Source organism: Ischnura elegans, chromosome 5 (genome assembly GCF_921293095.1).
Source record: "Ischnura elegans chromosome 5, ioIscEleg1.1, whole genome shotgun sequence".
Lineage (NCBI taxonomy): Eukaryota > Metazoa > Arthropoda > Insecta > Odonata > Coenagrionidae > Ischnura > Ischnura elegans.
In genome coordinates this window covers 70,819,258-71,353,791 of record NC_060250.1, presented here as the reverse complement: position 1 = coordinate 71,353,791, position 534,534 = coordinate 70,819,258, and the positions used below count along the sequence as shown (strand labels likewise).

The window sequence follows — 534,534 nt, the reverse complement described above, 5'->3', positions numbered from 1 at the left end:
AGGAGATCTGGTAAAGAGTTCTCGGGATCGCCACCGGGTCAGGAACTCCATATCTGCCAACGTTTCGATGTCCGACTCGGTCATCGTCCTCAGGGCTGCATTCACAGCCCTGAGGACGATGACCGAGTCGGACATCGAAACGTTGGCAGATATGGAGTTCCTGACCCGGTGGCGATCCCGAGAACTCTTTACCAAGTCTATTCGCCGGGAAAGCACGAAATCTTTCTTCAAATAGGAGATCTGTTTGTCTGTCTGCCATGCATTTTCATAAGGCCGCACGGATTTCGACCAAAATTAGTAAGTTGATGCATAGCATGCTTCCAAACCCCATAGTGCTTATTTCGGTTGCCCGACGTGTCCTTCGCCTCGATTTCTCATTACCATTTGTTACGTCATGTCATACAACTTCTGTGGCTGGACATCCTGCCGGGTAGGCACGCCTCTTCACTCGCGAAAAGGGAAAAAATAGCTCAGTAAATACTACAATTACCAATTAATCCTCTCCGGGCAAACCTTTTTGCTATGGTATGAGTTAACAAGACGTTTCTGATCAGCACACGTACGGACGCACGTAGTAATCAATGCTGTGGAGCGGGGTAGGTATAAGCTGATCCCGTGGGCGTTATATGGAAATAGTTTTTTCAATTGTTTGCAGTTCAGCATTCCTAAAAATCCTAATATGTGACCATGAACACCAAGTTTCCCACTTCTCTGGTTACTACTTATGTTTCCCGAGCAACGCTAGGTGGCCTGCTATTTGCATTATCAATTATACAGTGTGCCCCAAAAAGAATGACCCGATTTTAAATAAGATTATTTATTAGGAAAAAGGGCTTGACATCAACATTTTGTATACTAAATTACTCACATAAGACAAAAGTTTATAAAAAACCATCATAAATGTTCAATATGTCCTCCATTGGCTGCGCGGACGACATCTAGCCGATAGCTGAATTCATCCCAAACTGAGTGTAAGGTGTCTCCTGTCACTGAAGCTACAGCAGCTGATATTAATGTTTTTTGTTCATCAATGTAGCTAGGTAAGGGAAGAACGTAAACACGCTGTTAAATTTTTCTCAAAAGGAAAAAATCGTATGGTGTTATGTCAGGGGACCTAGGAGGCCAAGAGTTTAAGGCCTGTTCTCGCGGTCCTGTACGTCATCTTCAGCAAGACTGGCTGCACCTTATTGTTAGACCTAATTGTTAGACCAATGGTCTAAGGGTTGCTCGCTCCACATCAGTGCTCATAGTGAAATTCAGCGGATTTTTCTAAAACTAAACAATGCCGATCACATCTGGCGCTGTTTCGCTTGCCTAGTGACATTTGTTTCAATATTATTAAAAGCTAAATTCGGGTCATTCTTTTTGAGACACACTGCAATTTCATTGCTTTTAAGTAACGTAATTACACTTAGGCATGTAGGGACATTATCTACACCAGGGATGAAATTCGCCAAGACATAAGCACTGCACTAAACAAGTGACTTTGTACGCAGTCACGCGCAAGGGTGCTAAGTTATTTACACCAAGGATGAAGTTCGCTATGAAAAAAATATTTTAAGTAACCGAAATTCGAACCCGGATGCTCCGATAATCAGTCAGGAGTGTCAGCCTATAACACCACGAAGCCATCTCCTCACAGCGAACATCATGTAATTGGCTAACACGCCTAACCAGCAATCGAGAGACCCGGGATTGAATCCCGGTTAACCAAATAATTTTCTATGGCGAACTACATCCTTCGTGTATATAACTTTGCACCCGTGCGCGTGACTGCGTACAAAGTCATTTTTTTAGTGCAATGCTTATGTCTGGGGAAATGCTTGACTATGCGAGGTAATAAAATTGATTATAATTAGAACATACAAATTATTGAGATGAAAAAAACTGACATGGGGCATAAATATTACGACAGACATAAAATACAGGCTATAAACCTACTATTTTCCGAATAAATGGAACATTAATGAATTTAATGAAGCCAAAATTCGCTTTTTCGTGGCTGCAATGCCATTCTACCATTGACTACAATGCCAAAAAATTTTCGTTAAAAATGTAAGTGCCGCTTCGTCCACATTAAGTGGGACCGAAGCCAGCACTAAAGGAAATAATTTTGGAGAGACAACTTAGTCAATAACATAATCGAAATGCCGAAATCAAATATTAGTTTTGAATTGTGTAGTAAGGTAACAGGAACAAATACCTCTCAATTAATACAATCATTTTGCGAGCGTAAGGTCATTTTCCAGTACGTAAGCTAAATGAAGAGTTGATATGTGGTCACTAAGATGCGTTTGTGGTAAATCAGCTTAAAAATAAATATGACAAGTAAATCATTTCTCCAATTTGATAATTCTAATTTAAGCATTCCGGGACTAGCCATGGTGATAACTTTACGGAGTCACCCGCAATGCACAAATTATGCGAAATCGCCTTGACCGTCGGTATAGTCTACAAATTTCTAATGACACCTCGATAGCTCGACCGGAAATCGGAGGGTCCGGGTTCGAATCCCGGTCAAGACGAATGATTTTTCCTCTGGGTGTTTTTCGCATAGTTTAATAATTCTAATTTCAAGAGATAGGAGCGGGGCAAATTTAAATTAATGGTATTTAATAACTATTGCGACATTCATGAATTAAATGTAAGGTGATACACAACAAATTTAAAATACATAATAATTTTAGGATCTTAACAAAATAATAATGTTATGCCAACACGAGAGCAGATTTAGGTCATTAAAGAAAACAAAATGAAATTGCAAAATATGTCTAACCTGCCCCGTTAACGGCGGTAAAATTCATATTTATTTCCACGAAAAAAATATTCTCCAGGACAGCCAGGAATCGAACCAATTACTTTCGGCTTTCAGTACAGCAGCACTGACCGCTACGCTATCTAATTTACTTAATTCCCATTAACATTAACACGGTTACGATTCACGCCCCAGGGTAACATTTTCGCATTGAAAGCCATGTGAAAATGAAAAACGCCAGTTATGAAACAGTTATACAAAATTTCAACTGAGTCTGAGGTGCTGAGCTGAGAGACTGCGTCTCAGAATCGTGATCTCTCGAGAGAAATCTAAGATTTATCGGAGGAGAAAAAATGCTTGGTTGAAATCATTTTTATTAAAAGCAAACGAAAATGTATATCTATAACGCCTCTAATCACACTAGCATACGTATCACATTGTCAATGAAATGGTGGATGTTTTTCAGAAAAATCTGTGAAATATATTTTTTTACATTACACTTTTCACTTGATTAATTCTGACAGGCTCGAATGGTGATGGAGTATGCTTAGGTTTTCTGTTCATTTTATTGCAGAAAAATTTTCAAGGCAGTAATTCTCCTCTTTACTTTATTACGCGAGTGACTGTGAAAGGATGATGAGAGGAAGCGAAGTGACTTCACTCACCATCGCATGCGCCAAAGATTGAAAAGGCATCAACGAAAACTTATATGGGTGCCAAATAATGTCTTTACGACCGCGAGTGGAACGGGCATTCGATGTCTGAATTCAAAGTTTGGCAAGGGAAAGACGAAACACTTTGCATCAGAAGCAGCAAATTTGAAGTTCGTCCCTCTCAATGTCGACCACGAACATTAATTCTCCTCAAGGAAGAGAGTAGGATTTTTAGATAGAATTAAAGAGAGTAGGTCTTATTATGAATGGAAGAGGAAGTTCCCAGAATAATTCTACAAAAAACCATGCAAACCTACCTTAATCGGTAGAATACTTTCATAATGATAACGAAGTGTAGAATTCATAAAAAATTAATGAAACCAAGAGGAACGGGAAATCGATTAGTCATATTGGGCATGGTACCGCGATCAGTAACAATCGAGATGAAATTTTGTCTGAGTGCTTTCTGCAGCATAATTCTCCCCGGGAATAGCTTTTTTCGTTCAAATATAGACTGAAAATATTTTGCTATTTTTTTATTATCAACTTCATAAATTAGAGAAATGAAGCTAAAAGAGGCTCAAAAGGCCATCAATGAAAAAATATTATTGACCTGGTGGATGAATATTTTATGGATATTTTCTCAAAACTACATGAATTCCTTGAAAAAATAAAACGATAAATTCAAATAGCTTCTGGCTAGATCCCATAAAAAATAATGATAAAGGAAGCCGACAACAGTAGGCAAGCTTTATAATATAGCCACGTGAAATAAAACTCCACCTCCATTAAATGAAAACCAGAGAACTCACCGAATCCATCATAATCATTAAATTTTCACCAAATTCTGTTTTTTAAACGATATTCTCGTTTCCACACGCTATGTAACATTTAAGGACCACAAAATTACAAAAACGTCGCATTCAATTCAGACTTAAACCTACTTTCGGCATAATTACAGATGATTTTTTCGGAGTACAACAAGTAAATAAAATTATTCATCAAAATATGACAAGTAAAATTAACGGTTGATAACATAATCCATTCAGAGGAATAATTATAAGTTAATTAAAACTGGTGCAAAATTGCGATATGTTTTTCGAATACCAATGCAAAAGTGAGTAGTATTTCAAAGGGCTTCAGAAGACATGGAATGATTGTGATAAACTAATATTATTTAGCCAGGCTAGCAGCCAGCCTAAATAGCATAATAAGACGGAATATAAGGTTAAATAACCTATCAAAAATCGGAAATGGACGGCATGAAAAAGATAACTTAATTGAGTTAAAGTGGAAGTTTATGAAATAAAAAGTAATACAATAGGAATTTATGGGATATTAACGCACAAACCTCTAGCCAATGAAGTAAAATTGTCACCGTTATAATTTTCTATTGAAAAAGCACGTCATTCTGGGCTATCTCCAAAGCTAAATGTTTCTGGTAACACTAATAAGTGGAACCAGATAAGTGGAGTAAATCGATATTTTACCCTTGAAAATGTCCCCAGAAGGATCAAACAGCCTCTCACTATGGTCCAGTATGAAAGAGAACAAAGCCGTGAGCATGACGTTGCTTTCTAAACGATTACACGAACAACCTCATGAAAAAGTGCGGACCAAAATCAGTTTCTCAATTTTGCGCGTTAAAAAAAATACTTTTTCTTATTTACATACAATAGACCCACGATGAAAAAAAGAGTACAAAATCACCCCATCGATTGGAAGTTCAGCTGAAAAGGCTTGAGTATTCAATTGTGGCCTTGCTATATAATTGGACTTCGTGTGTGTCTCCCTTCGTAGTCGGTGGCTTTCAGGGACAATAGAATACAAATGATTTATACATACCGATGATACAGGTTAGAAATAAACATCCAAAATGGTTGAGCAGACAAGTTTACGAGTATGTATGAAAAGAGAAAGGGTCTTAAACGAGGCCGTAAATAAGTAGCCGCAGCGCCAAGAGACTTGTTGAAAAGAGTTTTCGGACCGCAAAGGATGGTCCAAGTTTAAACCTTAGTCAAACACACAACTATTTGAATTCATCGATTTGAAATATGAATAGTGGTTTCTTTGAGAAAATAACTGAATAAACCATTATTACTCCGAAGAAGCAATAGAGTGGTTTCCTTTTATTTTTTCATTGCCTAAATCGAAAGATTATTACTCCTGGAGTTCGTATTTCACGCTTTTAGATTTTTAAATGACGATATCTATTTTTAGCGATTAAATAAAAAGTGAAAAATTTCAAGCGCGCGTAAACGCGACGGCTAAGTATGAATGCTGGGAAAAGTCCGTGTGACGTCGTTCTGGGTCCCACTGCTACCAGGTGAGGTGACCTTGGGGCGAGGATTTTGAACGCTGATACGACGCAGGCTGCTAGCAGGTAGCAGAGTACCCTGCCAGCAGGTAGCGCTTGGCTTAAATAAGGATTATTAATACCTTATCAAACTAAGGAAACTTTCCGACCATAGGTAGTTTTAATAGGTAATTATTAAGAGACGTTTCCCTGAGCTCTGTGCCTCATGCGTGCATTGGTAATCTCAGTCTATGTAAAACTCCTGACTACTCGTATAGCATCTGGTCCCCTGTGACGTCACGTGGAGTGGCATCGCATGGGCGCCATTCTGGCCTTTTTCAAATGAGGATAAAATTGACCATTGCCATTCGTCTAAACCGGTATTTCTAGGACCAAATAATTTGTATATTATGAATACACTAATGGTGGGTAACGAATCGCAATCAATGCCTTTCGTTTTCTTTGATGAAGGAAACTACCCTATTATTCCTGAGAATGTCCAAGAATTTCAATTTGACGACAATCTTCTTACAGTCTGACTCACCAATTTTTTTGTTGAAAAATCACGGCTATATTAAAAAATAAACTCTCGCATCAATTAAATACTGCAATACATTATGAAAAGAGTGAAGGTTAAAGCCAAAAATACAACGATTCGATTCGCATCTAAGATGTTCCTCATGGAATTCTCGAATTCAGCAAACAAATGCATCTACGGTATATTATATAAAATGCATAAACTAACTAAAAGCATATGCATGGGCACTATTGCTTTAAAAATCTGTAAGTGCATCATTATTGGCGATATTAATGCACAATCGATTTCACGAAATATTTAAAAAAGGCTTAAATCAACCAAAAATCATGTATTTGACAACAATTGCCCCAGAAATACCGAAAATTGCAGGAAGTTTCTTTGTATAAATCAATAATTCAAATTTAAATCGACCAGCACACTGCCACAATTTCCCGGAAGAGATTTTATTTAGGTTGGTCGATAGTTCGTGCCGAAAGGACAACGCGAAGCTTTCGTGTCTGTCTCCTGACCTGCATATGCACACCTCGATAGTGGCATTAATTCGACACGGAAACACTCGGAAAGACCATGATAATAATGCAATCAAAATCGGATAAATATGAGCTCACGTTGCGACACGGCAAAAAAAGTTTTCTATGCACGTTATTTGACATTCGGAAACGTATTTGATGTTAACTTTGCAACTTTGGGTTTCAAGTTGTGAAATATCATATTAAACATGCGGAATTTAATGCTTTACGTGCTAAAGGAGAAAAAAATAATAAGCTTTCATGAAAGGAAAATGCTCAGGGGAAGTCCTATGGTCCTCACGATGCGACAAGGCTGTTTTCCTCCATTTCAACGCTACAACTAAGTCACCGATAGGGGAACCCGGGGCGAAACGGGATGGTGGGGCGGAACAGGGTAGGTAAGCGCTTTTTAAGCGCTAAAAAAGCGGCAATAACTATAACTAGTCGAGATCGGTGTTGCTTAACTTAGGAGCACACTGCCACAATTTCCCGAAAGAGATTTTATTTAGGTATAGCTTAACTTATAAGGAACACCAATCTGGACTAGATATTGTTATTGCCGCTTGCGCAGCACCTTTTTTCACTCTTAAAAAAATTGCTTTCCCCATTCCGCCTCGTGTTCCCCTATTGGAAGGATTTTATGAATCACACATCAACCACCTTCATAAAAAATGCTATCCCAAATGCATACACGGTTTCTTTTGACGCAAAAACACATACTTCCAGAAGTAGAATCTCAATATGAAAAATAAACGACTATAAGCCCACAAAATTCCGGACAGTGTTAGAAAAATAAATCATCGTTATGCACCAACAAGCACTTGTCTATGGACAGGAGACTGAATTTTTTTAAAGTGCCTTCCGTTATGATAAAAACACCGAGGTGCTATTGGGAATAGGAGAAGTGAAGTTGCAGACGTTTCAACGGCAAGTTAACCCGAGAGAGGGCGCGCGGAGAAATGTAAAATTAAAAGGCGCGAGGAGTGTCACCGACACCCTTAAGAAAATATTTCCTTTTCCCTTTACTTGCAGTGATACAGTTATTTTGTGTTCTTTATGAAACAGGTTTACCGAATTAGATTGATACTAAATATTTACTTTTACACTATTACCGTAAAATTGATAATGATGGGAGAAATGTATTCAACTGAAGTTTTCTATGTAAGTACGTCATTTGGTTTTCGGCAACATATTTGATGTTAACTGTGCAACTTTGGGTTTCAAGGTGTGAAATAACTTATTAAATATGCGGAATTTAATGTTCTACGTACTATAAGAGAAAAAATAATTAGCTCACATGAAAGGAAAAAGCTCAGGGGAAGTCCTATGGCTCGGAAGAGAAATGTGGAAGGGCGCGTGGGGTGTACGTGACACCCCAGGACACTTCAACTCTTTCCGATCTCGAAGCGGAAAGAAAATTTTACGGGATAATGGCTGTATTTTGTCAAAATGTATGAGACTTGAATGTAAAAGAACTAACAGCACTGTATATACCACGATGTACGTAAAGTGGGTCAAAGAAGAACCATGGGGTGTCATTAACATCCCGCGCGCCCTTTCCCGGGTTAAGGCAACAAATTCAAACGAATTGGAAACAAGGGGAATGATTGAAATAACGTTTATCCAGTTCAGCCAATTATTATTAAAGAATTAAAATCACAATAATGGTATAATGCAGCTCCCCTTTACTCCCTTTCCCAAACTAGTTTCATCACTTCCCTGATTCGCCTCTTTCGTATTTACCTTTTTATCTGTCCTAAGAACTTATCTTTACGGCCCTCTCGTGGAAATTACTATTCAACAGCAGGGTTTGCATAAAGGAATCTCGGGTTCTCCACTGAGTAAGTAGCTGCAAATCTTCCGACGTTTCGAAAAACTACTCGTTCTTGAAGAAACACCAAGGTCGGCACCATTGGGAATAGGAAGATGTTACATTGCAGAAGGTTTACTGGCAAGCTAAGGCAACAATTTAAAAATAATTGGAAAAAAGGTAAATGAAGAACAAGCCGTTCTTCGAAACGCCGGGAGTCATGCAGCCAATTACCCGGTGGAGAACCGGTTAAATTTATAGAGTTTCGTTCATGTATAATACATGCATGTACATAAATAAATACGCCCCTTTATATGCTTTAACGTCGAGGTAATTGGTGTACTTCTACGAGTGTCTGCAAATACACGGGTGTGGATGACACCACATTTAATGACCGACTGGAGAATCATAATGTAGTCATTCACTCAGACCCGAAATCGCAATTCAGAAGATGGTAAAGAATATGTCACAGCGAAATCATCTTCATCATTCAGTCATTCTCTCGTAATTTAATAAAAAAACGCGAGAGTTGCAGCCCACTAAGTATGCCTCACTCCCCTTCAATATGAGTTAGTAACGTCATTTGAGTTACGTTTCATTAACTGGTTGAGAGAGAGCAAATCATTGAAGCAATATTTCGCATAAACAGTGTAAATAAAAGAACCATACGCGGCCTAAGAGCGAGGTAGAGGAATTGCGGAAAAGCGGTGAACCTCTCGGAAAGAGTTTGTGACGTCATCGACTAATCTGTGAAAGAGTTCCGTCGTTTTTTCACCGCGATTAGCTCGAGAAGTAAGTGATGGATTGAAAACGGAAAAGCATTGATCTCTTTATATTTTAAAATTCATTAGAATCGACAGTTACACAAAACGGGACAGCGAGCCCGTTGTAACATTCGTGGCTAAAAAGATACAGGGTAGGAATCAGGGCCAGATTTAGACTTCGAATCCCCCTATACATGATAGTTTGTTTCCGTTTTTCAGATTTTATGAGATTGACATCCATATTGGCGGAAGGTTCATGCTAGATGGGTGGCCCAAGGTTGGTGGTTGGCCCAGGGTCCGGGAGCCTTAGGCCTCCCCTTTGATCCGGCCATGGTAGGAATACAAAATACCTTAAGGCGGGAACGAAGTGGTCTCAGGAAGTCGACTGACAGTGGACAGAAAATCCCCTCGGTCCATCGGTGAGCTCCGGAGACGAAGATTGAGCGAAGGAACAATGTATCATTCCGGTAAGTGGCAATTCGAACACTCCACCGCGCACGGCAAGGAGAAAAGGTGTGGAGCACTTGCAGACGATCAGGCCGCGGGACGTTTACCTCGCTCTACGGCGGTGGTCTACCCCTCCGTCGCTAACACCTGGTGACGCGGAGAGCACTCACCGTCTTGACGGCTACGAAGGGCGCAGACGCCGGCTAGCTGCGCCCGAATCCCTGCGCACCGATAGAAACCACGCGACACCACAATTAGCCCCCTCTAAGTTAGAACTGACGCTTGATAGAATTCCGATGCAAGGGTTCAGCAGCTCGGCAATGGCTCATATTTGCTTGGAACCGGCATCACGGTCAACTTAAAATAAAATTTAAAACCGATTTTAAATAAAAAAAAAGAAATCGGAAAATGCAAATTTTTGGGATGAGAAATATCCAGAACAATCCCTGATAATACTCGGGCATTGTTTTGCTAAAGACTTTTATATGTTCCAATAATGTTAAATATTTTGGAGTAGTTTAAGGGAATAAGATAAGTCAATGTGAATTTTCAAATTCATTACTGCTGAATCAGGTGGCTAGTGTTTGTGTCGAGGTCTTGGCGTATGTTGGAGTGGAATCTTTCCATATTGAAATAAATAATTGCAATTTTCCGCGATTTAAATATTATCGAGTAAAATTGCAAGCTTTTATTTTAAAGTAAAAAAATGAAAATTTTTTTCACGACCAAATTTTACGTAGCAATAGAGCAATAAAACACAAGTATGATTGATTTTTCACTTACTTACTTAAAATTGATAGCATACGGTATGAGATACGCTAGGAATCCCAAATATTTGCGTATTTTGGTAATCTTACCGAAGCAAGGTCGTAGCAAAACTTTTTTCGGGCGTGGGTTCATTATTGGGGGAAGGGAGCGGGGTGAGGGATTAATGTGGAAAGGGTGCCCTCAACACCGTATTTCCCAAAAATTTCAGAGCTTTATCGCTGGTGACCTTAGCTCCCTTCGGCATTGAATTACACTGGGCGGAAAAAAATATTTTTTTTTTCAAGCCCTAATACCATTCCTGCTGATTCTTAAGTTAAATGACCTCCTGATAAGTGACATCCCTTTTCCTCCATCACCGACCACTTTCGGGGTGTCGCCCACCCCTTATTTTTACCAGTTGGAAATAATTTTGAGGGATAAAAAGGATTATTTTAGCATTTACATTTCTAATTAAGTTGGAAATAAAAGAATATGTATACAAGTTAACCTTACTAAGTTTAATTCTTTAATTTCCAATTATTCCCGGAGAGGTTTCACAGAGTCAAGCCTGAATTTATCAGTTATATTCTAATTATGTGTTTGAGAGGTTAAACGTTCTGAAACATGAACATTTATGGTAAAGAGGTAGCTTTGAGGGGAATAGTTTCCGTAAATGGTTAAAAAAAATTCCTTTTATCCTTTTATCGCAATTTCTTCGCTTATTTTCTTCATATTTCAGCTCCCATTCAATCTTCCCCTCCCCCATATATATTAGACAGATGGAAATATATATCAACAGCTTATATGCGCAATAATAAAAATATTTAAGAACACTACATAGAAAAAATAGTGAAAATATGTGCGAAAAGTTCAGAAGGTACGCTACCACGCTGGCGCCAACAATACCGCATCAACAAAGAGTAAAATAACTAATGTAAATAGCGGTGGATAACATCTGTACCTTAATTTGGTATTTGATTTCCTTTTACACATTGAGGTAGAAGTTTCTCGAGCAAAAAACAGCAGTAGCCTTAATCTCGTAATGTAATTACAGCTCTATTTGCTACATGCATGATTTCTGTGAACTTACATAGACTATTTATGCTGATCACTCCGGTCTATCACCCTTCCAATATTGGATTTCTCCCTTCATGCAGGCAAAAAGCCTATTTCCACTTTCAATTCAGCCATGAATCTGGTTCTGTTCCCACCTCTCCTGATCCTAGCCAACATTCTTCATCCTATTATTAAAATATTCTAACGATTAAAGTAGGTTTCCATGGAGTGCTTAAGAAAAATTCCGTGATCCTCCCTTTCCATCGTGCACTTCCCTCTTCAATTCACAAATGACATCAGGGTCGTGACTGAGATGTCCTTCACAAATGGAATGTGTTACCCGAGCTTCCGCGCTTCTTTTAGCGGAAAGGGTTGACTAACAATGAGATATGACACAGGAAATTCACAAAGTAAATGGTTGAGAACCGAGTTATTTCAACTATTACTAACATTGATCATTAAAATATTGAAATTATATAATTAAACTTTATCATATCATGTTATTTTATATAATTATATTTGGAATGTACTGAAATCTATTAAACAATGCAAAATTGAATTATCAATTAGACGCTTAAAAAATCAGTAGGTATCAACTGTTTCTCGAGTCAACTATAGGTATATTCTGTGTCAATGTTTAGAATGATTCCTTGAAGAAAAAAAAATATATTTCAAATTCACACCCTCTTAGAACTTCACAACAGCAACCGCTCGTGGAGAAAACCTGCTAAGCCAAGGATGTGTGTGACGTTTGAAAGACAGAAACGATGAGTCCAAAAACCTCGCCAAGTAGTTCTAAAGAAAAAACTTCGACGGCCCAACCTGAGCGTGAACGTGGGTTTCATCAGCGCATTCCATCCGCTAGGGCTGTTGCCATTGGAGTTAGACTCCCATTTCGCTAGCCCGGCCGCATCCACGACCGATCTCATCGGCTCTCAGCGACGTGAAGGCAAAGGATGCAGTTTGAATTAAGTGCCAACCCTCCAAGTTTTCACCGAACCGGCCTATCAATAAAATGGGACTCGTGGGTGTCCACATATTATTGAAAACGACAGTACACTACGTACTGACAACTGACAACTACCTACTACAAAGGGTATGAAATACAACAAACATATTTTATGTATAACGTATACGAACAAGTAGTACACTATTTCATAAATACAAAAATACTATTTAATTAGTAACGGGCATTTACACGGTAAATCACGCACACGAAATAACCATTTTTAAAGGAGGACCAGAATGAAGATCTTCCCTTCATGGTACACCGAAATGTACCGCACAGCTCTACAAATTCTTAAAGACTACAGTGAATGTGTTTCTCCAACAACCAGCATATGAAACGAACTAAGTTAATGAAGAAAGTAAAATAATACCTTCATCCATTGTCGAGGAGAATAGAGCAGAGCAGATGGACTGAAATAAAATATCACACAATCTGAAGGCCGTTTCACACGGGGAACGTAATTACGCAATATGACGAATGCACGAAGTCGCAATCAAAATCGAGATGTGTACAGAGGTCACATGCGAGCTACAACTCATGCGAGCCGGCAAAATTGCCCCTGCTCTAATTCCGAGCTCGCATTCTCGCAATATAAACAAGTTTTCAGTACTAATCTACGCAATGACGAGACTCGTGTACAACGGCTTTTAGAAATTACCACGAAACTATCTTCTAATGTTAATGTTGCCTCCGCACACACTTCAACGTCAACCTCCCTAACTACTATCTCTCCTATTCATAGAACCACTAAGAGCGCTACACTGCGGTCATAGGCACTGCTCACAGGAGGCTCAATTCCAAGGTTGATTCCTGTTGCCACTTCAGTCTCATTTTAGTTGGTTTTTAAAAATGTCCGCGGCGCGGTGATGAGTACAATGCGATCCCGCTTTTTCCAATATTTTGCAGTGTAGTTCTTTTTTGTAAGGAATACTTGGAATAAGTAATGAATTTGATAGATCACATCATCATGTGTAAAAATTTAAATGAATACAACAAAATTATGCCTTATTCCCTCGTGAAACTCGGATCAATACGTCTGTCAGCGACACGAGTGGCGACATATGTAAAGCCATTTAAATGCGCGGTGAGTGGCAACACTTTTTTAAGAGATTTCATAATCTTCGTGTTACGAAACCTCGACAAAAACAAATTTAAATCGTTAACCTCTATTCGATTTTCTTGAATGAAAAGTTTGGAAAGTATTAAATCGCGAATTTGGAGTGTTTACTAATCTAAAGCTCGGTCATAGGAATTTTCAAAGAGCTTTTAGTGACTTTTTGACAAGGTGAGATGCAGTTCAAAACTAAAAATGTTTCAGTTTTTATATGCCAGTTGGGCATTCTGAGTTAAGAATTATATCATATGCTCATGTTGGCCGGCCTATTCGATGTTTTGAAATATATTTTGGTAAGGGAATTTGGAGATTATCTCAAATGATTTCACAAATGGTAAATTTTGTGTTCCAGTAACTATGATGAATTTCTCACGAATGTAGGCGTTATCAATTTATAAGAAGCTCTGAAAAAAGTTCTCGTGGTGTATTTGTGGTTTCTCCACTGGATTTGGAAGTACTCAAAGGTGAGAGTGGATTGATTTATTTCACATCTCACGTCTTAAGTTAATTGTGACATAGTCGTGGGACAAAATAGTCGTGGGATTCGTCTTTTTACTTAGATTTATTTTCAAATTCAACCGAGCCCATTCGGAATGACTGGGTGTTTGCAAAAGTCTAATTTGGTTTCTCGGTTATAAATAATCGTGAATGATGTACTAATGTATTATACTGCGACATTAAGAAATCGTTTTATTTTCTTGGAGAAGAATTCAGGGATAATTCATTCCCATTAGTCGACCTCTCCCTTACCCCATCAAAGTGGCAGTGGTGGTTCTATTGTAAAGGGGGGTGTGGCAAATCAGTTCACAGGATAGGACCTGCAATTTGGTCAAATGCAAGCTTTCTGGCAATCATTTTACTGAGTGTAAGATGATATCTAATTGAGAGGGGGGACCTTATAGCCCTCTCTGTACCTCGAATCAGGTACCTCCGTTGCCACAGCCTTATCATCAAGGGCGGATACAGCAAATTTGGGTGAGAACCATGTCTTGGGTCCGGGGATTATGGACTGGACTACCTCCCCTCCCCCCTCCCGGGAGAGAGGGGCATTTCCCCTTTTGTTAATTTTTTTAGGGAGTGCTACACTTTATGATAAATACCACTCAAACTTCTCTCTCGTTTGGGACTTGTACCCATGCATTTGTGTTTACACCCCCTTTAATCCTATTGTCAGGACACAAAAATTATTAAACTAATAAAAATTTAAAATTTTTTATTAAATTTTGGGGTGTCATGACCCTTGTCACCCCCTAAATTCACTCCGTACCACAGCTAGTGTATTAATTAATGATGTAATGTATGCTGCATACATTTGACAATGCAGGACCAATATTGGCATCTATTATTAAATTTTTGGGAAATGACTGTATCAATATGTAGTACAAAACAAGGGAAAAACCAAAGTTCTAGTCTTTTTTTGCACATATTTTACTCTTCCCCTGCTCATCATACTAGATGTTCCTTTCCATGGACATTCACAGAATGGGTGAAGGCCTCTTTCATATATTATTTTTCTCAGAGTAAGTCTCATTATTCAGAATTGATAGATTTGACATTCATATACATGTAATTCCTATGAAGAAGGACTGGGCATTTATCTTATCTCACAGTTTGAAGAAGAGCAAGGGAAATTAGACTTGAGGGGGAGACCCAGTTAGCACAGTTGTGGTAATACATTTGTAATACAATTGTATTACGAAGTTTTTTTCAAAGTGGAGTACGTTGTATTACAGTTGCAATATATTGTCAAATGTCCTCTAAAACAATTGTATTAAGATTGTAAAACAAAGCTGAATCACAAATTTATTTCTAGATAGGTTTAAATTGTATTTCTTTTGTAATATAACTACGAGTTACAAATACAAGACTAATAAGGTGTTACCTCCAGAACTATAGTTAACAGTCACCCATTACTGGGCAACTGTTAACAATGGACCTGGAATTAACATCGTTCCTATTAATTTTATCATTGAGCTCTCGCGAGCTAAATTGCAGGGAAATTGCCTCTTGATTCATATCTTGGCCTGGTATAAAACACGTGCACATGTAGGTATCAATGAAACTTTCATGAGGTTACACTTCCCAATTTCCTTTTGGTGCAGAGAGTTCAGAAAGCTGCCAGTCGCACTTCCTATTCATCTCTAGTTTGATCTCAAAAGAACTAAAAATCTTTGAACTAAAGCAAGCAAGCCCAACAACTTGCTGATCTAACAGATCTAACTCATGGCAACAAACAATAATTCTATTTGTAACTGTACAAGAGATTTACAATTTATATATAAGCAATTGTGCTGTCTGGTGAGGTTTTGCACTTAGCACTCTCAGTGGTCATGGCTGAATCTGCTCCTGATTGTGTTGGGGAATTTCCTGGGAATAAGTTGCCTGAGTATGAGAGAGAAAAAACACCGGTCCAAGAGAATTTTGTTGCTGAGAAATCATGTGTTGTGTGGCATATGTCTTTGTTCAATTAATGTAGCTTTTGCATCTCTTCAAAAGATACCACATTTGCACAGCTGAGCTGGCATACATCAAAATGCCCCTATAATCAGAACTCCTTATGTATTACTCCAACTTAACTATGGAAGTGGTACCCCTATATGTTATGACTCAGATAACATTTTCTTTGTTAGGATCAGTGCTTAATTTTGGCCGGAAAGGCATTCCGGCACTTCTCAGGAAAAATAGGGTCGTGTCAAAAAATTTCATCGATTTTTTTAAATAGCATGATTCCTCATTCTAAGTTTTATTAGAAGTTTTAAAAATCGAAATTTTTAGGAGGACTTACCCCAACAGCACACATTTGGATATACATAATGTATTTATATTGTATTTTCATGGGTCACATACATATTTATTTTTGTTATGTATAACATGTGTAATACATATGTATTATTGGATGTATTTCCTTTGTATTCATACATATGTAAAAGTGGTACGTGTTACACGATAAATACATTTGTATTTTTGAAATTTGAATACTTATGTAAATGTGGTCAAAAATACAAATGTAAATATCGTGTAACACTTGCTACTTTTACATATGTATGAATACAGAGGAAATACATATGTAAATGTGGTCAAAAATACACAAAATATACATTATGTATATTTCCTGTAATTTTTGAGAGGTGGATTTTCGTGGCGTCTAGTGAAATGTTCAGAAACATTTCTGCAGAAATAATATGTTCACTGCAAACGCCAGATTTCCTCATTTCAATGATCATTCTCCCATTCGAATTTATACCCAGGAGGCTTAAAAATAAATCATATACTGATCGATGTGAGCAAGGGTAGTATGGCGACCATATTTATGTTAATTTGTAAATGCACGCGAAATACAGACGTATTACATATGTAAAATTCAGTTTCCATCCGCGAAATATACACATGGAAAATGGTTCACAATGCATGAAAAATACAAAAAATAGTTCTTGCACAGCGCAAAAGTAAAAGCGAAGTTTAATTTTTTAAACAATATTTTAAATTAACTGTTTAAACAAAAAAATTAAATTCTCAATTCTGTCGCAACAAGCTAGGGAAGTGAGTGGGAGTGATAATCTCGTTAACAGTTAGCTCGGCATTTCGTTCGAGACTACGAGAACGTCAAGAACGTGCTGTAGGAGGAACTCCGGCTACTGATGTATAGTTAATTTTATATTTGTTTGTATTATTATACGTATTGGAAGAATTGACATAGTGTTTTAATCCTCGATAACCGGTGCGTGTGGATGGTGCGCTCAAACCGAAGCTATGTTTTGCTGGAAATGTGCTTCAATCCCGCACGTTATTGCGATTCGTGCAAGCCAGCTCCAACAGTTTCCTGTCACTGGATAATTAAGGTAAGGTATGATTTATCTTTTATTATATTGTACGCATAAATAGACTACATTAATTATGTTATTTGAGTATATTTGGATACAACTACCACATTGCGCCAATAGAGGTAATTATTTTGTTTATGTTTGGCTATTGTTTTCCTTTTTTGTTGAGTTTAGTGATGGGTAAAAACTTTCCGTAATCGATTAATCGTATCATATGATAAAATTCAAGCATAATCGATTCAGGAAAAAAATCGGGCCGAAATAATCGATTACGCAGAGAATCGGTGAATAATCGGTGAATAATCGGTGAATATTTTATGCCCCGTTTACACCACGATCGTCGCGACGTTGATCCGTACGATCGTAACCTCAAAACGTCGTGTAGACGCGCAGAGTTACCATCGTAGGCCTTAGTACCTAACACTGCCGAACTTACGATGGTTAGCGCTAGTGTGCCAAGAAAAAAAGACATCGAAATGAAGATCGATGCATATACGATTCTTTCGCGCCGTTGCAATCTTGATACAGTAATTGATATTTCATAAATAACTCTAATTTATCAAAGATATATGGCAACGAATGAAGACATTATTGAGCAGGTAATGGAAGGACGTGATGGGAAAGTTTTTTTTGATGTTCTATTTACCAAATGATATCGGATATTCTATACTATACCAGTTTTATGCATTTCTTTATTTACAAGTTAACCCATACCCATGTATCCTTACATTATACTTCACAGATGATGGAAAATAACAAACATGCACAAAATGTTAACCAATTAAATCATTGTATAAAGGATTTCACAACAAAATTCGCCAGAAATAACCATAACATTTAGATGAGGACGTGGAGATATCAATACTTGTGCCGAATCAAGCCGAAATCTAAGCCTTTTCTAGTTAAATTATAACAGCAATATGTACTGTCTTTAATGCGTGAATATTCTTGAATGTTTTGACATATTCTCTCGAAGAATCTAGTTTCTTAAAGACTTCACGGACTGTTATGACTAGTTTTAGTTTTATCTCATCATAGCTGGGAGTTGAAGACATAATTTGCTCTATGGTAATTAAAAACAAGCAGGTGAGTATTTATATAGCTATGACGGGATCCATTAAAAGTTACTAATAAAGGAGATAGGAACAATCTAAATATTAATTGATAATTTTGTAGAGGAATATGCCTTTGTTGGAGGATCCTTGGTCGTGCAAGAGTTTTCAAATTAACTAGGGAAAGAATATATGAAGTGTTGTAATCAGACAAAGAGATTAATAAAGCGTAATTATTTAATTTGAAAAAAATATTTTGGACACGTTAAATCCGGATTGAGTCGATATGATAATAAAGTGACCAGTTAGCAAAATATTACATTTTGGAACGTATCAAGGAGACATATCTACTGTCTTAACCGCATGAATATTGCTAAACTTTGGACAGATTCCCTTAAAGTAACCTACATTCTTTAACGTTTTACCGACAGTTCGGTCTAGCTTCAGTTTTAGCACATGAAAACATTAATATTCTTTTGCTTCTTAATTTCCAGGATTTCAATTTTCTCACGCAGTGTCGTCGTCAGTTGTTATCTGACACCATTCGCCAACGAGGGCAGCACTGAGTTACGATGGTAACTTTTAGACGTGTAAACGTGCAGTAGTCGCGATCAACGTCGGTACGATCGTGGTGTAAACGGGGCATTATCAAACTAGACAGCGCACGATTCTTGAGACGATTATGTACCGATTATCATCATACGATTATGGGGCGATTATTTGGGCAAAATAATCGTGTGCTGAAGGTCAGGCGCTCCCGATTATTTTGTCCATAATCGTCAACAATAACAATGCGATTCTGTGGGTGAATCTAAGGATATTATGATTCTGTCTGAATCGCTACCGTGTGCTACCGATTATTTGAGTGAAGCGATTGTTTTTGTGGCGTGGCAAAATAATCGTGTGCTGAAGGTCAGGCGCTCCCGATTATTTTGTCCATAATCGTCAACAATAACAATGCGATTCTGTGGGTGAAGCTAAGGATATTATGATTCTGTCCTGAATCGCTACCGTGTGCTACCGATTATTTGAGTGAAGCGATTCTTTTTGTGGCGTGGTAGAATAATTGCTGCTTGGTCTTGCGCGGTAGAATAATTGCTGCTTGGTAATAGAAGTGATGCTTGTCAAATAATTTAGTTCGTTTTTGAACTTGTAATATTAAGTTGTTTTATCCCTGATAACCTTAGGTCTGAATGATGAGTGGTAGTAATAAAGTAGCTAAGTTTTTGTCTTGTTCATGACAGTGATGTCGTCAATAGGTTTTTCATGCTATTAGTACATGACAAGGAGATAAATCGTTTTTCTTTACTCTTTCATCGTTTATTTTATTCAAATGTTTTCTGAATTTTCTCAGCCCATCTAAATGAATTTAAGTAACAGAAGCAGGGGAAATATAGCGGAATTACATATGAGGATAGAGAGATGGTGAAATGAATTCATTTGAGCTTATCGTACTTAGAAATCTGTGAGAATAGTTGGAAGTACAATTGATTTCATTTTATTCACGATTAATGTTTACCCATATCAAAGTTTACATCATATTGAACATAATTAGTGTAAACAAAACTCAAAAGGTGAAACACATCAGAAATACAAAGAAGTAGTTAAATCAATTGTCAATAGGTCTTGAAGTAATCAAATTAAAACATTCAATTGTGTACAGGATTAAAAATTTTTAAGGAAATAGCGATGGAATAAAATAAAAGTGATCTCATACAAGATTATTAGTGCATAATAACTCTAATTACATTCAAAATATTTCAAAAATAAATATCACGCTTAAATTAGGAACAATACGAAGTATCCCAATGAATAAATTGTCTCTGTAAAGTGAAATTGCATGCTAAAGAATGTTATTAAATATTATTCAGGTTCTTTTTGGTGATATGCTTATTAAATAATGATAACTGAATTTAAATAATGTGAATATGGAAGCACAGAAACAAAATTATACAATAATTCAAGTAGTTAAATGTAACTAAACACAGTTGTATCTCACAGCCCCCAGTGTGACTCATCTAGTGAATTCAGGAAAATTAATTTTGATAAACGTTTTCCAGTAATCCTATTCCTTTTTTGGGTCATAATGTTACCTGCCTTAGAGAATAGGCATTCCGATGGTACTGATGTAGCCACAACCGGGAGGTATTTCATCGCTATTTTGAATAGCACCGGATAATTGGATTTATATTTGTGCCACTCCACAATAGGATCACTCTCTAAGGGAATAATATTTGAGGCAAGATAATGTGAGAGCTCAATAGGAATACCTCCTTCAGTTTGTGATGTTCCCATTTTTTTGGCTACCAGCTGTTTATGGTGGTGCCACAAATCAAATTTGTCTCCCTGTTGCTGAGACTCCATAGCTTCCAATGAAGTACCTATGGCAGTCTCATCTTCACTTTGATATTCCCGCATTGTTGAGGCCACACTTTTAATGGCTTGGGAGCAGCACAGGGGGTCTCGAAAGTGAATTTTTTTAAATCTGGGATCAAGCAGAGTTGCTTGGGCCAACAAAGATACACCCTCAGTTTTTCCAAACCTCTTTTGGACCTCATCCTGTAAATTTTTTTTTAGGTTGCACGACATTTGTAGTGTTGGATTTGTAGCCTCTATATGAGCTTCTAGGCAGTTGACCAGTGGAATTATTTTGCTGCATGTCACATACGAAGACCCAGATAACTCCTTGCTAATAGATTCAATGGGCTTTAGGAGCTCAATCACTTCCTTCACTTCCTCGAGCTGAAATGCTGTGAGCATTGGTGGTGCTTGAGGAAACTTAATGAGCACCACTGTCAAACAATCTTTTAATTTTAAAAACTGGTCTAGCATGTAAAAACAAGAATTCCAACGTGTTGGGATATCTTGTTTCAGTTTCAAAACATTCCCTTCACTCCTCCCACTTTCCATTTGAACCTTCCTTAGCATGTCTGCCCCCTGAACACTATGTTTGAACCAGGTTACAATAGATTTAATTTGACTTATCATTTCCGGTAAGCCTTTGGTCAATTCAATGGCTTTGATTGGCACCAAGTTTAGAGTATGTGCAAAACAAGGCAAGTGCTTTTTCCTTGAAAATGCATAATGGATACCCTTCACCATATTGGCAGCATTATCTGTCACCACTGCAGTCACTTTGTGTGCTTCAATATTCCACTCATTGCAAGTGCTTAAAAGTACCTTTGAAATATTCTCTGACGAGTGGCTTTCCTTTAATTCTATTACCCCAATGGTGGCAGAAACCAGATGTGTTTCTTGTAGATAGTGCATGGTCACACCCATGAAGCTCTTGGTATTGAGAGACTCGGTCCATATATCTGCAGTCAAAGTGACATTGTCAGTATTAAATAGTTTGATTTTGTACACATTAACCAGTAACTCATATTTTTCGTCAATCATTAATGTTATTTTTCTCCTGCTGGGAACTGTGTACAGAGGCGCAGTCACTTTCATTAGGAACCTAAACCCTTGATCCTCAACATGAGATAGCGGTAACAGGTCCCTGCAAATCATGTACATGATGGCATTGGTGATTTTTGCACTTCTACTGCCACCCTCTGAAAATATTCAAGCAATTGTGGTTACAATATCATAGCATAAAAAATATTTAGAAATCCAAGGTATGGATTTATTTACTGATGAAGTTAATTCTCATTTAACTTTTAATGTGCATACCAGAATATGAGGAAATCTTGCGGAATGCATCTTTAATTTGTAATTGCTGTGCGGTTCTAGCAGTAGACACAGTAGATGTGCTGCTGCTACTCTGAATGGAGTTCCCTGGTTCATCCTGAATAATCACATCAACTGAATCACATAAACTGACTACTATGGGGGTTTCTATCTGCAAATAAGTGAGTTGGGTATTATAATAAACCATAAAAATGAAATGTTTTTTATGTTAGCACTACTGAATTGACAAAGTAATTGCCTTAACTGCTGATTACAAGTTATGATGACCATTACCTGATGACTTGCTGAACTAGTTGATGGAGAAGGCTCATTTATGTCATCTAGTGTGGGGTCGGTGACCATTCTTCCAACTGCTGGCGTGGTAGGCTTGCCTTTATCCACTCGAAGCTTCTCAAAGCCCTTTAAAATAAGTATGGAGCTTGATGGAGTTACAAGTAGATGAGGAAGATGAACACCTTACGTTTTGGAAATACCGGAGAATAGGGTGATTCACATGACTTCAGGATAAAGGAATATTAAAGAGAAAGCTCTTGGAAAACTGGAGAAAAAAACTTTTTTTGAAAGTAGTAAGAAAATGGTGCTATAGCTACATGAAGTAAGTGTTTCAGGGAGATAATATATCTAGGCAATCGAAATGGAAATTTATCTGAGGATAAGGGATTGAAGAGATCCAAGGGTGAATCTGAGATTTTTTCTGGGAAGGGCACAAAGGTCTGGCAGGCAAACGGTCCTCTCATGTTAGAGATTTAAAACAACATACAGCAATTATTTAGTGAAATATTGTCATTATTCAAGTATGAAATTAAATTATTGAGGCTCTGTAATATAAAAAACAAAATGAACGCGAGGATGACCATGTTAAAAATTTTGTCTATTTTTTAAGAATCTGGGGGGCATACCCCCTAAATCTGACTATGAAGGGATCTAAATAAGATGGTTAGCACTCAATCATAGTCGTCATCAATACCTAATAATAAAGTATGTATATAGTCCTACATATCTACAATAGCTAATGAAGTTGTACCAGGGATGCACCAACTGTGGAGGAGGGGAGGCCTTGCCACATTGTACACAACTACCCCAAAAATTAAAGGATGTGGATCACTTAAGTGAAGTAAATTTTTATGAAAACTGTCTGATTTGCAAAAGTATTTGCTTTCATCACTTGCAACTCATCTCTGATTTTAAGTGCTACACAAAACCAAAGGGGAAAAACATGACACCCCTTCCCTTGGTCCCTTACCAGTAAACCCACCTCTTCCCCCAGGGGCGCAGCTAGGAATTAAGGCTAGGGGGGGTTTCAGGTGCAACTAATACTGGGGTATTGCATACCCATCAGGGTTAGCGGGAGGTGCTGAGGCCTTCCGCAAAAAAAATTAAGATAAATGGTTCAAAATGGTGATTTTTACGGCCTTCTGAGGGATATTTTATTAATCCTCACACTATTCTATTAGTAATATTAATCCAATTAAGTAAAATAGATTTAACTTAAAAATTTCTGTGAGCTCTGGGGGAGGGAGGGAGTTTATCCCCCAAAACTCCCCCCTCGCTGCGCCACTGCTTCTCCCTGGTAACACTTAGCTTATTAATAAACACACTTTAAGAAATTCTCAACGAGTAGTTACATCCCTCGGTCAATTTTATTTCACTTGTATTATTTTAAAGCTCATATTTTCAGTACATACCTCAGCTGTCAGGAACTCCGAGTGAACGTGAGAGATGTGGTTTTTTAAATTTGTGGTGTTTCCACATGTTTTTATAGTTTTAAAACAAATGCGGCAGGATGCTGTTTTGTCGCTCAAATTTTTATGGAAATACTTCCACAAGTGACTCTTTACTGGTGCCATATCACCTCCGTTTCTGAGCTTGCACCGAACAAAGGATTATAGTGACTTATGGGTGAATCGGCTTCAGATGAGGTGTCTGGGCTCTTCCACTTACAAGGTCTTATACATTTATTTACGACTGATTATTAGGTATGAATTGCCCAATTAGCTTCATTACCTATTAGCGGTGAAAAAAAAATTGTTCGTCGGTGACCAATTAGGCCCTATATTTCATATTGTTATGTAGTTTCTCAACGCGGCCATTGTTTTCGCTAATTTTTCATGATTTCTTCTTTCAACAATAGATATTTTCTCCCATCAAAAATTTAGAATTCGTTTTATTGCTAATGATTGTTTTCAAATTTTCCAATTACCAATTACGATATAAGTATAGATTCTCATGAAAAGTATGCTCGCTCTCGTTTCTCGCAAGTGAGCACGCTCACGGCCGTCTTTAAATGACGGCCGTAGCACGCTTCATATTCCCGCCGATTATATTCAAATAATCGATTATGCAAAATAATCGGATGTCCATAATCGATTCAATAATCGCAATAATCGAAAGCAAATAATCGATTATTACGTATAATCGATTATTTTTGCCCATCTCTAGTTGAGTTATGTATCGAGGAGACTGGTGTCCATTGAAGTTATATGGGGTGCGTTCCGAATCACGCATCATGTGCATCGATGCGCATCAGGCCGTTCCGAATCAAGCATTGATGCGCATTGATGCGGCCCTGCAACGAGCATATTTCGAGGTTTCGGAAGCATCAACTCGCATCGGCTCGCATCAGAAATTCTTGATGCAGTTGATGCGAAGGCGAAAATGGGCGCAACCTTTAAAATTTTGACTGGTGTTTTGTGTTTGCATAGGGTGTTTACACGACTATATTGTGCTTCTATTATCGTAGGATAGAGTGTAAGGAGTTATAGATATTAGTTTTTGAAATAATTAGTCCATATAAAGTTGAAAATGGGAATCCCCAAAATGTACTTAATTTTATTGTGATTTAGGCTTTTTTATGCACTCGGAACAGTAAAATATGTACCTATGTTGAAAAATGACACATTGACCTACACTCCAAGAACTATTTTAACATATTGTAGCGATTTATTTCTTAACTTTGCAACTAGGTTACAAGCACAAAAACCTCCCTTCAACTAGTTGCTTCCATCAGCTAAAAAATTCTATTCATTAATGCAGTTCATTACCATTGTTAAGCCCATTTGGAAGCACATTTGCTACCATATTTTGTAAACATGTAATCAGCAATTATTTTTTCCTATGGCAACAGAGTTTTTAACAAAATGATGTCTAACCTCTGTTCTTTGACCTTCCATGAACCACATCAGTGCCAAGTTTTTTTTGCTCCAGCTGCCTAACTTACAACTCGCCTTCTATTGTATACATAGCCACTGCACAGCACTGCTTTTTGTTTTCCCAAGCTACTGCTCCATTAACTAACTTGTCATGTATGCAGTACAGGACACTCAATCTATTTTGTCAATGGCAAAGTCAGCATTTTTGTATCCCTCCAGAAACTTTCCTGACTAAGAATAAGATAATTTATAGTTCCCATTAAAATATCTTAATATACTCTTTGCATATGCCCAGTATTGCATTGTAAAATCATCAATAAACCTTAAGTTTGACACTGCAAAGACGCGATCTGGCCTTGTACAAATCATTGCATACATAAGAAAACCAATCAAAATTAGAAATGGAGCATCAGGAAAAGTTTTTGGGTCACTGCAGGAGCTACATTCAAACCTGCTTCTATGAGACAAATCATTGCAGGTCAAGTTAGTAGATGACAAGGAGATTATGTGATCTGGTAATTTTCGAGCCACTCCATTTTTTAAAGAAAACGTCTCTTCTGCTTCCTCGCTTCCAAACACTTGACTCATTTTCTTGATTACTCTCAAAACTACTGTCTACATTAGTTGGAACTTTGTCATTACCCTCACAACTTGATTCAGGGATGGAGTCTTCTTTACTTGATATTCTGATATTCCCCTCACTACTTGGGTACCTTTGTGAGTTCAGCTCTGCCATTCTCTCCACTGTCAGGTTGAGGCTAGTAACTAATTATCCCTTATCCCCCTAAGAGCCTAGGTAGAATGAAAGAGTTACCAAGAGATATTTGGACTGGTTTGAGCTCCCTAAACATATTTACAAAGAATACTACATCACATGCTTTGATGAATCTTCCCGCAATATCAGGGTCAGTCAAAAAATACCATTTTTGACTCCTCACAATTGCCAATACTTTTTGCATTTGGCATCCAGCATTTTTCATTGCTCTGTAGCCACATAAACATAGAAAATACATCCAAATACTTTTAGATGTCTTCGATTAAATTTTCGTTCAGACCATCTCTCCTCAGGTAATGCATTCCCTCCTGCTTTGGATGGCACTGTTTCGAGATATACAGCTTCTCAACAAGCTTCAACCCAATAATATTTTAGTAAATTGATGCCAGAGAGTTTGTACCTAGCTTTCTATTTGCTCAGCGAATCATTTCTGCTTGAAGATTATAAGATTTTGTAGATTAATCTTTTATCACACGCCCTTAACCTCCCCTCTTATGCCTGTCCCATATATTCACCCCCATAATCTGTATGCAGGCATTTCATATTGTCCCCTGTCTCATTCTCCATGCTTGCCTTAAAAATTGTATAGCATAGTAGGACTAAATGAGACTCCTTACTTTTAATAAAGAAAACAAAAACCTTTCTTGTGCAGTCATCAGTTAAGGTGAGCATACATTGTCCTCGTCCTTTTTCTATTCCATGTTCCTATCCCTTTCTTTCCTTACCCCTGAATTTATATGTATATTTTGCATAAATAATATGAATATATTTTCACCTATAATACCATCAGACCACACAATTCTGAGAGGATCAGACTTAATTTATTACATACAGCTTCCATTCTAGCACTTATCTCGAATCATTTCTTTGCTAACATGCCATCAACATATGCTATACAAGGCTGAAATTTATTACATATTAGGGGGACAATCCACACCACTGACAACCACATGATAACCTGCATGTTACTCTGTCACAAGTCTGTTACTCTTGTGCCACAGACTTAGTAAACAGTCCTCTACTGCTTTGACAGTCAATCCTACGTAACAAGTTGCATTACTTTTACTTTATGAATTATATTGTTTCAAATCTTGACAACATATGCCATTTTCTTCAAAACTAGTGGCTAGATCACTCCTTTTACTTCCAAAGATCTGGCATCAAATAAGCTGTACCCAGATTCATTAAACAAGACAGCCTAGCTGTGTCTTTTTAACTAGCTTGCTTACAGACTGTACATTGGTTGATAAATTTGTAACATTTTGATCTGGAGTATAGCACTTTACAGTGTGGGAACATGGGCACTTAGGGAGGAGAATGGGAGAGGCTGAAGGTGTTCGAGATGTGGGTAAGGAGAAAGTGAAGTGGACTGAGAGAAGAAAGAAGGTCAAAGTGCGAGACATGTTGAGTGAGGAGAGACAGCTTCTGGATAGCATTCAAAGGAGAGAGGAAGTATGGATTAGGCAAGTACTGAGCTGGGAGTGGATGTTGAAAACACTATTAGGGGATAGAATGTTGGGGAAACAAAGGAGAGAATAGGATTTTTAGATAGCATGAAAAGGGTGAAGTTGTGAATTCAGGAGGGAAGTCAATGAGGGCAAGGGGGACTTTTGGAATGCTCCATGCAAACCTACCTTAATACCAAGCGGTAGAATACTTAAATAAAAATGTCTTGGAGTTAATTTTTAAGCATTATATATGCAGTATGACAAAGTGTTTGTGAAAATTTTATCGAGGTATTAAGTATTCCTTCCCGATTTTTATGAAAAAAAATTTGTTTTCAAGTCGTATATCTTGTCGGAAAGCCATAAATTGATGTCTAGCAGCTAAATCTACGTACTATTGATCGTAAAAATCGTCTCTTCAAAACAATTTGACCCGTAAAACTCACTGATGGCTGAGATATACTACACACTACGCTTCCTTATTGACCGTTTTTCGAGTTAGCAGCAAAAATTCCCGTCAATTCGCTCAGTCTATCACTATTTTAAGTAAATATGAGTTGCAAGTTACGGCTTGGAACTTTCGAACGACCGTAATGAATATAATTAAGTTTTAACATACGCATCAATAAATGTTTTTCGTCATCATAAGTACTATGCACATTAAATTTCGGCATATCAATCATTGTGTTATCGCTTAACCCGAACTATCTTCCAGCACGGGTGCCTGCGGGTATTTTGAACGGGGGAATACTTCCCGCTCATATCGCATCAAGCCGTTCCGAATCACGCATCAGCATAAGCGCATCAATGCCTTGATGCAATTTCGGAACGGCTGCATCAAGGTCATGCGTTGATGCGCATGATGCGTGATTCGGAACGCACCCATGGTAAAACATAGTAATGTCAATCTTGTACGTATAAATTAATAGATTATGCGTCGTATAGTAATTCCGTGCTTCGCGGCTGAAGTTACATTTTTTCTTCTCTTAATTAAGAGCAGAAAAAATTGTTTAAAGGAATGTTTTCTTTCACGTGTAAGTTGTTTTATCGCTGTTTATTACCACAACCTACTGTATTGTAGTTCTTGCATTCCTAGTTATCCTATGCTTTAGTCATAACATCTTTGACCTTAGACTTATCAGCGTAGCCTTGTCACTAATAGATTCCTCGAGGTTCCGAGCGGTTTTGCCCTCTACTTCTAATTATTTAACGAGCAAGAAGTATTGGTCGTGTAATATCGGTTCCCTTAAAGCAAAATGTAATATTTCTTTCATCTTGAAATGCAGTCAATCAAGGTGCATTTCGTCATTATTATTAACACAAGATAAATACGTAATTTTCATGCTAAAGTTTGTCATTATATGTAAGAAAGAGGTGCGTATGGGCCAAATTAATTAATTATAATTTTATTTTCATGCTCTTTCGCGCATACCCAGGAGGCGACGATGTAAATAGCTTGGCCTGGACAAGAGGATAATGGATTACGGAAAAGACGACGAAGCAAAGCCAGAAGACCAGGTGGAATTGTTAATACCGAGGTAAGGTTTGAGGGAAAATTTTTTTTTTATCCATGATGGAGAGGTTTCTTAAAGTTAAGCCTGAAATTATCGGTTATGTATGAAATTTATTTGTTTGAAAATTTGATATCACAAGTTTATATTTTTTCAGTGTGAATCATCCGATACTAAATCATGGTACTAATAAATTAGTATAATGTACTAAATAAGCATACCAATGGATTCACGTTTTCCCTAGTTAATTTATATTTAAAAGTAGTCATATGATCTTTTCTCATATTTCTCATTCTTCTTAAGAGAAAGGCTATTAATTTTGTAAAATGAAAGCATATCCCCAAAATATATGATTTCTCAAAGGACAATGTCAAATCTGTGCTAGCTGGGACCTCGACATAATTGGTAAATGAAAAGATTTAAAACTTATGTCTGGAACCTAGCAGAGAAGCCAAACTTTCATTTGCATTCAGAATACAGAATTAGTACTAAAATTACAGACTTCACAGAATTCAAATTGAAAGGCCTTGAGCTCCTATTCAGATCTTACAAAAAGATATATTTTTGCATGACTTTTAAACTTGACTTCTTCTTTTCTCCTTTCAGAAAGTGGTTAATTGTGCAGAGTTGGTTTCCTGAATTCAGGTTTCTTCTTGTGCAATGGGTTACAACGCTTGTTCCATGCTAACATTTTTTTCTATTTTCCAACTCAAACCATTGTTTGTACTTGATTTATCTTTGTGCCATTTTTTTAAACTAAGTTTCACCTACTGTTTGCTGGCCCTTAATGCTTGTTAGCAATATTCATGGCCACACTTGTTATTTGTGTGTATTATTTTATTTTTCTCTTTGAATAAATGTTTTATTATCTGTATGTTCTGGTTTCCTTATATTTATTCATCCGTTTGATCCATATTGATATTAAGTGGATGTGGGTCAGAAAATCAATATGTATAATTCGTGTACGAGGGCCTGCAGATACATATGTATATTACATGTAAGGATATTCAGATTTCCAATTTGTAATACGCATGTATACATACATCCTGAGGGACTTTTGAGCCACTTTTACGTGAAATATACAGACGTAATACGATTGTATTCCTTTGTATACATATGTATAATTCATGTATGGGTATTCAGATTTCCAATTTGTAATACGCACGAATACATACATCTATAGGGACTTTTGAACCATTTCTACGTGAAATATACCGATGTAATACGATCGTATTCCATCTTATACATATGTATTTGGGCACGTATTTTTTGTGTATTATTGATGTAATACAAATGCCGTGTTATCTGGGTATGTCTGAAAATGGTTTGGATTAAACTTGTTGGTATGTATTTGGGTACCTAAAATTTTAGAAATTAAGCACTGGTTAGGATATTCATCAACATTCTTATTATATATCCTTGGTAGAACTGAAAACTCATAATTTTAAAATCCACATGCATGGCATGAATTGCGTTATCAGAAAATAAAATTTTACATTGAAAAGAAATGCATATGGATTTTCTTTGTAATTATTACCAGGGATAGGCGCCTATTTACTTATGTAACTTCATGTAGGTAACCATTGAAACTCGGTCCTAATTTTTTCGCTAGACACATAATAAAAATGATTACATATGCTTGTATGTCTGAAATGAGTGTTAATTTTTATTCGTATAGCTTTCAACAATTTTAACATAGATTACACAACATTAGTTTTTACATAAATAAACATGCATACAATCTATTGCTCACATAATACTGTTTGTTAAAATAACAACTTATTATGCATTCATTATCACTTCTGTGTTCACATGAGAGCTATTTGGTACTACCTTTAAAAAAATACCTCCCTAGGTGGAAACAGTCAACATTGAGTAGGTACAGCACAAAATCATATGAACGGAAAAGGGGCATTTACCATGGGACCTGAAGATGTATGTGTATGTACAGTACAGATATATTGTAATGGTCCTCAATAGTAACTTAATCATAAGTAACCTCAGTAATAATGTACCTTATTACCTAAATATTTTTCAGACATGCATTTCATTTTGATCCTGCAAATTGATGCATAAAAATTGTTGGTAGGAAATTGTTCACAGATTGGCACATCTGATTCAGTTTTGTACCAGAGTAACATCAGTTCAGTCTGGATGGAAAGCTGATGCATAATTGGTGTTTAAGATAAAATTTTCCAGATTTTCCTTTCACTGGACTCGAGAAATTATCTATCCAATTCTGCAGTTAAGTGTTTAATACCTGAAAAAAATTCTTTTGACAGAATATTTTAATTCAAACAGACATTCAATGGTCCCAGAGAATTTAGTTGCTGCAAAATGATTTGTTGTTTACCATGTGTGTTTGTTCAATTAATTAAGCTTCTGCATCTCTGCAAAAGATGACACATTTGAATGACTGAGCTAGTATCCATCAAAATACCAGAATAATTAGAACTCATAATTAATATAGATAGGTACATCATTTCATAGGTATTACACATATTTGAATAGCAAAGCCATATCTCAATGAGGTCACATTGTCATACTCTACTGCTACAAATGTTGACACTTACTTTTTTCTTATATTTTTTTCAAAATGTTGATGAATTTTTACAGCCAGTTTTTCAAAAATATAGAAATACAATTTCTCCGTTATACTTTATTCAAAATTAATGTATAACTTTGCATGATGCAATGATTGAGCATTTATATTTCTCCTTGGACATATAATACAGAAAAAAGGGAATAAGTTCGAAACCCTGAATGTCCATCGCGATAACGTCATTAATGTTTTGAAAATTTGGAAAGGTCACCAAGTTATAACAGTACCTATGTATATATGCCAGTTTTCCTTTGCTAGGCCAAAATACGTACGATTAGCTTAAAATTGTGTGTACATAAATGAACCCCAGGGGAGGCAAATGAAGATCAAAATGAATTGGAAGGAACCCTCATGAGTTTGCATACTTTGTCAGATACTTCTTCAAGGTTGGACCCACCTTTGAGGCGGAAATAATGGTTGAAGAAGACTGATGATGATCAAGATTTTTATGCATGAGTCAGGCAACCGTGAATGGTCTGCATAAAGTAGAGCCTTGATCACCTAACATTTGATCATTTATGTTTATGTTGGATTAACCACTAATCACTTCTCTAGCCAGTAATCTTGAATGCTCCCCTAACTCCCTTAACAACATTTATTTCAATGGAATGAGAATCCCAGATGCAGTGGCGGCTCGTGAGTCAAATGCTAGGGGGGGCGCACTCCACCGGGGGGTCATAATTTTTTAATATTTCGTGTATTTTATTAAGTTTTTACGGCAATATAGGAATTAAATTCTGTGATGCCATACGTTCCGTTTTTTTTCAACAAAAATACCTAGTTTTCCTAATAAAGCTTGATTAATAAATACTAAATGCAGTAGACTCTCGGTCATACGGATCGGCTTAGTCCGGACTCTCGATGATACTGATCAATGATCTTGAAGAATAAAAATATATTTGCTGCGATATTTTGCAAATACAAACGAAAATACGTAACTTTAGGTTTTAGCATCTACATTCTTCGTGCGGATATGCCCGCAATACACTTCTGTTGTTCGTTTTGCAATAATAATGCGTTATTTGTCAAATCTATACAACATTTGCAATGATTTAGGTAGCAATGACACTTGTAACACCTGAGGAGGGAGGAGAGTGTCACTGACTTCCACTAGGCAACAAACACTGCTAGAATGCCCGCGCTTTGCTTTGCAGATGTAAACTTTGATGGCGGTGTTCGCGATACTTCTTGAATACAGTATGATTTAAAATCAACAATTAAACATTTCTCACACATTTTTAACAAAATAGGAAATACTCACAGGCCTTTAGTTGTATTGCAAAAGTCCATCCTTCTTTCATTTTGTCCAGCAAAGTGATCAATTACACGTTCGTTGAAATCAGCGCTGGACAACAATTTCTTTCTGATTGAACACATGGCAAGGGCCCTAGTCTATAAATAAACAAGGGACGACACAAAATAGGCCGACGAAAAATACGACCAAAAAGAACAAGGTGCCTGGACACAGAATTGGGACAATTTTTCCCTATATTTCCCTTAAAAAAACGAGCACTGTTGATTAATTCAAAATTGTCTTCTTGAATGTACACACAGCACTAAGAAACTTCTTAATCGCCAATTACGCACAATTAACTCCTCGAAAATGATGTCTGAACTCATTTCACTCCGTTCTTTCCGAGAGTCTTGCCGTTACTATAAGGACGACTCAAGGGAGATAAAAGTCGTGGTCCACTAATGCTGATTCAGCTGAGGGACGAATTTAAGGTCAGCTAAGGCATTCACGCAAACAAAGGACGTCACGGACCATCTCCTTGAGTCTAAGATTCATATGTGGTAAACACACGAGACGCCAACGGGTCGCATTTGGAATAACCGTGTCTTCGAAATCATTGCCATGATATAACAGAAAATAAGTTCTAGATCGTAAAAGAAGACGACTCGACTGAGCCACTGATGGGAGCTGTAAGGATTTCCTCACTGATATGAACTCTTCGAGGCCACTTAAATCAGACCCAAGTGGGCATTTTCCGTCAGATAGCTACCGCTCTGCCACTGAGGAATTAGGTGAACATGAACTAATACAACAAGGACGGCTAGAAAAATGATGAACCTACACACAAAAGGTGCATTGTACGCGGCACTTCATGACATTAATTGAATGACTCTATTTAAAGTCACGCTTAACGATTTAAATCATATTTAATCCTTCACCCTTTCACGCACGCAACTATTTCTTAAATTATAAATCAGTGGGGAATGTTAACTGATTTTTCCTAATACTGCAGGTCTTTTGATAAATTTATCTGAAAAATAGGTACCGTATTTCTAATCATCGGGAAGATATGAATACATTGTTAAGGCCTAAATATTATAATATTAGTTTCCCCAAGGTTCTTGAAATTCGTAATCATAACAGAACTGTGTCAAATACTCGAGAATAGTTTTCCTTCGTCAATACGGCCTTTAACTGGTTGGATTTTATGTGTTCCGGAATTCAAACACCAAAAAACGCAAGCATAATGGGATAATTTATTTACTGTAGCAATACCTACCAGTAATTAAAAATTAAAATCGTATAACTACACCCAGTACAGTGACCATTCTGATTCCGTACGTCCCTTTTCTGTGGCAGCACCAAGTAGACGCCAGATTGTACGCCCGCCGGCCTGCGCAGCGATGTCAACTCACACCCCACACAGCACATCGTTGCCAGAGGACGTCCGCTGCGCGTCCGTCGCGTCCTCTCAGTGTCCGCGGATTTTCAGGACAGCCAGAGGACATCCGCTGGCTGTCCTGGCCATCCGTCCGCACACTGTCCTATCTCGGATGTCCAGCGGACGTCCAGCTAGTGTCCCATTACGCAGGGTTTGGGAGTTTTGGTTTCCTCTTAAAACACTCACCTCCTCAAGGAGGAACTCCGAGAGAAAGTCTCGTGATCCTCCTCCGAGTAGGGAGTATAGGAGAAGGGAGAAAGAAAAAAAACTCTCTCTCGTTTCTGAAGCCAGAATACTTCCTCCCGATCGAGGAAGAGGAAATTTTTCGTGGAGGAAGAGATATTTTGAGGATTATTTTAGGTAACCAAATGTAATCCTCTTGTTGGAGTGTGGACTCGGAGGAAATTATAAACTATTTAACGAAAAAAAAATTGACATTTTTACCGCTTCTATAGTTTAAGAACAACAAATGTACGCTATTTTCAAGTTTTATATTGTTTATAACAATTAATCAAGTTTAAACAAAGTTAGCAACAATTTAAGTAACATTTACGAGCGTTAAAAATTTCTACATGCCTCACGGGTTAAACAACAACAATTGAACGAACTTATGACTCTCTACATTATTTATAACAATTTTTAAAGTTTAAATAAATTTAGCAACAATTTTAGAAACTTTCAAAAAATTAAAAATTTCCGCATGTTGTACGGTTGAGAAGCGTTGGATGAACAATAAACCCGTACTTTTCATGATTATAAAAATTACTTAAATTTAAACAAATTTAGCAACTTTTACAAAAATTAACAACAGGAATAATGGAATTTATCGATTTTTACTGAAATTTTATATTATGTACCAATGTCCTGCGGACGTTCGCGTCTCGGGGACATTCCATTCCTACAGGTTAAATGAACTCTTTCAACTTATTGATTAATTAATATTTACTCTCTAGGGATTAAAAAATCTCAGAGGCGATTGATTGGAAAGTATTTTAATGAAACATAACGCTTTAAATTCATTTTAATTTTAATGGTAAGAATTCTCCTAAAATTATCACGGCATCGATGGCCTCATTCCCAGATTAGAAATTGTAATTGTCCAATTTAAGGATAGGCAAGTAGAAGAAGTAGTAGAAGATAGAAGGTAAGTACTGCCGTACCTTTACTTTATATCGAAATTCTAGTTTTTTTGGTGGCGAACGAATTTTGAATCTACCGCTACTCCGCGATTCAGGTGTTCTACCATGGTTCTCCACACACAGATATATACAATAGATTGGCAATGGAAGTGGGGGGGGTGAAGCCATGCCTTTCTGCTGGCGGCCATGTTGCTTTCACCGACCTATGCGTTTGCGTAATTAGGGAACTGGAGGAAAATTACATTGTGAAAGATAATGGCGCATTGATTAAGGCTATGAACTATAGAAAACGTTGTCATTTTCGTTTAAGATGTATCCAATTAAAAAGAAAGGGACCGATCTTGACACTTACGTGGTAAATTAACCCATCTTTGAGCGTAACATAACCGTGACGAAGTTATGAAATTGGTAATATAAGCTGAGCTAAGATTAATACTAATTCGGTTCCTGCTCAATATTATGGAATTGGAATCCATATGCATGAGTTATCTCGAAAAAAAAATATTGTGTCCCAAATGTAGAAGGGGCGTAGCAGATGGGGAAAATGGTTAACTACGTCGTCTGCTAGTGTAGGAAGGTAGCCTACAATCGAGAATACATGGTATTGTTCACCCTTAGATTTACCAGCGACATTGTCACACTATTCAAACAAAATAATTCGAAAATTCCAAAGGTTTGATGCTTCCACTTACTGTATTTTTGTTGTCAAAGAGTTGTTGCTCAGTTAGAGTTGTCAATTAGACGAAAAACGTAGAAGCAATGCTACCTAACCTTTCACTGCCATAAGTAATCGGGCCAAAAATATTACGTAATTAAATTTGATTCAACCTATTTAAACCCATTATGATCTAACTTTCTGAGCAAGGCATGCTGCTTGGTGCTGTAAAATGCTTTTCTGAGGTCGTAAAGAGTCAATGCGATTGAATTCCTATCCTTAAGCATCAGAAATATAATTTACATTATTTTATATAGGCAGTGTTTTGGATTTCCCCTCACGATCACCCAATTGCGAACTTGAAAAGAAGTTATTGGCTTAAAAAACTCAGCGATTTGATCCATGATCATCAATAATCAGTTTCATGTTGTTATAATATTCGAAGGGGAAGCAGACTATAATATAAATCTTACATCATGAGGGGGTACGTTTTTAATTAGAATTTCTATCTTACCGGGATAAGTGATTATAACAGACACCATGTTCTATATAGAAGCCACAAAATGATCAAATACCTGATAAGTGCTACATGGAAAGGTTGAATTATAATGAATGTGACCGCGTCATTTCACCGCGAGCACATGCAAACCATTATTTAAGCGATCAGTTTCTCGGAATTTCACTCAATAGATATTAACAAAGTCAAAACTTATGCTTTTGAAAGAAATTCGTTAAGTTTCCAGATAGAGTTAAAGGTGCATAATACACGCTCTACATATCTAAATAAATAATAATACTACAACGGAAATAAAATTCCGATACAATGTAATAATGCAACAGCGGAAAGTATATGACATAATGGAAACTGGAGAAAGTCTTTTCTTGGTAAACACAGAAAACACAACTTAAAACATCATGATGATTCCGTCATCAAAACACAGACACCGAGACAGAGAATGCACATGTTATTAACCCCTCAACGCCGTCATGCGTACCCAGTACGCTTCCTGACCTACTGTATATAATTTTGTTTTCTCCGCCAGATATTGTATTTTAGATTAAAACAAATTGCTCTATCTTTTGAAGAAATGCTTTCCCTCTCCAATAAAATATTCATAACGACTTTAGGCCTTCAGAAATTTTTAAAATGATTCGATGAAATTCCGTTTTAAACCAGCACATTGACGACTTCGGTCGAAAAACTCAACGCCTATATTTATTCAAATCGCTTGAAAAATTATTATATAGTAGCGCACTACATTATGTAAGTTTACAAAAATTTTTAATGATAATGATCGTATATTATGAACGATATAAATTATTGAATGATAGTATGCCAATAAGGTGAAGTCTTCTTAATCTCATCCGGCCGCTGGGATGGTATTTAAATAAATGCCCGCCGCGCTTGAGGGGTTAATTACCGATCCTAGAGATATGAAGCTACTGCATTTGAAATGATATCGCTTTCAGAAACTCCGGTAAATATCCGCTTCCGTCACACACCTTTAGAATTTGTTTTCGAGAGCAATTTGCATTTCAGCAAAAATACCGTGTCACAGTTTCATGATGCTATTTCTACAACTATGTGAATTTTGTCAACAATAAATTTAAAAAGGTAGAGCATAACCTGCACTTCACGTGATATAAATTTCGTGGCGATACGTACAAAAAAAAGGCTTTGGAAAATATTTTCATGCTCTGTGAGATGGAAGCGGAGACATTACTGAACGCAAACCATGCTTTCCTTATATCTATTATTTACGCGTGTAGAGACACATTTTCGCCCCCAGGAAAATTTCCCCTCGTAGTATACTTAAATGTGCACCCCCACATAACGCAGTGGTTCACCATTCTTCTTTTAAAAAGCTCCAAAAGCAGGAAAAGTAGCCTCTCAAATACACGTATGTTAATGGCACATGACCAACGGTCGGTGAAAGCAAGATGGCTAGTTGCGCAAAATTCTTCTGCCGGCCGGCTTCAGCGCCACCGTGAGGAAAACATAGGCACTGCCAATCTATTGTATATATCTGTGTCTCCACATTCCTCCGTTCCTCCTTTCCAACAGAGGAACCGGAACGGAACACCGGAGACAGCATGGTGGTTTGGCGGTTACAAAGATGCTGCTGCAAGTAAGTTTGATGTGACTTCTAAATAATTTTTTCTTGGCGTTCACTGGCGGCAGTATAGTGTTTCCGCATGCTCCTTATATTTCTTATAACTCAGCCTGTAACATCTCGAGGAAAAATATGGCTCTGCTTGGAACAACATTACCGTCTTGGTAAAACCGTTACTTGGCAACTAAAGGTAGCGTCTTTTTCCGTTGTTCATGGTGAAATTTTCGCTTTTGTTCCTTGTTTACATGATATAATTTAAAGTGGAAGTTCTTGTACTATAGTCTCTGTACGCGAGAACGTATAGGAAATAATGTAAGTGCTAGCGCATAAAATAGAACCTGTTGTTTTGATAGCGTAGGTTACGGCTGAATTTGTTGGAAGTCCCAACGGTCCGTTTGGTTCCGTTCCTAAATCAAATCAAGTAGGGTTCTTGGCAATAAATATAACTAGGAATTGTACTTACGTGTAACCGGGGGATTTTGCAACACGCATGTATGATTAATAGGTTTCACGTAAATTATTAATTCTTTGAAATCGGACTACACCGTGTGATTTCTTTCGATATGTATAGTTACGCACGCATCGAAAAAGAACAATAATGTTATGATAGGATAACCACCAATGTTTAGCCTTTTTACAAAAAGTTTTTATACTCTTTATCTGTTTGATGGAACTAGGTTAATAATTAAAAATTTTAGGTCCTAAATAAATAAATGATCTATTATGTCAGTAAAGATAAGGCTTAGGGATTGAAAAATTACAATGCCGACGTAACTTTTATAGCGTTTATTATATTTTTTCTGCCAAACTTTGCTAACCTAATAAAATATAAACTAATTTAACTACAAACTAAGTAACTGTGCTATTAGTCATCCATGCATTTAATTTAGTGGAAACTATAGGACGACTGTAAGAAACTCGGGATGAATCTAAACAAGGTCTAATTGTAAGTGATATATTGTGTAAACAAACCTTAAGGCTATGTTTCATGGTTCATTTATTTGCTCAAACTGCTGCATGAAATCTTATACCCAGAAAATAGAACTTGTGCATCTTTTCGTACAGCCATCGGTACACATTTTGGTGTAGAGTATCGTGAACCTGATATATTTACCTGGAGGCATTTACTGACTATAGCTTTCATGTAGTGGAGTTGAATAAAAATAGTTCATCTGTATTTTTATTTATTTCCTATCTCTATTTATAAGTTTGTATGTCTCTCTTCTTATAATTGTCTGTATACTTATTTGTCTTCATTCTTTACAGATGTTGCATTTAACCAGGACGATACAGCCACCAATTCTAGTGTGGAAGTTACAGTGAAGAGTTGGCTGGAACATGCTAAAGCGAGGCATGTGAGAGAGGTGTAAGTATTCGTTTGATTATTATATAGGTTTGAGCAAGGAGGAATAATTTTGGTCTGGATACTTTTTTGACAAGTTGCTCCTCTAAAGGGAGCTCATATAAAGTAAATTTAAATAATTATTAAACATCTTGTAATACAAGGTTCACCCTTCCATGCTAAAGGTAGAGAAAATAGTATTGTTATGTATTATTTTCAGATGCAGATTCCACTACCAAGTAATTCAAACATTTGAAAACAATTTTTGTTCTGCATATGGGAGGTATAATTACCAAAAACGTGGTTGAAAAGGATCTCATGCTCTTTAAAAGTTCGATGTATAGCACCTGTAGAACTTAAGAATGGGATAACTTATTCAACAGGGATGGTAGTTGCACAGTACTACAGAAGCTACTATTTTCTAGTAGCTCTAGCTAACTAAGATGTTTTGAAGTAGGTGTTTTTGTAGGAGCTATAGAAATTTCAGTAGCTCACAGCAGGCCTTAGCTGCTATTCCCCTGTTATGTCTCTGTCGAAATGTGAATATTGCCAGTGAGCTAGGTTGTCACTTTTGCCTTGATACCAGACTACATTAGAAGATCTATTTTAATTATTAAGATTGGAAGAATTCGGAGATCTAAATCATGGAATGGCCTTAACTACAGCAAGTTTTTGCTAGTTTTTCAAAGTTTCTATTTTTTTAAGTTGCATCTCGGCCAATGCAGCTAAGTGGTTTGTGTGCCAAATCAGTGTGGCTGTTTTCACACTAATCCCAAGAGATCTAGTTCACTTAAACTTCCTCCTTTAAATTTTCTAGTTTCCTTTACTCCTATATCATATTCAGCTCTTCTGCATTAGTCTTCCTTAGCTCCAGCTTATGTAACACTTTTCTTCACCTCCACAATTCACTCTAGTGTAGTCATAATCTTCAAGGGGAGACCAATTGTTCAGAAATATTATCCTCCATTTGAATGCTTTTTCCAATATCTTTTTCGAGACCTCTACTAAGCTGTCTGGCAAGGATGGATCAAAGAATTTTTTTCTAGATGGTGCACCAGGGTCTAACAGGCAACAGTCTTCTCATATTTGGGATTAAAATCTAGTTCAACAATTGTTCTATGAAAAATGTTCTTAATCATAATATATACATTACTAACACATTAATAATTTTACTCAAATTCTTTTCTTATTTAAGAACAAGAAAAAGTCAAAGAAAAGTTTGTAAAATGTATTCAGCCTGTAATGGACAGGTTTCCTAATTTTGAAACCTTAAGAATGTTAAACATGTGACTAATAAGACTGTAGCGTCCTGTCTTATGTAATCTGCTTGTTACGTACAAGATACAATTTCTTGCTACAATGAAATGTTTATATACTTCATTATTACAGGAGCAGTGCAGGAGAGCAAGACAGCCCCTGAAAAGGATGTGGAGGTTGCCATCCAAAGCTGGCTAAGGCACGCCAAGGAGAGGTTACAGGGGAAGAAGAAAGTTAAATAAATCGTATGTAGTTTCTGGCATTGTACTGTTTTAAGAAGCCAAATAAATATTGTGCATGAAATTGATGCCTTATTTATTTAAATTCTTGTCTGGACCTATTATTTATTAGTATCGAACAAAATGCAATCCTAACCTAAACGTGTCCTGAAGGTGTCCAGAGCGGACAATTTCAGGTCGTCCATAGGCCACCTTTTTTACTGACATGCGGACTTGCAGCGGACATCATTTTGTATGAATTCGGCTGTCCGTAGGATGTCCATAGGCCACTTGGCGGACAATCACCGGATGTCCGAAAGGTGTCCGTGTGCTGTGTGGGACGTCGCTCTGCGCATTTTCGGACGACGTCCCAAGAGTTCCATAAGACACAACGTTAGACGCGTCATAGCACCAGCGGCCCCCACCACTACCACTCTCCATATAACTGCATGGGGATGGATTGGGACGTTCTGGCCAGCGCCCCACGGCTACAAATACGAACTTCTCGCGCTATTTCTTTTCGTGTTTTTCCAACACTTTCGATGTATGGGACTGAAAAAACGCTTTGATTAATCAGATGTATAATTATAAATTAATGGATATTTATTTTTTTTACTTTTTCAAATATTTGGGAGGGGCGGCGTCCGAGAGTCCTTATGGGCAAACCGCCACTGCCCAGATGTGCAAAAAGAGTAACACAGAGACTGAAGGAAGTACATATTTCTTCGACAATTATCATAGAAGGATTATCTATCTAATTTTATTGTTTGCTTGGGACTTTCCCCTTCATTAACATGTTGCGTACGGATGGGGAGAATGCTCGTCATTTTTTTCCCGGACGTTCCGGACGGATGACGAAGATTCTCGTCATTTAGGTGCGTCAACCTAAACAATTTTAAAGCATACAATGCGTATTCCTTAGTACGTTGTCAGTTGTTGTTCGTTATTCAGAATGAATTGATGCATCATAACGTTTGATTGGGTAAAGTTATATTCTAAACATTAGCTTTTTAACCATGTTTTAACCAAAGGCATTACGCCCTAATAGGCACATATTTCCAAATCGGCGTTCCTAGGAATTTAAATACCCCGGTACGCAACGTGTTAAGAGGTGATAGAAGCTCTACTTTACTTCTTTTTCCTGTATGAGACTGTGGGAGAGTTGTTCCAAACAGGGACGCGGCTAGGAATTAAGGCTGGGGGGGGGTTCTGGTGCAACTAACACCGGGATGTGTGGGGTATGGGATGGGATGTATACCCACCAGGATAAGCGGTAGGTGCGAGATTAATAAATTGCGGAATTTTAAAGGTAAATGGTTCAAAGAGGTGAGTTTTACGGCTTTCTGAGGGATATTTTATTCATCCTTATTCTATTCTATTAGTAAAATCAATCCAATTAAGTAAAATGGGTTAAACTTAGAAATTTGTCTGAGCTCTGGGGGGGGATCATATGAATGGCATAATTTTAAAATCCACATCCAAATTTATAGTGTGGTCTAGTCAATGAATTCAGAAAAGTTAATCTGATACTCAAATATCTACCGATTCGATCGATAGATTTTCCTTCCTCATAGGAAAATCTACTAGAATTGGTAGCATATTAATTGCATATTGCTTGGTTTCGCTAATAGTAGGACCTGCCCGCCTTGTGACGGTGCAGGATTCCTCGTCCCCTCCCTTTCTTCCCCGTCCTTCCCCTGGAGGCGCCGTCGGGCTCTCATCGCGGCGGCGCCTCCTTTCCTTGTTCCTTTCCGTCCTTCCCCTTCTGGTGGCAGAGGAGAAAAGCTGATCGCTTATAGTCCTTGCCCCAGGAGTGTATCCCGCGAGCCCGTCCTAAGGGTTTCGTTCCCACTGATACTCAAATGAAGTAAGTATTAAGATACAAATATGAGATGCAAAATCCTGGCCTATTGAGGTTGATACATTTCCTTTACATATTGATTCTTTTCACTATCCTCTTCATTTTAATATGTACATATTTGCCTCCCCTATGGTGCCTAATCATATTGCATATATGTATGTACCTTGAGTGATTTTTTTTCACTTTCACGTATTACAGTAACTGTATTTCTGGCAGTAAGGGAATCCAGGCATATCTAGGCGACCATGTCATTGCTAATTATTTTGAAATAAAGAGATAACTTTACTGCTGGTTGCCAGAAACTTTTAATTCATTCCATCCTAATAAATTGCAAATTTAGATCAATATGAAAACAGCATAGTTTGGAGAGCTACGTTGTCCCTTTTTGCTAACATTTATGGATGAGATTCACATAATAACAACACTGTGTTTCCAAGAAAAGTAAAGTCCTCTGGCTTTATATGTGAATTTCTATCTTAAGTAAATTTTAAAATACTACCTAATCAGATCAATCCTTTAAAAAATGTTACGAATTCCAAAGTCAATAAATTTAAATTCTGGCACCTGGCACTGTTCAGCCTGACTTTAATTTAAAAATTATTCTTGGTCAAATTTGTTACTTAATTGTATATTTTATTAGCCAGGTTAAGCTGTCAGGACCCAATAGAGGAAAGCAAGTTTTATCTGATAAGCCAGAAGCTACACTATTAATCTCTGCAATGGGAGAACACTGGAAAATAATTGATACATTTAAAAAAATAGTAATCCATTGAACACTATATGTAGTTGGTTCATTTTTGCTGTGATCTGGAGTTTGTTTTGCAAGTTGTAATACATAAGCTCTGTATTTAATGTTGGCCAACTTGCGAGTCACAAATTCCACAGAATGAGAAAATGGTAGTTCAATGCTCACATGATGCATGCATTTGAAGACAATTATTACAAGTCATTTACTTACCACACATGGAGTTATTTAAAATACTTACATAAAGGTAATTATTTACACTTCTTATATTTCACATGATTTGGACTTAGGACTGCCTGCCAAGTATCTGACATGGATTTCGCGAAAAAGGTATTTTGCTGTTATGAATCAGGACTTCCAAAAACATCTAAAAATTGAAATATTAAAAATTACATCAAGGAAATTTTTCATGGAGGAAATCTTGACTAGGTCATGATCACTCTCATTTCACAGAAACCCGAGATGAGGAAAAAGTACAGAATCCTGGGTACCTAAAGTATATTAACCAAATAGAGAAATTATTAAGGATCAGATCTGCTCACCTTCTTTTGTTTTAAATGGATTTCTGACTCTTATTTTGGATTCTGTTCCATGGTATATGAGAGTTGGAAGAAGACAATGACTTCAAGACTTTTTCTCCTGTAACTCTGAAGGGGTTATGAAAGGAAGGGAAAAAAGCTGCTTCAACCCTTATACTGCCTCGGGGCCGATATATCTGCCCTCGCTGGTTGCTCGAAAACTCCTTGAAAACTGAAAAATATTATTTAACTTTTTTTCGTAATTGTGGCCTTTTCGACGGCTGTAATTTATGTAAATTCCCATAATTTATCTATGGTTATAAGATGTATATATATCTTAAGAATTGGGATAAAAATCTACACGTATTAAATAAAATGAAGTAGCTGAAACATTTTTCAATCTGAAATGTAGCTTATTCCGGAAAATAGCCTTGGCAGTCTTCGTGCATCCCACCTAAAATGGGCTGGCAGTAAAAGGGTTAATTTAAGATCCTAATGACAACTGAGGGTTAGAGATAGGAAAAAAGATCGAAAAATTCTGTATAGTCAACAGCGTGACAGGGGCTATCACAGCAGGAGCAGATTCAGCCTCAAATTTAGGGGGGGGGGGGATGGTCATTAGCAAGGAGTATAGAATATCTCTCCGGGAGAGAGGGGCAATCTCCTGTGTGAAACTTTTTTTAGGGATGCTATACTCTAGTGGGCTTCCATTATTTATGTGTGGCATTTTGGGGGGGAGGGGTCAAGCCAATTCTTACCCAATCTCAGGGGGACAGGAGGGGTCCTGGCAGGTATCGCATATTTTTTTCTGCAAGAAACAGTGTAAAATTGCGAGAGAACTGGGATGAATTGAGCAAAACGTGTGTTTAATTTTTTTCACTGTGATTCTAGACTATGATTTTAGTAATCTTAAATAACCTTGAATGCAAAACAATCAAACCAATTGTTCTTATTTAATAATTAAAGTGCCATTAAGCATAAATAATGGTTGGAAGGAAATTACTTTGCTTTTCTACAAAACACACACTTTATTGGCGACTAGTTTCAGTACAGTGTAACCGAAACTAGTGGGCAATAAAGTGTGTTTTGTAGAAAAGCAAAGTAATTTCCTTCCAACCATATAATGGAATTCTACAAAGTAAAGGCCTCAACAATTCAGTGCATCAAGCATAAATAACGTATTTTCACTGAAAATATGCATTTTGTACAATCTCACATGAGATTAGTGGGAAGGGGGTAGGAGTCAAGCCAAATGTGTTAATATCTCACTAACAGGGGTCCGAAAAATCGCCAAAATCACCTTATTTAATTAATGCATGCCCCCCTAAAACAAATAAAACTCAAAATACAGCTCAAAACTCTCATGTCTGGGACTTGTGGCCATGAATTTACGTATACTCTCCCTTTACTCTTTCACAATTATACAAAAAATGTTAAACTAATAAAAAACTAATTGACTAATAATAATTTGGTCATGACCCCCCAAAATCCTCCCCTTTAATAGAGCTAATTTATTCATTAATAATGTAATATATACTGCTTACATTTGACAAAATGAGACCAACATTGGTATAGTAGGTTTACATAATATTAATATTTAGGGACATAACTGCATGAATATGTGATGGAAAAGAAGGGGAAAACCAAATTTTATAGTATTTTCTTCCTCAAATGTTACTCTAAAATGAATATTTTCTCCTGTGGCTGTTATAATTCATCCTGGCTTTATAATGCTTTGAAAATTCAATTGTACCATGGCCAAGGTTTAGGAACAAATGGGGAAATCATGATGGTGTGCATTAACATTTTTTGCCAAGGTCCTGGGTCTCCTTAAAGGGGACGTTCATGTATCACATAAGCACCCCTTAGCGAAGGTGTGGGGGGTTAAGAGTTCCTTACTTTTGGTGATTAGTGGGAGGGGAGTGTTATAGCATTGCGCATGGAAGACAGGAAGGTGCTATTACCTGCGGAAATGAGTGGTTGAATAAAGCATTTGATTGATTTTACACTCAAAGAAAATTTCTCCTACACTGTTCAGGTTGCCCAGGTAATTGGTACATTTACATCATTATGAATTCTAATGGTAATATAGTAATAAAGGCTTTAATAAATTTAATTTTCTAATGAGTACATACTACTAGTTTACTTTAATAGTATGCCTTTTTATGGTTATCGTGCAACATTGCCATAGAAAACTTAAAAAATAGTAAATATTTTGGTTGCCTTTATGCAAAACATATAGAAAAAATGAATATAGTGTATGCAAGTGAAGTTGTGGTTTGGAAAATCCTTACACACACATATTTGTTTACCTGAGAGGTGAAGGATCAAAAATGTGTTTGCTTAATACTTAAATTCTCCCAAAAAGTAACACCTGAAATAGCTGTAAGTTGGGAAAATAGATTGCTGACCTGTAAGCTGAATATGCCTTCAACAAGGGCTGCCAAAATCCAACCCAGGGCAAAGGACTGGTATTTGGGAAATCTATACACCCCGCACTCCCTTAGAATCCATGAATACCAGGCCCCAGGACCCATACCATGGAAATTTTGGCCTCCCCTATAGCTCCTGACTTCTGGCTCACACCGCAAGAATAAAGAAATAGGAAAGGTGACATTGAAAGAATTAAAAAAATTAGGAGTTGAAGATTGGTGACCGAATGATCAAGATGGTTTTTGTTGGCTAAATAATCATTAGTTATTCAATGGCAGTCATTGAAAAGAAGGATACATAATGTAAAAACTGCCCACTGTGACTCCAATGTGAACTTGCTTTAATAGACAAATTTTTGTAATAATAATCAAGTAACAGAGATATTGAATTTTCAGAAGCAGTAGGGAGAAGGATACCATTGAAAAGTTCAAATTTTTAGAGATGACAGTAATTTGGGCTGTATAAAGAAATGGTTTAATATGATGTCACATTTATGAATCCCATTTTTCTCATCAAATACAATACACGTATACTTGGCACAGGTACTTTATAGCCTTTGATGTATCAACATAGTTTTCTAATGAAGTAGACAAAATTTTATAAATGTATCAAATAATTATGATTCTTTGAACAAAAACTTAGGGCTAAACATTTCAAATCATGCTCCATCATATTCAGTGCACACTCGGTCTTTTGGCATAGGGGGCATAAGGGCCATGTCAATTAATGGAGAACTCTCTTCTAGAATTCTCATAGCTGTGTCCCAACCAGGGCTTCGAATTTTAATCTGTTCCCTTTTTCTGTTGCATGCTGTGTTGACCCAAATTTTGGCCTATTTTGGACAGGCAAAAAAGTTGAAGCCATATTTGGGAGAAGTTTAAGAATCACATGCCGCACCGAATGTATAAACCAATCCTATGGTGTCAAAGTCTGGTTTTCATCAACCTATGAGAAAAGAATGCCGCCTAATCACTTGGAGTGGCTACATTTTTCCCATTCCAGAGGAAAACACTAATGGAGGCTCAGACTTGAGTACATCATCATCAAAAGTGAACAATGCTTAACTATAGTAAAATATTGAGATGAAACATGGTTAGTCCTTATCCATCTTTGGTTACATAAATTGGGAGTGTAAACACAGAATCAGTAGTATCACAGTAAAGGTAAACAAAACAAGGATTGGAGAGGGAGCAGTTAAAAGGAAAATTGTCCTGATTCATAGATATTAAATTAATATTTATAGTTAATTATTATAATGAGGGATTATTTCTTTTTTCAGAACATTCACGTTCCTTCAATTTGCCTGAACATTATTGTTACAGGACAAAATTCAGCATATATCCTACACAATAATGACATGCCATATACATATGTCTTTGTCACTCGAGTGAAAACGTCTACCACAGATACAAAAATATATCGAGATAAGTTTTTAATTATCAAAGGAATAAACCCTTCATTATTCGTCTGATTGTTCACCCTTTCTAACTAACTGCAGCCAACAAATTATTTCCTATAAGAGGGATTGTAGCAGCCATTATTTTTTCAATATGGGGTTTTTGATTTCAATTAAATTGATATGGGCGGCCAATCATTCGTGAACATCATCATCAGTCATTGGTCTATATTCTAAGAAAGACCCACAATCTAATTTATTTGGATGAACTCTTGAGGAAAATTATGATGAATTAATGAGTCAAATGATGATGCTCCATAGGTATTATATATATACAGTAAAACTTCGATTTTACGCACTTTGATTTTACATCAAGTCTCGTTTTTACGCAGCGACACTCAAGTCCGGCCGGAAAGCATAGGGAATTGCAATGGTGAAACTTCGATTTTACATCTTTTCTTGATTTTACGCAGTTTTTCGATTTTGCACAGCATAACCCCAGCCCCAAAGAGGCCGCTAATCTTGATTTTACGCAGTTGTATTTCGACTTGTTTTGAAAATCCCGACTGAAGCAATATGAAGTTAGGTTATTTATTCGTCTCAATGGGTTGCAAAAATGAATACAGGAACGGTTGAAATGACGTCGCGCTGTTGAGCGAGAAACTAAAAACATCGCGAATCTAATTATTGCTCCCCCCTGCGCCCTCTCAGTAATATTTCAGTCTCCTTTACGAACGCGAATATCGCTCTTAGTTAAAATTTGCCGTTGAAGGATATCGAAACCTAAAACATACCGCAATCGCCGTGTATGCGTAACTATTATTGATTGACAGATGATCGCCGGAGATATTAACATTATCACCTTTCGTTTATTATTCGACTTATTGGTCGACGCTGTTTATAACATATTTATTGTAATTACAGTAGATGGTCGTTAATCAGGAATTATGAACTACGGAATATCTATCCCCAACGGAAGGTTTTCTAGAATTTTGCCAACGCTATGCTTTCCGTCGCCCCAGCGAAATGAGTCGTTAAAAATCCTCCCGTGCCAAATTTTGGCTTCCAAGATGATCCAATAAAGATAGTCGTACTCTTAGTATGGACGTAAGTCGATGGTGATTCAACACGATGGTAAAAGCAGCATGCGTTGTCTTATTCCGCGGGCTAACCCCACATCTGCGGGACGAATGGAGGCGAGGGAAAGTTGATTGCGCGGCGCGCTTATCAGAACTGACTCAACTTGTATCTCATTGTCAGTGGGTTTAAATGAAACATGGTTGGATCTTGAATAGCTATAAGCTAAACTCCGCTAGGAGACAAGCGTTTATTTTTAACGGATCGGGAGTTAATGCCCTCGGAGAATAACTCGCGTCGTCAATCGTCACGTAATCATTGAAGTCAAATTCAAGACGTGAGTGATAAGGCAGTCCCTTTAAATTTAGGAATGGCTTAGCACCATTAAATCGAAATACAAAAAGTGTCCGGTGTTGTTATCAGATATGGGGAGCAAAATATTACGCGAAGATGAGTCACACATCGGCTTGTGAGTCGAAGGTTCCGGCGCTGAATTCGCGGAAGAATGCCGACAGAGAAGCTATACCCGGTAGATTCAATCTACTAATGCTAAAATTTAATGGGAAATTGATTTTAAAATGCGTAAAAATTATAAAGAGGGAAAATTTTTCCGGACTACTAATCATTTGTTATTCATCACTGGCGGCATGACGGTAGTTTCGCCGTTATTCAAAAAAGTGATCTAAACACCGGAAAAATCTGAATTTCCGAATATCCCGGGTCCTGCGTGCTCCGTATTACCTATGGTATGCTATTTGGAAGGAGGTAACGGACAGCTGGGGTCATTAGCGCCATGAAGTAAGGGCTGGGGGGATAGGAACCCTATGTTGGCATTAGCCAGGTTGTAATGATAGACTCAAAAGGGACCAGGACTTAATGTCCCATCTAATGGACAGAGTGGTGCACTGGAAGTGCCCTCCACATTACACTCAAGTAGGGATAGGGCCATCTCTGGTAAGTGTCTGCCTCTGCCAGGACTTGAACCCAGGCCCACAGGGTGTAAAGCCTTTGTGATGTATTAGCGAAATTTTGCTCCCTGTCAATGGGGTTAATTTGGGTGACTATCCTCATATATCTCATTTCTTCAATCTCCAATCTTTTTTTGTCTGCTGGTGGTTTTCCTGAAAACTGCTTTTTATGAGAATATTTTCGAAAATTAGCTTCTCTGCGAGCATTTAGTATCACCATTCCGACATTTCTCCTGGGTAACAGAAGTAATTTTAGTGCCAGAAATGCTAGCAATTCTACCATGTTATTCAACCAAGGGAAACATTGTTCAGGAATGCAACGTTGTTTCTCTTAAGGTAACACGTCATCTGTGGTGTTGCTTGTGAGTAAATGATATTATTAGGCTTCAATTTCTAACCTCCATATGAGTAATTGAATCTGGGAAACATATATCTGATGCGATCGAAAAGGATTTCATGGTCTTTTACCGTAAAACCTCACATAGGAGACTTTTTCTTGTTCCGGTTCTGGCTTAAATCAGAACTATACAAAAGTGTAAGACTATAAAGCATTCTAAAAATAATGAGCAAGTGTTATCCTGAAAACTATACTCCACCTCAATACCAACTCTTGATTTTACACACTTTGATTTTACACAGTGCCCATATTTCGGTCCCTCCAAATGCGTAAAATCAAAGTTTTACTGTATATATGTACAAGAATATTAAATAATGAAAGAACCACCTGGGTTGATGTCATGTCAGGACGAGACTAGCAGCAATACAAAAAAAACTTCACACGGCAGAAGTAATAGTGCTTGATGCATTGTTTGTGTCAGCAATAGTTTTATGCATGGACGTCGGGCGATATCTTGAGGAGAGGGAATTATCTCCTCCAATCGTGCTCCCACGTCCTCGGAATGTAGATCCAGATGAGGCAGTTGACACCGTTAGGGTGTCTGTTGTGAAACTATGCACCCCTCCAGTGTTGCGCCTTTGTCTGGTAGATACCGTGAGTGCAGATGAGCCATCCCACCTTTTGTTGCACCACCAGCACCCTCCATCCCCCTCCTCTGTACCTCTCCCAAACCATGCGAACAATGGACATCTCCTGAAAAATAAACTTACACTGAGTATATAAGGAACGAAAAGTTCAGTCACTGCATGACACAGCACTAAGCATGGATGTAGGAAAATTCTTTCCACTGATATAGACATCAATTTTTTTGTAAATGCATGAATTTAATAATGGGCATTATTAGAGATAAGTATCATTATTTATTCTTCAATTTGGAAGGTAGCTGGTGACATGATGAGGGAACTAAAGTAGAAAGTATTTGCAAAAAAATTTAAGGAACTCACTAGGTTAAGTCACGGGATAATTGAATGATCACTGCCTGCAGTTATATGTGTGACTGGGTTGATAATGGCTGTTTGATTGGGCTGATACCTTAAGGCGATTTAATGACCATATGTGTTCCAATTTTTTTTAAATTTGCATCTCTTTTCTTCTTTCTTTGAGAGATTTCAGTCTAAAACACGCAACATAATTATGAATGTGAAGGACCATAGGGACTATTTGTGACTCAGTTGTATGAGAATTTTCCTTGTCTATATATGATTGAGGTGAGTTTAAAGTTTCTACAAGCAATTCTTAACCAATTCAAAGGGCATAGGTGAATAAGAGGGTGAAAAGTCCCCCCTTTGGGATTTTTTGTGGATCCCATATGCCATATATTTTTATGGCAATTATATAAATATGGTATGAAACGGGTGTTATGGGGGCACAGATCAGGGAAAAAACAGCAAAAAATGGCCAAAATTGCATATTTTACTTTTTATTTCGTGGTGTTCCACCTCATAAATATTGTTTTTTCATTATATCAGCCAAAAGGTACGTATGTAAATACTCCTTCAAAACACATTTTTTCTTTGTGGCCCTCTCAAAAATATTTTATGAAAACTAGCGTTTGAAATTTTCAAATCGACGCCATTTCTCCTTATGCCACTGAAAAGTTGTGAAGAAAATTGGGCATCTGCTCCATTAAGAAAACCCTCAAATGCCACAAACTGCAAACTTTTTACCCTGAGATATTTAAAAAACAGTGGAAATCGAATTTTCGAGCTAGGTGGTGGTGGTGGTGGTGGCCCTGGTGGGCCTCTAGTGGGCTGGATGTGTGGCGAGGTTAGTCCTATTTGATCCCAAATTGCATGCCCCAAGTCCGGTAAAAATCCCGGAGGGGGACTTTTCACCATCTTATTCGGCTATGCCCTTTATGACTCTATGGCAGGTAGTCAAGATTTATATAAAGGAATGGGGAAGATCAAGTCAAGAGTAATCACAGAAATCTGCAGCCAGTGAGGGGTAAGGTTTAGGGATGCAAAAATCTCTTCAAAGTTTTTGGAGATAAAGAGGGAAACGAACCCTCTCCAAATGAAAGTCTTAAAAATGTTTTCTGATTATGGCCTTGTACGCATCCTGTACAAGATGCTTATTTTCTCTGGGGGTAACAAGATTAATCATGCGGTGGCTGTTGAGCAAGATTCTGATAAATAATAATGACCATTAAAGTAGGATAACTCTTCATTACCACCATGTTTAGTTGTATATGATATTGTTATTACCTCAGAATGTGAACAATGCAATCTTCAATCCTAATTTTATCGGAATTAACATTGACCAGAATTTATAGGACAAAAAGGTATTATGCTATTATTTTATGATTTTAATTGAATTTTAAATTAATTTCCCATCTTACATTCAATGGTAGAAATCCACATCCACACTATTATTTAATGGCTAAAAACTACACCATCGCAAAAGAGGACCTCTAGATCAAGCTTTACAAATGTTTAGTAAAAGCCCACCATGATTCATGCCTGGTAAATATGGAATACAAATCATCCATGTGTCATTTTTATGCTTTGCCATGAATCGATTTATTTATATAATTTGAAGAAAGATAAAGGCAAAGTGACTTCAAGTCTTTCTACGTACACATTTATATCAAAATGTGGTATTCCAAGTTGACGTAATAACAGTTTCATGAGCTTTCACTGCAGCATACTAAATTAGAGCTCTGCCAAATATATATTTATGACAATGTAAATTATTTGTGCAAATATATAGATTAGTATAAAAATGGAGGTAGATGGTACAAAATGTGTGAAAGGGAGATTCAATATATTCTGAAATCACTGTTGAATATGCGACTATTTGTTTCAACTATGATAACCTAGTCAACTTGCATTGGAATTAATTGCATATCTCTGAATATGAATAGCGTAGTGTAGTATACTGCGAAATAATTCTCAAAAGATGAATTCATTCTTAACTTTTCTTTTACCAGCACTTTAAAAGCAATTTTAAGTTTTCTACTTCTTGTTTGTTTTCTCTATGTGTATAAAAATTCACAAGCATCCAATTGTCATAGCCACTAAACAATGCTCAAATATGAGTAAAAATTACAGTCTAAATAACTAAATATTTCACCTATTTTTGGAGAGGAATTCTAAAAAAATTATGAATTTCAGGTTTTTAAATTTTAATTTCTATTTGCACAAATAATTACTGATGAACAACATATATGTTAAACAGTGCTGACTTATGAGTTGGAAAGTATTTCCATTGCACAAATAATTTCTCCATTGCAAAGAAAATCCTCTATTGCAATGAACACTTATACAATCACTAACGACTAGAAATGCACAAGCTTACAACCATACTTATAATTATCCATGCCATTTTTCTTATTCATGCAAGTACACATTACCATTATTTTACTTTGCAGGTACACACTTACCTTAATTATGTACATGTGAAAAATAGTTATGGCAAGCTTAGTTTTTTACATACAATATTACCTATATTCTTTGCTGATTTTTTTACATATTTTTCAATTACTATAATATCAAGAGTGGAAAAAAAACATTTTCACCGGTTAAAACCTCCTTTTTTTTTAACCTATTTAAAACTGATTTAAGCTTACATAAACCATTTGTAATACATCATCTAAGGTCAAACTTGCACTCAGTTTGTGGGATAGAATACATAAATTTTGAAAAATTTGTCGGGGATGCAATGAAACAAAAGCACTGATGAAAATTAAATGAAGTAAACCAGTGGATGAGGATGCTTTTTTATCAATTGAAGTCATAGTACTAGCATAAGAAAAAGAACTCCCTCATGGGTGGTCATTCTGGAGAATGAGACACAACTGAGACCATTCATTCCTTCTATCAACCCTCCAGATGCAGTGATTCCAGTAGTATTAAGGTTTTGCTTTTATTTTACTTTCCATTTCCAGTGACTTCTGAGAATTGGCTATTTTTCTTAAAAACTTCTCCAATAGTTACAGAAAGCATCATTTTCAACTGCATTTATTATTATAAATCTGACAATTCTGTCTTTGGTCCACTTTGCCATTGGAATCATTGAAAGCATAGCCTGTGTTTAGGTTTTCCAGGGACTGGACTAGCAGAAGGTTACACACACCCTTGTTATGACGGGAGTGGTGAACAGTGCTAAATTTCTAAACTTTTAAGTACCGGAATGCTGATGCATGCATTTAATCCACTCATGATTTTCAGATATAAGCTGATGCCCCCCCTAAAACTTTGAATTTTCTAAACATGTAGTAAACGTTACAATGAGGAATCATGTTTTACCAAGTATAAATAAACAATGGATTTTTTGAATTAGGTAACCCAGTTTTCCCTGAGAGGTGCTGGGATGCATTTATGGTGCCTTCTGGCCAAAAGTAACCTCTGGAGGGGAAAACACACTTAGGTGAGACGCAAACAAGGGGTCGTGGGATTGGCAGGCAAGGACTTCACTGCAACACCTCTGTGGCTGACAGTGGATGGAATCTATATTTACTTTTCCAAGGGACACTACAATAGGGTGGTTTCCTTTTATTGGCTGAATCGAAAGATTATTGCTCCTGGAGTACGTATTTAGATTTTTAAATGATGATATCTATTTTTTGCGATTAAATGCAAAGGGAAAATTTTCAAGAGCGCGAAAACGCGACGGCTAAGTATGAATGCCGGGAAAACTCCGTGTGAAGTCGTTCTGGTACCCGCTGCTGCAAGTGAGGTGACCTTGGGGCGAGGCTTTGAGCGCTGATACGACGCAGGATGCTAGCAGGTAGCCGAGTACCCTGATAGCTGGTAGTGCTTGGCTTAAATAAGGATTATTAATGCATTATCAAACGAAGAAAACTTTCCGACCTTAGCCAGTTTTAATAAGTGATTATTAAGACATGTTTCCCTGAGCTCTGTGCCTCATGCATGCATTGGTAATCTCAGACGATGTAAAACTCCTATCTACTCATATAGAAACTAGGTCCCTGTTATGTCACGCGGAGTGGCATCGCATGGGTGCCAATCTGACCTTTTTCAAATGAGGATAAAAATTGACCTTTACCATTCGTCTAAACTGGCATTTCTAAAACCAAATAATTTGTATATTATGAATACACCAATGGTGGGTAACGAATCGCAATCAATGCCTTTCGTTTTCTTTGATGAAGGAGACTACCCTATTGTGCATGTGTTCTTCTCATTCACACACTAGCAAGGTTATCACCATGGTTATGTGCATAAGGCTGAACACAAGGCTGTAGGATACAACCTCAGGAGTAATTCTTCCAGGAGAGCTCCCTAGGTATGTAAAATTTCCCCATCCTCACGAACCTTTCCTCCACAAAATTTTTCTGGTTAGTGCCCTGTGTTCAAGTCATCATAATTAATCTTATTTGATCTGCTAATTTGAAAAAATTATGCAGCTGAAGGGTTGAAAAGGAGGGGGTGATATGGTAAAAGGAGAAAATTAGTTAGGGGATTGGATAAAAAGCTTAAGAGGGATTTTTATCATTTTTAGGGGTGAAGCTGGGGACCACAATGCGACATGTTCATGATTCATATATATATTGCCTCAGTCAGAACAATAGGATGACAAAGGAAGACTCATAAGATACTAGCAGGTCACTCGGTATTGCTCGGGAAAGATAGTACCTAGGGAAGTGTGATATGGAATTCATGATCACATGGCAGGATTTTTAGGCACGCTGCACAGCAAACAATCTAACAATCTGATCGTTGGATTATTCTTCCTCATAGAATAATCCTCCAAGGTCGTTAGAATATTGATGGCTTTGCCTGATTTTGCTGATGGTAGGACCTGCCCACCTCTGTGACAGTGCGGGATTCCTCGTCCCTTCCCTTCCTTCCCTATCTACTCCCAGGAGGCGTCGTCGGGCTCCTATCGCAGTGGCGCCTCCTTCCTTTCTCCTTCCCGTCCTCCCCCTTCTTGGTGCAGAGGTGAAAAGCTCGCGCTTATAGACCCTGCCCCATGAGTGTAACCTTGCAAGCCCGCCCTGGAGTCTCGTTTCCACTGCGCAGCAAACAATGGAAAACTGTATCCATATAACGTGCGCGAGATCAGCTTATACCCCGCTCCACTATATTGATCAATGTGTCTGTCTATATATGTGTACACAAAGAAAGTCTTGTGAACTCCTACCCCTGCAGAAAGGTTTGCGCCAATAATTAATAGTAATAATGACTTATAGTGTTAATTAATGGGTAAGTGTAGTATCCTTAGAGTTATGTTTTCCCTTTGACCAAGTGAAGAGGTGTACCTATAGGGCAGGATGTCCAATCACAGAATTTGGATGACGTTACATAACAAATGGTAATGAGAAATGATGTAAAGGATGTGTATTAAACAACCAGAAGTAGCTGTATGGGCTTTGGGAGCATGAGATGCACCTACGTAGTAACTTTGGTTGCAATGCATGCAGCCGTGAGGAAATGCATAGCTGACAGACAAACACATCCAATTTATGTATAAATATGGATGTACATACACATTGAAAAGAGAAGAAATAACGTAAAGGAAAAGATAAGCTGAATGGAAAATTTAGTAGAGACCTTTATCTATTCACTCTCAAGAGCCTTGAGGTGAGAGAGGAGAGGTCGACAAAAAAGTCACTTCGAGGTATCTGAAGGGGAGATTGGTTGTCTAGAAAGTTTTCAGGGAGGCGAGGTCTTCATCATGAGGTATGGAATGATGTCATGATGGGAGGCCATTATGACATCTTTGTCAATGAGGAGAAAGGTAGAAAGAAGGCGATTGAGAAAATAATAATAATCATTAATGTACAATGGAAGAGAGTGTACAAAAGGCCGAAGGTAATGATTGATGAATGATAAGATTTGTTTTGTGGTGCAATTGAAAGAAGAGACAATTGAGTGGCCAGGATTGTTCGTCTTGTGTATCTTGGTTAGAATATAAATATGCGGAGTTCATGGATGGTGTGGAGATTATAAAGAAATGTCGCAACTGGAAAGACCCTCTTTTGGTGCTTTCTTATTTAAAAAACATTGGATGTTTTTGTGAACATCAGAATTGAGATCATGTGAGGTAAGTGCATAGGAAGCAGTTTCAGCAAGTTGTCTTTGGACTTTATTAAGATATTCAGTTGAGTCACAAACAATAATCGTGGATCCTTTGTCAGAGGATGTAATGCCAATGTTGGAATTTTGTCTCAGATTGCTAAGTTCTCTCTTTTCTGCGATGGAGAGGTTTGTTGAAGGATAGATACCAGGACTGATACTTCTGAAAGAAGAAGATTGGTGAATATTTCAACAGTATGATTGGTGGGAAGTGGTTGTGTCCTTCCAAAGTTATATATGTACACATAAAGCTATGATCGCAGCTTTTATACCAGCTCCACGCATATTCACTGTGATACATATATCAGTTATTTCTCGTATTACAAGTGGGAAGTAGCTTCCACAGTGTGAACTAATTGCAAGTGCACACAAATTTATCTAAAACATTTAAAACATCTGATGGCATTTACAATGAAAATATAATGACTATGAAATGCACAAAGAAAAACCTATAAGCTCAATAAAACACAAAGCAAACACCTATATATATATGTCACAGTTACTAGATCAAAGGAAGCCAAAATAAAAGAACTACACATTAACTAAAAATTCTATCTTGATATACTTTCTCTGACACTTAGAACAGTTCTATTTTGCAACACAATCCCACTTATGCAACTAACTTAACTCATATAAATGCAAAGCCAAGAGATGATTACTTAATGAGCTCCTGAGTAATAAATGAGTTTTATTAACTTAGAGTCAACTAATGGACGAAAGAAGAATGTAGCTCCATTTTTAAGCTTCAGCCATTGACCAGGTTTGAAGAATATGAAGGATTGCTCTGTGGACAAGTACAGACATTTACAAGGAATTAAAAACTGTAAATGAGTTAACAGTATGGTGGGAGTTCATAATTGATCAGCACAAAATGTTAATACTTCATCCCAAACTAGTACATGAAAAGCATTTGATGTAGGCATAAATATTCATGATAATTCTATACAGTGGTAATTTGAGCTATTAGTTTTTGATATTCAGCTGATTTGCTAGATTGAAAGCAAATCAAATAAAAGAAAATCACTGTTTCGAATACCCATGGGTGGAGTTTTACTTTGTCGGGACCAGCAATCCTTGCGGAAGATCAGGAGGTATGGAATGCCCCCATATTTTTATTGTATCATTTCAATAACCCAAAATCTACACCTAGTGCTCCTAAATAATTATCCCAGAAGCAACGCAAAGATGTTTTAAAGTTATTTAATCTTTTGATATTTATGTTTTCATAGTAATTGAATGTACAGGTTTCATACTTTTTTCAGACACGTTCCCATTTATGTCGGGGGGCCAGGCTCCTCCTGGACATCCCAAAACTCCGTCCATAGGAATAACATAACAACAATAATAGAAAATAGAATGCCTCTATCATTCTTTGCTCTGGGATGATAGAAGCATTGAAAATTTCACATTTAAAAATGTTAAAACTGATTTCTGGTGCTGACAATGGCATCACCGCAATCAATGGCATCACATTTAAAAATGTTAAAACTGATTTCTGGTGCTGACAATGGCATCACCGCGGTGATGAAATCGGCAAGTCCAATGCCATTAAGCCGCGGCTGTACTTGCTAGTGCCGGCACCTGTGCTTTGCCGAACATTATGTGAATGCATTATGAGGGGCATATCTACAGTAAGGAGTGTTATGCTCTACGATAGATACAAATCATATTTCTCCCACATTTGGGATTTGTAGCCAAGAATTTGCATATACACTTTATTTACTCCTTTACAAAGGTATAAAACTATGAAACTAATATGTATAAATTAAAAATGTTTGATAACATTTTGGGGGATTGGTCCATTTCATGACCTCTGTGATCCCCCTTAATCCACCCTTGGTTCCAGAAGGATATGTGCAGAAAAGTAGTGAATACTTTTGGAAAGCAGTGAGGTAGATTACAAATTATAGTTACATAAAAAATAATGTGATTAAAATTAAAATGTAATTGTTACCAGTAGGTAACTCAGTTAGTTTTACTCATTGCTCCCCAACTCTGATTAATCACATGGCTATTAAGATAATGCAAGGAATTAATTTTAAATACACTACATACTCTGTAAATTATTTAATACTCCAATAGCACAGGCTTCATTGTAACATCGAATTCCATTATTTTTGAAGGGAATAGTCCATTTCATAAATTGTCCATAATAGGAATGATGAAATGAGATGAATTGCCAATCTTCAGACCAAAGATTCACTGTCATTGGTCATTACCTGCATGTTTGATTCATAAATTTTGACAATTAAGGTACCTACTATAGGACTAAGATGACTCCCAAAGGCATTGGAAGAGAGTTGGAGCCTGGGATAGTTGAGATCGGAATAACCTAAGGAAAAACATTAGATGAGAGGACCACAAGATATTTTTTCTATGAATCTTGGCCTCTTATTATACCTTTCTCTAAAATCAGGAAAAAATATTATGTACAAGGATTATGATATTAAAAATAAGTAATGGAATAGATAAATTATTATATGTACCCTGCTGTATGAAGAAAATCATACTGAACAAATGATCAATAGTTTGGTTACTTTCTAATCCTTGGGAAGTGCAAATTGAACTTGTCTCAGAGTTCACTAATCCCTGATACATAATACATATGTCTTATATGAGGCCAGAATATTAGCTCTCTTTTAGATGTAGCAATAAATAAAAATAAATGGAAAGCCAACCTTTCAGGGTACAACCCATTTAATTTGGACAACTTTATCCCTCGATGCCATAGTTTTATTTTGCCGTTAATACATAATAGGCCAGAATAGTACCTAGTCTGTATCACGGCATCCTGCCTATGCACATCTATCTTTCAAATTTGTGGAGTGTTGATTTTTTTAAGTAGAGAGTTTCAGAAAGGTTACTATGTGTGTCTATTGGAATAGTAGTCAGGGCTGAAGCCATATTGATACAAGTTTGGCTACTACAATTTGTGACCTGCGTTAATACCTACCAGTGTTCTTTAACAGGCCCTTATAGATATTCTGAGGACTTAAAAATATTGAAACAGTAAAGAGAATATTTAATAAAAAATTAAATTCCCATTGGAAGGTGACAGAATTAGCAGTATGTACTTCCTCTTGTAATATGATCAATGAGGAACACAATTGACAGTTATAGAGGTAACTGTCATACTCTCCTGGCAACAATTCAAGTGCACGTAATAACCATTAAAGGTGGACATGTTTGAGATGTGGTACTTTTGAAGAATGGAGAGGATCAAATGGATTGACAGAGTGGGTAATTTGGAAATCCTATGGGGAATAGGGGAAAAGAAAAAAAAACTTAAGAAAATCCTTAGAAGAAGATAGGCTAGCCTAATCAGCCACTTCAAGAGACATGATGGTCTAATAAAGAAAACTATTGAAGATTAAGTGGGTGGTAAGAACGGTAAAGGAAGGCTTCATATACTTCAATTAATTGAATGGCTTAGGAAGTAAAGGAAAACAATTATGTTAGCCCTAAAAGATCAGCTGATTGGCACTGAGTGGAAAACTCTGGCAAACCAGCATTATGATCATTAGCAGGTAATCGGTAGTGGTATGTATCGCTATGTAGCAATTGACAGATTTTTCACAAATTGGACCAAAAAATTTCCATGTTTTCCTCCAAACGTCTTACAACTTTTAATCTCCATCATCCTTTAAATGAAGACGTTTAAATTCAGTAAATACATACATAAGAAAAACCTTTTTCCAAAATTGAAATCGCTTTAGAGACTGCTAGTATCTTTTGACATAATGTAATGATCTACTGAGGTAGCTTTTGGAGAGCAATAGATACTAATTTAATAATTTTCATTAACATGCATTAGATTCAGGCTGATGTTTTGAAAATCGGCAGTTTCTGAGTGAGCAGCAAAGGTGTGTATGTACTTCAGCCCTCTGTCTGCAAAGTCTGCAAATCGTTGAAATGAAATTAGACATAAAGTATCCTCATGCACATCAACATCCCATCCACTGCAAATTATGTGGTAATAATCGGCCCATACATTCAAACAGAAATCTGTTTTTTGCCCTGGCATGATGACCTCATATGATCAAATGTTTACATTTTAAATAATTATTAATGACCAAATTTGAAAAATATGTTAATGCATGCACATGGATATTAATTTTAAAAAACTATGAAGAAATGAAATAATTTACCTGAGACCGCGACACAGCCTTGTGGAGAAGAGGCAATATATAATAGGGTTGGCTGCTGAATTTAGAGGTGCAAGGCTTTGTATGAATGTTGCTACAGCCAGATTGGTTTGAGTCCGTGGTACATGACCATACACTTGCAGCAAGTCAAATATTATATATGGACTCCAACACAATACGAAGACTACACATCACATTTAACCAGAAGTTCCATGGAGTTTTAGATGTAATAAAAGAAAAGAAAAATTTCATTTACTACTAACCAATAGGAAATGTATAATTTAAAAATTAAAAAGGCTGCGCATCAGAATCTGATTCAATGAATTATAAAAATATACAAATATAAGTTTAAAATAGGAAAACATGACTGTTGTTGCTCACTTTATATTATTGATGGCATCATTAGAGTTTCGCTTCTTTTACTTATTCAGGGAGAACATTGAGGGAATGTCATGAGAGTGTAAACTATAACAAAGACCTTAAAAAGATAAATAAATAGTTGAAAATGATATATGTATAAGTTATAAATATTTCTTATGGGACTATACAGTAGGCTAGCGAGTAGCTGAGATGTGGTGACCAGCTTGGCATGAGCTCAACTTATTTACGAATAGTGGCAGAGTAAGGGAGGGCCACCCACCCCATAATTTCTGAAAAAATTGAATGGAAGGTAATCTTTAAGTTGGCTCTCCAAAAATTTTTTATTCCACCAGCTTGACAAACAATGACTTTTAAAGAAAATGATGACTACTTAATAGCCACTTGTTTGTGCTTATCATACCTAAGATGCATTATTGGTGGGAGGTATGGTATACTAGCAAGTTACAGTTAAAAATGATGAACCTCCAAATAAAAAACAACGACCTTAATTTTCCCCTGTCTACCAAAAGGTTAAAGCCATCAATTTTTCATTATGGATAGCTTGAAAAGAAGGCAACAGGTTGTTAAGAGAAAAAAAATACATCTATTACTCTTTATTTTTAAAACTTTATCAAAGTTGATAGTAAAATGAAATTGGGGAAAGAACCAATTTTCCTGTAGTAGGTTCACCTTTGACTACTACTGCTATGCCATATTATCTGTAGGGAGTGGGATGAATGAAATATTACTCCACATGGGAAGGCTGATATTTTTTGTCTTGACTTTCCCCCATCTATATTGCACCATGCATTAGGTTGTCATTAATCTGTAAAATAACTATGCTTGTATTATTGTGAACGTAGGTACTTCTTTGCCAGAATTAACACTTGCTCCGCAGGAAGTTTTCACCCACTCACTGTGCCCCAGAGGACAGATGAAGATTATTAGTTTTTGTAAATGATGGAGTAAAAAAGCCAATATCCATATATTATTCATTATAGTATATGTATTACAAATACCCTGAGGGCTAATGAAAAACTTGAAAACTGGCTAATATTTTAACGAAAATTACCATATTATGGAAATAATATAAAAAAATTACAAACTCTCTGTAAGGTTCTTTTCTGATAACGAATAGGTACATGCCAGGTTCCAGAGTATAGGTACAGTCACTTTCAAAAGTCGGTCCACATACCTGGCGCAGCCGTCTTTGTTATTCTCCGAAGTCGACCTTCGCGTATTGCTTACGCGTTCCTTGTCCGCTGGGGACCGATTTGATTTGATCGGGTTGTGCAAATGGTGCAAGTTGACTACTTTAACCCTCGCCAAGAGCCCCAAGCACGATTTCAAAGGTAGGAAGGTCCCGGTGGACCCTCCCCCCCACAGCCTAACAATTCCACCATCGAAGAAAGTGGAGAATAATTTAAGGATTTTTCTGGTGAGTAGCACATCATGAGAGGAAGTGAGAGGGACATCCGTATCGTTTGGTGAATTTATACAGCACATAGAGTACAAATAAAATTTTCAGAACATTCGAGTATAATAGTCCAATATATTTTTCTCAACATGGTCTTGATAAAATACGAAAATATGTTACGCCAATTTAATATTGTCGTTTGCGTCACGGCTACTATCATGCTCGCGTTCACCCGTGTCGAAGGCGAAGGATTGTCAGACATTTTTCAATGTTTACAAGTGAAATATCAGTTATTCCCCAAGTTTAAGTTTATTCGGAGTACAAGTGGTGCCTACATTTTAAATACCGTAACTTATACTCAAACTGGCCCATTCAAGACACTGAAGGCATAAGCAATACCCGAAGTTCGAGCGCGGCGGAGAACGTAGTTGCTCGTGCTGGCCGTGGGGACCGACTTTTGAAAGTGATTGTACAGCCTTCAGGTGACTGATCATGCATTCATCTGTATTTAAACCAAAAGTGGGTTCAGATAGATGGGAGTGGGGAGATTTGGAAAATCTCCTTCTTCCTTCCTATAATGTATAGCCACCTCAATAGCAGTGTTCCTGTTGCAATTCAGTAAAATTGGTAAATGACATTGTACACTCACTATGTAGGCTCATATAATATAAATATTGCTGAACCTAATGAAAATGTAAAGGATAAAGCACCACCAGTATCTCCTATAGCAAGTAGGTGTTTGAGTAGAATTGTAAAACCTGCCTGGTAGAAGGACTATGTAATTTAATAAATACAGTGACCATTTTGAGGGAGAGATTTTGCAATTTGTATTTCATACAGTGGTCATTTTACCACCATGAAATACAAATTACAACAGTTCCTCACTAAACCACCCACGTAATCATCTGCACAGCTTGTATAGCCTCTTCTATTGATGAATGGATTCAGTCACAACTTTGTAAAACTGAATTCTTGGGTAAGATGGAATAAAAATACTTGGTACTTTCCAAACAATACACTTTCATGTGCCCATACTAAATTGCATTTTGTGGGACATACCAACTGTTTATATGGCTGTGCGATCATCTATGAGGCTATTACCATGGGCAGGGTTTTGGGGGGGACAGAAGGGAGCCAGCCCCCCATTTTAAATGGTAATTTTTGGAAAAAACATGAAACTTGTGGAAATGCCAAAAAATTAACTTGAAATGCTGTTTTCAGAGGGTAATTTTAACAGATTTTTCAGGGTAGAGTTCTGGGGGCCCCTAAGGGTATTAGCGGCTATGGAATATCCCCTGTTTCAGTGGGGGATATTCCATAGCCCCTAAAACCAGGATTGCTGGCCCCCCAACATAAAACACCTAAACCCTGCACCACTTTTTATATCAATTAAAATATCAAAATCATGTTGACAAACGATTTAAGTTTTAAAAGATAATATCATAGGATTCTCACCGAATACAATGACAAACGTCATTTTGATGGTTTTAATCTTGGCGCGAGGTATGAGACCTCTTGAGCTTGCTCTTCTGCAGTCCGCTTCCTCTTCCGTCCTCACCACGCCACTTTTGACACCCCTGATTCCTCGGCGAGGAGGCTGTGATGGGTCCCCTACAGGTAGTACAGCCATTATTTGATCGTTGTCAACTGCACCTTAAATAAGCCCATTATACATTTAAACACCAAACATGCGTATGCCATGAGCAGCAGCTACCACCTGGATCAGAAGTGGATGAGAGTCAAAGTTAACAATTAGGTGCAGCTACTGTATTCCAAGAACAAAGGGCAGTGTGCTACATACTCGTGCAATAACACAAAACATGAATTATTATAATGAAAAGTGTAGGTTTGTACAGAATAAAGGAAGAACTATTGAGTGATAAATTTGAGATAAAAGTAAAAGTTTTAAGGCTCTCTGAATTACAGTTTACAAAAAGGAATCCATGCTGGACACTTTAATAACTGTTATGGAACTAAAATGGATTACATAATATGTGCTATAAATGAACAAATCAACATTGAGTACTACATAAGAGTTAAATAATAGCTTAGTTTCAGTCTTAAAATTTGTGATTAGAAAATCTTGCAAGGACTTACTATTTCTTTTATGACTATGATTATTCATTGCTATAGGCATGAATTTTCTTCTGAGAGCTGCATTGGCCGACTCCTTCACAGAATTAGCAGGCTTACTCCTGGACCCTGAATTTGGTATGGCAGAGGCGACATGAAGACGCTGACCTTTGCTCCATATTGTCAGCAATATTAGAGCATAACATGCAGCTATGAGAAGAGCAGGGGCTACAAAGAGTGCAGCTGCTACCAATGTCATGTACAGCTGCCATTCCCATTGCTCTTGGAATTCTATCCAACACTGTAATTGTCCTGGGCAGAAGACATTCATTCATAAGACTAGTTGTTCACACAGTCAAATAATACATTCATTGAATATTTAAAATTAAAAATACATATTCTGATAAGAGTAGCAATGTCAACTCCCATTTTTGGGACACAATCCCTACACTGTCAAGTCTTGAGTAGATGCATGACTGTTTTGATACTTGGTTATTGCCATTTGATAATTCCTTTTTATCTGGCCAATTTTGCTTCATATTATGTTGTTTACAACACCAATATACATCATATGGGTACCATGATCATCTGAAAAAATCACTCTGGAAATTTCCAATGCATACATATTATATTGGCATCAAAAAGATCTATTGTTCTCTAAAATTGAAAACGGGAATATTCTTGCACTAAATGCACCATAAAAAATTTAAATGTTTGCAGATGATTCCCCTATTAATAAGACAAATTTATATCCCATCTAGGGTATGTACTGAGTCATTAACCTTAGAGGATGCATCCAACCCTCACAACTGGTCGTATTTTGATTTTTCAGTGTCATATATATACCGTATAAGCGCGTGTAAGAGGCGCACCTTTTTTCCCAGAAATTGCAGCCGAAAATGAGGGTGCGCCTCTTACACAAACTTCTTATCTTCCCCCCTCCCCTTCACCGGTCGCAAGTCTAAGGGGAACTGAGTGGCCTTGGTTTTCAGTGTGAGTCAGTCATCTGTAATCCTAGGTCAAAAAAAAGTGGCAGGCAGGGGAGTTTCTCCCTTAGTGACGTATTTTTAAAATGCTCCTGTTTGCTTTTCTTGTAAGCATCGCGCCGTCACGTCGGTACCCCAGAGGTGAAAATGGAAAAGATCGCGCGGGGGTTTTTCGCTCCGGAGGGCGCGCTAAATTTACTGCCGCGAGTGGGCATCCCGCGGCATTTATACTGCATATAGTAATCGGTTATCAAACGTAGAGAAACGCGTATTTTTGAATGACATACCTGGTCAATAGTCAATATCTGTCTTGCCGAGTAATTTCCATTTCGCTAAGGACCTGATTTTCCAAAAATCATCTTCAGACGCTAATATGAGGATTATTGCAACTGAAAATTATATTGGTGTCAAAACCTGCGCTTTAAAAAATTCGAACGAGTGTGTTCACTGTTGGACTAAATTGTGGATGGAAGAAATCAGATATGCTTATGAGTGAAGAGCGCGGAAGGAGAGGTCCAGGGGAAGGAGCGCGATCCCTCCGTCTTTGAAGCAAGCAACGAAATACGGAGGGGAAGGAGCGCGCTCCCTCCCCTACGTATTTCAAGCTACGAGGCTATGAGCGAAGGAGCACGGGAAGAACACGTCCGATCTTGAATGTGACGTCGCGTCGCTGCCTTCAAAGCGAAGGGGCGAAGGCGCAGCAATGTGATATACGCAGTTTGCGTTGTCTAAAGTTTCCAGTCCGTCTCGTCTTGTTTGAATGCGCTTATGCTACGCTTGTTTCTTCCGAAATTTTCCCGTTTGGACTATTTTGATTATTAGTAGCCTTGTTGTAACTATATATCTTTGTGTCAAACAATTAGAGCTTAAAAAACTTAAATTCTGTCAGATATGCGTCGCGTTAGATCTCTTTCTTTTTTTGAACCTCGTGCGTGTCATGCAATTATTGAAAGCTATCGAGATATCTTCGGGCTCAGTAGATGACTCACCTAGCATTTGGTCTCCATAAACTGGGAGATTGATCAAGGTCAGTTGGTGAGACGGGGTAGGGATGAAACACGTTTCCATTGTTCCCCTGTAACTTGATGTTTTCCTATTTTCCTGTGGGGTCTCGGAAAGGAAAAAAAAACGGCAGAGGCATTGGCTGATGGAGGACCGAGTGTGGTTCCGTTAACCCGGCAGTGGTCGCGTGGGGTGTCCCAGACACCCCAGCCTCATATAAGCGCTATTTTTTCTTGCAATTGTGACTGCAATGACCTGTAACCTCCTCTAGCTGATTTTTTAAGCTTTCTGAAGATACTTGTAAAAGATTATTATAAAATCAATGCAAGTTTTTAAGAAAAATTACTTTTGTCAAAGCTCTGCAGAGTGGGGTGCGCCAGACACCCCACGCGACCGTTCTCGTAACGGTTTTCCGCCAAGTACCTTCAATGTTTTTCATCCATTTTCATCACATTTGATAGCTACTTTTCTGAAACTGACCATGAAAGTTGTCTTTTTACGTTTACATCAATAAATATTTATTTATTGGTATATTTTTTTACTAAATTTATGTAAACAAATAGAAAGTTAGTAATTTCTTATAGTGATTTTTCTCGAAGTGAGCCACGAAAAATCGATCATGTAATACTAACAGCACGTTCATTCAGTACACTATGGATTCCTGCAGTCTTTATAAAAAAAGTAAAAAGCTAATATACTTTGACTTTTGATTGAACATTTGGATGAGGAATTATTTGTTTCTGACGCCAACTTTTGTAGGAAATGCGATTTTTTAGAAGTGATTTTTTGAAGACTTCGTTCAATTACGTCAGTGCAGTAGTTATTCAAAAAAGTCATCATTTTCATGTTTCTGTGAATTTACCAGTGAAGGTTGGCCTTATAATACTTACATTCATCGTTTTCAATCCATACTAGATGTCAGCTATCTCTAGAGTATAAGAAAGAGTCTTTGTCTTTTGAATGAATCACTGAGGGAAGAAGATTGATTCTGATGAAAAAGAAGATGGGTGTCGTATAGCTGCGTATGACACTTACACTGAACAACAGTGCAGAGATGAGGAACTTTTGTAAAAGGGAAGGGAAGTTATGTACGTTGGGAAGTTTGGAGTTGCAACGTGTAATACGCAGGTATCAAGACCAAACATAAGAGCATAACCTTGCAGCAGTGTTACTGAGAGAAGTGGACTTATTAGCAAAATAAATTGGATTCAAAACACGAATGGTTTGTTTTCGTATTATGTTGATTGAAAGAATGGTAGAGAAAATTGAAAATTGTACTGATATTCAGGTAGAGAAAGTCACTGAAATTATTCTCGTAAAATAAATAGTGAAACAGACAGGAAAGACTTCGAATTCCTGAATAGTATTTTTCTTTTAGCAAGGGCAAATAAAACTGAGTGGACACAATGGATTAGGAGTGGAAATATGATATTCCTCCATGAGCCATGACATATTTTTTTCCCCCCTTTATCTCTTCGTTTCGACAACGTGACTGCTAGAGTAGAGGAAATGAAAAGTGGCAAATTAGCACAAAGGAGAGATGTATTTGAGATGTTTGCTCGCAATACACGGCAACATAATAGAATTGGGCAATGAGAAAAAGCTGATGAACAATTGATTCCTTTTCAAAGATGTTCATATAGGCAATATTTACCTTCCAACCCCGCAAAATATAGAATCAAAATTTTTGCATTGGCAAATTCGATTGTATTTGAAGATGTACCTACTCAGGGTGGCAACCAGAGGGTCCATCTTTTGTAGATAACTGTCCAAAAGAGGAGTTAAAGCGAATGTTTTCTTTTGTAAACAGAAACGGGAGGAACATAATTTGAACTACTGGTTCAATAATATTCCGCAAGCAGATGAAATTCTAAGCAGTAATTTGACCGTTGTGGGAACAGTGCGCAAAAAATAAAAGAGATTTAGCACTGAATGTCGTATATGTAAAAGAAAGAAGAAAATAGCTGCTTATTTTGGTTTAGGAAGAAAAAAGCTCTGATTTCCTGCGTCGTAAAATGGTTAAAGAATGTAATTGTTTGGCCAACAATTCACATAGCTATTTCTGTCTATGAATCCAAGACGAATAGATAATAAGAGAAAACTGGAATTATTAACCTTTTATAACTGCACAGAAGGAGGTCTAGCCACATTAGACAAAATAGGCTCTCCCTATCATACAAACAGAAACATCAGGAGATGGTCCATGGCCATTTTCTTTCATTTGCCAAACACTGCTGACATCAGTGCATTTGTTATACCTAGGTATTCCAATTCACTATCACATTGCAAAGAAGTTTTTTCTCGTGAGATAACTCGATCGTTAACTTTTCTATACAGTAAAATTAGATCGATATTGAACACGATCTCTAGAGACTTGAAAAATAGAGGAATATGCGTAAAATGAGCCTGCGAAAAGGATGAGGAGAAAAAAAGAAAAAAGTTGGAAGATTTGTTTTTTCCAACAGATATAATAACAAATATATACTGTGAACTGTGTTAGAAACTAATACGTTTGCTGAAATTTTTGAGAAGTGATTAGAAGCAAATAAATAGTTTACATGATTTATTTTCTACATTCTTTAGATTCAATAAAGTTTTTCAGTAGCGCGAAATTGAACTTCTGTTGAGGACTACATATTGGTTAGTTTACCTTTCCAATGCTGTATATAATTTTTAACAGGAGTATTTCAATAGCTATAAGTGACCGTAATATCATCGTAAATTTTTCCTCAAGAATACATTTTGGGAAATCGATAAGTAAATTATTTAGTACATTTATTAGTATTTACGTAAGGCAAATAGAGGTCGACGCTGAAAATATGATGATATACAGTGATTGATGTTTGTAAAAGTATATGCCATGTATTTATATCTCAACATTTCAACTGTGTTCTTTGGCTGAAACAAAAAAAATTAGCAATTTTTCCGGAGGAACTGGGACTGCCTACTGGTAAATAGGGTATTCAAAAATATTTTCTTAAAAAAATATAAGTTGAATTTATGGTTTGAAATATATAGTATAGCCATTCCTAAATAAACAAAGGATACGTCGGTATGTGAAATTTTTAAATAATATATACTATTTGAAAGAAATTGAAGAAAATCTCATGGGGTGTCAGAGACACCCCACGCGACCGTTCATGTTCGGAAAATGGGCGCGACTACCGCCGGGTTAAATCTACGACGTGGTTATTATCCTACGGCGCTGAGATTGCCCCGATTGTTGTCCAAGCTCTTGGGAAGGTTCATGCTATGTGCCTGTCGTGTTTTACCTTAAAATTTTTCACGGCTGCAATTCTATTTCAATACTCCTGCGAGAGCATTTAAACAAAATTCTTCGTGAATAGGACAAGCATCGTAGAGCAACGGCGTATGCGAAGAGAGGATCGGAACTCTTTCTACTCCCTCTTATGCCGCTATTACCGCCGCAGTTATCAAAATTTCCTCTTTCAATTAATATTGAAAGAGGAAAGTTCGATAACTGTCGAAATTCCAGGCGTACGTCTGCAACACCGCGCGATAGTATAAAAGAAATGCCGCCAAATTTTTTTCTTCATAGAAATGCTCAAAATAGGGGTGCGCCTCTTACACGTGTACGCCTCTTACACACGCTTATACGGTATATATCGCTCACCTATAACACACATAGGTTGTCATATTGCAGTTTTTATGGCTTATGGAGAAGGTCTTTGCCAACATTTGCCAACAAAGCTCAAATTTAGAAATAGTTACCCTATGGGGTTATAGGGCTATGGAAAAGTCAGAATGATCAAGAGCTGTGAGAATTTGTGTCGATTGCACCACACTACACAAATCACTCAGTCATGAAGGTATCACACTATTTACCTATATTGGGAATCTTAAAGACTGAACAGTAACACACACTCTTCTAAGCAAGTAACAATTAAATCTGCTATCCAGTACTTTTTTGGACTCTAAACACAATATTATGATAAGTGATCAGCCAGCAGAAAGTGATTACTGAGAAATCTCTCTTTGAATGCCCTCTCTTTAAAAATTAGCTCTCATATGAATGCCCTTATTTCCCAAGAAATATTGGCCATCAAAGATTTAAACAAGAAAAGCTTTGGGCCATGTGCTTAAAACATGAGAAAAACTGAAAACCATGAGTTCATTCATAGGAATAAGTGCTGAATATTTTATACTCTAAGGATAATAATGGAAAAATAAATTGTGAGTACTAGTAGGTCACATGATACGAGCAAGCTTTGTGTTCAGAATGTTTTAGCATAATATGGAGGACGTTGTGAGTTGAGGCTTGTTTAAATGACCATACATAGGAGAGAAAAAAATATTTCAGGTCTTTGGTATATATTCAAAAATTTATAGTTATGATTGCAACAACTGTGATTAACCAATGAAGTCCATAATAAGGTTCTGAATAATTAAAATGACATTTGCATGCAATGACATTAATTTCTCCTCTTAAAGCTGTTATTCAGTGAATGCAAGCATATCAGGCCATAATTTTGAGTTGTTGAAATTAGCTTTCCATATTTGATGGGTTACGGCATGAACTGGGTCAAGAATGAGCAAATTTGGAATGAGAACGAGTGGGACCAATCTGTGCCCAGGAAAGTTGGCCGAGGCTTGGCTCTCTTATAAAAATTCAGCTTTTATACCCATTGGATATAAAAATGATCCAAAACAGAGAAAAACTACCTCCTACCTTGGACTGACTTCTCACGGTAAAAGATGAGGATAGGTAATGAAAAAATAGCACTTAATAGCCATGCTGCTGCTACTAATATCCTTGCACGTCTCCCTGAAAAAGAGTTTGGATCAGTTTAACACTTAAGTCATATATGCATGTATGTAATTGTTCTATTCAACTTTAAAAGTATCCACGATGTTACTTCATATCATGGATAGTAAACATGCATGTTGAGATTGATAAATTTTCCAAGAGTTGATAGCAAAAAATTTGTACAAAATTACTAGTTCTCTCCAATTTTTGTTGCAATTAAATACAAATTTTATTATGTATTCACATTTCGGACACAGAAAATGGCAAAAGAATGTATAGGGAACTGAGTAATCGATTACAACGTGAAACTAAGAGGGCAAGGGAGGCTTGGTGGAAAAGACAGTGTGAGGAAATGGAAAAGTTCCAGAAGGATGGAGAAGTAGGCGCGTTGTACGCCAAAGTTAAGTCGCTATCGGGCGGCAAAAGAGGACAAGCCATGTCTAAAATTAAGGCTAAAGATGGGAGGATGCTAACCGAGAGAGAAGAGGTACAGGGTAGGTGGAAGGAATACGTGGAGGACCTGTATGACCGAATGAACAGACCAGAGAGATTGACTCTAGAGGGGGAAAGTGCAGTGGAGGAGGATAATCTTGGGCCTGGGATATTAGATTCGGAAATAGAGAGAGCACTTCGTGATGTGAAGGCTAGGAAAGCAGTAGGCGTGGACAATATCCCGTGTGAGCTTCTGAAGACTCTATGGAAGGAAGGTAAGACAAGATTTTTCGAACTAGTGCGCAGGATCTATGAGGAGGGATGCTGGCCGGAGGATTTCGTGAAGACGGTTTTAATTCCGCTTCCGAAAAAGAAGAAAGCTATGGAATGCGGAGATTATAGGATTATCGGCCTGATATCGCATGCGGCGAAAGTGGTGCTGAGGATATTCAACAGACGAATGGAGGCAAGGGCAAACGAGTATTTGGGCAAAGATCAGTTTGGTTTCAGAAGAGGGAAGTCAACTCGTGATGCAATAGCAATAATGAGGTCCCTCGTGGAGAGGAGGCTAGAATATGACCAGGACGTATATGCGTGCTTCGTGGATTTTGAAAAAGCGTTTGATAGGGTGAACTGGGTAAAGTTAATGGATATTCTCAAGAGAATAGGTGTAGATTGGAGGGATAGACGACTGATTCGTAATCTGTATATGGCCCAGACTGCGCAAGTGAGGGTAGCGGACGGAGAATCTGGGTGGGCAAGCATTGGCCGAGGTGTGAGGCAAGGCTGTCCTCTATCGCCGCTGCTCTTTAACGTGTACGCTGAAGAGATGGTAAGGGAAGCGTGGGATGAGTTAGAAGCTGGAATAAAAGTGGGAGGAATGATGTTCAAATCAGTGAGATTCGCGGATGATCAAGCGTTGATTAGCCAGTCAGCGAGGGGGCTTCAGGCTCTAGTGGATGCGTTATACGAGCGTTACGAGGAGTATGGGATGAGGATTAATCACAAGAAAACTAAGGTTATGTGGTTTTGTAAAGCATCACGAGCGAGGAATGTGAGACTCAAGATAAAGGTGGGTGGTGGTGAAAAACTTGAGCAGGTTGAGCAATTCAAATATTTAGGCAGTACGTTAGAGGAAAACGGATACATTAATAAGGACATCAGGAAGAGAATAGCATTAGCGAAGGAGGCGTTCATGAACAGGAAGGAGCTTCTGAGAGGATCGTTATGTAAGAGTTTAAAGAAAAGGTTAGTGAAGAGTTTGATCTGGAGTGTAGCTCTCTACGGTGCGGAAACGTGGACACTGAGGAAAGAAGACGAGAGAAGATTGGAGGCTTTCGAGATGTGGGTATGGAGAAGAATGGAAAGGGTGAAATGGACGGAGAGGAAAAGGAACGACGAAGTGCTGGACATGGTTGGCGAGGAGAGGCAGCTTTTAGATGAGATACGCAGGAGACAGAAGGTATGGATGGAGTTAGTGCTTAGCGGTGAGGGGATGTTGAAAATGGTGTTAGAGGGTAGAATGTTAGGGAAACGAGGGAGGGGAAGGAAAAGAATAGGATTTCTAGATAGATTGAAAGAGAGTAGGCCTTACAGTGAATTAAAGAAGGCAGTGCCGGAAGGAAATGGAGGCTCCCAGATCATTTCTTGAATACTCCATGCAAACCTACCTTAATCGGTAGAATACTATAATAATAATTCACATTTCAAATAGGTGTTTCATACATGTATGAAAAGTAACTTGTAGATTTTTTTCCACTTCAAGTCAATTATTTCATTCAATCCACTCTTAGTAAAGAGTACTGCACTTTTTAAGCAATTAATGGCTGATGCACTAAATTAATACTTACAGCTGCCAGAGAAATTCATTGGATGTGCAATAGCATCATATCTGTCAATACTGAGAGCTACTAGCACATATGTTGAAGAATATGTGACCATAGCCTGAAATAAATGAAAAATATGTGGATTTTACCACCTGAACATCTGCATACTCCCCAGTCATACTCCCCAGTAGGAGATGCATCAAACTGAGTAATTTTAAGTATGTACTGTTCTTCAGGAACAAAATAATTTAAGTCCTTATTTTAAAACAATGATATCATATCTCAAACAGTGGTTAAAATGAAATAGGTCTTAAGAATATTGCCAGAAAACACTAAGACATGAAGTTCTGCTGTCATTAAAATATTTATTATTCACTATACCTGAGGATTTAAAAGGTTACCTGTAAGAATCTAATTAGCTTGCATGCCACATTTCCTGCATTCCAAGATACTGTCATCCTCCACACAATGTCCGTTAGAACGCTTATGAGTCCAACGGAAAGATCTGGAAGATGAAAATGAATTCTCTCTTTACAAGCTTTCATCTTAAATAAATATACATTTTATTGAAATTTTCATTCATAAACCAATCTTCCTTGCTTTAATTTGGATATTGTGGATTCAAGTCCGTAACGAATTTCAGATTTGAACACAGTGTAACCCATTGAAACAGTATTGGAATGATGTGCTAGATATTAATGTTTTATGTGATTGATGTGTATAAACCCACCAAATATGAGGCATGCATGTGTTGCATACTCACCTGCTATTGCTAGATGCATTATAAAAAAGTTCATTCTGGACTTGCGACTGGCTTTTGCAAGGAGCAGAGCGGTGAGCACAGCACAGTTGCCTGCCACTATGAAGGCAAACAGGATCCAAAGGAGGGCAAATTGCTCCGCCTGGAACAACAAAAAATTCAATTAGCAAAGTTAGAACCTCTTTTAGATAATCTCAAGCCCATATCTTAAGCTAAGTATTCAACACAAATAATTATGGGTAGGGCATAAATGATATGTTTCCTTCAATAAAAGAGGTGCCAGAAATTGATGACAATATGAATAAATATCAAGCACTGTCCTGAGTAAGATTGATGAAAGTTTTGATACTGCAGAATTTGATAATAAAGAATAAAAAAAAACATTTGCAATAAACTGAAAATTTGACATTTGCCCAATGTTTGCAATAGTATTATAAAATCAATGGAAAACAGTTTCCCCCTTAACATTTAGAATATATCAACAGTGGGATAACTAAGGATTTGGAGCTGAATTCAATCCCGAAATATATTTTTTTTAATTAGTCAATTCCTCAGTAGATCTAAGTTTGCATCGAGCTGTAAAACATGTACGTAGGTTATTTGATAAATTACATATTCTCTGAAAATTAAAGGCAGGTAGCAATATCAAAATAAAATTTAGACAATTTGTTAAAATAAATCATGTAAACTTCACCATAGAGTAAGCATGCTTACTCTATAGTGAAGTTTACGTACACGAATGAAGGATTCCCGTAATTTTCTGTTTATCGGTCAGTAGGCTTCAAAGGAGTATTTCATTGCAAAAAAAAATATCGACGGCTTCGACCCTTATGTAGATAAGTTGATGACGTCAAGCATCGATTTTACATGGTTTACTGCTACTTACACTCCTGTCAGCGATTACCTACTTCCTTCAGTGAAAAGTTCACCCTTAACTATAATATGAAGCAGAACTCTAATGACGCCCCCAGCTCATGAAAAGTGGACAGTAACTTTCGCTTTTTCATATTTTAAACAGTGACGTCATGACAAAATTAGCAGTGCTAGAACGCACTTTTCTTTAGTTTTTTTAGAAGTGAAATATTACTCTGTGTGTTTTTTTAATTACAAGTAATTGCTTGAATTTTATTACTAAATTTTTTTGTTACGAATATATATATTAGACATTTTGATGAAACAAAATTGATAATAGTTTTATTTGACTTTTATGTCTTTAGCGTTCTGGCACTAGTTAACAAAAGACATCACTGATTTTAAATTTATAAAAGATAGGCTGGATGAGGACGATTTTTTTCTTCGTTGAAACCAAGCTATCTTTTGTAAATTCCGAATTATTCGCGAACTTAAGAGTAGATGGTGATCTTATGTGGAACAATTTAACGGATAACAAAATGACTGAAACACGTTTGTATGATAAACATACTTTTATAAACTGACTAATTTGCCACTCTGTACCTGAGTGAAAGACTCCACCGCGGACGAAAACCGTGAGATTAGAAATCACTCATTGTAGGTAGCCGAACAGATCAAGGGAAAATTCACTTATGCAACCCCAAGCACATTAATGCTAGCGGTGAAGGGTATATTAACGGCGCGACATTATTACGGGGTCTGACGCATTTGGACCATCATGCAACGCGTAAGCAAGCCTTCAGTCATAAGAGGAGATTAGAAGCATTTTATCATGATCTTCTTTATACTAATCATCATTAATTGATTTAATACAGTTATGTGACAGTTTAATATATTGCTTATAAACTGCTTAAATAAGTTTATTTCTTTGAAAGAGCAATTTACAGATCCATCAAAGATTGTAATTATTGTTTCAATGATTTTGCTAAATTAATCCGGGTGAGATTATATGCGTAGTAACTTCCGCTCAATTTCAAGATTCCTTTTGTGGTTAGAATTAGAATAATAGCTAGTATTCTATTTGACACCATGCGCAGACGGGATCGTTTTCATTCACAATAAAGGCTAAATTTTCATATTAGGGCCATAAGTTGGTTTAAAACAGGGAAAATCGTAATTTAAAGATGCCATAATTGGCGGCAAATGCGGATGATACCGCAATATGAATCTAATAAATTTCACAAAAGCCATAGTAGCGTGGTAGTAAAAGCGCATTTTAAATATTATCGGAAACCACAACAAATTAACCGGTGTATATTTTCTAATTTGTATGTAGTAATGTTTCCACACACCACCCGACTCAAAAATTTTTATTTATATTTTCCTAGAGTTATGTATTTCACTGTATGCACTAGCTGGGTGGTTACACGGTATATGTTCGTGTTCACTCACGCGTTCATACATTTAGACACTAACTCGTACGTGTGAATGCACTGTATAAGCAAGCATTCAAAAGTTTAAATAAATGTATAATAAGAAAAATAGATTATTACTGGGCATGAATTTAATGTTATCGCAAGATTGTTGGAGAATTCATCACTGAAACAGATTAGCAAAAAAAGTCCCTGAAGAGCTCTCTGTATTTAAAAATTTTGAAGACCTTACTATTTATCATGATGAAGCACGCATTGGTATTCCATTATGTTTTCGGCAAAAAATGACGGAACAAAATATTTTTACTCATTTGAAAATTTTATAATTGCACTACATTCTCAAAAATATCTCTACACTTTCTTCCGAACCAACTAATTTACCACACCTTGCAAAGCAATTGAGAGTGCTACCAAATAATCAAATGTTTCGTGATATAACACAGATGCAAGTTCCTGAGCATAAGGTTTCAGAGGCAGCGACTAATGCAGGAGTCTGAAAAGTTAGAAGACCCTTTTTGTCTGTTATTAAAGATTCATTGAAAACAGTCAAATATTTGATAATATGTTATGAATGGGTTGTTTACCACATGTAATCAATTAACTTCTTTTAATAATAATTTTTTCATTCTAGAATTCAAATAGTCATTACGAATTGCAATAAATGGTTATGAGGCACCTAAATACTGAGAAGTCGTTACGAACGTAAGAAATAAAATGATCTGCAACTAGCTAAATATTAATTATACAAATTTGAAATACCAATAAAGATCTCACGAAAAATTGCGACGCGTTATATGATTCATTTTCAGCACTATGAATAGTTCCTCATTGTAAAAAATATATTTTCAATACATAAGTTATGCAATAAAGTCTCTAGACATAAATATAAAGAATAAAAAAATACGCAAATATGTATGATTCAAGTTAAACTCTGAGTAAAGCTAAACTTTATGTGCCTAAAAATTGTTTAATGTTTCAAAGGTACACGGAATATTGAGATTGACTACCCTTTCCATTTATTTATCAAAACCAACGAGTAGTTTTTTCCAATCATTTTACAATAAAATGTTTTAAATTAACAGCGGCCACGTCGCTGCTTCCCCTGCCCTGGCCTACCACGCCGATATGCTGCTTATTTCCATTCATAGCGTAATAAAATTTGAGAAATGCATAAATATGCTGACTAAACAATCAAAATTGCCAGACGTAATATATTGTTCATTTATCTGACAGTGAGGCTTTCAAAATATATTCTCTGAGCCTTGATTAATAAGGAATAACTTACACGGCTACTTTTTAAACATTTTTTTTGGGTTAATGAAATAATTATAAAAAAATGTAATTTCGGTATCGGAGAACTAATGTTGCATCAAATCTGATTGTAAAGAGGCTAACCGTAAACACGTTAATGTAGGTTAATAAACGGAAGAATGGAGGGACGAAGAAAAAATGAAATCTGGGTTTATTTCAGCAGGCCAAAGCGGGGCGGGTCAAGCGGAGATGGTCTGAGCATCAACGGGTTCATATTTACCCTAAGTGTCATTTCGCTTTCTCATGGGAAGCACTAGAGCGGGAGGGGGTACACTTTAATATTTAAGTCATATCGGCGATGCGGCGGGCCGGCGACCTTCCTTTCATTTCCACCGCCACCGTACACCGTATCCCTCTTACCCCCCCCGAAAAAAAATGGGGATGGACCAATTCATAACATCCCTCCGCGGACATTTCGGGGCGAGTCTTCATCTTTCTTCCTCCTCCGTCCCGCCATCCTTTCCGGCGCTTTAACAACCACTTCCATCCCAACCCCTTGGCCCCTCGGAGACCATAACCATAACTTTTTAAAGCCTCTCGAACTGAAAAGTCTTTTTCTCATCCCGGAGCCATTCTCTCCTTTTCTCTCCGCGCTCATCCCATCATGCACCGCTTCAACTTCCCCTCGGCCCTCCTCACACTCCCCGACCCAAAAATGCTACTTTCTAGCCGCAAGCTATTCCGGCGTCTTTTTTTCAGTCTCAAACACTAATCTCTCCGCCTCTTTTTAGTGCATTTTCTCATACATGGGGAAAAGGCGCTATTTTATTCGGTTTATCTGCATGTGTATATGTGGTATAGAATGCCTTTTCCAAAAACAGATGATGATGTCCAGGTCTCGAATCCTCGACCTTAGTCTGTGGTGTTTGATCAGACACGATGATTTTTTTGCCATTTTCACGAATTTTGCGATATAAGCTCAATAATTTTGATTGTGGTGTCACGTATAAGCTAATATTAGTATAAAATAACCGCAGTTTTATATACTTATCGCAGTTTAATGTAGGTACTAATTGCAGTAAAAACTGATCTATACCAGAGAAAATGCGCTGTTTGTCAGTCACTGCAGTGAGTACTGATCTATTTTTTTCACTCTCAAACACTAATCTATCCGCAGCTATCTTTTTTCCTTGAGTAATTTTCCCCCGATAGAGCAGCTATCCAACGCTTCGGATTGGCTGAGACCTCTATCCCGTCATCAGCGTGGAGATTTCGAGAGGCCGATGATAATATATAGATTAACGAAATGTAATTTCGCGTAGAGCAAACATTGAATGCGTAATATTAAATCTTGCCTATCTCGAACAAACAAGGTTGACGATATTACTAACAGGTACTTAGCCGAATGTTTTGAATGGAATAGGATTTATCTTGAGCATACTCTGTTCACGTTACTTAATTACCCTGAAAAGTATCCCAGCCACATGCTAGGAAATGTGATGGCGAGAAATCACTTACGACAGATTAAACGTAGAATAAACATATTTATCATTGCGAAAACTTTATCCTGATTGTGGTAGCAGTCAAAATTACGTGGAGTGGTGGAATTAATTTTATCAAGGGCGCCAACCAATCTATGGTGACAAGAATAATCGCTGACGTCAGATGCATATAAATGCACAAATTGTGTTTTCAGGCTTAAAATGGAGGAAGTCTAGCATATTGATCCTGGAGATGAGAAATTTTCTACAATATTCTACAGTTAACATCATTGTCAGGTGATACCAATTCAATAATTTAATTTTATGGACATTTCCAGTTCCTTGCTAAAATAAAACTACATATTTGCATTGCAAAATTAGCTGTCTTCTCATTAAAATGTATACTAAGCATTCACGCCTAATTTATCTCATTCATATATTGTTTAAATCCGTTTACTAGGAAACCTTAATTAAGGGAATATGAGAAATGGATCATGTGTGTAGTTAAAATAATGACTTGAGATTAGAGGGAATTGGAAATATTTACTTCTTAGCAATCCTAATAAACAGAATAAAATCGATAACGGACATGTTTCCCAGCGTATTACCTACAGATGGGGGCTATTATTATCTCTTTACAGTCAAAACGACATAAATTTATTCATGCCACTAGTTTAAATTGAGATATTTACCACCTCTTTCTATAATTCATCCTCCCATCAACCAACAATGATTTGCAAAGGTAGAAGTGCGGTACTGTAGCTCAATATGGATCAATATTTCCATCATATATGGAACTTTAACTCAGATCGTTTCGTAAACGATAAATATGGGGATGACAAATCAACCAATTTGGCGAGAGAAAGTTTTCGAATGTATAAACCTCATAAATAATACAAATGGGAAATATTACATACCTCAGAAAATAAGTATGTCTATTTTAGCCAAAATATATTAGCATAATATATTATATGTAATATTTTAGCATAATATATTAAATTATGAGCAAATATCCTGATTGACGTTGAGAAGTTGAGATGATAAAGAAGAACAATCACGTTGATCTTGCATAGTGGATTGAGAAAACAAGCACAAACCGTGACACGGATAGAATATGTAGATGAAACTGAAAGAAATAATGAAACGAAAGTTAATGAGCAAATTCAATACGAAAAGAAGGTGGATCAAGTGATGAGTTCTAATCTCGTAACTGTATTAATATAGAGAAAATTACGAGTACTTTGAAATTGGATGGAGAGATTAAAGTAAAAAGAAATACTTGGCTTATAAAAAGGAAGACAAAGGATTATCTCAGCGATTTTTGTCAAAAGCAGGATAGTTATTTAATTCTCTCCCATAGTAGTTATCAACTAACTACATTTCTTCATGCACGCAGTTACATCAAATCAGACATGTAAAGGCAATTATGGTCTAAGTACTTTTTTTTAATCAGAAAATATATCTCTAGACTTAAAGCACCGTAAGAGGCTTCCAAATATCTCAATCAAGTATGATTTATCTTGGATATGGTACATGCTAGATATGACTCTTCTGCTGCATCCTGAAATACGACTCTGGAGAAATTAGCCACCTATAGAGACCCCATGGACTAATTTGGCTAACTTTTCGTCAGGCTGGCTTCATTTTACAATATACTTCATGTTGCTTGCTACCCCTACAATGCTGCAGCCTATCTTGAAACCTGTCATAATGCTATACGTTCTCCTATCATTCTTTATCTTCCCTTTTATCATTTATTCCATTATTAATTCGAGAAAGGATTTTCCTCACCGTGTATATCCCATTCAGTTCGTATTCCCCTGTCTTTTTTTCTCATTAATCCTATTACATCAATCGATCTTACCAATATTCAATCAGTTCTCCATTGCTCCATCTTATCCTTTCCTTTGTTTTTCACTGTCATATCTTAAATCGCTTGAGTTAAATCTACTCTTTTCTCAACTATGGCCATCTTCCCGCTTCCTTGATCGTCACATTTCTAATGATCATTTTGTAAACCTATTTAGAATGTGTTATAGTTTTCCATTGCGAAGCCAATCTAAAAAGAGATCCTGATAATGAGAAACGAATTCGTTAAATACCAGAGTAATTCCAGTGACAACGTTTTAAAATAATAAAATAAACATTAAAAATAAAATAGAATTTTTCATTTAAAATGTGAGCTTAGAAGTTTTGTCGTCCTGTAAAATGAGGTAGGGTGGAAAAATGCGAAGGATCATAAGTTCTGGTCCCAGTCTTTGAAAGAAAGTCGATTAAATTGTCACTTTTGTTTCGTTATGTTTACGAAAGTGTATGATAGAAAATATTATTGAAAAGAATCCGTATAAAAATCCACTCCCACCATTTATTGCTCTTTCACCTGTGACATATATTTTAATCGTTGCAAAAATTATGCTAATAATTTTAAAAATGAGCAGAATTTTAGAAAGGCAAAATGGAAGATTTGTTTCCCCAAGCTCTTTAATTAAATTATATGATCAATAGCCATTCAAATCGCTGATGATCCCAGGTATTTAAATAATTGATTTTTTTCTGACCTTTCTCCGAAAAATGTCAAATTTAATCTGTTCTTTTTTTCCATTATTCGATTACCAAACTTTCCGTTACGTTACTTAATTATCTAAATTGTGTTGCCCAAAGCTGGTATTAAGAAGTTCAATTGTGGTTTGAATTTAGGGCAACATTTCCAAATGTATCTCGGCAAACCAACTCTCTCGGTATTTGCTACCAGATTTGGCGATTTTTTACATTGAGTACGAAAACACATTTTTAGAAGCAGGCCACAATTTTCTTAACAATATGAGTTTTTCTAATCCATATGTTGCTCATCAGAAGATTTTCTGCCTTTACTGTCTAAATGTCTTCAGCAGGAAGAGTGGAAATTGTAATTTCCATATGGCAAATTTTTACTGAAATCTCACCTATTTTCTTTTCTCAATCTTTCAACCTCACCTTTTTACTGATCTCATTTATTTACTGCACCTATCATCACAAAAATACTACCTTGTCTAGTGGATTGCTTCCATACATATATATTTAGCAATGAGTGCGTAAAAGCTGGAAAATGCAGAAATGGCAACAAAAAAATCTTCACCGCTGATTCAGCCATCTGCAGGCCTCGTCACGTTGCCCTCGCATAGGAATGAAAATGAATGGCTTCAATTCAGGAAACGGGTCATGGAGGGATCAACAGGAGCCTAAGCGCCGATTAGCCCTACGTAAAGGGTTAAGCGTTCTTTAAAGCAAGTTTCGTTGCCCGGTTACTTCCAGTTGCTCCCCTAAAGCTTCCTTATTTCAAGGTTTCTTATCGTCTCGTATCCGAGAGGGTTCAAGGCCGGACAAAGGCTCTGTCGTCAAACCCTTGTCTCCGGCATTCAATCCCATACTTTGGTCCGAGACGTTGGGAGGCAGACACTAAAGCCTACATGAGGGAGCCCACGAATTTCATCCCGAGAGAGGAATGCTACGCAAAGAAGGAGGTCTGCCACTCTCTTTAGTCGAAGGAGGAGGTACATCGGTTGACGTAAGAAAATCACGTGATGAATTTCAGGCAACTTGGTCACCCACTTAGTATTCCACGCGTTAGTTAGTGCTATGTGAATGATAAAAAAAAATTGATGCGAAATCAAATCCTCTGAAAAGTGGTTCAATGCAATTTGACTCGGATTATTACTGAGCAATCGTAGGAAAAAAAAACAATTTCGCGTGTACCGCACATTTAAAAGGACAAATAAAGTGTGAAAATAGAAAGTGAATAGTGAAGAGCAGCTACTCAACGCAATTGGAGACATCTGCGTGTTTCTGGATAAATCCTCCGATGTGAAAGAGGCATGTTGGAAAAAAACACCATGAATTCATTAAAATAATATCCTACGACGAAACTTTTGCCATGAAAACAACGTTTAATTGGCTCCTCCGTGGAATCTGGCATCAGGAAAATAGAATTTAGAAAAATGATACTTTAGATGTCTCTTGGTGGACTCCCTCCATCATGTAGTTCTAGAAGATTAAGTAAATAATTAAGTATAAACCATGGTCAAGGTTTCTCTGCGTGGCGGTATATTCAGTTCCTGACTTGGTTCCATCTTCCCTCCATCAGTGGCAGGTTCTCTCTGAAGGAGCTAATGAGCCGAAACTAATGACGTCTCCAAACCATCATAAGTTGATAACAACTTTTGCGTTTTCTTACTATTGACTATTAGAGAGTGGCCAGCTGAGGAAGGTCTTCTATCGTCTTATCTTTCCCTAAAATTTACCAAATCCTTTTAATGGATTGAGAATTCGGGTCTGAGCAAACGACTTCATTGCTTCGTATCAACCGACATGCTCTTTTACCGCGCAAAAGTGCCAATGTTTAGAAATCACCCGCGTCTCCTGTGTTACTATACGGAAAGCACACCAGTCGTGCCAATGGGAGGAACAAAAAACTTAAAACCTCAGACTATTCGGACGAGCCATTTCCTCCAGAATAGTAAGGCGTTCCTATATTACGGGTAATAAATCTGGAGGGTAGTTGTGGACGATAGAAAATTTTGGTCAGTGAACTCTTGGTCTACAGGGCAAAATGGTATCACGAAATGGTGATAGAGTTTCGGTACAAGCACCTGCAATGCAGTAAACCTGCACCCAAATTTCAAATACCTCGAACGGCCTGCAGTGCGACAATCAAGCCTTGGAAGGGTTAATAAATGAATGGAAAAGAGTCATTTAAGGTTTTCACCATTCAATGATTTTATTATGTTATGAAATCGAAATACATCTTGGGAGGAATATTATAATGATGACACTGATATCACCAAACGTTAAACAAAATTATCTCTGTTGTTAGAGACAATGAAAATTTCTTAATGTTAGCCGTGAATTCCCAAAAGCACAAGCCCATTCAGAAAATCTTGAAAACATCATAGACAGATCTCTGTGACGATTCATTATAAACGCTGACATAGAAATCAAATCGACTTTTCTCTATTACAAGATATGCCACCTTAAAAAACATCCATTCATTAAAAAAATGGTAGCAGCAGCTTTAATAGCCCCAAATATACACGTGAAAATTTCTCATCCCAAATTCTTATGAAGTGGACCTGCACGATTTCCGAAGTCATGATGCTTCAATTAACTATAACGGAAATTATCTTATTGCAAAATTTATTGGCATAGGTAAATAAATTTAATATTAAAAATTTTCTATTCCACGAAGTTAACTTCTGGGGTTAATGTATTCAACCTCGCAAAATACGAGTGTCTCAGTGGAGATAATCATTTTTACGACGAGAAGAATGAATACAAGGTATTTCAGGAGGAATCTGCATAACACTTCAGGAGGTGGTAGGGGAGATAATTTTAAGCATTTTTTGTCCATAAACATGGGCTCGCAACTCCTTAGTTACTGAGCCATGGCAACGGAAACATTATTTTGGACGCACTTTGCAGTTTTTCGTGGGTATCCAGCCTTTTCGACATTTTAATTAATACTCTGGATTTTTGAGGAAATTAAATGATCAAGGTTGGACGAAATTATAATTGTGTGAAAAAATTAATCTTAAAATAGGTGATATTTCGCAATCGTATTGCTACTAATCGTTCAAAGCTCTTGTTTGATTAATATCTAAGATTAATTGTTTCAGACAATTTTGATAACCATATTACTTAAATAAACCTTTTTCCGCGACAGATGTTGTAACGCCTCAGCATGAAGTAATTAGGGTAATGATGATGATAGCATTAGATGCTGAAACCCGGGTCGTGCAATTTAAAATAAAGTGTGGAATAAAACAAAGTAATTTAATTTAATTTTATTCTATGATGAAGCAATTCCACAAAGTGACGCCTGAGACCGTGTTTTATATTAATTAGAGTAATCATCATCATTGGTCAACAATCCTGAGATTGGTTTGACGCAGCTCTCTACTCAATTATTCTATCAGCTAATTTTTTCACGCCTACGAATTTCTCCTCTTTCACATCCTTCTTAACGTGTTCCATCCACTTTTTTCGAGGTCTTCCTTATCTAATATTGCCTTCTACTCATCCCTTAAGGATTGTCTTTATCAGACCATCATGTTTGAAGACATATTAAAATAAAAGGAGGTTGCATTTTTCCTTAATTTCCTAATGCGTACGACGAATTTCGGGTCACAGAACATCATCTGTTAAAAGACCTTCTTGTACCAGACGATGGCTCTGTGAACCGAAACGCGTCGTTTGTATTTAAATAATTGTGGAAAAGTGCTACTACCTTTTATTTCAACTTTACTAATACCTATAGTGCGCGCCTAAGGGGTACACTCTACCAATTGGCGGATTAAGAGGGAAACGGAGGGGGATACCGCCCTCCCACTCAATATCCGGAAAAAAATCTTTTCACACCTACTTATTTCTTCCCTTTCACCTATTCCATATATTTTGTTCGAGGTCTTCCTTTTCCGTTTTTGCCATCCACTAGTACCTCGATGATTGTCTTCATAAGGGACCATAATCATGTCTCAAGATGTGGCCTTTGTTTTGTCTTCTTATTAAGGTTTTCATAAGGCTTATCTTCTCTCCTAATCTTCTTAGGACTTCCTCACACTTCCTTCCTCACTATCGATTTGATCCTCATCATTCTTCTGTAGCACCACATTTCGAAGGCCTATATCCTTGATTTCTTCGTTGATTGTCCATGCCTCACCTCCATGTAGAAGCATACTCCAGATGTAGGTTCTTATAAATTGTTTCTTTACTTCCATGTTTAAGTTTCACGCTGTTGGCAGGCCTCTCTTTTGGTGGAATGCTCTCTTTGCTTGGGCTATTCCGCTGATAATATCTTTTTTGCTTCTCCCGCCGCTAGTTATCCTGCTTCCCAAATAACTATATTATAACTTTAATAGATTTAGGATCAGTGGCATTTTTTTACTCATGGTCCAGGAATTATCTTCATACTTATTTCCTTTATATAAAAATAACGATTTACTAAAGCCACAATACGAATAATTTTCGCGAATAGCGCTTTTTGCAGTACATCAAATAATTTAAGAGATAAGAAATTATTTTCTGCTCGTTGGAGTTTCTTGGACACAGCGGTAAGCTTAAAAAATAAACCTTCCCTCGAGGGAAATCATTTTTTCTGTCGGACTCCTTATTCATATTTTAGTCTCAATTTTCCACTGTTTGAGTTTTCCATGTTTACCAATCCCGGCTGGGTGTTTTTATCGTAAACACTGGGCTAAATATTATGAATGTGGAGTTGAAATTTTACCTCCTATGGCTCGCTGTATTTATTTATACAAATATTTTGAAAGGGAGATCTATTTAACGAGGACTATGATGTGCTATGAGAAGGACCCGGAGGCTAGCTCATGTCAATAGCCACAATAATTAAGTAAATGAAAAGCATATTGGAGGAAAAACTCGAATGATAAGTCCATAGGGGAAGACCAAGGAGCAGATAAAGAAGGAAACAAGGAAGAAGAATATTAGGGAACTGAAGGAATTAGTTTGGGAACGGGAGAAAGGTTCATAGGATTTAAGTACTACAATTGGATGATACATTTTTAAAATATTAATTTAGCTTTCGAACAGATGAGCGATTCTTATTACGTGACATTTATATTACACATGGAAGCACAGGATTAAGGAGTAGCAGAAGAGATACATATTTGGGCTCTACAAAGCGTTTTTACAGAACTAATAAAGATTTATTTCACGTTTATAGGTCTCTCCTTATGGCTTGGGATACTCAGATATCGGAATTAAAGAAGAAATGCAAATTATAAAGCCTGTACAATGCGGTACGAATAGGAGTTGACTAATAATTGTCACCTTCAAAAGGTTTATACATTTAAAGGATACCGTAGACCGTACCGGCAGACGTACTATTGAATAAGGCAACTTGAGGAATCTGGATTAAAGTAAAACGTGATCAAATCAAGCCAATGGGTATTACAGGGCTTTCAGTTCAAATAAAGTCATACTTCCTACAAAGATAGAAAGCACCCCTTGAAATGCTTACCTTACGATTACCTTAAAGCACCCCTTACGAATTAATTGCATGTTAGGGTAGGATAATTACATGAAGGAAAACAAGCACAGAAGTAAAGACTCCAGAGAAGGAGTAGAATTATCAAGAGATGAGTATACCAGCTTCTCTGAACGAAATGTAGGACGCAAAGCTCTAAAGTGTGCAGCAAAAGGATAAATTTTTGAATAAAGGAAAGTTGTAGTCTGAAAGCCTGCGGTAAAATCTAAGTTTATATGCATTTCTCAATGCCGTAAACTGCACAGCATAAGGAATTTCAATAATTATCTGGGTAGATACAACTTAAAAGAACGCTCCACACCCGATAGACCGATAATTTATGTCATTTACCTCGACGCATTTCATGTTTAAAACTTATGCTTCATTTCGGAAGTATCAAGTTTCTTCGATTAGACTCCTGTAAAAATTTTCCTTACGCAAAAATAAGGCTTAACTTTACGTCTGAGAAAATACAGAGGTAAAGTATGAGATATAGGAAAATTTTAACAATGGAATATTATATATGCTGTATGTTTATGAGATGATAGAGTAAGTTACAAGCAAATAACGGGTCACGAAAAAAATCCAAGTTCATTAAGGGATGGTATTCACTCACAAGATACAAAGAAGTTGGGGGAAATTCTTCGGTCCCACGGTGTTTGACGCCAAGTTACACTTAACTAGACATGCTTTGGTAACAATCACTATTGAGAGACGGAAATTTCGAAACCCATTTGCCGACCAGATCTACGGGCAATGGGCTTGAATTATGACGTATACAGCTTGCCAACAGGGAAGAAAAATAAATCAGTTAGGTCTGTGCCACTCTTCAACCAATATCGAGGTAATGCAAGTTAAAAATCCGCATTAACTTAAGGAGTTATGTATGTTAAGGTTGTTGGCCATCATACTAATTCCACAGATTAAGGAAAATTTTAAATTTAGCTTTAATAGATTTCTCCCCCAACAGTTTAAATAAGTTAAAGGAAAATCCAGTTGTAATGCTCTCTATTCAGTTGATATCTTGCTTAGGATGTTAGCCCAAAATTTTGACTGCAATGGTGTTTGCCTCATTTAAAGTACACCATACGCAGTATTATAGTCAAAATTAAGCTGCAACAAGTCATGAAAACAAAATTCATGAATCAAAAACCGAAAGAAGACCGATGATAGTAATAAAAACCTCAACATCTTAAAAGGTATAGCGTCTTTCTAACTCTCCAAACTCTAGCATGAAAAATTTCAGGATATTTTTCTAATTCGATGAATTCATGTTGCGGCCAATGACAAGAAATATACAATTTGAGAGAAAACTATTCTTCTTTATGGAGAGGGAAAAGATTATTTCTGGAGAAAGACGAATCAAATTGGTCTCTTTGAAAGTTACACGTTTTGAGGGAAAAGAGTATATTTACAGCTAACGATGACTCATTACTGCTCATCTCAATTAGGCGCCACAAACACGAAAAAAGGCGTCGTTACAGTTTTCTGGGCGATAGGATACACCCCCGCTAGCGCGATAAATCGTAGCGAGCTCGGCTAAACCGGAAACCAACCGTAAATAATGCTATCGCTCTCAGCCGATTGAGCAAGAAGAAAACTGGGTCTCTTCGCCCAAGGGAAAACCGCCCATTTCGGACCGACGGGTAATACGAGGAAGAGATAGAAAAATAAAATGTACCTACTATCTCAGAATTTTACACTTTGGCAAAGAGGAAAGATCACTCATATTTTTAGAACGGAATCACTTATGCGAAAATGCTAAAATGGCACGGAAAGCACGTGAGAGACAGTAAATAAAAAATAGAGTTTCTCCTTTAACGTTGAAAAGTATTTTTTTCGCGATCCAAACCGAGGCGTGAAATTAAAAAAAAATCCTGAAGCTATGCAAAAGCTCGGCAGTAATAGGAACGCGGCAAATTTTGTGGAAGAAACGTAAGTTTACTTTTTATTGAATACATGAGCAGGTCCAATTTTAAATAAAATATGAGAAAAATCATACACAAAATTAAAGGCATGTATAATTTCAAAAACTCTCTCTACCATGAAAAATTCTCGTTAATCCAAAAGCAGCAGCCATAAACAATTTCCAGTTGTAGCGTACGCCAAAATGCAGATATTGGTCGCACAAAATATTCACAAAGGCTTAAATGATCACCATTGGAGGGCTACATAAACCTGTTAAAATTAATGAAACCCTCGAATGCATCACATCGAATACAATAGAATTTGACGTTCATTTTTACGAATTTTATAACTATTAGTAGGGTTTAAATAAGTCACTGCCAAAAGTAAACGATTTTAAAATAAGAAAGTTCGACAGCAATTTTTTATTAAAAAAATAATTCATTTTCGAAAAAAAAACGCCACTAAGTTGGCTTTGGCAGCTTGGCATGGTAGCTTAGTAGGGGCACGGTTTTTCTCTTATCCCACAATTTCCTAAAAAATTCCTCTTGAGTCAACTGATCTGGCAAATGGTTGCGTCTGCCAGCTTGGATATGCATACTCAGTCGATCAATATACGTACAGTCTCTCGTGGCTGCTTCTCTTTAGCGGATAAATTTGACATTTCAACCAGAAGAGAATTATTAAAAGTAATGAGGATATATTTTATATCTGCAACGAGCAGCAAAATTGATTTCATGCAGTTTTTTTGGTATAACCATAAAAAAATACATCAACTGAAAGAAAAACGTAAGTCGGATGCCGTTGAAGAAAAATAAATCTGAATTCGATGCATTTTATGCTCACTTTCCCCACATCAATGGCCTTTTATAATTAAAATCACTAATAGCGATTAGCATATCAGCAATTTTGTAGCCTATCCAGAAACATTTTAAATATTGGCCATCAAATTTAAATTGGCTTATTATATTGAGTAGGGAATTGAAAGTATAAATCCATATAATATCCATTAAAAAAACTGCTTAAACAGTAGCTAGATATTAATGCATGATCATTAGTAACGTTAGAGTAGCATAGAAAGTGTAACGACAACACAACTTCGAGACAAATATTCATGTGATGCAATGATTGATTGACTTTGTCATTTTACAATCATGGAAGACACAATTCAAAATCCTCAAAGGATGACTGGCAATGGGATTAGAATAAAGAACTATAGCAGTTTAAGAGGAAGTCCTTGAGCTATTTATAAATCGACGGGAAAAGGCAAGTAAGGTTATTATAGGATATATCATCGATAAGTAGCATCAAAATTCAATGAAGCGTGATAAGGATACAATTTATCGGATTCCATTATGAATTTCACAATGTGAATCCGTTTCGAATACGGTTGTGGCAAATAAAATTACGGAAACCGTCTAAGTGTTCCAGGAAATGTAATTCCGAAGCTCATATTCTAGAAATCTTTAGGACTAGGATAATATCAGGTTTCACCAAGAAAAGAATGAATTTCATTGGCTATTGATAAATATTGGTAAAATTAAAGCCTTTTTATTTGCGATATCCAGATATACGTGTACGCGAGAATTTCACTGAAGGTAAAGTATATCAGAACATAAAATGAGGTACCTATCCCAAAGTATGATGCACAGTAACGAACTTGTCTAGCCCCTTTACTAACTGATAAATCATACAAATTTGAGAACTAAAATACATTCACTTTCCTCGCACGATCTTCGAATTAAGGTAAGGTAACATACGTGCGTCTTTAAAAAAAAGGTGTAATCTTGTAATCGAGTCTTTTACATTATTAAGTGAAGGCATAATTTTCATTACCATTTTTTCTCGAATATTGTCCAAAAATGATGCATGCATAAAAGTAATTACGTTTAAATTAATATAGGCCGTTCAAAACGAAGAGTCGCCTGTGCCCAAGTTATTGTTTTCGCCAAGAATTTTCGTAAATATCGACCGAAGAAAGCTTTTATTCATTACTAGAATTGGAGAGAAGGGTAAATGAATTAATTTATTGATTTTCGGGAATAATTTTTTTTGTCGCATAATTATTACGTGTTTTCTGAAATAAAGAGTATAAGATTGTATAAAATTTTGAAACAGGTTTATACAATTTTTTCATAGGGGATGGAAAACCCATGGTAAAGCTTGAAAAGAAAAGGGAGAAAAATGTTCTGCTTTATTTTAATTTTTATCGGCTGGAGGCAAAGGTAATCAGTGGTGGAAATGTATTGTGTGAATCAGAGTTTTCAACTATGAAATTTTTTATGACCATTTATGTTTATAAATCTTGATTATTCTATATATATAAAAGAAAGTCGAAAATCGTGTTAGTTAGAACACTTATAACTCGAGAACGGCTGCACCGATTTCAATGAGATTTGGTTCTTTGGATTCGTCTCAGGCGGGGTTAACATATAGGCTATTAAAAAAGGATAATTTCACAAAAAAAAATTCATCTCTTTCCTATGGACATGCTTTTAGGAGTTATAGTAACACAACAATTGATAAGTCGGTCAAAACTACAAATTAAATAATTTGTTTTGCTTTTACCACTTTAATAACTGAATTTAGTAACAATATAACATTTTAATTACTAAATATATTCAAAATATTAATTAAATTGAAATTACATTAAAAAAATTTAATTCGAGCTAATTGTAAGCCCAGCCGTGGCCAAGCTCGAGTTGACACTTCACTACCGTGTTTGTAAACAAATCTCCAAGCAATTGTTGACAAACGGTAATGTCCGTGTTCCTGTCGAGGAATCGAGTAGTTTTAACTCATTTCCTTGGAATGATTGCAAATTAGTTTCCGTGAGCTCATCAACAAAGAGTTCCAAAATATGATTGATCACCAAAAGAATCAAAGATGGTTGATTTAGCGAGCAAGAACGAAGATGCGGATGACTAAAACGAGGTAAATTCAAATAGTTCGTACTCTGCATGAATTCGAATCTTTTACATGTGTAACAAACGAAGACGAAATCACCAACTACCTATCTGAATATTTTAAGTCCTTGGACATACCTAGCTTACCAAGGCACGATTTACAGAAAAATGTAGTTCCTGTGTTCATGATCTTTCGAAGCCTAAACCAACCATAACTATCCAACGGAACGTGTTTGGTGATTAAAATAATTGGTAATTAATGTGATTCACGCAACTTCACTCAAAGGAATATTCAAAGGTGAGGAAGTCCTTATTCCGTAGATTCCATTATCTCAACTCATATGCCCTTTTGAGATTAAACGTATTCAATTTCCAATTCGTGTTGCATTCGTGATAACGATTAAAAAATCGCATGGTCAGTCTTTCAGTTTTTGTGTTGTTTGTGCTCTTGTGCTAATGAAAACCCATGATTTTCTCATGGTCAATTTAACGTGCTATGCTCACGAGTCCATAAACCATCCTCTGTATTTCTTCCTTCGCTTCAAGTGCGTAGCTAGGATAGGGGGTTTTGGGCGCAGCTAATACCACGGGTCTGTAGGGTATAGAAAACTCGCTAAGGTAAGCGGGAAGTGTGGGGGCACTTCCCCCAGATATTTTTTAAGATAAATGGTTCAAAATAAAGGGTTTTGCGTCTGTGTGAATAGTTAAATATGTTTTGTTTGTTAGTCATCCGTCCCCCAAATATTAATAACAAAATCTTTCATAAAAAAATTCTCTAAGCTCTTTAAGGTTTATCCCCCAAAACCTCCCCTCGCTGCGTCACTGCTTTGCTTCGCTATATTTATTTAGCTTCATCCGCTTCATCTTGCGCCTGATAACAAAACAAAAACTGTTGTTTATCAGAAGGTGCTTGACGCAAGAAATTAAACCCGAGTGTGTAGAGCTCACCGTGGTGCGTTTACGAATGCAGTACGTTTACGCAGTGCATTTTTTCCAAACAGAGATACTAAAACTGGCGCGCCTTAAGTCATTTAATGCGAATGCTGCTTCATAGGGGCTCTTCTTGCACGATTTTGAGCATCAGTCAAGCGTCGGTCTGGGGTTGTGTCAACCTCCCCCCTGAATGGGCCAAGTGTATGCAACAGACTTGGACCTAAAAACATTTTTTTACAGCTAATAACGCAAATAGCCAACAACTGAATGTGTATAATTTTTATTTCATGAACTGCTTTATTAAACCACAATGCCCAAAATTTCTTAAGCTAAAACGTAAGAAAATTTGCTGAAAAATATCCGCGTAGACGTGCTCCGATCCACCCTATATAGATTCAATAAAGAAAATTTCCTTCTGACAAGCAATTTTGGTACTGATTTACGTAGTTTTATTGAATTTGTATCCTTATTTCATTATAATAAATTAAACATTATTAAAAACGATACAGCCGCTCTTGATTTATAAATGGTGTAAGTAAACTTTAAGTTCATTGATTGTTAGGCGATACGAAGTTCGCCGGGTCAGCTAGTAACTATATATTACTTAAAACATACTAATTCCTTTGAAATATATTTGTTCATTGTTTTTAATGTTCATCCAACATATACATAATTATAATGTTTACAATCCAAAAGTATAAGAACAAAAATTAAAAATAAATTGGCCACAGCTACCATGGGCGGATCTAGGGGGCACGGGGGCACGTGCCCCCCCAGACCCTTAAAAATATACGACATTTTTAAAACGGTCCCATTATCATTGCGCTCGTTTTATATCCCTGTGCCCCCCAGAACAAAGTCCTGGATACGGTCTCGCTTGTGCCCCCCCCCTCAAGGAAAGAAATCCTGGATCCACCCCTGACAGCCACAAAGTAATAACAATCAAGAATAAAAATACTGGAAATACTAAATAAGTAGGTCACAGTCCCGAAAAACACAAAACTCAATCTAAATCACTTCACAAACGGATTCTAAGTTTCTTTTAAAAAGAAGTATTGCCTTATGTATAAAGTCAGTTAGTTGAAACACTTGTTATATGTTACACAAACCCTTTTTATTGGCGAATTCTTTGAATTCACCAATTATTATAGAGCAAATTCGCCAATCTTCTTCGCCAATTCAAATCCTCTAATTGGAGGCTGATGCAAGCTAAAGCTTAATATTTCCACAAAAAACTGGTTTAATCAGGCTTTTATTTGTAAAGATAACTTTTTTCCTCGCAAGTCAAATCCGGAAATAATAATAAAACAGCAATTTCCAGGAAAATGTAGGCGGGAGGATGAAGCAGTAAAAAAATCAACTGAAAATACGAATTGTTCTATTAATTCCATGAGCAATTTCAATTTCCCTCCTTCGTCACAAGTCTTCCAGGCGGAAAATGCGCATAAAGGCTTTTAAGGTTTTAAGGGCACGTTTAAGGCGATCTTCATTGACCATTTCCTCGAGAGAAAATGGGCGCCACCAAGAAATTCATGGCCCTAAACAGATCTATGAGGCAGATTCTTGATGTCATGAAGCACCTCCATAAACAACCACGTTTTGAAACCCCATCGGGTGCGAAGGGAAGAAGTGACGTTAAGACGGGACTTAAGCGAGGATGACTTTCGCAACGGACCCGCAGCAGTGGGAATATAGATTCATCGCCTCCTTCTACTGACGCTCCTTAGAGATCCATGTCGACCTCCTCGGAGTCTAGCTTTACCCCCGCATTCATCGAGCAATGACGTGCCCGAAAGATTCGCTTCGCACGTAGGATGTTCCTTCATACGTCAATCGAGAGCGGTAACCAGGGCCGGTTTAAGGCAGAGGCAAAGTACGCGGCCGCGTAGGGTACCAAGGCAAAAGGGGGCGCCTAAACGCTCAGTCCAATATTCAGTAATAATTACACAAGGGCATAAAAGGTTGATGGTTGATTTACTCCACAAAATTATGGTAGAAGTAAGGAAATATCGTAAAGTGGATACCCATACCCACACTAATTCTGAATCCTTCTGACGCTCCCTGATTAAGTGGCAAGTGATGAAATTAGTTTCTCTCAGTAGAAACTCATAAAGAATCATCTTAGATCAACCATTTTTTAAGAACATTTGAGTATAATAGCAGCAATGGTCATTGAGATTGATTTACCAAATGGAAACTGATTACCTTTTAAACGAATTTGCCAAAATGAAAGCTACCAAAAAAATCTTTTTAATGCTTTAACTACAGATTTATTAAGTTTATTTTCATCTGTCGAGTAAATAAATGGTCGAATTTCTTGAAAGATGAATTTTATTGTATCTTTTGATTTATTTACATTTTTTACTCTGAATTTTTATAATTAGTTGGTTTTCAAGCTCACAATATATCACATTCATTATATGAGATATTTTTTTGGTATATTGCAATACATGTTATTTTGTGTTAGATATAAGTTGCATCCTGTATTTGCCTTGTTGCAAATTTAATGTTAAAAATAAAATCCGAAGATTCAAGCGTGATGGAGTACAATTTCTCCATATTGAAATAAATAATTTCAATTTTCCACGATTATAAAATTTAATACGACCTAGGTTTCAATGTTACTATATCATCTTCAAGATGATGCAGTGATGTTAAACTATTTTACTACAATTTAAACCATTTTAATGCGTCACCTTGAAGATGATGCAGTTGCATGGAAACTTAGGTCGTCATTAATTTCATATCCGTGGAAAGTTGCAAGTGTTTATTTGAATTAATGCTAAAAGTCGGTACATTCCATCTGCGAATTATAATTGCGATCCATATATTAAAGGAATGCTAATTTATACAGTTCGGTAAAGCTTACAAAAAAACCGGCGCCCTTAGGATTTCTCGCGCTCGGAACCGTAGAATCTTCCCCAGATATTACGAAAGAATTTATGCTTGGTTCTTTCCATGTCTTTTCCTTGGGAGCGGAGGACAAGGGTATGCTGAGACCTTGAAGATGGAAACGGATGAAATCCTATGACTCAACAGCTTCACTTCCTTCCTCAAGTTCTACTCTGTAAGCCACGAGCCGTTGCTGTCTCAATAAGTCGTCCTCTGCGAGCTCCTCCTCTTTGTGGTTCGACCGCCGAAGCTCCTGAGGTAACATTCCAACCCAATAATCCCATCTTCTCGGAGGACTCGCGCCAGCCAATTCATCGGCAATGTTCTGTCGCAGTGTACCTGGTCCTAGAGGATTTTAAATTATTATTCCCTTGGGTGAATTTAGATTCACATTCCGGACACTTTTCCATATGCTACGAGGAGCCGTTGCTCCTTTTCCAGCTGCTCTTTTTCGTTGCGAATTAATCATTTTAAACTTACTCTGCCATCTTGAAATTTAGCAGTCAGTAGTTGTCTGCATTTAAAATTTGAAAATTTTGCCTCTACATTTTCTTGAGATAAATTTTTTCATGTTTATAATATAGGAGAAACCATTTTAGATAGCAAAAACCACGGTTCATTATGGGGAAAAATTTCTATCGAAAATATAAGTGCAACAAAGAAATCATTGTTGTAGAAAACACCGCCGAGCGTGCTGATCCAGTGAGTAGAACGTTGGGTGACTGATCTAGGAACCCGGGCTCAAATCCCGGGATCCTAGATGAGTAAATCAGTAAGCAACATCCCCTAGCAATACTTATCCTGGAATAGAGCTTCGAAATGGCGTTGGGAGAGGAATCGGACCACCTACCCTGTGTGTACGGGTGAAAAAGTCAATTTCTGTGGCTTGGTCTGGGGAGAGCTCTAACTTTACCAATCCGAGCTATTTTTCGGTTTGAATCTCTGTGTGACTGCAGAAAACACATCTTATTTAGAAAAAACAAATACAACGTATTTAACCAATGGAAAATCGTTTCCTTGTCCTTCAACAGTATTTTTATTACTGCCGATTGTGATATTTTGAAGAATAAAGAGACCTGTAATTTTCTGCTCTTCCATCAGTCACCTATTTCTCAAGCTATTTGCGGCAAAAAATTAACGGGCTGACCCCTTTCGCGGATAAGTTTATGACGTCACTGACACTGTTCCAGCGGCTCACCGCTTCTTAACCAATCCTAAGGCTTCGCATATCCGTCTCATGTGGCTAATTTATATCGAAACTCTAAAACCGATCCTTTTCGTTCAGGACTCTCTGAGCGAGTTAAGTAAATAAAACACCAATGACGTCAGTAACTCATGAAAAGTGAGCGGCTTCCGACCACTTCTCGGCTACTACAAGGCCTCAGTATCCATCTCAAGCGTTTCTTTTCTATCAACACTATTCTGACCGACTCTTCCAGTTCAAGATCGGGTCTCTCTGATCGTGTTATTGAGACAAAACTCCAATGACGCCTCTAACTTATGAAAAGTAGGTGGCGCTTTTTTCACACTCGAGATGGAGAGAATGGATGAATGAATTTTACATTTCGCCGTCACTTAAATTTCTCAACTGAATCGTTTTTTCTAAATTTCGATTTCCGGTCTTAGTGAAAACGCCAATTGAGAACTTAGCACCGGTTCACGATTACAATTTAATGAACCGTTCAGCCATGGTATCGACTTAATCGCCTTCCGTCTCCTAGGCGTCCTATTTCTCGCTTACCGAGGCAAGCGAGGCAAGATCGTATGTGTCAGCTCAGGAAGTCCGCGAATGACGTATCCATTATGAAGGAGCGCCGAGCTAATCGGATTTGAGAAAACCAACTGGGAACGGTCGTGTTCAATAAGCTGAATAATTGCTTGGAGAAGCGAGTCCAAGAATCAATTTGAAATTGCAGTTCCGGACAGCTTTTCCGACGTGTGTCGCCTGAAATACGCCTTCAAAGAAAAATTTATCTGTTTACTCTCTTGGAAGCTATTTAAAACAACTGAAGCGAAAGGATGGATTATCGAATGCATTTCAAATTTCCTATTATCTTCAGTAAAAAACTTGTGCCACTAGCAAGATATTTACTTGAATTGTCGAATGTATGATCGAAAATATTTAATTTATTTACAATAAAATTTGTAAATAAACCATAAAAACCTACAACTGATGTAAAAAAGCAATAAATATTCCATTTCCATGAAATTTGTTATATTTATAAAATATTCCACAAAAATGGATATTTCAATATGAGTTTACGAATACAGTTGCAAAACACGCTCTTGAGTTTATAATTATATTTTTACCGAAACCATCAGCAGCTGTTATTCACGAACATAATGTTAATTACATGTTGTTCAAGTATTTCATTTATTATGATGAATGTAAATTATACCATAATATTATTACTCTCCTCCTTCCCACATTTCCCTATTCCTTTATCTACCCATGAGATTCTACTTGTTTTCGACAGGCAGTAGTATTTTACAAAATATAAGTTCGCAAACTTAAATTCATAAGTTAGTCACTATCAGCGGATATTTTTCATAGAAGTTGCGAGGAATATGCGTTCCTTTTGAGAAAAATAATTCATACTGGATTAAAACTTAATTTTTTCTGAGTTTTCCAGATCTTAATGTAATTTACTACTTCATTGAAAAAAACAGTGTTTTAGGTACCGACGAGGGAAGGTATTAAAAACATTCAATTCTGAAAGGCCGCGTGGAATAAAAACAAAAAAAGCGTTGAAATTTGTTGTTTATTTAGCCAAGCTTCCCCTGGTTTTGATATTACTCCTCGGAGATTGGAGAACAGCATTTCAAATTGCTTTGCTACTTCTAAAGGGAAGACGAAAGCTAAGAAAGTAAAATATCGTTAAAGTCCACGAAAAAACTAAATTTTGATCTTAGGGATATTTTAAAGGAGTTTCTAAACTGCAAAAATGTCAAGTCGATTAAAAATACTAACTTTAATTGGTAGTTAGCTAGTAATTGTAAACTAAATAATAACTAAAATTAATTGTTTTTTTTTACAGATTTGATGACCTAACTTCTCAGCAATATTTAAAAAATTTTAGATTTAGGATTCAGCTCAAATAAATTCGATCCAAGCCTAGCTCGAGGTTACACGTCACTACCGTATTTGTAAATAAATCGCAGACAACAAACAAACATATAGGTTAAGATTCACGGTCATAAGAGGGAGGTAAGTAATTTTCTCGGTCTCTGACCGGATTCTATGCTATATGAATCCGTTCTCTCGAAATAAGTCTGATCGAGGGAGAGGAAGGTTACAGACTGAGGAGAAATGGTAAATGGACATGGTGATGGAAAAATCGATTTCGATTAAAATCGGAGATCTGGGTTTAAAAGTAAAAGATCGAGGAAATCGAGATTGAGCATTCGTCTTTGAGTTTATCTCCACCGGGTAATCTCCTCCATGGCTGCCGACGTTTCGGGGTATGAGTCGTACTATATCATCATGGCTGAATGATGAAGAAGTCGAAACTGTCGCCAGTCAAAACGTAGGCATTCACGGAGAAGTTGCCCGGTGGAGCACTCGGCCAGCCTTCACTACCTTCGTTTATTTTCAGTGTTTTAACTGCGACTAATAGACAAATTTTAGTGCCAACTTTTTTTAAAAGAACCGTCGATTCTTTCGATTAATCGAACTTTTGACTCAAATTTCGATTTTTGATGAAAATTCGAGTTTTCATTTCGATTAAAAATCGAATGCTCAAAAAATCGATTTCGACCGACATTTTTCCGTCACTAATTGGGGAGCTTACTGCGTGAAAAGTTTGAGGAGGAAGGGAGTAGCGGGAGCCCAAGCATGTTTTATCCCGGACGAAGGGTGGGAAGCCGCTGTCACGGGAAGATTACACGTGCCTCTCCTCCAACACCTCTCGATCCTTCCACGTCAAACGCTCGCCGATGCGTATCGCTGCGAAAATACCGCTCTTGAATCAATTAAATCCTCGCCGTCCGCGAAGAGCGAGCCGCGTGGGTTAGTTGCAGCCGCGGCGGAGTTTAAGACCCAACTCACCCCGCTGCCGCCAAGCCACTGATTTGACAGCGAGGCGCCTCCGAAGAAAGTCATTACCAAGGAGACGACGTAGATGAGCCCGTCCCGTTGAAGTTTGATTTATGTTTCCACTTCGCTCGCTTTTTGATCGGTTTTCAAAAATGTTCACAACAGTGTTCTTGGTGATGGACGCAAAGCGATCCATATATTCAAAAATAATGCCAATAGAAAATTTGCCCTCGAGAGGAAAAGACTGGAAAAGTTATGAATTCGATAGATTACAAATAATCCTTGCATTTAATTTTCAACTGCTAAATTTCGTTATATTATTATCAGTTACTTCAGCGGGGACATTCATTTATGCTATCTGAAAATAGAATTTCGGAGCCAATCGGGTTGAATCCTTAGGTTACAAGGTCAGAAAGCAATCCAATAAAATACCTAATTAATCAGGTATATTTAATTTAAGTTAACAGCAATAAATATATGTATTTCCTCGAGAAACTTGGATTGATACGGTTAGTAATGCAAATGGTGTGTGGCAAGATAGCATTTTATGTACACCAAAGAGAAATTCGCCATTGAAAACTCATTTTATTAGCCGTGAATACTATAAAGTCTGGATTTCCCAATTGCCGGTCAGTTATGCTGCTAGTTACATCACCAGGCAATCTTTATCCTAGGTGAATCTCAGACTGGGTTAACCAAACGATGTCTTGACGTCTCAAGTCCACTGTGTGGTACAGGGCACGGAGGTCGTGCTATCTAAAGCCTGAATCACACGATCATTTATTTTCGCCGCGAAATAGATCACTATTGCGATCACTAGAGTGATCAGTCGCAAAATGATCGTCGCCGGCAATTGTTTTTCACGATCGCGATGAGGATTCCCATCGCTATTTTTCATCACTCGTCCGGTCGCTTTTTCCGTCGCTAAAATCGTCCCTAAAACCCTAAGTATATTAGCCAATCAGAACGCATGACCGTATGGTGTAATTGCAGCGCAGCGTTTGACAATTGTTGGAACGACATAGATAAACAAACACGCTATATATTTTCGTGATGCGGGTCTTATGACAACGAGCTGTGATATCGGAAATGATGCGATAAGCGACGGCGGGAGTGACCGTGTGATTCAGAAAAATGATCAATTGAGCGATCACTTTTCCCGTCGCGAAAAGCGATCGCGATAGTGATCACTTTCGCGACGAAAAAAAATGATCGTGTGATTCAGGCTTAAACCACTGTGGGAGAAAAAATTCATTTCGCGAATTTCATCCTTGATTTATACAACTTTCCCGGAGCACGTCACTGCGTACGAAGTTACTAGTTCTATGCGGTGCTTTGGAACAGCATATGTAATGACAGACGGGAGAGTACTCCATTGTAATATTCGTAGTAATAACCACGGCTGCTCTCGAAATGAGAACGACAATCGGTGCAGTCCTTTTTCCTTCAATCGATGGATCGAGAAGACGCAGTGCATTTATCCCGAAGCGCGAGTTTGACAGCTGGGGATCGTAAGACGGTGCCGTGTTCAAAGAGGCGGATAATCTCTCCGTAAGGTCCACGCTTGGTTGAGGGTAAAAATCTGCTTGACGTAAGATTGATGATGCGAGAGCATTCAAAACAACTTCTTGTCCATTCGAAACGAGTAATGAAGCTATCCACGAGGAGAAGGGCGCGAGTTGATGATTTTTCCGTGTTTTTACTCCCCATTTACCGAGTAAGTACACCAGCTTTGCTCATTATAATGAACTCTTTAACTGTCAGCAGGGCTTTGCTAGCAACGCACGGAATGTACGCCTACTTCCATAGCTATATTTTCTTAAGTTTGCTGGTAGATTGATTCGCTCGTGCTTATATCCTCCTCCATTGCTTTATTTTGTAGTGTGACAGGGTGGAACAAGTACGGGACAAGGAAAAAAAATATACCGATTCTTCCTCATAGGGAAATCCACTAGGATTGGTAGAAAATTAATTGCATATGCTTGGTTTCGCTATTTAGTGGGCCCTTTTCGCTTCTATAGCGTTAAAGTGTTTTTCACCGTCCCCTCCCTTCCGCTCCTATCCTTCCCCAGAGGCGTCGACGGGCTCCCATCGCGGCGGCGCCTCTATCCTTTTTCCTTCCTCTCCAGCCCCTCCCCGGGTGATCGGGTGAATCAAGCCACGGGCTTGGGTCCCGGCCCCGGTGTGTTGTATCCTTAAGAGGGTTCACGTAGAACCCTCATATTTCTTATCAGCAGGGCTGTCAGGGATCGATGGATTTTTCTTCCTCATAGGAAAATCCACTAGGATTGGTAGAATATTAATTGCGTTTCGCTTGGTTTCGCTGTTAGTAGGGCCCCCTTCGCTTCTATAGCGTTGGGGTGCGTTTCCCTCGTCCCGTCCCTTCCGTTCCTATCCTTTCCCAGAGGCGTCGGCGGGCTCCCATCGCGGCGGCGCCTCTATCCTTTTTCCTTCCTCTCCTCCCACTCCCCGGGTGATCGGGCGTATAAGCCACTGGCTTGGTTCCCTGCCCCGGTGTGTTGTAACCTTCGAAGGGTTCGCCTTGAACCCTCAAAGTCTTTGTCAGCAGGGCATGGCCAGTCCGAGTTGTGACCGTAAGAGGAGTGCAATTTATGAAGATACTAAAACACTAAATGAATGTCAAATTAACTGAAAATCCAGAAAACTGAGTAAATTAAACAGAATAAAGTGATAAATCACTTATTCGCGCATGTTTCAAACATGTGTGGACTCAACCTGTTTTTAAAAAAAGAGGCACAACTTTAGAAAAAGCATTAATATCAATGAATATGTTATTCTTAATCGGCCCCTTGTTTCCAGGCCGCTTTCAGCCGTTCATTCTAAGGGAGAGTACACTGGTCACATTTTGCATTTAAGGCCGTTTAGTAACTCCTGAGGCGTCGAATTATTTTTGCTTTCATTTTAATCAGAACCCCGTTTTAAATTTAGGAGTGAAAACTTATCAACAATTTTGCAAATAAAAACTTCTGAAGGAAGCGCTGTTTCGAAAGTAATGCCGCTCTTATATTTACACACTGTTGTATAATGAAGAGACATTTGGTATTCTTTCAGTCCATTAAATCCGAATTTGAAGTTATTTTTGCTCTATTTTCGATATTATTGTTTTTATATGACCAATTATTTAAACAATTCAATGTAAAAAATAGATTTTATACTTTTGTTTTTATTCCGTTCATACGTGATTGATTCCCAAGAAATAAGGTCGAGGTAATATTACTCAACCTGCGATTCTTTTTTTTAACTTGATTAATTATTATTTAAACAATTTAATTTTACCGTTACTAAAGCAACGGTAATATGTGTTCGTGTGTATTTTGAGCTTAAAATCAAAGTTTTTATGCGTAAACAATTTTAAAAAAGCTTTCCATTTTTCAATTAATTTGCTTAATAATTCAAAAATATAACACAATATGATCAATGCCTTCAAACCATAGATGAAATTTGGATCAGCGATCTTCACCTTGTTTAATGTGTTAAATAATGATTGAAAGCATTCATTTTTTCAGTCAGCCGCGACAGCAGCCACGCCGATAAGAAGACTCGGCGCCGCTAATTTGGCTGCGCTGGTGGGGCACACGTGAAGAGAGGCGACTGTGGGGGAAGGAAAAGAGATTGATAAGGGAATGAGATGGGCTGGCCTCGGACTCTCCATTGGATGGGTTGGTTATTATTTTTAGGGATCGCGCGCTGCACTTGGATGGGATGCGAATCGGGATGAAGTTGGAAGTCTTCTCTCCACCGCGGGCGCTTCGCTCGCTCGGTTCCGTCCTTTTTATTTCCGGCTTTCAAATTGAATCACGAGAGTACCAAGATTATAATTCTCCCCTCCGGCTCTTCCCACCTGGCATTTCAGATCACTTGTAACCCTGCCGAAATTATAATACACGGGGCTTATTAAATCTAAATGACTAACGCTACAATAATTAATAATTTTTGAAGGCAAAACATGCATAAGTAATAATTAATATTATAACAAGATCATCAGGAGTTTGTATCTTGTGTTGTTTTAGCCATATTAAAAATTGATTGATTGGCAGTTAATTGATTATTTAAACTTATTCATAGGATTTTTTATTATATTTAACCCAGGAGGGGGCGCGCGGCGAAATGTAATATTAGAAGGCGCGTGGGGTGTCATCGACACCCCAACGAATTTTTTTTTTCTCTTTCCTTGGAATGTTATAGTTATGCTGTGTTGTTTTTTTAAATAGGTCCACGGAATTAAATTGATACCAATAATTATTCTTATTAAAAAAAGAAGAATCATGGGGTAATATACACCCCGCACGACCTTTCCCGGGTTAATTTTTACTGTATTATTTATGTATTTCTATATTTTACCGAAAATTGAAAGTAAGTGAAATAATTATAGCCTTTGGTTTTTTGGAATCCGCTCCACGAATTAACAACCTTCACTTATATATTTAATCTAAATCAACATACTAATTCGCAAACCGCCTCAATAGGCGTGTGGCGGGGGTTGTTAAGACACCAGCCATTTACTCATAAAAAAGAAATGCTATAACGAAATTACGCGTAGCAAAGTCCTTTATAGTGCAGGGGAAAAACGAATTCCCTCTCCTATCATTTCGGAAAAAATATCACTCTTAATTAATCACCTTTTTCGGGCCTAGAAATATAGTGCGGTTATAATATGCTATTCTGCGTCACGCTCTAAAAAATATCTGTTCTCAGTTGGTCAAAGAATGTAAACCTAGCGCGTAGCCTCTAACGGCGTACTACCTAATACGTTTAACATCTGTGTCACTCTTTCTATACGCCAGTAACATTTTTTGACAATTCGAAAGCCTTCCTTTGTATCATTTTAAGATCCGTCTGCACCGGATCTAATGTGCTCGCAACACATTCAAGGTGTGGCCGGTCGAGTGCGAAATATCACCTCTATTTTATTTCTCGTCGGACAATTCTCCCACATTACGCTTGACGAATCTTAACTTCTTCAGGGATCTGCCACAAATATTTTTTTATGTGTGTCTCCCACGATATGTCCGAACAATTGCGTGGGATCACCTGGCCACCTCAAACATTTCATGTAAAGATTTATTTATTTAAGCAGCTTATCTACTTGTTTAGGATTAATTACCTCTTAGTCTGAGAATTACGTAATTTATCTACTAGTTGAGGTGGGTATGGATGGAGAATTTTTGAATTTACCCGGCCTCTTTCCCCCTCCAAAATCGGACTTTCTTCATCAATGTCCAGCAAGATCTACTCCACATTATTTTATCTATAAATTCTTTCCTCTTTCTTTTCCTTCCCTGCTTACCTTAAGTTTCCCCTCTACAGCATTTTTAGCATAATCTCTCCGCTCAGTTGTTATTCCATCCAAACCTTCTGCCGTCTCCATATCTCCTTAGGATATTCCTCTCTTCCTAATAATGCAATTGCACATATTGTTACACTACTTCCTTTCCGTCCACCTCTACCACTTCATTCCCTTACGCGAACATATCTCGAACGCCTATTGTCAGACCAGGCGTAGCTTGGGGGACGGTCCAGAGAGTCTGGTCCTCGTCAAAACATAAAAACACAATTATTTTGCCTCAAAAAAGAAAAAAAATCATTAAAAAATCATGAATTTGCAAAAGAATTCTTTGAAAAATGATTTTTTCGATTATGACAAGTACTAAAATTAGTTTAAAACCATCTACTTAATACCCTATTTTCAAACATTTTCCCCGAGGTTTTGGATCTCCTCCGAACAATATTCCTGGCTACCAGCAATATACCTGGCTGCCTCCAGTCTCTTCTCCCCCACTTTCCTCGACGTCCTTTGTTTCCGCACTGTAAAGCGCTACACTCCAGATCAGAATCTTCACCGGTATCTACTTTAATCACGGACATATTGATCTTTTCATTAGTTCTTCCCTTTTCAAGAATGCCTTCTAAGCTAACGTATTTGTCTTCCTGATGTTCTCATCTCTCCGAGTCCATTCTTTTCTTATGTACTGCCCAAATAGTTGATTTGCTCCTCTTCAATCAAGAATACAGAAAGCAATACGTACGATATAATATCCTAAAGAAGTGATTTTATCGAGTGGTTCATCAAATGAGCCAGTTTTATCCCATTGAATACACATTTGAATCCTTTCCATTGTGGTGGAACCAGTGACATTCATTGTTTAGCTCAGTCGGCGGTTATCGGAGAAGACAACGTCAATGACGTTATGGTTGTAAAGTAAGTGGGGGCGCGCCCGAGCGTTCAAAACCTAGAATGCACCATATTGAATGCAATGAAAAATGAAAAGCGGAGATCTAAGATTTTTTCCAAAATGGCGTATCCTTTATGTAAATATACGTTGTTACTGTCGTAAGAATCATTTGAGTAGCATCATCTGCATCTATATACTACCCCACACGTCTTTACATGCAGGCAGTGCTAGGACACCAACCGCTACCCTGTAAAAGAAAATTTGGTGGCAGTGAAACCAAATAATTAAGTTTCGAAATATTATTGAATTGACTGCCTGAGCTTGATCTATTTCCAACATAAGTCCTTTATTTTTCGCTCGATAGAATTCCTATACCTATCCAATCGCCATAATATCACATATTTTATCAATTCTCTCGGGCCAGAAAATATATTTGGGGGTCTAAGATGATGCTCTCCTTGATGCTCTTATATATCTTTTATTAACTGCTAATTATTAACTAGCAATCGAGACTTCGAGCGCCATGTCTGTGTTTTAGGCTAGAGTCTCCAGCGGCTCCTAGCCTCATTCGCATAAAAGCCTTGTAACGTTCTCTGCTCTAAGCAGTTTTTTGAGAATTGACACGCTTTCCAAATTACTCGTACATTTGAATTGTCGTTCAAAAGATAGAAATGTCGTTGATTTCGACCTTTTTAATACAATCTGCAAAAATATAATGTGGAAAGTCAACGTCCTTGCAACGAAAATTAGTAGAGAACAACAAAAAGTGGGAATTTAAGTACCACAAAAACGATATTCACTTCGTACATCGGTGGAATTTTCTCAGGGCTTGTCCCTTTACCGAATTTTTCATCTCCTGGGATGCGGAGATGTTCGAGGAGATATCCCGTGAGGGAAGGGAATCAACCCTTCCCATTGTCAACTGCTCGTGAGGGGAGTGGAGGCGATTGTTGGATCTGGGCCAGCGAGCGCGTGGAAGTCGTAAAAAGGGCCAAGCGTATTGGAATGAGATAGGCTCTCCATTCAGTGGACCGCGATTGATTCTCATTCAGACCTCTCGACGCGTCACAAGTCACATGACCCCTCCCCTCCTTCCTTATCACCTTCGCCCCCCCTAACTCCCTCTGTGGTCGTGTCTACAGCGTAAATTGAACAAGAGGCGGCACTGGGTATATCTCCACTGCACAGTGACTGTCGCCATTGCAATTTCCACGGACGAATAGAAAGATTTTCCTTCTCCATAGAAAAAGCCGCCCCTTCCTTAGACACATCGAATCACGGTTTTGCTCGTAGTGGACCACGTCGCCCTAATGACGGCGTTGGGATTTCCCTATCCTACTCCTTCCATCCCTATTATCACTCTGGAGGCGTCGGCGGGCTCCCTATCGCGACAGCGCTTCCTTCCTTTTGTTCCTTCCTATCCACACCCATCCCGAAGATGACATGTAAGTTTTGGTACTTGGTTCCTGACCCTCTTGCGTTTATGTAAGATTCAAGTCTATGTATTAAAGTTCCCACTAATTTCGTGTACACTAACGAATACTGAAGAATGATCGCAGGCTTTCCCGGCGTATAGAATTGTGGAAGGTTACTCGGGATTTCCACCCAGTCAGGTTCTCCAACTCTATCTCACCCGACGTTTCGATGAACGAGTTATCAGAGCATCATGCCCAACTCAACAACTCGTTCATCGAAACGTCGGGCGAGACGGAGTTGGAGAACCTGACTCGGTGGAAATCCCGAGTAACCTTCCACTGATGAATACTATATGCAAAATGAATTTCATCAAGCATGATCTTCCGAAAGAAATTCTGACCTGATTTTAGAGGCAGAACCACGTTCAAGTAAAATTTATCCATGGTGGACTTCGGGGGCGGTCATCAAACAAACTTTTTCGAAATTCAAAGTTCGATATGCGTCAAAATGTTGCCCGAGGCACAGTCAGAGAATTGAATACCGCTTGAACCTATCGCTAGAAATCGAGAGAATGTAAATTCGGCGTTCAACCCTCATTGAACGGATGGGAGCAGCGAGACGGTTATGTCAGTAACTACATTTTCATGACGTTCATAAACATATAAATTTGATTCACCACCTTCCTTGGATTAAAAAGTATATTAACGGTAAGAAGCAAAACATTACGCATATTTTTATATAGAAATCTCAATCAAAATAAGATAATAGAATTGGAAAATCATTCCTTTGATGTAGCCGCTTTATAAAGAAGTAGAGGAATATGTTGCATGTGAAATGAGGTGAATGTGTGGAGGAAATGAAGCTATTTTTATATTTCATGTTTACACTTGTAGATGTAGTTTGAGAGTGAAGTAAATTCCATGAATCTTCCTATCGTGCACCGTGAAGCCGTGCATGAAAGATTGTGATCCTTGCAAGTGTAGTTACATATCGTTCCATAATTGAATCTCGCCTTTTTTACAACTGCCTAAGGCGAATGGTTTTTTTCCTCAGTAGAATTTTTGCATATCTCATGGTACCCTTTGTACATTGAATATGATGTGGTGATGTTAAACATTTGGCCGTTACAAAATTTATACGTGGAAAATTGCAAGTATTAATTTGGATATGGATGTATTCAACTCCATCACGCTCGAATGTTCTAATTTTATCGTAGGTATCCTTTTCTCGAATCGAACTCATTTTTTTTTTGTGATTAATGACTTCGTGAATTTGCTGTGCCAAAAAACCTTGTGGCCGAAGTAAGTTCTATCTCTCCTACAGAACCCTACAAGATACGGGTCTGCCGTAATGGATTTTTTCTAGCGCACCGACTTGTTTTATCTAGTAGATAATCCTTCGCTGTCACTGGCGAAACATCTTGGAAAATGACAGCAAACCTATTGTGTGCGATCAGACCCTGAGGCTTTTTGGCAAGAGCTGCTTTTGAAGGGAAAAATCCCCTTTGGGAGAGAAAAAATCATTGTGAATTACAAAAAAGCCCCAGGCCAAGCTTTTCCCAGCGTTTTGAACGAAATTTTGCTCGCTTTAAGGAAAAAACGGTTGGCATAATCATTGAGTGATTATGATAACATAAACAAAATCCGTGATGCACATACCTTATAAAAATGATAAAAATATCGTCATATCAATTCAGCGTACTTCGGACGCAGGCACAACAGCGCAAAAATGTGCTACGTAAAAATGATCGATGTCCACCATGGTTAAATATTACTTGAACGGGATTCTGCTTCTGAACTCAGGTCAGAATTTCTTTTGGAAGAGCATGCTTAATGAAATTAATTTTTTATATAGTATTCACTATTGCACACGAAATTAGTAGGAACTTAAATACATAGAGTTGAATATTACATATTGTTACAGGAAAATTGTTTAGGAAAAAGAGAGACTTCCGTTGAACCGCTGTACACTTAAATGAATTCTCGGAAAAAGTGCTTTAGTATTTCGAGGAATTTTATGGTATTCACACAAAAAATTGAAAATGAAGTTGTTGGTAGGTACGTTAACAATTAACCGTGCAAAATTTCCTCAGGAAAGGAAGTACAAAAATTCCTCACGAGTCAACTGTCATAAGAAAAGTGTCTCCGGGATTGCAATATTCAAAAAGTTCTTATTTCCTTTAAAACTGTTCAAGAAAAGTTTTACTTTCATAAATTACAACTTACGATCTTAAATAGAGCTCACTTAATATTGAAAGTTATTATTCATGCATCAATAGATTAGCACTTTTTCAACCTTTTTTTAAACTTGCTAATACTTTGACTTCAGCAATCATATTTACTCGTCAATAACTCGAAAATATTTTTGTGACGTGTCCTTAAGAAAATTCAATAATGCCTCTTAAACTTTAGCGCACCTTTCATCAGTTTCAAAAATAATTCAGGGTTGGACGAAATTTGTGCGAAAATAATTGCATGAAATAATAAATCTCAAACTGGGTGAGATACCGCAATAGTATTGTTGATATTCACTCATAGCTCTCGTTATATTAAGCTCATAGATTAATTTATTTAGACAATTTAATGCCAATAAAATCCATATATCATTATAAATTATACATCGAAAAGGCTGGATATCCAAGAAACACAGTTTTCGTAGGAACTACAAAGCGCATCCAAAAAATGTATGGATTGCCATAACTTAGGAGTTACGACATAATGTTTATGGACAAAAATGCTTAAAATTTTCTCCCATACCACCTTATAACTTATTGTAGATTTATCCTGAAACACCGCGTATAACCGATGTGGAGAGAAGGGGGTGTGGGTGGAGAGCAATCAAAGGGGAATCGGATAAACCCTCTCCAACGTAGTATCCCTACCTCCACACATACTATACAATCACGGTGCTTGTACTTTATTGTCACTTGAGAATGGATGAAAAAGTTTCAGGCTTGGTGTAGTGTAAATGCTGTATATCCATGACAGAATATAATCTACAAATGCAAGTACGTTCCAAGGATCAAACTAGAGGGGAGGGGGCAAGCCGTGGTCGCTTAAGTTGTAACACAGAAAAGTTCAGAGGAAACCATACTATAATGAAAATTATAACAGCGCTTTATTAGTTTTAAAATTATTTGCTCTAAAAAGTATTTTTATTTTAATTACATGTTTTATATTAATATCAATTTTCTTAGTTATAAAAAATACTTTGGTTTTGTAATAAATTTACTTTTGCTCCTGGGGGGGAAGGAGCCCCTCGCTGGATTTTTTATATTTGAGGTAACGGTAAATAAATGTTGGCAAGGTCGGATAAATCCCTTTCCAACGTAGTATCCCTTCCTCCACACAGACTATACTGACACGGTGCTGGTGCTTTATTGCCACTCGAGACTGGACGTATGGAACCGTTTCAGGCTTGACGTAATTACGTTCAACATCTCATTAGCTTGAACCAATTAAGAGAGCGATCGACCCTTAAGGGCATGAGAGATATACTGATATTTAGAGAAAAGGAAAGGGTATGTGACACTTCATCATAGCAAGATACTTCGTCATAGCACGGACTATTTACAGTTTCAATCAGTTCTAAGAAGTCCACCTCACGCTCTTTATCACTTCCTAAGAACATTCACGCTTCAGCATGAACATAACGCATTGCCGCATAGGGGAAATTAAGTCGTTTGCTATCATCAGAAAAGCATCCGAGAATGTGGTTTATTGCATACCCTCGCGTGAACGGCTGTGAAATTCACACGAATTTCCATGAGAAAAAATATCCTGGAACGGGAATCGAACCACGGATCTTTGGCTTTCCGGGCCACTGTGAAGACATAAAATTGCCTTTTGAATTATAAAAGCTAGATAACATAATGGTCTGTACAGTGGCTCAGAAATCCAAAGGTTCGTGGTTCAATTCCCGGTACAGGGTAATTATTTGTCACGGCAATTCATGTGCATACGAGAAAGTTAAGATTTTCACGATTGTGACTCCGCGCCGGTTCTTATACTCCGTTTCTCGATAGAGCCTTATCAATCTATGCTCCGTACAGCGCTAGGGTCCATGCTCGTGCGCGTAAGGCCTGTGGACGGATTATTCATCCGATGAAAGCTTTTACTAACGGTTATTGTCAGCTGGGACGGCGGAAGAAAAGATAATCTCCGCTCGCTTTCGGTGGCACGCCGAAAAAAAAATCTGAAGAATTTCGCTCACCGCTGTCCCCACACGTAACCAGTTCACTTTGACGGTTTTTGATCCTTTCTGGAGTGGGAGGGAGTTGAAGGGGAGAGAAGGGAGGGGAGGGGGATGATGATACGACCGGGGTGGATTGGGGTGGAAAAAACCGCCGTCGCTCGGCGACGCAGAGGGAGAGAGAGTTTACGGAGAATTATGGCGGAGAGTGGCGGACGATAAAGGAGACCATTCCGTTCCAATCCCGTCACCCGGGCATTTTTTTTCCTCCTAAGTCACAGAGCCCGACCAACAGAGGAAGAATCTCTGCCGTATGTGTATCGCAGGGATTCAATCTTAAAGACTGCAAGGCCGTTGCGAGCGGGGGATGGGTATAGAGGTTCTAACAACCCCCTAAAACGCTTGAGAGATGCATTTTTAAACCTCTTACCAAAGAGAGAATTTTTTTATATCCATAATTTCGTTATTGCGGTGGGAAGTTTGAATACCTCAACATGAAAACGACATATACATTTGGCACGCAGATCATAAAAACAGATTAAAGAGGGTTAAAAACATGGAATTTCAATGTTACGAACCGATATATCGGCCTTTGCTTCACGGGAGAAAATATGCGATATATAGGCTTGAGCGTAAATCTGATTTAAAATCAAAATAAGTTCATTTTTACCATGTGATCAGGCTTCACTAGTTGGAATCACGTATCTATAGTGCGAAATAACTCACTTTTTAATGCTTTATGAGACTTTTTGATTACTCTGATTCTGGGTTTCAATCACTATGTAGTCATTACCAAAGTGAAAAAATGGTTCACCGTGAGCCCCCTATGTACACAGTGAGGGTGTTAGATGGCAGAGGAAGGAGTTAACAGACAAGGAGTGCGTGACTGGTCCGAAATGAGAGGGATGAGGAGGAGCATTGTTAAGGGCATCACGAAGGGGCAGGGGAGAAAGATAAGGTCAGGAGGGAAGATTGGGGAGGGAGCATTTAACACACGCGCATTGTTGTTTTTGGAATGCGAAGTTATTTCTAGATTCTCAAGAAAGTCCAGCTTGCGTCCTTTGCATTGGGATTGAAGGACTTTTGGCATAAAATCACTCTCGTGGTCTTCTTCCATTAGGTGTTTTGCAAATTGAGAGTATACATCAACTTCCATAAATCAAAGTTTCGTGAACATTACAAAGTTAGTCATTTTTCACTGTAAGTTAATGTTTGTTTTATCCTTTAACCAATGTATGAGAATATTATAACTAATAAATAATTTCTTTCTATTAAAATAAAAAAAATATGTTTAAATTTAAAATAGTAACTTCGTAATGTGATTTTCATAAAGTGCTACAAAATTCTTAAATTTACGACGGCACTTTTCGCTAGCACCACCATATCAGTGGCACTAACTGTAAGAGGGTTTAGCATACCTACTCCACCGGCAATGTACCACCTCCACCGGTGAACCCACTGGAATATTTTTTCATCTACGGCCTTGTCAATGGGGTAATTTATTCAGCATGAAATCGCAGGTTACTTCTCGCTTTGTGACTGTATCTTTAGATATTGGATTTAATAATGCTTAATATTATATTTCACTCAGGCTTCATCACGAAATAACGACTTTTTAAAGCAATTAAATAAGTATGAGGGGGGAATTTGAGACAGGTTAATGAAACCGAATTCGATTAATTCCGGCTGAGGACTACAGGGGCAGTGGTGTAGCCAGGATTTTGAAAAGGGGGGTTTTACCGGAGATTCCGGGGTCCTTCCGGGGTGTATGGAAAATATCCCAGGGCAAACGGGACCTGAAGGTCCCTCCCGAAAAATGTGGGGATTTTTGCTGTTGAAAACGTGATTTTTAGGACTAAAAAACAGAATTTATATCATCATTTTATATATTGAGGCTATCTTCCTCTATTTTGGTGTCTCTTTTAAAGGCTTAAGGGAGAAGGGTTATAACCTTTCCTTTGGTCTAGAGAAATAAAGGTAGAGGTCAAACCAGACTAAGCCACAGCGCGTGAATTTCACAAATTAAAGGCAGAAGGGCCAGTTCATTTCTCTGAACAACCCAGATTTATCATGTTCGTTGTCCGAAGGCCTCAATCAGGATTTAAATCTGTAACCCTTCGTTGAGTAGCCAAACTCCGAATATTAGAAAACTATAAAAAACTATTTCCGAGAAACGCCTGAATTGGAAGATAACGCAGCAACTGTGTGATTCCGAGAAACCGTCGACGTAACTAAATTCGGAAATATGGGAGATGAAATTTTTATAACAATTCAAGCGAAAATTATCGTAAAGTTTTGCAATATAAGAGCACCCAAACTTAACTTAAAATCTCTGAAAATAAGTGGAAATAAAGAATAAATCTCATAATAGCAAATGAAAATTGTTTTCTCAAAAAATATTCCAACCGCGTCAGCAGCTGCATAATCGTTAGTATTTCCAATTGAAACTAAAAACATAGTTTCTCAAGAAAATCTCGTTTGAACGGCGAATAAACTTGACAATTGCCATCCCATCATTTGAGTGTGAAACAAATTTGGTTTAAAACAGTCATTAATTAATTTGACAATACTTTTTTCAATGTCAACCCATAGCGCCACGGTAACATTACCTTAGGTGCTAGTGGCAGTCGCGGGCGCACAACTACCGTAGAAAAAGAATTAAGGGTGAAATTTAATTTCTGTTCGAGCCGAAAGATATAAGTTACTTCATTAGTCATTACATTACTTTTGGAATGGGGGCGACTGTAAATTTAATCAATGCGTGCGTATATTGCCGAAATCCAGGGAGCCCTACGGGCGGCTATGACTATGTAACCGAGACTGGTTTTTAATTATATATTTTGATTTTGAAATCATAAAAACTTTTAAGATGTATTTTAGTCACAAAGTACAAAATAACTTTTAGAAATCAATTCCAGACTCAAAATACAAATTGCAAAAGTGTCGAAAATATGTAATTCAAATAGCTGCATTTTCATTACTGCCCACCTCTACCTATAAATATCCCTTATTTATTTATTATATTTATTGGAAAAATATTTATACAAATTTAACAGTGACAATGATATGGGAAAATTGCCCCCACTATGAGGTAACAACCTATCCGGTTGTTAAATATTTTATCAATCTGTGTACGCAGAGTTATTAATACTTCGCTTGCATTTGATGGAGATTTGGTAAATAATCATATCGCGAGATACGGGATTCACCTTGCTTCCATTTCTCAATTCGATGAGGAGAAAAATGAAAATAATATCGAAAAATAATTCTTATCAAAAAAATAAATATGAGTTCCCAAACACGCTTCGATGCTGGGTCCAATCGATGCATTTGAATGATATCGGATGTCGGTATCGGTGCATTTATATATACACATATCGGAAACCCCTGGTGGGCGTTAGTAAGTACTGGGGGATCGGAAACGAAGCTCGCGCAATCTTCAACTGTTTTCGGTTTCGGTTGGATGGGAATCCAAGCGGACCATGAGAGACACTTTTCCTCTGCCCAAAGATACCCCAACGTACTCCCAAAGGAGGATTAGGTCTTTTACCCGACGCAATCAACGTCTCGACGGAGGACGGTTATGGACACAGGTTCATTTCGAGTGGTTTCACTCAGATTAAACGTGAAGCTTCTGGTGGTACTAATACTATTTCCGCGAACGTATCTCTGTAAAAAGGAGAAACAGGATATTTTGGGAAGTCGTTGGAGCTGAAGGACCGTGGAGGAACGGTTTTTCACTTTCGTTCAAGGATGAAGCCATATCGTTTTCACCCTCGAGATCAACTCGGAGCATCTTCAGGGAGCCTTAATAACGTTTTCCAATCCCGTGCTGAGCAATGATACTGGAATATTAAGCGAATGAGGTCGTTCAAACAGACCCGGAATCGCATTTCATTAAAGTATTCGGTAGATGGAAAGGAAAGATATGGCGTGACGAAAAAAATCTTCCCCATTCTCAATTTGCAAACCTTTGTCCGATGTCAACCCATACCGCGACGGTAAAATTACCGTTGACGCCAATGCCTGTCAAATGATGCGCAACTACCGTAAGCAGAGAATTAAGGGCGAGATTAAATTTCTGCCCGGGGTATCGGCTCTAAGTTACTTCATTATTTATTACATTAATGTTAGAATGGGGTGACTAAATTTAATTAGACTGAAAAATACAACATGTGTGGATATTGCGAAACCAATTTTCTTAGGGGAACTTATGCCTCAAGTCCATTAGGCTCCCTCAACTAAGCAGGGGAGCCTTAGGGGCTGCCATGTATGTGAAGCCGAATTTGATTTATAACAATGTATTTTGGATTTTAATGTATTTCGAAACTACATAACACTTTTAAAATGTATTTTGTTATATTATATTATTTGCGAAACATTTACTTGTAATCACATAGTTTTAATGACGAAAAATGTCAAAAGTGGCAAGTTCTTCTACAGTTACTGAACGCTTCATAAACGTTTTTATGGGTGGCTTCATTATAAATCACTCAAAAAGAAGTAATTGCAGTCTTTAATTGACTGCTCCCTCTATTGTAGAGTTGCATTTGTCTCCGTGATTGTGACCGCTGTCACGATCACTTTTCTGCAAAGTCTTGTGATATTGTACAAATAAAAATTATGGTGATGATTAGGGTTTATTGCATTGAGGAAGAAATAAAATTTTTAGCAATTGATAGAAATGCAGAAAAGTTTCTCGGGTTTTTCACCGGCTAATGTTCGTCATGTCTCTCGACGTTTCGAGCACCGAAGTTCGACCCAAGGATGAACAGCAATTCGCTGCTCGAAAAGTCAGGAGACATGAAGAATATTAACCGGTGAAAAACCTGAGGAACCTTTCTGTACTTCAAATGCCACAAAAACCAAAGATAAAATTGATAACCGTATTGGCGATATCAGTGGAAATCTCTTACGTCATGCAAATTTAAGTTTATTAATGTTCAATTTCAGTTGGTGACTATGAATTAAAAGCCAAATAATTGAGAAGAAAATTAACTATCACGTTTCCATGATAGATTAATACCCAAGATGCATTTGATTAAGATCTGAAAAATAATCATTTCAATTGGAGCTATCGGGTAACAACGAGGCGCGAGTTTAATTTTTTTCCCATTCCACAATGTGATGAGGAAAATCAAATGAAATAATATCGGAAAAAATTCTCATAAAAAATAAAATTAATCATCAAATTTTTACCGAACGGGATATATGTAGTAAGATTCAATGAACAGGAAGATGTGGGTGTTATTTTTGATTTATTTAATATTACAATAATCATCAGTAAAGATAAATATTACAGATGATTTCGGCAGTGGCGCTGCGAGGAAATTTTGGGGGATAAACCCCCACTCAGAACTCAGAGATATTTTAAAATTTGATCAATTTTTCTTAATTGGATAAACATTACTTAAAGAATAGTGTAAGGATTGATAAAATATTCATCAGAAAGCCGTAAAACTCACCATTTTGAACTATTTATCTTAAAAATATATCTGAGGGAGGGAACCCGCACCTCGCGTATTCCATACCCCCCAGTATTAGTTGCTCCCAAAACCCCCCCTAGCCTTAGTTCATATCTGCGCACCTGGATTCCGGCACACTTGCAATACTACCTGCGGGCTGAGCTTCTCTGGTCGGCCGTCGGTCTGCGGTGGGTAGCGGTGACACGGGCGAGCCGATCCTGAGTGAGGGGACACAGACGAGAGCCCAGGTCGGCAGTCGGACGGTGAGTAGGCTGGCGCCGACGCGGCACTATGTCCTCGTGACATTTTCATGATAGAATAACATTCAAGACGATAGACAATATGCTTAGCGCAATACAAAAAACGAACGCGAATCGATAAAAATTCCACATCCATGAATGGTTTTCGTTCCGAAACCTCCTTCTTTGAATCGTATTATGCGCGCTTGGAGCAGGCAGGAGGAATTTAATATCCTCCCAAAATTGCCGACCGGTCCCAGCTAAAATAAAAGCTTATCACTCAGAGGGTACGGTGGCAGAAGTTGAACAACCAACACAAGAGTTACGCTAGGATGACTGGAGACACGGTCATTAATTAACCGCGATGAAAACTACCGTTAGCAGGAGTAATTGGAAAACTTGTATCATTTTGAAAATTTCATGACCTATTTTTTGAAACTTTTTTTAAGTGACGTAGGTTCAGGGACAGTCAAAGTCAAAGGTAAGACCGATGAATGGAGAACTAACGAGCAGACACATATCCGTTCTCATCACAGCTTTCCTGAAGGAGGAAAATACGTTGTTATGAGAAGGTATTCAAATTAAAACAGGGAAACAACAATGGCTTCTATCGACCGTTCACTTCGTTTTCCGCGGGAGCAACGCGGAATATCGCTTCACTGCACGACCCTTGTCGTCCCTTACCTTAATGAGGATTTTGCTGAAAAAAGGGAGCAAAATTTGATAAGAAATTAAAACGCTCGGAAATGTTTCATAACAATACGTTAGTGTAGTTAAATTTCTCTATTTTATCAAAAATTATGACCGGTTGATATTTCCTACATAGTTTGATTAAACTTTACAGATGTTTTATTTTCAATTATCTCCATGCACCCGAAAACAGCCTCTGTGGCCCATATACATCGTGGAAAATGATGATACAATTGAAAAATTACGAACACCATAAATAATTAATATAGCAAAGGCGGGAATCGAACTCGCTGCCATCAGTCTGGCAGGTAAGGACTATACCCTTCCACCATCGAGGCTTACAACTTAGCAAAAAATTAAGTCGATCATGGTCAAAGTATTATAGGACTGATTGTTAATATAAAGACAACTAATCCTAACTTTAATTTTACCCAATCGCAACAGAAAGCTGTACTATGATAAGTTTTCGCAAATGTATATATCCTCAAAAAACTAAATATTACGGGGTATAAATATCCTCACTACTAAATATAAATATCCTCAAAAAATAAATATTAAGGGGTGACACAAGAGATTATTTTTTTACACGAGACTCAAATTTAAACAATAACTTTCAGTCCACTTAGCTATCTATCAAATGTTACTCATAACTTCACGAGTTCGAAATTAAAAATTCTCAAATAAATTGGTAACTGCAATGATATCACTATAAATGCATTAAAATGTTAAATAAGACCTGTCACTTGAAACAATTCATTTTTAAGGAGAATAATTAAAAAAGAGGCTAAAAATATTATAGTTAAGAAAAATATTCGATTTACTGTAGGCATAGCTCAAATTAATAATTGAAAAGTTATAACTCGAGACATTCTTAGGACATTTTAAGTGACCTATAAGGAATTAATTTGAAAAATCTTTGAATTGTTCCAACACTTACAACGTATAAGAGGCCTTAATATAAGACGATTCAGAAACTATGAAAATTCATAAAGAAGTATTTACCCACTAATATCGTGAGAAAAAGAAAATATATAAGGGAAAAATATTTGTTTTTTGGCCTCACCATAGTTTTAATTACAAAATTATTAGGTATATTTCTAAAAAGAACCGAAACTTGAAAACAACATTTTCCTAAGAAATGTGTTAAACTACGTTATGAAGCGAAGGTAAATCATATTCTATATTTTAAGATTTCACTATACTAATTCATGACCTTACCAAGGATAATTATCACGCTCAATATTAATAAATGAGTTAAATTCCCGTCATTCATTGTATTTAGTATTATAATTTCGCTTAAAATTGTTGGTGAAAAATATCCAAGTTAATTATCTCACAGTCATTTTACGTGAATTTCTCTTTCCTCGCGAACAGGAATTTAACGCACGGTGGTAATTAAAAAAAAGATAATTACCTAAAAATTGGATCATATGATGCGTTTCGCTAGACTTCCCAAATGGCGTGCCCTCCCCTAGGATCATCTAATTGTAATCAACTCGCCGAGAGCAACGACTCTTTGGGGGTGAGAATATCGATTGCATGGACCGCTTCCAAAATGAGATTACATGGCTGCGGGTCGGATCGAGGACACGGAGAAAATATGACGTGATTTCCTTAATCCCACGCAGTGCTCAATGGATTCAAAGGCCATTTGAGAGAACGAAACCGTCGAAGAGATGAATAAAGGTCTATGGAATTTCTAGTTTAGGAAAAAGCTCGTATAACACTAATCATTCTCGATGGAAAATCAGCTACCGTGGTTCACCCGATTGATGACGGGGATTATCACGCGTAACCATGACAAAGAATCTTGATACAAAAGTAAAGTTTTAATGAGTGCCAATTTCAATATTCCATTTTCCAAATTCTCATGAGAAGATACATTCATTTCAGCCAACTAACCAGGTATTTTATCTACTCAACTGTCCTAAACTAAAAAAATTATACTAGGATTAAATACATAAAATATTATGTTAATAGATTCATTGAATTAAATAAAATTCAAGTTCCTGCGGCTAATTGAAGAATATTTCGTTAAAGAATGCCGTAATTCGCCAATATCGTGAAGAATGAAAAGAAATCTTCGTAAAAAAATCGGGGAACTTTTACCAATTCCTCTTTAAATTCGACATAGCTCTTTTTCATGTGAATATCGTTTCCCAATTGAAAGGTGAAGACCATTCTTCACACAGTTATCCAGAATTTTAGAGGCATGCTCAAAAATATCTAATTTCAATTTCATCAATCTTGAGACCACAAACGATCTGGAAAGGAGATATTTGGAAAAGAACACAACTTTTCTGCCTTAAGGATTCATACAGTGGACGAATAAAAAGCCAAAAAAAAGGAGGCAAAAGAATTGAGAGTAATCATTCAGCATTGAATCCAACCCCATGGTGTTTCGATGAAGCCATTTTCTCAGGGCCTTTTAAAATGCCAAAACCTGCTTTTGAAGCAGAAAGCCATTTATCACTGCCAATGATCGTGCCTTACAAAGGGGATTCAAGTGCCTTCCCTTATGGACCGAAAAATAAACTCCTGTGAAGTTAACCGACTGCATTAGATGCCTAATGGAATGAAATAGAGATGAAAAACATGCTGTAGTTCCAAAGAAAGTAGAACGCAAAATAACGCCACAGAATATGGCAAGAATAATAGTTTCACACAATATCTCCATTCTATTCTTCTCTCTACAAGCTGTACAAGAATGGTCTCAACCACGCAAGATCATTTAAAAGTATATTAAGAGCGTAATGGCTTCATGCACTATTCAGGCGAGAATCTTCAGAGAGCTTACAGATACTGCTTATGAACGCCTTGCTGAATAATATACGAACCGTAGAATACATATATGCTCGTTAGCCTGCTTTTGGATGCCGATAAAATCGGAAAAATATCTTCTAAGAGCCAAACTGCTCGTTTAATACCGGTTGTATTTCAGTCTCAAATGAATGAGCAAGTCAAGCAGGAGTTCACGAATTCAGGAAGGAATTGGATTCCAGTTTTTACGCATGATTTACGATGTGAGTGTCTTCCAACAATTGAGTGATGGTACGTAGATTTTGAAATGAAACAGCTAAGAATGCTATTTGAACGCTAAGGAAAAAATAAGACATTTTCCGCGAGAGTATACTATGGGAATAATGGATGCAGAGGACATGGAAGAGGGTAGGATACTAGGTAAATATGGAGTGGGGTGGATGATGTCATGACTCATTGATAGAGAGAAGGCTTGGCTTTATGCCGGGAAGAGGCAAGATGATCAATTTGAGAATAGGCTCATTAAAACATTTTATTTTTCTATCGATAAAATTATAAAAATAGAGATACCCGCATTTTTCTATTTTTCAATCTGTCTTCATTAGACATTCTCTACGTAAAATCGACCATCTTGACCCTTTAGCTGATGAAGTCATGAACTCACGCCAAGCGTCTTCTCCGCTACTTCTCGGCCTTTTTCATGGGCCTCTCATTGTTGTTCACTCTCTTTTAACCGATTTCTTCCTTTAGTGAATGGTTTTCTCAGAATGAGCGGCTGAACCAGAACTTTAATTGATGACGTTTTAAATAAATGGATTCCCAAAGGCCGTACCCTTTACTGGGTGAAAAAAGGGGGACAGGAAGGGGAACGTAATAATAAGGAGTTTGGGAAATTAGTAACCGTGTCAATTGGGTGAAATACAAAATATAAAAAAAAAAAAAAAATACAAGAAATAACACAAACGAGCAAGCTCACTCACTGACCTGCCAGATTTGTCAACGGATCTGATGGGAGAGTGAAAGAGCGTGCACTTTTGTGGTTATTGTTGTGTTTTAAGATTAAATTGTTGTATTTTACCCAATAGACACGCTATTTTAACTTCCTGAACCCCTTATGTTTTCCCTTCCTATACCCCTTTTTCGTTCGGTATAGAGTACAGACTTAGGGAATCAATTTCTTTCAACTTTTTAACGGTTGTTGAACGTTCATTTAGTTATATATAAGGCCGTCACTAACGCATGAAAAGTGGGTATATAGCTGAAGTTGTTGCGAGTTTCCCACCGGATGAGGTTCTCCATCTCTGCCGACGTTCCGATGGTCGTGTCGTCCATCGTCATCAGCCCTGATGACGATGTATGACACGGCCATCGAAACGTCGGCAGAGATGAAGGACCTCATCCGGTGGGAAACCCGCATCAACTTCAGCATCATCATATACCGGGAAAACCTCAGATCTTTCTTCAAGTGGGCATAAGCTTTCCCTTTTTTATTTTTTACCTAGGGAGAATGCATGACTGGCAAAGATATTTTGATCATTTTAAAGTATCTTTTCCATCCATCTACCTGATTACTTCATTTTATTGCGATTGCGGCTCATGGTGAACGTCCCCATTTGGACAGGCGGCGGTGATTTTTAACCGTAATTGAAAATTTGTGCCCACAGTAAGCCCACCCAAACCGGTACATTACTATTACCTATAGCAGGTAAAATTAGGGAAAGATTTGAGAAAATGTCATTTTCATGGGAATTAAAAACGTCAAGCCTTAAGTGGTTTCTTCTACATGGTGTTTCAGGAGAAATCTGCGATACTTCAGGAGGTGGTAGGGGAGAGAATTTTAAGAATATTTTGTTCAAACATGGGGTCGCAACTCCTTCGTCTATCCTCTATTGCAGCGTAAAGATTTTTGGGCGCACTTGGAAAACGGTTTTTCTTGCGATTCTTTCTTTCTTTTTTGCCTTTCCGGCATTTTTTAACATCCAGGATTTTTAAGGGCACTAAGCAATTAAGGTTGGACGAAAATTTACGACTGAAATTGTCTGAAACGATCTGAAAATGTATGAGATTGCGCAGTCGTATTGTCAATACTCGCTTAAAACTCTCGTTCAGTTAAGCTCAAAGATTAATTGTTTCCGACAGTTATAATAGGCTTGACTTCAAGAAGTTGTATTAAATTTCCATCTTTTACACCGCTAACTGTTCATGAAATATAATTATTTTGGCAGTTACTCCCACTAGAAAAATATCTCTCTTGAAGTACTTAAGGACGTTTCGCCGATCAATGTTGCTTTAACCTAGAGCAAATATGTTTGCCAATAGTCGGTAAGTATTGAATTTCGAGATTCCGTCTCGTCTAAACTATGCATGTTAAAGGTCAACGTTTTTATTTCTCACGAAAATGACATCCCCTGTAAACATCCGGACAAATTAAAATTGAAAGCATAACTTTTTAACAAGTAATTCCTTAAGAAAAATACCTCTCTATTACTTAAAGGTAATGGCAATGATACGCCAGACTCTTGAGTGTCAATTACTATTGACAAGGTTCCCTCATCCTTCATGTTCTTCACCACTTCCACTTCAAGCCATTTTTAATGGGCATTACCCACCAATCCACCAACAGAAAACAGTTCCCCTAGCCTCTTTTCATGAAATCCACATGCACCCGACCGCCCTGCTCCCATTTCAAGTGCTTGATATGTGGGAGGCGGAGGGGGCACCTCATTGTCCCGTGGAAGAGTGAGGAAAAGGATGGTCCACACTCGTTTTCCCCATTCCTAAAGGATGGAGACAGAAGGAAGGAAGGAAGGGAAGTCGAGTCTTATGGAAGGGGTAGAGGATGGGACAAGAGATTTATGACGATCTTGGAAGGGAAGCGAATGTAATGGGCTGTGGAATGGGTTGGGAAGTTCGTTTTGGATGTTTCATTGGATATTATGAGCAGGGAAGGGTGCCGTTAAGGGGTGAGCGAGTGGGGAAAAATAGGTTGGATATAAATCCAATAATTTTTTCCCAAGTCTTGTAGGAGTCCATGATGGATTGAAGGAGTGAATAAGTTTAGTTGCGAAAGCTTTTGAAGAACTCGTCTTGTCTAGAACGCTTAAGTGCCCCAAGTGAGTACCAATATGGAATCATTCTCAAAATATATCTCAAGTTTAAAAATTTTAACGCTGAGAAAATATGATAGGTATATTTTGACAAGGGTAATCGCAAATACGCAGAAAATATTAATATAAGGTGTAAATTTTTAATAAGCAAAAGGTCACGTTACGAGATCCTTTGATGAGTTCTCTTAATGAACGAAACTCAATCGACAGTCAGTTCCTTGACTGCCAATAACCGGCGTTATTTTTTTCTCAGGAAAACTCAAGTTTGTGCTAGGTGATGATGATTAAATTGGTTGTGCCATTAGAAATTCCTATTATGTAAAATGTAATAATTCCCTTTATCTTTATTGACTAGCTCAAAGGTACGAAATTATTGGGGTGATTTATCTCTAATATAAAAACGATGAAAATGACAAAGTTTTACTCGAATATGTCAGTGATTTGTATGAATACCTATTAAAACTATCTGCAGATCGAAAAATTTTCTATTCTATCGAAAAGTTTTCACTCATGGCAACTGGGAGAGAAAACAATGCCAATGGCCGTAACGTGGTTACGCCCATTAGAGTAGACCTCACTCATTTTTATGTATTTTGCTCGAGTAACTACATAAATTTTAAGGTGCAATATAGAAAGCCAAAAGCTAATTCAAAATGATGCAAAGATATAATAGGTCAATATAATATAATAATAGGTCAAATAATTTGATCAATAACTTTGTCAAGATGTGGTACGATTTTGGCCATATTGGCTGAAAGGATCAATATTTATTATTTTTTGTTACCTTGAAAAATAAATTTGTGATGATACGATTTTGAGATTATGTTAAACCTTTTCAATATTTGTAAATATATTTTCCATGCTAATTTGATCAAATGTAAAACCAGTAAAACTATTATTATGAATGGCTAGCGTGGAGGTCACGAGCCCCACCCAATAAAACTTGACTTTGTGTGGCGCGATCAGTTTGAAAAATAGGGAAATACCTTTCCCTGCGCCACCACGCACTTCGAGGTTTTTTTTTGTGGGTACCCAGGACATTTCGATTAAAATCCAACATAGGCTACCACGTCCCATTCCATTCCTTCTTAAAATAAAGTCGAAAAAGAAGCTGAAGATTTCCCAAAAATATTTTTAAAAATCTGCTTTCTCCTATTCGTACTACAAGTTGGTGTTTTGAAAATTATGGTTTTTAAATACTTTTGATTCAGTAAAAATTTTAAAAAGGTAAGTCCAAAAAATTATAAAACGTTTGTATGTGTGAGTTACATACTGGAAGAACAACCTGAAAAAGCCTATTAAACAATTAAGAGCTACGAATCGATTAAGCGCTGCGTAATTAACCCAGCAAGCCCTTACTTAATTTAGCACGAAAAATCTGAGATTTTTTTTCTCACTAGTTCGTGTTCGATTCGACACGTTTAGGAATACTTAGAAGGTGTGGGATGAGCAGGAGAGGAAACTAGGGAGAGGGCGTTACTCTGAAGAGATGGTCGTTGGGACTTAACACGGATATCTTCCTTTCAATCCTTTTACGAGAGCGGTACCGCCTCCGATCAATAACTATTGGAGAAATCGGATCGAATCTGTGCATTGGGCTTCTCTCGTCTTCCCTCGCCTACTCGGACTCGGATCGCATTCATAGACTCTTGCATTAAATATGGATCGAGTCAATGGAGAAGAAACGATAGATATCCTCGGATATTCGTTAGGTATCAAAAATGATTTGAAAACTTCGCGGAGCGATTGATATTTTGCCCGATTTATTTTCACGTGAAATACGGGTGGTAAAACAGCCGACGAGACATGTCCTGTAATTAAATATTTTCACAATTGGTTTACTCTCTTGATTTACAGTTATTAGTAGAACGCATTAATAGCGTAAGACTGGTGGCATTTTTTCCTTTTTCGTGACGATACTGATAAACAAGTAATGCTAATGTCTTGAAATTGTTAGGGTATGTCATAATGTATGCAGTGTACGGAAAATATGCCACAATGTTCCCATGTCTCAACAGATGTAAACGGTTAAAATCTGATTGAATAAAGAGGAATGTTTTACAAATATCAAGACACTACTATGGTCGATCCGTTTTTCTCCTATACAAAATTATCCCTTCATGACCAAAGGATCTAACTTCTAACGCAAGAGCAGCATGAATTCAAAGTTTAGATAGTACGTTGAAATTTACCTGAATGAGTAAATTGACATAAGAATGCTCTCTGCTCACTGAACTCGAGTAGGAAAACTAATGAACTAGGCGGAGTGAAGATGATTATAATTTAGATACAAAAACCAAAATAACGAGCTCACTCCTAGCAACGAGCAGCCTCGGGCCCGATCCAGAGGCACGGGACCCTTCCGAGCAATAAGGAAAAGGGAAATATAGAACGTGGAAAATTAATTTTATCTCGAAAAAAATAGAAAGGGCTAACTCCTTCGACGCAGGAAACTTTCTCATTAAAAAAATTCCCACAAAAGTACGCCAATTTGTTCTCACAGTCTCCGTCTGATAAATATATATGTGTATATATATATGCGATTCCTTTGACGGGATCCATCGTTTTCTTGGTCTGGTCCTCTCTTCTTTGTTGAAAATAAAATGGGGTAGATGAAGAAAAAATAACTTGTATACTCCCACGGCTTTAATTAGATCCCGTGTACTCAGGTAGGAGAGTCTCAGGAGAAAATTTCCCCGCGCTAGGGGGAGGATAAAAAATAGGTCTTCATCCCGGATTCGAGATGATGGGTGAGAGGAGGGAGCGAGATATGGACCGAAGTACCCTTTGTGCCACTTCGAGGTATATCACTTCAGCCAGTGACTCCTTTGGGGGCGGGGTACGTTGCTCGCTTTCTAACGCACGTAGGCAGGTGTACTGCGATCCTCCTCCGAAGGCTCTTCATCAAAAGACCTTCAGCCTTTGACTGCACTGCCGGGTATACATTCATCAAGATCTCCTTCATTTCAAACAATGCCCACGAAGGTATTGCCATACGTTGAGTGTTGAATCACGATGCAATTAAGTCGGAACATGTTAATGTTCCTTTCTTAATCGGGAAAATAATGTACAACCTCTTTAACTACTCGATTATCAACGTCTAATAATCGGAATATACCCTTTTCTAAATCTCCTTCTGGTACTATACATGAACAAAATTCAATATGGTGGAAATCTGAATATTCATATCTTCTTAATGAAATTAAGGAAATAAAACTTTGTAAGGTTCACTGATTGTTTAATTAAGGGCAAGACCCGGGTTTCGTAACGTAGTTACATCGTCAGGTGACTAAACCTGCATGCATCATACATTTATACCCAAAGTACACAAGTGACTTGACTTGTGTACTTTGGGTATAAATGTATGATGCATGCCGGTTTAGTCACCTGACGATGTAACTAAGTTACGAAACCCGGGTCGTGCCCTTAATTAAACAATCAGTGAACCTTACAAAGTTTTATTTCCTTAATTCCAATATGGAGAGGTTTCACAAAGTAAAGCCTGAAGTTATTAGTTATCTTCTTAATGAGGTTGCTCTCTCCGTAAAAACATTAAATTTAACATTTTTTCCTGGATTTCTTAGCAGGATATTTTTTCAATAAATTCAAAACGATTGTTATATATGATTACGTATTTTCTTGGCGAATCATATTAATGAATAACTCTCGGGTTTCTAGCCAAGTAGGGAAACGATAGAAGAGTGTTCCATTGCAATGTCAGCTGAAAGTTTTCTTACTCGGCTAGAGACCTGAAAATTATGTAATAATTTATTTTTATGTTTTCTGCATAAAAATATAAATTAAAATACCAGCTCAATATAAAATATACAAATAGGTACATGGGAGAAAAATACACAGTTAACTTGAGTATCTATTGGAATAGATTGGTTTGATGTGATGAGGAGTGGAGTTCTACAGGAAGCCTAAATTTCCCTTTCTAGGGTAGTCTTCCTATCTCCGCGTTCGAAATAACACTGCTTAAATACCTACAAGCCTTCATGACTATAAAAATTCTTCTCCTGCAGCAATTAAAATTGAATGGTAGCTTGGCGCCAATTTATCAAAATGAGGACAATAAACCATACCTTCGTACCGCGCCGCGAACCCTGGTCGCAGTGATGGGAGTTGTGGACGCTAACGTAGGAAATCAATTTTGAATATATAACACATGTTAAAAGAACAGCATTAAAAATAATTATTTACAGCCAAACTAAGGCCCATTCACTATCAGTTCCGAGATGCGATTGGCGGTCCAAATCCCATAAAAAAAGTCATTGAAAAAGGCGTAGCAAGGTACGTGGTCTCACCTTGTGATTGAGATCCCCGGTATAACAACTGTACTTGAAAATCTGATAAGTTATATCTTTTGGAACTCCTACAAATTTTGGTTCCAATTCCTTGAAAAGGAATCTTCTTGAGAACACTTTGGTGGCGGGGCATCCATCTGGCCTAATCCAAAGCCTCACAGACACCCAGTCCAAAAAAACCCTGAATCCCCATAACCCCCTCCCTCTGCCATACATCTCCCGAAACGAACTCGTCTTCGCGCGCGGCACCTTGCCCACTCGCTCACCGGCGACGCGGCAACCGTCACGCCCCAAACCGCCGCCGCCGCGGCCGAGTGGAACCGTGGGGAAAGGGGAGAACGCGACGTGGGCGGGAGGACCCGGGGTGCTGGCCGAGGACCGTAAATTAAGTTTGCCCCCTTCGACGGAGGAGAGGACGAACCGTAGCGACGACTTCCTTGGAGATATATGCGCATCCCTGGAACACGGTGAGGAAGTACGATCGCAGCACAGGGCCGGATCATCATGCATAGGTTGAGCACCAAGGACTCCACAAAGGAAGGTCCTGTTCGTCTCGTAGACGCTTGATTCATGCCACCACTTACTAGGTCACATTTCAATCGGTTTCCAAAAATTTATTCTGGAACTGGCCTACCTACATTAAATGTGCGAATAAACACGCCCCCAGGAAACTCCGGGGAAATGTTTGAAAAATGACTTGCCTGGAGATAAATTTTACATAATTTTCATCTATGATCTTTAACTTTAAGCGGATGCTGTTATTACACATCAAAACTAAAAGCGTTTTAAATAGTTTTTTCATTTCTCTGAGGCTTTGGGCAGGGATCTATCCCCTCTTCCCCGCATAATTACGCCACTGTGTATAAATATTGAATGATTCTATTAAGACGATACATAAGATTCACTATAAATTATTGACTACAATATTATTTATTTCCTGGAAAAAATATTAGTCAAATTGTTTTTGAAACTGGCCTACCTACATTGAATGTGCGAATTCACGCGCCCGTTGCTTGGTACGGGTTGAGCTCTACTCTCCGTTTTCCAAAACAACCATTGTGTTTAATCACTGAGTGAGTTAGTGATGTTTGAAGACAGGGAAGTTATGTATGTTGGATTAGCAAAGTTCGTTTGGGTATTTTTTTAAGTTTAGGAAGCGAGGAAGAAATGAATTTGTTCAGATACGATTTGCAAGGAGCATAAGGGTTATGTGATAATTTTTTAAAGGCTTTTGATGGATAAAAAGTCCTATAATAGTGTCTTGCAGGCGTCTTGTGGGCCAAGTACCCACAATCAACTGAATTAATGAGCATTTTCACCTGCCTTTGCCTTTCAGCGAGTACCTTAACACCGGTTCCTCGAGCAAGAGAGCGAATAATTGAATATCATAATGAAATGAGGGTGTGCATAAAAAAAATGGGAAGAGGACATGTGAAGGATTTTGCTTAATTTTCTAGATCGAAGAGCACTTTTTGAGGAAAGTACGTTCTGATGAATGGAATCAGTCAGCGGAATGCGCAAATAATGAACGGAGTTATTGAAACAATAAAAAAGATTCACTAAACATTTTTAATTACAATATTGTTTATTTATTCTGGAAAAGATTAATAAAATTGATGACAATAGATGTGATAAGTCCTGCTAAAAGGGAACGTTTATTATTGTAGGCTGCTCTTAGCCCCTGAGATAATGAAGTACAATTCTTCAAATTAATACAATTTTGAAGATCAAAAATTGGATTAGTGATAAGCTCGATGTGCAAGAGTTATATAAGAGTTAAAAGAAAAGGTTACTGAAGAGTTTGTTCTGGAGTGTAGCTCTCTACGGTGCGGAAACGTGGACATTTAGGAAGGAGGACGAACAAATAGTGGAGACATACGAGATGTGGGTGTGCAGAAGAATAGAGAAGGTGAAATGGAAAGAGAGGAGGAGAAACGAAGAAGTGCTGGACATGGTGGGTGAGGAGGAGCAACTTTTAGATGAGAAACGAAGGAGGCAGAAGGTATGGATGGAGCGAGTACTTAGCGGGGAGGGGATGTTGAAAACGGTGTTAGAGAGTAGAATATTAGGTAAACAAGGGAGGGGAAGAAAGGAAGGCGTTAGAGGAGTGGGTGTGGAGAAGAATGGAGAGGTGAAGTGGACGGAAAAGAGGATGAAAGACGAAGTGCTAGACATGGTGGGTGAGGTGAGATGAGATATGGAATCGGAAATCGTACATAGTTAATCGGAAAAAACTAATACATACGGAAATTTAATTTGGAGCGAGTGGATGGGATGTTGAAAACAGTGATGGAGGGTAGTATGTTGGGTAAACGAGGGAGAGGAAGAAAAATAATAGGGTATTTAAATAGAGTGAAAGGGAGTAGCCCTTAATGTGAATTTAAGAGAGAAATCCATGAAGGGAGAGGATAATTCCAGAATATTTCTTAAAAACTCAATACAAACGCACCCTATTCCGTAAAATAATTTAATAATAATAATGGCCGTAGAAAAAAACCGTCGAGAGCAATAACTTTTACGGCCATTAGAGTTTATGCGCATTATGAGAATCACGTAAGTGTCAATACCATGCAATAAATTTTCAGTGTGAAATGTAGATGCAAAGTGAAGTGAAAATTTAATTTGGAAACGTTACACAGTCTCCTTCTAGAAGTCCCCATGACGTATGTGATTGAGGTGTATCACTTATTAGTCACGATAAGGCAAGTCACGCCTTAGTGCTGTGAACGCAGCTCGTAGCACGCGGGCTCGCAGCCACGGCAGGCGAGAGGAGTTGAGTGAGTGAGTAGGTATATAAATAGCGGAGCTTCTAGTCTGGAAACAGGTGGTCTCCTCAAGAGGAGAGGAAGTATGTAGTGTTAGAACGAAGAGGGCTGGCTGCTGCTGCTATGGGGTTGAGGCGAGGGAAAATGTGTGGAGGAGAAGAGGTGTCGCGCAGTGGCGTGGGAGGAAATAGATTTGGATGGACGGCGTCGCGGGAGGTGAGAAGGACGATTGGAGCAGAGGAATGCGGTGGGATGGGAGAGCGCTTCCGTCACCCCCCCTCCCCTCCCATTCCCCGGCACCCAGGAATGTCGCGCGTGTGACGAGGGAAATTTATTTTCTTTTTGCCGCCGCGACAGCAGGGACTAGATTGGAAAAAAATCTTTTTTTTTTGACTCACAAAACATTCTGGAAATTACTTTGAGATAAAAAGCCATTTAACTGAATGCTTAACATACATTTTATCACGAAAGGTATCTGATTAATTTGGAGCTACATGCATCACATATTTGTCGACCCTTCCTGGGAGGAATATTGGATTCGATAGGTTTTGAACTAAATGAATGACTTTGCTTTCCCTAAACTTTCATTTTGTCGGTTTATTTAATTTCATTTATTTATTTTTATGCATGCAATAATACGCTAACAGTAAAAATTGTCAATGTAACTGCTGCTGTATGACGTAATTATCTATCAAGGTATTTTTATAGGAATATATACTCTTCCCAAGTAGGTGCAATTGTTCCTGAAATGATTCATTAACATCTTATTTTCTTTCTGCTGAGATAGCAGGGACTACATTGGAAATTAATTTTTTTGAATCACAAAACATTCTGGAAATTACTTTGAGATAAAAAGCCATTTATCTGAATGCTTTATCTCGAAAGGAATTCGATTAATTTGCCGCTACTTACTCACACCACGAATGGGTCGGGATATTGGATTCGAGAGGGTTTGAATGAAATGAATGACTTTGATTTTACGCGAAGACAATACTTTAATTTTCTTGGTTATTTAATTTTTATACGAGTAATTAATTGTTGGCATTTACTGCTACTGACTTTAAAGCTTCCACATTATTACTGCTGCTGGATCAACTAATTACCTGCAAAGAAACCAAGGAATTTTTATGTTGGAGTATATACTCTATCCAAGTAGGTGCAATTGTTACTCAAATGATTGATTAACATCTTACTTTCTGTATGTCTCTTTGACCAGATTGGAAAAAATCTGTTTTTTTTTACTCACAAGCATTATGGAAATTCAATGGAGATAAAAAAGCCATTTAACCGAATGCTTTACGTACGTTTTATCTGATTATGAAAGGTATATGGTTAGTTTGCTACTTCAAACTCACCCCACAGATGGGTCGACCCTTTTGTGTAAAGGTTATTGGATTCGGGAGGGTATGAACGAAATGAATGGCTTTGATTTCAAACGAATAAAATACTTTGATTTTGTTGGTTTATTTAATTTTAATAGCAGGCTTTTATTCGCGTAAATAATTTCAATAGTAAAAAAAACTTTATCGCTTTAGCTGCTGTTGGATTATATAATTATCGACGAATCGAGGAATTTTTGTGTAGAAATACGAGTGATTGCTAAATAAATGCTCCGTTAAATTATGAGAACTGGAGTTTATTCTAAGCATAATTATCATCGTAATATCGTATATACTCTTCCCGAATACGTGCAATTGTTTTACTTGATTAATTGACGGAATCTGATTCTATATTTACTACCCTTCTCAGTAAAATTATATGTAATCTATGTCTAGAATAGTAAACTAAATACTTGTTCTACCAGTCATGGTTCTCTTACTGGGAATGCATTTTATTCGATTTCAGTCTGTAACTTGGTCGATTGTTCATAACGTAAAATGGACATAGAATATTTAGAAAGAATTGTTGTTTGACATTATTGTCGCAGCTCATTATTGTTACCTTCTTCGGGACGTGTTGATCGAGTTGATTATTTTATGACTTAACAGCTCTCCTAAATATTAGAAGTTTTCACAATATTATATATTATTTTGTTCCTTGTATATGCGACAGGTCTCAATAAATCTTTGGACTGGTACAAATACGATTGTTTTCTGGTAATGAGAAGGTATTACATACCCACATACTATGGAAAGCAATTTAGTAGTTTCGCGAAATTATTAAACGTTTCGATATATGTAATTGCCTTATGAGATCAAGCTCTATGCAATAATACAAGTCCGCTACGTCCTACCAGGGATGTTGAATTCATCACGGCCAAAAGGACTTAGTTTACGAGAAATATTTACCCAGGAAAATGGCAAGAGTCATTAAGGGGATGAAAGAACGTGAACACAAAACCTAAAAATAGTCTTATATTAAAAACAAAAACATTTTTCACAATCAGATGAAAAATAAACGCCCCTTTAAATTATGAGAACTGGAGTTCATTCTAAGCGTAATTATGATTTATTTCAGTAGTAACATGTGCACATCAGTCGAAATGATTTATCATGGAAGATTAGCTTTTCAAAAGAACGGGAAATCTAAGCAAGACCAGCTGAAAGCATAAAATGTTTTATAATTCTAAGAAAAGCACTTAAAATAAAACACTTAGTTAAAAAAATGGGAGTTGGCTCTCAAGCTAACTACATAAAAAATTGATCTAATTTTTCAGTGTGACATATATTCAACTGCGATTAATTACTCGCTGTTTTATATAAATAATCCAGAAATATAGTTAAAAGAAGTTCATATTACAAGAGAAAGCAACGATAGCCAAGGAGAAATTTCAGAACAAGATTCCAGTTATTAATCAAAATTTTCAAAAGAATCCTTTTTTTTTTAAGTATTTTTTATAGCCTATGCTTAATGTTACTAAGCCGTTGTCCAGCAGTCTCATACATCACTGCCATTCAAGGCAGTCTTTCCAAAACGTTAATATTATAATTTCAAGGGATGAGCAGAATTTACAAATAATTACAAGATATCTTCTATTTAAATTTAAAATCCTATTACGCCTTAAACAGTTATTCAAATGAAGGCAAGTTTACATACGTTGAGGCGCAACTCTCACCCGAAATTAGTCATGGGAGTGCTGTACACAGCCGTATCATTAGGGCCAATTCGTTCTTTGAGGATTTAATAAGACCTCCGGAACCTTCAACTAAGATTTAAAACCGATATCCTACTTTTCTATGCTAACTTTTCTTACGATACTAACTTTTCAACAGAAATCGAATTTGAACAAAAAGATCGATTAAGTTATCGAAAAGAATCGACTGTTATTTTTTTTTATACATACAGTTCGTCCAAAAACATGTTCATTATTCATCCATAAAACACTCAAAATACACTTGTTTCAGCCGTCGGAAAAAAGTCAGAAAATATGCTCCGATTGAATTATTAACGCTTAAAATTTATAAATGCACGAATATTAAAATTTTGGGTTCACCGCTTGGAACCATTCGGCACCACTATTTTTTTTAAACCCTACCGTGACTGTACGGTGTAACTGAGTTAGCCCAAATTATGTTAATGAGAAATAATATTTTAATTTTTTATTTTGACCCTTTCATATTTTGTGTATTTGAGCTCAATGAATATGTCGTTATTTACGTGAAGAATGATTTTTTTTAAGACTTAAACTGCATTTGAAAACTTCAACTTTTATTGGTGGGATAACTGAGTTACTACGCACAGCTGTTAGCGGAAGAAAAAGTAACTTCTTGTTATATGAATGCAGGGATAAAAGTTGAATGCAATAAATTTCATTATTTTATAACTTCAATAACGCCAATATTCTACGTGGTGGCTCCCGTTGTCCTTGTTTTTTTTCATCGCATGTTAGTCAATGCACACTGCACAGTTAAAATAGCAAATTACGAAATATTCCTGCCATTTCGCACAAAATAAATCTAAAAACCTAAATTTAGTCTTCACAGTATTTATAAATTATGCAAAACAAGATATTATATCATTAAAAAAGGGCCTTGGTGTTGTATTAAAGGAAAGACTAAAATACAACACATGCGTTATTAATGGGGTACCTGAGATACCCCACACTGTCGTTCGCTTAAGTTTTCTAGCCATAGTCACGGAAGGGTTAAGAAAGGTCAACTGCATGAGGTGCTTTTTTGATGATAGAGGGCGTGCCTTTCCAATTTTACCGACCTTAGATGAAAGTCTTTCACACGAGACTGATGACGTCATCATATGCCCTTACGCTTCTGAGTTCAACGAAATGGTCAAGATCGGAGTTGACAAATCGAGTTTGGAGCGAACCTCGAAGATCATGGTGTCAGAACAAAATTTGCCTAGCAGGTATTTAGGAAAAAAAATATCAGTAAGAAAAGTTATGGGCTCATGAAATTTTCCTGTTTGATTAAGCAGACTAGGGTGAACTCAACTTGCATCTCTAATTTGAATTTTTTTCCGCGGTATTTTTCAAATACAATTTTTTAAACTTGAGATATAGGAAAATATGTACAGATTTCTACCTTACACACTCTGGAATTCCAATTATTTTTTATGAGTATTACCTATCTTTCACCAAGTTGAGGAAATTTTCAAACGAATAGTTCGCAAGGAAAAATACATAACAATACCGGTAGGAAGTGATGCGTTTTCTTAAACATAAATGATCCCTTGAGATGGGACGTAAGGATTTAACTTCTCGTAATTTGAAAGGGAATTTTTAGGAGCACGCTTAGGGCGGCGCGAGGTGTCGAAGACCTAAATATTTACATTCGCGGTCTCGATTCTGGAGACTGAAGTAATAACTAAAGTGCAGATGGCCATTCATTCCCTGAGGAATGCGAAGAATTTAGTTGGGGATTATTTCGGAGATGAAATACTCATATATACACACAGACCCTCTAGGTTTGATGCCACGGAGTTATAGTCACCTAGGCAATTCCTCTGCAATGTATTATTTTTCCAACCAATTTTCCCAGTAAACTTTGGTCAGCCTTTGTCTGTATCTCAATGTTGAAATTTTTTCCTCGGTATTTCTCAAATTAAAAATTTTTACTTTTTAGACAACCGTAGGGACTTAAGGAAAATGCTTACAGAATTATACGCTACACACTGTAATTCCTAGATGCTAATTACATTTTAATTGTTTTTTAACTTTTTTTTCCAGTAAGTTAATATAACTTTTAAACAAGCAATTCGTTGAGAAAAAAGTCAAAATACTACCCCGGTCAATGGGGAGTGATGGGTTCTCAGAAACATGAATGACCCTTAAGATGGGAATTAAATATTTAACTTACCGTAAATTTTAAATGGAAATTTTTAAGAACAAGCCAAGGTTTACGTTCAGGGCTTACGTTACGTCCACGGAAACCTAAAGTTTACTTTCGATGTCTCTATTCTGGAGACTAAAATAATAATAACTTAAGGGCCGATTAACTCATTCATTCACTTAGGAATGCGATGAATTTAATCGTGGGGATTATACCGTGGAGGAAATACTCATATATATACATACACACAAACTCACTTGGTTTGATGCCACGCAGTTTTAGTCACCTCGGCCATTCCTCCGCGATTTATTATTTTTCCAACCAACTTTTTTCTCCAACCTTCATCTCTTCTTCTCCTAACTCCTTCTTCTCTTTCAAGTCTCAATGCGTTTAACGCCTCTCCTCTCGGACCACGCTCAACCTGTCACTCTGACTCGCAGTTAATGGCCCTTGGCATGGCCATCCCCACCAACACCACCTCACTCTCTCCCTCACCTCGAAAACGTTTTTGCCAGACCTGGCCCGACACCAGATCTCCCTATTCAATCCGACGCACGCTTTCTCTTCTACCTTTTTCAATGAGCTTTTCTTGCACCTCCTCGGATGTCACGGAGATTTGGGGGCATTCCATCGCTACGCTGGACGTTTCTTAAGCGGGTGGGAGTATGGAGACATCTTAAGTAAGATTTTTGCCAATCGTGTGATTAACAATGGCAGCTCCTAAGGAAAGGAATTTATCAATAAAATATACATCTACCCTACCTTAATAGGTGAGTTATATACCTGCGTATACACGAATTTATTAGGGCCTGCGTTGAGTGATTTAATTAAGGTCAAACATATATTAGAGTTTTTATCGCAAGTGGAAAAAATGAATTTCTAAGTCTATCATTCTGGCAAGATGGGGCATAAATGCGGTTTGTAATTGCCACGTTCGTGCATTTAGCCAAGTTTCGAAAGATGATTTTACTTAATTACTCTTTTTAGAGTGATATGTGACAATATAATCAGTAAAGGTTTATTTTAATCTTAATGTTGAAGAAATAGATAAAAAATGCTAACCACTAGAGCCAAATGAGTATAAAATCAACCACAAAAAACATAAGAATTCGTTTTTTCTAGGCGAATTAAATCGATAAACAATTCTCTGGTTTCTAGGCGAGTAAGAAAAAATATCTTACTCGGCAAGGAACTCAAGAATTGTTAATTAACATAACACAACAGTCCCTTGTAATATTCACCTCTAAAGAAATATATAATACTGCTAAATAAATAATTTTTGTGCTGCAACTATTTTGCTTTATTGTTTCATTTGAGTGACAAATGCCTTAAAAATTCTTAAACATCAAATAAATAGACAAAAATAATGCTAATAATCAGTGTAAAAATATAACGCAGATTTGTTTCTAAATAATTAGGACATATTTGACTTCATTTGTACCCTCCCTAAGAACTACGAAGGATGGTTTCTGATATTTAAAGCGGAAACAAATAGAGAATATCTACGTCAAGTATCAGCTTGCGATCCCAAACTAATAACTTTACCCCTTCCAATTCGATTAATTTTCCGAATATCGTGCTCCAATTCCCTATTTATTTTTTTCTGTGGCTCCATGTGGGCTTTTACATGAAATGATATTTTGTAATTTGTAATAAACGTAGAACTATGACATAAAATGGGATTATTAAACATGGAGAACACAGCTATCGCTATTCGAATAAAATCATTTTAATCCTTCCAAAGCATCATGTTTAATGAAATATGAATTTTTCATGTATAATATGCATGTTTAAACATTTTTAAGCATTCAGTGCTAAAATTATGAAAATCCAACGACGAGATGCACTCGTCATTGCGCGGTTTGGCGTCGAAAGTTCATGGCGAGATAGACTCGTCATTACAGCGCAAGGGGTTAATCTACTTTAACCGGGATTTTTCGATATCAGCCTGATATTCTTATATACTGATGTAATAGTAAGGTTACAACCCAGAAATCGAGTGAGCTAATGACGGAAAGATGGTGCCGTATGCAAGCGACTGACTCCTACCCTTCCACCTCTTTCAGATATCTCCTTGATTTTCTCACTGCCGACCCTTACACATATGCTTATACTCTTCCCTTTTCTCTTCACCCCATTCATCCTTCTCCTTTCTCATCTCTTCTCCTTCCGCGCCAATTCTTCTCCTTTCATCCTTACCACGCTGACTGAAGAGTCTGCCCCCCGCTCCGTCCACGCGGATCACGACGGAAATAGCCGAGCGTGCGGTCTGCTTCTGGTCCTCGCAAGATGATGCCTTTTATTTTTCTTCAATTTACCTGCCCGCCCACGTCCTAGTCACTGCTCCGTCCCTAAATTAACCGTGTCTCCATCGTCGTCCTCTCCTCCTCTTTTTTGCCCAACGGCCCACTTTCGTACTTCGTTCCAGGCATCCACAACAGCCTCTTCGAGACGACCTAGGGGAAGAAAACAATCCTACCCTTTTGAAATCGTCGTGGAGATGGAAGAAAAACAATGCCTCCGTATGCGATCCCTAAGATGTAATGTGTTCGTCGTCTCGCAAGAGAATACCTCTCCGTGGTGGTTCTATAAAATCTCTGGAGAGTTCTATTCATAGAAAAACTCCTTCTTCAAAGACCTAGCAGTTAAAAATTGTGCTCCAAATGCATCTTCATTTTTTTAATATCCAAAGACTGGTTCGTTTAATAGCCAAGGCCTAATTGGCGAGGAAATAAGCAGTATTTAAACCGGTGGTCAATAAACCTGCTTTAATAGGTTAACTCTTTCTCCGTGGACCAAACGGTTAAACATTTCTAATTGCATATTCATTTTTTTATTAAATGAAGACTGGTTCGTATATTTGTCAGAAGCTACTTGACGATGAAACTAACCGTATAGAAAACGGTGCTCAATAAACCTGTATTCATACGGAACTCTTTCTTCACGACCCAAGCGGTTGAATAATTTACTCCAAGTACATCTTCATTTTTTTTAAATTAAGTAAAAAAAGTAAAGTAAAGAAAAGTAAAGTAAAAAAGGCTAGTTCGTATTATTGTCAGGGCCTAATTGACGAAGATACAAGGAGTATTTAAACCGATGGTAAATAAACCTGCAGTCATAGGTAACGCTTTCTCCATGGCCCTAATGGTTTAATATTGTACTCCAAACGTATCATTATTTTTTAATAAAAAAAATAGTTCGTATCATCGGCAGGGCCTAATTGACGATGAAACAAGCTGTAACAAAAACGGTGGTCAATATACCTTGTGTTTTCTGGAGAGCTATCAGTGTGCATATGTGATATGTGAGACACCCTCTAGATTAAGAATGAAAACACACTCAACGACTACTAACGTCTCGTTCCCTTTTTCAACTTTCAACGTACCGCGAGGTTTTTGCTTCTAAAATTGTTCAGAAATTTTTATAAAAGGTGGCACTTCTGCTTTTCTATATAGACATCAATATCAAAATCATCTTCTGCCTTTTTTCCCGAGGCATTATATTTTATCACTAGGCAACAGCCTACCTTACTGAAGTAGGTTCCCATCTTTACAATATAAAATAAATTGTCAAATGATTTAAATCAACCGGTGTAGCTTTAGCTATGAGTTCGCTCGAAAATAGAAAAAGCTGATAATAAATACTAGATTGATATAGCAGCGCACGGAATTCTCAAATCAGGGTTAATTTTTCTTCTCAGGAACGAAAAACTTAGTTCCCACGCATTGAAAAGGATAATTAGAGTACATCAATTGCCGTGAGAAAAAACTTCCCTGAACCGGAAATCGAACCATGGACTTTTAGCTTTCCGAGTCACTCCAAAGAACACTATGCCATCCAGGTTATTATTAACCTCTCCCTCCTATTATTATTTCCCTTGGCAATTGTACCGAGGCTAATGGTGCTAGATGTTAGCCTAAACACGCCTTAGCCTAACACGTTCGCATAATCAATGCTTTTCCTGTACTGCAATACTACCCCCGCTATGCTTGCAACGAAAAAATGAATTTAATGATGAGGTGCACCGAGAATACATGAAGATGCATATCCCGCTGTCCCACGTAGAACCGGTTAGGTGCGACAGTCAAGCACGGTCAAAATTCCAATGAAGCAGGAAGGAGCACCTCACTCTCGACCTCGCGAATACATTCACGACCTTATGATTTACTGCCCGAGAGTTTTCGCGGTCCATTTCGCGGTGCTTTAACGTCGCCGATATTTCTCCCGAGCTGCTCCAGTACTTCTCCTTAAGGTTCCGCGCTGAGGTCTATCTTTGGACATGCATTATTACGCTTCCTCCATCTTCGTCTCCCGCCGTTCTCCACCCGATACCTCCCCAACTCGTTGAAACGCCCCGTTTTACGACTCTGCTTCGTCAAATGCATATACCTCTTTCGTTCCTGCCCACTCCGGGCGCGGGGAGACGCCACATCATATAAACTCGCGCATTTGTGAAGCTTTCATGGGCACTTGGTGTCGGCGGTGTCTCATCATTTAGAGCCTTGTGTGATGCTGCGCCTACCCTACCAACGATCACCATGCGTGCCCTAACTTCCATCCTCATTACTCTTCGACCGCAGGTTTAACTGCGCGCCAAAGGAACCCTCGCCATTACTCAAAGGAGCGCTTGGGACGCTCGCCAGCCTTGACGGGAATTGGCGCGAAAGATGAACAGATCTGCCTTCTTGAATTGAATATGTGAGGGAGCATCTGAAGATTTCCTAGAGAACTGATTGCAAGTACGCTTCACACTCGCTGTTCACCACTTCAGGTTTGAGTGCAGAGAACGTTTTGATTTTTAACTTATGCACCCCTTCAAGTGGTGGGGAATATAGCTCAACCTTCTCTTGATAGCGGAGGCAGAATTATGAAATCTATAGCTTAGCCTTCTGCTTTTAAATGAGCCTTTACTTGAATGGTCGTCTAGCATAAGACCGACGCATAAATACCGGACCGATACGCACACAGACACTTAAATCCGTAGACAATTTTGTTGCTTTCTAATTTAAAAAGTTTCCGTGGCTAATTTCACCACCAACTGATAACAATGTGTCAGTGAAGTTCGTGCGTAGGTTTCCGCGGCGTTGTACATAATGACTGCCAAGTTCCGGGTTCTCCAGCCGCGCCTTTCGTTTATAGTTGACTACAGTTCCGGAGGCCATCCTGCTTTTGTCTTAAGGTCGAAGGTGAGTAGTGTTGATTTTTCGCCGACTTATATAGCACTGGCCGTCCTCCCCCTGTGCGCTGATTGGTCAGTACTCTCTGAAGCAGGGTGGCCTTCGAAACTGTAGTCAACTATAAACGACAGAGACGGCTGGAGAACCGGTAACTTGGCAGCCATAATGTGTCAATGAATGGAGTGGACTCATATTTAAACATTCTCCGATGTATTAGCCTTTTCTAAATTAATTAGTATAATCTTAATCTAGTATCCTATATTAAGACAGATTTACACACGAGTAGCCCACAGGATACTCAGACACTTGAATCTAAAGGCGAATGCGAAATTAACCTTCGATATGTTATTGCTGTTAAATCTAACCTCGACAGTAACCTGCAAAGACGTAGTACAAATTAACATCCCCGTCTTTAAATTCCGAGTTACTAGCCCTGATGCAGAGAATTGAGCTGTTGCTTTTCTTATATAAATGGTATAACTTTCCCGTACCAGTAAGGATCGGGTGCCAGCAATTATTCAGTAAGGTCCACATAAAAAAAAACTTTTCTGCAGGATAGTATCAAGTACCACTCTTTGCTGTCCAATGTATTTACTGTACCGTACCTATCTATAATTTGGAGAGATCGCAAAACCGTATTTACGGAATGACAGCTTAAATACCTAATGGCTATCGGATAGTAATGTTTCAGGAATAACTATAATGCTAAACATAACTATCCTATTCCATTATTTGGGACCGTTGAGTTTTCTATCACTGAAAACGTTCTTGAAAACTCTGCCGCCAATCAGTGAACAGAAGATGACACCGGCAGAATTTGTTTTATTTTTCAGCTGCGATATAGTGAAAACATTCAATCATGGATGAAGATCTTTTGCTGATTCATGTTACAAAATTTCATTATACAAACGAATTGCCTCTTAAATTATTCTTAGCTGTGACACATTCAAATTGAAAGCTGTATGAAAACTTCGATACGCCTTCAGTATTCAATAAGGTTTTTGAGTATATATCGCCGGTAAATATTGAATTTCTGATACATTATGTAGCCGATTACTTATTGAAGTTGGAAGCTCTTGGAATTCAATGAACACTGAACATCATTGCGATAAAGTGACTTCATTATTTTATTTGCCATTGAAAAGCATAGCTGCAATGATTCCCGGACTCCATGGAGTTTACAAATAGCCTATTTCTCCGCTGAAAACTGACGCTTGATCATTTGCAAGAGGTATGCTTTCGAATGTACGTTGATCGAACTCATGTTTAGCACCTAGCGCTATTACTGGGACTTGAATGTGCATTATTGGAATCCTGGCGCGATGCTGAGGCGTTCTTCCCAAGCAATTCCCTTGGGATCGACCCCTGAGATGCATCCTCGCTCAAATTTTCATTCGCTCTGCCTGTCGGAGGACGGTTCCCTCAACCTTCGTCTCCAAAGGAAGATTTCAAGTAGGTTGGGGAGTCCCACGGGAGATCTTCCGCGAAGGCAGAAGGGCGACAGGTGACTTTCCGGAATCCCCCCACACTCTGACGCCGGCATCGTATCATTCATTCCCTCCCTTGCCCCTCTCTCCCCGTCTCCACGGCTCCTTGGCTGCTTCGCGGAAAAATCTTCGCGTCCCGAGACGAATCCGATGCGACCACCAAAGACGCTCAACACGATCCGTGAAGTATAGAAATTTCACTCCCACGCCTTAAAATAAAAAAAAAAACTCGACTGGAACTGGGACAATACGGAGACGAGATGAATAATTGGATAAATCACTCAAATCCGAATTCGTAGTTTGCGCTTCACGAAGTCAGGATATGGATGGGGAAATAGATTTTTAAGTTTTATTTTTAATTACCACGAATTCAACCGATTCAGGAGTGATATATTGGAAGTCCAACATCATCATCATTACTGGTTAACAATCCTAAGATTGGTGTGACGCAGCTGTACACTCAATTACCCTATCAGTTAATCTTTTCACACCTATTTATTCTCTTTTCCATCCTTTTTTACCTGTTACATATATTTTGTTCGAGGTCCGCCTTTTTCGTTCTTGCCATCATCTTGTCCCTCAACGATTGTTTTCATCAGGCCCTCATGTATCAAGAAATAGAAAGTGGTTCCAGTTTTTCACAACTAGCGTGAGGCGCATTTCGGCTCACAGAGCCATCACCTGGTACAAGAAGGTCTTGTAACAGATGACGATCTGTGAGCCGAAACGCGTCGTTTGCATTAAAATAATTGTGGAAAAGTGCAACTACCTTTTATTTCAATATTACTACTGTATTGTGCGCCTAAGGGGTACCCCTGCCAAACATTGGCGGATAAAGATGGATCGGAGGGGGATAACATATTCCCCCTTAAATCTAGAAAAATAGGGAAGACAGTGATCATTAAGTTGGTCTGCAATGGAAGCTTTTATTTTTTATTTTTACAGCAGTTACATTAACGCTGAGGGAATTGAATACCAACAATGCGCCACGTCGATAAGAGCAGTGAAAAGCCCCCTCAAAACGACGATATTAACCCGCCCTTGCAATCAAATACCCTTGAGGTGGCTCACATGGTATTAGGTAGATATAAATTAACAAAAATGGGCCGTTCACACTAACCGGGGAACGCTAATTAACGTCACAAAGTTGAAAGATTGATGGGAAAATAGAATTCGGCGAAATGCACACTGTGCGCCAGTAATTATACAAGAAATTTAACCCTCTGAGAAGGAAAATCACTGATACTAAAACGGTAGTATTTTACATTGTCTATTCAGGTTATGCTCATTAAAAAATTTTAGACTTCATCTTGGCATTTTCAGGGTTAAAGCATTAGAATTTTTTTTCAACATTTGCCTGTATCTTAAATATAACAATGTTAGATCTAATAAAATATTGATATAAAATTTTCAAATTTGACGTTGAGTAAAATTTTGATAAGGATCGACTCAAAATTAACTCGAAGTTTTAGGGTGATAACATAAAAGTAATAATACAGAGAACAAATATCGTTACGACGGGAGTGACGAGTCTTATTTCAAGTGAAGACGAGCTTACCTATCGGTCAGGAGTTCTACGCTCACATCCATTCTCAATTTTCCTAGATCATAATAGAAAATACACAAGAAAAATTATTGAAGCTGAAAGTACAAAACGCATAAATACAAAAACTTTATCCTCCAAATTATTCTTAGGCTTAGAGTCAATTTTTAAGTAAACGGTAAGAAAATACTATTAAAAATTCTTATCTTAAGTACTTTTAATAGTGCATCGTAATGCTTTAATTAGAAGAGGGTTAAATAAATGGGAAATTGGTTAAGCTAAATCTAACTATGGATAAAAACAAAATACTTATTCCTTCATTAGTCAGTCTGAACCAACAATATTTTTTATAAATTCCTTTTATCAAATATTATTACAAATCTGATTATACCTCCCCATTGATAAAAAATTGAAATAATAATTAGGTACTCAAAATTATTCAAAAATGCCTTCGATACTCTATAACTTGGCGGCAAATTTCGACTATCTTTCATTATGTATACATGTAAATGTGTTGTTACAAAGTTACGTGATTTCAAAGTTAAACTTTCCTTTCGATTACTTTTTAGTATGATGAGACTTCTCATTAACGCCGTGGGTATGAAATACCTTGATCATTTCAGCTAGCGGAAAGTAATTCGCAAAAACTAACTGCCTCTCATGCTGACAATCCTGAGATATCATCCACCAATATGGCCAGGGGATAAAATGAGATCCCTTCCAATTACGGCCGCCCACTTGGACCATTAACTCATGGACTAGATCGGTCTACGCGCGACTAGGCACCTCCTACGGACCATCTTCAACCGGGGAATAGAATGGACTGATGGAACACAAATAGTAGGACTAAATTGGTAAGTAAAATCACACCAAGGTGTTACTCTACTACCTATCAATGAAGGAAAGGCATTGGATTACACTGCGGTCGGGTGGCTTTGGGTTGACGGAAGCTTTAGGTAGAAGGAGCAATTTATAAAGTAGTGATGAAAATCTTTAACCCTTAACTGCATGAATTTAATGGTAATTTGATAGTAGCAGAGAAATAAATTCTAATGGAAAACGAAGAAGGAAATAAAAAAATGGGAGACAGAAGTTAGGGAAAATGAAAAGGAAAGCGTGATATCAAAGAAGCTAAAAGTAATAGAAATGATAATAACATAAGAATGGGTTCGTTCTGGCTAGAAAAATCTTTATACCGCCATAATAAGTGTTACTCAGTTCCTTTATTCAACGAAAGCCATTCATGCAGTTTCCAACCTAAAATACTGGCCTTCGAAGGAAAAGGACGTCGGCTCGACGCACTCGAGCAGTGGGAGATCACCAGGAGGAGAAAACGCAAGGAAAATCTTTTGAATGACATTGAGTTCCTGAGTCATTCCCCGCTGTTAGCCCTCCCCCAACCCCTCTCCCACTTCCGCCGACTCATAACTATACCCCTCCCATTCGCATGATTGTATATATATATATGACTTCTTGACGAAAATATGGCATTTTGTACCTGATGATAGCGAAGTAAGGTCGCTGAAACGCGTCGTACCAAATAAGTTCTGTGGACATGCACTAAGTTTGCTCTTCATTTATCAGTTCCTTTAATTTCATTTGCCTCAGAAAGATCTCTTAATTGGTGTCAAATTATACTGGCAGCAATTAACTCACCCATCATGCGACTGCCATTTACATAATTATAGACCAGAGAATAAATAGTGGGTAAATATATTAATCTAGTTTCTTAAAGGGAAGAAGGATTTATTGCCATTAATATTTATTTACACTCTGAAGCACGTGTTCCTGGACGCATCTTCCTCAGGATCTAACGCCACAGAATATTAAAACATCACTTCGCCGAAGCATTATTAAAGCTATAAATAAGCTAATGCCGTAAAAGCAGGACTTGGCATCGTATTATATTCTTCAGCAACCGTGAGAAGTTGATGGTGAAGTTCACTAATGTGCCCATCCTAATCAGTTGCGCTCTGATTCATTACTTTATTAGCCGTGTAACTTTGTTTCGACCGGCTGCTTAACTTAAGAAAATCATGCGAATTTTGAAGATAGAGACTGCTCTGCGATAAAAAGACAGCTAACTTGCAGAAAGAATACAATGGTATACATAAATCCTATAAGAATTTTATTTCAGAGCATTCACTAAAAATTAATACGATTTCGTAAGCAGCTAACTTCCATCATAAAATCACCATTTTCTCAGAGAGGAGAAACATTGATTCTTCATTAAAGCTAGTAAAATATTATTTGTTAAATATAATGAACAATGGAAATTCTGCCATTAAAACATTTGAAACTTTTTAAAAAGCAGCATTCAAAATATCTCCAAAATACTGACGGGGTTGTTCCGAAAGAATTCATTTTAATTCACTACTCAGGCGCTGAAATATGTAATAATAATTTTTCTAAATACTGGTACATACTACCCAATGATTTTCGCAGATAGGGGCCAGCAAGAAATATTTTCAGTGACTAATTGGGGAGCCATTTCGAAGGATATCATAAACTTTGAGTCTTTCCTCACTTCTTGACGGTACCGACAGGGTAAAAATACTCTGGAAAATGACTTACGAACTCATGAATGACTAAATGAAAAAAGACTGCTGAACGGGATTGGTGGGTTGAGATGGTCAGACCGAAATTTTTCATGACTCTAAACTTACATTCATCATTAAACCTGACCGTAATGACGCATTTCCCATTCAAAGTTCATCATTTGAAACTTTCCGTATCCAAGAGCCTGCATTTATGCTTGAAATCAAGGGCAGGAAAGAGGAGGACTCATTGAACGAGTTATTAGCATTTGAACTGCAAATGTGCTTCGTGCCGAACCGAATTTTCCTTGTTTGGAGGGGAGAGGTTAACATTCTTCCCCCTTCCCCTTGATATGAAAATGCTGAAATTTCCAAACATCCTCTGCCACAACATATACATTGTAATTGCACCTGTAATTGAATTTTGGTTATCAATCCAATTATATTAATGTCATTGCTTCATATTTTCTAATTTTATGGCCGAGAGAGAATAATATAATAATACTTGAAGTCAGCTTTACAACCTCAAATACCGTGTTAAAAACAAAAAAATAAATAAAAGATAAGTAGGATATTTGAAATATATCTCATAAAAACATTTCTTAAAAATGAGTTGTAGATGAGTAAATTATTACCAAACCTTACCAAGTGGCATAAAATTCGAATAATACCTTGAAAAATTATATTATGAATTCTAAGCTTAGTTTATTATAATTCCTGTCATCTTCGACCATTTTCAAGGGAAGAATTCTTAAAAAAAATCAAAGAAGATTCACTGAGAATTAAACTTAATGCTTTCGGTGAGAGTAGGGTCAGCTTCGTGTCTTGGAGTTCTGACAGAATATTATACATTATTGAGGCTTCACAAAGGAACAATGACCCACAGACCCATCGCATTATACAACGTGTTTCAGGAGGAATCTGCAATACTTCTGGAAGTGGTAGGGGAGACGATTTTTAGCATTTTTTGGTCCATAAAAATGAGGTTGCAGCTCCATAGTTACTGAGCTATGACAACGCCAAAATGTTTTGAATGTTTTTGCAGTTACCATGAAAACGGTTTTTCTTTGGTATCCAGTACAGATATAATATTATAAAGGATAAAAGGTGAATATAGAGCATGGACTTTCGTTTACTTCTACCAATTACATACGAGCTTTTTACTATCGTTCATCTCAGAGCTTTACTTCGCGAAAAAAGTCTTCCATATGTTTAGGAGGCATCTTTGATTCTATCCTGAATTATCTTCACTAAGGACCACCACGCCTCTTCGGCAAAAGTAAATGATAGGAAGGTTTTTGTGAAGCAGGGTTTTTGGAATACGCCGCCTCATTTAAGTCCGTGTATATAAATTGCGACCAAGAACTCACTCATAAAAAAACTTTCCCTTATGTTTGCGCTATTAGTGTGATCCCGACAGGTACCTTCAATACCTCCAAGTACCTACATGTATCTCCAATATCCATCTATGCAACCACGCTTCTTTGGAATTAATTAAAAAGAATAAAGATTCAAATTTAACAGGGAAATTATCGTGCTCCTCCTAATCACTCTTTCTTTAATTACCTTCATCTCGAAGATTTTCTGATTCCTGAAGTCTTTCCTCATGCATAGGCGACAGCTAAACCCTGGATTCGATACTCTTACGGAATATATCTGCGACCATTGCGACTACGCTTCGTTCGAAAAAAATTAAATGCTAGTAAGTTGCATGTGCAGCCGGAAACTTGGATAAATCCTTATAATTATACATGCCCTAATTACTTTTTATGAGAAATTCGCTCGTTCCGAAAGAACCTTCCCGCACGTTTTGGCGAAAAAACCGCTACCTTGAAGTTATCTCGAATTATCTCACTTTGAATCGCAGAGGACGAGCGAAGAAACTCGGCGAGATCCGTCGTTGGACTCCCTATGCATCAAAACCCCTTTGATTCGAATCAGTGGGAACCCACATTTTATCATCCGCCGCTGCCGTGGGTAACCGAACGCGTGGCGAATCCCCGCGAGTCGACGTCTCACAAAAGCCGCCCAACGAAGCGAGGAGACGCTCCCGGGAAAAGCAGCCTGCAATCGCCGGTCGGCTTCGCGCGTGGGCGAAAGGTGAGATTCCTCCCTGAGTTTATCCCTTGATCCGTTTGCACCGGAGGGAGGCGGATTATAAAAAAAAGAGCATCGGGAGGGGGTTTACTGATGCAAGCCACCAGTTATCCTTCCGAGTTCTATTTCCATCCACGGATCACCTGGAATCCCAGTCACCCCAATCCACTCCCAAGTTCAAATTTCGCACTCGCTTTACCACCTGAAGTCGGTGCTCGAAAAACCTAGTATGTAGGTCAGCCGTGCGTCGTAAATGAATATAATTGCAGTACGTGCAATACTGAACGTGTTTTCTTTATTTTTTGTACACCTCCCACGATCGCTTTTTACGTACGATATTACTTGAAGATATTTTTGAGCGTGTTATTACTCTTTAATGCTGTATCAATCTGGATTTAGATAAGCAATAATAATTGTGAAAGCTACCTTAGCAGGAAATTCTTCAATGATTCAGATACTGATATACACATGCAGGATTCTGCTAATCATCTTGTGGATAGGTATGCATAGATGCATTTGTTTCAAAGGCCCTGACGTCAACTGGGAGTCGCAAATTGGCAGGCGAAGAATACTTCGGATTTTGGTACACATTTTTTGCCCTTTACTAGCAATTGTTTGCTTCGTCAAGCGTATTGCACAAGAATCGAAATGTTTTGCATTTTAGGTCACAATTCTCTTGCGAAAGATATTTCATACAAAACATTAACAGTGAAGAATCAGCTTGAAGATATTAACATGACATAAAATAGCAATCCAATTTCAGTTCAACCTCAATTTTCAACCTCAGATCTTTCTTCAGTTTCAGTCATTCTGAGATTGCGATCGTACATTTATTTATTCATTTACGGGAAAGTCTCCACAATACGGTTACCAAGTATAAAGCTATTGGCTGGCCAAAAAACGTGCAAAGACACAAACACATAAATTTTTCAGGTGTTTACCTACCCTTCCCAAGAATTCATTGACCTGTTAATTGGTGCCGGCAGGGTGGGAGCAATAGCTATTTTAAGCACTTCATTGAACAAGTGACCTTGTGTTAAGTCCCACGCTTTGGTGTGAGTCATGAGCATCATTAATTTATTTAAGTAATTTTTCACATACAGCCGTGTCGCCAATTTTTTTGTGAATTTTTTTAACAATGAGATGAATTAGACACAATACAATAACAATATAAAAACTAACAAAAAATTGGATCACAAATCGTCTAAAAAAACCTAATTGATATCTATGAAGTTATAATATGTTGTTTAGTTTTTTTTTTCCCGGCGTAGAGGGGTAGTGAAGATTTCTCGGGTTTCACATCTGTTATTTTAAACATTTGTTTTGCAAGAAAATCGTCCTTTCGCGACCCCTTTCGTTTTAAATAGGAGCTGCATATGTAGGCATCACATGAGGTATTTTCGTATTTAACATTTGTATTTTAGAAGTAATGAAGGTAAATTCGGATACGGAAAATACAAATGCAGGATTCTACTAATAAATCAGCTTGTGGATAGATACGAGGCTCATTTATTTCTGAGGCCCTTAGGTCAATTGGCACTTGAAAAACCTGCCGTAGCAGTTAAATAAAAACAATAGCCCTGTTAATTTCCCTCTGCAAGTAATAATTAATTCAACAAAATCACGCTTGACATTTTCATCTTATATCTTCTGCAGTAGCTCATATGAAGTAATTTCACTCACTGATATAATTTTATACGCCTGTTTGCTTTTGCCGCGAGGATTTCACTACTTTAACTATGTAAATTGACTTGTAGTCAAAATCAAAATATCATTATGACCATGTTGTTTCTCGGTACTAGGGAGAGCTATTCTCTGGAGTTCTTGGGGTAAAGTCACAAGGTATAAAAAATAAAACTTACTTTTAAAACTGAATGCTTGACATCGATATTTCTTTTAAAACCATCGGAACATTAAAGGTGGTAAGTCATGTACGTGAGATGAAGGAGAGGATTAGTCCACTCTTTCCCTTAGCGTTTGATATTTTGTTGAGAATATCTGTCAGTCGAAGATTTGCGAAAGGAAACATTTGGTGGGGAATTAGCGGTTTCAAAGAACTCCGTCAGAAAGTGATCGCTTTACTTTCCTAAAATTCCTCGTGGTATACCCACGGAGCGATAACATACGAGGGATATGATACATAAATAATTGATCTTTGGGCTTGAGAAGACGAGACCAATGAAAGAAGTGAGGCAAGCTGTGAAATCTCATATCTCACTCACGCGTAAACTTTTCCCCGGAACTCGTTAAAATAAAAATCCCGAAATCCTTTCGAGACCACCCGACAGTGACAGGATGGTCGTAATGAGGAACAAAAGAGCCTTCTGGAGACGTTCTTCGTTTCTCAAACGCCTTTCGAGCAAAAAATATCCAAAATAAATACACGTTAAAATACTACGACAAATTTCACGGAATGGGAGACCACTATTGGCTAGCCATGCGAGCGATATAATCTGGTAACCCACTAAAACTTGATGTTTTTGTTGAATATATTTCAATTTTTATTTTGATGTGTTTTTATGTCTATACAAATGTTGTTTTATATTTTGTCATTGAATATTTTTATTTATTATTACCGGCCTCGTTGGGGCGGAGTAAAGTCCTTGCCTGCCAGACCGAAGGCCGCGGTTTCGAGTCCCGCCTGGATGCGTTGCCCCTACCCTGGGCATGGGTACTCGTGCACGTATAATTGTTACATTGTTATGTAGAAAAAACGATGTAAAGGCCAAATAGTGCTGTTTTCGGTGGTGCGGCACTAAATAAATAAAAATATATAAAATAAATTTTAAAAATCGCCTACTCGTTGATGTTTTTATGTGGAAGCATAATATTTTTAATTGCTTTAGGAAGTGAAGGGGCCTCGGCAATCGTCTTGGCGGTTTTTTTTTAATTTTGACAGCATTGCCGCAGGCTGCCTTGCAAAAGTTTATTTACTGCGCTTGACGCGGGTGGCAAAACGGTTATATTTTTGGAGCCTCCTGCTTTTGAGGGGTAATGTTCCCGGTGGGCGGCAGGAGTATGGTGATGCGGAGGACGAGGAGGAGAGTTTTAAAGAGTTTTGCTTGCCTGAGGTCACCGCATCCCGAGTCGCGAATGTTTTTTCGGGGTTTCGCCTCTCTTCTGTCACTCAAGCGATTTCATTGAGAGCCAGACGGAGCGGAAGCCGCGGTTTATTCCGCCATTCAAGACGTTTGAGTGCGGGAGTAATGTGGGGAATGTCAAGTTACGAAAGCTGAAAAGGAAACATCTTATTTATTTTTTTGTGAACTTCTTTTTCCTCGCTCGCAATCTCACTCGTTTAAATGCATTAGCTTTCATATTTACATCTCTTCTTCGTATCGTTCACGTATGATGTACCTGCTTTTTGCAAGCTGCTATTGCTCTTATATCACTTTTTCCTCTTAATTTATGAATCAGCATGCTCATTCTTGGTAATTATCGTCTTATTTTTCGTATATTCCCTTGCCCATCAGGATACTTGGGCATCTTTTAATTTGAAAGGCCTCCAAGTAATTGTTACAGTATCGTATACTCACTTTCAATTCACAACAGAATTTGTAATTTACACTTAGAATTTTTTTTCTCTTAGTAGTACTGCTTCAATAGTTTAGGTCTCCTCAAGCATAAAGATTCATCGAATAATTCTCTCATTTAAATTCCCATATTCTTATCCCAGACTTTTCTCTGCGATTTTCCCTAAAATTTGCAACCAAAAGTCTGCCAATATGGTTACGCTTCTTGGTATTTCAACATATAATTTGGTGTGTCTTTATGACTACACAAACCCGAATCAAGCTATAATTATTCCAAAGTGAACAATTTTTACCCGTAACCTCTCCCGTATGATGAAGTTGTCAGAATCGACATCGCAAAAATGAAATACAGTCAGAATTAAGAGGGTAAAGCATCGGCATTTCGCAATAATAAATTGGTTTTCTGTTGGAACCTCTGCAATGAAGTAAGAAAAACTCTGCGGAAGGAAATCCTCATTATTGCTATACTTTTAACTCCGACTACACACCTTTTCCGATTGAACTTATTCTTAACATGACACATCCATACGAACACTGCGAGCACGGATTTGCCCATATTCTCTCATCAAACAGCGTGACAAAGAGTCCTCGAACAGATGAAGAGTACTATTACTCAGCACGGGTTTTTGAGGTCTCTCACATACCGTTGCCCGTGAACTCCAAATCATAGCTGCTTTCTGCACACGTAAAGCCACTAATCTTATCAGGAAGGTAAAAAATCGAGGCGAAGAGTGAGGTACAGAACCACAGGAGGATCTTTTGAATGAGGTAAAGAAAAGATCGTGAGGAGAGTGCAAGGCAAAGAGGATGGTGCAAGGGCAGGAAAGGAGCAAGGTCACAAGGTCAAGTTGAGTAACGGCTACGTCCTTTAGGGGATGGTACGCGCTAGGATGCGTTTTCTCGAGAATATTGAATGGCTCAGCAAGGTGGGAATTGGATCTTTCGCTCTGCGCAGAGCAATTGTACTGTGGTGGCAACGTCGAGGTTGGATCTTCCGACGTGCATAAAGTGAAGCAGCTCCAACATAAAAGAAGAGAAAAGAGCTACTACCTACCTCTAGATTCATGAAGCTGCAAGTTTAGGAATTAGATGGTATACATGATAAATTGAAAATGAACGAAAAACCACTACGCACAAACATAGTAATCAAAGTCTTGGTTTCTTAATTTAGTTTAATATTTTTATGGTTTATTGTATACCGAAGCCGTATAAACATTAATTTTGACTGAAATTTTGTGAAAACATAACTCAAAAAACTCAGGCGAGTTAAAACTTGAATATATAAGGCTTTATTTCAAAACTCGTTCCATTGTATTAGGCTCAACTATGTGGAAGTTAATACTCGAAAATGAAAAGGAGACTTCGTTATTTCGACGAAATAAACCAGTGGAGCTCAACAAAGTCTCATTTTCCTTTATTTAAAAACTTGAATATTAAAATAAAAAGGCTAAGTAGTAGCTAACTTTAACTTAAGTGAATTTTTTACGTTTATTTGACTGATTTTTTGTAAGCCCATGCAATAAATACAATGTTACCGTTAAAAGCTAGAAAAATATTTGATTTCTTTATAAAAGAATAGCTAAATAATTAGGTGTAATTGGAATAGCTAAATAATAATTAATCCTACTTTGGCTTTCTTGCTGGCCGTCGAGGTCAATAAAATGTGAGCAAATTCTGATCCGCAACACATAATGCCACCAATTATTATCATTAACTTGAGAATAACAGGTATATTTTCTAATTGCGTCGCCATTATTCATACCAAACCTGCCCTTCAATTTCATCTCAGAAAGTTCTTTAGATGTCATAATGAATATCCGAATGAAAAAAGGCAGTCGATTCGGAACCTAATTTTGAAGCGTGGTTTAATTATTCGGCTGCAGAAACACGGAAAATTCAAATACGCAATACGAATAAAACAGATGAAAATGCAATCAGAGCGGAAGAAAATTCGGAATATCATTCCATGATTTCAATCATACGCTTCCGAGCCATTTAATAACCTCTTATATCACCCTCGGTGACATTTACGAACTCTCTTCAGATGCAGTGAACCAGAAAAACGTACAACTGCGCTGCTCTTGGAGACAATATTCGTAGTGTCACCAACCCTTCGGAGAAAGGTGACATTTTTAGGTTTGTACTATTTGAAGAAGCAGGCAGGGAAGGAGAAAGAAAAGATTATGAAATGGGAAGGGGAAAAACCTGGCAAGTGCTTCAAGAGAGACTCATTTGCAGCATGACAAGACGTCACGCTACTTACCTTATTTCGAAACGGCAAGAAGTTGCTGAACTCGAGTGTATGGAGGTGATTTCAGAACCATGAGTCTCCGTAATCAATACAGAGCATTGTGAAAAACAAATACCTAATGACTACGGAGGAAATTTTTTATTTCGCATACGAGTCTTAAATGAAAATTAACTCAAAGTTTGAGACAAAGCCCATGGGATATTGCCTACGATGAATTTTATTGCATCCAAATGAAATATTTTTAAACCTTGGAATGTTAATCGTTAAAAAAACACCATTATTACGCAATAAACCATTGAATGTGCAACATTAATTGCATTTAACTGCTTTATAGCGATATCTCATCAATTATGCAACGACCAAAATATTACAAATAATATTTTAAGGAGAAGTTAAACTCAGTGTGACTAATTCTTCAGAAACTAGTAACTGACCTCAGCCATGTGAAGTTGGAAACTAAAAAAGAAAAAAAATGAAACGATTTACTAATATAGTATCTCGATTGTAAATGCCCGAGAGTCATGTGAGCGATGAGTTGACGTTCATATAAAACTGATATTTTTGACTTGGAAAACTTAGAAACATCAAGAGCTGCGTAAAGATGCTTCAACCAATGCGATATTTTTCACAAATAAATTACGGAAGCATACTTCAATTATTCAAGCATAATTAAGTATAGCCACAAAGAATATACATTTCCCATACATATTGCGACAAATTCCTACGTTTGTTTAATTGAAACCACGGTAGTTTCTAAATTATACTGACACTGATGAGAACTCTTCTAAGTAATCATTTCGCATGTGGTTCCTTTGTCAAAAACAATAAAGATACAGTTTAAAAATATCTCATCAAAATAAAATGCAATTTCATTTATGGTCATTCCTCCTATTAAAATACTTAAGAGTCTGGGTTTAAATAATAGAAAACAGATAGGGAAACCGAGGTGTGATAGGTCATAATTAGCAGCTAGCGATAACAAGGAGTATGTGCTACAATGAAATATTGTATGAAACTTGGGATGGTAGCCATTTAAAACAAATCATAATGCTGCAATATGCCATTGTGCGTACTAAATTAATTGTGATTAATAATTTAATAGCAACATGACATCAATTAATTAACGAGGGCTATGCAGTGAAAACGCTTCATTCAATCACCATATGAGAACGGGAGCCTTCTGTGGACGAAATCAATTAATGGATTCTCTGAGCCAATAATCAAACATCGGATTTCCAATACTCCGATCCACTGCCAAACCAATCTCGTTAATCTGCCGAAAATTTCCTTCACATGACAACTTGATCGGTTCCACACCCAACCAACGATTATTCAATTTCCATCACATCAATGGGGGGAGAATTTTTTTTTTAACGCGCCGAACAACCCTGAACCGACTAAGCAACGATTAATGTACTTGGCGGGGTCAGCGAACTAGATACTTGTCGCACGCTCAAAGAGGAAAAGTAATTCAAACTCTCAGTTAAAGCAAAGCCTCGCCCCTTGTTGATGATTATATCATGTACTCTATATTTTTTCCGTCTATAATATATTTTTCCCCGACATTGAAGCAATAAAAAATTCGGAATATAAGTTAAGAGAAATATGTACTTCTTTTCTGGCAATAACTGAAAGATACAAATAGGTTTTAATGATACCAGAAAAATATGGCGAAGTTTCATTTCAATTCAATTGGGAATAACGCTAAGCAATGAAATACGAAATTCAATCAGGAGTTTTGTAGGTATGATTGGGCACAGTCGATACCATGTAATGAAATTTTATGGCGTTTATTGGACCACGGTGGAAAAAGGCGTAAGTCGTCCCACGACGATTTTGACAATTCTTGGCGACAATTTTGACATTTGACTTCTGCTATATTTTCCTTTGGCAAAAAATATCTAATTCCTCTGTTGATCGTAGATGTACTGAAACCATTGAGGCTGTTGTTCAGTTATTGGCATTTCATTCATCTAATTAGGTTGCCTCTACTTTAGCTATTACGGCGCCCGCATCCTAAAATATGACGCACATAATTTGTGTGCTCATATGCTATTAAATCCATTTATGGAGTTATTCTTCTTCCTTAAGTTAAACAAACAGCGCATCTTCTAAGCATTGTAGTCGCATTGCATTGTCATAAGTTGTAATTATGCCGTGGAAAACGTAGGTTTCGATAGAGAAGGTTTATTTTTCTGCCTAATTATAATCCTCCCTAATTATAGCGTAATATTGATTGTGAAATAGGCTAATCACTCATAGATTAAATTTTTGTATGAGAATGAAATATTTTTTGACTGAATCTTTGTTCTAATTATGGCAGGTCATGAACGTGGCAAAGTTTCAAATCAATAATTAAAAAATGGCCTTCTAGAAATCCAAATTTTTGTAAAGGGAGAGGTCAAGGGAGTCATCGCCAATGATTTCGGTGGGGGCTAGACAAAATAGTAAAAGTAAGGAAGCGTGCCTAGGAAAAGACATGTTCCGGTCTACTCTCCACAATGATAGACGGAAATTACGACTCTATGAGACTCCAGCGCAGTGAATATCAAGCAGTTTCCAACTATGGAGGGCTAGTCGTTGAAACTGTGCGTTGTCCCCTTTTCAACGAACTAGAAGCATCGGAACGCTGTAAAAGATTTAATTCAAAGACGACAAACGGTAATGTTAAATGCCCGGATGAAAGAAACTTGCAGGCCATCCTCCTTAGCCCCAACCCTTATGAAATTGCCATCGAACCGCCAGGGATGCAGAATCGGCCGCATTTCTTCCGAGAGAAACACAGAATAGACAAACACAGAATAGACTGGCTTCTAGCTCTAAAGTTGTCCATTCTTCTAGGAGCACTGCTATCTGGTTCTTTAATCAATGTCATTACCAAAATATCACCCCAATTATCTCAAAGGCTTAGATAATGGGAGTTCATAAACTAAGCTATCAAAAGCGAAGGCTACCTTAATCGGATAACACTTTAAGGATAGGCAAATAAGAGTAAAATCGAAGTGTCTACATATTAAAAAATTTAAATTGTCTAGCATTCAGTAATATCTCATTCACGACATCCACAGTTGGCGCCATTTAGCTTATTATAATCCAGGGTAATAAGTAAGGTTCAGAAAAAGTTGAAATTAGCTCTGCTAAAAATACCACGAAGTCGAACTATGGTTGTGAGACAGCAGACATTTTTATAAAGTTAACAATTTTAAGTCAGCCAAAGTGACGTCGACTTAAACTTTCTTAAAATTGGCTCACGAAGCGCATCAATTGCGCTCTACCGGGTCATTCTGTTGTTTCATAAGTGGCGTATTTCTCGTTTTAAGCGTACGCTAGCTTACTTTATACTGCGCTTATTTTTAATATAGGCACACAGAGTGCATTCTTATTTACATTTACATGTATCTGAAATATATAAAATTTTCCTCCGAGAAAATTTACAAGTTAAAACACGTACGTGAAAAACGTCTTAATATCCGACGGACGGATCTATTTATACTATCTGTAAGTTCCCTCCACAAAGCACACTATTAGGGATCGCGGAGTCTCTGAAAAATCTCCGCCACACACAGCTGGCATCTGAACCAAGGCTCATGGGGTGGGAAGTCAACATTTTAGCCAATGGCGGATTTAGGGGGGGGGCACGGGGGCACGCCCCCCTCCCTCAGACGCTCAAAAGGGAGACGAGATTTTTAAACAGATATCAATAAATCTTATATTTTAATATAAAAGTTATTAAGATATACATATAAATAAATTTTATATTAAAAATTAAAAGCATATTTCGTAGAGTATTTATTGCATGTTGTGTTCTATTCCAAATACGGAAAAACCGTTTGCCTGTCAGGCCCTGGTGCCCCCACCAGAAAAAAATCCTGGATCCACCCTTGATTCTAGCCACCACACCAACCCGAATCCCGATTGAGATTCTCGAGATGGGAATCTCTGCTAACTCCTCCCCCGGTGCGTCACATGCCAAACGCCCTCACGATCGAAATAATTACACGAAGAGAGAAGAATGCGAGTCTCTCCACCCGCTCACTCCGCGACGGAGAATTCCTTCCGCCACCGTCTCCGGCCTTGTTCCTTCGGTTCTTCTCCTCCTTTTAATAACATCCCTAAAGGAATTCTCTCCGGCCCGCCCACGCACAACCGACAAGACGGGTACAGCCGCGACACCCACGACGCGAACGGAAATAACAAGGGAACAGCGACAGAGCGTCGTCTGCTCTCGCCGCGTGTGAGTGCATCCGATTGACTCCGGATATCGTCCCGTTTCTCGGGGACGCGCATGCGCATACCGTCGTGCCACAGACTGCCCTGAAGATGATGAGGAACGCGCTCTTCGAAATGTTGGCTCTCCACATGTTAGGATCCAAGATCCCGCTGAATATTTATTCAATGACAATCAATTTCTAGTCCAAATGTTAGAGTTATTTAATATTAATTCGGCATATGCCAGTTGACTATCTCAATTTTGAAGACAGCACATACCGAAATATTTCAAACAATAAATGCGTAAAATTTGGAGGAATTTCGATAAAAGTCATAAGAGTTGTCTATAAAGAATTTATGGCTCTCGACATGGAAGAACAATAATATCTTTCCAACCGAAGAGCTAAAGTATAATCTAATCATGCTGTAATGTCAACGTTAGTTTTTTTAATTTTCTTAAAATTTTTATCAGCGCTCATCCATATTTTTCAATACACAAGTTCCAATCTTTCAATCTAGTCGATAGTTGTCATGAGAATGGAGGAGATGTGTACGTTGATGAATGAAATACAGTGAGGTTGCTTATCATTCAAGCGGTGGAATTAAATCACTCACAAAGGCTTTAGTTTTTGACCGTACGACAGTTATGGCCGCTCTTTGCTCCACTTATCCCACTTTTATCCGACAGATTACCCCAAATAACAATGCAAATTATAATTACACATTCCTGTGTCTCCCTTAACATTATTTATGTGTTACTCATACATCATTTACATTTACCACCTGTATTTCGTCACATTGTCACATGCATTGAATTCTGGGATCGGGCTAATAATGGAGTATTTTGTGGACCACGCGCCGATGATAGTCGCACCAAAGACGCGAATTCTCATCCTTTCCGGTGAGCCCAGTAACTAATCCCACCCTACAAGTTTAACTTTAAAATTAATTTTTGTGCTCATATGTTTGCATCGTCAAGTGTAGGTCTTGTGTGAAAAAGGAAACATGTCTAACATTTGGACCGTTGAAATACATATTACTATTTAAAATGGCCAGTAATTTCGCTGAAAAACGGCTTTCTTTCATTGATTAAAATCAATTATATGATTTTTTTCTCCCGCTTCCAATAATCGAGTCATTCTTTCATTCCCTTAGTTAAACAACAAATTTCTCTCTTTTATCATTGAAAAATGTATATTTCATACTCAGTTTGGCATTTTTTCTCTTTCTTGCCATTATTAAGTACAAAATCAAACATCCTGAGACTAGAAGGAGATAATTAGTCCTGAAAGGCAAGGGGCCATCTCATTGAAGAATGACTTGTTGTGGCAGTGTATATGTTTTCGGAATACTTGTATCGTAATTCTAGATATCTGTAATCGGTGTATTAGTTGAGCCCTTGAGCCTGGACTTTGAATTAAAGACTAGGTTTTTTTGTGAACCGTTAATAAGTGCAATAAGAGAAATTATAGCTGGGAGTGAATTCACAAAGTAAGCTGCCAAATTATTTAAAAAATCTACCAACCTATCCAATACAAGGTCCTATTTGTACACGTGCTGATAGTTTAATTAGATCTACTATGATTCCCCATTTAGATAAAACGCATCGCAAGACCTAAAAAGCGATTGAGCCCTGAGAACCTTGAGAACAGTCTTATGGCGATTTTCAAACAAAACAAATTCCGATGCGTAGCAACCAATCAGAATCAACCTTAGGGGATGATAACCCAGTGGCGGGGGATAAAACCCCTCCCAGAGCTCAGAGAAATTTTTAAGTTTAATCCATTTTACTCAATGGATTAGTATTACTTATAGAATAGTGTTTGGATTAGTCAAATATCCCTCAGAAAGCCGTAAAAATCGCCATTTTTAACCATTATTCTTAAATTTTTTTTCTGGAGGAGAACCCCCGCAACTCCTGCTTGCCCTGGTGGGTATGCAATACCCCCACACCCGTAAGTATTAGTTGCGCCTAACCCGCCCTAGCCTTAATTCCTAGCTGCGCCCCTGAGATAACCGATCAGAATGATTCCGATCAGCATAAAGCACCCACTCCTCCCGGCGTAGTCTTTCTCCCGTCAGCGGAAGGTAAATGTAACCACCCCGTAGATGTTGATTCAGGCCTTTCTATCGCCTCAAAAGGACTCATATTCGTATTTTTCGTGGGGAAACGTAGTGGCGGCTAGCATCTCGTTAGCCATCCATTCAAGGACGTCGCTCACCTTTGACCACCCTTTACAAACTCTCGCACTGCCCACCCTCGTTTCCTCCTCCGCATGTGCACGGTGAATGTACGTACATCCTCTGGGTGAGTCCAGAGAAAGATGCCCACGCCCGCTGACGATTCGTGAGAGACAGCTCGACCCCAGCGGCAAAGGTCAATCGCGATGCTGCGGTGACGGACGTACACGTGGAAGTCTCCTGCAGAAGAGCAAGTTTCGTGCGCAGCAATATTCCCTCCGTATGCTAAAGCACGCGCCCGCTCGCTGCACGCAGTCCCATATCGAGATGCTTCAGGAGTAAGGTAGGGTCAAAGGGTCGGTCATCATGGTCCAGAGGATGATGATGATAATAATAATAATAATTTAAAAAAATAATAATGATCAGTTACATGTTAAATCAACAATGTTTGCATAAAATCATCATCACCACTGGTCAACAATCCTAGGATTGGTTTGACGCAGCTCTCCACTCAGTTCTCCTATCAGCTAATCTTTTCACACCTACGCATTTCTTCTCTTTCACATCCTTTTTCACTTGTTCCATACATTTTGTTCGAGGTCTTCCTTTTCCGTTCTTGCCTTCCACTTGTCAAAAATATTAATTTTCAAGAACAACGAAAACAAATGGGACTTTAACACTGTAACTAAAGAATAATTCCATTTTCAACGAATCCATAACTGAAAATGACATTAACGACAGCAATAGTGATTGTTGCAATAGCAATTGCAACAATGATATAATAATAATAATAATAATGTCTTCTTTATTATTCAAGCGAATTTAGGACAACACTGTCCTCTCTTACAATTAACTTGATTGACATTCACAAATATCCATGCCCTGGATGGTGGTCAAGCCACCCAGGCGGGATTCGAACCCGCGACCTCTAGGTTAGCTGTCGGGGACTTTAACCCGGCGCCACCGAGGCCGGCATGATGTCAAATTCATTGGTATGAAATAGCAACCAATAAATTGTTACTCAATCACTGGATCGGATATCGGGACTCGTACTGACTCTGCGTATTCTCAGAATTTCAATGAAAATGAAAATTTTCAAAGAAGACAAGGCCATTAATGATGAAATGAATTGAAGGATTGAGAAGCCGAAGGATAAGGGTGATTTTATTTGTTAACAGAGTTATTTGCAGAAATTGATGGATGAAATATACAAAAACTTGGTGGCCTTGGGATACGAGTGAGTCTCTGTTCTGTTCTGACATCGAGTGGAAAATCAAATGCACTGCCAAATATCTAGTAGAACTCTTTTTTTTTGTTTACCTAATTTATATACCTAACTCTGTTTAGAATAAAATAACGTGTACCCCTTGGCTTCTTTCCCCCTCAATTAATTTTGTCAGAAAACCGAAAAAAACATAACAAATTTTTATAATCTCCTTTTCAAGGCAATTTAATGCGCTGAGTTCTGTGATCTTATCAATACATGACCTAGACTGTTTTGTTTTTCAGATTTATTGAAACGCGAAGACTTGAAAGCTTGGTTCACAACAGCATAACTTGACCTTAGTCGTCGTAACAACGGAGTTGAAAACTTGCGAAGAGCGTCCCCTGATACAAAACAGCATAAAGGGGCGGAACTGGAGTTGGAGTACTGATTAGCAGAGAAAAGTTAAGACTTCTCACGCTGTACGATATAAGTTAGAAAGGTTGACTCTGTTAATGTCCGTTTATTGTCTGTGAACTATCCTATAACTACTTGCAATGAATCCAATAACACATATATTGAGCTGTGATTGGTGAAATGTGTCATTAAATTGCGGGATTATAAAAGTTCAAGTTACTCCCGGTTAGGTTGCAGTGAAAGGTTGATGGAATTTTTACCAAGCACAAATACCAACGAAATAACATACGATCTATGTGATCTCCGATTATCTGAAAGAGAGACGCATCGATTCAACATCGGATGATTGACAGCTTTTACGACAAGAATTTCCTTTTCCGAAGATTTTCCGGGAAACCGCTGCCTTCTAGTGGATAGCAGTCGTACAGAACAAAAATTGATCCACTGAAGCTAATGGAGAGCAAATTATTGGATTTATGACACTGAATATATGAGATAACTATTGGTTATTTACTGAATTTTGTCTGAAACATCAATGTAAGTACATATACGATTTTCCTAGTAATCTACATGATTAAAGTGTAATGCAGCGATATTTTTCGAGGAACAATACCTTCACTTTGGAAAATTTCGTCAATTTCCCATGGCTTTGGCTGGGGATTTGCTTCTTTCCGGAATTTATTCATTTTTTTCAGCTACGTAGGCACGAATCTTCGAATCAATGCCAGAGTAAGCGGGGATATTACGCATTCCTCAGGAGAGGATCTTTTTTCTCAACCCCTGCCGAGGCATCCCTGACTTAAAAGTCAACTAGACGAGCAACTTCCCCCGATTACATATATGGTCTCCGCCCAAAATTCATGTCTCCCCATCCGACTAAAGCTTGTGTCCCCTATTTTTACCCTGACTTAACGTAGAATTTATTTGCTTCGGACATTTTTCCTTTGAATTTACTTCCCCGTGTCTTTCTTTCCTTAATAAGTTTCACGAGAACTAGTTTAATGGCATAGCAGTTACGCGAAGAATATGCTCGCATTTAAGGCCAAATTTTATAATTTTATTAAATTTAAAATGAAACCAGGGAATTCTTTCCCACTCTGTTTAAAATAAATAAATAATTAATACAAAAAACATAGCATAAATTCTAATCCAATAATTGCTTCAGAGCGTCAAATTGTATTATAAATTGCATTTAATACGCTAACAGTAAGAGGTAAAAAAAAAAGACGTTGAGAAGTGCCTTCGTAAATGGAATCTGAAGTTGCATTAAGATATTTAAATAAAATATCATCGCTTGCATGGGAAAATTTCCTTCCAAACTTCCTGTACGATCTAATGCCTGGTACAAAGGGATCGGTTGAAGTGTCTTACGCGTAAAGAATATTGTGATAAACATAAAAGTAGGTTACAATACGGAAAAATTAACCTAAAATGGCTTGAAGGCGGTAGCCGCATTTGATCTAAAACGGCACGAACGAAATTCAAGCACATCATTGAATAGACAGCCAAAAACCTAGTCTTTTATAAAAATATTAATATGAGACTTGGTATTTTCAAAAGATTTTCTAAGCATCGCGTCTGATTTTAAATACACGAGGATACTCGATTTTTACGATCATAAGCGGTTTTAACAAAAAAGACATCTATCATGTAAAAAAACTTATCCTTGATAGATTTTAAAATGACAACTGTTTCAATAGCCTAATGAATATTTGTCTCAGTGAGAACAATTTCAGCAGTAGATTATTACAGCAGCCGAATAAAGAGGTTTTTTTGACAACTTATAGCTAATTCTTTTTTCATAACAAGTTGCTCCACTTCACACAGTATAGTGTTTTTACAATACTAAAAATCATGTTCTGTCAATATGTACTGAGTGCTTCATTCTTCGTATACTGATTTTTTTTCACCATTTTTATAGTATTATCTCACCGCAGCTAAACATTAACAGATAATTTCCTGTGGTATATTTTTTGAATTTATTGCACTCTGATCTTTTGAGGGCAATAATTGTTCCGGTAATCACTAAAATAATTATTAATACTTAAATTACTAGTAACTTAACCATTCCTCTCTAACGTCAAAAGTAAACTCCTCTGTAATTTAAAGACAACTAAAAAACAATAAAACTTTTCTGCTCAAGCTTAATATCAAATACAAATAATTCACAATTTTCGTGGTCATACCTCACGGATCGTTTGGGGCAAAACTGTTGTGATCTTTTTCGCGGAAAATTATTACGCGCGATAAATTATATGAAAGTATTGAACTCAGATCATAATAGTGTAATTATTGTACCGGTATGTTACTACATTAAAATCAGTACCATTAGGTTAATTGCTAATGACTAAAACTATCCTACCCTAAGGTCATAAATAGGGTTCACTCTTCCACAGTTTAAAGAAAACCGCAAAGCAATAAAACCTTACTGCTCAAGTTTAATATTACTTACACAAAAATAATTCACCATTGTCGTGGTCATATCTCCGTAGACGCGAATCGTTAGGGGCAAAACTGTTGAGAACTTTTCCGCGGAACATCGTCTTTCTCACAGTCTCTTCCGCTGACATCTCCCGTCAAGTTAACTCAGCCGCTTCCCCTCAAGTTGCTGCTGCTCACTTCTAAGGCTCCATTCTCGGGCGGCCTTAAGAGAACAAATGAGTCTGGGAATGGGTCCAATTAGTACCTCTCAGCAAGGGGTCTTTCCTCTCCATCTCGGTCTTCATTCCTTTTCCATCGCTCTTTACGAGAGTACCACTTTTCCAGAAATTCCAATTATACCACCACTTTTCTGGTTTCCCCATTTCTCACGTCCGTGGCAGGAGTGCAACTCATTTGTTGCATTAATGACGGATTTTCTTGAAAATCTGCTGAAAGCAAAATTTAAAACCATTGTCAAAGTCATCGTATTTATTATCTGCCACGAAGATTTCCTCCTAAGTTTTCCCTTCTCGGCACGTATGTATTCTGAAAACTTTAATCGCAACTCATAAACTATCGACCTCACGAAAAACCGCAGCCTGTGGCAGCCAATTTTATGATTGCTCTCGCTACTAACTCGTTCATGACTATGATTTAGGAAAAGTTTCCATTTTTTTCCACAAAATTGTAAGCAAAATTTTGTTTCATGCGAATGGAAATCATCATCATTCGCTTCAAGCGTAACAAAGGAAACGATACAGTTCATATTAGGATGATAAATTTTATTATAATGTCATTATCAATTATTGCTGCCGGCTTCGGTTGCGGTGGGTTAAGTTTTCGTCTCCCACACCGAAGGTGGTGGGTTCAGGTCCCGCCTGGGTCGGTGGTCACGGCCTGGGCTTGTATGCTTGTACGGAACATTGTTAATGTTGGAATCCCCGTTGTAAAAGTAATTGTGTGTTGATTAAGGGGAATTGGAAATAAATAAGTATAACTGAATATGAGTGCTTTCTAACAACAAAGTCACTTCTCTTTAATAATAGTGGGGAAAATATTCAATTGGTTAATTGTTTCCGTCAGGGACCTACATTACCAAAATAATGAAGAAACTTCCCCCTCGAATTTCTATCTACTTTTAAAATATTCAAATGCTTTGTAAGCTCAAATGTGTCGCATACATTGATTACGGGTATCTTTGATCCTATTTTTCTTCCCATTTGAGAAAGACAATCGTCAAAGGACAATTGGACGGGAAAAAAGGCAAAAGAAGGCACCGAATGAGTTATTTGGGATGCAAAAGAGAAGAAATGCGTCAGTATGAAAAGGTTAGCCGATGGGAGAACAAGTGAAGGGCTGCTTGAAACGAATTTTCCGATAACTGATTTTTGATTATGATGATACGATAAACTCTCGTTTTGAACCAGTCAAAATTCCTACCGGAAATTTAAAGTTTGTTAAAATAAGAAAGGTTAACCGCCAGACAGACATCGCACATAATTGAGTACGAATCAGAATATACACTACTTGCTTGTCTAAAAAAATATATCAACTGATTTGGAGTAAAAGCTTCCTTTTTAAAGAACATAAACGAATCGCTACCTTAGTGAAATGAAGAATAAAACAACTAGAAGTAATATCAATTAACTAATTTTATTTCCCAGAAATCTTATTTATTCTGCTTTTATTTCCTTAAAAATTTTCTTTATTTAAAATCTTAACCTTGCGGCTAACTATACATGGAATATGTTTCTAAAATAATGCAAAAGGTCATGAATTCGTCGATAGTCAGTATATTTAAATGTCTGACTGTTGACCCTAGGTGGTGCAATGCTAAGTCCATATAACTATAAAGAAACAAAGAGAAATTTAAGCACAAATGAACAAGGCACCTGCGGGTCTACCTAATGAGGATAAATAAAATACACTCCTAAATTATAAAAATCAAAGAAGAGACAAATAAAACCCAAAAACGTTTTGGATTTCTATGTAGGTTGTATTTGTGTTGCACTTTCGGGTTGTATGGAGTGGTGCACGTTAGGTGGGAATACACACCTCTGCACACACTGTTTTCGCTATTTTGTGGTTCTACTACTTATGGTGAACATTAAGAAATACTACTGTATGCGGTGTCCTGGTGATTAGGCAATCCCGACCAAACGCCCTAGAGGTGGATCTCAGGGTATACGGTGGAAGTATATTATGTGGATGCGGGTCATCGGTCATGTCGTGAATTAATTTTGATCCGTTTTTTTCCTTGCATTAAAATTGGTCAATATATATTTTTCTGACCAGATATGCATCATATTTAACTTTTAATTTTTTAATTATTATTATAATAAATTTATGCTCCCAATGTAATTTGAATAAAGTCTTAAATCAATGGAAAAATCCGTTAATTTGTTGACGAAGTTGTAATATTCCCCAAAATTGAGGATGTACCAATGTTAGACAATAATAAGCCCAACTGCACTAACTATTAGATGAACAAACAACCTCTCTATCCTCCCGTCAGTTAGCGCTGGATGTATGCAATAGTAATGGATGTTATCTGTGTTTAATAGTAATGAAGTGAAATGATTGGAGAATGTTTAGCGCTTATGAGAGTTAACCTTTTCCGGGTATGTGCAGCTGTTATTTTGATAGCACCCATAAAAGGCTTAATTAATGCAGAAGACGGATACTCTCTCCCGAAATTCACGTTATAGATAGCTCGCAGAGCCTCAAGCAGACGTCAGGTGCATGCATGACATGAATCAAAGTAGTAATGAAGAGGTCCCTACAAAGAGGAAGAGTCGCTGACGTTTTAGCCACAAGGCCACGTGTTAACACAAAAGTTTTATCAATTAACGATAGCATACAAGAATAAATAATTTATTTCTGGGTCTATATCCGACCCCTGAATGACATAATACAATGTTTTGAGCACATAAATCCGTATTCATACCGTCGATCTCTGCCACAGGCTTATTGTAAACTAACATCACTATAGATATTAAAAAAATTATCTGGGAGCTTTGGAGAAAGGAATTCTATGGTTTTAAAAGTGTTGTCATAAAAATAAAATTACTATTCCCAAAACCTATTGAATAAATTTGATATCCTTTACTTAATTAGCAGAACAATAATAACGAGTACTGGAGCCAATGAGACACTAGATTTTCAATCGGAAATTTTAATTCATGATTAACATATTTCATGGCATTTCATAAAAAGGGAGTTTGAATATCTTCACCCGCAAAAAAGTGGTTGTTAAGCCTAATTACCACTTATTATACTTACTACTAGAACAAATACTTGGAAGGTTATGTTTCCCCTTTGGAACTTACAGAATAAGGGATACGAGAGCATGATAACATGTGAATCCCCACGAAAAGCTTTCACCGTAGACCACTTTCCTCACCTACAAATTATATTCAGCGGATAATTACCCGAAGTGATCCCCTTAATAGAATTTTCAACCTCCACAGGACGTCTGAGGTAGTTCGGATACCCAATTTGTATTAACCCATTTCCGCCCACCGTAGCCATGTGAGTAGTCTTACCATTCTGAGCATATGATGATCTTGGAGAAAACCTGCACTCCTTTTTACTGCCAAACAGTCATAAGTATGCTGTTGAAGCTTGTAATAATTGAATCCACTTGCTAGTTTTTGAATCCAGTCGATATATGCCTACAGGCGGAAAGATACTGACGCCAAATGGAAATTCCATATGATCGCCTACCGTGTGTAAGTTACATGTATCTTACAATTAAACAGGAAATGGCATACTTTATTTTAACTTTCCTTCATTTAAAAATAATCATCTCCAGAAGATTCGTCCTTTCTATCAAGGCCACCCTTAGAAATTGAATAGCATTAGATTGTGGCCTCGTTGCTACCCAGTGCAGCAATGCGGCTAAGGGTCATTCTGAAGAAATAAGTTGATGTATCACCGATATATTTTAGTATATTACTAATGACGACCAAATGAGCGATCTAAATATCTTCACAATCGAAAGCAGGAAGTTTTTTGGGTGGAAACGAGTTAGTACTCCTTGAACCCAATGCCCGAGGAACTCAACGGGCCCAAAGTCTATAGCATTAGACCACTTCCATATTTACTCAGATCCTCCATGTTCATTTCACGCCTTGCTCCCTTACATTTCGTCCACCCGACGAAGCCTTTGTGTTTGTGATCCTGGCAAACTGAATGGGACCACGCTTTTACTCTTAGCCCGAGTGCGAGAAGGACGAGAGAGTACACGTGTGGTGGAATCGCGGTACTTCGCTCGTCCTTCGGAGCGAGACTGGAATTTCATTCCAGTGATTTCGCGCACGAATAAACCGATTGAAAGGGAAAGAGACAGAAACCAACCGAGAGACGTGGGGCAAAGAGGTCAAAGCAGCCCAAAGGTTCATCGCTCACTTCAAATAGTGCGGTTCGGGAGTTCTGAGACATGGGCGTACCCAGCGGGGAGAAGGGGGGAGCAGCTGTCCCCCCTAGAAGCAAAAGTAAATTGAGTTCAAAAATAAAGTTTTGAATAAATTTTCTTTAAATACAATAAAAGCCTCATTAGTATAAAACACGTAATTAAAATAATTTTTTTTAAGCTAATATATTTCAAAACTTGAAATTTAAAGACTTGAAAACTTAATTTTCTTGAAACTTTAGTTTTCTTAACTTTTTATGTGTTACAACTTGAACAACCACGGATTGCCTCCCACTAGTTTTGATCCTGGGAACGTCCTTGTTCTGAGATTGAATAGTCTGTGTCTGAAAACCGCAACGGTGCATGAGAAATGGAATATTATTGTTGAAATAATAAATTACAGCTTTTATGCACTTCATTTGCTTTCAAAACATTCACTTTCCCATATTCGTTGAGCACGGCATTCCCAGTGATTATCAGCAAGCTCCGTATTGTGCCGCACGTTCGAAAAGTCGATCTTAACTTCGGCGTCGCAGGCGGTCGCACTCATCTCACCGGATCACACTCGACAGGCCTTGTTGTGTATGTGGTGTAAATATCTCTGGGTGACTCGGTGATCCTTTTTTTTAATGCTACATAAACACAACACTTCGATTAAGAACAGGATTCGCCATTTTGTAGCGTATCGGCCAAAAACGCAACAAATACGTGAATTTTAAAGGTGACAATGCTAATAAATCATTTCCTCGCGCACAGAACTATTTTTTTAATGGTAAATAAAGACAACTTAGCTGCCAACACGGCTAAGTTATGCTCCACAAACTCCGGTTACCACTAAAACTTGTCAATTATATGGAAACAGTTATTTAGCAAGAATTACAGCCAAATAATAACACGCATATAGCGGAGGCTGATGATTTGAACGCGAGCCAAAACCTTTGGCGAGAGGAATATCCTCTCTCTGACGTTCTGACTTTATTGGAGAGCTAAATTTTTTCATCAAAAGACAAGCCGCGCCAAATGGCAGAGTGAGAACTGCGCAGGGAAATTAATCCTCAGCGATTAACCGAGCACCCGCTGAGAGGGTAGGTTAATTCTTCCTTGATCGTGATGAATGGCCGCAGTAAATGCCTTTTTTACTTGCACGCCTTATTACAACGCAGGAGGTCAATGGAACAAGTGAGTGTGAATTATCAAATGCTGCAAAGTTCATGAAAGGTTCAGTCAGCTGCTACTTGGAAACTTATGCCTAAATTTGAGAAAACGCACCTTAAAAAACACGGAATTCACGGAAGAGAAATTAATGTCAGGAAATTAATGATCTATAAATGATTAGGACTTCATTATTGATAAAGGGAATTCTTCGAATACCGATCGAGCAGGTGTATTGTAATTAACATACTTGTAATATTTGCATCTTTATTTAGGCATAAAAAAGTTCACTTTTCCAGTTGTTGAGATATTCGTAGACATACGAAAACTCGCAATGGGGTAGATTGAATTATACACATAATAAAAATACAAAAATTGTTAAAGGTATTAGTGAATCTTTTCCTCAACTTCTTTTGCATCCATCATTCCTACATGGAACTTCCTCCACCATATGTTAAATCCAAGCCTTCAAAACGAGACAGTTTAATGTGAATATGTCAGCTCTTTGTCGGCGAGGAAAAAATTCACAACAGACCCATCTCACGCAAACATCATTCATCCTCGCCTTGCATCTCATATGCCGCCACGTAAAGATGAACCTATGGACCCAACTCAACTCTCGTCGAAAAAAATGGAGGCGCCAGTAAACGCCATCTTTTATAAAAAATCTCAACGACAAGCATCAGGATAATGAGGATTTTCACGCCACTGATTCGCGCACAGTAAAAAGATCTTGATGAACTAATTTGGACGCAATTAACAGCGGTATTTTTTGTACAAAGCAATAAACGTTTCAATAAAGAGAAACATTAAATTAAGTAAATTAGATATGATCAAACGGTAACAAGCAATGTTTCACATTGCGCACTCTCCCTCCGCTGATGCCATAATTTCGGATAAAACGATTCAGTTTGATTGCACCTTCATTTTTACCGCATATTGTTCATGAATAGGTGATTTTTTCTACGCACTTTACAGTGCATATATTTAACTTTATTCCTCTGATGGAAGCGTTCATCGATACTCTGTAAATACTACAAATAGAGTATTTGCAGCAATTACCTTATAAGTTTACCGGACTGCGAGGCATACATTCCATCTATAGATACAAATTCAGGAAAGAAACTAAAGAGACCTTGCCCAAACGATATTAAGGCATTTGACGATATTATCCACCCCGTGAAACTAAAATTAAAAATACCTATGATATCGCTTAATCCCGGAACGCGTGATTGAGCATTTCTTCATTTCTTAACCGGTTTGTCAATGCTGAAGAGATTTGGTTTTAAGCCACCAATTTTTCTTGGCATATGATACAGATCAAAAAACAGAAAATAAATACATCTGCTTTCATTCTTCAAATTCAATCAGAGTTGGCAGTGAAAATTCAATATGAACGAGTGATTTCCTTCTCTTTTTCACCATTAGCTTCCATCCGTACAATGGTTAATAGTAGATAAACATAAAAATAATTCCGTAATGAGACACAGTATTCACCCGCCCTACAAAACAGCAGGGCGAAGGGTCATTCTGGGTTGGAGGACCGGTTCCTTCTCCATAGGCACATCGAAGATTTGGTTTTGCTTTGCAAGTGACCAAAGGCCTCATCCTTCGAGCTGGGACTCTTCCATCTGAAGCCGGATGGTCTTCTAGTCAGGCAACTGCGTACCACTCCGGCCTAACTAAAATAACTAAAACTCAATAATTTAATAAGCGCAAAAGGTTGAAAAGGTAATACAGGTACGATATAAATGTACGATAAAAACATGTGAAAGGGGTGTAGTTTCGTGTTGCCAAGGAAGGTACATGAAGAAAGGGAGGCCGACTGAATCCTTAAGTACTCCATTGAAAGCTACCTTAATCGTTAGAGTACTTAATTAAGTTAATTAGGAGCCAAATTCTTTAGCCACTGGTACTGGAGTAGACACCCGCTTCCCTCTCCATGTCATTTTCCTCGGGTTAAAAAATTTCGGGAATTTGCTCCTACAAATGGGATGACATTTCTCATCCGTCATGAGCTGTCGGGACGGGCACGTTCTCGCGAAACAGTCAACAGGATAGTGTACCTACATTTGCGACGCAGTAAGTTCGTCGTTTTCCACGACGCCGACGGACCGCGAGTATAAATAAATAAATAATGAAGCCATCTCCTGCATTTCGTTTTTCTAGCACCAAAGAAGAAGTGGGCGGACTTCTCAGAATTTTCGGACACAGAAGGAGACGTAAGCGCGTCACTCGAGGCGGAAAGTAAGAGGATTCACGTCATTCACGTCGGGCCTCTGAAAAGCGGGATAAATATTTTGCGTCCGGAAAAAAAATAAATGTATATACACGAGAGGTGGGGGTTTCCGTGAATGGAGAGCGGGGCTCATATCACACACACGAGTCTGTCGTAGGAAATCCGGTCGCTTCGCTGAAATGAAACGGCACTGAATCCCTCGTCATGCGGCTTCTATATTTTTCACGAAAAGCGATTGAGACGCCTCTTCCAAATTCCATTTACATTTTTTTAAGTTACGGATAGCTTCTTCCATCATGTAGATGGAAGGACAACAATTGTAAACCTTTCCATTTAATTTTCGCAATTACTTTTAAAAAAAGGTAACTTAAGCGCAGTTTTATCCATTTTTAGTAAAAAAATTCTCACCATAAAAAAGAAAAACATGTGTCCAGATTCCCCCTCCACCGAATGTTTTAGAGATCAAATCCAAAAATCTTCAATTTGTCTGAGAACATTAAAAGGTTGATTAATATCTCGAGAGATTTAATGTATTAACTTAATAAAAAATTTGAATTGCAGTTATGAGTGCAATGTTGCAACATGGTGTGCAATAAAAATGTCGAGAATGACGCCCCCTTAAAGTTTTAAGTGCTGTTGAACTCTATGCTTCAATATAAGTAAAAAAGGAAGTAGGCAGAAAAATAAATAGGAGATCAGTTTCCATCACCTTTTTTCCGGACACGGCCTTTCAAGGAACTCCTCCGGCGTCTGCAAAGCAACACTGATAAAAAGCAGATCATGAAAGCCACTTACGAGACAATACAACACATCCACTAGGTAAACAAATTGATAAGACTACCGGATATCATTGAAGGAGATAATGATACTTTTAATCAATTGGAATGGACAGGAAATGGGACCACGGACCTTCAGCTTTCCCGGCTAATGCGCAGACCACTATGCTATAAGGTTTCTTAATTCCTAGAGCAATTTAGCTGCCATGTCAATTTAAACTGTTTTACACGAGGCGCGTAATTATACAATCTGAAGTATTTACGAAGGGTTCAAGAATCAACATAAAGTGGTGAATGCATGGACGGCAAAATAGCTCCTATTTTAATTTCGTTAGTGAATTTCCGTAATTGGATGCCACAATGAGAACTCAATGCGGTTAAAACTTGCGTGATTACGTCCCCCGTGTAAAACGGCCTTAAAATTTTCCATTGGAATTAAGGTACCTTGAAAGGTGTACGCAGAGGCCTGTAGAGGCAAATGTCCGCGGATAGATTCCCGGTAAGGAGGAATTTTTTTGATTGCTATTAATCTGGATTTCACTTCTCTTCACGCAGTTGTCTTAAAACACATATATTTATCCTGTAATGGAAGATTTCCATTTTTAAAATATGCATAAATTCGTTCTTTCGTGACGTCTCAGAATAGGTAGTTAAGCCAAATTACGCCTAGGGAACTGTAATTTCGACAACGGGTGGCATTTTCCTCTCCCTCGTTGTCGAGAACATCCCAGTTTCACTTTTCTTATATAACTGCACAGTGGAGACGCTATATCTTCAGTCATCGTCGGCCTAGTGTTTGGTCACTCATCTCTCGTAAGTGGCCAGTCACAATATAGCCGTCAGTGGGAGTCGAAGCGCGGGCCGTACGCGGTCTGTGCTACCGAAGCGTCTCGCAACTAATCCGTGCCATCGCCAAGGGCTCCTCTCATTTAGGAGACATTGGTGAAATCTTAAATTTGGCTATATCAGACGCACACATTCATTGCTTGGTATTTGTTAATTGAATTGATTTGCAATCGTAATTTTAAATGGAAATGAAATTTGGATGAAGAATTTGAATACTTGCGTGTGATTATTCGCTTCGCGTCAAGGGAAAGAACCCATTTCAATATACAGGGTGTCCTATTTATCTTGACCAACCGAAATAGCTTTTTGTCCAGATGGAAATTCAAAAATGTGTCAAGCAAATGTTCATTAGCCGTCAGGGTGACATTAATCAGCATGATTTCCTTCCTTGTAGCTTTGTTATTTACAAAGATATGAACAGCGGTATGTGTTTTTTAAATGGCACTCTATATCTTTTATTCGGCAATTCATTTCAGCTCCTAAAGACTTATTCAACAATTTAGAACAGTAGACCATTAACATAAACTCAGTGTTATGAAAAATGACTGAATCTCTAACGCTTAGTGCAGGTACGCGGGTATTGGAACTACTCCACTTGCTGACGTTGACAGTGAACAAATGAAAACATAGTAAAATGCACACCAGTTATAAGAAACTCGTCCACTCACTGTGGACGAGTTTCTTATGTTTTCAAAACGTTGTGTTAATGTTCATGGTCCACTGAGCTACATTTTTGAATGTCTTAAGGAGAGGAAATGAATTACAGAATAAAAAATATAGGGTACCCTTTAAAAAAGACAAACCGCTATTCATATCTTTGTAAATAACAAAGTTACAAGGGAGGCAATCATGCTGATTAATGCCCTCCTGACGGCTAATGAACATTTGCATGACATATTTTTGAATTTCCATCTGGACAAAAAGTTATTTCGGGTGCTCAAGGTAAATGGGACACCCTGTATACAATACACCTTAAAGTGGGGGAGAAGGTTACGAGAGGGTACATGAATGTAATCGTTGCAGATGATGCGTATCACGCCACGGGCCGCCATGAAACTAACCGCTAGACCTCTTGAGCGTGGATTAAAAAGGGGAGTTGGAGGCCTAGCTCTCTAAGTTCCATTAAAATCTACGGTAATATTTGTGAATTTTTCTTATTCACAGAATAAGCTTCGATTTATTTACGTCCATCAATCAATTCTGGTTAGAATAATCTTCAATTTCAATCACGTCCATCTTGGCCTCCATGGCCTTGGAGTAAGCGTGTACCCTCCCCATTCAGCTTCCTTCCCTTTCCCCTACCCCTCATGAGAGCCCAGCGGATAAAATCCCACGAGAATAGGTGCCGCTGCTCAAAGGCTTCTTACTAGGGATGAGTCAATTTTCGATTCCATTGATTCCAGGATGATAAATATTTTGAAAACAGGCTATAAAGTTGGGATATAAAGGCCGCCACACACCTGAGCCATTGTGCAATGCATATTATTAAGTTAACAATTCATATTTGAAAAAGTTTAAGTGTATATTATCCGATTAAAGTTGAGGATATATCAGTATGATACTAATTCGGTATTTCTACTATATATTTATAGCTACCCTCGGAGTAGCGCATTTTAATTCATGGGATCGATACTGCCGACCGGTATCCTCTACAGGATATCCGGATCACCAGCCACGTAAATGGAATTCATAATTCCCGGTCCCGGATGGCAGGACAAATAAATAAGCCGCAACATCATAGTGCCTGAAAAGGCGGAATGATGAGAAGATAAATGCAATCACCTGAGAATATATATTTAGTTATCGGGCCGCTTAATTGTCTCCATAGTTCAATCCATAAATTTTAACGACAGCAATGCTGCTGACAAATCAATATCCACCTTTTAGGATGAATCGATTTGAAAAGATCGGATTTAGAATCGGGATCGAAAAACAGTGGATTCGACTCATCCCTAGATCCTACCGATGAACAAGAACATGTGGCACGTAGTATAACGAAAAGGGATATGTGACTTGTAGTTAGTTCGGAGTAGGGTAGGCAAGTGAAACGAAACGAAAATGTTTCGTTTCAACTCGGAGGGAAACGAAAATACGACGCCTGGATTTAGTTTCGCTCCCGCACGAAATTAAAATCACCAAAGAGTTTAGTTTCGACCCGGGACGAAACTTTACTCCCGGGAACGAAACTAAATTAATCGAAACTCCACTGCTCATAGTTAAGTTTCGATCCCAGAAGTTGAGTGGAGGGGGATAAGAGGGAATGGTTTCGACTCGTTACGTTTGACATACGTGTAGAGAGGTTAAAACATTGAGATTAAAAATAGAATGGCCAGTTTGCGTTCACTGTTCCCCCGTCAGTGTTAAAAATATGAGTGCCCCATACATTTAATGGCGATAGGCCGAACCTCTACTTCATTCAACCATACTTCGTACTCGGTGTGTGGGTCGAAACTAAACTGTTAGAAGGTGAAGCGCATGGTCCCTGCGGTACGTTCCGTTTCGTCCCAGAGTTTTAGTTTAGTTTCGAACCGAAGTAGTTTTGACTCCGATTTCGTTTCGACCCTGAGTTTAGCTCCCAGGGTTTAAATCCATTTCGTTTCGTTCCTACATTCCGCTCCCTGGAACGAAACCATATAGTAATGTAAACTCTATGAACGAAACTATGGAAATTTTACTGGTTATGATTTTCGTTGCGTTTCACTTGCCAACCCTGGTTCGGAGACCACAACGGAGATGAACAAAACGTTAATATGAGCTGTAGTACTCGCGTGGGTTCGGAGTGTACGTCATGATATCGGCCGAAAGGCTTCCTCCTCCTCCGTCGCTAATGACGCCTGCTTTTATTTTCCTCGTGGAGTTGGTGGGTGGACGTCCGGGGGAAAAAATGGCCCGCCACCGCACCGCCGACGCGTTCACCCTTGCGTCGCCGCCGACCCGAGAGATCCCCGCACATTCATTTTGCCCCGAAGATGACGTCAAAGGGCACATCGCCACCATGGCGGCGGGCGCAATACCCACTCCCCACCCCACCAATGAAATCATCCCGGCGCCGAAATTATAGAGTACGTTGGCACCCCACCTCGATAATCTAGCCAATGTAATATCGATACTAATTGGTTCAATGTCGGTAAACGTCTACGTATACGTGCTACCTTCTCTACGTCTGGCAGGGGGTGTTAGTACATCTGCCATTTACATATAAAAACTAAACGTTCAAACAATATTACGACTAGCATTTATTAAAATCCATCGTTTATCGGGAGAAAAACGAATTCCCATATCTATCCATTCGGAAAAATATCTCTCTGAATTTGCCGCTTCTGCCGGACCTGGAAATATAGTGGGGCTCTAATATTATGTTCTCCGTGTATCTCTAAAAGATATCAATTCTCAATTGTTCAAGGAGTGTAAGCCTAGCGCGCAGCTCCCAGCCGAATTTCCTCAACATCTGGATGACGATGCCTGTACGAACGTGGCAGTTTTTGACGAATCGCATAGTTTTCATTTGCATTTCTTTCAGTTCACGGATTGTCTTTCTACACAGGATCTCATATGCTCGCTGCATATGCAAGGTGTGGATGGACGAGTGCAAAATAGCACCTGTCTTTTACTTTCTCATCCGAAAATCTTCCAACAATTCGATTGACTTCTTTGACTCGACTGGACTAAATCTACTTGTACACACTAAAGGCGAATCCATTATTTTTCAGGACCCGCCATTATCCACCATGTCGTGACCATTGGCGGATCTATTGGGGGGGGGGGGGGGAGGGCAGTGGTGAAGGCCGCCCCCCCTTCGATATCCAATTTACACTAGATAGAATTGTAATTTTGTTAGGAACCCCACTACTGCTGGAAGTAAACCCCTACAAAGCCCCCCACCCCCTTGTCCCTATCCCAGATCCGCCATTGGTCGTGACTTATTCTTATCACGAATCAGGTTTAACAATTCGAGTAAAAAAGTCAAAAATAAATCTTACATGTATCACACCATTGGAAAATCTACCTGGTTGGCTTGAAAATTTAGTATTTCTGTTGGTAAAGCATTTGATGGAAAACAAAGTTAGGATTCGAGAAAAATGGCTACATTTTACAATTGAAATTTTACCTAATAATACCTGATATAACTCTCTCTGTTATTTCGCTTTATTGTCATGTTCCATTCGAGACAACTGATACCTCTTTCTAATAATTCTATGAAATAATCATGACGACTGTTATCGAAACCGAGAAACGCACTTATCCTGGTATTTTTCGGCGAACTACCCAATTCTCTGAATCTAAGATATAAATTATCCAACAAATGAAGGGGTGAATTATAACTATTGGAACCTATTTCATGGAGAGCGTTAGTTATGTCGTGATTCCTCCGCCTACCTACGGCTCTTCGGATTCATACCCTTTTATTGACTCCCAACGCCAAATAAAATCATCATGACGGGACATCGATTGTCAGAAGTTCGTTGTGAATCCCGGCTGGCTAGCAGAATTACAATCACTCTGACTCAAAATTCGAGTTTTCAGGGGCACAAAGCCTGAAATTGTTCGGTGTACTGCTTCACCTACGAAAGGAATCACTGAGCCAAACCTATGAGTGAGTCCGTGGTAATCTTATTTTCCATAGTTAGCCCAATGAATCATTATTCTTGACAAAATATTTCGCCGTAAAAGCAAACTACCTCCTTACCACCGAAATATTTTTTGTCGCCATGCCTGAATGAACGATAAATGTTGAATTTGACTTATATTTCTCATTAGTAAAATTAATCCTGCCCGGCACAAATAGATGGAATAAGTTAAAATTGAAAATGAAAGATTAAAACTATATGACTTAAATAAAAAAATACGTCATTTGGTAACGTACTACCCCATAACTTGAAGCTTCATTTCTCTGCTTAAAATTACCAGAATCACAAAGTGTATAATTTCAAATGCCCATTTATTTATAATTTCAAAATATTTTACACTAAATCAGTCATATAGCCAGGCACACAATCTAAATAAGAGACCTTTTCGTCCGGCTGAAGAATTAACAAATTTCCATCATCCCACTGAGATAAAGTTTTACTCTAGCATAGGTTTCTAAGATACCTAATAGCCGTTAAGAAAAAAATTTTGCGACTAATTTGTATTAGCACAATATAATATTGCATATGTGATTCATGATCACGCTGGTTCCATTTTTACGATTAAAGAGTTTTCCGGTGACAAGGTAAATCCTGGCCAGTCTGAGAGAAAGAAGTATTCGTGCTTTCTTTCACAGGGTTTTCGGCCTCCTCATTCCTCTACGCCGTTCTATTTATGTCTCAGGGTTTGGCGTATTCTTTGTGAAACCTTTGTTCCTTTGATGCTAATATGCTACCTTCTTCCATTCTACTTCTCATAACTATGGATTCACTCTTCCGTTGTTATCTGTTCCTTTACATCCTCTTACCTCGTGTCGTTTGATGTCTTCCTTTGCGGGTATTCCATTCCTTTCAGGATTCAAATCCTATCTGCCGTCTCTGATTTGCCACTGTGACCAGAAAAAATGAATATTCAACCGATTCAGGTGTGAAATAGTGGATGTACGACGTATAGAAATGAAAGGTAGTTGCACTTTTCCTCGGAAATTTAATGTGTATAACGCGTTTCGGCTAACAGGACCTTCTTCTTGTACCAAACGATGTTTTGTTAGCCGATACGCGTCGTGCAAATTAAATTATTTTTGAAAATTGCAACTACCTTTCGTTTCAAAATCAAATTTCAGGGGTAAAAGTGCCTATCGCTGTTGTTATTTTGGTAAAAGAAGGGTGATTATTTACGTTAAATAGAATTAAAAGTTGAAAATTAATTTTGAGGATAGTTAGAAATACTATTATTATGCTTTTCCACATACTTTCCACCAGTTATAAAGATATTAAATAGTTATCGAAAAGCAAGCTTTGTCATGATTAACAGAACAACCACTACACCAACTAATATTTCACGTGCCTTCATCAAAGAAAGGCTTCCTTAAATGAATACAATTCGGGTTCTGCACTAAGCCAATATAATACGCATGATTCAAAAGAGAAACACACCATTAACGCTTACACATGAAAACAATGATGTCACTTCACACAAACAAACCTACAAGAAACACAGTCCTCTGACAATGTTTTTAGGTTCTTATCGGCGACGCAACACACGTACGCATAATACATATAGAATACAAACATTAGTAATCGCTCAAAAACTGAAGGCACACGATAAATTATTAAAAGAACACGCTCAAGAACAAACATCACATCAAGTCTTTCACTATCACTGAATGGATGCACGAATGACTCAATTCATGGTTGCGGGAATTTACATAGGTTAAATAATACTCAAATATGCTTATATAAATCTCGCAGAAGACAAGGTGAGTCAAATTGAGTGTAAACGGAATTTCTATCTTGAAGGAATTTTTACGGTGCTTCAAATGGACGAAAATACCCTCAAAATGAAGGAGGATTTTATTTTATTTTCGTACCCGTTTCATGCAGCAGCCCTGAGGATAACCCCCGAGTAGGAGCTCAAAACGTCGACAGATATGGAGTTTCTAAGACATTTGGAATCCCGAAAGAAATTTACCTTCACTCTCAAAATGGTTGTAAAATTCCATGGAAAAACTTGCAAAATCATCGTGATTGATAGTAGGCTTTAAATATGCAATGGAATATGAACAGGTTGGTAGAATTCCTGAAATACTTACATCGGGAAATTTTCAAGTTCTTCATTTTGAAGTGCCTCGCGAGAATCTCCGTTCTCACATCGGAAAATTTTTATATCCTTGAAGCCATGCCTGCAACTAGAATTTACACATTCTCGCCGATCAATTTCCCACTCCAATCCTCCCCCATGCGCACTAGAATTTAAGTTAATTCTACCCGACGAAAAAGCCTAAACTCTTGTGACGCATAATTTTAAGACGTCCCCTTACTAGCGGAAACTCCGAGAATTGAGCCTCAAAGACGTCTTACGAGCCGAACTAGTTCCGGGAAATGCACTGGGCAGAAATGAGGGTAATAACAATGGAAGGCTTCGACGGGAAACTTTCGGGAAAATAGATTCAGAGTAGTCTAGAAAAGGTGTCTTTGAGGGAAATGGGAGCAAATCGGAGGAAGAGTAAATTTGAGTTCCGGTGACTGCGTAGCCGGGGAGGAAGTCTGTGTCGTTGGGGAGAAACATTACTGTGAGGATTTAAAAGGCTTTGGAGGCAGATTTTCGCGGTTTGTCTGTCAGTTTTAGCGATTTCGGCTTAAGTAAGTGTTTGTGACTGATCTAGAGCACGGCTCGTAGTGAAATTATGCAATGAAATGTGCACGTTACATTTTTGGGGGTACAATATTAGTAATATACAGATACGGGAAAAAAAGGTTGGGAACCGCTAATCTGGATGCACACTTAAATGCTATTAACTATTTTGAAAACATGATTTGTATTATGAAACATGATAAAATCAGTGATAAGTAGATTTTTAACTTTTTAGTACTACTTTGAGTTAAAAATGAGGTAGCAGAATGATTTTTTTCTTCATATTCCGAAGAATATAAAATTCTTGTATCACAGTCGGCTTATGCGCCAGGTTTCAGATCACAAAATGTATTTATATTTTTAAGGCTTTTAATGAATTTGTTTCTTCAAATATCCGCTTTCATAAGTCATTAAAATACAAGATGCGATAAACGAAAAAAAAGGAACGCTAAGCGTATCATATAGAATAACTTTAAAGTTAATCTTAGTTTCGTTGGATTGATCTTAATTTGCTATTGTCTAACATATTGACGAAAATGAATATTTATAATAATATGCTATATTCAAATGGAATCAGTTTGGCTGTTATGATATCAGTAAAATAATAAATTTAAGGTTTTCACTCGGCCTAACCTTTTCAGTAAGGAAACAATAGCCCTATATTCAGACAACGCAAGATTTTGGCGATTTCTCCATAATCCCACACAAAATTCGGAAAGAGATCAGATTTAGGCTTAACCATTCGTTTGACACTCTGTTTCCTCTTTTGTCTCTTTGAACCATTTAATGCCATTTGAAACATGAAGAACAATTATCTTAATGGAGTAGTTCAGAAGTAGGAGCCACCTCAAGTTATATGTATACTTAGGTCACGTAGAGGTAGAGGTTAAGTAGTTTAGTTTACAAATTTACGTAGAATGAATAAATGTAGTAATAGGAAATATTCAACTCAAATCAGTATGACTTTTATTATGCCAAAAAATAAATAAATTAAATTTTTTAATACTGCTCTACGATACAATAGTTAATACATTTACCTGCAATACAATATAAGTGATTAGGACACACATTTAAAATGGAAAAAATAGCTTGAAGTTGTGGACGAGTTTTGATACTTAGCACGAAGCCAAGTTACTTGTGACGGACTCAGCAAGAAAGAAATAGTCTGTAGAATAGGTCAGGTGAATAAAATATTCCATAACAAGAAGAATCTAATTACAGCTGAGAATATGAGCAATGAAGCAAGGGAACAATTCACCAGATGATACACTTGGAGCATGTGTTTTAGAGAAAGCAATTCAGCATAGAAGTTATGAGGGAAGTATTTTCTACGTGGTGTTACCGAAAAATGATTATGATAAAAGTTATCGACCTAGTTAGAAGTGATGACGACGAAGTGCTATGGAAAGTGGGAAAAAAGTATTTAAAAACCGTAGGAAGAAGGCGGGACAAGTTAATCACCAACCACACTTGAATTGCATCGGGGTCTGCGCTGTAGCCAGGGAAGGTGTAGGGTAAGATTCCTGTTCCAGTGAATATTCCCGTGAAAATTATGTGAATTTCCAAGCCAAACACGGTTCAAAGTGTGATATAATTCAACAAATCCATGATAAAATATAGTAATGATAAAATTTAAGAAACAAATGGTAATGTCCACACTTTAATAGTTAAGGCCTTGAAAATGACATTGTGTTGAAACTATGGTCGGTAGTGGAGCTATATATACATATTTAAGTGAGGAAATCACAGTTGGCTGTTTATATTTTATCATGGATACATCGCACTTCCACCACGTCAAAGCTGAAACGATTTCATATGTCAACAGGTTTGAATTATATAACACTTCCATCACTATAACCAGCAGTGAATTACATATTTTCACCCGTTCCAAAAACTATTTGCGTTACGTTTCGCCCCTTGAATCTCTCCGCGACTACTCCACGGTAAACCCCACACATGGCCATCAGTTACGTCCAGGTAGTTAATATATATAAAACAGAGTTGAAATGGCATTGACTATGGGAAAGCAATTAGCGAAATGCAATCAATTACTCAAAGCTAAATCGAAAATCTCTGGGCCATTGGAAAACAATTAGTTAATCGGAATCAATAAGGTAATGCTCACGCTAACATCTCTGAACCAGGAGCTATCTAACTTATTGACGATTCGAATATTAGAAAAAGGGCTCATTTGCATCACAAAGAATTCTAGCTAATCTTATGATATAGTATCGGAAAACGCGTGTAGTGACCAGAAGCAGCCATATATGGCAACATTTTTTAACTAATAGATATTTTTCGGCAATCAGAGAAAAGTAGATGATATAAAGCTAGTGAAGAGGTCGACTGAAAATAATTAGCTAGTGGGATGAAATAAAATTATAAATGAGAATCCTAATGCAAGGAAAGTTTGGAAGCAATATATATTTTTTGCAAAATTAATATACATTCAGACAGTCTTATCTAAATTTGCTTGAACCCAGCTCATTTAAATCCATGGGATCAAAAACTTAAGCTTAATCAAAATCTCTAACTTGTAAGTAATGAAGAAAATTACTAGTGTATTGGAATCAACCACTTCCCGCTCGCGCAATAAATCTCTAAATGAATAGTCCAACTCTGGGGTTCATAGCTAAATAAATTTAAAAATTTGAAAAATATGCACGATTTTTAATGGTACACACCGGCTGCTTTCAACAATCGAGACAATATCAACGGAATTACGATTTTTTCTTGGGGCTAGAGCACAAATATATATTTAATACTTATTTATGACTAAGGAACTCGGTAGAGGTAACATGAATAGGGGTGATGAGGATAAGAATGAAGAAGGGTGAGCCATCTGACTGCGGGCGAACGTGGGATAACTATAACTTCTGAAGGGGGATAGGGGAACTTGGTAGATTGTATAATGTTGTTATTACACCAAGTAATTTCCACAGTACTTATAAAAAACTTGCTATGCGTCATTATTTCATAGTTTCGATAAAATCCAGCTTAGCATCTTCGTCAACCGCATGTAGAATTACCGCTGAAAAATCAAACACGTGATTAAAACTTCTGCTTCAGGCTTTTGCAGCGCTGGATTTTAGTTCTTTCCATGGGTTTCGGGTTAGCTGCGACGAAGTTGCTTGTCATCCAAGCCGAAAACAACTTCGACGCAGCTAATCCAAAAACCATGGAAAAAACATTAAAATTGTGTAAATTATCAGCAAAAAATGTTGCTAATCTCATGAGAAGATCGTTATGCAAGAGTTTAAAGAAAAGGCTAATGAAGACTTTGATCTGGAGTGTAGCACTTTATGGTGCGGAAATATGGACACTTACGGAGGACGAGAGGAGTGGAGGCTTTCGAGATGTGGGTGTGGAGATGAATGGAGAAGGTGAAGTGAACAGAGAGGAAGAAGAGCGAAGAATAGCTGGAATTGGTGGGTTAGGAGAGGCAGATTTTAGATGCGATAGGGAGGAGAGAGAAGGTATGGATGGAGAGAGTACTTAGCGGGGAGGGGATGTTGAAAACAGTGTTAGAGGGTGCAATGTTGGGTAAACGAGGGTGAGGAAGGAAGAGAATGGGATTTATGGATAGAATGAAAGAGAGTGGGCCTTATTTTGAATTGAAGAGGGAAGTTCATTAAGTGAGGGGAGACTGCCAGAATACTTCTTAATAACTCAAAGGAAACATACGTTAATTGGTAGAATACTTTAATAATAATAATCTCATGTTTGTTACTATTTTAAAAATATTTTAAATTTTCTCGTCCTATCATTCGTCCGTATTAAAGACTTGGGTTCACTAGGTACTGGTGATCATCGGGAGTGCTTGGTTGAAGATAGTAATTATCTGGATACCAACGCTCGCTTTCCCGCACACCGCACACAGCGGTGCGTCTTCCCAAGCGATTGGTGACGACAACGACGGACCACGGGCACGCTTATCAGTGGGAGGCGGCCAGCCTTGGAACTACGCTTCGTCGTCGTGAGCCAGGATACCTCTCTATGAATACTTTTTAGCCTGGTTTACCAGATTGCTACGCTTGCTATCAGATAGAGGGACATCGGGTTTACCATGATTACTGACGCAAAATCCAACCTTCAAATCCTAATCCCAGAGAGAACCAATATCCACTGCCTGAAATGTGAAACGGCCTCAACTCGTTCGCTAACTAACCAGCAAGTTATCTGCCTGAGCTAAGGGATACAGTCACAATGAAGTGGTGGATTTATTACATTGAAGGCCGCTGAGCAGTAAGGGAGAGGCTCAGTAGATGGAATTGATATATTTATCGTCTATCCCATATGATTAATACATAAATGTCCATGTAAATGTTTATATTTTTAATTTTTGATATTTTTAAGTAAAATACTTTGACTAGCAAATTAATTACTCTTAATTTTTTTACTCAGGAAGACCGATCCAAATGGTTCAAGAAAGAAAGAAATTTGTCACCTTATTTTTTCAGATGTAACTCAATCGATTTTTTAGCACGAGCTTATCGGATTATTATAAGATTTGAAAAAGAGAGAGAAAAAAGCTGCAGGTGAGACCGAAAGTCATTCCATGAGGTAATATTTATGAAAGCAATCATGCACTTGATTATATAATGGTGTAAAAGCATGTAATGCGAAACTACCGCAATACAAAAAGGAATCTGCTTGAAAATTGAAGCACGGAAAGACTATTTCTTTGCGACCGTCAGTCGGTAGAGTACACTCCACTCACTCAGTAATACAACTCGAAGGTTGGTTTCGGTAGGTGAGGAAAGAGCTTATTCCAGACTGAGTTAGAGGCGTTTGAATTTCACACATTCGTGGTAGGGGAGACAGTTTTTCCCAGATTAGAGAGTGTCTGAAACTTTCACTGAGTATTTGAACCCAGTATCCTACGATCAGCAGCCCAGTGCTCTTAACTGCTTGGCAGCCACGCTCTGAAGTACGATTAGAAGGTACCCTTTCGAAATTTTCTTGGAAATGACAAATATTCCTTTTCTCTCCCAAGCCTCCTTGAGCCACTACCGCCATTTCTCCACGGTCCCCTTCACGCTGGGATATGGAAAAAGGCCTTACCCTCTTCAAATTGTTGATGTGACGACGCGCATTACCATACTGGACGTTTTCATAGCAACCATAATTACGACATTATTCTTTTCACTGCCGTCTACCGGAATGGCGGCGCATTATTCGTGCCGGGGTGATGATGTAATGCGGAGATGGGTTGCCTTGGTCCCCACCATAACAATAATGCCCGCAGGTCGACGTTTGCCTCCCTGAAAGTGGATTCGCCTCCCGCGAATTTAAGATGACACCCATTTGGGCTAACGATTCGGGGGTTTGCATAAAGCCGGGGGAGGTCTCGCTAGATATTGAGTCTGAGGGAATGGCTCGGGTCAGCAACTGACGAAGGACGGTATATAGAAGTGCCCGCGTCCACAATTACTTAGCTCATATATTTGGAAGAGGCGACCGACAGCTTAAGCCTTAGAAAATTTCTTATACGGGGCAGTAATTTCCACATTGCATACAATAAAGATCTCGAAAACTATACGCCCCCATAAATTTATAATGTTATGTGTTGCCGAAAATAGGTAGAAAAATAAATTGGAGGTAAGTTTCCATCATAATTTATCCGGACACAGCCTTGCAAAGAACTCCCACGACGTCAGCAAAACAAGAACTGGTAGTAGATAGATCAAGACAGTGACTTACGAGATAATATCACACGTCCGCAAGGTTATCGAACTGATATAACAATCGGGATTCACTGAAGGAGATTGTGATACTTTAAATAAAGTAGAGGAGACAGGGAACCCAAACTATGGACCATAAGCTTTCCCGGCTATTCCGCAGACCAATATACTATCAGGTTCCTTGATCCCTAGAATAATTTAGCTGCCATGTCAATTGAAGCTGTTTTACGCGGGGTACGTAGTTGCACAATCAGACCTGTGTACGAAGTTGCAGTCAAAATTGCGTCGTGTAAAGTGGAATTACTAAAAGCGAGAATGCATGGGCGTGAGATGGCAAAAAAAGACCCTGTTCTAATTTCGTTCGTGTATTCTCGTAATTGCACGCCATAATAATCTTCTACAAAGGGTGGAGAAAAACTGCGAAACAAAATTTTAACCCTGGTTAGTTTGTAAATTTCATGGACTTCATGATCTCAAAGATTTTCCTACCAATTCAATATTTGAGCTTTTTATTTTATTTAGTCAAGTCACTCAGAAGCAAAACAATAACAAGCATGTTAGTATGTAAATTTTTTATTTAAAATTACAAAAATTATTATATTTATGTAAACAGTCTAAGCATTAAATTGCAATCTCAACATAGTTGATGCAAGTAGGAACCAAAATTACCAATTATGTTCATGTCGAAAACGTACTATTTTTAAACTACAGAAACTTGGCACCAAGCTCTCCGATTGGCCGCGAGGTTGTCCTGTTGCCGATTGCTTTGGGTACATCGCGATCTCGGGCAGGCAAAGCATTCGAAGTAATGAGTTATCAGGAGTATCCATCAACAGGGCAAACCCGCGGTTTATCGAAGCGCTTGGCTCAATTTCTGCTGTTTAAAAATTGTGCGTTTTCACCCTAAACATCAATAGTAACTTCGGTTTCTCCTGGTATGAGCTATCAAGGGCTAAAATTTCGTGACGAGATTTTTCTCCTTCCTGTATAATGCATGCTCCTTTCTCCATGGATGCTCCATGTAATGTAATGTATGCTCCATTCATGTATAACCCATCCTCCACTTTCCCTTTGCTAAGTCAGTTCTCTTCCTGTTTCGCCCTCAGATTCCTTCCATCCCAAATACTGCACACTCATGGTCACGCCAATCTCTTCCTCCCCATTCCTCCCTCCATTATTCTTCCTCGTCCCCTCTAAATTCTCCCTCGCCCACCTAAGCCTCTCCCTGACGTCCCATCTCATTCCCCCCCCATGAAGAACGGAATTCCACCCTTTCTCATCAACTCCGGAGGAACACCAAAATAGGGGTACCAACACAAAAGAGGTCGGGGGAATGACGCGAGTAAATAGGCCCTGACAGGACACACACTGGGTCAAGACACTAAAATGCGGAGTAAAATATGTGTGGGGCAAATGTAAATAACGTTCAAATAAAAACGAGACAGCCGCTCTATGTTGTACACGAGTCGATTAACGTTTAACCTATTACCTCTCAGTGATCTCATAGCATGAGATAACTCAAAAATTAACAGATTTTAGGTGAAAGCTTGCATATCAATTAATTTTAAGGAAAATAATTTTTAGACCCCATGTGGATATCAGAGAAAATACCTTATGTATTAACATGGATGTTATATGTGTAAAAATACAGGCAGATAATTACGAAATCTTTTAATTTTTAAGTGATGTCACATGAGATCACCGTGAGGTAATGGATTAAATTCATTAAGCGAGTTAGAATAAGTGCAGAGAGTGCTGTGGCCACGTGACGTTTCGTACTGTTTAAAAAGCGGGTCAAAATTTTGGAGGTATATTCTAAATTTAATTAGCGCACCTACTGAGTACACTTACCCGCTTTTGAAAATAATGGTGTTGAATAGAGCCATTAAGGTAACATAGAAAATATAGTTTTATTTCACCATTTCATAGGATAATTTGTGGAATGGCGATCATGAGAAAAGAAATGACTGGTAAAATAAGTAACATAACTCGTCCTTGTTATATTACAAGTAGGGAGATCGCAGCTCGTTTTTTGTAATTCTAATGAACAATAGAATACTGCCTGCAGAGAAAATTATACGTTTTTTCCATTTAAACACGTTGAAACACGGTCACTTATTATAAAATTTTCTATTTTTCCCCAACTCATCAACTCGAAATTCGCAAAATAAACTTCATCTCGTATTAAAATCATCTAAATGCCAGAGAGGCATTGCCAAGTACATCACCTTTTGTGTCAACTATTTAGTGTGTTTTCTCGTTTTTTAGATATTAATTATACACCATCAAAAAAAGAAGAGAATAGAGAGAGAGAAAACCGAGCGTGTATAAGCAAAATGCTGCACAAAATTTTAAAATGAGAAAGCCACTCATCCCTAGCTAGGTAGTGCAGAAGTAATGACAAGTTCTGCACGGCGCGAAAAATTTCTCATCTCTCAAGCACTCAAATTATGGATTGAGAATGAATTCCTAAAACGTGTTCTGTAGAACTGTATCCTTTCGGTTCCCGGAAGTTCTAGAGGTAAGCGGTGACGCCGGTTTTTCTCCACAATTAATTCCCAACCATCCTATTATGACGCCATTGCTTATTCTCAGTCATAGCTTACTTTCTCAATCAGTGCTTTAACCTTAGGGCAGACTTTGGCTGGTGAGGGTAGAACGTACTTCAGGCTAGGCCACGGGCGTGTGAATATCATACATTCTGGGTGGGATGGTGCCTTTGGGTAGGGTTCCTGGGAAGGCATGTTTGAGGTACCCCGGGACCCAATGGTGAAGGGACCCCTCTAACGTCTGGGCTACCATGCTACCTTAGTTATAACTATTCTGCGCCATTTTCTAGGACTTCTTTTCGATCTCGTTTCACAATTACAATTCATATATATAGAGGGACTCAAATGTTATATGCCTATGGAAGACTTGTTACAGTGAAGTCGGCTAGGTTTTGAACATAAATATCGAAGAAAAAAATTTGTTTTTTTATCTTCAAAGACATGCTTTATCAAAGGCTTCGATGCACAAAGAGCTTCATAATGGAGATCTGGGGCAACAAAGCGATGAAATTCATCATGGAATGGAGGTAAAGATATAAATAACTCTCCATTTTGCCCAGAAACGGTGAAAGGAAAAAAATAGATGCCCGCCGGTCAAAAGGATGGGGAGAGATTTTTTTGGGCAAACGCTACCTCATTAGCTGCCGATGAAATGGCAATGCACAAAAAAATCATCGTGGGCGTTCATATGGACCTACATTTCAGCGGTATCCCGTTTCAAACTGCACGCAGGTCCTGGACCACGGCTCGAAAATTTTAACGGGCATAAAATTCATTCCTCGCACGTGAGCACGATGCATTAAAGTGGAAAATTCTAATGAACTAAAAATGCAGGATTTTGTTTGTTTGTGTGTCAAGAGTAGGCGTAATTGATTTCCCTCGGAAAAGGTATGTACAATTATTTTTCTTAATCGAGGCTATGCGAGTAAAAGCACCGATGTGTTGACGTGATCGAGCGGTAGGTCTCCACTTATTAGCATCGTATTTCCACTTCCAGTGAATGTTGGAATAACTTACATGCACGTGCATAAATTTGATATGCAAAAACTGCGACAATTACGCCGGTGAAATTTGGGTCATAACAATTCGATATTCAAAATAAAGGGTATGCAAATTTCGAAAAATAGAGTATAACATCAGATATCAACGCGATCACATTTAAAAAATCCTGATTGACGTGAGTCCACGAAATGAGCTTGATGTACGGGATTGATATTTTAAAATCCAGAGCCTAGGGAAAAGGGGAAAATTGGATTGACGTCACCATACAGAGGCTTTGAGGGTTCTAGGTGAACCCTTCGAAGGATACAACGCACCGGGGCCGGGAACCAAGCCAGTGGCTTATACGCCCGATCACCCGGGGAGGGGCTGGAGAGGAAGGAAAAAGGATAGAGGCGCCGCCGCGATGGGAGCCCGCCGACGCCTCTGGGAAAGGATAGGAACGGAAGGGACGGGACGAGGGAAAAACACCCCTACGCTATAGAAGCGAAGGGGGCCCTACTAATACTAATTGGCGAAACCAAGCGTGAGCTATTAATGTCCTACCGATCCTAGTGGATTTTCCTATGAGGAAGAAAAATCCATCGATCGAATCGGTAGATTGACATCACCATACAATAGGTCTGCCTAATTAGCATCATATTCCTACGTCAGCTTACTAAAGTTCTTCTTACTACTCTACTACTACTTCTTAAGTGTGAAGCCATCTACTGGTTTTCCATTTTTATGGTATTTGACGTGACCCAAAGCGCCAAAAAGAATTTGGGAATCTAGCCTTTCATTTCCAGGTTATACTTTGCACTACATAACTTATTTCGTTGATAATTTATATACACGTAGGTACATTTACTTGTAGTTTATGTTCCATAAAGCCAATCACTGTTGACGTAGCCGATTCTTTTATGCCTTGAGACATACCCAGTTTGGGACCCGAAGAAAAACAAACAGTAAAAAATGAAGAAATTCCGTAGCAAAATATTAGTCACAAATACGCCTTCTTCCCCAATTTCCGCAATATCGTATGCTCTAGAAAACTTTCAATTAAATTAGGGCATTTGCAAAATTGCAAGCGTTTAGTGAAAAAATGGAATAATGATTTCACAAATTATTATTTTTCGAATTGGTTGCTATTAACGGACCATGATGTTTTTACTCTCAATCACTTATAAAAGAAATAAATAGTCATAGTTTTTAAGTAGTAATTCATTTTGACTGAATACATAAGAATGACAGGATAATAACACGGAAATTCTACAATGTTAGGCTCAGGAAACTTGAATGGATTGCACGGACTGAATCTGAGCTGCAGATGACAAAAAAAAGTTATCATTACTGTGGAAATTTCAAAAATTAACGTCAAGAAGGACCCGTCACACTTGATAATGTTCTTGGCATTTCCAAGGAAGAATTTACGACTTTAAGTCGGTCTTAAAGAAGGTGAAGGTTTCGAGGGCCACATACATTGGAGTTTTGGACTAAGGATGTTGTTTAAACCGTGTAGGCAGTATTATTTGCCTTTCAACTGTGAAAAACGTAATTATCTCCAGTAATTAATTCATGAAAGCGGAGCCCTCGTTTTATCCTCAATATTTGCACTACCCTGGAAGATCACTGAAACAATATACATTTGGTAGACTAGTGGCGCAATGAGGGGAGTTTTGGGGGATAAACCCCCCCAGAGAAATTTTTAAGTTTAATCCATTCAATGTAATGGGATTAATATTAATTATAGGATATAATGAGGATTAATAAAATATCCCTCGGAAAGCCGTAAAACTACATTTATCTAAAAACTTTTCTGGGGGAGGGCCCCCGCACCTCCTACTTACTCGGGTGGGTACTCCATATACCCCCAACCACCCAATTTTAGTTGCGCCTAAAACCTCCCCTAGCCTTAACTCCTAGCTGCGGCCCTGTGGTAGACCACATCATCAAGAATATAAAATTCGGTTTACCGCCCTCATGAAAGCTTATTTACCTGTGAAATAAGGTAGTTTCCTTCATCAAAGAAAACGCTAGGCATTAATTGCGATTCGTTACCCACCATTAGTGCGTTCATAATATACAAATTATTTGGTTTTAGAAATCCCAGTTCCGACGAATGTCAATTTTAACCTCATTTGAAAAAGGTCAAATTGGCGCCCTTGCGATGCCACTCCACGTGGCGTCACAGGGACCTACATGCTATAAGAGTAGTCAGGAGTTTTATATCGTATGAGATGACCAATGCATGCATGTGGCACAGAGCTCATAGAAACATATCTTAATAATTACTTATTAAAATTGCCTATGGTTAATATGGGTAGGGTAATAGGTAAATATCAACTGAAAATAAGCACGAAGAAAACCAAAGTATTAGTATGCAGCAGAAGAGAAGAAGTCAAGACTAACATTAAAATAGGGAGCAAAAACTGATAGAGGTGGATGAATTCGGTTATTTGGGAAGCAAGATAAGTAGTGACGGGAGAAGCAAGAAAGAAATTATCAGCAGAATAGCCCACGCGAAGAGAGCATTCCACCAAAAGAAATATGGAAGTAAAGAAATAATTTATAAGAACCTACATTTGAAGTGTGCTCCTATACGGAAGTGACGCATGGACAATGACCGCAGCGGAGAAAGCTAGGATAGAGGCCTTCGAAATGTGGCGCTACAGAAGAATGATGGAGATCAAATAAATCGACCGAGTTAGTAACGATGAAATCCTAAGAAGGGTAGGAGAGAAGAGAAGCCTCATGAAAACCTTAACAGGAAGACGGAACAACCTTATAGGCCTCATATTGAGACATGATGCCCTGATTAAGACAATCGTCGAGGGACAAGTGGATGGCAAGAACGAAAAAAAGACCTCGAAAAAAATATATGGAACAGCTAAAGAAAGATGTGAAAGAGAAGAAATACGTAGGTGTGAGGGTATTAGGGGAGCTGATAGGAGAACTGAGTGGAGAGCTGCGTCAAACCAATCCTAGGATTGTTGACCAGTGATGATGATGATGATGGTTGGCAAGTTTCCTTCGTTTTATAGGGTATTACTAATCCTTGCTAGCAGCCTGCATCGTATCGGCGCACAAAGCCTCGCATCAAGGTGGCCTCACACAGTGGCAGCCGGAAGTAGAATGACGTCATACGGGCTTTTCCCAGCATTCATACTTAGCCGTCGCGTTTTCGCGCGCTTGAAAATTTCCACTTTTCATTTAATCGAGAAAAATAGATATCGCAATTTAAAAATCTAAAAGCGTTAAATACGTACCTACTCCAGGAGTAATAATCTTTCGGTTTAGGGAATAAAAAAATTCAGGGAACCACACTATTATTATCGCTCCCCTCGTCAGCGACACGAGCGGTGACTTTTGAAAACCCATTCAAATGCGAGGTAGAAGAAAAAATACCTAGAGGCCAACTGAAGGATTGTAATATTTGTGATTCAAACCACAACCCCTGGTTTTTGAAAGAATAGCCTCGAAATCGTCCACTGCGCAATGGAGCGATGTTTAGGCAAAACCAATGTTGTCAACGCCGTTCCGGCTCTGGTTAAGAAAAGGCATGTATGATAATCAAATTACACTGTTATCAATTTTGGTGCTTAAAATTTCTAGTGTAAACATTCACAACCAAAATACATTTTTTTGCAACAAAATGTCAATATTAACTAGTAATAAAAACTAACAAAGAAATATTTCGTTTGTATAAAAGATAATTAAAGTGCGTCCGGGCACTGCTAATTTTGCCATGTTAACACTGGATAAAACCGTACCCCTTCTTTTCTCACTCTCACCATAAATTTCGTCTTTAATATTCTCCTTCCTTCCTCTTCAGAAATTTAATCGTGCGAAGAAAATAGAAAAACAAACTTTTCCGTCAACCTTTCGATGAGTAAATTTAATGGATTTAAGTCCACCACCAACTCATCCTCCGACCCTTTTCCTTTCCAATCTTTCACGATCCGTTCCGTCAATTTTCACACTCCTCTTCCTTCCGAAAAATTGCGCTGGCGTCTGCTCACCGCTCATCCCTTTCCCTACTTCCTATTCGCGTCACCCCGTCGCTCCCGCGTCTCCAAGGGAAGGTCCCAACTCCCTTCTTGTCCTTCAGTTCCGAAAACTTTTCCGACCTCTCAAAATTAAGCTGCCCTCTCTCTCTCCAGCTCGTGCGTCTCTGCTAAGAGTTAGCAGCTGCGATTCGTCGAGTAGTTTTCCGAATCGTTGAGATGAGCGCGTGACCAAGGGCGTTCTTGAAATCGCAAATAATAATTAAATTTACTTGATGTTCTTAGAGTCTACGTGATCACGAAGGGCAGCGATCTCATATGAGATGGATAGGAAGCCTAGGTGTACAAATGATCAATTTATATACAGAATTAGGTATAGAGATTGACAGAAGAGATTTAAAAAAGTTGGTGGCCAACAGATACGAGAGAGTCTCTGTTTTGTGCTGACATCTGGTGGAAAATCCAATGCATTATTAAATATATGGTTGATCTAATTTGCTTTCTTTAGCAAATTTCTGTACCCTAACACCCATTTAATCAAACAATAAATGCAGAAGCCCTGTCCTATGGCTCGTCATACACACGGGCGGATTTTGGGTGGGTTACAGGGGTCATGATCCAAATTTAATCAAACATTTTAATCGTTATAAGTTTAATAGATTTCGTATCCTTGTAATGGAGTAAAGGGAGTGTGTACATGCAAATCCATGGCTACAAGTCCAAAACGTGGGAGGAGTTTGAGTTGTAATTATCCCGAAGAGTAGCACTACCTAGTGTAAAAAAGCCCCTCTCTCCCGGGTTGTATTCCATACTCCCCAGGCTCAGGTCATGCGGAGGCGTTCCATATAATTTTTCCCCACCATATAACACTATGAGTTTCAAGCGTACGCGAAATCAACACCCAAATTTGACGCTATATCCGCCCAATATAATACGATTCCTAAATCACCCCGAAGTCCGCACCGAGAGGGGGCAGATGAATAAGCAAAAAAAATGGGCTAAATGTGAGAAAAGGACATTTTTGGAATATCCGCTTTCGTCGGTTTCAAGTATATCCCTAAACGATACTCATTCCCCCCCCCCGAAATTTTGTCAATCATTTTCTCCATATAGACCAGCGGTTCCCAACCGGTGGGACGCGTACCCCTTGGAGATACACGAAGAACCAGTCGGAGGGGCGCCGAAAATAATAGGTAATGGCGGACGGTACGTTCCGTAATTTTAAACTGGCAGCAGTGGCCCACTGTAAGTCTTAACAGGGGAAATATGTATACATATTATATGGGGTATTTAAAACAAAGTTTCTATAAATAAAATTATTTATGACTAAAAGTGTCACCTACCCGTAGTGATAGTAAAGTGTGCACGTTAGATTTTTGAAGGTTGAATATTAGTTAGATACATATGGAGGGGGCAAGGGAGGAAAAGAATTTTGGGAGCCGCTGATGTAGACCCTTCCCTGTCCCCCGAATTTTTGGTACTACCTTGCACAGGCCCGTAACTAGGGCGGGGCTTGGGGGGTAAGTGCCCCGGGTGGCAGATTTCAGGGGGCGAAAAAAATTGAAAATTTTATTAAAAAACTTATATATTTTTTCTAATTACATTCTTTGACAATAGTTTTTTATTTATACATTAATTAACTGTGAGTAAATGTGAGTAAAACTTCTCAAACACGCGCTATGTAATTCCCACTAGGTACCGCATCTTAAAAAATAGCTTACGGGTGTGTTATATGTATAGATGGGGTCGGGGAGGGATGGAGCGAGGGGGATTCGGGAAGGGTGGGCGGCAAACTGATTTTTGCCCCCTTCTGAAAAAATCATAGTTTCGGCCCTGGCTTTGCATCGCCCTACTTAGATGCGGCGGCGCTCCCTATAAATTTTCCTCGCCTCACACCACTAATAGTTTCTAGCGACCGGGAAATCATCACCGAAAGCTCATCCCTCTCCTCACTTGACTTCACTCTGACGACTGAATTTCAATGCTTTTTCATCCGGCAACAATCCCAGGAAACCCCTTGAAGCCCACAATGACCCAGTTTGATCACACGAAAAGGCGGCCACCGTCTTCCAAGACGTTTAATCTTCCCGCAGGAAAAAGCGCACTCGAAAAGGATCACGATTGATCGACTCTTTCGAATCAAAAGGGAGCGGAGATAATAGAAGAGAGGATAGGAGATGCTAAAGGAGCTCCCTCGAGGCGAGGTAAGCCTTGTATTGAAGGTACTTACATGACTCTTGTAGTTGCTTGGATAGTCATTCGGTTCCTTCTGCGGTGCGTAGTCAGAAGCTGTGGTGCTTTCTTGTTAAAATAACTACTGCATTCAATCTAAGTTTTGAATTAGCAGCTCGTTAAGTAGGTGTTTGAATCAAGGAAAGGATCCAAGAGGTTTCTAAAGATTATAGTGGATAAAAATTATTTATAATATGACAAGGTCAATCTTCTCAATAACAAAAGGTTTCATTCCTCAATTGACCAATTGGTATTCAACTTTTAATCCATTTTTAACATTATACATTTTGTATTATCAATGCCAAATCACAGAAAAAAGTGATTTCTCCAAACGGACAAGCCGCCATCTTAAAAATGTCTTGCATTATTGTATTGAATTTGGAAGAGGCGACCGACAGCTGAGGCCATGTACGCCCTGAGGGAGTGTAGGTGAAGAAGGGAGGAGAGAGACCCGGCGCGGCGTCGACATTAGCCTGCTCTTTACGAAATTTGAACGGGATTCGAACCCGAGCCCACTGGGTGGGGAGCCAGCACTCTAGCCACCACACCAACCTGATATCTTTAACTAAAGGACCCAAGAACAAAAGGCCCAAATTATGGATAATAATTATTTATAATATGACAAGGTCCATCTCCTCCATAGAAAAAGGTTTCACTCCTCACTTCACTAATTCGCATTCCACTTTTAATCCATTTATTTTTATTATGCATATTGTATTATCAATATCAAATCATAGAAAAAAGTAACTTCACCAGATGGAAAATTCACCATCTTGAAAAATTTCCTGCATTATTAAGTAATCTATTGTGACAGAGAAAATTTTTGATTCACACAAATTGTTGTACCATAGCTGTAAAATTCGAGTGGTAACGTGTAGCCACGAAGTTACGTCTCCCACGGGGCAACCCCTGGAACATTAAATTTTATGATTAAGAATCCATGCAAAGGTCGTAATATGCCGAATATGAAAAATTTGATGAATCATATGTAGTCACAAAGTTATGTTTCACACGGGACAACCCCTGAAACAATAAATATTATGATTAAGATTCCGTAAAAGGCCGGTTCTTGACACAAAACACAGCCAACCAATGTGATGAAACCTCCTATAGCCACCCGTGGTCGGTCGCTACAGCAAATAATCAACCAGCCGTTTTATATTTACATATTTGGAGACGCAAAATGAAACGGTAGGAATGTCTGACAGCGCTCCCACTTGGAGATTATTACTTACGCGCCACCCAAAAACCCCGTAGCTAGTGTTTAGGATGCCATCTGGTGTTGTTCATTATATGTACAGGGAAAGGAAGAAGAGGGTATCTTATGGCACCAGCAGACTTTCATTAGACGGGAGTGGCTGTGCTTTTACTCGGAAAGCTTTGTGTTCATAATTTGACTCGGGACGAGTCCTTTGGTGTTTCAATTTTCAACTGGTCGCCCCGGTTTCCGGGAGTCTAAGAAAGTATAGGAAAAGATTCGCTAACATTTCCTCAAAAAAAGTTCCCCACCCTAATAGTTGCGGTGTAGGAAAAAAATTGGGATGGTGCGAAAAGATAAAATTTTTGTTTACATGCTGCTGAAGTTTTACTATCACAATTTTCACTATGTTGCACCAGGGTGGTCCTTATTTTTAAAGTTTTAGTATTTCTTTTGGGACGCTCCCCAGAGTTGCTCCATTTGGTTAGTAAATAAATCGTGCATATTATTTGTTTGCTGCCGGATACCGGGAAAACGTACCGCAAGGCACTTAAAGTTTTGAAAATTTTGGTATTTTTTGGGCGTTTTTCGGACATAACTAAAGATGATACCACTCTCGGATTATTTTATCACTTTTCTGTTCATAGAACGACTTGTTCGACATTTTTATTGCATTGCCTCAAATATCTTTCATTTCTGCCCTTATGTTCCCGAAATATCGCACCAAGAGTGAGCGCGCGCCAATCCAGGAAGACATTCAGGTGGCACGTGGTTTGGATACGCTCTAATTTTGTTGATCATACTCACTCATCGTAAAATCATATCAAACTTTAAACTTCGTCGATATAACCTTGAATGCTATATTTATCGCTGTATATGGCCAAAACGGGCTTACAATTAGTAGCAGTGAGTAATTCTCCACGGGTGCTTTTATCTAAAGTCAGCCTGAATGTCTGAAAAATCTTTAACTTTGGGGTCGGTGAATAATAATAACCGATTTTGAGAAATTTTGGATCTGAGCCCCTGATATAAGCCGGCATCTTTCCCGCATAGGAATATTAGATTCACGATCTTGTCAGTGTTCTCTATGGCATTTAATATGACATTTTGACTTAAATGGTTGAACAATACCTGCGAGAATCTGTAATACAGCATTTGCTTTGAATCCTGCTATTCTAACAGTATCCATCTCACCCTAAAAAGACCACCGAAATACCAGCTAACCCAATTAGTTTAAAAATCTCAGTAACATCCATCATTTCAACGCAAGGCCTTTAAGGTTCCAAATAATTAAAACGAGCCCGAAACTATTACAATTCCAAGCACCTAATGTGTTTTGTCAGATACAATTACCGCTGTAAAATTATATTGATTAAGTTTAATGTAGCAACCAAATAGTTAGGTCAAAGCTATTGTACTTGTTTTCTATTCAATTTAAGTTGAAATTATGACTAAAATGGTTGAACAATGCATGCGTGAAATCGTGATAAAGAATTAGTTTTGAATCGCATATTCCTGCGATTCTAATAGTATCCATATCACGTTAAACTATAAATAACAAATGTTAACTTCCACGCTTTAATATATTATTATATAACATATTAATATACCTTTACTATCGAATATAGTTTCGACTCTATGCCCTTTTCTAGGGGGAAAAATCATCTTGAAAATGATATAGTATGTCGAAACCATGTTTGGAAGTGGATTTACATAATAAAGCGTGAAAATTACCATTAGGAGATATATTGAATTTCCACCACGTCAAGCCTGAAATGATTCCATACGCGTCAATCTAACCCTAAAATCAGGGCAAAAACTAGAAAGTTTTTGAGAGGGCAAAAATCAGTTTGCCGCCCCATTCCATGACCCTTACTCTCTCCCTACATCTCCCTCCCCCCACCAGCATATAAAACATTTATCAGCAGAATTAGAATGGCAAAACAGTGTGTAACATGTGGTAAGATCGTAAATATTTATATGAACATTATTCTTTCTTGTCTTTGAATGTAAAACTTGAAAAAAAATGATCATAAAATTAAAATTTTTTTCAGAATAAACATATCGTGAAGAATGATCGCAGGATTTCCCGGCGTATAGAATTGTGGAAGGTTACTCGGGATTTCCACCGGGTCAGGTTCTCCAACTCCATCTCGGCCGACGTTTCGATGAACGAGTTGTCCATCGTCATCAGGGCATGAATGGCGCGCTGTCCTACATGCAAATCACCCGGTATAAAATCCGATAAGATTTCACCATTAACTTCCGCCGGGAAAGAAAGAAATCATAAATAAAATAACTTTTTTAAATGAAGTTTTCGAATTTTGCCGCCCTCTGAAATCTGCTGACGGGGGCACGTGCCCCCCCTCCCCCGCCCTAATTCTGGGCCTGCCTAAAATGATCGCCGAAATTTTCGAAAGCCGATCCGGTGGAGAGGGAAGAGGGTCGTGTATGTTTGGCGTGGGGCCAGACGGCAGCGGAGAGGACATGAACGGAACACGCCGGAACCCAAAAAGACAAGAGAAGGGTGGGATGGGAATACGTAGAATTATGACGATAGGTGTGTGCGCTTAAACCTGCTTCTTTTTTTTCTTTCGCCGATTCTTCTCCTTAGAGATGAAAGGTTAGACTACGGAGAGGGGAGAATGTGAGACACGCTACATTTGCGCGAAGCGTTCAAAATAATTTCAGCAATATGCACCCTCAATTTGTCATTTGGACAGTTAGTGGTATGGGTTTTCACAAAGGCTACGCACGTTCTTACGAGAAACGTATTGGTTGCTTCAGCAGATTTAAATAATATAATTTTATATCCGTAATTATGAGGAGCAAAAATAAAGGTGTGTGACATATGATGAAATAGTGAATTTTTATGTGATAGTAGCGGTTTTAAACTCTATTCTTTCTTATCTATGGATATAAAAGTGAGAAAAAATTATTTCAAAATAGTATTATAAACAAATGCTCAACTATTGGGTAGGATTTTCATTCTATTCATCAAATGGCATATCAGATGAAAATACATTAAAGTGCTTAAAATTGTATTGTTAATTTCGGACTCATTTTAATAATTTAGATTGGGGAAAGAGGTATATCATAAAGGACTAGGCTTGAAGTGATAGCTGTCTGTTTCTGTCTGTAAACTGTCAGTTTCAGCTAATTAGGTTAGCTGATGTCGTCCACTGGTGTATTAAATATTGGAAATTCTAAGACAACCCTCAATGCTGAGAACCATCCAGTTAACTCTAATAAAAAAGTATTTGACTCCTGGAATGAGTCTGACGGAGTTTTGTTTTTAGACATTACTAGGGAGGCCCAGTGCATACCCGTTAATCAATAAATCACAAGTGAGTGTCATGATGTTTTTGAGAAAATATCTGCTTAAAATAGTTCTAAATTACGATAATGAAAAAAATGACTAGCGTCAAATATTTTCACTCGGTTCATATTTTAAACATTCAAATGTAATTTATGCATTTTTTTAGAGTGTAAAAACAAAATTACGGATTTTGAGTTTTTTTTTACGAATACAAGGAGTCTGGGGACATTTTTGGCAATTAAGTTATGAATGTGGCTCTTTTACTTATGAAATTACTTCCAATGAGACAGATGAAACCAATGCCGTACATTCAATTGAGGACGTATTGCGAATACAGCCAAAGTAAAGAGAAATATTAAATACCTATCTGCCTCATTACAAAAATATGCCCTTTATACAAAGCAATATCTAATTTAATTGAAAAAATACCACCATAAAATTGGATCTCAGCGCAAAAAACATTAGCTATCTTTCATGAAAATTATCCACCTAGTTATGCAGGAGGCAAAGTCCAAATGCTCTTTTTTTTGCCTGTTCCTCTGGATTTGCGAAGGTGCATGCTCTTTCCCTTCTTTTATCAATGGGAGAGAAAAAATCTCTCCAGCTTTGAAATATAAGCCTCTGTCATAGAGAAATATTGGCCCTCATAATAATGTTTTGATCTCCTTTTTAATTTATTGCGTTGACAAAATTCTGATGCTTCCATAACTTCCATATTAAAAAGTGAGTTAATCCTTAAAAATCAAAGAAAACTAAAAATAACCGTCAGTACACGGCTCTAACCTTCCACTACTCGGGTAGTTTTATATATCACATCCCTCTTTAAGCTAATAATTTTACCTGAATGAAATTACATTTAAATCATACTCAATCAAATAATCAATTGGCTGATTGATAAATTAATTTAAAATGAAAGACATGCCTCAATTATTCTCGCGGCTGAGCTTAAAGCCGCCGAGTGCGTCCATCGGGTTGCGGATGGTGGGTCGACCTTTAGATATAGAGGTTAGCTGCGAGATAAGCGAGTTCTCTCGTCGAATAAGCAGTCGTGGACAAAAAGCGGCGGTGTTCTGGGGGGTATTGAGCTACCTTTGGGGAAGATAGACCATTTAAATGATACCGAAACCTGTGAAGATTCCGTGACTTGGCGACTGGGGGCCGCCAACAATTATGCCTCTCATCACCCGGGGGAGAGGGCAGCAGCTCTTCTTCATAAGTACGAAGGTGGAGACCATACTGGTCGGTACAGCGACACACATTTCACTACGGGCGTGGTGACCTTTACTGTAACGGCTGTAGTACTGCGATGCGGAAGACAAGGGGAAACCACCACATTATCATCCCGAGGAGTCGCAGCTACTCCACTTAATTTATATTATGACATGATGGAATTCTCTCGAGTAAACTATTCCGGAGGTAAACTAGTCCCCCATTCGGATCTCCGGGCAGGGACTACTCGAGAGGGTACATCGGTCAAAGGTGATAGAATGTTAGGAACATGGAACGTTAGATCACTTCGTACCTGCTGTACGCTAGACAACTTGAAGGTTAGGCAACTAAGGCATCAGCGAAATGAAGTGGCCCTAAGAAGGGGACTTCTGGAGTGGAAGCTACAGAATGACACACACAGGATCACAAAATGGTAATGCTGGAGTAGGAATAATGATTAGAAAGAGCGCCGGGATGCGTGTTAAAAGCTACCTACAGTTTAATGAAAGGATAGTAATTTGAAGATAGATACTAAACCCGTAGCTACTGTTGTGGTTCAGGTGTACATGCCTACGTCAGATTATGAAGATGAAGTAGTAGAAGGTGTCTTCCAAGATATAGCAGAAGTTATCAAGCAGGTAAGAGGGGAAGAAAATCTTATTATTTTAAGTGACTGGAACGCCGTCGTCGGTGAAGGTCAAGACGGAATAAAAACTGGGGAATATGGGTTAGGTAACCGAAATGAAAGAGGAGAAAGGCTGCTTGAATTCCGCACTAAGCACAGGCTACTGGTTGATAATACTTTATTCAAAAATCCCCTGCGAAGAAGATACACGGGAAGATGCCAGGAGACCTTAGAAGTTCCAAATCGACTACATTCTAGTGAAAGAAAGATTCAGGAACGAGGTGAAGGACTGCAAAAGTTATCCAGGTGCAGATATTGATAGTGACCATAACTTAGTTATGATGAAATGCCACCTTAAATTTCAAAAATTGAAGAAAGCCGTGGAAAACATATGGCAGGTTGAAAAATTGAAGCAGGTTCAGCATCAACTGGCTTTTACAGAAGCTGTAGAAAAGAGAATATGAAAGGACACGACCATTAAACCAGTGGAAGAGAGACGGAAAACTATTAGAAGTGGTCTGTAGGCAGCAGCTGAGGAAGTTCCTGGTAAAAGAAGAGTCGTTATGAAAAAACCATGGATCATGCAGGAAGAATTCGATCTCATTGAAGAATGAAGAAAATACAAGGCTGCGAAAACAGAGGAAGGACATAATTATTACAAGAGATAGAGGTGGATGGATTCGGTTATTTGGGAAGCAAGATAACTAGTGACGGGAGAAGTAAGAAAGAAATTAACAGCAGAATAGCCCACGCGAAGAGAGCATTCCACCAAAAGAGAGACCTGCTTACAGCGGGAAACTTAAATATGGAAGAACCTCTCAGGAACAGCTCCAGTAATACCTGAACAGAGACTGTAAAAATTATAGCTTTATCCGTTATTAACTAGGACATAGGTACATCTCTGCTATTCCTTTTACCATAATTTTCTCTGTTTCCTTAATGAATGCAACCCTCTTTCCAAACTTCTTATGTCGTTAAATTTCCTCTTATCGGTCTCTCGGCTCTAATTGACTGAATAATGCCTACAGGATCAGAAAAAGGGACGTTATAGACCATAAAATAAGCGATGAGGATACCAAACACTGGTGCATTCCCTAAAACGTACACCACAAAAGGTTATTTACAAACGGTTAGTATAGCTATCATTGGAGTTATCCTTTGAAAGGCAGAAAAAAAAGCTATGAAACTCGAGTTTAGGATTACAAATAAAAATCGACAATCACAAAATAAATATAATGAATTCAAAAGCAGACGCTACTGGGATTTATTTAATCCTCTAAACCCAGAAAATGGTATCTTTACTCTAAACGTATCACTTAAACCAGCCACTAACTGATTGGGTGCAGTCCCCTAAAAGTGATGCATCTGAAGCTTAGAGTTTTTCTCTCTGAAAAGATTCGTTTGATAGGTACGTCCTCAATCTATCGCGTAACAGCTTTCTGAGAACTCTTTTTATTTCTCATTGGTGCCCCGACCATTGCTCACGTCAAATAGACCGAGAAAAAAAGCTACAGACAAATTTAACAACCCAGAAACTTCGCGTGTGAAAAGAAAACATCGGAAGAAGAGCAAAATAAAAAAACGAGAAAAATCAATCAGGCGATATCCTCGGTAGACCAAACAAGCTTAATGCTCCACGGGGAATTATGGGCGGTAAAAACGAGTGTATGTTAAGGAGGGAGGTTCTACTTTTGAGAAGATTTCCAAAAGAGATAGAGATTAGTGATATAGTTTGTTCAAGAAGTGCGAACGATTAGCTCGAATATCAAATTTAAATACAAATTTGCGCCGACAAACTGATCATCGCTCGCGATGATGATCTTTTATATTTTATTTATTTTATGTGTGCTTATATAGGTGTAATTTACCCATTATATATGCTCTATAATGTTTTACTAATGATGATCCTGAGATAAAAATTTTGAGAATGAAGATTCAAAACATTCAGATTTGTCAACGATTTTTGTATGACAACATCTCAACCAAGCCTAATTAAAATATATAGCGGCTAAAGCAGCATAGAAACGTGGTGATGTTCATAACACTGACACAAACGTTTTTGAAGTTTTAAATGAATTACCCAACAGATTTTATGAATTGTATTTGCTGTATTATGTTGACATAAATACTTGCAACTTTCGAGGATTTTAAAATTTCTTAAAACCTAGGTTTCAATGTTACTCCAAGGTGAAGATGATGCTGTAACATTGAAACCTACTTAGGTCGTAATTTATTTTTTAACTGTGGAAAATTGCAACCATTGATCTCAGCATGGAGAAATTGTACTTCATCACGTTTGAATCTTCGGGTTTTACGCTTTATAATGAATTCGCATGAGGTATGCATTACTCCTCATAAAAACCATGAGGATTATTTTTGTCAATGAAAAAGGAGAAAAGGGACGTCGTAGAACTACTGCATTTTGTTGAGGGCACAAAATGCAGCAAATCGCCAATGCTTAAGAGTAAATATCTAAATATTAACAGAGACATTCCAACATATAATGAATCCATAGAGCATTTTGTACATCGTACCCATATTTACATAAATATAAATGCTTGCGTAATAGCTTAAATGTTGTAAACCATACCGTTTCAAAAACGAAATTTATATGAAAGCTTTTGCGGTGGATTCATTTATTTATTGGAGCATGGAAAAGAACATTCTAACATTCCAATTTTAGAGGTATCAAGTTTTGAATCAATTATTCCGTAAATAAAAATAAAAAGGAGCAAGTAAAACAGTCTTTGAAAACAGATATCGGAGAAAAAGTTTATATTTTAACAGCTGCAGAAATGCTCATTTCTCCATGTATAGCCCACTCCATACTGAATATCCGTCATTAATAATTAAATTAAAATGTAACACGCCTGGAAATGAAGACATTTCTGTACAAAATTGGCTAGTTGGAGACCATATGTTACTATAATTGTCAAAAGAATAATGTAAAAAATTCACATTTTATGACAGCAGGACCCCATTAATGGAGCTGTAAACTACTTATGTTTTATCATTTAACGGTCGTGTCTTCTCTTCCAAAACATCCGCTTCCTATATTGCATGTAAAACAACAGGGCAAATTCGCATTCAATTCAGCGTTTGGCGTAATGTTTATGTAGTTTAAAAATGGCGCGTTTTCGACCTACAACTAATAAGTAATTTTGGTTCCTACTGTCATTAGCTATCCAGGGTTAAAATTTCGTGGTACTATATCTCTCTACCCTGTACATCAAATTCTCTGGCTTAACTTTGAGCTACCACATTTCGACACCTTGGGAATGAAATAACTGTCAGGCATTAAAAAATCCATCTTAATTATGAACAGAATTTAAAGATATTGTTAACAATAAACTTCATCTGTAAAATAAGCCACCACTATGGTAAAAAATATTATTTACTAGCAGGCCAACCGGCGCGTTGCTCGGGGAAGATAGTATCCAGAGAAGTGGGTAACTTGGAACTTAGATCAGATTATACTCTGCTCCACAACATTGATCGCTGTGTCCTTGCATGTGTACCTAGACCCAAACTTGTGAACTCATAACCTAGCAAAAAAGTTTGCACCGAGAAGATTATTGTTAAGTGTAATATTTACTGATTTATGTTCTCCCTTTCAGGGAGTGAAGAGGTGTGTCTACCCGGAAGGATGTCCAACCACAGGAGTTGTATGACGTGACGTAGCAAATAGTAATGGAAAAACGACGCGAAGGACGCGTTTGTCGTAACCTAAAGTAGCTTTATGGGGCTTGGGAGAATGAAATGTACTTACCGGCTAAATTTGGTTGAAATCCGTGCAGCCATATGGAAACTCATAGCGGACAAACAAACAGATATCCTCTTTTATAAATGGAATGGAAGAAGCAGATACTTTGTGGAGGTCCACTATAAGGTATGAAGTGATACTATCTTGCACTTTTCCACATAAAACTTCATTTCACCTAAGTCAACATGTTTCTCTGCACTGCAGCATTTTCAATACTATTTCTATTAGAGTCTATGGATAATGCAGTGAAACATGTTGACTCGGGTGAAATAAAGTTTTATGTGGAAAAGTGCAAGATAGTTTCACTTCATATCATATTTTTAGATACAGAAATGGTGAACTTAAATTGCTCGAAAAATATTCATCCTGGACAACTGCTGCAGTAAATAATCGGAGAAAAAGAAAGTAATCAGAAGCTGCGAGGATATATGGGGAGAGTGCGGCCGAGGGGGGAGGGGAGAACTGAATTACAAGGTGACAGTGGCGGCAGTAGATAAGGAAGGACTGCTTGCACACGGAGCCAGAATAAACAGATGCGAGAGCTATGAGGAGGGGTAGAAGAAGGGAAGTAGTGTTTGGAGGGATGAATTTAACGTGAAAGGAGAGTGGGGGGAGCGATATTAAGAAGTGTGTACATGTGTATTAAGATCCACTATTAGCCGGCGCGTAAGTAAGAGCAGGGGGAAAAAGGAGAAGATTTTAATGGAGGTTAAAGCATGACAAATGGCCAGGATGACTCGAAAGGAACGGGATAATCAAGTGGCGGGATTCTGTAAGCGAGCGGGGAAGGGTGGTTTTAAAAGATGACAAAAGAGACAAGAGGCAGCCAAAGCCCATTGTTTACTCAAGAGGAACGCTCCGAGGTGGAAAATATGTTTCGCAGTTGGGAGCGACGAAGTGTGATGAAAATAAATGGGATCGTCGGAAGCAGGTGTTCCTTTTCCTGTTTTTTTAATCTCGAGATGAGAGAAATATGCACGCGCATGCAATCATTCAGGAATATATTTTGGCTTATAAAACTATAGAATCAAATAAACGCCACTGAATATGCGCTTTGGCCTCCTAAAATTTTCTCGTTTTTTTTTTGCCGTGCTCTTTCCAAATAATGGATCTTTAAACACATATTGATCGCCCCCACCCTATTTTTCCCATCAAATGACATTCGATTGAAATGAAAAAAATATTCACGATATTATCATCGATGAATTAACATAATGTATTTTCAATAACTGCGTAGAATATAGGATTCCAGTAAGTATTTCATCGTAATGCAGGGCAGCCTTTTGTTCATCATATTGCGATAACTAGGCATGCACAAAGAGCGGATAGGACATACCTACCCACGCAAAGAAATACTGTGGGGTACAAACTACGCGATCACAGTAAAAAAGAATGGGTAAATTCGTGAATCTCTCCATCTCCATGAAAAGAAAAGAGTTCCTTTTTCTGTTCTTGATAGATGAGAGAAATATGCACGCGCATGCAATCATTACGGAATATGCTTTGGTTTATGAAACTAAAGCATTGAATATGCGCCATTGAAATATGCGCTTTGGTCTCTTAAATTTTCTCGTCTTTTTCCCGTGCGCCAACCTAGTACTAATAGCGGATCCTAAAACACATTTAAACACATCTTATAATAGCCTCACCTCTTCTTTCCCGTTTAATGACATCCAATTGAAACGAGAGAAAATGTTTACGATATTATGTATGGATGAATTAATATGTATTTACATATGTGGAGAAATACTATGCAGTACACACAAGGCAATAACAGTAAACAAGAATGTGTACATCCGTGGATACCTCCGTCATCCGGGTTTCGCTGCGTTGGTTGTCAGAGGACGACAGTTTCAAGAACGAAGGCTATGAGAATAGACGGTGCCAAAATTGCATTATCGGCACTTCGAACAGAAGACGCCTGGTGGAATTCCGGCGAAAATGTCTTCAACCTCTGAAAGCCAACGCGGCAAAAACCCGGAAGATGGATAGATCCTCGAATCCAGAACGCCACGAAAAACTACGAACCGAGAATGCGTACAATATATCATATAAAAAGGCGTCAATCACGAAGATATAATAAGAAAAACAAAAAATAGTTTCGAAATAGTAATTACTAAAACATTTCATGAGGGACAAAAACATTTTGTTTTTAAGACGTGATGTTAAAATAATAAAATGATGCATGGGATCCATAAATGAGAACACGCTTTATATTTGTGGATTAAATTACAAAAAAAACACTAGCAATAAAAAAAATTGGGCGTATGCTTTGTGGCTTATATCCAGCTATGTCTGGATAATTAAGATAATGATTCACCAAATTTCTCCGTACGATATTACTAAAAATGGTTTACAAAATTATTGGATAAGGTAAAAGGGATTACATAAGGGATTAAAAATAAAATAAAAAAGCAACCATTTTCCTCTGAGTCACGCTTCGCTGCAGTTAATTTGGAACTTACCTATAAGCGTCTCTGATGTCGATCGATGGAAAAACTTAGTTTGCATTGAATTTAAGAGAGTGAAAAAATATCCTTCAGTCTCACTAAAGATGTATATTTTATTTTATTTTCACTGTAAATAAGTGGAATGGGTTGAATCTATAGGAAAAGTACTATCTGATATTGGCAATAATAAAAAAATCGAACTCATTGTTAATCCCATTAATGGGATATATTTCTTTTTCTTCAATGATCACTTAATCATAATATCGTTTCGAAAGAAGGTTTTAGCAAATTATTGGCTGACATTGTTATTAGATACTCTTGGTTGGAATTCATTCACATGAATTTCCCGGATGGGCAAAGATAAGGAGCCAATACACCCAATAAAGCTGATCCAACGGAGATACTCAATTATTATTCGGAGCTTGACCCTTTCACTGGTATCCAGTGATTACACAAGACTTAATATGCTAAAAATATTGAGAATGTATAATATACCGTCTGAGAATTTTCATTAACGATCAAATTACTATCCCGATGATTCTGAAGTGGCTTTCAAAGTGCACAGGTCAATAAACTACTCAAGCTGAAATGCCCTACACGGAATTCAAAATACTTTTCATGGGATATTAATAATACAAAATGATAGATGCCTCTCCGTGGCTTACAAGTGTAGAATAATCAATGCCAACGGCGAAGCAGAAGCTTGCCAAGATATGGTGTCGAGAAAATTTAGAGCGAGACCTAGAAATAAAGAAAATGGAGAATCGAGGGGTATAATAATGGAGGCAGGGTAATTTGACGGGACGGTATATTAATGAAGAGGTTAATAGCCGGTATTATGACTACCTATCCTCCTCTCATCATAGAAAAGAAGATATACACATAAGACCTTCTGCATGTGTTTGAAATTCCCCGGGTGTGAAATATACATCAACATACCACCTCGCAGGCCACCTTCAAAGACTTGTGGCAGGGGGTGTTAGGGCACCAGCAGTTTACTCATAAAAGCAAATAGCGACTTTTTTTCGACTCAAATTCAACGACTGGTATTTATCGAAGTCCTTTATAGTTTGGGGGAAAAACTCATTATCATATCTATCCACTAAGCAAACTATCTCTCTCAATTTTATTAATACTTATCCCTTCTGCCGGACCTGGAGATATAGTGGGGCTCTAATATGATGTTTTTTTCAGTTGCCTAAGCAATCTAAGTCTAGCGCGCGGCCTCCGAGTCTCCAGCGGCTCCAAGCCTAAATCGCTATCTGCGTAAAATTCTGCGCAATGCTTTCTGTACACCCGTCGCAGATTTTGCGAATCGCGCAGCTTTCCTTTGTACTCTATTCTGTTCACGGATTATGTCTTTCTGCACCGGATTCCACATGCTCGCTGCATATTCAAGGTGTGGTCGGACGAGTAAAATAGCACCGTTATTTCACTTTCTCATCCGAAAATACTCCCAAAATACGTCTGACGAATGGGGCATGGAAGCCTTGGAGGAGGATTCCAACCACCTCCAGCATTCTTCCTCTCCTAATCTTCACAATCAAAGTATCATACCACTCAACGGAGAAAATCATTCAAATAATATTGTGTGCATTAATAAGTAATTCACGATAAAATTTGGACGGACGGTGGAGTCCTGAATAGGTACTTAAACGGTTAGGTCAGGCACCTCTCCAACCCTTGCCTTCATCGTTTATTCCTCCCTATAGTTATAGTGACACATTGCGTCCGAAAGTACAGCTAAGGACTTCACGGTTATCCAAAAGACTTTGACGATAGTTGGAAGTAGTTAAAGAAATATCTTCCTAAAGCCTTCATCTGCAGGCAATGGTTGCACGACTGTAGAGATTCCTAACCTTCATACAATGCCATTACTCTCTGCATTCTTAATCCTCTACACATGACAATTGGTCGTTTCGCCGGATGAAAAGGGTGTAAACTTGAGTAGTGATGAAGGAAATATTTAAATATTCTCATACTTACTCATGCTAAACATTATAAAACATGAGCTGAAAAATTGAGTTAAAATTTTCATCACTTTCATTCATTTTTCACTAGATGGTATTCACAACTCAAATTGTGATGAGAAAAAAATAGAACAAAATGCTTCTAAACGACACACCTACTTGTAATCAGCCTTTTTGATGACAATAATCAGTTAATAATGGCGCAAAATTAGGAAAATGTGGTGACACCTGAAGAGCAACAGAGAATATGTTCACATTAATTAATATTTTACAACAACGCATGCATATCTTACAGAATTATCCGTTATAAAACAGTCGTATGAATGAATAATTATTATTATCTTAGGTAAGGGTATATTACTGCTGGGTAGCGATGAACTATGACGAGGATAAAGGACCAATGTATGCAACCATTGACTATAGAAGAAGGGTTGACCTTCGAAATAGTTCCGTTAGAACCAATTATCCTCGTATTGCAACTCTTTCATTTCTTCACTTAATTCACGCGAGTTACAATCTTTGGAAACGTAGTGTATGTGGTCAAAAGCACTAGGGGTGAGTTCGAAAAACTTTATGAATTGACGGCAACAATTTTTCCCTTCAAATAATTAATCGCACATCATTCTACGCAATGTTTTACAGCCTTTTACCGCCATGAGAAAAAACTGGAGAAAATATAAAATGTGTGGTTAATGCAACAAGACTAAAAAATGTCTATGAAGGACAAAAAACGAATGAAATCACGTATGATTTATTTTGCGGGCAGGCACATGGCTAGACGTTTTCAACGCCAAGTACCTGAAATCTTTTCCCTTGTAGTGACATCCATCAGCTGATGAGACCATCGGTCTACGGGTACTCATAAACTCCATTTTTAGATTTGGTAACATTTCCTATTGTCTGCCGATAACCAACGGTAAATTTAACAGTCAGCCTTGTTCCATTAAAATATTTAGCTGATATGATGAAATTTATGGTTTTCCGATACGTGTGAATTGACAAAAAAATATTTTTTAGAAAATCTGCATACAAATAAGATCTCCCCTGGTTACGTGTCTGCTTGTGATGATAAGAGAAGGGGAAATAAAGAGCTCGGTCCAAGATCATATAAAAATGAACGCCATAGTCACGGCGTCACAGTACGAAGATTGATATGGAGCGATGGATGGGCCTTTAGGGCGCTCCCACACACTAGGACTGGGCTCGAGTGACGAAAGAGAATGGATCATTCATCGGAAGTAGCACTAACTTTCCTCGCTGCCCAACTCCCGGAGGCGAATCCTCTGGGGTCCTCGGTCGTAAAAACTCAACCCTAAAACCAATGAATTTCAATTCATCCTCTCTTCCACTTCCCCTTACATCGGTGGTCTCTCTTTTCAGCTGTGCGGAGGATCTTCGATTCCCGACACTCGGGAGAATGAGAGATCCCTTGATTCGATCCAAAACCCATCGGGACGGAAGTGGAAGGATTGCGGAAACGCTAAGTCCCGTTGCTGAGGTAGACCCCTGTGGGCCAGGCCCGCAGGGAGAAATCTACAAAGACTCGGGCTCCCGAAATATTTCTGCATTATTTAAAAAAAATGTGAGCAGTCAACTTAACACAAAGGCGATTAGTATCTGATCATTCAATTCAAAATTACTTTACTAATGTTAAACTCATATTTTTGAAATGGTGAAGAAATACAACTACAAATTCACGTGTTCGAATGGAGATTTAAATACTTTGGCGTTAAAAAGAAAGGCTAGATTGTTAATATTCACAAACAAGTGAGCCATCCTTTGAATTATTAATAGTTTTAGTAGAATTGGGAACAAAATTTGAAAACACCAACTTCATTGAAATCAATCATATATAAACAAGTACCTAATAATTTTCATCAACGTACAATTTGAAAAAATTCGATGCGTTACAAAAGGAACCGTGATTTAGGTGTGTAAATATACCGAAACGTTAGCAAAAATTTGAATTCAAATTGGCCTATATCCCAAAACACTGAATCGACATTAAAATTAGAGGTCAAGAGAAAGAAAAAAAACTCAATTATAATTTTATAAATTCTAGCTTAAGAACTTAGGAGTTAGATTCACATAAAATACTGCAGGTCTACTTTCCTAAAACTTCCCTTATATTGGCCATTCGTTGGCGAAGTAGGCAAATAGAAAACGGTAACATTAAATCAAGAGACTGCGTAGATGTGACAATGTGACAAAACGAGATCATGCAAGGTGCACTGCGATGCGATATAGCAGAGTGGTGAAAAATACGATATTTTGTGCCCTTTCTATGCCAATCCTGCTCGCAATCCCATTATAGAAGATGGAAACAGGAGATTCACATCAAGCGACAGAGTAGTGCAAAGAGTTTTGTAACGTATTGAGAGGGGTGGAGAAAGAGAGATTGTAGGTAAATTTAGTGGTGCCAAAGTCAGACGTGCCTTTTGGAAGGGACGAAGAGCCACTCGTATTGGGTTGAATCGGTCTATTTGATTGTCACACGGGAAAATGGCGGAAAATAAGAGAGTGTGATGGAAAGAGCCGGCAAAAAGGTGTCTCGAGCTCTTTGAAACACATTTCTTCACCTCTTTGCAGGATAAATAGGAGTAAGGAATAAAACTCGATGATCTTCCAGCACTCACCATTTGCATCAGTTTTTCCAAACAACAACAACAGTTTTCAATTAACTTCGAAAACAACGGCGGGGGATGGCGTCTGAGGGCATGATGGTCTCCCCTCACTCGCGGGTTTATTTCGCTTTCGGCTTGATTGAAACGGGGGAAAAAATTGACTGTGTTCTCCCAGTGCTGCGAAGAGAGATAAGCGACGAAAAATGGTTCCCGTTGAATAATGCAATCACACTGTTTCAGAGTGGACTAGGACAGAAGATGACTCGCAAAAAGTGAGTTTTTGACGACTTGTCCATGACGACGATAGGAATATCGTGTCTGATCCGAACATTTTCCTTTTTCTATTTTCCGGTGCGAAATTCGATTGACTTCACAAAATGGGTGCCATAAACCTGAGGAACTAAAAAAAGAGGCCAATATCGGATTTTCAAACGAAGAATATACTAGAAAAAAACGCTTGTAATCTATCACGGATTTTGCTCGTAATGCTGGCGTACTCACGGTTGTTCCAGAGGCCAATATCGGATTTGCAAACGAGAAATAAACTAGGAAAAACGCATGCAGCCTTTTAAGGATTCTGCTCGTGATTCTGGTGCACCGACGGTTGTTTCAGAGGTTATAACGTGAGATCTGTATGAAGGGAAATCACTGGTAGATGGAATTCACTGGCAGACAACAAGGAAAGCCATTTATTATTCTGCCTGTACATGCACTTCACTCGTAGCTGAAGTTTTACTATAGGAAAGAGGACTGTCCTTTTATGTGCTTTAGTCTGTGTGTCCGATAAAGCACGATTTATCGAAATAAAAAATGCTACAACAACTACATATTTCCAAAGTTTTAGAGATATCTAATAAATATCTGTTGTACATGCATTGCATATACCTCTACCTTGAAATCGATTGACACAATATGAGCAAAATGAGCAAGGACTTTTATGTCCTACAAAATGAGCAAGGACTTAACAGTACCTTAAAAGTCAATTATAACAATATCTTATTTGATTGGATGATTCCTGCGAGTTAATGTCGTAAATTTATCAAAATATATATCAAATGATAAAAATATTTCAAGAAAGGTCACACACGGATTACAAATTTGCAGAGCCATTTCTCAAGAATGAAAAGAAATAGAAACCTAGCTTTATAGAGATTAATAATGAATTTGTATCTGCTTGAAGCCGATATCTCCCAAAGTATATTAATATAACTGCTAATGACTACATGTATTAGCACTAATGAAACGAGCGCATACGATTTATATAAATAAAAAATGCTACAACAACTACATATTTCCAAAGTTTTAGAGATATCTAATAAATATCTGATGTACATGCATTGCATATACACCTACCTTGAAATCGATTGACACAAAATGAGCAAAAGTAAGGAATTATCTTCCCGTAATATGTGTCATTCGTGCATAACTTCATGTACATGCACGACCAAAATGAGTGCACTTATCATATAGCGTGAAATACCACAAACGCCACACATTTCTACAGTCTCGGAAAAGAAAACTGAAAATACAAATGCCTTCCTTGAAATCGGAAGAGCCACACTGAGTAGAAGAACATGAGAAGAATTAAAAATACCCTGGGGATTAAAGCCAGCCAAACTAAGCTTGAGTGGCTTCTTTCCACAGAGAGAAGAAGGAAGTCCTTGCGAGGATAGGGATACTAAGGAGTTTCGGAAGGTCAGGAAGGCATCGACGAGGATGATTTTATGAGGTCTCTTGAGACGAATGGATCCACCATCCTGGGAAATAAGGAAGAGGAGAGAAAGCCCCATCGAGATATCCCATTTTTATTTACACGCATTTCCCGCAGGATGTCGCCCGACTCTTTTCCTCCTCTTCTCCCTTAATAAACTTGGGTTTTATCTGGTGGAGAAATTGGTGGGGATGGTGTTTAATGAAGATGAGGGACAGAGGGAGCGGAAGATGAACATCGTAGAGGGCAGCACAGGATAAAAAGGATAAAAGGTTGTTCGGCTGGAGCTTTGTTTTTTCTTTCGTCGAAGACCCTTTTAAGGAGTGGAGGGAAAAGAGATGGAAAGGGAATAGGGAGCTATTAGTCTCGGGAACAAAATGATCGGAATTGGGAAAGATGTGACCCTGAGCGGATCAATGGGAAGACTGGAAAGAGAGTTACGTTCCCCTGCGGCTGGGAAGAAGGTACGGTGGGATAGGGTTGGAGCGAAGATGCGATTGCCAGGGTCATGTCAGGGAGGTTAGAGTGGCCATGCAATGAGGGATAAAACGGGTTAGCACTAAGTGATGTGACAAGAAATAACTGAACAGGCCCTCAAGGAGATCTATTATTTCCACTCTACAATAATATCATTTTTACTTTTTTCATGAGGTATTTCTATTTTAAAACTGAAAATGAAATCTCAAATCTTATATAGTACAGTAAACTTCACTGTAAATATGAATCTTTATCTTAAATTTATAAATAAATTATTATAATTGATTCAGGTACTAAGTGGTGTGAAAAATAGTAACTGAACAGGCACTCAAGGGTACCTATCACTACTACTCAAACAATCTTTTTTTTCATGATGTATGCCAACCTTTCTGAGTATATAGTGCAGTATATATCAGAGTAAATTTCAATTATTATCTTCAAATTTCTAACATCAATAAGTGATGTGACGAAAAGTAGCTGAATAGGTACTCTAGGAGACCTATCACTCTCACTCAACCGGTCTTACTTGTTTTATTTTTTTCATGAAGAATTACTATTTTAAAACTCAACATATCATCGCAAAAGTATATGCGTATGTTGCAAAGTACCCACACAGCACAAAATATCCATTGGATATCTAATTTGTACCTATAATGTCCACCACATATCACCTATCTATGTGAGATTTCCGATGTGAATACATATAAATTATCCATGGCTGGATATCCAGTGAACAAATATTGTGGAAATCCACCACATATTCACTGGACATCCAAAAACTACCTGATGTCCATAGGAGTATTGATGTATTTTCCTTGGCTTTCCATTGGATGTCTCAGTTATATCCATGGTGTGTCTAAAAAGAGGACATAAGCATATCCTCTGGATGAACCTAAGATATTTATGGATATCCAATGGATGCGACGGATATTTACTATGGATATTCACTGTATGTCCAATATATAATCTTTGTGCAGTGTGGGGTAGACTTCTGTGAACAATTGAATTACTACATTAAAAGCATGAAAAAGTATATATGAGGCAATGACGAGGTAAGGTTTACGAATGTGAATCCTAATAATAAGTTGATACAATTTCACGCCATATACCCTAAAAATTTCAAACTTATCTTACGAATGATGCATAAAGAAAGAAAACCATTCGAGAAGGAGTAATGGTATATCATTTGGAGGTTTCACTGGAATATCAAGGAAATAACAATTTGTCGAAAATTTTAAATTAATGCATTTTCACTGCATAGAGTAACTGCCACTCAAAAACATTTTATGAGAGACAGCTTGTTCATTTGAAAGTGCAATATTAGATGACGCCAGTGGTTGTCAAACTGAAGGTTTCATAAAAAAAATTGAAGATGAGAATATAAAAGACAGGAAAGAAAGTGTTGGGCAACGCAGATAAATGAGAGTACATGTTAGAGGGAAAAAAAGATGCTCAAAGGAATAATTTATGGGAGAGGCGTGGGGGATCTCGCCCAAGGCCGTGAGGAAAGACAGAATATAGACTAAAACGCTCGTTATTTCAGCTGCGATAACGAAGGGGCATCACAAAGAAAGGGAAAGACATAATTCTGAGTGAGGGCGGGCTACATAGTAAATACCAAAATACAAAAGTCAAAAATTGATAGGGACGAATGTGCTCAGAAATGATCAGGATCATGGCGAGAATCGGGTTGGCGTGGCTGTTAGAGTGTTGGCTTCTAACTCGTGGGCTCGGGTTCAAATCCCGGTGGTGGCAGAAAATTTTCTAAAATTGCCAAATCCCTACTTGAATACTATGTGGAGGACTTTTCAAGCTCAACACTTCGTCCGTCGGATGGGACGTTAAGCCGTGGTCCCCTTGGTGCCTTTCGTTAAGAGCAGGATAATGCTGACGCCAGCTTTCTCTCCATCCTTCCTTCGATACCCTTCCCTCATGGCGCAAATGACCTCAGCTGCCGGCCGCCTCCTCCGAATAACATACTGAGATCATGGCGAAATTGTTAAGCGAGCAAATCGTCGCGAAAAAGGAGAAAACCGGCGTGTCGAAGGGAGTTATGAGTTATCTCAGAGCGCACGTCATCTCGGAAAAATATTGAAATTCCCCGTAGGTCTTTAAATACACACATGTTTTTCTCATTTAATCCAGGCATAGTTGTAGGTTTGGATAAAAGATACCACAGTTAACGAAAATGACTGCGCAATAAATGTTCTTAGGCTGGGTAAGTAATAAATAATATGTTGTAGTAATAAATGATGTAAAAGCTGAAACAAACACTGGTAATAATTCTCAATAATTACAAAAAGCGACGCGGCTGTAAACAACTCAGTTTGTGGTTTTCTAGGTTTTCGATGTCAATGGAGTAAAAGGCCATTTTCTAAGACCAAGACAATGTAACTGAATAGCCGACACTAAGGTTGGTTTTTATTGAATGAATGTGGAGAATTGTCAGTGTTTTCTTCAATATACCTGTAGACACGGTGAATTTTTCCCAATGATAGTATATTCATCTATTTATTTTTTCCTGTTCCACCGAAAACAGCACCAATGGCGTTTTATATATGGGTTTTTATCGAAACCATTAAATGTACACGAATATCCATGGCGCGGTTGCCCAGGCGGGACTCGCACTCGCGACCTCTTGTGTAGTAAACAAGGACTTTTCCTCGCCTTAAACAATTAATTACACGAAAAAAGGCCGTTCTATGGGGGAGTGATGCGTCCTCTTAAGGCATCGCTCTGTCCCACACGTATGGGGTTCGCCGGATTTGGGAAATGAGGTAGGAGGATAAGAGGGTTTCGCTGTTGAAGGTTTAAGCAAGGCAATGGGGGTGAGGAAAATGATTTATGATGATGTCAATGTGAATACTCGTTTCCCAGATCCAGTAACCCCCCTTTACCTGAAAACTCTATCCCATACCTCTCCCATTGTAATGTATACATAGATATAGGCTGCCACCCAAATGCATATGTGCCTTAAAAATGGCAATATGTGCGGAAAACTGGGTCGGTAGGAATAAAAAATTGTGGAAATTGCAAGTACTTTCATTACGTTAAGAAGCACTCAATATGAACAGTTTGGTGATAGAGCATTACAATTGGCAATCTTGATTACGCTTATCCGCTCTGATATTAACGAATCCACAATAGCGGAACAATAAATTCAATTTCAACATCTCTCGACATTCGGAATTATCCGCGAGAGCAAACACGAGAGAAATCAAAGGGAAACTTGAGAAGAAATGGCACGAAAACTCCTTGATTTCATAATCACTTGAGTGCAATGGACCTGAAACTTACTTTCACACTAATTCGACCGATAGGATAAACGGTGGACTGCCTGTTACACACACATTTATCCACATTAATTGATAAAGAAACACGACCGACCCTGCTATCATTGCCTTTATTCGCCGAGATTCGGATTACAAACCCTGATCACCGGCGGCGTTGCTGCCATTAAAAAAAAAAGAGAAAAGAGAGAAATCCTCACCCGATACCAATTACATCTCCGAGCTCACAAAGCGAGAGCGATGGCTTCAAAGTTCCCGACGAGCCAAAGGGTGAACCAAGGGGTGAAAGTAACGGGGGGGAGGAAAGGGATCATTCGGGAAACATCAAAAGAAAGCCATTGGAGCGGAACTATATGGGCGGCTCGCAAAAAAGGAGCCGAGGCCAACGAAAGGAAGAAACTGATATGGGCCCTTGGGCGGGTTGGGAGAGTCTTTCAGAAAAGGAACGGGTTTTTTCCCCACAAGCGTCGGACAGAGCGATGCCTTAAGGGGACGCATCACTCCCCAAAGAACGGTCTTTTAATTTTTTTAAACTAATGCTATCATTGCGACAAATGAAGAGTAGAGAGTGGGGCTTTGTCAACATCAACCCTCTAAATCATGCTTCAAATTTTGACCTATGCATCTCTCGGATATAAAGTTATTACTGGAAATAAAGAAATAAAACTTTGTAAGGTTCGTTATTATTTTAATTGGGAACGACATGGGTTTCGTAACGTGGTTAAATCTTCAGGTTTCATCTTCAGGCTTCAGGTTTCAAAGCACGTTTTATGAAAAAGAAGAAAATAACGGGCAAAGGCCCTTTAAATTTCTTGAAAATTTCGAATATGATAGATGAGATAAAATAAGTGTTAGAAGAGCATTTCAGATATCAAAAATAAAAAAACGAGGTGTGCCACTTGATGGTCAATGCATATCAGAGTTGTCTCTAAGCGAAAGCGAATAAAATCTTTCATATTCACCACGTATACTATACGTATACGCTCGTATACTTGTATGAAACAATTGATTTGAGCTTAATTAAACGAGAACTCTGGATTGCGTAGGAGTAAGCATTTTGGAACAATCTGATCCATATAATCTCTGGTACTTCCAACGTATCATCATTTAATCCCGAAAAGGTAATGTTTCAATTCGCCATCTTCCAATTTCAATTATATTGTCATTTCGAACTCCATCGATATAATATCTCTGATTCCCGATTTCATGTATGTAATATCACGATAATCTAGCGTGCAAAGCAATTATTCCTCTGTCCTCCAATACAAATCTATCCCAGTATGTTCACTCATTGGACGAGTTCTTTTCATTAGCGTGTGATAGTTAATCCAATTACTCGTATATAATGACTAATGTAACGTCAATTAACTCAAGATGTAAAATAAAAATATGATCATAAGGAAATATTCACTTCATGTCTATAACGAGATAAAAATGTAATTACTCACTTCATGGAAGGTTTCATGGGTTACTGTAGAGCCGAACTCACCTGAAAAAAGAAAAATATGTATGAGAATAAAGCGTAGGGATTGAATGTAAGTTTTTAAATACATGCTTATTTGCAAAATTTATAAGTAACTCCTAGAAATTAAACATGTATCAATTAGTTTCCATTACCTTGCGCAGAATAGCGCATATTTAAAAGAGTCATTGGAAATATTTTCGTAATTCAACGATAGTAAAGTTTTTTATTTGCACTAATTATGGAAAAATTGCATTATCTCCAATAATTACACCCCATCGTAATAACTTCAATAATTATTCTGTTGCGTGTGCCTTAAAAATTGAACAGGATGAAGAAATGTACAAAAAGAAAGAAATATTTATTTAATCCATGCTTTGATGGATAATAATATATAATATTTTTGTGAAAGACTACAAAGCTCTCGATCCAGAATCACGTTTAACTTACAAAGAAAAACTAAACATACAAAGGCAAATGTAGGCAAAGCATTCGAAGACATGATTTGTCCAGAGTATCCGGCAACAGGGCAAACTCGTGGCCAATCGAAGCGCTCGGCTCAAAGTTGCTGAAATTTAAAAATGGTGCGTTGTCGACATAAAAATCACCAGTAATTTTGGTTCCTCCTGGCATAAGCTATCCAAGGTTTAAATTTTGTGACGTAATTTTGCTCCACCATGCAGAGAGAAAAACGTTGCATGCCTAAAGCTAAGGGAAGAGAGTAAACGATTTATCGTCTTCCAGAATGTCACCTTTAAGAAAATAAAAGCACGTAGGCGTGTTATCTCGCATACGGACCCGCGCCCTTTGAACCATTATCCAAAACCGTCATCGCCTCAATTTATTTCGCAGGCATCTGGCGCCGATTGCACACAGGTGGAGCCAGGGTTCGGCGATGTTCGGCGGGAGCTTTCGGAGGGCGCGGGTGAAATAGGGGAGAGTCTGGGAGGGAAGCCGGTGTAGTGATGGAAATCCATTTCCATCCACTCAAATAAAATCGACATCTTTTTCGATTAAAATCGAAATTCGAGTTTAAATGCTCAATATCGTTGAAAACGATATCGAACATTGATCTCTCGTTCGATCGATCGCTCGTTCCAACAATAGTTGGCAGAACTTGTAGTGTGAATGCATGTCCGGAGAATAGTTTACGTAGTTCCTAACATTGCCACTTTACGATGTTTAGGCGCTGCGAAACCGGAAGAGGATGCGACGAGAGGACGAAAAGTTTGTAAAGCTCACATCGCTCTATTTTTATTCATGGATTTGTACAAGCAAGGAAGTATATGGGCGGAAGAAAATTATATGTTAAATACACCTTAAACACATCAATTACCCTCCATACCTCAACAGCTTTGCTAACCGTCAATTTCTTGTACACTTCACATTTCAGCACTGGAGGGCAGCACAGGTTTTAACCATCATTGTGTGCATGCACGATAGTTCCCACGATCGCTGGAACAATCGTAATCTGAACTAGGCATGGGTTTCGATTCAAACTTGATTTTTCAACTTCGATCGTGACAATTTCGTTTGATCTCAGCAGCGTTCCTTACGGCTTATGTCATCCGTCTCACGTGAAAGAAAAGAAAAAAGCGGCAAATTCGGAAACCACCCCCTCGATCATCTAGAAAGCATCGAAATCAGTTTATCTTTCATAAAAATTCTAATGACGTCAAATAGTTCAAAGCAATGACCCCAAAACTTTTATTTGCGTGCATTTGTAAATTTTTTTACAAATAATTCACACATGCATTTTAAGTAGATTTTTTGGGATTTTTTTCCTAACATTCAAATGCGCAAGAGTTTCTTTCGAATATAAAATAAACATTTTTGTACAAACGTATTCATTTTATAAACAAACCGTCGATTTTTTTTTCGTTTTATCTATCTTACTTTATCAAATTTCGATTTTTTAAGTAAAGTTTTACATTTCGATGATAGATCGATTGCTCGAAGCATTGATTTTGACCGACATTTTTCAGTCAGTTAGCTAGTGCACCTGGGGCTGTGTACGTGAGACGAGGCGAGATCAGAAGCCTTGTAACGGCATACGAGGAACAATGGACGGGGATGGAACAGGGGATGCAGGGATTTCTACGTCCTCACCCCCTGGGTGACCTAAATTTGTCGATCCCAACAAGAGCATCCTAAAGGGTTCTGATAATAGGGCTGGACGAAAGGAAACGTTTTCGTGGTCGTGACTAAAATGGCCAAACAAAAGAAAGTAGCAGACAGAGGAGGCCTCGTAATAATGGAAGCCACATATAATTCACGGTACATATTTGTATTCTTCGAAATATGAAATGACTACAATTTGTAATTGGAGTACACAGAAAATAGTTTTACGGATTTTTTCAGGGGCAGTTTGCAATACTTTAAGAGATGGCGTGGGAAGACAATTTTGAATATTTTTGTCCATGAACACAGGGTCGCAACTCCTCAATTACTTAATTACTGAGCTGTGGAAACGCAAACATTTTTTGAATACACTTTTCAGTTAGCATTAAAACGGTTTTTCTTGGGTATCAAGTCTTTTCGACAATTTATTTCATACTTTAGATTTTTAAGGACATTAAAAAATATAAGTTTGGACGAAAATATGCGGTTATAATTCTCCTTAACAATTATAATTGATTAAAATGGCACAAGAAGGGACAGTGGGAAGCATGCCCCGCCAAGCAATAGGAGACAACAGACAGATGAGGCCAAGTAATAATGGAAGCCACGTAAAATTCAATCCTTGCGATTCATTAAACGGGAGCTTTGAGCGAGTTTCAACAATATTACTGCGAAACATCGCCCATTTTAAGATTATTTCACATATTTTCATCCTACTTTAGTATTAAACGTTTATAAAAATCCAGAGTATTGAGTGAAATGTCTAAAAGGCCAAGAAAAACGTTTTCATGGTAACTGCGAAGAGCATCCGAAAAAATGTTTGCGTAGCCACAGCTCAGTAACTAATCAATTGCCATCTCATACTATTGGACAAAAAATGCTTGAAATTTTCACCCATACTGACTTGCAAACTCCTCCTGAAACACCTCGCTTATACCATTTAGATTTGAAAATTCAACAGAGGAAAAGTCATTGGCCGTGTCCGGAATTTGAGCCAAGATCTCTCAATTTTGTGAGATAAGGAGATCCGGGTATAGAATCCCAGTGCAGGCAAACGATTTTTCTTCTCTGGAATTTTTTTTTATGTCAGGTACACTTACAAATGACTCCGCAGATGTACTTCGCCGGCTAGTGCGCGGCTATTTCTGGAGTAATATTTTTGATACTTTTTGCTTATAAATTTCGCCGAAATTTCGGAATTTTTTAATGCTGCTGAGAATAATAATTATTTAGTTATGATTTAATAGTGATTAAAAGGTTCTTATTATTGCCAGCCGCAAAGAATTTGATTAAATTTGCACTTGAAATATCACAACAGTTAATAATGGCCTGGTTTACCGATTTTTAGCTGCCAAATGTGATGTGATTAAAAATAATTATTCACTCATTTCTTTCGATATTCTATCCCTCGCGCCGTATACTTATAAAGATACAAGTGCTTATTAGGGGAGCAAAATCGACGGCCTTAACCCTTCTGCATGACTCCCTTTACGTAAACAACTCATAAAAATTTTGGGCTTTCTTGCGCCCTTTTTTCCATTATATTAATGAGAATATGGAGAAATGAAGTAGACAGCTTTTTGTCATAACATGTATTTCCCTTTCATTTGCCGATTTCTTACATAAATTAGATTTTGTGTCTGAATGAATGACACTAATGTACTTCAACGTATTAGATTGGCAAAAATACTGTATGCCCTTACCCTTAAATAACGTATACCTCGTCAAAAACTGCTACGGGCGTACAGACAGCGTTACCCAGATGTTAAGCGAATTAGGCTGGGAGCCATTGGAGACTCGGAGGCTGCGCGCTCGGCTTAGATTGCTTGAACAATTGAGAATGGATATCTTTAAGAGCGACACAGAGAACATAATATTAGAGCCACACTATATTTCCAGGTCCGATAGAAGTGATAAATTGAGAGAGATGTTTTGCCGAACGGATAGATATGCGAATTCGTTTTTCCCCCGAACCATAAAGGACTTTAATAAACGCTAGTCCCAACTTCGTTTGAGCACTAATTTTTTTTTTTTATTAGCTGTAAACGGCTGGTGTCCTAACACCCCCTGCCACACGCCTTTTAGGCGGCTTGCGGGGTATTATATAGATGTAGATGAAAAATACTGTATACCCTTCAGTTGTAGTTAGGATCCTAACTTAATAAGGTTTCATTTACAAGTTTGCACTATATGTGTGAAAAAAACGGAGTAGGAAAAGATACATAAAAGCTTAAAAATAAAATTAACACCCTAAGATTACCACTGAAGTCTTAAAAGATGTGAGATTCACTTTACTAGGAACAAATAATTACTCGATTTGAAGATACGAATGCATATGTATTGTATTTAATTGTGAAACCCGTCAAGCTCAACATATTAGGCTGTCTCCGTTCCCTGTCGAGCATGCAGTCGCTGCAGTGAACGTCTTACATCTGCCATTAACTCAGACGGGAATTCTATTCATCCCATGAGTGAATGAGGAGAATTCATGTGGAAACCTAACTTGAAGTCAAACTTACAGAATATTAACTTTGGGGCTTATTATCAGAGTTAATTTCTTACCCACGAGTTTCCGCGAAGTTATATGGGACAAATGCCTCACAAATATCCATACCCTGTCTACTATTGCTCCCAGCGCCAACTTCAGAACTTTCAGCTGCAGAAACTTTCAGCCAAGCTTGAATCTCAACTCATGACTACGAATGCTTTGCCTACCGGAGATCGCGATGTAACCAAGGCACCCAGCAACAGGGCACTCTGGCGGCCAATAGGAGCGCTTGGCTTGAAGTTTCTGTAGTTTAAAAATAATTCACTTTCGACAGGAACATCTTCTGTAATTTTGGTTCATACTGACATCAGCTATCCAGGATTTGTTTCCACCCTGAATATTCATTTGTGATGCGTTATGCAGCGGGTTCTAGTCTCTTCCTTGACGGGTGTGAAGGAGGGGCCACGGCGCAGTGCCTTCTACGTGCTCCATGCAAATGTCCTGCCTTGAAATGAATTTGATATGCTGGCCGTAAAATAGATGCAATTTACAAAGATCAGATTTGCAAAGTTAAAACTGGTCTGGGGCGTCCACAAAAAATATTTTTATACGTAATTTGATACCTATAGATATAAAATGTTTTCATATTCCTATGGAGCCGATTCAATCATTTATTACAGGCTAAATTTTAATTAGTTTATCTCTTATGAGAATGCTATAACAGTAATTTCTTTTTAAGTGTCCTTAAGAATACTTTATTAAATTGTATCAATAGGTGAAAAGTGGTCGATAAAATGTAATATGTTCACTTTTGGAAATGAGATATGACACGAACCGCATCCAATGAAAAGAAGACCATGGCTGCAAAAACCGAGGCAGTTGAAAATCGAGGCTGATATGAGATGGATAAATATTTTTAGGAAAAAGAAAATTATAAAATGTCGTATATTTCTCTTTCCCACGGCATAAACCTAGTCGGAAAGTTAAAAATTTCTATTTCGACAAGATAAATTATACGCCTGCCGGAGGGTACTCGGCTCATCCAAAACTTCCAAATTATCACCCCGACCGCAATAGCTTTTCTCGCGGCTAGTGAATTTCCAACGCACTGGATGGACACATAATGCATGAAAACGAGTAGATGCATGGTGAAAGTGTTAAGAGGGCAAATTGATTGGCAAGGTAAACGAGCCAGAAATGAGATTGAGATTATGTTAATCCAAGCTTATACCCACACACTCCACCCTTTGAAGGAGACACTCAAGTAATATAGCAAACATTTGAAGCTTCATTCAAAAGCGAATGTGTCCCCACGGATTTTTCGAATTTATTATTCTCTTCATGTGCACATCATTAAGATTAAAAAAGTATTCAGTTTATATTAAGGCATTTATTCGTTAGAAACAGAAATAATTCTATTTCTAGAATATTTAAATATTTACTTTCACGACGACATAGAAATAGTATTCTCCGCTAATGTTTTCCATTTAATTGCAAACTAGTTCAATATTTTCCATTCACCCCATCCAATTTATCGTATCCCTTCAATTAATCCTGTGTTTTTTGAATGAGGGGAATCAGCATGATGAGAACGAGAATTCTTTTGAATTCAAATGTTTTGTGCACCACACGTCTTCAGGTTTCTCTGGCTATAAAGCATTCTTAGAGGCTTTAATTTAGATAAAGCGTTTTCACATGCATATCTCATTGAAAAGAAAATCAAGGTTTTTAACCAGAGTTTTATTTGATAATAATTTGGGCTTAATAGTGGACTTTAACCGACGCAATGTGATAGAAAACACATTAAATTAGAAATATGGGAAGTTTTTCATGAAGAAAGAAATGAAACACATGGGCTTTATCAAAATTGTCTTTGTTTTAAAAGACTATCGCATGCTTGTTGAGTATAAGCGATCGTTTTCGAAGCGAATAATATTATATATGAATGTATTAAATTGTAGCTTTTGGTTGAGTAATATTTGGTTGGTTGCTGAAACAGCAAATAAGATAAGCTCTCTTGAAGTGTAAATAGAGATATTTATGATGACAAGGGGCAAATTTTGAGGATGCAAGCCGAGAGGTTTTGAAGTGGAAGAACCGCTTTTTCCCTTAAGCTATAAGGAACCTGAAAGGGTAACTCCATAAAAAACGGTAGAATAGCATTCGACGAAAATCAGATTTCTACTTCTCTTTTAGAGGAAAGTCATGAGGATAAACCATTTATTTCCATTGAGAGATACCTCCGTGTGACTCGGAGACTAATTTTCTCTTAATAATTGTGGTGTCAAATCATATTTTTCATGCTTCAAAATTATACTTAAATGAATGAATCATATTGTTGAGCTAACAATTAATGTTTTAAAAAATTATTTCACCATTGAGCTTAAGATTTGTAACACATTTTTGTAATAGGTGAACTAGCTTATAAATGCTTAGAGTTATTTTTGAAAAATAGTGAAATAATGTGACATAAAGTACATTAAAAATGTGTTTTCTCGGTTGTTTTCCGAAAAACATTTTGAACACCTTCAATAACATCTATCTATACATAAATTCTAACATTAATAATTCGGTAAAAACATATAGATGCTGAAAAAATCATTTGGCTTGTTTAGCGAGCAGTGATATTCCGAACGGAAATTGCCTTGAACTAGCATACAGCTCTGTTGACTTGTTAGCCACGTAGCGTTGGTATGTTACCCGGAAAATTGGGAGTGCTGGATGAAATAAGCATAAATGAAGGTAAACTAGTTGAAACGTACTAAAATTACCAATTATTAAAGATAATTACAAGTTTAGGCCTAATACCGTTACCATAACCAATTCTCATCATAAGGGCAAAAAAGCTGTGACCGGTGGTGTGCAGGTTTTTCTTATTTTCACATTGCCTTTGACTGGATCTCCTTTTCTTGAAAAAATAGACAGCACAAATGTTGCCAGTTCCAAAATGTAATTAATATTCGTAAATTCTATCAAACCTCAAAAACCATTTGTGAAACACAAACAGACATATAATATGATTATAAAATCCGCCACATTTCTGTTTTCTATTTTTAGTTATATGGAAACTATTTTCATTCGCTAGTCGATACTTTGCACTACACGGCTCTGTTGTCTAGATTACTGCAATGTGTGTTTTCCAGCGCAGTTTCCAAGGGCCACGGGGGTGATACACGTTGGTTGTCATGATGGCCCGACGTTTAACTCTATGACCTTTGATCCCCATTATGACTCTCGGAGGTCAAAAAATCCACAATACGGATCTATGAACTGCCTCACCGACTTTGGCACCCTTTTAGACATATGGTTCGACACGTTGGTTGTCACAATGGCCGGACGTTTATCTCTATGACTTTTGACCTATGTATAAACCTTGGAGGTCAATTAGTGAATAATACGGGTATTTAAAGAATACCAATGACTTGGGCACCCTATAAAACCCATGGATAGATACCTTTTTTGGTATTTTATTCTTTTTGCCACCCTTATGACCTTTACGGTGACCTTAATGGGTCAAAAGTTAAATTTTTCGTAAATAAAAGTGTTATTTTCGGGTTTCTCGTGTCCAAAAACCTAATAATTGATATCTTGGTCAATGAAATTCTGAATTTTTTCTATCTCGATTTTTTTAACACTGAAACCCCATAAGGCAAATTCAAATTTTCGGTTTGGACCCACATTGTAAGGTCAAAAGGTCAACATCGTAAAGTTTTTCTTAGACTCAACAAAACTTAGAACCTTTCCCCATAAGTGTTCCAATTTTCATGAATATTGCTTGATGTGAAGTTAGTAAAGTTACAGGTCAAAAATGACACACGACCTGTGGTATAGTCTGTACAGGTCTGGTGGGGTGTGGGTGTGCAAGGGGTAGAAGGGTTGGGGATGTGCTGAGCCTCGCCTTCTGTGTAATTAGTCGACGTTAAAGAGGCAATCGTGTTTGTTGTTCGGGAGCACCATGCCTTAACCCGCACCACAGGGAATCCGGGACAGGAAAGCCATCCAAGTTTAGCGCGAATGCTTTCGGAGATGATAATGGGCTTTTAGCACTAGACTGAGGGTAGCTAATTTCACTCAACTTCAGGACACGCCTAATACTTAATGGCAGACGTAAGTTAGCGTTAGATCAATGATTAAAACAGCAGCTTCAGTTCACGTGAAACATCGGTGTAACGCAAAGATATAAATTTGCAACTTCATCAACAACAACCATGCATAAAGATGAGGAATTTCACGCCCAACGCGCCGCACAATGTAGGGAGAGAGTGTGTTTACGATAATATTCTGACAGCAGAGATAGAATGTGAAACCATAAGAACAACAATTCACAGAAAGAGGTGAATTGTCAACGTTATTTTCGGAATCTTAGAATTATAAGAATTTCTACAGCGAATCCGAAATAAATTTTAGAATATTTCAACGTATGAGTTTTATTTAGCTGCTCCTAGAAGTGCTTTGTCTCAGGAGGCTGCATAGTTAACTTGAATATCCACAGTAAAACCGCATAGTAATCAAAATACCCACCATTCTAAGGTGTAATTTGGAATGGTTCATACATTAACTTGAAGAAAGTCGAAAATTGATCTTAAACAACTAGATGTATTCACCACTGTTAGCCCTCCCCCCTCTCAAACCTTCAACCGAACCCCAAATCCTTACGTATCCCAACCACCTCCCCACCCCCTTCCCCCATCCTTTACCCCCCAACCCCTCTCCCACTTCCGCCGACTCATAAATATACCCCTCCAATTTGCATGATTGTATATATCTATGACTTCTTGATGAAAATATGGCATTTTGTACCTGATGATAGCGAAGTAAGGTCGCTGAAACGCGTCGTACCAAATAAAATTACTGTGGACATGCACTAAGTTTGCTCTTCATTTATCATTGTACTTAAACAACTACTCCACTTTATTTACATTGATTTTAATACAGATATTTTAAAAGTATATGCAATCTCCAAGTGTGATTAGATCGAGTGAAAATGTAACTAAAAAAGAAGTTAATTGTTATGTTAAAAAGAAGTAAAATGTTATCATCCAGTATTATATCTCAAAAAAGCCTCAATTGTTTTAAAGGTTAACGACGCCATGCTATCGCACGCACACTATCAATATAATTGATAAGACGAATGATGTGGCTCACTTATGAGATGTATTAATCAATTATTCTAAAGGCCACATAATGGTTACTGAACTTATTAGTCCGCAGTTAACCCAAGAAAATGTCAATAAAAGTAAGTCGGTCATATCATGGCTATATCATAAATTCTCAGGTAATAATTTTTATCCTGAAAAATACAGTTATGAATAACGTTTTAAAATTTCGTGAGACTACTAGCCATAATGAATGTACTTAACCTATTAATTCTTTCACCCTTTTCACGGATTCATAGTATAATTTACCTCATTAATGTTTCCTTCAATGAAAACCAGTGATTTCTCTCATTTATTTCCAATCCCAAAATTATATCCGATGCTTATTTAAGCAAAAGAAACATTTTTGATCTACACATTTTTGGTCCATACATAAGGGCGTTTTTTAAGCTATCGATATAGAAACATTGCTCCCCTTTTAGAGCAAGCGACAATTTATCTCATAGTTCAATCACACAATTGGAATGTAATACAATGTTTTTTTAGTTCGAAATACTTTCTCTCACCTTCAATTCACAGAGAAAAGACGAAGAGACTTTTAAGGAAGTAATATCAGAGTATTAATTCACTGAAAAATGCAGCAAAAATGGTGAATTTCTGAAAGATTAGCCAGGCAAAGGAATTTTGGACTTGAGTGACAGATTTCACCACATTGCCAACAAAGCAATCAGGTATTAATTATTTCGACATAAATTCAAAATGATTTTTAAATTTTGCAGATGGATGGGATATGCATCATCGCTTTTTTTAAATGCAAGTAAAAGCTCGCCCTCACCTAAAACTTCCGCTGAAAAGGGTTCCCAAGGAATGGATGTAGTATTAAAAGCCTAAGTGACATATTTCCGTTAAAGAGTCATTTCCTTCACTGAAAGTAATGGCTCGACCTTTCCTTGGATAGAAAAATCTAGTGCATATGTTTATCCTCCTCTTTCATTGGTTTCTGTATTTGGTTAGCTATTTTATATTCGCAGAAAATACAAAATATCAAACTCTTGGCTATTTTTATATTATTTGGTTATCGAACTTCATTTACGCCCATCCTCATTCACTGAAAATAGTTATATTTTTGACGCAAAATATGCAAATCCGCAACATAACAGACGATTAAAATTAACAAAATAGAGATGCAATTAGTAAATAGCAACTAATGCTCTTTTTAAATGTATACTTAATGGCAATTTAATTATTAGATTAAATCCATTAAAACAGATTCACGTTATATTTAAATAATAAATTGGCACGTATTTTCCTTGAAAGTATTAATTAAAATCCCGCGTCGTCGACTGCATTCACTACCTTTTCGTGCTTTTGATGCGGAATTTAATTACTAACCAAAGGAAAAATCATAAAAGCTGTTTTACGTTTCGTCTGACAAAACCTAATCAAAAAAATCACCCAAATAGTGGGGAAACGGTGGGTATCGCAAAATCACAAAATGAGGGCACTGCTTTCATATTGCTGCACATTTTCCTCAAAGGTCGTTGATCCAATCAAAAAAATGCAATTCTTGACTGTTGAATACAACGTTGTGTAATCCTAAAAAAGAACTGAAAAAACTTTTCAAGAGAATCAACTGTGAAAGAAGCAATACGTTAGAACTTCGTAGCATTAATGACATCTTATTGCCAACTTATTTTCGTTATTTTTTATTCTCTGTTCCCAAAAATTTTCAGGTCACCATTGAGGCCCTAAAGCCTGTTTCTTTACCAAAATTTGTACTCCTCCCGCATTCTTCAACCACGTACCACCGCATCCATTTTTGTTGTCTTATTCCATATGAATTCATGCTCAATTATGGCAAACTTTTGGTTTGTTTTTGAATCCATTTATTCTACCGACCATTCTGATAGTAATGGTACCAAGACCTTTGCCATTATAACTCGATTCCTCTTTCCTATATAATGAGACGTTTAAGATATCTCGTGGAGCACTATTTGCCAACTTTTGACCACCTGATTATTGTTACCCAGTGGGCCAAATTTTAGTTCGAAGCTAATCCCACATGCTCAGAGACAATGGAAAGCTTTTCATCGAAATGACAGCCAGCATGAAGACCAGCCACAAAAATTTACGAGAATTTTTTATCAACGCTACTCAATGCTATTAACGCATAGTTTCACTCGTTTCAGAACTCGGACGTAGCAACCTGGCGCGACTTGGTCCATCAATGCATGAATCATTCCACCAATCACAACTGAGACGGGGAATAAATTTCGATAACGAGTTCAGAGGAATTTTTGCAGTTTTCACAACTACTTATCGGAATCGAAATCTTCTTCTCTACTGACTAAATGAAGGACAATATGGAAACTCGCTTAACAAACAGCAAGGCCGCACCGAAGCGGGGTTCATGCAAATAAACTTCATTAAATCAAAACTGGAAAAGTTGCGCAATAGCAATGAAGAGACTTTGAGAGTTTCACAGTTTATTCAATACAGAAATACCGGTTTCGGCTCCCAAACCATTTTCAAGTATGCACATTCTTCCCAAAAAAACATTCTTCTTCAAGTACATCCTTCATTTTTTCTTCATTCATGTACTTGAAAATGGCTTGGCAGCCGAAACAGGTCGTTCTGTATTAAATAAACCTAGGGAGTCACAAAGTCTATTCATTGCTATCAAATGAACTCCTCTCAAATATTTTTCTGGCAATAGCCTTGATCAATGGCTATCGCAAGTCGAGTGATGCCGCTCCAAGCTGTTGAACTCAAATTCCACGTTACGCCAAGTTGGGCTGTTGTAAACGATGCAAAAGAATCATCTCACTCATATGACAATCACTTGAAGCCCCAAGCATTTTTGTTGACGGTCGACGGACGAAGGAAAGAGGTCTGACGCGACCAAAACTCACCCTTAAGATTTCACTCACGCGAGATCCTTATTTTGCAAATCGAGGGCCGGGACAAGTCACTTCGTCATCCCATCGGCAATTAATACACGTCGTGTCGGACAGACAACGACGACAACGCCACCGAGACGGCTCCGTATATATAGCTCGTTAACAAGGGAGACAACAAGACATCTCAATCCGATGGAGTAATTTTTGAAATGGAGACGCCGCCCGCCACTGACGCCCGTTCCTGGAACCTTTTCCCTCCCTCAAACTTTTTCCTTTTTTAACAATTTACCTTCTAAATTTTTTTTCCACATCTCATCTTTAAAGCTACCGAACTCTTTGCCGAATTGCTTAATATTTTTTAGGAACGTATCAAAATCCAATAGGATAATACCGGATTTTTGTCTCCTTCCAACTTAAGGTCGGATGACAATATTTGGTGGAACTGTGTAGCAGGGAATAAAATCGCAAATACACTAATACTAATATTGTATGTCCCAGAATTTTTTTACGGTCTGACCCAAGTTTCGATACTGTTTATAATGTCTTTCTCAAACCTTTCTCAAATTTGTCTGCTTGATCTCCTTGATCTATCTATCCATTATATGAGATAATCAAGTACTAAGATTATATTATTACTTATTTACTTAGTCATTTATAGTTTACCGGCCTGATATTTTATTCAATTTTGCAATTAAAAAGTTTAAAATTTTGAATGTTGGGTTTTATGTCTTAAGTCAGGCAGTGTAAGGCAGTGGTTCCCAACCCTTTATGTCTAGCAACCCACATTTTAATTTTTTCCATTTTTGCGACCCACCCCTACCCCACCCATGATTACACAAACACATACAAATACGTATGTATGCGTTGCCAGTTCGTGCACAAGCACTGTTACGCTATTGTTTTCGTTTCAATGTAATAGGCAAGCATTACACCAAGATTTTTTCTGTTAAGAAAATAATAAAAATGACACATACATAGAATTAAAATTATGTGGTGAATCAGTTAAATTTGGTACATTTTCAAGAGCCACGCCGCGACCCACTGGTTGGGAAACGCCGTCTTAAGGTATTGTTTAGATTTAAATCGAGTTTGCTCTTTTTTTTTGCTGAATTTCATAAATGTGTCTTATATTTTTCCCAAACGAAATATAACTCTTATTGATACACGCTATCTTAACTTAGAGTAAATATTTTTCAATCGCTTGCCTACATGAGTTCAAATCAAGATGAGCAAAAAACTTCCATTAGCTATATGTCGCAATTTAGTAATGAAAATACGATCAGCGAGCTATTTAAATGTCTGTTTGTAATCAATAGATTGTGTCTTTACCTCAATTAAATAAATACTTCTTGATAAGTTTTCTTTCTCTTTTCAACTGAAATTTTTTTATATGAGCTGCGTGATTCTAATAAATCCTCAAATTGACCCACATGGACATTTCCTTATGGCTCACCAAAATTTTCGCGTTGTAATTGGTACTCAATGTTGAGTAAAATAATATGATGAAATAAAGTGATTCGCGTATCGTTTATAAAATGAAAATCTTTGATGTATTCCACCTACTATTGTTTTAATCTGAGGACGAAGCCGTTGCGTCAAATCTAGTCGTACCAAAAAAATATTTATTTGCTAAATGAGATATTGCAATATTTCCACTGGATTTATTTTAAAACGATGCGTTTCGTTGTTACAAACAGCATTATCAAGTGTGGTGTTAAAATAAATCCAGTGGAAATATGGCAATGCCTCCTTTAATTAACATTGAGAATTTCCACTAGATTGTGCCTCATGTCATACTAGATAATAATAAATTGGTGGAATCAAACAAAGTTTGCCATTTCATTAACGATAAAATGAAATTCTACAAACTTGAGCCTGAGACTGAATAGAGTGAATTATATAGTTCTAACATGAGACCAGACAGCTATGATTCACGCTTGATTACGTTATTTCGGGAAAACTGGCACCTCGGACAGCATTGGAGGGTGGGTTATAGGAGCCGTTGAGGATTGAGACGAGTAGGGAGACATCGGGCGTAGATCAAGGGAGTTGGAAAACCGGAAGATACAGGCCGGAGACAGCTCGGTGGCAGGGGAGATTTTTTCGCCGTCACGAGATGCCTCTGTGTCCGTCTCCCGCGATTGGATAAGCTACGATCCGATGAAGAAGGATTGGTTGGGTGGGACGAAAAATGCCACCGGACGGAGCGAGGCCCTCTGTCTATTTCGAATCGGCATTCCCCCGCATTGGAAAACCCGTTCCTATTGATGGTCGGAGTGCCCGCTGCCTTTTACGGATTCCGTCCTGCCTCCGACGGCGGAACTCCTCAACCGACGCCCTCCCGGGGTGAGCAGAGCATAGTCCGATGCTGGTGATTTCACAGCGAGATTTTCAGGCGGTATCTACAAACAATGGGACGCGAAACCGAATCCCGGATAATACCGAAGGATTACGCAGGCCAAAAAAAATTTTTTTTGAAACCTTTTTTATTTTTATAGCTGATCTTTATAGATTTTGATGTGCCGAATCCAAACCTGGTCTTAGTTTTTTGTATCACCTATAGTTTCCAAGCAATATGTATTTAATATTTAGTCTAATACCCCGATACGGTATACAAGGAAATCAATGAAACACTGTGTTACATCATAAAAATGTTTGTATTTACTGTTCACCACATCGTGATAAAATTGTTTGTGTTTACTACAGCGTGATAATACAGGGTTCACTTGTCAACTGGAATTGGTCTACTTTTTTTCCTTGAAGCTTCTAGTGTATCTTTTTCTGCGATGAATCGCTTGCTGAACTTCTCGGTGAAGTACCAACAGTAATCACCATTATCTTCGTTCATTAGACCTACTTTTTCAGTTTTATTATAACTATAAAAAAGCCGTTAAATTCTAAAAATAGTGCTTGATTTCATAAATTTAACTGTAAAATGTCAATAAATGGTGGGTGATACAACTTTAAAACCATCATATTTGTATTCAGCAACTTTAAAAACATAAGAATAAGGTATTTTCAGTAAAAACGTTTTTTCATTGTTGGCCTGTGTTATTGGAACGCCAAAGTCCAGAAGATACGAGTATAGCAAAACATTTTTGTTCTGTAAGAGCTACTGACCACACTATCAGTGGTTCAACCTAAAGGTTTATTTTTTTATTTCCAATTTCCCCGTAAACAGCGTATAGAGGCCTTTACAACGGAGGAATTAACAATGCACGACACAAAAACCCATGCCCTGGATAGGGACCACCTACCCAAGCGGGATTCGAACCCTAGACCTGCGGTAAAGCAGGTGAGGACTTGACCCCTACCGCCACCGAGGCCGGCATAGGTTGTTTGGGTAGGCGATGCTACAGCTCACCCTGGACTAGGCTACAGACGTGTGAGCGTCACACATTAAGAGTAGGCAAGTTTGTTTCCCTCAGCAACATCGCATTGCGAGGTATGTTTGTTTGAGGGCGTTCGAAGGCATCCCCCGGAATTTGAACCTGAGACCATTTGATCAACGGCCAAGTGCTCTACCTACCAGGCTACCACTCTCCCAGCCACTAACAAAGTTTCAAAAATGTTAGGGAGCACTGAAAAGTATTTAAAGTGATGGGATATTTATTATCACAATTTTATTTATGTATTTTGGTTAAAATTATAAAGACGAACTTTGTGCTTTCACATGAATATTTATTCACAAATTTACGACCATGTTTTCAACGTTAGACGTCATCATCAGGTGAACTCTACAGAGGTCCATCACATCCTTTTATACCAGGCTAGGAGGGGGAGGGAGGAAGGCAACTAGGTTGAGCGGATTGGTCAACAGAGAAGAGGGAGGGGGAAAAGCAAGGGTATGGCCAGAGGGGGGTATGACCAAGTTCTTTCCCTCTCCCTCATCGCTGTTGACCAATCCGTTCAACCTAGTTACCTTCCTCCCTCCCCCTCCTAGCCTGGTATAAAAGGATGTGATGGACCTCTGTAGAGTTCACCTGATGATGATGCCTACGTTGAAACCATGGTCGTAAATTTGTGAATCAATATTCATGTGAAAGCACAAAGTTCTTCTTTTTAATTTTAATAATGAATCGCTTTCACAAAGTTACGCCTCAAACGATCTACTTTTAGTTACTTTCGAAACTATCATTATTCACTTGCCGGTATAACCTACGTAGCCCTGGCGATTGGCGATTGTATTACGTAAACACGATATAGAAATGCATAAGGAACTCCTGCCGATCGATTCCTAGTGATTATTTTTTCATGATACTGCATGGTATATTAATCGAAATTCATTAAACTAACTAGAAACCTTTCCCAAAAATGTAATAACATCGTGACTAAATTCTCCAGATCAAAGGATTACGTTAATATATAGCAAACAAGCCATAATTTAAATGCACTACAATCAAATCTAGTAAGCGCTTATGAATTATAGTGCAATCATCAAAATGTTCCACACATCAACTTAATTTTGACGTAATTATGCGTAGAAAGTTATTTATCTTGTAGACGTCATTTGCGGCATTCAAGTATAAAAAATCATAGCTTTGGTTGATCTTAAAAACGCGTTTTCCGGGGAATTTCAAATGGGTAAATGCGTCAAACAAAAGTTTTGAATAAATACAAATAAATCAATTTCAATACCAGTGATCTCTGCAAGAGATTCACTCACCTAAGATTCATCAGAATCGTTTCTAATTTCACAGAGTATGGGCGCAGCTTCAGACGGGAGGAATGCGAGCTGCAAGGAAGTTGTGAATGAGCAGCATTGCTGTCAACTTGGAAGCGAGAAATGTCACTCGCCTAGCTGCATTCGCGTTGTTCACGAAGTAATTTCCCTCAGGTAGGGGTGGGAATGGAACAGGAGATTGGAAAGCCGTACTTGAAGCGATGGGAGCGGGCGAGAATTCAGCTTTTAAACGAAAACTAAAAAAGTAAAAATTTTCGCGAGCAGAGTCATCAACTCAAGGACCAATTTAATGAGCAGGGAAAGAAATCGATCGATTCGGTTTTCACTTGGTAAAATCAGTGCACGTAAAAGTATCGAGAAAAAGTAACTGGGCTTGATTGCAGTTACTTCGCAGAAAAAGTAATCAATAGCGAGTAAAAAATTCTGATTTTAATAGTAATCAGTAAAATTACAAGTTACTCCTTTTAAGATTGTCCACTTTAAAGACCACCAGGAAACTGACGAATACTGCAGGAAAAATGTGGAATAATTGAGCCAAAGAGATTGCTTATTGCAATTTCACTTGCTTCACATGCAAAAATAACTGGTTTAACAACACAAGGGGTTTCATATTTTTTATCCAACACAAGTAGGCTACAACATGAGAGTAGTTGAACCTAAACAAGGAAATTATGGTTCGAAGTTATCTGCAGGTCTGGGCAAATCAGTGATATCAATTAAGTAATCGCTGATTACGAGCAAGTAACAATTACTATTGCTAACAATTAAAGTAATGATCAATCTTTCAACTTAAGGAGTAAATTACTAGTAAAAAGAACATTTCGTAAAAAGTAATCGTTTCAAGTAATCCAATTACAAGAACTCGATTACATGCCAACACTGGTGAAAATTCATACTGAAAGAAGGCATAGGAAGACACGAAGACATTTTTATATGGTACGACGTGTTTCGATGCTTAGGTGTCGAGCTCGAACATATCGCCATAGCATCAAGGCATGTCATACCAAATGAAAAAAAATCAAAAAAATGAACAAAGGTTGAATATCTTCATCAAATAGGGAAACCTTTACGGGGGAAGGTTGTCCATATATCTGTGCTTATCAAATCTATATTATTAAATAAAGGAAATAATTATGAATAAAACCTTTATGAAATAGTCAGCCACGACTATCAATTATTAAATTACTGGAATCACAAGGACAAGCCTAAACATTTAGTATAATTTTAGTTCTATCAAACTAAGGAAAACCAAGGGCAGAAATGCAATGCTTAAATGTTAGCAGCTGAAACGCGAGGAAAATTTAGGTAATATTTACTAGGGAAAATTGCCTGGATATGAGTTTGTCTTTTGTGATCGTAATATAGCATAATAAAATTATCAGAATATGTCATCCACAACTAGGGTTCTGAAAAGTATCAAAATCAGAATATAAAGTTTCTAGGACAAGGACACTCAATTATTGAAGAATTCCTTCCTACGCAGGTGCGCGGCGATAAGAACACGGAAATCATGGACGTAAATTTACTATTGGATACAGAGGAGGAAGATACGCAAACACAAACATTACTTTCGGTAGAGCGGCGAAGAAGGTGCATTTCCTCATTTCGAGCAGGAATGGGAATGCTACCGGTGCCATTTCCGGGGCTTGAATGCATCAATAGGTACCAGATAAACTACGCAGGCGTCTTCGTAAGAATTGCAATATATTTTACGCATTGTGTTGCGAACTTATAGCTCGATTGGACAGATTTTAAATGCAGAATTAAAGGTAAATAATATTAGTACAACGGAATGACATGAAACCAAGAATAGAATAGGTCAATCTCCCCAATGTTAGCCCACTTTCCCTAACTAGTCATTATCTTCTTTAAATATGTATTTAGTCAAGGCTAATCCTATAACAGTGTCAAAATATGTAATGGAAATTACGCTATTCGTGGAAATTCAAATCTTTGGTGAGGGCAATTACACTCATAAATATATTTACGTTCAAAATGCTCATTCTAGTTTCAAATCAATAGCTAAATACCTCAAGGCATAACCCATGGTAGATTGTACGGCTTTAGGGGTGTGTGGGCTTCGTCATGTGCCCTAGCAGCTTAATGTCAGAGCAGCGTTTTTCTTTCGGATTAAGTGTTTGAAATAACGATTGTTTAAAAAAAGAGGAATAGGCTTGGGAAGAGCAATAATTTCAGGAGGTATGGAAGCGAGAGCTCTTACGTTACCACGTAAAAAGTAAAACCTCAAAGCGAGGAGTTATGTTTCAAACTCCATGCGTTATTCCCGCAAATACTAAAAAATAATGTGACAGAAATACACCTATTCGCAAAAAAATTGGGGAAAGAAGGTGAAAACTCCTTACGCAACATTTTTGGTCTAATGACTTTTCATTAAAAAAGAAAATAATTATTTATATAACCTGAATTAAATACTTACCCACGACTATCCATCATTAAATTACTGAAATTACATGGGCAAGCCTGAACACTTAACATAATTTTATTTCTAAATAAGGAAAAACGACGGCAGTGACACAAGACTAAATGCCAACAGCTCAAATAGGAGGAAAATTTAGGTGATTATTACCATGGAAAATTACCTGGTATTACGATTTAGTCATCTGTGATTATGAACTTCCTCGAAACATCGCCTAAAATAGAAGCTAATCATTAATTAATCAATTTAATGACTCATTAATGCAATTCATTAATGATACTAAATTCATCTGCATAACAAAATTACTTTCAATTAATAAAGTTAGAATAATTGAATTTCAATCTCCCGACTGTCTGCCTACTTTATATAACTAGTGATTATCTTCTTGGGAGGTGGGTGTGCTTCTTTAAGTGCCCTAGCAGCTCCACCTTTCTTGGTTCATTGTGCCAACCCCTTGTTAATCCTACCTGTCACTCACAGGCAGCAGACAATAGCACTACATGTAAGACATCGATGGCCACCCACCCTTCTACCTGAGTCCAGGACCTACATGACTTAACTTCGGTGATCTTGGGTAACTGGTGCATCAAGGTGCGTCAAACCCTATAAAGATATCACCATGCACCTTTAATTGAACCACCGCGGGAAGATAATATGCAGATATATTAACCAAGGATTTAGTTCGACATGAAAAAATATTTGGTTTATTCTGGCGTAGGTTTCCGCGGCGTTGCTCATGGTCAGTGCTGATTTTCGGGTTCCTCAGCCGCGTTGGTTGTTTTTGGATGACAGCAGTTTCGGGAGCCATCCTGCTCCCGTCTTCAGGTCGAAGGTGAGAAGTTCTCGTTTTTGGCCGCCTTATATGGCTCTGTCCCGCTGCCTGCCGGACCAGGATAAAAGAACATGCAAGAGCCACAAAACAGAAGCAGCTCCACCTGTCGGCCATTGCAGAACACGCGTGGAGTGAGGCAGGTCACAGTATAGACTTCGAAGGAACGAAGATGGTGGCCAAGGAGAATCGCTACTATCCAAGGCTGATCAGGGAAGCCTTGGAAATACACAAAAACAATAATTTCAACCGAGACCAAGGCTACCCAATCAGCAACGTTTGGAAGAGGGTATTGACCAATCAGCGTCCGGCAGGCAGCGGGACAGAGCCATATAAGGCGGCAAAAACGAGTCGACCTGAAGACGGGAGCAGGATGGCTCCCGAAACTGTTGTCATCCAAAAACAACCAACGCGGCTGAGGAGCCCGAAAATCAGCACTGTCCAATATTTGGCTTAGCCAGGATTCGAACCTGAATCTCCAGATTGCTGGTCAAACCAATAACACCACCAAGCCATATTCTCATACCGAACTTAAGATGTTGACGTCAGAAGTCCATATTATGGCACATGAGATAGAGATCGTGCTTACTCAGTCTCTGCCGGAGAAAGAAACCCTACTTTTTTGCTATTTGGCGACGACGAATTTCAAAGCACTGCGTGAAAAAATGTGAATTTGCATCAAGAATGAAGTTCGGCATGGAAATGTATTTGGTTTAGCCGGCATTCGAACCCGAATCTCCCGATTGCCGATGAGACATACTAGCCAATGTATGTGACTTTGCACCCGTGCGCTTGATTACTTACAAAGTCACATTTTAGGCTGTGCATTCATCTATTTTGATATTTGGAGGATATCCGATTATACGAAGGCGGCATACACGGGGATGCGGATAGATTTTTCCGCATAATGAGTTGAAATCGGAGACGCAGGGAATTTAAAATTGGAAAACCACTTTGATCAACCCTCTAGAAAGTATTATATTCGAGTTAAGATGCATTTTGTTATTCATTTCTTTAGTACCCTTTTCAAATCAGCCATCGTGAAGCGACAGTAAGCACATGTTCGGAGGAAACTATAGGAATACGAAGACGGCGGAATGCGTGGGTGCGAACCGATTTTTCAGAAAATTGGGTCGGAGCGGCTTCAGGACGCAATGGCATTTTGAAATAGGCAAACCAAGTTGATCGAACCTCGATAGCGAATCTATTAGTATCGAGTGTAGAGGCCATTTTCATTTCCTGCGGAGAGGTTAAAGAAGCTATGGGTAAGAGGGGTGTATTGACAGAGTATCACTACCAGTAATAGAGCTCAAGCATTACGCAAGCATGTCTATGGATGCGAGTTGGTGACTTTAGTTGACAATTGGGAGAGGTGGAGTTCGTAGCATTGATTACGCAAGCATCAAATTTGGGGGTGGGGGGGGGGGGGGTTATGACCTGGGTCCGGGGATTACGGACTACCCCACGGGAGAGAGGGGCTTTCTCCCGTGTAATGCTTTTGTGGGGAGGGGTACGATCTTCAATAATTACAATTCTAACTTCTCTTACAGTGGGAACTGGTAGCTATGCATGCATATGTATTTCCTTTACTTCTTTACAAGTATACAAATACTATTAAACTTGTATTAAAAATTCAAAGTTTGAATAAAATTTTTGGAGGATCGTGAGTCGTGACCCCCCTGAATCCGCCCCTGCGTAAGAAGAAGTAAGAACGTTGTGGACTAAATCTTTAGCGAAAAATTGAGGAGTAATCTAGTATATATAATACACAGGTGACTCGTGATAACTTATTTATAAATACAACTAAAATAGTACGATTTTTATAGTAAATATGAGAAATATTAAATAAACAGTCTAAAAACAATATTTCATTTCGATATATTGGTCAAATACCTATGAGGAGTCAAAAAGTCTTCGGTAATAAGTAATAATTTGGGGGAGGGGGCGGAAAGGTTCTTCAAAAAGTGTTTGATTTTGCTTACAAGGCAGGAAGGAAGGGGTAAAGAAAGGCCTTAAAGTGTGCATTACGTTGCACTTGAACGCACCCAGAGATTCTCAAGGATCGCCTCAGCCGTGACGGAAACATTGAACTGCTGAGACGGGTGTGGGAGTATGGGAGTGCGATAGGCTACTGTGGAAATATAGGCGGAAGTAACCTCACTCCTCCACAACTCTCTCGAAAAAGGTCGCGGGAGATACGCGAAATGGGACGCGATGGGACGCTTCCCTTTCCACAACCCCCGGGAGACCTACTTCCGAGAGAGACAGACTCGCAAGATGGGCGGAGTTTTGGGTCCGAGATCTCTCTCTTCCTGCAAATGCATTCATTCGCGGGAGCGACAAACCGGGATGACTCAAAGGAACACCTAACGCTTCACAAATATCCTCGCTCGCAAGGGATGCACGGTGGGATGTCTCGGAGCGTTACGCGCGTATGTGTGTCATCATTTGGATTGGTTTCCGTGAACTAGGTGAGGTGAAGGCGGAATGGCGAATGGACAGCTTTCATCTGCATCTAAATGGTGTACCTGCACTGTAGGCCACCTTTTTAAGGTGCTTGGCATGAATTTTGTCCTCCTCGAGATACAACAAGGTGCAGATGTATAAACATTTTGGTAGATTAAAAAGTTAACTTTTTGTATTCCAAAGAGTGCTAATTTAAAAAAAAAGTAAATCAATTTTGACCTTTTTAGTTCACTATCATTAGGTTCACCTTTCAATAATGACCTGGAAATGTCGAAACCGGTTGAGTTTTTTTAAATAAATACTGCGTGGAATACAACAAAGTTTACTTTTTAATCTATCATGTCACCGTTTCACAGAGTGAACTTGCAAACCATTGATTTCATACTAAAATTTTGTTTTTAACGTTAAAGGTAAATCTATAGTACTGATTTTAACATGGGACCTGAAACGGAATTTTTACTCTCATTCACAAAAGTTTAACTTTGCGTATCTTGGTTGATTATGAGTTAGATCCACTAATGGTATTTCTTTTCAATTACAGCAAAAACCACGCATAAATGGTAGAATCTATTTTGGAGGACCAACGAAGGTTTTTATTATTCTCGATAAACTTAAATATCTTTCATCCTATTTGTTATTTAAGATAAGTTTGAGCATTCCTCAGAAAATGACTGTCCTAAGCCTCGTTACGTCATTTTATAATATTGCGAGCTAACAGATTTGACAACTTTTAACTCAGTGGACGTAATAAGTTAACAAGGATTCAAATAATCATGAGATGTCAACGGATAGAACATTCAAAAGCACGAAAAACCTCTCCAAGAAATTGAAACTCCTTGTGAAACCCCTTTTGAAAGCTTTTAGTATTAGAAATTGCATCACACAAGCCTACAAATGATGAGACTTCAATATGTATTTCACGCTACCCGAAAAAAAATCACCAGGCTAACGCGTCTTAGCTCTTCCGTCGTTTGCAGGACGTTAAAATTTTCATATTTATTTGCTTCGGAATTTTACAATTATATGACCAAATTTTAATCCGATGTCCTCACCCTTATTTGAACCCACAGCCCCACAAACAGATTAAAAACGCCCTGCCCTTCAAATCACCATGCTTCAAAATCTAAAACAATAAATTTTCATTTCAATAATATCGGGCGTAAATAATTTTTTAGCAAGACCAAAAATCGATGTCACAACAAGTTAACTTGGAGCTACTTGGTTGATTATGAATAAGATCAATTTACGTTATTTCTTTTCTGAATTGAATGGATGAGGCAGATACTTTGTGGAGATCCATTATGAGATATGAAGTGAAACACTTTGCACTTTCCACATAAAAAAATTTATTACACTCGAGTCGACATGTTTCGCTGCACTGCAGCATTATCAAGACTAAACCAAGAAATTAACCATACCAATATATATACACAAATTGCACACTCGCAACATTTGAGAAATGGGGGTGGAAGGTGGGGTGGAAAGGAGGGTCGGGAATTTTAAACTGACCGTTGGTCTGGGGTGAGGTAGAAAAATTCCCGACCCTCCTTTCCACCCCACCTTCCACCCCCATTTCTCAAATGTTGCGAGTGTGCAATTTGTGTATATATATTGGTAAGGTTAATTTTCTTGGTTTAGTCTTGATAATGCTGCAGTGCAGCGAAACATGTCGACTCGAGTGTAATAATAAATTTTTTTATGTGGAAAGTGCAAAGTGTTTCACTTCATATCTCATTTCTTTTCAATTACAGCATAAATCGTGAAATCTATTTTAGACGACCTTCGATGGTTTTTATTATTAGAACGTGATTTTAAGAGCTTTTAAAATCGAAAAAAATATGAATACTACCTCAAAAATAATTACTACAGGATTTCACAGTTATTTTTGCAAGTTTTGTGGGTACGGTATGTCTCCGGGAAGGAAATATTAGGGAAATAAAATAAAACGACGAGGAATAAATGGATAAAGTATATATGTGAGACGAGTAAGGAAGTTCACGCGCGCAAGGGATACGAAGTGGTGCGATGTACCGAGGACAGCCTTATGATAAAATATTCATCTCACGGAGCGGAGATAATTACGTATCATTGTCGGGCTTGCAGGAAACAGCCAGATGTTGACCCAGTGGGGCGACGAATTCCCGAAACGACGAGTAAGAGTCGACATGTTGTTTCAAGCAATGGTAGAATGAATCTCTTCCAGCCAGAGCCGAGCAATTTTGAATAGCGCCGTCCCTAACCCGAATAAGGAAAAGAGTACCAGCACGTGTTATGTGTGCGGAAAATGAATTAACAAGACCTTGAAAAATAAATAACGGCCGCTCGTGGCGTTTGTACCCGTTTCCAACCTTGATAAGATGCCTTAAATTAAGACTATTTACTGGATAATATGTTAAAATAGCACCATGGGCGGAATTTATCACTAAAATATTACATTAGGCTTTGAAATGGTGCTCAAATATTTGACAAAGCTGAATAAAAAGTAAATGTGGACAATAGTAAACTGATAATTCCCTGAAAATCTCAAGATGATGGAATAAGTTTAAAACTATTAAAATTCCACCGAAAAGGCAGGTTGGAATGAAGTGTTGCGTACTCTTAAGAGGAAGTATCCTCCCCGTTTGAGCGGCAGTATTTTCTCTTGCTTTCCCGAAGTTGTACTCTAAAAAACTGCTGCCGTGTTCAAAACACTACCGCCTTTTTCCACAGTAGCATTGCTTTTCTACGAAAACAATCATTGCATGTAGTTTTTCTTATTAACATATTTCTGTGTTATTAATCCAATTTTATCACTTGTTTCATAACTGTAGGTGTTAATTAGGGAAAAATAGTCGATGATTTCTACTGTTGAATCCTATGTTAACTGAAATAATTTTCACGACGGTCAAATAAAATCAAGCCTCTGCGCCAAGGCGTGAAAGACGAATTATTAATGACGCGACCGCTCGTTTCATTTATACGGCAGGCCCACCAGTTTCCAACCTGGATAAAAAGATGCCCTAAGCAAAGGATATTTGCAATTAGGTATAGTAATTAGATGGGAAACAAATACCAAAAGCTTCAAACTAATGGAGCTGCAAATGATCTGATAAATATGATCACAGAAACATTTCATGGCATTAACGAGTTTTTTAGACTTTATTTAAAAATATTAGGTTCATTAAAATAGAAATAGGTCCATTAAAAATATTTAAATTGGTTATAGTTTCTCATTAATTAGCTTCAACCATCAATAAGAACTGTATATCGCGTCAATAAATGAAACAAATATAAGGAGACTCTAAAAACAAGATGAAGCTATTATCACTCATCTTACCAAACCAAATATAAGATTAAAACATATCAATGGAGTTGAAAAGTCCGGAAAGTGGGAAGAATGAATGGTTTAATGGAAGTTAATTTATGCTCAACGTGTCCCGCTAACAGCAAAAACAAAATACAACAATTTCTGCTCAGACAACAAAAATAATAAATACACCTGGCACAATTCTATTTGAAACAAAATAAGCCGAAGCAAAAATGACCGCAAGTAAACAAAGAGAACATGTAGAAATGAGCGGGAAAAATCAAACCAAAAAACTTCAGAAAACTTGGCTTATTAAGCTTATAGTTTTTTTTTATTAATTAACTTGCACCATCTATAAGAAATGTATATCACGGTAATGAAAAAAATACGGTGATTCTAAACCAACATGAGACTATTATCGCTCACTTTACCAAACCAAATATCAAATAACACAGATCAACAGAGTCGAAAAAATCAGCGATAACGAATGGACAATTAAGACGGCAAAAGTCATTCGACACGAATCGAATGAAGTGAAAGGGAGACGCCACGCACACCAGCTCCGCACCCCTTTCATTACCAATAACACTCGTGGGAGTGGCGTGAAAGTGACATTATTTTTTTTGGCAAATTCCTTTTTTTCTCCATCACCGTACGGCTTCGATTGAAGGGCCCGAGTGAACGAAAGGGACAAGATTGAATTAGGATGAAAATGGAAGTTACCAGAAGGCCATCCCGGTCGCTCTACCTCTCCGAAAACAGTCCGCAGACTAATGAGAAAGACGGAGAAGAAGAGGGAAAGTCACGGGAATGGATGGAGAGAGATTGGGAAGGCGGGAAAAAGAATTGGATCGCTACTGGAAAGTGTGAAGGGAACCCTCCGTGAAAGACGCGAGGAAATGTATGTATATCTGACCACGCCGCGCCGGACGAACTGGCAAAGTGGAAATGGAAAGAGATGGAAGATGGTCGAAATGGAAAGAGATGGAAGAGAAGACTTTCGAGGAGCAGAACCACTGAATGCCGATTAAAAGCCTTCGGGAAAATCAAATTTCATTCTTTAAACTGTGGATTACCTGCTTAACTCGGTTCGTGCGAATGAGACTGTGAACATTGTATTAGATCATAAGTAAGCGTGGGAAAAAAGGCTTAAATTCTCAGGGCAAATGCAAGTATCACAGTTCTATGCCAATGTTTTAATATTTTTCGAATGTACGAAGCACTAATATTAGAAAATAACAATATGGAAGTTTCAAATGTGAGATGGAGGGAAGTGTCCAAAGATACTTACTATATTTGGCATTATGTGCCGAAACCTCGGTCGGTTGAAAAAAATATGGAAATAGTCAATGACTTACATTATGTAAAAAAGGTGATGCCGAAATCAAGGAAATATAATTACTTTGTTAATCCCTAATATTACAATAGAATAAATAGTGGTAATGATAGTAAAGAGGAAGTATCGCAACCTCTCTTCTACCGTTAATATTAAATTATTTTTTGCGTTTAATTTCTCATTTATAACTTACGTTTCACTAACTTGAAAATTCCAAGATAAATAGAATAGAACTTTGTCAATATTTACCCGTTTATCTGATGTAAGAAGTGCTAATACGAGAATATAATAAAATGAAATTTTTAAATTAGAGATAGAGGCAAATATTTCAAAAGATCTACCATATATATTCAGAAAATGTCAAGATCTTACTATAATTGCAAGCTGAATAATTTTCCGCAAAAAGAGACAGGTTGAGTGGGATCGATGCGCCCTCTTACGCAATCGCCGGCGCAGTGGCGGTTCAGTAGTGCAAGTAGAAAGAGGAAAGTAGTACAACCAGCAGTATCCTGAAGAGATAAAACCTATATCGATGCCCATGAGGGATCTCCTTATGGGTGTTAGGTGTCACCTTTGCTGTTTCACACATTTGCAGAGATGAAAGTGAGCAAGGTCTCGGAGAAATTAGATGTAGAGATTACTATGGCTGGATATGGGGTGGTGTAATAGGTTTCAAAATGACGCTATCATCTTGAATTTTTCATAACGAGTATGGAATACAGCCTTGTCTACTACCATATGTACCTCAAATATGAAAACGATACTCCAAGAAAATATTTAGGTTAAAATGTTTTGATTAAATGTCGCAAATATATTGAAGGCATTTGTGTTGATGGCTACTCAAGATGGTTAACTACGCATCTACGTCGTGGTTTGAAGATAAGCTCCCCTGGCTTCGGTGAACACCGTTATCCAGTTGTGTGAGCACTGCGCATGATTCACAGAGAAAGAAAAGCAATCCCGGGAGGGTATTAGAAGGGACAGAGAAACGCAAATATCGGTGAAGTGGTCTAGAAGGCTCGTGTCCCATCCCCATAATAGGATTAGGGAGATGGAATCCCGCCCTATTTGATCCTATTCACTCCTCTAGAGATTAAAAAAAAAGTAAACCTAGAGATGATTTTTGAGGTAGACGAGAGTTAACACAGCTTGAAAAGACGGGGAAAAGGAGGAAGGCTGACGTAATTGGGCTGCACAGTAGTACCAGAGAAATATGGAGGGAGTTCGAACGACAGAAGAGGGCTGGACTGCGAATTGCTGTCGGAGAGTGGTTCGGTATCGGGAGAAGGGCGCACAACTGTGGGATGGGAACGCGGCAGCTGTGGCGAGGAAAAAAAGATGAAAGTCCCTTCCCCTCCCATCCCTCACAATTTCTCATTTCCTAACTACGCCACCTCCCCGCCGCACCTCCGACGAAAAGGAACGCAAATTGGAGTGACGGGCAGATCGAGAAACTTACGCGTTAAATGAAGATAATGAATGCGCGTCGTCGTCCACGTTGGGAGTAGAACGAGAATGCGAAAAAAGATTACCGGTCAGAGGAGCGGCTGATGGTGTGTCATATCTGGTGCTGATGGAGGGAAGATTTTCGGACGAGAAAGTAAAGGAGAGGTTCTATTTCGCACTCGGCCGGCCACCCCTTGAATATGCAGCGAGCATATCCATTTATTCCCATACCAGCGAATACACAGCATATTGGCCAATTTCCCTTGCGATGTTCAACAAATTAAACAATAACACGCATACGATTAACCATGCCCTGGATGGGGACTACTTACCCAGGCGGAACTCGAACCCGCGACCTCTTGTTTAGCAGGCGACGTCTTTACCCCTCAGCCATGGAGGCTGGCATGGTTAAATGAAAATAAGTATAGCATCTGTTGTAGAAAGACTTCCGTGAACTGGAAAGCTGCGCGATTCGTCAAAAACTGCTACGGGCGCACAGAAAACGTAGCACATATGTTTAAAAAATTCGGTTTGGAACCACTAGAGACTCAGAGCTACGCGCTAGGGTGACATTACCAGGGCGAATGAGAATAGATATATTTAAGAGCGACACGGAGGGCATCATATTAAGGCCTGGTTACACGGTACATTAACACGTACAAGTTAATGTACGTTTGCGTGAATGATTTTGGTGGACTGGAACGGAACATTTTCGAATGGATGAACTAAATTAGTGCAGGTTCTATTTTCTGTGCATGCATTCGCACAAGTTCGGTGGTTACACGGTGCATTTTGGCGTTCATTCTCGCGTTCATGCATTTAGACATTAACGCGTTCGTGTTAATGTTCCGTGTAAACAGGCCTTTAGAAGTCCACTACATTTCCAAGTCTGGCAGAAACGATAAATTAAGATAGATATTTTGCCGAATGGATAGGTGTGGGAATTCGTTTTCCTTCCGCACGATAAATGACTTAAATGAATGCTAGGCGTTATTTCGTTAGGGCATTTCCTTTTTGAGTGTAAACGGCTGATGTCCTAACACCCCCCGCCACACTACAAGCCAGGCGGCTTGCGAGGGAGGATGTAGATGTAGATCATTGAACGCAAGAGGTCATATCCCACTCGACCGGTTATATCTTTCATTTTATCGAAGCGTATTGCCTGTATTTTTTCACATTTGATTGATATACCTTCTTGGGTTAACTCTGCCCTGCCCGGATATCCGAATGGGGGAGTAGCTTCCTTCTGGAATATTTTACACCATCACATCTCATATTACAAGGGGTGGAGTAGCTGCGACTCGGTGGGATACTAATGCGGTATTTCCTTCCACATTGCAGTACTACAGCTGTTTAAGTAAATGTTACCACGCCGGAAGCGAAATTTAAGTTTGGGTAAAAACCGCCGTGGTCTTCGTCTTTACTCATATGAAGAAGAGCTACTAGCCTCTCCTCCGAGTGATTAGAAGCATTATTGTTAACAACCATCCGTCATCAAGTCACAGCATCCCCTCTGGCTTTAACTATCATTTAGATGGCCTATCTTACCCTGGGATGGACCTATACCGCCTCAAAATGACATCGCTTTTCGTCCGCGACGTCTTACATGACGAGTAAATTCTCGTATACTACAGCTAACCTATATATTTAGACGTATAAGCACCCGTAGGGATTTAGGAATTGAATTTCAAGGGTGATTACGGGGAATCCCCCCTATAATGTCTTTTATTCTCTGAAAGATTATGATGCAAGATTCGTTATGAATATAAAATAAGACGTACGAAGGAGAGGTGCTGCCTTCTATCCTGGTAATAAGATGAATTCTAATTAGCGGCCTCCTGTCTCCAGGTCACGGCATCTTCACAGGTTTCGGTATATTTAAATAGCCTACCTCACTCTCAGAACACCGCCGCTTTTAGTTTACGACTGCTTATTTGACGAGTAAACTCGCTTATATTGCAGCTAACCTATGTATCTAGAGATCCACTCAGCATCCGCAACCCCGTGCACGCACTCGGAGGCTCTAAGCTTAGCCGTTAAAAGGCTAGCGGGTTTGGGGAGCGGAATGGAGAGGTCCGACAAAACAAACTTCAATTTGTAGACTTATTATGATTAAAGCACTGCAGGAACAAGTGACTTTGTACGCAGTCACGTGCACGGGTGCAAAATTATTTCGCCGTCATCGCAGACGAGCGGCAAAATAAGGGTTTTTCACCCCGACAGTGGTTTAGTAAGCACGACCCTCGCCACATGTGCCATAGTGTGGACTTGTGACGTCGACGTCTTGTTCGGTAAAACCCATCCCGGAGTTCACCCTGAGAAAATGGCTTGGTGGTGTAACTAGTTAGCATGCCTGACCGGCAATCGGGAGATCCGGGTTCGAATCCCGACTTAGTCGAATAATTTTTCATGGCGAACTTCATCCTTTTGTGCATTATTATGATTACCTGTTTAAAAATTTAGCTATCAACTTTTTCAGGTTATATGGAGTAAACTCTTGTCAAATTTTGAAGTTGCAAAAATATTTTTTAAATTCTTGCAAGAAAATACTGAGGAAAAATAATCCTATTCAAGATACGAGCCAATGTCGACAAATGTCTGCTGTAAACCATGAAAATCTTAAGATGATAGAATATGTTTAAAACTAGCAATATGCCAAGGAAAGGGCAGATCGGGCTGAAATATAGCGTACTTTAAAGGGGACGAGTCCTTCCCGTTTGAACGATCTTATTAATTTCCTTTTCCTTTCCCGAAGTTAAGAACTCCAGAAGAACTGCTGCCACCTCAAAACTACGGCCTATTTCCAATGTTGCATTTCTATTCTACAAAATGTCATTTCATACGATTCTTTCTTGTTAATACATTTCTGCGTGCTTAATTTCAATTAATATGAAACTAGCTTAGTAGCTGTATGGGTTAACTTGCGACAAAATTTCAAAGATTTATAGTTTTGAATCCTATTTCATTTTTGTCGAAGCGCATGTACATAAAATAATGTTCTGTAAATAATTTTATCTTAATTTTCCTAGATAGATGGAGTCGCAAATTATTAATACGAAGATAATGGGTGTCTTAAAAGTAACCCCACCAGTTTTCGGAAAGCAACCCATCTTTACGGCATTAGTAAACTTTGTTGTAATAATTGTAAATTGAACTGGAATAACTTTCAAGACGGCAAAATAAAATAATTCGGCAACGTTATCACACAACCAAAATTTTTCATTGTACCTACTACATTTAAGCCTCTGGGCTAGGGTATGAAATACGAATTATTAACGTGAGTCAAAACAAACGGAAAGAACGATATGGTTAAGAAGTCAACGGCATGACTAATATAGAGGAGGGACAAGGGCCTGAATTCACCGAGAAAAAGAATTCGTGCATGCATGTTGCCAGAGATTGTTCACGGAGACAGAGTAAGTAATGTATCTATTGGATCACCTTCATTAAAAAGGTGCCTTGATGAGAAGGTTCTACAAGGACGGCAGTTTTACGAGAAAGAGATCTTAAGTTCTGACCACGTCACTTTTTACCTCAGAGGTATTAAAAATATGTGAAGAGCATAAGCAAAGACCGAAAGAATCTGTGATGTGCGCTTGGGGAAGGATAAACAGGTAAAGTTGGGCTGCGAGAAAAACGAGTAAAAAACTTTCCGAGTTGCTGGGAGAGTTGACAAAATTTGCAAAAATCGCCAGCCCATGTTTAAATTTGCGGTATTATATTGCATTATAAGGTTACTTACGTTAATGTCTTTACTTCTTTGCTAAACAAAGTAATAAATACTCATCCAAAAAACCTTAGACTAAATTTGCGCCATGGTGGGCCGAAAATATTGTAATAATTTGTTGTAAAGATTGCTAACTGAACTGGAATAGCTTTCACGACGGCCAAATAAAATCATTCGGCAACGTTATTGAGCTACAAAAATTTTTCATTGTGCTGCATTTGAAGTGACGGTGATAAAGAGCCCAAAGAAATTAATCTGCGCAAGAATATTATGAGACGAAAAAATTAGGCTGGGAAAACTAAAAATTGAATCGAGAGCGTTCAAACTCAGTGCGAAAAAGACTGAATATACAAGAAAGAAGACTAGGAGTCAACATCTCAATAGAGTCAACACTTCACAGGAAAAGATGAATGACTGAGTCGATTGAGAGGGAAAAGCCGTATGAAAGATATGTCCCCCTGCGATAGCGGAATGACGCGATTTTCGGCGTCCCATCGCTCGGAGATAAAATGGTAGGTTCATCACCGACAATGGGATTCCCAATTGAATGCGAGAAAAAGACGTCATCGGGATGAAAGCATTCAAAAGGAAAGTGGGTGGAGGTCACCGTAGCGCATCGCTGGATGGAAGAATTTGAAAATCGAATTTCAATGTCGAAAATACTTGGTTGTCGAAGCAACATGGTGCTGTTTTGAACATGGTTTAAATGAAAACAGATTTGCTTACAGTTTATGCGCTTTCATTTTTCGAATTTTTCGCATCAAACAGCTTCTTTCACATAATTAGTACATTTCAAGATGTGCGCCCTTAGTCAATTGATAGAAGAGAAACATGGCGTCGGCATTAGCCCATCCCTAAAGAAAGGTGCCAAGGAGACGACGGCTTAACGCCCCTCCGACGCATTGAGTGCTACACTTTGAGCGCAACACGGTAGTTGACAAGATCGGGCAACCTCTGAAAAATCTCTGCTACCATATCCCTACTTTCTTCCCATGGATTACTGAAACCACACCATTCTTTCATAATAACCCTGTATATCGAAACACTACTGCTGATGGTGGAAACTGGCTACTTCACTTCAATTTTTCCTGCAAATGGATTCCTATTGCAAACCGATAATCGATGGGAAATCAACAACTACTCTTAAATCGATAGTGACTAAATGTTCCATGGACACACGATTTCCATTGATCAATTGAACTTCTCAAAATCTAAATTTCTAAATCGATTACCCAAGAAATAAAATTACTACGTCAATCTATTGTTGACTTGTGGAAGGTTACACGGGATTTCCACCGGGTCAGGTTCTCCAACTCCATCTCGGCCGATGTTTCATTGGGCGAGTTGTCCATCGTCTTCAGCGCATATTGTTGACTCTTTATGGATTGCCGATTATCATAATCAATCATCATCGTGTGGCGGCGCGGATATTACTGAAAGACGATTGAGTCAAAACAATAATTAGACATGAATTTGGCAGATCACAGCATAAAAAAATACACGGATCACAACACTAACAACAGCTTATTTCCGCGGGCAATTCCGATTTTTCTGGCCCCAGCAACACGAGTGACAACTTTTTATGCACCCATTTAAATTCGCGGAGGGCGACATCCAATATTGTGGCCGACTGAAAAATCCTATACCTATTATAATATTGGTGGGTTTCGGGAAAAAGTTTACAGCAACGTCAAGAATCCAAGGCCATGCTACTACTACTATATTCATGAATACTAATTCGTAAGTTGAAACTACAATACTATATTCGTGAATTGAGCCGTTGCCTAAGCTTGTATGGGATAGAATGGCAATTCCAGTCAAACCGAGTAAGAGGATGGCTTGCGGACGGGAGAGCGCGATCCAAGGACACGGATTCCAGCACGCAAACGCCGTTTCTCTTGCGGCGGCGCCCCGAGTCACGGTAAATCCTTCTCCTTATTCCCCACGTCCAGCCGCGACCATTAAGTTGTTCGCGAGAACGGCGTATGCTTTCGAAAACAATTTATCCCGCGGGATAGGAAGACCAATGCAAATGCTTAGGATGGACGGGGAGGCAATCAGTTCTTGCACCACAATGGATTTGTGGGGAATTCCGCACTGGTAGAATAGAGCTAGGTACGTGGTTCCCAGACACCAAAAGACATTCGGAGCCAAGAATGTGGCGTTCAAGGATAATATTCTGCAGAAGATGCATGGAGCCCGTTTAATGCGGGTTTTCGCTGCGCATTTTGATGCTGCCTGGGTTTCCACAGCCAAAGGTGTGCATAATAAACGTTTAAAATGACGCAAGCCTCTTCATTGAGAAGAGGTCAACAACCTATTATCAAAGAGAAGAATATGCGAGATATGGATGATGGTTTTTAAAATAACGAATTGATTCATAGCGATTTGAAGTGGGTGATGAAACTTCACGATAAAATTAAATGCAAATGTAAATGCTTATGTAGCAAAAGGTAATCGTGTATTGTGGCCATAGGCGGATTTAGGGGGGTACGGGGGCAAGTCCCCCCCAGACGCTTAAAAAATGAACAAACCTTTAAATGCGGTTATCATTCCTTTTTTTAATTTTGTATATTACGGATCCTCAATCATTGAATAAAATAACTTTCATATCAAACTTAAGAGAATTTTTTCCACAGTGATTGTTGTATTTTGTTTTTAATCTCAAATGTGAGAAGAGCTGTCAGATCCTTGTACCCCCCCAGAAAAAATCCTGGAATCACCCCTGGTTGTGGATGCCAATATGCTGATATGCTGATGTGACGGTGAATTAATTTGGTTATCTTCCTATTTTGTTGACGAAATTCGGTTATTCATAGGCATTCCAAAGAGCTCCTTATTGCACAATATCACTATTTAACTAATGCGCGGAATTAGCAAATTATACTACCGGAGAAATTCTTATAAGATGGCTCACAGGGAATATGATCTCGGAAAATCAATTTTACACTATCGCCGAGAGATGTTATCTTCATAAGGGGGGATTTTTATCAAAATTATGAACTAAAAATTAGGGACGCCCAGTCCTCGCAATCAGTGGCAACTGTTCTAAAATATAATCTAATCGACTCTATTATGGTGACTCCTGATCTCTCAGACCGGCAATTCGATATATATTTGATAATGGAGGCGAAAAATAGCATCATGCACTGCTGCAGTCTATGCTCTATTGCAGCATTCTATTCGTAACTTTCTCCCCGCTGCATAAGCTTAAATTTTACTTCACGAAAGCAATCGTGTCAAAGAGCCACTCTTGGTCTCACAGACAAAGCATCATCACTCTCATCTTTAATTAACCTAATGCATCATGATATATTGAAATTACAGACGAATAATATCCGAAATTAATGAATATTCGAAATATTTTCAAATTTGGAAATAATCAGAACCTCCATTTGTTTTTTTTACGATTCCGCATAAAGAATGGCAAAATCAATGCGGTTACCGCGAGATTTTCGTATTTTGACCTTAAATAAGTAAAATATCAAATACATTTTACTTTCACGATGAAAGAGATCTACAGATATTTTTAAACTGTCAATGAAAACTATTAGAGACCATTGTGTTTTATACAATGCTTTAAGGAAAACATTTTATATTTTACAGCGAAACTGAATTCGTACTCCATATTGGTCCAGGAGATCAAAGTTGACACTTACACCTCAGTCGTTTAAGCCTCTAATGTAGGGCTATGGTGAATTGAAGGAGCAATACACAGCGCTGCGTGAAAAAAGAAGCGGTGATGAAGAGATAATAGAAGAAAACGTCGAGTCGTCGCCCGCGGGGCCTTCTTCCCGAACGCCTTTCCCCAAACGCTCGCTAACACGTGACATCTCCTTGGCTACCCTCTCCTCACGGAAGACACACCTTTGTCGGCCCTACCCTCCCTCACAGTCCCTTCCCCCACCATGAGGATTGACCCTTGGAGAATAATAATTCCCCATTTTCTCTGAGAATGCCCCCAGCCTCCCGCGACCTTTAAAGCGCTCCACTTTCCGTCCTGATTACCTTCCCTACATTCGCTTTAAGAGGACGTATTACACTCTGGTTCCACTTCGGTATTTTCTATTGCGATGTATCACTTCTTCAAATTTTATATAGATAAATTATTTACTTTTTGGGGACATTTTCCTATTAGGATAATAAATAATATAAATCTTTACAATATATCGAGGTTCTAAGGAGCATGGCAACAAAATAAAATATGTGCAGCCAATAGCGACATAAAATTATAATAAATATTAGTAATGAGCAATATTATTAGCTCTACACTTGTATCATAGCACTGCAACGCTACAATAAAATAGATTACAAAAGGGAACTGATTGGCTCATCAACATATTGTAAACACATTCATTAAATAAGTACACAGGTTACTCATGATTAGATTAGCCGGTAAAGCGTTCCAGAATTCGGGAACTATCTTGTATTACCTCTGCCTTGTCTCGGGAAAGATGACTGATGGCACTCTCTACACCGGAAATGATTTCTCCAAGGGGGATACATGTGGGAGTCAGGCAAAGTTAAATCACATTTAGAGAACAGACTCACAATTACCATAAAACGGAAATTAAGAGTGGTCAATCGGCACTCGTAGGAAACACTGGACTCGTAACCAGACAACGTTACTATCACGAATACAGCCACTCTCCCATGCACAAAAGACGCAAGTGGCATGATAGGGAGTATTCAAAAATAAGTCACCATATTGACCACTATTCAAACCGCGCTTACAAGATGAATCTTTGATGAGAAACGTTTAATACTAGAACCGCTGAACTTTCCAACCCCACCAAAACCGCGGCATGGGACTTTTTTGTCCCATTGACAAAATACGTTGATCCTGTCATGTTTAAGTATAATTGATGGTTTTTTTGTGGTTTGTGTGAACAAAACATGTGTTTAGGTAATGTTTAAAACGTTTTATTAAGTATAACTAGGAATACAGTAAACTTATTTTGACAGCAAACGTGTTGTTGACAGCAAGCTCAGACCTGCAGGGCAGAGGTGACGTTGGCCGGCGCTGCGTGAGTAGGCGGCCGGCGCAGTGCACAGATTATTCCCTTCTGCGCTTGTAACTGGCAGAATAACGGTATCTGTGTATCGATCCCCTTCGTAATAAACTGTTATTATGCTAAATACAAAATAAGTGTACAAAAAACTGAAATTGTATGTTTTCCCCATATGGGACAAAAAAGTCCCATCCCGCGGTTCTAGGTAAATCGTCGTTTTTCTCGCGAACCAAACATCGTACAATGTGTTCGATATAACCATTCGAAATAGCATAAAAAATGAGTAAATGTCATTAAATTTCAAAGGGATAAAACCACTAGTACATGAATGGCAAACATTTGCAAAGGGTGATGGGACAAAAAAGTCCCGTCCGCGGTTCGAGTGTTAAGACAGGACCTCACCCCCTAACCGCAAATAAGTTTCTACGATATTCCATGAGAAACTGGTGGGAAAAAGCACATAAAGGAAATCATCAGTGGGCTATTCGGCTCTAAAAACTTTCAATGTTAGCAGTGGCAGAGCACGCGGCAATTTGACATCAAATCGACTTCGAAAAAACTTTCCAGGGCCAAAAATTCATCAGATGCTAAATATGGAGTATGTTTATCAATGGAATCGAGGATTGGACGTTAACAGCAGCAGATAAGTCAAGCATTCGAAATGTGGTGCTACCGAAGAATGATGAATATAAAATGGATCAACCGTTTTAGTAACGAGGAAATGCAAAGAAGAGTGGGAGAAAAGTGAAGCCTCCTAAGAACCTTAAGCAGAAGACGGAAAAACTTAGTTGGCCGCATTTTGAGGCACGATGGCCTGATGAAGAGTATCGTAGAAGGGGAAGGGAAAAAGGGCAAAGGACGGCCCCGAATAAGTTGCATAGGAGAGGTCATAAAGGAGGTAAAAGAGAAAAAAGGTGAGCGGATGGGAGAGAGAAATGAGAAGTTGCATCAAACCAATCATAGGATTGTCTTTCCATGCTTCTGGGTTTCACCGCGTGGATTTCTTTGCGACGAGTTTCTCCGGTATTTCAACCGGCGTCTTCAGGTCGAACCCGGTGGAACCCATAAGCATGGAGACATCATTTAGACAACGCCGCGAAAAACTACGCATCAATCATAGGATTGTTGACAAATGATGATGAGGATTAGAAAAATCTAAACCGTGGCTTTATTCAGGGTGGAGAAAAACAATGTCACGAAATTGTAATTCAGGATAGGTGATACCAGTATGAACCAAAATTACCAATTATATTTAGGTAGTCAACGTAAGGTTTTTAACAGAAACTTTGAGCCTACCGCTCCGTTTGGCCGTGAGTTTGCCCCGTTAACGGATGCTTCGGATAATTCATGACTTCAAATGATTTGCCGGCCGGAGAATGCGGAGTATCCAAGGTATCCGGCAACAGGGCAAACTTGCGGCCAATCGTAGAGCTTGGCCCAAAGTTCCTGTGCATTTAAAGTTGTGCGTTTTCGAATTGTAAACCCATATTTAATTTGGTATCTTGTGTTTTGCGGAGAAATATAGTATAGTTTCATTACTATAGTTAAGAGTATTGAATGATATTGAACTCTTTTATTTTTCAAGATAATTATTTCTGGGTGAACACTTTTTCAAGTTTTATTCATGCCGTAAGTCTGTACCAAAAACTTTCTAATGAAAAATAGCTAAGACTTGGTTCTCCACTCCGATTTTTGTGTACCTTTAAACAACTTTATTTTACATCATATTTTTTCATAACTTAGGTTTGAGTTATTGACAGAGTATTTTATTACTTACTTGTGAGTATAATTTATTTCGATTCGAATCCAGGGATAAAACATCGTAGCACAATTTTTCTCCAACCTCTAGGGATAAAAAAGTAGAATGGCAATTTCAAAAGAGACGGCGGCCACCAAATAAACTGCACCCTCTCCTCTTTCCCCTGCCGCTCTCAACTCGCCGACCAGGAGGCAGCAGCCTACACGGGCATACAGCACCACTGCCTCCGAAGAAGCGACCAGCAGGGGATTGGAAATGTCTGGACAACTTGATCAGAAGGATATTTAAAGTATTCTACTGAATAAGGTAGGTATGGAATTATGGTTGCATGGAGTATTTAAGAAGTATTCTGGCAGTTTCCCCTCCCTTCACGAACATCCCTCTTCAAATCACAATAAGGCCTACTCCCTTTCATACTGTGTAAAATTCATATTCTATTCTTTCCTCTCCCTTGTTTACATTCTCCCCTCTATCACCGTTTTCAACATTCCCTCGTTGCAAAGTACTTTCTCTTCTTACTTCTCCATATCTCATCTAGAAGCTGTCTCGCCTCATCCACCATGTTCAGCACTTTGTCGTTCCTCCTTATTTCCGTCCACTTAACTTTCTCCGTTCTGCTTCATGCCCACATCGCGAACGTAAGCAGTAGTTTCTCGTCCTCCTTCCTAATTGTCTTTGTTTCTTCACCGTATAGCGCTGCATTCCAGATCAGACTCATGATCAGGAGGTAAAATCAGAAAAAAATGTCTTTCATTGTCATAACTATGAACCGCGAATGTACCAATGTTAAATTAACGCAGATATACTGTCACGTTCACGAGTAGAAGAAAAGGTAATTCCTTTTCCTCTCGCAATGGAATGGAATATTCAATAATTCTTCTTTCTAATTTTTTTTTACTGATCTGCAAGCTACGAAGAGATAGGCATATATGATGGAAAAAGCCAGAAATCAGAGGGTAAAAATGGGGCCTCCCAGTCAGGCCACATATTTACCCTCTGATTTTTGGCTTTTTTGCATCATCCACAGCACCGTTGCCTCGTCCTTTTTCTATTATATGTTCCTTTTCCTTTCTTTCCTTACCTCTGAATTTATTTGTATGCGTATATAATTTTATGAATAAAAAAAAGAGTTTAAAGCAGCCTTTTTTGGAGCAATTACGGAGGAATCAGAGGAAACAAGGATGAATCGAAATTAAATAGTCCATGTCATTTCATTAATTATTGGCGCATTGATGCGTGCTTTTCTCTCATTAACAACTATGCTTCCTGTATTTCTCCCAGCTTCCTACGCATTCAAAATAATGTAACCGTCACTCCAACTAATGAATACAAATTCTTCGCTATGGGAAGCTAAATAATAAGCTACTTCCGCGATAGAAAACAAGCCCATAATTAAACCCCGGAATGAGCGCATTTTAAATTTCTCTCCATGCAGCGAAAAAAACTGTGATTGATATTAAACATGTCAGTTCCGCGGTTATTAATTTATTATAATTGCATAAAATACAGCAGCTTAGTCATCACACCCAGTGGGAAAATTAGCCAAAAACGAATCAGAGCTACTACAAAATACGATGAAAGTAAATTAGATATTTTGGTTAAAAAAAATGAGGCATTAATCAATAGAAACACTGTCAAATTTCTAAAGCTTAATCGGATTTTACTTAAACTTAATTTGGCCATTTATGAGGCAGAAAAACCAATAAATAAAAATAAAAATAAATAAAAAAGTTCGTCAAAGAATTTTGTTCGGTCATAAGTAAAAAATACGGATTAAATACAGAATATTTTTGCGCCACAAACCAAATTATACTCAGTAGTGAGCAATAAAGTACTCAGTTAATAACCCAAACCCAAGTCATGAAAAAATATCAAGTAAAATAAAGTTATATTTATGTACTTACACAAAAATAAGATTGGAGAATCAAGTCTTAGCTAATTTTCATTGGAAATTTTTTGGCTAGGACTTACAGCATAAATGAGTAAAATTCGAAAAAGTTTTCACTCTGAAATAATTATCTCTAAAAATAAAAGAGTTCATTATGATTAAATATTCTTAGCTGTAATAATGAAACTACACTATATTTCTCCGCAAAACACAAGATACCAAATTAAATATGGATTCACCATTTTCTCATGGATCAGATGTTAGTGTATTATATTATTTTACAATTCCAAGAAAGCTATAGGAGAATTTTAATCAACCATAAGAACACAGTCTCAACCCATTCGTCAGTGAAACTTAAGCAATAGCCAAAAGGGAAATCTTCATCGTAGTCCTATCCGCCACTCTAATGCCAACAGCTTCAATTGTCTGGAAAAATTCAGAGTGAAAATCTAAATTGAATTGCCTAATTTGTAAAGTGATTCAAACAGTTGAATTGTAAAAGGACTGTGATGACATCAAGGCCATTTAACTACGAGAATGCTCGTTGTAGGGACGAATGGTTCGTCACCTTAAGTCATTCCGGTGAATTTCCCTCTCTCTCACTCTCTCTTTCTCTCTCCATGTAGATGTTACACTACCGCTCTCACATCTGCACAAACTTCCTACATTTAACCTTTACAGGATTCGGGATTAAGGAAACAAAATGAGTTGATCGTGAACGAGTGCTATCCCAATTCAAACCGTCGCTCTGTTTTCACTTCCACGAGAAGGAAGAGCAGAATGTCGTCATTCCGCTTTTCCGTTTAATCCCACGTGCTGCACCCTTAATTGATTTATAACTTCACGGTGCTCGTGCACCGCTGCGACGCATCACCCTCGCGTCGAAGTTACTACGTGGCAAACTGCATTTTGGCTATCCGCGACTATGCACCCGGAAAATCGGTATTTGTTTCTGAGCAAGAAAAGAATCATCCGCATGCAAACTAGTGTATTCCACTTCCTGCTAAGTCTTTCTGCCACGTGGAATCTGAAAATCAACGTCTCACCACCGACACTTCAGATGTTTCATTAACCTCCCAATATCCTAAATTAATTCATGAAAGGGTGTTCTTCAATAAAGACTGGGATCTCAGCGAAAACTTCTTGAAATTCACTCATTTCATTGAGAAAATACAAACTTTGCACCTACCTTAAAGACTTAAGACACCGAAATAAATTTCGTCTGCCATTCAGTTATCGTAGACGAGAGGTAATTTAATATTCATTTACCCTTCATAATCATTATTTCGACCTTCCAAAGTCCTAAATTAGTTCTCCAAAGGCTGTTCTTCAGTCCCGACTAAATTCTTAGGGGCTACTTGTTGAAATTCACTCATTTCATTGAGAAAAATCAACCTTAGAACCTGCTTTAATGACTTCAGACACCGAACTAAATTTTGCATGCCATTCTATGCGCATAAGTGTCAGTTAATTTAATATTTAGTAACAATTAGAAATTATTGATTTTAACCTCCAAAGAAATTGGTTTTACATACGTATTTATTCAACCCTTTATTCAGGATTTAAAGTAAAAGTTGTGACTGTGTGAAATGTTGATGACTCTTGTTGAACGCGATGTAATTCCGCTTAGTATTGGTCAAGAGGGTGTATAGGATTCATATGATAAAGAATTTTTATCTATACTATCGACTAAAGTCTATGAATCAGTCATAACCCGATAAGGTGTATAGATTGTTTTTGGAACTGCGCATATATTGTCTGAGAAAATTATGCCATTACCCATGCCTTTATTTATTCAAACTTATCCTAATCACCTAGCGATTTTTTTCGTAATTTCCTTAATTCAAATGCTGACGTTTCCTGCAGGTATAGAAACGATTTTCTAATCTCTACGTTCGAATGCAATGAATAGAATTTCCTGTAACGGGAAAATCATAAATAACCAACGCACGTGCACGAAAGACATGTGCCGAGTGAAAACAAGCAACGACCTTTTCTCAACTGATCCATAAGCCAACGTGCTGTGCGATGCAGTGTTTTACAGGGACCATTCAATTACGATTAGCTGGGTAAATCAATGCGCTGCGTCACCTCTATGCTATAAGAAGAAAAACAAGGGCTGGAATGGAAAATTTACTGGTATCAATTTTATTTCAACTACTTTCCTAACCTCTTGTTAACCGGAAAATTAGTCTATAATTCAAAATATCCGCGCTACGCATTATCAATCGCGTGAAATCACGTAATTAAAAAGAGCTAGTTAAGGAGCTAAAAACGTGTGAAAACACGTGGTTGCTGAAGGGGATGCAGTGCGTGGCGTTGGAATACAGAGTGAATTAAAATGTAGTTGTATACGCAACATAGTTATTCATTGTTATCCACTAAAATTTCACTAACAGCTTTGAAGCCAATCGGGGTCGTAGTTTCATTAAATTCTCTGTTAAATTAATTTCCACGAGAAAATTACAAGCAGTGTTCGGAAAAGCTTAAAGAGAACCGGAGTAGTCTGATTTATCAAGCGGATTTAGTGTAACATAGTATTTTGAAATCAAACACATCTATCGCCATATATCTCAATTTTGAGAGACTAAATCATTGTGGTTACGTATTAGATTGACCTCGATCAAATGAAATTTAATAATCGAGAGGTATTCTCCCTTATATCTAGACCCAATAATATGATAATGCATCAAAGGGAGCAAATACAAGAAAGTCTTGTACCAGATGATGGCTCTGTGAGTTGAAACGCGTCGTAATCATTAAATAACTGTAGAAAAGTTCAACTACCTTTTACTTCAATAACAAAAGAAACGCACGAATAAAATTTATGGCCGAATTGAGGACCTTTGTGCTGTAGAAATAAAATCAAGGCCTAATTTGATTTCCTTATGTCAATTTTATTTAAAGTACTTTCCTGCGCTAACCTAACCCTTTTCCTTCTACACCCTAAACTAAGACTTTTACTTTCCTCACCTGACCTAAAATAATCGTTTTAATATCTAAAAACTACGAAATAATACCTTTCAATCTACTCCCTACATTTCCTACGTACGCATTAAATAATCATGGGAAAGTGCAACTACCTTTTTCCCTCACCATTCTTGTATCTGTGAATGTGAACAGCGCAACGATATAATGGTGGGCGTTCCTAGATTAACATAATAATACTGATGACCAGCATCTAAAATAGACTGGGAAATAAACATTACAGGAGATTAAATTGGTTTAGTAACCAGGTTAGCTTCCGACCCTGTGAACCTGGGTGGAATCTCAGCAGTGGTTGAGATTATTCAGAGACCGCCCGAATTCCATTCGGTTCCTTTTGGGGTGAGCTTCAAGTTCAGCACTCCTTCCGTCATATGGGACGCTAAGTTGTTGTCTCCGTGGCGTTTTACGCTATGTCCACTCTTCCTTCCCTACCCTACGGTGTAGTGTACCCATGCCTTCTCACTTCTCATTCAAATATCTACCCTCCTCGAAAACATAGCTTTTATAATTTGAATTATCGTACATATTGTATTTTAAGTACAATTTTGAAGGGCGACGGCTTGATCGGTGAAACGCAAGGCTACGTATCGATTGATGAACATCCCCAAATTAAAGTGATCACGTTAAAATGCACGAGGTGGCACAGAAACCGAACTAACCCTCCTAATGTGTGGGATTAACAAGCTTTTTAAATTATGGCGTAGGTTTCCGCCGTGTTGCTCATGGTCAGCTCTGATTTTCGGGTTCCTCAGCCGCGTTGGTTGTTTTTGGATGACAACAGTTTCGGGAGCAATCCTGCTCCCGTCTTCAGGTCGAAGGTGAGAAGTTCTAGTTTTTGGCCACCTTATATGGCTCTGTCCCGCTGCCTGCTGGACGCTGATTGGTCAATACCCTCTTCCATAAGTTGCTGATTGGGTAGCCTTGGTCTCGGTTGAAATTATTGTTTTTGTGTATTTCCAAGGCTTTCCTGATCAGCCTTGGATAGTAGCGATTCTCCTTGGCCACCATCTGGCCGACATCATTGGCCATGACAAAGGAACGAGACATAAGGCGGCCAAAAACGAGAACTTCTCACCTTCGACCTGAAGACGGGAGCAGGATGGCTCCCGAAACTGTTGTCATCCAAAAACAACCAACGCGGCTGAGGAACCCGAAAATCAGCGCTGACCAAGCTTTTTAAATGTCAAAACCCACACAGGAGTTCGTGATTAGGGAAAACAGCCATTACATTATGAATACATTTAAACCCTTTTAATATTATCATACACCATAAACGCAATGATCATTAAAGCCATAAAAAATATTTACTAAGCCCTTCACAAAGTATGGAAAATGTTTTTACAGAAAGTATATTCTTTGAAATAAAAATAATTAAGTAAGGTGGTAAGTCTATCGTAAAAAAGTTTCTATTGAAAATTAGAATGTCAAAGCGATTTATCATTAATGAGAAAATAAATATCATGGTGGAGGAAGTAAGTGAGGGCCACATCCATCTATCATTTGAGAGAATATAACCGGAATGTTCTGACAGTTACAAAGAAGACGTCTGTTAAAGCATCAGAAATGGATTTAGTTGTTAAGCCTTTAAGTTGCTCGTATAAAAAGTCTTCTCGAGACGGAATGAGGTCAACTTATCCTAAAATATTCTGAGATGAATTAAGAAGTTTCTACAGACAGAAAAAGATATTGAACAACAAATTTTTATACATTCTTAAATAAGTGATCATAAATTTGCCAGCCTCGATGATGGTATGATTCCTAGAAAATAGATTTTGAAGTATATATACACTTAAATAAGCACCTTAAAATCACGAACATGCAATTTCAAAGACTGGACAGGAATAGGCTGTTGCGGATATGATGTGAAGAGCAGTATGGGGATAGTTTTTTTCCGTGCATTCTCTATAAAGAATACTCAACTTGAGATATTTTTATTACATTTTCTCACATCCTATGGTATTATATTCGGAATGAATTATAAACTCCCCTGTTTATGCCTGTCCGCGCTGCATGGAAACAAATTTGGAACTAATTCTTTCTCCACTCCTCCATCCGTATAAATGGGACGTCGGTATTGATGGGAAAATTGATTTCGATTAAAATCGAAAATCGAGTTTTAATGGTCTAAGATCGAGGAAATTGAAATTTTTCGCATGAACATGTATTTGTAAATTTTTACTTTTGTAATTCATGGATGCATCGTTCGTAGATTTTTTTCTGTTACTAAAATACGTATTGTGAGTACTTTTCCGATGAATATTAATCATGTTTTTGTGCAAAAGGTTTTTTTTAAGAGCAGTAGATTTTTTCGAGCAATCGATATTTTGGTTTACATTTCGATTTTTGTCGAAAAGTCGGGATTTTTCATTTCTATTAAAACTCGATATCCAGAAAGATCGATTTCGAACGATATTTTTCTATCAGTAGGCGTGGGTAAGATTCGTAGGCGGCCGTGAAGACTATCCATCACATATTTCATTGCATGAAGAGCGAAGAGATGTTGGTGAAGAGGTAAGATGGGTGTGGCCGGGATATGGGAGATGAGCATACAGAAAGGTTTTGCCCAGAATCGGCTACACGGGCTTCGTCCCCAGAGAATTTTTTGTCCTCCCTTTTCCCATTTCTGTCCTCTGGGCTTTTTATCCCGACATGTCACTCGGAGAAGGCCACACACGCGCCAGCGACGGGCGAGAATAATAATGTTGTCTCGGCCAAGAGACGGGAGTGGTCCCGGATTTATTTCCCGAGGGTGGGACAGAATGATTTTCAGAATAAAATATTTGGCGAAAAACTCATTCAGTATTCAGAACAAAATATGCTGAAAGATGCAGCTGAACGGGTTGTTTCATTAAATTTTATAATCTTTGGCATGTCTTCCGTGTTTTAATTGGTGCGTGACACTAAGTTTACGTAAAGGTTAATGAAATTAGCTGATGCTAGAAAACAAATCAGTACTCATCAAAAGAATCTGGTAGGTACGTGAAAAAAGTTTCATAAGATTTTACAAAAACATACGATTTAGCGGTAAAATTCTATATACAGTTGTAAAATCGTATGTAAATTATAAAACTGTAAATGAAAGGAAAGTGGCGCGATTAGTCAATAAATCGGAGCCTACGAACTAATGTTGAACTAGTGGAGTTGTTAGGAATACATATCTATTGGAAACTCGACTGACTCGGTAAATATTCTGGAATCGCGGTCTATTTTCAGGACCGACAGAAACGATAAAACAAAAGAGATGATTTGCGGAACGGCAGTTACAGGAATTCGTTTTCCCCCCTGACAATCAAGGACTCATATAAATTTTAAGCAGTTATCAAACCACCCTAAAAGCGCACGTACTAATTCTAATTCTGCATAAATATTGAAAAAAGCTTGTTTCCCAATTCCTTCCGCCACAATAGTATTGCGACGGCTGGCGGGATAGTATGTATATGTAGGTGCATACCTTCAAAGGATAAATCTGAGATTTTAAACTCGCGAACATTATAGTGGTTTTTGGGAACGAGGCTAAAGTTGTGATAATTTTTGCTCGAAATTCTATAGTTCTAATAAGCACAATCGCGAAAAATTATATAAAAGTTAATAGACTTAACCTGGTTTGAGGTTAACGCCGTGAAGTACTCTGGAGAGCTTTCAAATATTTTCTCCGAGGGAATAAATCCAACATACCCATCACGAACCCCAGTTCTCGCGGAACTCCAACATTTTTCCAATATTTATTTTGCTAAAAATCAACAGTTTGAAGACCATGAGTTTGAGTCCATTCGAATTTGCTTAGGAGTGGATTGCGGAACGGGAGGTAAACGCTCTCCTAATCTCCGTCCAAATCCCTACCCCTATCCACGCAGCTTCCCATTCCACGCGACCTCTTCCCTCATTAATGGAATCCGCCACCGTTTTCGTCGGGGTCGGGCGAGAACCTTTTCTACGTCTCTGCTCACGCCGACATCCTGCCCGGCCGCGACGGGTGACGGAAAGGAAGCGGGAGAGGGAAGGGAGGAAGAAAAAGCAGCGGAGCAAGAGGCATGCTCTGGCCGCTCTACGTACTTGGTTCCCGCCACGGAGCAGTAATAGGGCCGAAATGGTTTCGCCTCTGCGCATGAATGTCAGCATCATGAGTGCTGACGAAAATGTTTTTTTCATTCCTCAGCACCATTCTTAGATTTACACACACTTTAGTAAGTTAAGAAATAAGGAAACCTTTATCAGATGAAAATATTTGGAGTATGTTTCTCTACCGAAGTGAGGCATGGACAATGGCAGCAGTGGATAAATCAAGGGTTTGGGAATTCGAATTTTGGTGCTACAGAAGAATGATGAGAATCAGATGGATCGACCGAGCAAGCAATGATGAAGACTAGGAGAGAAGAGGAGCCTCGCGAAAATCTTGATTAGACGGAAACACTTTATGCGCCAATTCAAGAAAATTATGGCCTGATGAAGACAATCGTCGGGGGACAAGTAGGGACACTTTTATTTTATAACTTATAATGAATAATGACTATTTATAAATGCTCTAAGAAAGCCTGTAAGAGCAAAGAAAAGAAATAAAACGTCGTATTCTGCTCAGGAACAAATATCATTTGAACAAAGTAATCAATATTAGTGATACAAAAAACATATTTTTTAGGTTATAAGTAACTGTATCATATAAATAAATAAAATCAAGTAAATCAATCCGATCCGCTTAGCATTGAAATTCTTTAACCCCGTGTGTCAAGAGAACTGCATGTGATTTTGAATTGTCTTCTCGTTTTCTCTTCATAACTTATACATGGATATTATCTATTGTATGCCTGCATAATAAAAAATTGAATGAACCATTTTTATTTGAAATGTTGATGGAAAATGTTGATAAATCGATACCTCCGCTGCACAAACGCTCAACGTTCGCCCACCAAATCAAATCCGCTCATACAGTAGCCCTAGTAGTACTAGATGAGCGGATTTGATTCGGTGGGCAATTGCTGAGCGTTTTTTCAGTGGAGGTATCGAAATACTATTTGTCCTACTATTACAATTTTTGCCCTGATTGCATTATTTCGATACCTTTCGTGACAACCATATTAAATCCAAATACCGTTAAACTAAAATAATTCGATTTCATTGAGGTTTTACTCACTTTTTGATCTCGAAGAACTTATTCCCAGAACAATATATAATTTACGAACTCAAACTTCCATACCGTGTCACCCTTTCACCCGTCTGTCTCGGCATGGAACCCGCAGCCTTCAGCATGTATAATGGCGATATCTCGGATTTTTTATATATGTACCTTGGAAGTCCCACGGGGTGAAACCTTTCCCCAAGATTCAGCCTTTCCAACTCTCCGCCTTTCTCTTGCAAGTCCTTTGCGTTTCCTTCTCGCTTCAAACCACGGCTTCCCGTGCCTTTTCCTTCCTCTTTTTCGCTTTCTTTCGGAGCTCCGGCAACCCTCGGCAGGAGCGCTCAAATTGTACCACTATACCACGCAGAAACAATTACATCTTTCAGATCTCCTACCGGACGAAACAATACTATTGCCCCATGTGAACATATTTCACTCCGTATTTCTACTCACATTGATAAGAGTAACCGCTGGAATGGCGGTTAAATGGTTGCTACAAATAATTCCTCAATCCAAATCATTTGACCTTTGAAAATTATTTCAATTTGACGCTATTTACCATGCCCAGTAGTCCAGCTAAGCACATTTTTTTATCAAGCAATTTTAACAATCAAGGTTGCAAGACTAATTTAATTTATCGCCCCAATGTTGACGAAAGATTTATTTATAAGGAAATATAGAAAATTGAAAAAATAGAGTGTAGAGCGTTGATCGCGAATGTCTGTCAGTTTGTTGCGGATTATAGTCGCCTCCCACTAACTCCCACCATCGATAGCAGCATATTATTGTTTGCCGTCAATTTTCTGCATTTATGATCGATCTCTAATGACCATCAACAAAGGACAACCATTGCCAAAATAAAATATAAAAGTAGATGTGTGCCTTCGAGGTAGCAACTAATCACTGAACTAAAAAAATGGAATGCTGATCGTTATACGCTGCGCACCCGATCAGTTTTTGCTGCGCTGAAGAATCTCTCGACATGACCATCATGTACTTCAAATGGAACCATGCGGAAATTTTAATGACATGATATAGCTCTTTGAGAATGAAACTATTGCGAAGAACACAGTCCTTTAACAATATAAATACTTCTTCAATTCAAATTATATGAACTTGGAAAGTTATTTCAATTTTGTGCTATTTCCCGTGCATTTAAATTCACATAGGCGCGATTTCTTGGCTCTACCCAATAGAGAGAGAATCATCAATCTATTGTATTGAGTTCAATGTCACCGTCATGCCATCGATGGTCAAAGCAATTGAAAACCTTTTAGAGCGATGGAGACATTGATCAAGTTCTACCAACCCTTACAATTGTTCTAACATTCCATCACAGAAACTCGATATGCTGCCTCCGTATTAAAATCGCCAGATGTGCTAGACATATCTTCTCAGAGTTTGTTTACAATATTTCTGAATGCTTTATTCCATATTATAATAATCCTTTTTGAGGATAATTACTTGGTTTTCCTGCGACACCCAGAAGTCCAGCCGTCAAAAAACGCATTTCACTGGAAGGCCTCTCGCCTCTATTCATTTGAATTTCGTTTTCCTCGCTAAATACGCTGCAGCTGACCGTTTATTTTCACCATGCTGGCGGTGAGTGCTCGCTTCTAACGTTCGGTAAGGGAACAACTACGGCTCTTCACTTCTTCAACGGGCTATATCCCCTTTACTCTCTGCTCTCACCAAATCCTTTCCTTTAATTTCGGACCTATTTCGTAGGGAGAGGTTGGTAATGAAGCCAGTAATGGATAAAATCAGCTGGGTGATGAAGGTTAGTTAGGTATGTTAATAACATTTACATGATAATTTTAAGAGCGACGGTAATGGCAGTATTTCGATTTTGCATTATGTCCCATGTGTTTAAATGGCCGAAAGCGCCATATTGGCTTTGCTCGGGGAGAGGGTATCAGTATTAAGTTCACTATCTCCGTTATGTCATCAATGACCGCAGAAATCGATATTATTTTAGATAATTGGAGACATGGATCAAGTCCTACCAAAGTTTATACTTGTCCTCCATTCCATTTCACCACTACCATTCCATTACTACGCATACGTTCGATTTGATTTCATTTTTTTAATCCAGCAATGATTGATAATATTTCCCTCTTTATTAGCTGGTAACGATTTTAAGAAGATTTAAACGTTACCCAAGTGGCCAAAAACTACAATCCTGCATTTTTCAAATTAGGTTTCATAATGGTAATGTAAAGAGTACAAAGCGCACATTGTTAAGCGCATTAGGCTGGGAGCCGCTAGAGACTCAGAGGCTGCGCGTAAGGCGTAGATTGCTTGAACAATTGAGAATAGATATATTTAGGGGGACACGGAGAACATCATCTTAGAGTCCCACCATATGTCCAAGTCCGACAGAAGCGATAAATAAAGAGAGATATTTTGCCGAACGGATAGATATGGGAATTCGTTTTTCCCCCGAACCATAAAGGCCTTTAATAAATGCTAGTCGTAATCTTTTTTGAGCAATTTCTTTTTATAAGTAGACGGCTGGTGTCCTAACAACTCCTACCACATTTCCTTTTAGCCGGCTTGCGGGGTAGTATGTAGATGCAGATTCCATGCACATCGTTGGTAATTTATTCATGACAACAGCTTCCTTATGGCATAATAGCACCTAAACAAAAGTGTGTTACCTCTCACCCATTTTGGAAGCACCATTAAAAGCACAAAATAACTTAAATTTCTACGATATACTACACAAGCTGTGATAAAAGGCTAATGTGAAGTGCAGATATATCAACAGGAGAAAAATGATAAGAATTTTGACCATTGGTGTTAATCCAAACATGACTTATTTTTAGAGTATTAAATTTAGAATTTAAAAAGGAGACTCAACAGACTTGTCTCTAATATCAAAGTAGTTTTCACTATTTTAATATCTTATACCATATCGCCCCAGTCTAGAAGTCTTCCGAACCGTTTCACAGCCCTTAAATCTTGTTTTCTAGCACCCACTTTGTCAGTCGGCACGGCTCGTCGGGTCACCAAAGGAGAAGTAAAGAATTCAAAATGTTCCACGAAAACATTTATTTTTGGAATGCTACCACAAAACGCTCCATCTAGTACCCGAAGGAACAATTCGTGCATTGTTTAAAAGTAAATATTAAAGAAAAACACTTGATTCATTTTTTCATTCTCATCGTCATCTCAGTTGTAAATGTACCGCATAGAATATTGAATAGAAACGCATCGAATGAACTTAATGATTAGGAAATAAAAGTCAGCAGAGAAGTTTTATGTATCAAAAAATGATCGGTACTAATGGCAATGCTTGAACAGGAAAATTAACTTTTTATTCAGATTTTCTTGGAATTTTTTAAATCCAGTAATGATAACAACAAAGCCTCGATGCACCATAAATGAACCGCAAAAGCTTAATTTTTTCGGTTTTCTGGGTAAATGAATCGCCAAAAAATAATACCAATTATAATTATATGGCCATGGTGAAAAATACCATGGAAAGTGCGTCATGAATTAAAAAAAATTACTTGCATTAGAAAAAGAACTCTTATAGTAAAAAAAACACTCAAGGAAATGATGAAGATAGCCATAACTTAAAAGTGAATGAACCGGAGAAAATAGCATCACGTTTAATGCATAACATATGGGTCGAAACATAATAGAATTACACCTCACAAGCAAGTCACATCTAAAAATTAGTATCCGATATTGATTAATCGCCATCCAAACCTTCATTGTGGAATTTGGCCAAGTTAGTTTAAAGCCGAATCAAAAATAATAGCATCTTAGATGAAACTATACAGTAATAGATATATCACATGATAATGACAAAGAGATAAATGGCATATCAGGATAAGTATGGAAACGCTCAACTTCTTCACCCGTCTTCTCTCGAGTTACACTGTTTCCAACATCACCTCCCCGCTAAGTACTCGCTCCATCCATACCATCAGTCTCCTCCGTATCTCATCTACAAACTGCCTCTCCGCACCCTCCATATCTATCACTTCGTCGTTCCTCCTCCTTACCGTCCACTTTACCTTTCCATCCCTCTCTACACTACATTACAGATTAGACTTTTCTTTAAACTCTTCCACAACGATCCTCTCTTAAGCTCCTTCATACACATGCCCCAATTTCTAACGCAACTATCTTCCTGATGTCCTTACTGCTTTAACAGTTTTCCTCTAATGTGCTGCCTAAATAGAGGAATTTCTCTAGTTGGTCTAAGTTATGCCCACCCACTTTTATATTTAGTCTCGCATTGCTAGCTCGCGATGCTTTACAAAACCGCATAATCTTGGTCTTTTTGTTGTTAATGTATATTGTATTAATAATCATGAGACTCTCTGGTAACAGCAAGTTATTATTCTTTTCTCCACAACACCGTTCATAGAAGAATACATGTCACAGAAGCAGGCGTAACTTCGAAAATAATAAATAAATTTGTTCTTATAAAATTTTTTTGGCGTGGTGTTGACACAGCTTAAGAGCAGCGAATGCTAGCCAAAACAAATAAATGGATATATTTTGGCAAACGCGGGACCGTTCCCCGTGTTGCTCTTGCCAATGCTCACTGTGTCAACGGCAAGATCCAAAATGAATGTCCAGTGTTTTATCTTTCCTCGTCAATACAAAATGAGTGAAAAGTTCTCACAGTCCATTAGGCGATGAACAAAATCGATGAATGAAGCCCTCAACTCTATATCAACGTATGCGCTGGGAAAGTCCTCACGGGATATGATGCAAAGACTGTGCACAAGATTTGGAGATAAGGAAGTCTAAAATTATAATAATTAACAGAGCATGTTCGGATTTGTATGTGATGATTTATCTCTGGTAATGTAAGCAATTCGAGCTACGGCTATGATGTAAAAATCTGAAAAACAACTTCACTCAGTATCGTCTAAGTATAAACAGTGATCAGAGCTAAAAAAATACAGGCTCTAACTCTCATCGCTTTTGAAAATAATTGGTATTTTTTAAACTGAGTGCTGGTACTTTTTAAAATGATAAAAAGGTATTTTTAAACTGAGTTATTGAGCAAGAAATAATTTTACAGGCATTCAAAATATCATTATTTAAATTATTAGGTCTTGATGCTATTTATTTGCTTTATTTAGAAGAAATACTTTTAACTAAGCTGCATGTAATCAGAAGACTTAAAGCTTAAAATTTCACGTTACAGAAAAATACATAAACTCAGTTTATTTTCCACTAATTCGGACGCTAAAATGGGCGAAGTAGAAGATAAAAATTGCAAAACACTACAAAATAAGCAACATAACATTGAATAGTTGTGCCAGCTCAACCATAAAATTTTTAAGTTCTCTGGTAAATTCAAATGTTTTCATGTCTGAGGAGTTTTTTTTTATTTTTAAAATACAGCTGGTAATGAACATAACCGAGTGGATGATTCATTTTTGTGTGGAAACAAAAAAAAAACGTCCTCGCACCGTTAACTATATCGCTGACCTTACGGGATTAAAGCATCCTCGGCAATTATTTACGCAGTTACAGAGCTTGAGGCTGTAAATGAAAGTAAGAAAAAAGGATAAAAAACTTAAGAAAACTCCAATGTTCAAGAAAATAAATGACCACCAGGTTAATTCCGAGGGACAATAAATATGTATAAAAAGCTCCTACAAGAGGAAATGAGAGATTCATAAACACCACGGAATGTAAGAAAAAAATCCGTAGATCATTAAAATGCTGGATTTTACAGTCATCAGTATAATCTTCCTAGGATTTCGTTTTAGAAAAAATTTACAGCGATAAATTTTGCTGCTTAAAAATATAAAAGGTCTGGAAAATAGCATAACAACACAAGCTCCGCTCCGTATGCCTCCAGGTATTAAAAAAAACGCAAAATACGATGAATTCACACTACCGAGCATTATGAAAAAATACTTCCAGAAAGGCAAAATACAGCGTAATGAAGATTTGAACGTTGAATTTCAAGCCCCAATTATTCTCAGTTAAAAATGACTTGCCTTTTATTTGCATACCTGAAACCTTAGGCATTCATAATGAATTCCAATTAAAATGTATACTTTACTAACCAAGGAATCTCTTTAAATTATAAATACCTCTTACTTGATGAGAATTATAACTAATGGGTACGAAAAATTCATTTAGTCGTGAATAGTAGAGCTTCTATCAATTTAAATTATGACCAGCGGGCAAAGAGTATTTTGAATAAGTTCAACCGATTCAGGCGTTATACAGACTGCCCCACAGGTCGTGTCATTTTGGACCCCTAATTTACGTACCTTTGCCTCGAGCAATATTCATCAAAGTTGGCATACTTATGGCAAAAAGTCCCAAGTTTTCTTGAGTGTAAGCAAAGTGTTACAATGTTGATGTTTTGACCTCACAATGTGGGTCCAAACCAACATTTTGAATTTGCCTTATGGAGTTTCAATATTAAAAAATCGAGATAGAAAAATGCCAGGATTTCATTGACCAAGATGTCAATTCTAAGGTTAGCGCACGTGAGAAAATCAAAAATAACACTTTTATTTACGAAAATTCAACCGTTGACCCAGTAAGATCACAGTCAGGGTCATAGGGGTGGCAAAAAGAATAGCATACCAGCAAAGGTGTCGATCCATAGGTTTTAAAGGGTGCCTACGCCATTGGTATTGTCCAAATACCATATTATCCAGTAACTGACCTCCAAGGCTAATAAGGAGGTCAAAGGTCATATAGGTAAACGTCGGGCCATCATGACAACCAACGTGTAGAACAATAGGTTTTAAAGGCTGCACAAGTCAGTTTTGCAGTTCATGGATCAGTATTGCTGATTTTCTTACCCCCAAAGGTCATACTGGGGGTCAAAGGTCATAGAGTTAAACGTCGGGCCATTATAATAACCAACGTTGTATAAAGAGTATTTTCTTGATTTAAATATATTGAAGCCTGATTTACATACAATAAGCATATTTTATTAAACTTTTTTGGCTTATCATCAATTATCACAATTTTTCATCACATTATATTTGAGGTAATCCAAATGATACATTAATTCATCTAGCAGATCGTATCCTCACAGCATCTCAAAGGCATGATTAAAATTACAGCGCCTTACATACCTTTGATTATTTCCCCTTTCACTCTCATTCCTCCATGAATGATGGCGCGAATAAAAAAATACCTCGAAAAATACGGAGTTGGGTTTTAAAAGAGTTGAGCAGAATTATTTATAGCAGTCGCTTTAACGCCCTCAACGGAACGTTCACTGGACACAAAATACAAATGAGTTATTAAAATACAAATAAAAATATCGGGAATAGAAGGAGAGAGAGCAGGAAAAAAAAATAATAATAATAATACGTCTTTATTGGGCGAGATTGGGACTAGAAAGTCCCATCTTCCATCTAACCCCTCGTCAAACATTAAGTATATGCAGTTAAATACATTGTCAAGTTGCTCGTGAAATTACATGCAGAGAAATTACATAAAAATAAGTAGAAGTTCCATTTTCAATCAAAAATTAGCATTATAAGTTAACAAAGTTACTATTGACCAAGTGTAAAAAGATGTTAGTGAACGTGGGAAAAACCTAAGGATATTGACTGTCGTCCTTATTGGAAAAAACCCACTGCAGGAAAACCCCCACACAAGAAGGGGGGCGTGAAAAACCTGCGAAAACCTACTGAGAGAGCTAATGTAAACCTGAGTATACTAATACAATGAATTACATGGAAAATGTCACCCAGTACCTGTAAAGAAAAGGAAAATTGATGAATCTTTCGTACTGTTCCCGTGATGTTACATGTCTCGTTGTTGTTCTCGAAGAAGTTTTACGTGTAGTGCCTTTTTGAAGGAGGCGAGTGATGATGATTTACGTAGTGGTAGGTCAATGTTGTTCCATTCGCGGCATGCAGTAACAATGAATGATGAAAAATACACAAATGGAAGTGAGATCCCTATAATGCAATGTTAGTGTGGAACCAAATGAAAAGGGGAAAGGAAGCAGAGAGAAGAAGACCTCGTATTATACATGGGACGAAAGGGATCTCACGCTTAAAGTGAGAAAACGGAGATGATAATGGTGGTGTGTTGGGCGGTCCACCGCAAGAGCCGAGAAACGTTAGCTTCAGTGGCGATTCATCGCAATTCCCTCGCCTACGATAATTTCTATTCTCCTAAAGAGGATGCTTATCTCCCTCTCCTAGAGTAAAACCTTGTTCAAAATTTAGCTGCATGTCTGCTATTAAGAAAAATACATATGAAAAAGTTATTGAAAGGAAAAATTACCAACCTCGAGACTCATTTCGGCTCACAGAACCATCATCTGGTACAGTGTGATCCGAAACTCATTGTATGCGTTAATTAACTGTAGAAAATTGCAACTGCCTTTTATTTCAATATATCGAACTTCAATTACATCACGCTTGAATCGGTTGAACTTATTCAGGCAAACATTGAAATCGGTCTGATTAACAAATACCCCGAATCTTTCAGGATGATAGCATGAGCAAAAAAGAAGGAGGAGGCATGTGTACTCTTAAGACTCTCCTCCCCTCTCGCATTAAGAGGGCGTATCACTCCCATTCAACCAGTCTGTTTTCGTGACTAATCCTGACCCGTCCCCAAAAACTTACCTTGACGTAACTTGGCATGAAATAGTGGGAAGCTTTAGCTTCAGTCACCACACCCACTCGATCCCCACGTCGTACGTATCGACTTATGATGCAATAATTCTCCCACACAATGTGATAAAACAATTTTTGTGCACATACAGCGGCGTATCCAGGATTTTTTCATGGGGGGCACAAGAGTCTGACAGGCAAATTATCTTCTCATACTTGAAATTAAAAACAAGGTACAATAATTAAGGAACGGAATATTCTCTTTATTTCAACATGAAAGTCATTAATATGAAATTAAATGATTGAGGCTCCGTAATACATAAAGCAAATCGGACGTAATGATAACAGCATAAAAATTATGTCTATTTTTTTTAAGTGTGTGGGAGGCACGTGCCCCCTTCTAAATCCGCCAATGGTCACATTCGAGGTGCATTAAAGCTCTCAAGCCTCCGATTATTTTTTCCTCCTGACCGGAAACAAATAGAAACAAGTGTATTGTCTTTAAATGAGCGCGCACTCTTTGTCAATACGTGACGGAGATGGCAGAACTGTAGGATAGGTAGAACTCTTTCGTTTTCTGAATTTTCATGGTGTGAGACCTTTTGAAATACATCGAAAGTTGAAGGTGGTGAATGAGACATGTGGTGATGGAGTTATGGATGTGTCCAAAATGCGTCCATGGGTGCAATAGTTTATTGAAGGCAGAGCATCGAGTGACAACAAACTAAAACTATCAAGGCGGTAAAAAAAATAGAATCTTAAAGAATCCTTCGCCGCGGCCATGGAATCATGGCGTCGACATTGTGAAAAATGTGTACGTCTGCAAGGAGATTAAATCGAGCATTAACACCTGTTTCATAGCGTTCGGATGAGTGGCCAATTACAAAAAAAATCGGAGGTTTAGAACTTGAAAGTACCTCATATAGGAGGACAACATCTCTCCTTGACAACGTGAAAAAAAGAAGCAGGAGTCGCGCAATAGTGGGCAGTAATGCTCGGCCTAACGCGTCGCCGTTCCCAATTTTTCTTCGTGAGTACTTATCTAGTACAATTGCGTGTGCAATTTATTCGTTAGTTTTCAAAGTAAAATAAAGGTGCAATTTTCTACGACTATCAATATTTCTGGGATCTTGCATTGCATTCTCGCTCAATGCAATCGACCCATTCCTCATTTCTATCGCACAACCACGTCGCGTCGTCGCGTTCCCGGGCGCTTCAACTTTCTCCGACGGTCGCCTTTCATCCCTCTGATTATTTCCCCTTTCACTCTCATTCATCCGTCCGCTCCTACCCCAATCTTAATTCCGCGCGCCTCGAAAACCCTTTTCTTCCCAAAAAACCGCTCTTCACCTCGCTCTTGTCAACCACTTTACTTTCTCCTCCTCCAGCCGGCTGAGCACTCCGTCGCAAGATCGGCTGGAACAGCTTGCTGCGACCCGAAATTTGTTTTCAGCAAAATATTGCAAAACAAGTAAAGTTTTTAAAGTATACCGGGACTAGCTACGGTGATAACTTATACGTGAGTCACCCGCAATGCACAATCGTGCGAAAGATCCACAGAGAAAAAATCATTCGCCTTGACCGGGATTCGAACCCGGATTCCCCGATTTCCGTTCGAGTGCTTTAGCTAGTTAAGCTACCGAGGCGTCATTCTTTTCCACAAAATCAAATATTCAAAATCCAAATATCCACAGGGAAGAATGACGCCTCGGTAGCTTCACTGGCTAAAGCACTCGACCGGAAATCCGGGTTCGAATCCCGGTCAAGGCGAATGATTTTTTCTCTGTGGATCTTTCGCACGAAAAACAAGTAAATATTGAGAGAAATGTCTCTATCGTCTTAGACTCAACCTTATGGAAGTTCATTGCGTCGTAATTGATCAGAAAAGCTTTGTTATATTCCACCAAATTATTTACAGGTAAAACTGGTTTAGACGTCGTTTTTATCTGAAGATGACGCCACGGTGCGGGCGCGGCGCGGTGGAAAGAAATTGGTGGGATATAACACAGCCTTATTTTCATTTACGATTGAGAACAATATTTAGAAGCCATCTCATTTAAGTCGGCATCCAAGTAAATTAGATCAACCCAATAAAATTGAAATGACAATACTATAAACATGATGGTGAGTTTCCAGAAGTATGTAGTTTCATTTGAAGAAAAATTGTGAACAACATAATTCTACAAACCTATACTTTAATGCTAGGGTAAACATACCATTGTAGCAAATGATGCACCAGCACATGCACATCAATCCAGTTTTTAAGTTTCATTCCCAAGAGGAGGGCACACAAATTGTTTTAAAGAATTATGTATGGCAGAATGTTACCATAGAAGAATGTTAAGAGGCAAAAATCAATGGCATTGTATTTGAAAATCCGCATTTTTGTACACGTTCTTACGAACTTCTTTTTTTAAACATTCTCTTTGGGGGAAGTTAGTAGAAATCACCTGCAATGGAAATTTGTTGAATACCGATTAATCCATCACCACCGATTTTCCCGAAATATTTTGCAAGTATGTAGTTTATGACAGTAAAGAAAATACTATGGAAGATCTTCATTTAATTCAGAGAAAAAAAAACAGAATCTGATTAAAGTTCCTCAGAACTTGAAAAGAAACACCGAATTTTATCAATCAAGACTTTATATTTCACGTTAACCAGAGAGCTGCACCTCTATTTGGTGCTGAGGATTAGAATAACATTTCACGTAAACTCTATTTATATTTATATAGACTTAATCCCGCTATTACTTGATGTGAAATCCAGCGTTTTGGTCACAGAAATAATTTTAATATATCTAGTCCAACTTGCCCTAGCCGGGTAACTTGGCAATCTCTTGCAGCTATCAGTCACCCTGCCAACCTTCGCATTTTCACACCACTCTATCACCAAACCTCCATTTGGTGCTTAGGAACACATTAAAATTCCACTGGAAAAGCATTTACAATAAGAAACTAAATCCCACAACACTGTGGTTTGAAAGCCAAAATTGTAGTCTCAGGGATAATGTAAAAAAAATATATAGTCCTAGTCACCCTTGTCGGGCAACTTGGCATTCCTTCGGAGCTATCAGTCACCCTCACAGCCATCGCATTTTCGCACCACGACAGCATTAAACCTTCAACTCCTCTCAAAAAGTCCGCAAGGCCACGCAAATGACAATGCCTGCCTTAAATTTCCGATTCGTTCGCAATGCCCGTGTCGTATCAAATTTGCCCATCGCTTCACTCCATTTACTTTCGCCTTTCATTTTTTTCCTCACGTCGCCTTCCATCTATTCTCTTCGTTCTGCAAGCGGCGCAATCTGCATTCTTCATTTCGAAACGCCACATTCATCATATTCGGAATCACTGACCTGGAAGTATCACAGAAACGAAGAACGGGAACTTCTATTCGGGGACCTTCCATCGGGGGAATACTAGCACGAGGTGCGCCATCAAAACGTCTCCATTGCTGAATGAATGCATGCAGCTACTTCTGAGAAATACCCTGTGATATCGTCGGAGTCCGGCTACCCATTATACGTATTCCTTCGCCAGAGGATGCACATTTATACTCGATATTTCTCTGCAACTCACACTTACAGCTGGCATTAGATCAGAAACTTCTGGTATTAGATCGTAAAATTCATACTTCACTACACCAACTATTAGAATTTAAACTGATGGAGAAATAAAAATCAATGCAAAAGATAAAAATGACATTCGTTACGTTACGCAATAATGCAGGGAAATGGTGACTGACAACACTTTGGTATTTCCTCGAAGGTCTTGAATTAAAAGAGATATTAAATTCTTTTAACAACTTTTTTTGGGATTCAATTAACTTTCTATAAAAGTCGGCTTGAGTAAAGACGAAAAAAAAATGTTCACAGTCTTAATAGCCATTAATTACATTCCAATACTTAAATAGGAGGAATATTTATGTTTCATATTATTTGAATGGACATACTGAAATAGTTAAAAACTTATCCAGCATTACCATTTAAAACCAGGGATGGCAAGTGAAAGGACACGAAAATGTTTCATTTCGACCCGAGGCGAAACGGAAATACGAGGTATGGGTTCAGTTTAATTCCCTCACGACATTAAAATCACCAAGGCGTTTAGGTTCGACTTGGGGCAAGACTTTACTCCCAGGAACGAAACTAAATTAATCGAGACTCCGTTGCTCATGCTTAGGTTTCGATCCCAGAAGTTGAGTGGAGGGAGAAAAGAGGGAATAGTTTCGACCCATTTATAAGTTTGACATACGTGTGGAGAGGTTAAAACATTGAGCTTAAAAATCGAATGGTGAGATTGCGTTGACCGCTCTCCTGTTTGTGGTCCAAATATGAGACCCCCACGCATCTAATGGCGGTAGGCCGAACCTCTACTTCATTCAACCATACTTCGAACTCGGTGTGTGGGTCGAAACTAAACAATTTGTAGCTGAAGAACGTGGTCACTCCGATGCAAAACATTATCTGTGTTTCGTTCCGTCCCAGAGTTTCCGTTTAGTTTCGACCCGAAGTAGTTTTGACTTCGATTTCGTTTCGACCCTGAGTTTTTCGCTTCGTTTCGACATTTCCCTCCCGGGAACGAAACTATTGAAATTTTACTGGTTTTGACTTTCTTTTAGTTGCGATTGCCATCCCTGCTTCAAACTCGACTGCCAAGAGGACGTAATACTATAACATTGGATATTGCAGATGGTGGGAACAAGGGAGAAGGTACTGGGACCTGCAGGCATTACCGCGCTTCCCCGGTTGCGAAATCGAATGGAAGATAAACAGAAACTCAGCCATTCGCAAATAGTATGCGTAACGCACGACGACGTCCTCCAACAATGTTCGCTGCCCGCTGGGTACAAAAGAACAAGCCGTCGCAGGCGGCCTGCGATGTCAATAATTCCGCTGTCACTCCTGTCACAGGATATCCGGGCATCCAACTTACTTGGACGATAGGGTATCATCATACGACTTCACCCACTTGCACTGTGGCGATATTGTCCATCCATCTACATCTGCATAATTCATTCATCTACACCTGCGAGGACATGGAAAATACAAGGGCTGTGTAAATGGCGATTTACTTCTGAGCATTTATTTATCGCTATACTTCACATAAATTTCCGTATAATTACAAAGAAATCAAATCCTGATGTCGTATAAATTCTGCGGGCCATAAAAAAATTATCTGAACCGGAAAACATTTCCGGAAGTCGGAGTTTTAGAGGCAATGTGGGAGCCAAAACGTTAGCCACAATGCTTATTTTTCTTGGCGATTTGAAGTAGCATCCTATGAGCTGAAATTCACTAGCTGAATTAGAGTCACACACAGTTGTACTATGACATGCGTATCAGTGCAAATCAAAATTTTAGCTCACTCAGCGAAAGCAGAGAGTAAAATAGGAATCAAATTAAGACAGTGGCCTGCAGCATGTCATTACGCGCTAGCATTGTTAGAGCAATGCAATCGCCGGTCTGATAGACCACATGCCACCAATTTATGATAAAAGCAATCTTTGTAACCCATTTTTCAAATTATCATACCAGTTTTAGGGAAGGAAATGCTGGAAATAAATTTATTGATAATTGTATAGTTACCTACTCAATCCTGAAAACTTTATACTCGTAACTTCCATTCAGCAGTTAACTCTTTCAGTGTCAAGTTTTCTTTCAATGTTCTGTGGCCGAGTACGACATGTTTGATTGCATGTTTACACAAGTCATCACGTAGGAGTTGCTGTAAAAAAATTAAAAACTCAACACTTAAATTTATTTGGGCCACACGTGCAATAGTAAAATAGCTTAAGCGAGGCTTCATTGGTTATTTGGGAGAAGCTTTATTGGGGGAAATTAATTGTGCGGATTCTATATTTCGAGAATGGAGAATAGTATGATGAAGTGACTTGTGGAATGAAAGGAATATTTGAGAAACCCATGATCTAAATAACTGCAAATGAAATTTTCCTCAGGAATTCCGGATTTAGCGTCTCATTTGACGGTAATATACTTATGAAAAACCTATCCTTCCAGAAAACTTGCACGCAACGCCAACATAAAGGTATATTCTTAAAAAGCTGGCGCTGGAAGTAGAACCTGAGAATAGAAGCTTGGAGCCAAACTTAAATAATGCTGACAAACCAATTTCAGATAGATACTAAACGTAAAAATTAATAATAAATTTGTAAATCAGAATTGGTATGGCATGAAGATCTTAAATATGACGGCAGTAAAAATGAAAAATGGATAACAATATGTTGGAGGAAGAAGAAATTTGGTCTCTGTAGAGAAGTTTTCAGGTATGAAATGTAAATTTACTCGAAAAATGTGGAAAAATATGGAAGTTGCAAGCGCAAAGAATTTAAAATTACATTTGTGGGGATAATATGCACTTCTGAGGACGCCTGATGGCAGACGCCGAACGAGAGAGAGAAGTAAAACTAATAACGAGGCGCTACAATTTCTCCTCCTAGCATCAAAGCAATCAAAACCTCAAAAGCTTTCTTCAACTCTTATACGTGTTTCGAGTTTTACGCCATGCGTAAAAAAATAACAGATTGGAAATGGGTGTTTTTCACGCCGACTTACTACACAGCTTCCAATTTCCGGGTATACAGGGATTTCGTATCCGGAATAGAGTTCAATCGCGCTGCAAATAGCGAATGGAAATGTGAGAGCTCCACTCTACACGCCACGGATCCCAAACTCATCCGAAAACCATTGAGACGGACACCATTTCCCCTTTCTCTCGAACGAGCGAATTTCTTTTGACACCTGCGTCCACCGAGTTGTGGGATTACAACTAGTTCCAAGCCATCGTGCATGCCGGGTGGATGAGAGGCGGGGCGCAGGGTTGATACGGACCGAGTGGAAGGTATGCTTAACTTCAGTGGCACAAAAATTACTTTTGTGTACATCGGCGATTTTTGATCATGCTGTTGTTTGTTGGTTTTCTGATTTCCTGGTGGTGCAATAAATGTTTTATTATTTTTTCCTTCTTGACGATGAAACTAAACTTGCTTGTTTTTTTACACTCCGGATTTGATGAAAGGAATACTATCATATCAGCCACACTAGCATCCATTTTTGTTTATATCTCTGGCTTCTGCTTCACTAATTATTAGACCGAAGTATCACTGTCTTTTGCACGAGATCAGTTAGGTATTTTGGCCCCCCAGCTACTCAATTTCTTTCGTAAAAATTTCTGGAATTAACAGCTACACAGAGATAATTGTAATTAACGAGTGCAGTAGGATCTCTTTTACTCTTCACGTATTATACTTCATGAGATAAATATCAGTCATATAAGACTGATAAGATATCCAATCTAATTTTCCATTGGCTCCTGTACGTAGGCATAGATATATCCCAGTCAGTTACGTCATGAAAAATTTAGCAGTACCAGAACGAACTTTCCTCAACTTTTTTATAATTGAAATATTGCTCTGTGCTTTTTATTACTAATTATTATTTACAATTTATCAGAAAAGTTTTTGTTTTTGTTACTTATGCATAAATTAGAAATTTTGAGGCAACATAATTGATAGTGTTAATTGGCTATTATGTCTTTCGTTAACCAGTGCCGGAACTAAAAGTCTCCGTTTTTACTTTTTGTAACCTTAATTTTAGATAACTTGGAAATTAATTAACTCTGTAACGTTCCATTGGATTGAGCATTATTGTTTAGCGATCAAGATATCCTTATATGTATAGAATAGATACTACTCGAATACTATATGTTTGCATTGATAGTCTAGCAGTTGAAACCTGGCTCGTAAATAAAAATTATGAGAAGCACTACAAAGATTTTTATTCCCAAACTACATCAAGATTTAAAGATCGCTTCGAAATTCCTCATGATTCACGTAAAAACTATCATTTCCAATCAATTTCATTTTTAAGTACGCATATTATCAAAGGAAACTCTTTTGAAAATTATCACGCAAAAATGCATGTAGTTCTAACAGATAAATTCTTTCCATTCTCCATTGGGAAGTGGAGCGACGAAGGGCATTGATTTCATCCCTGTCTATATCCCTGCCTCGTCGTCCCCACAGGAAAGACCCGTGAAAGACCGACCGATCTCCATAACATGGAGCTCGGCGTGGGCATTGAGCACTTTAAGGGATAGCCCCGTTAAACGGTTGATCGCGCCTTAAGCTCTCCCCCAAAAGAGGTCCAACCCCGAGCGCACACTATACACTTAGGCAGCAAGCGCGCTTCTACGTTATACAGACCCTTCTTTCCTCCCTCCCCCTCTAACATCACGTCGCGAAGAGCGTGGTCGTCCTGTGTGTGTGTGTGTGCAGTCTGATGAGATCGCGCGTGGGCGGCCCCATTCAACGCACCACCGGCGCATATACATTCTACTCGCCCGACGCCGCACGCCCCTAGCGGAGATACTGGGAGAGAGAGTCTTTGGCTGCTGCTCCCGGTGCGGACGCTAATTACGGCGTAGCCAACCGGACCATTTTGAGGAAGCGCCTTGCCATCATTGTGCGCGAAAGAAAAGTACAAACATACGTACATTGCGCGCGTGAGGTAGAGAGAGAGGGCGTTGCGGGAAAATTTCAAGACAGTCAGTGGAAATGTGCCAGTGGTCCCACCAAAAGGAGATGCAAATACTCCCACGGTTTTAATATCACAACTCGAGTCGAGTGAAATTTACTCATCTGTGAACGCATACCGGGACGGCCAAACTCTTTTGCATGGCAAGAGAAGCGGAGCAGCTTGAATCCCAAAAGGTATGTCAAACACTATTTCGAACAAATGGGAACGGACGGGTTTGTCGTGGGTGTGCCAGCAGCTTTTTACGTGCATTATTTTGCCATAAGCTGCAGAGGTGTAAGTGATGATGGAAGTGAAAATATAACGCTATAAATCAAAGATTTTAATGTTCCTAAATAGTTTCCCAAATGATTATATTGCTCATGTCGTAAGCTTTATAAATGGTATAAAAGGTGAAGTTAAAAAATATAAAACAGCGAGGGAACCAAAAACCAATTTTGCATGCACAAAGCCGTGAAAGAAACCAAATGGACTCGATTCTCAAATCTATTTTGCATTGATTAAGATGTGATTGAATGATTAGCCCTGATGAGGTCTACGGCATAGGAGAGGAAACGTTGGCGAATTTAAAATATTAACTCTGGTTACCCCAAAAGCAAATAGTATTGATTTTCCAGATTTTTCTTGAGAACACACTGAAAATGATGAGCCTTAGCATTGCGACTATATACTTCTACTGCATAGTAATCACAGAGATACGGATAAATGTTATAACGAAAAGCTAATGCTATCTGTTGTTTTTGAGATGTTGGTGAGAGTGTGCTATAATCGATAACATAACCGTAATTTAAAGTTGCCGGTATTTCAAGATTGCTAAAACGACCACGAATACAATGAAAAATATTATGTAGTTGTTAAGCTGGGCTATAACACCATCAGAACTCAAATTAGGATTCTGATGGCTTCAATTCCACAAGGGATAATCGGATTCCCGGATTCATATCTAATATCATTTTGCTTGCACTACAGTTTTGGGTCAGATCCCGCAAATGTTAGTATTAATGACAGCTTCAGCGCTCTGGCCAAACTGCTGCTGAAAAAACTCCGCTAAATATTCACTCTCGCTTCTTAGTCGCTAATTTGATCCCCTCCCATTGGTGATTTCTCCGAGCCTACGTCTCACATCACTCCCACCCTCGTTTTATGGTATCTTCAAAAGCGCCCGAAACAAAGGGTCTCCCACAGAAATCGCCCCGCATCCGGGCTATCAAATTAAAAAAAAAATAAGTGCCACTCCCAATCGATACCTTGCCGGATTTAAATTGATTCGGAAGAGCAGCAAGAGGAAAATTATTCTCGCCCAGCGTTACAACGCTCACACGGTATAGTTAAGCATCGGAAACGGGGACCCAGGGTGGGCCTGTGGCGATACACCTCTACGGCCCGGGGGCCAAGTCAGAGACTTTTACGTGAAGTACACGGCACCCGGAGTGGGGGGAGAACAGATGTAGAAAAAAGGGAAAGGTGACGCCGCGGCGTTGACGGCGCGCCGCTGCGATGAGAGCCCGACAATTTTACGTCCGTTAACCCCGAGAAGTAAGCGAGGGATATTGAAACTATAAAATGCAGTGGAATATAGCACATTTTAATCACAATCATCAATTAAAATGATGAAGAGGATCATTATAAGGAAGTTTCTTCACAATTGTACAGGAGCCCGATATTGTAGGTGAATCAAGGAATGCAGGCACGTAGCCGATTGGATTTGGGAACTTCCCACTCCAAATAAACTCCTTCCCCCGAAATTCTTCCTCTTTTGTCGAGAACCATTTTAATCATGACACCGGCCCCAAAAGCCGCTCATCACGAAAAACAGTATCAAAACTGTCAGCAGTCTTCCCACCTTCCATTCTGCCCTTCCTCTAGGGTAGGATGGAAGGGTATTGGGTGGGAAAATCTCAACACCGTCATACTGGCGACGTTAGCAATCACTAGCAAAACTCAATTTGCAGAATTTAGAGAAAAGGAAGATAATTCTCTAAAGATGAATCAACCTCATATTTTTCTCCATATCGGTATTATGTTGTCAAAGAGAAGAAATACGTCACAATGGCAGGGCCAATATACAAGAGAACGGAATGAAAAGCTGCGTCAAACCAATCTTAGGATTGTTGGCTTATGATGATGATGAGGTATGATGAAAAATATCAAGTACAACAACTTCATCTTAGCGCATAGGACGGTTTAGGACTCGATTGGGATTCGGACAGTTACGGAACAATAAGCGTAATACTCATTAAATATTTCAATGCCGCAGATATGTTGTGAATAGGTATGCGGATTCTGAAAAAAACAGGGATGGGAGCAAAAGCAATGAGTTCCTCTGAATAAATAATTATCCGATTACAAATTTCAATGGAGAACGCTCAGCTTACTAAATAGAAAAAGTTTTCTTATAACTCGTGTTTCTTTATAAACACGAGTTATAAGATACAGAAAAATGCATCTCGATAAGTGTTTAATGGCTATCAAACCAACATTTATACGTATGACTTGCCTAACTTATCGCAAACTCACAAGATTCATGCACCTAAAAAGTATATTTTATACAACTTCTCAGGAGTTGGAACCATTGGAATATTCATCAGACGAGAAGCTGAAACAAAGGGTGTGAGCTATCTCTATGCCGCGGTGGGAAAGTTAATGAGAGAGGCACCATGACGGTGGCACACAGTGTGAAGAAATGAATTGTTCTCAACGAAAATGTTTTCTAAATATAAGAAAAAAGTGGAATCTTTCAGAAAATAAATTATTTAATGCGAAAAAAATTCTTGTATTATTTCACGGATAACCCTCGTGATTGTGTGGAAAATTTCAAATGCTTTTGCTGTCTCAGCATTGATACGGTGCGTTTATTCTTATTTTGCCTGATAAGCTATCATACAAATTTTTAACTGGTCGCTTACAATCAACCTCGGTTCTGCTGACAAATTTCCTCCTTTTCGCAAAACGGATACTATGAGCAAGCATCATAAGATGCCTCTATTGATCGCTGGCCAACATACCTTTCTCTCCCCCCAGTATCCCTAGATATTCACCGGGGATATTCCCCAATAACAATCTGACTGCAACTCACGTTCCCTTTCCCCGTCATAAAACGTACACGTACGCCCATTAAAAACACCCTCCCTATCGTTATTTTCGACGACCTTTAAAGTTATTACGGGTCCACCATTTTCACACGATCTTCGATGGAAAATGGTAGTCAGAACGATTGTCTCGGGACGCCTCGAAAGTCTTGGCGTTGGTTGTACAGCAAAATGCCGTCGGACCTTATCATCGCACACTTTCCGCTTGAAAGAATAACATAATTACCTAATGGAGGTGGTCTTGTGCACGACTATTTTCCAAATAAGAATGACCACGTAAACACCATCAGCTTCATAGCATTTTTGGTGGAAAATAAAGCCGGTCGTTGAAAGTGCCTTACAGTAAATAGATAAATGATAATTGATTTTCGAGGGGATAATTTTCATTGCTAAACAGAGGCGGTCTGTCCGGGTTGGATGGTCGGCAATTGCCGAGGGCCCCGAGCTTAGGGACCCCCCACATTTCTCTAGTCTATCGTGAAGCGTATGTGAATGTTGTAGTAATGAAAGACTCAGATTACTTGAACCAAAGTTTTTTTCAATTATAAAACTATACATTTTCATTAGTTGTTTTATTGTCAACATGCTCAGTGAAAAAATATTATATTTAAATAAGTGAGTTAAAGTGTCAGAACAGTGGCGTAGCCAGGGAGGTATACGGGGTACGAGGGGTCTGGATCCCCCTGAAATATAAAAACACAATTATTTTCCTTCATAAAGGAAAACAAAATATTGAAAAATTGTGAATTTACAAAAATTTTCTTTAAGAAGTGAAGTTTTTTCGATTATGAAAAGTGCCCAAATTAGTTTAAAACCCTCTATTTAGTACCCTCCTTTCAAAAATTTTCCCCCCTGGTTTTGGACCCCAACCCCCGAAACGACGAAATTACTGGCTACGCCACTGTCGGAAGATAAAACAGAACCTGATGATTTTTTGAAAGGGTCATTCGAAAAGGTTATTTTAGAGGTTTTTTTTAGATTTCAGTGCCGTTTCAAGGGCCAAATTCACTAAATAGGTGATGTAATCATAGTAAAATATTGAATTTTCTCAGCTGTGAAATTCTCATTTTTCATAGTATTTTCTGTCTTACGAAATTGCTATATTATACTACCTTTTATCAATGTGTATTAACAGCCAGAATAGCCAGCCATCCATTTCCGAGCATGCGATTTCCTAAAATTATCCGGAGGAGGAGGGCCTCATCATGAGCCTCGGACATGGGTCCCCAATCATCTCATACCGCCCTTGTTACTAAATATCGGAGGAAGGATATCAATTGCCCGGCGTTCAGCCTTACACGCAAGTGGTGCGAGCATATTTAAACAATTGAAAGAATCAGAAACGAGACAAATTGATGCATAAATTAACATGTAATACAACCCACCTTACCACACAGAACAGTTGGTGACGTCGTGGATTCTGAAGTAAAATGCCGGGTAATTTCTCTGACTGATATTACTTTAAAATATCTTGCCACAGCAGAAAGATACTTAATTTCCGAGGAAGAATTCTTTTGTTAGTATATATTCTCTTGAATCCTCGGGAAACTGTCCTTTTTAACATTTTACTTGTGTAAATTAAATTCTCTAGATCTCGTTTTTTCTAGAAGCTAAAATCTTTAACACTATTTTTTATGTATATTGCTACCAATTCCTTAGAAATTACTCTAACAAGGTATAATGGAGATACAAAATAGGGTCAAAATTCAACAGAGAACAGAGCTTGTTCAGCTTTAAAAACTAAAACAGAAAACTTTACTTGTACATTAAAAACCTTGCCTCCATTTTAAAAGCCAAATTTATATTTTTTACAAGCTAAAACGTCAATAAAATAATTTTCTTTGGATTTTAGAGGAAATTTTCGCAAAAGATAATGCAGAGAAAAAATCTAAGGTGTATTGCTTACAATAATTTTTGTTATAACAAAACATTCATGCTGATATAAAACCAGAAATTCCTCAAATATTCCTCAATTCCTAATGCATTTCCACGGGAAGTACTCCTGAATTTACTGGGCTATATTGAGTGTTTATGATTCCTCAACATCAATTTATGCTTCGTAACCGATATTTACTAATGGGTTGCACAAAAACTGGCTTTAGAAGTGAAATTAATTCTAATACACATTATCAGTGATTCAACCCAAAGGTTAGTTTGTATACTTGACGGTAGAGCTCGCTTTGAACTAGCTATGGTTTGGGAATTACATATGTGGTAAGGGTGGTTCCTTTATCTGCACCACTTAGCACAATGAGGATTTTTGCTTAGTCGCTCACCCGGGAAACAGGAAACAAGGGCTCTTTGATTATAAATCGATGCATTTTTTCCCATTAAGGCAACATCCTGCCTAATCCCAAATAAAAATAGAAAATTAATTAATTATATGGTAACGTATTTAAATTAGACAGGGAAAGTTAGTGCGATGGCTTGATGAAAAACATAAAAAAGTGCAACAATGGAAAATGGCCTCTAGGCTGAGTAAAAGTTCAATAAAATATAATTACTTATTTCAGTTCAGATAAACTTTTAAAGTATTCTCATTACCAACAAGGTAAGACTAAAAAACTAGAAACAAATTCAATTTGAAAACGTTAATAGAAAATTCAATAAGGAAAACCTATCGAGATATTACATTAAGTAAAAGCAGGATAAATACTTCATCATCTACACCACGCAGGGCAGCTATATGGCTTCCGGGTTCTATTTAGTAATCACTCAACTTATCCTCATTAACAGCTTAATTAAAGTTTGAGCGAAGTCGGAATGACTTTGTAGACGACCAGACCCAAGACGACAAACTTTGAGGCAGGAGACAGAATGCGCTATTACTGCCTCGTAGAAGTCTTCGTTTGGATAAATCATTCCGTCGCGAGGAAAACTGACAGATTGCACGCTTACGACTCCATTCATTACCTCCACAGCCCTTTTCAATGCCTAAAACGTTTCCGGTTGAGTGCAAATTCGTTACTCCCTGGAGCACTGCAGCTAAATACGGAAGTCGTGTATTTTACGCCAGCCCTGTGATGTAATGACTGGTGAGCCGTTGGCGCACACCATGGTGGGAAACTAGCACTGTAAACAAGTCCTAAATTTCGGCGTAGCAAACCCATTTTTAGAGAATCCTGAACCAAAAATTACAACAAAAGCTCCCAAGTGACACATTAAGGTAAGAAGAGGGATGCACAGATTATCTAAAGCGTGAGAGATACCTATTTATAGCGTCTTAATGGTGAATTTAATACTATAGCAGCCAAGCCATCCATTCAGCCTGAAGGAATGGAAGAATCCATTTGCTTTTGTGATCGTTTTTGCAGGGAAGTAACTTTAATGAAGAAATAACAGTACGCCAATTATTTGCACGAGATGTAAATTAGTGATCACTAGAATGATGCATGTATCAATAGAAATCAGATAGCTGTTTCAATGTTGAGAATAAAAATACATAACAGTAAATTAGTAATGCCTTCAGCAACTTATTCAAACTGCTACAGCCTTTTCGTATCATTTCTCCCTCCCTTCATCCAATCAATGAGTAATAATGCCCAAATATTTCAAAAGAACATGAAAATATTACCAATAACAGACACTTTGTTAGTTCTACAACATTTTCTTAAATTCCTAGTCTGTTACACTATTATTAAGTACAGAAATATATTTCCTGCACCTAATCGATAATGGTGCAAGAGCCGAAACCGGTCGGAATAAAAAAATGTGTATTGTGGTAATAACAAAGTGTCTGTTATTGATAATATGGAACTCTTCCACCACGTACAAGCTTCAAGTTTCGATTTAACATGGAATTAATTCTATCCATTTGAAACAAAAAACACTTATAGATTGAAGATTTTCTAATCCTCTCCACGCATAGGTATATCAAATCCTCTTCATAACATGCATCTTTTCCATCAGAAAATATATTTTATTTGGGTACGAATTAAGAAAATAAACTCATTTTTCACAATATATCAAGCAACTATTCAATAAACCTGTTTCCATGACCGCCTAGGATAAAATAACAACCTCGTAATAACAACTACTCGATAAAATAATACTTTCATCACAGAATCGGAAGGTCAAATATCAAATCCAGAACTGACAGGTGCAGAGCACTTATTCCCAAGCAACCTTTCCGTGAGAGCCATCATAAAATCAACTATCCGCTCAGGAAAATAATCTACAGTGAAGTGAAAGAGCAAAAATACTAACTGTTTTCATCCCATTTTCAGCTGCGAATAATACACCTCGGGCTCTACTCATTCCCCGTCTCCACCTAAACACGCACATCGCTGGAATTCTCTATGATCCTTTTTGCGCCCTAAAGCATGAAAAATAAAGAGCCTGCGTGCTCTAGCGGATAACAGAGACAACAGGCAACCAATCATCGGAGAGGTCAACAGGTTGAAACTCACGGATCGGCGAATAAAAAGGAGTTCTAGGCTAGAATTGTTCTTCGTGCGGGTACGATTTTATCGACGAAGTGGTTTTATGGGAACTGAAATGTCCTGCAGCTGCACGATGGCTATGGGCCATTTGAGAATTTAAATGTTACAGGGTTGTACAGCGGTGTGAAGGTGCTTGGCAGATTTTATCAATCGCCTCGAATTACTCTCAGCCGCTTTCCATTTATTGAAATATTCTTGTCTATGTATACCCCTTCTGCCCTGCCTGATATTCTCGCGTTTCAAAACCCGCATATTTTACGTGCTGATAAAGCTATGTCTTAAAACAGTTTTCTATTAGTTAAGGGTGGTTTACATGGAGAAATTGTGAAGCATCCCTTCAAGTCTCCTATCCTCTAATGGACTTCCCTTTTTCACTCACCTAATCTTTTCCATTCCAATAATAAATCCTATTATCTTCCTTCCTCTTCCCCGCTTACCTAATATTCTTCCGCCTAATCCAGCTTTTAATATCCACTCTGCACTTATACACGCGACAACGCATAGTGGGTTGAAATAAAAAAAATGTGCCAAATTTGAAGAATTAATATTAAATTTCAGCATGGTGGTTGAATTCTTAGTAAATAAACATCAAAAATATTTACTTGTCGACCTACTTTCGTACACAGGTAGGCAATTTACAGAAAAAAAGATAGTGATTTCGTGATAGTGTATTTCGGAAGTTTGCCATTTGCAGTTAAAGAGACTTTGACCTCATGGAAGTCATCACTGCATGATTATTACGTTGAATGGTTTTGGAGAGAGTCTTGGAGAGAATCAGTATTTTTTCGATTAAACCTACCGCGAAGAACATAATCCATTGAAAAATTGATTTTGAGTTTCATTTTCTGAATTAAACCTACACATTTTGTATATTTTCTGGCTAATTTTTACGATTCCTATCGCGGGATCCAAATGTTTTATGATCACCGAAATCCAGGTGCAGTCTTCAAAACAATTTTTTGACTGATGTTTAAAAAAAATATAAAAATGGATGTGAACAAAATCAAGTAAATAATTTGACGATAAAGTATTTCCACGCGAAAAAATATACTGTAACAGGAAGAGCGATGACAAATGTTTCCACTCATTGCGCAGATTTCGTGCACTGAAAACAGAGGGTGAAGAATGGAGGTGAACAAATATCTAACGCGACGTTGCAAAACGAATACGGGTATCACTACGGCGAGTAATGAGGCATTAAGTTGATCCTTATTTGAATATCAAATTTTGTAGAAAATATGTAAATGCTGTTGGGATTAAAGAATATCGATGTAAGCAAAAGAAGTAAAATTAAAGATTTCCACCTTCCCAATTGAATATTTGTTTACCCTCGTGAAATAAGCACAAGGAATTTCATCATGCTGGGCTAAGCAATTTTATGAAATTGACCATGAAACCGACAATTTATAGGTATGCTTGCATGATTATGTATTATGATGAATAAAATTAATTAAATTGTGGACTGAAATATATTTTTAGCAGTGAATTAGCAATTATTAATTTAATCAGAAAATTAAACACAGCGCAACAGAATATGTCAACCTCAAGCAAGACTAGCAGTCACTGAAATAGAAGGGTCAAAAAAAAAAAATAATGTGGCAAGGGGCTATAGAAGAATGTGGTCTATAGCCCCATGAATGGGCTATAGAAAATATTCGTGGGTGGTAAAAAAGTTTATATTTTTTATATGGAGGTTTTAATTAATTTATTTAGGAGTTTAGAGATGAAGCTTAAAAAATTATTTCAAAATGTGAAGCCACAAATATTTTTTCAATGAAATTCAACTGCCACATGCTTGTGACCGTTCGCCATTTACATACTATTCGTAATACTTATTGGGTGAACTGATTCCCTGACTTTACCATAATCCGTAAATCCTTAAATTTTCGAGCTATCTCAACATCGGCTGCAGCGTTTAATGCGAAAGAATATCCAATGAAAACTTGAGTTTGCTTTAAACAAAAAGGAGGGAGGCACTCATGAATAGAGATGGAGGAAGATTATGGAGCATGAGATCACGTCTCTTAGGAACTCCACGTAAGCTGCCCCACACTCTACTCCCCTAACTTCTGGAAGACCAGGCACTTCCCTTTTCTTTCTTAATAGTACGAAGCCACTCGTGCGTGGGCAATTGTTAAACGCGGAATAAAGACCCAATTCGAGTCTCCATTATGCAAGCTCACATCATCACGTGGCAATCTTCTTTTCCCTCTTGCCATTAAGGTTTTTTCCCCTTCAAGTAAACGATCGCTTGCAAGAAGGCGAATTCAAATGGACGTCTGCCGAAGAATTCCAAAGGGATCTTCCTATGAAGGCGCTCAAGATCATGCATTTTCAGCATTGTTCAAGTATCACGGCAATTAGCCACAGAGTCACACTGTTTACAGTGGCCAAACTTAAAGCTAAATAAATCAGGAGCACTCAAGGAGATTACGTAGTGTTCAAAAGATGAGGGCAACGCCAAATCCAAACTTAAGCATTATTAAGGAACATGGAAAAATGTAGCAAACGAATTTCTCATGAATTATGATTATTATTATTTCAATAAAATGAAGATACTTTTACTTTTTGGGCGTGGTAAAAAAATGGAAATATAGTTTATAGTCGAAAATTATCGTATACAGAATATCAGACACAACGTGACCTCTGATGTTCCCATTTTTAACTTGGCTGCATGTTGATAAACAAAAATTTGCTCTCGTTTACAGTAAATTGGAAGGGAAAAAATATCTTCACTAACATACATTTTACTGTCGTAAGTTACGAATCTTTAGAGACTAGAATAATTCCCTTATGTGCCTACCAGTTTATTACAAAATAACCGGAACGGTTACAGTTTACCTAAAGCGCTACCATCAGTAACATAATGTAGTGCGAGATAAAATAAATTGAAATTCTCTTAAATATAACTACTAATGAAAATCTGGTGACCATTTCTAGAACCTTTTCTCCCTGAAATACTGAGAAGGCCATTTTACACGATAAATGATCTAGCGAAATTGTTATCTGAATGAAGTTCAATCGCATAATAATTTGATGACCGGGAAAACTTCAGGGTAAGGGGCGAATGAATTAGTTGGATGTTAAAAGCAACACGCGACGAGCAGTGTTACGAATATCGATAGTCAATATCTCAGACCTAGATACAACCGTTTTGAACGTAGAAGACGGCGGAATTTTTTGTTTACATGTGAGCGTTAATACATTTCTGAGCAAAGTAATTGCCGCGCTTCATCAAATTTTGTGGTGAAATACAAGTAAATTTAAGAAGTTAGTCGACTTAAATTGAGAGCAATGGACTGAATTAAAAGAAAGTAGCATTTATCGTGGAATGAATTTAGCCCGCATCGATGAAACATATTTTTTCACTTACTGTCTCTCCAAGGTGGTGCATTAATAAAAGTGACTTGACGAAAAATCATCATGTCATTCTTATCGCTACCTGGTCATCGACTTATTCTGTTAATAAATTCTAAAGTACTTGAATTATTGACTTGGACTTTAAATATGCGTCAAGAACTGTACTCAAATGATTCGAGAGATTTGATGTAAGAACTCAGGAAAGAATTTGCATTATGTTTTGACGAGCTAAGGCTAAGCTAAAAAGAGTTCCTTTCACTTATTTTATAATGATATTGGGGGAGAGGTGAACCTAAATCTGGCGCAGCAGATTAGTGCAGAGAGTATAAGAGAAAAATATGAATAATTTACCATCGAAAATATGAGGGCATTGGATTAAGAAATCCTAACAAATAAATCAGGGGCTGTGAACGCAAAACAATCTGATACGGATAAAATTCGAGGAATCAAGCGAGATGGAGTAGAATTGATTCATAATGAAACAATGACTTGCAATTTTCCACAATAATAAATTTACTTCGACTCGGGTTTCGATGTTACTACATCATTTTCAAGGTACAACTGAGAGAGGAGAAATGGGATGGAAAGTCCTCACGCTTTCCACTTCTACCCATTCCAGCCACCTCCTTGAGGACTTTCCATCCCATTTCTCCTCTCTCAGTTGTACCTTGAAAATGATGTAGTAACATCGAAACTCGAGTCGAAGTAAATTTATTATTGTGGAAAATTGCAAGTCATTGTTTCATTAATCTGATACGGCAGTAAAAATGATATCCAAACACATTCGCCACGACATGGTGTACAAAAAATCCATTTCTACGTATTTCTATTTTCTCTATTTAGCATTCCAAATTCAAATATATCTGCAATGAATACCAGTCCTGGCACCACTAAAAGAAACTAGGTACTTCAATGCAGCCAAATAGCTAAAAGTCTGAGGATGTTCTCAAAAGAAATTACGTAAATTCTTGAACGAAGTAAATTGACAAAAAGTTAAAGAATTTCAGTGCATTCATGACTGACAAAGAGAAAAAGAAGAGATCTGGAATTTCTATTTAAGAGAACAATTTTGCATTTCAAGCACAATGCAGTTGAGAATTTTGATTAAAAGTGTTACCTACTTTGGTAATGAATAGTGATATAATTACCTATTTAGAAGAAGACCAAAATTAATTAAAAATAAAATTTTGCAAATGGGAAAGATGCTCTTACGTTTGATTCACAGGCAGAAAAGCAGAAAAATAAAGGACAGAGAGAAATCAGAGCTAAAACCTTACTGACCGATGAAAAATGAGAGTGAAATTCAAACGGTGTCTCGGGTTCTATCCAGGGGTGCCGACTTACAAAAAACATTGGAGGGGCCCAAACCGGGGACCTTGCCCCGGTCAATTTAATAAGTAGTGAATTTTAAGTTTTTAAGCATTTTAGAAGAGTCATATGATCAACATTAGAACCCTGATCACACGAATCTCGATATCTGGACACTCCGGGGAAAATCGACAAGCCTGACACATTTTTTCCTCACTTCTGTAACGAATTTTTGGGGGGGCTCGGGCCCCCTCAGGCCCCATGGAGTCGGCGCCACTGGTTCTATCCTTCCGGACATGAGCAGGAGAAGCAAAATACAAACATTTGCTGGATGCGTGTATCCATATTTGGCCAATGATACGCACCCTGCACACTGCTGACATTATAACGAGAGAGATTGACGCATGTAAACATTGACGCGTATTTTCCTCTGGGAACAGGATCAAATGAAATGAAAATTTGAAGGACTGAGAATAAACTTGAAAATACAAGGCCGGATCCAGAATTATTTTTGGAGTAGGGGAAGAAGGGCCCAACAGGTCTTCTTAAATTTGAGATTAAAAAACACGCGAAAATTAATGTTCGAAATATTCTATTTATTTTCACATGAAGTTCAATGATTAAGAATCCGTAATAAACATAGCATATCGAAGGTAATTATAACCGTAATAAAAATGTTGTATATTTTTTTAAGCGTCAAGGGGGAAGGGCATATGCTCTCGTGCCCCCTATATCCTAATATGTGAAAATAGAGATGGAGATCTTTATAAGGGGAAGGTAAGGCTACGTATTCTTGGATATGCATTGATTACCCCATTGAATGACCAATACATTTCGCTGTATTTCCAAAAGGATGAATTTCATTACGACAGTGGCGTTTTTATGACGCTCAACTATGAAAATAATTTTTAAAAACATTTTTGTCTTAAATATAAATTAATTTGTGCGTGTTCAGCCGTAAGTGTATAACTTTGATTAGTGGAGCACTGTGGGACTATTGCTGGCAAAACAACACCATCAATTAATAACTGGAACAGAGATTCGCGAAAGACTTTCATCGCCTGTGCTATTACGGTCGCCTTTCGCAGGCAGAATAAAAAACGTTGAGTTTGTATCCAACATGTAGAAAAAAGGACGGGCCCATAAAGTAAGGAAATGAGCTTTTGTACCAATCTTTGAAATAAAAGTAAGTTAAAATGTTGTCGGGAGCAGCATTTTAATGGGAAAGTATGGTCCGTGAAAGCTGAATCCATTAGCAGAAGATTATCCCGAGGGTGTTCTTTCTGACGAAGTTGATTGTTCAGGGCTTGATCGAAGTTGACGAGCGAGATTGTTCATCAAAGAGATCAAAGGTGATTAGCAAAATAATAGGTCACCATAAGCTTATTTCAATTACTTGGTACTAAAAATACCACCCAGCGGTTTCTTTTCAACTTTTAAACATTTGGACACAACGAGTCTCCCCTTCATCGTTTTACATTTTCAACCATTTGCCGATACTGGATGTTCAAGTATCGGTGTTAAAAAGTGTTTGGTGATCGTCTTTTAATCTGTATTAAATTGGCTCTAAAATGGCTCCCCTTTCCACGATTCCTTTTATTTTCTCAATTTCATCATACACTCATAATTTGGAAAATCCGTCTTCATAAGGGAAGAGGCTGATGGTTACGCGATAATATCATAATATCAGGATTACCTTTCCATGGATTTCATTATTTAATATTCATAGCATATGCTGATGACTTACAGCATCACCATCATTATCGAAAAAAAATATGTTCGTAATATGAAAGAGATACCTTGGTAATTTTGCTGACTACCTCGAAATTACAGGCATAAATAAAGGTCTGATTGGGAAAATTCAAACAAGCAAATTGACCCGCCCATTCTGGAACCGCTTACTCTTTGCATTATGTATTTATTTATAGTAGTTTGTAGTAGTTTTTTTTCAGGAGATTAGAACTCTATCCGTTGATTCTATGAATGAATCCTTCTCTTAGAGGGTTTATGACATTATCGCATCCGTAAATGACGGTGAGCAGAAATTGAAATGAGATTAAGTATCTCACGCAGATGCATTAACTCAATATCACAGTTTCTCGTACTTCACAATTACTTCAGGAAAGCATTTTAGAATTTTCGCTTGGTTTTTACTATGAGTACGTCGTCATAAATGAGTTCCCACAGATATTAGTCCATTAATACTAATATTTGCGCGGTAAAGGACACAACTTCTCTTTTGACACCTCTAGCTTTAAAGCGTACGAAAATCTTATCGATGCACAAACGTACCTGTAATTTTGGCTGCGGCTCATTCTGACTTCATATTTAGCATGGGTATACGCTGAATTCAGGGTCTCTGGAGAAATTTCCGTGCATTACGTTCGGCATTCTCATCAAGGCAAAGAGCAGGTGTAATATATTCGCCATAGAGACCCTAATTTTAGCGAGTGGTTAGGTCTGCGAGTATTATTTGACCAGGTTTAAAGCCTTTAATGTACATGCACCAAATAATGCCAAAATATACGACCTTTAGGGTCTTGAACCACCATAGTGTGAATCGCAGGTGCCTCGAGAGAGCAGAATAACCCTGCTTTTCTGGAAACACTAATTTCATGCATCTCTAAGCTTGGCGCTAGGCGACGCCTAAGTTTACCCGTTGCATACAGCAGCGCACTGTATTTATAGGCTCACAGAGTACATTAAAATGCTTCCTTAAATCTAATTTTAGGTCGCTCAATGTACGACACCAGTTAAAGCTATAAAATTACCGCGAAGCTGACATTTAATCCAAATATATACCGTACCCACTCGCTGAGAAGTCCACAGGTAGATCGACAAAGTTATTGCCAAATGCACCAAGGGTTCGTTCCCATTCGCTCTTTTCAATTTCTTTTTAAATTTGAAGCTGTAATGCGCAAATATTTCAACTTAATTAGAAATTATCACCAGAAAAGTAAAACAAGGAACTTTGAGCGTAGCATTTCGAAAATTCCCTAAATAGAATTCATTGAGCAAGACCTGAAGATCTAAGGCATTCATTGGAAATCCAACGTGGGCTGAATTTTTAAATACAGTAGAAAAGTCATCGTCGCACCACAAGAAATTAAGCTATTTTAATGCCATTCAATAATTCTACGGCTGCTTGCCACAATTATCTTAGCATTCCTAGAATGAGCCTAACAAGGAAGTAAATGAAAGACTATTGAAAATTAATGGTGAAGGCTGTTATTTCGTGGAAACACATTGTAGGGAATGAAGTAAAGATACTTGCACATTTTCACATCAATATTTAATGAAAAATGAGTAAATATATTTCAATTCACTATAGCATTCTCAGGACTGACACTCTGGCATGGTTAACTTTGATAAATAAATATTTAGAACACTGCTAAACATCTTCACATCATATCCAAAGAATATTGCATCTAAAATATCACTTTCGCAGTTATAATATTAGAAATGGAAAAGGTTTATCCAGATATAGACATATTGGTTCCCATTATATGAGAAGTATTGAAAATACGGCAAAATCATTGGAATGTTCTACGCTACTTCTAGGAACTGGTCTCTAATAAGTCGTGCCTCGACGCTTTTATAATTCTAACTTCTACGAACAAATTTGGAAGATTCGGATGAGAAATAAAACTTCCTGCTGTGCATTAGTATCACTAAGCTGAATATTTTTCCTGTTTCCCTTGATATTTTTGATCTAATTCATGGGATTTTAAGTCTTTAAAAGTTCTACAATGCGTTGTAATAAAAGTAATTAAAGTAAATTTCAATGCAATAGACACTCTATAAACTCCTGAGGCCACAAAAATGACAAAAATTCCTAGCTATGTAACTAATTATATGAAAAAGTGCATGTAAAGAAGTAGATGCAAAATATGGCAGTGCAAATTGCGAGGAACCATGGTTAGAATTCACTCTTTACAGTGGAATCCTGCTCATGAAACACAAAAAAACTACTTATAGTCGAGGGAAGGTCTTATTTGAGGAGTCAAATACTTCTATTGACGTGCCTGGAATCATTAAAAATGCCTATGTGAATTTAGGATAAAAATGGTCGTTGATTTACCATTTCAAAGTTATTCGATGGAATTGGAGAGAAAGGTATTTTCAGCGAGCAAATCCGAAGCGTTAACCCACAACGCCAGAATTTACCTCAGATCGAGCGAAAGGGAAAGGCCCTCTAAGTTCACATTCCTACCTTTGGCGTTCAAACAGAGATATCCGAGAATGAGGTTGCCGGTTACACAGATCACCGGTCGAGAAGAGAAGGCAGGATTATGATATTCACGGGTATCCACAGCCAACAAGAGCTATCCATTGAAGGGAATCACTGGAGCGAAAGTGTTAATCGATTACAGCTAAGATAAATGCACTATGGATGGTCTCATGAAAACAACTGATTAGGTTCAGGATCAAGAAACTAAATAAATCTATTCCAAAGGAGAAACCTATACAGAAAAAATGTTTTTTTTTCTAGAACGGAATTCGAATCAGGGTATCCTGAATATGCGTCAGGTGCTTTAATAGTTCAACTACCAAGGCAGTGCAGGATCAAGAAATTAAATCAATCTATTTCAAAGGCAAAAACTATGCAGATAAAAATAACTTTTCTTGAGCAGAATTCGAATCAGGACATCCTGAATATGCGTCAGTTACTTTAATACTTCAACTACCAAGGCAGTGCATTTTCCAAGTTCGTATCTGGGCAATTTACGTATATGAGCTTCTTCTAATGAACGTGGCTTACATAAATAAATTAAGGCTATAAAAAGGGAATTTTGTCTAAACGTATAAAGTGCGTTCATTTAAGCTTTTACTATCACAGACCTTGCTAATTTCTACTACTTGACCTTGCTACCACACACCTGAGCCATTGTGCACTGCACGTTATTGAGCTAACAATTTATACCTAAAATATTTTAAGCGTTTATTATTAACGCTGAGGATATATTACTTAATACTGATTCGCTTTTTTAATAAATATACTATACGTACGACTTAATTGTTTTTGTTATTTTATTAAATTCAATTCTAAGATTCTAATGACAGCAATGCTACTTACAAATTAATTACATTTAAGAGATGGCAAAATAACCCCTGCTCTAATGCTGACCTCATATTCTCGCAATTTCAAAAATATTTTCAGTGCTAACCTGCACAATGACACCCCCCAAGATTTGTCACTGAGCAGGTTAGCACTGGAAACATTTTTGAAATTTCGAGCTCGGAATTAGAGCAGAGGCTATTTTGCCAATCCCATCCACGCATTCTTTCATGAGTTCTAGCAATTCACCGCATTATACTACGCAATTTTCACTGCACCATCGTGAATACGTCAGATTGCGCCAGTTAGTATGAATTAGAATCGATGAAAACTGAATCGGGAATCGATTTGAAAGAATCGAAATAGAAAAAAGGTAGAATCGACTCATCCCTTAATTATTCCTAACTTTTGCTCCTATTACCTCGGGTTAACGCCATCTTAATTAGCTGAAACTTAGTCAATCTCATTTTATGAGCAAACGATAGCTTTTACGTGGATATCTCAGAGGTCGCGTTAATCTACCATCGGACATAGTTAAATAGTGTTTGAACACGGTTGCTGATTTGGATTAGGGAATGTAGATATAGAGAGATGAATGAAACTACACGCTGGCGAACGTCACCCATTTAGAAGGCTTCCATCTCCTGGGACACCTTGCACTGCAACGATAAATATTCGGCTTATTAAAAGGCTATGACCCCAACGCTCAACACACTATGAGGCACCACAATTCCCCAGCAGGTATTCAGTAACTTACTATACGGAAACTCACATTAAGAGGCGCTTTAAAAAAAAATGGGGCAAATCTTTGAACTACCTGTTGCTACAGCTGAAATGTTTCCAGCTACCGTTCATCTCATCTTCAAGCCCAGTTTCTTTTTTTCTCTTTTCATTAGAATGACATCATGTGCATCCATCACATCCTTAAGTATTGTTTCCTCTCCCCTCATAATCACGTCTACCCACTCACTTCAGCCACGTAATTACCTCCGTTAACCTCCTCTTTTTCTTCTCTCTCAGACCTTCATTCGATGAGAGGAGAAGCTTTTTTTCCTAATATCTTATGAGCCATCACTTAAGTTGGAAATTAAATGTCTCAATCGGATTCATCACGAGAAAAAAAACTCTTTGCGCTTCTTCTATTTTTTTCCTCTTTGCCGGCCTCGATGAAGGCGAGGCAAAGTCCTTGCCTGCCAAACTAGAGGTCGCGGGTTCGAGTCACGCCTGAGTAGGTTGCTCCTACCCCGAGGATGGTTGTTCGTTCAAGTGTAAATGTGTTCTTGTTGAAAATTCAGATGTAAAAACCCGATGTGAACCTATTTCGGTGGTATGGGAATAAATAAATATGAATAGGATGCAAGGAGGAAATAAGGCTTAGTATAAACATTCGTTAAAGGAAGATTTAGCAAAATCTTGTTCGCTGATAACACTACACCTACTGAGGTGCGTTATGTATAAAATATTTTGCTGGAAGAAGAGGAGTGGCGGATAAAATACTCTTCACGCTCTTCTTCTTTTTTTAACTAGGCATTATTGCACGCATTCACCTATCTAGCTTTTGACTCTCAATGCTTATTCTCCCTAATCGGTTACAATGAAGGCCCTAGCAAATGGAGGGGTGTTTGGTAGTTAACACCCTTCACCAAATGTTAGAGGGAAGTTGTCCGAGATAAACAAACTTTATATTACCTCTCCAAATAAAACTCAATCCGAAAAATATTCTGGCATCACCGTGGTTGCAGTCCAAAAACCTTTCCGAAATTTCCTGACCGATACATCTCACCCGCATATTTCGTTCATCATTCTTTATCATCATTTGCGTGACTGGAAGCGATTCTAGCTTTTGCTTTATTGCTTCATTTTTTTCGTAAAATAGATGATTGGGTTGTTTCACCGGCAAAAGTCTGAAGAAGTCACTGTCTGAGTTTTTAAAAATCTTTTTGTACACTTTAATTTTAAGTAAGCACCTCATTGAATGAGGTAAAATTAAACAAAGGTCTCATAATTACTAAATTAACCACTAATCTGTAAAACTAAGCATTTCATGTACATAAAACCAAATCCCAATGTCATTATTCTAATTTTCAAGCAACAAACCTGACACAATAAAATGTCCCAGGATCAAATTATAAGGTTGCATTTATGGTCATGAGGCATTTTGAGATGATGGATTGAATCAATTTGTAAAGCCCACGCTTTACAAGGTAATGTCCCGTAAAAAGTAACGGATCGCATGGCGCCCATCCAAGCCGCTTACTTGAGTTCATCAAAACTTTGAGATGGCTTCTTGGCAAGAAAAGAGTGCCAAGACACACACCAACTATGACGCAGGGGACTTCGTGACCCATATAGCTACAGCGTTGGACTACGCACAGTTTCCATTCAAAATTATACATCATCTCAATTTCTCTGGACATTGAAACTAACCTGATGGTAAATTTATGAAGCATACTAAAAGATACTATTTTTGAACACATGGAAAATAGAGCGCTAAACGCGCAACTGATCAGAAAGTTATAGAGTATTAATATTTATAATGTTTTTTGAGAATGAGAGAATGCTTTTATTTGCATCAATACATAATCCTTCAAATCCAAAAGGTTTGTCAGAAGATTCCATTCGTATAATATTAATTACATAAGGCATAATAAAAGCATAACATTTAATATTCTGAATAAAAATCACCCTACTTTGCTTTTTTATGCTTAAATTGATGGACGATTGTTATAGTAAAAGGAAGCATAATATTAAAAAAATATATTTTATTCTTAAAAAAAAATACTAATATCCAAAAAATTTTAATTTTTTCAAGTGACGCAAAATCCTTAGAATGCTTTGAGTTTTAGGAAAAGTAAATTATTTTACGAAAAAGTTTACCAGCTATGGAATGGAAGATAATATTTCCATTTCTTGCACTACGTCAACCATCTGACGACCCTTTGTGAAATAGTATTCCGCTCACACCTGTTCCTCTTCTTTCTTTTCAATAAGGGTTCACCACGAATTTGAGCGTATTCTACAATGATTTGTATGTAATTGCGCACCTTACTCCCTCGTTCCAATAACTATGAGTTTCACTGTGTCATGCTGATTTAATTGATCAGTACATCAACTCCCAAGTTTTGAAATGAACATGTGGAAAAAATAAACGTAAAACGCATATTTTCAGTTAATGAATCCGATGTAATCTACGTCTCTCCACACTCATCCTCGACTAATAGCATAAGATTATCTCCCGTACAAAACTCTTCAAATTTATTCTCCATTCATATATTCGCCATGTTTTGATTTATCACTTATATTCCTCCTCGTAGGTAATGTGGCGAGCTGAAGTAAACGCTATACTGACATCGTCAGGAGTAGTGATGAGATGTGAGTAATCAGCCAGCCAACCTCGTAAAAAACAAAAAATAAGCTACAAAAAGCAGGGAAATATATGGTGATGTATCTCCTACCAAATTTAAATATAACCGGCCTCGGTGGCGGTGGAGTAACGTCCTCGCCAGCCAAACAAGGGGTCGCGGGTTCAAGTCCCGCCTGGGTAGGTTTCCCCGGTCCAGAACTTGGTGTTTTGCGTTCGTCTACTTTATACCTTTGTTGAATACCCTGGTATAAAAAGGCCAGCAAGAGCTGTATCCAGTGGTTTTAGAATAAAATAAAATAAATAAAATAAAAATATATATCGAAAAAATGAACTTTTTGGAGCAATAGGACTGTCTCAAATTATCTAGCCCTCGAAGGTAAAAAATATATTTCATAACATATGACTGTCGATTTTTCTCATGTTCCTGTAGTTTTCATGACAGTCAAATCTATATCGGTGCGCGATATTAGTTCCAGAGACTTATTTGACCCGTGGCTAGTGTTCTTGCAGCTGATTTAAAGTGATACGAATAAAATACCTTTGGCAGCTTAAGGAACATGCATTATGTAAATGTAATCATCCATGCACACTTGACACTCACCAAACGTTCAAAATTAGTACAAATACCTTCGTACGGTAGGCATGCATCGTGATATATTGCGAAGAAGCGCCTCGGCACTAAAACTTGCAATCTGCCCATCGAGAAGTATACAACGTGTCACACAAGCTTTCTACTCCCTTTCACAGAACTCTCAAGCTTTAATGAGGCAATGAATAGACGAGAACCTTTTCCTATAGATAAAAGCATAGCCGCCATTCTCACGTGAAATTTTTATAGCTGAAAATTGAGGTACATGCCTTTTTAATGATTATTTCCCAAGACTGAGTCACGTTTTTTCGCAAAGCTCTTTCAATTTCTGAAAAAAGACGACACGATCCATTAGTTCTAAGAGGGATATAAAAGTTCAGTAACGCACTTACGTGTATAGTAAAAGCCATAAAGTCTCTGGTAAAATGATTTTAGCCAACTGAAAATAACTTCACGGTCAAAGGTTTAACGGTTTAAAAAATTCACGATTTTTTTTAAACTTCTTAATAAGGTTTTACGCTCTTAACATCAACCCCGGTTTACATTTTTATACAAAGAATGTGTGAGAGAAACACTTTTACTCTAATACATACTCTAAGCGGCTGCAATTAAAACGGATCTAATAACAATAAAAATACCATTTCGTATCAAAAGTCCATTTCAAGAACTATTAAATGCTTCAGTTCATCTCGAAACATAAATAATTTAAATAAATAAACACTGTTAAATAAACCTAATACGAAAAAGGGACCGGAATAACTCAGTACCTACACCTCGGAACATGATATTAAAAATACATGAATTAAGCGTAAGTAATGCTAAACATGATAACCGCTGAAATCAACTACATTGATGAAGTCATGGAGTATTACGGAAAAATAAGAAGTATTTACTTCTACAACTAATGGCATTTTTACCAAATCATGCATTTATTTAAATAAAATGGAATAAAAATGAGTCCTTATATAATTTTGATACATGGTTACAAAAATTCTTTTAACAATAATACAACAACAACATTTAGTTTTATATTAACAGCGGCTAGAATTGGAAACCGCTAAATGGTACCCTAGTCCATAAAAATCCTGGGAAATTAGGCTACAACTCAGTTAAATAGGACACATCAATCGTGCTGAACCAGTCGCATTTTCTTTGTATTGTTCGATGTGATACTTGTTTGACTCCTGCTATCATTATAAAATTTCCAGGGCATTGCGATGTTACCCAGCCAACATTTATAAAATGAAGAAATAAAATTTTGAAAATAGAGAAAATATATATAACAAAAATTTTAAACACAGAGATAAATGCTAATGCGGAGAGGGTTTTTTATGCAAACCCCAAGAATATAATTATAACAGCACACATTTCATTATTTTCATGCTTCATAAAAAAGAAAGTTCGAAGGGAAATTGTATTTATTCTTATTATAAAGCAGATTGTTACAAAACTTGTTCAGCAACTACTCGGATGTTAGATTTTTATGCATAGTTAAGAAATATTATTTATAAACCAGAGGAAATATTGAAGCAGATTTTTGACATACCTTTCCGTCTGATGGTAACTAAGGCAATACGATGCATACAATTCATGGTTCGGAAAAAGGAAAAAAAAACTTATTTTAAATCTCAATATTGCCAGAAAACTTCACCCATGATGAGGCTCTGGTCCTCCTTCACTACGCACATCTGCGCCAATGACTCTACCCTTGTGGATCGCTCTCCACTTCCATCTACGTCACTAAGATAAGACACAAGAACGCTCTTTCGGCCTATTAAAACTTTCGAGGCGACTCAAGTGCTTTTCCCCTACTTCCTTTAACCCTTTGCTCCCTTGAGTTACTGATAGTTACGCCTCGATACTCCACGCAACCCCTCCTCCTTCTCCTCCTCCAGAAAACAAAAGAGCAGGGCAGGTGGCGGAGCGAGCGGTCCGAATGATTCAGTCAAACTTCCTCCCAGACTGGCCGTGCCTTTTCCCCAGAACGGTTGCGAGGATACCTCGAGGAGTCACCACCCCGCTTCGCTTATATTTCAATACACGCTGAAATGGAGCGTGGGTGTCGGTATCAAAGGAAGGGATGACATCCAGAGAAACTACTTTCAGTTCTCCGGGATTAGGGTTTGCTCTTAAAGAATATCAAAAGTTTCTTTAAATTCAAGTGTGCCGTGAAATAACTACTTTTATGTAAATTATTCTAGAGTCTATATGATTTTCTTATGCAAACTAATTTAAATGTATAATTCAAATGTGTTAATCCAAAAAAATTGTAAATTGTATGCATTGTATTTTTCATATTGTTTTGATATTGTACATAATGTTTTTTATCATTTATATGGAGTGTACAACATGTAATATATTGATAAAGGCATGCATAATTCATATGCTTATGGTGACTGAATAAATTAAATTAAATTAAATTACTTTTTTGTAGTGAAGGCGTACAGATTTGGTGAAAAGCCGCACACGTGTTTTTAATTCTTTGATACAGGATATAAAATATGACAAATTACGAAGAAAAAATACATTGGGATTTTGAGATTATGGGATTAACCGCCGATTATGTAGAAATTCAATGAAATTCCGATGCGTAGTCGTTAAGAGCATGGCATAAATGACTGTATAATTACACTACCTCCTATTTTCACATTTCACAGAGTAAGGATTCGCTCTTAAAGTACCTTGTGCTTTTTTTGCTGTGAAAGTTCATGGATTTGGTGAAAATTCGCGCACGTGTTTAATTCTTTGAAACACCGCAGTAAAGGTGAAAAATTACGATGCATAAATACATATGTGAGATTTACCACTGATTTCATAGACGTTCAATGATTTTTTTATTCCTATACCTCCGAAAACGGCTCACACTGCACTTTTACATCGGGGTTTTCAACAAGATAACATTTATAGGCGCACGAACCCTAGGTAGGGGCAACCTATCTAGGGGAGACTCGAACCCGCGACCTCAAATTCCGATGCGTAATACAAAGCATAGCAAAATATACTGTCTACTTAAATTTCGAGCATAAAAATCATTATCTAATAAGGATAAAATACATTAAATTTGGATATAAGAACAATAAAGTATGCCTATGAAATACACAAGTTGCAAGTATGGAAGTCAATCATTTTTCGTGGAAGTCACTGACCAGCTCTGAGTCAAAAGAACGGTGTTTTGGTGCTCATGCTTAAAAGAAATCAAGATTTGAAAATGTAATTATTTTCAGAATTCTTTTGTTACCAGATCAGGGAATTCCTATTCGCAACCATCAGCTCTTACGTCTTTCATTGAAGTGATATTTTACGGGCTGAGAAGAAAAAAATATAAACTTTTACATACGAATGATGACAGTTTAATCTACTTTCGCAACAGTGAGGGGATGAAGTATTTATCAAGTATCTCATCAATTTATAATACATGTTTAATCTAAGAGTTTTCCATTGCTCTAATACGAAATTAATGTGAAAAATGGGTAGCGCATGTGCCACATCACTTGCATGTATATAAAAAACAATGCAAAAGTTTCGAGGTTTCCGAAGTATTCTCAGAAAAGATTCGGAAAATGTATTTTTACGTTAAAGTGATTGTCACTCAATCATACGTCTCCTTCCATTTTCAAAAAAAAACTCTGAAAAGAATATCAAGCAGCAGAGCTCAAACTTTGGACCAACAACTTGGGAGGGAGAGATCCTCAGTGAACTCTTGCCTTTGCATTATTCCGCTATCGGACATATTCGCATCCTCTCAGTTTCCAAGATCGCTCTCCAACTCAGTTCGCGCAGAGTATGGATGACCGGCTATTTGACGAAGAAACAGGAAGATGAAGTATTTTTCGCAATAAGGAAATTGACGGATCGGAGGGAAATTTTACAAGTTGGAAAGCAAACGAAAGATTCGTTATTCACATTAGCCTCTTACAAGTTTGAGTAAACGTATGCACCAAAGTAAAACATCGTATACATGGTTAGAAGAACAGGAATTACAGCCACGTTAAGAATCCATTTCGCAAAGAGATTAAAGTGTACGCTTCACAAAACGCAACGAACGAATACCAGAAACTTTGTGATGAATAAGACACTTTATTGCCTCAAGAATACTTGGCATAGAATGGTCCAAGTACATTCCTCTGAATTTTCTCATTGAGAACAAAAAAGTACCCATAGTTTTCACGTTAACAGCAAATTAACCGTTTAATACAATTTTGTGAGTGGCCTTTGTTAAAATGTGAATTATAGTAAAATATTTCGATTTAGATCGTTCTGACTAAGGAGATGGAAATTTGGAATATTAACATTGTACACTCATCCCACTCCTTGTAAAATCTATTTAAGAGTTTGCACGACAAATGCATGGAAAATTATATCATCTATTTCTATTAATGATAAGTTTTATGCACTTGAAACACGAACTGAGCGAGAGAAAACAGATGGTAAAAATAATAATTAACGAACATCATCATCATAATCATTGTTGTAAAAATCCTAAGATTGGTTTGACGCAGCTCTCCATTCTTCTCTCCTATCCGCTAGCCTTTTCATAGCGATGTATTTCTTTTCTTTTATATCCTTTACAACCTGTCATATGTAACTCATTTGGGGCCGTCCCTTGTTATTCTTCCCTTTCACTTCTCCTTGCTCGATTGTTTCCATCAGGCATGTCTCATAATGTCACCCAGTAAGCTATCCCGTCTTCTGCTTAAGATTTTTAGAAGGCGTCTGTTTTCTCGCACTTTACTTAGCACTTCCTCGTTACGTACATTGTCGATGCAATTTATCTTCTTCATTCTTCAGTAGCACCATATTTCTATACTATAGAAGGTTTACACGTTGCATATGGAGGTTCGCGCCGCTCATCCCTCATTTTTAAATTCAACTTCCTTTTCAAATAAATTCTGAAAATACAGTTTATGGTAATAGTCGTTCCAATAATCTGCTGAGTCCCTCATTAAAGTATTGCCGTAACGAGGGAAAATGATTTTTCCGAAACCTTGGCTAAAATGTAGTTAAGAGTATTTACATAAATTAACTTTGAAAAACTGTCGGAAAGTCTTTCAAGAGGGTGGTTTCCTATTATATTTTTATTGCCTAAATCGAAAGATTATTACTCCTGGAGTACATATTTCATGGTTTTTGATTTTTAAATGACGATATTTATTTTTCGCGATTAAATGAAAAGTGAAAACTTTCAAGAGCGCGAAAACGCGACGGCTAAGTATGAATGCCGGGAAAACTCCGTGTGACGTCGTTCTGGTTCCCGCTGCCGCATGTGAGGTGTCTTTGGGGCGAGGCTTTGAGCGCTGATACGACGCAGGATGCTAGCAGGTAGCTTAGTACCATGCTAGCTGGTAGCGCTTGGCTTAAATAAGGATTACTAATACCTTATCAAACAAAAAAAAAACATTCCGACCTTAGCCAGATTTAATAGGTGATTATTAAGAGATGTTTCCCTGAGCTCTGTGCCTCATGCATGCACTGGTAATCTCTGACGATGTAAAATTCCTATCTACTCGTATAGAAACTAGGTCCCTGTGACGTCACGTCGAGTGTCATCGCATGGGCGCCAATCTGTCCTTTTTCAAATGAGGATAAAATTGACCCTTGCCATTCGTCTAAACCGGTATTTCTAAAACCAAATAATTTATATATAGTCCAGGAAATGAAGCATTTTGGCTTGCAATTTTTTCAAACTGAATCGATTTTCTTGAAATTTTCACAATAAGTAGGGAATATACCAAGAATCAAAATCTATATCATGCCGACGGGCGCTTTTACCCTGGGGGTGGTTTCCACCCCATCTCGGGGGTGGAAAATATTAATTATATTTTGACTACAGGAATCGATAGAAAAATAAATTCTAAGAATAAAATGTTCTTTCCATTTTTTGCGTAAAGTTAATATTTTTCGAGTTATTTGCGATTGAAAGTAACAGTTTTTTGACGAAAAAATCAACGATTTTAATCGATTATAGGCAAATAACTTGAAAAGTATTAATTTTATTAGAAAATTGTGAATTACAAAATTGTAGCTTGTAAAAAATTAAATAAAAATCTTATTTTATATTACCTTTATGACCAATTCGGACCGAGCTACAACTTGTTGATGGTTATCTATTGTTTGTCATACGCTAAATTTGAAAGATTCAATACCAAATAGCGGGAAAAATATAATTTTACAGGAAAAATTATGTAATCTGTTTAAAAGTGTTTTTAAAAAACTTTCTTATAATGAGAACAAATATATTTTATCATGAAATTTGAGCGAGTTATGATTAAAAATAAGATCAGTCCCTACTTTTTTGTACGAAAAAATCAGTGAAAACAACTCCTTATTACCACACTAGGCAAAATTGATCAATGCCCTTCTGTATTTCTCTTTATTTAAGTATTGTTAATTGATCCTAGAAGTTTTTTTAATTTACAACTCTAAATTTTGAAAAAATTGGAGGAAAAAGTGAAAAGTCATTTTCTACAATTTCGTTAAAAATGCTCTTTTTTTCAAAATAACTCCAAAAAAACTGGAGATATGAAAAAAATGCAAGAGTAATAAATTGTAGCTTCTTTATTTTCAAATATTTTAGTGTGTTTTAATTTTCTATACAATAAATATTTGGTGAGATATTGATAATTAAAACCTCTATTTCCAAGGGAGCTCCACCTTATTTAAACCCTTAAATCCCTCCCCTTTCAAAATTAATAACTCGAAAAAAATTTAATTCACATGACTTTCTAGTCAATAAAAACCCTACAAAATACAATTTAAATTAACTTTCTATAATAAAAAATAAAGGAGCTATGTTTGAAATACCAATCAAATTTATTTTCGAAAAATTCGAAATCCACAATTCAGAGCATAATATTCCTCATAATCAGCATATACTTTTTGTACTTTACGTTAGAAGCTAACGATACACTCAAATTTGCTACAAAATAAACACACATACCCATAAGATGTATATATACATACACATGTGTGAGTATGTGAGCTCTCGTTTACCTGTGAGCATGCATGTGGTGGGAAGACTGGAAGCCATACAGTCTCCGTTTGATTGTGTTTCATGTAATGTCTACATAAATGTACATTTATTTGTTTATGTTACCATGACGAAGTTTGTTCTGTTTATCCTATTGTTATATCTTTTCTGTGCAGTGATTAAAATCATGAGAGAAAAAAGTGAATACATAATAAAAGGAGTAAGAAAGTGAATAAGAAGATACAATGTGATAAATATTTTTTTTTTACATTAACCCCCAATAAGGGTTGATTATTATGGGTTGAAACGCCTTAAAATTATTTTCCAAACAAAAAAAATTATTATACAAATAATTTAAACAAAATTTTACCCGTATTTAGCTTTAAAATATAATTTTTTAAGTTTTAGCTTTTAGGGGTAGTTTTCACCCCTAAAAAATAAAAGGCGCCCTTCGGCATAATATAGACTTTGAAGAAAGGGGTATGATTAGTCTAATCCCAAATATTTATGCAAAACGATTCGGTTTGAAAAAACTTTTTAAAGGAGGTATGATTAGTATAATCACAAATTTTTATGCAAATCGATTCAGTTTGAAAATTCTTTTTTACATTAACCCCCAATAAGGATTGATTATTATGGGTTGAAACGCCTTAAAATTATTTTCCAAACAAAAAAAATAATTATACAAATAATTTAAACTAAATTTTACTCGTATTTAGCTTTAAAAAATAATTTTTTAAGTTCCAGTTTTTAGGGGTAGTTATCACCCCTAAAAAATAAAAAGCGCCCTTCGGCATGATATAGATTTTGAAGTAGGGGGTATAATTAGTCTAATCCCAAATTTTGGTGCAAATCGATTCAGTTTGAAAAAATTGCAAGGTTTTTCACTTTTATGAGCTTCATTTCCTGGACTAATATTATGAATACACTAATGGTGGGTAACGAATCGCAATCAATGCCTTTCGTTTTATTTGATGGAGGAAACTACCCTACTATTAACTCCAAAAGATTTCATTAAAATATTTAAAAACGAAGTCCTGAAAATGTGTAAATCCAAAGGAAAATAAAAATAATGTTGCACATTCCACGCTATTTGCTAACATAAGTAACAAATCTGTAACCTAATTCCTTAATCACTTTAGTACCTACGGGTAAGGATTACCAAAATTAATCTGCATGCCTACCAATGATAAGATATTCCGTGAAGAAGAAATGTTCCATGAATGTTCCGTGTTCCAAGAAACTAATTAAGGGGATTGCATAGATAGGCCCAATTCCATCCCACAAAAAGCAGGTTTCTGTTGCCACTTCGGTCGCATTTTTTGTTTTCGTCACGTTTGTCTTATCTGTTTTAAAAAGTGTTCGCGGCGCCGATGAGTGCAATGCGATCCACTTTTTTCCAATATTTTGCAGTATAAAGTTTGTCATTGCAAGGAATAGCATTGTAAAGTTATGAATTTGATAGATCACATCATCATATGTACAAATATCAATTTATACCCCTAATTATACCTTATTTCCTCGTGAAACTCGTATCAATTTGTCGGTAGGTGACACGAGTGACGACTTTTGTAAGCCCATTTAAATGCGCGTCGGATGACAACACATTTAGAGGCCGACTTAAGGATCCTCTCTTATAGAATCTGTGAAACTAATATATCCAGCCCCTATGTTAACGGGGTGTTTCATGAGGAATCTGCCATATTTCAGAAGGTTGTAGAGGAAAAAATTAAAAGCATTTTAGTCCATAAATATGGAGTCGCAGCTCCTTAGCTACTGAGCTGTGGCAACGCAAGCATTTTTTGGATGCACTTTGCAGCTACCATGTAAAAGATTTATCTTGGGTATCCATCCTTGTCGACATTTTATTTAATGCTCTGGATTTTTAAAGGTATAAAATAATTACGGTAGGACGAAAATGTGTGATTATAATTCATCGAAACGACTAATGGCAAAATAGGTGAGATTACGCAATCTTATCGATGATACTTGCTCAAAGTTCTCGTCCAGTTAGGGCTCAACTACTTACTCTCCATTACCACCTCCTGAATTGTGCGGAAAATCCACAGAGGAAAAATCATTCGCCTTGACCGGGATTGGCGGCCAATGATTTTTCCTCTGTGGATTTTTCGCACAATTTGTGCATTGCGGGTGACTCCGTAAAAGTTATCACCGTGGCTAGTCCCGGTATACTTGGAATATACCTCCTGAATTATTGCGCATTCCTCCTGATACACCCTGTATACAGATAATAAATAGATCAGTACTCACTACAGTGGATGACATACTGAGAATTTTCTATTGTATATATTTAAGTATTTTACTGCGGTTAGTATGTGAAACTGCGATTACTTCTTTACGCTACCACAGCTATAATACTAAAATATACCGAAAAACTCGTACCTAACACCACAATTAAAATTATTGAAGCTGTTTCGCAAAATTCCTGAAAATCGCAAAACAAATTCAACATGTCTAATCAAACAAAGCCTCAGACTTATGTCATGGATTCGAGCCCTGGGCATCATCACATGTTTTTGGAAATGGCATACTCCATACCGAATATAGAACCACCATCGAAATCATGTTACATTGCATGGAATTATGTAAATTGACGTGCAAGCGAGGACAGATATGTACACAGACAAACCGAATACATACTTTTACCCATGCATGAGAAAAAAGCGTTGAAAACGCTGAAAAACTGAGGCCCTTCCTCAGTAACTTTTTCTCCCCGTATTTTATGCATCGTGTTAATTCTTCCCGTTCTCCATGCTATACAATGCCTTTCCTCCTTTCGATTCAGACTCACGAGCAAACACAATTCCAAGCCTTCCCCCATTCACTGGCACCTGGGCTACCTTCACAATATCCGTTCCTCCGTCGTGAATTTTCCATCGCTCCCTCTGCACACGCCAACCATCAGCCAACGTCACCACCCACCATCTTCCCACCCTCCAGATTCCCCTGCCATAGTCGTACATCACAATCTCGAATCCCTTCACCCGTTGAATAATGAGCGTGGGTGCACATTGAGATAGACGGATGCGCGACTACACCTACGTAAAGAGACACTACGGTGAGACATCGCCGGAAAGGGAAGCCGCACCTCCACTGGGCCCACTACTATATCGATGGGTTAGTTCTAACAACACGCACATCAAAATTTGCCCGGTCTGAGTTCATGCTGCTAATACTGTTTATAAAAAAATAAAATTCAAGCAAAAAACAACAATTTGTTTGCAAATGTATGCTTCTCTTTCAGTTTCGTGTATTTTTCACTTTTAATATCAATTAAAACTGTATATAATTAAAAAATACATCGTTTTTTTGATCTCCTGAAAAGTTCCTATTTTATCGATACCTGAGTGTTGTTAGAACTTAGCCATCGATATATATTTCATTATACACGCATTAGTCCGGGGATCATTTGAGCTAGGCTAATAGGGTAAGTCATTTATGCGAATCTCCGCGAGAAAAAAATCCCATGGAGCGGGAATGGAACATCTCCCTGCGTTGCTATCCTTGATGGACCGCAAGGCTTTAATATCTAGTGCAATGAGCCTTGGTACCCCTGCAATCGGAAATAGCGCAGGGATCTGTGGATTGGCCCGGAAAGCCAAATATCTGTAGTTCGATTCCTGGTCCTGGGATTTTTTTTCTCACAGCAATGCACGTAAATTTCACCACCGTTCACGCGGCAGCATAGAAGCATTACACAAAATCATTAATGAGTCAGGGATTCAAAGTGACCACCATAATTATTTTCATAAGGTATGTGAATTTCTTCAGGATTAATTGAATTTCTAGTAGGTACGTAATCGGGGGTCGGTATATAGGACAGAAATGTCGGTACAAAGTGATATTGGCCTGTGTCATTTCGACAAACCCCTCTGGTTTGGTCACTGATTGAGCGTTACCCCACTTACTCAATTAGTCATAGAGCCAGAAGTTTTAAATAGTTAGGTGATGGTATAGCACGTCGCGGAATAAGCAACGGCTATGTGATTTTCACACCCTTGGGGTAGGGTAGAGATCTGCTATTGTTACATTAAGATGAAATACTCCTATTGGCATGAGAAAACAACACTAAGTAGGTGATTCCGATTCATGGGCAACCCATATTTTTCCACTAAGCCATTCGATTTTTTTTACGCTGAAAAATTACCGAAGGTTTAGAATAAAGTTTTCCTATCGAAAGAAAATATCTCTAGTTCATCTCGCTACGTTATTAAATGGCATCAGAAGAAATGGAAGAACTGTGCTTAATTTAAATGAGAGGATTAAATAAATTATGACGAATGGGGAGTGCCAAGAATTCAACATCCTCCGACGTTTCCATATTAATTCTCCTTTAGCTGGCCAGACACAAAGAGTGAAAGGCATTTTAGTCACATCAAAGTGGCTTCAATGAATTATATTTTCATGAATAATGGCGTCATTTCTGAGATTGAAGTAGCAGACGAGGTTTTTCCCGGATGGATAACTGGGAAATCCATCATTCAGCCCAGGCAGATTCTCGGTATTAATTTCAATTACTATATATGAGGGACTTACAAGGAAATCCAGTTTCAATATCGTTTTCCTCCAACTTACCTGAAAACAGAAGAAAGAGAAGATTAGATAAGCGATTTTAACAATTTTAAAGGTCTTGTATGTAAATTATGTATCACTTGTGCGTGAACGAAAAATGCAGAAACTTTTGTCTACCAGGAATATATATGCTGCTTTCCTAATTGAAAAAAATGCGTGCCACTAAATCATCCTTAATATGTGTAACTAAGAAATATCAAATACACACTGAGTTGTTTCCCAATTTGAGTGCAAAATTATGGTAAACTAACCACAATAAATAAAAAATACATACACAAATATTTTTACCTTTGCCAATGCCGGTCTAAAGACCGGGTGTGACAGAATGTAGGGAAATATTATTTCCTGGGCACAAAAAATTGAAAGAAATTAAAGCAATTAAAATAGTATGAAAGGGAATTTTGAAACGGACCAGTCTACACATTGAAATTATGCATTCCGGTTGTGAAATATAAGCTTTAAGTAAAATTATCTTCTTTACATTAGAATATCAGTGAATATTGATGCTAGAAACATGTTCAAAATTTGCAAACGCTCACCGAAAGACAAACAGTTCAATTCCTCTTTCATGATTTTTGTTGCAGCTAGAAATAAATATTTAGCAAAAGTACTATATGAAAAATACTATGACCCCGGTCCTCTTGTCTCGAAGAGGATGATAATTCAAAAAAGAGCTTAGACCCCTGAGCACTGCTTCCGAGGAAAGACCGGACCCCTGCTGTTTTGGACTCCGAAACTTGGAGGCTCTGTACATGGAGGGGACAGCAAAGCAACGCATGTAACCTTCGTCCGTTTTCATTCGTGGGAAAATCATCGACGGATATATACGTCGTTTGTCTCCCTGCTCAGTAAATAGTATTTATAGACATATATTTACATCGTTGATTGGGAATTGGTTAGTATGAAAGTAAATTGTTACAAATTTGTTTATCAACTACTCGGATGTTTGATTTTTATATTTGAAATTTAGGTAAATATTCATAGGGTATTCAAACTTTCAATATGAAATTATAATGGGACTTAACGCTCCGCATGAAACAGTCATAGCTGGTATTTTGTCACGGCGAGCTACACGATTAAATATACCGTTGAAATCTTAAAATTTTTACGGTGCATTGGGTAACAGCATTTTCTTGAATTTCAGTTCGATAAATTTTACACTTGAGAAAATATTAAAGTGAAGATCTAAAATTTGAGATAAAAGCATTAGAATTTGAATTTGGTCCACTCACTAGGGGAGACCACGTATCTTGCAACACCTTTTTCGATGCCATATTTTTCATAACATTCAGAATACCGAACGAATCTCGGAACTGGTAATGGTTTCATTGAATGTGCCTTAGTTTGGCTGCAAATAATTATTTCTCATGCAATTCTTTGAACATGCCTCGTGTTACTTCAAAATAGCTACCGTCTATTCACGTGGGTGAGCTGTTTAGCATCATGAAAAAATCTAAAAGTTGAGATACAGGCGTGAGAATTTGAAATTGGTCCACTCATTATCAGTAAAGCCTGACAATTTCAAGACGAAAGCTAAAGTTTATAAATGAACAATTCGTCCTTAACACTAGAACCGCGGACGGGACTTTATTGTCCCATCGCCCTTTGTAAATATTTGCCATTCATGTACTAGTTGTTTGATCCCTTTGAAATTTACTGACTTTTACTCATTTTTTATGCTCTTTCGAATGGTCATATTGAAAATATTGTACAATGTTTGGTTCGCGAGAAAAACGACGGGATGGGACTTTTTTCTCTCATATGGGGAAAACATACAATTTCAGTTTTTTTGTGCACTTATTTTGTATTTAGCATAATAGCAGTTTATTACGAAGGGGATCGATGCATAGATACCGTTATTCTGCCAGTTAGAAGCGCAGAAGGGAATAATCTGTGCACAGCGCCGGCCCCGTCACCACTGCCCGGCGCGTCTGCAGGTCTGAGCTTGCAACCAACACGTCAAAATAAGTTTACTGTATTCCTAGTTATACCTAATAAAACGTTTTAAACATTACCTAAACCCGTGTTTTGTTCACACAAACCATAAAAAAACCGTCAGTTATACTTGAACATGACAGGATCAACGTATTTTGTCAATGGGACAAAAAAGTTCCATGCCGCGGTTTTGGTGGGGTAGGAAAGTTCAGCGGTTCTAGTGTTAAATAAAGACCTTTCGAGTGGGAGGGAATCGACCTCTTAAGTGACTGAATCGGCGTATTGATCCGTTACTCCCATTCAATCTGTCTCTTGTCCCAATCAACTATCTTCCTACCATTTTGCAGTCCACAAACACATCTCCCTTTTTCTCCGCCTTTCCCAAAGCAAAAAGGACCTTCTGAACGGCCACGCTCACTCCCTCTTAATTAGAAGATCGCATTACGAGGGGTCGACTCAACTCTTTCCGACCATTTTCTCACCCTCCGTCTGCAATGGAGCTTCCACGGTCCCAACCAAACCCACACTTCGCTTTTAAAGAGCACTGCTTGGGTGGATAAAGGAGCACTTTAAATGGACTGAGGGGAGGCAACGTGCCTTTGTTTACGTTCGGTGTTAGATGAGACCTCGGGGGCATGGGGGTGGAGCTGCCTACTGTGGAGGCGTAAAATGAAGAGGCGGTGAGCTTACAGCAAGCGTTGACAATTATTGATATTCCCAAAGGCTGGTTTCTTCGTTTCCGATCGTTTTCTACTCTTTCCGAAAACAGTACCTCCTCAACCATATCCACACACGCGATTCATTAGATTTGGTGCAATTATCAACATATAAGTACTCAAATAGCTTTTTACTAGAAATAGCTTTTCAATAGAATATTATGCTTTTATTTACTGTACGTTCGATGTTAGATGAGGCCTCGGGGGTATGATGGTGGGTCTGCTTTCTGCGAAAGCGTCAAATAAAGAGGTGGCGAGCTTACGGGAAGCGATGAAAATTATTGATATTGCGAATCGATGGTTTTCTTTCTTTCCGATCGTTTTCTACTCTTTCCCATAGCAACCCTCTCTACACCTGCGATTCATTAGATTTGTTGCAATTACCTACATATACTCAAATAATTATGAATATTATACTTTTATTTGTTTACGTTCGGTGTTAGATAAGGCCTCGGTTATGTGGTTGGAGTTGGCTACTGTGGTGGCGTTAAAGTTAAATGAAGAGGAAGCGAGCTTACAGTAGGCGTTGACAATTATTAATATTTAAAAAGGATGGTTTCTTCATTTCCATCGTTTTCTACTCTATACGATTACACTACTTCCTCAACCCTCTCCATGCACGCTATTCATTAGATTCATTGCAATTATCTACATGTACAAAAAGGCGAATGTTACGTAGGACTCCCCAGTCGGAAAATAGAAGTGCTGCCTCCCGCGTGCATGAGAATGAGCTGAAAAAAGTCGCCAATTGCGTGAAACGATCCTAATATCTCGAGGAATTAATAAATGATTAAGGCTATTATTTTAAATTTATGTTCTTAATCTGTGTTGGTTGGTAATCGAATAAAATTAAACGGATTATTTCTTAAGGTTACTGTTTCAGTAATTCTTACTTGTAACGATTGCTTTTCGCGAAATGTAATTTTTATTTGTAATTCGAAGGTAAAGAGTGAAATCATTACTTTTGCTTTAAATCTTACTTGCAATTAATTGATGATAAACTCACTGATTTACGTAGGCAAGCAGATAAATTCGAGTCCCTGAATACCATGATTTGATTTTTATATTCTGCCACTCTCATGATGTAGCCCACTGATGATGGGTGCAAAATATGACAACAATTATCTTGTTACAACCAGTAATAGTTATATGCATTACAAGTGAAATTACAATATGCAATTTCTATAACTCAGTTATCCCATATTTTTACTGCAATATTCGATATATATCACGTGGTCTCTATAGTGGACAATCTTGCAAGAAGAAATTGTAACTGTAACTGATTATTTTTTTAAATCAGTAATTTGTGCTAGCAATTTATTACTTTTTGAATAAAGTAACTGAAGTTATGGCAAGTTATTTTTTTCTCAGTACTTCGGCAACACTTCGTGATGGTTTACTATTTGGCATTTATGGCTTTGTATAATCCACCTGAGAGAAGATACTGCATTTGAAATGTTGAGAATAAAAGTCTTCTTAATGAGAGTCCTAAATTTAACTGCGGATTTAATTAAACCGGTAGAAAGCAAATACTGAAAAATACCAATATTTGCAAGAAAACGGCAAAATACAGCCAATAGCCTTATAAAAGGTAGACTTGGAAATTTGCAATTCGAAACGAATACTTATCGCATATACTGTCGAAAAAGTTTTGCCAGCACAGGCGATATCAATCAAGGTTGAAAATGAAAATACATGTTCATAAATTTTCGATAATTAAAAATTACACTTTCCACACTTATTGAATATGAAGTTACCTTCAATTTTTGACGAGGTAATTTCTAACAAATATAATGGGCAATATTATGATATTTTAGGAGTAACACAGTATTATATATATATATATATATATATATATATATTGGTTACGATTATAAAATTCGAGTGCTTTGACCTATCGCTATTGAAATTTGTATAAAAATGTGGATTTTCAGTATGTTTTCCACAAATTATAGTACAGAAAGGAACCAAATTTTGTAGAATTCAGTCAATGAGATACATATACTAGAGCTTATTCTAAAATTTTCTCCGAAATGACTAATACTTAGAAGCTCGGTCCTACCTTAATAAAAATATATTCTGGTTAAGACTACTACCTTCTCTCCTTCGCTATCCCTAATTTATGGGGATAACACTGTCACTCAGCATTAGCAAACACCCCGCCACAATTCAAACAATACTGTCGACGCATCCCCCAATCAACGATTAAACCTGTCACAGAAAGGACGAAGGGAGCAGTGGTGGTATGAGAGATCACGTGAGTTCGGAGATCTTTAGTCGTCGGCGCATGCGCAGAAGCCGAAACTCGCTCGTTGTGACTCTTTTGCGAAAGAAAATAATGAGGAGGTTGAAAGAGGATTAATCTCTTCTCCGGCGTGTTCTCACGATGAGAATGGGTGAATGTGCTTGCGTTTAAAAAGATCTCTATGAAACAGTTCCTTATTTTAGGTTAGATTCCCTCTGTTTATTCAGATTCGGAAAAGACTTGTAAAGGCGAAATCAATGGCGAATATTGCCCGATGGTGATCGATTTGCGAAGCTTCCGAGGCGCGAGAGATGAATCTGTTTGAAAGGCTGTGGGATTACTCCGAATCGAAATCCATTAAACGTCGCCATGGAATAGTATTTTCCGTCGCACTTATTCCATTATCCCGACATGACTCGGAAGGAAAGGATTGATTCCATTATAACAGTGGAAGGAAAGGATTGATTCCATTATAACAGTGGAAGGAAAGGATTGATTTTTCCTCTTCATCTTACTCCGCGACGAATCCAGCAGCATTCTATTATTCCAAAGTTGGAGTGATGCTAGTCCTTCCATTTGTCATCGACAGGCATCTTGATGTCTCCTTTAAAATGGCTAAAATTTTTAATTTCTTTTTATACATGATTAGGACACTGTTTGTCCTAAGAAGAGCCGGAGAGATGAGAATCCTCATGAAACCTTGATGAGAAAAAGAAATAACCTAATCGGCCATATCTTGAGACATGATAGTCTGCAAATGGTTGACTTGTAACTTCATTTTAAACGACGCGCGAAACTCAGCGCTGAGCTGAGTGGTTCGGAAAATGGATTAGTGATGGGTACTGTGTGATAGAGTCAGTTCAAATGTGCAACACAGTAGATAGAACTGTGAGGTGAGATAGTCTTTAAACTTTATTTTTCCACATAGTCACCAAACCGATTCAAGCACTTGTCATATATTTTAATATTGTTCGCAATCCTCTTTTCGTAATAATCAGCCGCCTGTGAATGAAGCCAACCTGTCACTGAGTTTTGAAGTTCTCCGTCATTGTTGACCCGCTGAAACCGTGGATTTTTATTCTTTCATTTTAAAAAAATCGTGCCCACTGACGGACCTCGGCTGCCGATTGATTTTTTCCCCCAAAGAAATCGTATAACACCACATAGTTCACACTTGGCGGAATTTTCTATTGTGACACACATGTTTGTGAGCTACAAATGGACACCGCAAGAACGCTCGATGCTCTGTCTAGTACAGCTGAAATCGTACTGATCAACTGCACGCGTCGATGTCAATATGACGCCGATACCCTCGCTACTTCTTGCGCTAAGCACAAACGACGTTTCTTCCTTAATTATCCTCATAATGGTAATAATAATAAACATCAGGAACTCTAATGTTGCCCACGAGCTTAAAAAAAGCTGGCGGCAACCTTAACTTTTTCTTTTTTTTTAACTCATGAGAAAATGGCAGAATGGAGACGATTTTTAAACAGTATCTTTTCATTCTGTCTGTTTAAGTCTTCAATTGAAACGCGGTTTAGGTTCCAAATGAATTCTAATGAACCAATCAAAGTTGAATGCTGATGGTTCGCTTCCTTGGAAGCTCTAGAGGCATTCAAAGCATCTCGGGGTGTAATATTGAAGAGAAGATAGCGAGGGAGAATTCTGGACCATTCATAAAGGGTGGCGGAAAGAAAGGGAAAATAATTTAAAAAAAACCCTTTTCATTTATTTTACACGCCTCACGCTGAATATCCCTCATACTGTCTCATTCATCAGCCGGATAATTGCGTCCCAATTAAAGAATCAGGAAAAAGTCCAATTCACAAATCTCAGAGTACTTCGCACGATAGATGACAACGGGTATCATTCAAAGAAAGCGCATATACTTTAATCTTTAAAATTTGTTCGATGCTCCATGAATTCTATTTCTATCCTCAATATTTCTAATTCTATTGTATCCAAATAATTTTAACGATCATTAACTCTGTTTAACCAATAGCTGCTTCTGGAATAAATTAAATTTCAAGGCTTTTCATTTTTAAAAAGAGAACATTTTCTTCTCAATCATAATTATTGTTGCAGCCATATATTTTGCCATTAAACTTTACAGCACAATAGCTAAAATTTCTTTTGAATAGGGCTGCAAATGCATGCCATTTTGATGTTACTAAGAAGCAACTTTGTGTTATAATGAGCTAATATTTATTCATCCCTAAAACCTTTCTAAGATCATATAATCAGATGAAAATAATACGAAGGATAAATAATTAAGAAATAATTAGATGAAAACGCGTCCTCAACTTTTAATTATAATACACCGTTTACATTTTCCAAGTTATTCATAGAAATATTGTGTATTGGTATCATAGAAATATTCATATCATATCAATTTATAGAAAGATTATTTCAAAAGTACATGATCGAGTTCAATTCATAAGTTGCAACTAAGAAAAGCATTCACTGTTCCAAGGCATAACATTAAAAAGTTTGACCGCAAAGAGAAAGAAGACGGAGACTTCCTGGTGAACTTCGTGAGGATCTATTCTTTGTAGTCGGCAACCTTCCAATTGCCTAGAGGAACTTTATGTGAATGAAGACGGTGGAAAATGTGTTCAACCTAATAGGCTCTAACCGATGGTCAACGACCATTTATTCCATTAACATAATTGATACCAATTTTTGCTAATTTGAATGCATTTTCCCCGACAAAAGTGATTATGGGCTTGCAAAACCTTGCGGATATTAATAGATAATCTGATACCAAAGGAATTGTATTTCATTTCATGATGAATATTTATATATTTATTCTTGCAGAATTTCGGATATTTACCAACGGCTATAATTTTCCAGTTCAAATTAAATTTTTATTCTAACTGTATAATTAAATATTTTCGGAAAAAGTATGCAATGCATGTGGAAAAACACCACCCTAAAAATTACTCAGGAAAATTCACAAGTAATTAACTTGACAAGTCACCAAATGGCCACTCAAATTATTCAAATTTCACAATCAAATTACCATAATAATTGGGTATTATTTGCATGGTAAAACGTCAATAGTCTTGTTTCTAGGATAGTTTTATTTCGCAGATAGTGGAGGGAAATTGAGACATACTGATAATTGATGTTTAGTATTAAATTGTAAGTCAAATTATATTACGAATTTTAACTAATCATCGTAAGTGTTTAAGTGATTTAGCTTGATGTATTGTAAAAAAAGACGTATGTATAATTTTTTTGATGAAAAATGGGATAAATGAAATGGCTCAGTTCTTGTGTACATATATGTATGTTTCAATCATTTTACAATAAAACCAGCAATGGCATATAATTATTTACGGAGGGCACTCTCGATAATAGTGTTTGTACCTAGGCTGCCTAAGGATCCGAGTTAGTTGTTCTTAAACAATGTTAACAGTGACGGAGTGAATATACACAATTATTATGTCATCGTACGACGGTCACAAAGGGAAAGGAATAATCAGAACGAAGCATTTCGTCTTAAAAACCTACTCTAACATATCAGTCTAAATCTTTGCGTAACCATGAGGCTCTTCGCACGGGGGTAGGTATTTGTTGAAAGGTACCGGGGGAAACGCAAAATAAAAGGCTCGCTATCTTTCCAGAGACAGTAATAATGGAACTTGTCGAATGAATTAACCATACATACTCTACGTTCTCACAATCAGCATTCGATCCACCATTTCTGCCGAGTTGACTCAAGCACCAAAACCGTCCTATATTTTATTCATCGGTGAATCTTCCATTTACGTCTCTCCCGCTTCTCATGCCTTCACTCTGCAAGCAAAAAGACCGCCCTAAACACTACCAATTCACTCAAGCATTCTCCATTAGTCCCACGCCCTTGCTGCACTCCGACCATTACCATTTTTTTCCGGGATACTTCAAGATTTGACGCTCGTAATGGCTTCGCGCCTATATAACCCGACCGAGTGAAATCGTTCACATGTGAAGTCGCTTGCCGGACGCGCAGAACGCTTTTTGAGTGCCTCTTTAAAAACTTCCGTAGTCTCGGCGAGTTTACGTCAATATGTCCGGCACTCGAAGAACAGTTTCGACATTTTAGAAGGGTACCTCGGAGTAGTGTGCGCGCCGAAACGTGTTCTCGCAGACCATGAGCGCTAAGGACATTAAAACCTTACGGACGCACAAAACGCCGCGCTGAGCTGAGAGGTTCTGGAAATGGATTACCGGGACTACATAATGGAGCTTAAGCCTCGATGAAAATCAACCTTCGTGCCTTCGCGTGAAAAAAATGAACCTTTTAAGCGTGTATTATGGCGACAAACAAAGATCGCAATAGCAAGTGATATCAATGGTGCAGCCAGGAAATGACGGCATGGAAGGGCATGATTTGATAAAGATTGATAGAATGCATTTTCTGCTATACTCACTTACCTGTTTACACTTCAATGTTCCCATTCGAGAACGGACTTATGAAAATTATATTTCGTATATGTGATTACTCATATAGCTTTGATTCTGTAAATAAAGTATAGAAGTATTTTTTTAAGTGAATCGCATGACTTGTGTATACATTGGTCGTTTATTATGCCTTTTCGAAATTGGTCATTTCCATCGCCTCTGTAGTAAGTAGGCGGTTTATTCGATATTTTCCCCTACACTCGCTCTCCATTAAAAAATGCTCATTTATTCAAAATATCAATACGAATCACATTGCTAAAATTAGTTTTTTGGTCAAGTTTATATTTGTTTCTCAAGCAATAGCAAATTTTTTGGCGTGTTCCCAGTGGGGAACATAGTTGAAAACGCATTTAAAATTTTTGTTCGGTTTTTCTTTTGTAATATCTCTTAGTTAGTTGTAAAATAAGTAGAATATGCAGAATAATAATAAAAATCAGTTAGCAAGTTAGCTCGGTCTTTAAAGGGTTAAAGCATATACAAAGAAGAAGCAAATATAACACTAAAGAAAATACGATAATTTTACAATTGTGTTTTTGAAAATCAAAATCCTCTGGTTGCCAGGATCGACATAGGCTTGGGGTGATTCAACTTAAATAACCCCTTTGACCTAATCAACACTCAATAGTAACTTTCCAAACGATGACATGGGGTTCAGCAGGATTCTTTTATCATATAATTTTTCTATAGAACCTCCACTTGATTGCACCTCTGCGAGATATGAGTTTCTTTGACTCACTTGAATTTACTTCAGAACATTTAAGTAGGTAGCATTTAATATTTGAAAAACAGGTCAGCAGCATTCTGAAAGACAACATAGATTTTTTTAACTCAAACCAGCTAGACTTAATTTAATACAGTGGCTCAACATTAAAACAACATTCATAAAGGTAAACCTCGAGATTCTTTTTTACTTAAGTCGAATAAAATATCAAAAAACATTTTTATAAAAACAAACCTAATTTAATATATAAAAACATCAAACTCCAATATTTAATGCAAGTTACCTAGTTACAAGGTGGTAAATATATTATTCAGCGGCCTGTATTCAAACTTGAAACGGCGTTTTCATCATTTCTACAATTTTTTGTCTCCCTCATAATTCGAAGGAAGCCTCTCGTAAAGAACAGGTCTTGGATCGACTCCAGATCCAACGTGAGGGAAACAGACTTTTATCTTCATTTGTCACGGATCTGCAAGGCCTAGGAAAATTGAGCTTTGAATTAATGAGATGTCCTCCGATAGAGCTTAAGTGCCGTATGTTAAAAAATCACGAGCATAATTGCCAGCCATATGATTACTCGGCAGTTGACGGAACATGAAATAAATCAGCAAGGCATTGAACATAATTTCTGAAATTCTCAATAGAAATTGAATACAGGCCTATAAAAAAACGATCACTATTTTCATATCTTTAATGGCTATAAATATTAACTTAAGTATTGGAAACTGATTTTAAGTTAAAAAACAAGAAGGAAATAAATTCATCGAACAGAGACGTTAATTTTGAAAAAAACATTTGATAAAACGAGATATGTTTTTAGCACCATTCAACCAACGTAACTTCCGCAACATTACCTGCTGTGAAAGTAAATGCAATGTATGGTAATCCTCTAATAGTAATAGAGCTCTAGTGTTTATGTTCATCCATGGTGAGCATACTCTCTGTATCAACATAATAGAAAATAATATTCATGATGCGCCAAGTTTCCTATGCTCACTACGACGATATTAGCGTACAGTCGGACATGGAGAAGCGATCCTATGACGAGTACCGCGTAGGTTGCAAAGACTATAATCCTTCGTGTCGCGAAACTCGAGGAATAAGTTGATGCGGCGGCATCAGCCGACTGCACTTCATGCATGAAAAGCGACTAATTGAATATGAAGCGCATGTTTTTCCGCGAGAAGCCACATCACTCTCTCAATCGAGGAATCACCAAACTGAATTTTTTCCGTGTAGAGGGAATAATGAGCGGATTGCATTGCGGCCTCATCTGTACAACACCGCAAAAGAGTACACAGACGCTTTAACGTTGAGAAAATTCTACGTGGGTTTCCTATACTCAATACCAAGCAAAAGAATGGAGACAACTTGTCGCGCTCAAAAGGCGTGCCTTCTAACTGAAATTGCAGTTCTCGCCAAATTTCGTAATCCAGAAGGCAATGGCACATTTAAAGCCATTGTCGCAAAAACTGTGCCCATGCATTACACTACCTGTTTCTACTCATACCGTCATTGTAAGCCCTTTTTTGCCCAAGATCAACACTTTTATATTTCGTCTTCCCTCATCGTATCAAATTTAAACCCTAGATCCCTAGCGTTCTCTTCAAAATCAACGAAAACTAATCCTATATTACAAATGAAAATTTGCGAACAAAATTTCTTATTAACTTATCATTAAGATATCGAATATAGAGAACTCTACGTTAAATATAGAAGTTTGTTTTCGCAATTTACGGTCCAGTTTCCATTGAGGGCGTTATAGACAGCAACCAAGGGTATGAGAAATCAAATCCTGAAAACAGATAAAGGGCGAAGGGAAAGGAAATGAAAAAGCAGATGAAAACCAGAGGGATCGGATCGTCCTTGAGGGAACTCGGATTAGAAAGGAACCGAAGGTATACATATAAAATATCATTGTGAAGAGCGAGGAAAAATACGCTGACTAAATAGGAGTGGAAATAGAACGTGAGGACGAAAAAAAAGTCGGAGATATCAACCAGGGAATAATCATTTATCCCCTGGGGTAGCAGAATTAAATCAACCCTTTCTGACAAGATTAGCATACAGTAGGACATGGAGATGCAATCCTTTGACGAATACCGCTTAGACTACAAAGACTATAATCCTTCGTGTCGCAACATTCGAGGAATAAGTTATTGTGGCGGGATCAGCCGACCGCACTTTACGCATCAAAAGCGACTAATTGAATATGAAGCTCATGTTTTTCCGCGAGAAGCCACATCACTCATAAATTGAATTCTCTCCGTGTTGAGGGACAAATGAGCGGATTGCATTGCGACTTCATCTGAATAACATCGCAAACGAGTACACAGAAGCTCCCACGTCGTGAAAATTCCACGTGGGTTGAAGTGAGCTGCGAGTGGCTAAGAAAACAAAGTAACTCTGAGTGAAATAAATGCTTAAGTAAGCGATGCACGCTCGCTAGGAACAATCCTCGGGAACGATTTGCACTTAATCCACGTTTGGCATGAATTAAGGAAGCTATCGAACGGCTGCACAGATGGGAATCTTGAGATGGACGGGAATACCAACACAAGGCGCGCGCAGAGTGTACCGCTTCAGCAACTCTCGGAAGAGACTGCTGGTAAGACAGGAATCATATACATTTCCTGACCTCATCCCAGGTATAGTTTTATTTTGCAGTGACATGACAACGTTAAGGCAATATGTGCACTGAAACGTATAGGACCTTCCACAGTGACCAAGTCCCACCATCATCTATACCTACAACATAGCAGTTTATAGACATGGAAGTATGTCCACAGTCAGAACGATTTGTGCACTCAACATGAAAACCTTAAGGCAATACGTGGACTGATACGAAGAGGATCTTCTAGAGTGACCGAGATCCACCATTATCTACATATATGTCAATCCATAGTCTATAGGCACTGAGGCATGTCCATAGTCAGTAAACTGTGCATTTTTCAACGCGTTTCTCTAGGTCTAACTACTATGTCCACCGTCAGTACGATATTTTGCATAAAAAATGACAACGTTAAGGCAATACATAGACTGCAAAGGAGAGGCCCTTCAATGGTGACCAAGGTCCGCCATCATCTGCATCTGTATAAATCACAGTTTATAGACACTGAGGTATGACTACAGTCAGTACGTTGAATGCTGCGCTGGATATAACTACTTTTTTATGGTGTAACTGGTGCACACCTATTTGTGTGGAGTGAGCATGAAAAAACGAGCCATTAATTCATTTTCTAACTAAAATAACCATATTTACCTGGCTAGAGTTAAAATTTTAAGTTCATGCTAGATGCCAAAAAAACATTGGTGAGTGTAATAATGATGCAACACTGGTGGCAGACCATAGACGGGCAATAAGAATGTCTTTATCTGAGGTCTTCAAAAGTCGGGAGCAGTTTCCTAGGATGTAGAAAATTTCAAGAGTTCTAGAAGAAAAGATACTGATTCCCAAACGATAAATGATGTATAAGGTGGGAATAAATGTCCGGAGCTGGTTACGTAAGGATTTCCCGTTGGACATCATACAGCCACCGTGACAAAAACTTGCTGTACTAGTAATAATTTCGTTTTTTTTCTTCAAGCACATTCAAGACCATTCGTTCCTTTAATACTATACACTTTTTTGACAATCATTTTCGACCAACCTGGGTGGTCTTAATTCCTGCCTTGCGGTATTTTATTTTAGCTTTCTGACTCAGAAAATAATTATTTTAGTTTTCGCCAGCTTTTTTTTCAAATTTCAGCCCCCATGTGCTACGCAAAGACGAAGGTAAAGCAAGGAAAACCAGTGGGAACTCTCACTCGAAAAGAATTGCAATCAGTGAGCTCCCTCTCGCATTGTTTTTTCACTTACCCGCAAGAGTTGAATATTTAAGACGCAAGGACCCGGAAGGATTCACGGTGAGAGCTGAAAAAAATATGAGCTGGGTGGACCTCGGTGGGAAAGAAGTAGTGGGTACGTCTACATTCTACGGTCTGAAGTTTAAGGCGTGAACGAGCTCAGAAAGGTCGACGCGCTGCACTCATTTAATCCCTTTTCTCACCGTGCAACGGGTTTTCCTCGCTCTCCGGACGAGGGTGAAGTGAAATAAAAAATTCTACTCGGTGCGCTCAAGGAATAGACGCTCAAAAGAACACTTTGCAATTCAGCCGCGCTAATTGCTTCGCCTGCCAGATGGGTGACAAAGCTTCCAGAACGCTCAAGGATCCTGTTGCCCAACCACCAGTAGTAGTGAAGCCTTCCCTCCCCCCCCCCCCGTTTTTGTCTGCGTGATTTAGATCCTGTAATAATAGGGCAGTTATGCCAAAGTAGCGGAGCCATGAGGCGAAAGAGGCGGTGCCGTTCCTCCGCCATTCTTTGTGGTCGCGCATCGCCACGCCAGGTTGAAAAACAGTGGCGTCAAGAATTTCGAGACCGTAACATTAACTCTAACCTGGCCCGGTGGGAAATTAGCCGCGTAATCTATTTTAGTGGCGGTTTCGGTTGCAAGGAGAGGGATCTTTCCGTGTCTTGTTCCGCGGCAAACGGACTTGAAAACAAATAATAATCGAGCGGGCTCCCGCGCTGACGGAGGAGACTTGAAAATCCCTTTGATGCCTTCGCCAATGAAACGAGAGGTTAGAGGCATTGTTTAAATGAAATTCCTGGCGGAGGGAATAGGTTTGCAATTTGTTTTATGGGCCCAAAAAAAATATCATGGATCGTAGCCAACTTTTATCGTTCTCGTATAGTCTTAAAGTTTTGTAAAGAGTTAAAAATAAGAAACTCCATCTTTTAATGGCAGTAATTTTTTTTGGGAGTTCAACCGGATAATCCCCTTAATCTCCATCGCTGCCGACGTCTCGTCGACGTCGGCCCTGTTGACGATGGAAAAGGATTTCATTGAAACGTCGGCAGCGATGGAGACTGAGGAGATTACCCGGATGAAATCCCGAGAAGAATTTACTACCACCATTCGCCAGAAAAAAGTGAAGTCCGACGTATAAATGTTTTATAGATTAATTTCTTGACACTGCTTTTATTAGCACCAAATCAATCCCCTTGAGAGAACTTATCCTTTCGAGACAACGTAACTGATCTTTTTTTAATATAAATGAATTACATTCCCAATACACTATATTGTTCCAGAGTATATTTAATTTTTAATGAACATTACAATTGGGAATTGGAATAAAAACGCATAGACAAATTATTAGTTAACAGTACAGTTATAACCTATCGTTCTAAATATTTGCTAATATTCATAGATTTTCAGCCATTTTTAAGTTCAAGAAAGACTGATGCACTGTTATATCGGTATATTTAATGCCGCGATGCATTTTCGATAGTAAATAAAGAATAAGTTATTTATATTGGAATCAGATCATAGCCAAACAGACAATTATTAAATTAAAAAAAAAAAAACATCCAGTTCAATCAATAAAACTTCTCGCTTCACCAAATTCTCCACATCCATACTATCTTAGAGTCGTTGACCAATTATATCTGTCACTCCTTTTTAAGGGAAACTGATTGCCACTTTATTTTCACATATTTTTCCTTGAACCCGGAGCGCCTCTTCAAACGCAAGCTTCGCTTCACCTTCCTTCATTAGCTTTCCTACTTCCTTTTCATCGGGTCAAATACCCTCGAGATTTTTCCAGTTTTTCTTTTTCGTCGGAGCTCTCGTGTCACCCTCTCAATAGGGCTAAGCCCCACTTTTTTATGAGCCTCCCCATGAGAAAGCGTCTCCTTTTCGAGTTCTTCGTTCGGCACGTGTTCCAAAAGAATCAAACCTTTTGCTGCTCCACTTCCGCCTAAAAGTCACCTACGAAGACCATCAAAACATTGTTTCCTTCTTGATTAAAGCTTTCGCGGCTTGTGATGATTAAAAAGTGACACACTAGTGCATGCCGCGAGGTAAAACGGATTTTGCCCCGAAGTTTCGAGACTAACTGTTGGTCACTTCTTCAAGGCAATTTCCTTCTTAAAGGGATTTCTTGAAGTTACTACCACTAGATCACGAAGCGTCGGGACAAAATCCGATATACCACGCTGCATACACCAGTGTTTCAGTGCTTTATTGTTCATTTTCACATCTAGCACTGCAAGATTCCCCCGTGTAATCTAAAAGGTGTAGTGGAATATGAGGCCGTAAGTCCAAGTAAATTATTTTGATGGTGATAACTAAACTAGATCTTAAGAAAAAAGAAAGGTGGAGTTATAGCTAATACACACGGGAAAAAAGATTTGTTAAAAACAATGAAACTGTTATGATGGAGAGTAGTTTTGTTAAATATGCTTGAGCTTAGATGCAAAAAAAGTAGCACTTGATTTATTTTATCAAACGTTCTTGATAAATTTTATCGAATATTTAGATATTTCATTATTTTATTTTCCATTTGAATATTTAACTATTTTAGAAGATGTGACGAGATGAATTGAAAATACAAATAAATAAGGTAATATTAATGTCCGTGATTTGCGACTGCAATAGAAAAATGTAATATGCAAGATTTTGCACTTGCTTCATTCCTCTTTTTTCTCCAGAGTAAGTGCTTCAAAAATGCCAAGACTCAATTGAACTATTAGTGTTACGCATCCATCTCTCAGAGAATCGACACCTTGAGGTCTGCTAACACTAAATCCGTGCCCAGGTAGGGTATCACCACTCTTGTGCCCACCAGGGACGATTTGCGACTGCACTAGAAAAATGTAGTATGCAAGATTTTGCACTTGAATAATTCCTCTTTTTCTCGTTGTTGAACTTAAAGTATTACGCAACCTTCTCTCAGAGAATCGACACCTTGAGGTCCGTTCCCGGGTAGGATATCACCACTCTTGTGCCCACCAAGGACAATACAAAAGGTTTTCAAATCCACTGACACCTATACAGGAAAGGGTTAACTCCATTCTCGCCCTCCAACCTCCCTTTTGTCTCCTTTTGCCGCTCGCCCTGTTCCGCACAATCGTTCACCCTGCCCCTATCACCTCCTCTCCCTCACGCATTTAACCCCAAAACGCACCACCTCCGTTTTGGCCCTCAATTCCATCATACCTGCGCACACACCCGCCTGATAGTCGACGAATACGCTTTCCATCGCAGGCTTTTGTCCGCACCGAAATTTCACACTCGACCCGCCCATCCACTATCGACGCTTCGTCACCTCATCGGCAAGGAAAAGGGGGAGGCCGCCTTATCGACACATTCACTGGTAGCAACCCCAGCCGACTACCTCACACCGCGGAGCCTGTATATATTGACTGGGACCGGGTCCGTGTACCATTCCATCTAAGCAATATCTACATCTACATACTAACTCGCTAGCCGCTAGAAAGGCATACGTCGGGGTTTGTTAGTCTAACTATGTTCGGACACCAGGCGTTCAAATATAAAAAGGATGTGATCAAACAAAATTACGGAAAAAATTTATTGAAGTCCTTCAAGGTCCGGGGGAAATACGAATTCCCATATCTACCAGTTTTGAAAAAAATATCTCTCTTAAGTAGTTGCTTCTGCCGGACCTGAAAATATAGTGGTGATCAAAGATGATGCTCTCCGTGTTGCTCTTAAAGATATCTATTCTCAATTGCTCAAGAAATCAAGGCCTAGCGCGCATAATTTTAATATCCAATTGCAATACAGTCCTCAAAAAAGTTAACGGCTTTGCACAGTGAAGGATTCATAAACTTTAATAGTTTATTTCACAAAACTCAGTTCTCATGTTTGTATAAGTAGTGGTGGGAGGGGTTATATCAACAGTTTTCGTTGCCAACTATGATATTATTCCAATCCGAAATTTCTATGCTTATCCAATATTGACGCCCCGTCACTTTATCGGTGAGCAAACGGATAGGCTACCTTATCGACACATTCACTGGTAGCAACCCCAGCGTACTAACCCCAAACCGCGAAGCGTGAATATCTTGACTAGGGCCGCCTCCATGTGCCTTTCCCTCCCAGCAATATCCGATACTGGTAAAGTCCTCACAAAAGTTTACAGCGTTACATACTGGAGGATTTTGGAACGATAAGAGACTATTTCCTAAAACTTGATTCTCATGTGCGTTTAGGCAGCTGAATTTCCTACGTATAAATGGTTCAAAAGCGAGTCATTATTACTAAAACAGAAACATAAAAAAAAAAAAAAAGAAAAACTCACACGACCCGTGTTAGTTTTTCTTTTCATGTGTTCGCGTTTCTGTTTTAGTGATGGTTATTCGCTTTTGAACCATTAATATTATGCTCTACATGCATCATTTTCCCACCTAATAGTGTGTTTGTGTATACATACATATACATTCCGCGCAGAAATTTTCGCACCTATTCGCTTTCAACGCCTCGGCACCTCATCGGTATGCAAAGTTGGAGGCTACCTTATCGACAAGGCTCTTATAACAACCTCAGCAAGCTTGTATTACACCGCAGTGAGCAGCAAGAATATCTAAAAATAGATCCGGCTTCATATAGCTATCCCTTCCACCAATATCCGACACTGATACAGTCTTAGCGAACGCTGGTGGCACTACGAGGATAAGTTAAGGACTAGAAGAATCTATTTTCTGAAAATCCGTACTCATAGGTGAATGAGCTGTACCGGCGGGGCAATGTTTATGATTTTCGTTGACAGCTATGATATTAGTCAGGTTTTTTTGATAAATCTGGATGCCCCATAAAGGGTGTTGCGAATTACTTCATTGTGTTTTGCTCACCAAATCACCTATAAAATTTACCTCATAGAAACAACCGTTTCTTGACATCGCCCAGCACCAAAACCAATCAATGTCTACTTTACCAAAGTCTACACTCAGGCAGGGAAACATCGAAATCAGAGAAAAACAAATATATCACTTTTGGCAAAAATTTAGGCCGTATTTATATGTCATTCTTTCCCGGAAAAATCCAATTAAGATACTTTTCTTACCGGTCCTATAGTAATATTTGCTGAGAAAAGAAAACACTCCTTATATACGCGTAATATCAGCGTAAATCAATGACTTCTATTTTTGTCATTTCCTTATCTTGAGTATCAAACCAATGCTATCAATCAAAATCAAAGATTTTAAGTTTGCATTATACCTCGGCCGTCAAGACACCATTACCACTCAGCCAAAACCAGGGGATGGGGTTGGTGTGGTGGCTAGAGTGATGGCTTCCTACCCTGTGGGCTCGGGTTCAAATCCCGGCGGAGGCAGAGAATTTTCGGAGACTGCCCGATTCCTGCTTGAGTGTTGTGTGGAGAACTTTTCAACTCGTCTGTCGGATGGGACGTAAAGCCGTGGTCCCTTTGGCGCCTTTCGTTAAGAGTAGGCTAATGCCGACGCCGGGTTTCTCTCCACCCTTCCTTACCTACCTTCCCTCATGGCGCAAATAACCTAAGCTGTCGGTCACCTCCTCCAAATGCCATTTCATACCATACCAAAACCAGTTCCAATACTTTGATTACAATTTCTCTATCAACAATCATTTGATGCATACAAGGTGTTTTTTGGTACGTAGTATCAGTGCAAATCGATGCCTATATTTTTACTTTAGCCAACTTCCTAATCAGATTAAAAAATAAATTGAAGTTTTTTTTATTTCATGCACCATTTAATATTAGTTTCTAAAGCATTTTTTTCGTCAAACTTTTTGGTGGAATAAAATTTTAGAATCAAATTTCAGAACCTTGAGTAATTCTGAATATAAAGTTCCAAACAACGACCGCATCTCGATTTTTCTGAAGTCCTTCCGGAAGAGACTGTTTGCTCCAAAAACTATTCTTGCAGTTCTTAATAATTCATTTCATCAAAAATAGAAATTGTTTAAGAGGCCTTACATATTAACTACTTTTGGATGTCTACGATGGAGGTAATCTACAATACATGGAATGTTTCCCTCATATTTATTCAAAGCAGTTTGTAATATTAAATGAAAGAGACGCGTAATATATTTGATTAGAGATGAAGAGAAGAGTATAAAACCGGTGAAAAACTGAAGAGCAAGCTCACCTAATTGATGAAAATATTTCGGATTTAAAAAAAGCCAGCATTATTAATAACCAATCCGAATTTTCGTGAAGCCAAATTAAATGATGAGAACCATGGTGTGGACTTAGCACTAGACATTCAACTTACAAGTGAGACTTCGTATGATAAACAGCGGACTCCTTAATTATAAATGGTCATTATGAAACTGGTTTGACAGCAAGCTGTATCCAAAGCCGTCCAAACAACCCTCTTTTCCTTATTAACGGCAGAAATAACGCCGATTAAATATTGCTTTTATAGCTTGAGGAGAGGGTTGGAACATTGAGGGGCGGAAAATTTCGGAAAAATTAAGGTGACTCAGCAAGAATAAAATAAGCGTGAAGGAAAATAAAAATTGCGCTAGGAGAACACGAGTCTAAAAATGGATGAGGGCTATGAGGCCGTCCATAAATAACGCCAAGCTATATTATTTTTAATTTTAGACTCTCTATCCGCGCCCCAACTCTCCCTTGTCACAGCATTTGACAAATTCCCTTACCCCAAAATATGACGCCACAGAAACCGCCCGCTCCCCCATCCTAGCGAAGCATCCGAGGAAAAGGAAGAAAAAACTGCGAGGCAATGCCCTTCTTATTTTCGGTTCCCCCACTTCGAGGTGACCCTGTCTCCTCCGGCTTGACCAATGAACCGTAAAAGAGGACATTTTAGGACATACCAAGTTTGCCATAAGAATAATCAGAAAAAATAGTTTCTCGGCCATAAATAGATACACGAGGTGGTAATGAAAAAGGTGTCTTCGTTCACGACAACTACTGTCAAGAATATTTTCAATGAAAACTGCCTCTTTGTCGTAAATATTGCCCAAAATTATGTGAGATCAACACGTTGGCTAATTTTAATTAAGTTCTTCTTTATCCCTATGCCCAAAGCTAATTTGACTATGTGCAAATGGAGTTTCCTGTAAAATGGACGGAAATTGTATAATATCCTACCTAAATATCAAAGCTGCCATCTCAACAATCAGAAAAAGCCGTTTCCTGGCCATTAATAGCCACAGGAGTAGGTTATTAACTCGGTTTCTTCCTTCATGATAAGAACTGTCAAGAATGTTTTTAATAAAAACTTCTTTTTTGTCGTAAATACAGACCAAGATTATATGGAATCAAGAAGTTGATTAATTTTCGTAGGGGTTTCTGTATACCTAGGATCAGTGGCGGATCTATGTGGGGTGGGCTAAGGGGGACCTCCTTGAATGGCCCCTCCTTGAATATCCAATTTACACTAGATAAAATGGTAATTTTGTTCGGAACCGCAATACTGCTCGGAGGTTAACCCCTACTTACAAAGCCCCCTTATCCCTATCCTGGATCCGCCTCTGCCTACGACCAAACCTAATTTAACTATGCACAAGAGGATATTCTTGCGCATGAGATCAAAATTGGATAATACCTTATCTAATACATATAAAGAAAGTCATTGTTTTGGTAAATACATAATATAGATAAAAAAAATGGATAATAACTTTTGATGGTATTGAAACGTTATTGTAAAGGGTCTGAATATTGCGTAACGTCACCTATGTTATACACACTATGTTGTAATACATTTTACAGTCGCTACAGTTTTAAATGTATTTCGACGCAAAATAGTCATTTCAGGATTTTTCTTTCGTTAGTAAGAATATTGTTTTTCAATTCCGCATTTAAAAACTTTCAATTATAAGTAGTTAAAAATATGAAAGTAAGATTAACCGCAAATATTTCAACGAAATTAATTTCAGCGCCGCTGTGCGCGACGTTTTGCACGTTTTAGTCTCCAGGAACCGTGCTGATTCCTTTGCGCAATCGATGGGTAAAAAGCAGCAATGCGGAAAAGAAATCTTTGCTAACATTTTCAGTTTTGTCACACGAGACAACCACTGTTCCGCAATTCTTTATCAAATCAGAAATTAAATTAAGGGCACTCAAAAACTAGCAGGTTGCGTTCTTGCCTCCTACTTTTTCACCACAATCATTATCTTATAATGCACCTTGGAATTATTTTTATTCAATACAACAACAAGTCTTCGGCGAAAAATGTTTTAGGTAGATATTTCATCACCATTCTAAGCAGTAAAAATAGATTAATAATCTATAATAGATGTGTCTCAGAGAAATTTAAATGAAAAAATAATTATTTTTATTATTAATAGGGAGGATATGTGGGCAAAATCAATTACCTAACTCAAAATAAAATTACAAAGACTACTATTTCACTTCTCACATGCGACAACAGCCGAATATAAATGACTTGATTCACTTTTCGCCGCACTTAACGATAAAGTTCAATTTGTAACAGTAAATGGCCCTAACTTATACAAGTGAGGAAACAACGTACTCTATTATTATACCTAGTGAGGAAGAGGAGGACATATCTTGGAAATTTCGTAAAAATGGTATCGAATACAGTGCAATGATTTTTTCGTTATTTTGCTTTAAAACTTATGAACCTTCTTGTTACACTTTTTAATACCTTTATTCATTTATTTTCTTGTGCTGTAATAGTATTGTAAAATATCTAATATGTCTGGTAGGACCAAGATAATAAACGCACTGAATTGAATCGAACATACTTAACGAAATGATATCATATTGATTGCCTCCCAGCAATAATCCCCATTCATGATTAACTATGTATTCAGCGGCGTAAGGCCTGCGTCGTGACGATAAGAATACATTGAAAACCTTCCGGTCTACAGCGGGCGTGGCCGCAAATTCCTATCGACGGCAATGAGCCCCTCAGCAGCTCAAGCGAGGGACAATGCCCTCTCCGCATCAGCTTATCCCTGCTCCTCTCCTTAAGCTGCTCCGACAACACCTTCGCTTTCGACGCGACGAGAGTCCCCAAAGGCCCCATTCGATTCACCACGCCCGACCCCACCCCGGGGATCTCTCTTCGCGCCAAAACATCCCGCCTCTCTCGGGAGTTTCCCGCCGTGCCGCTTCGAACAGCGCCACCGCCCGCCACCGACACAACAATTCCGAACCCATCTCTGCCGTCACCCGTTCGTCAAATCCGCACGAGCAACGCGCGTTTGCGCTCCCCGCAGAATCCATAATGTGACGACTAAACACTCTCAGAATGAACTATTTCTCCCGATGCGTGGGAATGAAGAGCAGGCGGGAAACTCGAGGAGGGACCTTCTTTTCCTTGAGAGCATTGTCAGACCCCTTCGCTCGAAGTCACACATTCTGCATACTGGAGGAGCAAACACGACACTTTTGGAAGGAGGAGGCGAGAAATCCTCTACGCACGCCCTTGCCAACAGTATATAGGATTTGAAACGGTGACAGCACGATTCAAAATAAATACTTTCGGGTAAGCAATATTTAAAAACGTTTTGGTATCGCATATGGTACCCATCGAGGTTATTGAGCGAAATTTGAGTGTACGGAAAGTTGATAATTCAATCAATATATTTTTTTAATTACTTACTTTTTTCCAGCAACTTGATCCAATAGATGCGCCATTTACTTCAAGCACAGCATTGCTATATTCTGGTCACACAATCATTCCGGGGTAGAACTCGTTTTATGTATATTAAGATTAAATTAAAACGAACCTGAGCGGTTTTTGTTTAAACGAATATGCAAACTGAAAATATATAAAACGAAATTATCAACATTGTTCGTAAGCTAATACAAGCATCGCCACGAGAATCTGCTTGGAAATGCGGATTTAAATTTGCAATTTCCAGAAATATAGTAAATATCAAAATGCCGTTTTAGTGGTCGTCAGTCGATAAAGTAAAAATTTGAACATGATATTTTCAAATTTTTACCTACATCTACATACTACCCCGTAAGATGCCTAAAAGGTAGGACACTAACCGTCTACTTATAAAGAGCAAATGCTCAAACATACTACGACTAGCATTTATTTAAATCCTTTATGGGTCAGGGGAAAAACCGATTTCTACATCTTTCCTATATCTTTCAATTCGGAAAAAAATTCTCTCTTAATTTGTTGCTTCTGCCGGACCTGGAAATATAGTGTGGCTCTAAGATGATGTTCTCCGTATCGCTTCTAAATATAACTATTTTTAATTTTTCCAGCAATGTACGCCTAGCGCGCAGCGTGCGAGTCTCTAGCGGCTCCCAGCCTAATTTGCCGAACAGCTGGGTAACGCTGTCTGTACGCCCGTAGCAGTTTTCGATGAAACGTGCAGCTTTCCTTTGATTTTTATTCAGTTCACGGATTAAGTCTTTCTGCACCGGATCTTATACGCTCACTGCATATTTAAGGTGTGATAATATGAGTGCGAAATAGCACTTTTCTTTTAATTTCTCATCCGAAAATATTCCCACAATACGCTTGACGAATCCTAACTTCTTACGGTCTATTCCGCAAATATTCCTGATGTCTGTTTCCCATGAGAGGTTCAAAGTTAATCTAACTTCCAGGTACTTCACTTTAATTGTTACCTTTATGTTGATACCATCCACAGCATAAAAATGATTCAAGTTGGACTTCAACTCCGCAAAAAATATACTGCCGTGAATTTGCTCTTATTAAGCTCGAGTCCCCACTCTTGGCTCCACAAATGAACGTTGTTTAAATCCAATGATAGAATTTCAAAGTCAGAGTGATCACTAACTTTACGATAGATGACAGCGTCTTCAGCAAATAAACGTATTTTCCCGCTACTTCGGGAGCAGAGGGCATTAAATATTTAAATCATGAAAATTAATACAGATTTTATACGATTTTTGATAGCTAAGAATCATACGGATAGTAACTATTAAAATATACAACATGAACAACCTTCCGCCCGAAAATTTGATCTGACTCGGACATACAATGCACTGACCATTTATATAATATCAAACTTTCAACTTTAGGAGATAAAGGATAAGCATGTTCTTCCTTATTTTACCCTCTCCGAAGTATGCCTCCATTGCAAATAATCTTCCTTGAAAAATATTCCAACGATGGCTTTGGTATGAGTGATTCGTAGTTTTTATATTGGTGATCGACGGGGAAGGAAATTTCGAAGAAAATTCTCCAACTGAACCACTAAACGGAAACTAATATTTGAAACCAAAGAATGACAGAACAAGATATTTTGCTAAACCCAGAAAATAGAGGAATAACAAATCTGTGTCGGCAGTAAAATATTCCAGATAGACACCATAAATAAGGTAGATGCCACTTACAAACGAATTTCAAATGAAATTCATTCATATCTCGGACAAAATTGATTATGGAGAATATAAATACTGTGGATCATATTTGTTTTCCTGGTAGCACCCGCTGCACGGCTCACTGCTAACCAAAAATGTTACACGAGGAAACAGTCTCCAGCAGAGTTTATTCAGTTTAAATCGCCAATCGTGCATCATTTCCACGTTTATAATTAAGATATGGAAAGCACAAAAATAATGAGTGGCGAAAGAATCCGAACGTTAAAGGAAATGTTTTTTTTTTATAACAAGGAAAAGAAAGATATGGGCGTCATAAAATAACTTGAATAAAATCTGGAGATGGGAGGGATATTTTTTATATCACTAGGAAGTAACTAACGTTCCGGCTCTTTAAAATAACAGGAAAAGTCCAAGTCGGAGAGTCAGGTTCCATTTATAGCAACGTAAGTTGACTTAACTTCGTGCCTCAGAGGAGTTAATAAGTTGAGTAGAGCTTCTACTGTCTAACAACATTGTAAAGGGGCATAACTCCAATTGGAATATTTATAAGCTGAGAAAATAAGTAACATCTTTCAATAGCCAGTGGCAAGGAAAAAAGTAATTTCTATCTACAATTATGAAAAAAATTCTTTTAAATAGAATTCCCAATCGGTAAACAGTCTATGCTACATTGGTAGAATATTTCACCAATATACTTGGATGGTTTAATGTAAAATTGAGCCAATTTCATAGGCTTTGAACAAGGATTGAGATAATTTTCGAGGAAAACTAAGGTGATTGATAAATTACTTTTAAATAAATGCTATTTTACGCTGGAGTATCAAATTCACTTGAGGAAACACTAGATGGAGCCAGAAAAAATTATGAATATTATTCCTGATAGGTTACGTTTACACCACCACGGCATAATCTGATGGAGAAATGCAAGGGCTTCAAAGCTTCCTCGTTCTGACAACCTTTTCTCATCCATTAAGTCATCTCTTTACAAATCAATCGCTGTTTGTGGGCTACCATGAACACATCAACACTATTATACATGCTACCCTCATAAACTTTACTCCAGCCCTCAAGGGTATTGAGTGGCTGTAGATGAAATTAATTTTAAACCTGACGAATCGAATCACTGAGTCAGGGCATGAATAAAGCGAAGCCAACGCGAAATAACCCGTTCGAATACCACGCCGGTTGTATTTGTGCACACGTGCCTCGGTTAGGAGTGCCACTTATCCCGTCCTGAGGGGAAAATGACAGCTTTGATGAGACAAGCGAACGCCTTTCCGCGACAGGCATTCCGGTATACGGTTCACCCGAAAATTGGTCTTTCGGTGTGTTTCCTACCGTGGAACGACGTGGATGGCATACACTGCGAGAGAAACGACGATATTTTTCATAGAAAATTCCCTCACTTCCTAAAGCAACGAGGACATATGACGAAATCACAAAATCCCACGCTTCTGTTTTAGGATGCGAGATTTTGCACCACCCTCCCACCCTTCCAACGCAAATTATGTGCTATTCTTTTCGCACAGCCGACTTGTTTTGGCATTCTAGAGATATGTATATGTTGGGGAAGAACCCTGCATCGTAAGGCGCCAATATCAATGGAATTTCAACGTCAGAGCGACGACGAATATCAAAAGCGTCAGGCATTTAGAAGGAGAGCGTTCCTCTAAGGCTTCGACGCCCCGAACGCGATAGTAATGCGTTTCAGTTGTCTCAAGCCACTCGTAAATAGAATTTGAAGGGTGACTCGCTATCTTTTAAAACACGAACAAATATTTATATGTGATTTCGAACGACAAGAAGAGATTCCAGCAGTGGTGGAACCTGCCGAAGAACTGCAAAACTCTCAGAAAAATTGCCACTCTATACATACCCGCGGAATACATACATGGAATTTCTTGAAACAGAGATAGAATTACATAATAGCACAGAGATAGAATTACATAATAGCACCGACGCAAAAATCCATAATCTATTTACCTATCTTCGCTCTATCACATATTTATCTATCTTTATTTAAATCTATATACCTATTTTTATGTTGGGACCCTTTTACAGGAGAAAGATTGAATACTTGAAAAACAGTATTTTAGGGTCAAGGTTGCATAATAACAGAATTTAAAAAAGGAATATAGCGAAGAACTGACTAATACGGTAAGAGACCTAAGATCGCAATCGCACCGAGAGATATGAGCCTCAAAAAAGTCAAAACGCGGAATAGATTGCTTCGAATAAGAGATGATAAATGGCTGAACAGTTCATTTTTGATATAATGGTATGCTTTCATATCAAGATTCACTAATGTTTTTTCCGAAAACCATATCACTATTTTTCCGCAAGTTTATTTATTTTCCTATTGGATGGTTATCAGCTTTATTCTTCGAGGGTTCCCAACAAAATAAGATTGTAAAACAAAGAGAAGGATTAGACTCCTTGAAAATGAAAAATAACCACTACATGCGTTCCCATTAAATCAATATCCAGATAAATGTTTAGAAACAAACACTACCCAATCCTAATTATTAATTTATGTAAATATATACTCATATATATTATTCGAAGTCGTATGGTATGTGTTGACGGGAATTTTGTGTTTGGATGAATGGATACTTGGACATAGGGTTATGATATCAGTGTTAGTAGTTTTTATGTCACTCCCCATAGAATTTCTGCGGGTACCTTTCGATATCATATATTCTAAGAGAATGACAGGATACAGATCTATGAATTTAATATTTTGAAATACAAAGTTAGGGACAAAATGATCACAGGTGTAAATAAAATATTTCGATAAGAAGAGAATGGTGAGGAAATATTTTTATGAAATAGAAGAAATACTATAGCCTATATTAAAACTCCTCCACCCGTTTTGCATATCTATCCGTCCTATACAATAGCCTCAAAGGAAAATAAGGTGAAAAAATCATCCAATGACACTGCATGACAATAACTCACACAGAAATGCTCTCCTTCCTTCCTTTTACGAATACAAATTCTCTTGGAATTCGCAGAATTCACCACGAACCCTTTTTTCGAGTTGAACCAATTTTTTAAGTCTTATTTCATATGCGCACACTCCTTCATGATTCTTTCACTTGACTTTACGCTTGCACAACAGCAGACAACTAATGGATGAGTTATGGTTACAGCCCGAGATAGTGGAGCGCATCTCATGTGCAACTTGCCCGTCGAAAGTACAAACGCTTTCAGGAGAAAGACATAGGATCAAAGAGACTTCACACACTGACAAAGCAAGGGGAATGCATTGTACAGTCCGTCCCGCAGACGCTTAATTTATGCAGCCACATCAAACTGCAAATAATCGGTTCACAAAAATGTCTGCAGCGCAATGATAACCAGAGAATGATTGATGTATTTCCAATGTTTCCAATAGAATATTTTTGCACACGAGGAATAACATTGGAGAGTTATGGAATAATTAGATTATATCACATCCTTTATAAATTTGGGTGAAAATCAATTGTTAGTCAGGGTTCAATCAAGAGTACTCTTCAATACTTCGGGAGGTGGTAGGAGAGACAATTTAAAGCATTTTTTTGTCCATAAACATGGGGTCGCAACTACTTAGTTACTGATGTATGAACTTAGGTTTTCCAGGCGTATCAGTTGCCGAAAAGTTTCTCGGGTTTTCCACCGGTTGATGTCGTCCATGTCTCCCGACGTTTCGATCCGCGACTTGCTGATCATCCTCAGGGGATCTTCCGAATATCCCCTGAGGATGGTCAGCAAGTCGCGGATCGAAACGTCGGTCGACGTGGACGACATCAACCGGTGGAAAACCCAAGAAACTTTTCTGCAACTTAGTTACTGAGTTTAGTCAACGCAAACATTTTGTTGGGTGTACTTTTCAGTTACCATTTACACGCTGAATCACGTAATGTGCAGTGATCTAAAACTTGTGCTGACTGTGCTTGAGATAAGTTTTGTTTTAAATTTTACGCTATCAAAAAAGAGAATAGTAGCTTATGTTATACAATGGACTACGAATAACCGTAGACAGTTTAACTTTCAAAGACGTATTTTTTTACGACAAGTTACATTTTTTGGAGCTTTGCTCAACTCAGGACATGAACCATCCCCTACTGTGATATTCGTGCCCTCAACAGTCGGGAAGTTGTACTCAACTCAGGACATGAACCATCCCCTACTGTGATATTCGTGCCCTAGACAGTCGGGAAGAAAAATCGCTCGATTTCGAGTCTTTGAGGAAGTGCAGTCCTGTAGTCACAAGCGTGGTCTTTCGGCGCACGCAATGGAATCAGCTTCCCGGGAGGAACTCCCGTCCAAAGGAGCAGGGCACACACAGAGAGGTGAAATACATTCTATCTCCGTTGGCGGATCCGCCTGGCACCTCACCAAATGGGCAGAAGTTATGCCGCTATGCTGAGGAGTTCGCACGAAGATGAAAATGGTAGCTTCCGCAGTCAGAGACGCGAAAGTCACGAGACTCCATAGATCATATCCGAGCCACCTTAATAGGCAGAGTAAAGAAAAAAATTCTCCACTTGGAATACGCAGTGGTGTGGTCAAAGGGATGCTTTGTGGATCAAACCCCATTTGTCATCTGGAAATGAATATGGGTTTAAAAAATGGAGGCTTGCATCAAATAACTTTGCTAAAATAAAAGTATCACAATTTATTTAATTCAGCTAATCATTAGGAATGAAAATTTCGGCACATTTTGCGTTCTCCAACATTATTTTTTTAAGAACTTTTTACTTGGGTATTGAATAATCCTGAAATATTGTTACATTTGCATTGTAAATGCAAGGAATGCTTGGAAAAATTAGAATTGGTTGAAAGTAGTTAAAGGGCTCGTTTGCGGATCAAACTCCCTTTGTTATCTGAACATGAACGCGGGTTAAAAAAATGAGGTTTTCGTCCAATAGATTTGCTAAAATGAAAATACTGTAGCTTATCTAATATAACTAATAAAAAGGAATAATAATTTAAATTCATTTTGCAAACAAAATTTTTCGACAGAAACTTTTAAAAGGGTATTAAATAATCCTGAAATATCGTTTCACTTGCATTATAAACGCAACAAATAGTTAATGAAATACAAATTGGTTGAAACAAGCTCTAAGTGCCGCATCCAAATTTTTCCTTACAGGATGTTTCTCATTGAGCTGATACGAATGAATGATAAAATAATTATAAATTAAAATTCTGAGCAACCATTAGCATCATTTATAGTTGGAGTAAGTTAATTTTTTTCTAATAAAACCTCCAATTCTGACGGCGATTTTTACTGTATGGCTGACTTGCAACGAGTCCAACTTAATTTGGACAAGAAGGCGGAGAAAAATGTGACGATACCGAATGTGTTGGATGATTTAATTACTTCCCCAACAACAAGAACTAATGGCATTCCTTGTTAAGTGTTGAAAACATATTTATTCCTCTCTCAACCTCATTATTAATTAGCCGAACACACGTCAATCAGTTCAAGTAATTACTACTACGGTGCAGCGTAATGTTACAGCGAAACGACTAACTTGGTTTATGATACCATGTAATTGGCACCACCAAATTAAAAACAGCGATGGGTACGGTTTTGGATGGCCAATTATGGCCAAGGCACGCGTTAGTTTTGCCATTTATTCATCCTAATTGAGGTGCTGATTTTGACAACTGATCGCAATAACAAATTCTGTGTCTGATACCAGGTCTAACGAAATAACGAAATAAGAGTGATGGACAATTACAATTTTTTCCCTAAACTAACTCAGAGTTTGACATGCATATCTTCAATTTTGCTATGTTTCCACTCAGAATCAGAGGAGTGAGATGGTATGCCATTTGCAGTTGCAGAGAGCAGAAAATATATCAATATTCTCCGTGCAGTCTTGCTTCAAATAAATAATTTCACTGTTTTGGTGCTATCAACTTGGTGGCGCAGGCAATAAATTCTAAAGATGATTAAATAAAATGTAAATATCATCGAAAAAAATTCTGTTTTACCATTTTTTGGTATATCAATGTGATTTTCTTGAATTTACTCTTATAATATTAATTTTTAACAACAAAATCAATCCTGATTATTTATTCAACATTTTAGTTGCTGCATAATAATTAAATTTAGCAATTAACCACCTCAAAGCCGATATTTCGGACAGTGGCAGTTTTTTGGTGAGAAGTAAAAGCTGGTATGCCGCCCCGCGGTACCAAGAGGGTTAAATAGCGCACATAAAATATAATCCAAGAAATGGTTTTTATTCCTCCCTAACGAGTTTTCTGCAAGGTCCAATGGAAGCATTTTTTTTCCTCAGTTCCAAAATTCCAAAAATATCATCGTGAGGTTACAGCAATTCCGCACGAAATATAACTTACTAATATTCATTGAATTTTGTTCATTTTTTCGTGGTGCTCACCCTTACAAAATCCAAGTAGAGCGTTTAATGGTAATGAAGCCATTATAAAAAGGACATCCGAGTACCCACGTAAAAATTTTGCATACATCATTATGGTTTTCATAAGATAAAAAAATAATAAATTATTTTCATTCACCTTCATATAAATTTAAGAAAATGCAAAAGGAAAAACTACAAAGTGTCATGAGCGGTAGGCAAGGACATAACGCCTGAGGATATTAGGCTAATTATTCAATATTTATCAACTTACTGTCCGCCAGGCACAACGTTATTTCATTCAATACTACGCTCGAAATCGCGCTGCGTATCTAATTGCAGACCATTCTATTTGATATCCATTGTGTGCAAGAGATCTCGTTGGATCCATTATTTTTATTTTAATGACTATGGAAATAGTAATGGACACTAGATGTCGCGGCCGCCAAAAAAGAGGTGCAATTATTTTCATTTAGGGGAATGAAAAAAGAAATTGTTGAAGGATTCCTTACTGTTTGTAGGTGTCGATGATCACTACAACCTCATCAAACACTCGCATGCGATTCATGAACTCCAAAATATTCTTTGAAAATCAATCAAAATTACCAAATAAGTTAATATTTAATTATTGTTGTTCACAAAAATATGAATTTACCATGATTTGTACAGTATGTTCGCATAAACAATGAATTATCGCAACATGATGAGGCAGAAAATATATTTCTTCACTTCCTCCCTATTCATTAAGTCTCATTACATCGTTTAAAGCATAATTACATGGGGCAAACACGTATCCACCATTTCCTTCCCAGAATTCCTTATTTCCACATGAAAATCTCAGCGAGTTTTCAAGTCATACGTAAAGTAAAAAAATTACACTCACTCATTTCGTTTCTGTCCTCAGTTGACCCTCATTTCCACACCACACGCATTTAAATTCATGCATTAGGTACAAAGTAAGATCCGTTTCCTCACTACGTTTACTAATCTACGAACATTCATTCACGTTTTTCCATTATGCCTTTGTCTTTTCGCACGCATTTTGAGTTATTTATTTATTTTTTCCACACCTCCGAAAACAGCACTATTCGGCCTTTACATAGTCTTTTTTGAACAAAAAATGCACTTTCATGTCACAACGCTGAAGAAATTTCTTTTTCAGCCCTGAAGATGAGTGCCGAGACGGTACTTGAAACGCTGGCCGGTATAAAAACATTAACCCGGTGGAAATCCCGAGAAAAGATTACCCTCAAAAAATGCACTGTTGCCGATTTAGGGAAAGATTAACAAAATAAACAACATATGATAATCACTACGAAGATGGTTTTCAAGACTTTCAGGACAGAAGGAAAAAGGGGAGATGCGACATGGATTATACTAATAATCATGACTTGGACCCCAAATGGTGAAAGATTCAAGATGGCACTTTCAATATTGCGGCTTTATGAAAGCAATAAATTTAGGAACTAAAATCGGTTGATTTCATATGAAATTGATGGAAGAAAATTCAATGAGGACTAATATGTGTTAACAGGCAACAAGGCCATATTCAAATGCAGCGATTTTCCACTTCCGAACCTCCCAATTATAGCACTGAAGCATACCAAGTGTTCTAGTTCATAGCAAATCATTGGTAGGTAAAGTTGTAAAGAACACAATTTTAAGGGTGGCTATTTCTGCATGAAGACACAACCGCACAACATTTGCGCGACATCATGAAAACTTGAAACGTAATTTTGGCATAACTTGTTACGGAATGAGAAAGGTAAATTCTCTCAACGCCCGGATGCCCGATAAATACGGCATAGAAAGATCGGAAGACCAATTCACTGGCTTATTGGAATTTACGCTACGGTTTTATTACGATTTTTTGCTTTGGCGCCAATGATCTTCTTGAAGACCAAGGCATCCAATTCCCAAGTTTTTTCCCACTAGGCTGAGCTTGAGGTCGGATCAGTGAGCAGTATAGTTTAATATCACGCTCGTCTTGGCGTTCCAACTACCGTTTTCGAAGAGTGCCTTTGGCATTGCTTTTCCTCTTCCAGTCGTGGGTTTAGAGCAAAGATTGCTTCCAAGAAATGAAAGGATCAAATATCCTGCATTTTGTGTGGAGAGCCACATGAAAGTACCACGATTTTCCCTCAAAGAGGAAATATCAATGCTTTTAGAACTTCACACGAGCGATACCAACCTAAAGACCTACATTTTAACCTTTTATAACATTAGGATGAGCGGATTCAATGATATCACATAGTTTCACTCCTGACCTTAATCCGAGGAAAAATACCGTAGCGAAGAAGGAATTTGTACCCACGAACTATGGGCTACTTCTCTTATGCATTATTAGTTGTGGTTAGCTGACCTTTGACTCTAGCGGTGAAAGACCTCGATGATCAAAAGGTAGTCCATCACATGATACAATAAGGAAAAGTCAAATGCTCTAGAGAGATATGATATGACATATAGAGATATTACACAGCGTCTGTCAACTGTGATTCATAATCCCTTCCCCCAAGTACCTGACTAGGTTTCGCACTTTTCTTAAAATTTTTGATACTCATTATCATCTTGGTTACCCCTCTGCCAAACACTGAGGTCCCTTGCCCTTGCCATCTGAATATTAAATGCTTTCTCACACCATTATTGACGAAAGAGTTTGGTGATTTTTATGTAAGAAATTGAATGTAATCATTTACCGAAGAAAAGAACTTTCATGCTAACATCTAGGCCATTAACCCCAAGGAAATTGCCTTTGAAGCTATGTAACTTGGTTAGCGTAGAGACCCAGAAAGCTTTAGGTTCGTGGTTCGATTCCCGGTCCAGGGTTTTCCATGACGATTAATGTTGATTTCATCGTTATTTGCGCGACAGGCTTGAAACATATGCAACTTTAATGCCAGCAACTGCAACTATGCCGGCACATTAAAATTATGATATTTATTCGATAGTAATTAATGAATAAAAAAATGCAACTTATTCGGAAATATCCTCCCATCAAAGAATAATGCACCACTAAGTCTTACCACCCAGTTCATACAAGGAAACTTGCACGACTCATACCACCATACATCTAATTTGTTCAAGAATGGAAAATTTTGGACGAGCTTTGGTATCGCGGTTTTCGATTCAGTCAATGAAAATATCAAAGCGGTCATTGGAGCTGATTTAAGGCCAGAGCATTTTCAACATGCCTGACCGCAAACTTTTTGTGATAAGTATTCCCCAATGGAATCTTATACTACATTCGTTGACGGAAAAATTCATAATTCTGTTAATATCTGAAAAAATCAGTACCGTGAACATTTCGCTGGCGAAGGGTGCAGGATCCCGTAGAGAAAAGATATTTGTATACAAGGAGAGGCGATTCACGCAGATGGAGCATTGAGCCCAAGCACAAAGAGGAGAAGAATGATGCTTCACGCTCGTGAGGACCCGAAAATTGCTTGATGGCTGCGAACGCGGGAAAACCGCGGTGAGTGATTTACTAAAGAAGAGAATGGAACGTGGAGAGGAATTTTAGGTGAGGGCCTCAAGCATGTACAATGTTGGTGTTTTGTACTGTAAAGTCGTTCCCATAATCCAATTGCTCTATGGGAGGCGAAAGGAGATAAAAATGTGAAGGTGGTAAACAGTTTTACCTACATGATGACTAGGTAAAATAATGGAAGAACGGAGATTTCCGCTTTGTACGATAACGTTCTTCAATTCCGGTAATAACCATTACCAGAAATGAAGAATATAGAAATGTACTGTAGACAGCCTGTAAGTCTGGGAGCAGTGAAAAGCAAAAATTTGGAAATTTCGGCGTGGCCGGTAATAACCGCGTTGGTTGCTATGGCAAAAGCAATAGTTTCCCTGGAACTACTGCCAGCGTCTCCAGGTCGTAAATGTCGATCCAAAATCTTCGCCCTCATTATGCAGGGTCCAAATACCGCCAATTCGTGAATCTACTCTCCCATCGCTCCGCTTGAGTAATCTCCTGTAATGGTCATTTAGATGGTATCATCGTCGCGATTAAAATCGTCTTTCCGGGCAATTTCAATGGATTCTCGTATTATTCTTGGGTAATATCTTCTCTCTTTCACAATTTTCTCGGCTTCTTTAAATTTCACATCGTGCTCCCGGGTCCAGGCGTGCTCTTAAATGCTAGACAGTTGAAATTGTCTTTCCTTTATGGCTCTCAGGAGTTCCTGCATGCGTACTTTCAATGAGCGGTGAGTCTTGGCAATGTATGACTTAACGCATGGGCAAGGCACCTGATGACCCCTTCATTTCGATCCTCAGAGCAGACAAAGCCGACCAAACCCACCTCGACCTGCTCAAACACCTTTACGTAAAGGAACCCTTACCCTCAGTAACCCAATGCGGTGAATTCTCGAGGGTATTGAAAAATTGCAAAGTTAATCACAGAAATTGGAGGTATAAGCCCGTCGGTACTACCCAACAGCCTTTATTTTTAGATATAAACTTATTGTCCCAAAATCGTCGACTGAGTAACGTACCGCAGTGAGCTTTCACGAGAATTGTACAATGAATATTGCGCTATAACTCTAAAAAGTCTCCGTAAACGAACTCTCCCGAAGTGTAATCGAAGTACAAGTCGACTTTTCACGTTAATGAAGTCAATTTGACTCCAGCAACTTTTACTCAGTTGGTGCAACTTGTCTATAATATTTTATTCAAGGGAATAGCTACTCAATCAAGCACGATCATAAACCGTCCTCCCATACCCAACAGATCAGCAATAAAGGGATAGGTAAGCGTATCCACGTTTAACCTTGACCTAATAATTAAAAAAAGTGAAATATTGTTTGTTATGCCTCAGGTGTGAGGAAATTGGTGAAACCAAAAATGCAAAAGATCGAGCATTTTTGTTGAGTGAGGTAGGATTAATTTAATTCCATTTTTTCCTAGCGAAAATTAAAAAAATTCAAGGTGCTTCTACTGAGGGATAAAAGTAATTTGAAAGGAAAATTAAACTACCTGTTTTAATGAAAATTATGCTATGCTAGTCTGAATGAACAGCATTGACCACCGTTAATTGATAGGTTTTATAATGCAGGATTATTATTGAATTGCGCTAAAAATACGCAAATTTGGAGAATAACTTGTGTTGATTTGTCTATGCGCATCAAAAATATAGTTCGCGAAGGAAATACGTAATATTTTTGGCCTTAGGAACGGAAAATTTGGTGAAATACTGAATAATTACACAAATGAGGTCACCACCTACACATCCACGTCAAACGTTGTTGCATCATAGGCTCGTAATTTTTCACAGATACCTCTTTGTTTAAAAAAATAGTCAAATCTTTCGAAAGAACCACTTTGACATCAATCTATACCTACTTAGAAGAGAAATCATTTTGCGATCTGAATACGCGCATGTAGTATAAGTAGTAGTGTTCCCTGATTTAGGGAAGATCAACATCATTTACATGGATTATTTAAAAAATATTCTGCTCTTTAAAGATTACCTTTGTCGATAACATGGGCATTCCTCTCTATTTTACTAGAAAATGCGTTATAAGTTTCCACAGGCTCTCTCAGCGATGCACATCGAATTACACGAAAAAAATATTTATCACAAACGGAGGCATACGTTCGTTTTCAGAAAGAACTGAAGAGTGCTCTTTCGTAAAATTCCAGTCATGATTAATAAAAAAAACGTAGGAATTACAACTAGGCTGCTATTTTTTTTATTTTATACCAAATGATTACTGTACTAGAGTCAAAACCCATTACTGAAGCAAAAAGCCGTAACGACCTGCTCATAAAGCTTAAAAAATTATTAGTTTGAAAATATATGCCCTGAATTCTCGGATTAGGAACACCTGAATATGTAATTAACATCGAAGCACGTCATGCATGAACGCAAATTCGAACAAAAAATGCGAGACCTATGTTTCGAATTGTTCAGTGACGGCGGAATCTCCTTCAATTATTATTCACGGTGAAGAGACCACGTTGTGCCCCGACTGCATTAATTAGCCTTAGAGAGAGCAAAGGGGATAACGATGGCATACACTCCACGCGCTTACTAATTTTTCATCCGCGCGTCAATCTACAAAGCACTTGGGAGCTCCGCTGAGTGATCACGAATATATCCCGCGGCCCAAAGTTTGCCCGAAAAGGACCTCCTTAGCGCCGGGCTCCTCAGCACACCACTTCGCATACCCAAACTCATAGGGCTCGTCATTCCTGAGCAAAAGGACGTACCTGCGTCTCTCGTCGCGGCATCTACAATCGAGCAACGGAAGCATCCATGCTGTTCAGCTTGCTCTCCATCCCCTTTACATTCCGTCATAGCCCTGCTCCACCTGCCTTTTCCCATGAGGTCGTTCACTCTGAAGTGAAATCTGAACTTCTGTGCAGCGACTCGTTAGGAGGATCAATGCTAGCTCCTTGTCTTATCCCTCTAGCAATCCAAAGTGTGCGAGATCACCGATCGCAATGTCTGTCATGAGTACGCCGCGGTCAAATTAAGTTATCGGACCCTTGATTTAACGTTGAAATATGGTTTTGTCATCACCCACATTAAAAATGGAAGAATTTTTACTCTTTAAAAAACCATAAAATTCCTTTCTCGAGCATTGCTTTAGTAATCAAAATACAAATCCCTGTTCTTAAAATAACGGTGGGATATAATTTGATGTTCTAACGTGTATTATAGCGAGTTAGCTAGTTCTTTATTTCCACAAGAACAGCAACTACAAATATTTCTGAGGTTAAGTAATAGCGAGCATCAAAATCAATTTACCAATGTAAATATATGGCATGCTAACATCATAAAACCAAAGGAACAATTGCAATCGTGTATGAAAGTTCGATAATTTAAACTCATGCTTTCGTCTTTTTCACATGCAAAATTAATAAAGTTAGTTGGTTAAAAAAAATATTCCAACCGACTCCAAAATCACTTCAGTTCAAATTATAATCATTTTTTAGGCAAGATCACCGACAAATGACCATGATGACTGCCTTCTCCATGTTTGGTTTGAGATTCATCCCTTGATGGTTTCAGGCCATTTTTATGGTCTTTACTATTCAATGAACAAATTTTAAACTATTTACCAACACGGTGAAACTCACAAAAATATATTCCAGACGAATGTACGACTCACTACGAGTACTACGAGTTGTTATTATTGTTCGCGACCTGCACTGAGAAAATTCGACTATTCCAATGATCATGATGATTCATTCGTATCTCGTATCTAGTATCTAAGGATCCTTCACAATACTCCAGATATACCCTGCGACCTTCAACGAACAGAGTGAAGCTCTGTGAATCAACTGATTTTGCTGCAACTGACTCGAGTACTGGTTGCCGGACTCATCTCCCATCCTTCAAGTCCTGATTAGCCCTTCGGAGCATCTACGACCTCGCTGCCGAACGAATTTTTCATTTTCATATTGACTGAATGGAGTTTGAACTTGTTTCGGTACGAATTATTCTCCACGATTATTATGGAATTATTTACTCTCTTCACTGCATTGAAGACCTCAAAAGACGAGATCTCCGAATGAAATTTACCAAACAGAATGAAAACAAGGACTGTATCCGATAAAATCGAGTACTATTAAAAGAATTTTTCATCGTTACAATATTATTTTAACAAAAATTTAATACAAATGACATAATTAACAGACGTAAATACGTAACGAGGTCAATGAAACGAGATAACTATCCGCAGAATGGAGCTAACAATCATAGCTCCCACCTGTTGGTGATAAAAATAAAGCTAACATGTGGAGGTAATGTCAATGTCCAAATTCGAATATAAGGCAATAGCGGCAATTATTATTGGCTGAATTTAAGGGAAAGAAGATAAACAGTGTTATATTTTATGTTTTTATAAATTAAGATGCCATTGTTTTTTATTAAGTGGTCTCGCAGCACGTCGAAATACCACTGATATGTACCTACTCAATAACATTATGAGGTCTACATGAATCACCTTAAGAAAAATTCCCCTGGAGGGGATATCGAACCTCTGGCTTTCGGGGCCACTGCGCCAACCAGGCTTCTGATTTCCCATTGCAATTGTACCGAGGCTCATGGAACTATATTTTAAGCCCTAGCGATCCATTCAAGATGGAATCGTGAGGTAGAAAGGACTTCAATGAAGTCACAACCGAATAAGTTCAAAAATTTATTTCAACAAGTCACAACCGGTTGAGAGCCTCGAGCCTGCGCTAAAGCCGCGTGTGGCGATAATGTGAAATATTTCAATCCTACTGCGTGGACGGCGGTGATATTCGCATGAATTATCATGAATAAAATTTTTCTGAACCGGGAATCGAACCACGGAGCTATGGCTTTCCGTAAATCAGGAACTTGGAAAGCGTAGTAGTCTACACAGTAGTCCGGTGTGTAGTGGACCAAAATATATCATAGAATTGTCGGAGGTAAGAAGCGGAAGAGCTGATACGTTTTCAACTGCATTTTTCCATTAAAAATTCTTAAAATCTCTTTTAACTTTGATTTGTTGGAGAAAAACTTCATTTATGTAAAACAAAGAGGTCTTATTTGAAATTATAAAAATAGACACCACAGCTTTCAAACTCAATGATTGCCGAAAATGTTCCCAGTAAAGATTACTCATGCATTACCTATCCATTAGGTACTCTACCAATAATGTTTCTCATAATTATTGATGAATTCTCGGTGTTCAACGAGAGACAATTAGTGGCTTGTGAATATGAATGTCCGTCATTGTATATGCTTACTCAATTAGCTTGCTATGTATTGCAGTAAGTTTAAATCGTGCTGAAAATGGAGTTTATTACAAACCTTCTGACTCATCACCCACGTAGTGGTAAATTTGATACTACAATCACGCCAACGACAACTCTATATGCCCGATTGTATATGTTTTCTTTTCGTTTTTCCATCCGTAGTACGTCGACAAATGTGTGCTCGTTTCCGACGACACTGATATTGTTGCTGCATGCAAGCCTGGAATGACTGGAAAATGGAATAGCTTTTGCTAATTCCACGTATAATGTGAATCAACTTCCCACAAATGTGGCATTTTCCGAGTAGATATTATGCGATGGAAATCCTGAGTTGAAATATGGAACTTAATTTCGAAATTGGAAAATAGCCCTATTCTTATCCACGCCTCCCAATTCACCTGAAAAAAAATAAAATAAAACCTATCTTTCATAGCAATAACTCGTTTGAAAAGAAAGCCGGGAAAAAGTTAAAATATTTTCGTTATTGTTGGGTGGAACGCATTTTGGTAGAAGAGAAAAATATCATTTAATATCGTGTTGACATTATTGCATTAAAGATACATCATAAGGTAAAAATGTTCCAATAAAATCATCCGAATGAAATGCCATTGCTGTGATCTTATTAAAAAAATATATTTGCACAATACAGATACCCTATTTCACTATATCAAATTTTAGAGGAAAGATATACACGATTTTTATCCATAAAATGGTGAAATTATGGCTGTAGTACATGCTTTTAAAGGATTATGTCATACATGTACATACAGTAAATTACATGCAAGAAGATCTGCAAAACATAGCTGCATGGTCTCACGATCACGACCTAACAATAAATCCTAACAAAACAAAAGTTATGCAAATTACTAATGTAGGATTTAAGATTACTCCCATTATACTCTATATGCATGACAACAAATGTCTACATAAAAAGGGCCTTTCTAGCACTTGTAACTACACTCCTCTGGAACAGGTTACACATTACAAATACTTAGGTATAACCATTGATCAGTATTTGAAATTTGATAGACACATAGTTAAAATGAACAGTAAACTAAGGAAAATTAATTATCAGATGTATCAAATTAATACCCTAGTTCCAAAGAAAACAAAGATTATGATATATCACGCACTGGTTGAATCAATACTACGCTACGGAATTACCATTTGGGGAAGTACTGCCCAATACTATCAGGACACTCTGTTAAAAACTAAAAAAAAAATACTCAAATTAATTCACGCAGGGATTGAATCAACAACAAACCATAAAAATGCAGGTATTTCCCTCAAGGGTTCTCCTGATCATAATAAATCTTTGTATGAAGAACTCGGTATACTAAAGGTTACTGACTTGTACATTTATGTGTTAGTAATTAATAATTATTTCAACAATACATTAAAGATTCACAAAGATTACAAACACTCCATGGAAATGAGAAATCTTACTCATTACTATGTACCGAAATATAATAACAACTATGGTAAAGGTGTAATGAATATTAAAATCCCAATGGCAATAAACGAGTTACCAGATAACTTGAAGAGAATAAAAACTATTAGGGAATTAAAAAGTAAACTAAAAAAGCACCTACTGGAGAGATCGTAAAACGGTTGTCTTATTATTTCTTAGATATGTTTTTGAGTGTCATAATGTAATACTCTATGTGGCTAGGGGGTATATGTATATTGTCTATGTGTTAACACTTAATAAATGTTTTGTAAAAGTAAAGATAATAATGGAACCTGCTGATAAGCTTAATGCTTAGCGGGACCATTAAAATGCAAATAATGTAGCTTTCATTCAAATGTAAATATTTAAAGAACCTGAATGTTTTATTGGAATATATACTTAATTGAATTGAATTATATAATGACAATATCTTTTTTTTAGATAATATTTTATATATTGTAACTTTTTTAAAATTTTGTAATATGTTAAGCAATATGACTACTTATTTGAATGGCTATTAACGAATGGTTAATATTTTATAGGTATGGAACTATTGTATGAAAATATTTTTAACTATCAAATGTATTATTGTAAACATTTTTTTTATCTTGTAACAATTTTATCCTGTAACAATAAATATTTACAATATTAAAAAAAAACAATTACCCGTTATTGAGAGAAAAAGTTTACCTAAAATATCTTTATTAGATCATGATCAGTGGTGGATCCAGGATTTATTCCTGGGGGAGGGGGCACAAGCGAGGTCGTATCCAGGATTTTGATCTGGGGGGGGGGGCAAGGATACCTCGTATTACAAAACGGATTCAATGATAATGGGATAATGGGAATGAAAATAGTATTAAAAATCCTGCATATTTTTTAAGGGTCTAGGGGGGTCACTTGCCCTGTTCCCCCGCCCCTTAGATCCGCCTATGATCATGTTCCCACAGTTACTTCGATTACACGCAACTCAATGCTATATAAATTACTCAAAAAGTCCACTAAAACGGAAAATAAAAGGGTATCCGAAAACCATGATTGGGAAAGAAAGAACAAAAAAAGTTATGAGAAATCACTAAGATAAAAAAAAACAATCCTGAACCTTACTAATTCGTTTCCAGAAAACGACACCCATTGATTTTCTCCTAGTTAAATCATATTTACTACCAAAACAACCCTATTTTATAGAGAGAGAACATATGAGATCACATCGAGAACAGGAAAGAAAAAAGGAGGAAAGTTAACGACGGCATGTCTGCGAGGGATAAGTGAACGTTGAAAATTGGGTTAGGACTCAATTCTATTGATAATGGGGAAGTGTAAGGTGTGTTAGTGTTGGCGGAGGCAATTGTTATATCGGAAAATTTGAGAAAAATGATAGCCAAATAGATTAGTAGAAGTGATAGGAAGAAAAACAGCTGCTGTCGCACAAGCAAGCCTTCAGCACTTCTTTCAAGTGCTTCATCAATGAATTCCCTGCCCTATGTACCTCGAACATATCTGCCAAAAACAATTTTACTGTCAGCTGTAAAACTGATCACTATCAAATTAATTAAAGGGCTGAAACGCTAATAAATGATAAAAATATTTCGCGACAAATAATTTTTAGCTATTATAATTTATTGATTAAAATTTATCTGAACTGGATATGGTAATAATATGAAAAAAGAATTCAACATTTTCCGCTTCAATTCAGGCTCAATAGCAGGCGTCTAAAGTTTAAATCTTGATTAAATCCATTTTTTCCACTCTATGATGGAATTTGGCTTCAGACGGAAGAAATCTCAAAGAATAATTAGCGAAAAAAGAATTCAATGAATCGTTACGAATGGTGCTTATCGATTTCTCTCTCTTGTATTCAGGATAAACTATGATAAGTGAAAAGAATGATACAAATTTAGCGTATGGCATCCGCTGCTTTCTCAGACCAATCGTTGGTTTACCACAACACCTTAATGTGAATGAAAACTCAATACGATGATTTTTCACTGGGAATATGTAAAGACTTCCAAAAATTTGAACACTTGTGGCTATATGAAATTTATATGGCTTCAAAACCCCAAATAATTTGATCAAACTTATGTGAAACTTATGTAAAAATGAACAAACTGATCTATCTACAATTTTTTTGTATATTTTCACCTATGCAAAAGAGAAAATTCACACTCACTTCGATATAAAAACAGTAAGCGTGAACTAAAATAATGATAGACTTTTTTTCTGCAATTCTATGGCATGATTTTAGATGTCACTATACAATATACTGGTAGATTTTAAGGAATTCCGAGTTGAGCTCATGCTCGAGGAGAGAAATATCTGAACTGCACTTAGGCGCACTGATATCTCCCAGATTGTGAGATCCCACGCATGCATCGATTTACAGAAGACAACTCCAATTCGAGGTCTCACCTGCTCGTGTTGAGTGATGTGTCTGGATCTCTACTGGCAATAAGAATGCACCCGGGTGGAGAAGGGCTTGAGGTGGCTACCGCAAATTGGGTCGATCCACCCTTACCACCTCAAGATACACCGCCGGGCTGAGAGGCAGCTGAGCCCCACCAATCGCACCCACACTCGAGGAAGACAACGGTAATCCGTATTAGCATGACGGCCACGATGCCATTCCATTATTCGATAAACCTATATTTGGCTGCCTATACTCCAGATTTTAGTGTTGGCAATGGCCATAGTTAAATCACAAAATAATAGATAAAATTTGTAGAATAAATTAGTTGAATCGCGAGGGAAAAAAACAGCCGCCACCTCACAAGCAAGACTTCATCATTTCTTGCAAGTGCCATATTAATAAGTCAACTACACATATAAAATTCAAGAAAATTCTGTATTTTGCGATCTGCATTCGAGAAAATTTGTCTTTCCTTCTTCATATAATGTTTTAATAGTATACATTTCTGCAACTTGTTTCCAGTGACTTCTTGATACACATCTTCATGCTGCGTAGTGCTATTCATGCTGTATTTAACCTTCCAACAAGCCCTGCGTGCTAGAGGGTCTCAGTTTTTTTAATGGATAGAGTAAATATATTATAGCAAATATAGCATCTATATGTTACGACAAAGTTTTCTACGGTGTTGAAATTAAAATTTCACCATCTCCAGCGGTTGCTAAGTAGCAACCCGAATATGGAGAACTAGGAATAATACCTGTACAATTGGGAATATAAATATAAATAACCCTAATCATTATTTTTTTTTTTTTTTTTACTTTTATCACCACAGATATACATTTAATGAAGTTTACGGGCATACGAAAGTTTTGCTAAAGTATTCATATTTTCGTTTCTAATTGAAATTCTAAAAATGCAATTGATTGCGTCTCTTGAATGACCAGCAGCAATCGTGGAATACTATAAGATTAAAAGACATATGACTGGATACATATTCATTGTGTGGTACACAGATTCTTCATTGGGATCTACTTAATTCTTGTTTTCAGTCTTCACTACACCACAAATTACATCGATGAAATACCAAGAACAACAGATCACTTCTCCTTATTTTGGTAATCCCTCACGGCTTGATAAAAAAGTAACAGAATAATATTCATACCTTCATAAATTCCCAACCCAATTTACTTAAATTTTAATTTTAATGGCTTTTAATTTTATTTAAATAATTAAAATACCGGAAAAGCGAAAGGTAAACGTGAGAAGACAAATTTCCATTTCGACGAAGAAAAGTATATTTAACTACGCCTACTTATATACTTATATAAACTGTGGAAAACTGCTAATATTGTGCGAAAAAAATTGTTAAATATTTATCAAGAGATTCATCGATTCTTAATTGCAACATGCAGTGCGATATTGGTAATGCGACAATTTGCAGCTATGGCATAGCCAGATTATCGAAAACGACGGGTAATTGGAAACGTACGGGAAACAAACAAAATGCACAAAAAACTTTTTGAGGTATAATTTTCAATCAAATGTGTATTGTGACGCCATTTCTCCCTGCTGCCTACGGTTCGTGCCAATGCAGATGACCTAATTTATAATAACGATTATGGTCGATAATGGTCGCGTAACCAAAACATCACGCTAATCATGATGTGACGAACGCCTACATGCATAACGATAAAACAAATACTCACTATGCATTGAAAAATCTCTTATTTAAAACTGTCGAAATTATATTAGCCAAATGAAGGTCTCCAGCCCTGCACGCGTGTTTACTGGACGTTTCAGATTACCGCGAGGCCAGGTTACAGAGATTGTACTGTACTACATTCCTCTTTTTAAGTGAAACCAACCCCAGGAAAAAATTGATTTTTCTTCGTGTAACCATTATTCATAAATTAATTGCACAGAGCAATAGAGCACAAGCGTTATATTCGGTTTTAGATTACCTCTATGATTCCTTAAATCTTCCTGGAGGCGTATCTCCTTTAATCCAGAAACTCATTTTGCCTTTCTCCTGCCCGGGAAACCAAGGTAATGTCAAAATCGAAGCTACCCAAAGGATGAGGTAAGGACGCCGGCATCTCCGTCACCAACTTGTCACAGTTCTCATTACTTTGGGGATTACAAGCTGTTCGACAGAAACTTCGCAGGCATTTCGGAATTCCCCTGCCTTTCTGCGTACATCATCTCCCATTCTGTTCCGACGATTTCCAGATCCAGACTGAGCACCCAAGCTTTCTCTCACGTTTTCATCACTATGGGAACGCATTGTCTGCATCAAAATAAAATACATCATTGAATCAATTTGTATTATTAAGAAAAATCATAACGATTCAAAGATAGGTAAGTACCTGCATCTAGACCTCAGTTGTTTTCATGCATAGGTACCAATGAAACAAACAAGCTTGAAAACCCTCTATACTTTACACAAAATGTAGTGAAATACAACACGTTTTCAGTGCATCTTTTTATTCCATTCTCTTACGAACTGATGAAAAAATTTGCACACATTTATAGACGATGAATTATGTGCGATCTAAAATAGTTTAAGTGGGAATTGACCGATACTGAAATTTTAACAGCTGCCTGTCAATGCCAATGCCTATTGCGGATCAAGGCACAATTATTCACTTGAGTTATCGACTCTTCATGCTCCAGATAAAGACTCTGAAGTTTTAGTTAGCTCAAATTCAGGGCCGATGAACAGATAGTTTCATTTCGCGACATAATTCTAGAATATTTTTATGAAAAAAATACATTTAGCTGCGTACCTGCAATGTTAAGTAAGTCAAGGCAAAGTAAAACATTAAATTTGGTCCAAACAAGGGTATGAATATTTATCACATAGATGTTGAGCAAGTCTATGAGACAGATTACCTACGAGAATGTAATGAAGAGATTTGTTTACAAAGTTATGCACGACCTAGTAAATAATACCAAAATCATATGAAAAATTTACTTTCCGTAACTTAAACAAGAATAGTGTATGGAAATATGATAATTTTGGAAAGAGAGTAAAGGAGAAGAAATTGCAGGGAGAGAAAATGTAATGTACATTGGTATGAGAACAGGATCTTTGGAAAGAATACCTAGAGGTAAAAAAACAGAACATAGAGAAATATGGTAAACAGAATGTAAACCGGGCATACATAATCCAACTTCTTGAGGTTAGAAAAACAAAAAAAAAACAATGGGCTGAGTAATATAATATTCAAATAAAATAAAAGTCTACGCTGGGACAGAGTTAGCAGCCTTACAGAGATTTGGCATTCGCATTACCTCCGAACGCTTTCGAACTACCAAGAAACTTTCGCGCAAATAAATGGGAGGATCATCGATTACAGCCCAGAGGTTTCCCTACACAACAGTTCTCTCTAAAATAAAATTGAACTTCCGATTTGAAAGCTAATTAAATAGCCGACCTACTAACAGGAGTTTTCTTCATGGATGCCTTCCATGCGATAAAGTTTGAGTTTTGTCGCGTGTCGCACTGAATATTTCAAAAGATTTCCAAGAAGTCCAACGAAACTTTTGGAAGTAAACTGGGACGGTTCTGGTTGGGCACTAGAGATGGCCGTAAGTTCGGAAGAAATAAATGGGGAAGAGCCCAGGAGAAGATGGAATACAAGAATAAAGGTCACCCAATACAACCATGGAAAACTTCGTTCACTATCAGGTCGACCAGTACCAACAGAGTTTAAAAGCAGACATCAAGTACCATGTGATTCACGAAATACGATGAAGGAATGCAATGGACGAGCACATCTTAGACGACGCAGATGTATTAAGTAGGGATGGTCGGATCGCATACCTCGGATCCAAACATCCGCGGATATTGCCCTTCATCGGATACATCGGACCCAAAGTCGCGGAAGACATCGGATCTGGATCCGAAATTTTAAATAATAGCTTCAGTGAATTCAACCCCCATAAGGGTGGAAAGAGTTCTGATTCTCTCTTCGAATGCGCCGTCGCATGCGATTCTTGTCCTACTCATGAACCGTTTTGTTTGAAAGCTCTCGCAGAGGTTACGTAGCAGAATTCTAGCCGTGGAAAAAAATGCAAAATACGACTGGCACAAAGTATGTCTCTTCCCAAGAGATTGAACAATCATCTGGGGAATCTCGGCGTCGCAGGATAATAACCACTTCAAAAGTAGCTACGTCGCAGATTTAAGAAAACCACCCTCGGCCGTCCATCAGCCCGTGTCTCTGTTGTTTTTTTGTTTCCGAAGTCACACGGACCATAGATCATTATCTTCTAAGGAAAATATCAAATTACACGAGAACAATTGAAGCGTGTTTCATCCCTACCCCATCTCCCCAACTGACCTTTTTTGGCCTAATGGCTTTAATTCTCCGTTTTTAGACGACAAATGCTAAATGGTGAGTGACTATCTGGGCCCGAAGATGTCTCGACACTTAGATGACATGCACGAGATTTAAAAAAGAATTAGACCAAACGCGACGCATTCCTGACGAATTTTCCGTTTATTTTTCAGCTCTAATTTAATGCCACTAAGTTTTCTATTTACAATAAGACTATACTAATATGAAACATTCTCCAAACAGCACAATTTTCAAAGAAACAAGCGCAACATTAATCCCTCAAACAAGTTTGGACGGATTGGAAACGCCAACTTCATACATCAGCAACTTGAAAGCCTATAAAAATGATTTTTAATTTATAAAAACATTAAAATGTGCATGCAAATCTAACAAGCATTCCTTTGATCGTATGTATCCAGGATAAACTTGAATAATTACTTCGTTTAATAGCACGAATTTGAAAATGCATTTGGATCCGAAAATATCCGATCCGAAAGATCCCGCTCCGAAAATCAAGGATGCGATCGGAATCCTTGCTTTCTTTTTACCCAATGAGGGTTACTGATCGGGCACTTCCTGTCAGTTGCAGTCGATCATCTAACCATTCCGAGGACAATGCAAATAAATGATGCAAGTATTAAGTCTTTAGGAAATCTTCAGCGGCAAAAGTTTCAATTTCACTGAACTATCTAAAGTAACATTAATAATGAGACGGACAGACCATGATTATACTCCATTAGCCTACGCATTGTTGATATGAAAATGTCTTCCGTTTCTCAGAAGTTACAAAAAACTACAAAAGTATTGGCAGTTTTTTGTAACTTTGACAGTTTAAACATTTTTTTCTCCATACCTAAGCTGACTATGCTCATAATTTTGAACAATTCAAACAATTGGAGCAAAGAAGTATTAGATCACCTAAAATATTACTAGAGGATGCTCTATAATACCCTGGCTATGAAAAAGTCCTCATAAACATTCAATGCAACAAACTTCGATTAGCACTGACTACCACTGTATCCACAAGGTAATGCACTATATAAAGTCACCGATTTTCGTCTTTTTGGTTTATTTTAAGTAAGAAGAACAATAAAAAACATTTCTTTACATGCAAAGTTTTGAAATATTTTTTTAAATATAGCATACGTAACTTCGATATTCATTTTCTTTTCTGCACCTCGAAAATTGAAATCTACCTTTAGGCAACTTAAAAATCAAAGAATGGGTAAAATTTAATTTTAAAAAGCTCTTTGTAATGCGAACGTGTCGTTCTGTCTATAAAAAATACAATAAAATGCGACAATCAAATATTTTTCCCGTGACGAGATGATGAAGATAACCGTTTCGCCGTTTTGAACAGTTTTTCGCGTCTTCTTCTTAACACTTTCGACCGTAGAAGCTAAACGTTTACGTTTAAACAATGTTTAATGATTCATTGTTGTAGTCGAATAAAAAATGAGTAAAACGATGTACGACACAGCTCCATGGAGCGTCGGAAGGATTCTATAAAAATGCTTTAAGTTCAGTGTTCTACCTTTTTTGCGCCGATAGTAGGGCTGTAGCAAATATCACCGAGGCCTGTCTCTCGACTATTTATTTTCATAGAAGAAACAGACCAATGAATCTAACAGCCACCACAGTCTATATCGAAGTGGGACGTCCAAGGCGACCTTCATTCCTTTGAATAATTTATAACAAGGTTGGCCACCATGCCATGAATATTTATCCACACTAAGGTGGGGCTTGATTAAGTTGGGTGATATTTCAGGGAGCCTAATCCACATGCATATTGGTTGTGAAAAAACGAAGGGAGAAGAGAAGAGGAAGAGAAATACATCCAATACAATTAATTTGCTTCTCAACGTGGCCGAGAAATTGCTAAAACAATCACGACGACAAGTTATTTTTTCCTAAATCCATAACATACGAAAAAGCGTAAGGGAGAAGGATGTCCAACCTCAAATGTTGAACCTGATTTGAAATGAGATTCTCCTCGCGTCATCCAGGTGAAATTAGTCTTAAGCCCTGTAGCTCGATTGATCGATATGTACGTCACTAGTGAAAACCTTTGAGCACGGCCCGGTTTCCCAACTTCCGCGTGTAGCTCCCATATGTTTCGACACAAATTTTATGAGTTTAAACTAAACTCTATACGGCTATTGGTTTACACTTTCAGTGAGCTAAGGTTTTTATGCAAATAATACGATTATTAATGCACCATTTCCAACGAAAGCATAATAATAGAACGGTTAGGATCGTTCCCGAAATACCACGTAATACGTTATGTTTCGTCTGAAACATAAGGCATCACATGGTATTCCCACAGGTGCATATGAGATGTATGTTGGTTTTAAGCTAATATCTGAGTAAATTATAAACAAGTTGCTAAAAATCTTGATAGGAAGACGGAACAATCTTATAGGTCATGTCTTAAGACATGATGCTCTGATGAAGGCAATCGTCGAGGGGCAAGTGGATGGCAAGAATAGAAAAGGAAGACCTTGAACAAAATTTAGGGAATAGGTAAAGAGGGATGAGAAAGAGAACAACTACTTCGGTGTGAAAAGATTAGCTAATAAGAGCACTGAGTGGAGAGCTGCGTCAAACCAATCTTAGGATTGTTGATTTTTGATAATGATGATGATGAACTAGTTATCAGGATTTATATGCATAGTAATTATTTAACTTCATAACTCCTCAGTTCCTTGAATTTGTGCTTGCTGTGTAGTATAAAGTACAATTTTGGGGTTTAGGACATGACTTCGGTGAAATTCGCCACTATGCGTCACCGTGAGTCACGCTTTTCCTCCTCAAATGTCTCTTCAGATTCAAGAGTCAAAGAAGACCCGATTCCAACTTCCAAAAGTCTCCTTGTCATCGAAAGAGAATCCACGATCGTCTGGGAAAGAGAGTCATCGTTAGCTACCAGTAACATACGAAAATGAATTATCAATCTTACCAAGCTACCTTACACAAGCTACAAAATTCATTTTCCATCCACATTCGATAGTCATCATTTATCAACAACTATCGGAGACCATTAATGAACAGAATCGAATGAGAAAAATCGACACCATAGTTCAACGACTGTCTTTAGCATTCAAGTATCGACCGCAAAAATAGTTTTAAGGCGATCGCCACAGTCCGAGTAATTCTGCAAACGGATACCTTTGACACATCCCCGCGGTCACCTCTACACAAAACTTTAAGTTGAGTCGTTCTCTTCGCATTAGGGAAAATGAAAACTCGTTCTCCATGCAGATTTGTTGACCTGTGACCACTTTTCTTCGGACGTCTCTGGGGTTCAACGAGGAGGCAACGAGGTGCCAACCAAGTTGAAAAAATAACTAAAACAAACAAACCATTGATCATTTCGTTGGCTAGCTCGCCAGCCGGTGGTATTTTTTGCCATTATCCTTCCATTTTTTTAGTTTGAACCCGAGTGACCCTTTCTCGTGTAAATAACCGCCACTTTTCTCAATATTTTTTTTACTCATAGCAATATTTTTGATCCCATCTGACTGCACCCTTCACCTTGTATAGCATTGCGCTCCGCTATTCTCGCCAACTATACTATGCCAATATAAGGATCATTCACCTTTATATCTTTACACTTGCATTCACGCATTTTATATTTTATGACGCATGGAATGACGTCAGAATCGTTTCAAGATAGTAAAAGACGTTTTTTTAATATCCTTTTCAAACATTCTCTAGGCCTTTGCGTCTCCCATTGCTATTAAAATCCGATAGAGTGGCAGTAAAAATATCTAAGTTTCAGGGTTATTTCCTAAACAGAATACTATCATGGCTTCCATACACAACATATGTTGAGCATTTTTCAGTGATCCGATTCGTTCATGAGCATAAGTTGGTACTGAGGTGGTATTCAGTTCCATCATATATATGGACAGATGGAAGGGAAGAAGGGCAAGGAACGGTCCAGAATAAGTTATATGTAACAGGTTATCAAGGATGTAAAAGAAAATAAATACGTTGCTATGAAAAGACAAGCAGCTAGGAGAGTGGAATGGATAGCTGTGTCAAACCTATCTTAGAATTATTGACTAATGATAATGATATAAGTGGGGGATTAAGTTCGTGTAGGAGAATATAATTCTCAGGAAGCCATTATGCGAATACAAAGAACAATGCTCTAAATATTTCGATTAGATTCTCAGTTACTAAAATTTTTAGATGATAAGGATGGTTTGGTGGCTATAATGCATTTGTAAGCATCCCACCTTGTGAGTCGGGATTCGATTCCCGGCGAGATGTGGGATTTTTGAGGAGGATTTCTGAAGGAAATAATGTAAAACAAAAGGAACGAATTTCAAGTTGTTTCTCCCTACCTTTGACTATGGTTTAACCTTTCGAATTCATCATTAGCGTACAATATCCCCCATGTAATGACCTCATTTTCAGTGATACGATACGAACAATTTTTCTTAGTCCTGTAAAGATTCCATTATTTCACATCAAAAAACGACTTACTGTTCTTTGTACAATTATATAACACTATTTTTAAGTATTCAGGGAATTAAATAAATTAATATTTTGTTTTGAAAATATAAACTACTCTGATACATGTTGTTGAAAGTTAAGCCCTTACTCTAGGTAAGAAGTACGCAAAATTTTTCTCAAAACTCCAGCAAGCATACTTGTGCAACAGGTCTCTCAGGCACCAAGCATAAAATAATTCATTTTAGCTATTTAGCTACGGAGTTATTTTTCTCGCAAGTATTGAGAGTTAGCATAAACTAATGGACCATAAATTCTTAAGATAGAGCATGTTCGTCGCTGTATAGGGATAAAGCAAAGAAGCATTATGAGAAATGATATCTCTTTGATCAAAATTAAGTTATTCAAACTTAGAAAATCAAAATGAGCAAATTGAGGAAATTAACCTCGGCCATTACACCAATGATAAATTTTAACTGCACGAGCAGCAATGAGTCTAAACACTTAAAATTTCCCTTTTTAAATTGCTTCTGATTAGAAGAAATTGATAAATGTAACAAACTCATTTTTAAATCAAAATCATTTATCAAAAAGCCATATTGTTCACTGCGGTGGAATTTCCTCACTATGAAATTACGTTAACGAAGCGTTGCCTAGAAAGGATACCCGTAATCGGTGATCAAAGGCATTTAAAACAGAATTTTATTGAGTTAATGGGATAGTGACTCAATAAAGAAACTGAGATGTGAGCATCCACGAAAAAATGAATAAAAATATGGGTATCATTCGGACAGCTGCATTTTTTTCTCATGGAATAGTAATTATTTTCAACGAGTCGTACAAAATTTCATTCCTCACTAAAGCACTCTTCAATCAACTTCCAATTTTAGTGAATCCAATGGACGAAAGAGACAACGGGAATAACGATTCCCGTTACTCCTCTCCCTCCATAAAAGGAAAACTCTATAGGTTCCCGAGCTTCAATATGCGCGTCACGTAAGCTTGCCAAATAGGAGAGGCCACCGCATAAAAAAATACTCTTTCCGCAGTTTCCCACATCACAATATTCATCATCCGATATTTTTTTTCCAAATATATTCTCACTCACTACACATGAAAATTTCCTTGCAAACCAAACACTCCTCCACCGAAGACACATCTCCGCTCCCTCAAATAAATCGTCGCCCATGCGTCACAGCCTTTAAGCTTTCCACTGCCGATAAATAGATCCCTGTCAGTGCTGACTCAAACTCCATCAGATGCAGTATGAAACCGTCAAATGCATAACTTTTTCCTTTAGAGGCTAATCATTTCCGCTAAACCGATCATCTTATTGGCGATGAATACTTGTTTAAAAGCTACGTTGCCGTGTTGACATTTTCAGAGTTAATGAAGCAGACAATGGCTGACATTTTAATTCAGCTGAAATTAAAACCTTTTTCCCTAGAATTTTCTCCGACGTAACGTTTTTATGTTTAAGATACAGGCGAGTTATGACGAAGGTGTACTCCCAACACCCAGCAGATACATCTCAATATGATAACTTAATATTGAAATCAGTTGTAAGAGGCATAAATGAGATATCACTACCTGCCAAGAAAAAAAATATTCGTTCTTATGAGAGAGCTGTGTCTGGCGATACTTGTGAATGAAATACATTTTATATTCCCTTAAAATAACAACGTTTTTCAATTTCTAATGTTAAATAATACAATGCCAACGTAATGAATTCCTTAAACATATACAGATAGCATTAAACAGATGCCATTTAAGAATTGTTTTCCGCAAACGAAGCATAAGAGAGTTCAAAATAGTTCGGAATCCAGAATCAATACGGATTATAAGCTAAAAATTCAAATCCACTTTCACTTCCGTTTCTTATCTAAATCAAAGAGTTTAATAACACTATCAAGGGAAAAAATTAATAAAACAAGTAGCAATGAGACCGACGATTGATTGTGACCAAATATGAAATCGGAGGTCAGAGAACGGTAGAATGCGAAGTGAAAGAAGAAAATTTTTAGGAAAAAAAAACCGGAGTAAACAAAGTCAAGGTCGGACTTTCACGAAAAGTGTGCTGATTCAAGAATCGGGGAAAGACAGTAAAATGAAAGAATTGGTTTCAAGAGAAATAAGAAAACAATCCTCAATGAATATCAAGGTACGTATCAAGGCTTTTAGAATGACACCAGTGTTGACTTTAATATTGTCAGAATATAGAAAGTAGGGAGTTATTATTCTTTAGCTATATCGGGGTTCCACAAGTTGATGCTTCACTCTATAGGTTCCCCAGCTTGCAATATGCAAATTAGGTAAGATTGCCAAACAGGAGAGGCCGCATAAAAAAAACTCATTCCGTAGTTTCCTACGTGGCAATATTCATCATCCGATATTATTTTCAAACACATTCTCATTCACTGCACTCAAAACTTTTGTAAAGTAAAACTATAAATGTGTAACAATGTTAGAGAAGTTTATTCGCAATTTAGAGTGCAATCGAACCAAGAAGAACTCAAGCAATGAAGCGCTCACATAATATCCTTAAAATATCACCCTGAATAATATCAGCGAGGTAACTAGTGTGTCTGTGACTATAATTAGAACCCTAGGGCTGGCAGGTCTCTTGGAGTGGATGTTAAAAACTCGCAGCACTCGGAATTCATTTGGTATTGATATATTTAACCTAAATAAAAAAGCGTGTATCCATACTGTCCTCTAAAGGGACACTACTTAGTAAATTTACTTTATTTAAATTATGAGAATGTTTTTTATGAATGAATGAATTGAATGAATTTTTTAATGCACGTAAGAATAATATGAGAAAATTTTGTAAATAAAAAAGAAAACAATCCTTAGATTTGAAAAATGGAAAAAAAAAGTAAACACCAGGAAAAGGTTTTTATATCCCTAAAATAGCATGACGGGCAGATATGGCCGAAAAAAATGAGAAATTATGAACAAAAATTCAAAAGCATCAATATAAGGATGGTTTAACGTCAAAGGCATTCGTATTTGTACAAAGCCTCCTTCCCACCGAAGGAAATAAAATACACGACTCAGTAATTCTCCAGCTACTATAATTCCAGTCACACCTGCAGTGATTATATATGTATCTCTCCGCTTCAAAACTAACATACTCTCCTGAGAAACTTGAGAATCCCACCCAAGCTCTCCTCTGAATGATCCACTGATTAGTGTATAAAGGGATGAGCTTAAAGCGACGGCTTTCCTTCGAGGATGCGGGAGCTCAAATCCTGATCGCAACGCCAAACGTGAACTCGCAGTTTGCTTGAAAGAAAAGAAAAAAAAAGATGGAAGAGTTGAGCTCCGAGCAGACCAGCTTTCCGAGGCAACGTATGAATGCAGAAGTAGGTTCTTACTCCTGGAGAATTTCAGATTATTTAAGATGAGTATGGAATCTTTCCACTCTCCCATTCTCCTATGATGCTCTCTCCTTCTCTCTCGATGATCATGGCTATGCGAAAAGTTTTCTTGATCTACGGCTTCAACACAAAGTCCAAGGAGGGCATGGGAAATTAATTTGCAGGAATTCAATGCACCGATAATTTCAGAGGATTCATAGGCGAGTTTTTCCATTAAATATGCTCTCACAAGAACAACGTTCTACTCAATTGAATATCTGATACCAATCAGGGTAATAATTGGATGGAATTATGGCTTTAATTATCAGAGAAGATTGGTAGCTTTATATTATAGGTCATTCCATCAGGAAACGGGTGATATTATTATGGTCCAGACATAATTGACGAAATAAAAATATCTTAAATTTTTTCCAACGTAAAAGAGAATAAGGGAGATTTTAAACTGCTTATAAAATAATTCTTTACTAACAGACTAACTTCAAATTTCGTACCATTAAAACTTAACTAACTTTTAAGTAGTTCCAAAGTAACATCTTTCTAAAAGTTGATTCACGAATACCTATTTTTTTTTTGCTATGTGGAGCAAATTAACGGCGAAACATGGCGAAAATTGCAAAACTTAGAGCACAGAAATTATAATAATATGTTAGTAACAGAATGCTATTTTTAAATCCGTATGCATTATGAACGGATTTGTAATTTAAATTTTGTAATCATCAATACCAAATGAATAGATGATGTGAGTCCGAAAATAGGGAATTCTAGGTCAGCAATTATTATAATGCATAGTTGTATTTCAAACATGGGGAACTATTAGAGAGAGGTGGGCGAATTAATTTTATTGGTAAACCAAATACTAACCTAAGTGGGCGAGATTCTTACTGACCTAGGCTCCTGGAATAAACTCAAACCCATTTCACGTTTCTCCTAGCAATATAGCTCAAACTACATATATGTTGATAAGTCAACCATTATTTTCCACACTTATTGTAATTTAGCACGTTCTAAAACTATCCAACCCTAATTACTTTCTACTTGCATTTGCCCTTGCATTATTTACGTTTAACCGGTTAATTCTCCACACACGCAGGTCGCAAAGGTACAGAGCAAAGTCAGATTCACAAGGTAAAAATCTTTTTAGCCATGCATTGGAGCTGTAAAAAGAGGAAATCAAAGCCTGCAAATTAAAAGGAAAGATTGAGTATGTCAGCCTAAACTTTCCGTACAAAAAATAATTAATTTGTCTAGTCAACAAAGGCACGATAAATTTAATTTTAATCGCGTTGTCAATATGAGTCACTAAAAAATACCTTTTATATAACAATAGGTAACGAAAATTTTGTAAGACTGCAATGTATAGTATTAAATACTTATGGGAAAGATACAAATAAGTAGTGAATTACTAGACGATAGAAGCATACCGACTTATATTTTTATCGATACTTTTTTCCGCAGATGGAGTCAAATTTAGCTTAAATCTAATTTCACCAGCTCAATCGGATGTCCGTTGCAGGATCAATTTCCTACAGCTCAATTATTTTATAAATTACTCACGAGTAAGGTCAGGCTTCCAAGTTTTTACGTTCATCGCAACTTTGACTTGGCGTCGCACTTTACATTAGTTTGAGAAGTAAACTTTAAGTTTAGCTGTAATCGATATTTCTCTTTGCTAAGCTATAAAAAAATTGACCTCGAATTCAGTTAGAAATTTAAGACACAAACGCTAAGAAATATTTCATTCTGCCGGGTGACAGTCGGTCGTGTACAATGAGAATGATATTTTATAATTTTTTTTGGAAAAATGACATTGGCTTCGTATTCCCATTGCACCCCTTAAAGAGAACGGAGACGTTTTTCCCTAAGTTTCTCGAAGTCACGCAAGGTCTGAGCGTTGACAACAAGTAAGGCAGAGTGGGATGCATATTTTTTTCCACTGGGCAAAAGCCCTTTAAAAAGCCGGTGAAAGAGAGAGATTCTTTTAGTCAGGGTCGGACAGTTCGCTCGCGGCACAAGAATTTCTCAGTACCCCTAGATGTCGCTCGGGTCAAGCCCGAGATTTCCAGAGTCTGGACTTCATTGATCCATCTCTTTAAACAGTTCCCACCACTAGAGACAGTCGCTAAAGTGTTCTCTCCATGCTTCTATCTTCTTCGCCCCTTCCTTTAAGTCCGCTACGCAGCGAAAGCGACGCTGAGAGGAGGAGCTTTTCTCGCTACATCTCCCCAAATGCCCAACACTGGTATCACACATTACGCACACATCAACCGAGAGCCATGTCATCTTATACGGGATTTTTAAAGTGCCATAGCTTGCCTTAAGCGATACTTCGATTCCTGTAAAATGTGGAGGACAGTGGTATGCTATCGTTACTGAAATCGGTATGATATCGATATCAGTATCGTGGGGATGTGCGAGTAGTACTTTTTGACCTCGAGTCGAGTTGAAAACTACTCGCGAGTATCGAGACGAGTCGAGTATGGTAGTCCTTGAACTTGGCAATACAGCAATGCATGCTGCAACATATTCTCATTTTTTTCAATACCCTTACGATTTTTCTATTTTCAATGCTTAGTTTGATGTAAAAAGGAAAATATAACGAGGATCGTTGGTGGTAATTGAGCCACAATTAGGAGATGAATGAAAATTAATGTGCCTGAAAAAGTTACATTCTACTATCTGCATTCATAACTGATGCGGCACTAGATAGCTAATTCACGGTGACATGACACGCTTCTTTCCCTTGCATTACTATGATCGCTCCCTCCGTGAAAAATACCATAAGATAATGACCAGGACAGCACTCTCATAAAAGAATACATTCACCCATCTTTTTCCCCTTATTCTGACGTCCATTTCGAAATTTCTTTCTTTTTCCGTATGCAAGGTTAAAATAATAAGATAAACAGCTAATAATTAACGCTAGATTATTATATAATATTATTATATTATATTACTCATTGAAACACGGATCTATTTGTTTTAAAATAAAAGTGGCGAATGTAATAGATAATCATGCAAGAAACCTTAGGATGAAGAAGCCGTATTTTCCTCCGTAACGTATCTTTACCTTACACCTACCGGATTCTTAAAATTATGTAACGGAAGCCGGGTCCATTCATCCCGTTGAACGCTGGTGATAAAATCCCGTTATTCCGCAAACCCTAAAAGAATAGTAAGGGGCAGAGTTATGAGGGGTAGTGATCCAACCATCTCTCTATGCATCGAATTCGGTATCGACTCTTCTCCACCCCCATCCCACGTTCCTCAAAATCAAACCCTTCAGTTGGAGTGGTCCAATTCCCTTTCCTCCCAAATCCCAATCCGTCCACTCTCCATTGGCGAAACCACGCCTCATTCTCCCCCTTCCACACCCATCCACCACTCACTCAAGAGAGTTCACTCGAAGCGAAAGGCTAAGGACTGGCAAACTCCCTGCTTCCACTGCCACCATTTCCTAAACAACCACTGGTACGATTACCTCTTCCGCAATCAATTCATTGCCATGCTTATTACACCCCTCTTCAGCATAACCTACATCGAAACCGAAAAGAGGGAAACATTAATACTTCCAAGTTATGTCGCTTTGCATAACACTAGTGTTTCTCGACTGACATTTTAAGGTCCACTGCCAGAAATTGCCTTTTGCACCCAATTCAGCATTTATAGAAATATTTTTTACGATAGTCGTGCCGTAAACATACAACGCAAAACAAAAGAAAGCTAGAGAAGTAAAAAAAATTACCCACGGGATAAAAAAAATCATGCCTTCAATTCGTATTTCACTCTTCGAAAGGAGACTAGAAGTACTTCAAACATAAACCTTGATGAATTCGCATATAGGTTGAAATATTGATAGAAATATTTCACATTTAAATTTAAAAGTAGGAGTGTGTCCTTACCTCTTCTGGACTCAACTTATTTCGCCTCTCTTCAGCATAACCTCCAACGAAACCAAATGTAGGAATATATGCGCTTTGCGCATATCTTCCAATTTTTTTATCTGCAATGAAGCCCCCAAAATGGAATTTTCGAAACGATGCTCTACCTATGCAAAAATGAGTTGCGTTGTGCGGGTGGTCTACACTCCAATTTAGTTGTTTATTCATAGACGTTGTTTGAGACATAGATTTTGTCAAATGAACTTCAAATTTTATTTTTGTAAACTATAGAAGTTTATTCACTCTTTAATATTATTCATTATCCCATATTTGCATAAAATTAGTCTTCGTAACAGTTTGATTCTAAAATCAGCCCGATTTTTCGAAAATTTTAAACTTTAGAGCTCGGGTGGCAGTGGTTAATATTATTCGATTTGAAAGAAAATTTGCGTGCGAGATCCTGATACCATTTTGCAACTTTCCCATGTAGGAAAAATTTCATCAGGGAAAAAAAATATTTTTTGGCCCACCCTGATGCGCAATCCCACATTATTCTGCTTTGCACAATGCAAGGATCAATGAACTGACAATGGACAGGTTATGGTCCACTGCCAACCAATGCCTTATGCACCGAATCCAACTACACGGCATTAAATAGAAGAGATTTTATTCGAAGTAGGAGTAAAGATATCAGTCTCATAATCGGATCATATTATTTATATAAGTATACAAAAATGAACTAAGAGGATATTGTAATGGTGAGGAAGGCATAAATGCTACGGGCACAAAAACTTCTTGCTGGCTTTTAAATGTTAAATCTACTGAATACATATACGTTCATATTTCTTCTCTTAAATCTTGGTGGACGGAGTTTTACGACAAATAGCTGCGATGATACGGTAGAGAAAACATGAGTCTGTTTGTGCAAAGAGAACTTGCAGAATTAAGCCGGGGAAAAAAAGCATAGCGGCCTAATTAAGCACCATGCATAATTTATACGTGTAAAAAATGGCAACTCATAAATAAGGTAGGATTAACTCTTTGGTGCAATAATTTTAATGCAATTTAAATTGGTTAAGGTATCCCATAGGATCAAATAAAATCTTCTACTTAATAAATACGTTGATATTTCCTCTTTTCAAGCTTGGTGGAAGGCGCACTTGGAAAATCAGTTTCGGTAATATGGTCGGGAAACCATGACTCTTGTGTCTCCAAAGAGAACTTTAGAAAATAAGCAAGGAGAAAAAAAAGGCTTAGAACGTCATTATAAAGAACCACTTAACGTCATTCCACCATACAAACGACGCGTTATTTCGTCAAAATTGTTACAATATTTAAATTTCCCTTGAAATATTGTCACAATTTAATCTTTCTAAATATAATTTATCCATTTAAGAAATGGAAACTAAAAAAAAGGAATAATTCACTCCGTGGTGTAGACATTTTTTTCCATTTACGTTGCTCTAGGTATTCTATTGGATTAAATAAAATCTGCCACGTAATATATACGTTGATATTTCCTCCCTTCAAGCTTAGTTGGAAGGAATTTTAGTAAAATTAGCTGCGATAATATGCTTGGGGAACCATGCCTCTGTCTGTCCCTCCAAAGAGAATTTCAGGAATTAAGCCAGGGCAAGGAAAAAAAAGCATAGCGTCCTAATAAAGCACCACTTATCGCCATTTCGCCGAAGATAAAAGGCTGAAACCGAGATTGCTCTTCCCGTGGAGAAAGAGAGAGAGGGACAGCATATTGCGAGGCACGTGAACCAACAGGCTGACCCCGATTCGTTCCTTTCCTATCGGAATTTTTCTGGGGCATTTCTCTCTCTCCCGGGGAGTGGGTGGGGGGGGGGTGAGAGAGGGAATTTGGGGGAGGGGGTAGGAGAGGTCCTTTCCTTTCGGGGGCAACGTCCCTGCCCAAGGCGGACATTCCTCGTGGACACCCTTGCCACCGCAATATCCCGCAGGAATCCGTTTCGGCGGTCTCAAAAGGAGAGGTGAGGACAGGAGACGGGATAAAGATTAGGGGGTGCGACTAAGAAGAGGCAATTTGAGAGATCAGGAGTGAACGGAAGGATGACGACTCGAGAGCAAAAATACGCATTATAGAGTGCTCTGAGGCTAGAGATAAATGGGGATGGCTTTACAAATACTTCAACCAAGAGCGTAGGCACTGGACTTTCGAGGCTCTCGTGCAGTGGGCTGTATCGCGAAAAAGTTGTCCAAAGAGAAGAGAAAATTATGCCACAACTAACGTGAAATCTATTGTGATGGTGATATTTTAGGCTGATTGGGGTAAATGGACGAAACCATTCCGCTGATAAGTTGATGACGTAGAGAATTCCTCCCGAGCGCATCAGCACTTCTACTTGCTCATTGACCACGCGCATTTACGTCACGTGATTCGTTGTTGTTGACACTCTTGTGAGCGGTTATTTCCCCCGATAAGCGGTTCTATTTTAACTGCTTATCGTGGCTACTGCTTAAAAACTCCAAAACTACTCCAATTCTAAACTCCAAACACGTCACCAGCTCCATAAAATTGGAGGCCAATGATCGTGTTTCTTTTAGTATAAACTAATGAGAAGAATAACTTCTTCATCAAACCTTATTTCTCACTTCTATCAACGGAATACTCAAGTTACGTGTGCACTGTAAAGGTCAGAAAATTTCAAAAAAATGTATACAAATTACCGAAAGGCTATTTCTGTAACAGAAAAAACTAGCCGAAACTTGCGCTTTTTAGCTACTGAAGATTGATACTTAAGCTTAGGTTATCTTTTTAAGATATCAAAATCAACCATATGGAGGTGGAAGGCGGAGGGGAAGCGGGGGAAATGTTTCTTTTTCATGTTTCAACGGCACATAGTTACCGAAACAAGCGTTTCAAACACAAGTTTGTAACACCCTTTGATTTTTACTGACTTCAAGTGGAAAAAAAATTCTGTTTCAAACACCGAAAAACTGTTTACAACAGCGAAATTTTTCGTCTCACTAATGCGCGCTCTTCGAGATGTTTGCAACTTTTGTTTGAAACACATGTTTCAAACTCCGGTGTAATCGCGGCTTTAGTCAAGAGATTGTGCACACTGACACGTAATTTACTCTCGCGAGAGTGCTATTGCGAGACTGCCATCGACGTCCTCCTCTCTACTCCATTTTCAAATTTTCTGCTATACCCTACAATGGTTTTACTTTTTTGTGCCTATTCCAAAATTCCCAACTCGCAGTTTTCCAAAGTTCTAGGTAACTAAATGAAATGCCAGTGGCGTAGTCAGCCCAGCCAGCCCATGCCATGTCCAGAGGGTCCGGATCCCTCCCTCCCCCGTAATATAAAAACACAGTTATGTTATTTCACAAAAGAAAACAAAATATTGGTAAATAATGAATTCACAAAATATTTCTTTGGCAAATCATTTTTTGTTCAATTATGAAAATTGTTAAAATTAGTTAAAACCCATTACTCAGTACCCTGTTTTTAAAAATTTCCTCCTCCTGATTTAGGACCCCCCCCAAGACAATTCCTGGCTACGCCACTGTGAAATGCACTCCAATCATTCACCGTATGAGTAGCTCCGATACTATGGACGTTTTGACGAGCGACTTGCAGTATTCTTGATGACGACCAACGAGCCGCTGGTCGAAACATCTACATTAATCAGGAAATTTATGTGAAAAGAGCGATTCGAGAGCATTTCTGTCAACTGAGACTCCGAGAAAGCACGAGATCATTTTTCTGCATACTTTTCGAACGGCTGAATTGAATCAGAGGTCAGTTTTCCCCATTTTTATCAATTTATTTCAGAAAGGATTGATTTTCTCTCGCGAGAGAAAATACTCTACCTAGCAACCTTGATAGAGCAAGAGCAGTCTAGTGAGGCACTCTACTTTTCTGTTTACACTGCCGTTCTAGCATGAGAACAGCTCTACCACTAAAGCTGAGATTCACACTAGCTAGAGTGGTCTCAGAAATGTTTACATTGTAGACTTTTCTGCTAGACTATTCTCGCTAGAGCAAATATAGCTAAAAACTCTACAGTGTACACGTACCCATAATGAAATAATCAACGACCCCCAAATCGAGGTACTAAAGCCACTGGTAGTATTGCTATATAAGCCAGAAATAAAAGCATAGGATTTCCGACGTCACCGGTTCATCTATTATATAAAAATCTACGCACCAACTGACGTATTGCCATGACAAATTGCGGCTGCAACTCCGCCAACTCTCTAGTTTGGTACAAAGAGCGTAGCTGCGTTGTTGGTATTTCAACAATCTTAGAATACGATTTTAAACTTCAGGAACCCAAAAGTTAGATTGAAAAAATTTCTTTCTGCTGAGTTCTCCTTCCCTTAATCGATAATGAATGGTTAAAAAAAAGGCTCTGCAGCGTTCGAAGGAATTTGGGTGTTGGAGACATCTAATAGATAGAAGGTTGGGAATGAGACGATCTCAAGAAGCTACCTTATCTGACAAAAATTCATCTTTTCATTTGAGGTTTCCATCCTCTGTTTCACCTGTTTATTCCAAAATATACCGCTCCAATCTTCTTTCTGTGACTTTATGAATAGTCTTTCTGATTTATAATTTTTTTAAATTGCAGTAAAAATCATCTAACTTTAGTCGGCTATACTTTTTGGTGATTTAATTCTTATCTACAGCTGGGAAAAATCACCTCTGAATAGTCATTGCACCTACAAGAGGTCCTTTCGCTAAAAAGCTAAAAGATACCAAAATGTTGTGTTTTCTTTGTGTCTCGCCAGACAACGACATGTGAAGGATCCAGAATATTGAGGTGTTTTGAATATTAATGATTCGATTTAGACACCTACTCGTCTCAGACCCTGAGGTCTTGCACGCATGGTTATTTTTGCAGAGGACCTGCTTCTCCTCACTTGTGTGCGCCGCTAATTTACTATAACGGGAGAAGTTAATAGAACGAAATATCACATTAACATACTGAGCAATTAATGTAAAGTAGCAGTTACTTAGTAATAAAATGGTTTCCATATAGTAGCTTCCGGGAATGCTAGGATAATTTTTGTCTCGACACAACTGTGACGAGTTCTCGGGGATGGTTTTTTAACGCAAACCAACCAAGATATCTTCCTCATATTCTCCACCATTGCGACCACAACGAATCAATTTTGCAAATAGAATCAATCTTTGTCACTGATAGCATAATTATATAGCATTCCTCCTCAACATTCCTTTTACTTTTTCTATCCATACTTGGTGTTGTTCTTTTCTCACACAGTGTTTAATATGTTGCTTAGCTAAATTTATAATTTTGGGACACGCGATTCAAGAATTCAAAAGTTAATTGTAGAAATTGAACTTATGAAACAAATATATTTAATTCTAACATGGAAATACTTCAGCCCCAAAGCGCAAGATAAATATATCATAACTTCCATCTACCTTTAAAAATACACTGAATATTATCATAAAGGAAGTTACTCAATAATATTATCTACTTATCCTTATTGATTTACGAGATTCAAAAACCTGCTTCGCAATAGTAAGCACTATTTCATTGGATTAACTATAGCATACATACGGCTGAATTTGGTTTCCTCTCAACCGCATGGGACTCACCTGTAAAATGAGAATACAGAATATAAATACAAGTAAAGACAACTTAATGCAAAAAGATTCATTCACCTTACAAATGCAATCTTTATTTCAAACCTTTTTTTAATTTTTAGCGACAATAGGAACATAAATAAGGTTGATGGAATCATATGCTAAACCACTTGAAAGATATATCGTTGATACTAGTAAAAAAGCAGTTTTTTCCATATTAAGAATCTTAACCTAATACGAAATGGAACAGAAAATGTGTTTGCATGGCGTAGAATCTGGGTAGCATCATTTAGAAAGTCGACGCATTATTTCGGCGCACCCATCAGTCACCTTTATATTTGAACTAGGACATTAAATTAGATTTGCTTCGTTGATAGAAACGTTGGCACTAGCGATGGAACTGATATCTGCTACAATAAGAACCCAGCTGACATATCGAAAATTACCATCTTTATCGTCCACCGAAAAACAGTGTTATACTATAAAAGTGTTAGTGCTTTGGCGGAATAAGTAAATTACCATTCTTCCCTGGTACTACTATAACATAAAGCGATCCCATCTCCCTTTAAACCAAACATACAAATTGACCCTATCACAATGAATATAGTAACATTTAAAATTATATGGATACAGAGAGAATCACATAACTGATCAATTTATGTACATGCTTACAAGCTCTCAAAATTAACTACTTTTGCACATTCCTCCAGCAACCACAAGGCCAAGCATTATACATTTTTCAAATTTAATCTTTAGCATTTCCCCATAGTGGGTGCTTTACAAATACAAGAAAGAAAACAAACACATTAGAAGAAACTGCGAAACGATAAACCGGGCGAGGTAAGAGGCAAATAATATAAAAACAAACAACTGACCACGAATCTGAAGACCATTAAGATAAACTGTCACTCTTGAGAATGGCGTCTCGTGTCGTTTCCCAAAGAGACGTGAATGGAGACTGGATCCCAACACGCTTCCCTTTATCGGCACACTTTAAGAAACACATACAGAGTGTGAGAGAGAGAGGACGTTAAGGAAGCTTTTGTTTGGTCCAAATACGGACGGAACGTTTCCCCCTCTCTGCGTGGTTGTAGCAGAGGGTGGGTAGGGTTGCATGGAGACTGGGTTTATGTCTCTTTCCCTCGATCGCTACTTTTACTCTCTTTCCGAAACGCGTTGACTCTCCTTCCCTCCCTATCTTTTTCGCTTCCTCCGATTTCCGCATCTCCTCACTCGGTGGGAAGTAGAAAAACACGAAAAATATCATCCGGTGAGATTCCATGTCTTTATTTTCCCTCCTCCGTCTTCCCTCGTTCCTGCGTAGCACCCACTACTCACGAAAGTAACACTCCTTGGAGTTTTAAGTGTAGGAAGGCTGGAGGAGCTGAAAAATTCGATATCGGAATAAATAATTATCAATATCAATATTTAGTGATGTCGAAAACTGATTATTAGGACAATATCTAGCGGCCGAAAAATTTATCACGATTAAATATACGTGATATGTAAATCAATTCCCATATTTATCGTGATAATATGTATGCGATAGTATGTATGTACGATAAATATAATGATATATTAATATAATCTCGATTGATATTCACGATATTTAGTCGTAATATATTTATTGGCCCCAGTGAGACAAGAGATACGGTCCTGATATTAGTTTTCGCCATCGCTATATATAAATAATTACTCGTTATAATATATCACGATTAAATAACATGATATATAATCACGTTATTTCATAGTAATAAGTATCACGAAACCCATTAACAGTCTCCTCCCTGTAATACATTGCAGTATATTGGACGGTATCAGATAAAAAATGGTGATATTTTATCTATCAGCGATATATATTTTAGGATGATAGATAGCGATATTTTACCCAAAATTCACCATGATAATTTTATCGGATGTCATATTTGCTTTTGTTATCGAACGATGCACCACGATTACAATCGGTCTATCTTGTGCTGCCCTGGTTTAAACTCATTTTGGGATTCACGATAGCATAAAATATCGCGATGTTTTCCGATATTTCGATGTATCGGCCGGGATTAATCGTGTCTCCCGTGCCCACTCCCGGACGATGTTTGACGTTAAGAAGTGGACTTGGGATGGGAGTGGCAGAAAGGGAGACGCATTCACCCTCTCTTGCTGAGAGCCTCCCGAATTAAGGGGCTGCAATCTTATCGATTTCTTCGAGCTGACTCTTCCTGATTCTCCCTCTTTCTTCTTCCTTTGGAGTCGAGAAAACTGATACGCGATCATGAATAACAAGCAAGACAAGTATGTTGTATCATTTTCTGGTAGCTCATCGAAGTTTACAAACAAGTAAAATATAATAAACCACAAGGATTTAGTTCAATGGAAAAAACTTTCTCCCCGTCTTAGATTCGAACCCGGATCTCCCTATTTAGAGTATTAAGAATAATTTATGCCATAATTGCAATTGGAATTCTAGGGTTTGTAGTATGAGCTCATCATATATTCACTCTGATAGAATGCTTATAGTATCACCACTGTTGGATTTTTTTTAGGGAAATTTCAGAATAGTTTCTTTCATTACTTTTTAGCACAAATATAGCAATGAAATAAAATTCCCGACTGCTTATGTCACCGGAAGTGTACTCGATGTAATATGCTTTCTAATATTGAAACTTGAGCATTTTGAGGAATTGTTTATTTTTGAAAGCTAAGCAATAAACTTCGGTGCCTTGTGCATTCTATTTGCGACGAGGTATGACCATCATGATTCTCACAAGGCCACCATGATTCTCACAAGCGCGTTCCAACAAACTTAACACCAGGGACTGATATCTCATAAAAATCTCTCACGAGCGGAATCAGTGATGAACTTCCAACAAACAAAATTTAGCCTTGACTCTGGCAGAATACCTGTCAGAGTCACATGACAGTTTTTACATTCAAATCAGTGTAACTGTTGAACTTTTTCTGAGAAACAAATAAGCATAATAGGACTATGAAAATATGATAATCATTTCTTTAGTCAAAAATTTCGTAATAAGATCCGCTTCACCTATGACTATCGTGCTCATCCATTGATTGTGTTATTGGCAATGGTATTTTCAGCATCTGGTATTAATATTTTTTTATTTTCAACAACTGGTATTGAGTAACAGTTTGCTGTATTTGCTTTTCAAAAAATTCGATGCCAATATCACAGTCAAAGGTTAAAATAATTCCATATTGAAATAAATTCTAGCAATTTTCCGTGATTATAAAATGTATTACGACCTAGGTAACAAAGTCTCTATGGTGCAAATATTTCATGAATAAAATCGGAAGATTAAAGCGTGATGGAGTGGAATCTTTCCGTACTGAAATAAATAATTGAATTTTTCCAAAAACAAGTGTAGGTTTCAATGTTACTAAGCATATAACATGGTCGTAAGTTCGTTGTAAATAATTTTATAACAATGGAAAATTGCAAGTATTTATTTCAATACGGAAAAATTCCACCCTATCCCGCTTTAATCTTCGTATTTTATTAATAAATTTTCATTTCACAAAAGTAAGCCTTTCAAGTAATTGTAATTTTGGGAGGTCCACATAAACGTTTCCAGTTACATCCTTAGCGAAAATACCCTTGCGTCACAGAACAAAAATAAACAAATCTATTGGCAGAGCCTTATGTATCGCGTCTGCGACCCCAATCTTGGCACAGCTCGTGGGCGGGGTGAGGGCTGTGTAAGCCTGAGAGGGTGAAAAGCTACCATGGGTGTGGAGGGTGGTACACATTTACCCTCTCTTAAGATCCCACTGACTTAAGGGCGCCACTCTCCCACCCCCCTACTTTCTCCTCCATCTCCCCTTTAACGCTATATTTTCATAGTAAACAACGCATCGCTCCGCAACTGGTTCTTTCCAGCTTCCTCCCTCGCGTAACCCAAGTGCTTCCTGATTTTACTCTTTTGTCGTAGCACGTCAGTTTGTCGTAAGTGCTGAGAGTAGTTGAGGGCGGAGTATCGGCCGAGAATGGCGAGAACGAAGGCATAAGGAGGTAGGTTCGCGAGACAGCGGGATTCTTTACGAGTACTTTTAACGAGTGTCAATAAATAAAAATTTGTGCCAGTAAACATCAATAAAAATTTCTGCACTAGTAGACTAAGATTCGCTTGCTAAAATCAGAGATATAAGTACGGAGACTTGCCTTTGTTTTATTTTGTATCGCGATTTTGACGATAAGACGAATAATATAAGTAGTTTTGATCAAATTGATCCATATATTTTATCAATTATCAGCATCATTCGTTTACATAAACATCCATCAAGGTTAGAAGCTAAACTAGAGTACGCAGAGAGAGTATTGATGAAATATTCTTAGTATTTCATAAAAGCTGATCAATGCATTTTCCGCCGATTGATCCAACCGTAGCGTCATTTTCATTTTACAAACGTGATTTGACTTCAGTATTTATTCGCTAATACCTGAGAAATTAGTTTCAGAGACTTGCCTATGCCCAATTTTTAAACGCGATTTTATTGGTGTGACGATCATTATAAGTGATTTTGGTCAAATTGACGAATACATTTTAACAGCAATCAGCATCATTCATATGCTTAGTAATATTGGTATTTAAATTGGAAACTAATGAATAGAGAGGAGTAAGGATAATTATAAAAGATAGGAATGTTGAATTCACTAGAAATTCTCCGTGAAACGAGAAAATCATCCGAAAAATAACGAAGAGAGAGAGTTCGGCAAGAAAAATAGAGGGAGGGGCCAGGTTCCTGATGACGATAAGATATACGATGGTATTTCAAACGAATGCATAGTTAAAAGATCTTTATAAGACATGGACATAACTATAGCAACCGAGACAAATTTTTCGCCGAGTGAATGCGTGCAAAACATTAAATACGCTATGGCCAGTATGGAAGGGATGTAGGTTTAAAAGGAGGTGGGGAGGGGAATCCCTAGGGGTTTTGCCAAGGGAGAGAGGATTGGGTTTAAGAACACAGTTTTAGTCAAGGAGGATGGAGAGGATTCCGTACTTTCTGGGTCAGGTGGAACGGATGAAGGGGAATTCTATCGCGTCAGGAATTGAAAGAAAGTTTGAGGAAGGAAGTTTATGAGGAATAATAAAGTATTTTTTTTACATTTCATTAGGTGCGAAAATTTTATCATATACATATTTTACATTAATGTTATTATATATTAATTATTACATATTTTTGTGATGATGTAAACTCTGGAGATGGCCCTTCGGCTACAAAAGTAAAAATTAATCAATAATAACTCACTGCAGGCTATCATAATCAAATCGCGGATTCAATGTATATTTCAAGACATAAATCTCACCTTTACACGTTGCTTACGGAGTAAGGAGATTCCCGTAATTTAGGTGCGTCAACTTTTTAGAGAAATAAGGAAACAAGCGTAAAGAATGCCATAAGTATTCGGTAGTACTTCGGTACTTGTTGTTCGTTGGTGATTATGAATGGACGTGTTCCAATTTATGAATAGGTGAATTTTTTGTTAATATTTTTAACCATGTTTAAACCAAAGGCCGTTCGACCTAATTAGTACATATTTTTAATCTCAACAGCTCTACCCAGGTACGTCATTTCTTATAAAAATACCCCCGTACGCGACGTGTTAGAACGGAGCAAATAGTGGGTGAAGGAAATGTATGAGCATGGAATCGTCATTTAATCTCCTGGAGGCATTGTCTTGATTAAATATTGTGGGACGCACGGGAATTACGCGTGGGTATGCTCGTTGCTCGAACGCTCCGTAGATAGATTCATTTTCATTTACCACATTAAACATCATTTGAAGATGCGCTTCCTCTCCATTCATGAGGGCGATGAAAATGCATCACGCGATTCTCGGAGCGGGATAAGGACGAATTCCTAAGGATTCTACTAGCAAACACCGCAGAAATCATGGCATTATTTGGGATGCTAACAATCCTATTTGATATGCACCTACTTAATGCCTATATTAACCCTTTTAGAGCTAAACTTATCCGCTGGGTAATTCCGAAAACTGCCGTGGGAAATTTAACAGAATGTTTCACCTCAGGAAAAAACATGATGAAGCTGTTTTTTAGGCATCAACACGCGGTTATATTTTACATAATTTTCGGCTAACTACTTTATAGTGATAAAAATATTTCTCTCTGAGAAAAAAAATCATAAAATATAGTAATATATTAGGAAGATAAACACATATAACAACACCCAGCTTTTTTTCCCCGAGTGGCAAAAGTTCATGTCAAAAGGTCATCTGCTCCCGAAAGGGTTTTTGCAAATGTTCGCAAGGCATTAATATCATGAGCATTCAACCAATTTTTTCCCTGGAAAGTAAGTATTTGCTATGGTTACAATTCAGTAATTGATAAAAATTATCTGTGTAAACAACGACTCAATTTTGTTATTCTCCTGTTTTCTTGCCATATTCTCGATCACTTAAATAAACCAATACTATGTTTTGGGCATTTCACTAACGTTTTCATATTGGCAACAATATTTTGCTCTAGCAACGCGTCCAATGCTTGCAAGAACGAATTGTCAAATGTCTGCTCTAATTGTAAGCTCTGTCATATGATTGTACTGTGACGGCTTCGTATTCTTCCAACGGAGCAACTAGCTCGGCAATAAACGTTCCAAAAGGCGCTGAATGTTGCTTCAAATGCCTCAACCTTACTCCAATTTTACTATTCGTTCATTTTATAAACTACAATTTTTTCCATATTCCTAAATAAAAATAATATGGTCCAATTCATTGCAAGCAGTTTATAGTGGCCTCTTTAGGCGTAATATACAGATAAAACTTGTCAGTCGCTTATAATAATTCGAAAAAAGATGTTACGCATTAAACTTTCACACCTGAGCCAAAAATATTATATAATTGGTTGGCTCGCAAGTATCTGAAACCTAGCTGAATACAGGTGGCTCCGCTCAGACAACTACTTCCGCTTCGCCGTAAAAGGAACATTCTGATAATTTCTATCACAAATGCAAAATAAAATAATATAATGAAATTGAATATTGTACAATCCTCTGATAAAAGTGCCGTTTTATGCATTTAAAAAAAGAGGCAGGTTTAGTGCTTAAATTATAAATTAATTAAACTTCATTAATTCAATGGAGGTATTATCTTAACACAGCATTTACACAGCCCACTCCAATTACAGAATAAAATCTGGAGTAATCGGAAAATCATTTCACTGATCAACTCATAAAATCAGATAACGTCGTTTGACTCAGATTCTCCATGGAAAAGTTGATTTAATTAGATAGTTCGATTATATGACAAAAAACGGCAGATTACGATGATTATTCAATTTGGTACATGGTGAATGAGTATCAAGCAATTTTTATTTTAAATCAATGTATGATACAGTTCAACGAGATTATTGAATTGAAATAAAATGTGAAACTCACGATAACCTGGCATAAATAAGAGAGTTGTCATTCAGCTATTGAAAGAGAGGGAAAAAATACATGTGACTTTGAAAATAAAAATAGATACATGCAGCTAGTGAATGAGCGATAAAATGATAACGTTAGAATGTGGTAGACGTAATCCACGCAATAGAGGCAAATGCTAAACCAGCCAATTAAATAATCGTGCAAGAAGAAAAAATAAAATTGGCGAGGAAAGTATTAGCACCAGCTAAAATATATCCTTTATCTCTCAGGCTATTCATTTCCGAAATAATGAACCACGAATGATGCATTAATCAGCGATATAGGTACGCTTTCCCATACCAATACATTTGAATATTTCAATAAACTGAGTTCATTAAAAACCTTTGACGATGCCTTGACAATTGCTTCTCATACACAAAAGCAATGAGGTTACACATGAGCTAAGCTTAAGAGGAGCCAAGTAAAGAAGTTCTACATTGGCAGAACGGCTTCTAAGGATAAGAATAATTAATTATCCTGGACTCACTCTTGAAATTCCCAAATCTAACCTCACCCAAACCACCAAACAGTTAAAATATAATAAATTTATGAACTTATTACGTGAACTACCGCAGTTATTTATTTATATTCTCCGATGATAACGAGAAAGGTTGATAAATGCATATAATTACTAGTTATCAGAACGACTTTTAAGAATAAAAATAATTAATTATCCTGGACTCACTGTCGTAATTCCCTAACCAAACCTCATCCTAGCCACCAAAGAGTAAAAATATTAGAATTGCATGAATTTATAACGGGAACAACCGTACTTACTTATTTATAATCTCCAATGATAAGCGGAAGGATAACAAATGCATATAATTATTGCTTGTGTCAAGTTACCTCTAAGAAAACGTGCATTTAAGTTTTGGATATCGACCTCGGTTATCCTTCCTATTTTTTCGGAAAGTTCCTTCATATTTTATAAACTTCTTTTCCAAATCCTGATAGAGGTCTGCAAACGTTACCTATAGGTGAATGGTGACAAGAGTCAAAGAACGAATATATAAAGAGCTATTACAATCTATCCATCCATACTAACGAATTTATTAATATTGCAACACATATCTTGAACTATGAAGGAAAATCCTTCCCCTACAATTTCATCGACGTAAGCAGAAAAAAAGAAACTTTAAGCACAGTCAAACTTGGCAAAGGGTCGCGTAAAACACAACTCCACCACTCACCATCCGGACCTGGACATTCGCAACAGATTAATGTTCATCCATGAGGAGAAGGAAACTGTTAAATGCAGAAAAAGAAACGAAGAGAAGCAAGAACTACAAGTATTTAGTAAGAGGCGGAAATCTTAGTTATAAAAGCGGAAAACAGCCAGCCCATTCTATTACTATTATATTATATCGCCTCATATTATCTTCTATGTTAATTTCCTAGCCTAAATACCCATGATTGACAAACCAGATCCCTTGAGCTATACTTGTTTTAAACGAAGTCAGAATGAAGTCCTTCACGGTCATCTTATTTTGTGACGTTCATGACCGATTATCATTTATTGAAAAGTTCCAAAATCTAAGAAAAAACAGGAAACAGGGTTTGATTGCCATTAGGTTCTTTCAAAAAGTGCCCATTGCCGTCCACATGTGCGCAGCAAATGATATCATGCTCAAATTTCAGCAACCCAAATGGTATTCATTTGCTCTAATACCCTAAGCTAGATTTTTCACTCTGCGTAGAACGTTCATCTTTACTTTTAACAAATCGTTGGGCAGCCTTAGTATCTTACTCTTTTTCTTATTCCTCTTGGAATTCCAATTCCTTCCGTCGTTTCCTCGTAATTCGTGTGGAAGGTAGAGGAAAAATTATGTTCAGCTCTCCACACTATGGTTAATGCTTACCGCCCGAGCAAGTACTTCCCACCAAACTTCCCACTACTGCAAACGACCTGCACCATTAGAGCACCACTCTAGGAATAAAAAGGGTTCCATCGCCTGCATCACTTCCTCCTACTTATCCCTAAGCCCACATCTCTTTCATCACTAGCGAGCCCATTACCTCTACTGTTCCGTGAATCTAGAATAGTTTGAATGTGAATACGACCAACTTTAATGCTATAGCTGATCCACAACATGATGGTTTCCTCAAATGATCCAGGAAATACTGATTTTTTTGTCTGGAATTCATTGATAATGTGAGAAGAATATTTCCCGTGCACCGTGAAACGTATAGTGAAGGGTATTATACGGATATGAAGTACTCTTTCCGGGTTTAATTTCGCGAGTATCTATTCATAAGACGACAGTATCACTGAAGGATTGTGCTTAAAGCTGTTCGGAACTATTCCGATCGGTTTTCAATCCAAACGTTAGATACGATTAGTTTTAACATCGTCTTAATTGGTTGCTTTTGAAAATTTTCACTCCGACTACTCACCATGAGGGCTCTTATCGTATTAAAAATAGACAATTTTCAAATACAACTAATTCCGTCCGTACAACCGATCGGATTCGACAGTTCGGAATGAAAACCACTGATTATAAAACACAAGTGTCAAGCATTGTCAAGCACAAGTATTTGGCACTGCATTGGATTTTTCAGGCCAGTGAATAGTGGATGCGGAAGTTTTGGCCAATCTTTTAAAGTAGGTACCTCATCCATTGAAACCAAGCACTTCTTGTTTGTATCTGGATTCACCTTACTTCCACGCGAGTTAATAACCAACACGCGATGCGTTTACGAGGTGTAAGCTGTTTTCACGGCCGTAATGATTCAAGTCTATCTATTTATTTCCAATGCTTCTCTGATAAATATTGGGACAAGTATCACTTTTGATGAGTATCTTTATGAATTATGTGAGATTATTTTGACTGAGGGCCAAAGGTACCAGCTTTTTCCTGTCCGTCTGCTAGTTTTTTGTCACCCGCTGATGTTTCTGTAAGTAGAATTTGATCTGACGTGAAGAAGGTGACCACAACTCCGGCGAAACTGTCGTCCTATGACTGAATACGCGCCGGGTAAAAAGTCACTCATATCAAACCTCAGAGGCGTACAAGGGACATGTTATTGTGGAGAGTAGGATTTTAAGGAGAGGGAAAGTAGACCCTGAGGAAGTAAGATGAGGTTAGACTGAAAGAGCTGGAGATGTGCAATAAAGGGAAAGTAGAATATGTTGACGGTAAGGAAAAGAAACGATAAAAAGTATGCTAAGTTGGGTGAGAAGGATGGGTTCCTCTAATACATGGAGAGAAGTAAGAAGGTGTGGATGAAGCTTGGACTGAAGCGCAATTGAATAATTATGGATAAATATATACTGTGAGTGCTCAATGAGGATAAGCAGTGATCATAAGCCGAGGCCAACATCGATTCTCCAACGTCTGTATTATAGTGAGAAATGGAAAAAGTTAGCAATAAAAATGTTTATGAGTGAATTTTTTTAAACTAAGTTTTCATTCTTTCGTTTTTTTTACTGAAATCAATGTAAGTTAAATTTAAATTCGAAATAAGCTACGCGATAAACGCTATTGTCGCTCAATAATTAATGATTACCTATATTACCTAGCAATAAAATTTGGGTATGCTATAACGTGTAACATAGTGATACGATCAAGTTGAAATGAACGCAAGTATTTCACAGAATTATTTCATACCACATACATAGGGATTAGCTTTCATAAGGAGCCTGGTAGAAATTTGAGTTGGTATTAGTGAAGTATTTTCAAGAGTCCACGGGAATTTGGTTCAATTTAGGCAGGAATGGTTCTAGGCATTTTTATGGTGTAAGCAAACAATATTCCGCCCTCCCGTCTAAAATAACCTGAGAAGTTGTAGTGTAACAAGTGTATAGGATAGAATATAGGCATCTTCAGCATGATTCATAATTAAAAGTAACTGCATTATTATATAGAATACGGAAATTTAGCGAAATGGTGGAAATGATTTTAAATTGCCTCTTATAGATGAAGCTTTTAGGTCTTTAGAAAAAATATTACGATTTAAGAAACCTGAATATGAATTTTTTACGAGAAATTATACGGAAAGAAGAATGCATGGAACCGTAAAAACTATTACAAGTAAGTGCCCAGCTGAAATAAGAACTCGTGCTATAAAATTCTATCCTTCCGCATGACTCCGTAAAAAAAATAGGAATGGGGTTTGAGATACAGCAGAATGAAGTTCATAGCCATTGCACATGGAGACAATCTCTCAACCCGCAGACAGAAAAAAACTCTGTTAGCGGGCGGGCAGAATAGTGAATTACGGCAAGGGGGAAAATAATCGAATTTAAGACAAAGAGACAAAAGAATTGGATATAGAGGGAAAAGGACAGGATAAGACAGTCCACGGTGAGGAAGAAATAGATTTAGATTCTAAAGTCCTACCACTCCATACAGGTTAAGATGAAAAGAGAGCATGGCGGTTGAAGAAACTTGTGTGAATATTGCAAATACGTATCGCAATGCCAGCGTCATGATAACTATATTGAAGTGATGCACCCAATATCAAAATACCGAAACTAATTCTTCTTGTAGTAATCTCTGATGACATTATTTCTTGAAGAGAAATGTTTTCGTTGATACAAGATATAAAAACGAAAAATATATCTAAAATGAACAATATCTTGTGCAGGTTAAACGCAGGCGTGAAACATTAATCAAATTTTTAAAAATCAGGAAGGAATTATTTGTTTAGCACTTCGTAATTAACTAGAGCCAAGGTCTCGTTCGATGTTTTCAACATTACGGATCGTGAGAAGTAGAGTGACTCTAAATAAACTCCTTCAGCACCATAGTGAGTAAATAAAGGCTCATTCAGTTTAAGAGACCCCAAAAAGTATTGAATAATTAAATTTTCAGCATTATCGTCTGTTGACTGTTTTCACAAGAAGCTAAAAATATGTACAAAGCTTTTATGTTAACTGAGCGATTCCGTCGGAATATTAAAATTCAATGTGAAAAATTCATCATTGAAAAATATGACAGCAAGAAGGGTAGGTATTCCGCTGAAAACTGCGCTATTAACCTACGATAGGTAATTTCTCGAAAGTTTTTTTGTCAACATTTCAGCGGAATTGTGACACGTGGTAAAATATTGATGGATAATTGAGGGAAATCAGCTGCCAACCAGTAATTTAAAAATTTCTAACCCTATGATTATAAACTAGTGCTAGAGTAATTTTAATCGCTTATTGGCCATTCTATCACATCTTGTCAATTTAAGGCGACGCATCATTCCCTCTGGCTCAGTATTAATTTATCTTTTTTTCGTTACCCCTTCTGTTAACTTATTATAGCACCGTGAAATTCTCTATGCATGGAGACTCTCCAGATTTGAAATCAAGTTTACCAGTGTAAACTTGATTTCAAATATAAAAAATTACATATTTAAAATATTGAGGGTAAACTTTCAACTTGAGAGAGAGCCAAATGTTGAAGAAATGTGTCTGCCTTAAATACCAATTTCTAGACTATGGCGGCATCAATTTTAAACGAAGTAATATTTCACTGAAAGAGGCTGGGAGATCTAAAGTGACACGTCCGCTTAGTCCATAGTTGCATTCGAATTCGGTTTAAATCTCTGGAAACCATCATGTTGACCATGGAAAAGCACCAACATATTTCCCAGATTCTGTTGAATCTATGACCCAAATACTGTGCAAGAAACAAAGTTTAAAGTATAGAGGCGAGCGTAGGCGGCAAATAGGATGATTAACGTGTTGGATAAGAAATAATAAACCAACCACCCACGAGATGGAATTGAAAAAAAAATTGCACGTGATGTAATTGATGTAGCGCCTTGAGGATTTCGGCAAAGGAGTGGACTTAATTGGAGCGGGAGTATGTGAGGTTGAGGCGTACCAAGAGAGGATAGAGAAAGAGGAGGTCTGAAATCGGGCTGAGTTTGAGTGGTAGGCTAATGGAATTAATGGGGCGAGATGGCGGTTCGAGATAAACTGACACGAGAGACGTGGCGCCGGCAGATAAGGAGGTGAGCAGGGAGGAATGTGGGTGGCTGGAAATGGGCGGGGGAGGGAGAGGACCTAAAAGGAGCCGAAAAGGAACTCCACCCCCACACACACCCCCATTGGAAATAAAAAAAATGGCAAAGGGAGGAAGAGAGGAACTCTCTTAATTACGAAAGTGGGATCGGATGGAGTTTGATGAGATGACCTACAAGAATCGAAGGGGACTCCTTAAATGAGGTAGAGTAAGTATATACGCAGGTACGTAAATACTAGCATGGATGAATTAATCGCCGATACCAGCATTGAGGATGCACTAGATAAAGGGTTAGCAGCACGAAGGCGATTCCTTATCCTCCAGAAAATATCGGTTCTGCAGTTTGCACAGGAATGTGTGTAATTTTCTGACCGTTGCATTGTGACACTTGGGAATTTAAACTTGCGACCAATGAGATGCTGGATTGCGCAGGCGAGACGTCTCGTAGCCTCATTCCCAGTGTGGGGTTGGTAGTACTCAAATTGGTTGTAATTTTCATACTTTTTATTGTTTTTCTTAATCTAACGATTTGACCGTTGGATCACTCTTCTTCGTAGAATGATCCTCCAAGATCGTTAGGACATTAATGGCTTTTCCTGTTTCGCTGTTAGTAGGGCCCTCTTCGCTTCTATAGCGCTGAGGTGTTTTCCCCGCCCCGTTCCTTCCGCAACTTTCCTTTCCCAGAGGCGTCGGCGGGCTCCCATCGCGGCGGCGCCTCTTTCCTTTTTCCTTCCTCTCCAGCCCCTCCCCGGGTGATCGGGCGTATAAGCCACGGGCTTGGTTCCCGGCCCCGGTGTGTTGTATCCTTGGAGGGCTCCCCTTGAGCCCTCAATCCATTTATTTTTCTTAACCCGTAACTACTGGCGCGGTTTTTTGAGACGTTAGTACTGCCGTGGGGACATGCCAGATTCCCAAATTATTTATTTAATTTCTTAAAACTTATTTTGTCAAAACCGCCATGCATTTTTGAAAGTTTAAATTGTTTACAACGGTTGCACATTATTATATTTTGATATTTTCAATATTTAATATTTTTTTCATATCTTTAGAAAAAACGTTGTATTTTTTGTGAAAACGTAAAATCATATTTAATTTTCTCTTCATTCACGTCCTGGGAACTCATACTTTAATAATTATTACAAAATGCAAAATAAAATAATATACACCCTTTCACTTCGCATTCACAAAATGTCATATTTGTTTTGCACAGTAACTAATCCCACCTTATTCAACCGGGATGTATGACTTTCACTGATTTATGGCTCACTGCTTGACAGACAAGTGCCAGCTTAAGAGGATAAGGCAATACTTTCTTTGATAGTTCGTGGATTCGTTCGTGGCCTCATATTCAACTTGCCAAGGAGTAGACTTCGGCTTGAGAATTAAAAATGCGAAATACGTCTTCATAACTCAACGCAAAAATAAAAATCATACAATCACAACAAGAATGAGCCATTGGGTCAAGTAACTCACAATGTAAGAGGGATTCGATGGAGCATTTGTGTGTATGAAATGACCCCAAAACAACGGAAGGTAACTCCTTGAATGCGGTAGAGTAATTGTTCCTTAAATCATCGTTACCAGAATTTAAGATGCTGATCATTTTAGATACAAGCGTTTATCGGCAGCACTGACTCAGAGATTGGGAACACGAGGTTCTCTTTCAGCTCGCGAAAAAAATGCCCTGCAATTGGTGTCTTTTCAATCCTTTGTAACTTCGTAGAGTTCTGCCTTCTACTCAACTTGAAATGAAGGTGAATCTCAACGACTTCAGCATTAAAACTAAGAAAAACTTAAATTGGCCTTTATAAATTGGCGCAAAAAACTTAAAACACAAGCTCGTGAAGGAAATCAAAGCCATTCATGCAAAACTGCACACGTACGCCCAAGCTAATCTTTCATTTTTTTAAATTTTAGTACAGCCCATGGTCAGTTGACTAAGGCCAGAAATTGCCGATACTAAGACATTTTTTTCCTCGAATATTTTATATTCCGCTTTTTGATAAATTATGTAAGTTGTTTCCTTATCGCGGATGAAGAATCCACGTTCAAAAATGATACAAGTGAACATTAAACATATTAAACTCTAGGATTGTTTACGAATATCGCTTCCACGCCAAGGATACTCACAGACGACAGTCAAATACCTTACATTAGACCCTTTTAGTGAAGAAATGGGGCTACGCCAGGTGTTATTATACTAACAAATATACTCTCATTCGCATACATGCAAATTCAAACACATTTAATATCTCCTTAAACAGTGGTCATATGTTCACACAATCGATTATATCTTCTGGAATTTCATGACATTCCTATGAAGAGAGCGAGAAAATATGTGAACGAGAGAATATTTTTATCATAGTAGCTCCTGGAGTGGCCCCTGAATAGTCGTGGTTGCTACACGCATCAGGTCAGATTGAGCAGGGCATCGCGGTACATTCCATTTGGGAAATTGTAGTTAGGTAGATAAACGAATAACCAATTTTTCAAAATCCATCTGCAGCTATAATAAGTTACCTACAAAATCTACAGGAAGGGGTATACAGCGACCTCACTACACCATCAGGTTAAGCATATACAGATAAAAAATACAACGTTGGTGTTTATGACTCATATGGGTTTTAAATCTGATTGCTACCGAAGCTACATGGAGTGATATACTGGGACATCACCACACTATCGGATAAATAATATACAAATCAAAAGTAAATGATAGTAACACCTACAACGATGGTGATGATAACTCAATGGAGTATTAAATCCGACTGCTGCATAAACCACAGGAAGTAACTTTTGAAAGAGGACCATGAGGGTGTCACCTCACGTGCCATGTATAAATCTTCATTATGACTTCTATTCGGAGATCAATTTTTTTTATGAGCGGAGTCCGCAAATTCCCGGGCAATTAAGTGCGGGAAGGCGTGCATGGATGGTTGAATGGGGGTCGCCACCCTTGAATCGACGGCAGGCCGTGACTCGAAGGGTGTGGGCCCATTCGACGATGATCGATCATTGAGCGCGCGAGGCGGAAGGAAAGGGTGGTTGCCTGGCGCGAGTAGACGGCCCAATGACGAATCGCTCGGCACGCAAAAAACTCTAACCGAACGCCGACGACCTAAGTATCCATCAATATCGCCGCCAAGTGTGTGGCCCCTCTTGGTGATCGAACCGAGGACGCGACACGCTCCAGGCCAGATTGAGGGGGCCATTTTGATACACGCTGTTTTGGGTCTTGCATAGGGTGGATAACCGAATTCTCTTTTCGAAATTGGTCAGCGGCTAGAGATACAAGTTAGTGCTTATATATAAACATTAAGGTATGGTATGGTATTTGAAGGAGGCGACCGACAGCTGAGGTCATTTGCGCCATGAGGGAAGGGTAGGTAAGGAGGAGTGGAGAGAAATCCGGCGTCGACATTAGCTTGCTCTTAACGAAAGGCGCCAAGGGGACCACGGCTTAACGTCCCATCCGACGGACGGAGTGTTGCGCTTGAAATGTCCTCCACACAACATTCAAGCAGGGATCGGGCAGTCTCTGAAAATTCTCTGCCGCTGCCGGGATTTGAACCCGGGACCTCCGGGTGGGAAGCCAACACTCTAGCCACCACACCAACCCGATCCCCTATAAACATTAAGTAATGGTACGCTACGATCCAGAACTATGTATTTAATTTCATTATCACTATGCATTACAAAATAGCACTGATGTCAATCTCATCGAGTTCGTCACAGTATATTCTAGTTTCTGAGATATAAATTAATATATAATAGTAGTGCAATATGTAAATTTGAGCGGAATTGCCTACCAGCTATTAATTCTAAGGACCATTGTATTTAATGTAATTATGTAGTCTCATAGCTTGGCAATTTTTCTCCAGTTCTCTTAAGTTCGCAAGCTAGACTAATATGAGACTACATTTAGTTTTTTATACTTAAAAAATAACATATATGTACTAGATATTAGATTCAATTGAGCCAACACCAGAGGCCAAATCGCCTCTTATGGTTAATCCTGATTTTTTTAAACTATCAGTCTCCAAATCAATTAAGAGACGATTGGGTATGTGAAAAATATTAATGATACGCTTCTTTGTGTCACTCAAATGTCCGTATCTCATCCCTGAAGCCTGCCCTGCTCTCGTCACTTTTTGCTCGTGTATTCGCAATCGGCTCAGAAAAACAACAAATATTACGAGCGCAATCATAATGAAGATTTATACATGCGGGATGACGCGTGGAGAGAAAGTATATGTACGGATCACTTAATGGAATTCCGAATCGTTAAACTCGAAGAGCGTCTCATCATAGACGGTTATTACGGAGCGGTGATGGATTCGCAGCTATTCATTGATTCGCTCCGCCTCCTCGTTTTTAACGTCGTTCCCCACGTCGGAAGCTGCGGGCCAATTGTGTGCGGTTGTCTGTAACGGATTTTCTCGCCTCTTCCTCACGCAAAAGTCAAACATTTAATGAAATCAACCTCGGTCGGTGGGCGTGGGTAATTTATCCCAGCGGGAGTGATGGATAAATGAGGCGACTTATCAATCTAGATGCGTTTGCTCTTTTCCCAACGGAAATATTAACCATATCAATCTGTTGCGTCGGGTGCGAGAGTATTTAATGCCAATATTATTGCTTCCGTTCGGCGGTAATTAATTAACAACTTTCCCTGAGCTGCCCACACTTCTACGGTCGCAGTAGTTGCTTACATCGTATACATGTCATTAACCTGAGCAAATTTTTCCAACCATAAATTAATCTGCTGAAAACACAATTCAAGTTTTTTCGCTCTTTATTTTGTCAATATCTCCACCAAAACCATATTCATCGTAATTCCCACATCACACAATCAGTTTGAAGTACCCCAACATGAACATATGAAAAGACAATGCGTACCAAAATTTTATACTCCGGCTGTTCCAAGTTTTTATTAAATTTGAGTACGAACAATCTTAGAAAATTCCATGCATGCCAAGTATTTTAACTACTGCCGACTCTTTTTGGCGTTTTGACGATTTTTCGAGCACTTTATACGCACATTACTTAATAAACTATTAAGTCAATAAATTTGCTTGTTTCTGATATGAGGGGGTGAAAAGCCAAAACGTACGAGTAATTTCATTTCAAAACAGAGTTAATAATAATAATAATAATAATATTTATTGTTCTTGGACAAATTGTCCATTAAGAACATAAGATGAATATTACATGCAAAAGAGATCACAAAAGAAAAACTTGTACAAAATATATCAAATATTTCCGAATGGAATTCAGCACAACTAACACATCAGGGCATAGAAATGAAATCTTGAAGTTAACTCAAACAATCATAGCAAGAAAACCTAAGTATGCACATATACACATCACAACATTTAGGGTAGAACATGAAAAAATAATTAAATAACTAAATAAGAGGAACATGAATAATGAGAAATCATTTACTCCAAAAAATATGGCATTCGATTTCAAACAGACCTGAGGTTAATGTTATAAAACATTAATAATGAATAGTTGAAATCTCAATTACGAATAAATAAATGCAATAAAAACAAGTTTGAAAACCAGTTAATACTTACCAATAGTATGGGCATAAATTTTTAAACAAAAAGGCACAGAAGTTGACAAAAGAAGTATAAAATATTTGAAAGCAAGGGCGCACGAGCAAGGAGGTCGTGAATATACTGGAGGGGGCACAAATGGTTCCGAGCGTTGAGCGCTGTGTGGTAGGAATGGGGGTGCTTGGGTAGGATAGCCACGCCCACTTTGACCAAAACATTGATAATCCCCTAAGAATCAATGCTAACTATTTGGTGAAATATTCGGTCATGATCGTTGTTACGTTAAAATTAAGTGTCGAAAACGAACACAGAACACCTTTTTACTATCATTATGGGAAGGCTTCGTAAAAATATGCCTCGAATATCTTTCCCCAAGGAAAAATTATTGTCAATCAACACGGTTCCGCTGTGCACTTAGCTTACCCGAAAATAACATTTTACAAGTATAAAATATCCATTACCCTGCACTTCTACCGGTAACTAATTAGATTATAGCCGATGGATCTTACGAAAGCGGACCGGTCGCAATAATAGTACATAAGTATACGACGGTATATTATCATCACGATATGACAAAAGGGACAGTTCAATATGCACAGTAGCATGGCGAATGATCGGAAAACTCCGGCGACAATCAATAAGTAATCGTTGCATTTTCATTTTATAAATCAGAGACGCTATAAGAATTAGATTATATATTATATACGTACACTGCTTGAGGCTAAGTCCGAAAATTGTAGAACCAAGATGGCGGAATTCTGACTACGCTTAAAACTCGAATACAGCGCCTCCAGATATTAACAACCTCCTTGCGTACGAGTGATTCTCTGTTCTGTGCTGGCATCCAGTGGAAAATCAAATGCACTAGGTACTAATTATCTACTTGATCTCGTCCGTTTTCTTTAGCTGATTTCTGTTCCTAATTCTGCTTGGAAAAATATATCACTTGTTTACCCCTTGCATTCTCACCCCCCATGTGAATGTTCATCAACGACAGATAAATTAAATTTTAATGAATTTTATCTTTCGAAAAATTCAATCGCTCATTCAACACGACTCATTAAATGGGAAATGGACGCTATGAGAGATGCAATCATTAAACGGTCGGCGCCTAATGAATTTGAGGGAGAATAATGGGCCTCAAAAATCGACGTAATCCTCATATCCTTGGCGTATTTCCGCTGGGCAACGAGGCGAAAACTCATTGAGCTAAGATAATGCATCAAAGATCGATTAATAAAAGCAAACAAAAACGATAAAATTTCCTGTAACCTTCTCAGGACCAATATAGCGTATTCAGTGCGTTCTGTTTCCTCTCCTCATTACCGAAATATCACCATTTCATTCAATATACGAGAAAAATTATAATATTTTTCAAAGTACACGCAGTGACATTGGATCAAATGAGAGGCATGTTTTGAGGTAATCTCGTTCCTGGGATCCTTATTAAATTTTTATTTATACGGCCCACCCCGAGAGCACTAGTTTATTAAGAGGAAAAAGGCATTTAAAACTAAGCGGTAAAATCTATCATATATTTGTTATCGTTTAATTCTGCTTCTGTGAAATTAATTGTCTCTATTAAATTTCATCGTACTATGATGCACCAAGAAATCTCAAAATCATTATCGTCATTTACTGATTTTTCGTTTTGTGATTGAAGCAGTGGTTGTCTCCTAAAACGCCTCAGGATCGGAATGGAACAGCGATGTGGGTATGAAGTGATGGAGATTAGTGGTATGGATGTAGTTATGGAGAAACATCGGTCAAAATGTTTTTGTGAGCAATCAATTTTTTAATGAAATGAAAAGCTCCCCTCCATACGGCTATTGAAATTTGAACCAAATTATCGATTAATCGAAGACATCGTCGGTAACAAAACAACTTTGCCGAAGAAGGAGGGAAACTAGAGGCCATTCTGCGGGGAAATGGATTCGACGACAGAATTATCTCTCGAAAATTTTAATAAGGATATAAAAAAGAACTAGGAAGACAAAAAAAAAACAACGCAAAAGCCGCGCATTCCTCTTCAAATGATCTCAGCGACCAGAAGGAAACCTTTCTGCCGTACATCAAGGGGACGACTGACAAAATAGGATACATGCTACGAAAATTTCAGATAAGGACAATCTTTTTTCCTCAAGTGCATATAAAACATCTCATAAAAACCGTCAAGTATAGAACTCATCTACTATTCGAAGGAGTCCACCGAATTCCTTGTCAAACCTGAGGGAAGAACAACATAGCCAAAACAGGCAGATCGGTCAAAACACGCCTACAGGAGCACAAAAGAGCAATTTCACTGGGGCAGTTAACAAAGTCCGTGGTAGCCAGACACGCAGTGCAGGGCCATACAATCGATCTTGAGGAGGCAAAAATTGTTGTGTGAAGTGTTGTGTTGAGTAAAAAGTGTCAAACAGAGACTCGTCAGAGGGCCATCGAAGTAACAAAAGAGGAGAAGAACAATTTTAACAGAGACACCGGACTGAAAATAAGTCGTACTTGGAAACCGATAATCCGAAGAAAAAAAACAATCAACAATCAACAACCTACTCCTCCTACCTCCCGCTCCCCTCCCTCTATCCCCTGATACGGATAACTATGTATATGAATAAAAATTCCCATCTCATTGATTACTTTGACATAGCGACCAGCATCGGTCGGGAAACGTTTGGGCCACCCAAAAATTGACGCGGCGACATAGCCCAAAAGTTTTTTTTTTTTTAACATGAGTATCCGCGAAAATTTTTACGAAGAATAGTTGGTATTCTTTTTGAAAATAATACAGTTCGTACAAAAAACAATTTAATTGGTCATTTTAAAAACACTCAAAATACGCATTCCAGTAGTATAAAAAATTATTTAAATATTTCTAGAACATATGATTGATTAATCAGTGGCAAAAACTATTAAATGCGCGCGGAAAACTGATTTTCGAGATTTTTACCATTTTTAATGACATGCTGAACTTATTGTTTTGGAACATTTACAGTCAAGTCAAATTAGCTCAAATTACCGAGTAAGGCCATAGATTTCTCTACATTAGGCATATATAAGTAGATAGATGAACATATTTCGCCGTGGACCACTTCAATGTAAACTACGCACGATAAAAGCGATTCTAAATATTTTTTGGCCACACCCGAGGTTCCGCTCTCCAGGGCATGATTAAACAAACAGTGTTTCACTCATTGGGTAGACCCTCATGTTCATTAGGGTGCGGTGGGAAACAAAGCGGCGTGGGTTGAGGCATGCGGGTTGCAAAGGGACATGGGGAGTAGCGCTGAGGGAGGGCTGGTCGCCTCGGAGCCTCCGCGGAGGCGCATTGGAAGCGGGGGGGATTGGATGAAGCGATGGGTCAGAGCCCCATCAAATTTGCGATCGCGGGTTGAGAACCCTGGCGTCAGAGGGGATCTTGAATGCCTGCTAGCAGTTGTTGATGGCGTAAAGGAGATGTTTGGTGAGGGTGGTGTTCGGTTTCAAGGGATTCAGGACGGGTTAGACAGTGGGGGTCGTGACATTATTGTAATTAGAGAGTATAGACCCCATTCTATGCCATTAGTAACTAATGGCACCATGTGCATGCCTTTTAAATGATTTGTGGTGCTTAAAGAGAAAGAGAAAACAGGGATTTATCAACCTACATCAAATAGAAGATATCTTTATTGAACTCATAATATCTCATTTATTGTAGCAGCTTGTCTCTCGACTGACTCATTCACTAACCAATGCACAACCAAAAATACTGAAGATACGGCCATTGATTTTTAAGGATTAGTTTCTTGTGTTTCAATCGAAGGCTCACTAAGAAAAAGGTTTAGGAGAAACAATATTTGGGGTTGTATTTTGCCCATTTATATTGATTTTTTGACTCCGGTACGAGATACATTAAATTCCCCGTATATCTCATTCAAATCCTTTTTTAGGTAACTTGAACTCAATTCTTCGGTTCAATTTTTCCATACGATTAATTTTTTCCTGATTGTTGTATTTTTCGATACAGATTTACCGGTTTGTTTCCAATTTCAACGATAGATACCAAGCGTAACAACCGCGCGTAAAAATAAATTCATAACATACTAAAAGCGAGTTTTTACGTGAACCTAGTGTTAACCACTGATTAAATAAATTGCCATTTCTCAATCTTCTTTATTTTAAACATACCTAATTGGTCAGCCTTGGAAATAGGTATCAATAGAAAAGTAAACTGAATGGTAACATAATAACATCAAACAGAAAGCCCATATTCTCATCTTCGACAGAGTACAAATTCATTTCAACTGCCATGGCAGAGCCCAGGAAGACATAAATTTAAGATAGAATAATTAGAAGTTCCTGTAAACTACATCAGATATAAGATTCTAAAATTAGACGTGAGGGGCAAAATTATGTTGATTTACTAGTGATCGGACGGATATTATTACAAATACGTTTGAAAGAATTTCCTCATAATATCGAGTCGAGTATCTACAAAACGTTTTCCTGTATCAGTAGGATCCCTACTCTCAGCATATTTATTTCTGCCAAGCTTTCTATCACGTAAAAATGCTTCCACTGACATTCGTTCAATTTTTACACAAAACTTTCTTCATTCCAGCCCAAAAACCTTCCGCCTATTTCATACCATGTTCTGCAGAATTCATGAAATATATTCAGCAAATATGTTGCTGAAATCCAGATTCAAAATGCTAGGAGAAACGGTTGGATGAGTGGAATTTTCTCGAGAACGAATTTCTGGGAAGAACGATATAACACTATCGGTGTAGATCATGAATTTAGCTCAAGGAAGTTAAAATAGGCTATGGAAAACGCTCCTAGGATGGAAGACGAAAAATTCTCAGAAGCGAGAGAACTTTTAACAAATACATTTTATTGATTTTTAGTGATGAATTATACTCGTACTTTGGGAATTTAAATCAAAAAGTCACAAATTCTGTTTGCGATGAATCCCATAAATTCGAATTGAAAGAAGGTTTCTTTCTTCCTTCCATCGGTTCCGTTTACGGGCATTATCCAATAGAAATATATATTTGAAGTTTTATTCAAGCAGAATAAAAATTGAGCCTATGTTCATCTTCAACAAAGGATAGATTCATTTCAACTACCTTGGCAGAGCCCAGGACACCATAAAATTTTCAGTAACTTACTCGCACAATTTTTACTGTCATGACAATGAATAGATAAGGTAACATAGTTCTCAGATTACAGAAGTCAACCAAAGAGATGGAAATTTTTAGACCTAATTTTTTTTAATGAAAGAAGACTATAGTAACCCAAGTTTCGGAAAAGTATCACTCTTCATTTTACATGAGGAATTTTGAATATTTTTTTCCTTGAATCATAGAAATGTATTCGTTGGGCTAACTGAAAATTCCATGGATTTAATAAGAATGCTACTGATCTCTTCTCTTCTGCATTTAATTCCACGTTTACTTCACCATATCGTAATACATACATAATTAATACTTACGATACATCGAAGATCAATTTTTGATTTTTTTTTCAAATAAATGTAAAGCCAACGAAATAAATGTGCCTTAGCGCCTAAGGCAAGTCATTGACCTGGGTATTATATTATATTTGTTACAAAGTAATGCATGTATCGCAATCAAATTTTAAAGCATTTGGATTATTGTAAATGTTGCGTAATAGAAATTTAAATTTCAAGCATTGAATAAAACAAATTAAAGCATACAGAGGGAAAGGTCCTCCACATTACATGAAATTTAAATGGCCAGCCATTCTCTACGTAATGCTTGCCATTACTTTTTAACTTAAGTGTTTCGGCGTAAATACACAATCATCAGCCTAAAATAATCTGGTACGAAAAAAGTGTGCTGGTATCATAAATTTAAAACGTGAGTATCAAAATGGTATCATAAATTTTAAACGTGAGTCTGTTTAGGACCGAAGTTTTTTTTCTTTAGGTACACAGATTTTAGCGTCATTTTGCTAGTGTTTTCAACTACTCGTCTATAAATTTCCATCATGATAGGAGCAGAAATGAGCTTGTGTACAGAGAGCAGATATTTCAAGATCGTCTGGGTGCTAATTGACCTAACTTTTAGCAGCTGAATGATCGGAATTAATTAAGGGAGCGTTGCCAGAAATTGCCGGAACGCAAGTGTGCCGCGTATGAATCCTGGAATGACTTCAGCGAGCAACTGGCAAACAGCTCCAGAATCCTTTCGCAGGCCGAGCCACCGTCGTCGTATGTGCCGACTGCATCACTCCGTCACTTGATTGACTTCACCTCAGGGCAATTAGCAAGCCTGGCATGTTTCCATCACTCCCGCATTCCGCTTCGCCCTTGCCTTCCTCCCTCCGAACGCCAAGAGTCATCACAGTGATTGAGAGGTCACGCTCTAGGACGAGGAATTTGTACCGAGGTTTTGCTATCGACAGCTACGGTCCGAAAATTCTTCTTTTCATGAGTGAGACGTTTCCCTTAATATTATAAATATCATATGAGTTTGTGCCAATTAAAGGAAGAGGTACATACTAATGACTATTGATCTACGTAATTATCACATTGATCAAGTCCATTACTTGGTATTCTTTTATTTTTACTATAATAAAGATAATAAGAGCCCGCGGAAGTTAAAGAAAGAGGTACTAATACTATTGATCTACGCAATAACTAAATTGATTGGTATGCTTTTATTTTGTTATAGGGCTGATGACCAATTTAATTCATATTGCTTTTAAAAGTTCGAGAGGTTATGATCGAAATTGGAAAACTTTCATAGCCGAAGTTTCGCTCAATTTAAAAAATTTTGTAAATTTGTAGATTTTGTAAATTCTCGGTATTTGCCCACGCCATTGATGAAGATTTAAAACTGAATGAAATGACCGAACCTAAAAAACTTCATAAAAACTAATATTGCTCCTTTCGAGAAAATACCTTTCAGTAAAACCTCAATATACCGTCGTAAACACGAGTTTGAACAATTATGCTTCACCCAATTAGACAACAAAATTACTTTTTGTGTAAGGTACGCCTCTATCGTAACGCCAACGGCATGTCCCTGATATGTGCATTATATCATTTTTGCACAAGGTAATACATAAATTACAATGATATTTTATTAGTTTTGAATTCCAGCCATTGAATTATCCAGATTACAACACCTACTATGAAAGGGAGACCATGGATAAATGACATTAAGAATAATCAGTGAAGTGAGCTAGATATTCAGGATATTTTAAGGATATACATAGCTTCAGTTTGATGGCATTAATTTTCCTGGCAGCGCGCGATTTTTACAAACTTTTTCCTATATAGCATGGTAGAGTAGTATGTTTTCAGCAACAACCTGGCAAGCATTGAAAAACGTTTTCCTCCATCTATCTGTCGAATTACCACTGGAAAACACGTTGGGTAGGAACATTTCAATGGTTTGACAATAATAAGAACATTGTAAAACATTTCCCGAAATCTTAAATTCAGATTACCGCTGAAAAATACGCTGCGTAGGGGCATTCCAACGATTTGACATCCAAAACAGCTAGGAAGCACGTTTGAGCTACGTAGTAGCCTTTTTCGAGTTGTCGCAACATATATTTTTCCACAAGAATGAAAATACATCGGAACGATGTTACGCCTTGTCCTCCGGAATGGGTGAGAGGACTTTTAAGCGGATCAAGAAGAGAGACTCCGAAAAAGAGGGAGGAAAAAAACTCTTTTTTATTCGAGCTCCACCGTTTTACAGGCATACATTCTCACACCTCTGGGCGCCCGCAGGGACCGACCATTTGCCAAAGCTGTCACAGCTCATAAGCGGATGAACGCACTTCAGGTGAGTTAAAACCTCCCCTTCCCTCTCCCCGACAGCCGTTACGAAACTCATCGCGGCACGCTCTCCCAGCCATGTTTTCACACGCGCATCAATCAAGCATCTCTCGCCGGCAGGGGGATTCCGAGAGTCCGGCGACTGATGCTCCGAAAAATGAGTTTCCCTTACCTCCCGCCCGAGGGCACCCGAAATCGAGTCGGAGGTTGAGTAAGCGTCCCGCCAAACATCACCTGGAATTCCGATTCCTGCCATTTGACATTTACGGTGAACAAATAAAAGAATCTCAATGGAGGTTTATAAAAACAATGAATGCAAATTCCTCGGATTTACTCTTTGAGTCGTCCACTCAGAATTTAAATTACAATTCGTTCAGAATAAATTAGATTCGTTAGATACAAAAGAATTCGTTAGATGGAAGCAGCTTTGCCCATAAACAATCTCAAGGTGTTGACTATTGATGATCATAGTGTTGTGTTAATTAGGTATTTAGAATGGGGAAGTATAACCTATCGAACGGAAAATTTTAGATTAAATCTTTTGAGAAAATTTCAAGTAGAATTATTTTTGCCTGATGTTCAAGGTATTCTGATTAATAGCCTAATTATCATGGTAGAAACGACCACATGGATAATATGGAAATAGACTTCAGGACCAATAGATTTAAGATGTTTTTGTCCGTGTATAATAAGGGACCATAATCCTAGCCATTGTTAGGCTCTAAGATAGGTTGATTCGGACTCCTGCATTTGTAGGTACTTACTCTTTATATTTGTTAATTATAGCTATCTCCAAGAATTTTTGGTGAGTTATAACTCGTGCATGAATCGCTTACTAGGCTTACTTTTCGTTTTTCTACTGCCAACTAGTAGTTTTATTTGCATTGTGGCATGTTCGTGTCCTTAGCCCTCTCCTAGTTTCTGACCGCGTGCCGTTGTCATGAGTGCTTGGTCTCTTTACGGTGTATGAGGGCATTACTGATTAAGACCAGGATAAGTGGTGCATGCCTGGTGTGGAATCAACCCATGCAACATACCTTGTTGATGGCTAGTAAATGTAGATGTAGACGAATCAAAGGTGAATTGCGGAAAAAAAATCTCCAAAATGAACGCGAAAATGAACGCCCACTTTTCATGAACTGGCGATGAAATTTCGTTTCCCGTTCATTGACTACCGAACTCACAAGAGTGCAAATAGAAAAAATACCACGTGAGGTGGATGCAGCATAGGCGAGGAGTAAATGAGAAGCGGTGAATATAAATTGAAAGCGGTGAATTTTTCGCCGCGAATAGATAAAGACATACGCGACGGATCACCAAACAAAAATCCGATTCTCTTCATTATTCAAACTCTGTCATAATCGTTGTAAGATCTTAGATATACCCGGCGTATCAGTTGCAGAAAAGACTTCGGGTTCTCCACCGGGTAATTGGCAGCATGTCCCCCGACGTTTTGAAGAACGAAGGACTTCTTCGTTCACCCAACGGGATCCAACGAAAAATAGGATAAATTAGAGGCAACAGCAGTTATCATTTCCGTGTTAAAATCATGCAGTGAAGATCAAACGTATTATTTTTTCATGAGATCCAGAGATCTTTTTTTTAAGATCCATTACGGATTGGGACAGTATGGAAATAGGTATTCCAATGTATCCCTGGTCATGACTACTGGTGTGGAATGACGGCGAGTGTTTCAATTATGAACCATTGCGTATAATACTTATTTAATGAAGGAAATTTATGCACTCCGAGTCAAATGAGGTATTCTGCATTTGAAATCGTGATCACCTAAATCATTTGACACTAATTGAATTGCACCACGGTATATTTAATGATATTATTGCCTTGAAAATTACAGTGCTTGGATTCCCATTTATTGAACTACCTGGATATTATCAATTAAAGGTTTAGAATAAAAAAATAACTCAAAAAAGTAATAAAAGTAGTTACTAAGACCCACAGCTCACATTAATAAGAAATAAACAAAAACAATAACTTTATCTTGAAGAGGGTACCCAAGGCTTTTTATGAATAGCATTCTTTTAAATCCATCTTAAGTGTTTAGTAAGTATAGCATTAATTCTTAGCCATGGTAAAATACCGGTTACACTGTACATTAACACGTACTAGTTTAATTGTGAAAGCATGAACGATTTTGGTGGACCGCAACGGAACATGTACGAATGCATGAACCAAATAAGAACAGGTTATACATATTTTTTGTTGGCATTTTCACACCAGTTGGATGGTTACCCGGTACATTTTCGCGTTCATTCACACCTTCACACATGTAGACATTAAAGGTCGGACAGAAATATTAATTAAGCTATTGCGCCTAATTATTATCTTAATCAAACATCGAGGTCGCAACCCATCCCGTAAATATGAACTCTGAGGGAAGATTACGCTGTTATTCCTAGGGTAACATAATCTAATGAGAAAAAATTTTGGATCCAAAAATCATAAATTAATGTTAATATTATGACAAAAGTACCTGTAACCAGGCCTTAAGAATCTGCAAACTCTAAATATGCCGAATAATAAGAAATACAGCCTAGTGGGACTAGCAGGTGTTAAGGAACGGCATCAGCTAGAAACACCATATTTTCCATGAAACAGGGTCGTCGGAGTCCCATTTCCTGAGGATAACGCAGGCGATACCTCGAAATTCCACACCGAGAAGTCGCACAGTACTTTGGAGAAAGCAGAAGACACAAGAAAATACGGCGTGTGAAGGAAGAAATGATAGAAGGGAACTCAGAGAACCCTGGCAGTCTGCAGGCGAAATTAAATCCGTTCCAATGTCCATGCGATTAGGAAAGAAAGAGCCTGAAATAATAATACACGATCGCATTCCGTAAAAGCCCCTAGAGCAGTTTTACAAATGCGAAATAGAATCAGATCGGCGTTACTCCGCAGCAAAGGCGTTAATGCATCGAATGCTCTGATGCTTCATGCCAATTTAACTCCTTCGTCGCGGCAGCATAATATTAAGTGCTCTCTCCAACGTTGATTCGAAGCAATAAATGCATTTTTCCAGTTATTCCCTTTTTTCCTCATAATGTCGCATTATTTGTGGTATTATCGAGGAACGATGAAGACGAAATGGATCAACAGAGAGAGAGAGAGTACGTAATGAGATAGGAGGAGCGGAAGAGGAGACAAGTTTTCTGAAATTCCTGAGAATAAAACAGCTATCTCATTCCTCATGAAATGAGGCATGATTGCCTGGTTGAGAAAATCGTCGAAGGACAAGTGGCAAGGAAGAATAGTTAAGGGAAGCCTCATACGATATACATAGATGGAGTGATTTGTTGGGCAGGTATTCAAATGAAAATAAACATTATAGCATGAACTTATTAGCTGAGAGCAGGGATGCCGACTTACAAAAAATATTGGGGGGGCCCAAACCGGGGATCTTGCCCCGGGAAATTTTATAAGTAGTGAGTTTTAAGTTTTTTAAGCATTTTAGAAGAGCCATATGATCAGCATTCTGATAACTCGAATCTCGAAACCTGGGCTCTCCAGGGAAAATCGACAAGCCTGACACATTTTTTCCTCACACCCATAACGAATTTTTGAGGGGGCTCGAGCCCCCTCAGGCCCCATGGAGTCGGCGCCGCTGGCTGAGAGGAGAATTGAGTGTGAACCCTCTAAAAATATAATTCTGCCATTACCAATCACTATGATGATTACGTTTCGAAAAATTAAAACGGCTTACTTTAATTTCCCTTAAAATGGAATCCTATTGAGATATTCTCATCGTAAAATGCTAATTTAATCTGTTTTTACGCAACCTATTCCATCAAATACCCTCTTCTCTGTCCCTCGGTAAAATAATAGCAATCACCTCAAAATAAGGATATTTTCAACTATTCCGTGATTTCCATTTCAATGCTCGATATTTCGATAACATGGTCGGAAATTAATTGTAAGTACTTTGAACGCATCGGTTGAATTTTTTATTTTTAAAGTAAAATTATCTAATTTCATAATCTTTTTCCAGAATTGAAATTTTAATTAGCGTCAATAAATAGTGTAACGTGCCCATAATAGCGTGTGTCGTCGCACTCTATAAACGACGGCAGATCTTAGCAAAATAAACGCGCAGGTACACATAAAATAGCACACGAGTATTTGGAACATATTGAACTTGCATGGTTTTTACAATCTTTTTCGTGTCGTTTCTAGTATGCTCTCTTCTTCTACATAGAATTTGTGACTAACATGTAAGGTATACATTATTTCTACAAACCACTCTAACGAAACGCTAGGAAAATGCATTTCTATGCGCTCATTTTTTTTTACTCCTGAGCTGTTAAACTAAATTATGCGTCTCCTATCGATCCAAACTCCCTACATATACAAAAACGGACTTTCTTGCATTAAAATCATCTCCTTGAAAGCATTGAAAAGGACCTCTCTAGAAAGGAACAACCGAGAAGAAAAGGAGAAACCGGTAGCCAGAGCCTGTCTCCCCTACATCTCCAGTGTCAGCAACAAAATATCCCGAATACTCAAGAGACATAACATAGAAGCGATACACAAACCGTCCAGCAAGATAGAGACCTGCATCGGAACACCGAAAGATGACCTGGGCCTCAAGACGTCGGGAGTATACAGCATCCCATATGAATGTGGCCACGTTTACATTGGGGAAACAGGCCGCACCATAGAAAAAAGGCTGACGGAACACGAACGATGCATACGCTTGTTCCACCCACTGAAATCAGCGGTGGCAGAGCATTGCCTGGACCTCGGTCACCGAGTAGATTTTAAAAGTACCAAAGTGCTATGCCGCACAGACAACTACTGGGATCGAATTGTCAAAGAAGCCATACAAATCAACATACACCAAAAGAACCTAAACAGAGACAAAGGCTTCCAGTTAAGTAATACGTGGAAGTCAGTGATCAATCACTATAAATCACCCCAATTCAGAAAGGACCAATCAGGGCCCACTTGAACGGCCCTCATGAGTATAAATACCGGAGAAAAAACTTGCCTCAACATTAACCCCTGATGACGATGGCGGACTTAGTCATGGAAACGTTGGGAACTACAACCCGATACGACACCCGGTGGGAAACCCGAGAAATATTCCTGCATTTTTTAACATGTTTGCATTGACGCTATGGAGGAGTTAGGTGGAAGACGGACTTCTTAGTCTCAACCTCGCCCGAATTATTATTATTACTATTATGCTTCAGGTCCAACATTATATTCGACTTCATTCTCCATATATGCTTGCGGCTCGCTGCCATCGCTGGCTCAGGTTTCTCACTTAAGCGCTCTGATCAACTCACGCCGATAATTCAAAAATTATAAGCGCGCTCTCTAAACGCCCATTCGTCACGTCTCCTTACGGGAGAATAGCTCCTTAAATGAATTCAATCCCGCCTTCCGAATTTAATGGGGAGATCTCACGCAAATTTCGTACCTCGGGTGATTCCGATCGAGCTCATACTTCATTCCAGCCATGTGGCCGTGACAGTCACGCATTAATCACGAACTGCATTTCACCTTGATCTCCGAAACTTACCCCTCTTCCAGCGATTACTCAGGTTAGCGAGTTTCCCTTCTCTGCTGCGTTAGACGGTAGCAGCAGGTGATCACTTCGCTCACGGTTCACCCAACCAGTTCGCGTTCCACGACGGTGCGGCTTTGCTCGCTAAATCATGCTTTACGACGAGCCATCGTCAAAGTATCCAAATACCACAGCTATAACTTTCCGATAAGAAGTTATTTGTAGTTGTTATTTCAGTCGCGAATAACGCCTACAATCTTATTTGGCCTCTCATTGAAAAATGTAGACTCGTTTTAAATGGTGATCAACACAAAATGTTGGTACTGTCATAATATGGACGATGCATTATTGCGATTCTCATTAGCTTCAAACACCATAACCGTATGCATGCTTGACTTTAGATTGGTTCTTGCTATTGAGAACAAAAAAATAAGGTGTATCAATTATGTGTATATGGCTGGTGTCCTAACACCCCCTGCCACATGCCTTTTAGGCGGCTTGCGGGGTATTATGTAGATGTAGATGTAGAAATAGAAAAAATGTTTTAAGAACTGGGGAAGATTTTTACTCAAATTACGGATTCACCAACAAAGAGTGCAGAAATTATAGATGCTATTACAAGCTCTGATTAATTGAGTTTAAGTACATTAATTGGATATATTTGAAAACTTGTAGCTTTATTTTAATCCTATTAATTTGTTCTCCTAAGTGTTCTCGCAATTCAATATTGAGTTTTTATGCCTACCTAACACCCTTAAATGAAAAAGAAAAGGTCAAAGTACTCCCCCTCCATATCTCTACCCCAAAAAGGCACAATTTCGAAGTGCAATCCTCAATAATAAACTTCTCCTCAGGGATTAGAGGGTAACAACAGTGGAGAAGGGGTAAGTGACACCTTTAAGGATCCAAAGGGATTGACACAACCCTTGGCACAACATCATTATTGCTGGCCCAGGTGACTAACATGCAAGACAAGATAAACTACCCTATGCATCTTCATTCATCAACGAGAAGCTACAAGGGAAGGCTAACGAATAAAACAATCATTTATTTCTTGTCTCATTTTTATAATTGAACATTTTAGCTAGCCCTGACATCACTTCAGTATAATAATATATACGAATATCCAAGCGTGACGGAGTGGTATTTATCCACATTGAAATAAGAACTTGCAATTTTTCATGATTATAATTTTTTTGTTCCGAACTAGGTTTCGATGTTACCATGTCATCTTCAAGGTACAAAATGTTTTCTTGGTACTGCTGGAGCAATATGGTACCATTGGTACCAAATTTTACAACAAAAATAAATAAAAAACAAAAAAATCTTGAAGATGATGAAGTAACATCGAAACCTAGGTCGTGAAAGCTTTATTATATTTTATTTTACCTGAACGTAGAAAACTGCAAGTCTTTATTTCAATATTAGTAATATACATTCACAAAAGGCATTATTCCGAAACAATACAGCGATAATAGATTCGAGTAACGACCGTATGAAATGCCTGGGTTACTCCCAAATTCTTGAGGCGCACGAAAGCGTTAAAAAAATTCTTTTACCTTCCCAAATAGAAAGGCAAAATCTGTCGAACGTGCTCCACGGTAGGTGGCGGGCGCATGGGGAAGATTATTCGGGAAACGGGAAGTGATGCTCGTGCGAGGGATTAAGAAACCGCGCTCGAGAGGTCGGGCATTTTTTATTTTGGCTCCGAGATTATGTTTGGAGACGTGACGGCTGGAATGGTTAGAAAGCTGCATTCCTCTCATTAATTTTCCGTAATTAGTAATATAAAAGTAATATTTCTCCAAATACTTTTCATTCTTCCGTCCCTCACACAAAATCGTAAAATGCAGGAGCCATTGTTAAAACTAACTACATTCCTGCTAACGGTTTCACATAATTTCACCTTAATAAGAACCATTGCATGAGAAAAAGCGGAATATTACGCATTAACTCTCGGAGTCAACATAATTTTTCATTGAACTCATAAAAAATACAGGTCTCTATTAAACTATTTTATAAAAAATATATGGGCCTGACAGCACTTCTAACATTTTGAAAAAGAAAATAAAAACCTAAAACTCAGTCACATAATTGTTTTACGAAAAACTGTTTGTCTTCGGGTAAACTATCCATCTTAATTCAATCAACGAAAAACAAGGGAGTTTAATGAATAAAATTACCCTTTCTTTTAACTATCATTTTTATAATTGAACTTTACCTGATAGCCCAGATATTTTATCAGTAGTATCATATAAAATGCTGAACTTTGTTTTGGATGTAAACGCCGTAAACCAGCGATATAACTTTCCTTAGTCATCCGCAAGTGTACTCTAAAGTGAAGAAATTCCACAGCAGATAAAGAAATCACCTTGACCTGAGTAGGAAGGTGGATCAAATGCATATGCATCCATTCCATTAAAGTTTTTTTTTTCAAAAATTCTCAAGACAAGAATGTAAGCATTCAATAGAAGTATATCACTGATTCTGAATCACAAGCCCGCAAGTTTACTTGTATTACGAATGCAAGCTTTATGAAAGCGATGCAGAGAAAGTAAAAATTATTAAAATATATCTTCACTAGCCCCGACAAATTCCTGGAAAAAAGCCTCAATTCTCTGAAAATGCGAGCAAAGGCATTATATGTATATATTATCGCCGCAGAACACAAGAGAGACATGCTATGCGCTTCGTTTGTATTCCCTGCCTTCACTTTGGAACGGATATGATTATTCCTGGTGTTCTAATTTCTTCCTTCCGCAAGGCTATCTGCCGCGGAGAAATTGCTCCCTCCTGAAAAATATTGCTCTTCTTCCTAGACACGAGCTTAAGTTAAACGCGGTGCACTGGCTGCAATTTTATCTCTTAGCTTACCCTCACGTGCGTTTTCCACTTTCTCAACCCTGGGGGTCACTTATTTCAAAGTTTCCGCTATGCTCTACCGTTTTGTGGTGGATGTATCAGGTTCCCTTCGTCATGAAAGATGCAAAAAATCTTTAAAAGAAGAGATTCACGATATAAGCGGAGGTTCAACTGTAGGATGAAAGAGAAGTGAGCACAGCAAGGCATGGATTTTTGTTTAGTGAGCATTCCGGAACACTGAATACAGTAGAAAGAAGTATCATTAAACAGATAATTTATAGAAGTAACCAACTAGTAATTACCGAGAAATGCTTCCATTCCAACTTATTCCATTATTCTTATCTTCTTATTCCATTCCAACCGGTAATGATGAAAAATAATTTAAGAAATATCAACTTCATCGAATAACAACTCTATCAGAGCGAATAAAAAACTATAAGCATGCGAACATGGCAATCTATATTTATTTACTAACTATGTTCCACAATATTTTCACAAAACCTTTGCTATTAGTGTAAAAAAGTCTTTACAAAAATAGATTTTGAAAAAAGCAAATCTTTTGTCATAAATTGGATAGGAAGGCAATCTAATTATCTCAAATCTAAAAGAAAATAGTAGAATGCATTGTGCAAGACTCAGCACGTTACTTAAAAACAGGATTTCATCCTTGGAAGTCATTCTTTATTTTTTTCATGTTTTGCGCCAAAAACCTCTGTCAATGAATAAAATTTTTAAAAATATCCATAAACTATTAATAATCACAGATCAAAATAAAAAAATAAAAAGATGAGTTAAAACATGATGGCAGGATTTGAAAGAGTAACCCTCAGTAAATATGGTTAAATAAATTGTAAACTGGCACCACTAAATCATTGATTGTAAATCAAGCTAAACAGAATGATCCCAGCGGGCGTGACCCCAGGCCTCCGTTTCGAGTAATTGAAGAAGCCACTGCCTTCCGCGCATAAATACCACCACTTCATTCTACTTAACTCGCATAAATCGCGAGAAACAACCATTCCGCTTTTATACCGTTAGTTTACGGGCCATTGCCCCTTGATTGATTGCGCTGAGTCAACGCAAACGCACAAAAGTGGCAGATTACACTGGAAATGAAATTATTATTCGAATGAATAGGCGCTTCTCTAAGCTTAAGATACGCTACGCTAAAAACACAAGAAAACCTCGAGTGATTTATGGATTCAATGTAGGCATAGATAAAAGTGGTTTTTAAAATTGTGGTTGCCTGGTAAAATTAATCTATTCTGGGTTTGGTTTTCGTAACTTCTCACTCTTTTAGAAGCATATTTAAACTTAAGTCCAAAATGGAAGATTTATTAAGATTACCTTCACAAAAGAAAAAAAATCTCTAAACGTAAAATACAAAGTGGAATACTGATAAATCTAGCTAAAAAATAATTTTTCACGATATTTCCTAAATAATAAATTAAATTGGGAAGAAGTAGTCTTTGTTTTGATGATCCACGCATTTCACTGGATTTATTCCTTGAATTTGCTTAGTTTTCACCGTTCTTGCGCGAACCAAGCAAAAAAATCATGACTTGTGGGAATTCCTTCATACAAAACGTTTCTCACGAAGTATGAGCACACATTAAACCTGGGGTCTAACTTAAGTTTATTGCACTAAGCTACCGCAAAATTTCACGATAAACAATGCGTCAGAAAACAATATCGTCAGGCCGAAGGGATGAACACAAATAGGCATTTGAAACAAACATTTCAATTTTATGCCCATCATAAACTTACTCCATAATAGCACCTTTAAAAAGAGTAAATTCGCTTCCCATTGGAAAATCGACCGTAAAATTTCCTCCTGGGGTAGCAAGACCACCCACCACATGGCCTCTACCAACGTGAAAGAAACTCCACCAGAAAAGCCATTCGCTGCTCGTGGTATACGACCATTCTCTTCATCATATTTCACGGACTCATTTCAGGCCAGGAATGGCGATCTCAAAGCCGGACAAATTCATATCCGAATAAAGTGAAGTCTCCGCAACCATGAAATTTTCCATATCTCACCCCCACTCGCTAAGAGTAAATTGAATCAGGCTTTTGCCTTCGACTTCCTTCGACTACCGAAAAATCAAGCAATCAAAAGCATAGTCATAGCATCTTAGTGAAATAGGTTTGATCTTATACTACGAATTTTGAGGAGCATGGCACCGCGAAAGCACGAAAAAAAGTGAAACAGCGGGAAACACGTAATTAATAATGCAGCATGCAAAATCATGCAACATGAAACATTTAATCCCTGAATCTAATAGAACCAACCGGGTGCAACTCTCCGGTGTATATCTTTTGTCTTCCTGTAGCATCGATATTTCTTGATAGCAGCGTTTTGGGGCACTTCATATTTCAGTTTGCCGTTTATCAAGCACTCATGTTCTGAGAGTGAATTTTGATCTCGAATGCGTCAGGCAGTCAATGGTAAGCCAGGATAAAATTTATTATTCCCAAAATTCAGCCCCCGATATAACTTTATGCCACCAGTAAAACGTAAATGTGATGTATCCGCGTGGTAACCATAAAATGTGATTCGTTTCTTTCCGTTCCGTTCCAAATCCGTTTCTAAGAACACAATCAATCACAACTAGCATCAAATTAGTTTTTGCTCCATCAGTAAGCGCAGAAATAATCACTTCAATGCATTTCATTTTAGATAAAAATGAGCGGTTTTTGATACATTTCTCTTCAAACTAGAGTGAGAGAATTTTGCAACGGATGTTAGACTAATTACTGCTCTATTACCTCCAATCTAAAAACCTGAGCTCAAACGCCAGTCTAAAGGAATGTAATTAAACGTAAATATCGCGTATTCACGGTTTACAAAATCAGTTGAAATGTGTCAAAAAGGTGAAAGAAAATTTCAATTGAGATGATGGTCTCTTAATAAACCACGCTTGGATGGCCGTTCTCAATAAACTTTCAACCTTAACATCACCCCATCTCCTTTTCACTCTACCGCACGCAACCCATCGACCTGAAGGTAACTTTTGGTTTAGGTAATTCTAGGTTTACTTCAGACTTTAGTTTAACAAATGGTGCTTTTTCGACTTTAAATTCATCATTAATTTTAGCCCATACCGGTATCAGCTCTCCGGGGTTAAAATTTCGTAACACAATCTTTTTCCATTCACCATAATCAGCACACCTTAAATGAATGAACGACTGATTCTCATTTCGAAGGTATCAGCAGGAGATCCGCTTCACCCGTGACGCCACGCCTGTTGCACTTTTAACACGGCGCGAAAGACTTGAGGTAGGTCGTTTCAAGCCCAAGCGAAATGACTCAGTCTCTTCCTCGAAACGATTTTATTACTCAACCCTCTCTTTACTTCAATCTCTCTCTCTCTCTCTCACTCTCTCACTTTATTCACATGAAAGAGAACTCTTTCAACCACTATCTTACGGTCTTCTGTCAACTCTTTTTCCTTCGTCATTTTTCCTCGCCTCGCGTGAGCGGATAAGACGGAAAAGACAAAAATCCAGAAACTCAGTCGTCGCCGGAATACGTTTGCCACGTGAGATTGTTGAAACACAAAAATATAGGTCGCGCGTGAACAAGGTGGTGATATAAGGGGAAGGAAATAATAAGTGTGCACGCTGACTAAAATAATCCGCCCACCGTGGAAGGGGCCCGACAATACGGGTCACTTTGCATTGCAAATCGCACGCGTCCCTTGTTTCCGTTTCCTCAACATTTCCTTCTCAACTTGCCGCGAACTCGGAACTACTTCTATTCCTTCATCGCAATGGTTTTGACTGGAGTCGTCGAGCGCCCTTTCCTCCCTTGTTGCGTTGTGCCCTCAAGAATGTTGCAAAGTCAAAAGAAATGCACGTCACTCAATCCTACTCCGTGGCTAAAAGTATCACCACGTCCACTTGAGAAAAGAGCAGTCCTGCCAAAGATTTCTTTCCATAATTACGCGTGAAAAATAGGTGCCCTTCAGGAGGGCAAAGCGTTAATTCCAGGGGAAAACTTATTATTATTGTCTTTTATGTCCTGCTCACATTTCCACAGAAACTCCATGTTATGATACCAGTTTTAGCAGGAACTTTTTCAAGGATGGGAAAAATACGAAAAAATCAAATAAAAGTATCAATTTCCGCTTTCATGACTATTGTCAGGAATATCTAGGGAAGAAATTCTCAAGTTCGGAAAGGTATGCCTTTATTCCGGTGGCCAATCCGATTATAAATAAGAATTATTTTCCTGGTAAAATGGTCCTCAAAAAACATCGTCAATGGTATATTAGAGACAACCGTCGGGAATAAATATGGCATTTGCCAAGGCAAGGATAAATGCGGAAGAAACTTCAATCTAACGACGTATATACGATCCATGGTGCACTGTATTTTTAACATATATTAATGGCATGTGGAAATTCCTACAAAAGTTTATTTTTATTCGGAAGACATATGCAGAAGGAACTCGCTCCAAATTCATACATAGTATTAGAAATAGAAGGAATCATTAATTTTAGTCATAGGTTAAAATAGCTTGAAATAAACGTTTATATATTTATTTTAAGGAGTTAAAAAAAAACTCTCTACTGGTTGTAAGAAATAACTATAGCGATCCCAATCCATGACATTTATTTCATGGATGTCAAACTAATAGCAATTTTTATTAGTAGGAAAAGATACTGGTAGACCTGGATTTTAAAATGCTAAAAATATTCAAAACAATTGCAACTCTTAGTTGTGAAAGATTTAAAAAAAACTGGACATGGTTTCTCGAGCAAAAACATCAATAGTAAAGGAGTTAACATATTCGGCTCGCTTGCATTACACCATAATTACGAACAAACAGAATAGTACAATGCAATTGTGCATACATCAAATGCAGACCATTACCTCATGTTATTTTTCTACATTGTTATTGCATTTTAAAGAGTATTAAAACATTATGACACCTTGACCGGAAAATGGAAAACAAAAGGTTTAACTCATAATAGTGTGTTTCAAGCATCAGTGAATACCATTTCACCACAGCATACTACACCGTCAAATTGTTGCATAACGACGCCATCGCACGCCCAAAATATTTGACAACTAATGCTTTCACCATTTTTGACGCGAAATTCGTGATCAACGTAAGGACGCGAAGTTCAAATTAATTTATCGACAAATCGTTTCATACTCCAATTCTATTGAAACACCGCGACTACGTTGACATGGAGGATTTAGTCCTGACTTCCCATTGAGGAGGCCAAGTTCATATTCCGGTGGTCCCATGGAATTCCGATAATATTTCTTGTTGCATAACGACGCCGTCGTCCACCCAAAATGTTTGACAACTAATGCTTTCACCATTTTCGACGCGAAATTCGTGATCAACGTAAGGACGCTAAGTTCAAATTAATTTATCGACAAATCGTTTCATGCTCCAATTCTATTGAAACACCGCGACTATGTTGACATGGAGGATTGAGTCCTGACTTCCCATTGAGGAGGCCAAGTTCATATTACAGTAGTCCCACGGAATTCCGATGGCAGTTCTAATATTTGCCTGCGCATTTTAGGGGGGGGGAGGCATTTCAGGCACAGTATTCGGACAGTTGGATCGGCCGGTAAACCATAATCGTCTTCATAAACATCACCTTCTCAAATCTTCCCTCTTGGCACGGCACGACTGAAATATCTCTAGGCCAGAAAACTCCTCAAGAATAAAATCCTACGAAAGTGACCTCGGGTCAATCGAAATCAACGGGAATGAGATTCAATTGACCTGGGAAAAATTCTAAAAAAAACTAAAAACCAGGGTAAACGGACCCAAATGGGAATCCTATATCCAAAGATAAGACTACAATAATGAGGGAAGTAACGCATTATAACGAGAAAGGTGCTGCTAAAGGAACATATGGAGCCACATCTAAATCTTGAGGCAGAGGACAATACATTTTTGTGATAAAAATAATAATTAAGTACTGTGGACAGCCGGGGTAGAAAAAATGAAATTTTTTTGACACGGAGAACACCAGTAAATTGAAAAAGAGACATCTACATCTACTTTATACCCCGCAAGTCGCCTAGAAGGTGTGTGGCAGGGGGTGCTAGGACACCAGCCGTTCTTACATAAAAAGGAACTGCTCTAAGGAAATTACGACTAGCATTTATTGAAATCCTTTATGGTTCGGGGGAAAAACGTATTCCCAAAACTATCCGTTGGGTATAACATTTCTCTTAATTTATCACTCCTTTCGGACCTGGAAATATAGTGCGGCTCTAACAATATGTTCTCCGTGCCGTTCTTAAAGATATCCATTTTCAATTGTTCAAGCAATCTAAGCCTAGCGCGCAGCCTACGAGTCTCAAGCGGCTCCCAGCCTAATTCGCTCAACATCTGGGTAACGCTCTCTGTACGCCCGCAGCGGTTTTTGACGAACCGCGCAGCCTTCCTTTATTTTGTTCAGATCAGTTGACATACGGATGTAGACCGCGTGATGTATCAGAATTGCCCCTACGTTTCATGACTGACCTCTGGCCACTTCTTCAAGAGAATGGACCTTCACCATTCCCTTGAAGAAGTGGCCAGCAGTCGGTCGCGAAACGTTGGGGCAATTCCGATGCTTCACGCGGCATACACTCGTATGTCTCTCTTTAATCACCATGAGCAGCAAAAGTTTTCATCAAGAAATCAGTGAATTTGCAAAAACAACTGTAAAATTATAGCAGTCATGTTGGTCAACAATCTTCTGTCCATCGCACTGTTAAGAAGTTACGTTGCATGAATTGCATATCAGGCAAAGCCGTATTTGTGAGCCACCTCTTACAGTAAACTCAGTAGGTACCTCCGGTAATTTTATTAAGTTTAAGAGATATAATTTTACAATGTGCATTTTTATTGGGCCCTCTTCACAGTGGTGTCAATCCAAAAAAAAAATAATCCAAATACGGCTGACCGATTTTATGCCTGGTTTTTTTCAATTATAATTTCACTTCGGTTAACCGAGGTTCTAAATCATCAGTTACCGACCTTGGTGGCGGCGGGGTACAGTCCTCACCCGACACGTTGCAGGTTCCCGGTTCCAGTCCCGTCTGGGAGGGTTACCCCAAACACAAGGTATGTGTGTTTGTGGTGAACCATTTTTATTTGCTGTAGCACCAGATTTAAAGGCTAAATAAGGCTTTTTTGGATTGATGAATAAAAATGAAATAAAATTAATAAATTAAATTAAAATAAAATGAATAAGGTAAAAATAAAATAAATAAATAAAATATATAAACATAAAATATCTTTGACAACTAATGGTTCCACATTTTTGACGTGAAATCCGTGATCAACGTAAGGACGCGAAGTGCAAATTGATTTATCGACAACTCGTTTCATGCTCCAATTCTATTGTTGCACAGCAACTATGTTGACATGGAGGATTGTGTCCTGACCTCCCATTGAGGGGGCCAAGTTCATATTCCGGTGGTAAATAAAATATATAAATAAAATACAATTATTAAATACAATAAAAATAACAAAAACAAATCTGTCCTCCACGCCCACTCACGGTCCCTTCAAGTTCGCTTCGCATAGCTTTCCATAAATGACGACTGCGCAAAGACACGGGGCGGCGGAAACGTGAACAAGTCCCGGAAAGGATACCTACGTGTGGTCACCCAGAGGGTCAACAAACGACTGTGCAAGGGGGAATCTGTCGGCATCACATCTTTCCAGCGACTCCCTCGGCGCTACATGTACCGTGGGGGATTTTTTTCCGCGGACGACGCTTGCCCACGCAACGGATTTCGCCTGACCCCAGATGAGATTAACATTTCGAGAAGATATACATGGTGCGCCAGGGTGCGCCTCAGCAGAGAGCAGTAAGGCTCGCACTCATGTACGCAGAAGCAAATGAAATACCTCGTTGAAACTATTCCGCGAGTCGCCAATAGAAATTGAAACATTCTAAAATAATGGCAAGAGGTCCACGATACGTATACGGCTAATAGAGATGATATTTTCATCACGCATGTCAAAATGAAGTACGGATTTTACTAAGGAGAGTATGATAATGTGGCATTAACGGGATCGCCCAAAAACTTCAATAATGATGGTATATGAAATTATTTATAAAAATACAAATTGGGAACAAGAGAGAAATCCAGGTATACTGGAACACGATGTGCAAAAAAAATAAAAACAAGCCTTACAATAATAACATTGACAATTTGAACCCACATCCAACTACAACTTGCTAGAGCTCTTACCTAAAAACACAAAATTACTTTAAACCACTTGTGATCAAATTTTATTACTTATATAGCCGTTTTGCTAAAGGAATATAAGTTTTCTAAAAGAAAGAAAAATACTTGAATAAATAAACAAAGGTTCAACATCTATATGAAAAGATTATGCTGGTATATACTTGAAGGGTACAATATTTGTTTCACCCCGCAAATTCAGTTGAAAAAGTGTGAATGTTTTCGCATGGTTCTTGATACGTACGCCAGCATAGAATTTCTTACCGATGGTTTTCAACTGAAATTTATGACTATGGACGACTTCATCTCCCTCGACCAAGTGATGATGAAACAAGATTTAGATGATTAAACTTCAAGAACGAGAATATTACAAAATTATCACGAAAACCGATCACACAATATACTCGGACAGAAGCAGGATAAGATTAAAATAACCTAACCATCTGGTTTATCACTAATTAACTTCAAATTTGCACAAAACCTTGACCCAAAATGTGATACAAGAACAGTTACTGATACTGGGAAGCGCAATCACACGGGATAAGCTGTGTTGTACCCTGCCGTTTGAGCTAATGGTTGCAGCATGCAAATCCCGGGATAAAACGTGCGTCCATGGATGAAGGGCAAATAACGCATTCTCTCACAATCATGAAAATTAAGCAACAGTGCAAACCGAATGATTACATTCACAATCTCACTTATTGTTCAACATGGAGCGAAAATCGCAAGTGACTACGCACCGCTCGCCCTAAAAACGCCAACTCAACCTCTTCGTAGCATCACCAGAGCGACTGTGAATCATCCCCACTCCTCCTTCACCTGTTTCACGGTGGTGTTACTCGCGCCCCTTCCTTACCAAATAAGTTAACACTTCCCCATTTGACTTCAACTTACCTAGAGACTACACAGGTATGAAAAGGAACGTAACTCGAGGACCAAATCAATCGATTTCCCAGCGAGAACCCAAGCAAATGCCCACGAATATTACAGTAGAGCATCGTCCTTCCCGCAGTTCTGTATTGCTCCCAAATTTGGTCCATATCAGTCCCGGCTAACTTGATGGCATACCTCACTTTTGTGCCAAAGTGTTAGGCATTAAATCCCATATTCACGCAATATGCCTCCTGATGCTGTATCATCTTCTCTCTTCTCATGTAACCTAAAGAGCCTTCGACTTAAAACGGATTTACGGATTTTACATAATTTTGGCACTAAAAAGTTATGGAGATGCAGTTATTAAATTTCAAAATTAGATAGTAGTTTTAAATATTTTTTTTAATTTCTCTGAGGCTTTGGGGGGGATCTATCTCCTCATCCCCAACTAATAGTTACGCAACTGCTGTTATCAATAAAAGTCGCCAAGGGGACCACGGCCTAACGTCCCATCTGATGGACGGAGTGTTGCACTTGAAGTGCCCTCCACAAGGCATCCAATAAGGGATCGGGCAGCATCTATAAATCTCTACCACCGCCGGGATTGGAGCCCGAACCGACTGGGTGGGCGGCCAGAACTCCAGCCACACTAATCCAATCCCCTCAAGTGTTGTATTTAACTCGTTTTTTATTTTCTATTTTCGAAAATATGCTTTCAGCATCTCGGTGGATTTTCGCTGAAGACTCGTAAATCACTCGAGGGCACTTCATTGTTTGATTTTTTGCGGCGCGCAAGGAACTCGAATAAGATACTTGAGTCAAAGCCCTCCGCTTGAAATGAAATGGACCCCATCCTTTGGTTACCACGAGTCTTTAGATAAATTTATACCTGAATATTAAAGAATCAAGTCTCGTAATAAACTCAAGCGCATAATTTATTCGAACGCTTCATACCCTCGGGGTGTGTAAAAGAGCTGGGCTCTCTTTTAACCGACCGTCTTCCTGAGCCATAAAGTATCTATGAGAAGTCGTTTTATGACGTGTTCTGCTTTATAGGATTGAATGGAGATTATATATATATATATATATGTAGAGTAAGGTTTATCCATATTTTTCCCCCGGCTCTTAAGTCTTCCAGGTCTATCTTGATGATACATACGACACTCTTGATTTCCTCTGCTATATTTATGAATTCCCTATGTCAGGGGCATGAATTGTCATCCAGTAATATTTATTTCAGTTGATTTATTGTTATGGAATTTTATAAATTCTAATTATTAGCGTGGAAACATTTTAATTTTAACTACCGAAATGAATTTGATACCACGTAATTGAGATGTAAGTAACATAAATTTTGCGAAAAATTTTAATATCAGGTTAAAACATTTGTTTTGCCAATATTTGGAAAACTGTCCACGTTATTTTTCACGATAGCGTTAACTAAATTATTCGTAGAAATTTAACTTTCCTTCGATTTATCACTCAAGGTAAACATTAATTCCAACTGTTAACAATTTAACTAGTTTTATTTGATTCTAAACAACCACATACTCTAATTACTGCAGTATAAATTTTTGAACGCGCTTTATTGTAAAATGAATAATTATTTTGTAATTTAGGACCACATTATCAATGAGAGCTATTTTTAGCGTTTGAAATCATGGTAGTCATCATAAGAACTAAGTGATATCACTAATTCTAAATCGTTTTAATCTGGTCAATATATTTCCCAACAATTCTCATTAAACTGTAAAAATTTTCTAATATTGAATATTATATCCATAATTACATAATTGTTCTTACCTATAACGACATGTTTCAAAATTTTTATTACTTTAATTTGTTTATACGGTGTTTTCAAAGCTAAGTTTGCTGCGTTAATCAATGCAAGAATTTGTAATTTTAGTGAAAAATAATAAAATAAAAGAAAAATTAAATATTCCCTCAGTCCTCATCGTCATGAACTTGATAAAAAGCACCTGTAGGAAATCAATGTCCCGAAAATGGAACGCAAAATTCTGATGATTTTATCCATTCCACTTCCCGCCAAAATCGCTACGCTAAGAGATTTATTATAAGGAGAAAAATTAAGGGTAGAAGATTTATAAAAATGTTAAATTAAATTCCAAGGGATCATGTTTAATATGAATTTAAGTTACAACGTTGCAAATCTTTTGCCTTTTCTGCTGTTAATAGAAAATTCCGTTTAGGGAGGAGCAAAAATATCTTTCACCAGAAGGAAGAAAACCCCAATGAAGCTATCAGTGAAATAATTGCTCATTGAAATGAAAAATGTTTGCTCCATAGAGGTGTTCTTAAATGTCATTATTAACCATCATTGAAAATCATCATTTCGTGACTATTTAACTGTCGGGGAAGCAAAGAGACGCAGTAATATGTGGAACAGCAAAAATATTCTGTAAATAATTCCCTTCCTCGTATGACTTTGTTACGCGTAGGTAAAAGAAGAAATTGGAGTCTACCCTGAATTTTTGGGCCGAAATCATCCTTTTTTTTTTTTAAAGCAATCGATTCGATCGATCAAAAAGATATGATGCAGAAATATTTTCCATAGTTTGGATGGCAGCTTACATATCTCGTGGAACATTGATTCTATGCTAATGCGAGACCTCTATACCGAGGGGAAAAAGTTCAGCGTACTAAAATATCTGCCTGATATGTTCAGGATCGAATAAAAAAAGTCCAAAGTAATAATTCCATTAAAAACCGTTACTTAAATTTTTGACGCAAATGATACCTGAAAAATTAATTTTTAAATTTTCTTTGTCATACTTTAATGAGGAAGAATGATGGAATCATTATTGAGCAATACCATTAGAACTAACAAAGAGATCTGCACAATGACGTCTAGGTCTAACACATGAAACTACTTAGCAAGTCATCTTTCCTCATGTATAAACGAACAAATTGTAAGTGGTAAAAAATTACGGGCCATAGGGTTATAGGTTAAAATCCAAGGCAAGCCCTCGGTGCTCCCACTAAAATCCTTCCAGAACGATTTCCCGATTGTAATAACTACGAATATAGCATTAAAGGATTATCAAGTCCGCAGCTAGAATTGTTGTCGCTCCGCGCGCATTAAAATCAGATCTCCAAATCGCCACTCGCGGAGCTACCAGTCACCTATATGCACTTATCACGATTAAGTATACAGCAGTAATATTTAACTGAGCCAATATATCATACAACCCACACATTCAATGCCTGAGAGACGATAGTCAACTAAAAAAGACCACTTCCACTACGGTTAATGGCGAAAGTCACACTGAACGAGATGCAACTTCCTAGTGACGCCGCCGAATATTATGCGCGCTAAACGGCAAAAAATATAACGCCTAACCGTCATGTTCTTGGGCCTCCTTTAATGAAGTCCCCTTGGAGATAACACAGCAAAAACATCGTAGGCGGCCCTCGCGAAGGAACTGGCCAACAATCCAATATATGGAAAATGAGAAAAGTCGGACGACGACCAAAGGCTGGGAGCGTTCGAGGAGTGGGTGTGCAAGGCATAGCAGAAAGTGATTCGGACGGAGAGGAAAAGGAAGGATGGAAAAAAAGACACGGTGTAAAATAAGAGAAAACGTTTTACGGGATATGAAGAGAAGAGATGCGATTTGGAAGAAGCGAGAACAGAGCGTGGAGGGATGTTAAATGTTGAATTGAGTTAATTATTATATAGCTGATGAGTTCAGGCTTAACTGTGAGAAACCTTTCCACTATGGAAAATGAAAGAATAAACTGTGTGTTGTTTACTAATATATATATGTGAGAACCTAAAAAAGTTAATTCTCTCATTTTCCGCAATTGAATTATTATAGGTAAATGTAAAAATTATTCATGGATAGAATGAAATCGAATGGAAATTGTTTATAAATTGAATAGTCCACTCCAATTTGGTCGGAGAGATAGTCCGAGATGATTCGCAAAATGCTCTATATTTATGTCGACAGGTAAAATACTCAGTAACAATTTACAAAGCAGGCTTTGCCCTTGTCTGCTAAGACAATTTATGGTTGAAGCACCGAATAACTAAGAAAATTTATCAATGCCGAGGTTTTAAGCATATGCATCAAGGTTAAGATTTCTTCCGCGTAATTTATGTAAACTATATTAAGTTAAATGATATTTTATCCGTCTATTTGTATAAATACTTGAGTAAAAGAATATATATCCAGATAATTCCAGGAATGGCGACCCAGAACACAGTTATAATCACCATCCAAGTGATCAAATACCTCCATAGCGAAGACGAGGTCATAATTCTCTCATAAAGACACGCTCTTTAAATATATAGCATGTCACATAGGAAGTAGACACTTGACTGTTATTGACTGAACTGTGCCAACAAAAATATGCACCAATAATACGAAGGTTGTGGACGAAAGAAAATTCAAACTCCCAATACCAATCTCCGGAGTGCGTCGATAACTCAATTTCAATGCGATCACGGCTCTCGCAAAAGGACGACGCTACAGATTAGGCATCACTTAATTGGAGAGGTGTTTCACGATTTCCAGATAGCGATCAGCAGAAGAGAGGATGGATGCTATAAGAATATATATAGGCGTCCGACGACCTTCCCAAAGACAAAAGGTCATCGACTCCCGGGGGCCATTGCGGAAGAAAATAAAACTCAATTTCCCATGACCGCTCATGCGAGACGTTTTTATGGAATATGAAGTGGTAACACGGTTCGATATCATTGTATTTGTGCTGAAACCGTTACGATATTCTCATTTCGGCCAAAATGCTTGGATACCAAAAAACAAGATAAAGGTCCATAACTAGAGTAATTATATTTCTAATAAATGATACATTTTCAACACTCAGGGAAAGACTTTGAGCATGCATGAAAAAATTTTCAACGAATCAAAAAAATTTAACTAAGTAGAGATTTTGTTTGAAATTAAGTAACTTCAATCCCACCTTGATTCCAAGTGAATGCATTTTATAGTAATTAATTTACTCTTTCACGTCTACAGTAATTCCTGAAATTTTCCCCAGATAAAAATTTACAAAACAAAAAGTAGATCAATGACGACTTCTCTCACTATTATTAGGCCGCTCGTTAAGGAAGTAGAGGTCGTACACACAGTGTGTCGGAATAAATTGACAATCAATCTCTTCGTTGCATTGGTAAATAACGTGCACAGCAAAATAACATCGCATACAGATTATCATCGTTAATATATGCAAATAACCCTCTAAAATGCATTGAAAGTGTAATAAAAAAACGACGAATTTTATGAAAAAGTGAGGAATAAAAAGTGGATTAGAGAAGACGGGTGCCGCGAAAAAATATGTACCTACAATAAAACACATGAACTGAAAAGTAGCTATTCGCTCCATAAAATACTTCCATAACTTCCATACCGATACTAAAATCGATTATTTTTTGCCCTCTTTCCGCTACCTAGATTGAACGTTTTTCTCATTTAATTTTACGGCGGGAAGAAATCAACCAGCGGACCTTCGGCGGTAAGCAACTATAGAACAGATAGCGTTATTCATGACATCGTTTCCGTGAAATCGAGCCCACTTAAGAGGCCATTTCATCCATAAGCAGAGACAACGTGAAATATGCATGCACTTGAGACGGTTTCCTTCCCTCAGTTTAAAAAAAGTAACAAGCTCTGAGCAAATCATCTTGGGCATTTATTACCATAGGAACGTGTAAACTCAGCGCCACCAGGTCTAATTACCTTGGTTGAATAATTGTCTCCCTTCGAAATCCGGTCAAGTTATTGGGAGAAATTTTATGTGACTCCAACATATACCCCAGAAAAATAAAACACACGCGACGGAGCGTCATTAACCACCGTGGCCGACGCGCCAGAAACTGTGCCAGATAGGGGAACACGCAGAAAAATCGAAAATTTCGCGCTCCGACTGGCTGTTAAGTGCGTTCGATCTTTTGTTTATCGTTTATGTTCCGGGCCGTTACGAAAATGGCAGCCCGCGCGAAGTCTCGGAGATAAAAGATTACGGTGGCAGCGAAGAAGAATAAGCTTGGTCGTGCGCCTTTGGAAAGATGGTCAGAGGAGCCGTTGGGGAGGTGGGAGAGAAAGAAGTCTCAAGGAACGGTTGCCGGTTTGTGAGAGAGGACTCAAAGGGAGACCGTAACCTTGAGAGAAAGAAGCAGCAATCGGTTACAGCAAGGAAGACAACTAGTGGAGGAGAGATTTTTGGGAATCCGGAACATCGATATCTACGTGGGTATAGGTTCGCCGCGCTATTTCAAGTATAGCACGCAAGACAGCATTTACGTTCCAAATCGGGCATGGCGCAGTCTATCGGCACAAGCGTGAGTTCTAATGAATACATGAATCAGGAACTACAATTACGAAAACTGAGAGAATTTTGACATTCCTCCAGTGCGTAAATTTTTTCTTGATTTCTTCCCTGTATTACTAAGAATCATTAAAAAATTACAGGGATCGAAACGTTTTATATTTATGAGTCTCTTCCTTTTCGAGGTCCATACGTCTTTATCAATAGGAAACTGCTTAATAAGGGGTTTTCTATTTTGTAGAAAATATCCAGCTCTAATCATGGAATTGATTGCATTATACATCCTACTATCTAATTACGTACTGGATAATACTAGATACCAGAATATATTCATTTTTTTCCTATTTTTTGGAAGTTTTTATAGAATCGTAGGTCCCCTCATGAGAAACAGAGGTGATCGAAGTTTCCTTGATCGCAGTGAGCAGGGGGACCGATACAGTGGTCATTAGGCCCAGTGATCATTTGTTTTCAGATTCAAATCATGGGTGAAACAATGGAGCAAAAATCCTTGCAGAACTAAGTGTCCCAGAGCGAACAAAAAGCTACATATTCTCATAGACTATTCCGACAATAATTTCTTTCGCCTCTTATCCAAATCTGGAGTTTTTCGAAGTACCTAATGAGTAATGAGAGTCCACGTACTAGTACAGCAACCTTTCTCCCACGTATATCCTCTAAATATTATTTAACATCAGATAATAATAACTTACTTTTCAATATTTGTTCCTTTATTGCACTTTTGGCTAATTATGCAGTGAAATACCATTTGAAATCAGAATAGATATCACCATGATGGAGTAGTTTTATAGTAGGAGCCTTCTCATGCCGCTAACAAAGCACAAAAGTTACGATTCAAAGGGCATGTTTAAGAAAGTTGGGTGAGATGACAGGAATTAGATAAATTAATAAGGAGAGTATGCTCCTCTGGGTGTCAAATTTTGTTTGGAATGAGTTACATTGATGTCCAGCGAATACAAAATTTCCATGCAAATTGCTGATGAAATCTCTTCGGGAAATCAGTCAGGTTAAGATAGTCATTGCTATCTGTGTAGGTTTGCCACGTGTTCAAAATAATTTGACTGAAAATTTTAGCGAAATATTTTCATCATATAATATTGTGAGAAACTCGAATTTTGTCTCACCCTCTCTATTAAAAATACTTAAATTCAAATCCAATAATAGCTCCAATATTAGCTTAAAACTTTCAACTCCCAAACACTTCCGTCGCCAGATTTTGATATTTAAGTTATTTCATTGCAATGGAAGGTGCATGATGGAGACGTTTACGGAAGAGAAATCACAATAGAATCAGCCATTAAGTTACAGACTAGCAGTTAAAATACGTCAGTACAGTAGTCAATACGTCTTAATTAAAAGGAAACTGCTATTAGCACAAATAGACCTAATTATTTTGTAGAAAATTTCCACCTCTGAAAATGAAATTTATTAAAGTGAACATTCTACTCTTAAAATATTTAAATCAAAATCCAATTTTATCTCCGGGAAGTGTTTTAACTCCTCATTCCTCTTAGAAAAACCGCTGTCGCTAAATTTCGATATCGAAGTGGTTTCATTGTAAGTGAAGTCGCATGATGAATTTGTTCACGGAAGAGATATTAACAACGAATGAGCCATTATGTCACAGACTAAAGGTTAAAATTTATAATCAGTCATGTACAGGTGGGATAACCTTCGAGCTAACACCACTAACTACCTACACTACCACCAATACCCAATGTAGATACACTTACTTCCTCGACCAATTTTCACTGGGCCAACCACCTCATCTTTCATATGATGCACGAGAAACTTGTCCTTAGATCCTCGGACATGTATTGCATCACGAAAACGCTGTCGCAATCAAAGCACACCATGAAAACAAGCAAGAAGTCCTTTCGACGTAAACTTAGGAGGGCCAACACGGTAAAGAGAACCCTCGGGCGCTTGTGTCCCCGAAATACTAATTAACGATCTTGTTCTCAAAACGCAGCATCCTTCCATTACGAAATCGTTTGACGTGATCGTATTTAATGCCGACGGTTCCACTAACAGAATGTTTGGGAGTAATGTTTAGCGCCAAAGAAACTACTACCTGAAAGAGGAAGCCCTCTTCCGAAGACTTAAGGATCCGTGAAGGCCCCCGAACGAGTAATCAACATAATTCGAGAGAACCACCCATCAACGCTAACAGTTATGGCTCTGGGAGGCGACCAGGAATGTAATCAGGGGCTGGTTCGAGAAAAGGCAAACAAACAACCCGCGTTTCTTTCCACGCGGGCTTATTAAATGCCTGAATGGAGAAAGAATCTATTTTTATCCCTCGTGCCAATACAAAACAAAAGTATTCGTTAGCTGCGATGACGGCAGGATAAACATACCCCAAAGGCAGAAAGCGGCACTTCAAATGCGATAACTCTCGAATATAACAGAGACACGGCAAACGGTGCAGTTGTCTTTGACTATTTTAGGATAGTTGAATAGTAACAAAAAAAAACTATACATGATATTTTCAAGGTGTTCAGAGGAATAAACGATTGCAGAAAACTCTTGGATACAATTTAGGCTAATTTCCATGGGGAAAAACGTGCAGCTGTTCACTGAAGCTATTTGAACTTCACTAAATTGAAAAAAAATTCCTCAAAATTGCCTATCCCTCTATATAAATTAATCAAACACTAAATATCTTTAGATACAAGAGATGAAGCCATGTCACTATAGCTGGCATTCATTGGCGGCTCGCCTTTTCTTGTACAAGGTGTGAGAGTTGCTGAGTTTCTTGATAAAAACTGAACGGATCTCTTCAACAACACGCCACTTTTAGAAAGATTGATAGTGAATTAAGGAAGCAAATCACAAGAGAAGGAACTCAGCATACCAAACCGATACTTAGGTGGGTCACGGTATTGAGATGGAAACTTTTCCCCATCATTTTCTGAACGCGGCTCGCATATCTTCATCACAACCATCAATCTAGCGCAAGAGTGAACTCTGCCACACTCTCGATTATGTTGACTCAAAAAAAGAAACAATTCTAAAAAAAGATAGGAAAAATGTCAAACGCACGAAAAAACTTCATGTGATTACTTTGAAATTTGCAAAAGCAATCTTTAAGTAACGCCCACAGAAACCAGGAAAAGCCTAAATTAAGTAGAAATACAGGATGTGATAATTCAAATTAAGATCGCACATACGTTTTTCTTCCGAAAGATTTATTTTTTTAAATTAATGCTTACCGTTTCAAATGCTCTTGTCGCCTAACCTGCAGAGAAACTAAAATATTTCAAACAATATTTATTGAGATATTTGGGAGATGGACTCATTTCCGAACATTTGTGTTTGCTGAGCAAATGATTATTACTGGGAAGATACATCTCATGATGTATTACTTTGAGTCAATGATACTTCTTTTCGATATTTAAAAGAAGGCACCCACTTGCTTCAAACTTATAGAAAAATATTATAAAAAGTCCAGAATCATACGTACCATTGCTTATCAAGCAAGTGGACATTGAATTACCTGAAAGAAAAAAGAAAAAGTTGTTGTATATGGATTATAAAATTTTAACAAATCAGACATGCTTCAAAATATGAATTTCAGTGGAATTGAAATAAAAAACTGATAGAATGAATTACACTGAAGCTACAAGTATGCAGCAAAAATTGAAATAACACGTAAGCCTTGCAGAAGCTGATCTTCATTTTTTACCCATTTCATTAACCGAAGATGGAATTTACAGCTATAGGAGATAACTAAGAGATCATCAAAACACTCATCGCCGCTGAAAAATAAAATATCGGTAGACACAATGGATGATGAAATCCAGACTTTTTCCAGCCAACTGAGCCAATTATTACAGACATCCATACAATAAGCATGCTTTGGCTTTACTGTCAATATTCATTTGCTAATTGGTTAAAAAAATCTTGGAAAACGAGACTAATACAGTCATTATACTTTGTTACGCGGGGCAAGTCTTTCATACGTCGTTACCGGTGATTCTTTTTAAGCTATTGATGTATCTACACCTATCAGGTATCGTTCAAGCTACCACCAGGGTATGTGGTGCGAGGTCATTCCACACCAGGCATACAGCACTCATCCTAGCCTAATTCAGAAACGTGCTCGTTTGACGGACTCAGGCCAAAACAAAGGACTACGTCACACAGTCAGACCAGAAACTACTGTAACTAGTTAATGACAGGAGAAGGAAAAGTTAGCGTAGAAAGTGATTCTTGCACATGCCAACACAATTCATGCAGTAATTACTATTCAAAAATAGAATAGGATACTAACATTACATAAAAATCCTATTTTGGCTAGCCCGAGTCAAGCTATCCTAGACCAAAATAGTATTTTATGTCCGACCCGCACAAAATGGTCGGTCATCTCACCTCATTCTCATTTGCTCTTCCATGTTTTTTTCGAACGTTTCCTCCTCAATGAAAACAAATTATGCATCTGAGTACATTCATTCATGAATTCTAGAGAGTCATTGAGAGCCAAAAGCTACATCTCTAATGAAAAAGACAACACAATACCAGTTGATGAACTACGATTCTCAGAATCATGGTTTACAAGACACTCTGTAATTTAGAAACCTTGATTTTGACCGAGTTTGCAATCTGTTTAAATTGACTAGGTAATTACAGTTTAATGCTCACTTCCATTGAATTGCTGCATCCGTAACAACGCTCAATTGTCTCGTTCAAAGTTATACATTTGAAAACACGCCTCGCTAGAAACATAATAGAAGCCACCGCTTGAATTCCCGTGGCAATCCTCTCACAATGACTCAATGTCTGACCAAAAAGGAAGAGTTTTCACGGTTCTCCGTATCTCTTCATCACATGTGTCGATGATGTAATTCACTATTATTGGCGAGCACGTAAGTTCAACGATGGTCGGGGTGAAATTTGAAAAAAAAATAATCCTGGCGAAAACTTTAATGGAGTGGAGCGCTTTGACGTCCAGCCAAGCATGGCGCTAAATTTGTGAGTTTATCAACGGCATGACACAAAATAATAAAGGAGAAAATAACGAGGAAAGACACCGGAGAGATAAGGGACAAGTCCAACAGGCTGCGAGAGGTATCCAAGAGGTTGAAGAGGGGAAAAAAATAACGCCAGAGCAAATTCACGAGAATGACAACGTGGGCAGAGGTGGAGAATTCTGGAAGATGGGCGAGGGAATTTCTAGATGTGAAGAAAAACGGCTGTCATGTCTTTGGAGGATTTGAAAAATAACAAAGATAACGAAGAATTAACAGAATTTGGCGGTAAAAAATGTTCGACTACGGAGGATTTTGAGAATTTTCACCTAGTTGACAGTTTATCGCAGGGAAATGACAGTTGATTACAAAACGTATCTAGTGATGGAAAAATGGCAGTTAAAATCGATTTTCATCGAAATGAAAAGCTCGACTTTTCAACAAAAATCGACATTTGAACCGAAATATTGAATAATCGGAAGAAAACTACGGTTCCCATCTTTAAATAAGGTTCATACAAAAACATGCTCATAAAACATTCGAAAAAGACTAAAAACAAATAATTAAGATGTAAAAAAATCCCAAATATATGCTAAGAATGCATGCGTGATTATTGGTAGTTAAATTTTGTAAATGCACTCACATTAAAAATTTAGGGTGATCGTTTGGAACCATTCAGTTTCACTAAATTATTTTAATAATATCAACTGGTTGCTTTCTTGATGACCGAATGCGTGCTTTCCAATGCTACCTGCCTTAGAAAAAAGTCACCCAAGGGATGAATGACATTATCGTAGGCCTGTAGTGACGCCGCTGACAAAAGAAACGCTTAAGATCGAAGTCGAAAAATCGACTTTTGATCGAAACTCGAATATCAAGGTATGATCTCAATTTTCTTGATCTTCGGCATTTAAAACTCGATTTTCGACTTCAGTCAAATTGATTTTTCCATCACTAAACGCATCAAGTAAATGTTATTTGTTAAAAAATAGGCACAAATAGTAAAGAGCGGGACAAAGAACAGTATGTCATTTATAATTGCTTATGAAATTTTACATAATACCTGGCCTCCTTAGATATATTTCATACCATGAAATATTCTAACGGAAGTTTCAACACTTTCAAGTATTTTCAGCGCTTTCAATCCTACAAAGCGTACGTCCAAATGGCCTTGCTAATGTGGCCCACATTTCCAATTGGCAGAATTTTATAGTTGCAAATATATACTAATAATTTTTCTGAGATATTTTTATGCTCATATTTTATAAGGTGAGTAGTTCTAAAAATATACGCATTTTAAATATCAAAATACTGGTCAGCATGGGGTGATCGCGGCTAATTACGTGAGCAACAGAGAGAAAACGGTTTTTTTGTGGTGCGACGGAGATATTGTTTAGACAACACATATATTTTCAAATTGTAATGCAAGATTACAATTAAATTATGCCACCGATTAAGGAAGGTTTGTATGAAGTGTTTAGGAGGTACTCTCTAGTCTCCATTCCCTTCATGTATGTCTTCAATTCACAATAAGGCCTATTCCCTTGCATTCTATCAAAAATTCCTATTTTATTAAAAATACTTTCCCTTCCTCACACTCGTTCACCCAAAATCTCCCCCTCTACTATTATTTTTAACATGCCCTCTCCGCTCAGTACTGGCTCCATCCATACCGTTAAGTTACGGCAATATTTTGACGTGATAATTAAAATACCTCAGTACAAAGTAGTGCTACATCAAAACGGTTTCATATAAATATTTAATAAATTCGGGATATGTGCTCAAGTATATGAATTGCTATCATGAAAATGCGTTTGTATGTGAGTTTAGTCTGTAAGCGGAAAAGCGTTCGATTGGGAATCTGGTGGGCTGGATGCGGCTGGTCGGAGAGAGAGAGAGTATGGCGCAGTTTTATCGTTGATCAGCGATCTGGCCCCGGCGATCTTCCCCGAGGACCTCTCGGGAGTTCCGGCACCGTCGAATGCCAAACCCGCCTCGCCCCCTCCCCAAACTTTCCCTCCCTCAGATCAAGGGCGAGAATCATCTCTTCAAGGCTCTTTATCTCCAAGCCTTATCCCCCAGCATCAATTACTCTACCACATTTTCCTGCGCCAAACAATATTACTCCTATATTTTTAGATATTATAGAAAATAGAAATAAATTGAATTCAATTTATTACTACGGGACAAGTGTGTCCCTACAGAACATACATGATTATTATTATATTAGAGTCAAAAAATAGTACATATAGCATGAATATTTCAATGATTAATCGAAATCAAATAATCCGACATAATATTTGACAAAGTATAACAAAATATTTAACAGGGTATATACATGAAGTATACAGGGTGGAGAAAAAATGTGTAACGAAATTATAATTCTGGAGCAGCTTATGCCAGTATATGCCAGCTCTGTTGATTTTTAGGTCAAAAACGCACCATTTTTAAACGCAGAATCTTTGAGCCAAGTGTTCCGATTCGCCCCGAGTTAGCCTTGTTGCCCGAAGTTCCGGAAAACTCATGACTTCAAATGCTTTGCCTGCCTTTACCTTTGTCCGCAAAACGATTAAATATTAAAAAACGTCGTTTTAAGGGTAATTACAGCATTGGATACTTTCAGGCTCTAATTCCTGAAAATTCATGGTTAATTAGAGATATAGGCTATTTACACGATTTTCGCTTAAAATTTTTCTATAATTTCACGTAGCTTTTGTCCAACAAATTAACTAAGGTTATGGTTTTGCCTAATGGTGTCTGCTGTTGATAAAAACAGGCTGTAGATCAAGATACACTTTAAGTGAAAATATTTGGAGTAATTTGTTTTTAAAACAAGGCCATTAAAAACGGTAATCCCAAGGCATTAACTCCATTTCGTTCTTCGCTGAACTTTTGTGCATCGACGTGTGTCAAGTGCAATCTATATACATAAAATGGAATATCTAATATTTTTACTCAAAATTGATTTATATTTTTATCCAAACAAACCGTCCCATAATTATAACATTATTATGCAAAACACAGAGCAAGAGCCTGACAAGGATCCAATTTCAATTGAGTTTATAATTTTCTAACCATAGAACTAAATGAATAATCTCAAATATCCGCCAGTCAAATCAATCAGCATAAGTAAATGAATGAGAATCAGAAATGATAGTAAAAATATTTCAAACTTTATACTTCACGACCCCTTATTATATATATATATTTTTTTATATCACGAGATGTGGGTCAAATGTAAATATTATTAATTTTTTTCAAACTTTGCCTACGTTTCGGACATTATATTTGTCCATCCTCAGGGCTTTAAGTCTGATGTTGTTTTTATTAATATATATAATGTCCTTATAGAGCATGTCCTTAATGAGCATATCATTACGGTAGAAATGGTAAGCTTAAACAAACACGAAGTTAAGTTCAGAAGAGCAACTGCTTTATTAAAAAAACCAAAACATTTTTCACATTGAGGTGATTTAGAATGAAAAAGGATTGCTAAGCCTTAATTCTCTCTAAATGTGAATAACTGAATACTCTATAGAGCTAAAAAGTTTAATCAGCATTAGAAAAGCATTTTCTTAAGCCATAAAGCGACTAGGAAAATTATGCTATTTTTACACGGGAGGGTTGAAAAACCTAGTCTGAAGATCAGTCGCGAGTAGTCATGTAACTCAAAGAATTTTCAGGATTATATTTGCAATTTTGAAAACATGGTTTATAATCCACTTAGATACATGAGCGCACAAGTTACGAAATTTCAGACATTACACTGTGCGAATTAGAAATAAGGTAAAAGAATTACGCAGCAAACAGTGTTCAGCGAAAAATGGATTTTTTTCCGACGGGTATACTAGACAAAATTTCAGCAATCGCAGTTTTTAATGATGAAGTTTCTCATCTTTGGGAGCGACTTTGCGAGCATCCTTAAAAATAACTCAGCTGCTAGAAAAAATATTGGCGTCAATTAACTAATTAACAACTGAGACCTTCTGTGCGCAGGTACGTAATGAATAGAGTATATCAGGTAGGCGTAGGGGAAGCCTCTGAAGTATGCTATTTCGGGAAGATGGAAAGGTCTACAGAAAAAAGGCGAAAGATAGAAACATAAAAGAGAAATGCGTCGGAGTAATATTGTGGCGATAGGCGGAAAAGGGCCAAATGAACTTAGCTATCCAATCAAGAGCGAAGAGCGAACTGAGAAAAAATATCGAATGATGAAAATGAAAAAATGAAAACAGCAGACTGCAAGAAAAATGTTTAAAAAAAAACGTTAGCGCCCTTATGTGTTCTGTATAGAGCTAAATATACCGTTAAGAAGGCTTAATAAATAAACCTTAGAGTTTACATTCCGAAAAATATTTTCTTATTCGTCATTCGTAATGTAAAAATTAATGAAAGAGCACCGATATCACGTATTTTATGATCTGAGTGGCTAGTTGCACTGCACTCGAAGAGCAATTCAATGATTTCATCCCTTACCTCAGCTTTTCCAACAACTGTAGAAAACTCCAAGTGAAACCATTACCGACATTGCTAAAGAAATTATCAATGACATTCATGTATATGGAGCGTTCTTGACATTTATATTTGTAATGATTCACTTAAAGTATGTACCTGAATAGGTTCAACTATTAATTGCACTCAAGAAACTTGTTCAATTCCATTTATGAGCACCTCGGTAAGGAAGAGAGCTGAGTTATTCACCTGCAGTCTCATGCTCCAGCGGGAAGGCATGAAAGAAATGACCTTTGCGTGAAAACTGATTTCCATATTCTCCTCAAACCCAACTCGATCTCCACGAACTGGACGGGTGCCGCAACTTTTGGAAATTGGATATGGGAGCCAATAACAGCGGCGATAGGATTGGAACAAGAGGGCCTTTGCTTACCTGCACAAAAATTCATAAAAGTACGCGTCGTCTTTACGCTACCAAAGCAGTTTTAGCCATTACTTTTGTTTATCAGCGAGGTTTTCCTAGAGAAGTTCTGATATGCCTTCTCCAAACTTTTCCCCCAACTCATTTTCAGATAAATATTTGAGATTTTTCAAACTATGCGGCTTACAGCCTGTTTATGCGGTTTAAAATACGCACTAGTCTCTAGGTTATGCATATTAGTAATTTCCCCCTATTCATTTTCAGAGAAAATATTTTAGATTTTTCAAACTACCAATGTATGTGGTTAATAATACGCACTAGACTCGAGGTTATGCTTAATTACTAAATACCAATATGGCCATTTTTAATGTAACGTCCCACTGTTTCTTCAATCTCAGTACATAAAAATCAGGCGTAAGTGACCTACACTGAGCAATGCTCAGTGAGCATAAGTTCAAATATATTGATTTGAAGATTTAAAAAGAATAATTTTCACTGAATTTTTTAAAATGAACAACAGATGGCAAATTATAGGAAACTTGGCTCAAGGCCTCCCTGGTAAGTTCCAGCTAGACATAATTCTAATCCACTCCACGATATTGTTCATTAAAAGACTATCCGATAAACCATAGACCAAACCAAATAAAAGATCACAGAGGTTATATCGAGAGCTTCCGTTGTTAATTGTCAGCAGCAACTCGGTTTATCAAGTAGCATCTTCTGACATATTCTTTTCAAATATCGACTTTGCCTCATAATTATTTCTGTGAACCATCAGGGTGGATACTTAGATGTAAAAGAGGAGGAATATATAACGCACTCAACACGAAACATTTTCAGAAACAGTGAATGGGCTGTGCAGAGGAATACAATAACACTTAATTCTGAGATAACCTGAGCAGGCAAGTGGTGTAGTAAATGGATTATGACATTCGTGTTTTTTTATCAATGAAAACACTCATCAAGGAGCTACCGTAAAAGAGACTAGATTTCCAGATTGTCGATGCAATTTGGCTATAACAGAAAATGTACCAACATATCATTGTAGTAGCCACATAGAATTGCGATAGTTACTTTGGACACAATAATGACTTCATGGGTCAATATCAATTTTTTAAATGATAGAGAAAATCTTCTAATAATGGATACTAGCAGCATCAATAAATCCGTCCTTCTTCGTGTGCAGGTGGTTTCAAAAAAGGATTGTGAAACCTTGGGTCGGCGATGCACGCTGAGAATCCAGCAATAAACATATCTAAGGCACTTTCATGTTGACATCCTCATACAAGTCTCCATATTATTGAGGATACATAGCAACATACTCCCTCCACCAAACCATTAAGTCTAAAAAAACACTGCCCTGTCACGAGGCGGAAGCCAACTTTTTGATAAGCGAAAGCCTCAATGGGCCATATCATTTATTTTTTTAAATTTATCATCGGCTGAAACTTGAAAATGGTCTAGACAACTTTTTCCAAATAATAAATTCCAATTGAAGCATCTTATCTCCATGTTATCCCGGTGGTAGCGGAAATCCTGGGACATTCCAATGTGATGGTAAGAAGTTATGACCAGTGATCTTCAGCAAGTACTCCGGGAGTATCACTTTCCTTTCGCAGAAAATTCATTGGATAAATAAGGATATTTTAAATGCGTGAGATAACGCTATAATTTTGTACGTTAGTAAAATCAAGGCACTTAAGTAACGGGAGTTTAGCTAAACCTGCTACCCGAGCGATGGCAAACTGCAACTCCAGATTAAAGCTTATGGCATGTAGAGTAATTCGAAAAATAACCGAAACTTTACTGTAATATGTGACTTTAAATTATCTGAAGTTTTCAAAAGGCTATTTTTAGTCTAATCTACATAAATTTCAGGTTTTGAGGAAATGATAGCGATGAAAAGACAAAGCTATGATATTTAAATGAAAAATTGAATATTATGCTGAGAGCAGGTAGAGGGTGGATAGATTATAAAAAAACTGAAACTTAAAAACATGCTCCTCGAATACGCCTCATTCCTGCCCTGATGAAAACATGCTATTACTTTGAAGAACTCTGTTTGAAGAAGTAATTACGAATTTCTTGGTTACATTTTCATTAGCAGGGCTACATTAATTTTTTTCTGAACACCCACTTTGCAGTATGAGACAAAACTAAGAATGAGGTGAGCCAGACGATATGGTAATCAGTTTTCATTGCATGCCTCTCGTTTTCTAACATTTAGGCAAAAACAGCTGAGCTCCTTTTGGGTAATTCTAGTTATATGTGTTTGCATCTGCTTCGATTTCTTCCCTATCTCTCCAACTTTTCACTGTTATCTGACAGAAAGAAGCTTCTTTTGGAATAAAAAACTAAAATTTGCATGAAGAGGAATACTAATATCACAGGTTGCTGGGTGCGTTGTTTCTTGCGTCATCGTTGGCTTGAATTTTCCCTTACTTGCGTTGCGGACCAATTTGTGAGCATGATTCTCTCGCGTTCCACGCGGAAGAGCTTTGTTTCAATGTGAATTCCCAATTCAACAATCACTACATAATGGGAAAACACAAGAAAATTGAAAAGTCCAGAAATAACCATTCTACTGCAAGTAGCCCTTCATTCTATGCACGCGCCAAATTTACCTCTCACTGTTTGCTTTGCGGAAGTGATTCCCAAACGTAAACCTCTCGTGCATGCCAACGGAGATAGCATGCGAACAATTATGAACGGTTTTTTTTTTTTCAAATTAATTTTGACTGTCAGAAGGATATCTATATTTTTTCTTTTGTTCAGCACAAATAGTTACGATGTTAGGCAATTTATTTTGTTTTCCGAAGGGATACAAGCATTGCTCCATTACACTTCGTTTTGTCTCCATCAAAAAAATTACTGCTTCTCAGATTTCTGCGGAGTAATTGATTGATAATCTCTATTCTCCATTAGACTTATGGTTTTTTTGCTGACAACAGTTTCGCCAGTTTTCGTTCTGTCGTCTTTATGCCGAATAGGAAGAAAGAAGACGACTCCAATTTGATAACTAACGCAACTATTGACAGACAAAAACCTACACTCGAGGGATACCCAACGGATACAAAATATTTTTACGAATTTTAATTGTAGTTGTGACATAATTTATATAATACCAACTTACAATGATTAGCTTATTTTTCATAAAAATAAAACTGTGTGAATCTCTTATTCCCGGTGTTTTAAAGTCCGTTTAGCGTTTACTGGTGAATAGTGCCCTGTACTCAAACCTTAGTGCAGCCTTAAGGTTTACAGGAGAAGGGTTGTAAGTAATGCGCAGTAGTTCAGCACAACTTTCAGTCAGGCTAGTAACATTAATGGAATTATTTGTCCACTTCTCTTTTCGTTCCCTCAAATTGCAATTTTTATAAGACACATTAAAATGTGACATTTTAGCATGGAAAAGGTAATGAAACTATCATTTTAAGATAATTATAACAGCGCTTTATTTGTTTATGAGATTATTTCATTGAAAAAATAGTTTTATTTTAGTTACATATCTTATACTAATGCATATCATTTTCCGTTTGTTTAAAGAAAATTTGTTGAACACTTCCGTTTCAATTCAGTACTGATTTTGCTTAAAGACTTTTGCAAGTTTTGCTTCTAGGGTGGGGGCAGCTTCCCCCTCCCCCCCTCGCTGAGTACGCCCGTGTACTCATACTTTATATTCAAATTAGCTCCTTATCGAAGATCTGTGATAGAACCTTTTAAATACCTTTTAAGAATCTTCTTCTGGCAACGGGAGCGACGGATAGGTGGGTGCACGGCACTGTAATCTAGGAAAATGACTGAGATTGAGAGTCCGAGCACCGGTCATAAAATCTATTATTGATTCGAAGGGATAAAACGAAAGCTCTTCCAAGCGGTGCCATAATATGCGAAGCGAGCGAGGAGAGACTCGGAGAATGCTGGCGATGAACGGAGAAGGGTTTTTTAAAGCGGATAGACGGGTGCAGGAGGCCAGAGGATATAACGAGGGTTGCGCGAAGGGATGGGTCCAGTGAGGTTATCCTTAGTCATCAAAAGATAGTGGCTTTTGACGATGTGTTTTTTATCCTGCTGTTATTTTATAAAAAAGTGTGAGTTTTTTGGCCCGCTGTTTCACACAGTTACGCTGTTTAACAAATTTTTACACAGCAGCATAACACAACCGATATTAGCAGAACTAACCCAGCAGTAGAGGAGCTCTGTGAGACTTTTATTTCTTTGCAAAAAAATAATAGCTGAGCCTAAAAATATTTTCAAGGTATCATTAAAATTTCCTGCAAAATCTATTATGAAATTTACACATTTACACAACAGCATAATACAACCGATGTTAGTCTAACTAAACCAGAAGTTAAGCTCTGTGACGCTTTCACTCCTTTAAAAAAAAAAAAAGGAAAACCTAAAGATATTTTAAAGGTGTCATTAAAATTTTCTGCAAAATGTATGGTAAATTTATTAAAGATCAGGGTTTAGGGGGAAATTCTCATTCTCTCAGGGCATGATCCAGAGAAGTATCCCATTTTACTTGAACCTTGGATATTCGAGCCATTCCAAAATATACAAAAATTTGGCGGAATTATTTTCAAGCCCTAAATAAATACTCTTTACCTCTCTACGGTAACATAGAAAGTGTGACGTTAGCAGGACGATATTCGTAAAATAAATCCAAAACTCCTTACGGAGAAAATCAAGTGCCTAGAGATTATGGAGCATATAATAAAAACAGTAACCATAGCCATATTATCCATAAGGGAATTAAGATAATATCCATCATATCCATAAGGAATTCTGCCCATCCGTCTATGCGAGAATCAAGCCAAAATTTGTCTTTGGCGGATAAGTTATATAAGAGATGTAGCCAATGCTTCTCTGGTAGGTGGAGTTTCGAATTTAATTCTTTTCCAATATATCTTCCGAATTTTTCTCAGCAACAATTACGAGGGGAAATGTCAGACTAAGCGCTTTCATCGACAGCAAGCGAAAATAGTTGCACGACTTCACAACCCTATAACGCTTTTGAGTTGTTAAATGAAAATGTAGTTAGGATAAATATTTCAAAGTAGAATAAGTAAGACGGAAAATCATTAATTGAATCCATACCGTTTACAGCGATGACGTTAAATGCAATAAACGATAAAGCCAGGAATTTTCATGTTTTTAACACTTTGTAAGATAAAATTTGAAAATCAAGTGAAGTTCATTTACACTCGCTCATACTTCCCAGCTCTTCTCAATTATATTTAAAAATTAACAGCTGAAACGTGAAACACATGAAACTAAAAATTATTCTTATTTTTGACAGAATTACCATCCATAGTTGGCATTAGCCGTAATATACCAAATCGCTAGCATGGCATTGAAGAAAATCAGGACAGCGTGGTAATACATTTGACACATTCACATTTTGACAAATCTATATGTATAAAAGAAAGTCGAAAATCTTGTTAGTTAGAACACTTATAACTCGAGAACGGCTGCACCGATTTTTATGATATTAGGTTCTCTGGATTCGTCTGAGACCCGGATAACATATAGGGTATTAAAAATAGGGTAATTTCACAAAAAAATCATCTCTTTCTCAGTGATATGTTTTTAGGAGTTAGTAACGCAACAGCAATTGATGAGTCGGTCAAAACTACAAATTAAATTTTTTGTTTTGTTTTAACCAATTTAATAACTGAACTTTGTAACAATATAACATTTTAATTACTCAATATATTCAAAATATTGAAATTTTATTAAAAAAATTTAATTCGAGCTAAGTAAGCCCAGCTCGAGTTGACACTTCACTACCGTGTTTGTAAACAAATCTCCAAGCAATTGTTGACAATCGGTAATGTCCGTGTTCCAGTCGAGGAATCCAGCAGTTTGGTGATTTAAAAAACTGATAATGAATATGATTCACGCGACTATACTCAAAGGAAAATTCAAAGATAAGGAAGTTCTCATTCCGAAGATTCCATGATCCCAACTTTTATGCCCTTTTGAGCTTAAACGAAATCAATTTCCAATTCGTGTTGCATTCGTGATAACGATTAACAAATCGCATGGTCAGTCTTTCAGTTTTTGTGATGTTCGTTCCTTTGTGCTAATGAAAACCCATGATTTTCTCATGGTCAATTATATGTGGCATGTTTACAAGTCGGTAAACTACTCGCTGTATTTCTGCCTTCGCTTCAAGCCCGGCTCAGCTAGGAATTAAGGATAGGGGGGTTTTAGGCGCAGCTTATATTGGCGGGTCTGTAGGGTATAGAAAACCCGCCAAGGTAAGCGAGAGGTATGAGGGCCCTCTCCCACACATTTTTTAAGATAAATTGTTCAAATGGTGGATTTTGCGGTTGTATGAATAGTTAAATATGTCACGTTTGTGACTCATCCGTCCCCCAAATATTAATAACAAAATGTTTGATAAAAATATTCTCTGAGCTCTTGTGGGGGGGTGGGGGTTGTTTTTCCCCCAAAAACCCCTCTCGCAGCGTCACTGCTTCGCTTCACTATATTTATCTATTTCCATACGCTTTATCTTGCGCCTGATAACAAAACAAAAACTGTTGTTTATCAGAAGGTGCTTGACAAAAATTCATTGAAGAAATCCGCGTAAACGTGCTCCGATCCACCCTATGTAGATTCAAAAAAGAAAATTTCTTTCTGACTATAAATTTTGATACTCATTTACGTAGTTTTATTGAATTTGTATCCTTATTTTATTATTATAAATCAAATATGATTAAAAATGATTCAGCCGCTCTTGATTTTTAAATGGCGTAGCTAAACTGTAAGTTCATTGAATGTAAGGCGGTACGAAGGTCGCCGGGTCACCTAGTATTTGTCTAAATATTTGAAACAGTAATATTAATGCATGTTAAATTCAGGTGCATTTTATAATGCAGTGATAATCGTCATGTACACCATTTATCTGCATTAAAATATTGCCGCTTAATTTGATGTTATATATAAAAATTATGATGCACCTCTTAGCTGCCTCAGTAGGTGCAACAGAATATGTCCAAACGTGTTTCAATTTGATTTGATGAGACTGAAATGCAATAAAGCTTAATTCCCAACTGACATTAATACTTGCTATGTTTAGCCGCAGACGCCGGCGCGGCGCTTAGCAGTCAAGACTTAGCAGTTCCACCGAGGCGCGGCGACAGAGAGGCACCAGGCCACAAATGGGAACTTGATGTCGACTTAAGCGGAGTCTAGGAAAGGAGCAGCCACTTGACCGACAAGCACCAAGAATATGATCTCCTATCCGTCTCCCACCCTACATCTGCTTTCCTAACTTAAGCTCCCACGATAAACATGTACCTACAGTGATTCTACAATCGACATACAATTCCCGGGTTGCTATGGGCACTCAAAAATGATATACTGAATCAAATAAAACTAATACGGTATTCATTATCCATCATCATTAGTCAACAATTCTAAGATTGGTTTGACGCAGCTCTCCATTCCTTTCTCCTATCCGCTAATCTTTTCATTGCGACGTATTTCTTCTATTAGACATCCTTTATAACCTGTCCTCTGTTACTCATTCGGGGCCGTCCCTTGCCCTTCCAACTATCCTTTAACGATTGTCTTCATCAGGCCATTATGCCTCAAAATATGGCCAACTAAGTTGTCCCGTCTTCTGCTAAAGGTTTTAAGGAGGATTCTCTTTTCTCCCACTCTTCTTAGCACTTCCTCGTTACTCACACGGTAATACGGTACTATCTACCCGGAATTTGTCAAATTCATAAAATGCATTAACATAAAAATATATACTCATAAATACTCATCGCTTACCTAAATTCAATGTACCTACTATTGATGATACACAGCTTTACATCGATTCTATCAAGATTGTGCACAAAATAAAGGTTTTGTGGCCCGACATATTGTGGAAAGCTTGGGGGCAACATATTAGATTCATCAAAAAAATAGGACTGAAAAAATAAGTAGATGAGTACCATAGCGTAATGCCTAAGATTATCGTTCATTTTATCTAACAAAAGATTTTAAATTTAAACATATTTCCTCTGCTTCACCGCATCTTTCATTCGAATTATCCAGATTTCATTCAGAGTGTCAAGGTTGTACAATCAAAGAAAAGCCAACATGTCACAGGAAAGAGTTCTCATCACCAATAGGTGTGTCCCACCTTGATACCCGGAAATTTGGACGGAAGACATTATACATAAATGAAAATACATAAATAAGATAAAAAATGAGGAGAGTTTTAAATTTTGCCTTCCCCGAGACATTGAATTGAACAGTCAAAAGAGAAATACTTGGCAATAACTTCGGCTGGAGTAGGGAAATTTTATATTCCGAAAGAAAAATTATTTTACAAAATAAAAACCCGGTCTAACATCACTTATATCTGCTGAAGTCTTTCCTCAGACTCCGTATTTCATATCACTAATGCAGGTTATATCAAACACGGTTTGGGTATGTGAATTAAACTTTGTAACTGCTTCTGAAATGCACCACAGTTTTCAATAGTAGTAAATGCATTCCTATTGTTTCCATACTTGTAAAGATAGTGAAAAGACAATGAACGCAATGAGAAAAAAATCAGCTTTGAGCACTCCTAGGAATTCTTCCTTCAATCCGAAGGGGCCATGAACAGAAATTGAAGATTCCTCAGCCTTACTTGCAAGAAAACCCATTAACCACCACTTAATCAGAAATTGGATTTAATTTCAACTCAGGCGGCGAGTAATCCAATAACGAAGGACTCGAAGATGCTACCACCTGTTAAACAAGTGAAGTTGTCGCTCCGTCGCCAACGAAGGAACGAAAACTTATTTGCTCAGCAGTCACTTTGGGAAGTAACTCAAGGGAGTTTAGGCACTGGAGAACTTACAAAATAATCATCTACAAGATAAGCTTCTTAGGTGTCGTAAAACAGTCGAAAGACGGAGCATGCAGTTAATTGTAACAAGCCAAGAAATTTCCTTTCAAAATCTGGTATCACCGCAGAAAGATCTCTAGAAAGACACAGTTATCGCCTGATGATACCATCATAATATGTTGATTGGGGACTAAGCACGTATTATTTACCTACGCAATCAACTTTGGCATTATTTAGGCCTGGCATTCATTATGTGCCAGAAAACCTTGAGTTTTAAAATAAGGGTCAGTAATCCGCGGCCCACAAAACGCCTTCATGATTCCAACATAATAAATAGCATTAAAATATTTTCATCACATAGATATTCATGGTTTATGTTTAGAATATCAATTATAATTTTGAAAATTATTCTATAAAAATATAGGCACTAGCGTTCAGCGTAAACTGTGCGCTGTATCCACGTTTCAGGTAAGGTATCCAGGTTTTTTTAATTCTAACAGAAAAATTTATAATATGATGACAGTAACATGACTCTACAAGAATAACCTCTAAACATTTTTCCAGTTGAATGCTTACATTGCACGTTAACTTATTGAATTGGAATTCTACCTTGATTATGATAAAAGATATCCTTAATTGTTATACTGGACTAAATTTTTGATAACCGAAGGAAGAAATCATTCAGATCGGTAATTTCATAAATTCATAGTAAGCGGATACAAAACTTCCCTTGAAGCATTTACAGTTGGTTAGTAATGAAGCTCGTGCATGTTAAAATTTACATCGTGAGGATTTAAATCTACAAGCATTCCCTACCTGAACGTAATATATAATCCTTTAATGGCACAAAGAAACACATTATAACTAAAACATGATTGACTTTGATGCAATAGCGATGGGTTTTCCTTTTACTAAGATGCTTTGTGGGTTAATCTAGATAACGTATATCACCGTATTCTATGACTTATTCAGAGGGGGGTTGCCCATTGCCCGAAAATAAGCAAATAGTAACGATAATTAAATTAATCCACAGTCAAATACAAGTAGACCTAAGTAAATATCAGCTAAAAGACGTTGAAGTATAATAATTATTGATAAAATCATAAATTGCTATTACAATGCAATGATTTTACACTACTTAATTCAACTAAAGGAGTATTATGCCAAATATTTCATCTTAAAATTAAACTAATCAAATGAAAAGGTCCAGGTCCTTAACTTTTTTTGAGCCGTAATTCATAAAATATTTAATTTTCTTATCAATTTCGATCAACTTCATACCTGATACCCCAAATTTCATTAAGAGAAGGATAATTTTGATATTTACATCTCGTTAAGTTAATATTAATTCAACGAGGGTTTATGACCTTAATAGAAACTGAAAAAATGGCCCCCCAACTCTAAAACCTGAGGTAATGAAGGACACTGCAGCTAGAGGACTAGCAGGAGGAGAGGGAGATAGCAGGAGGTATTTATTGCAGAGAAATCCCGGCCACGAAGCATCGCACGGTGCAAAAGGATAATCACGCGATGAAATTCCGCTCCCATCCGGTGTGATTGAGGCAACCACCCATTAACGCCAGCCGCATGTCGTGCATGTTTCCCCCTTGACCTCGTGTGAGGTCGCTAGTGGCCTCCAGGCCTCACTTCCTACCCGGGACACGTATTAGCGACGCTAGATAAACCTGTCTAGCTGTCATTGCACACGCTATTTATCCATGGAAACTTCATAGCAATCTAATGAATATGGTATTTTCCGTTTCAACGATGATGTAAACTAGTATTATTCTCGATGAAAGTATTCACGAAGGCTCCTAACCCCCTAATTAATACGCTCGCAGGCTAACATACGATCACGCTAACTTAGATAGGTTCTTAATCATAAATATTAGGATTTCACTAGCTTAGACATACCACCTGAGAGTTGTTTTTTGATCGGCGGAGGTAAATCTCTCTTCCGAGTAAGCCACAGGAATGGGTTTCACGCATTCAGAGTAGGGCTCTATTCTTTTCCCTGAGACTCCTCGCACATATAGAATGTATACTTTTTTCTACGGCTGCATAGAAAAGCTCGACATCCGAGTTTGGGGAGCTACATCGTCTAAACGAAACAATCCATTTCAATGCCACAAAAAGTATATGAAAGAAAATTTATTTTTACGCTGGAGTGTTCTCTTTGAAAATCTTCACCTCGATAATATTTCCAATACTTATTTATTTCTTTAAAAAAATACCCATTTTTTGAGTGTAAAATCAAGTTTTTCAACTTTGAGCAACAAAACAAATTGTTAATTTATAACAAATTTTATGAAATTTTATCAAAATATGCTTTCTAAAACCTATTGCACGCTAGTATCGTGCTAAAACATTGATCAAAATTGATGGTCAGCAATTAAAATCAGCCTCGAAAATTGATTTCTTTTATTCAAAAGATGTCAAACCAATATGCCACGCTTCTGAAAAAGCATTTATTCAATCGGAAAGATGTGAAATTATTTCCATTTTAACAGCAAAAAATTTTCAAACGATTTCGCGGACAAAATTAAAGTATAAACATAATTTTACACTCAATTATTACGACCAAAGCACAAGATAAATTTACCAGACAACAATATGCGCTCCAAGTTTGATCTTCACTTTAAATTTGGCACGATAAGGAATTAAGGGTGGGTACATATTTTGTTTAAAGGTATTCATCTAAAGGCGATCCCACGGATACCTTATTCTTTTGTACACTAATCACGAAGGAACTCAATGCGAAAAATTTCATTCGAATTATGCATACTTGAAGGATCACGGTAGATAATGAAAAGATGGTATACCAAGAGGCATTTGGCTCCTCAAGTACCTTGATAGGAATTATATACATGCCTTCATTTTTCCATTCGCCTCAAACGCCACGTATATTCATGTATTTATTGGGAGAGATAATAAACTGAATCGATTCATGATTAATTTGATGGAACTGCATCCGTGGGTCAAATAAAAAAATCTTACAATTAGTTTGTCCCTTGCCATACAAATTAAAGTATATCATAAAGATGCATTTTGGAATGTTAACTTGTGGGGAGCATGGTAGAGTGCTTAGTTGCCAAACGAAGGGTCCCGGGTTCAAATCGTGAAAGAAACCCTCGAGTACTCCTAGCCAAATCCTAGAAATTCAAGGTAGCTCAGGCAAAAGAAATTGCCCCCTACACTGAATTTGCGAAGTTCATACACCATTGGCTCTTTTTGGTGAGCTATAGCCTCACCTATCTACACCAACCTGCTAGTTTAGTCACTGAGTGGTATAATATTTTACTTTTTGGAGCATATAAAGTGGATTTCGATGGACAAGGAAGACCTAGAATAAAATACATGAAACTGGTAAAGAAGGATGTGAAAGAGAGGAAATACCTAAGAGTAAAGGGAATATCTGATAGGAGAATTGAGAGGAGAATTGCGTAAACCCAATCTTAGGAATGTTGACCAATGACCATGTTGATTATGAAGAATACGACGTGTTCTTTATTTCTTTTACGCAAGATAATATGGGAAAAGTTTTTTTGAAAATCTAACCAAAAATAGTTTTTATTACCCTGTAAATGAGATGAAAAATAGCCGAAAATGATCTTCTACCCTCAAAATGTTGTTAGTACCCTTCGTTTTTTTCCGATGAATATTACACATTAAATATTAAAAATATTCTGGCAATGATTCTCACGGTGCGCCAAATATTTCACCATGTTTTCCATATTATTATCCGCGTTACTTTGTGCCTAAAAACAATGTTTCTCGAGCAATCCAGTCAGCTTCATAAATAATTACTTATAGAGCTTTAACAAGAGAAAGTTTTAACTGGAAAGCACAATACACTACGGGGAAAATAAGAAAAAACATGCAGACACGATAAAATTTTACACGAATGACACAGACATCATTGGCGAACGAATATAAAAGAAAATAATAAACTACGTGCACAAGCAAAATCTGATTCGTGAGTCTCCAAACCTTCCGTAGTGTACGCTTGCTTGAAAAACTCAACAGAATACATTCCCTTCGTGACTCTACCATCGACCTGTCCATGGCAATATTTGTAGCCTCAAACTCATCATGGAAACCCCACGAAAAAAACTATTCGCGCGGACATATCGAACACGGATAAGAACGTGATGGGACCAAGGAGGGTAAACCGAGGAACGAAAATGAGTCACTTTAATGAAAATTTCATGATATGTCATTTTTATTGTAACTTCACTATCAAATTAAAAAATGGTACCAGCTAAGTTTCTTGAAAATAATGTTTAAGATCCAAATAATCTCTGAAGGCTCGAGTTGTATGTCTAAAAATGGCAAAATGCACAGAAACATTGGTGTATTCTGTAAAAAATAAATATTAATTTCAAAAAAGGCACCTAAATATATTTTTTGTGGGCTATTGGCAAATTTAAGCTATAGCTGGAGTCATAAGGAAGGAAGATAATGGACCCAAACTGCTGGAAAAATTGATTCAAGAATAAAACGTACGAAGAACGATCTGTATGTCTGGGTAGTCTAATTACAATCCTTAAAATGTGGGATATCACAAGTGAGGAATAGAATTTGAAACAGAATTCACGAATGTAATGTCAGACGATTTCTTTCAATTAACATCTTTATTTTCTTCAAATTACAGTATTCTTTTTTTGTCTTACTGCTTTAAGCAACTTCCCCCTTTCCTTCGTTTCACACAAAACCCTCTGTACTTCCATCAACAACTCCCTTACACCATTCGATGATAGATTTAATTAAATATCAACATCAGTATTTAGTGGATAATACAAAATAAACAAATTTGTTGTTATGACTATTATTCTCGTTCCTTTAAGTTATCGCACCGCCATTGGAGGCCATTTTTAAACTAATCTCCATATTTAACTTTAAATTCTGAATTACAATCGAGATATATTTTAAATCATAATAAAAATTTTAAAATATTGTATTGCATTCTGGTTCTGAGCTCTCACGAAAATTTCATCTTGATAACTAATCGGAAAGTAGGTTAAAATTCAGTTGCAATATTTGACCCGGGCAAGATGAAAAAACAACAAAGCGAGTTTATAAAAACGTTATAATATAATATCAAACGTTACACGAGCAGCAACATGCAGATTCATTAGTCCTGAATCGCACGGTCACGTCGAAACGTATTATGGATCTACAACAAGAGGTCGCTGAAAGGATGAACGAGCTCGTAGGTTGCAAGACAACATGAGACGAGAAAATTGGAAGAAAGTGTTCCAGCAAAGGCAGCAGAGTGGAGAGAAGACATGGAATGGAAACGGAAGAGAAAGCCCATGAGGAGGAAAACGAGGTAGAATATAAGGGCTGCTAGCGGTGGTTGCTCCTCTTGCCTTGCTCTCCACGATTGAGCCATCATCGCACACACCATTACTCCCACGACCTGCTGCGCTTCTATTTTTAAAAGAGGACAAGAGATGGAGTTCTGCTCCCGGCGGAGATAACGCCGGAACACGCCATGCGCTTGTTCAACTTATTCAGGATTTAATAAATAGGCTCCGACTCCCCCATTTAACTCCTGTACCACCGCATTGGGGACCCCTAAGTAATCCGAGTACAGGCAAAGAGGTGCATGCATTGTCCCTCACTTGGTTGCGCCGAGGGCCTATCTGATCCTCGCCTCTGTCCGCACGCAGTGGGCTCACTAAATAAATGCAGAGATCCACGTTAAGTACGTGTCTCGACATCGGTGGCCCACGGTCGGGCTCGAAGCCACAATCCTCGACCATGTATGGGCTGGATGTAGAAAAAACCACGGTTACAATTATTTTACTCTTCTTAATCTAGTAAATGAAACGGTACTTGTTACTGGTTACTACTTACTAGAAATAAAATATTTCACTGATTTTTAAATTCCACACACCCACATCAAATATTCCAGACTTTCATGGATTAAAATTGGAGAATTGAAATTATTATTGTTGTCACTAATTAAATGAAATATATAGATGCATTCAACCATTTTATAATTAGGTACGACTAGTTTCGACGCAGCGGCGTCATCCTAAGGTACTGGATTCTTTTATACTTCAGGATGACACCGCTGCGTCGAAACTAGTCGTATCTAAAAATAAATTGGTGAAATACAACAAAGGACAAAGGTTTTTATTTCATTACCGAAAAAATGAACTTCCCCAAAGTTGAGCCCGAGATGATAGAGACTAACGTTTCTGATTGAAAAGCCGATGTAATTAGGATAAGTTAGGTGATAACCTTAGAAGAGGATGCAATGTTAAACATGTTGAAAGGAGAAAGTAAAGTTTTCTTGGATGAATATCTATTTCTTTTACCGCTTCTTTTTTTTTAAATAGAGCGACCCGGATTTTTTCATGACTAACTTTTAGATATTCATCCTAGAAACCATAAAATGGAATACCACGTAGTTAAAATGAGCTAGTGAATTTTGAATAAAGAAAACTTCGATTTGAGATATGGATGAGACTGAGGGTTTGAGGATGCAGCTGGTATTACGAGAGAAGGGGTTACAAAAGTCGTACCAGAGGTAAGTTTTTTTCCTTAAGCGGGAAACGGGAAGGAAGAGAATAGAAATGATAGATGTATTGGAAGAGAATAGGCTTTAATAAGATTTAAAACCGGAATTTTAATTTGGGGAACGGAACAAGTGTGGTGATTCACAAAATGATCGCTCAAAGAAGCTACGCAATATTAAATGCAAGGGTAATTTGTAACATCCAACTTCTCAAAGACAATAGGAAAAGGAGTTAAAAAGGGGGGAAAAGTTAGTAATTGAAATAAATGTAGATAAGATTTCTTGAAACATATATACTTCTGAAATCGTCATTTTTCAGTTCAATTTCAGGATTGACTTGCTGGAAATGCGATATATCCATTATAAAATATAAACAGCTAATGATATTTTCCACACCGACCATGGTTTCAACACTCCTTATTATTCGATGGTATATATTATTTTTGAAAATGACATACAGTGCCAGAACCACGGCCGGTAGTGGAGTTTTATGTATGTTAAAGTGTGGAAATTACCATATGTTGTACTTATTTTATCATGGGCATATACGCTCTGCATCTTTCTGCATGAGCTGTGAAGTAAATTGAAGTAAAATTGATAACACAAGAAAATGGTATGAATTCAAACGCCGCACAGTGGTCCCAAATCGAAAAAAGCTGGCCAAAAGTCGTTTTTTCGAAAATTTTCAAGGAATTTTTGGACCTTATATTTGGATTCTACAGGATATGGTCTACAAATTACACTACTAAGTTAGTATTTTTGTTCATCAGAGCGGCTGCAGTGATCCGTCAAACATGGAGCATTCACCGTAAAAATCACAGTTGCGTGAAATCGGTCGATTTTGATGGAGTTCAGCGTCATGCAGGACAACCTTTACGCGATATATTTGGTCAAAAAACATTTTTAACTACAAATATAAACATTATTACATAGTGGGACATAAATTTTATTCGGATTTTACTATGTTTACTATTTTATATATATTTTGTAACTTTTAGTGTTTTTTACCCGAATTTTCAAATAAAATGTACAATATCGTTTAGAAAGGCACGTGAATGCACGGTGTCTTTTGCACCAATACAAAGGGAAAAGTATATGCAACGCAGTAGTGAACAAAGTTTAGCTACTAGTTGCTACTCCGACCTCAGCATTGATTTAACTATAATGATGCAATGCGCTGACGCGGGCGGCGCGGCGGCCTGGCTGGCGCGTGGTAGGGCTCGAGGAAATCCAGTATTTATGGGTGTTATTCAACATTGTTGGATATTTTATTTCTACAAAAAATATTTACCCTATGAATAAACATCTCTTGCCACACGTAGAACATTTTATCATTAATAGTTTTCACTTGACCTTACCTTTTATTTACGCGTGCCCATGCTCTCATAAAAATTGCTTAAGGACTCGAGCGGAAGGATATATTTATGGAACGAAAGTTCGCAGCTATGCTTATAGTAATCCTCAAAAACTTGAATGCATTCTTTCCTTCCGTTAGACGGATTAGTTTTTGCCCTCACGCGGCACATTGTCCCTCTGTCGCCTCCATAGCGGCCTCCTCAACCGCATGCAGGGCAAACGACTGCCGAAAAGGCCTAGGCTATTTATTGCGCCCATTGGGAAAACACAACCACCGCTCTTTGTACCCTTGTTATGAATTGCACTTTGGCCACCGGGGATGAACGGAGTAAGCCTTTTCACCCTTCAAATGTGATATTTCCTAGAAAATGGAGATAATAGCATCGCGAACCTCACACTGTGGAACCCCCAAATTACTTCTAGACATCGCTTGCCCGAAAATTTCCCGCCAAAACTCAGTTTTAGTCAGATTTTGCCAAACGAAAGACGTGAAAGTTAGTTTCCTCAAGCGTGAAGATCGAGTCTTGAAAAAGTCGAGTATCCTCGAACTTTTTAAAGAAGACTTGTGGGGTTGAAGAAGAGTGCCCATAGTGTTTTAGTTCGATAACTCTGAAAATTTTCACGCGTCTTGAGATGCATGAAAAATTTCTTGAAAGTAGAAAAGTATCATTTAAAAACCAATACTTATTGGATTGCTGCAGCAACAAGTTAGAGTTAGATGAGGACGTTAATTCAAAGTTATCCTAAAAAAATTGCGGAGAAGTGTTTTTTCTCTCAAATTATCTTCGCCGGTGGAAGGAAAGAAAAACAAATGACAGGTTTTTTAGAAGAAAGTTCGCTGATTGCCGAAATGAGAAGTTGAAATTTCCTCCGCCTTTATTTAAACGTCAGCCCATTACATCCAGTAAGTATTTAATGTGGAATTTGTGATGAATTTAGAGTGATATTATTTGTACTTAATTCAATATGTTCGTCAAAATTGCTACTTTTGAAGGTTCATCAGGTTTATTGAAATTGGTCGACCAAAAAAAAATTGAGAAGTCCAGTGAAAGGGCCTAGAGAAGGAAAACGGAGGATCTTAAAGCTAGCACATCGCCAGTAGAGCATCCATGAGTTATCGAAGACGTGATGAGTTCGTGGCGAAAATAATAAATGAGATGACAACAACCACTCTCTCAAGAACGCGGCGAGTGTTATCAAAATGGAGAGCCAAGGATGTGAGGCAAAGTAAAATCTCCCACGAAGAAGCCCTTTCCATGATCGTTTCTGGTAATTTCACGAAACATCAGTACTTGCTCCTCCGACGGACATCTAAAGAAGCTGCCCTTCCTATTGTCCACTTGTCCGAGGAGGCAATGGAGGCAAGGAATAAGGACATAAGAAGATTCAGGGAGCACCATGCAAGGAAATTTTCCTGGATAGAACGAATGAAGATCAGTTTAAAAGATTACTCCTAACTTCAGATGCAATGATATCAAGTATTTCTAAGGCTCAAAGAAGGAAATTACTTCAATTACCAGTCGAGGTAAAGAGTTTATTAATCCTGGAAGAATTGAGTGGATGACGACTGTGATGAGGATTTGTCGGATAGTGATTATGAGTGTATTTAAATTTTTTTCGTAACAATGACTGAGAAAGATAAGGAGAACTGTTAACTTATTTTTTTTTATAATGAAAAAAGCCCAAATTAATGGAAAAACTCATTTAATTTTTCGTACCAAATCATGTGCTCGTTAAATTGATGCCTCACTGCGTAAAGAGCTTATTGCAAGCTATCAATAAATTTGGCGTTTAACTTGAGTTATAGGAGTTATGAAATATTGTTTATAACATTTCAATGATTTTAATAATGCCTCCGTTGAAACTTGTGAAATAAGGAACCCCGTTTAAAATTGCTTCCAAATCCATTGGCACGTTACAAGGAACTATAAAATTGTCTACTTAATTAGAATTAGATATTATAATTTTTAAACAATTAATCTAGTACAATAATACTAATAATATACTTATAATTATTTTAAATATATAAATTTATATAACCAGTATAATCTCAAATTCCAATGTTAAAAACATTAATTGTTTAAACAAAATGTGAAATAGCAATAAAATTATTGTAAATACATAAAAAATAGTTATAAATTCAGAATAAGCGGGTCAAAAACAATAAGAATAGACCTTTAGGTCAAATATAGACATAATAACAATAGCGTAATTAATTTTGGCCAGCTTTTTTCGATTTGGGACCACTGTGCGCCGGTATTGTAGTCAACCGATTGGATCCATCACACGATCACACATTTTCCTTATTTCATCTTGTTCCCCTTTGCACTGGTAGAAATTCACTCTTTTACATGCCTACTTTAGGGGTGGCCACCAGTCGGGCTCGACTCAAGCCAAAATCCCTGACTATGAATGGGCCAGATAAAAAAGACATCACGATTACAATTTGAAACATAAATTTTTCTCTCGTAACCGGAAATCCCTGGTTAGTTTTAATTCAAAATTCCATTTTATTTTACAATAATTTAAATATGTGCTCTGAAATTTCTCCGCAAAAGTCGGATTCGCTAATATTACTACTAATATTACTAGAAATTGTATCAGAAGAGGATGATCGCATGATATTTGATACAATTAAAAAAGGGTTTTAAATAGAGTATAATTTAACAAGTTAAAATGACAAGTAGAGAAATTTCATTACTTAAAAATCAATGTTTTATTTGAACTGGAAAATTGAATAGAGAAGATTTTGCACGCTAAAATCATTCACGTTATTGTGCATTAGTATAATATATTGAATCACTCAGTTAACATTTCAATCAATATTTCGAGAGGACACTCTTCATGAAACCTCTATGGAGATAAATTTAAAACGTTAGCGCAAGTTTATAAATGTGTTCCCCCCGTTTCCAGATGCTTTTTAGTATCGAGGAACGACAAAGGTCGGTGATAAAAAGGAACGATAGGCAAGAGAATAAACCCATTTGTGACACTGCACTCATTTACATTAAGGCAGACATCTCTCTGAACTCTCGCGGCAGTGAGGACTGGTGTTATCCTTGGTGACCTCAATAGTGATGATAATAATGACGCTACGAGGCAATACGTGACGTGATACTAGGAAACTGTTGGCTTAAAGATTATGTGGAGGCACTTTATTTTCGTGGAAAAAGCCATGCTGAAAACGACCACAAAAATTAGTGACTCAACTTTAAGATGACTTAGATACAAATTTATAGTCAATTCTCAAAATTTACTCAGCTCCTTGGACACCTATTACGACGAAAATGAATACAGTAGTTATTTCACAACCGCCAAGCGATCCCTGACAGTTCCGTGGCAAATGTGGTCTCCGCAATATTTTATGGATAAAATGCAGTATTATACTCGTAAATTAACATTGCATGATATAATATGCCAAAATACAATTTGTTCCAGTATATTAAATTATGACTATCGGATGGCTGTGAAGACAATTATTTCCGTGGTAGTAGACCAGCAATAAATACAATAACAGGAATTGAAATGAACAGACACATGCCATTTTTCATCTCATTGTTAACACAAATGATTTAATATTGGTCATTCATACCTACAAGCTAAAAATATCTTATTGGTACAGGACATTTCGAATTGACGATGGCAACAAATATGGCTGCACATTTCCTTAAAGACATGCAAAATATTCCGAATTATCAAATATATAAAATTCTCGTGTCACAGTTTTTGTTGCCAAATTCCTCCAAAACGACTAAACCGATTCCTATGGAATTTTGTGTGTATACTCAGTAGGTCTGAGAATACGTTGTTAACTATTTTTTATTCTTCCGCAGGGCCCATGAGGAATTAACTGTGAATCATTTCCATAAGAAATACATGTAAAGTTCGTTATTAATGCTTGCAGGCCCTTTTTCTTTCGCATATTTTAATAAGTGATAATGATCACATATAGTTGATACATATTTTATTGGAAAGAACAATAAGTACACATTCTCATTCCAGCATTCGAATTTCGATTTCCGCGATATTTACTGTGAAATTTGAATTAAAAATTCATAAAAATAATTATTTTTTAGCGTTTTTAGTTTAATGCCCCCTTAACGACCGTCAATATTTTTTATGCTGCTTATTATCTCTTTGGCTCGAGATTCGTAATTAGAAAATTAATGTGACATAAATTTAATTTGAAATTTATTCTTTAAGATGATAAAAAAATGAATTAAAATAATGCATGTTGGTGTTTTGTTATTTATATAGGCCGTCGTCGTTCGCAGCGCGTCATTCCTCTTTCAGCCATATACCACATCCCCACAAACACAATTGGTGAGTTATTTTTTATTTTACTACCAAAATATTCACTAGAAATAATTTATATGGCAAAACAACGTTTTCCGGGTCAGCTAGTATGTATATAAAATTGTTTATTGGATGAAGTATTTATTTATTTACATGAGTGAGGACATAATCCCAAGTCTTTGGGTGGATGCAAAAACCTTATTGATCAGTCATCGCTTGAGTAATCAACAGTAATGATAAAATGCCTTACTATTTACTTTCATTAAAAAAAACATGCCGAGTGTTTATGGCTGTATAGCAGCTAAAGGCATTATTAGCGGTCTAATAGCACGGAAATAGGGAGAGATTCTACCACGTAACAAGCAAACCATTCGAACTCCTGGCGTGATTTGAGCCCATTTGAACCTCGCTAGTTTCTCTGAAAGCGTATAGAGGGATTATTACCTGAGGGATTAGCACGCCATAATTTTCCTCTGAATTGGTTACGTTTTAGAGCCGATGAGGATACCACGCCCGACTTTGTGACAATGCATTTCGATTGCAATAACAGTGCGGGAGAAGTCACGAGAAATTTTTAATAAACTCGAGCCCTGGAGAGTTTGGTAGAGATAACAATGTCATCAGATCTTCTCAGCACGAAGGGAAAATCATGCGACACACTGAATTGCGACCGATTCGAAAATGATGACTGCTTCATGGGAACAAGAAAAAAACATCCAGAATTACGAAAACAAAACCGAATATTCAGGAGACTCAACATACTGCCCCTCCGTCAAAACTCTTCAATTGTGACGATCGCATTATCCTCGTTTAATCAACCGCAAGCCATCCGCGCCACGCCGAAACGAAACTAAACAATGAACCTTGTAGAAATTCAACGAAAATAATCCGTGAACGTTGCATCTTTCAACTACTTGAACAAAAAGCGTAGCGAAATGTCTTTCCCTTCCTTCTCTTTTTTTTCACCTCTCTTTCCTTTATTTTTATGCGACCATGAAAGAAACTTGCTCGCACGCTCGCATCGCTGAAATAATACATCTTTTACGATCGATCGTTACGGAATAAAAAAGCATGTGATAGGTAGGTACAGATAGAATTTCCCGTCCAGGGAGGTAAACAAGCTGAGAAAAAGAGGGAAACAGAGAATGGATGGCCGAAAAGAATAAGAGAATAAAAGAAAGAGAGAGAGAGGGAAGGGAATAGACGATAAGCAATTGGAAAGAAAAGGGAAGCGCGCGTGTTAGAGCACGTGAGGACATAGAAGCAGAGGGCATTGTGGGTGCGGAAGGATGGGAGAGAGCTGTAAGCGTGGAATGGGGAGGAGCAGACGGATCGGTTCTGTAACGCTGCTGCGAATCTTTCTCGGTCGTAAATAAAAGTCGGAAGAGTTGGGGGAGGGAACCTGGTGGCGACGTCGAGAACCAAAAAACACGAAAGGGTGGACGCGCATGCGCACTCGTTTTCGTTTCCGACACGGGGTTGCGAGGATCTCATTGTCGAAGTGAATATAAACAGAGCGCTCGACTTGGCTACAATGGAACGGAAATATGGGGCCAACATTGAATACACGTAACTTCGGCAATATGCAGACATTATCACGAAAAATGGAAAAAAATAAAGCTTCAGTTTAATGGTAAGTTAATATTACTACAGCAGTGAAACTAATACCAGCAAATAATGCCTAAAACTGGTTTTAAATCCAAGCATGATACTTTACAGCCTAAGTTTTAAACTTAATGGAAATAAAATATTCCCCTCAAATAAACGAACTCTATTAACGGAATCAGCCAAACAGCCTAAGTTTTAAACTTAATTGAAATAAAATATTCCCTCAAATTAACGAACTCTATTAGCGGAATCAGCCAATTCGACCTAATGAGCACGGCAGGGAAAAATTTAAAAAGTTAAGTTGAATTGTAAAAGATACAAATATGTAATGTGTGCCAATGAGTACTGTTTCGCAGGCCCTGAAATGTAAGTTTTACATTTCCAAAAATATGCATGAATATGTTGTTTGTAACGTCTCAGAATAGATAGCTATGTCTATATGCCTCGGGAATTGTACCTTTCACTTTCGAAAACGGCTAATCTTCCTTTTCGTCGGAAACATCCTAGTTCCACCTTTCTTGTATAATTGCACGGTGGAGACACTATGGTACACACTTCAGTTGTCACTCGTCAGCGACCAGCCCGTCAAAGTGGGTCACCAATCTCTTATTGGTCAGTTATCGACTATTGTCTTCTCTAAAGCCATTAAATGGATATAAACGTAAGGGTGAAGACTAAATATTTATGTGTGATTATTCGCTACCGGACACAAAGGGCAAGAACCTACAATTACGACCCGAAATTTCGGGGTATTTCGGGTATTTTCTCTTTCGAAGAGAATCTAGAGAAATATCTCTGCACCATCACTTCTATATGATGGTCTTTCCTTTCACAAAGGATATTTGACTATAGGTTTTGCATTTATCGCACTCACCTCCGGAAGAGATTCTCTAATCAAAAATCTTTCAAACCTATCCTAACCTTAGGGAGTCGTCATTCTCACTTTCCTCTGATCCTTCGCAAAATCCAACTCATAATGATGACACAGGATGAAAAATTTCATGACTAGTACTCCTTGCCTTTGATTACTAACCACGCTAAGTCTGACGATTACTAGTTCGTAACCACGGATAGGTGGTCTGGTGAAGGTAGGGTGAGGTCAAGCTAAGTTTTTTTATTCGGATTTCTAATACTGATCGCATGCGAGGAGACGACATTGCCCTTTTATATCCTAACCCTGAGGCAGCCGCTGCATGTAACCTTTTCCACTCATATGCGGGATGTCAGACAGTAACATTCGGGAATGCAAATAATTTTTTCCCGCCAATATATACACGTACACGGAGTCCGTGGACAAAACAAAGCACGAAGCAAAGTAAAATATCCTACCATAGTGATTTTTGGGGTTCTGGTGGAAAGAGAGGTGGTTTAACATCATAGGAGGACGGGTTAGCATTCCGGAGGTGGTTCAGATTTATTACAAAAATCCGATGGGTCATGTGTGGAGGGAACAACAAGAGCAATAAGCCAAGTCGGGTTTACCCACAGATACCCATCTCATCTTCGCGCTGTGGTTTAAATGGGATATCCCACAGTTATAATTTAAACACCAAATAACAATATTCAACAGTGATTAAAGAATAATTTTGCGACTTTGTTATGATTTAATAGTACTACCATCGTGGATCATTACCTTCCTTTGCCTCATAAATGTAGGCCAAGGGGCATTAGCTCTCAAAGTTGGCTCTCCCTAATCTCAATGGAAGTTGACATTTGCCCATATATTGACGTCATTTGGGATGGGTCTTCCATAACCGCTGGAAAAGAATTGGTTTTCATATCACTGCACTTTTGGCGAAGAATCATAGATCCACTGCTCTGCAGCTCGATTCTGTAAATGTCATACCTGTGCTTCGCGTGGTTCGAACCACAGCGGAGTTCTCACGCCTCTCACCGTGAAAGACGTTCAAGCGATCCTGTAAGCCTGTGTCGTGAGATGTTTGACGGATTGCGAACGATCACTTCAGTTTCTTATGTTGGTAGCTGTGCGGACGCGAGGAACGAATCAGAATCTCCGATACAAACTTACTTCAGCGGCCAACTGCAACTTCAGTTACCATAGAGAAACATATACAATGCCGTGGAATATTCACTCCCAAAGTAAATAATACTTCTTTAGTCAATTTTGAGTGAGGTCTTTTCTTTTAAAAGTACCTATTAATGATAAGTTACGGTTGCTTAATTAGTTTCTAGCTGTAGCTACTATATATTACCTCTTTTATATGTTGCCAAGTGCTGCGTATCAAAGCCAGTTATCACGTAGCAGGCTCGTACTTGCACAATTAGCACTAATTTTCTCAGCAATAGCAATAATTAGCAATAATAATATGGAGCAAATGCTTACGCGGAATGAGAACAAGTGTTATTTTATTATTTGATAATGGTTCATTCTCGTATGCGTTTGAGCTGTTCTCATCATTTCAGTAGATAATTTTAAATGCGCCGTCGTGCATATTTATTTGTCTGATTGTGCAAGCACATGCCACTATTCACGATTTATACTGGTGAAAATGTTTCTGGCGCGAATACGAGTTGATTATCAACAGTTTCTGCTAGAGGACGAGATGTTTACATGTCTTAGTATTTCTATAATGTCAACAGAAAAACGAATCATGTTGGTCGTGTTACTGAACGGCAGCAATAATGCATGGAAGAGATGGAATAGATGATCAATGTTTATCTTAACGTACTAAAGTATGCCCCGGCAAGCCATCTAAACGTCTACGAATTAATCGTGGTGTGAACTCAGTGATCCATCGCCAATCTCACGTCTCGAAGGGATTGTTGATATCGCGTATCTGCCGCCGAAGTATGTGCATCTCTTGCCTCCGTCGACATTGGTGCTCATGCAACAGTAGCGGAGGTATGTAAAGAGCCTCCATTCTCGTTAATAAAAACAAATCGAAGGCTTGAACTTACGAAACAAATATTAAATAAATCTGTTAACATTCAATACCGCACAATACTTTTACCGTTGGTTCTACTCCAAATTATTATGAAAATAATCCTTCTGAGGATTGCCATGGACGCAATATTACGTCTTTCCATTTAATTGGCTTTGTTTGCGTAAAGCCGTAATATTTCGGCCGTGGTACTTTTCCAGTTTACTGCTTAGGGGTTCTGTTTTTTTTCAAAAATCAACTGCTCGATGGAAAAAGAGTTCACTTTATGTCTTGAGAACGAAAAGTCCTCTGTAGCTACCGGCATCCTCATCTTAGGCCACTTAGTGTGAAAATTCTTTGGGCCAATTCATTGAGGGTGCATTGACCCTTTTTGTCATCCATGATTTATAATTTATTTTCAATAACAATTCTTTTTTATGATTTCCGTGCTTTAAATAGTTCAAATTGAGCGTATTAAAAAATTATTATACATGTTACGGCGGTACAGCATTTGTTGCAACTATTTTATTTTTCAAAAACAGTAGGTTTTCATTGTTAAATTATATATTTAAAAATTAGCAATAAATGTTATTCAACTCATTCATAAAGAAGACAAAAGTCCATTCTTATTTAAATGCACATCGATATAAATATATTTTTTATGCTAATGTTTTAAAAAATGTACGAATATAGTAAAAATGGCTGGATTTTTCAGTAGGGCTTTAAATTTAGCAGCCGGCACTCAAAGTGTTCAATTAGCGTCGATTTCTCACATGAACGCATATCATTATGGACACCTGAATCATAGACAACGAAGAGGAACCTCCTCTGTACGAAAAGGACAAAAGTTAAAAAAAAATGTTTCTCTAGTCTCTCCACGCAACATTCACGAAGCCGTAGTGTTATCATGAGCAAAATTCTGGAAGAGGCATAAAAAAACTTCACAGAACTCATTCTGTCATCTATGTCAGAGAGCGAAGATGAATGGGAGAAAGAAAAAGGTACAGCAACCACATAACATCCTCACGAAAACGAGTTGTTCTCTCTCGCGACTCGAGGCAGTGTTTATCTTTAAAATTTTAATTCATTAACTTTGTTAGGCTGAGGAAAGATTTTTCAATAGGTGTTCCTATCGTATCATATTCACTAAAATCAAACCCAATACCTTCTTGCATTATACTCAAGCTAAAAGGAAAAGAGAATAAAAAAATATTCGACATTTATCGTTTGAGATGCTAGGTGCATGACCATAGGCTATTGCAGTTCTACAAATGTATCAGGCAGCCCTGAATTAGTAACTTTTACAAAATTAATCGAAAAGGAGTTTGAATCGCTTAAATTAACAAACACAAAAATCTGTAATAAATTGCACGAACGGAATACTTCGCGTAACTAATAGAATCGAATAAATAAGGAAATCTCCGGCCTCGGTGTCGGTATGGGTGAAATCCTTACCTGCCACACAAGAGACCGTAAGGTTCGAGCCCTCCGGGGTAGGTTGCCCTTATACAGGACATGGACGCTCGAGTACGCTTATTTGCTAAATAAAAAACCCCGATGTAAAATGCAAATGGTGCTGTTTTCGGTGCTACATGAATATTATTATTTTTTGTTTTTTTTATCATTTTTCCCATACCACCGAAAATAGCATGTTATGGCCTTTTACATCGGGGTTTATTCGATAGTTTAATAATTACACATGCACGAACAACCATGCCCACGATAGGGACCACCTACTCAGGCGGGACTGGAACCCGCGACCTCTTGTTTGACAGGCGAGGACTTTACTTCACTGCCACTGTGGTTGGCGAATGAATAAATAAAAGAGATGCGGCCTTTTTAAGTCCCAATTGACCGGAAATGTGGATCATTTACTCTGGGGTTGAATCAAAGAGCGAGCTAGATAAAGAAGTTTAACGCGTTCAAATACGTCCACTCAGCACCAAACATCACCATCCGATCATCCCAGAGGACTCGGCCTACGAAGCGAGAACAGCAAGTGGCCCCACCCCAAGCAGCCAAGCAAAGAAGAAGAAGCCGCTCGCCTTCCTGACGACCTTCCCAGGCATCCAGCCCCTATGATGGAGGGGAGGGGACGGAGGAGTTGGAGGGGGGGAAGAGGGATGAGAGGACGACGCCCTCTACGGCAACCCTCCCTCCTTCCCCGATCCCCCCTCTCTCTCTACCCTTCCTCACTTCTTCTGACACCGACGTATACGACAACATCTCTCCAAGGTGCAACCTCGCGTCTGATTTTCTTCCATCAATAATCTTCTACGGACACCCTTCAGTACCTCATAGACTGCTCATGTTGGCCGGTCCTTTCGGCTTGGAATCCTCCTGTTTCTAGGCCAGTGGTGTCCAATCTGCCTGGCGGTATGGTGTTTGGAGGAGGCGACCGACAGCTTAGGTCATTTGCGCCATGAGGGAAGGGTAGGTAAGGAAGGGTGGAGGGAAACCCGGCGTCGGCATTAGCCTACTCTTAACGAAAGGCGCCAAGGGGACCACGGCTTTACGTCACATCCGACGGACGGAATGTTGCGCTTGAAATGTTTTCCACACAACATTCAAGCAGGGATTGGGCAGTATCTGTAAATTCTCTGACACCGCCGGGATTTGAACCCGAGCCCACGGGGTTGGAAGCCAACACTCTAGCTACCACACCAACCCGATCCTATTCTACCTCTTCAGCATTTTGGTGAGCTACGTGACCTTAATAAGAAAACGGAACAACCTCATAGGCCTCATCTTGAGACATGATAGCCTGATGAAGACAATCGTCGAGGGACAAGTGGAAGGCAAGAACGGAAAAGGAAGACCTCGAATGAAATATATGGAACAAATAAAGAAGGATGTGAAAGAGAAGAAATGCGTAGGTGTGAAAAGATTGGCTGATAGGAGAACTGAGTGGACAGCTGCGTCAAACCAATCCTAGGATTGTTGACCAGTGATGATGATGATGAAGTGAGCTAAGAAGTACGAAAAAAGGGATTGGTTTTTCAAAAGAGTAAAGGGACGAAGGGGTACTAATGACCGCGTGCAAAACAGACAATATTATTAGAACAATAATATTATAATTTAATGAAGAATATTATAAGACTAAGTTTTCATAATGGCCAAAAATCCCTGCCCACTTCATAATAAAATTAAAACTATCAGCCAACATGACGGCCTTTGGCTAAAATAACGGTCCACCACGGTCAGATATTTTTACGAAGTTACTTGGTTAGGTAATAGGCTGACCTGAGCACCACCGATACCGAAAAGCGGCTCAAGCCGGTGTGCAAAGTCTAGTCAAAATAATATCCTGTATCTCGCAGAATGTACTCAAATCTAGATTGCAATCTCAATTAAATCATACTTAATTTTGTACTTCATAAATTATGGAACTGAATTTGTAATTGCCAGTGACGAAGTCGCGCCATCGGCGTGGACGTCGGCGCACATGTCTTGTTAAAAGTCATACTCTTACCAAGCTTACCACGCAACTTCAATTTCATTTCATAAAAGGCACGTGTTGAGATATTCAATTATTTTGCTTAACTGTTGACTGTAGTGTTGAAATGTAAATTTGAAAAATAAATAGACCATTATTTTCCGTTTTTCGATCCGTCACCTGCTTCTCGTGATGAAAAATCGATGGAAAAAAACCTTAACCCTTTTGCAAAGAAGTTGATGACGTGACGCGCTGCGCTCCTGCCGAGTGGGTCACCGATTTTCAGACACTCATGTCTTCCCTATACCGGTCTCGAATGTTTCATAGTTGTCGATTATCTTGTGAGCGATTACTTTCTAAAATGAGTGGTTCAAACTGAACGCGTGAATGTCCTGGAACTTAAGTGACGTCAGAAACTATTCAAAAGTGAGCGGCAAAGTTGGTGTATTCTATTTTAAAAATAACTATGAGAAAATTTCTGAATGAAGAAGATCTTTTTGCTGACATAAACTGTATTTCCCATTCCGTAAATCAGGTCTGTTTGAACTACCACTGACTAAAGCACGTATTTGTATTCCAAAAAGTGTCGTGCTGCGACAAACATGAATGCATGTGTAAATGCATGAACGCAAGGTGCCTAAATATTCCCTGCTCAAATGTAAAAGATTACACGCGCCATTGTGAAAAAGTATGCAGTTTTGAAACTTCGTGAACACTGTAAACGACTAATTTTTTTATCAAAACCAAACTCAAAAATTTTGACTTCATTAGTGACGAAAACCATTCTACACCGGTACACCGTCCAGCTTCCCAATGAATTCACTCTAACTTAGACACGATATCCGGTGAGTCTTTAGCTCGAGGCTATAATACGAGTCATGTTCGAAGAGATTACTGATTTAATACAGATTAATACAGGAAGGTAGATTACAAATTTAACAATAAATAAAAATGCATGAAGAAACACAACCACCGTTTTTAATTTAAGACCGACAGATGAATTATATAGCATTCTCTTGAAAACTTCAAAATATGTACCATTAATTGTATCTCATCTACAGACGAAAATTAGCTTTCGATGCTTTTTTTCCTGGAAATTGCGCTTAAAACTCCGCATTACTCTATGGGTTCTTATGATGATACTTATCTACACAAACGAAAAATTTATTCGATACTATATGGGTTTTCTATTATAAAACTTTCCGTTAAATTTAAATAATCATAATAAAAATAAAACTTAAACTCCTCATCGGAATATCTTTTGAGTTAATAACAAATGAATGCTGTAATTGAAGTCAAATCACATCGTTTACATGAATATGAGGTCACAATCTCAAAGAGTTGAAAATACAATTAACTTATAACTATAAGTATTGAATTTTCGTGCCTGCCATAATATAGGTGTACCAAAATTTTTCTTTTATGCATGATGCATACCATATATGATGGCTAAGAAATATTTAAACAGTATGCGAAATAGTATCTTTTTTGCATGGGCTATCGAGAACCCACGTACGATCCCAATGACTTCGAGAATAAGTAAAATTTAATTTCAACTGCGAGGAAAGTGAAGGATAGGAAACGCCGTCCCGTTAAATCGCCCAATGGACTTTCTCACACGTTCTCACCGTGGCAACCCATCAAAATCTTAAATGCGAGTTAAAGGTCCAACACCGTAATCACAACATCTCGAGCCAGTGTGATGCCGCTGCTGCAAATCACCCGCACTTCCAATAACGAGTCGATGCCGCAATGAAGAAAGCTTTACGGCTGCAATGCCACTGTCACGTATAAGACATTCAAGAGCGAGGTGGTTATGAGTCATTACAGCCACAACCGCCACTTATCGATGGGCAGATTCAAGATGCCCAAGAGTAAAGCGGCCGTTTAAGAGGCGATAACCAAAATGACTGCAAGATGACTTTGGCATAAAAATAATACGTCTTGCGGGTAGAATGAAGCTTGCGAGTTCATAAGGATAGCATAAAGAATTTAATGGACTACACTTCAAAAGGTGATTAAGGTTCATTCTATTAAACGAGAAGTAATTAAAAATGAAATTTTTATTCCTATCCACTGATCCCGCGTTTAAATACCTGCAGGCCCCAGGTCAGGAGCAATATCTAAGTCATAACATCAGAAAAGTGGCCCATAACTTGATGGTACCTAAGAAAAGTATTAATTCCTAACTTCGGAGGTGTTTTATTTCCATTAGAGGACCACGAGAATCGCTTTCTTCTTCGGATCTCCGATGACCCCCTCGGATAATTAGGGATTACAAATCCAGAAATTTTATTAGAAATTAAGACGATTTATGCATGTAACCATCATGACAATCATGATATAGCATGATCATTGGTTTCTTGTTTTTTACGATGCATAATGTTTCTAAAATTGTTTACCTTATTCCTAGGTGTGCCTTCGAAGATCCGAAGGAAGAATTTTTGCTGTTCCCTAACATCATTCATAGGCTCTGAAATAAATCATTCCACCCAACGGATAAAAATGTGTATCTCATACGCATTTGATAATAGGGTGGTTTCCTATTATTTTTTTATTGCCTAAATCGAAAGATTATTACTCCTGGAGTACGTATTTCACGCTTTTAGATTTTTAAATGACGATATCTATTTTTCGCGATCAAATGAAAAGTGAAAAATTTCAAGCGCGCGAAAACGCGACGCGTAAGTAGGAATGAAGGGAAAAAGTCCGTGCGACGCATTTCTGGTTCCCCCTCCCGCCTGGTAGGTGACCTTGATCGAGGCTCTGAGCGCTGATAGGACGCAGGATGCTAACGGGTAGCTGAGTACCTTCCTGTCTGGTAGCGCATGGCTTAAAAAAGGTTTATTAATACCTTATCAAGCGAAGAAAACTTTCCGACCTTAACCAGTTTTAATAGGTGATTATTAAGACATGTTTCCCTGAGCTCTGTGCCTCATGCATGCATTGGTAGCCTCTGACGATGCATAACTCCTATCCTCTCGTGTAGAAACTAGGTCCCTGTGACGTCACGTGGAGTGGAATCGCATGGGCGCCAATCTGGCCTTTTTCAAATGAGGTTAAAATTTGACCCTTGCCATTCGTCTAAACCGGTATTTCAAAAACCAAATAATTTGTGTATTATGAATACACTAATGGTGGGTAACGAATCGCCATCAATGCCTTTTGTTTTCTTTGATGAAGGAAACTACCGTATTGTATAGTAACGACAGTGGAAACGAGACTCCTGGAGCTCCAGGGCGGGCTCGCAAGGTTACACTCCTGGGGCAGGGTCTATAAGCGCGAGATTTTCACCTCTGCACCCAGAAGGGGAAGGACGGGAAGGAGAAAGGAAGGAGGCGCCGCCGCGATAGGTGTTTAGTAACGACAGTAAGAACCGAGCGCATGCAAGGATCTCTGATATGAATAATCACACCCAATTAACCACATTTTTTATTTCAAAGTCATCCAGCGCCGGTAGTAATTGTAGCAAAGGCGTTGGACGGCCCACCAAAGGATCCTGGCATTGGCAGATAATTTCGAAGGAATTCCAATCCAATACAAACCAACCAACCTTTGTTATCTTTGTACAACCCAAATAATGAAGCAACAATGTTTGAATCAGCCCGGTTTTGAATAGAGAATCATAGTATCTGTTGTGGCCACCCAACCCCGTAATTCACCGCATTGAATCCTCCCTCGTTCCAGGTTGTTGCCCCATTGGGAGGGCAGCTCAGGAAAATCTTTCCGCCTCAATTCTGCGCAGAGGGAGTTCCCACAATCGACGGGGAGGCGACCGGCTCTAGTTTTTGCGACCCACCCCCGTGCACTTTCCCTGTTTTTGCACACTCCTCCGTCTCATCTCCTGCCCCTCCTTTCGGTTCCGCATCTTGACATCTCGTAAGTGCCCCTCCTTGAAGGAGAAGAACCCATCCAGTGCGCCCATGGTTATCATGAAACTGGCTTTTTGAGGTAAAACGTGCATAGAAAAGGGGATCGAATGGCTGGATAGCGATCAATTACCGACCCATATTGATGAATGAAAGATCCTTGGCAGGATATTGGATCTGCAAAGAAACGGGTACATCACATCTCACCTATTATTTAAGACATTTTTTTTCCTGAATAAATGCGCATTTAACAAATTTTAAAAATTTAAGAAAAAATATTAAAAATATACAGCAACAGATATAAATATCGTAAAAGAAGTTCATGAAAAGTTAAACAAACTATTTAAGTTTATCCTAAGGCCCAAAGTTTAAATTAAAAACACGGAATCAAAAACCTTTCCTTGGCAACGACACTTATAAATTTTAAATTTTTGATCGCAATTTAAATGAATAGTAACCTCACAAGAATACTAATATAACAAATGCATAATTAAATGAAGAGTGAAAATATCAGAACACGATAAATTAAATAGTGTTGAAATATTAGTTTCTTATCAAAAAATTAGAACTAAAAAATTAACCGTATAGTTGGCAAAAACAAAAATTTATGGAAATATAATTTTTTTAAACTTAACCAAAACTCCAAGAATTGATTCATATGGAGACCTCAAAACACCACCGAAATATTAAAGCAGTTGGTTTAGAAAAGAAAGCCTTCACTTCCAAAGATAGGAAGAAAATAGAATGAAAAATATGGAGGACATGGATATATTCTATCTTCGAATGGGATAAATCCATCTTCTGAAGCCGTGGTCTGGACAATGCTAGAGTTAAAGGATAGGGTATGAACCTACCACACATTATGAAATCGTTTCAGGCTTGACCTGGTAGAAATTCGATGAATCCATGTTAAAATATAGACAACAAATGGTAAATTTCACCATTTAATACACATAACTCCACCACCAATAATTGTTTCGATACACATGCCATTTTCAAGGCTCATTTCCCTTGATCGTTGGTGGAGTTATGTATTAAAGTGTGGACATTGCTATTTGTTGCTTATGTTTTTTCATGGGCTAACCACAGTTAATTTATAAAAAATTTATAAAATAATCATCCAGTTGCTTTAAAAAAAATAGCCTTCGCGTCCACAAAACGAAAGAAAATTGAATGAGGTTCATTTCCTTGAAAATAATGTAGATTGTCGAAACCATGGTCGGTAGTGGACTTATGTATTAAAGTGTGTAAATTATAATTCGTTATTCATATTTATCATGGACAACATTTTATATACTCCGTAGGCACCGAAAGCCTCTCTACGCCACCGAGATATTGCTGCAGTTGCTTTAGAGAATAAAAATCCTATGCTTCCACACAGGCGCGCAACTAGGAATTAAGGCTATGGGGGGTTTTAGGAGCGACTAATACTGGGGGGTATGGAATAAGGGAGGTGCGGGTGCCCTCCCCGAGAACATTTTTATGTTAAATGGTTCAAAATAGTGAGTTTTACGGCTTTCTGAGGGATATTTATTAACTTTTACACTATTCTTTGAGCAGGAAAATGAGGAGAAAGAGAAGGAATCTAACAAACATCTATAAAAATTATGCATTCAGGTTCGAACGAGAACTTTTATTTTTACAAAATTTGTTCACTGTTGCATTTACTACGATACTTGTATTCCATTTATGCAGAAAAAATAATCAGCTGCAGTTAATTCATCAATATGCAAGAGAAAAACCAATAGGAATCTTGCCCCTCACGTGGGGCAAGTGTCCTACCCTTATGGGGCAAGAGTCCTAATCACAGTTTTCACTTATAAGCTCTTCATTTTCAGAATATGTGTCACAAGCTACTTTCCTCCACGTTTTACATTTATGACACATTATCCAATCAAAATTGATACATCTGAGCACAATTTTCCCCGATGTCCACAGTGATAATCAGTTTTTCCGGTGAACTGAATTTTGCGTCTTCCGCCGCTAAGCACCGCAACCATTTACCTTGTTTTGTATTCACGTGTTTCTGGGTGCAAGAGGTGCTCGTAAGAATTTCAGAACGCTTTGAGTTATTGATCTCCTAACGCTCCATTGCTCCTCGTCAGTGTCATCCAAAATTTGTTGTCCTAATGCTTTCCGATCTGGTTTTCTCTTATAGTTCCGTATTTTCATTCAATAGAATTATCAACAATATAGATATGATATATATTTCAGAAACTGTGAGTTCATAGAAAAATCAATGGTATAAATTGGGCAAGAATGGCGGCCGTGGGGCAAAAGTTCTCATGCGGGCACTTGCCCCAGGAATCTTACCCCAACGGCACTTGATACACCTACTTAATACGTTATAACACAATCACATGCTGAGCTGCAAACCGGCTAGCTGCATGAACTTTCGAGGCAAAGAATGAATATGTAGGAATGCTAGACAAACATAGTTCTTAAATAAATTCCCAAATCACAGATAAATATTACGCGGTCCTACAAATAGATAAACGTTGCGTAAAAATGAAAAATAAGAAAAACTTACGATCTTTCGTTCATTGTCTTCCATTGAACACACCCCTCTGATACCTTCGGTCACGTAAATGAAACTGATTGAATACTGGTGGCATCATCCAGGTATTTAATATTATATATATATAGGAAATATTTCGGAAAAGGAATCTTGCCCCATGCGAACTCTTGCCCCTCCCCAGGGGCGCAGCTAGGAATTAAGGGGGTGGGTTAAGGTGCAACTATAGTCTATTCACTTTATGGCTGCGGGTGAGCTTTCGTGAGAGCCCGGACACTCTCGGATGGCTTCGCTGATAGGGGAGCGTTAGTAACGAGAGAGAGAGAGGAGGAGCGAACATGACGTTGCCAAATGTACATAACCGCCCTACTGTGTCACTGAAAACGTGTGAGTCATGGGTGGCCACAGGTATTTTGGCCCCGGCGCCGAGACAAAATACCAACTTATTTGGAAGGCATAGGGGATATTCCTTTCACAGAGGCCTACGACATTGTCAGGTACGGCACTAAATGAGGCACAGTTGGTGGAAGGCATACTTAGTCACATACAAGGAGAACACGTGAGGTTTGGCAACACTGCTCCACGAGCTGATTCACGATGTTCACTCGGCGGAGGTCTGAGAGCAAATGACTGAGGCCATGCCTACTGCTTGCTGATTGGCAAAGACAAAGTCACATGACGAGAAACTTTCCCTCCCCTCATCTCCACTTGCTTTGGCCACACCAGTTCACCCGCAGAGATAAAATGAACAGAGATACCCACCAGGATAAGCGGTTGGTGCGAGATTAGTAAATTGCGGAATTTTAAGATAAATAGTTCAAAATGGTGAATTTTACGGCTTTCTGGTGGATATTTTATTAATCCTAACACTATTCTATTAGTAAGATCTGGGGGGGGGGGGTTATCCCCCAAAACCCCCCCTCACTGCGCCACTGCCCCTCACTACCCTAATATTTATCCAATTAAGTAGATTGGATTAAATTTTAAACTTTCTCTGAGTTCTGGGGGGGTTTCCTTCTAAACCCCCCTCGCTGCGCCACTGCTTCCACAGATATAAATAAAATAGAATGAGGATATGGATAGATTCTACCCTCGAATGGGATGATTCCATCTGCTGAAGCTGCGGTAGGGACCGAGGAAGCGGAAGACGTATGGAGTGTATGGGTAATAGGGAGAAGGAAGAGCAGTAATCTTCCCCAGCTTCGAGAGAGATAGAGAGAGAGCATCATTGTGACAGCTGATGAATGTTATTCGACGCCGAAGCCTCGCCTTGGGTCTCCTTCGTCAATTTTCCCCCACCCGAGCGGAAAACCGAACCAAGACCCCACCCCATCCCCTCCCCCCTTTTGAAGCCTGTATTTATTCATTGGCCTCGGGTGATCCCGCGGGGGATATTTTATGCATACTTGGCCAAATTACCCGAAAAAAATAACAACCCATCTTATGCCTCTCCTCCACTTTCTACCCATATGTTGTGTTTTTTCCCCCATTTAATGGCTGGGCTCCGGAGCTCAGACCGAGACCGCACAATCTAACAACCACCTTCGCGGGATGACAATCGGACCATCCCCGCCTATGTAAGACTCCCTTTCTCCCTCTTACTCAACGCGTTCCGGACAGGATTTCTTTTTGAAAAAAAATTACGAAACGTGGGTCGCGTAGCCGTGGATTACCTAATGACGAGCACGGGAGGAGAAAATTCGCCAAACAAGCCGTTAACACAGGTTGGGCGACCCCGTTGTTGCGATGCGCGGATATATTTTTTCTCTCCATTTTTGAGGAAATAGCCAGAGGTGATTGAAACGCCGATGAAATGCGACGGGTTTTATAATTTTACCAATCAATGCAGAACACGGCCAATAAAACGAATGACATTTACTGAAATAAACAAAACCCCTTGTATGTCACAAAATCCTGAATGTCACCAAAATCACAATTAATGAATCTCTCAATGATGTATATATCTTTTTTAATTCTCTGCACAATTGAATTTTATCAAATCATTCTTTCATTACCAATAGTCTGTTGTGGTAATCAATTGCTTACTTTTGTATTTTTGGCGTTATTATTCTTTAACATTACTTTTGAGATTTCCTAAAATTAAATATGCTTAATATGATGTAAACTTTGAAATGAGTTAAAATGCCCGTGAAGAAAAAAAATTATCATATAGCTAGCAATATCTATAAAATAAAACAAGTATAATTTTCATTTAATACGCGTAAAAAATGCATTTTTAGAACATCAATTACAGGTTTCTTAAGTTTTCATGCATATATTTATCGTAAATGGATCCATGGTCTATATTTCCCAAATACATCCCATAGAAAGTACTTAAAGCTGGGTAATTTCAGTAGCCTTTTAAATTTGAGATTGCGTTTTGAAAGCATATTTTCCTAAATTTCGACTTTTAAGATAGTTCAATTGAATTATAAAAAAATAATAAATGAACGTTGTCCCTAAGTTTATAATGAAGCAATGTTTGGTATTAATTGTAGATAATGCAGAAATTAAAACAACCTTATTTTTAAAGTTAACATTTTTTGTTCCGATTTAGATTTCGTCGTAGCTATCGTAAATGTATAATAAAAAGCTTAGCTGTGGATAACGTTCCCTACTGACATGAAGTTTTTACCCGAGGCTTGTTTGTAGAATAGAGCAAAGGAAGTAACAATTACTTTCAGAAGAAAAGAATAGGGATATTACAGCAATAGTTGTATTTCAAAAGGTAAAATTTGCAAGTAACAACACTCATTATGTAGTCGTTACTAACTCCTCAGTTCATTTTACTCAGTTACTCCTTTAATTTAGTTTAAAACTTTAGAAATAACCAAATGGACAGCGTTACAGGAACGTAAAACCACCGTAATGTATGTTACTATAATTTCGATTGTAAAATCAAAGTAATTAAGTAGACAGTACGGAATTTTTTACCATCATTTAATTTGCTGTTCTACGATATCAATCCTGGAAAAGTTGGATTCGGCCTCAGATGGTGGAAGTTCTGTAATAATCTGCGACAGTAGTTTTGGCTTTCTTAAAACTTGCATCAGCGTTTATAAGTTCATAGGCCATTAGTAACAGTATATCATAGTTAGTCATACTAACAACGAGTACAGAGTGCCTAGTGGCTAATCCATTGATGAAGCTTGAGGAAACGCAGATTACAAGTGAGAAGAATCGCTCCTGGCTACGTCCTTTACATTCCGTGAATGATTGAACTAATGACTAAAGATTAAAGAGCTGATTAATAGGACGACAGTCAACTCTGAATGAATAGATGACGCCGGGTAGTCTTGGCCCATTGTTCTTTCACGACGACTCAATGCTAAGAAAAGTGAAAGCCTAGAGAAGAAATAAGATTGAAGAGTGATAAAAGAAGAAAGGAAAGAAGGAAGCATCTTATTCGTGAAGGATCCTTCGAGAGTTCAAGGTCTCAGGTATATTAGAGGACACTCCAACAGGGAGAGGGGAGTCACAGGGGTAAACCTTCTACAACTTTATAAAAAAATTTCATTCCTATTTTTGTAGTGTTTAAAAAAAATCCGACTACCTCCAAGTGTTGCCAACTACCTCTACCCAAGCGCTACATGCTAGCAGGGTACTCTACTTCCTGCCAGCAGCCTGCATCGTAGCGTCGTAGCGGCGCTCATAGCCTCGCACCAAGGTGGCCTCACACAGTGGCGGCCGGAACCAGAATGACGTCACACGGACTTTTCTCAGCATTCATACTTAGCCGCCGCGATTCCGCGCGTTTGAAAAAGTTTCACTTTTCATTTAATCGCGAAAAATAGATATCGTAATTTAAAAATATAAAAGCGTGAAGTACGTACTCCTGGAGTAATGGTCTTTCGATTTAGGAAATTAAAAAAAAAAGGAAACCACCCTATTTTTTAGTATACTGGGACTTGCCACACGTAAAAAATATACGGAGTCACCCGCAAATACACAAATTGTGCGAAAATTCCACAATTCCGAAATAAATCATTCGCCTTAACCGGGATTCGAACCCGTATATCCCTATTTCCGGTCGAGTGCTGTAGCCAGTTAACCTACCAAGGCAACCTATAAAATTCTCTGTGGAATTTTTCGCAAAATTTGTGAATTTGCGGGTGGATCCGCAAAGTTTTCATCGTGGCCAGTATCGATTTACTATAGTCAAGAGCCAACACCACTTAGTGTTCAAAGTTCGGGCTTTGCTCTACGACTGTGGCGCGATGCGCATACTTTAGTCTGCTAGTCACATAATCTTGTCCGGCATAATGAAAAACTTTTCACAAATGGCAAAGATCCCTCGTTCGCTAAACTCGCTAAAACACTCAACTGGGAATCCTATCATCCGGGTTAGAATCCCGATCAAATGCGAAATATGCGAAATTTTCGCACTACCTTGTGTATTTTTAATAGGAAAATTTTATTAAGATAGGACAAATTACAAATGATAGCAACTAAAAAATACTTTTTAACAGACTGCTATTGTTTTAATGTTATAATAAATTTTTACCTGGCAACATAATACATCAAAGGTGGCTCTAAAAGCGCCTGCTGACGTTTTTCTATCGGGGCCTATTCCGTTTACTAAATCAACTTGAATGTGAAAGGGTTACAGAGGTTGATTTTTCACGGAAAATAGCTCGGCAAATAGGTCGAAAAACGGAAAAATGAAGGGTCCTTTCATTTTTCAAACTGCATCACTATCGACAGTTAAAAAAAAAAACCTTGTGAGGGAACCAATCGAGAAAGACGCGGGCGGTATCCCAGAGGTCCATCGAGAAGGGCTTCGCCTGTAGGCAGCTCAGAGAAAACACGGCAGACGCCGTTCAACACTGGCGTCCATGAGGAAGCCGAAAAGGTCGCACTTGGCAAGAAATGATGACCCCTTCCAAGAGACACGCCACAAGTAGAAACGAAGCTCTACGCAACTAAGGTTTTTTTCATCACCAAAAGAAATATTTCGTTTCCAATGGCTTTTAGAGGATACAATGAGACAAATCGATGGCGGAGAGGTATCGACAAGCTCAGCCCGGCTGTCCAAACCGGCGTGATAAAATTTTCCTGAGGATAGTACAGTAAAACTTGAAGGATGATCGATGTTAAAAATAATTTAGCGATTTAAAAAACAATGATTTTTAACAAATATTTTTTCATAGCGAACTTCATCCTTTTGTGTATTTAATATAAAATTAACCTTGTTTTATCCGTGTGTTACTATGCGAATTACCTTGGTTGTGAACGCAAATTGTGTGAAAAACTGAGATAGGGGAGAAAATTTAGGAAAAATAAAAAATGCGCGTATATGGCACCTTCACTTTTTCTAATTTGCGCATGCAATTTACCTAACATATACACTAAAGTATCATTAATTTCGTATTTATCTCAGTCTATTGGGTTTATAAGGTGACATCCGTTATATTTTCGTTACAATTAGATTCTCACCGAACCAATATCACAAGATTTTTAGCTGTATAATTTATAAAAAAAGTTGCTAAATTTATGGTAATTGCCCCTGAATATAGACGTTTCGATCCATTTTACCGAATTCGTTATTTTATTAGGATTTTTTGTACAATATAAAACAAACCCGTTTTTTACCAAACCGTCCATTACGACGAAAATAGTCATAATTTGTTTTTGGAAAATTTTAAATAAAATTTAATATGGTTGAATAAAGCACAATGTTAAATTATTTTTTGCGATTCTAACATAGTAAAGTCATCGATAAGTTCCGTTTCGTAATTTCTAGGACTGAATTCGGGAAGAGAATCACATTCCATCCGCGGTAAGCAGACTCTGCCCTTCAACTGGGAAATTCTCCCTAAAACAGAGCACAGAGTAAATGTCTGTGACCCGATAATCCACAGGTCATGACCTGAATTAAGGTCGTGTGATTTTTTCAGGGCTGATTGGACATTTTCTGGCCTAGCTTTAGCTTTTTTTATAACTTCTCTCCGATTTGCTCCGCATTACTTATTAAATAAAATATGTTCAAAATATTATGTCACATACCCATGAACGTCAGTTTCTAATTCATGCCCAAAGGTTTCTCTAAAACTAAGTGTAAAGAAAACCATAAATAACAAGGAAAACTTACCAATACTAAGAGGATAGTACTGATAATCATTATCCCGAACGAAGTTAATGAAAGGAAATCATAAACAATAATTATTTAAAAATTACATGTATCTTCTTGGCTATGATGAAATGAAAAAGTATGAAGATCATAGCACTTATCATCATACCACATATCATATGTCATCTATGTAAAGATTAAGTAAACCATATTAAGTACATAGATTAAGTACAGGAGTGTCAATACTTACTCCATTTTTTAATATCAGAGTAGTAGACGGAAAGGGATCATGTATGACAGCATATGCAGTGATTGGAATACATTTTTTTCAAATATTTGTGACCAAATGTATTGAAAGAGCAGTCCTTCTGTTTGCAAATGTTTATGTAGTGCTACGGTTTAAAACAAAGTTTCAACACAACGATTATGAACAACTTATTGACCTTCCGTGAAATTTAACTTTCTTTATCTTTAGCCTGTTACAATTAAATCAAAGCATTTCACTCGACTTCAGTTACCTATATTACGCTCATGAAAATAAAAACCAATCGAAAATTCGAAAACATTGTCAACTACAACGTATTTCTTTAATTACCTGCAAATTTCATAGACGCCACTTAGATAAAATAACTTTGGATACCAAAACTAATACTGAAAAACCTATTTTCACGTGGGAAATTCTAATGATTATTCATGGAAATCGAGGAAATAACCGCGGAATAGCCAGTAACGTACCTTGGCGTAATCACCCTCAATTATATATTAAAGTCCAGAGATGTTACGGATGAAAAATCATTTGCGTTGCCCAAGATTCATGTCTAGGTTTCCCGAATTCGCCCGTCATCTTACCAGTCAAGCTACCAAGGTGTCTTCATCCTCTATGGAGTTTTGTTGGATTTGATATGATGGTAAACTTAGACTGTAACGGAATAAATACTGTGAGCACTTCAGTGATGAATGATGAAGATAAAAATTAATTTACTTTACCAAACCATCATTGTTATCAATAAAATAAAGCTACTAACCGTGTCGTGAATTAACATCTAAAAAATTAGAATTCCAGTAAATTTGACCAAAAACGCTTTTCAACATTGCAACGCACTTTCTTATAACAGAGCATCCGGCTATTGGTGGGCCTTTGCATCCTTTGGTGACAGCTAAAAGAAGGCCGCTGTGACTCAAACAGATCCGGTCCCTATAATCCTCGCCACGATCACTCATGAGCACCCATCTCACTCAGCCATCACCATGGGAACGGCAGCCTTTATCCATTACGGTGACTAAAACAAATGGTAGCAAGAGGAACAGGATCGAGATTCCATGTCGACGGACTCGGAGAGGGACCAGAAGAACAAGGGATCACGGATGGAGCGAGGTCGAAAGGTGGAAATGCTGCATGACCGAAGTTCCCACAAAAGAAATCGCCGCCCGTCTTTACAACTTCCAAATTTGAGCGGCCTTGCTTCGTGTGGTCCCTCCCTTGATCCCAACACCCGGCTACTAACATCGGGGAGGAAAGACAGCAGCCGTCACAGGGAAGCGGAGACCATATGCATCATGTGCGCTGGATAAGGTCATCAGCATATTGTACAGCCGTTGTGACTCCGCCGGACCTATCTGAGACATCTTGTAACATACCATGACGGACGCCTATTTTTTGTATGAGAGGCCGAGAATTAACGATCGCCCCCAGAAAGCAATTGAGTTGCAGGACTTTTGGAGTGTTAAATAGAAAGACATGAAACTAGAGGGAAAATTCCTTTTAAATCTAGTGTTTATGTCTCACCGGTTACCCTAATTGCATCAGTAAACTTAGGTAAAAGTGCTAGGGACTAAGTAGAGACAAACTAGGACCAGATTAATGAAGAGGAAGTGACTAATAAAAAAATATAGTGCTTTAGTACTACGTAGCCCCAGTAGGCATATCCCACTTTTTTATCCTTTGCCGCATAAAGTATATATATTTAAAATAGTTTTAGTTTGAAGTATAGATTTTTCAAGAATTAATGATTTTGTTTTAGTGTATGAAATATCTACATCTACTCACTCGCTTAAACACTTCCTAGAAAGCAGTTCCGGATAAATATTTATGAGGGAATTCACCTCAGGGAGGGAGTTTTATCAAACATAAATTTACCGGGTGAGGGTCACAAAACAGCTTGTAATGAATCACGTGATTTTTGAGTGCCCACTTCGTAAGATAACAAAAACTTCCCTCGATTATTTGAAATCAAATCACTTTCGAACATCTTAACCCAAGCTGCTGATTACTCCCATGCTTATTTTATTTATTTGATTTATTGTTTAATCCCCACGGAACTTGAATCCCATCCTTGAGCTCAGCATTGAGAGAGATTTGAAAATGATTGGGATACGTGACCAAGATTATCAAACTCTGCGGAGGACGCTAAGGTTTACATGAAAAAAGTAAGATTTATAGAGAGATTTATGCTAATTATTATATTATTTAAAGTAGATAAGCTGTGAAAAAAGTAGGTGTTTAGGAGCATCTTATCAACATAAGAACAAATAGTTTTGGATGAGTCACTTCTGTTGCCTTCTAATTTCAAGGATTATGCCCAATATAGTTTCATCCTAATAGCATGGCTTAGTGAGGTAATGAACACTTCATGAATCTGATAGAGGATACCTCACTATTCTAAACCTTCTGATATACTTGAATCCACGTTTTCTAATACTAATCACTTGCTGCTACTTGTTTGAGGCTTTAGAGGAATTTTGGGTAATTTCCGCGTATTTTTAATTTAACTAGACAGTTTACTCCTTGTGATCTTTTTTGTCATACATAATGTGGAGACTTAAAGAAGATAAGAAGGGGTAATGTAGATCAAAAAAGGGAGCTTAACAGAGGTAATTTTAATTCGTGGTTAGAATGAAATTTTTGTTTAAAATAGTGAAAGGAATATCCTTCATAAAATCTGGATCTACTCAAAAGATTTTATCAGTTTAGAGCAGTTGTGTCCATATAATACAAGCGTTACACTAAATTTGATAATAACTAAGCCTTTTCAGCAAAAAATTGTGAGTTGATTTCCACATAGCAAGCTTCAGTTTAGTGAATTGATAGTTAAAAATAAATATCTTCAATATACCAAATGATGAAAAGTTTCATCAAATCTGAAATTTAATTCTTTATCTACAGTTAATGGTACTCTGAATATAACGATTGGTATTTTTTCTATTAATATATCCATATAATCTTTCCATTCACCTTGGCATCCGTAATTAACATTCCATAATTTCAATACCCTAAATTTATACCGACTTGTAGCCAATTTCCAAAGTCTACTTTTAAACGTCTCCATCCATCACAACGTAGGAAAATATAAAATCCACCCTTGTAGGAATTTGACGCGTGAAGAACGCCGAAAGTTATTCTGATCAAATGATGGACATTATAACTAGCTTGGAAAAATGAGTTTCCCTTGAGAAAGCGGGAGCTTTCTAGAAAATGTGTTCTTTAAAAGGTTCCTTTCACTCATATAAAATATATAATTGGGCTGTGATATTCACTATGAATGCCACCGCCTGTTCTAAACTCAAATAACAAATCCCTGTATAAATTCCATAAAAAGTTGCGAAATGAGATATTTGGCGAAAAAGATCTATAAAATGATATCGATACGCTTGTGATGCATCGACAATGCTTGGCTAAAAAGAGAACCATAATCGATGCAAGGGGAAGCGTGGAGGCCATGTTAGTTGAGCGTCTGGCTGGTGTCTAGAGAGTCCCAGGTTCGCCCCAGGAGACGCATTAAGACAATCCCAAATATAAGTCCTCAAGGTGTGAGTTGGTTCAAGGAAAGAAATTGCCCCTCTTACCTAGAATCTGTGAAAATTTAAACATCTGTGGTTTCTTTACATCAATTTAGGAATGAGCCTATTTCCTTTTCTTTCGAAAGCAATTCCAATTCCGATTCCTTCAAATCGATTCCCAGTTCTCGATTCCGACTCCGTCGATTCCAATCCATAGTAACAGGTGGGATATTGATTTGTCTGTTGAAATTTTCAAATTTCTTATTTAAAATTTTAAGAATGGAATAGCACAAATTCAAACCAACAATTAAGTGGCCCAAAAAGTATATTTATCAAAAATATGATATCAGTATTATAGGAAAATAGCCTCAGTTTAAATAAAACTATAAGCACTCAAACTGTTCCAGAAATAAATTGTTAACTTAATAATTAACAGTGCACGTTGGCTCACGTGCTGGGTGGTCGTTATGCCCCAAGATAATAGTGTATTTTCAAAATATTCATCTTCCTGGAATCGATAAAGTCGGAATCGACTTTAAGCGATCGGTTCTCGATTCCGATTCCATTCTCGAGAATCAGTAGACAAGTGAATCGGCATTTAGAATCGATTCATCCCTAATTAATTGTCATGAAATAAAAATCTACTTTACCGGGAATCGAACCACGGTCCATTTTTTTCCGACAGCTCGGTTTATCATTATACAATCACCAGAGCTTAAAATTGAAAGTGATAGTAAAATTTTTATTCGCAAACCAAATAAAGGATTAAGAAAACAATTTTTTTACAATAATATGGTAACAAAAACAACATTCTGTTGTGTATCAACAAAAAAAGAAGATACTTACTAGAAATTCTACCATACCTTTTTAAAATATTTATTGATGTTGAATAAGCTAATGGAATTAATTCATAGTTACTTGAAAAATTTGATTGATCAAAGAAAAATACATTTTTCTAATATTGTCTTTGCTCATGATACAGAATCATCTTGATTTTCATCAAACATAGGGGAAAGAAAATCAAGAACACGATACTATTCCGTGACTGGGCCCTTGAGCCCTCTCGTCATTTTTATGGATTTTTCGTATATTTCATGAAACGTTAACTAGGGAAGAGGAAAGGTGAATGCAATGATTACCTAAGTATCATCATCCCTAAGTCATAAGATCTCTTACGACTCCAGAGCCGGGATAGAAGTACGCAGGATTCCATATTTTATAATGATATAGACAGAAATATATCCAACTCGATTGCCACGGTTATTTTTTTGCATCCATTTGATATTCTAGTGGTGGAAAAATGAGATCATGAGACAATGAATGAAGAATTTATATTCTGCAACGCGCACGGAGCCCTTGATGTTGTAAATCCCACAGCATAATAAAAAACAGGCAAGAAGAGAGATAGCTATTCAAGGTATTTCTTTTGTGAATTATTACGTGCTTAGCTTTCATATCATATTTCCAATAGGGAAGTGCACTAATTTTTTTTTTATTGCTGAATTTGAAAGTTTAGCCTAAAAAAGAAACATTAGTATAGTCACTTTTATTCCTGCATCTGGGGTATGCACTTTAAAACGTTTTGAAAGTCGGAAAATTTCATGTTGCCTGAGTGCCTCATAAAACACAGTGCCTCCATCTTGATTGAGATGTGACGTCACAAGGCAGTAGTCACCAGTGGAGTATCGCTGTATTCCGTCGCCTTCTTTAGCGCGGTGAGAGTTTCCGGGAATCGGTGGAGTTTGCTTCCTAAAAATGTCATCTAGTATCGAAAACATGAATTCAAAATAGAATTGTAAATGATTATTTTTTCCAAATTTCATCTCGACGTCGAAACAAAAGCCTGGAGAAGATATTCATTCCGGTGCATTAAGCACAAGCTATACGGAATAAATGGTTTAAGGCTACTCCTGACTCTTACCTATCGATGATATTCTGTTTTGAAGATCATTTGAAGGTATTGTAAGATCAAATTGATATTTATATTATAATAATTTACTTAATAGGTACTCAGTCACATCAGAAAGTGTGTTGAGTCAAAATATAGCATCTTCCGCGTAGACCTACGTAATTTATAAACTGAAAGTAGTTTGGTTAAAGAATTATGGCGCGACTGTTATTTTACACGACCGGGCAAAATGCGTACTTTGCCCATGATATGTGCATATATGATAAAAAACGATTTTTGTTAAAGTTAATATTTATTTGTTGAAATTAGTGCATTTATAGGTGATACAGATATAAAGGTACACGGCGGGTCGCGCGGCGTAATTTGTACTCCACTGGTGACGGGTTCATCTTGCTGATCTAAAAAATCAGCTACAATACCTCGAACTTTGAAAACTCGCAATATAGGCAGTCAAAGTACATTGTAGGAATACCCGAGACTATTCTAGCCCAGAATGTACGTACAATGTTGAAATCCTTTGTTTTCAAAGATTGACGTATTTTATACGCCAGCGCGCCCGGTCCAGGGTTATCAACTTTTATTTCATCCTATTTGTTAATTGAAATTATATTTCGGAATGGTTCTTTTAGCATTGCTACTGAGGTAAACTGGTAGGTACTGAGTACAAGGTACTGAGGTAGGTACTGAGTAAGTAAACTCCCTTTGGAGTAATGTGAATTACAAGTGTTCGAGATATATGGCATTTTATATTCGCTTTGTGTTCTTATTAATTATGTCTGTACGCATATTGTTGCTTCCCGCTAGCCTTTAATGGTATGTGCTCTTGCAAGAGTGGTTTTCATTTTTAATGTGGAAGTTGGTCAGTATAAGCAAAGAAAAAATTAACATTTTAGCGCACACCAACCCTTGTAGTCATCGTATCTCTGCGTTTTGTAATGACACTGCTAAAATACCTAAACGCCATTACCTTATGATGATAAAAAAATTGTCTCATGTCAATGATTGCTGCAATTATAATTAATGATAAACTTGACGCCGTATGATCACATTGATGACATCAAAAATAATGCCATGACGCAGGCTTGAACCCTAGTCCTTAAGGTGGGTGCATTTCCTTGAAATTGTAAACTCTACCACTACCCCAACCAACCTATTAGGTAACAGGGGATATTTTGAATTTATATATATGGCTTGTGAAAAGTAACGCATTAAAATTAATTAATTACAGCCTAACTAAGGCCCCAATTGAAAAAGATGGAGCAAGGTACGTGGTCTCCCCTTGTTAGCCTTAACGTCTCGCATTTCTATGAAGCGTTGAACCTGTCCTCCTTTTTCAAAAATTCAGTGACCATAAATACATTAAAGTTTGGTATACCATTTATAAATCGTTGGAATTTTCCTTCTCCCAACCAATATTATCTTTTCTTGAACCCATCCTGGACAGCGAACCATTGCAACAACCAGCCAGCACGGAAATAAGGCTAACATCCCATGATTCTAGTTGCGAAGGGCGAACGTTCCGGCCGGCGTGAATACATACGCAATGAATAAGTCTTGCAACAAACGTCTGAAATAGGTTTATTAGTTTGACTTGGTTCTTATAAAAAAAGTTTTGGCATGATAAACGGCATTGTGCCAAAATATACCAAGCGAAAAATGAATACCATCATCTATTTATTAAAGATTCAATGTGCTATTCGTACAACTCTTTCCAAACTTGAAGTTGACACGTAAATGAATATTAATATTTTACGCAATGATGAAGTCATTTACTCAAAAGAGAAGCAGCCACATATATATTCTGAAGATATTTTATGACAGCAAAAAACGGATGCCCTCAAATTCTGTAATTTTTCTATGCAATAATAGTGGTAGAACTAAACGGCGTAGAAGCTACCTTCTGCTACTGCCTTGTGACGTCACGGCCAATATTCAACATGGACACCTGTTTTAGCGGCCTTTGAATTTTTCCATATTTCGGACGGTCATCTCGAATCAAGTATTCACTATATGGATTTAAACTGTGGTTTTACGACATTATGTTATTCTGAACTCTAATTTTAAAAATGTGTTTGGTGCATTTGAAACACTAGTGTACTTCCCTATTATATATTACCAAATTCTTCAAAGAGAAGTAACGGTTTGTTTTGAAATCGATAGATAACCCTTGAACATAGATATGTTTTTGATGTGAGAAAATATGCTGTTGAATCAATTTTACACAAGCAATCTCGTGAAGGCAAACATCGGGGGACGAAAAAGCTATTTTTACCATTACATTACCGTTAAACATTTTTTTCCATTCAAAATTGTAATTTCTGTTTCATTGAAAAAAATATGGTCTTCCTCAAAAGTGGTAAAATTAGTATCTATTTGGGTTAGTTGGTGACCATACATCCCGTACCCCAAATCAGTACCGGAAACTGCCCGATACCCCTTGTCGCATGTGATGATGTCGGATTGAGTTCAAATGACTCATTCCTAGCAAAGAAGCATTTTTTTCACAGCCTATAGTGAATTTAATTCTACAATAAGTATAAAAATTACTTCTTCTATTAACATTATAAACAATTTTCATAAATATATTTTGCAATAAATATTTTACACGATATTTTGAAATATTTTACCTTATCGCATATCCTTGAAAATATTATCGCCTTAATTCCTTGGATTCATCAGTTGAAGCCAAAAAAATTGCCGTCAAATTAAAAATAAAGCTCTCTGGTGAAGTAGTAACAAGAAAACTCTATTCGGCTATGAGGAGTTCCAAATACTGAGAGAACGTACCCAGAAATGCCACGTCACATGCTTACGTAAACTAGCACCATCTATAAGGAGCTGTAATAGACTGTGTTTAGAACGAGTAAACACAAACCATTGGGAAATAACTCATCTAAGGAATTAATATTGAGAGTATTGGAATCACAATGGAGTAAAATACGGTATATTTCAAATATCTACTTTCTGCAGTTTGGTAGAACCTTTAATTGAATAACGTTTGAAAACATTATCATCCAAGCTATGCAATACAATTTCCTTAGTTTATTTGTGAAAATATAATGCGGGGTTACCAAGTATTTAGAACTAATAATGAGACTTAAAACCGTCACTTTTTCCCTTCTATTGTAATTATCCAAGTGGACGGCATAGCCCATTGAGTGTGTTAGTTATAAGTCAAGCTATAATTCAAGATTAAAAATTAACGAATTCTCCAATTTCCGTCTTGAAGACGCGATCTCATACGAAATCCGATGCGGAACTGTAGGAGTGTTTAAAGTGAGTCATCTGAGCAACGTGTCGGCACGTGGCGTCATCAAAGGTGACCTTTCCCCGGGGGTATCTCAAGCAATTTAAATTGAAACAAAAGGAATTCTATTACACAAGGTATGGGTGACGTCAAAAGGAGCAGCTTGCTTGTGCGACAATGCCAATGACTGCAGGATCCAATGGAGGTAGAAAATGCCACCTCGGCGTTAAAACAATCTGAGATTGGAACCCGAATGTTTACATCAGTAGATTAAAACTTTCGCGGCCTACCTATGTTTAGGGTAAATGTTTTTCTTTTGGAAAGTTTCGCGTTCTCGTGAGTTTGTCACCGACGTTTCCCATCCGCTGCCAGTTTGGTAGGGGGGGGGGTTCAAACCTGGGTCCGAGAGGCATGGAATACTCCCCGGAAGAGGGGCGTTTTTTCAGTAGGGAATGCTACGTATTACGATAAATATAACTCAAATTTCTCTCACTTTTGGGACTTATAGCAACGCATTTGCAAGTACACTTCCTCTACTTTTTACAGGAATATAAATACTATTGAACTATTTTTTTAAAAATTGTTGATAAAATTTTAGGGAAGGGGTCCGGACCCCCCTGGCTGGCTGAGCCACTGCATCATCCTTCTCCAGCACCACATTTAGAAGGTCTCTATCCTTGATTTCTCCGCTGCTTTCATTGCCCATACCTCACTTTTAATGGTAAATATAATGAGTGATTTTAATGTTTCCTTGTAAATAATATTCAAGTATTCCTCCACGCCAGTATATGGAAATCATATTGGGCGACGTTTCGGAAAACGAACTGTTTTCTAATATCAAGGCCATTTACTGTCTCAATGTAGGATTTTACACTGAACTGAATTGACCTTTGGACGAGTACAACAATGAAGCTCAGGTACCGTCTGATTGGCTGACGTTCTCTGTTCATATTTTATGTACTTTTCTTAAATTTTTCATCCATTCGATTGCAGGAGTCTTAGTATTTGTGTGATGAAAGCGAGTATCACGATTCATTTTTTTTATTGAGGCGGATCTCGATAGCTTCCTTCATTATGCGCTCCCAGTATGAGCGGCAAAGAATTTGTATATCCTCACAGAATGGTATGATCTTCATTGATACTGTGTTTCTCTACAACCGACTTCGATGGTTCCGCTACACTAAAATGCCTTCGATCAGTGGCATAGCCAGAAATTTCGTTGGTTGGGGATCGGAAACCGGGGGTGAAAACTTTTTAGAAACAGGGTACTAAGTTGAGGGGTTTAAACTAGTTTTAATACTTTTCATAATCGAAATAACTCCATATGTTAAATAAATATATTTTAAATTCATGATTTTTTAATATTTTGTTTTCTTTTATGAAGGAAAATGATTGCGTTTTTATATTTCGGAAGGGGGTGTCCGGACCTCCCCCGCCCTCACCCCCTGGCTATGCCTCTGCCTTCGATGCTCTTTGACCTTCTGTCAGGCGCAATATTGGAATTGCTGAGTTCAGGCGTAATGTGCCTGACAGGCACAGATATAAAAAAAATATTAACTTTCAACATGGCTCAGTGGTACGTACGCCTTTAAAGTTGTAAGCCCCATTATTACCATAGTTGAACGCGTAAATGATGTGTTAACTGCTATGCATATGCCCCTTTACACGCCCTTCATACGGCGCCGGACGGATCCAATAAAGTGCGACTGAAAGTGCTCTTTAAGCCATTGATTATTATTATATGTAATATATTTTAGCATGTGAATTCTATAAGATCAGTATTCTAATTTTTCTGACTTACTTAGCTAATAGTGCCTTTCTTTTTCTTTGCTTTGCCATAATTTTGTCTAACTATGGTAAGTAATCCCTCGCTGATCTGTCGGTATAAATGCGACAAGAAAAAGGGTGCATAGAGCATGTCAAAAAAATCGCTACTATAAGCGCCAAGAGTTTACGCCGCCTAGTGGCACAGAGAAAAAAAAACTAGTGCTGTGCTCCTGTAGGATCCATTGCGCCCGACGAAAGGTTAAGGTTCGTCTCAATTTCCTCAGTTCCTGAATGCGGCTTCGGTGTGGTTACCTATGCGACCGCTGTCCATCTCCGCTCTCCCATTACCCCATCCAAATTCTCGCCAATTCCGTTCCTCTCATCCTCACACGCATTCCTCGTGCCTCCTCCCAAAGATTCGGGCAAGGCATTAGTCGTTCGTCAAGAGACACTCCCGAAACCCGTCCCAACAACACGCACACACACAAACACGCCACGCTCACGTACACAAACTTGAGAGTCCGCTCCATACGCCCAAAAAGAGATGAGGGAGCCAGGAAGAAAGCGTCGTGAGTGTGGGGGGAGAGATAGGACAGCAGAAGAATATTTGGAGGGGAGGTGAGGAAGATTAAGAGACCGGTCCCGCAGAGTGGGAGGGGAGGGTTCGGATACGTCCGGCAGAAAAGAGGGGGATGGATAAAGTGCCGGCATGGGGAAAGTTTTCGCATTTTATTCCACAATTTTTCAGCTCAAAATTATCAAGGTTCTTCCTTTCCTTATGCGGCTGCTACAGGGACCTAGTTGCTTTGGTGGATTGTGCGTTCACTTTCATTATAGAGCTCGAGCTCATACTGTAACATAATGTAAACAAGCCACCATATTGTTTGTAAATAATTTAAATCTAACCATGGTAGTGAGGGACGCGGAGAGAGGATAGACAAGAGGGAGTCGTGTATGGAGAGGAGGAGGAGGTGGACGTGTTATAAAGAAAGATCGGGAGAAAGACTAAAGTAGCGGTGTATTGAGAGAGCGAAGGAAGAGATACGGCAGAATTCAAGATCGGCAGGGAGAAGAAGAGAACGCAGAGAAAAGGAGGCGCCTACAAGAGGAGAAGAGAACGGGAGGAAAGGAATACGGCAGAACTCAAGATCCACACTGGTGGAGTTCATGGCGGTGGTTCAGTGAGTGGTAGTACGGATAATATAAATGGGATTGTGATAGTCATGGTGGCTTTTTGATGTTGTTTTTTCCTCCAAAGTTTCAAAATATAGAGCTTGTTTTTGAATTGTATTGAAATTATTTGTTAAGTTAGTAGTGGATATTTAAAAACGTTACAATACCCTAGTGATGGATATAATTTTGGTATCTCGATAATTAAAAACGTATATCTGTATAAAACGTGTAATCTGTATTTATTATTTATTAATTTATTCCTTTATTACCGCAAACGGCTCAATTGGCAGCGTTTTACACTGGGATTTTTAACGTAATAACCAAACGTAAACAAACATCAAGCCCTGGATAGGTGGACTCGAACCCGCGACTTTTTATTTGGCAGTCAGTTTATTGTTTCATTCTCCGTATCAAAATCAATTCATTCATGTCTTCCTCCCGATGCTTTGAGTCCACGCATTCTTGGATATTAACGATAATGCATCCAAATTAGGACCGACTCCGCCATTTCAGCTGATAACTTACTGATAACAAAAATGAGTCGTCAGCATGTGATGATAACCCGTTCAAATGATGCACGTCCTTGACCCGAGGTTCTGGTGCCGCTAAGAGGAAATAAGAGTGGGAGTGTCTTCACGGAAACGCGAGATAAAGTATGCCGCCGATTACGAATGAAAAGGGCAAAAAAACTGGAAGTATGGATCAGTGGCCGCATAGAATACTCTGCATCCGCTCCCATCAAAGCATTCTCCAGAGTTTAATGATTCGGACGCTGAGTGATCGAATATGTATTCATCATGAAAATCAGCGTAAATTCCACAAAAAGCGACACGTGTCGCCGCAGTATCCCGTTTGGTGCACTCAATGTATAAATTGATGAAATTTACTACTGATATTAAACTTTTCCACGAAACAATTTCAGCAAATTAATCAAAACTGGCGTATGGCAATCACACGGTCATCGAACACTGAAGAAAAGAAAATGCGGCTAGCACGTGTTTGGAAAATTGAGTATCCATATTTCATCAATGTATATTAAAATTGTAATGGGTTCTAATTGCACACACATTCTAGTATAATCATTATGTAAAGTTTATTAAAATTAATTAACAGCAACACATTAGTGCTTGGGACGCAAAGATGAAAGTGCTCACCAGGGACGGCGCTAGCAGGTGCGGGGCTAGGGGCGAACCTTCAGTGCGGGGCCCTTCACTTAAAATATTAAACTCTATACCCCATCTACAAACTCGAGCATTTTGAATCCCTACCACTCTCTGGCTAAGTATGTGTTCCCCTCCCAAATTCAGACTTCGTAATTACGCCGTTATGATACCATCACGCAGTTGAGTTCAAAATAGTATAATACAAATACAATTTATAATTACATTTATTCATAAAATTATAACGTAAAATAAACATAAAAAGCGCGCTTTTTACTTTAAATTACAGCATTATTATTCCTTTTTCATAATATTATTTTTTGTCTAGCACGGACTTAACAATACAGTAATAGTTGAAATTGCATTTTCAAACTATCGTATATTTTAATTTTTTTTCACGAACGCGGGGCCCCCCAAAGCGCGGGGCCTGGGGCAGTCGCCCCGGTCGCCCCGCCCTAAGGCCGGCTCTGGTGCTCACGCTCTCATCCTCCTTCAAAATTTTGTGGATTATAAAAGTATTCTAATTATTAAGGTAGGCTTCCATGTAGTACTTAAAATGCATTTTGTCACACTTTATTCATGTACTTCCCTCTTAAATTCACAATAAGGCCTACTCTCTTTCGTTTTATATAAAAATCCTATTATTTTCCTTCCTCTCCCTCGTTTACCTAACATTCTACCCTCTATCAATGTTTTCAACATCCCCTCCTGGTTACGTACTCGCTCCATCCGTACCTTCTGTCTCCTACGTATCTCATCTAAAAGCAGCCTCTCCTCACCCACCATGTCCATCACTTCATCCGATCACTTGACTCTCGCCATTCTTCTCTACACCCACATCTCGAACCCCCGAGTCTTCACTTATCCACCTAAATATTCCATTTTTCCGCACCGTAAAGCGCTACACTCCAGATCAGAATCTTTACTAGCCTTTTCTTTAAAATCGTATATAACCATCCTCTCATAATCTCCTTCCTGTTCCTATTTTTGTATTCAAGACACTAGTATTATACAACAACGTTACACGCTACGCAGAACATGTTTGGTTGAAAAAATTCACCGCTTACCAATAACGCAACAGGTGTCCTAAGGCAATGTTCATGTAGAAGAAGGCATGCCCAGTTTCAATCTGATAAAATCAATACCGAAAGAAAAGGTAGTTCCACTTTTCCGCAATTATTTCATGCTTACTATAAATGAATAACTGTAGAAAATTGTCACTACCTTTTATTTCAATATGTCAAACTTCCACTATTTGAAGCCTGAATCGGTTGAACTTATGATTAACTCAAGCATAATAGGGTGAATACTACAACTTAGATTCCAGCAGAGGAAAGCCATCTCATGTTTTTGAAAATGCTTGTTCGCATATTCTGCAGTATGCTTCAGCCTCAGTATACTACAGCTTTTGTCAAAGGAAAGCAGTCTCAAAGAATAGAAATCTAGTAAGAATAGCAACACCATAGAGCTTCAAAAATCTCAGTCAAAGAGATACCCTTTATCGCCAAAAATTGTACGTGCTATTGATAAACGAAATATCCCCAGAAGAAATCCGGAAAATTATAGGCTAGATCCTTTTTGAGTTGATGAACTACAATTGTATTCGGCTGAAATTACCCAACTCGATTCGGCTGGGACGACTACTTTATAATCTCATTGATCTTTTGCAAGTTTTTGGGCCACCCTAATTCTAAAAGTTTTGAGTCAAAGAAATTTCTTCAGTACCACACCCACTATAGGTAGGGTAAAATTATTGTGGATGCAGACTCGACCAAATTCCCAAGCCTGACAACATACGCCAAGGCTTAATTCTAGTATCATCATGAAATAGGAAATATCCTGCTAAATTACCCTCCTTTTCTCCATATATAGCATCATGATGTAATTATAAGTACTGAAGCGGTAATAATTCAATTAATTACGTTGAGTTTTCAAAGGTTAATCCTGCGGGCCTTTCTTCGTCCATTCAAATAAAAATTTTATATAAGTAATCTTGAGTACCACACTCGCTATAGGAGTAGTAAGACTTCCATGTAGATCCAGACATGTCCAACTTCAGCTGGACGCTGGAAACAAAAGCTGGTAGACGGCAGCAGAAGAGGGAGGACAGGGCAAAGTTGATTGAAGGAGAGAAGTAGTAGGATGGATGGGTGGATTGCGAGATGAAATGCAAGTGGAATATGTCAATGCTCTTTTTTTCATTTCGAGAGAGAATAGGTCAAGTGTTATCGCGCGGGCAAATAAGGGAAATTAGCCACGCCGCCTATGGAGCGGCCACACGCATTCCCGCGTCTATAAATGAGCAAGCGCTTCGGCGGATGCGCGCGCGGGAGACAGCACCTCCATGTAGGTGGGCGGACACACGGGCTGGTCACGCAGGCGAACGGGCAGGGCACGCTGCCGTGCGGTAACGAACGGCAGCCTCGTCAAAACTGATACACCCGGCTTGCTATAGAGCCATAGCGGAGAATGCTATGCAGTACAGGGTGTGCCATCGAACCCTCCTTCACGACGATGATCGCGCCGAAGGTGCATGCAGTAGTACTGTTCCTGTGAGTTCAACTTCACCTCAAGCAGTCAGTTTACAATGGTTAAATTAAATGGCGCATATGTACCGTTGTCTTTTGTAATGTATTTTATATGAAAAGGAAGCTGAAGAGTAATTATTTGGTATTATACAAGAACAGTTCGTAAATACTATGAGTTGTAAAGATAATTATTTATCATTATTAAATTTTAAATTAATTTTTTCTTCATCTTTTTAATCAAAATACTATTATTTATTATCTTTTGTTTCTTTTCATTTCTATAATAATAAATACGCTGATGTGAATTTATTGATTAAATTTTCTCATTTTTTGCATATCCTGATTGAATATTTAAAAAATACCATTGCTTCCCTCTTTAGTAAACAGAATCTTCATCCAATTGCCATATCTCTTTTTCATTAAACCACTTATGTTCATTCCCAGATCGGATTAACTGATTTAGGCAAAACAATGGGCACCCCATTTAGCCACACGTGCCAAAAATCTAAAAATTGTCCTCTGGATATTACAAAACCTGATAATATACTCCAAGTTTTTTTTGCTAGCATCGTCCTGAAATAGGAAATATCCTGATAATTTGTCCTCCTAATCTCCATTATGAAGTATTGATAAGCACTGAGACGGCAATAATTCAATAAATTACGTCGATATTTCAAAGCTTACTTGTTCGGGCATTTCTTCTTCTATTCAAATAAAAACTTTTATTAAATAGTCTACTGTATTACTGTCATACCTGGACCCTCTCTAAAGCATATAACGTGAGCTCTTGAAATTCCAATGGTGCTAGACAACTATATTCCCAGACAATTTAACTATTGGCTTTGCTAGCAGTAGATAACGGATTCACAAAAACAAATTCTACAAAACCATATCAGAAAAATGAGTCTTTCACAATCGGTACGGAGCAATCTTATGCTCTTATTCAGTTTTGATTTTTATGTCCTTGACCGAGGAGAATCGCAGATAACGGCAGGAGATACGATTTAAAGCCAATGGTTTTTCATTCTTGTCAGCTACCCATCTAGCTACCCAAAACTAGCTACCCATCTCAACCAGTGTGTCACCACGGGGGGCTGAAAGAAAGAAGACTTCCAAGTCTGCCGTTGAATCCGCATGTCAAAATCTTCATTTCCGGATTGAATGCTCAAATTTGGACTAAAAATAAACACCCTGACGTTACATGAGGAAGGAACTAACTGGTGTGAGAATAAATGCACATGTTCAAGGATGTCAATCACATTTGATGGCTACTGTAGTGGCTAGATTCACATTCCACAATTCCTTCACACAATCGTTGGTAAAACCTACTTGCCAGCGATAGTGTAAAGAGAATCTAAGGATATGAAAGCTCTGTTTAAAATTACCAAATTTTGCAGGGTTAAGAAAATCGTTTATTCTGGCACCGGAATGCAGAAATAAATTAAAAATAAATATTAAATTATGAGCACAATTTCCAACAGCATGTAATAAGTCACTTCGTTAAGTTAATCGAGGGAAGCTATTTTAGGGGTGAATTAGAAGGGAAAATAAAATTCCTGGCTGTTTTTCGGAATTTCTAAAGTGCTCGGAATCTACTATCTAAACAATTGTTTCCACCATCAGGCCTCAATGCCTGATACGGCTATTAACAGACGTTAAATAAAAACTATAGGTGATACCTTTGCCTATCTTTTTTTTCTCGAAGAATTTATTATGTAAAACTTAAAACTACTATAGTGAAATATGCAAGTACGTAGAATAGATCTTTGTCAAAAGTTGTATGCATTTGAATTAGGACAATTTTACCTCAGTACTCTCTACGAGTTGAAAATTCTACACCTCTGAGACACAAAAAAATGTTAAAAAATGTCTTCTCTCTTTACAATGAATTATCAATGTAATAGCATTAATTCAGGAGCGCGTAAAGCAAATAGACAAAATACAATCGGTCCACGGAGAATGACTAGCTATAGTAAGTTAAGAATGAACTCGGTATGAAAAAAATTAAGTTCCTGATGCGGCAGATGACACCATCCAACGGCAGTGGAAAATATACGTATGGAGGTCGGAGCTTACTATTTTAAATAAACCAAAATTTCCAGGAAAAATTATGTTAATTCTGGTACAGAAAAACGGAAAAATGAACAGTTAACAAAACCATTGATATGTTCAAGCATATGCCATTCCTATCCTCTTTTCTATTTGAAAAAAGCGTAGAGGAAATGGTGAGAGGGCGTGAGACCGGTTGAAGACGAGAGTAAAAGTGAAGAATGGAGATGGCGAAGCTGACGGAGAGTAAAAGCAATCCAAACCCTATTGTCTCTACCAAACAATGGAAGAGACACAGGTTTTGAATTGAGCGAGTACGAAGCGAATTGAGGATGTCTAAAACCATGTAAGAAGAAGGAATTCTGAGCGAGGGAAGTGGAGGAAGATAAAAGGATTCATAGATAGAATGAAATATACTACGCCTTATTTCCCACAATCCCCTGCCGATCCAGTATTACACGATGCGTTGTTCCTCACTATTCAGTATCAATTTTTATGTACGTTATGCACTCAATCACCACTACTTTCTATGTTGTTCGTCAATTTCACCATTCATTAATAATTCATGGATAATACATTTTTATGCTCATTTTTCAAACAATTACCACTGCCTTTAAATCCGTCGATCTAAATCTTTATTGACGGATAATGCTCAATTTGTTCAGTGAAAATAAACATCTTAACGTTAAAATATAAGCAACAAAACAAGGATTGGGTACTAGGAACTATGTTAAATATACTTTAAAATTTCCATTTTTTTCCAAAACTTTATTGTGGATAGGATATATATTTATCTATATGTTTCAATATTCACCATAAATTTTAAATTCCAACGGCTTTGACAAATGATCTGTTATAAAAATGCTTTGAGTACAAAAACGAACTATAACCAGTTGAATACCTCAATTAAAATAATTCATCCAAGTCGATCTAATATCGCGCCTTGTCTAACCCAAGACGGGAGCGAGATTGCGGTGAGGAGCCAGGCCACCCTGCGGGAGGGAGGACGGACTCCTCGCTCGACCGTACAGAGCGAGGCAGGAGGGTGGAAGGCCAAACATGGGCAGGGAGGGAAATAATCGACCGTATCAATTATCATCATCGCTTGATTCCGGGCGCACTCGGGGACGACGCTCACTAATGAGTTGAGAGGGGGAGACCGCAAAAGGATTATAAAAAGGGAGTGGTGGGGAAATATAGCAATCAGAAATAGAGATCAATTTTTCACTCGCCCTTTTTGAAAATAAAATAAATGAAAACATTTATGGAGCGACCGGAGGTGAGAAGCGTCGAATATTGCCCTTGACTGGCGAAGAGGATCATTCCCCAACCCGATGGGGTTCCAAATTAAATATCTGTCGCGGGCTCTCAAAAGAAACACAATCTGCGAATTAAAGCGAGAGAAGCAAGGTAAGCTTTGAGTGAAGGTTTGTTGAGTTCAATGCCGTCTCAATTTTCGAAGATACGAAGAATACGGGACTGCTTTGTGCCAATAATAGAATGAAATATATTGCATTGTTTCCAATTAATATATTTTTTTAAAGAGTCTAGTTTAAGACATATATCTATCATCGGAATCGTCGTGGCAGTTATTCAAAACATAAAATACAGTGTAGGCAAAAAGTATTCGGACGGTACTTGCTTTTAGCCACTGTTTCTGTTTTCGCTCCGTTGCGTTTGTTCTTCGTATTCAAAATGAATGTAGTATTATCATTTACTGCTCCAGTAAAGGTTTTACACACTGAAATAATGAGAATTATAGCCCGGTCAAAATAGGCATTGACCCTTGCATAAATTGCCAACAAACTGAAAATTTGCATGAACCTCGAGGATACCACTCTAATGAAATATTGAAAAGTCCCCATCGATCCCGTGTGCGCATAACACTTTATTCAAGGTCAAAGGTCACAGGAATGAGGTTTTTTTGCATTTTTTGGCCAAACGGTTAGTTTTATGATAAAAATTGCTCAGACCTGTATTCTTCGTAATATGCATGACTATATTGTTGCGCTCTCCGAAAATTATTGGACGGGTAACTCGCATACATTCGAATGGCTTTTTCTCAGAAACGGTAAATCTTAGAGAAAAAAGTGATTTGACTATTTTGTAGATACTTTTCTGATCTAAAAATTTGGTCTGAGCAATTTTTATCATAAAACTAACCGTTTGGCCAAAAAATGCAAAAAACTCATTTCTGTGACCTTTGACCTTGAATAAAATTTTTTGCACACACGGGATCGATGGGGACTTTTCAGGATTTCATTACAGTAGTATCCTTGAGGTTCATGCAAATTTTCAGCTTGTTGGCAATTTATGCAAGGGTACCCCTATTTTTTGGGCTAATTTGACCGGGCTATAGTTGTTATCTATATATATAAAAGAAAGTCGAAAATCGTGTTAGTTAGAACACTTATAACTCGAGAACGGCTGCACCGATTTCAATGAGATTTGGTTCTTTAGATTCGCCTCAGGCGGGGTTAACATATAGGCTATTAAAAAAAGGATAATTTCACAAAACAAAATTCATCTCTTTCCTATGGACATGTTTTTAGGAGTTATAGTAACACAACAATTGATAAGTCGGTCAAAACTACAAATTAAATAATTTGTTTTGTTTTTACCACTTTAATAACTGAATTTAGTAACAATATAACATTTTAATTACTAAATATATTCAAAATATTAATTAAATTGAAATTACATTTAAAAAATTTAATTCGAGCTAATTGTGAGCCCAGCCGTGGCCCAGCTCGAGTTGACACTTCACTACCGTGTTTGTAAACAAATCTCCAAGCAATTGTTTACAAACGTAATGTCCGTGTTCCTGTCGAGGAATCGAGTAGTTTTAACACATTTCCTTGGAATGAATACAAATTAGTTTCAGCGAAAGGTGAGCTCATTAACAAAGAGTTCCAGAATATGATTGATCACCAAAAGAATCAAAGATGGTTGATTTAGCGAGCAAGAACAAAGATGTGGATGACTAAAACGAGGTAAATTCAAATAGTTCGTACTCTGCATGAATTCGAATCTTTTAAATGTGTAACAAACGAAGACGAAAACACCAACTATCTATCTGAATATTTTAAGTCCTTGGACGTACCTGGCTTACCAAGGCACGATTTACAGCAAAGTGTAATTTCTGTGTTCATGATCTTTCGAAGCCTAAACCAACCATAACTATCCAACGGAACGTGTTTGGTGATTAAAATAATTGCTAATGAATGTGATTCACGCAACTTTACTCAAAGGAAAATTCAAAGGTGAGGAAGTCCTTATTCCGTAGATTCCATGATCTCAACTTATATGCCCTTTTGAGCTTAAATGTATTTAATTTCCAATTCGTGTTGCATTCGTGATAACGATTAAAAAATCGCATGGTCAGTCTTTCAGTTTTCGTGTTGTTTGTGCTCATGTACCAATGAAAACCCATGATTTTCTCATGGTCAATTTAACGTGCATGTTCACGAGTCGATAAACCATCCCCTGTATTTCTTCCTTCGCTTCAAGTGCGTAGCTAGGATAGGGGGTTTTGGGCGCAGCTAATACCACGGGTCTGTAGGGTATAGAAAACTCGCTAAGGTAAGCGGGAAGTGTGGGGGCACTTCCTTCAGACATTTTTTAAGATAAATGGTTCAAAATAGTGGGTTTTGCGACTGTGTGAATAGTTAAATATGTTTCATTTGTTAGTCATCCGTCCCCCTAATATTAATGACAAAATCTTTCATAAAAAAATTCTCTAAGCTCTTGGGGGGAGTTTATCTCCCAAAACCTCCCCTCGCTGCGCCACTGCTTTGCTTCGCTATATTTATTTAGCTTCATCTTGCGCCTGATAACAAAACAAAAACTGTTGTTTATCAGAAGGTGCTTGACGCAAGATATTAAACCCGAATGTGTAGGGCTCACCGTGGTGCGTTTACGCATGCAGTACGTTTAAGCAGAGTATTTTTTCCAAACAGAGATACTGAAACTGGCGCGCCTTAGGTCATTTAATGCGAATGCTGCCTTATAGGGGCTTTTTTTGCACGATATTGAGCATCAGTCAAGCATCGGTCTGGGGTTGTGTCAACCTCCCCCCTGAATGGGCCAAGTGTATGCAACAGACTTGGACCTAAAAACATATTTTTTACAGCTAATAACCAACCACAGCTAATAATAGCCAACAACTGAATGCGTATAATTTTTATTTCATGAACTGCTTTATTAAACCACAATGCCCAAAATTTCTTAACATAAAATGCAAGAAAATTTGTTGAAAAAAATCCGCGTAAACGTGCTCCGATCCACCCTATGTAGATTCAATAAAGAAAATGTCTTTCTGACAAGCAATTTTGGTACTCATTTACGTAGTTTTATTGAATTTGTATCCTTATTTTATTATAATAAACATGATTAAAAACGATACAGCCGCTCTTGATTTATAAATGGTGTAAGTAAACTGTAAGTTCATTGATTGTTAGGCGGTACGAAGTTAGCCGGGTCAGCTAGTTTTGCTATAAATTGAGTCCAATAGACGAAAATACAAAACTTTCGCGCGCATCCAGACTCACGGTGCCCGTCGATTTGCACGAGTTTATCAAAGCCCACCAGTGTCATTGCTGTCCAGTTGTGGGCGCAATTACTTCCCCTTGGCTGTGGCGAGGTGAAACGCATCTTTGAAAGGCGACATGAAGTGTCAACAGGCATGGGACGAAAGGTAACTGAAATTACTGAAGCTGAGGTAAAGCTCATTTTTAGAAACCTACTATAATCAATGTAAGTCACTGAATCAAAGCTAGACTTGTCGCACGACCTAAGTCAACTGTGTATACACAAGTCAATACTACGTATTGCGAGGGGTGTGCCTTATGACTTCATTTAATATGAAAAATTCAGGTGTCCGAATACTTTTTGTGCGACACATTTGAAGTTATTTTTCTATTTTGTTACAAGTTTCGAAAGTATATTATTTTTAGCTGTTGCTGCAGTGTATGCTTAAATAAATAGTGTCTACCGTAAACACTGAGAATCATTTCAAGCCAGAAACATAAACGCAACACAGAGAAAATGAAAATTTAACCTAGAAAGGAGAGCTGTCCGAATACTTTTTGCACTCACTGTACTCTCCCGTAGAAAGTGTATAGAGAGTACTGTTCGAAAGAAAAGGTGTAGTTAATGTGCTGAAAGATAGTTGAAAGCCGGGAAAAAGGAACGTTTGGGAATTTTCAACTGATCGTGGAACTATGGTGAGACGGGTCTTTAATTTACGTTCTTGAAAAAAATTACGTCTACGTACGGGGCGAATATATTTTTTCAATGGAGGAGGGGCAATCACAAGCTCTAATTAATTTTTTCACATTTAGAGCTTATCGTAATAATAAATTAAAAATACAAAATAATACCGAACTGGTGCATTAAATTTAAGGATTGTGGAAGACCTTTCGACGCATTGGAAATTACGAATCTTTCATGTAGGTTAAAAAGCTAACCCCTCGAAGACAAATATTTCATCATCATCATTGGTCAACAATCCTAAGATTAATTTGACGCAGCTCTCCACTCAATTCTCCTATCCACTAGCCTTTTCATAGCGACTTATTTCTTCTCTTTCATATCCTTTATAACCAACCCTATGTAACTCACTCGGGGCCATCCTTTGTCCTTCTTCCCTTCCACCTGTCCCTCTACAATTTTTTTTTTTTTTTTAGATTTCTCCCACTCTTCTCAGCACGTCCTCATTACTCACTCGACCGAACCATTTTATCTTACTTATTACTATTCTTTGAATAGCTAATTTCTGGAGTCCGTCCTTGTTATTGACTGTTTCCTCTCGACATGACTTTCAACTCCTCGGAAAATATTTTATTTAAAATCGTATGATTTTGATACGTTTCCAACCGAGTAACCAAAAAGGTATATACACCGGCCACTGAGTAGGCGAAGACTCCGGTGTTTCGCTCGTCCGGGGCAAGCGGCAACAATGGAGCTGCCGTGAGGAGGGAGTGAGGGAGATTCAGGAGGGCCCGCGAAAAATTCCCGTCTTCCCCAATTTAGTCAATCGTGGACATGGCCATTGGAGACCGGCTCCCGGCGGCACGGCAACGAAGACGACCCGCCGGGACGAGATTGGCCGGCATTCCGTCTCCGCGCTCTTTTCTTCCCGCCAACCTCCCATTCTTCTTTTCCCGCTTTCCCCTCAGCGGGAAATCATCCGCGCGGGCGCCAAAGAACATCCTGACCTCCCATCACACAGCAAGGCTCCCGACCGCACGACTCTGAGGCTGAAACACATTTGCTTGCTACACGCTATGCCGAAACCGAAGGAAGAGTAACGAAGGTGAGACTATTTTGTAGGGGTGAGTCGATGCCAAATGTCGATTCTCGATTCCTCCGACTCTTGGGCACTGAATCGGAATCGAGAATCGATAGCCCAAAGTCGATTCCGATTCCATCGATTCCTGGAAAATAAATATTATGAAAAAAGGCTATAATCTTGGGCCATAAAGGAAGCCACACGTCTACTACTAGTAGGCGTGTGGCAATAGTGCACTAATAATGCTTTTAGTAAGCTATAGTGCACTGTACATTATTAACTAAAGAATTATGTCTGAAAGAATTAAAGTGCTTATTATCTTATTAAAACTGAGGATATATTACTTTAATGCTAATTCACTATTTGGATATGCATCTTATATATGTTAATAGAACGCATTTTAATCTTCTTTGGCCTCCTTTCGGTGGTTTTAGGGCTACTTTATCGCCTTTGTTAATTTATTCCATTCAGTTGTTAAATTTAAATGACAGCAATTCTATTGAAAATCAATATCCCAGCTGATAGTATGAATAATTATCGATGAAGACGGAATCGATAATCGGAATCGATTTTAAATAATCGGAATTGGAATCAAAAGGAGTAGAATTGACTCATACCTACAATTTTGTAAACATAGCTGTTTCCCTGACAATAATCTCTCCGTTGTTCTATGTGGTGGCATTCTTCGTTCACTGCCGCCATACTAGGCAGTAGAAGTCCATGTTATTTAATCGTATGGAGTCTAAGCAACTCTATGTAAGGGGATATTGAGGAGGTGCAACTTCGTCCTGTTAAGGCTATATTTTTGTAGCAACTTTAATCGGACGCGTTTTAATCGGTTTCCATAAATTTCCGCAGTGCAACGATGAGAAAAACGGTCCATTTCTTGTTGCATATATTCAATTATTTTTTTAATTAGAGAAGGAAGTAGATTCCTGTGAGTTTCAATTACCAAACCTTCTGACCCAATCGATTTAATTCTCACCGCATTATTCTTCACGGTTCTGCCTACACCACGTGAAATTGGTCTATTGGAGTTGTGTACCAACTTGGATAAATAGAATTAGATGAGGCTCTATTTTATGCTCTTTGGTTCGAGTGAATATGGAAACGTTCATACAATTCGCATTTTAATACCATGCTATTTTATTCCCATTAAGTTCGTTTGTGCGAAATTTTACAAAATGAATTTACCTTACAAAGCGGTTTGGCTTCTGGTGAATTAATTTCCTGAATAAAATAATATTATCCGCCAAAGGTTCGTTGCATGAAAGTTTATAGGACTGTCATATTATTGAAAAAAACTCCGCATTATCACGTGACATATTCAAGGGTGATAATGTATAAGTAAGTAGTTAGCATTCGAAAATTTCTATGAGCATGGTGAGTTGAACAACTCTTTAATACCCTCTTAAATTTACCATTATGTTGTGATATTGAATGTCCTGAAAGTGCTATCAAATTGATTGGATCGAAAATTGTCTTTCATAACTTTGAGTGACTGGAGACTAGGTGAATTGAACTGCCGATAATTTATGGGTTTTATGAATGATTTTACCCATGTCATCAGATGTTATTTTTTAGTTTTTTTCGGAGTGCAATAGATAAGTGTTGCCGCTTTAATTGAATCGAAACTTGTCACTCACAAGAGTTTGAGTGGCAACAGTGACAAGTTTCAGTTTACGTTAATTCACTGTATTATTTGTATTTCTTCCTGGTTTCATTAATTTAATATTGTGAAAATGCTGTGCCCTAAACATTTTCTGAGTTTTAGAAAGGAGATTATAAAGAAAATGAGCACAATTTTTGTTAAATTTTAAGCGGTGTTTCAGTTGTTTTACTAAACGTAATAGTATAAATAAAGAATACTCTACTTCATCTGTCGACCACTATACTAGTAAAGGGATGTGATAATATATTTATATTTCTGCCGAAGGGGTTTATAGATTTCACCCTTATTCCCATTTATCATTTGTTCGATCAACAACAACGCTTTCTATCTTGAAAGTATGAGATATTGAATCTCTTTGGATGTAATAGCCCCTTTTTGCTGGCCATAGGAGTTTTAAACTGAACTATTTTCGCGTTTTTGCTTCTTTCTTTTAGTTTAGCTATTTACCGGTAGATTAAATGTTCAAAAGTCATTCACTGTCGTTCAATTAATGTAACGATGATAATTGATACTATTTGTGTAACCACTGTGTATCAACTAACGCTACCTAATTTTGTCATATTAATTACCTCTTTCATCGCCTATAACTTTAGAAAAGAAAACCTAAGTAAGACTACTAACCATTATGAAGTAGGCTCTTTGTCCTGTGCCACTAATCTATATCTTGTTTTGCGTGCTGTTTAAAACTAAGTCTGAATGAGTTTAAAATCTTCATAATTGAGTTTTATGGATTACCCGAATCAATTTAATATTTTTTTTTATTTAATTCGATGCAGGAGACAAAAACCAATTATTTAGTACATAAGCGAACATTTGACCGATTTTTACCGTGTTTAGATACATTTTAAAATGTTTTTCATTGCTCATCAGTACGAAAGATCCACAGAGAAAAATCATTCGCCTTGACCGGGATTCGAACCCGGATCCCCCGATTTCGGGTCGAGTGCGAATGATTTTTTCTCTGTGGATCTTCGCACGATTGTGCATTGCGGGCGACTCCCGTAAAAGTTATCACCGCGGCTAGTCCCGGTATACTTAAAAGCTCATCAGTACTTTATAATATAAATTTTTGGAATATATTCGACTGCTGTCGAGACTGATTGACGCTTAACCCTTGGTGATTGCTACAGATGCATGGTATCCGCGTCTTGGCAGTCGTTTTGGTCGCATGTTTTCGCGAGTGAAGGGAAAAAAAAATCGAGAATGGTGTTTGGAGATGAGGTTTGTTTACGTAATTTTTTTGGCTCGCTCTCTGAATTCACTTCTAGCAAGGACTCGGAGAGTAGTATGCATTGTGTTGTGGGAGGAATACGAGTGAAGAAGATGACTGGGCGCACAGGCGTGTCTGTGTGCTGTCGGTCTGGGGCAACGAAACGAGAGTTACGAAAAGGAATGTCGCTGAAGACGAATTTCTACATAGTTTGCGACCCCGAAAGTTTCTACATAAAGCGGGTGGTGTAGAGTGCTAGGGCCCCAGCTTTAAATAAAAAAAATGTTGGTAAATATAAAGGTTTCCTTGTGGGAACTTAGACCATTATCATCCTCAGCAGTCCTAAGAATGGTGCGATTCTTGTTAAGTGTTGCCACTTTAATGGATTCTAAAATTATCAGTAGAAACAGCTTGAGAGACTGCCCTATAACTTATATTAATTTATTGCACTTCTCCTATTTATTTCTGATTTCATTAATGAAATGTTGTGAAAATTCTGTAGACTAAATATTTTCTGAGTTTCAGAAGTAGTTTAAAAAATAAATGTAACAAAAGTTGAATTTAATTTTTTGGAAAAATTTCGGCTGTTTTACTAAACCTAGTGATACTATAAAAGAAATAAAAAGTACAACATATGTAATCTGTCGTCGCCGCGCCGTACGCAGTGAAGTTATGTGATAACCAGCAGTGGCGGATCTATGGGGTACTAGAGGGGCTATAGCCCCCCTCTTGAACATCCAAATTACACTAAATAGAATGGTGATTTTGTTCGGACCCGCAATACCGCTAGGAGGTTACCCCCTACTTAGCCCACCCCCCTTGTCCCTATCCTGGATCCGCCACTGATACCCAGGCCCGCACCTAGGGCGGGGCAGAGGGGCACTTGCCTCGGGCGGCAAATTTCAGGGGGCAGCAATATATGAAACGTTTATAAAACAGTTATGTATTTTATAAATAAAATTATTATACAGTATTTACTAATTCATAAATTATTAAACGGTAATATTAATAAAAATTCTTATTGTTAGTTGCAAACATATGGCGTGTAATTTCAACTCCCGCACATAAAAAAATAGCTTACGGGTGATTTAAATTTTAGCGATGAGGGGAAACAGGAGGAGAGGGGACGGCAAACTGATCTTTGCCCCCCTGACAAAAACTGTCGGTTACTGCCCTGGTGATAACCTATATTGATGTCCAGACGAGTTTACAAATTAAATAATTTCCCGAATTGGTGTGCAGCTCTTCACTCAAATATTCTATCAACTAATCTCTTAACATTAAAATAAAAATTCCAAAATAGCCTCTACCTAACCAGCAGACTACCTGTTCGGAGTCTTGCACTTAAAGATCTAAAATTCCACTGAGACATATTCTTAAACCAGGTTTCGCACCTGGATCACCCGAATTCGCGCCAGGTGTGCAATTCGCGTTCGACTTCCGGTTAAAGCAAACTATTTTCCATATTGGTATTTTCGCTCTGACATATAATCCCCTTGTACTTCCAATCCAGCAGTTTTTTTCATCATTCATTGATACATTTTCTTCATGCGATTGGTGTAACGTATTTTTTTGATAATTTAGATATAAGCCTAATTTGTATCATTCTGCTTTATTTTCTCTTCAAAATATGGAGCTCGAATACCTTCCACAACTTAAACCAACTTTCCAACTCCCTGTACCGCAGATTCCCCTCTTATTTTATCGCCTCCATGAGACATGGAAACGTACCGCAGGTCTGAGTGGGTCGTATTTCCAAACAATACCTCAATTGCTCTAACAATCGAAGTCCAGCGCTCAGCCACAGAAGTCCCTAGCGAATTCCCACCTAATCCCAGTAAAAGCTGTGTAACTCTTTCTGTTCCCTGGCTTTCTGTGTGAGACGAGAGATCCTCTGATTTTAGTAGTTAACTATTGAAGTATTGTGTGCATAGGCATATAAATACATGAATCTGAATAATTTGGTTGTACGAATGCCAATCCATAATAAAATATAAACAACAAATGGTAATTTTTACACTTTGATCTTCATATAACTCCACCACCGACCATGGTTTCAACACACTACGTAATCACTCACGGACCTTGAAAATGACAGAAGAGTTTCGAAGCAATGGTAGGTAGTGGAGCTATACGCACATTAAAGTTTGTACATTACCATTTGTTGTTTACATTTTGTCATGGATATATCTCGTTTCCACAACATCAACCCTGAAAGCATTTCATACATGGATACCAATACTAGCAGATTACTATATTGTGGTTTTCTGAGAGTAACTGCAGGGAAGAAATTTACGTCCACTCCTACTTTCCTAGGCTGCACTGAGTGGCAATCTTGAAGGCAGATTGAAGACGTGGACTTTTTCTGGTTTTCGTCGGGATGAAAAATATTTAGGCTACAGCATTTAAAAAAAATTAAATGAATGCAACCGGAATGAAGTACCAGACGTACAATAAATTCATGCGAGTTAAAGGGCTGTCACTCAAACGCAACCCACAAGGTATGCGTTCGCAACCCAGTGAATGTTAGTGTTATACTTACGTAGAGAAGCATACTCCAAAATGTACGCTCTGGTAAACTGTTTCTTAACTTCTAACTTTCTATGTTTTAATGAATTAAATACCGAATTAAAAATTGGGTTCTACGAATTGAGATGTGTAAAAATATGATGAAATATCTGTTATGTATCTAACTTCCGAGAATATAACATGGGATTTGCGACCTTATTTTCAGCAAACCCGACGTTGGCGTGGGTAAGCGAGTATATTGTGTACATTCAGCTTAGGGAAAGGGGCCAACGCCTTACCATTGGGGTTTGTTTGATACTGATCAGATTTATACCTATCGGTTTTCATAATGTGTGGTAGACGTGACCACGAGAAGAAAATAAAGGAAATGAACCTCAAAACAGAGATTTTTAACTTCATTTTTTCCTCGTACAATTAGATATATCAATGGTGTCTCGATTAATAAGATTAATGGCGTCACTCGCCAGGACAACTTATCGCATTGTTTGTCTTTTTCCAGTCATCTATCATTGCATGAATTTTTGATACCATTTACTAATTGTTGGCAATTTTTGCCTTTGAATGAATGTGCACATATTTTTTGCTATCATGCCTAATATGTTTATGACCATGCGGTTTACAAGTGGGAATTGTTCTGCATGCTGAATGTTGGTATCAGGTCATCCCCTGCCAAACATCCAAGAGGTGGCCCGCAGGTTATTACCTATAGGTAGATACCTAATGGTATTTAACTCTATCGGAACTTTAGAGTTTGAAATCTTCGCTCCCGACCACGAGCTTTCGATGACTAACTACGAAGGCTAATCCCGGCGTCGGGAATGAAAAATTCCAAACTCTTTACCAATCACTTCAACTGAACCACGCATAATGAAAACTAATTAGAATTATTCCAATCATTGCCATCTCACACTGTGATAATGGGCTATGGGTTTTAAGGGCTATTCAGATAGTTTAACAGACATGGACAATGACAGCAGCGGAGAAAGGAAAGATAGGGGCCTTCGAAATGTGGTGTTATAGAAGAATGATGAAGATCAAACGGATCGACCGGGTTAGTATGAGGAAGTCCTAAGAAGAGTGAGTGAGAATAGAAACCTCATAGAACCCTTAACAAGAAGATGATACAACCTTATAGGCCACACCTTAATATATGATTCCCTGATGAAGACAATCGTCGAGGGATAAGTGGATGACAAGAATGGAAAAGGAAAACCTCGAACAAAAAATATATGGAACAGGTAAAGAAGGATGAAAAAGAACAAATACGTGGGTGTGAAAAGATTAGCTGAAAGGAGAATTGAGTGGAGAGATGCGTCAAACCAATCATAGGATTGTTCTCCAGTTATGACGATGATTTAACTCCGACCCCAATATTTAATTTCAACGGTATTGTCCAATTCGTACCCTTAAAAGCCATCGGCGCGGACACCGGCGATCGCCGCAAAATGTACGCCTGGACGCCCGCCACCGAATTTTTACTGCCGGTACACACGCATTTTTTGGCATGACGGGCCGGTTCGTTAATTTTTTAAATGTCCGCTTATGATGGGGAGTCAGGAATAAAGAGAACAGTATTATTCTGATTTTCGGTCAGTCGCCTAGTCCTCAGGATATTCGTCTCGAAAAATCGACGCCCCTGACCCTTTCGCAGATAATTTGATGACGTCACGAACCCATGCCTAGTGAGTCACCGCGTATCGACTACTCATTGGTCTATTGCAGGTGCCTCACGTGTCTCATTGCAGTTTACGGTCTTTTGAACTATTGCTTCCATTAGTTGAACGATCTCCTTAATTTAAACAAAACTTTAGTGACGACACCAACTCATAAAAAGTTCTTTTCCTTTTTAAACTGGGTGAGAATAGCTGAACGTCGAAGAATTTTTTCCCTTAAAGATTGCTTCAATTAGTGAAACTTTCTTCATGTTCATGTGAAAGAGCCAAAACTCTAATGACGTCAACAACTCATGAAAAATGTGGAACAAATTCAGCGTATTTTTATTTTAAAATTTGGTGAGTATGGTTGAATATCGAGGAATTTTTTGTCACTGCAAAGTTTGCTTCCATCCTTGAAAAGTTCTTACTGACCGAGCAAATTAGTCAAAACTCTAATGACATCACCAACACATGAAAAAATTGGCACTAAATTTCGCGTTTTATTATTTTGAAATAGGGAGAGAATGGCTGAAAAAAAAGTTGTCACCGCAAAGATAGATTCCATCAGTGAAACGTCCTTGTTGATCGCGTAAATGAGCCAAAACTCTAATGGCGTCACCAACTCGTGAAAAATGGGTTGCAAATTTCTAGGTTTTTTTTATTTTAAAAGTGGGTAAACATCGGAAAATTTTCGTCACCGTAACTGATCTTTCCCGTCCAGAAATCGGTTTCTTTAAATGGATTTTGAGTCTGAGCGAACGACCCTATCGGGCACTTGGAAAATGTATCCAACTCACCTCATAGAAGTAGAAGGAGTTGATGTGATCCTCCTCTCCTTCCTCTCCGGCCCCAGTGCGGTTCCCCGTTCCGACCGAGACGTTCCCGCCGCCCAAGACGCCCCCTTCCGCGGAGAACGGCAGCAGTTCTTCGGTAGTCGCCAACACCGCTGTCTGGGAAGACGTCTGCGTCGAATCGGCACGGGATAACACCACCGCCCGCGCGGCCGTGAAGAGCATGAAGGCCAGTGGTGACGGGAACAGCGGGCGATGCCGCCGGCAACACCGGGAGTATCCCTGGGACCCCCCGGGACCCTGTGCCCTTGCCTCCAGACCCATCTGCGCGGAGGGGAATGTGCCGGTAGATGTGGTCATGCGTATCACTCAACGAACGGGGGAACGTTCGATTCCGCCGGTATTCCTGGGCCCATCCGACACACGCGGGGCCGGTATGCCACAGTTAATGTTCCCGGGAGAAAGAGAACTTAGATCAGCAAAATCCCTTTAGTTGATCACAACAGTGGAAAAAAGGGAAATGCCGAAAAGTGGGAAAGCCGAATTCAATAGTTTTTTTTTAAGTTCACCTTGAAATGGGACGGTTGAAGCTCCCCTTCATTCACAAGAATATGACAACCTAAGCTTTTTCAGTTTTTTTTTAGGATTTCACACTAAAAATTACGACGAGAAGTACCTTCGTGAGTTCATTCCTCAGGAAGAAGAAGAAAACATTCATTCCTCTCAAGAGATGAGGGGGATTCAGTAAAATTTTAAGGTCAACAAGATGAGAGTCAGGAGACGTTTCCTTTCATTCACAAGAATACGAAAAGACGAAATGTTTCGGTTGTTCAAAAATTCACTCTGAGAATGCTGACGAATAGGTCCGATGACAGCCTCATCCCGTTTATTCACACGTAGATGCAATAATTAAATCACCCAGAGAGAGAATTTCTCCTTCCTCAACCTTATCTGGAAAATTAAGTCCTGAAGAGTTCTTCAGATATTCACTTGGAGGAAGCAGAGAAAAAGTATTGTAAAATTCTCTACCCTTCCCTTCACAAGATGTAGTCAAGTTGGTTATGAACTTCTACAAATATTCACTTATGCCGAAGGAGAGAAGCTCTCCGGCCATAGCAGGAAGGGAGAAGAGATTAGGAGAAGTTTCACTTGTTCAATTCGAATGGGGAAAACTAAATTTTGGAACTATTCATGGAGAATGAGAGGGAACTCCCTTCCTTTACAATAAGAGTATATATATTCTTCATTTTTCACCTTGAGGAAGAGGTCGAGAAGATCCGAGCACAGACATTAACTCCTCCTTCAGAAATGGAAGGTTAATTTAATTCTTCAGCAGTCTTCAGGAATTCACTTGTACGGAAGAGTGAAGAGATGAGGCCCTTCCACCAAAATACTTTCATCCGCGAAAGTAGAAGAGGAGAAGATCTGAAGACAGAACTTTCCCCCTTCCTTCAGGAAAAGGGGAAAATTCACTCAATTCCTCAGCAGTCCGCAGAAAATCAAAATGGAAGGTAAACTTAATTCTTCAGCAGTCTTCAGAAATTCACCTTGATGAGAAGAGGCCCTTCCTCCAAAAATCTTTCCTTCTCGAAAATGGGAAATGAGGTGATCTTAAGACAGAACTTTTCCCCTTCTCCAGAAGAAGGGTAAAAATTCACTCAATTCCTCAGGAGAGAATCACCCATGAGAAGTTGTGGAGACTTTCCGCCAACAGCACCTTCTCCACGCGCAGTGAGGAGAAGTTTCTCCTTTCTTCTCCGCGAAAAAAGGAGACGAGAAGATCTGAAGACAGAACTTTTCCCCTTCCTACAGAAGAAGCGTAGAAATTCACTCAATTCCACAGCAGTCGGCAGAAAAATCACCCGTAAGAAGGTGCAAAGACCTTACTCCAACACCACCTTCTTCACGCGCGATTCCGTCTTCAGGCGATCATCCGCTGTTAGCGCGATAAAAGAAGCTCGTGTGACGCGCGCGCGGGCTCCTCTTCAAGCAATCCCCGAACCCATGGCGCCGAGGTCGGACGCCCGACTGAGGAGGGACCGAAGCGATGCCGGAGAGTCAGCCGCCGACGGCCAACCCCGCTTTCCCTCTCTCTATCTACTTCTCTCCCTCACCCCCTCTCTCTCTTTCTCTCGCACTCTCTCTCTAAACGCGCGCCGAACGCAATCTCTTCTTCCTCCCCCTCCTCCGCCACGCCCCCCCCTTCCCTCCATCTCCCACCGCCTCGCCCTTGACGCCCCGCCCCCTTCCAAACCACTACCGACACACACACACGCGCCTCGCCGGCCGCCACCCCCTTCACGGAGGTGTTCCCCCGTATCCATCCCCTTTTTGATTTCCACCCCACGCGGGACACTTTGCGCCCACCGCACCTCCGCGGGCATTTCACCAGAAGAAGGATATGCACTTCCCCATCGACCAGAAACTAGGGTTACGATAAGGGACCATAATATCGGGATAATTAGGAACGAATGAAATGATAGTGCTCACTTTGTGGAATTTCATTTATTATAACAGTAACTTTTACGATCCACTATGGTCAAAGAATATTTTGACACAATCCGGATTTCAATACTGGAGCATCATTATCAGGTGCTATATTTCAAATGACATGTTACATTTGTGAAATATCACTTGACGATACGGCTCCTACATTGATACCCGAAGTTTTTTCTTTGACCATAGTGGATTGTAAAATTTACTGTTTTAATATAAATTTATTAGGAATTTCCAACAATAATAATAAAAATGATGATGACAGTGATAATAATTTCGTATTTAGTGGTAAACCGAATTTAGGTCTGTGCATTTGCCTAGTATTAAGTTCGTCCCTTCATACTGTTCAGTCCTCTCTAACTAAGCATAAAGTGCGTGACATTCAACTTACGATTAAGTAATGTCAAGAAATCCATGCAGGTAGCTAGTATTGACAGTTACTATAAGTTATTAACTACCCTTAAAAAAATGTCCTTCAAGGTCGAAAATTCACAGGGAAAAGAACTCGCTCCCTAATGTAGGATTTACGCGCCTGTGGCTACGTGGGGTGAGCTCTACTCACAACAACATTCGGGTTGTATTACTGAGTGAATGTAAAATTTTCAACTCAATCTGCACTCGTTTGTTTTCCAAGATCCCAGGCCATTTAAGACAAAGGCCCTTCCGCAGTCGTAAGAGTTGTAAGTTTGGATTTTATAGAGCGTCATTTAAAGTCATTGACACAGCGACTACTTTGCTTATTGCATCTCATCTCAATAAAAAATTCATATCATATGAATGAAAACTTCGTGCGTCACCATTGAACCGTTTTGGTGTACTGGATACTTTAATGATATACTGCCAACTGACTAACGAAGTAGTGCGTATGATGCCAGGAATAACGAGTTTATTTATATAGTTTGAATTAAGCGGATTTAATTCAAATTCGAAAAAAATATCCTTGGAATAAAACACTTTGTGTTTCGTCCGCTTGCTTGATTATTTCATGAGTATCGTTATCATTTTATCAATTAAGCTACAGTCCTGACATTGTTTCCTTCCTCAAAATTAGAGTACCTTCCCGCCACACCCGATCTACCTCTTTACTCCACATTCCTACACCCAGGCTATCTGTAATTAAGCGCTCACTTTTCATTAGACTTTCTTTTCTAATAAAGTCTCTCCCCGGTGATATTGATCCATTTGCTCTGACACTTAAAAATTTTACTCACTTGGCATCAACATTTTTATCGCATAAATGACTAGATAGCCGGATAAATGTTTGTTGTTTTCTTTTTTATTCTATTTAAATTTGTAATAAATAATTATTATTTAATTATTTAATATATGTTGTTATAAGTGCACTTTAAATTGGCAGTCTTTCTGTATGTTTACCTCTTCATTAAATCTACCATTGCATGAATTTACTATGAATCACTATTTGTTGGCAATACGTGCCTTTTCTTGAACATGCACGTATTTTTCGTTATTATGTATAATATTTTATAACCGTGTGTGTGGCGGTCCTCTTGCATGCGGCATGCTGGTGATTGATCACCACCGGCAAACACAATAGATGTGACTCGCTGGGCATTTTTTTTAGATTTAGATTCGCCCGCCGATTCGCCAATATGTTTTCCTACTCTAATTATAATGGGTCATAATCATGGGCGGAGTTCAAAGTCTTATGTTAGTGGGACCAGCAATAATGCCGGGAGTTTGGGGACTGCGAAATACCCCCAACGTGCCCCTCTCCAGGAGAATTTGTTTAAATTTGCCAGTAAAAACTGTATTTAAAGCACTATTTAAGTGTAAAATTTAATTAAAATCTTTATGCTTTTGTTTTCAATGCACTTGAATTTACTTACGAAAGTTTAATTTCAATGTCCTTTCGCAAGTTTTTCGGGAGAGTCGCCATTCAAGTTGGGGGGTAGGCAGGCTTTCCTTGCTCTCCCCAAAACTCCGCCTACATCCAGCATAAAGATTCCAGACTTGTCTTCACAGACCGCGAGCATTTGGGCACTACGTGACTCTTAGTCAAATTCACTACGGGATATCCGTCGCGTCCTACTTTCTTCCATCCTATTTCTTCGGCCGCCCATTTCCTTCGCGTGCATCATTTCCTTCTCCCAATAGGGAGCACTCACTCCTGGCAAGCCCTAGGGACACTCCAACTTCTCTTCCTTCCCACCCCGTTTTCTTTTCCATTCTCTCTCCGTTTGACCTGTTGCTTTGTCCCTCCGTCTCCATAGTCCACCCTCCTCCCCCACGCCCGCCTTTATCAAACCCCTCCCCTCACGTAGCTCCCCCCGAAAGTGGGCAGTTTTTCGCTCGCGGGACGGAGAGAGGACGACATGGGATAAGGGGGGGCAGAGGGATAGGGGGGAGGAGGCCCGCCATTCTTTTGTTCTGAGCTCGTGGGAGGCATCGTCGGCGAGTCCAGCACGGCGAAATTAGTTCCGAGTTTTTAAGCTTCTCATCCCAACCCCATTGCGGGTCTTTTTCCTCCAACTGGAGCCCTGGAAGGAAGAAAAGGAGAAATTTAATAAATTTTTATCTAAAAAAAGCACGATTTTTCTCACAAATGAACTAGTAACAAGTTACAATTACGCCTGTTACGAAGTTACCATTACGAGAATGCGGAAAAATTATTAGATACATGTGTAGTAAAGTGAAATTGACAGATTTTGCTTTCACTTGATGATAAGCCATGATGAAAGAAATCGAATAAACATAAACAATCTTCATTCGGCATATCTTCGGTATATTTCCAAAAAAAATTATTGGTATGACGCGTTCCTCGCTAAGGCGTCATTCTAGAGTAAGTCGTACGCCGTAGCGTCGAAACGCGACGTACTGATAAAAATTTTCTGTGTATTTCTGAGGGCTGTTTATCTTCAGTCAATATATTCAAGGAGATATCGAATCGTATTTCCATCATATAGATAAAAACGATGTCGCTGATGAGAAATACGAAGATAAAAATCCATGCGGTTACTCCTCCATTTTTCCCTGGACTTTAGGAAGAACAGAAGAAAATACGAAGTTTATATTTATTCAAATGATGCGCGATTAGCTTTCTATAACACTTATACAATCAACTCAATACACACGAAGACGCTGAGCGAAATAAATCTAATATTAACAAATATCGTATTAAGTTGACCCCTTGGGATTTAGTATTTACTTTAGTTCACGATAATTATGCAGCTGATAAGATTGTAGCGAATAATATGTAATTACCATATGGAGGTATCTATATAATCACCATAATATGAAAAATGTGGGGTATTGAATAGTAGAGTTGATTGTAAGCCAAGAACAATGGTTGAGAATGAATGTAAGCCAAGGGCAGGCAAGCCAAAATGAGGAAGATTAATAGAAAATTAATCTTTTATTCTAAAAAAAGGGGCAAAAACGCTTTGTTATTTTTTGGCGTGGTCCACTTCCACGAAGCAAAATAATAAAATCCATGGACTTGTGAGCGGACATGCGCTCACAAGCCGTACAATTATAACGCGCGTCATGATCAGGCTTCCACGACCGAAATACAAAAGGCTGGTCGCCTCGGTCTCACAAAACGAAATGCTCCCGGTCAACCCATGTGCTTCCTCGTGACGTCAATTTTGTGAACACAGTCGGGCGAGATGAAATGATTTTGCTCAATCATCATTTCGGCCTTCAAACTGCCGATGAATGGGATCGCTCACTATATTATTTCCATCGCAGATTTTGCCAATAAAAAAAAATTTATTTTCACTTTTATTAAAAATCATTTGAAGGATTAACACTTTGCGTGTCATGGACGAAATATTACGTCCTGCAAATCCTTCTGAGGATTGCCATGGACGTAATATTACGTGTTTTCATTTAATTGGCTTTGTATGCGTGAAGCCGTAATATTTCGCCCGTGGTACTTTTCCAGTTTACTGCTTAGGGGTTCTGTTTTTTTCAAAAATCAACTGCTCGATGGAAAAAGAGTTCAATTTATGTCTTCAGGACGAAAAGTCCTCTGTAGCTACCGGCATCCTCATCTTAGGCCACTTAGTGTGAAAATTCTTTTGGCCAATTGGTTCGTTGAGGGTGCATTGACCCATTTTGTCATCCAGGATTTATAATGCTTTGCTTGGAACAATGCTTTTTTATGATTTCCATAGTAAATTTCCATTCAAAATAGTTCAAATTGAGCGTATTAAAAAATTATTATGCATGCTATGGCGGTACATCATATGTTGCAACTTTTTTATTTTTCAAAAACAGTAGGTTTACATTGTTAAATTATATATTTAAAAATTAGCAATAAATGTTATTCAACTCATTCATAAAGAAGAGCTAAGCCCATTTTTATTGAAATGCACATCGATATAAATATATTTTGATGCTAATGTTTTAAAAAATGTACGAATATAGTAAAAATGGCTAGATTCTCCAGTAGGGCTTTAAATTTAGCAGCCGGCAACCAAAGTGTTAAAAGTTCGAGCTATTGCTCACTTTTTGATCTATTTTTGACATCCGATGCCGCTCCGAAATTTGATAGTTCCCATAGCAGCAGATTTTTTTTGCCTTTTTAGTTCGGTATTCATGGTGAAACAAAAACCAGTACTGTTTCACAAACTTTTATTTGCTGTCTACTAGTGTCGACGGATATAGCTTCATTATCGAGGCAAACATTTTGTTTTGATAATGGCCCCATAGCCTTCGAAAATAGTCGTCAGCGAATAAAAGTTTGATAAACCTCATGATAACACTAGATGTTGAAACCCGGGTCGTGCTATTTATAATAAAGTGTGGAATAAAACAAAGTTATTTTATTTTATTCAATAATGAAGCGATTCCACAAAATCCTGACGCCTGAGACCGTGTCTTATAATAAAAGTTTGTGGAACAGTACGGGTTCTTTTTCACCATGAATATCTATCTCATCGTTCCACCCAGTCACGTCTAGATCAGTTGATTTCATTTTTAGCTCGGAACTTTTTGAATGAATGGAGAATATTTTTTCACCCAGAGTCTATATTACGATATATCCTCCGATTTCATGAATGAAAAAATGATATCAGGTCAGATTGAATGGCCATATTGCATGGAAAAAAAAACTCGTTCAAAGTATACCGCGACTAGCCGCGGTGATGACTTTTACGGGAGTCACCCGCAATGCACAATCGTGCGAAAGATCCACAGAGAAAAAATCATTCGCCTTGACCGGGATTCGAACCCGGATCCCGGTCAAGGCGAATGAAAAAAAAAAAACTCGTTAAAATTTCTGGATCGTGCATAAGCTAGCTATGCCTTTAATTTTATCTACTATACAACGAAGGCCGCAGAACAGTTTAGTTGCTCAGTGGCCACAATACATCTACCATTAATTTTATTTAATGATGATTCATTTGATCCAATGATTCTTATTTTATAATGAACTAATGTCGACACAAAAACCTACGTAACCATCTATCATGTGTCAAGAGGGCTAATATTTGGCTAAGTGCCAGTGAAAGTTTTATATTGGGCACTTAATAAGATATTGTAATTCATGGAAATCCACGTCAGTTTTCTTATTTTACATTTCTGAATATAAAATTCAGGAATAAATATGAAAAAATCAAAATAAATAAATCAATCGATTCGGCTTTAACGTTGAGAAAATCCATGTTGAAATTTGAAATACACAATCTTGGTAAATTTACACTGGAAATTGTTAATTGGTACGACGCGTTTCGACGCTGAGGCGTCATACCCGAGTACTTGAGAATGACGCCTCAGTGTCACGATGAACATATAAACGCTTTTACCTCGACTTTAATAAGCTCTTATAAAAAATTTTTTTTTTTAAAACCAGCCTTTATATTTAGATTACAGGGGATGAGCAACGTTTATATATGACACAAAGCAAAAAAACTCAGTGACCCCGAAAAACCAAAAGTGACGTATTAAAAATCGGCCATTTGGAACTTCTTAGATCAAAAACATGTTTTGGGGGGCTATAGGTTGACTGGGGGGTGGTTAAAGGGGGGTTGGAGAGAAAAAGTTATATTTTCATGTATTGTCATCGGAAATGAAGAAGTGTGCAAAATTTCAGCGTTTTTGCTTCACAGGAAGTGAGTCAAATTTGAGTTACAAGATTTGTACCAGACAAACAGACAAACAAACAGACAGACAGGTTGGTGAGTTGATATAAAGGCTGGAAAAAGAACGAAAGGCGCCTATCTATCTTTGGAGCCGTGGCTAAGGAAATGAAACTAAGGTCCATTAATGTTAAGAAGATAGCTCCTTAGTTGAAGATAGTGTTTCAAAGATTGCACACTGTACCTAAATATTGGAAAACCGCGAACGCCACACCTATAAATATAAGGATGGGAATAAGGTAGGGGCTAGATATTACAAGCTTATCTCACTTACTTACTACTATTTTTGCCAAAATTTTGGAACACATTATCTTCAATTCGATAATGGGCCATCTAGATAGCCAAAATCAATTAGCAAAAGATCACCACGGATTTAGAAAAAGGAGGTCTTGTGAAACTCAGCTAACTCTCTTTGTTCATGATATCTGCCGCGGGTGACACTCATGTTTAAGTCGATAATTAAGCTTTTAGACTTCAGAAAGGTATTTGATAGGGTTCCGCATTCAAAGCTGATCCAGAAGTTGAAAGTACACTATTTATATCAGCACGTAATTAGTTGTACCAAGTATTTTTTAACAATCGCGAGAAGAGGGTTATTTTGGACGGAGTTGGCTCGGATACTACGCAAGTAACCTCATGAGTTCCCTCATGGAGTGTTAAGGCCTGTTTACACGGTACATTAACACGTACGGGTTAATGTCTAAATGTATGAACGCGAGAATGAACGCCAAAATGCACCGTGTAACCACCCAACTTGTGCGAATGCATGCACAGAAAATAGAACCTATTCTAATTTGGTTCATGCATTCGTACATGTTCCGTTCCGGTCCACAAAATTCATACACGCAAACGTACATTTAGTCGTACGTGTTAATGTATCGTGTAAACAGGCCTTTACAGGTCCTCTTTTGTTACTTCTTTGCATTGATGACACCGCGGTCACAAACAAAATCTGCCTCATCTTAGCGGATGTAGCACAGAGAAATCGATGGCCTTTGCGATGGATCGGCATCAGAACAGTACCTCGTCGCAATAAATGAATAGTGTAGTACGCAGTACTTTGGAGTAAGTGTTAAATATTGAAAAATATATGGTAATTAATTTTCGGGAAAAGGATACCGCTGAGGCATATTTCACGAAAATTCAATGGGAAGTTTTGGAACGAAAAAATTTTAATCAAGTACGAAATTACGACTAAATTTACAATAAATTCGTATGAGTAAACACGATTTTTTATTTCAAAGTTAGAATGGTACGTATGAGTATTCGAAAAAGATATTTTTTCAATTAATTATTTCCAATATAGTCGGAGTTTTCTCCTCCTCAAATTTTCATTCGACCAAAACATTTTTCTCCACTTTCAGCGAGATTTGCAAATAATTGAGGAGACCATTATGTTACTATTATATTACTATTACATAATATGTATTCCGTCTTTATGTATAATAGAGACGGAAGATATATTATGCCGCCTACGATTTCGCTTAATAATGAATTGTATGTTATTACGAACGTATTTTCATGCTGATATGAAACGAGAATGGTGAAAATTCAAACGGAAAAAGTCAGACAGAAACGTAACGCATAAAATGAAGTTCATTATCAAAAGGTCATTTGCAACTTAATTACATCGTGTATTAGAATAGCAACGGAATTGCTCGGCTAATCTCATACCTATTTGGAAATTAGATACAGTTATTTTTACGAGTCCAAATGTTAATTGCATTGAAAATTGTGAGGTTATAATTAAAGATTCAGGGAAGAGTCAAGTTCAAAGTGTGACCTTTAAATGGCTTAGACAGCCATAAAATTGCGACAATTCATGGGAGTCGATCCTCATTAGCGCCTACACAACTGGAAACTGGAGATAACAACAGGTCCATATGGTACATACTAGCATATCAATTATAGCCTTCACAATATGAAATAATCAGAGAGTAACCTCTGAATTTTTTGTTTCTACGTCATTATATACCACATACCTATTAAGAGGCACCTAGGGCGGGAACCTTTATGACAATGCCAAGACATTGCAAATGCAAGGCACTCACACCGTACGAGTTAATGTCTGATCACATGGAAGATTTTTGTGGATCGGAACGGAACATGTACAAATGCATTCTTGCGTTCATACATTTAGGATATACAAGTTTACTAGTCATGAAATCTTATTAAAATTTTCACAATAATAAAAAAAATATTTATTGTTCTTGGAAAAATGTCCATTAAGAACATAAGATGAATATTACATACAAAAGAGATCACAAAATAAACTTGTGCAAAATATATCAAATATATCCTAATGGAATTCAGCACAACTAACACATAAGGGTATATAAATGAAATCTTGAAGTTAACTCAATTGATCATAGCAAGAAAACCTAAGTATGCACATATACCCATCACAACATTTAGGGTAGAAGATGAGAAAATAATTAAATAACGAAATAAGTAGAGCATGAATAATGATAAATCATTTACTCCAACAAATATGGCATTCGATTTCAAACAGACCTGAGTTTAATGTTATAAAACATTAATTATGAATAGTTAAAATCTCAATGACGAATAAATAAATGCATACCTACTTAACAAGTTTCAAAACCAGTAAATACTTTCCAATAGCATGGACATAAATTTTTAAACATGCTAATGGTATTGCACCTGCGATATATTATATATTTCACATTATTCAAGAGTTTGCAGGTATTTTCTTTTTTAGCACCATCACTTATTGCTACCAAACCCACATCTATACAAACTAAAAATATTTATAAATGGTAACTACAGGAGTAGGCAGACACATTACAATGAAAAACAATACAAGAGCACTAAACGAGGTCATATATTTTCGAGGGTTTTAATGAATTGAAGAAATCTTCGCTTGAAAGAAGACCGATACATAGACTCTTATACATTTTTTACAATAGATGCTTAGCTCCATAAATAACATTGGCTTGAATATATACTTTGAACATTCTATCTCATTAATTTCTAGAATTTCAAATTTTGTATGTGTAACACAATCTGAGCTAGGTGCTCCACAGGGTTCAGATAATGTTCCGTATTTCCGCCAGAGACACGGATACCATCCCAGATACCCTCACCTAAAATCTCAGCGGTAACACTGCGCGGATACCAGAGCACCACGAGGAGCCGCAAAAGGAAAGGGAAAAGGGATTGCCCTCTGCGTTGCCCAAGTTGCGGGTTTCAGCAAGTTTCAACACTTTTAACGTGAGTGATGAGGTGGCAAGAGTTATGCGGTGAATGTGAAAGAGCGAACATGAGCACAAAATGTAGCTCACCTTGCCATGGAGATATGACTGGTGGGTGTGTAAGGAAATATTTGAGACCGCAAACGCGTTTATATACAGGCATACGCGTATATATAAACACACGCATATACCGCAACGCGTTTATATACAAACGGTACAGCTCTGTTAACGCGCCATCGGCGCTGATATTTAGTGGATCCGCGGGACCCGCGATGTTTTGATAATTTAATAACGTTAAAATGGCGCCGTAACGGAAATAATTAAGGAAGAAAAGAGTTATAGATGATTTCGTGGGGAAATTTTCAGGAAGCAGATCTCCTACTGCTATAAAGAAAGACATTAGGAAAATAAGGCTTGTATTTGGTGGAAAGGATAGAGGATTTGAGGGAGGGATACCTGGGATACACTCAAAGTAAATCTATAGGTAAATATACTAAAGGTAAATCTGCGCAAATCCGCCGAATTTGGCAGCAAAATAGGATGGTACTAATTATGTGTATTACTCTATGTTTAGCACTTGCGCTGAAATGACGATTCTAGCTCGTCATGAACTTTCGATGCCAAATCGCATAATGGCGTGTGTAGTTCGTTATTACGCCATTTCAGCACTATATAGGGAAATAATATGAATATTTTGATAGTTTAACAATGTTAAAACGGCGCCGTAATAAAATAAATAGGGAAAAAAGCGATATAAATGATTTCTCGGGGAACATTTCAGGAAGCAGATCCCCTACTGCTATAAAGAAAGACATGAGGAAAATAAGGCTTGTGTTCGCTGGAAAGGACAGAGGGTGTGTTGGAGAGATACCTGGGATATACTAACAATCAGAGTAGGTACTAGAGGTGTTTGTCACAGTTCTAACGACACCTCAAACAAATCCGCGCGAATCCGCCGAATTTTGTCGCAAAATAGAATGATAATAATGTTTATTACTCCATATTTACCCCTTGCGCTAAAATTAACTTCTGTGGAAAATCGCGCAATAGCGAGTTTAGCTCGTTATAGCACTATTTAGGAGAGCAATATGAATGGTTTGAAAGTTTAACACTGT

General features: G+C 37.9%; 2 protein-coding genes across 3 annotated transcripts; both read right to left on the bottom strand.

Annotated features, from left to right (window-relative positions):
* Window positions 1–15,970: 15,970 nt before the first annotated feature.
* On the bottom strand, window positions 15,971–22,713 carry LOC124159716 (E3 SUMO-protein ligase ZBED1-like). The gene is made up of 4 exons (XM_046535626.1): window positions 22,538–22,713; window positions 22,247–22,415; window positions 20,842–22,128; window positions 15,971–16,080 (listed from the first exon to the last, which is right to left on the bottom strand). The coding sequence occupies exons 1-4, from the start codon at window positions 22,604–22,606 to the stop codon at window positions 15,971–15,973; spliced, it is 1,635 nt and encodes a 544-aa protein (XP_046391582.1). The 5' UTR covers window positions 22,607–22,713.
* A 28,115-nt stretch (window positions 22,714–50,828) lies between these two features.
* Window positions 50,829–523,701, bottom strand: LOC124159039 (cardioacceleratory peptide receptor-like). Of its 2 annotated transcripts, none has more exons than XM_046534529.1 (9): window positions 521,614–523,701; window positions 75,357–75,495; window positions 74,995–75,098; window positions 74,618–74,711; window positions 72,258–72,353; window positions 65,604–65,891; window positions 64,962–65,159; window positions 61,733–61,913; window positions 50,829–51,234 (listed from the first exon to the last, which is right to left on the bottom strand). In XM_046534529.1, exons 1-9 carry the CDS (start codon window positions 521,965–521,967, stop codon window positions 50,919–50,921), a joined length of 1,770 nt encoding a protein of 589 aa, XP_046390485.1. In that variant the 5' UTR covers window positions 521,968–523,701; the 3' UTR covers window positions 50,829–50,918. The 2 variants fall into 2 exon arrangements, with proteins under 2 accessions (XP_046390485.1, XP_046390486.1); XM_046534530.1 differs by having other exon boundaries at window positions 64,962–65,117.
* Between the last annotated feature and the right edge of the window lie 10,833 nt (window positions 523,702–534,534).

Excerpts from the sequence above, each read along its gene's own strand:
- LOC124159039 (XM_046534529.1), bottom strand. The coding sequence starts at position 521,967 with ATGACCACATCTACCGGCACATTCCCCTCCGCGCAGATGGGTCTGGAG. Across the intron at positions 61,914-64,961 it reads GACGTTTGTCATTGTATTCG|TCTTCGTATTGTGTTGGAGT; the intron begins GTGAGAATCCTA and ends TGTGATGTGTAG. Across the intron at positions 51,235-61,732 it reads AGGCTGTGTCGCGGTCTCAG|GAGATGTCCATTGTTCGCAT; the intron begins GTAAATTATTTC and ends TTTATTTTTCAG.
- LOC124159716 (XM_046535626.1), bottom strand. The coding sequence starts at position 22,606 with ATGGTCACCGACCCCACACTAGATGACATAAATGAGCCTTCTCCATCA. Across the intron at positions 22,129-22,246 it reads CAAGATTTCCTCATATTCTG|AGGGTGGCAGTAGAAGTGCA; the intron begins GTATGCACATTA and ends GAATATTTTCAG. Across the intron at positions 16,081-20,841 it reads AACATCACAAACTGAAGGAG|GCAACTTATTCCCAGGAAAT; the intron begins GTATTCCTATTG and ends TCTCATACTCAG.